Genomic DNA, 464,231 nt, shown 5'->3' with positions numbered 1-464,231 from the left:
CTGCCCAGTCGGAAGTGGAACGCATCCAGAGGGATGATGGATAGCATCCAAAGCACCGATACATGCGTGCCCGAACGATGAACTTCTCGCTTCCTTTTTACAGCAAAGCGGGACAAAATGGGTGCTATCCGATGAAGCGCTCCTGGAGCGCTCCCCTTTCACGTATCGGCCATGGGTTTCAACTTCGGGAAACGTTCGGGATTGGTTTCCATTTTTCCCTTCCAAAAGATGCGATCCAGAACGCATCTTTTGGAATGCTTCTGAATGCGTTCTGGATGCATTCCAAAAGATGCGTTCTGGATCGCATCTTTTGGAGTGCTTTAAAATGCGGCTTTTACGAGTGAAAAAAATTGGTGTACTTGATTTTTTTAAATTTCACATTTCATTCTTTAATTTTCTTTTGTAATTTAAATTAATTAATAAAAAAATTAATACAATTACATTAAGCCTACTGCTTTTCATCATCCTCAGTATCGTCTTCCATCTCGTTGTCCTTGTCCGGTCCTTTATCTGCACTGGTGGTCGCCTTTTTCCGTGTAGACTCCTTATACACCTGGTTTTTTTGCCGAGTAAAGGCTGTTCGCAGGTCTTTAACAAAGTCCTCCTGCCTATACCCTTCCCTCTTCTAAGATTCTGCAAAATATAGAGTTTTAAAATTTTGTTAGACGAAATTGCCAAATTAACATCAACAATCTTTAACACTTACCGTACAAGAGCTTCGGAGCAGTCACAAAATGCTCCAGTCGCAAAATGCTCCAGTAACAAAATGCTCCAGTCGCAGAATGCTCCAGTTACCAAAATGCTCCAGTCACAAAATGCTCCAGTCACAAAATGCTCCAGTCACAAAATGCTCCAGTCACAAAATGCTCCAGTCGCAAAATGCTCCAGTCGCAAAATGCTCCAGTCACAAAATGCTCCAGTCACAAAATGCTCCAGTCGCAAAATGCTCCAGTCGCAAAATGCTCCAGTCGCAGAATGCTCCAGTCGCAGAATGCTCCAGTCACAAAATGCTCCAGTCACAAAATGCTCCAGTCACAAAATGCTCCAGTCACAAAATGCTCCAGTCACAAAATGTTCCAGTCGCAAAATGTTCCAGTCGCAAAATGCTCCAGTCGCAAAATGCTCCAGTCGCAGAATGCTCCAGTTACCAAAATGCTCCAGTCACAAAATGCTCCAGTCGCAAAATGCTCCAGTCGCAAAATGCTCCAGTCGCAAAATGCTCCAGTCGCAAAATGCTCCAGTCGCAAAATGCTCCAGTCGCAGAATGCTCCAGTTACCAAAATGCTCCAGTCACAAAATGCTCCAGTCACAAAATGCTCCAGTCACAAAATGCTCCAGTCACAAAATGCTCCAGTCACAAAATGCTCCAGTCACAAAATGCTCCAGTCGCAAAATGCTCCAGTCGCAAAATGCTCCAGTCGCAAAATGCTCCAGTCGCAAAATGCTCCAGTCACAAAATGCTCCAGTCGCAAAATGCTCCAGTCGCAAAATGCTCCAGTCGCAAAATGCTCCAGTCGCAGAATGCTCCAGTCGCAGAATGCTCCAGTCACAAAATGCTCCAGTCACAAAATGCTCCAGTCACAAAATGCTCCAGTCACAAAATGCTCCAGTCACAAAATGCTCCAGTCGCAAAATGCTCCAGTCGCAAAATGCTCCAGTCGCAGAATGCTCCAGTCGCAGAATGCTCCAGTCACAAAATGCTCCAGTCACAAAATGCTCCAGTCACAAAATGCTCCAGTCACAAAATGCTCCAGTCACAAAATGTTCCAGTCGCAAAATGCTCCAGTCGCAAAATGCTCCAGTCGCAGAATGCTCCAGTTACCAAAATGCTCCAGTCACAAAATGCTCCAGTCGCAAAATGCTCCAGTCGCAGAATGCTCCAGTTACCAAAATGCTCCAGTTACCAAAATGCTCCAGTCACAAAATGCTCCAGTCGCAAAATGCTCCAGTCGCAAAATGCTCCAGTCGCAAAATGCTCCAGTCACAAAATGCTCCAGTCGCAAAATGCTCCAGTCGCAAAATGCTCCAGTCGCAAAATGCTCCAGTCGCAGAATGCTCCAGTCACAAAATGCTCCAGTCACAAAATGCTCCAGTCACAAAATGCTCCAGTCACAAAATGCTCCAGTCACAAAATGCTCCAGTCACAAAATGTTCCAGTCGCAAAATGCTCCAGTCGCAGAATGCTCCAGTTACCAAAATGCTCCAGTCACAAAATGCTCCAGTCGCAAAATGCTCCAGTCGCAAAATGCTCCAGTCACAAAATGCTCCAGTCACAAAATGCTCCAGTCACAAAATGCTCCAGTCGCAAAATGCTCCAGTCGCAAAATGCTCCAGTCACAAAATGCTCCAGTCGCAAAATGCTCCAGTCGCAAAATGCTCCAGTCGCAAAATGCTCCAGTCGCAGAATGCTCCAGTCGCAGAATGCTCCAGTCACAAAATGCTCCAGTCACAAAATGCTCCAGTCACAAAATGCTCCAGTCACAAAATGCTCCAGTCACAAAATGTTCCAGTCGCAAAATGCTCCAGTCGCAAAATGCTCCAGTCGCAGAATGCTCCAGTTACCAAAATGCTCCAGTCACAAAATGCTCCAGTCGCAAAATGCTCCAGTCGCAAAATGCTCCAGTCGCAAAATGCTCCAGTCGCAGAATGCTCCAGTCGCAGAATGCTCCAGTCACAAAATGCTCCAGTCACAAAATGCTCCAGTCACAAAATGCTCCAGTCACAAAATGCTCCAGTCACAAAATGTTCCAGTCGCAAAATGCTCCAGTCGCAAAATGCTCCAGTCGCAGAATGCTCCAGTTACCAAAATGCTCCAGTCACAAAATGCTCCAGTCGCAAAATGCTCCAGTCGCAGAATGCTCCAGTTACCAAAATGCTCCAGTTACCAAAATGCTCCAGTTACCAAAATGCTCCAGTCACAAAATGCTCCAGTCACAAAATGCTCCAGTTACCAAAATGCTCCAGTCACAAAATGCTCCAGTCGCAGAATGCTCCAGTCGCAGAATGCTCCAGTCGCAGAATGCTCCAGTCGCAGAATGCTCCAGTCGCAGAATGCTCCAGTCACAAAATGCTCCAGTCACAAAATGCTCCAGTCACAAAATGCTCCAGTCACAAAATGCTCCAGTCACAAAATGCTCCAGTCGCAAAATGCTCCAGTCGCAAAATGCTCCAGTCACAAAATGCTCCAGTCACAAAATGCTCCAGTCGCAAAATGCTCCAGTCGCAGAATGCTCCAGTTACCAAAATGCTCCAGTTACCAAAATGCTCCAGTCACAAAATGCTCCAGTCACAAAATGCTCCAGTCGCAGAATGCTCCAGTCACAAAATGCTCCAGTTACCAAAATGCTCCAGTTACCAAAATGCTCCAGTTACCAAAATGCTCCAGTCACAAAATGCTCCAGTCGCAAAATGCTCCAGTCGCAAAATGCTCCAGTCGCAAAATGCTCCAGTCGCAAAATGCTCCAGTCGCAAAATGCTCCAGTCGCAAAATGCTCCATTCACAAAATGCTCCAGTCACAAAATGCTCCAGTCACAAAATGCTCCAGTCGCAAAATGCTCCAGTCGCAGAATGCTCCAGTTACCAAAATGCTCCAGTTACCAAAATGCTCCAGTCACAAAATGCTCCAGTCGCAGAATGCTCCAGTCACAAAATGCTCCAGTAACAAAATGCTCCAGTCGCAAAATGCTCCAGTCGCAAAATGCTCCAGTCGCAAAATGCTCCAGTCGCAGAATGCTCCAGTCACAAAATGCTCCAGTTACCAAAATGCTCCAGTCAGAAAATGCTCCAGTCGCAAAATGCTCCAGTCGCAAAATGCTCCAGTCGCAAAATGCTCCAGTCGCAAAATGCTCCAGTCGCAAAATGCTCCAGTCGCAAAATGCTCCAGTCGCAAAATGCTCCAGTCGCAAAATGCTCCAGTCGCGAAATGCTCCAGTCGCGAAATGCTCCAGTCGCGAAATGCTCCAGTCGCAAAATGCTCCAGTTACCAAAATGCTCCAGTCACAAAATGCTCCAGTCACAAAATGCTCCAGTCGCAGAATGCTCCAGTTACCAAAATGCTCCAGTTACCAAAATGCTCCAGTCACAAAAAGCTCCAGTCACAAAATGCTCCAGTCACAAAATGCTCCAGTCACAGAATGCTCCAGTCACAGAATGCTCCAGTCACAGAATGCTCCAGTCACAAAATGCTCCAGTCGCAAAATGCTCCAGTCGCAAAATGCTCCAGTCGCGAAATGCTCCAGTCGCGAAATGCTCCAGTCGCAAAATGCTCCAGTTACCAAAATGCTCCAGTCACAAAATGCTCCAGTCACAAAATGCTCCAGTCACAAAATGCTCCAGTCGCAGAATGCTCCAGTTACCAAAATGCTCCAGTCACAAAATGCTCCAGTAACAAAATGCTCCAGTCGCAAAATGCTCCAGTCGCAAAATGCTCCAGTCGCAAAATGCTCCAGTCGCAGAATGCTCCAGTCACAAAATGCTCCAGTCACAGAATGCTCCAGTCACAAAATACTCCAGTCACAAAATGCTCCAGTCGCAAAATGCTCCAGTCGCAGAATGCTCCAGTCACAAAATGCTCCAGTTACCAAAATGCTCCAGTTACCAAAATGCTCCAGTCACAAAATGCTCCAGTCACAAAATGCTCCAGTCACAAAATGCTCCAGTCACAAAATGCTCCAGTCACAAAATGCTCCAGTCGCAGAATGCTCCAGTTACCAAAATGCTCCAGTCACAAAATGCTCCAGTAACAAAATGCTCCAGTCGCAAAATGCTCCAGTCGCAAAATGCTCCAGTCGCAAAATGCTCCAGTCGCAAAATGCTCCAGTCGCAAAATGCTCCAGTCGCAAAATGCTCCAGTCGCAAAATGCTCCAGTCGCAGAATGCTCCAGTCGCAGAATGCTCCAGTCACAAAATGCTCCAGTCACAAAATGCTCCAGTCACAAAATGCTCCAGTCACAAAATGCTCCAGTCGCAAAATGCTCCAGTCGCAAAATGCTCCAGTCGCAGAATGCTCCAGTCGCAGAATGCTCCAGTTACCAAAATGCTCTAGTCGCAGAATGCTCTAGTCGCAGAATGCTCCAGTCACAAAATGCTCCAGTAACAAAATGCTCCAGTCGCAAAATGCTCCAGTCGCAAAATGCTCCAGTCGCAGAATGCTCCAGTTACCAAAATGCTCCAGTCGCAAAATGCTCCAGTCGCAAAATGCTCCAGTCGCAAAATGCTCCAGTCGCAAAATGCTCCAGTCGCGAAATGCTCCAGTCGCAAAATGCTCCAGTTACCAAAATGCTCCAGTTACCAAAATGCTCCAGTCACAAAATGCTCCAGTCACAAAATGCTCCAGTCGCAAAATGCTCCAGTCGCAAAATGCTCCAGTTACCAAAATGCTCCAGTTACCAAAATGCTCCAGTCGCAGAATGCTCCAGTTACCAAAATGCTCCAGTTACCAAAATGCTCCAGTCACAAAATGCTCCAGTAACAAAATGCTCCAGTCGCAAAATGCTCCAGTCGCAAAATGCTCCAGTCGCAAAATGCTCCAGTCGCAGAATGCTCCAGTCACAAAATGCTCCAGTCACAGAATGCTCCAGTCACAAAATACTCCAGTCACAAAATGCTCCAGTCGCAAAATGCTCCAGTCGCAGAATGCTCCAGTCACAAAATGCTCCAGTTACCAAAATGCTCCAGTTACCAAAATGCTCCAGTCACAAAATGCTCCAGTCACAAAATGCTCCAGTCACAAAATGCTCCAGTCACAAAATGCTCCAGTCACAAAATGCTCCAGTCGCAGAATGCTCCAGTTACCAAAATGCTCCAGTCACAAAATGCTCCAGTAACAAAATGCTCCAGTCGCAAAATGCTCCAGTCGCAAAATGCTCCAGTCGCAAAATGCTCCAGTCGCAAAATGCTCCAGTCGCAAAATGCTCCAGTCGCAAAATGCTCCAGTCGCAAAATGCTCCAGTCGCAAAATGCTCCAGTCGCAGAATGCTCCAGTCGCAGAATGCTCCAGTCACAAAATGCTCCAGTCACAAAATGCTCCAGTCACAAAATGCTCCAGTCGCAAAATGCTCCAGTCGCAAAATGCTCCAGTCGCAGAATGCTCCAGTCGCAGAATGCTCCAGTTACCAAAATGCTCTAGTCGCAGAATGCTCTAGTCGCAGAATGCTCCAGTCACAAAATGCTCCAGTAACAAAATGCTCCAGTCGCAAAATGCTCCAGTCGCAAAATGCTCCAGTCGCAGAATGCTCCAGTTACCAAAATGCTCCAGTCGCAAAATGCTCCAGTCGCAAAATGCTCCAGTCGCAAAATGCTCCAGTCGCGAAATGCTCCAGTCGCAAAATGCTCCAGTTACCAAAATGCTCCAGTTACCAAAATGCTCCAGTCACAAAATGCTCCAGTCACAAAATGCTCCAGTCGCAAAATGCTCCAGTCGCAAAATGCTCCAGTTACCAAAATGCTCCAGTTACCAAAATGCTCCAGTCACAAAATGCTACAGTCACAAAATGCTCCAGTCACAAAATGCTCCAGTCACAAAATGCTCCAGTTACCAATATGCTCCAGTCGCAAAATGCTCCAGTCGCAGAATGCTCCAGTTACCAAAATGCTCCAGTCACAAAATCCTCCAGTCGCAAAATGCTCCAGTCGCAAAATGCTCCAGTCGCAAAATGCTCCAGTAACAAAATGCTCCAGTCACAAAATGCTCCAGTCACAAAATGTTCCAGTCGCAAAATGTTCCAGTCGCAAAATGCTCCAGTCGCAAAATGCTCCAGTCGCAGAATGCTCCAGTTACCAAAATGCTCCAGTCACAAAATGCTCCAGTCGCAAAATGCTCCAGTCGCAAAATGCTCCAGTCGCAAAATGCTCCAGTCGCAAAATGCTCCAGTCGCAAAATGCTCCAGTCGCAGAATGCTCCAGTTACCAAAATGCTCCAGTCACAAAATGCTCCAGTCACAAAATGCTCCAGTCACAAAATGCTCCAGTCACAAAATGCTCCAGTCACAAAATGCTCCAGTCACAAAATGCTCCAGTCACAAAATGCTCCAGTCACAAAATGCTCCAGTCACAAAATGCTCCAGTCACAAAATGCTCCAGTCGCAAAATGCTCCAGTCGCAAAATGCTCCAGTCACAAAATGCTCCAGTCGCAAAATGCTCCAGTCGCAAAATGCTCCAGTCGCAAAATGCTCCAGTCGCAGAATGCTCCAGTCGCAGAATGCTCCAGTCACAAAATGCTCCAGTCACAAAATGCTCCAGTCACAAAATGCTCCAGTCACAAAATGCTCCAGTCACAAAATGCTCCAGTCGCAAAATGCTCCAGTCGCAAAATGCTCCAGTCGCAGAATGCTCCAGTCGCAGAATGCTCCAGTCACAAAATGCTCCAGTCACAAAATGCTCCAGTCACAAAATGCTCCAGTCACAAAATGCTCCAGTCACAAAATGTTCCAGTCGCAAAATGCTCCAGTCGCAAAATGCTCCAGTCGCAGAATGCTCCAGTTACCAAAATGCTCCAGTCACAAAATGCTCCAGTCGCAAAATGCTCCAGTCGCAGAATGCTCCAGTTACCAAAATGCTCCAGTTACCAAAATGCTCCAGTCACAAAATGCTCCAGTCGCAAAATGCTCCAGTCGCAAAATGCTCCAGTCGCAAAATGCTCCAGTCACAAAATGCTCCAGTCGCAAAATGCTCCAGTCGCAAAATGCTCCAGTCGCAAAATGCTCCAGTCGCAGAATGCTCCAGCCGCAGAATGCTCCAGTCACAAAATGCTCCAGTCACAAAATGCTCCAGTCACAAAATGCTCCAGTCACAAAATGCTCCAGTCACAAAATGTTCCAGTCGCAAAATGCTCCAGTCGCAGAATGCTCCAGTTACCAAAATGCTCCAGTCACAAAATGCTCCAGTCGCAAAATGCTCCAGTCGCAAAATGCTCCAGTCACAAAATGCTCCAGTCACAAAATGCTCCAGTCACAAAATGCTCCAGTCGCAAAATGCTCCAGTCGCAAAATGCTCCAGTCACAAAATGCTCCAGTCGCAAAATGCTCCAGTCGCAAAATGCTCCAGTCGCAAAATGCTCCAGTCGCAAAATGCTCCAGTCGCAGAATGCTCCAGTCGCAGAATGCTCCAGTCACAAAATGCTCCAGTCACAAAATGCTCCAGTCACAAAATGCTCCAGTCACAAAATGCTCCAGTCACAAAATGTTCCAGTCGCAAAATGCTCCAGTCGCAAAATGCTCCAGTCGCAGAATGCTCCAGTCGCAGAATGCTCCAGTCGCAGAATGCTCCAGTCACAAAATGCTCCAGTCACAAAATGCTCCAGTCACAAAATGCTCCAGTCACAAAATGCTCCAGTCACAAAATGTTCCAGTCGCAAAATGCTCCAGTCGCAAAATGCTCCAGTCGCAGAATGCTCCAGTTACCAAAATGCTCCAGTCACAAAATGCTCCAGTCGCAAAATGCTCCAGTCGCAGAATGCTCCAGTTACCAAAATGCTCCAGTTACCAAAATGCTCCAGTCACAAAATGCTCCAGTCACAAAATGCTCCAGTTACCAAAATGCTCCAGTCACAAAATGCTCCAGTCGCAGAATGCTCCAGTCGCAGAATGCTCCAGTTACCAAAATGCTCCAGTCACAAAATGCTCCAGTCGCAGAATGCTCCAGTCGCAGAATGCTCCAGTCGCAGAATGCTCCAGTCGCAGAATGCTCCAGTCACAAAATGCTCCAGTCACAAAATGCTCCAGTCACAAAATGCTCCAGTCACAAAATGCTCCAGTCACAAAATGCTCCAGTCGCAAAATGCTCCAGTCGCAAAATGCTCCAGTCACAAAATGCTCCAGTCACAAAATGCTCCAGTCGCAAAATGCTCCAGTCGCAAAATGCTCCAGTCGCAGAATGCTCCAGTCGCAAAATGCTCCAGTCGCAAAATGCTCCAGTCGCAGAATGCTCCAGTCGCAGAATGCTCCAGTCACAAAATGCTCCAGTCACAAAATGCTCCAGTCACAAAATGCTCCAGTCACAAAATGCTCCAGTCGCAAAATGCTCCAGTTACCAAAATGCTCCAGTCACAAAATGCTCCAGTCGCAAAATGCTCCAGTCGCAAAATGCTCCAGTCACAAAATGCTCCAGTCACAAAATGCTCCAGTCACAAAATGCTCCAGTCGCAAAATGCTCCAGTCGCAAAATGCTCCAGTCACAAAATGCTCCAGTCGCAAAATGCTCCAGTCGCAAAATGCTCCAGTCGCAAAATGCTCCAGTCGCAAAATGCTCCAGTCGCAGAATGCTCCAGTCGCAGAATGCTCCAGTCACAAAATGCTCCAGTCACAAAATGCTCCAGTCACAAAATGCTCCAGTCACAAAATGCTCCAGTCACAAAATGCTCCAGTCGCAAAATGCTCCAGTCGCAAAATGCTCCAGTCGCAAAATGCTCCAGTCGCAGAATGCTCCAGTCGCAGAATGCTCCAGTCACAAAATGCTCCAGTCACAAAATGCTCCAGTCACAAAATGCTCCAGTCACAAAATGTTCCAGTCGCAAAATGCTCCAGTCGCAAAATGCTCCAGTCGCAGAATGCTCCAGTTACCAAAATGCTCCAGTCACAAAATGCTCCAGTCGCAAAATGCTCCAGTCGCAGAATGCTCCAGTTACCAAAATGCTCCAGTTACCAAAATGCTCCAGTCACAAAATGCTCCAGTCACAAAATGCTCCAGTTACCAAAATGCTCCAGTCACAAAATGCTCCAGTCGCAGAATGCTCCAGTCGCAGAATGCTCCAGTCGCAGAATGCTCCAGTCGCAGAATGCTCCAGTCACAAAATGCTCCAGTCACATGCTCCAAAATGCTCCAAAATGCTCCAGTTACCAAAATGCTCCAGTCACAAAATGCTCCAGTCACAAAATGCTCCAGTCGCAGAATGCTCCAGTTACCAAAATGCTCCAGTTACCAAAATGCTCCAGTCACAAAAAGCTCCAGTCACAAAATGCTCCAGTCACAAAATGCTCCAGTCACAGAATGCTCCAGTCACAGAATGCTCCAGTCACAGAATGCTCCAGTCACAAAATGCTCCAGTCGCAAAATGCTCCAGTCGCAAAATGCTCCAGTCGCGAAATGCTCCAGTCGCGAAATGCTCCAGTCGCAAAATGCTCCAGTTACCAAAATGCTCCAGTCACAAAATGCTCCAGTCACAAAATGCTCCAGTCACAAAATGCTCCAGTCGCAGAATGCTCCAGTTACCAAAATGCTCCAGTCACAAAATGCTCCAGTAACAAAATGCTCCAGTCGCAGAATGCTCCAGTCACAAAATGCTCCAGTCACAAAATGCTCCAGTCACAAAATGCTCCAGTCACAAAATGCTCCAGTCACAAAATGCTCCAGTCGCAAAATGCTCCAGTCGCAAAATGCTCCAGTCGCAAAATGCTCCAGTCGCAAAATGCTCCAGTCGCAAAATGCTCCAGTCGCAAAATGCTCCAGTCGCAAAATGCTCCATTCACAAAATGCTCCAGTCACAAAATGCTCCAGTCACAAAATGCTCCAGTCGCAAAATGCTCCAGTCGCAGAATGCTCCAGTTACCAAAATGCTCCAGTTACCAAAATGCTCCAGTCACAAAATGCTCCAGTCGCAGAATGCTCCAGTCACAAAATGCTCCAGTAACAAAATGCTCCAGTCGCAAAATGCTCCAGTCGCAAAATGCTCCAGTCGCAAAATGCTCCAGTCGCAGAATGCTCCAGTCACAAAATGCTCCAGTTACCAAAATGCTCCAGTCAGAAAATGCTCCAGTCGCAAAATGCTCCAGTCGCAAAATGCTCCAGTCGCAAAATGCTCCAGTCGCAAAATGCTCCAGTCGCAAAATGCTCCAGTCGCAAAATGCTCCAGTCGCAAAATGCTCCAGTCGCAAAATGCTCCAGTCGCAAAATGCTCCAGTCGCGAAATGCTCCAGTCGCGAAATGCTCCAGTCGCGAAATGCTCCAGTCGCGAAATGCTCCAGTCGCAAAATGCTCCAGTTACCAAAATGCTCCAGTCACAAAATGCTCCAGTCACAAAATGCTCCAGTCGCAGAATGCTCCAGTTACCAAAATGCTCCAGTTACCAAAATGCTCCAGTCACAAAAAGCTCCAGTCACAAAATGCTCCAGTCACAGAATGCTCCAGTCACAGAATGCTCCAGTCACAGAATGCTCCAGTAACAAAATGCTCCAGTCGCAAAATGCTCCAGTCGCAAAATGCTCCAGTCGCGAAATGCTCCAGTCGCGAAATGCTCCAGTCGCAAAATGCTCCAGTTACCAAAATGCTCCAGTCACAAAATGCTCCAGTCACAAAATGCTCCAGTCACAAAATGCTCCAGTCGCAGAATGCTCCAGTTACCAAAATGCTCCAGTCACAAAATGCTCCAGTAACAAAATGCTCCAGTCGCAAAATGCTCCAGTCGCAAAATGCTCCAGTCGCAAAATGCTCCAGTCGCAGAATGCTCCAGTCACAAAATGCTCCAGTCACAGAATGCTCCAGTCACAAAATACTCCAGTCACAAAATGCTCCAGTCGCAAAATGCTCCAGTCGCAGAATGCTCCAGTCACAAAATGCTCCAGTTACCAAAATGCTCCAGTTACCAAAATGCTCCAGTCACAAAATGCTCCAGTCACAAAATGCTCCAGTCACAAAATGCTCCAGTCACAAAATGCTCCAGTCGCAGAATGCTCCAGTTACCAAAATGCTCCAGTCACAAAATGCTCCAGTAACAAAATGCTCCAGTCGCAAAATGCTCCAGTCGCAAAATGCTCCAGTCGCAAAATGCTCCAGTCGCAAAATGCTCCAGTCGCAAAATGCTCCAGTCGCAAAATGCTCCAGTCGCAAAATGCTCCAGTCGCAAAATGCTCCAGTCGCAGAATGCTCCAGTCGCAGAATGCTCCAGTCACAAAATGCTCCAGTCACAAAATGCTCCAGTCACAAAATGCTCCAGTCACAAAATGCTCCAGTCGCAAAATGCTCCAGTCGCAGAATGCTCCAGTCGCAGAATGCTCCAGTTACCAAAATGCTCCAGTCACAAAATGCTCTAGTCGCAGAATGCTCCAGTCACAAAATGCTCCAGTAACAAAATGCTCCAGTCGCAAAATGCTCCAGTCGCAAAATGCTCCAGTCGCAGAATGCTCCAGTTACCAAAATGCTCCAGTCGCAAAATGCTCCAGTCGCAAAATGCTCCAGTCGCAAAATGCTCCAGTCGCAAAATGCTCCAGTCGCAAAATGCTCCAGTCACAAAATGCTCCAGTCACAAAATGCTCCAGTCGCAAAATGCTCCAGTCGCAGAATGCTCCAGTTACCAAAATGCTCCAGTTACCAAAATGCTCCAGTCACAAAATGCTCCAGTCACAAAATGCTCCAGTCGCAGAATGCTCCAGTCACAAAATGCTCCAGTTACCAAAATGCTCCAGTTACCAAAATGCTCCAGTTACCAAAATGCTCCAGTCACAAAATGCTCCAGTCACAAAATGCTCCAGTCACAAAATGCTCCAGTCACAAAATGCTCCAGTCGCAGAATGCTCCAGTTACCAAAATGCTCCAGTCACAAAATGCTCCAGTAACAAAATGCTCCAGTCGCAAAATGCTCCAGTCGCAAAATGCTCCAGTCGCAAAATGCTCCAGTCGCAAAATGCTCCAGTCGCAAAATGCTCCAGTCGCAAAATGCTCCAGTCGCAAAATGCTCCAGTCGCAAAATGCTCCAGTCGCAGAATGCTCCAGTCGCAGAATGCTCCAGTCACAAAATGCTCCAGTCACAAAATGCTCCAGTCACAAAATGCTCCAGTCACAAAATGCTCCAGTCGCAAAATGCTCCAGTCGCAGAATGCTCCAGTCGCAGAATGCTCCAGTTACCAAAATGCTCCAGTCACAAAATGCTCTAGTCGCAGAATGCTCCAGTCACAAAATGCTCCAGTAACAAAATGCTCCAGTCGCAAAATGCTCCAGTCGCAAAATGCTCCAGTCGCAGAATGCTCCAGTTACCAAAATGCTCCAGTCGCAAAATGCTCCAGTCGCAAAATGCTCCAGTCGCAAAATGCTCCAGTCGCAAAATGCTCCAGTCGCAAAATGCTCCAGTCGCAAAATGCTCCAGTCGCAAAATGCTCCAGTCGCAAAATGCTCCAGTCGCAAAATGCTCCAGTCGCAAAATGCTCCAGTCGCGAAATGCTCCAGTCGCGAAATGCTCCAGTCGCGAAATGCTCCAGTCGCAAAATGCTCCAGTTACCAAAATGCTCCAGTCACAAAATGCTCCAGTCACAAAATGCTCCAGTCGCAGAATGCTCCAGTTACCAAAATGCTCCAGTTACCAAAATGCTCCAGTCACAAAAAGCTCCAGTCACAAAATGCTCCAGTCACAAAATGCTCCAGTCACAGAATGCTCCAGTCACAGAATGCTCCAGTCACAGAATGCTCCAGTCACAAAATGCTCCAGTCGCAAAATGCTCCAGTCGCAAAATGCTCCAGTCGCGAAATGCTCCAGTCGCGAAATGCTCCAGTCGCAAAATGCTCCAGTTACCAAAATGCTCCAGTCACAAAATGCTCCAGTCACAAAATGCTCCAGTCACAAAATGCTCCAGTCGCAGAATGCTCCAGTTACCAAAATGCTCCAGTCACAAAATGCTCCAGTAACAAAATGCTCCAGTCGCAAAATGCTCCAGTCGCAAAATGCTCCAGTCGCAAAATGCTCCAGTCGCAGAATGCTCCAGTCACAAAATGCTCCAGTCACAGAATGCTCCAGTCACAAAATACTCCAGTCACAAAATGCTCCAGTCGCAAAATGCTCCAGTCGCAGAATGCTCCAGTCACAAAATGCTCCAGTTACCAAAATGCTCCAGTTACCAAAATGCTCCAGTCACAAAATGCTCCAGTCACAAAATGCTCCAGTCACAAAATGCTCCAGTCACAAAATGCTCCAGTCGCAGAATGCTCCAGTTACCAAAATGCTCCAGTCACAAAATGCTCCAGTAACAAAATGCTCCAGTCGCAAAATGCTCCAGTCGCAAAATGCTCCAGTCGCAAAATGCTCCAGTCGCAAAATGCTCCAGTCGCAAAATGCTCCAGTCGCAAAATGCTCCAGTCGCAGAATGCTCCAGTCGCAGAATGCTCCAGTCACAAAATGCTCCAGTCACAAAATGCTCCAGTCACAAAATGCTCCAGTCACAAAATGCTCCAGTCGCAAAATGCTCCAGTCGCAGAATGCTCCAGTCGCAGAATGCTCCAGTTACCAAAATGCTCCAGTCACAAAATGCTCCAGTCACAAAATGCTCCAGTCGCAGAATGCTCCAGTTACCAAAATGCTCCAGTTACCAAAATGCTCCAGTCACAAAAAGCTCCAGTCACAAAATGCTCCAGTCACAAAATGCTCCAGTCACAGAATGCTCCAGTCACAGAATGCTCCAGTCACAGAATGCTCCAGTCACAAAATGCTCCAGTCGCAAAATGCTCCAGTCGCAAAATGCTCCAGTCGCGAAATGCTCCAGTCGCGAAATGCTCCAGTCGCAAAATGCTCCAGTTACCAAAATGCTCCAGTCACAAAATGCTCCAGTCACAAAATGCTCCAGTCACAAAATGCTCCAGTCGCAGAATGCTCCAGTTACCAAAATGCTCCAGTCACAAAATGCTCCAGTAACAAAATGCTCCAGTCGCAAAATGCTCCAGTCGCAAAATGCTCCAGTCGCAAAATGCTCCAGTCGCAGAATGCTCCAGTCACAAAATGCTCCAGTCACAGAATGCTCCAGTCACAAAATACTCCAGTCACAAAATGCTCCAGTCGCAAAATGCTCCAGTCGCAGAATGCTCCAGTCACAAAATGCTCCAGTTACCAAAATGCTCCAGTTACCAAAATGCTCCAGTCACAAAATGCTCCAGTCACAAAATGCTCCAGTCACAAAATGCTCCAGTCACAAAATGCTCCAGTCGCAGAATGCTCCAGTTACCAAAATGCTCCAGTCACAAAATGCTCCAGTAACAAAATGCTCCAGTCGCAAAATGCTCCAGTCGCAAAATGCTCCAGTCGCAAAATGCTCCAGTCGCAAAATGCTCCAGTCGCAAAATGCTCCAGTCGCAAAATGCTCCAGTCGCAAAATGCTCCAGTCGCAGAATGCTCCAGTCGCAGAATGCTCCAGTCACAAAATGCTCCAGTCACAAAATGCTCCAGTCACAAAATGCTCCAGTCACAAAATGCTCCAGTCGCAAAATGCTCCAGTCGCAGAATGCTCCAGTCGCAGAATGCTCCAGTTACCAAAATGCTCCAGTCACAAAATGCTCTAGTCGCAGAATGCTCCAGTCACAAAATGCTCCAGTAACAAAATGCTCCAGTCGCAAAATGCTCCAGTCGCAAAATGCTCCAGTCGCAGAATGCTCCAGTTACCAAAATGCTCCAGTCGCAAAATGCTCCAGTCGCAAAATGCTCCAGTCGCAAAATGCTCCAGTCGCAAAATGCTCCAGTCGCAAAATGCTCCAGTTACCAAAATGCTCCAGTTACCAAAATGCTCCAGTCACAAAATGCTCCAGTCACAAAATGCTCCAGTCGCAAAATGCTCCAGTCGCAAAATGCTCCAGTTACCAAAATGCTCCAGTTACCAAAATGCTCCAGTCACAAAATGCTCCAGTCACAAAATGCTCCAGTCACAAAATGCTCCAGTCACAAAATGCTCCAGTTACCAATATGCTCCAGTCGCAAAATGCTCCAGTCGCAGAATGCTCCAGTTACCAAAATGCTCCAGTCACAAAATCCTCCAGTCGCAAAATGCTCCAGTCGCAAAATGCTCCAGTCGCAAAATGCTCCAGTAACAAAATGCTCCAGTCACAAAATGCTCCAGTCGCAAAATGCTCTAGTCGCAAAAGGCTCCAGTCGCAAAATGCTCCAGTCACAAAATGGTCCAGTCACAAAATGCTCCAGTCACAAAATGCTCCAGTCGCGAAATGCTCCAGTCGCAAAATGCTCCAGTTACCAAAATGCTCCAGTCACAAAATGCTCCAGTCACAAAATGCTCCAGTCGCAAAATGCTCCAGTCGCAAAATGCTCCAGTCACAAAATGCTCCAGTCACAAAATGCTCCAGTCACAAAATGCTCCAGTCGCAAAATGCTCCAGTCGCAAAATGCTCCAGTCGCAAAATGCTCCAGTCACAAAATGCTCCAGTCACAAAATGCTCCAGTTACCAAAATGCTCCAGTTACCAAAATGCTCCAGTCACAAAATGCTCCAGTCACAAAATGCTCGAGTCGCAAAATGCTCCAGTCGCAGAATGCTCCAGTCACAAAATGCTCCAGTCACAAAATGCTCCAGTCGCAAAATGCTCCAGTCGCAAAATGCTCCAGTCGCAAAATGCTCCAGTCGCAAAATGCTCCAGTCGCAAAATGCTCCAGTCACAAAATGCTCCAGTCACAAAATGCTCCAGTTACCAAAATGCTCCAGTTACAAAAATGCTCCAGTTACCAAAATGCTCCAGTCACAAAATGCTCCAGTCGCAAAATGCTCCAGTCGCAAAATGCTCCAGTCGCAAAATGCTCCAGTCGCAGAATGCTCCAGTCGCAGAATGCTCCAGTCACAAAATGCTCCAGTCACAAAATGCTCCAGTCACAAAATGCTCCAGTCACAAAAAGCTCCAGTCGCAAAATGCTCCAGTCGCAAAATGCTCCAGTCGCAAAATGCTCCAGTCGCAAAATGCTCCAGTCGCAAAATGCTCCAGTCGCAAAATGCTCCAGTCGCGAAATGCTCCAGTCGCAAAATGCTCCAGTTACCAAAATGCTCCAGTTACCAAAATGCTCCAGTTACCAAAATGCTCCAGTCACAAAAAGCTCCAGTCACAAAATGCTCCAGTCACAAAATGCTCCAGTCACAGAATGCTCCAGTCACAAAATGCTCCAGTCGCAAAATGCTCCAGTCGCAAAATGCTCCAGTCGCAAAATGCTCCAGTCGCGAAATGCTCCAGTCGCAAAATGCTCCAGTTACCAAAATGCTCCAGTCACAAAATGCTCCAGTCACAAAATGCTCCAGTCACAAAATGCTCCAGTCACAAAATGCTCCAGTCGCAGAATGCTCCAGTCGCAGAATGCTCCAGTCGCAGAATGCTCCAGTTACCAAAATGCTCCAGTAACAAAATGCTCCAGTCGCAAAATGCTCCAGTCGCAAAATGCTCCAGTCGCAAAATGCTCCAGTCGCAAAATGCTCCAGTCGCAAAATGCTCCAGTCGCAGAATGCTCCAGTCGCAGAATGCTCCAGTCACAAAATGCTCCAGTCACAGAATGCTCCAGTCACAAAATACTCCAGTCACAAAATGCTCCAGTCGCAAAATGCTCCAGTCGCAGAATGCTCCAGTCACAAAATGCTCCAGTTATCAAAATGCTCCAGTTACCAAAATGCTCCAGTCACAAAATGCTCCAGTCACAAAATGCTCCAGTCACAAAATGCTCCAGTCACAAAATACTCCAGTCACAAAATGCTCCAGTCGCAGAATGCTCCAGTCGCAGAATGCTCCAGTTACCAAAATGCTCCAGTCACAAAATGCTCCAGTAACAAAATGCTCCAGTCGCAAAATGCTCCAGTCGCAAAATGCTTCAGTCGCAAAATGCTCCAGTCACAAAATGCTCCAGTCACAAAATGCTCCAGTTACCAAAATGCTCCAGTCACAAAATGCTCCAGTCGCAAAATGCTCCAGTCGCAAAATGCTCCAGTCGCAAAATGCTCCAGTCGCAAAATGCTCCAGTCACAAAATGATCCAGTCACAAAATGCTCCAGTTACCAAAATGCTCCAGTCACAAAATGCTCCAGTCACAAAATGCTCCAGTCGCAAAATGCTCCAGTCGCAAAATGCTCCAGTCACAAAATGCTCCAGTCGCAAAATGCTCCAGTCACAAAATGCTCCAGTCACAAAATGCTCCAGTCACAAAATGCTCCAGTCGCAGAATGCTCCAGTCGCAGAATGCTCCAGTCGCAGAATGCTCCAGTCGCAAAATGCTCCAGTCGCAAAATGCTCCAGTCGCAAAATGCTCCAGTCGCAAAATGCTCCAGTCGCAAAATGCTCCAGTCGCAAAATGCTCCAGTCGCAAAATGCTCCAGTCGCAAAATGCTCCAGTCGCAAAATGCTCCAGTCGCAAAATGCTCCAGTCGCAAAATGCTCTAGTCGCAAAATGCTCCAGTCGCAAAATGCTCCAGTCGCAAAATGCTCCAGTCGCGAAATGCTCCAGTCGCAAAATGCTCCAGTTACCAAAATGCTCCAGTTACCAAAATGCTCCAGTCACAAAATGCTCCAGTCGCAAAATGCTCCAGTCACAAAATGCTCCAGTCGCAGAATGCTCCAGTCGCAGAATGCTCCAGTCGCAGAATGCTCCAGTCGCAGAATGCTCCAGTCGCAAAATGCTCCAGTCACAAAATGCTCCAGTCACAAAATGCTCCAGTCGCAAAATGCTCCAGTCGCAAAATGCTCCAGTCGCAAAATGCTCCAGTCGCAAAATGCTCCAGTCGCAAAATGCTCTAGTCGCAAAATGCTCTAGTCGCAAAATGCTCCAGTCGCAAAATGCTCCAGTCACAAAATGCTCCAGTCGCAAAATGCTCCAGTCACAAAATGCTCCAATCACAAAATGCTCCAGTCACAAAATGCTCCAGTCACAAAATGCTCCAGTCACAAAATGCTCCAGTCGCAGAATGCTCCAGTCGCAGAATGCTCCAGTCGCAGAATGCTCCAGTCGCAGAATGCTCCAGTCGCAGAATGCTCCAGTCATAAAATGCTCCAGTCACAAAATGCTCCAGTCACAAAATGCTCCAGTTACCAAAATGCTCCAGTCACAAAATGCTCCAGTCGCAAAATGCTCCAGTCACAAAATGCTCCAGTCGCAAAATGCTCCAGTCGCAAAATGCTCCAGTCGCAGAATGCTCCAGTCACAAAATGCTCCAGTTACCAAAATGCTCCAGTCGCAAAATGCTCCAGTCGCAAAATGCTCCAGTCGCGAAATGCTCCAGTCGCAAAATGCTCCAGTCACAAAATGCTCCAGTCGCAAAATGCTCCAGTCGCAAAATGCTCCAGTCGCAAAATGCTCCAGTCGCAAAATGCTCCAGTCACAAAATGCTCCAGTCACAAAATGCTCCAGTCACAAAATGCTCCAGTCACAAAATGCTCCAGTTACCAAAATGCTCCAGTCACAAAATGCTCCAGTCGCAGAATGCTCCAGTCGCAGAATGCTCCAGTCGCAAAATGCTCCAGTCGCAGAATGCTCCAGTCGCAGAATGCTCCAGTCATAAAATGCTCCAGTCACAAAATGCTCCAGTCACAAAATGCTCCAGTCGCAGAATGCTCCAGTTACCAAAATGCTCCAGTCACAAAATGCTCCAGTCGCAAAATGCTCCAGTCGCAAAATGCTCCAGTCGCAGAATGCTCCAGTCACAAAATGCTCCAGTCACAAAATGCTCCAGTCGCAAAATGCTCCAGTCGCAGAATGCTCCAGTTACCAAAATGCTCCAGTCACAAAATGCTCCAGTAACAAAATGCTCCAGTCGCAAAATGCTCCAGTCGCAAAATGCTCCAGTCGCAAAATGCTCCAGTCACAAAATGCTCCAGTCACAAAATGCTCCAGTCACAAAATGCTCCAGTTACCAAAATGCTCCAGTCACAAAATGCTCCAGTCGCAAAATGCTCCAGTCGCAAAATGCTCCAGTCGCAAAATGCTCCAGTCGCAAAATGCTCCAGTCGCAAAATGCTCCAGTCACAAAATGATCCAGTCACAAAATGCTCCAGTTACCAAAATGCTCCAGTCACAAAATGCTCCAGTCACAAAATGCTCCAGTCGCAAAATGCTCCAGTCGCAAAATGCTCCAGTCACAAAATGCTCCAGTCGCAAAATGCTCCAGTCACAAAATGCTCCAGTCACAAAATGCTCCAGTCACAAAATGCTCCAGTCACAAAATGCTCCAGTCGCAAAATGCTCCAGTCGCAAAATGCTCCAGTCGCAAAATGCTCCAGTCGCAAAATGCTCCAGTCGCAAAATGCTCCAGTCGCAAAATGCTCCAGTCACAAAATGATCCAGTCACAAAATGCTCCAGTTACCAAAATGCTCCAGTCACAAAATGCTCCAGTCACAAAATGCTCCAGTCGCAAAATGCTCCAGTCGCAAAATGCTCCAGTCACAAAATGCTCCAGTCGCAAAATGCTCCAGTCACAAAATGCTCCAGTCACAAAATGCTCCAGTCACAAAATGCTCCAGTCGCAGAATGCTCCAGTCGCAGAATGCTCCAGTCGCAAAATGCTCCAGTCGCAAAATGCTCCAGTCGCAAAATGCTCCAGTCGCAAAATGCTCCAGTCGCAAAATGCTCCAGTCGCAAAATGCTCCAGTCGCAAAATGCTCCAGTCGCAAAATGCTCCAGTCGCAAAATGCTCCAGTCGCAAAATGCTCTAGTCGCAAAATGCTCCAGTCGCAAAATGCTCCAGTCGCAAAATGCTCCAGTCGCGAAATGCTCCAGTCGCAAAATGCTCCAGTTACCAAAATGCTCCAGTTACCAAAATGCTCCAGTCACAAAATGCTCCAGTCGCAAAATGCTCCAGTCACAAAATGCTCCAGTCGCAGAATGCTCCAGTCGCAGAATGCTCCAGTCGCAGAATGCTCCAGTCGCAGAATGCTCCAGTCGCAAAATGCTCCAGTCGCAAAATGCTCCAGTCGCAAAATGCTCCAGTCGCAAAATGCTCCAGTCGCAAAATGCTCCAGTCGCAAAATGCTCCAGTCGCAAAATGCTCCAGTCGCAAAATGCTCCAGTCGCAAAATGCTCCAGTCGCAAAATGCTCCAGTCGCAAAATGCTCCAGTCGCAAAATGCTCTAGTCGCAAAATGCTCCAGTCGCAAAATGCTCCAGTCGCAAAATGCTCCAGTCGCGAAATGCTCCAGTCGCAAAATGCTCCAGTTACCAAAATGCTCCAGTTACCAAAATGCTCCAGTCACAAAATGCTCCAGTCGCAAAATGCTCCAGTCACAAAATGCTCCAGTCGCAGAATGCTCCAGTCGCAGAATGCTCCAGTCGCAGAATGCTCCAGTCGCAGAATGCTCCAGTCGCAAAATGCTCCAGTCACAAAATGCTCCAGTCACAAAATGCTCCAGTCGCAAAATGCTCCAGTCGCAAAATGCTCCAGTCGCAAAATGCTCCAGTCGCAAAATGCTCCAGTCGCAAAATGCTCTAGTCGCAAAATGCTCTAGTCGCAAAATGCTCCAGTCGCAAAATGCTCCAGTCACAAAATGCTCCAGTCGCAAAATGCTCCAGTCACAAAATGCTCCAATCACAAAATGCTCCAGTCACAAAATGCTCCAGTCACAAAATGCTCCAGTCACAAAATGCTCCAGTCGCAGAATGCTCCAGTCGCAGAATGCTCCAGTCGCAGAATGCTCCAGTCGCAGAATGCTCCAGTCGCAGAATGCTCCAGTCGCAGAATGCTCCAGTCATAAAATGCTCCAGTCACAAAATGCTCCAGTCACAAAATGCTCCAGTTACCAAAATGCTCCAGTCACAAAATGCTCCAGTCGCAAAATGCTCCAGTCACAAAATGCTCCAGTCGCAAAATGCTCCAGTCGCAAAATGCTCCAGTCGCAGAATGCTCCAGTCACAAAATGCTCCAGTTACCAAAATGCTCCAGTCGCAAAATGCTCCAGTCGCAAAATGCTCCAGTCGCGAAATGCTCCAGTCGCAAAATGCTCCAGTCACAAAATGCTCCAGTCGCAAAATGCTCCAGTCGCAAAATGCTCCAGTCGCAAAATGCTCCAGTCGCAAAATGCTCCAGTCACAAAATGCTCCAGTCACAAAATGCTCCAGTCACAAAATGCTCCAGTCACAAAATGCTCCAGTTACCAAAATGCTCCAGTTACCAAAATGCTCCAGTCGCAGAATGCTCCAGTCGCAGAATGCTCCAGTCGCAGAATGCTCCAGTCACAAAATGCTCCAGTAACAAAATGCTCCAGTCGCAAAATGCTCCAGTCACAAAATGCTCCAGTCACAAAATGCTCCAGTCACAAAATGCTCCAGTCGCAAAATGCTCCAGTCGCAAAATGCTCCAGTCGCAGAATGCTCCAGTTACCAAAATGCTCCAGTCGCAAAATGCTCCAGTCGCAAAATGCTCCAGTCGCAAAATGCTCCAGTCGCAAAATGCTCCAGTCGCAAAATGCTCCAGTCGCAAAATGCTCCAGTCGCAGAATGCTCCAGTCACAAAATGCTCCAGTTACCAAAATGCTCCAGTTACCAAAATGCTCCAGTCACAAAATGCTCCAGTCGCAAAATGCTCCAGTCGCAAAATGCTCCAGTCGCAAAATGCTCCAGTCACAAAATGGTCCAGTCACAAAATGCTCCAGTCGCAGAATGCTCCAGTCGCAGAATGCTCCAGTCGCAGAATGCTCCAGTCGCAGAATGCTCCAGTCGCAGAATGCTCCAGTCGCAGAATGCTCCAGTCGCAGAATGCTCCAGTCACAAAATGCTCCAGTAACAAAATGCTCCAGTCACAAAATGCTCCAGTCACAAAATGCTCCAGTCACAAAATGCTCCAGTCGCAAAATGCTCCAGTCGCAAAATGCTCCAGTCGCAGAATGCTCCAGTTACCAAAATGCTCCAGTCGCAAAATGCTCCAGTCGCAAAATGCTCCAGTCGCAAAATGCTCCAGTCGCAAAATGCTCCAGTCGCAAAATGCTCCAGTCGCAAAATGCTCCAGTCGCAGAATGCTCCAGTCACAAAATGCTCCAGTCACAAAATGCTCCAGTCACAAAATGCTCCAGTCACAAAATGCTTCAGTCACAAAATGCTCCAGTCACAAAATGCTCCAGTCGCAAAATGCTCCAGTCGCAAAATGCTCCAGTCGCAAAATGCTCCAGTCGCAAAATGCTCCAGTCGCAAAATGCTCCAGTCGCAAAATGCTCCAGTCGCAAAATGCTCCAGTCACAAAATGCTCCAGTAACAAAATGCTCCAGTCGCAAAATGCTCCAGTCACAAAATGCTCCAGTCACAAAATGCTCCAGTCACAAAATGCTCCAGTCGCAAAATGCTCCAGTCGCAAAATGCTCCAGTCGCAGAATGCTCCAGTCACAAAATGCTCCAGTCACAAAATGCTCCAGTCACAAAATGCTCCAGTCACAAAATGCTTCAGTCACAAAATGCTCCAGTCACAAAATGCTCCAGTCGCAAAATGCTCCAGTCGCAAAATGCTCCAGTCGCAAAATGCTCCAGTCGCAAAATGCTCCAGTCGCAAAATGCTCCAGTCGCAAAATGCTCCAGTCGCAAAATGCTCCAGTCACAAAATGCTCCAGTCACAAAATGCTCCAGTCACAAAATGCTCCAGTCACAAAATGCTCCAGTCACAAAATGCTCCAGTCGCAAAATGCTCCAGTCACAAAATGCTCCAGTAACAAAATGCTCCAGTCGCAAAATGCTCCAGTCACAAAATGCTCCAGTCGCAAAATGCTCCAGTCGCAAAATGCTCCAGTCGCAAAATGCTCCAGTCGCAGAATGCTCCAGTTACCAAAATGCTCCAGTCGCAAAATGCTCCAGTCGCAAAATGCCCAGTCGCAAAATGCTCCAGTCGCAGAATGCTCCAGTCGCAGAATGCTCCAGTCACAAAATGCTCCAGTAACAAAATGCTCCAGTCGCAAAATGCTCCAGTCGCAAAATGCTCCAGTCGCAAAATGCTCCAGTCGCAGAATGCTCCAGTCGCAGAATGCTCCAGTCGCAGAATGCTCCAGTCGCAGAATGCTCCAGTCGCAGAATGCTCCAGTCGCAGAATGCTCCAGTCGCAGAATGCTCCAGTCGCAGAATGCTCCAGTCGCAGAATGCTCCAGTCGCAGAATGCTCCAGTTACCAAAATGCTCCAGTCACAAAATGCTCCAGTCGAAAAATGCTCCAGTCGCAAAATGCTCCAGTCGCAAAATGCTCCAGTCGCAAAATGCTCCAGTCGCAAAATGCTCCAGTCGCAAAATGCTCCAGTCGCAGAAGGCTCCAGTTACCAAAATGCTCCAGTCACAAAATGCTCCAGTCGCAAAATGCTCCAGTCACAAAATGCTCCAGTAACAAAATGCTCCAGTCGCAAAATGCTCCAGTCACAAAATGCTCCAGTCGCAAAATGCTCCAGTCGCAGAATGCTCCAGTTACCAAAATGCTCCAGTCGCAAAATGCTCCAGTCGCAAAATGCCCAGTCGCAAAATGCTCCAGTCGCAAAATGCTCCAGTCGCAAAATGCTCCAGTCGCAAAATGCTCCAGTCGCAAAATGCTCCAGTCGCAAAATGCTCCAGTCGCAAAATGCTCCAGTCGCAAAATGCTCCAGTCGCAGAATGCTCCAGTCGCAGAATGCTCCAGTCACAAAATGCTCCAGTCACAAAATGCTCCAGTCACAAAATGCTCCAGTCACAAAATGCTCCAGTCACAAAATGCTCCAGTCACAAAATGCTCCAGTCGCAAAATGCTCCAGTCGCAAAATGCTCCAGTCGCAAAATGCTCCAGTCGCAAAATGCTCCAGTCGCAAAATGCTCCAGTCGCAAAATGCTCCAGTCACAAAATGCTCCAGTCACAAAATGCTCCAGTCGCAAAATGCTCCAGTCGCAGAATGCTCCAGTCGCAGAATGCTCCAGTCGCAGAATGCTCCAGTCGCAGAATGCTCCAGTCGCAGAATGCTCCAGTCGCAGAATGCTCCAGTCGCAGAATGCTCCAGTCGCAGAATGCTCCAGTCGCAGAATGCTCCAGTCGCAGAATGCTCCAGTTACCAAAATGCTCCAGTCACAAAATGCTCCAGTCGAAAAATGCTCCAGTCGCAAAATGCTCCAGTCGCAAAATGCTCCAGTCGCAAAATGCTCCAGTCGCAAAATGCTCCAGTCGCAAAATGCTCCAGTCGCAGAAGGCTCCAGTTACCAAAATGCTCCAGTCACAAAATGCTCCAGTCGCAAAATGCTCCAGTCACAAAATGCTCCAGTAACAAAATGCTCCAGTCGCAAAATGCTCCAGTCACAAAATGCTCCAGTCGCAAAATGCTCCAGTCGCAGAATGCTCCAGTTACCAAAATGCTCCAGTCGCAAAATGCTCCAGTCGCAAAATGCCCAGTCGCAAAATGCTCCAGTCGCAAAATGCTCCAGTCGCAAAATGCTCCAGTCGCAAAATGCTCCAGTCGCAAAATGCTCCAGTCGCAAAATGCTCCAGTCACAAAATGCTCCAGTCACAAAATGCTCCAGTCACAAAATGCTCCAGTCACAAAATGCTCCAGTCACAAAATGCTCCAGTCACAAAATGCTCCAGTCACAAAATGCTCCAGTCGCAAAATGCTCCAGTCGCAAAATGCTCCAGTCGCAAAATGCTCCAGTCGCAAAATGCTCCAGTCGCAAAATGCTCCAGTCGCAAAATGCTCCAGTCACAAAATGCTCCAGTCACAAAATGCTCCAGTCGCAAAATGCTCCAGTCGCAGAATGCTCCAGTTACCAAAATGCTCCAGTCGCAAAATGCTCCAGTCGCAAAATGCTCCAGTCGCAAAATGCTCCAGTCGCAGAATGCTCCAGTCGCAGAATGCTCCAGTCACAAAATGCTCCAGTCACAAAATGCTCCAGTCACAAAATGCTCCAGTCACAAAATGCTCCAGTCACAAAATGCTCCAGTCACAAAATGCTCCAATCGCAAAATGCTCCAGTCACAAAATGCTCCAGTCGCAGAATGCTCCAGTCACAAAATGCTCCAGTCGCAAAATGCTCCAGTCACAAAATGCTCCAGTCACAAAATGCTCCAGTCACAAAATGCTCCAGTAACAAAATGCTCCAGTAACAAAATGCTCCAGTCGCAAAATGCTCCAGTCGCTAAATGCTCCAGTCGCAAAATGCTCCAGTCGCAGAATGCTCCAGTCACAAAATGCTCCAGTTACCAAAATGCTCCAGTCGCAAAATGCTCCAGTCGCAAAATGCTCCAGTCACAAAATGCTCCAGTCACAAAATGCTCCAGTCGCAAAATGCTCCAGTCGCAGAATGCTCCAGTTACCAAAATGCTCCAGTCACAAAATGCTCCAGTCACAAAATGCTCCAGTCACAAAATGCTCCAGTCACAAAATGCTCCAGTCACAAAATGCTCCAATCGCAAAATGCTCCAGTCACAAAATGCTCCAGTCGCAGAATGCTCCAGTCACAAAATGCTCCAGTCGCAAAATGCTCCAGTCACAAAATGCTCCAGTCACAAAATGCTCCAGTCACAAAATGCTCCAGTCGCAGAATGCTCTAGTCGCACGTTGCAAGGAGATTTAAAATTCGTTAATTCGGTTGCACTTAACTTTTCTAAAACTTCAAAAAAAAAAACTTTGCAGCGCAGCAGCCAAAACGCCCTTCTTCGACTTTCAACTTTTTTGATCTGTCGCTCTCTTTCTCTTCGCCCAGCCATGGAGTCAGAAATCCGTTGTTTCGAATTCAAATATTCCGGGTCGTTGACCCGGGTGACCATCATACCATGCCACATGGCTAAGTTGGCTGGTCTACCGGCACTGCTTGCGGGTTTGTTAAAAACCAGTTGGCAGGACCTAACACAAAACCAAAAATGTTGATAAATATAAATAATTTTTACATTTAAAATGATTTATTTTCTTGTTCTACGGTACAATTATGATTAACCTCGTTTGCTGGCCAATCCAACCCAATCGTACTTGAAGTATTCCTTTGGCAAGGGCAGGCAGTTCTCGTGCAACTCGATGGCATCCTTGTCCATGTGCCACACCATAAAGTTTCGTCCACAGGCGATCTGCTTATGGAGCGCAAAATGAACCCGGTCAACAAAGTGGGACTGGCATTGGCGGCACTCGAAGACTCTGTCCTGGCTATCCACCCTCAGGAACTTCCGTATATTCCGGACTTCAAGTAGACCCTGGATTTCACCAGTCACGTCCGTTTGAATAATAAAGGTGGGCGTGTTGTCCACATCATCTCCCCGAAGTAGGTAAGGTACAGCATACAATTCTTTGGAGGTGCTACAAACCCGAAAACTGTAGAGGTTTAACTTCAGGTTGGGCGGAATAGGTCGACCAGGGACCTCTTGAGTAAGATAAGTTTCAGCAAGCTTGAGCAAATCGGAGGACGATTTATTACTTTCGCTGCCAAGGCATTCGGCTGCATTTTTCACTTGATATTGGAGAGGAAGCTTGGATACAGATAGGGATTTTCCCTTGGGGGAGTGACAAAATCTCTTCACAGTCACCTTCATTCTTCTGATAACGCACGCCTCCAAGGGAACTTTTTGATGGATCAGCACATAGTTACTAATCTTCTCCAGCAGCATTGAGAATATCATATCGACCGCCTCGCCAATATCCAGGTGGTGTTCAATATTTAAAGGACTGCTTTCGTAGTACATGCGTTCCTTTTTCACGTCCACATAGAATCCTACAGATGCCTCCAATTTGTCGGTACCAAAACTTAGGAATCTCAGTAATTGAGGAACAGCATCTATCCCAGAATCCAAAAGAAAGTCGTTGGTCCTGGCTGTGATGCTTCCATCGCATAGGATAAACTCTTCGATGGCCTGATCCTCGATTGTCTTCAGGATCTGTTTTTCCTCGGGCCCCAATTGAATGCAATAGTTTCTGTTGTTCTTGATATCATTTCGCCAGTGATAACTGTACGGTTCGCTGGCGGGAACACGACTTTCGCAGGTGGTACATTCCGCCCTCCTTGAACCGTTGACGAAAAACTGATGTCGAAAAATTCTTGAGTTTTCCACGATATCGAAGATAAAGCGCGACTGTGTTCGACGGGCCATGATTAGTAAGTTACTGATGATGGGTGTTTCGATGCAGTGGATTTTATATACGAGTTAGGATACCAAAGTGGCTTAGGTAACAAATGAAATAGTACTTTCATGGTCATAGGTATAAAGTTGAACCAGCTGCTTTTAATTGAACCTATAACACGGACAGGTAGATAAATCCCTGTCAGGTCAAACAGCTTTTAAGAAAAATCACATCTGGAAAACCCTATCCATAAGAAACCTGCAAATACGAACGAGTAAACCAAATTTTTATGACCTATAAGGATTAAGAAGAGTTCTTCGCGAATAGGAATTATTAAATCTCGAATATTGGAAATGGACATCTGGCTAGGCCTCACCATAAGAACCCTGCAAGTCTGAAAAAAAAGACCCTATGGCCGGATTAAGAGTTTTTCGCGAGGAATTCCTTAATTTCAAATAGCTTGGGTTTAAAAATTAAATCAATATCCTTCGCGTTTACTTTGGACCCCGCTTAATGCAAACACAAAGAAAAACATAATAAAATACGGGTTGTTATATTTGACTCAACCGAAATTATTTTTTCAAATATTTTCGACATTTCCAACATTTTAATACGATATACAAATAATAGTATGATGGCTCTATGTTTCAAGGTAATCTCTACCAAATACTATGGTCTTTTAACAAATAATCGCACGATGTTGGCTGGCCAGACGAATTAAAGAATCTCGTAGAATGGCGCCACTGTGTGTTGGTAAAGGGAATATTTATTGTTAACAGGACAAATATTGAGTGTCACGTTTACGGAATGGTAATAGGGTTACAAAATATTTACCAACATTTTAATAAAATTTGAGAAATACATTAACAAATTCTACATATTTCTGAAAAAATATCCTTCTAAAAATTAAAAGGGAAAATATGATGGCGCCACTTTTTAATGGTACCCCTGTCAACTTGTTATATCCTTTTAAGAAAAATCGTAAGATGTCGCCACTTACTACGGTACAGGACTTTTTTCCAGGAGTTGGCAGGCCAGTCGATTTAAGGAATATCGTAGGATGGCGCCACTTACTATTGGTAAAAAGGACATTTAAATATTTCCTGCTTTCCGAATATCCTTCCGAAACTTATGATGGCGCCACTTTTTAAGGGTATTCCGGCCAACTCATTGGATCCTTTAACGAAAAATCGTAAGATGTCGCCACTTACTACGGTACAGGACATTTTTCCAGGAGTTGGCAGGCCAGTCGATTTAAAGAATGTCGTAGGATGGCGGCACTTATTATTGGTAAAGAAGATACTTAATATTAACAGGAAATATTTCTGGCATTTCGAATATCCTTCCGAATCTTATAATGGGCCACTTTTTATGGATATTCCTGCCAACTTATTGGATCATTTAACGACAAATCGTATGATGTCGCCACTTACTAACGGTAGAGGATTTTTTTGCAGGAGCTTAAAGGATATCGTAGGATGGCGCCACTTACTATTTGTAAAAAGGATATTTAATATTAAAAGGAAATATTTGCGGCTTCTTTTGCCATGATTAAAATGTAAGGTAATAAATTATAAGAACTTAATATCGACCTTTTTTTGTATTTTAGTTTTTTTTTATTGTTGAGGGACAGTACTTCCGTAGTAACCACTAAGTTTGTGATTGACTTTGTGGGATAGTTTTCAGCACACACGAAACCATTTGCTTACCCAGTCAATCCATAAGTGTTGTGGTGACCAAAATCCTTATAGAATTATCTGTGTATCTATGGGCTCTATAGATTCCACAGTCTTCGCTTCTGACATATTCTTGGTGTTATTTCTATCAAGGCATATTTGAAAAATACAAACTCGAATTAATAAACTCGCGCGAAACTAGTGCAGGGCTCTAATTTTCATAACGAAACGTCAACAGGTAAGGCATATCTGCTAAAACTACCCTATAATGTAAAGATACCCCTAAGAGCTGCAAAAACTTCCCTGCATTTAAAGTTAAGGAACATAAAGCCGTTAAAAAGTCCTTAGTATGAAAATGGGTTTAAGAATGAAAAAAATAATAAGGTGCTTTGAATTGAAATCACGACTTGTGTACTGCAATGTTTAAATTAATTTCTCATTCAGCCATTAAATTATTTTCATTTCAGAGAAAATGATTTAAATATTTCCTGCTGTTTGATGTTTACATAAAGGAACACCAGAAAGGGCTGCTTCTCCGTTAAGAACTTTTAAGAACCCCTTGCAACCGACATTTTAACATCCCTGTTACTCCACCCGTATTTCCCCTGCAACTCATACGGGGTCTTGCAAAATGGTTGGGTATCAAGCCCAGTTCAAGCCATCCTGGATAGGACAAGGTGTTCCCATTGCGACGCCGATGAAAAGTTAGCGATGAAGTGGCGGCGGTGGAGCGTCGCGGGCTTATTCCTGCGGTAGCCTGTTTGACTGTTGGCTGTTGCTTTATGGCTTCTTTAGTAGTTGAAGCATATTTAAGGCGTTTCGTGCGTCCTTCACACGCACACAGACTGCATACTTACATATATTTATACTGTATGTTCCATCACACATATTTCGTACTTTCGTCGCTGAGAAACCTCACGTGTCCCTAGCAGCTTATGTGGGTGAACTACAACAACAACAAAAAAATGAAAATAGAGTAAAACAAAATATATGAAAATAGAAACAAACAAAAAAGCCGACAGTAAAAGTAACGGAAAACTGCTGGCTGGCATTTTTTACGTTTTTCGGTTGTTGATTTTCCTATTTCACTCCTTGCCGCTGTCGTTGAATTTTCCTTTTGGCCGTGGAATTATGAGAGCTCGTCTTTCCCCATTTTCTGTTACTTTTCGGCTTCCCATTCTCTATAGTTATTTTTTGTTCTTTGGTGTCTTGGCATCCTGACGCCTGTTTCCCTGCTATTTTGTTTGCTTTTATTTTCGCTCGTTTTATTTTGGTCTGATTAAAAGTAAAGTTTTCGCCGGTTTTTTTCTCGACGGCCGCGAATTCTATTTTAATTTGGGATACACGACATCAACCTGCATTTTTTGATACATTTTTAGGTTTTTATTTCGACATTAAGGCGGTTGTTTAAAGCGGATAAAGGGATATGTTTTGACAGTAAAATAAACAACGAGTTGATGGTAACTTACGTCCAGTTATAAAATATCTATCTCCAATTAGGTATTTCATTTTAAACTAAATGTAATTTTTGGATCTTAAAAAATTAATTGTTGTCGTTATTTCTATAACTTTTACGAATGATTTCCAGCTTTAAATACTTTAAAATCTTGTGAAATAATTGGCTTTCTAACCCCTGCACTATGGGAAAAAAGTCAATTTTTTTGGCATAAAATCAACTTATTTTACAAATTATTTTTAAAAATAAAATATATTTTGTGAATTTACATACCCTAATTAGCCAAGAACAGTTATCTAAGATTTTTTACTAACAACACTATAGAGTTGATAAGCGAACAAAGTCAGCTGTTCGATTGACTTTGTTGTGTGCGTTAATAAGTGAAAAAGCTTTGCAAACTTTTAGTGCTTATTTTGTGGAGCAACAAAAAGGATTATTATTTCTGATCATGTCAAATCGTAGCAAAGGTATTTATAAATGTATCTTAGATTACATGTTTTGATTATTATGGCTTGTTGTCCAACTGTGAACTGTTTTAAAGGTGTATCTTTTTAGCTTAAAACTAACAAGTTTGTTTGTGTTTCGAGGTGTACAACTTATAAATGGCACAAAGTTGCAAAAAGGTAAAAACGCAAAGTTATTACCAAATGTATCCTTTATATCGCAAAAATAATAATTTTTGCAACTTTTTGCACGTTTCTTAAAAAAAATGACTTAAATCCAGCAACTTATAAACATAAAAAAAAATATTTTTTAAATAAAAAACAATCTAAATGGCTTTCATTAATCTTAAAAATTGAATTCATGGAAAGGGGCAAGTCAAGTGAAAATCCTGGCTGCAAAGGACTCAAATATAAAGAAGCTGGACCCCCGTTAAAGCTAAAATTGGCATCTGCTCTTAGATAATATTTCACTTTTCTTGTACATGTCACCAATTTTTTTTTTGACAAATTTTAAAAATTAACGTAAACTGAAATTATTTTACCGTCTTACCAATACAAATACAAATTTTTTAAGATCCCTGCCAATTAATTTGAATATGCGGCGTGGGCGGTGGATGAAAACAATGGTCCGATTCAAAAAGCAACAAAAACAGAAATTACAGCTTTATCTTAATAGTATAAATACAAAATTTCTAAATTGTATCCCTAAAACTAGAGTTTATGCCAAAAAAATAGACTTTTTTCCCATAGTGCCCTGTCACACTTTTTTGTTCTACTCTCACAGCAATCAAAGTATTTAATTATGTATGTACTTTTTACTTGTTCAATTTGAACTCAAACAGTTTTTATTTAGACTGACCCATTTAAATTCACTATTCGTGTACCAACTATCAATTACTGAATTATTGATGAATATTAATAGCTTTTCGTTCCCAAAATATATTTGTACAACGACACAAATGTAACAATTTATTTTGCCGTCTCTCCGTAAACAGATAGGAGCAGAGATAAAAAAGGTTGAATCGAGTAAACAAGAGGTTAAAGTCCATAGGTCAAGTTGGTAGCTTTCCGGATTATTCGTTATTACGTTCGTGTGCCCAGCTTCTCCTCCGCCCTACACCTTAACCTTGCTCTTACCTGGTAATTAACACTTTGTCAAGCTCATAAATCTTTAAACATTGATTTTTAATGGTGGCATTTTAACGCTTCGTCGAACAAGGGAATCGGGATCTCCCAGTCGCCCAGGATACGTGCAAGCTGTATAGAGGGAAATCAGTGGAGGCCGAATACCCGTGGGAAAATTAATAAATTATTGGGGTCGGGCTCGGGGTACACGTGATTCTTTGTTTTTCCTTTAGTTCATTTTATGGCGGATGCATAAATTTGGATACAAAGTGGTCTTTAAGTATACATATGTCCTCACAGGATTAAGCTTGCTTAACGGGTAGGTAAGCAAATAAAAAATGTGTAATTAATGGTAGTTTACAAATATTTATTGACTATTCAAAAGATAAAATTCACATTAAAACTTTTTAAAATTTAAAATATAGTTCGATTTTAAAAATTTTAACAAGATGTCGAACTTAAAGCTCCCCATTAATTTGATTGCGCTTAAGTCAAAATAAGACAAAAATATATGTTGCATACTTAACAGGCGTTTGGTTGATTGATTCATGTGTTGATGAAATGTAGAATATGAAGAACTGGATAGTAAAAGCGTAATACTACGTGATATGATTGCATGAACATACTATGCTCTTGTTTTTTATGTGAACCGGGTATAAATCGACTAAAAAACTATAAATACTCTGGAACTTATGTTTGCATTTCGAGGTCTTAGCAGTTTCTCTTTGAAGCTTTTTGTATTAAACGCATTTACTGCAGTTTCGGCATAACCAAACCGGAAAAAAGTAAAAGCAACCAGCAAAGACCGCTCAGAATTTATATATAAAGACACAAGCGCACAAATAAATGTTGTTCTTGGCATTGTGTGTGTGTCAACGAATTATGTCCCCCAGATGTCAGTGCAATACAAGCGAGAAACATGACAATTCCGCCTGCGACCGCCCACCAGAAAGTCCAACAACAGTAGTTTGTGATGCGCTAGAAACTATCCATAAGTATCCATGCATTTATGCGGGCGGGGCGCCACAACACCGCCTCTCAAAACCCCAAAACCCCACCCTACAACCCACTTCTTAGTGAAAAGCTCATGTGTTTCTGTTGCTTTTCTTTTATAAATCTCTGCTGCTGCTAGGGATGGGAATGTGTACTTTTCGTCTTCAGATCTCTCATTTGTTAATAGCAGGGCTGTGAACCACTCCGGAGCTGAACCACTCCGAACCGGAGTGGTTCACTTTTTTTAGAAAACGAACCGAACCGTAAACCGGAGCGCCGAATTTTTTTATAATTAAACCGGAACCGAACCGGAACTTTTTTTTTTTGATATTCGGTTCGGTTTACGAAAAATTTATTTTGTGTGTTCGTGTTTTTTTATTCAACAGTGTGGGGGGTTTTCTGATCATATTAACATAGAGTTTATTTACTAAGGGAAATAAAAATGCGCCAATTTTTGTGGCTATGCAATGACTGCATCTAACTCAAACAATCTAATAATATATTACTATCATCTTCCAAAACTTTTCGCAGTATGCCCACATTAAAATTACATGATTAAGGCAAAGAGTATACTCTTTGCCTTAACTGGTAAACACTTTATAAATCATAAATCTAGTAACTTTACTTATAAGTCTTAATGTTATGGTACATATTTCAATGAAAATACATGGAAATAAATGTTGACTTTATTATTTCATTAAAAAAAATTATTTTTTTGAACCCTGGTTCGAACCTGAACCCTGCTCCGGCTCATCATTGAACCGGTTCGCCAACCGGAACATTATCTGTCGATTAGGTTTGAACCCCGAACCGAACCCATGCAAAAATAATATGGGTTCACAGCCCTGGTTAATAGCCTTGTTTAAAAAACATAGACATAAATAATATTATACGTACTCTCTTAACAAACGAAATCTAAAAAATAATTAAGACAAACATTTCGTTTGTTTATTTATTTTCCATTAAAATGATTTTTTTTTAATATTTGTTGTTTTTATTTGCGAGATCTTTTTACTTACTAAAAACAACAAGTTTATTTTCTCCGTGCCCCTAATATAATAATAATACTTTAAGGATAACGACAATCTAGTGCCCTAAATCCACTTAGACAGAAAATTATACAAAAATTATTTTTTTATGTTATAAACTTTTGTTAAGAGTTTTTTTATAAGTATTTGAACATGCTTCGTATATGACTTCATATTCCCATTCTTATGTTTAATAATATAATTATAATATTTAAGGGAACTACCATCACTGGATTCTTCTGGAGAATATGGCACTGTGGGTGTGTCCGATTGTGTTCCATTTGTCAACAGCAGCGTGGAGAGGGGATGCTGCGGTGGGTGGTGGATGGGGACTGGACGCTGGGGGTAGGGGTTTTTTAAACAAGGGTAGGGGCAGGAGGAGGATGAGGATTCGCTGGACGTGGCAGCCAAAAGGCCAGAGGAGAAAAGACGCTTCTGTGCGGATTCTGCTCCTGATTCTGGCACATCAGCAGCTTTATTATTATGCAAATACATACAAAATATGAATTATGTTAATGCCAAGTGTACACACCATACACACGCGGGACATACAGCTTTGTCCAGAATGCATCGTCTTCTGCTAACGGCCTGCAAAGCCGTCAAGTTATCTCCGCAAAAAGTCTCCTTTTCGCCCAGAATCCCGCTTAAAAATTGTTGGCTCGTGTGAAAGTTTTGTTTTTTCTTGTTTAACCATTTTATTGAACGTGCTGGCGGAGAGCTCAAGAAAGCTTACGACTTTGCTAGACGAGGCTTCAGCGGACTTGGCTGAAAACAATCTCAGATCAAGTGGCTTGCTGGCGGAGATAACTTTATTCCACAACTTTATGCCATAACTCCTAAATTAGCTCTTTAAAATATGGATTTCTTTTAAATTCTCCTGAAAACCTTATATTTTTCTCTCATTTATTATACAAATTATACTCTATCCATGTTTTGTTATTATTTAAAAATGTATTTAAAATGGTGTATCCACTCTTTTAAATATTATCAACATAAAACTTATCTACGGTTTATTTCATTTAAGGCAACAAAACATAATGAAATTGATTAATTTTCTGTCTTTGTTTTCTTATTGTACTTTTATAATTATTATTATAATATTGGTCAAAGGCCACGTTTTCGACCCTATAAAGTAAATATATAAATAAATATAAAACAATAATAAAAACTAAATGGCAAATTTTGATGCTTTTCAAGATATGTGCTTATATTATCACGTTTAGTATTTTACAATTTATGAAATCTACAAGGGAATTAAAATGTTCCTTGCCTAAGTTTGTTTTTGTTCTCATTTTAGATAATTATTTAATTTGTTTCGAATACAAAATGGCTAGTTTTTTCCCATAAATATATACATGTGTTATGAACACAAAGAAATGCAATCAATTAAATATGACTTACTCAGCGTTCTTGCTGTTGAATGTAATTCAATGCATTTAAATTCCCATTTAGCTTATTTGAAGAGAAAATAATTTGCTTTTATAATTGCTTATCTGTGCATTAAGATTTGCATTTCCATTACATTAATTACATAATTGAGATAGTCCACATAATATTTCCACCCCTCCACCTCCCTTTATTTTGGCCCAATTATTCATCGATTGAACCGAAGCTCTTCAATCAAAGAGATGGAGAAACATTGCGGCTGTTCGAGGCTGAATATTGCGCCTGTTGTCATGTGAGCCAAGTGAAATTGCTTCCCATAGGTCGTATCCTTTCGAACACTTGGCAAATGCAATCAATCTTCGACGATAAAGGCATACAGCAAAAGGCGAAATGTAATAATTTAAGGATATCCAAATGCAATCGCATCTCTTCTCTCTAACTGCACAGAGAGAAATTGCTTAAGATATCAGGCTAATCTCAATCAGGATGTTATTAGTTGCGTAGACTAGTAACTATCGTTTCAATAAAAATTCTCAGATCTTACCTTAATTTAGATATTTTAGAAAATACCTTTAAGAATATATTTGTATATTTTCGTATTACATTTATTTTAAATTTAAAGAGTATTGTAGAATATTAACCCTGAAATCACAGTTTTTAAAATTTTGTGAATAATGAATATTTAGAATTCACAGAAAAAAATGTAAAAACAAACTTATAATATTTTTTAGAATTTAAATTAACCTTAAACTGTGGAATATTGTTCTCTCTTTTTTCTCTGTGTAGATCCATTCTGTTCCGTTTCTTTGTGGGCTACAAAATGGCATCGTATAAGGCGATAAGTGCAGCTGCGGCAGGAACAGAAGCTGCAGCCATAGGAAACAATACTTTTATGCCCTGGCTTAGATCTGGGGTTCTGGTGCCCCGTAATAAATTGTTTTTGCATAAAATTTCCAAGAAAAATGCCTGACAGACGAGGCCAAGGGTAGAGAGAGAGGGCTGGGGAAATGCATATAAAAATTGTTCACCTTTGCCTCGATTGCATATTTATCATTTCAAGCTGCCAGGAGGCAAAGTAGGGGGTGGTGTGGGGCTGGATTTCAGCTGGATGGTTTACAGAGCTCGCACACACACACTTAGAATGCACGCATGGACTGTCAACACTTTGAACTGTTGCACCCGGGCTTCCATTTCCATCTCTCCTCAAAGCCTTCCATTCGGGCTATAGAAATTGCTAATGCATTCAACAGTCACATCAGCAAAGACCCCACATACATCTTCATATATGGGTAGGAAAATACCTCAACTGTACACTTATATATATGGACCGTAAATATCTATGGCAAAATCAATGCTTTCCATAATATGCTGCGCTTGCTGTAACAATTTTACACCATTTCCCATTTGCCACTCGTTATTGTTTAATGCGCTTATAAAGGTGGGCTATTATGATAATGCTGAAAGGTTTGCCAATTCCGTATAATCCGAAACCACTTGCTCGTTATTTTGAATAGATTTTAGATTGCCAAGTGTATTTGGAAATAAGCGATTTTATGTTGAAATTAAGGAAGCCACTTTGTATTATTATCAATAATCCAAGTTTAAATTTTCCTAGAACACCTAAACAAACAAATTTGTTAAACATTTCATTAATTTAAACAGATAAAACAAGAAAAAATTTTAAAAAAGCTAATTCGATTAAATTTGTACAAAAATTACGGGTGAAAAGACATCTTTTTTGACAAAAAACCTACGGAACTCTGACGTATTTCAATACTTTTATAAATCCCGAGAGTACAGTTTGTATTAGATCTCCAAAATAATAGATTCAGAGTAAGGGAATAGCATATATTTTTTATAAATTATTTTTAGTATTAATAATATTTTCGATAGAGCATTCGCCTGTCATCGAGTCATTCAAAAAAACTTCACTTTCCCCTTCTGTTGTCATGGAAAAGGACAAAAGTACGCTTGATAAAATAATTGCAATTTGTTTACACATGCATTCATCCCCGTACTTCCCCTCCTGTATTTGCCGAGTTAATAGTTTATTATGTGATATTATTATTATTTTGCCGAGCATATGCATGAGGGTGGGTTATCGATGAGAATGTGCTGCCAAAGGGTTTTTGTTGCCACTATTGTTTTGCCATTTTGTGTCCTTAATTATAATTGCGCCTGTGATGATTTAACAAGGACAATAGACAATGCCTATTACTTGTCGCCAGATCCTTTGAGTGGCTTTCGAACTGAAACATTCGAGTATTATGAGTAAAATGTGCATAATAGTCGTGTCTATTCGCAGCAATTGGTTTGCGGACTAAAATAATTGTCAATTTTGCAGAAATCTTAATCGTGTGGATGGTCAGTGGTAAGGTCTAACAATTAATTTACATAAGGAGTCATGTGCAAAGTTGCATCATTAAATGCCTTTTATGTTTAGTTTCAGGCTTAGTTTCATTAAATACATTTATTATTTCCTATTTTGTAATTACTTAAATAAAGATTCCGTCCGAATAGCTTTTAAAAACTCCTGGCTGAATTAAAAGACTATTAAATTATTTAAATTTTGTTAATGAAAAGTCTTGAAGATATTATGCTTATTGGATATATCTAAAACATGTTTATGCGAACACCTCATGATATTCTTTTAAGTTTGCTTTTACTATGTGTTTACTCGGTCCAAGGGTGCAAGTAAGTCAAAAAGTAGTTGTAAATTAGGTTGATTGTAGAGTAAAAAGTTAATATGCTAGAGATAACTTTGTTTATTCGTTTTGTGATCGAACTTCATAGGTAAGTCGCCTTAGGTCTTCAATCCGTCAATACCCCACAAAGGACGCAATAAAGGAATCTATAAATTGCTTTCAATTGAAATTACCACCTTAACCATCTTTGCACCAACTTAGATGAATGCACCCATAAAAGCTTGCTAGCTGGATTCTCCCATTTTGATTCGCAACCTGTTGATCCCTTTTGGTAGCTGCATCTGCTGCGCATTTCGTGCTCCTGCCGGAATCTCCCCATTTTGTGGCACGTACTCTGGCACCGCTCCTCGCTGCCCCACATCCATTTCAATGGCTTCTAATATGCGTTCAAACGCTGGCACAATTTGCAACACAACAACGCTCCACCTTTCGGAATACCCGTAGTCGTACTTTTTCCGCTCGCAATCCTCGTACGTAATGTTTGTGCTGCTTTTCCGCATGCAATTTTACGGGCATCTAAGCAGCGGCAACAAATTTCCGCAGTCCGTCCGCATCGATCCCCGAAAATCCCTTGTAACATTTTCATTTTGCATTGCGAAATTGATTTGGTCAGCAGTTTGCAGCAATTCCCATGGAAATGGAAATGAAAATGCATATACAATATATACGTATATTTCATGCCGAAAAGAGGATGAAGGGAAATTGGGCAAGTTCTGTTTCGGTTGCGGCTTATCCGACCAGGAGTTTAATTACAATATGAGCATTGCGGGCCAAGTTTAGCAAGACAGTTTGAGACTTTCGATTCACTTAGGCAATAGGAAAAATAGAACAGAATAATTTGATGTAAGCGGTATGATTTTTTAATCTGTAGCTATAAAAATTGAACTTTAGTTGATTTAAATTTCCACTTAAAATTAATTTAAGAGTTTTAAAGTGAATAGTAAAATTATTTTCTTATTTTTTCTTCTTTCTTCAAATTAGCTGCATAAATCTGAATTCTCAAAAAATCGCCCAGTGACAGGCTAAAATTCTTGAAATGTTTAAGTGTGGCATAAAGCACTCTCTCTTTTCACTTTTCGCTTTTGGTTGCTTTTAAGAAAAACTGACGAGAATACTTTAAAACATTCTCATAGTCCCCATCTCCAGTGAAAACCCATAGCTTAGCTTTCATTAGTTGCATTTATTGTAGAGCTTAAATATTCGAAAAGTGATTTCGTGTAGAAAAAGGAACTGTGGGAATTTGTCAACTTGACAATAACTTGCTTATGTTATTTTGCTGTTTTTCAAAAAGCATTCTTTAGATTAAGTCCACATAAACAGAGAGTTGTCGAGTCCCTAAGAAATGATTTCGCATTTTTATTTCTTTTGCCTACGCATTTCAATTGTGCAGCATGTGTTTGGCATTTAGTTGAGTTTTTATTTTTTTTTAGCTGGATTTTATAACAACCCAGTTTTGTGTTGCTGGGCAATCGTGCGCTATAAATGGAGATATGTACGAGTGTGTGCCCGGAGAGCATACATATCCATCATATAAACAATTTCCATGCCGCGTTTTAAGTGCCCCCGTCAGTGCAGTTTTGTTTTTGCGCCGTCGACGACAGTTTGGTTATCCTTACTCTGCGCTAGTTTACCTATCAACCACCCATCGACAACCGCCCAAAGGACCACCCTCCGAACGATACCTGCCCACAATCAATAAACCAGGGAACGAAAATAACTGTTATTGTAAATTTTTCATACAAAAAAATCACGCACTTAGAAGGGTCCTAAAATTTTTTTAAATACACCACAATTTTTATTAGCCATTGTAGTATACAAATCCGTAATGATTTTTATTTTTTGATTTTTATAATAAAACTCAAAAAATAACTGTTATTTTTTGATTTTTATGAATAACAGTTATTCCCTTGACATTTTTGAAAAAATGAAATAATTAAAAAAAACATAATACCCGTGCTTTTTATAACTTACTAAAAATTTGTTAAAAAAGGCAACCGCGCATATTTTATACCTATATTTTTTTAAAATTTTGTTTACCTACAAAATCGCCATAAATCAAGTTTGAGTTTTATTTTGATCACGACGAATAACTGTTATTTGTCAACTTTTATTATAAAACTCAAAAAATAACAGTTATTCTTTGAGTTTTACTTTACAAATCAGAAAATAACTGTTAAAGTGTGATTTTTAAAATAAAACTTATAACAGTTACGTTCCCTGCAATAAACAAATAAATCTGCGTCCTCGTTCCCGAACAAATAGCTGCAGTGGAATACTAAAAAGAATTCAATTGATGCGACAAGTGGTACATTTAAAACCCTTCTAGTCGCATGCCACATGTTCCATTTCGCAAAAATAGGGTTCTTGAATAAAAGTTATAGAAATTTAAAGTCAAATGCATTAGAACTGATATGCCATATAATATAATTTAATTAAAATTGACGAAATAAAACAATATTAGAATATTTTTAATTTACACATTTTAAACAAATAACGGCATTTAATTGTTTTTTAACTTTTCTCTTTTGCGTAGTCTTTTTAATTTATTATATCCCCAAAGACAATTTATTAAATTGTATTTTTTAATAAAATGTTTTAAACTCTTAGGAACTCTTCTTCTAAAGTACTACATTTAAAAGCACAATGCAAAACTATCATAAAATGTATCAAAAAATCCCTAATAGACTACTTCCCAAACAAGAAAATTAGTTCTCTGCTGAGAGCCTTAAAGGTATTTTTACGGACCAGGCCTTGTTTGCATTTTTACTCTGCCATTAGATAAACAAAAAAAATTGAATAAAATTTGTTTGCCAGGTTAGAGCAAGGGCTTTTTTACCGAAATATTTTTTCTCCCCCTTTTTGTTTACTTTCTATTGCATTGCATAAAATCCCAAGCGCTTGCATATTTGTTATCCTTTTTTGTGTTGTTCTTTTTTGCTCTCTGAGAATTTGTAGCTTTCGGCAGTTGGTCACTTTTTGCTCTGCTTTGGTTGTTGTGTGCGGGGATGTCCTCGTATTTGCTTGGGGTTTTAATTTAGCTGGTCATACGAAAAAAGTTTTTTGCCAATTTGTTGCATTTTGTTGACAATCCATGTGACATGTCCCCTCGTCCCCCTGCAGCTCTCCATCTTCTGATGTCTGGAGGGTCGACCCTACAGTTGTTGACTTTGAGTAGCTGGCAAAGTTCGGTTTTGAAGTTTGTTAAACAGTGGGGCGTAGGTGGATCTGTGGGCGTGGCCATGTCAGCAGCTCGCTTTTTGTTTTCAAAACTGGGCAAGAGTTGAAATTGGCTTCTTTTTGCCTCTTTTTGCTGACTAATTTTACGGTGCAGGTTGGCGAGCCAGTTGGTCGTTGAAAAAGGTACATGACTTTTGGCTTAAGCTAATGTTGGGGGAATGAATCACATATTCAGGCTTTTTCTGGGTTACACAACTTTTAAAATGTACTGAAGTTGTTACGCTTTTTTTGTATGTCAAAAATGTCCCTATTTTTAAATAAATGTAAAATAATATACAGATCATCATCTTTGCATATAAATTTTATTAACTTTCTATAAAAGCCTAGTTAGGGCTTAAGGAACTAATGAAATTTAACAAATTATAGTGATACCCATTTTGTTACCAATAGATATGTAACTGATTTAAATGGTGTGTAGTGAAATAAATGTTCACTGGAAGGTCTTACAAATTTTAAAGATTTTACACTTCAGATCTTCAAGGCAAGGACCAAGATGCTCCTGGAGTTCCTAGTTTTAGTTTCCAGTTCGTTCGCTAATTTACTACCGACATCCCTAATTAATCACCAATCTGGCAACCATAAAGGCTATGCAAATATCGCTCATTCGCCCGGGGCGCCGGGCAGCGCCATCTGTCGTCCATTTCTGGGCAGGCATTGAGGCGTGAAGCCAGCACTACCCACGTCACATTCGCATTCTCATTCACATCTACATTCGCATCCACATCTACATCTACGTCCACATCCACGAACTAATGCCACAGCAGCCGCCGGCGAAGAGATTTTCCGATTTGTGGGAATGACTTATGGACCACTTTTGGGTGCCACGGGGGATGGTGGGTGGGAGCAGGGTAGTTTGGAGGTATATCCTTTTTAAGGCACCTTAATCATGGCAAGGAACTTTTGCACCGGGACCAGGGTCGGGAGGGATGGAGCCTTTTAGCTTTTTGTTTGTAATGAAAATTGACATGTCCTTCGTCGAATTGTTGCACTGGCAGACGTGCCCTGGTCCTGGGTGTTCTTTTTGCTCCCTCATATTCTCTCCTTCCTCCTTCCTCCTCCACTTTTCTGCCTTCCTCTTCTTATCCAGCTGCTGTAGTTTGCCTTTGTTTGGCCCTGACGCTTTGTCTTCGCGCTGTTCATTTACCGTGGGCCATTCACAAAAGGCCGAGGGCACGATTCCTACCCTATGTAGGCATATCCCCCACTGCATACCCCCTGCAGCCCCCTCGGCTCACCTAAAGGCCCCTCGTAGTATCCCCGATATGGAGGCACCTTTGTGACGAAGATGTATCGGCTTGCTGTAATCCAGAGCCGTGGGCATGCGAGCGCCTCTTCCCCCAACTTGTTGATGAATTAAAAATCAGCAAACACCGGGGAAAATGCGCTTTTGAGGGATGTTCAAGTGGGACGGATAACAGGGCTTTAATGGATCATGCCAGTAATTGTGGGATTAATTTCAACGTTCCACTACTTCGGAGTGCCTGCGTGTAGCCCATGTTGGTTTAGTCAGCGGGGAATTTTGCAAAGTTAAATTGGTAAATGTAAAAGTAATTATTAGGTTTCTAAAGTAACCTTAAAAGGAAAAAAATTGGTAAAAATTACATATATTTTATTGTAGATCAATTAATAAATTTTTTTGGATTATCTATAAATAAAACAATGTCGCTTGTAACACCATTATTTTTACCTATCCGATTATTTTTCCCAAACTGCTTTCATGTCTGCTAATTCCTTGGACATTGCATTGCAATCTTTTCACCTAATGAATTTAGAGTGGAGAGCTCATTAACCCTGGCTAGGACCGGGGTCCTTTTATGTCCTTTCAGCTCCCAGCACTATTATCTTCGTGTTATAAAGTTATCTGGCCGTCGCATCTTTCTCTTTGCTTTCTCTCTCTTCGGACAGCGACTGTGCGGCGGACAGTTCTCTTAATTGCTTGCCCGCGTAATTAATTTAATTTTGGAAAACTTAAAACTGGCCCCAGCTCCTGGACCCCTTCTACCCGCCTAATGTCTCCTGTCTGGTGCATAATTAAAACAAAGCATCGGCTTTCCAGCTTCTAATGAACTTTATTAAAGCGAAGCGCCCAAGAAAGAAAAACTTTTAAATAAAGCTCAAGAAAAAAATCAGTATGCCAATTTCTGTTACTTTTTTCTACCCCGATCCAATATTTTTTGCTGCTGTTGTTGTTGGTAACACGGAAAAAATTTTATTACACGGTTCAGTTAACAAAGTCTGCTATTGATTTCCTCTTCGTCGGATAGGTGAAAAGACTCGCCAGCAACAACAGCGGGAAAAAGAAAAGGTTTTTAATAAAAATTAATTGAAAAGGAAATGGGTAAAAAAGTTGCTCAGAGGACGGGTTCGAGGGGAAACGTCTGAAAAGTTTGATTTTTGCGCCAATAATGATTGGGATCATGATGGAACGGATACCCACGCCGAATGTGGAATTGAGCGTGAGGCGAGCTATTAAATTGATTAATTGTTTGATTTGTTTTTGGGTATCCGATTTTTGGAGGTAAGGTTGGGAAAAAAATATAATGAATTAGTTATTACCTAAATCCGAATTTTGATTAGGCAAGAATATTATAAATATCTGAGTTGGTAAAATCAATTTGCAAATGATTTTTAATTGTTTAGATAAATAAATCAGAGTGTTTTATTCTCACACGACTTTTTCAATCATCTCAGAAAATGAAGCCAAACAAAATCTAGCCTTAACATTTCAGAGCTAAAAGGCTTTAGTTTGAAGACATCGTTTGATGTGATTCCCCAGAGCGACATCACCGAATGATTGCAGTTGAAAGCTCATGTTTTTGGACATCCGTTGCCTTTTCCTCAAATTCCCACTTTTCCGTCTGTCAATCCGTCAAATCCTTTGCCACCGTTTGTCGCTTACTTACACTTACATCGGATGGCAGACGTTTCCCGACCTCCTCCGGCAGCTTCTCGCTTTTATCAAAAATTAATATGACGAACTACTCAGACAAGGCTCCTTTTCGTCGTTTCCCCCCTGGGTTATCCATTCAGTCTGGCTGCGCTCTATGGAAAAGTTTCACAAAGAGCATAAGGATTTGCTGTCGCCTTTCGCATTCAATTTTGCAAGGAAATCAAAAATATGACGAGGGGGTATGTATTCATGTATGCAAAAGCTAGGGGAGTGGAATGTGTGCGATAGACAATGCATTCTGTGCAACGTTCTCATTAAGTCGGAGGACCCAGGCGCCTTGTCAAGTCAGCGTAATGAAGCGATAAGCTGCTGACATATTGCCAAGTGCAACCTCAATCCATATATGGACCCTCTAACCTCTAACCCCTGGCCCCCCCGACCCCCCGGCGTAGCAATTACCAGACAAACAACAATAACAGTTTGCCATGCAAAAATCAACGTCAAAAGTTCAACTGTTTGCAAATAATTTGCAAAAATCGTTTGAGCTTTGACTTGCTGTCTCCTCATCCCGATTCCACCCCCTTTCACCCTCTACCCCCGAATAGTTCATCTGCAGCTACATTGTTTGACACACATTCACACATCTGTAGTCGAACACTGCCCCAATTATATTGTGGAAAACGAAAACTCGAAAGTTTGATTTCGTCCTTATTTTGTTTCATTTTTGTAAAGTAAATTGTTTTTTTTTTGAGTCGTTAATACTTAACAGATTGCTAAAATATTGATATATTTTAAGTTTTTATTAATTTCACTATATATTTATTTGTTGTTAAATGTGACTGTTTTTTGCGGTGTATAGTACAAAGCATAGGAGGCAGAGTCTTATCGGCAGCTGAAAATACCGTTCGCGTTTTGCCTTCTTGTTCGACTTCGCCACGCAACGCTAAGCATTTTGACTATGCCATATTTCACAAACCCACCAACAAATATCTAGACATATGAATGCATTCACATCGGTACAGCTATCTCTAGATATAGGCAAAACCAGAAAATAAAGCAATATTAGGTATTGAGAGAAACGGGAAGAACACATAGCGCAGCATTTACGTGGATCTGCAAATGTACATTACTATTAAGTCTTGGAAAATGAAATAAATATTTTTTTTGATTTTATTTTTAACATCTAAATCAGAATTGTCGATTATTTCTTGCCCTTTTTAATCAACTAGACCACTGAAGTTTTAAAGCCAATTGTGATATTTTTCTATAAGCACATAAATGTAATAAAAAACCTTCCATCAATTAAAACAAGAAAGGAAGCTAGCTTCGGCCAGCCGAAGCTTATATACCCTTGCAGATCATTCCTATTAATTAACAAATCGCAAAAATGTTCAATTTTCTAATATTTCTCATTAATTTTCCGATTGTTCCTATGGCAGCTATATGATATAGTCGTCCGATTTTGATTAAATTAAAATTGAAATTCGGAAATATTTAAAAAGAGTCATATCCTAGAGTAGAAGATAATACAATAAAAACCAAAGAAGCTAGAATTTATTTCCTATTACTTTTCCATTAATTTTCCGATCGTTCCTATGGCAGCTATATGATATAGTAGTCCGATTTTTTAAATAATTAATTCGAAATTCAGAAATATTTAAAAAATAACATCCCCAAAAGTAGAAGGTAATATTTCAAAAAACACCGAAGCTAGAATTTTTTTAAGTTTTTTTTTCCGATTGTTCCTATGGGAGCTATAAGATATAGTTGTCCGATCCGGTCGGCTCCGACATATATACTACCTGCAATAGAAAGAAGACTTTTGCGAAAGTTTTGTCCCGATAGCTCAAAAACTGAGAGACTAGTTTGCGTAGAAACAGACAGACGGACAGACGTACAGACGGACAGACGGACGGACAGACGGACAGACGGACAGACGGACATGGCTAGATCGACTCGTCTTGTGATGCTGATCAAGAATATATATACTTTATGGGGTCGGAAACGTCTCCTTCACTGCGTTGCAAACTTCTGACTGAAATCATAATACCCTCTGCAAGGGTATAAAAAAAGAAACTTGCAATATAAACATTTTTTGCGCAATCACTCAATTGTTTAAATTCCGAAGTCCTTTTATTTAATAATAATACAGTTTTAAAATTATAAAAAAAGTAAAGTATATTTACTTAAAAGAAAACTAATACTGCTCATTTCGGCCTTACGTTATAAGATTGTAAAACCCGCTTACTTACCATTCAAAACAATTATGCCCTAGGCTCAGCCAAGAGTATGAAAAGGCAGAAGTTTTCCTGGGCTTAACCTCGACACGGCTTGGCATTTTTGCATAAAAAATTTTGCAATGCGTTGTCGAGGAGCAGGCGGAAGCCTCGGCAGCCCTCATCAGTTCGGCTCCACTTTCAGTTCCAGTTCGAGTTTGAGTTCCAGCTGCATCTGCAGCTTGTTTATGGCATTGGCATGTATGACAGTTGCATTCAATCAATATGCAGGCAAACAGAGGGCGCGGTGCATCCATATCCATCCATATCCAGGCAGGAGGGGGTGAGATTGGGCCTGAGACTGAGGCACTGAGGGTCTGTGGGATGTCGAATGTCGGATGTCGGGCCCAGCGCCTCGGTTCTATGCATTTCGAGCTGAATACTTCTGTGCTGGCGGCTGAGACTCAGCCTGCCGGATTGGCATTCGCATTCGCATTCGCATTCACGTTTCGCATTGAAAATTGCATATTCGGCTTGACAGGGATGTGAACTTGTCGTCTGGTTGGAAAGATATTTCAGACTCATCGCAACTGAAAAATATTACATATTCTTTGGATCACAGAGAGCTTAATGAAAGGTACATTCAAGAAATCTGTATGCTAACCTAACAATTAGTTGGTTAGGGTATTTTCTTTCCTTTAATGATTATTTTAATTTACGAAATAATTTAATGTGTGGACTGATAGCGAAAGGTCTTTCTTATTTTACTTTAAAGGCTACCAAAAATGACAGTTTTATTGAGTTTTAAATATATGAAATAATAAACAACGAAATACATGTAATTATTATAATTTCGCACGTTTTATTATATCGTTTCTTAGTAATCTACGAACACATGGCTATATTGACTCTCCTAGTAACCCTGTTGAAGACTATATATAGTATACTTTTTAAGGTCGGAAACGTCTCAAACATCTGACCAATATTATAATATCAAAGTTATACAAGGAATTCACAAAAATTTTAGTGCTTTGTAACTGGCTACCCTTTTGATCCGTAAGACATTTCCCTAAATGCAGTAGGTATTTGGCATCACTATTGCTTGAACCAGAGCAATTCTTCGCATTGTATCTGCGCCTTCCTTTGGGTTCTTTGCGCTGGAATTTATCAATATGCATTCCGTCGGCGTTCGCACAGCGATTTTGCATACTTGTGAGCCACCTTCCGCAGCGTTTCGAATATTATTAATTTCTTGGGTCCTTTTTTCAAGACTTTTCGATGCCATCCCTTTTCGTGTCGCATGGGGCGTGTCGGTGCTTAATGTTTGTCCAGTGCCACACGCTTGTAATGTCTCCTTTAGTCGCTATCGTTGTCTCTCCATTATTTTTTTGCTCTTTTTCGAGCTGTTTTTGTCCCCCAGGTCACTTGACATTGTGTCCCGCATTACCCCGCCCACCCGACACTTGTCACTTCGGGTGAGAGTGGAGCGATGTTTGAAATACAATAAAAGTAACACTTCAAGTGCCAAGACTCTCAAGGTCAAGGTGAAGTGCAGGGAGTGCCTTTTCAATCGGACACCGAGCGGGGAATGTGACCGGGGATCCTGGATTGTGGCAATATTTGAGGTTGTAAAATAATTTTCCAGGGAATTTGGGGATTTAATTGGAACTGGGAATTCCTTCGGGCAAGAGAATACAACAAGAAAACAGGACAATACCTAATACCAGAGTGCTAGAAATAATCTCAACGTGATTGTTTTCCCAGAAACGTTTATCGATCGGTACAAAATAACTCGCAATGAGTAAGAACAAAATAATATTATTATGGCTGTTAAATGATATTGTGGTTGTACTTTATTACTCTGAAGGGAGTTCTTGAAGGATTATTAAGTATGTACATCAATTTAAATTTAAACTGTTTAGGCTAGAAAATAGTTTTGAAGTAGCAAAGTCCTTTTTAATTCGTAGATTTCAAAAATAAAAATTCCGCAATTGTTTAACATACTATTAACGTCCCTTTTCAATTTCGACCAAAAACCAGTTAATATCAATGTATTCTTAGTTTAATTACCCTAACAGCTTAAAAGTATGTTTACCCTTATCCCGCTCTATCAAGCCCCCCGTTTCTCCTCCGTGCCATGACCCTATTGTGCCGTCCTGTTTCTCATCTCTGGCTTTCTTTTATTTGGCTGCGTTAAAAGCTTTTTTAAGCCGCTTTTATCAGGTCTTTTATGGAGACCCACCTCATTTCTCGGGTTACGTATGGTACAACTCTTTTGTTTACTTAGGCATCCCTTACATATGCCCCTACAACCCCAAGCTGGCCCCACTACGGTCCCCACCCCATCATACATGTCATTACAAACAAATGCCACATCCTCGGGCTGAGGCCATTTGAGGTCTATAAATAAACCCAACAATGGTCCCGTCTAACAGATTTCCTACGCACCACCTCCATTTACTACCCCCTATTTCCCAGCCCCTATTTCTCGGCAGAAAGCGTTAACGTAAAAGATTAAATTCGTTACATGAGCAAAGCCCACGACACAAACAAAAAAAACAAGTGAAAAAGAAAATGGGTAAACATGATGTGCCACGCCCCCCTGGGGCCGAGATTCTACGAATTTCTTTCTTCTCGGCTGGGGAAAAGTTTACCACGTCTCTCATATTTTTCTTCATATTGTTTCTTCATCTTATTGTTTTTCCGCGTCAATTTCCTATTTGTATTTGTGACAATTTCTTTTCGCTTTGCGCCGTTTCCTTGGCTTTATTGCTTTTCTTTTACTTTCTATTACACTTGATTCTTTTCTCGATTTTTTTCGGCTTTTTTGTTTTTCTTATTTTCAATGAGCTTTTGTTTGACTTTTCGACTTGCCTTGACTTGTAGTTTTTTGTTGCCTGTGTAGGAGTGTTTTTTGGAAACAAAAGGTGAAAGTTTCTGATGCTATTTGCTCGGAATCTTTTTGCCATATTTTCTCTTTTCTTTTTTTGGCTTCCGAGTTTGAGTTGAGACTTTGATTGGCATTAAAAGTGTTATATGGGCTACGCATAAGTTTTAATAGCCTTGTGGGAGCCGTCATCGCCACATGAAGACGGCGGCTGGGTGGTGTATAATTTGGGCTTTTCCCTCTGCCCATTTTCCATTTTCATTTGGCTGTCTCGTTCTTGTAATTGCTGACTATCCCCCGTTATCCCCTCCTCTGTGTGTGTGACAAAGTTTCGTTTTGATGCTTGGACTTTAGTGTCGGCCGTAAAATACTTAGTCTCTGTTGGTGTGTGAAAGTGTGCACTCAGAGAAATTAATTAGAATTACAACTTTAGTCACACAAATTTTCTTTTAGCGTTTAATTTAAAATTACTTTAAATAAAGCGAAGTCATAAAATACAAAAAATATAATGCGATGGTTTTGGTGTGAACAATGAATTACATTTAAATTTAAATAAATGCTTTCTAAATTTAAATGGGATTCAAAAAGAAAAATGTACATCTGAAACATTGTTTTATAACTTAGCATCAATTAATTGTCTTTGTATCAATATTTTCTCTCAATGTAGTAGTTGAGTTTGGAATGGAATCACTTGTTTTTACACTCCTTCCTTCATGTTTATTGTTATGCCATCGCCATCAACCATCAGTTGTAGCTCCATCATCATCAGCGGAATTGTCATTGTCCTTGGCGGTATTCAATCAAAGCTCAAATAGCCGGGATTAGTGGGAGATTCTGGTCGCGTACTTTAAGTAAGGTTTCATGTCCCTTTAATTGCTCCAGAATAGCTGATTTCACGAGGGTTTTCAGTTACTGCCAGGTGATAAAGTCTGATGGCAATAAAATTATATTAATTGATTAATCCGAGCTGTTCGAGCCACAGAAGAAATCAAATGAGGTTAGAAAGGATGATATTAAATACGGTTCAATGCATTTTTAAACGTATCTGATTTCAAGCCTTTTCAAACACATTTAATTTTTTTATATTTGAAATGAAATAGGGAACAAATTCCAAAGATTGTTGGCACAGGTTTTTATGCAAGCAAATCAATTCCCTTTAGGCATTTTCAAGAAGTATAAATTAAAACCCCCTGAATCCAGAACAAAACTTTTCATTTGACTTCGGTATTTCACACAATCAACAAATTTAACTTTCATTGCTTTCTGCCAGGTAGAATTTGTCAGAAGTTTTATTCATTTTCCCTGCTCTTCCGTCGTGCTCAACTATCCCTTACAGACTTTAACCCAGCTAAACAATAGAAAACTTAAGCGAGCAACAGCTTCGCATTAAGCAAACAATTTGCTACTCATCGTTCATTGTGGCTCAACATTTCATAGTATTTGAAATACCCTAATCGAAATCACTTTTTTAATTGACCTTCTACAAAAACGTATAGCCTGTTTATAAGGTAAATTATTAGAGCTAGCACTTATGCGATATTCCAGTGCTTGGATTTTAAGCTTCCATTAATCTCTTTAAACAGCATTATTTATTTAAATTTATTTTACCGATTATAAAGTCTTAAATTCAAAAAAGGGTATTTATCTGCCAGCTTTAAGTCCAGTCTTTGTAGCATCTTGTATTATTTTAAAATTTAGCCACAACAGAATGTTTCCATTTCATTGTTTCCACAAAATTCAATTTGCCATCTTAGTGCTGCGCCCTTTTACTCAATACGCATCTTCAAATTGTTTTCGCTGCTTGTTTTCAGACGGAAGAAAAAATATTACTGCAAATTTCAAATGCAATTTTCTGCACTTTAAAGTGTTCCCTCTCCTCCCCAACATATCTCTATTCCCGGGCAAGGATTTTAGAGCAGTTTTTATTGTTTGTTTTGCCAGTGCAGACACGTACGACGAGGAGGAGCACTCCAATGAAGTTGAGACACATGACTGGCAAAGTTTGCCATTTCTGCATTTTCATTTTTTTCTGCCAATTTCTTTCTAGATATTTTCCTTCTTTTATTATATGATTGCCATAAGTTTTTGTCGCGCTTGCTTTGCTTTGTGATGATGTGATTGCAAACATATAAACACGTTTAATGGCTGGAAATCTTGTGATCGTTGGCGTCGAGTTTTTATGTTGGGTTACGCAGTCGGGACTTTATTAATTAATCACATATGTTGGTATATTATTATGTTTTTTTTATTTAAAAAGAAGAAGGTTTGCTAATGATTAATACATTTTAATTTAATAATTTTAAGAATGGAAAACAATGTGCACCGTTCTTAACTTAACTTAATAAACTTATTGATTTCAGTTGACTTTAATGGGATCTATCTTTCATCAGTGTTTCCTAAAGAGAAATTTCGAAGTTTCTCACACCGGAAATCCATCAAGAACTTGCAATCAAAATGCCCACACAGTATCACTTAAACGTGAGGGGGCTAAAAATGCATTTCAAATGTACGTATATCTACGTAGATATGTGCGGATCCTTCCATTAAGGGGATCCTGTGAGAGGACGGGTCGCCTTCGTTAGCTTTGACCGCAACAGGCAACAAATCAACTTAATTGTGTGTAGGAACGTCAGAGGCCAAACCATGTGACACTTCCTCGGCTTTGAAAGTTTTGGCCTGAATTTGCATACGGGGCAAGGAGAAGAGGTGGCCGGAAGAACACGATGGCTCTGGCTCTGGCTCCAGATATTTTCCATCATTTAAAAGCAACTCAAATGGCAATATGCTTCTGCCGCTTCTTCTGAGAAAATAAACATCCGCTCCATGGGCATTTAATTAGTGTCACTTCTCCTTCGGGCTTCTTCCGATTGCTTCAGCTCGGTGGTTGTTGGAGGAAACAAATATTGCCAGCAACAAGTACATTTAATTACACACACGAAAGTTTATGTCTTTTTTCACTCGCCTCTCCTTGGAGAAACTTCTCTAACTCGAGTCAACTTTTAAATTTTCTTTGGCGCTGGCAAAATTTTATTTGCCAATTTGCTCTGCTCTTGATTCAGTGCTTCAGTTTCCCCAACCCATCCCTACTTCTTTTCTCATCCCCTTTCTCTTCCAGTCACTCTCCACATTCGGAATACGAAACAACACTCGCGTGACCCAGGGCAAATTTAATTTGAATGAAGCACCATCAGCAGTGAGCACATTACGCATACGCCGCGTTGTACGACGGAAGGCGGGAATGCGGCATCGCAGTTGTCTTACAGCAGCTGCTGGCAGCTGTTACCCCGCACAATCGGCTTGCTGGCATTTTAGCCAAACACAGGCAAATAATAATAACAATATTATGCTTTGTCTGAGTCGCGCCTCTTGAAATTTTAATGACTAAATGTCACATTAACAGCCGAAATGGATTTCCACGATACGAAAGTGCTGAGAAATGTTGGTCCCTCGAGCGGATCCGTTACCTGACTACACTGCGATATAAATTGGTAAATATTAACTACTTATCTATAGTATCATGCGTTAAAGCTTTAAACTTTAGTACATTTTTATGTCTATTTTATTAAGATATATTGTTTAAAAACATTGTAAATAAATTCCGAATAGAACAAAGTTACAAATCTGAATTGAATATGGTTTCCTAAATCCAGGAAAATTACATTTTGTAAACTTTACCCACAATTAATTTAAGTTAAATGTATATATATCAAAATTTAGCAAATAAACCGATTTTTTCGCCCTGTACCTTTCGTCATCAATCTGTTGCTGTTATTGCTGGTGTTGCTACCGCTGGCTGCTCCTCCGCATGTCATGTGGCATCATCTCCACCTGGCTCCGCTCCACTGTTCATTTACCTCAGTCCATCAGACAAAGCTTATTTCGCGCTCGACTGCTTGACTCGGCTTGGCCCAACAGAATGACTGACTGGCGGACTGACTGAATGACTAACTGAGTGAATGACTGACTGAGTGAGCTTGTGAGTGAGTGAGTGACTCTCGGCTACACCTGCTCACACCAGCTCTACCTGTGCCTTTATTATTCTTTCTCCTCCATCGCCTCCGCCTCGCACACATATGAGCAATCAAATTGGCGTTGCACGTAGCAAGTTAAATCTGGAACATAACTGCGGGTAATGGCGGGGGATTCGCTCCAGAAGGATGGGAGGATTGGAACATCGCAGGCTACCTGCAGCATTTGATTTCATTTTGATTGATATTGTTTGCTCGCTGATATTTTAAGCTGATTATATGCAGAGCATGCTTTGTGCGATTGAAGATGTTAACTGGCTGCCGACAGAACATCAGTGGGAATCTGTGAAACATTTAATTGTGATGCTGGAAATGTTACTCTTCTATCGGATTATTGGGAAATCTCATATGTCATGGGTACAAAAAAGGAATACATAAATTTATTGGTCTTATTACCGATCGTTTGTTTTGTTTGTTTAATTTCAGTCAAATAACTGTATTAAATTGTATTTGTGTCAGTACTGCCAGTACTTTTCAGGACAGATCTCTTCTTGTTTTTTTAGATCTCCATTAAAATAAACTTTATGGAGAATGTATAAATATGCACAAATATCTCAGGTTCTGAACCTTTTACCATTTTTTTCCCCTTCATTCCACATTGGTCCCTTTTTGTTGGCAACTCTGATTCGTATTGTATTTCCCATGAAAGACCGAATCTATTTTGTAGATAATTGTCTTATATTCGGCTAACAAATGTTCCTACCATTTTAGGCCACACCTAAAAAGCGCATTCCTCACTTCTCCATTGACTTTCCCACTTGGCCATGAGCTCATTACCTTAGGTGACTGTCAATTGGAAACCCAACCAACCGCAGTGCACAAAAACCCCTGCGAGCCCCATTAGCAATCGTTATCTTCAGAGATGGCCAAGCGAATTCCCATTAACTGCATTTCAGTGAAATGTCAACTGGATTTTTCTCGTACCCGTTTTCCGCTTGGCTCGCTGCTGATGTGACTGGCTGTGTGTTTTGTTTTTGCCCGTGTGTATCCTTTTTGGATGAAAGGATTATCCGAGCGGCTGCTGCTGCCGCTGACGTCCTTCTGCCACCGTCGCATAAGTTGTGCAAATATATACACATGCAATGACTTACAACTGATTTAATATGATAATTGGAAAGTGAGTCAAGAGATAAAGAAAGCCCTCCACGCACTCGACTTTCCCGTCCTAAGTGCCACCTTGGATGTCGCTTTAAATGCTTTGACTGGGTCCTGAATGAATCACTCGCTGGCATTTAGCATTCATGCAGGAGAACTTGAAAGGCTTCGCAGCCAACACCCATCTCTCGGTTTTTTTCATTTTCAACTGCCTCAATTAGGCGGCTTCCCACGCACACAAACACGCCACAGCCCAAAGTCAAACTCAAATTTAACCCAACCAACTTAACATAACCAACCAACGAACTCGAGTCTAGCCAAAAAGTGCAAAAGAAAGAAAAAGTTTGTGCAAAATGCTTGTTATAAAATTTAATGAAACCGCACACGAGCGAGGAGCGCTTATTTTTTGAATACCAAAAGTTTGAGGGTATAAATGGGGGTGCATTGGCTATAAGAAGATAATTTATTTTTATATTAGCAATATTAAATTTGCCTCCTAGAAATATTTTTAAAAACTTGTTTAAATGTGCTACTCCTTATTTTAAGATTTTGGATTAAGATTTTTGTAGTAGGTTTTTTCTTAAATACAAAAGATTACTTTTAATGCCAAATAATGTGTCTACAATAGAAAACAAGAAGTGAACATATTAAAATATTTTAAATACATATTTGAAGAACCGAGAATATATGTTACTAGGGCATTCCTTAAGTTCAGTTCCCAAATGAACGAGAATCCCTTCCTTGTTGCTCTTTTGCGCTGACGCTAGCTCACTTTCTGCCCCTCATTTTTCGGCAAGCCAGCGCAACCGTCTTAATGGTTTATGAATTTGCTTATCACGTATTTTTCTGGCAGGCCATATACGCGGTCGCTTTTCGCCAAATTAAATGGGTCGTACGTGTTTGCATAAAAGAGCAGAAATTTCGTTGAGTGAGTGGGTTTCTCCTTTCCCTTGGAGCCCTGCAGCCCTGGAGCCCCACAAAACGGCGGTGCTTCATTAGCCAATCGGTCCATTCGGCCAACAGGAACCAGATGGAGCCGGAAAAAAATAACCCTCACTTGAGTTCGTTTGTTTTAATATTCTTCGAGTGTTTTCTTGGTCGCCATGTAAAATTTATTCGCTGAAAGTTCCCCTCCTCTGTGCGAATAAAAAGTACACAGAAAAGTTGGAGTTTGGAGCTAAAGTTTTCCATTTAACGCTTGCTTGACCAACAAATTCACTTTCATCACTGAATGTCGCCGCCATTTCGCTTTGATGACTCGGATGCGGGTGTGAACACAACCGAAAGAGCTCTCAGTCCAGTGCCCCTATTATACTTCCCAGTCACTCCCAGATTAGGCGAAAATAGTAAGTTTATTTTACAGAAATCTCTTTTAATGGGAAAGTCAGATTCGAGGGAGGACTTTTTGATGTCATAAAATATGTGAAATATATTACACTTATTGCTATAGAGCGAAATCTTCCAAATAAAACCGAAAAAGATAATTATAACTGTGGATGGTAGTCCAGGTGGTGACGAATCGTACCAGGAGTTTGCGCGAGAAAATTACTAAGTGTAGCCGCAGAATAAAAAGTCTGGAACGATATTCCAATTGAAACAAGTAATACACCTATTGAAAGGTATTATTATTATCTTAAAATTTTAATATTTACTGTTTACATACAAAAGTTCTGACAATATATTTTGTAACGAACAATATAATATTAAAACTTTTGTATGTTGAAGTAACGTTCGTCACTATTTTTTACCTCGTTAAGAGATATTTTTGTTTGATAGCAAATATTATAAATATGTTTAATTTTGTCCGTTTCAATGCTACCAACTTTCGAATGAGTTCCTGGAACATCCTGCCGACCTAAGTCAATCAATTATAAAATCCGTTAGAGACGGATTTCTTCGTATTTGTCTTAACTTTTCCGCTGATTTTTTCTCATCTTTCTCCCCGAAGATTTGCCATCTTTTCTAATCAGTTTGATGCAACCCGAGGAGCAGGAACAGAACCTGGCTCATTAGTAAGTCAACCGGACCGCCAACAAATTGTCTACTTTAGTTGGTCCCACAGCTTCCTGCGGGGGCGGTGGGTGGCATTTTTGCAAAAGCACGTGCTCGGGAAAACGAGTGAAAAATTCTCAAATAGTTAGCAGTCCTTGCACTTGTCTTTATTGAGCATCTCCAACTGTTTGCGGGTGTGTCAAGCTGTCAGCCAGTCCATCTGTAAGCCGGTCAGTTAGCCCATCTGTCAGTGGGTCAGTCGGTCCATCTGTCAGTGGCTTGCTCGGTGGCCTGGGCTAATAATCAGATTGACTTGGGGGGCTCCCCGCTTTTACATCCTAAGTCAACACAAAAACACAGAGTAAACCATTTTGGCATTTTCATTTATGAAACGAGAGAGCCCGGGACCCCGTTCTTAAGTGATTTTCGGGTGGCACAAGCTGAAAGTATTATGATATATACATAAATATATCTGCTAACTCGTTTTGCAGCTTTTACTTTTCCATTAGTGCAGAAATTTTGTTGAATGCATCCCCAAGGTAACCTTTGACTCACATTTCCTGTACACCAGCCCCCCATTTCCATCCGCCCTGGCTGGGATTTTAAAATCCATTTGAAGATATTTGCTCAATAGCTGCAGTATGGGAGGACAGCAAAAAAGGAAGATATATATGGAGAACCCAGAGCGTCGCATTATGAGACGACAAAAATTGAAAACTAAAGTGCACTTGTGCGTCCTCCTCGGGGACCGAGGGAGAGGGCACATGGGCTAGATGGAGAGTGGTTCGGTTTCGGGAACGGTCGACCAAAATCCAACCAGAAAAGGCATGCTCGTTAGCATTCACTTGACTTGGCCGGGACTTGGCTCCATTTCTTTAGGTCCTAGCAGTGTTTTGGTTTGCCCATTCCTCGCATTTGTAGTTCATTATATGTGCGAGGGTTTTCGGGGGGCCGATTTTCAAGTTTCGGGATGAAAAATGGTTTAAGGAACTTGAATTCCATCCGCGCTTAAAAATAATATTTCAACAATTAAAATTTATGAAAGAATGTAAAAAATTTTAAAAACTTGTTGATGTATTTAGTTTATAAATAAATTATAAATAGTCAAAAAATTCTGAATGTAAATCTTAAAACTTTTGAAAAATTTTAGATTTAATTTTACTTATTTTATTTATCGTTATAATAATTGAACTTATTTTAATTGTTCATTAATTTTATGCTTACTTTAGAATTAATGTTTAATTTAATTTTTTAAACCTCTAGTTAAGAAATAAAAAAAATGAATAAGTTTAAGTTTAAGTGCTACATTTAAATGCACAAATATATTGTAAAGATAAACTTTTTTTTATCCGCTTTCAACATATCAATTAATAAAATTTATCAGTAACCATAGATTAACACTGTGTACTTATTAAACCATTAACATGTCCAATAAATCGTTTTTTTATTAAATGGTTAAAGCATTGGCATTATAGCCGTTTTTTATTCAAAGCATTCGGCTGGTGTGTTGTGAAGTAAACAAATTCCTAGTTGTTATATTTTTCCCGTTTTTTCGGTTTGTGTTTGGTGATACTCGAGTGGCTCTTGTAGCACGCGCGCCATTTTTCAGGCCAAATAACGAGGCAAATTTGGGTAAACGATAGGTTGGGTGGAGAAGGGGGGCGCCTTTGTGCCTTTGGGCACAAAGAATTGTGGCAGCCGCGGATCCGCTGGAAAATCAGAAATCCATCTCAATGGGCGGCTGATGGAAGGATTTTCCGACTACGGCAATGGCAACCGAAAATGTTCACGTTTTCGGATTTTTCCATATGCGGAATTGATGCACGCTGATTGATTGACAATAAGCGTAAACTGCCAGCTAAGACAAATGCGACGGGTGGCTGAGTGGTTGACTCCACCACTTCCCCCGCCACATGTGGGATGCAGCCGTCTGACAAATATGATTAAATCGTGCCGCGGAAATGCCAGAGGCATTTGCCTTTGATTTGAATTTTGTTCTATTTCGGATTGCTTTTCCAGCCAGCCAAATTGATTAATTGGAAGCGACACAATGACTCTTACACTTATTGCGTTGCGGGCTTTGCAGTGCTCCTGGAATCCGAATCGATGATAAATGAAGTGAAACGTGCCGTGACTGGCCGTCCGCAAAGCATTATGCAAAAGTTCTTGGCCACTGCCATTGGCCATTTCATTGGGGAAAATGATGCGTGAGCAATTTTCCAAAAAGTTGAATTAAATGGAAAATGCCATCTCGTCATTGGCCAGTCGGCATTTTCTTGAGGTTTTGCCTTTTGTCTTTTCAATTAAATCGAATAATGCCAATCGAAGCGTGTTGCATAAATTTTGATTACGTGAACTTTTCGGGAGCAAGGAACTTTGGTAAAGAATTTTTATGAAAAATGTTATGTAAGTGAGATGATATTGCTGTGAAGGCAAGTGGGGACTTAGGTAAGGAATAGAAAATATTTAAAACGTTTTAGATGTGTTATAATTAAACAATTTTTTGGGATGGAATATTTAGAAATTATAAATTGGTTTCAGCTTAGGCGTACAAATTATTATTGCTATTATTAAAGCTATAAACCAAACTAGAAAGAGATGAAAAAAGTTTATTCTCTGTTACAGCTTAAAATTATCAACAGATCCTCCTATTTTACGTTATTTGTCACCCGATTGTCACTTATTAAATCTTGCGCAAACATGAGGCAACAGTACAATTACATTACAGAGCTGGACCCAGTTTTTCCAGAAACCCTAATCTGTCTTTGAGCATTTCGTTGAGTGCTTAGCCACCCACGGGGCGTATGCGTAATGCACTGTTGGCAGCGGCTAAACTCCGTCGCTGCTTCCCGCACTAATTGCTTTAAGCACATAATTATACAGTCATCCAGCACATGACAAAACACACAAACACACACACAAAAATATCAACAAACACACACACACGCTGAGATGCACACACGGCGTATGCGTAATATGCTAATTTATCATACTTTTTATGCCACTGCCCCCTTTCCCCGACCCACAACTTTATGGCAGGGCGAAACATGAAAAATGCAAAAATGTAAAACAGTCGCCGACCCCGGCACCTATGCGTGGCTATAAATTTGCCTGTTTCACCCGAGTCTCGGGGCTCGAGTCCCTTTTTTTCGGCATCCCGCTCCTCGTTCTTCTCACTTTGCTACACTGGAACAAAAGACAGCTACATGGCCCCCACTCATAACGACACATACATACGTGCAGGAAAAAAATAAAAATTGCTGAAACGAAACCTCGTTTTGGACTCTTGAGTTGAAAATTTGAAAATTAAATGAAGTCAGTGACTGTGTCAGTGACGGAAATGAGTTTGTCTCCTCACCAAGGACCTCGCCTCCCCTACCCTCCCCTCCTCCTCCTCCCCCGAAAATACACACAAAACAGTTAACGTTGCATGAAGTCGGCACTCGGAGTATTTATGACTTTTGAAGTTGTATGTTGAATGAATTCATTAGCATTTGGCATTTGCATGGACAGACAGATAGAGACGGAGGCCAAGGCACACATTCAAAGGGGAAAGGGAAGGGGAGGAAGGGCACCCGCCTCCACCAGCATCTCCTCCAGAACTCCCATCAATCATCAACTAAAATGTTGAACGATAAATTCATCGAGTTCAATAGGCAGTCGGTCAGATGAGAGCCGGTTATATGTGTTCGGCAGCAAACTAACTGCTCAAGTGTTGCAGTTGATTGACCAAATTGAATTATGCTTTGTGGCTGCAACTCTGACTTGTGCTCTCGCATTCTGATGGCTTCGATTCCAATGGTTCCGATTTAGAGGCGAGCCGGAACAATCAGTTTTGAAATTCCTATACAAGAGTAATGTGAAATTTTGGATTGGTTATTAAAAGTAACGGGGATGCCGAAAAAATCTGTTCAACCTTTCGAAAAAGTATAAATGTAGAAGAAATTTTTCAAATCGAACCATTGATTAAAGAGTTATGAGCAAATAATAGAATTCAAGCAGCTTGCATATCTCCATCTCCCTCGCACAGCAGAGTAACGGGTATCTGATAGTCGACGTACTCAACTATAGCGTTCTCTCTTGTTTTACTACTATAAATATTTTGGCTTCTTGTAATGGAAAGATAAAATTCCCCTTGGTACATTTTTATAATCACTTTCCCTGTTTTGGTATAATAATTTCCGTTGTCACTGCAAATTTCAAATTTTCTCTTAATTGTTTAAGCAGGGATATCAATTTGTTTTGCATTAACCGTGACAAATTTATTTACAAGTGCTTCCTTTGTTGCCTTGCTGATGTAATCAAATTAAAAGTTCCGTTCAAAAATCCTTCGAACTGAAGGCAAAGCATGCTTAAAAATTCCTTGAACTTTTTGCGACATTTTGGAACACCAAGAAGGCCAAGAAGGAAATTAATACGCCTGAATGCTTGGCTAATAAACAAACGACATTTTCCGCAATTTTTGTCTGTTGAAAATTTGAACAAAATGTACAAATTGTTTGATGCTATTTGCCTTTTGAATCTGATTCTGCCCGGCACTTGCCCTCTCTTTCATCGGATGCTATCCGTCTCTATCTCCCACTCTTTTTCCAGGGGACAGCCGACAGGGGTCTATTTACTGGCGACTTTATGCTCGGTATTTACTTTCGCACAAACAAACGCAATTTGCTTTTATTGAGTGCAAATATTTGTTTAATATTTTGCAATTTAATTTACAGCCATTCACAGGCCGGAGTCAGTTTGACTCACTTTGGTTAAATATTATATCATTTCATTCCGTTTTATTCCGGTTCGTTTGGCCATTGCGCACGCATTTTAAATGTATTTTTTCTGAGCGAACAAAATAATTTCATGTATTTCTTTATTTGCTTAATAGATCGGATGGCTTTGATGCATTTTTAATCAGTCAGCACTCGAATTTGTTGCGCATTTTTGTTCTGACTTTTGGTTGAAGTGTTGACTGATTCAGAGAAGTAGCATTTATTTTCTTTTAAATACTTCTTAATAAACAAACAACTTATTTAGGTGAAATATTTTGTTGTGGAAATAAAAGTATTTAAAATTTGAATTCAAGAAGTTCGTAAACTCCTGCCCAGACTTGTCTAGTATCTTCAAGTCTAATTTGAATAAAGTCTAAAAGTCTGTCTTACATTTAAAGTGCAAAATTACCAAATATTATGGAAATGCTCCACCTTGCACAACTACTTGCATATCAAAGTTAAATTTGAATAACATGAGCGGAGAAATGTCTTGCCTACTTTTTGGGGAAATTAGTTAAGCACCTTTCGCGCATAATTAACCCCTCAAAATTGAAAGTTTCTTTGTGTTATGCTCCTGCTTGAGTTATCAACACTTTTCAGGATGCTTCTCAACACTGCTTAGCTATTCAAGAGCACCTTTCAGCTGCTGCCGCCCATAATTAAACATTTCCGCATCCTCAGCCGCCGAGCGAGTCGCTAAGCCGATTCAACCGCAGCTGCTTCAGCCGCTGTATAGTACTGTACTGCCGCTGCTCCAGCTCTTGATCCTGCTCCCACGGCTCCTTGTGCTCCTTGGGCTCCTGAAACTAAGCCCAAACTCAGCTCGGGTTGCTCAACAGCCGCGTCACATTTTGCTAATTGCCAAGCGGCAGCAGCGGCACAAACTTCGACAAGGACACGACAACTTTGCGCCCTCTCTTTCTTCTGCTTTCGCCACTTTATGTCCCAAGAGCACTGAGAAAAAACAACACTAAAGACTAGACAAGGAGTCAGCAATTGTGCTTCCCTTATCAGTTTTTTAATATTAATTCTTTTAAAAAAAAATTTAATCATTAACTACAAATATTATTTTATTTGCAGTATATAATTAAAGGTAGATATTTAAAAATATTAGAGGGATTTTAAAGATTATCTTTTATATGTTAATATGAATTGCACGGATATATTCTTTTTTCTTTCATTTTGTTTTTAGATATTTATTTGACAAAACTATTAAAATGATTTATAGGACAGTGGTTTTAAAGTTTTTTTTAAATCTCTGATCACATTGTTTTCTTTAGAAAACCCAATTTTCAAATATTTTTTCCTGTGTTCTACCTTTAAATTAATGAAATCATAACGCAGCCTTGCTGCTCTTGGCTGGGGGAAAACTGTTTTCAGGTTGCCCTTACAATTTAATTGCTAATTTTTTCTATTTTCGCTGCTGCTTCCCCTCACCTTGAGCCGTGCTTGATTGCTGTTTTTGTGTAAGGGCAGCGAATAGCAGAAGGGGGTGCATATTTTTAAATTCCATTAGCTTGGGGCGCTGCTCGTGTCGGGTAAATTCAATTTGCATTAGCTGGCAGCGCTCTGAGCGGAGCCTCTGCCCGATATCCAGATGAAGTTTGCTGGCCTTGAAGGACCCTGCTCCCCTTTCCCTGCAGACGTGCCACAAGTTGCATATGTGCAGGCTGATGCAGTTGCAGTTGCACTCGATTAGGCTCAACTGGGCACAAATCTAGCTAATTGCCGAGCTTTGCCTGAGCGCCACAATTGCTTATTACACGGAAAACTAACTCACAAATCCCAGCCAGCACTAACCCCTCGACCTCGTTCCTCTGTCCGCCTCTCCCTTATGCGACACCCCTTTACGTCATTGTCAATTTGCCGGGTGGCGACTTCATGGCTCGGAAAGGCATTGCCACACTGAAAAAAAAACATAGGAATATAATTTATATTTTAAATATAAATAATATGAGTTTTTCGATTAATTTAATTACTCTCAATGCTTCCACCAATATGATTTAAATTTTCCTTACGAATTATAGTTTCGTTACAGGCGGGTTTCTATAATTTGCAAAAAAAAAAATACAGTTTATTTGGATTTTTTTCTGTGCCCAAGGTAACAGCTGTTTTTGTTGCAGTACCAGTACCAGTAGAAATTGCCATTCCGGCACTCGACCAGAGGCATTTTGATTGCATTAAGCGGGTGCCTGGGATAAAGGCAAAAAATACTGCCATGTAAAAGGGAGTGGAAATCCAAGGGACCTGCTTGGTTATCACGGTGGGCCATTTATACTCTATGAAAAGCCATTTAAAGGAGCTGAGCCTTAGTCCTCCATCTCCTTTCAGACTAGCTGCCCTTAATCAGCTTCGTTTTATCTACTCAGTTGCAATAAGATATTATAAGGAGTTTGTTTGGTGACTAAGAGATTCAAGTGATTGGAAAATCGCAAACTTAAGGGCTTAAAGAAATTAAAGTATTTACAATTTAATTTATATTAATAGTTAATTTATATTTATTATACAACTTTTATAAAATGTTGACAAAGAAGCTCTTAAGTTATACGTGAAACCCTTATCCAATGCGAGTTATCCAGTTAATAAAAGTGGAATTAAGCCGTTTCAGTCCGAAACGTGCTGCCACATGGTAATGAAATTAACTTTATACCAAATGAAATTGTCAAGGATTGTTACAGATCCCAGGGAAAACCATCGTCACAGGGCAGAGTTATACACTGTAAGTGTAAATGGTTATTTTTTAAATATTCCCCGCAACCAACGGAAATCAGGCAGAGGCAAAAAATCAGTTAATTAATTAAGTATATTTACACACAACACACAAAAGAGAGACTGGCAAATATAAGGGGAGTGGGAAAGTGGGAGGCGGAGCCATTGGCATTGCCTTTTACACTTTTCCCTTTGCGCTTTGTTGTTGTGCCCTCATCCCTTTTTTCGCTTTTTTGTATTTTTTATTCAGAAGCAACAATTGAGGTTAAGTGATTGTTGAGCGTGTAAGTGGCGCTCGTTAGCCGCTGACAAGACGTGTTCATCAGCATGTGGCCCACACCGACTGCCACTCACACACACAGGCACAGCGCAGTCAAACAGACTCGCACACAGACGCATTCGTCAGCCGGAGAGCCAAAGGATATTCCTGAAGTCGACAAACGACTGGCAGTTAGAGTTGAAAAAAAAAGATGCAAAAGGGCGAAAGCGACCGCCATTTAAATCGGTAATTTTTCATTTGACATCCCGAAAAGCTGAAAACGTTTTACTTCTTTCCCCCCTTTTTATCTTGCACTTTCGGACCACAGGTAACATTCACCTGACCAATCGCCCGAAATGTTGGGCAATTAATTAGCACCTCGGTGGTCCTCTACCTTTCCTCACCCCTTTCAGGGAAATTAATTTAACAGCCTCCTTTGTGGAGAATTTTGAAGAGCTTCGGTACTGCGATCGTTCAAAGCTAAATTCGGAATTTTATGGGATATATTTTAGAGAATTCTGTTGAAAATAAGGTAGTAAATTCCATAGCAATAATAAATAGCAATAATAAATTTGGTTTAGAGATGTTTCTGTAGAGAACTCAATTGTAAATTCCGCCGATGTGATTTATTGCAAATTCTAGAGAATATCGAATTCGGTTGAGAACTGTTAAGAAATTGTAAAAGAAATTATGAATCCTTTAAAACTAAGCTTAGTTTAAGTATGGAACAACATTTATTTTACTCTCTTACCCAATTTATTAACAGAGTATGTTGACGATAGCGGTTCTACTTGTTCTTTTTTGTTCTTCCTTACATTAAGTTTATCTCGTTTAGGTGCTTCAGCTGTAGATAATTCATCACATGAACTCATTCTCAACCCATTTCGCAAACTGTCAATCTCGGCAGCACAAACACCTTCACCTCGCCTGCTCCTCCACCTGTCTTCCACTGCATGCATGGCAGTGTGTATGGAATATAATATAGAATATGTTGAATTCTAAAGTATTACATTTAAAAACTTAATCAAAAAGAAATAACTGTAAGTAAGTTATTTCTTTAAAAAAAAACGTATATATATTTTAGCTCTACGCTTAATTTTCTAACGCACTAAAGGAGAAGTTTACAACCATTCTGAATCGAGTTTATGGATCTAAAAGATATATTATTTTGAGGTATTACATTTAAGTGGGACCATGAACTTGGGTAATGTCTGATCTCGGACTGCTCTTTGTTTGATAAATATGAAAGAGCATCTATGGTTCACCCAAGACCACACAATTATTTTCCTAAGAGGACGTGGAATCCCACTTGGCATTCAGTTAGGCGCCTGAAGAGGGCTCGTACCGGCGTTCTAGGAATCCAGTGCCAAAGTTGCCAATTGACAATGCATAAACAGCATTTGGTTCAAGATTAATGCATTTTTTGCGCAGCAGCAAATTGGCGAATGGCCGGACTATCTCATCAATATTTCTATCGCAATCTCTGACTTTGGTGGCGTGCTGCCACAGCGCCCCCTCTTTCTGACCCCTCTACCCGTCCTGCTCTGGGTCAGGCAATAGCAACAGATATGACTTGAAAAGCTAAGTACCAAGTAAACAGTTTGTTGCTACTTGAGTTTTGACACAATTTGAGGACTGCAAGTCGTTCGGCAAAAGGCGACTTTGAAATTCCCTATACCTAAATTGTAGTGTTTAATGAAATACAACTAGATGCCAGTCCCATATTTACTGTATTTATAGCGAATCGTATACAAATTTAAATTCTTTTTGTCCTCTTCATAATATAGTAATTCATGAAACCTAATAAAAGTGGCTAATTGATCAAATTGCGTGCTTCATAGTGTCTACAATCGTAATGTTTATCTACAGAGGTATGTCGAGTTACTTCAGATTGGATTGGCTGGGGAACAATGTTTACCCAGATTGTTCCTATTGTGTCTGCTATATTATGATGGTCCGCGAGTAGTGGAAGTATGTGAAGGTTTTGTATTTGTCTGCTTAGGGCTATGAAAACAAACGGATTGCAATCGTAACGCCGTAGGTCATACTGTCTGCCACATTGTCTTGAATTTTCCAGAAGCTATTGTCGGCTAACATTCTTAACGGAAAAGTTTTGAACATATATCTATGTCTTCCAGTTCTCTTCTGCTGAATTTCTTTAAATATATGTTTGAAACACAAATCAAGTAGAGGTTATCTAAAGATCAGAATTAACTTTAAGACACAACATTTCGGTTTGAGCTTCGACCCCTTAATGTGCAATTCCCACAGAAATTTCCTACCGAATATGTATACGTCTATTCCGAATTCCAATTTGATAACCCCCCGTGAGCCCAATTATGAATCGTCGACATACGCCCCTCGGAAACAGCATCCTCAACGGCCACATTTTAATTTTAGATCGCCCACTTTTGTAGTTCATACGTTCCATACGTCATTTGCGATTACTTTGAGCGGTATACACATATATAAAATGTGAAGAGCCGTAAATTCTGGTGTCTAGAGCAATGTCCAAATAGTTCGATTCGCAGCAGACGCATGGGGAAATTAAATAGACGACAGCCAGACGCAATCTTGTGACTTGTGAATGAATAAATTATATTGTTGTCAAGTTCGATCCGGATTCAGGCGTATAGTTTTGATCCCTGACTCACCCTGGTCACTTATGCAAGTGGATTAGATTGGCTCATCTGGCGCATGATCAATATAGAACAATTAGTATGACTATATTACTCAAGCAATGTCTATGTGCATCGCATTATACGTGGTAAATCAAAACAGAGGCATTGCTCCCAACTGTTGTTTTTGAAGGTCTACCTTAGATCGCTACATCACATTGTAGGGGATTGGTTATAATTCCGCAATCTGTTATATTTTGTACAGATTTTCTGATAACTTCCCTTTGGAATGCGTTTTTTTATATAGTATATTTTATTGTTGAGGTGTCTAGACTTACTTCCAGGCATCTGATTATGGTAGCTTGCTAATATGATATACAACAAAAAACTATAGCTCTCTTTTGGTTGACCGGCGCTACAATGATAATCCCGCATCTGGTAATTAGTTGCAACTACAAACGATTAGCACACCCCGATTCGATTTATATTCAACCACGTGCTGAGCGCCGTAATCTCAAAGTTTTTAGTATTCCGTGAATGTTCTACGACAGGTGCCCCGATCAACTGTCTCAATTTCACACACCCACTACTCTCTCGAGGTCAAGATTCGATTTCTTTGGAATATATACTACGTTTTCGGACGACAGGCACTGCACTCAGATTTGGTAGCCAAAAACAGAAATATGTTTAATCGAAGCCGCATTGAATGTGTTTTATAGGTATATTTAGGTGCAAAGATGTAGGTGTACGTCCACCATATATTATATTTAGTATACAAATTTTCTCAGGGTATAACGACCACGTCGCTCGCTTAGGTGATACGGATGCTACACACATTCGAAAATTGAGAATCGAGAGAAGATCGGATTGGAATTGGATCTAGTCGGTTGGAAAGACCAGAGGCTGCTTTTCAAAAAGGGGTTTATTAGCCAGAGCTATTGTTAGAGAATTTTAAAATGCCATAATAAGATTTACTGGTTCCAATCGCGATTTTACTTATGTTAGGTTTTGTTATATATTATTAAGAGTAAGATAAGTGCTTTAGAAGATATCCCTTACTTCGGGAATATTATTATAACATAACAAAATGTCAAATAAAGTTATTTTTGTGCTTGTCCCACAACAAGATTTAACTTGTTGTTTAAACTTGGTTTTGGGTTTACTTTAAGTACGGCAGTAAACTAGTGACTAATCCCACCGCCACCCCCATTGGAATCGCATCTATGAAGCACCCGATCTATACTATAGATCGATAGAGATAAGGTGAGGCGACAAGTATCGACTGCGACGCGGGCAGCACCTGTTACTGATAAGGGCTCCATATATATAAGTGGGCCGGCGGTGCCACAGTTTCCCAGTCGAAGAATCCGCCGCAGCAGGTGCCTCTCCACCAGAGATCCCACCCAGAGTACGTAGTTCCAGTCGACCGGTGCAGCACCAGAAAGGACAGCATGAAGCTGGACGACAAGCAGAACGGACTGGGCCAGGAGCCGCCCAAGTACCTCAACGAGGACTTCTTCAAGGCGGCCTTGGAGGACGGACTGCGGGACATGCGGGTGGACATCAAGAAGATCATCTTCGCCGAGTCGAGTGGCGGAGGCGGTGAGAACTACTGCAGCAAGATCTATAGGGCCAAGGCGCTCTATCGCAGCAGCAAGAGGCAGCTGGACGAGGAGCTGGCCATGATTGTCAAGAGCATAGCGATTACACCAGCCACCCAGTTCCTCGAGGAACTTGCCGTCTATCTGCGCGAGAAGATCTTCTACTTCGACGTCCTCGGCAAACTGGAGATCTTGATCGGCGACGGGTCGAAGTTTGGTGCCAAGTGCCTGTACACAACCCGCGAGCCCATCCAGACGATCGTCTTCGACGATCTCACCCAGTACGGCTACAAGTTGGCCAGCAGGCAGAGAGGCCTAAACGAGGAGCACTGCGTCGTTATCCTCAAGAAACTGGGCAAGTTTCACGCCAGCTCAATGGTGCTGGCCGAGAAGGTGAGTGATCCCGGAGTGCTAGTATACTTTCAGTGAGTTTCTAGGATGATATGTCAAGAAAGTTTCAAAACAAGAAGGGTCGGACTAGTTTAGAATCAAACACCTAAATCTAAAAATATTTGATTTCTTATATCTAAACAATACCAATTTCAAGTAAACTCGATAATTTGGATAAAAATCTGGATTAAATATTTTATGGTTTAGTTTATTAGCTAATGGAAAAGATTAAGCTGAACTGGAATTATTAAAAGCAAAGGTCAGGTATTAAATGAAAAATCGTAAATATTAAGTGGATTTTTCTGGAATAACAGTGTGAACGATCTACTCACATGATTGCAAAATCGTTTTTTTCCAAAACATTAAAAAACCATAATATATAATGAAAGTTCCAAAGTTCAATATAATTAAAATACAAAATTAAGTCGACATTTTTAAATTATATTCCAGTCTATATTCCATCTATCGAAACCAAAAAGTGCAAAATTACAAAATCAAAACAAGTTTTAAAAAGCAGTTTACCAAAGGAGATTACATTCTTTTTTAAATAGTTAAGGTTATTAAATAAACATGTATCACAATGTATTTTAGAAATATATGGTGATTTCCATTTCACTATAAACCTATTCATGCTTATTACAACATAGGTATTAGATTGATTGACGTCTTATAATCACAGCAATGATTTTCCCTATCATGAATGGGATTTTTGCTGATCAAGTGCCTACGTCAAACGTGAATAAAGTGCTTGACGATTAAAATCTAATGAAGAAAGTATTTATAAAAAAAATAGATCCTTATATTGAAATTTACAATAAAGATTTTATATTACTTTTACTTTTATCTGCGATTAGAGGCTAACATATGTAGGTTAAATCTAAATAAATTAAGCTACATTTTATAACCATATACTTTTCACTCTCTCCTCGCCATCCAAAAGCAAATATCAAATCAAAATCAGAAATGGGTTAAGGTGGGACGAAATTTGCTTGATTTTTTGATTTCATATTTATTTTATTGACTTGGAATCTCTTGCAGGAGCCGAGCGTGCGGGAACACTTTACCACCGGAATGCTGGACGAGAACTACATCCGCACCAACGAGCGGTTCATCAACTTTATGACCCTCCAGTGCCGAACTTTGGCCGACATGGTTGCCAAGTGGCCCGGCTACGAGTTGCTGGCCGAGAAGCTGCACCATCACTGCGACAACATCAAGGAGAACCTGGTGACCACCGGACGGACGCTGCCCGGAGAGATCACTGTACTGAACCACGGCGACCTGTGGGTGAACAACTTCATGTACAAATACGACGACGAGCAGCCCACAAAACCCATCGATGCCATATTCGTAAGTGTTCTGGAATGCCATTTCTTAAGTTGGAGATTGGAAATAATTCTGCTCGATCGACTACTTTAGGTGGACTTCCAGAACAGCTTCTTCGGCAGCCCGGGCTGCGACATCAACTTCTTCCTGAACAGCAGCGTCCAGCTGGACGTGCTGATCCACCGGCGAGAGTTCCTCATCCAGACGTACTACGAATCCCTGCGGGACAGCTTGGAGCGGATGCACTCGGCGTTCGTGCCTAGCTACACGGACATCCAGAAGGAGATCCGGGCCAGGGAGCTGTACGGGTTCTTCTCGTCGTACGCCTTCCTGCCCATGGTGACCATGAAGAAGGAGGACTCGTACGACATCAGCATCGAGGCGCTGACGAACGAGGACTTTGCCAAGAAGAAAGTCGAGCTGATGTTCACCTCCAATCCCCGCACCACGGACACCCTGCGATACGCCCTGCGCCGCTTCGATGACCTGGGCATATTCGATTAATATGTTTCAGATCACAGATCACCAAATCTGTCGATCATTAGGCTAATCGCTTCTTTTGCTAGTTTTACCAATGACTTTTTTGTTTTTGTTTGTAAGCAGTACGTAGAGTTAAGCGAATTCTGTACATTAAGAATAATATCTACTCATAAGTTTTAAAAAAAACCTTGCCTATTTGGGGTTTTTATTTTCACGTTTCCCTGGATTGAATAGTCTTGAAGCTAAGATGTTAATACAATTTAAAAATAAATTACATTTTATTTAATATCTTCTGAATATAAAATAATAACTTAAAATCAAATGTTATTTTACATGCATTTTTAAAATAAATAAAATATTATATTAACTAAAACTCCCAGGTGGAAAGCCACTTCAGACTATGCATCGTGGAGTTTGGTTCGTTGGCTAGAGGACCACTCATTCCATAAGCCAGTGGCGAGAATGCAGCAAAGCTGAAGACCAGGATCGAGAGAACCACTCCCAGGATAACGTGCTGGATCCACTTGGGCAGAAACCTCATAAGGTAGTTGAACATTATGCCTATTGGAAGAAGGACAATGTTAGGAATTTTTTAACAGGAATATTGAAAAGCGGTTTGATTAAAAAGGTATGAATTTTATACATCGAACAGCATTGTTTTAGGCAAGAATTATAATACGAATTACCTATACTATCCCACTATCCTAAAACTAGGTCCGCACTTACCCGTTAGCAAAGAGTTGAAGATCAAGGCCGGGAAGTAGTGGTGGAAGTAGAGCACCCTGCCCATCGCCCAGAAGGGCAGATAGTGCAGAACCCAGCCCACAAAGAGCCAGGCAGCCGCCCGCAAGGACATTTCCGGCGTGGGTAGCTCACTCGACTCACTGGGAATCACCTTCAGGGCTTTCTCCTCGGGCGAAAGGCAGCAACTGCAGATCTCCGTGGTCGAGGGCTCACTCTCCTCGCCCCGAGCGACAGCTTCTGATTCGATTTCAGCCCGACTTTCGGCCTGTAAACGGGAAAAGCCAGCTCTTCGTTGCTGCACGACTGCATTGCACAGGAAAACAACCACAAAAAGGGCCAGGAAAACCAGGTTACTCCACCAAATCAGGGGGTTTCCCAGTAAATAGATGCGGTAAGCGCTGCCAGAGAAGAATTGACCCTGAAAAAAGATTACTTGGTAACTATATAAGTTTAGCTAATACTATTCGACCCACCCTGTAGTTGATGGGCCATTGCCAAGGTCTGCTAGTAATCTCGCCCTCCTTGGGCTTCAGTCCTGCGTTTCCCTGCAGCATTACGGCATGGGATTCCAGGAAGCGGGCAAAGAATCCAGGAGCATACACGCTGAAGCTCACACTGGGTACTGTTGGGATACAAAACCAATTGAAAGTAACACCTGGAAATAATACTACCAAAGTTTTTCCCTAATACTCACACAACTTGTGCTCGTTGTCCTCGACATTCCACTGGGAGTTCTTGTCGCGCAAGTTGAGATTGCAGGACACCTCCTGCTGCTCGAATCCCCACTTGGGCAACTGCTTTCCACTGGAGGTCAGGGCGCAGTTCTGCAGCAGGTGGATCAACTTGAGCCGGGAGGTCACCGTGTGCACCGTTTCGTTGACCTTGCCGCCCACAATCATCACCCGCCAGGCGTCGTTGGCATCGCCCACGCCCAACTGAAAGAGATTGGAGATTTATCATTAAAGAATTCCTCAATCTATGGACTATACCCACCTCACCATAACCCGTGACCTGCAGATGCTTCTTGGTCATGGGCGCCGGTTCGCTGTGAGAGTGCAGATTCCTTCTGGTCGCCACGTGCTCCAGGCGAACGATGTCGCCATGGCGAAGGATCTGCAGCTTGTCCTTGGGCAAGCGCTGCTTGTTGTGCGGCTTGATCAGCCACTTGTTGTTCTCGTCCTTGTGGGTGTACGTGGTGATCTGCTGCTGCCTGGCGCCCGCTTCCTTGGGATACAGGTGATGATGCGAGTGCAGGTAGCCTCCGCCGGTCTTGTGGTTCTTGATGGTCACCACCGATCCGTAGGCCACGTCCCTGGGCATGCTGGCATTGTATAGCGAGTTACCGATCAGCCTCGACTGAAAGGCCGAGCTGTAGAACCCATCGCCATTGCCACTGCGGTTAAGGACACTCAGGTGGATGTAGAAGAACAGGATGTAGAGGAGGATGGGCCAGACAATCAGGGTGATGGCCCGGCAGGCCACCTGCTTTACGGTCTCCACAATGGGCTGTCTCAGATCGCCAAGGATGAGCCACAGTTCGGTGGCGGTGTGCAGACCCACCAGAAGCACCACAAACAGACCCACAAACTTGACGCTAATCGTACAGGACAACATGGTGCCGGTGAGGAAGAGCCAGAACCACCAGCGCAGGCTATAGGATCCCCCGGAGGCTGTCGTCTTCGAGATCTTCACCATGCCCCAGACGGAGGCCATCATGAAGAACAGCAGAATAGGGTCCAGCAGGATGTACTGGTTCAGTGTCAGGAGACCCACATCTAGTATAAATAACAAAGGAAGTAAAATATTAACTAAGATTAAAAATTTTGTTTTAAATCATAATATTCCGGCTTGAGGCATACAAATTTTGATTTTTTTTATCACTTAGAACAGGGTGCTCAAAATTGCCTTACGGCAGTGCCCTTACCAACACAATTAAAAGAAAATCACACGAACGCAAGTAACGACTCACACACAATCATGAAAAAGACAACAACACTTTGCACTGTGAGTTGAGGAGAAAAAAAAAGTTCAATGAAATTTGTTGTTGGCTTGGCTCGCTCTTATCTATTGCGGACAGCGACACAAAGAGGACTCGGGGCGTGCATAGGCAAGCATTGCGAGTGCACTGCCGTATGCTTAGTGCTATTACAAAAACAATTGTGCTCGTGTGCCATAGGACTGAGCACCCCTGACTTAGAAAAATAAAATCATTCCCTGTTTTGTATTACTTTAAAATACCTATTTACATTAACTTGATAGAGATATTTTCTTTGGGAATTTCGACTGCATTCACTTACCAAAAACAAGATAAGCAGCCGAAAGCAACGCAGCTTCGTGGGATCGCGTCAGATCGTAGACAGTATCAAATCCCATGGGCATGATCAAAGCTCCCAAGGCGGTGCAGAACTGGGGATGCAGGAAACATTTTTATAAAAAGTTTAATCAATTCCTCGGATCTGCAAATACTCACGTATCTCATGCCCTGGTAACGGGTTTCGTTGTACTTGTCACCTGGTTTCTCAAATGGAAATGTTCCATTGTAGCCCGTCAAATAGCCGGAGAGTCCAATGAGCATCTATTAGGAGGGAAATGGAAATAGTTTTTCTGATATAGTAAAGTACTTTTCTTAAAACTATACCTTTCCCAGTGGTGGATGAACATCGAAAAAGAATGTTCTGTTGATGTACCAACTGCCCATCTTGCCGAAGTGCGTCTCATCCCAACTGAAAGAGAGATAGAAATTTGAAGTCCGGTCATCCACTTGCAAATGTGGGTCACTTACCATATGTGATCGGGCTCTGTGACCTTGTAGAAGCGGGTGGCAAAGGTCACCAGGAAGACGGTGGCCAGAAGGAGAAACCAGTTCCTGTTTGTTTTGTAGGTATTTTCAGAATTTTATTGTTGTTCTTTTGTTTTGCACTTGTTACACCTACCACTTGGCCTCATTACTGGATTTTAGCCCTGCACTCGCTGCGTTTTGAGCCAGTTCTTTGGCAGACCCTCTTCTCGTGCACTTGGGAGTTTTAACAACACTTGCTGCCATATTTATTATGGTTTTAAACAATTATAAATTGTGCATTTCAAAGCGTGCTGCACACGTCAACAAAAACAAGCCAACTGATCTCCGGAGAATGCTTTCTCTTTCGGCACCCGATACTTCTTCTTTCTTGGCCAAAACCGGTCTGAGACATGGCTTTAACTGTGCTTTGGCCAAACAAATCGGGCTCAGCGCTTCAGAGAGCCGCTTTACGCGGGTTATCGATAAATCTCGGTTAAGACTTGTCTCTACATGTAGAATCTTTAATTAAGCGCAACTGGCGGACACGGCTGGTACTAAAGCATTTCAAATCACCTTTAAAGTATGCAATTTTACATGTTCAAAAATTAATAAGTGAGTGCCATTATGGAGTATTTGATTACTTTTTTTTTGGCCAAAACCAATTTTGGAAACTAAAAATGATAGAGCGTCTTTATAAGGACTATTGAGTGCGATTGTACTTTAAATACATATTTGTGAAACTATCACTCAAGGAATAATAAAAACAGCTTACTTTATATGCGTGTACTATTTCATCATATGAATTACTCAACCCATTTCGCAAACTGTCAATCTCGGCAGCACGAACACCTTCACCTCGCCGGCTCCTCCGCGTGTCTTCCTCGTGACCACGCCCACAATCAGGGATACATCCATGGCAATGGTTATACCCTGTATTAGTGGGTACCTAAATTCTATACTTAAAATGCTTGAGGTTGTAGGAAGAAAGGAGTTTAAATGAACTCACTAACTACGTAACAACCTAACAAAATTATTAAAATTTGATTTAACCTAGTCATTTACTGATCGACTAGCTCTCCAAAACCTTTTATTTTATTTATAGACAGTGTGCTGAATTTAGTTCCGGTAAACTCTTTTTTGTGTTAATTAAAAGTAATAAATTAAAATGATAATATTAAATAAATATTTTAAATGAATATTTTTTACCCGCATAATAAACTGACTTCTTTAACTACATTTTATATTCCACAGTATCAAGGGAGGGATGGTCAATTCGTATGTACATTACGTAATATGAATACGAGGTATTCCATAGTCGATCCTAGCATTCTTGTACGTCTTCTTTTGCCAAGGAGCTGCTCATTTTTATGGCCTGACATGTTTTGTTGTTCTTGTTGCCACTGGCAGCCGCATTCCTCACCCCTTTAGCCATTTTTCTCTTCGGTTACCTACACAACGCCATGTGTCTTCGCCTTCCCCCTTCCTAACTCTACATCCGCTCTGGTTCTTTTATTATTTTTTGTACATTTTCAACTGTAATCACATCATTTTACATCATATTTCATACTTCATCTTGTTTCGGGGGAATGCAAAAGAAAAGTGAGATGAAAGGGGAGGAAGGACCCGTCAGCTGCTGCCCTTTCTTCTTGGCCCTGTATTCCCGTGTCCCTGTATTCCTGTGGCATTTTTCTAACTGGCTTTTGGAGGAGTAGGTGGATGTGCAGGACCCACATCCCCACATCCGCAGCTGAGGTTGGACGTAATCACAAATACTTGTTCGGGGCGCGCAGGAAATTACTTTAATCAGCGGCCCAAAGAAGCACAACGTGGCATTAGGGTTACGAGGAAACGCCAAAAGACACCCAGTATGACATCATCTTAGAGCTGAGATATTTTTTAATATTATTAGAATACAGCTAATTCCTATAACTTTGAATTTCCGCAACCGTTTAAAGATTCTCATTCAGCAGAGCAATGAATCAATGTAAATAACCCATCGGAAATCCTTCGACAAATTAAATTAAATACTAAAATTGGGAAGGCTATGAAAAGTCATAAAACCAATCAGAGGACAATGCGAAAAAACGTTTTGGTTCGCAATTTTATTAACAACAGCCATCGGAGAAACTTTCGGACTTGAAGTTTTGCATAATTTCCAGTTGAACGGTCACAAAAGAGCGGAACAAAGCCCTCAAGGGCTTGGGGATGGGATGGGGCAACTGTGGCCGAACATTTAACGACGCATAAAATTTATAAATATGGGAAGGAGAACGGGCTTCCTAGATGGGTCAACTGCGCATAATTTTGCATAATTAATGCAAATTGCAATTTTTATGTATTTGTATTGGCCGAATCCTCGGGCTTTTCTCGGATTTCTGCTTGTTTTGTGCCCCCTTAAATCCGTTTTTTTTGCCTTCTCGCTAAGGACATCAATTGGAAATTACAATGTAAATTAACTAGATGTAAAAGTTTTCCTGCAGCTCAAGCTGTTTGCTGCATACTTGATCAGATGAATTAGGACTCGGTTCGCTCGACTTGAGTTCACTTGAGTTTGGCGCAGTTGGTTGGGCTGAGGACTAAGGACTGGGGACTCCGGTCTCCGGACTCCGGACTCCAAATAGAAATTGATTTCTGGGCCCAACCCAGTTTGCCGCCCAGCGACGGAAACTGGCAAGAGGCGGAAACATTCGCGTCAACATACGCTCCTACACATTGGCAACAGTTTGGCACGCATATCGGATGCGAATCGGGTAAACCGGGAAAGTAAGTTTCGAAATTGGGCCGACAGCCTGACAGCCGGGAAAGCTGCGTGCCAGTCCCCTAAACACGACAGGCGGACAAAAACAAAGCAGCATTAAAAACTCATCATCCGGCCACGTTGCAGCGCCATGAGGAAAAATGCCATGCGATGGAAAATGGTTCTCGGATGGGATGGAATGGGCGAACAGCGAAGGAACGAAGGAAAAGCGGGCCAGTGCAGAGAAAATCGGGCGAAAAGGCAGCGAAAATCTGCCGCCATTGCTGCTGCCGGCAATCGCAGGTTGACTGACATTTGGAATGCAGCGGAGCTTCGTTTTCCTTGTCCTGCCGCCTCGGGGCCCACTTAAGTGGTAAGGATAACAGCCAACTGTTGTTGGCAGCTGGCGCTGGGACAATGAACTCTCCAGCCGCCACTTGAACCCAGGTAAACCGATCTAGCCGGCCCACTTTTTCCCACTGCCGGGATAATTGAAGTTTGGTGGCGCAGCCATTAATTCGCTTTTTAATAAGAATTAAATTGACAGAACTATTTATTAAATTTAATTGCTAACCGATAGCCCAGCCATGAGATTAGTTATAATAATTATATAAAATCTAATTTTAATTTTAATAAAGCCGATAAATTTATTTAAAACTATTAATTACCTTTTGAACTCTTTAGCCCGAATCGCTGTCATCTTTGGTTCCTCAAAATCCATTTTAATTAACTACCAGCACAAATTTGTCTATTTAAGGTTTCCGAATTTGTGTATAAAAGCCAATTCTAGTGAAAGCAAAACCTTGTATAAATGTTATTATCGTTAATAAATAAACCCTTCCGTATTAGTGCATTTCTTCCCAATAAACACATTCCAACTCAAAATCAGCCAATGAAATAAACATCATTTGCAAGGGATTATCATGATGTACTGCTGATGGCTTCGACAAGGGGCATCGTCCAACAAATCAAACAGTTCGGGCACGCCATAGCATCATAATGCGCGGGATTATATGCAGCTGGCATGCCAACCAGCGATTACATATAACCATACGCCAATCATTTAGTTGAAGTTGCCCCAAACCTTGGGGTAAATACCTACATGTGTGCGGTGGCTCTTCAGTTTCCGTTCGAGTGCATACGGAAAATTAATTGCTTTGCACTCGAGAGTACAACTTTCGGGTCTTTGCCCACCCCGCTCCTTCGTGTTGACATTAATCAATGACAATTTGGCATGGCCAGGCGCGTCTTCGAGTAGGCAGGAGCAGAAAACCGGACAAGAGCCACTCGAAAGTGTCAATATCAAATGAATTGCAATTAAGCACAATCCATCAGGACATGTGTGAGTGGGTGGAAGTGCGAAAAAGAGTTTGTCACCCTCTGGCGATGCCAATTAATGATCGCCCAGCTGCAATCGCATTCTCGGGCCACTTAAACACTTTGGGCGTTGACAATTAAAATGTTCCCACATTTCGCCACCTCCTGGTCTTCCTGCCCTCTCATTATACCAAAGTCCTTCAGCGCTGAAAATGGGACAAGAAAAAACTGTATTGCCGGCTGTCAGGACCTTAAAATACCTCGTTGCATGTATCTTTCCTTGGTCAAGATATCACCAAACTTCGATTAGATCCTAGGACAAGAAGAATCTCTTGTAAATATCTTTTAGTTAATGTAAGAAATTAAATTTAAACTCGATTGACAATGCGGACTTTAATTAAATTTTTCACGAGATGATAGTTCTTACCAAAAAAATAATAGTTTTTTTAAATCGGTCGTTAACTTATAGCTACTTTTTTATTTTTCCCATTTTGTATAAATACAGTGTACCCTTTTCATCTCTGAATACCGGGTATAAAAAGGACAGCGGACGTCATACGGTTGTCTCGCTCTGCCTGCCGGAAACGGAAATGATAAGCGAGTGTCAACTTGCCAACTGCCTTTTCAGCTTCCTCTGCCGGGCGAATGTGTGTTGTGGTTTTATTTTTGTAGAATTTAATTAGAAAAGTTAGGTGGGCCTGGTCAGGTGCATGGCCCTGCCGCCCACCCTTCACCTCACGAGCTGCTGAAGACGCCTCATTTACTCTTTTGGCACAAAAGTCGAAGCCACTTTTGATAAGTGCGTGTTGCGAAAAAGTTGCTCGAATTTCCAGCGCCACCGAAAACGTGACAAAAACTTGTCAATGCATATGAAGTGGAGAGGCGTCGGGGTAATGGGGGAAATGGAGAGGAGGTCCACCAGCAGAGGTCCAACAGAGCGTGTCGAGTATGCAAAATAGGATGGGTTGCAAGGACAGCGACAAATGTCCGACATTAGCTGGAGAGCCAACGCAAAAAAGGTGGAATAATAACATATTTTACTGGGCCGAAAAGCAAAATACCCTAAAGTTATTAATCCTTAAAATAAGGACTTATCAAGAAAAAATCTAAATACAATTAATTTAATAGAATATTGAAGATTTAAGATAGGACTGACACAACGAATTACCATTGATTTAAAGTTTAAGTAGCTTAGGAAAAATAAAAATTTTTTAGTTTTAAAGTTTCTACTTAAAGTTTTCCTTAAACATATAATTTTAAAATATTTATAATATGTATAATATTATTAATAATAGTATAGTAAAGTATAAAGCACATCATAAAGCCTTTTTTAAGGATACATTTTAATTTATAAGTAATAATCCATTGATAACATAAGATATTGAAACACAAACGGAGCTTGGACTGGTGTTCAGCTTCCAACTCCCTTCAAAAACCGAGGGACCCCCTGGAAGAGGATGACCTGGATGTGGAAGTGAGAACTTTGGGCAGGACAAAGTAGAGGAGCAAGTTCGCTGCTGGTAACCTCGTTTATTATGTCATCGGGACAGCGAGCGGCGAAACCATTTCGAGGGCGCAGTGGGTGGTGCGAATGGGTTGATGGGTGTTGCAGTCCCCACAGGTGATTGAGCAGGTGTGCAAAAGGGGGTGGATGGGCGGAGGTACGTGCCCGGGGCAGAGGCGTAAAAGTGTGCGCACGACCAAACCGCGTGGACGAAAAGTTTCGCAGGTAGAGTGTCGTGGGAGACCCACTGGAATGCAGCGGGTCGCATCGGGTTCTCCACCTTGCCGGGGATCGGGTGTGCCGGAATCGTAACTGCAAACTTATGCAACTGGGCAACTGAGCTTGTTTAGATTTATAAGCTGCCACTGTCCTCGGATGGGCGGTGTCCGGTAAAATGCATTGAAGGCAAAAGTTGAGTGCGGAGTTGATGTTTCCTATCAGCAGGCAGCAGAAATTGAAGTTTGCCTCCCCCTGAAGGCAGACACAATGAGGGCTCTAAATAAAGCTCGAGCAAACGGGAAATTAGGTTGGGATGTAAGGAAAGCTAACTCAAGATATAGATGTAGTTATTCAATGAGCCACTTTTAAAGTGTGTTACTAAAAACGAAAATACCTAAAGAATTTTCTGCAAAGAAAGTTACAGGTTTTAATAATACAAATTCTAAAATAGGCTTTTAGAAATCTGTCAAGACATGCAAAAATGTAAGTTTTTAGATTAAATTTAGATGCCAATCAGTCTTGAGCAGTCTTTGATGGACTGTAAATTAATAGTAAGCCACAATCAATTTTAATTAAATCTGGTACATTTCGAATTCTAAGCAGGAGGCCTTTTTATCTGAAGAACCAAATCTTTATTGATAGTTTGCGACGAAAGCTACAATAATATGTTTTTAAAATTGTCAGTAAAAACTAAAAGACACATAGCATTCCCCTCCCAGTCAAAAACATTGCTCACAAAGGTTAGGCAAATCAAAAAACAACCAAAATCCGAATGCACCGTGCATTAGGAAGTACGGCGATCATCTGGAGGAATGCCGGTTTGTGATGACCACTACATTGACGAGTGTCATGACCTGCCAGAAGGACGCTTGCCGCGTTGGTGGTTCGGCGGCTTCTCATCGGTCTGTGTTGCCTTTGCGGTGGCGCCAATTGATATCGTAAAGACACACATGCAGATCCAAAAGCACAAGAGAACCATTTTAGGCACGACCCAAAGGATATACATGCTGAGGGGTGAGTAATTGTAATACAAAAGAAAATAGACAATTTAATAACTATACTTGACCCCCTTGAGAATCTATTAAGTATGAGAAAAAACTATAGTCTTCGCAGTTTAGATTTTTACTCAAAAGAAACAGAAAACTTTGTAGTTACTTTTTGGGCTTCAGATTCACTGATAAAAAATGGAACAAATAAAATCTATTAAAAAATATATTAAATTGCATTATTTAATTTGAAAATATTTAAATCAAGGTCGAAAATATTAGATTCGAGGTTAGTCCTATTTACTTTAAACATTTTTGTTATTAAAAAAAAACTTTATGGTCAAATCAAAGTTTAAAATATTTAAAGTAACTATAATTGTTATACATAATATTTTCAAATCTACAATAATTAAAACCAATTAATCTCTATTACAGGATTTTTGGGTTTTTATGACGGCTTTTCCGCTGCCATCCTGAGACAGATGACCAGCACCAATATCCATTTCATAGTGTATGAAGCTGGCAAACAGATGGAGTACGTCAAGGAGCATTCTTATCTTGGGAAGATTATTTTGGGCTGCGCGGCGGGAATGTGTGGTGCCGCCTCTGGAATTCCAACCGATCTTCTCAACGTGCGGATGCAGACTGACATGAAGGAGCCGCCGGACAAGCGACGCAAGTATTTTTACCTAACTTACGAAATACCGCCATCAATCTTAGGTTTTCTCTCGCCTCGATTCCAGCTATAAGAGCGTCTTCGATGGCCTAGTTCGGATTCCCAAGGAGGAGGGCTGGAGGGCATTGTACAAGGGTGGATCGGTGGCTGCTTTGAAGACAACTATAGGCACTTGCAGCCAGATTGCCCTATACGACATTGTGAGTTCCTCATTCATGGTATTAAAATAAAATAAATTAAAATATTTAATCAAAAAAGATATATTAGACCGAAATAATAATACTTCAAATAATATTTCTATATTTCATATTTAGATTAAAACCGAAGTTCGAGAAAATACTTCTGTGAATGACGGCGTCCCCCTGCACTTTCTCACCTCGTTGGTAACATCGATCATTTCGTCTACGCTCACTCATCCCTTGGACGTGGTAAAGACCATTATGATGAACTCCAGACCAGGCGAATTTCCCACCCTCTTCCACGCGTCCATTTACATGATGCGCTTCGGCTTCATGGGACCCTTCCGAGGATTGGTACCCACGATAGTGCGAAAGGCACCAGCCACCACTTTACTATTTGTTTTGTACGAACAGCTGAGGCTCCATTTCGGAATTTGCTCTCTGGGAGGGGATAAATTCAACGGGTAAATGGGTATATAATTAGAACTTAAGGAAAACTTACAAAATTTATAAAAATAACATTTGAACTTTTAATAAAGTTTTTATACTACAAAATAAATGTATAAAAAATTAAATAAATCATGGCAAATTTAGATCAATCCTTGTCTATCAATAAATCATGTCAAATTTAGATAAGGAAAATGAAAAATCAAAACCATGTAGCCCTAGATCATTGACCCAAAGACCGCTTTCCTTCCGCCCAAGAAAACATCAACCACAACTGGTCGCATTATAAATTGATTACAACTCGCAACGTGACTAATGAACATTAATTTGTCCAACTCCTTGACAAGGAGGACGCAGTTGTGCCGGCAAAGTTGGGGCTAAATGCCAGCACGTGCTGTGTGTATAGTTCTAGTTTAGATGCCGCCACCGCCACGATGACAACTAGGCGTATGAGCAACAATGCCCAGGCCCCGATGGCGGAATCCACCATCGCAGCAGACATCCTTCCAGCTCTCCAGCGCCGCTTGTGTGGGTGTCGTGTCACGTAAACGTGGGTAAATGTTGCACGTATGGATGGCATTGTTGTGGGTGGCTGGTGAGCATATGGAGGACACTCCGGCCATTACTACACACGCACCCACTCTCGGCTACCCTTTAATCGTGATTGCAATCATTGTGGAAATTGAATTTGTAAGTAGGCAATTTTAGGACGACGGCAACGCGCAAAAATAAGAATAATGCGACGCAATGAAACTGAATTAGAGCTCTCGACTTGTTTTCAAACGCCTTTACCCTAAAAGTGGGTACAGTCAAACAAATTTTTGAATATAAGGTCTCGTGAAAGTAATGTGTCTTACGTTATTTTATTTTTCATATAACGATTCTTAAATCTTAGGAATAAATAAAATGTAAAATGTAAAGAAAACCATACATTTTTCCATCCATTTAAAGTGTTAAGCTTCAGGTATTGAATGAGAAGCCAATTAATTAGGTCATAATCCACGCAAATTTATCCTTTGTAGATATATTTTCTAAAAGTCATACAACTTTATGAACTAGCATTTAGTTTTTTCCAGTGTTAATCGTGACTCGTCTTATAGCCCAAACCAACACTTAAACGTGGCTCCCACGATTTGCATAAATGCTTAGAGCGAAGTTTATGACTGACTTGCGATTGCATCGACGATGAGTTGTGCCTTAGATGGCGGAAGACAAGGCGGGGGGTCAGAGGTTGTGGATTCGTTGTTTTCTGTGCCGCTTCGCAGGTTATTAGTCGCTCGGCTAGCACATTTTGTTTACCATTAAAACCATTTGCATAGTTTGTATTTGTGCAGACGCTTTGCTCGCAACGTTTTGCATTATTGAATATAACGCATACGCACCGTTGACCCGTTTTTGGTGCGGGCTTTGTGGGCGCTTCTGTGTGAAATCAATGTGGATTTGAATCCTTTATGAAGGTGCATGCACCGTTTATTTGAGCTGGCTCGGGCCGAGATTGTTTTGCAAATACACACGAGTCCGAGGCCAGAAGTCAGGAAGTTACCAATTATTTGACTAGTGGACAGGATGCCATTGAGGTCACAGGCTAAAATAAGTGGGCTACGGCGTTATTGTTTGAGTAGAAGGATGGTTTACTTAGGTTTAAACTTTGCTTAAGTAAATACTTAAACCAAACTGAAAATTTGTGTATTATTTTGTTAGTAAGTATCCTTTTACTAGGACTGTATCATTTTCTAATAATATGCTATATTTTAGGTTCTGCAATACATAAATAATATACGTATAAAATTTTACACTTTATGATTTCTACAACCTATGTGCTATCTCTTTTTATCACTAATTTCATAGTAACCAAAGTGAACGCGGAGCTGCTCGAAACTGAGAAATGTAATAGCCGTATTGGGCACCATTCGAACAACACATGGCACTATGCCGCGAAAGGGTCCCCGCAATCCAAAGCGCATCATATATCCAAAAGCATGTATCAATCCGCTAGGGTCCACCATCCTGAGAGCTCTTAAGTTTTCTATGGGCTTGATGATCGGGCCACAGATGCAGGCAGCCGTCACGGAACTAATCAGGTGTACGAATGTGCTATCGTGCTTCTGATTGAACCACACCATGTAGATCTCCTTGGCCTACAAAGTAAATAAAGAATATAGGGAAATCTCAATCAGATTGTTTATAGAAATGTCCTTCCTAGAGCTTAAAATATATCGATATTTTCGATATTTTGACAAAACACATATTGAATCTAGAAAAATAGCAAACTGTCGTGTACAGTATATTAAGAAATATTCACCTGATCGTAGGCAGCATTTTGACCGATGGTCATGAAGCTGGACCGAATGAACGAGAGAAGACATCCGCTGTAGAGCTTCGTCCAGCCCTCGTCCCTGGTCACACGATACAGCCCGTCGAAGACATGGCGGTAGTTCCACCGAATATCCTTGGGAAGGGCGCGGTTTACTTGCATCCGGGTGTTTACCAACTCGACGGGTATGCCCACCACACCCGCGGCACATCCCGCCAGGCCAGCAACAAACACCTTGTCCAGCAAGTCCACAGGATCGTCCATGTGCTCCTTGCCCTTTTCGTACAGATGAAATCGAAGCGATGTGTATGTTAGCTGCCTCGTCAACTGGGCACTCAGGCCGTCGTAAAGGGAAATAAAACCTAAGGGGTTTTACCAAATCATAAACATTAAATTAGGGTATAGAATCCATGGGTTACCGATGTAAGATAAGCAAACAAATTAAAAATTAAGTGAACAATTTTAAAGCCCTCAAATATCAGAATAATGTATTGTATATTATCTTAGATCACGAAATTACCATTCGTCCGAATAGCCCGCTTCAGACTGTCAGCCATGCCCCTATCCTTCTTGATAATAACCATTCGCGACTCAATCAGGTCAAAAGGTGCTGTAAAACACTGCGCTATAGCCCCCGCCACACCGCCGCTCCACCAACGGGGACGTATTCTAAAATAGTTGATTAGGAACACGTTTAACAGGATTAACAGAGGAGCTCACATCTTTTCGTCATTGGAAGTCTCGAGTAAAACAGCCAGCTTGATGATTTTTGATATATCTGCCTCTGTCGCGTCTTTATACTTCTCTCTGTTCCTATGTCCATCAATCTTTTTTTTCTGCCTCTAAGGGGACTTTTACAGATCTGATTAATTTGACAGGGAAGTGAGTGTGTACTTTTGTTTATTTTGCCGAAATAGGAAAATGTTTTCCCTGTATCCGCCAGATATACTTTTAATATTCTGTATTCGATTTATTTTTTTTTTTGCAAGTCAAAAAAATATTTCCTAAATTCATATAAATTTGTAATAAAATAATATGGCAGTCCATTTAATTTTTATAATTGCTAATGTAGATAATTTTTTTGAGATTGAATGACAAATTTTGGTATACTGACTCAAAAATCACAGGTCTAACGTTTTGTGCATTAATTATTTGGAAATAAGTTGCATTTGCACAACTTCCTCCATCTTCTGGTACTCCTTCCTTGGAATTCCACCCGTCGTGTGTCATTCACGACATCCTGCCCATCCTGCCACTAACATGAACGTTCCTCGTCCTCTAATTGCTGGCCAGGAGTCCGAACTAATTGAGCCGGCTCCTCCTTTTTCCTGCTCCGCAGTTTCCCAACTTTCTACCTCGTCGCTCAGGGATGGCAAGGAGTGACATCCACGCAGGTGTTGCAACGTTGCTGAGTAATTTGGCATAGTTTCGTGGCTTCGAATTCGACTCTCCCCCGGCAGACGGCGCAACTTTCGGGAGTCCTCCGATGCTCACACAGTTGTCATGGCATTATCACGGCCATTAGGCATCAGCCACCGATGCGAGTGTGTGCCACCTAGCTGCAGTTCGAAATTGGTTGCAACTTTGGGACATATTAGAGGCAAAGCTGCGGGGGCGCCGCAGAAAGTTACTTTCGATGCTGCGCTGTAAAGTTGGGGGAATCGTGGGTAGCATTTCGGACAAGTTGAGTGGTTTCAAATTGTGGATCCATCTTTAAATTAAAAAGTTATTCACAATAGTTAAGTAGTTCATATTGTGTGGCCATAGGAATTTTAGATCTGCGAGTAGTCACAAAAAATATGTAAAATATTGCAGATTAGCAGTGTTACAATTAAAATACTTTTTGAATTATAATTTTCAGTTTACGTCCTGTTTATCTGGGTTTACTATTTACTATTCATGAAAAATCTAATTATCCCTAAATAAAAATTTTAATTGACTGTATGAAGCGCAAGCCAATAATCACTCAACAAAAGTCCGCTAAATGATTAACCAACTGCAGTATTTATGGCATACTTTTCAGCGCAGCGAATGGTTTCCTCATTAGGCGTCGAAAGCGCAGCGCCATCAATCAAGTGCTCAATCAATCAATTCGCCATTTATTTTACTGCCTGCCATTTCAGTGCACATCGGCAAAATGCAATTGGAAAAACAACAGCTACAAAAATTGCTTCCGCACAAAATTATTTATTTGAATTTTTATGAGCCAGCACTAAAAAATTGATTCATAAATTCCAACTGCGCAAATAAACTAACACAATAAGCCATTCGATATTCTGTCCCTCCACAGATATATCTCAGTTTACAGTTAGTCGTAACTGCAGGGGATGGTGAGGGGGTTCGGCAGTTAAACTTACGTAGCCCCTGCTCCCTTACACACTTTCGCCCGCGTTAGCGGAATATTTTTCCTTCTTTATTTCTCTTTGGAATTGCTCCTTTCTTGTTTTTTATTTCATTGAGCTTTTCAATTTGCGCGTAATGTGAAATAATATATCACGTATGCACTTGCTCACTCCCCGGCTAACTCGCTCTGCAAATTTACTTTTGCAAATTTAATGCTCCTATCCTTGAAAGTTTCCGAAGTAACGCGTCAATTTGATACGCCTCAGCATTGACGGTATGTTCGACTCTCTGTTTTTGGCCTGCAATTTTTTCTGGTGGCACACATTCTTCGGTAAGCCCCCTTCCGAAACCCGAAAAACCCCTCTGCGTGTCTGTTTGCAAGTATCTTAGGTTATTAGAAAAGTTTGCGGCCTGACTAAGGGGCTGCAAAAAGTTGTCAGTCGAAGAAAATTGCATATTGAAGTTGTTTAGGCCATTTCGGACAACCAAAGAAGGGAATTCTGGAATCTGATCTTGGGCTGATCGTTTTGCACTTCAGCTTGGTCTTTAGGCAAATATGTCAAGTTACTGATACACAAATTTAGAATGTAAATTCATTCTGGGTGTTAGAAAATCTTAATATCTTCCGTAATTTAAATTAAATATATGAACTGAATCACCTGATTAATCAGGAAAAAAAGATTATTAAAAACGATGAAAGATAACCTATTACGATAAAATAAAATAATCAAAATTCATATATGGTTCGACAATTAATTTGTATAGAAGGTTCGACAATTAATTTGTATAGAAAATCAACCTTTATTTTGTAGTCTACGAATTATATTTAAAAATGTTTTTCTGTATTGTATAAGTAAGTGTCAGGTATTCAATTGCAAATATTATAATTAAGACTAACGTTTTTTAAGACGCCATCATCTGCAACTCTAACTTCAATTTAAATGCAGTTGCAGCGCATGCAACAGTCTATAAAAGAACAACCAAGATATCTTGGCCGCAAGTCCCTGCTAAGCCCCATCACACCCCCTGAAGGCAACACTTACCCCCTGCATCCGATGGCAAACTTTCGCCAAGTATAACAAACAAGAGCTTGCAACGGCTGTCGATGCCGCTCCGCTCAAACCACATGTAATGCAGCTGCAAGCCGACAAACTTGGCAAACTCAGTGGGGGGATGAGGGGGAAAATCGGGAAAAGTGTGACAAAGGCGGCCAGGGGAGTGTCGGAAGATTCTATCAAGTTTTTCCCTCTTTTTTTCTTCTCTGTCTGCTTTGCCTTTTGTGGCTTGTCTGGTCGCCCCACTCCTGCTGCCGCCTCTTTTTGGCCAATTTTCGTGTTGAACTCTTTTGAGAAATGTTTTTGGCCAAAATATCAACATTGGAACAACTGCAGACAGGGATCACAGGTGGCAAGTGCAAATGACCCAGGAAACGGGACGGGGCTTAAGGGGCTAGAGGTTAGAGGTCTCCGGCGGGGCGACAATCAACTGGTCAAAGCTGTCGCAGGAGTCACTCAAAGGACCAGGCCCCGAACCGGTCACGAATCGAAGCAACCGGAGCTCCCGCAAAGTGCTACGAAAATTCTAAATTCCATTTTACGATAATGCAACTTGGCAGAAAGCCAAAAAAGCAAAAAAAAACAAGCAAAAAAAGTAATGAAAAAACATGGCGAAAGATTGATAGTGCCGACGAGCCAAGTTGGCCCTTGGTCCGAATAAGGCCAGAATTTTGACCTGCTCGGGCATCTGGGCAACATGTGCCGTAATAATAATAACAATACAAACATCCAGTACAAACAGCTGCGAATTCACTGCAGTTGTTGGCCAAACAAACTGTTCGATACCGAAAAAGTTACCATGTATTCACAAGCTATAAAGAAGAAATTCTTTTTATGACTTTATAATGGTTAGGTTTCTGCACAACAAAAAATTAATAAAATGTAAATTGAGACAAATATTTGTAAATATTTTTTATATATCAGTCAATAGACATGTTTTAATTTTTTTAAATTTTAAATCAATTTATTCTGATCGTAGCACAATAAAATTCTTTATGCTTCCCTTTAGGTTTACTCAAAGAACTAAAACCGTTAGGGAATTTTAACAAGGATTTTAGTTCTTATTTTATTTTATTGTTAAAACATTTATTCAACCCAATTATATTACTTTTCTTAACTTTCCTTTTAGTACTTATACCTAAAATTGGAATACCGCCCATAAATATTAACAATTAACTCTAGTTCCTTCCATTTGCAGACGATCAGGATATCCGCAACCCCAAAGACGTACTACCCGCTGCTGGGGCCCGCAGAATGGCGGATATACCGAAAATACCCAGACAAGCGTTCGAGCCCCGTGGCTCCGGGCAACGTGGCGTATGCGCAATTATCAGGCAACCGCTGCGAGGCGAGACATGCTGAAAAGTCGAGCCATGAGTCGCCTTCAAGCCGGCTCTCTGGGCCAGTCCAACCTTAACTTCTGCTGGGTTATTTAAAGTTCGCGTTATTAATAAATGCCTCGGTGGGGCAGTCGCTCTGCCTCGCCTTTGGTCTGATATGCAGCGCTTGATTAGTGCAGGGCCTAACTTATGGCCAAGGGGTTCCCATCGGCTTCTGGGCGGGAGGCGTGCTGGGCCCTGACTTCCTGCAAATTACCGAGAGTTTTGCTGGGCGCAAAGTTTGGCGCGTTATCGTGGAAAGTTTAATGGAACTATGTCGTGCCGTGCAGCGCCCCCAAAACAGGCGTTCCGAGTCAGACATACCAACCACCCAAACCCCGCAAACCACCAAACCCCACTCTATCCTTGGGTGCACTGCATCTGCAGTGGCGGGGATCGCGGTGTAAGTCGTCCGTGTTAAGCCTAGATGGTTCTCAGCAGGGTTTCGGCTAATTGCTGAGGACACCCACACATTTGACAGATTAGTTAGCACAAAAATTAGAAGCAAAATTGGGTAGTGCAACTAATGAATTAATTATTGTGGGAGAGAATAGGAAACGGAAGCCAGGCTATGGGAGAAATTCGTTAATAAAGAAATATGGCACAACTTTGGAATTTAAATCGAAATAAAATAGACAAAAGGATCAGTGCTGCCATCGCTTAGCTTGAAAAACAGGACAGATAAGCCACAAAAAACAGGGAAAAAAAGGACAAAAAATTTAAAAAAAGGACAAAAAAAAGGACAAAAGTAAATGCGCCTCCATTTTTCTGTTTTTACCAATGGGTTATATATTTACTTAGTATAAATGGATTTTAAATAAAATTCAATTATGTAATGATCTACTGCGCCCGACTCACAACCTTCTTTGTTTGATCATTTTACCATGGTAAATTATTGTGCGTATACGTAATAATCTAAAATTATTAAAATAATAAAAGCATTTCAAGTAACTATATTGGTAATACAAAAAAATTTAATCTGCGTCAAACCCGAATAAGAGTCGTTGAAATTTTTTTCTGACAAAAAAGCAGAGAGTAAAAATTGAGAAATTTGTAAAGTGTTTTCCTCTTTTTTTTGCTACAGAAAAAATCGTACCATAAAGAAAATCCATCGACTGCTTTACGTCTCTTTAATAATTTGTAAAAAAAAATATTTTTTAAGAGCCGAACTATAAAAATGATGGTTAGAAAGGCATTTTAGCATATAAAAACAGGTTTATACACTTTCGACTAGCAAAAATAACACTCAAAACCTTATTTTTGAAAAAAGGACAGATTTCCGGATAGGGGATGTTTGAAATTTTTTCCGGATAAAGCCGTTAAAAAAAGGACAGATCTGTCCGGAAAAAGGACAAAATGGCAGCACTGAAAAGGATAAAACTTATTTGCTTTGTTTTAATTAGTTTAACCCTCTTTTTGAACTACTTTAATTTACCGAAACCTCTTTTCCGGGAATTGTATAATTAAAGAGCTAAGTGCCTTTAGCTTATTCGATGTAGATTCCTAAATATTTACATATTTAGGTATTTAACATTTATTTAACGAAATATTTAAAACTGATAAATAAATATATAAATTATATCGTATGATTAACTACAAGAGGGGTTAACGTTCCAGAGTTGATTTAGTGGTGGTTAGTGGTTACTATCTCGCAAATACGCTTGGCCCATGCCAATAATGAAGATGCCGCTCCGATTGTTGACTGTCATCCGGCGGGCAGAGGCCCAAGAATCCCAGAACCCCATGTCGCATCAACGCAATTTGACCCACAATCGATGGTTTATGGTAAGCCAGGGGGCGTGGCCGCCGGCGGGTCATGTCATCGGATGGAGAGCTCGATTGATGACTGACAGCGGGCGGTGGGAGTGGCAGTGGGCGGAGGGCGGAAGGCAGGACACTATTGACTCTCCACTGTCTGTTTGTAATTATCCGAGGAATATCTGAAATGGTTTCCTGTTGCCTGCAGTTAATGCGCCTTCAATTGTTGCCCCAGGCTAGGAGCAACTTCCTCAAAAGGCATTTAAAATGTTGAAAAATCTGATGCAGCGGCAAACGTTCCTTTTTTTTGCCCCATTTCCTGTTTACAGACATTTAGCAAAGTTTTCCCTTTCACTCCCTGATGTGCAACTTAATTACTCTGTGCTTCCCACATTTGTTTGCCTTTAGTTCTGCACAAACAGAGAAGCTCACTGTTCGTAAATAAAAGAATGAAATAATTAATGTTTACCCCGCGTTCTTCATGTTGATTTTGTTGTCTTCATTAGTAAATTATACCCATATGGTCTGGAGCTTAAGGTAGGTAATCCTCTTTGGTTTTTTCCATAAACAAGAACAAGAGTTTAACTTCGGGGGGACACTTGTTGTTACTGGCATAAATATCTGAGGCTTTAAATATTATCCTAAACTTTTTTTTAAATATCACAAGGGCTTAAGATGCGAAAAGACCTTAACAATAGGACTAGGAACAAAAAGTTTTCTTTGAAAAAAAAACATTAAACAAGAAAATTAAAATGAATTAAATTATAGCAAATTGTAGGAAGGAATCTAAAATCTTACTCTGGAATGCCTGCCATCGTTAACAATTTGTTAATGCAACTGAATAAAGTTAAGGACACTATTCAATTTATTTTATACAAAGTCGTAGCCATCAAAGTGAATCCCCTCATGGCTCCTAGTTTATTTCCAGGAAGTCGAGGTATTTTAAAAAGAAGGACTCCCCTTTGGTTTACCTGCTCCACTATCGCTGCATATCGCATTGCCAGTTAATTTGATTGACATTTATCCGTTTTATTTTGCGAGTGTGTATTTTTTGTCCAACAGCCATGGCCATATCGATGGCGTGTGTCTTTAGCCGGGTTCTTGGCGCTTGGTCTACACTTGACACAGTGTTTGCACTGTGCGCTGATTTAATCTCTCGGTTGCCTTTGGCTGTGGACTTGAGAATGGGTGGGGCTGGGACTGTCTGGGCCCCGATTGTGGGATCTGGATAGGGATAGCTATGGCTGAAGGGCCGCCCCTCCCCCGGCGATAAATTGGGCGCGTGATAAAGAGCAGGAAAAGATGGAGCGAAGTCTGGAAAAAATAAAATGGGAGAAAGAAATCCGGCTGTTTGCCTTTGGTCTCTAGGTGTCTTTATGGCAGATTCCATTTGAGGAGTGCAGGCGGCAAAAAAGCGAGGGGAAAAATTATTGAACATCTGATGCAGTTATGATAATGTCAAAGCATTTCCACTCAAGTGACAGTTTGGCTAGATTTCGATTATGACAGGCAAATGGAAGAGTTATTGCAAATTAATGCAAACCCTTCGAGTGGGCCGACATCGATTTGGGTCAGTAATTGTTGAATGAAAGCACTCAGTTCACTTCTTTAATGGGCTAAGTTTTGGGGATTTATGAAATTTAATAAATGCCTTTTTGGTGGATAAACTTCCTTAGTAAATTATTTTAATTCAATACTTTCTAGTAAATCATACAAATACAATAGAACTGCTTAGGTAATTCCCTTTTATTGTGGCTAGGCAACACGGCCATAATCCGCCGCTTTTATTCGTACTATATTGTGGAAACAATGTACTTTGTATCTGACAAACAAATGTGTATATTTTATTTTCGAGCTGACCAACTTGCGTGGTCCAAACAATATTTATAATAATATACAAAATTTATGTGTAAACTTTTTTATGTGCTTGTGCCACAGTCGCAGTTAATTTGGCAAAGTTTTGCGGCTTGTTCGGCGGTCAATTGTGTAATTTGTGTCCAATTTATATCTACAAACTTCGGGGTGGCTACGGTCTTTAAACAGGGGATGTAATTTGCATTTTCCACCTGAACACTTTATTATAAAGAACTGAAAAGAAGCTTGATTTGAGATGAGTAAAAAAGAAGAAGGCACCAAAGAATATTCTATTTAGTAGAATTATGAATTATACTGAATTATATAATTAAATACATTTTATAAAAACTGATCAGTATTCATATTTAAACTAATCTAGCGATGGCTTATGGAACTCCAATTATAATTATCCAAAATGTTTAGTACATAGTATTTAAAGATAAAATTGGCTTAGAATATAAAGAAATATAAAAGTTTATGTAATAAGGCTTATCAAATTGTATCACTTAGGGCCGGTTTCTCGAGTGCCGGCTAACATTTCTCGAACAGATAAAGTCCCTGCTAAGGCATTCTGGCTTTCTCGAGCATAAATGTGAGAGCTAACTTTGACAGGGACTCGGAGTCCCTGTTAAGCGTTTTCGACTCGATAGAATGACAGCTGATTTCCCAAAGCCAACTAAGAAGTAGAAACGAAATCACAGCTGACTTTTCCCTTGAAATATACCCAAACAGCTGACGAAATAATCGAAGCACGCTTTTCTTTGCACAATTCTGTGCGTTAACAGCACTCTGTAATTGTTTCTCGTTCAGATAAATTAAAGCAGTCGAGAAAGCGGATTTGCTTCTACGAACAGTTTATCTGGTATTTAAGTTTTTCGAACAGATACCTATCAGGGACTTTGACAGGGGCTCGAGAAACCGGCCCTGAAAGCCGTAAGTGGAGTCCTGATAAAGAACAGTGATACCTAGTGTTTATGCAACATTGTACATGTGGTTACTAGATGAGGCAAATATATGCTTATACTAAATATTTTGGGCGAGTGGGTTAGGGCGTGGCTGTGGCTATAAAGGGCCTGGGCTATAATTTAAGCCGGTAACGTGTTATCAGACTTAATATGTAATACATTCTGGTGGTCAGTTGGGATTGGTGTGGGCATTGGGAAGCGTCGAGTGCTCCACAAAGTTGGCCAAAACAATGGGCCCCCTCGCCCTATTGTTTCGGATTTAACCCTACGCTCGAGTGTTTGTGTGCTCGGCCGATTTGGCCCTTTTGTTTTGGTTTATTGTTTTTGAAATGCACATAAAATGCGTTTTGCTTTTGTCCTCTGTACTCCAATGCAAGCGTTTGAGCCTCATATTTTATTGATAGAAGGCGAAAACAGCGGTGTGGGATGAATAGCACCATTGCACTCACATTTTCTGGACCAGCGAAATTGCAAAATGAGCTTAATCCGCGGAACTTAATTTAAGCTTATATTTTATCTGTGAGAAACCTGCAATAGTGCTTACAAATTAAAACCTATTGCTACCTTTCAGTCGTAAATACCTTTTGCTTAAAAAATCGAAAAATGTTTCTCCATCTTAAGGCCTCTTTACACCTCAAGGCCTCTTTACAGTTCAGATGGAATGTCACATGGAATCCAATTTTTCATACAAATTTCAAAATCTGAGATGGAATAGATTCCATTTTCTATTTCATTTTTCATTTCGAGTTTACACTTCAAATGGAATTTGGTCAAGATTCTAAGAAAAGCCTCATATGTTTAACATAGATTAAAACAATTTTGAATAGAAGCCCTTGTAAAATTTAACATTTGCTCGACAGTAACAGAACTTTGATCTGTTAAGGTTATTTTATTTGACTCGATTGGAATATGTGTGTGAGTACATATTCCATGAGAGGTTATATGAAATGAATGGTGTTCATTTCGTTTGTTGTCAAAGTGATTGTGGTTCCAAAAAATATCTGGAGCTCGAAAAAATAAAAACAATGCAACAAAGAGGATTCAATCGTAAACAACATGCGCACTGACTTGTTTATAGGATTCCATGCAGCCCTCCCATTCAAAAAGCGGTCCTTTTAATAGCCCATGGGTGGAAACAAGGCTTATAAGAAGAAGATGAAGAAAACCACAGATCCTGTGGATAATACAAACAGGAGATTTTCTGAAGTCAGCCAATGAACTTATGTCTTATCACTGGTGCAGCAAAATAAATATATTGTAAAATTAGAACTTGTCTTCGATTTTTTCATTGGCAGGATGGTTTTATAGGCAAAGGTTCTGCCATAGCACAGACCATGGGAATATAACTTGTTTCTGATCATCTAACAATAAACCATTCGTAAACCAATATATGGATGCAGCTATGTAATATTATTTGTAAATATTAGGATTTTAAAACCGCTAGTGCGTACGATTAAAAAAAATATAGAATTAGTGAGATCCAATAATTTACTCAGAATAGATTCAAATAAAATCTATCATCCATTGTAAAATCAGACACAATAGTTTTAATTTGCAAATTACGTTTTTTTAAATGTTGTGAGACATTGCAACATTTTTTAGAGATATTTTAACCAAATAATAACAGGAAATGTACATTTGAATACAACAATTTTGTCAGACCAAGCCAGCTTTTTAAAATTGTTTCACCGAAATAACAACAGACTATGTTAACGGGCTTGAAACATATGAAATTCCATTTGAAAAATTCCTACTGAGGTGTAAAGAGGCCTTCAGTAGGAATTTTTGAAATGGAATTTTTCTTATTTCATGTCTGTTTACATTTCCTGTTATCATTCTGAAACGTACTTGCCCTGCCAAATTCGTTCTATCAAATTTAAACGGAAAAAACGATTTGTATTCTTTTAGAATGGATGATGAGTGGTACGTATTTAGATACATTCTGAGCGCAATAATCTCGATGGCAACTTATACACTACTGTCTTCATTTTAGTGTACTATTACTGCAACTTGCAATTAATAATCTGGCTATCGCGGCGTTGTTGAAAAAAAAACGTGAAAAAAACCAAAGAAGCAAACGCAAGTGCTGGGTCAATCCCTATCTTAAGGATCGAAACACAAAAGGCAGATTCGCTAGGACTTTGTCGATATGATCAATAACCCACCAGTGTTCTTGGAAAATTTCCGAATGTCTTATGAAAATTTTATGAATATTTTTTCGAAAATTGAGAAGCATTTGCAGCCACTACGGGAAACTCGAGCTGACGCGATACCACCTCTAACCAAATTCGCAATCGTGATGGAATATTTTGCATCTGGAGATATCCAAAGACATGTAACATCAACATATCGCATTAGCAAGGCCAGTATGAGTGGTATTGTCATTGCTGTTAGTGACGCTATTGCGATAGAGTTGATCGGCGAAATCCCGGCCTGGGAAAAAAATCGTATGCTTAATTACGCTACCAACTTCGAAAGCGAGTGGAATTTTCCAAACTGTATAGGGGCCGTCGATGGCAAACATATTGCTGTCCGGGCCCCTGCAAGCAGTGGTAGTGCCTTTCATAATTATAAAGGATTTCATTCCATAGTTCTCTTATTTGTCAACCAAAGACAGCACAAAAGGTTACTACGGCATGCTGCTTACTTCATAATTTTTTAATAAGAAATGCCACAGTTGATTACATAGGCGGTTTTGAGGAACAATCAATTGAACACAACAATTTAACATCGCTGCAGCCATATATTGGCAGGCCAAATGATTATGGCAAGATGATTAGAAACCAGTTATGTGCTCATATAAATTCAAACGCAGGCGCCGTACCATGGCAGAACAGGGCAGCCTTTGTCCAAGAAACCAATGAATGAGAAACGTTCCACATATAAAATAAAGAAGACACAATTTTAATTTTTATTATTTTTTTTATTTTTGGCAGCACGATCTTTTTTTCCAATTTCAGCTATTGCTGCCGTCACCTTCACCTGCACTTGTTGTAGGGCCTCCTCGGAAAAGTCCTCCATCATCTTGTCCCAAAAAGAAAACATTTCGACATTTTTCAGGGATCCAGTTGTCTTGTTGTCTTGCTTGGTCTGAACCACCGATATGAGGTCCTTCGCTGACTTGAGCAGTTCTCCAATTTCGGTTCCTATTGGGTCACTGTTTTTCTTCTTCTTTGGTCTCTGCGATTTGTCCGATCACAATCAATAAAGAATAAATAGGAATTTTATGAAGCTTACATAATCATACGAAGCCTCCTCAGTGTCCTCTTCCGGGCTATCACAACCACGTTTTTCTGAAGTGGATGGGGCGTGCACAGAAGCAAATGTCCTGAAAAAATAATATTAATAACAATGGTTTCAGTTTGTGTAACTTACTTTCTTTTGTGAGACAGCCCCTGCATAAATGACATATGCTCTGCCATCTCCCAGTCTATCTCGGGGCCCGTCTTTTCGGATTCGACTAGGTTTATATTCTTTGAGCCACCAGCGCTACAACTTTTTAGAATCTGTGTTGCTTTCTTCTTCGTGTGATAGCGAAGGCTATCACGAAGTGAAAGCCAGGTTGACTTGACCTCGTTGACTGCAAAGTAATGTTTAATGATCACATCCAATTTTTATTGATATAAAAATTCCTCACCTTCTTTGTTGGTGGCAGCACTAACGGCTGCCCAAGCACTTCTAACCAGGGCTGTGAACCCATATTATTTTTGCATGGGTTCGGTTCGGGGTTCAAACCTAATCGACAGATAATGTTCCGGTTTGCGAACCGGTTCAATGATGAGCCGGAGCAGGGTTCAGGTTCGAACCAGAGTTCAAAAAAATAATTTTTTTTTAATGAAATAATAAAGTCAACATTTATTTCCATGTATTTTCATTGAAATATGTACCATAACATTAAGACTTATAAGTAAAGTTACTAGATTTATGATTTATAAAGTGTTTACCAGTTAAGGCAAAAGTATACTCTTTGCTTTAATCATGTAATTTTAATGTGGGCATACTGCGAAAAGTTTTGGAAGATGATAGTTATATATTATTAGATTGTTTGAGTTAGATGCAGTCATTGCATAGCCACAAAAATTGGCGCATTTTTATTTCCCTTAGTAAATAAACTCTATGTTAATATGATCAGAAAACCCCCCACACTGTTGAATAAAAAAACACGAACACACAAAATAAATTTTTCGTGAACCGAACCGAATATAAAAAAAAAAGTTCCGGTTCGGTTCCGGTTCAATTATAAAAAAAATCGGCGCTCCGGTTTACGGTTCGGTTCGTTTTCTAAAAAAAGTGAACCACTCCGGTTCGGAGTGGTTCAGCTCCGGAGTGGTTCACAGCCCTGCTTCTAACAGCATTATTATTGCTATGGTTCTTGTTGGTTAAGTCCCATATCTCCGGGCGTGATTTTACTTCTTCTATTAGTTGAATGGTTTCCTCGCGGCTGATGCTTTGATTCCTCTTTTTGTTTTTTCTTGCTCCCGACATTTTTCAAACTCATAAACACTTTGACAGGAAAGGGAATGAACACCATAAATTTCATATGTACTCTCATGGAATATGTACCCACTCACATATTCCAATCGAGTCAAATGTAATGATATTAACAGATCGAATTTCTGTTACTGTCGAACAAATGTTAAATTTTACAAGGGCTTCTATTCAAAATTGTTTTAATCTATGTTAAACATATGAGGCTTTTCTAAGAATTCTGACAAAATTCCATTAGAAGTGTAAACTCGAAATGAAAAATAAAATGGAAAATGGAATCTATTCCATCTCAGATTTTGAAATTTGTATGAAAAATTCGATTCCATGTCACATTCCATCTGAACTGTAAAGAGGCCTTTAAAGTAAAATATATTTTTAATTTTTCTTTTATATTTTTAAAAAATTGTTGAATTTTAACTTCTTATTAATTTGCGTTCCAAAAAATAAATAAAAATGGTCAAGACTAGAACTTTCCTTTCACTTGACTTACATTTGTACCTTCATCACCGCAAGGCTCTTCTAAAAAACTTTGTTAATTGTTCATATATTTTTGAGAATTAGTGTTTGTTGTGTTCGCTAAAAGTGTTAATTTTTAAATAAATATCTGTTTTTTAATCGCAATTTTTTAGTGCAATTCATGTTTAATTGTACATTTTTATACATTTCTTATATAGCTTGACGCGATCTCAAGAGCAAAGCTTTCTGGAAAAACAAAGATAACGCTATTGAAAAAGCTCTCCCATTGCCCAGCCTGGTGTAATTACTTAAAAGCTGTATAAGCAGGTTGTCGTCTTTCGTTGTTTACCTTCAAGAAAGTCATTCATTCTACTGCGAGATCTTGACGATGTTGCGCCTTTCAGTGAAGCATGGATTGAGGGCCAGCTCCCAGCTGGCTGCCACCAGAAATCCGGAGTTATCCTCTTACGTGCAGCAGATCGAGTCTGAATGGGAGTCCGCTAAGCCTTTCACGGAAGTTCCGGGACCGACACGGTGGCAATTATTCCGCGGCTTCCAGAAGGGCGGGCAGTACCATCAACTGGAAATGGATGAAATGATGCGCCTGTTCAAAAAGCAGTTTGGCGACATATGCTTGATTCCCGGATTATTCGGCATGCCCTCCACAGTGTTCACATTCAATCAGGAAACCTTCGAAAGGGTTTATCGCACCGAAGGTCAGTGGCCAGTCAGAGGTGGCTCCGAACCCGTCCTACACTATCGCAAAAATAGAAAGGATGGATTCTTCAAGGACTGCGTGGGATTGTTTAGCAAGTGAGTTAAAATAATATTAGGAAAACTTTGTTACTCTACAATTTTTTAACAGTTTCCATATTTAAAAATTTTTTTTTCTCTATTTTAGTGGCCCCCAGTGGGGAAAAGAGCGAAGTGCAGTGAATCCAGTCCTGATGCAACATCGCAATGTAGCTGTTTACCTGAAACCGATGCAGAGGGTTAATCAGCAGTTCGTCCAACGCATCCGGGAAATTCGCGACCCGGAATCCGAAGAAGTGCCCGGTGATTTCATGGAAACCGTGAGGCAGCTGACCTTCGAATCGGTGGCAACGGTGGCCCTGGACAAGGAATTGGGACTCCTCCGCGAAACCAATCAGCCGCCCGAAGCCAGGAAATTGTTCCGGAATATTGAAATTCTTATGGAATCGTTCTTTGTCCTGGGCGTCAGACCTTCGCTGTACAAGTATATCTCTACACCCACCTATAGGAAGTTTAGTCGGGCCATGGATGAAATCTTCGACACCTGTTCGATGTACGTGAACGAGGCTATAGAAAGGATTAATAGGAATTCGGCAGAAGGCAACTCAAAGGATCATAAGAGTGTCCTGGAACAGTTATTGCAAATTGACAGGAAATTCGCAATTGTTATGGCCATGGATATGCTAATGGGAGGAGTGGATACCACCAGTACGGCCATAGTGGGACTATTACTGAACCTGTCCAAAAATCCGGAGAAGCAGAAAAAGCTCAGGGAGGAAGTGTTAAGCAAATTGCCTTCGACAGATAGAGATTTCACTTTGGAGGACATGAAATCTCTTCCATATTTAAGGGCATTTATCAAGGAATCGCTGCGTGTGTATCCAGTCACCTTTGGAAATACCCGATCCGCCGGAACCGATGTCGTACTTAATGGTTACCGGATCCCCAAGGGCACACATCTAATGATGAGCAACAGTTTTCTACTAAAGGATGAGGGACTATATCCCCGGGCAAAGGAATTCATTCCGGAACGCTGGTTACGACAGAAAGGTGCCGGCGAAAACAGTTCGGAAGTCCTGATGGACAAGAGCATCAGTCCCTTTATATACCTGCCCTTTGGTTTCGGACCTCGCATGTGTGTTGGCAAAAGGATCGTAGATCTGGAACTCGAACTAACGGTGGCCAACTTGGTACGAAATTTCCAGATAGAATTTAACTACCCCGCCGAGAATCCGTTTAAAAGCAGTTTTGTGTATATGCCTAATATTCCTCTGAAATTTAAATTCACTGATGTAAAATATTAAAAAGCTTGTTTATTTTAACAATGGGAACTTTTTTATTCAATTTTCGAAACACTGTTATGGTTTCACTTTTTTTGAACAATATAATATTTTAAAATTGCTCCAGGAAGCCTTATTTTTGAGGCATTTTTAGTTCAACCCATTGAAATTGCGAAGAAAAATAATATTTTTTGGGACTTTTACTTCACCAAGGTATAAAGTTGTAATCTTTAATTTAAATTGTAAGCTTTTGCAAATAAAATTGTAATTATAACCTTGGTTTACGTTAACAGAGGTCTCAAAAAGTAACAGTCACATTTGAATATTTAACAGCACAGAACTTTGCGCCCAACAGCACGAAAATCAGGGAAACAGCTGTTAAGGGGGTATTCCCCACGTCTGGTCACACCATTTCAGTGATTCATACAAAATCTCCACTAAAAACAACGTAAATTGATAAAATCCACCCGTTGAAGTTGCAAACCAACTGCCAGAAACTTTTTCGCTCTTCATTCGCTAGTGCAAATTCATCAAGCTGGGTAACGACATGTCTACGAGTTCCATGGAAAGTAAGTGGAGCGGGGCGATGACGCCAGACAAAGCAAAATTAACAATGACCCACACCTCTTTTCCTTGCCCGCAGAACACCTTTTCAATCTAAAGTTTGCCGTAAAGGAGCTGGAACGGAACTCCAAGAAATGCGAGAAGGAGGAGAAGCTGGAGAAGGCGAAGGCCAAGAAGGCGATCCAGAAGGGCAACATGGACGTGGCCCGCATTCACGCCGAGAACGCGATTCGGCAGAAGAACCAGGCGGTCAACTACCTCCGGATGAGTGCCCGCGTGGATGCGGTGGCCAGCAGAGTGCAGTCCGCCCTCACCACCCGCAAGGTCACCGGCTCCATGGCAGGCGTGGTCAAGGCCATGGATGCGGCGATGAAGGGCATGAACCTGGAGAAGATCTCCTCGCTGATGGAGAAGTTTGAGTCGCAGTTCGAGGACCTGGACGTCCAGAGCTCCGTGATGGAGGGCACCATGTCCGACACGGTAACCACCTCAGTGCCCCAGGGCGATGTCGACAACCTGCTCCAGCAAGTGGCCGACGAGGCTGGCCTCGAGCTCAACATGGAGCTGCCCAGCGGAGTCCAGAGCCAGTCGGTTGGAGCCTCCACGGCCGTGTCCCAGGAGCAGGACGAGCTGACCCAGCGACTGGCACGCCTCCGCCAGGCCGAATAGAACTGCGCAGCCCAGCCCGTTGAATTTCTGTTTTAGCAATTAAGTACATTCAAAATATAAATAAGTATAAATTCAGTGATTAATGCTTCGCTTTTACATGTTTTTAGCGCCATAAGGAGCTGATAAGTTTTCACAAAGTCGCGAAAGGTTTTTTCAAAGAATTTGCTAAGGAAACGGATACCATTGCAATGTAGTTTTACTTTTCAGATCCAGATAAACGATTACGCTATTGCTTATTTGTATAAACTGATGCGTCACGAATCTCCGGAGGTTCTACAATCAGCTGTCTTCTCTAATATGTTCTTTGTACTGGTATTGTTGATTTAAAATGGTTTTAATTCAAATGCCAATGAAACTCTATGAACTTGTAAGAAAGAATTTTAAAATATATCGAGTCTATTACCACAATTTTAAAGTATAAATTAGGTTCAGCTATTTGATTACAGGCGATTTTTGTTTTAATAAAAAAGTCTATTATAGTTTATCTATACGCAAGTTAAATAAACTTTGTGATTTATCAGGGAGCATGTTTAGATCTATTTGGTTTTTATTCATCTTAATAATATAGTAAATATATTAGCCTTGGCTCTTAAAAATAGAATGCAGAGCTATAGTTTAGGTTCCCAGTTGAGGTTGTGGATGTGGAGGCGGGACTATTGGATTGAAAGTGGTCGGTGGCTGTTTGGGTTTTTGCTTTCGGGGCTTCCGAGCTGCTGGAGGATTGGATCCAGGCACAGATCCGAGAGCTCCCGTTCCGTCGGCCGCCTGTTTATTTTTGGGTTTGGGTCCCCGGCGTTTCTGCTCGGTCTTTCCCTTGGGATGAGGTGCCACCATGGGAACGGAGCGCCAATCGTCGCCGTGCTTGTCTAGCCGCCTTTTCAGCAGCTCCACATCGTGATTTCTTCTTTTCACTATCTTCTTGATGCCGTTTACTCTGGAAAATGAGTAATGCACATGTTTGTTTACCTTTCGTATGGCACCGATTAGGATTATGCTGCTCACCTCATCACACAGCGCTCATTCTCAGCCTGTATCCTCTGGCATTTGTCGTACAGCTTTTCTACTAGCTGTTTGTACATCAGGTTCTTCTTATTTAGCAACATTTTATAGAGATATTGGTATAAATAATTTGCTAAAATTTTTGTTTTGCCATGGCTCGGTGTGACCAGATACTCGATTTGAAGAACCCTGGACGTTGCCAGATCGGGATGCTTTAAAAAAGAACTAGTTAATTTATAAAACTCAATTTAACAACGGTTTTTACGAAAACTCATAAAGAAATACATTTAAAAGTATAATCATAACTAGAAATTCCTAACACAATCTGATCAAAGAAATTTAGATAACAACTCTTCTGAACTAGTTCCTCCAGATGTTAATTAGCACCCATCTGGCAACTCTTCGATTTTGCAAACAGCCGAGTAGAACAAACAAATCTAGAATTAACAAATTTTTCCAACAACCGGCATGCCAAACAAATCTTCCCAAGCAGACAGGGAGTAACCAAGAAGCAAATAATACTTTATTTGCAAAAAATATTATGTCAGCAGCCAGCATGCCGACAACCGCAGGAGCTCAGGGATCGGGAAATCAAGTACCCACAACCAGCACTACCATTTTAAGCAACTTCCGGGAGCTGATCAAGGAGCCGAAGAATCTCGACGAGGCGGCCAATTATCTGTACCAGACGCTGCTCGATGACGCCGTGGCCGGGATCTTCATCGAGACACACCACCTGCGAAAGTCGGGGAACCTGGCCGCCTTGGACGGAGTGCCGGAGGACTCGACTTATCGCATCTGCGAGATGCCCAACCTGGACATATTCGGCATCTCGACGGCCAAGAAGCCAATGGACTGCACCTGTCCCAACTGTGATCGCCTGGTGGCCGCCGCCCGCTTCGCCCCGCACCTGGAAAAGTGCATGGGCATGGGCCGGATATCCTCGCGGATCGCCTCCCGTCGCCTGGCCACCAAAGAGGGAGCCACATCCGCCCACCTGCACTCGGCCGGAAATGCCGGGGGCACCGACGACGAGGACGACGTGGACTGGTCGTCCGATAAGCGCCGCAAGAAACCCAACCAGAACTCGCGGAACAACGGTTCCAAAAAGAACAATGGCAAAACCTTTTAGCTCGTAGTAAAGATACTGATCTGAGTGTAACTAGCCATAAAAGAAGACTATCACATCAGTCAATTAGCTTTTTGAATTAAATGTTTAGGCTAAGGTAATGGAAAGTGGTCTCCTCAACACACAAAAAAAAAATTGGTAAAATCAACTGTTATAATTGTCAATTAGTCCCCAACCACAAAAAATAGTCAATTCTACTAAGTAAATAGTTACTTTCACAACAACAAATACACACAATTAGCAAAGACACACACCTATATCCTTGACAAAATTGACAATTTTTTGTGGTTAGGGTATTTTTGACCATTTTTTTATAATTTAATTTAATTTAAAAACAAATTTAGAATAATTCTATAAAATCTAAACAATTTAATTATTTTCCAAATCGCACAGCTATGTATATCATACAGCTGCCCTAGAAACTGCCCTCGATTTTACCGAATTCCTCGCAGAGCTTTATTCGCGATAAGACTCTGCTCGGCACATGCATATAAATACACTAATATGTAATTATATTAACATCGATAGAGCTATGGATTATCAGTTGGCAAAGACACGTATGAAATCGATCTTCAAAGAGGGCTGCTTCCATGTAGGAAGCCACTGATCTTGGGCCTGGTGGAACTGCAGCTTCGCCTGGGGATGGTAATTCGTCCAAGGTTTCTCGTAGCTGGCGGTACGAAGATTGTCCACAAAGTCGCCAAAACCGCCAACAGAGAGGCCCAAAGATATGTAGAACTATTAAGGTAGATGTATTTAAACTGGAGGTAGATTTTTTAGTTTTTATAAGTAAGCTACTCACCATCCTGTCGAATGGAGCCATGGGACCGCCCTGTTTCCACCTCGGATTCTCGTTCAACTCCGTAAAGCCATTTAGCATCTCTCCATAAACTTGCCCATCGACTGAGAACAACAGACGATTGCTACTCCAATCCAAACTGTACGTGTGAAAATCATCGCCGAAGTGCGAGATCTTTCGCTTGCTCAGCCACAAGTCCTCCCTTTGATGGGCATCCGTGGAGAGCACGGGACCACCATATAGCGATCTGCCATCCACGAGCTTTCCTCGCGGCATCCTCAGCACGGAGTTACCTCTGGCCAATGCCACTCGCAGCTGCCCGGACTCATAGCCCGATTGGCCGTACCACTCGGTCAGGGGTTCAAGTAGCAGGAGGGGTACCTAATGAAGGGTTATGAAAATAAAATAATTAAGATAATTAATAACAATACGCACTATCCAATCGCCTTTTGGTAACTTGGCCCGAATCTCAATCCGTCCGTATTGGAAGGCAAAGGTTTCCTTGGTGTTAATACGAGGCGTTACAATGGGTGGCATAATTCCACTGGGTCCACTGCCCATCGAGTGCAGCGTACATTCCTTGAGTCGATTGTGGGTTCCCGTACAACGCTCTGAGAGGTCGAGTCTGGAATTGGCAATGGACAAGTCCGGACGATAGCTGGACCAAAGAAGCGGCTCTATCACCAGGTGCCCATCCTGAGCTCTAGCCTTCCCATCATACAAGACGAATTCCGCATCCTTGGAGTCCAATGGCAGGCGCACATCGTGTATCCACAGGGATTCATTCAGCTGGTCGAATGTCTCCTCAAACAAAAGTTGCCCCTTACAGATGGGAGCACTGATTTGTGGCGAAACCTGAGTTTCAGAGGGTTCACAGACGGAGGGAGCTGAAGAATCCGGAGTACTGCCTTCAGTACTCAATACATTGTCATCCGTGAAATCATCATCATTGGGGGAACAACCTCTGGGTCGATAATTTCCACCTAGATTACAGACCGTCAAGGGTTGCGCCAGATCCTGGTACACAGCCTTCAGATGCTGCACACTCGTCCAAAGATATAGGACATCCTGGGCCCTCAGGGGCACCGAACTGAAATTACTAGTCCATCTGCCGTTCTGGGGCTCTGTTAATCTCACATTGTACTGTCCCTCGTTAATAAAGGAAGTGAAATTTCGATTGCGATTCACATTGAAAGCCACCACTTTGACGCCTTCTTCATCTAGTTATATTCGAAGATAGAAAAGGACCAATAAATGTAGTTAATATACACATTTCTGCTTTGGTTCTATTTTTAGAAATCCCAAGAAAAAATAAAAATCTGAACATTTACCTGGAATAGATACGCTAAAACCATTCTCCAGAAGCTCCACCGTTGGTGAAGGGATCTTGTAGCAATTGGTTAGTCCAAAACCAAGTAGCAGGGCTATTCCCAAGCACAATCCTAGCATTCTGAATCCTCGATTTCCGCACTAATCCAAAGAATCCGAAGCCTCTGACTCAGCCTGTGTCTCTATCTCACTGGCAGACCGGTTTCTGCCGTTGGTGCTGGGCGATTATTATTTGTTTACTTTTAGTTGGTCCGGACAATCGCGATTCGGCACATGCAAATCCACATTCATATCAGCTCCGGCTGCGACCTGGCTTCTCTGGAAATTAAACATTTTATAACAGCCCAGAGACCCCAAAACTTAAGTTCTAACGACACTCCTCTCAGTGATCCACCTTCGACAGAAAACTTAAACAGCTGATGAGATAACAAAAGCTCGTTTTACACGTCTAGAAAAGAACGATCAAAAGAGATTAAAAATAATGTTTTAAGACCAATATTTCAACAAATATTCATCTTTTAAAATTCTAATTTGTAATATTTTTAAAAATAAAGTTTTTAATCTAGTAACTTTTTAGTTTTTTTTTAAATTATACAACATGCTTTTATACAAGTGCAGCTGCGATCAAGAGAAGCTTCAACCGGGGCAAGCTTTCAAGATCAAGATTTCCAATCTGATGCAGTAGTCCCGCCACAGAGCTTCTCAGAATAATACGTTAATCGGATTCTAGTTAGTACATGTATTAAGAGTAATTAAAACTGCGTCATGGGGTGGAAAACTCTTCCATGCGTGTTGCTGCTTATTGCAAGCCATCAAATATTGGGGTTTAAAGTCCCCAGCGTTGATTTTGAAATGCTAGATGAAAAAGGATTTGAGGTGTCCATACCAGGTGAAGTTGAACTTACTGTGGGAATGAAATTGGCATTATTACAACTTAATAAAACAAGTTATTCATATAAAAAAGCTCTAACTTGCCATTAATAGACGAACTATAAAATTGAATTATTTATAAAATATCAATAATTAAAATAAAAATATTTTTCATTTAAAAAGTATGTATTTGAGTTACATTTTTTCTTGAAATTTTTTAGAACAATCCAATTGTCTATCTTAAATACATATGTAAATCGTTATCTATTTACGCATAATTATTTATTCATTTATTTTTCGCTGTAAGCAATACCCTCTCAGGTTTTCCGCGAAATAATTAATGATAATATTTGTCATCATCTTTAGATGAACCTGGCATAGAGCGGGTATTCTACATGCTCCAAATAGACGACACCTGTCCGGCTCTAATGGACTATATTACGGAGGCCGTAAACGGAAGCTGGGTTTCCAAGCAGAAAACAAGTCTCCACAACAACGACAAACTTCAGATATCAATGCTGGTGCAATACAATGAGGAGATTTTTGAAAAGAGTGAAACTATTGTGATTATCAACAAGCGGGTTCTGACCACCAGGGACTCCAGCTCGCGGGGCATAACCTTTCCTTCGGGAGAGGGTGAGTGTCAGGCGTTGCTGCAATCAAAACAGGAAACCAAACGCTGCAAACCCGCCCAAACCATCGTCAGCAATGGTCGCCACACCTGCCAGGGTGAGCTCATCTTCGAGGATAACTTTTCGGAGGCACAGCTGAACAGAACCACCTGGAAGCATGATATCCGGTATAAAAAATTAGCAAAATAAATAAGAACAGTAAGTCTCAGAATTATTTGTACATTTTTAGGCAGCGCATGTACCATGTGGAAGAGGAGCTGGTGGCCTTCGACGATGCCGCCCGAAACTCCTTTGTTAAAGAAGGCGAGCTCCACATCGTTCCCATCGTGGCCAGTGAGGTTACTGATGGCAGTTTCAAGCTGGGAGATCGCTGTACAGCAATCGAGAGTCCGGATCAGGAGTGCAATATTGCCCACGGCAGTTTCTATACCATTAAACCTCCAGTTTTTTCCGCTCAAATTCACACCCGAAATTCGTTTAGTTTTAAATTCGGGAAGATCGTCGTTAGAGCTAAGTTGCCTAAGGGTGATTGGCTGTTTCCCTGTAAGTATACTAACTTGTCTTGATACAAATTTTTTTAATTTTCTACTTTTTTTTAAGACCTGATGCTTCAACCAGTTTCCACTTACGCAGAGACTCACTATGCCAAACAGTTGCGTAAGTCTTGTAAATCCTTTTGCTGCGCTCATCCTTTTTTAATCTTATGGTATTTCGTTTATCCAGGAATCGCATACGCCCGAGGCAACGCTAATTTGCGCACTAAGCAAGGAGATGATATCTCCGGGAATCATCTGTATGGTGGCAGTGTGGCTTGGCATCATGGAAATGCCGTTCAGTTTCTAAAAGATCGGCTGAGCCAGACGCACTACGGCGATGATTTCCACAACTATACCATGATTTGGCAACGGGATAAGATAACGCTGATGGTGGATGAGGAGGTCTACGGAGAACTTTACGATGGACTGCCATTCTTCAACGAGAAGTGCTTTATTATTTTTGGAGTAACAGTAGGAGGCTTTCTCAATTTCGATGACAATTTACTGGCCAAGGATGTCAAACCTTATAAGAACAGGGAACCACGGGCAGCCCTCTCTTTTTGGCAACATCGCGATGCTTGGGCCCCCACTTGGGGACGACAGAGCGCCATGATCATAGATTTTGTAAGGGTTTATGCGGAATAACTTTTACATTTTTACCAAGAAATATTCTCAAATGCTAAGTAATAAAAAAAAAATGCGAGAAGTTAATACAATAAATAAATAGGTAAGACTTATAAAAACAAAAAGAAATTCTTCAGTGCCCTTTAAAATGATGGTGGAATATGTATCTAAATAAACATTATTTTCATCACATCAATCGGGGCCAGTTTAATCTACGAACAAAGATGGGAAATTATAACCTTTTTCCTTTGATATGTTGAATGTTCTTCAAATGGTTTTTTAAGAAGGTTTTTGAAATCCGGCAATCGGATTTTAATAACTGTTTTCAAATTCAAAAAAAACAAAACAAATAGCAGTCTGTCTCAGTGTGACCGACTTATCTTGGAAAATATTAACAAAGTTTAAGCTGGCCGCGAAATTCGGAGTGTGTATTTACTTTGTCAGGGGGTTGTATCCCCTTAATAGCCTAGGAATCAGATCGAATATGACACATTTTAGAATCACCAATACGCATTATTTACTATAAAATCAAATTAGAAAGTTTATTTTTCTTCTTACCTTTTAAATAAATTTAAATAATAACTAAATAAATAATCATGATTATGTTTTCAAATAGTAAGGTTTCCAGATTTGAATACCGATCGATTGGAAATTTAATTCGAGCCCAATAACGGTATAACATTTCATATTTCGACCATTTTATGTATTGCTCTGAACAAATAACTGATTTTTTGTCGGAGGGAAGGTTGGGCAAAACGAGAACTTTATTTGGTTTGGTGCCTCAGTTTATTTTTCACTTTTTCAAATTTGTTCCATACGGATAATTTTTTTTAAATTTGAACACCGAGTTAACAGTGCGCAGAAACTAGAGTAGAACTTTAACATAGATTTTTAAGGATGACCGTTCGTAACATTTTTGGTATATTTGCAAAAAATATGTCGGTATATTTCCACGGCCAGACGGGAAAATTTCTAGATAAGTGCGCGGTCATATTAAGTTTTTTCCCCGAGACGAACTGGAAACAGCAGCAGCAGCGTTCGAATATAATATCATTCCCCATTTCGAGCTAAAACGTCGTTGAGCCAACCAGGAAGAACCAACGGCGCACCATGCCTTCGGCTGCAAATACCGCTACTGCTACCACCGCTACCGCTGCAACTGCCAACAACAACAACGCCAGCAAGGAGAAGCGCTCCTCAATCAGTTCGCTGGGCGGATCGGGAATCGCCGGAGGAGCTGCTGCGACCAATGGCCAAAACAACAACAAAGAGGGCAGCCAAACGGATTTGGCCAGCAGCAGCAGCACCAACAACAATGCGAGCAATGGAAACGCTGCCAAATCGAAGGCGCCCGCTGCTGCCGCCGCCATAGAGCCGTATAATCCGCTGAAGCAGCTGCTGGTGACCATCGAGCACAAGATCCGGAACCTGGAGAAGCGCAAGGTCAGTTTAAAAGGCCGGTAAAAGTGGCAAAAAGGATCTCTTTTTGGCAGCATGGCCCACCATTTTTATTTTCATTCTCTCCGTGTTGCTTTGTTTCGTTTTGTTCGCACCCCGCGGCCCCCTCCCCCCGCTCGCCATAAGTTTTCGGGGCTGGCAGATTTTTCGCGACGCCATGTTTTCTAGAGCACGGCGTTGCCAGACCGCACACAGCGGCCGGCATGTCATTTAGAACCATGGGAATAATATTAATCTGTGGCGGTTTTAAATTCTTCTCTGTTTTTTTCTGTAGGCTGCAAATCGTTTAAAATTTATTTTATTGAACACGATGGTGCTTGAAAGTTCTCGACTCGAATAACAGCTGAGTGGACAGGGCGTCTGGCAACGCCGGGTGCCGGCACGAAATGTTGTTGCTTTTTCAATTTTGTTTGCAGATTTTTTCTTTCAACTTCAATATCTCGACAACTATACAGTCTCATAAACTAATACAAGAAATAATAATAATTGATCATAATATCGAAGTTTGCTATAGGATTTCTAGAGCAATTATTAAAATTTAAAACTAAATAATTACTTTTCTGTGCATGTCCATGGGAATCCTGCGAAAAAAATTTCAAAGACAATAAGACAGCGTTTTTAAGTCAATCCAATTCGTAATCTTATTATTTACTTCATTATTTTTGTAATACTTCTTTCTTAACTCTTTCGTATTAATTAATTAGTTCCCGCTTTAAAAGGTGTTTCACACACTTTTTATTTTCAAAAGGTGCTGCGAATCTTATTAGCTCCAAAAGGTTTTACTATGCTCTTATTGCTCTTCATTATTTATTCATCGATGTTTATGCGATTTGCTGTATTTAAAATGTATATTAAATATGCAGTTTTACTACCAAAGCCACAAATCATATGAGTACAAAAGTATGTGCCTAAAAAACCAATTAAAACTTTTTTTCTTTATTAAAGTACACTTGGTATTGAAGAAAATATTAAATAATACATTTTTAGGTAGACGAAGACATTTAAAACCTCTGATATGACATATTAAATTATATTCTGTTAAGTAATTTGTGTATTTGATAAGTTACAAAGATACAAATATCAATGCGTCAGCATTAAAGACATGACTGAATCTGACTCACCAATTTTCCCTGTTATTTTAACAGACCAAACTGGAGTCCTATCGCGCCATACAGAGCACCGGCAAGGAACTGAGCGGCGACCAGGCTTCGGCAGTGGCCAAATACGATGCGGTCTTGGCCAATCTGGAATTTGCCCGCGAGCTGGCCAAGCATATTCAGCAGCAGTCCAAGGAGGCCGAAAAGGAGCAGAAGAAGCAGGCGCGCAAGGTAAAATTGTTGATTTTGTACCTTTCGCTGATGTGTTAATAATGAGCTAATTTCTATCCAAGGACAACCTGGCGAAGACAATTGCTGAGACGACCAAGATCCGTGAGGTTCTGATCATCCAGAACGTGCTCAGCTGCTTCAACGATGAACAAGTGCGCAGCGACTTCTTAACCGGCGAAAACGGAGCGAAAAAATTGGACAGCAGCGAACTGGATGTGCTGGAGAAATTGTAAGTAATCTACACGTAAATCAATGTTTCGTTTTTGAGTTGTTGTTTGTCAATATATCCTCGGAAAACCGTTTACCAAATTAAATTATAGTCAAGAAATGTAAATATCCGAAAGATTTTCAGATAATTCTGCAAGATCTAAATATTTTAAATATACCCAAACCATAAAAGTAAACGTATAGGTTCGAATTAGAGCCCTGCATGAATGGACTCAATGAATTATTTTGAATTTTTTGTTTTATATGAATGAATTAATTAGAATTTAGAGTTTAATAGAATTGAATAAATGAATGGAATAAATTCCGAAATAATTCAAACGACAATTTCTTTTGAAAATGAAAGGGCTATAATTTTGTGATTAAATCTAAATACATTTTATTTTCTAAGCAGCTAACATTGATTCGTTAAAAATGTTCCACTTTTTGTTCTCAAAAGAAAGCACAAAAAATATCTGACATTCGAAAAATTCATAAAAAATACACAGGAACACAAAATTAAACTTTGTGAAATTTCCACGAATAATTATTCATTCATTCATTCAATTCGAAATGAATTAGAAAAACATTCAATTTATTTCACATAGAATTGAATTAAACAAATCAGAAATTGGCATATTGCATACTATGATAAAACAAAAATGGAATGATTCACTCAGGCCTCTAGTTCGAAATAAATAATTTATTTTCATAGATATAAGTTTTTTGTTTTAAAGCTTTGTCCTTTGTAATTACAAACATATTTTTCTCCCTTCTCCAGCTGCTTGGAGACGCAAACTCGACGCCCGGAGACCGCTGACGATGTTAGCTTTATCACTACTGCCCAGAAATCCGCTGAACTGTTTTCTTCGACCATCAATGCTCGTCCCAAGTCCTTTGGCGATGTGACCTTCGAGAAGTTGCGAACGCTCTTCCAGCAGATCCAGGACTCTGGCTACTTGGACAAGTACTATCTAGTGCCGCTGGCCGATAACGCGGTGGCCAACAGCACGGATAGTGGCACCGGGAGCGGCGACGGCGAGGGCGGTGACTTGTTGATCGATGGCTCTGGCGAACTCGACACGGAACTGCCATCGGAGCCATCGGCTCGCAATTCGTTGGAGGAGGGATTGGATAAGTTGCACCTGGGAGTGCAGGCGGAACTGGAGCAGCATCCACAGCACCACCAGCAACAGCAGGAGCGTCCGGGTCATCTGCTACTGGAGCAGCAGCACCAGCGAGCTCCTTCTCTGGAGCTTCAGCAGCAGCAGAACTTGGTGGTGCAGCAGCAGCAGCCACCTCAAGTCTACCAGGCAGCTCCTCCGGCCGGAGGCACCACCACGCCAGTGCATGTTATGTACGCTCCTGCGCCGCCTCCCCAGCAGCAGCAGCAGCAGGGACAACAGCAGCCGCCACATCCTCACCAGCTGTTGAGCAGCCCTGTGAATCTCCAGGCCTTGCAGACGGGACCCGCAGCTCCGCCGCCACAACAACAGCAGCCGCATCCCACTCACTTTGCCCCCAATGTGCGTGCCGTGGAGCAGAACTACTTCAAGCAGCCACCTCCGCATCCGCAGGCTCCTGGATTGCAGGCGACACCGACGCCACAGCAGCAGCAGTTTATGCAGCAGCTGCGTCCTTTGGCGGAGGTCTTGGGCACAGGAAGCTTCCACTTTCTGCAGGACAGTGAACTGGACAATCCTGAGGCTTTAGCCCCACCACCGCCTACCAATCAGGGATTGGTATTCGAGCAGCAGCCGCAGCAGCAGCCCAACCATGTCGAAGAACCACCGCAGGCCATACAAACGCTGACCTTCACCAACCAGTCGTTCCCATCGCAGCAGCCCAAGCAGCAGGCTCCTCCTCCTCCGCAGCAGCAGCAGCTCTTCTCCCCCGTGCTGATTCACGAACAACGTCAGCAGCAGCAACCACAGCAGCCGCAGCCCATGTTGATTATGCCGCGTCTGCCCACACAGCAGCCTCAGCAGCCGGCTCCTCAGGGAATTGGCATGCAGCCGGGCGATGTGACCTCAGTATTTCCGTACGAAAATGCTGTGGTCTCCTATGAGCAGCAGATCCAGCAGCAGCTGAAACAGCAACAGCAGCAGCAACAACATCAGCAGCAGCAACTGGAAGAGCCTTCGTCTGTAAACACCTCCTCGAGTGTGGGCGCCGGTGGAGATGTGGAGAACAATGAGTGGCATGCTCGTAACAACGACACGAACGCAGCAGCCACAGCTGCACTAACGAATGTGCTCAAAGGCGAGGCCACGCCCCCGGCACCGCCCACCAAGTGGAGCTCGGAGATGAATGCCATGAGCAGCGCCGCCTCGAATGGCAGCAGCAACACCAGCCACAAGCAGGAGTGGGCCACGCCCAGGGACCACAGCGCTGGCGGCGGTGGCAACGGCGGTTATGCGGACAACGAGGGCAACAGCCACTGGAACAGCTCGCAAGGCGAGGGACGTCGCAACTCGGGCAACTACCAGCGACGCGGCGGAGAGCGCGATAACCGGGATAACCGCGATCAGGGAGGACGAGGCGACGAGCGGCGCAACGGCAACTACCGGTCGCGTCAGTACGGCAACTCATCGAACCCCAACGGACGCAACTCTGGCAACAGCGGCGTGTACTTCCGCAACAACGAGTCGGGCAATGGTGGAGGCAACAGCTACTACCAGAATGGAGGAGGCGGCGGCGGCGGTGGCACTTACAACAAGGAGTCGCGCTACGAGTCCTCTGGCGGCGGCGGCGGCGGTGGAAGCTACCGCGGCCAGCGCGGTGGCAACCAGCAGAGGAATGTTAATGGTTCGTACGGAGGCGGCAGGCCCATGGGCGATCGTGGGCGCGGCGGAGCGGGCAACCAGGGAGGCGGTGGCGGCGGCGGCGGCTACATAAACCGCCAGAACCAGTCGCAACGCATGCCTCTTGGACTGGAGAATAAAAACTGAGCAAACAATACGTATTAACCGCAAACAAAACAACATACAATTCATGCAAACCATACACACAAAACCCATACAGAAAACAAGGAAACAAATCATCTAAATGCAAATAATGGCCACGTAGACGTACAATTATCGTTACGTAAAAGAAACTCTCAACCAGAAGAAACGGAAATCTATTTAAAAGAATCCTTTATAAACGCAACTAGGGAAACGAAAATGAAGCAGCAGCAAAACAAAACCAATTCGTGCGCATTTTTGAATACAATTTATAATTATTTTCCTTGATTTTGGTTTATTTGATAATGTATTAATAATAAAACAAAATAGTTGTTAGAAACAAAAAGGAATTACAACTATATACAGGAAAGTAAACGCTCTAAGGGTTTCTAAAACTCCCAGACAGGACAGGATTTCGGAAAAAGAAAAAAAGAAACAGCGAAAGATGGGCAATACATTTAACTCTGATCAGCCTTTTCTCGTCCGACATTACTATATCCCTGTTTGGCTGCGTTGAAGTTGATGCGATAATTAACAAAGGTCGAGAAAAAGAAAAGTATTTATACGTCTTAGCAATTAAATAACGATTCTGAAATATACAAATTAATTACTATTACCTATATATATAAACGAAGGATAAATATATTTATAGTTTGTGCTCTTACTGTCATGCTCTATCCCATTTCAACACCTTTTTTTTTGTTTTGCCAAACTTTTACACACAAACGAAGAAAACAAAAATACAAAAGCCACGTAAGAAAGTAATAGTTGTAATTAATACTGCGTGAATGAAGAAGCGTGCACACTAACAGTGCATTATAAATGAAATGAAACTATGTATTTGCAAAATAGTACATACATTAAACAAAAGTATATAAACCAATCGTTTTCTTCAATATTTGTTTTAAGGGGAATTTAATTTTTATTAAATGGAATGGAATTTAAAAACAGTTTTTTTTCCTCTCAAGATTTTATATCTAAAAAGGTCTTTTATGACCTGAAACTAAGATCTAAACATTAGATATAAAAATGGATATTTTTAACTATTTCTCCTTTTCTATATCCTTTTTCAAGGACTCGACAGCCCCTCCGTCACAAAGGAACCAAAGACCGGCTAGAATTAGTGTTATGCCAATGCCAGATAATGCTGTCAGTGGTTCCCGATAAACCAGTGCTCCTAAAATAAACTTTAAAATAAATGTTACTCATAACTCGGCAAATATTTTAGGAAACCCACCGACAAGACATAATTAGAGGCGGCAGTTAAAACAACGCAGGTGATAGTTTGTTCAGTCATTTGCAGAGCTTTTAAGAAGCAACGTAAGTTGCTAACATTGCAGATTATCATTAGCACCAATGGAAGAACGCGCAGTAAAGCAATTTCTATAAAAAAAATATGGTTACAATTGTGTTGTTTTGCCTTCTAAAATAAAATACTTACCCAAATAAGAAGAATCTGAAGGATCTGAAGTGCCCAGTAATTTCTGTGCGCTGAGGTGGCTGGGAAGTTTACCAAAAAAGCTTCCCCCAGCGGCACAGGACCCAGCTACCAAGCTATATCGATATTTTGCCAGGGCCTCCATTTATTTTAAAGTTTAAAATTTACTCCAATGAAAATGTAAACAAAAGTCAAGTTAATAAAATAAAAAACAGCTGTTTCTTGAGAGATGCCAACTTTGCTTAAGATAAAACAGCTGCCAACTTGACTGAAATGAGTAATAGTGTTCCCAAATAATCCGTTAGATGTCGCTTTTCATTTGGCGCCAAACTCAAATAAATTAAACATTTTGTAAATGATTTTTTCGTATTTCATTTGTTTATTTTACAAAACGTTCAGCTAATGCCTTGACATTTAAATCGAAAAAAGTCTCATTTGCTAATTGCGCGTTGTTTTTTTGCATTTTATCTTCTTAATCATTTGGAATTGTGTATATACAAACATAGATGCTACATAAATAATACAAATTTTCTTGTATCTCTCAACAAAACTCAACTCACATAACGCAGAGCAAGCTGTTCAGCAGTAACATCTTTTCAATTCAAACATTTAGACACTTATATGGGGGAATTGCTTGAGTGCTTTGCATTTCGTTTCATTGCTTTGCGTTACTAATCCGTCACGTTTTAACTACAATTTCGCTATCATATATTTAGTTAAATATTTGCATAATACTTTGCCTGTTTCGGTTTCTAACACTCACACACTGAACCACAGTTATTCTCAATGCACTCCAAGCAAATCTATTAAGTTAGGTTCTTAGCAAGGCTAAATAAATATTTTTTGATGTTTTTCATGGTTTTGATTTTGCTTTCTCATATCAACTAGGGTAAACTGCTCACATTTATTTAATATTACCTTTATATATTCTTTAAAATGTATACATATGGTTGTATATTTGTATAAATTTGTATCGTATAATTGGTTGTGTGTGTGTGTAGTGTAGTGTCTGCTAGGAAAATGCAACGACTTTGAGCCGTTTCTCAAGGGGGGCTCACATAATTGAGCCCCGTTCTTAAACCAACATTTGCATTTGTGTTTTTAACATTCAACAATTCACTCACTGAATTCGGCTAATCTAAGAAAAGACACTTTTTTTCGTGCCATTCAAGCAATGGCCTATCCCTTCGACAAATCTGGTTGGTTTAATACCCTGTGATTCTAGTAGCTAGTTAGTAGGTTAGTTGGTTTAGCTTCTACATCAGGACGCAGCATCTGCGACTGGAACTGGTGCTATCGGTGACCACATCGCCGGTGATGCCGCTGAACTTGTTTAGAGAGCTTCCTGCCGGCGAGGAAACCTCGAAGTCGGACAGCAGGCTTCCGGGACCCATGTGACCACCCATCGTCGTTGGTTGCGTCGAGATCGGGGCTGATCCATTGTTGTTGTTGTTGCTGGTGCTAAGGTTGTTGTTGTTGTTGTTGCTGCTGCTGCCGCCGGCTCCTAAAACAGAACCATTAGTGGATGTTGCAATTGCAGTTGCGGCTGCAATTGGATGGGTATTGCTGGTTGTTTGGGATGACAGTTCGAAATTATTGAGTACATTGGCGGTGCGTGAAAGCGAGCGTTGCTTCTTCAGATTGGCCAATGTGGCACTATAGCCGTCCAAGGTAACATGTTGCTGCTGCTGCTGTTGCTGTTGCTGCTGCTGATGTTGCTGGTGTTGCTGCAACAGCAGCACATGTTGCTGCTGCTGCTGATGTTGCTGATGGTGGTGCGTGCTGTTGGTGTCTGGATGTTGGTGTTTTTTGGCAGGGCGGTGGGTGTGGGTTTTTTTTTGTTTGGGTGGTGCGGTGGCGGTGTAGTTGTTGTTTTTATTGTTGATGATGATGCGGGCAGGCAGACGACACAGAACGGGCGAAACGAGGCACAACAACAACAACAAAAAAAGAATGAAACAGAAACAAGCAAATGTTATTTTACTTTTCTTCTCTTTTTTCCCCGAGAGTTAAGTTTGTAAATACCCCTTGACTAGTTGGGTGTGATGGGTTATGTGGGATGGATGTTACATGCATATAGATATATTTAAAAAAAAAACAATTTTAAGAAAACCTAATAACTGGCCTTTGAGTTACATTTGAGTTACCCCTTGAATTTATATTTATCTTTTGACAATTTGTAATGAAATTAACAATAAATATAAATGTTTAATAGGGATTTGATCGAATTGTGTTAAATTATCATAAATCTAGAGTAGAGCTTGTAAATATATCGACAGTTTGCTATTTTCCCTTCAAAGCATCTACATTGTTCAAATATCGAAAATATCGATAAGTTTCAAACTCTAATTTAGAGTATACTAATAATCAGGGACCGTAACTGTTATGAGTTTTATGTTAAAAATCACATTTTAACAGTTATTTTCGGATTCGTAAAGTAAAACTCAAAGAATAACTGTTATTTTTTGAGTTTTATAATAAAAGTTGACAAATAACCGTTATTTGTCGTAATCAAAAATAAAACTTAAAATTGATTTTTGGCGATTTTGTGGGTTAAAAAAATTAAAAAAAAAATAGTTATACAATATGCACGGTTGGTTTTTTTTTTAAGATTTTTAGTAAGTTATATAAAACACGGTTTGCAGGGTTATTTTAATTATTATTATTAGTCAAGAGAATAACTGTTATACATAATCAACAAATAACAGATATTTTTGACTTTTATTATAAAAATCAAATAAATAAAAATCATTACGGATTTGTAAACTACAAAGGCTAACAAAAATAATGATGTATTTAAAAAATTTTTTGGACTCTTCTAAGTGCATGATTTTTTTGGTAAGAAAAATGTACAATAACAGTTATTTTCGGTCCCTGCTAATAATGCGGTTTTTCAAACTTAAAAATTTCAAATTGCAAATAACCTAATACCCCATTCTGTAAACTTATTCGACCTACAAATATATATTTGTACATTATTATTATTACTCGCACTTTAAGGTACCTAAGCCGCCTTCCTGCAGGGCATGCCCCATTCGATATGCTACTCATGCTGTTAGCTGTGTTTGCTTGTTGGAAGTATTTTCATTTCCATTTTAGTAGAGTCGTTAAATAAACATTAAACATTGACATTGACACGGGGACAGAATGGCGCTTAAGCAGGACTCGTCGTGATACGTTGACGCTCCTTGGGAGCCAAATTGGGTGGGCTGGGAGGTGGGCTTATGGGATGCATGAGTGGAAGCGGAAGCAAGCCTGACACGTGGCCAGTGGTTGAACTGTTGACTCACCCACAAGGACGGTGACCTGGACGTTGATCTTGCCGTTGGCAGCCTCCTTGGACGATTGGATCTGAACGGCCTCGGCACTGGCCGCCGTTCCCTTCTCGGTGAGAATCACGGCCGCCGCCGAGGTGGCCCGCTGCACTTCGCCCGCGGCACCGGCGGCCTTCAGGCGGAGCAGCTCGTCGTTCTCCCGCCCGTCCGGCGGACGACGCGATGGATAGGAATGTGTGGTGGTGGCCGATGCCATCGTGGCATTGTCCAGCGCATCGGCGGACTTGGAGTGCGGCAGCAGTTGGCCATTCGAACTGCCCGTCGAGGGTCGCTTCTCGCCGTTGTTGTTGCCGTAGCCGTAGCCATTGGTCAGGGGATCTGCGCCCGCGGAGGGAGCCTCCGAGTCCGTCGCCTCCTGGGCCTGCAGACGCAGACGCGTCTCCTCGACGGCATCCTTTTTGGTTGTCAGCGTTTTGTCCCGCAAACTAGTACGTCGCACTGATTGGGCTCTGTGGGTTGAGGTTTTTGCATAAAATTTAGTTTCTGTTCTTTCTGTATAGGGTTCTAGAGAAAATATACCTAGTATTGTTGCTTTGTGAGCGTCGAACGCGTCGTCGCTGCGCCTCGGCCAGTCGTTTGCTCTCCTGCTCCGTCTTCAGCTGCTCGATACGCTCCCTGATCTCGGGATCCTCACAGATATCTAAGAAGGTGAAGAATATAATAAAATAAAATAGGTTTTAATATAATAGATTTTAGTGTAATAGATTATAATATTAATAATTAATCGTTTTACTATTTAGTTGTTTTAAGTTTTACAATCTAAAACTTTATCATTATTAAAATTAAGAGCTACTCCTTTAACAAGTTTAAGTATTATTTCTTAATAGTGTATTAAGTCAAATTATTTGGGCTCTTGATACTTTAAATAGCACCTAATTATCAATTTAAAAAGAATAAATTACACATTGTACCTATTATAATAGGTAATTTGATTAAATAATCAAATCAAGAAATTTCAAAAATAGCAATTCCATTTAAACTTAAACGTACTCAATAGTAAACATAGGTCGATCAAAAAATCACTAATTAAACTGAAATATTTTAAAATAATTTTCCTAACAATTACTTTAAACATGTACTTTTTTTTACAACAATATGGAAAACAGCGACATCAATTTGTTTTGCACACCTGAACAAGTTAAACCTACTACAAATAGTCTAGATGCATGTCTGCAATATAAGGATTCAACTAAAAAGATTTACACTTTTTCCATGTTAACATTAACAACAATTTATGGCTCAATTTCATATTCATGGTTATTTTGCTCTACAAGGATAGTCGGTGATTCAGTGCCGCAGCCTTTTTCGCGCATTCCCATTCTCACCTGAGGGCGTCTCATCGTCCTTGTTGCGAACATTTAAATCAGCACCACACTGAGCCAGCATCTCCAGCACCTCAAGCTGAAAAGGAAAAATATTTAAAATTATTATTCCATTGTCCACGGTTTATTTGCTTCCACGGCTTCACTTACATGACCCCAACAGGCGGCGGCGTGAACCGGAGTCCACAGATCCTTGTCCATAGCATCCACGTTGACATGTTGTTCCAACAAAAACTCAACGACACGGACATATCCATTGGCAGCGGCTATGTGAAGCTGACAATTGAGATAAATTAAAAGTTATGCACAGTGAGAAAGTGGAGGAAATATTTTTTAAAATAAAAAAAGTATATTAAATATATCTCATATTAAAAAAACTTATTTTAGATTGTTTGATTTAACTTTTAATAAATATAAATATAGATTAAGGGCTGTTTTCTCGTCCGCCTATAAGATTTCAAGGTAACCCTATACCTTATACGATAAACCTACTTTAATCTTAACAAACGGGCGAGAAAAATGCCCTAAATTTGTTATAGAATATATATCATTAGGACTTAAATCTTCATTAAATAATGGATTCTGAATTCTCATATGTTTTCAAGGTTTTATATACTTTAAATATAACAATAAATAAAAATAATTTATTTTTCCTATATTCCAAGACTTACGGGTGTTGCACACTGGTAGTCCGGCTCCTCCAAATCGCCTCCGGTGCGGACCAGCTCCATCAGGTCCCGCAGCATAATCCGCTCCGTGGAGGAGCGCGTCTCATCGATCAGCTCCTGGGTGACGCCCCGCTGCGCCATCTCGCCCTCGATAAAGTCCAAGGTGTTCTCGTCGTCGCACAGGTCGTAGGGCATGTTGCCGTCGGTGTTGACCGCCAGCAGATTGGCGCCGTTCCGGATGAGGATGCGCACGAGCTCGAGGTGGCCGCAGGTGGCGGCCGCATGGAGGGGCGTCCACTTATCACTGTCCTGCGCATCCACATTCGCACCGTACTCCAGCAGGAGCTGCAGCATCTCGACGTTGTTATCGATGCAGGCCTGGTGCATCGCCGTCAGCCCGTCCTCGTTGGCGGCATCCGGCGTGATTCCGTGCTGCAGGAGGGCCGCCACCTCGGGCATGTCGTTGCGGGACGCGGCCTCCAGGAGCACCACACTGTTCTCGAAGGATATGTGCCGCCTGCCGCTCAAAGTGCCCGACCCATTGGCGTGCCGGAAGTGGTGCGTGGTATCTCCATTGCCGTTCATCAGCGCGTTGCCCACCGATCCGCTTCCGCTTCCGCTGCCTCCGCTCGCCGTGTTGCCCTTCGCCCGCTGCAACTTGGCCCACTCCTTGTCCTTCTGCCGGGACAACTTGAGCTGCTGGGCACGACGTCTAATTAAGGGGAAGAAATCGAGAAGCAGATTGTGGATTAGTTGCGGAAATTCGATAGCTCAGAACAGAAAGGGGCCTTTCACTTGCACACATATTTGCGTTTAGGTTATCCTCAATTTTGCTACACTAACGAACTAAAATATAATGTTCGAATTGAATAACTTTATTTATGGATAATTAACCCGCTTAATTCAGCACAAAAATAATTTAAATTCTTGATAAGTCTGCATTTTAATTTATAACAAAATCCTAATCGCTAACATCCAATAAATTTGGATTTTATTAGGCTGTCATGGAAATAAAACAGATGCTTCAGGTTCCGATAAAAAATAAAATTAAAATATTTTTTCAAAGGCATTATGATGAATCAGTGACAATTTTGATTGCTTTATTTCGGAATTTAGTTTCCGCTTATCAGAATCTTTCGAAGGCCTCTAAAAAATACATATATAATATGTGTTATGCTAAAAATAAATTAATGGGTTATAATTCCTCAATTACGAAGTTTAAAGCAGATATAACTTAATAAGTACAAATCAACCAGGGACCGTAAATAACAGTTATTTGTGATTTTTATTTTAAAAGGCCTACTGAGATTTGTACAAGTTCTAATCAACAATTTAACTGGTTTTTATGCATTTTATAGACATGAACAAATAACAGTTAATTTGCTTTCCAGATTTGTTGAAATGCATAGAGTAAAAAGAACGTTATTTTTGACGTTTAAAACCAAATATCACAGTAGTCTTTTTAAAATAAAAATCACAAATAACTGTTATTTACGGTCCCTGAAATAAACTTATAAAACAAGTGGAAAACTTTTCTGTTTTATATGTGACCCTGACAGCTGAGGAATAGTTAATCTAGTATAATTTTTGTGCTCTTATATCTCGCTACCACCATTATAATTTTAGATGATTAACTTACAGTCTGGCCAGCTGGAGCCTCTCGTGGGTGGGCAGGCTCTCCACCGTCTGCATCTCGGCCACCAGATCGGCGTGCTCCATCTTGAGCTGCTTGGCGTAGCTGGCATCCTCCTGGCTCTTGCGCTGTATCAGAATGCCCTTGATCATGTTGACTTGTGGATTTGATTTGAACCCGACACCCGCTCAATGATATGTTTGCAAGTGTGCTTTAGAATTATTCTGTACAATTTTACAGCATTTGACAACAATTTGCGAGGCTTTTGTTATTTGTGCTGCAGTTTGTGCTGATGTTGGCTGTCTGGTCCGCATGCATTTGTATGCAAATTGTAATTTGCATCTTTGAATTTGATTTGATTGCGGGTGTTGTCTCTGGCGGTTCTTATTGTTGCCCTCGTTGTTGCTCGTTGCTCGTGGATGTTGCAGCTGTTTGGGTTGCTGTTGCAGCTGTTGCAGCTCCTTCTGCTGCTCCTTTGGTCTCTTGGTCCTCTTCCCCCGGATCCTTTCACTCCTGGTCAACACCCGAGGCTGCTCTCATGGCAACTACCACGTTTATCCTTCGTCCTGTGCGGTTTTCCGGTCCTGTCCTTTGTGTTTACTTATGATTTGCTTTCCCCAGCTGTTGATATTTGCCGAAGCTCGCTTCTCAGCAACTTTTCGTTGAGAACTCTGCAAGGGGAAAAATCAGAGAAAAAACCAAATAAAATACATATAATATTCCATAAAATTGTAAAGTTTCATGCTTAGTTTCTCCCTTTTGCTCAAAATTTAAAAATAACTCATGTCCTGAATCTAGCTGCCCGATAAATTTCAGCATGATAAATGAATCCTGGCGGAGTGGGGCCATGGCAATTGTGTTAATGGATCCAAAGTTCAAGAAGCACCAACTATTATTTCTACTTTTTTTTATAAGTCAAGCACGTTTTCCTTACACTACTTGCAAGGGGTTACTTAAAATACTTGAGTTACGTTTTAAAATTTAATTGGTAAAATCAATCACGGTTTAAAATATAAAAAAATACTAGTTTGAATATATATTATTACAAAGTTATAAAGAATGATTTTTTTAAGGAACTTAAAAATTGCATAACAATTGCATCCAAATGCCTTTTAAAACATTTATAGTAATGGAAAATTCTTTAAATATTCTTGTTTAATGATTTACATTTTTAATTCTTTTTATCGTCTTATAATAAAATTTTATTTATAACGATTTTTTAATCATTATATTCGTTACGGTTCATAAATGTTTGAAAAATTTCTAATTTCTAAAATTAAAATCGTTGAATTCATTTAACTGGTTTTATAACTTCTTTTTTGAGCCAGGGAATCTGAAATGCCCTGAGGAAATATCAAGTTAATATAGCACTGACTATTTCATTGGTAATTTAAAATAAAGGGATTTTGATGAAAACTTTGTTGTTTCCCTAGAGTATTTGAACTTTGATGTGCCCGAGACAACTTTCCCTCGTAATGGTTTCTTTTTGGGTGCGCTGAAGCGTACGGATAATGCTGATGACGCATGTGTCCTTGGATCCCTTGCCTTAACCCTCTGATGGCCCACCCACCGCTCTCTCCACTCTCCGCTCTTCAATCGACCTGTCATCGATAGCCTGGCCAATGCCTTGAATAAGTATTAGCCACTGCTGGTTGGAAATTGCATGCCAAGGAGCCATCATCGAGTTAAGTTTACTTTACTCGCTTCAAGCCACAAGCCCAATCTTATGTGCAGCCGGCTTGATCCTGCGAATGTGTCTTATCCCAGGACGGTCAACAAAGGGAATTACGAAGTGGGCTTGCAACAAAAATTCAGGGGAAAAAAAACACCAAGCTTTTTAAAGACCTTGCTGAGTTGGCTGTGTAAAAAGCACGAAGACATTAAGTCGCTAATTTACTATGCTCTCTGAGCAAAAACATTTAAAAGAAGGTTGGGATAACAGCTAAAGGATTACGTTGAATGATATGTATAGAATATAGTTAAGCTAGTGGAACAGTTAAGTCTTTTGTCCTGTATAAAATGAAACCTAGTTTTTGCGGGTGAAGTTTTGGTAATTAAATTTTAAAATAAAATAAACCTTGCCCAGCGTAAACCACAAATTGAGTCCAATTATTGAAACCGCAGTTGGTTTACTCAAGAAAACAAACATCCGAATTCATTATAAATCAAGGCCATTAATTAATACCATTCATCAATAATTCACCTGCTTTCTTGCGCAGCATTAAGCCATTAAACAAGCCCAATAAAATTAATTTGGTGTCCTTCCGTATGAACATTCCCAAGCTCAATTTCACAGCAGAATAAACTGAAGCATTTGTTAAGCCAACAATCAATCATCCTCGTTTATCGTGTAACAGTTTCCCTCGCAAAACTGGAAAACACTTAATCTGACTCCTTTATTTGAGTATCTCAGCAATCTGTATCAATTCCTATTTGATGCGAAAATAAAGTTCATTATCATAAATTGAAAATTGTAATTATTGTTTGCCTTGAAATACTGCATGCGCGATTGGGAAGTGTGTGTGTGCACTTTCCTGTGCCATATTGCAGCAGTAATAGTCATTAAATGAACAATTTAAATCGAATATCGATTATGGCTGGTAACACACTTTTCGGCATCCTGTTACGGCACATGAATATCCTTGAAGTGGATAGATGGGAAATTGCAGCCATTAAGGAAATGTTCATTTATGAGTTTTGTCAGATGCAATACAAAAGGAATTTCCAACCGACGTGACTATGTAAATGTGTGAGTGTGTCCCAAAAATTTGTCGATAACAGGAGCTGCAAAAACAACAACTGCACGCACTACTGGAATAACAATGGGGATTCCCCCCTCTTTGCCGCACACCATGGCGTATGCGTGTTATCTCTGCGGTCAGTCAAGCCCAAACGCTCCCTGTCTCTCTCTCTATCTCACTGGCCCTCTCTTTCGCACTTTATTTGTGCGTGCTCGAAACTTCGTGTTATTAATTTCGCACGCCTCGTTTTAAGCTCAATATTTATGCAACTACATAATGGCAAAAGCGCAAATAATTTATGACTTAAAGGCAAACGTTAAAAGATAAAGATAAGGAAAGCTCAGCACAACTACACAGGGGAAATCTTCAGTTCATAGAAATTGCGGCTGCTGCGAAGATTTAAGTCCACAAATCTATTAGAAACTGAATTAAATACATCTTTCATTAATTAGGTTTTTGAAATTGGTCAAAGCTTCCATTTCAAAAATAAAAAAAACAATTGATTTATATTTTTTAGAATTGCATATTACCATATTTTTTTCAAGTACGAGTGCAAATAATTTACGACTTTAGGGCACACATTACCAGATAAGATAAAGAAAGCTCGGCACAAAATCCCAGTCACCAAACGAAACTCAAATACACTTAAAGCTATTTAATTTGTCTTTTTTTCGTAGCCAAGTGCCACCAAACATCAAGGCAAGTGACGAAAGCCACGATGACCTCAAGGGGCGGATGAAAGGGCGGTAAGTGGGGGGAAAGGGGTGGCAAAATGAATGGCACTCGACAGGCGCAATGTGCAACATGAGACAACAACAACAAAAGGCAGGGTAAAAATACCTTTCAGCCATTATCCTTCGGATAGGTCAGGGGATCTAGCTGGCGACGAAATCTGCCGACGGCCAGCGGCCAAGGAATCCCTTCTTCCTTTCTAATGAGTGCCACCAACACCAGCAGCATCAGCGTCGGCAGCACATGCCGTTGCTAGATTGCTACAGTAGTAACTGGCTAACTGAAATAGCACCTTTTTTTATGATATTATGTTTCTAAACCAAGTACCAGCTCCAATAAAATATTTTAAATTATTTATAACTCATTACAAAAAATGATATCCTTCAGTACCAGCGTCAGGATTTATTTTATTTTTATAATGTTAAAATAAAATATTCTAAATTATTTAAACTCATTACAAAATCAAAATAAACCAAAATAATATTATTTTCTTTTGACATAATAAGAATTCTGATTCATTAAATTACAAACAAAAAAACCTTGTGGACATTTTAGTAATTTTGTAACCAATTACAAGTAAAGTTAACAAAAGAAAATTTTTTGAAATACGACCAAATGGGTTTCCTTTTAAATAAATAAATAAAAATAATAATAATAATCATTTTATAGGTACATTTTTAAATAACATTTACAAATCAAAACTAACTGCTTCATAAATCCTATACTTTCTGATATGAGTCATCTTAAACATTTGTAGTTATCAGTAAACTGAAGTGTACTCTCAACCGCACTTGGTGAAGAATTCTTTCAGAATTCATGCCCTTTTACAGGAATTAATTAAACCCCTTGAGCGAGGGTTTATGTTACCTTCTTTCCACTTTCACATAATTATTTTCAGTTTTTCCCCATCAATACAAATTTTCCAATTAAAAATATTTCGCCCCACGCGTTGCTCATTATTTTCTCGTATAGTTTATGGTCATCGAAGCGTTAGAGTTCCGCTTAATTAGCAGCCACTGTAAGCGGGCGAAGGGGGGCCGAGGAGAAGTGGGTGCCGAGTGGGTGGTTTCTGGAGTGGGTGGTGGGTCGTACTGTACTTGTGCTGGCTCTCGAGTGTCGGCTGCTCTCGCATGTGTGCTCGAGGGCAGCGAATTATGTGCTTGCACTGAGTGCAAGTGCATTAGCACCCGCCAAGAGGGGGTCGTTGGGCTCTCCAAAAGGGGGGTGGTGCTGCGGAAGAGATGGGAGTGTGGATAGGGTGGAGGCGGAGGAGGGGGGCACAGGATGTTTGCCTTAACTGGTGCCCAAGTGCTTCCTTGCGAGGCCATTGCAATGTCTGCCACTGCCACTGACTGGGCCCAATTCGACTCGGCCTGGGCCGATGTTTCGGCCAAAAAGTGTGCCACAATAAACACACAGACTCACAAGCCAAACACGGCAAGGTAATGGAAATTATAGTTACTGCGTCTGTCGGCGTGCCCTTTGCAATGGGTATTATAAATACGGGCAATCTGTAGCAAGTGCGCCTGTATTGTGACTTGAAATATATTAGCAGCACTTGTGTAACTTTTCTATATTGGTGGCCCACAAAATTCATACAACCCAATTTCTATTTAATATTAAATATTCGAGAAAAAGGGACAATAACATTATCTATCTAAACTTATAAAATTGCAAAGTATACTTAAGTATTTAAGTATTGAAAATTTAAGAGCTCCTAAGAAGATGGTCATAAATATACTTAAGCTTAAGATACCGACACTAAATCTTCTAAGCTTTATAACAATAACCCAAGCATATATATTTCTTGGGATAAATCAACGGAGCATGTCTCGTTTTAGTTTTGGGTCACCTTACCTACATTTGATAAATGCGGTCTATCATAAAGAAATTGGAAAAATCTGTAAAGGATAAGGTAATCTTAACTATATGATAAGGTGCTTTGAAATATACAAGAATAAATATATATGATTTAAGAATATATGAATAAAATCCCTTATAAAATTATTAGAGTCTTTCCGACGGCCCTTTTTGTTTGTATTTCTAACCAACAAAAATTATTACCATAATATCTTAATATTTAAAATAATACCATCATAATGAAAAGGGTATTGGCATTGTTCGTGATATGATTCCCAAAGAGCTTCCACCATTTGTTGTTGGCAGTGGCAGTGCCATGTTGCTTCTGTTGCTATTGTGTTTGGCCCCAAAAATGAAAATCAAATAAAGCGATTGCACGTGAGCCAAGTCTCGAGTCAGGTCGAGTTGGGCTGAGATGGGATCGGAATACGACTACGTATACGTAATATAACGTATACGAGGCAAGGAGTTCTGGGCTGAGCCTCCGCCGAGACTGGGAAAATGCGAATTGGGTTGCCAACTTTGTTGTTTCCGCTTTGTTGACTCTGCCCGGCCGGTCCAACGCCCATTTTGGCAAAGAGTGGAAGAGGACGTGGCTCATGCAAATTAAATTTCAGTGCTGATTTGTCTGCAGTGCCTGCTGCGTCTGGCGAACGGGGTCACAGGTGTATTTTGTGCCAGTTAAAGTTCGTTTCGTTTGTCGGACTGGTTTTTTAGGACTTCGACTCTCTGGGACAGGTCCTCGAGGACCTGCGGATGACGGGGCCAAATGGACAGGGCCATGTCACTCTGAGGTCTAACCGACCCAAAGCTGAGCAGCTTACCATAAGCGACAGAGAAATAATGCTTACGAGCAAAAACAGAAAATAATGAGGGGGCTTCACATGACATTTCAACGAGTTGAAATGAATTGCTCTAAGGGAATGGGATTCCTTGGCAACGAGATGTTTGCCGAAGTTGCTGTGTTGCTGCTGGCACAATTTGGCTACCAAACATTGTCACAGAAAGAGCTCCCGGAGGTTTTGTGGAGTTATGCGAAATTCTGTGGAATTTCAACTTAGTTGTAACCCCATTCAGACAATGTGCCTACAGGCACACTACTATTTCTAAAAGGTATAGTAAAATATTCCCCAAAAGCTTCTGCTGGTTAGCACGCACACGGCTAAAACCCAAATGTTTTTATATCATTTAAACTTTTGGTTTATTAATTTAAACTTTGTCCATATACATATGGCTGTATGTTAATTAAAACCCCGTTTGTACTGTTTATTTTTTCTTTACGCTCATGCAAGCAACTGACCAAGCGAAATTGGTTTATTAAATTAAATAAGTAGCTTTGGGATTTAGTGTTTAAACATTTTAATGCTGATTTAACTAGACTGATTTTTCTTTCCTTGATAAATAATGTGGTAGCTTTAACTAAATAAAATAAATTATTTAAAAAAGTTTTCTCTTCATTTTTTTTTATCATAATTAAATTACTAAGATAATAGTTCCTAATCGTATTCAACTCTATACACCACAATGCCAAAAATGAGCGTTGAAAATGCTTTTCCAAATGTAACTTCCTGTCTGAGCTGCATAATTTCCAGCAGAATATGCATAAGCAGTGAGTAAATATTAACATCTGAAAACTGCCGGACCAACTTCCCTCAACGGCTGAACTTCCCCTTACACCACTCCGCCCTCCAATTTCCCAGTAACGCATACTCGTTCAGAGGAAAAGTGTCCACAACTGATTATCATGAAGTGCTGCATATCCCATTTGGTCCGGCAGTGATGTGTTCATTTCGTACTGACTGTCCAAGCCCCAATTTCTGGTTCGTATCCTCATCGCCAGAGAGTGAGAGAAAAACCGTTTTTCATACGAAATTGCCATGGGTTTCTATATTTCGTGGTACAACTCGATCAACAATAAACTTTAACAGCAACGTTCTTGGAGTAAAACTGTTGTATGGAAAAAAATTACAAATCCTCAAGCTCCCTAATTTCCTCTCATTTTATTATTTTTTAAATAATTAAAAAAAAACACCCTAACATGTTAAAAATCTGTGCACCATTCAAAAGTTATTTAAAAACTTAATTTTTGCGTTTGTGCCGAATGAGACAATTTTTCCCAGTGCAATTCGTTGTAAAGCAGTCAACTGGCGTGCACAATTTAACAGAAGCCTTGGTCATCTCTCAAAATTTAGCACGTCGTCGTGTTAAGACCCTCGCTGCCCAGCGCTCACACCACGCCCCCGGTCAGCCCGCCCCTCTTCCACTCTCTACTCAATCAAGTTTACTGATGACACATGTATATATAGCGGAGGAGCCCCGACGAATCCCGCCCACTGTCAGCATGACGTGGCATGTCCTTGCTGTGATCCAACTTCCTCTTTTTGGACCCCGAACTCCCTGCGTCTCCTGTCCTTTCATTCATTTCATTTTTATTTAAGCTTCGTCCGCCATTATTTCCGTAATTTTTCTTCACCAGCTTAACGATGTGTCGTTGCCATTTCTTTCGGTTCTTATGATCACGCGGTACTTGTGGGAGTTGAATGATATGTGGTATTGTTCAAAACTAATAAACAAACAATGTATTCAGTGCAAAATTTATAAAAGCAGTTTATGAAAGGTTGCGGATTAAACTTATTATTGTCACGCCAGATTTTAGTTTGGCAAATTGATTGATAACAAAATAATAGAGGTAAAATATAATAACAGCTTATTATAAATTGAATTACGCAGCTGGTGTATTAAGTTGAAAAGTCGTATTCAATTTCAACTTTATATTATTTATTTAATTTTTATATTTCCCATTTGGTTTTTATATAATCGTAATTCTAAAATATTTTGATCAAAATAGGAAGATACCTTTTTAAGCGAAGTATTTTAATTTAATTCTTTTTTAGTTTAAAAGAAAAATTACATTAAATCTGTATTTAAAATTGTAAATAAAATATTCAAGCAATATTGCTTATGCCTTGACTTTTTCACTGATTAATATTCGAGAATGCTCTTTTAAACCCATTTTGTCCACCTGACGCACACCTTCTTCTTCCCCCGCTGACCTTTTTTCATTGTTTATCGTAGCTGTCATTGCGGTCTTGATGACCTTAAAGCGCCACCTACAGTTCAATTGTTTGCGTATCGGTTTAATTATTACCTTTCGCCCCCTATCATTTAGCGCGCAGATGCTGTCTCCCTTTCTCCTGTAGCCATAGGCTGTTTTCTCCCTTCTACCGCTTGTCGCCTGGCCCGTTCATTTATTTATATTTACGCCCGCGGCTTATTTTCATTTCGCTGACCCACTGCCGCCGTCCCGCCCATTTTTCCGCCCCCACTTTTCCTTATTCTGCCGCCCCTTTGCCCATTTGGCACGTGTCTTTGTTGTTAAATTGCTCTTTGCGTTGCCGTGTTGTTCTTGCCAGTGTTTTAAAGTGTTGTTGGTGTAGTTGTACACAGAAAGAAATTTAGATTACAAATAGATCAACAGGGCTTTGCATTCCAAATTCCTTGATGGGCTTGTTTAAGCCCCAAAATACTATATAACTGCAAAAAAATTTTTAAATGTTTTTTTTTGTAATTAATACTAATTAATTAGTGGGCTATAACGGCATTGCGAAGAAAAATTGAAAAAAATATTATAAATAAACATTTGATATAATATTAACTATATTAACTAAATGTTTTACGAACCGAAGCCTTTTCATTTAACCATGTTAATTTAACCAAAAATAAGCAATTCGAATTTTCTGTTTCTGTATATTTGGTAGTGTTGTAGAAGGTGTTGCTGGTGGTGTTCTTTGTTGTTATTGTTGTTGGTGTCGTTGTTCTTGTGCGTGGTTGCATTTATTTATGCGAACGCAAAGAGGAAAATTGTGTCGACGCTTTTCGCGTTTTTTACCGTTTGCCTCTTTTTTTCCTACTTTGCAGGTGAAATATTTTTAATTAAAAAATCTTTTATTTAAGCGAGTGTCAAGCGCTCGCATCGTCATCCCAGCTCGTTCCCCTCGCCACGATTTTCCCCTGTTTTCACTTAATGTTTTTAGCATATGCGCAAACAAAATTCTCGTTAGCCAACTCTTTTGGCCTTTTTACAGTCCTGGTGTTGGCTATTAACCATATTAGTTGGTTATTTAATATTCGTGGCCAAATTGAAAAGGTGGAAACGAGGAGGGTGGGAAATTGTTGAAGGAATTTAAAATAAAGCGCGAGGATGTAAAAGTCCCTATTTTGATAATCGGGGCGTAACTAATAATGAGTTATACTCGTACATTTATCACTTTAGTATTAATTTCTTTGTGGTTTCCCTATTTCAGAAAATGTCTGTATAATTGTCCTAATTTATTTACCTTTATTTATTCCAGAATTCTCATAGGTTTTTATACTATTGTCTTACCTAAAACGAGAGGGAAAATACACGTTTTAATTAAAAAGTTATTTAAAATTTACATAACATTTAATATTATAAATACATATTTTAAATACGATTTATTTAAGATCATTCATCTTCAATAATTGTTTGATAAGTTTTGTATTTAAAGAATGCCAACTATACTTTTTGACTATAAAAACATTTCAAATATTCTGATGAGCAGATAGATTTTAAAATTACATTAATATACCTCCAAAACATTTTTAACCTAATGGTTAGTCTTCAAAGCCCTAATAAGCCATCACTCATTGCTTGCACTTGTATCACAACAGCGGGTTTCTGGTCAGATATAGTTAGCAAACATGAACCAACCGCCCTTCACCACTCCCTTTCTCTTTTTGTTTCCCATATCTGCCTGCATATTTTTTTTATATTTTTTGTTTTATGTTGAAGCCTTAATGCAGTTTGCTTGTTGTTCTTGAAAACCACAAGTAGAAAGTTACGAAATCCCTTTGAGTGCAGTGTACATATCCCTTGAGGCTAGTACACCGGCAAAAACATCATACATAGGTGCATATCAAAGAAATAAATATTTTCGTTCAGCTTTAAAATAATTGTGTTAATATCTACCATCGTTTTCCATCGAATATTTTTTAGCAATTTCAAAACTTGACAAAAGAGTCTTAAAATACACTTATTTAGTCATCATAAGTGTATACAAAGACGTAAAAAGGAACTCAATATTTATCAATTTTTGACTTATTTTCCCACTGTACGGCAACCAAAAAGTTGTTATCCTCCTTCGCCTTTAATGTTGCTGCCACTTTCGATGCCTTCGCTTGCCACCTCCTATATATCTATGCGTCCCAGATTTTAAACAAGGTTAGCATAGACGTGCCACACAGTCACAACACATGACCAAAAGTTTTCCCATTTTCCATTTCCCCCATTTGCTGTTACCGTTTCACTCACTCTCACCCAATTTTTCTTTTTTCGGTCATTTGCAATGTGTACGCCATTTTGTAGGGCCCCGTTAGTCAACCCCTCACCCCTGCCAATATACAACCCCCCACGCCCTGCTATACTATTCCCTTTAAAGGGGAAGGGTGAGTTGGCGGCTTTTGCGAAACGGTGTCAAACGGATATGCATGTTGATTTAATTTGCACCTTCGTTTAAACGCTCCCAATCCCTGGGCCCCCTCCCCCAAAAAAGTACTATTGTCACCCCCCTTGCGTACGGAAAGTAAATTATTTTTCCACCCTGCTCGTAAATTAGACCTACATAGAATCGCTTCGGCACTGTTCTAGTTCTATATATACTCCTCTAAAGGTATATGTGTTTCTCTGCAGGTCTACGTCCTGTGTGCGAAAATCAACGCCGGCTAATTGCGCGATTTTTATCACCCCAATATAAACGAGGTCGCAACACCTTGGGGGGAATAAATTATGGCAAAAAACTGCACACAAAGCCACCTGGGATTATAATACCATTGGATTTCTCTTACGCAAACTGTGGTCATAAAAAATGTAATAGCGGACTAGGTAAAGTGCACCTTTGGCTGAACAATCGGGATATTTAAGAACCCTAATTATAAAAGTAAAATATTTATTTTTGGTAAATGGTTATATTTTTTAAAATGAAAAATAAAAAACAGTAGTTCAATTTAAGAGTAGAGTCATGCAAATGCATTGTTTAAATATTCAAGAATGTACTGAACACATAACCACATTGAATCCTTTATGACCTCATAAGCTTAAATGAACTATAAAAGGCCCCCTTAATAATCTCTTTCTTTGACCATTACATCGCGTTATTAGCTATCCTTGTGATTAATTAAACTGCGGAAGCCACAAAACGTTGCCGTCATTGAGGGAACGGGCCAACGCTGCGTATGAGTAATGAGCCCATGAATGAAATTCCTTTTTTATACTTCGTACGCCTGTGTGTGGGAAAGTTTATTATACGGACGGAGGGCAGGCGGCATAACTGTCAGGGTACCGGGTATGCGACTGATTTCGGTAGATGCGGCACGTGTCGGAGGTCCGCTATTTATTTATTTAGTGGCTTAATAATTGAGCACGTGATCTTATAAATGTTATGGCCAGTTCAACTTCTATTTCCAGCCCGGTCGGTCTTCATTTGAGGCACGTAATTGGCTTTCGAGAGTACACACACCATGGCAAATTTGTATTAAAAGCGACTCCGTCCACTGAAAGGGTTTAAGAGCAGCTTATATGGGCTTATTACGGACAGACGGCCGGACGGACTTCAGAGGAGCCGCATCAGACGGAGGCACGTAGCAATGAGTGGGTGGTGACTTAATTGGGTGGGTCAGGTGGCTGGGTGAGGGCTTTCCACCTGGTCCACTTGCCTGTGGTCGGCCGTTCTTCCTGTTATGATTTCAAACTGTTGTTTGGCCCATGATGATGATGATGAGACCATGACAATGGCAACAATTGAAGGCTTAAACAGGAGTTTACAGGATCACAGAGAGTGAGCGAAAGTAAACTAACGCAGGCTAAGTCTCTTGAGGATTAAATTAAAAATCAACATCAAGTTTTATCATCGGGATTCTTTTTTCATATTAACGTGTAAACTGTTACTTTGGTCTGACCTCTTTATAAACGTTTTAGAGGTTTAATTAACTAAAATTCCGAAAAAAAAAAGTAAATAAATTCACACAAAATTGTCACTTAGTTTATTTAGAGCACTTGATCCATCCACATCGTCAAAGTCATTAAAACAAAATACATTTCACTATTTCATATTTGATGTACCATTCATGCATACTCTGTCAATGTCGTAATTTAATAAATTCGAGCCTCCTTTTCTACATAAATTATGCAAATTTTGTATGCTATTTTTCGCCTCCGTGGAACTGTCAATTGTGCCGGAAAATTCCTCTGCACACTTAGTCAGCCGCATAAAATTATGCCCGGAAAATATTTGGAAAATACTCTCAAGGTCGTACGCGCCACTTGGCTAACTGAAGGAAATTAATAAAAAATAATATCGCTTCGCCTGCATTTAATGACCAGTTTTGCGGTTATCGGCATTTTAATTTGAAAGTTCATTAAAATAATCGTCAATTTGCTATTTAATTTGTTTACAAATATAAATTATTCGGTTTACCCCATGCAACGAACTTTTTTGGGAGTGAAATATCATAAATGCCGAGCTATGGAAATTTCTCGCCGGGCAACAAATTGGTCGCGGATGAGGGGAGGTGAAAACTGCCAGCAATTGAATCGAATTATTGAGCTCAACGAGGGCTTCGCACATTTACAGACTTAACTGCCAATATTTGGGCAGATTGCAAATCGGGCAGTATGAAAAATGTTTGGATTATTTCCACCTTTGTGGTAGGAATGCATTTAGTAGATAAAACGGTTCACTTAAAGGTCAATAAATCACTTTATCTCAATTTACTGTTCATTTAAATTGCTATCTATCCCCAAGCCCTTATCTAACTACGGGACACTATCTAACTTCGATATCAGCAGTCTGCTCTTTTATCTGCACTTTCGATACGTAACGTATCTAATGTTATACGAGCGCTTAACGCATACAGTAAAAAATTCCATTCGATTATCGTCTTACTTTCTATTTAGCTTAACGAGCTTTTTGTTCTCCCTTGAAGAAGGTATATTAACTTTGTGGAAAAGTTGAACAGTTTTATCTTCTGAATAAAAAAATGGATTTGGAAAAAAAATTGAAAATAACTATTTCCATTTATTAAAGGAAATATAAATTCTATGTAATGATTTTAAAATTCGAATAACAATGTAATGAAGATTTATCCTTTATAGTTGTATTCTCCCTATTCTTAATTCTTGTTTACTTTTTTTAGAGTACTTTAAATTTCGGGTTTGGCACGTTTTTCCACCTTCGTGTCTTTTGGACTATGAAGAAAAAAAGTTGTGAAAAAGCCCGCCATCGAGCCAAATTGCTGTGAAGCACATGGCGCCCCGATATCAACGTAAGGATGAGCATATGGACTTCAATCTGTGGGAAAAGGCAGAAACTGCAAAAAAGAAGGAAAAAGCTGAAGAGGGAACCATGTGTGTGCTTCTTGCGAGACTTCTTTCTGCCATTTTTTGCTATCCAATAAGGTTGCTCCGTCGACTCCTATTTCCATTCCTACTACTTTTTTTTTCTTTTTCTCCTACTTATTTTGGTTTGACATTTCCTTCGGCTTCCTTCGCTGAGATTTCCTTGTTGCTATTGTTGTTGCCAAATATTTCTTTCCTTTCAACTGAGAAATTTACCTTGAAAGATATGTGGCCTGCACATAGCATTTGGTTGTATGCAAAAGACTGATGTGCCGTCAGTACACAGAAAAATAAAAATAATACCCTTTCTCACCTTTTCCAGCTTTATTTGTTCATATTCATTAACATGAATTTATAATTAAATTAAATTTATTGTGATATTTTTTCCAATTAATTTCCAATTATTTGGAAGAATAAAATGTACCGCAATAAATCCACACGTGGTTAAGAACCTATTTATTAATTTTTATTGGAGTCAAAAGGATAAAAATATAAATGCAATTTCAAGAGAATTTATGTCATTTCACATGGATATTTATTCTCGGTGCCTGTGAGTTTTTAAATACGCTCGGGATCCGATCCCTGGTACTTCCTTTATTTCCACTTCCGACGGCCGCACAATGCACTAAAATAACTGTAAATAACGAATTTGCAAAAGTATGTGTGAAAGACCGCAAACACACACGTAAAACCAACACATGGCACACCCAACGCCGATAAATATTAACTGACATACAAACATATGCATGCAGGTTCATTGTGTAGGCGTGCCAGACAGAGAGGGCCAGAGAACGAGGAGGGGGATACGAGAATTGTGGGGCGTAGGATGTGCGGATGGGTCTATAAAAACTGCAAGGATGCAGCAATAAAATGTCGGCACTATAACGGTTAAGCAGCAGCAAAAACGACAAGAATGAAATCAGGAAACATATGTGAAACTGGACCTTCACACCAGAAAACACCCAGTAGCCGGTTGTAGCAATTACAGGATTTTTAGTTGTTAGTAAATTGAATTAAAAGGATTTTAGAAAACAGAACAAACATTTTACACAAAATATTTGCAGATCAAATAATTTATTTTTATTCTGCATACATATGTGATTACTTTGTAAGAAAAATGTTTTAGTGATTTATTTATTTTTGTATTTATTTTTACTCTGGTTTACTGGCAATTTCAAATTGTATATAACCAATTTTTCAAGCTATAGAAACTAGGCCTTAAAGCGGCAACCTTAAAAACTACACAAATATTCATGATTTATTTGGGTCTAAATAATCGGGCATAATAACGGATTTCCCACTTGCCACATGTTCGAAAAAAAAAATTTTTTTGAAGGGTGTTACCACAAAAGTTGAGATATACAATTTTACCTTTATGCCTAGTTTTATTTTGACCGGGACAATAAAAATTCAACTACGTTAACCTCACTGCTCGTATTACCTGAAGGAACATTATACCCGCGTGTCCGTTTATTACTGGGCATAGAAATCAGGAGCCACAAAAACCCCGCAGAGACGATAACGTCGCTTTAAAAGCACTGAGGGCGACCGCAACCACCCAGCCCAGCCAGTGACAGGGTTGCCACCCTCAGCGGGGAAGTCCAGCATATGCAGGACCCGATTGTTTTTATTGTCGCTTCTGATGCCGGCGCCTTGGCCAAAAGCGGGTCGGCTTGGGGTTGTTACGTTGACAACCTTCCGACCTTCCTTTTGGGCCCCTTTTTTCCGCCTCCACTCCAAGGAACAACAATTGCGTGAGAATGTGCGAGTGTAGTTTGACCCACATTTGGGGGCGTGCCGCCGCCCACGATTGTCCTTAGCCGCCTTAGCATGCCGCCAGGCTTTATATTGAAATTGCGAAATATTTTTTCCTACGGCTTCCTCTTTCAATATGTCACGCCGTCAAACCCACTTATTTGTGGGCAATACCCTTTGGGGGAATAAGAGGTTTCTGATTTACAGTAGGGAATGTATTAGATAACATGTCATGCCAAATTCCATTAAATTCAAATAAAATAAATTTTTAATTTGAAATTTGTATTTCTTGGATATTGGGAGACTAAAATAAACTTAACTGAAGAAAATATCTAGAAAATATTTTCACAAATTAAATTACTCAAATTTCGAAAGTATATAGTATATTTTACAATAAATATAACGTTTTTAACAAAATATGTAAAATGAATACAACTTTATTATAGGTACCAACATAATATTAATTTTGATAAGAAGAGAATAAATAATGTAAAATTAAATTATTCTTTATTAGGATTTAAAACCTTAAAAAAGTTGGTTTACAAATAATAAATATAATAATAATTCAAAATAACATTTCTTTATCGACAAATCGTTCGATGTTGACTGGAATAATAAATAAATAAATAACGTGGGCCAAAATAAAATCCAGAAATAAATTTTAGAAAAATCCCAAGAACTCTATGTAAATTAGCACTTAAAAGCTCTATTAAGCTTGACAAAAGGATTGATCCATCTTAATTCGCACTTCACCAGCTGGCACTCACAAAATACATATAATATTCACCCATCGGTGCAGAGTCACCTTTAAAAAAGCCCAGCCCCACTTCGGTCAATATTCCATTGAATGCTTTCACATTTTCCCCATATTACAGATTTCTTTTGCATTTATTTCGTGCCATTCCCTGCCATTCCGAACAGAAGTCCACTCAGGGAGCGTTTGACATTTTACACTCATCCACAGATAATTCGAACATGAAGAGGGATATATGTATATGAATTTATTCGTGTGTGGGAGCGTGGGAATATATAGCATATATTTTTCGTCTCCTAGCATTGGGGGTTTAAGTGGCCTTAAGTGGATTAATTTAAATCATTTGTTTCTTGTTATTGTTGCTTGTTTGGCGTCAAATTGTGCGATGCGTTTGCGGTTTTCTTTGGACGTCGTTTTGATAAATGGATTTTCCATGCGGCGAACTTCACCCCCATTTTTCCCTGCAGCCGAGGCCTCTGGCCGCAATTTTTGTATAGCCCGCTTTTGTGGGTACGGCATCCATTAAGCCAATGTCTCTACTTGCTTGCCATTTTTACACACGAATGATTTTTGAAATCATTTTCATTTTTATCCCTTTGCTGGTTATATAAGCAAGCACGAGTCGTAAAAATATTCCTCCTTAAAGAGATGCAAGCATGGGAGGCAAAAAGAAAACCAAGTTCGGTGGTAGACCTGTCAATTGGCTGCTAGGGATTGACTTTATTGATCATCTCCTGAGAGATATCAAGGGAATGAGCTGTCAATTTAATGCCTCGCCCGTAAATCCCCATGAAAGTTAAAGAAGCCCACAACAATGGGCTGGCTTAACTTTAATAACCCAGACAGTAGAAACATTAGCACTTAAGTGGCTTGGCTGCCAGCCAATTGGCACTGAAAAAGCGAATTTTTATAAGGAATAAAAAATAGGGATTTTTTATAGAAACGTATCACAATTATTATCCTTAAACTGGCGTGAATTTATGAAAATTGATATTCATATAGTTATCCTTAACTGAATTTTAGTGAGGTTTTTTAGATCTGGGTAATAAAAACCAATTTTAAAATATTTTCTAGATACAACCCTTATGTATAGTCAGTATAAATGCTTTTTGAGTCACGATTAACCTTTAGTGTTTTAATACAGAATTCTCATGTGCTTTTCAGTCTTACATTTTTAATAAGCCACGTTTGCATTTCAGGTAGCTCAGAAGTGGATATCTCCAACTATACTTGCTCACATCTTCTCCACTTCATTTTATTATGAGCTCTTCATATCAAAATCTCAGCTTATAAGCAAGAATGTATGCATAAAGCAAATAAGCTTAGGTTGCAAGTTACCCCCTAGCATTCCATAAATTTAAGCAGATTGGCCAAAAGAAATGACAATAGCCCAAAAAATAATCCAGTTAACAGAAGGAAAAAAAGATAAAATAATTTGTTTGCTTAAATGCTAGAAGTGTACCATTAAACCCAACCAAACTTTAATCCAAAAACTCTTACCATTTCCTTTTCTATAAACAAAGGAAAGTCCCTTGAAGCATGCTTTAATTCTTTTTTTCATTCCCTTGAGATCTGACTTTATCTGCATAAATTTCGCCAAGGCAATTGAGGCACGCTTCTAATTAGCGAGAGCCAACAACAAATGAGTGATGAACGCAAATCTGTATGAAAACAAAAATATTCAAAAAATAAAATCTCCCTTTGAATAAATTCTAAAAGCAGGCTTTGGCGCTTACAATTAGCATAATACCACTCTATACGAAAGCAAAGTAAAATGCAGGCAAAGGAAAATATGCAAATCTCATTTCCAACCTTCGCCCTCTCAGCAGGGAAAACCTTTAAAAATGTTAGTGCAAAGCACTTAAAGCCTTTACATAACGACAAAACCAAAATTGACGGCCAAAAAAGGCAACAAATTGGCAACAGATTAGCCCCGAAAACAGTTGGCCATTTTGTGGTGGCAACGAAATTGCACACAATTGCAACAAAACATCCACTTGCCCCCGCTTTTCATCCACCTAAAACCGAAAAAATGTCGCTCAGAATTTTGGCCAGCAAGCGGAAAACGGAAACGGCTCGAAGCTACAGCTAAAGCGAGGCAGCAAAAGCTGAACGCAGATCTCGTTTCCGGATGGCCAGTGGTCCAAACCAAAATACAGTCCATCTTCAATAGATCCCAGTTTTTTTTTTTAATTAGGGAAATTTAGAAAACATATTTGGACATAGTTTAAATGTTTGAACGAATTGACAGAAAATAATTTAAAATTTGCCACTAGCATTTTTAATTATTTTAATCTTGAACCTGTATCCCCTTTCGAAGATATCACTATGGACGGCAGTCCATGTAGTGACGAAGCGCACCAGGAGAGTGTGCGAAGGCGACTACTATATATACACGAAGAAATGAAAATCTACTGTGATGGTCCGATCATAATGAATGATACACCTATCGAAAGGTATTGCAAAAACTTAAAGGATTGCATACCAAGACTTTAGGAAAATCAGTTGGCTTGGGAGAGAGAGCGGGGAAAGTGAAAAAGTTAAAATTTCGAAATTTGGAGCTGTTGGGGCCGGTGGGGATAAATGCCCCCTCGCAATGTTTTAGTTGTATTCCTTTTGAAAATACCCGTCGAATGAGGGGTCATTTGTCAAAATCCGACGCTCCGTTCAAAAGTTATAGCCAAAATAAGATTTTCTTCTTCTTCCCAAAATGAAAATTTAATTCTGTTTGTCAGTTTGTCCACTTGTCCACTTGTCCACTTGTCCACTTGTCCACTTGTCCACTTGTCCACTTGTCCACTTGTCCACTTGTCCACTTGTCCACTTGTCCACTTGTCCACTTGTCCAAAATATGTTTTTTAAGTTCTGAAAATTTGATATGACGTTCATCACATCGATATAAAAAACTTTTGTTCTACCACTTTTGGAAAAACTAGCTAGTTTAGCGGGAAAACAGCTATAAATAGCTAAAATTCGGAAAGCCGTAACTTCTATACTACTAAAGCTACAGACTTGTGCTGCATCTCGTTTGAAAGGTATTTTTAAATGCTCAGACTTTCTAATATTTTCTCATTCGGCACGCTGCAATAGAAAATGCCTGTGAAGGGAAAAATGCTGGAATAGTTTGCTAGGGCGGGCCGAATAAGAAAATATTAGAAAGTCTATTTAATGACGAGTGTAATAATTTTTCGTCACAAATGTTGATATCAGAACTTTTGTATGTTGAAGGTGCGGTCGTCACTAGTTTTTTACCTCGTTAAGAGGTGTTTTTATTTGATTTTAAATAACTTTAAGACTTAAACGAACATTAAAATGTTTAAACACCTATTTGAGTTGACTTTTTAATGTACTTAAAAAAATATATCATCAATTTTTTAACCATATTTATTTATGTTTTTGTAGTTTGAAATCCAAATTGAAATTTAAAATGATATACAACTAGCGATACAAAATTTGTTCAATTTTGGGAATTTCTACTGTAACATTTTCCGAGAGTATGGTGAGCCAGCAAATTATGATCAAAATTGCGGAAGAGCAGTTAAACGGCCAAAGAGTGGGAAAACAAAGTGGAAAAGAGCAGCAAATCTATTGCCCAGTTTGATAACAATCTTTTAAAGTCGAAAATGATTTTTACCTTTGAGCTTTCCTGGCGTAATCAATAAGTGGGCTGCCATAAATTATGGGACCTGTCAGCACAAATTGCGGGTGTAAATAAAAAACCAAAAGGAAAACCGAAGGAATGCCAGCAGAGACTCACTTACGCACACACACTCAATGATCCATGTGAATGAATGATTCCATCTAATCCCACACACCATACATATCTATATATGGATAAATCTTGTAAGAGCGGAAGCCAATTGAAAAAGTTATTCCTGCTGCTTGTTATTGTTTTTCTTATTTCCTTTTTTGGGGGATATAGGGATTATGAATCATATAGAGTTCTACGATTCTTGGAGAGATCAAAGTAATAGGTACACACATTAATCCACTTTTGACATTATACAAATTTTTGTTATGATTATATTTCTGCCTAATCTTTAAATCTTAAGATTAAAAAAAAATGTTTTTAAGTGGTTCTATGCAAGTGATATGATACAAAATTTTCAATTAAGTTAAAATTCCATGCTAAAAGTTTATTTTTTAATGTTTATCTAATTTCAGAGGGTATTTTTATTTTCTTTACTTAACGCTCGACCGTTTTCCATCTGTTTCCTCCTACATTTTTGGCAACTAAACTTTCATGGAGGCCAATTTGGTGTCTAAGGACAAGTTGTTATTGGCACTCGATTTCTGTATGGTTTGGCATTCATTCCGAAAGTTTTCCCCCATGAAATTAAAGTATTTAAAGTTTTGTTTTCGTTGTGGTAAAGCTTCGAAACTGAGAAGGAATTTCTGGTTTGGGCAATAAATAAATATTTTAATTAAAAGTTTTAAGTGAAAAGCGGTAGAAATTGACCTTGGCTACGCTTCGAATTTTCTGGCAGCAATAACAGAGATTTTCTAATTAATAAAGTTAACTAGGGTGCTTTAGATGGTCACTTAAATTTAATAAGTTTCCAGATTACATTTAAATTCATTAGAAGAAACTTATAAAAACAGAAACATAATAAGGACATATTTAAGCAGTTTGTCTTTATAAATTAGAAAGCTGAAACCACTAACAATTCAATTAATTATTTTGAACAGTTATAAGCTCATTTATTTTTCATTTTCTATGCATTTTCCTGGCACCTTTATTTGTTCAGCATAAAACCAAAATTCATGTTTTTCGACCAAAAGCTTAAAGCTGTCATCGACAGCCATCGTCAGTTGGTCAACATATAGACCAATAATTGGCTAGAAAATGGCAACCGAAAAGGGGAAAAGTAAATTATTCTCAGAATTATTTGTTGACAAATAAGAAAAATGTAAAGCATGTGAAAAATGTGAAATTTAAAATGCTAAATGGAACTCGGTCAGAATTTTAATTGGGTTTCATGTTATTTTAAAATTTATCGTTGCTGGACATCTTTTGTTATTTTGAGAGAAACGGTTGACTGAATAAATCCTACAATTTTTGAGTTTATGAAATTCTTTATTTTTGCCTAAACATGTTATGAATTTAAAAGTTTATATTTCTACAATTTTATACTTTTTCAAAACAAAACCTTTGGCAAACATAATTATTACATACGGCTTTGAAAATATTTACTCTTTTTTATGATAGTTCAAAGGTTATAATTTTTATTTAACGTGTTAATTAAAGTTTAAACTATAAGTATTAATAATCCTCTGTGTCAATTAATTTTACTGGCTTTAGTCGAACAAATTTTACGTAATCTTGGCTAACTCGTAGACTATTCTTGTGAATATTAGTTTCCTGTTGTTATCGAACTAAATAGTTTGCGTTTATCATTTACCTCTGGTTTGTTTGTTATTCTCGTTTTGCTTGGCTTTTCGTTTCCATATTTTCACTATCACAAGATTGCAATTAATACGTTTGGGTTTGTTTATGGCATTGCTAATATTTGTGTTGCATTTTCCGTAGAATCAAACGCGCCGGAATGAAGGAGTGTGAATCGGAACGGAATGTAGGGGAACTCTAAGTACTGTGCTTGATTTGTTGGTTTGTTTGTATTTGCTCGTCTGGCAGTCACACTTAATCGAAATCGAAATTGAGAAATATGTGCCCGCCTCTTGACAATCATGCATACAATTTATCTGTCTATCTAAGGTCTTTTACTATATTCATATCTCTTGAAAGGGCAAAGAAATATTGAAAAGGCAAAAAATTACATTTTCATTTTACTTTGGGTTTGATTTGTTGGTTTCCTTTTCTATTGTTGTTGCTGCTCTTTCCGGACTCGATTTTGCGTTTTCTTTTTTATTTCTATTTACTTTTGTTATTTTTTCATTTATTTTGTTTGGGTATGGATTTTATTTCCGTTGTTATATAAGATAATAGAATGGTTTAACTAATTATTTTTATTCTGTTATATTTTTAGTGGTATTTTTTTGGTATTACTTTTCTTTTCTTCACAGTTCTTTTTATATTTTTTGTTTACTTTACTTAACAATTTTGTTGGCCATATTCTTTTTTGCCCAACTGTTTTGCCGCCTTATCGTCATTGATTTCGCCCAACTATTGTTGTTGTTTGCCCCGTTGTTATCTTTGTTTTTGCCTTTCGCCTCGCCCGCTCATTTTCATTTACATTTCGGCCTCATATTTGCCTTGTGCCTTGTGACACTCGTGGAAAATAATAAAATTCGCCAATCGGCGGCACGCGGTGCGTATACGTAATAAACGGCTTGAGGCCCGTACTGCAGGCGACGTATTCTCGTATCCGTACGTACTCGTATTTACGGCTGCGGCCACGGCACTCAACTCAACTGGTTGCGGGTAAGCTGCGGAACTTTGTTGCTGGCTTCGCAGCGGCAGAACGACGACTGAGGAGCAGAAGCCGTTTGAAACGTTTCAAAAACATGGCCAACATGCCAAGCGCCAAAATGCCGCAGCGTCGTTTTTCAGTCGGCGTCGCTGCCTTCGTTCTCCCATTCGTTCGTTGGTGTTGTGTCTGTCCGTATGTTTGCCTGCACAGTCGGGGTCGAAATAATGAATAATAATAATGTAGTGCAGCATTAGGATAATATTTTCCTTTTTTTAATATACAAGTATTTTAAAATCTTTTTATTGGAATACCATATCCTTTCTTTAATAGTCATGCATTTTAAAATCCTTTGAGGATCAGTAAATTGTATACCATTTCTTTAGAGTATTTTTTTTGTTTTATAAATTTGTATCATAATAACCGAAATTAATTTTTTAAGCATTTTTAAAAATTAATCAATTTAAATTGCAAAATCAATGAATTTTGTATTTAAAAAAAATATTTTTCTTTATTATTAAGGCTAAGATTTATGGATCTCTACTGGCTTGCAAATCCTTTAACAGTGTGATACCCCATATTTTTCAATACTTAGTCTTCATAGCCCAAATTTAAATTTGTGTGTGAAAAATACTCATTTCTCAATTCAATTCATGACATTCTGTTTGACTATTATTTTGGCCTCGATTGTAAATATTGGTTTTGCCAATAGGCGCAGCTGACTTTTGGTGAGAGATGCGGGGGGAGGGATGGTCCTACAGTCTGGCCATGAATGAGTGAGTGCCGTATGATAAGTGGGCGGTGAGCGATTGCACGGGAAGAGCAAGAGAGAGAGTGAAAGAGTGGGAGAGAGCCAGGCAGAGCGGGAGAGAAAGAAGGCGGTCTAGAGTGGGTGGTGCTTACAATGGTGGTCGGAATATTGACATACCTGCAGGTGGCGTCTGCAATTATGTATTTTTGGTCATAATAAAGTAAATTTACTATATCATGTGTAATTTATATCCTATGAAAAATAATTTATAATTTTTCACTGATTGTTACAGTATTTGAAGAATTTTTCGAGTGAATACTGTAACCGGCAGAGAGCTGTAATAAAGCAAACAATTCTTGTTTTCGTACGCTCTCAATTTCTCTCCCTCTCTCTGACTTTCTTTCTCTCTTGGCACGCTCTCATTCGTTTTCTCTCTGACGGCGCCAAAAACAGCTGCTTGGTGTTTATTTGTTTGTTTTGTCGACGTTTGCCGCCTTGTCCTCCGCCGGAGTTTGCTGCCTTGCCTTTGCCGTATTCGTATCTGACTTTTCCGTATTTCGTATACTTTCCGCATCTGCCGCATCTTGAGTGCCGTCGCAGTTTTCACCTTACTTATGGAAAACCGTAGGTCGGAAAGGGGGAGGAAGGGCAGAATCTGTGCTCGGTGTCGCCTCCTTTATGACAGACGCCACATCAAGTTTTATGGCCTTCAAATTGTTTCCGAAACGTTGCGCTATTGGCAATGTCTGTCCCGGTGGGAAAATGGCAGGGAAATCGGTTCGGGGGAAAATGCGCTACTGTGTGCTTTCCACCCCTTTTCCCCCGCCTTCCCCGACCTCTTTTATTGCTGCTCTATCTGGCGCAGTTTATCAATTGCCGCCCACTCGACATTTGCTTAAAGATTTGCTCCATTTCACTTGTTTACCGTTTCCCCTGTTTTTTGTATCACTGAATTTGTTCCACTTTTTTGGTCTTTTCAAATTGGCTTACAAATTTCCACGCTAACGCACAAAAGAATTGATTAAAAAAATTACGGAATATTTTATATTTTATTTGAATTTTGAATTTTATTTTGTAAGAGTCTTTAATCGTTTTAAATGTTTCATATTTTTTTTAAGCTAAACAGGAAGAAGCTACACGGCGTATACGTAATTTAATATGTTTTTTTATATTTATACTTACTGTGCCTTAAAATTATTTAAAATCTTTAACTACTAGCAATAAGTAATAGTGAATAAGGAATGAGTAACCAATGTTGAAACAAAAATTAACAAAAAGAATATAATTCTTTATCTAATATTTTTTCACAATATCTTAGAAACAATCATGGATTTTCCTTCTGTTGCTAGTGTGAAAAATTTCAAGGATTTGCCACTTGACTAGACCCCATAAATTAAGCAATTCTCCTTCCATTTTGTTTATCCCATCTCCATTATGCTCGGTTGGCTCCTTCTCTTCTGGTTAGCTCGTTCATTAGGACTGAATGTAGTTATTTTTCCCCTCTTTTCCACTTTATTTTCCAACTGTCTGCCGCTTGGTCTGTCCTTCCTTAGTGCAAATTTTTGCATAGCACGAGCATAAAAAAAAAAAGAAAAACCTTGCGAGGAAAATTCAACTTGAACCGGCTTCAGTTGCTATTTGTGCTTTTGGCATTTTCCTCCTTTCATCTGCTGCTATTTCTTCTTGTTCATCTGCTGTGCATCTTTGGCCTGCATTGTTTACATTTCTCTCAACGGTTATTTATTTGCCTTTTACTTTTACGTGCGGAAACAACGGGAAATTTGCCTGGGTTTGTACTTTTTTGTGTTTATATTTTTGCTCTTTTGTTACTGTTGCCTTTGCTTCGCAGTTTCTTCCTCTCCTTCGTATTTTTCTGTTGCTTTTCGCAAATGTTTTTTATGGGGTGTTGAAAACCACTTTGTTAAACAAACTTGTAGCTGTTCTTTTTCTACACACGAAAAAAATTTATTTTAAATTAATTTTAAGAGAAGAAAACACATGTAGAATACCTTTTAAATACATAAAATACCTCTAACGAATTTAAAAAAAATCCGCGAATATTTCTGTTGCAAAAAATATTTTTTGGTGAGTATAATAATTTTTGTTAAGCTACGAAGATTAATCCGTAATTTATAATAATAAATTGTAGGAGAACAAAATATTTTTGATATTAATGTAAACATAAATTCAGATCTATTTCGTCTTTAAGGGTAATAAATGCCTCAATTTGTTTTCTGTGTACCCAACTCTTTTAATCTTGTTTCACCTTTTCTTTTTGTATACCTCTTCCTTTCTCTCTTTCATTGATATTGTTATTAGGAAGCCTTAAAGACCTCAAAAGGGCAAGTTCCATAATTTGTATTGGCATTGCGAGGTTTCGCCCTGTTTCACCTGCTTCACCTTTTTCTAATTATTTGATTGTCGATAAGCGGGGTAAATTGCGTAATATAAATAGCAATAAATGGATGACGTTGAATGTTAATGGGTCTGATGGGAGTAAAGCATTTTGTGCCTCCTGATTCACACAAATGGGATGTGCCTAAGTGGCCCAAATAAGAATTGGTTTGGCCTGCTAATCTTATCACAGTTCTATTTTGTTTGTACAGCTTTATATAAAAGTAAACAGCTGCTAAGGATTAGTCACCAAACTTTAAAACGTCACAACTTTTAAAATTAATACGTAACTAATTCGGAGACTGTAAAAAGAGCTTAATTCGGGTAAAATATGATTTCAAACCACACAATCTTTATCTGAGCGAACTTCCCACAATGCGTATTTGCTCATTCAATTAGAGGTAGTCACACATATAAAACAAGAGTTTACTTACTCCAGACAGCTATCTTATCAAACTATATCTTTTTAGCTATTTACATTTGAATTTCAAAGCTAATGAACTCTTCAAGGTTTGAATTTCTAAAAATAATAAATTCCATAAAAATTAAAAGGATTAAATAAAAAATAATTAATAAAAAAACAATAAAAAAATGCAGGAATGTTCTACCCTTTGTTTATTTATTTTCTAGAAATTAAACTACAACAAAAGTTGAAGTTCCTTTGATTTATTTAGTTGGTGTCAAACCATATCGTATCCAACTTCCAAGTAAATCCTATTTAAAGCAGCCTCCTAACTAACTTTAACCAAACACGAACTAACACCCAACGAATTCTGTTGGATTGGAAATTCCGAAACAAACAAGACCTGTATCTACATATATATTTCAGTTTACTCCGGATTCCAGTTCAGACAACCGCATCCAGCCATCACCTCCCCTCGAAAACCAGGACATCCCGGCATCACAGGATTGGTAACCATTCCGACACCACGTGCTCCCAGTGAAGGTCAAGCTTGTGCGTCTGTGTTTGTGAGGGGATGGGTGTAGGGGATTCCCCCATCTAAAGAACCTTTCAGGCGCAACATGTCGCTTTGTTTCCACTTTGCTCTCTATTCTTCCACAAATGTTGTTCTCCTTTTTTTTAGCTGTGGCAATATCCGTCTTCGCCTTCTTTCTCTTCCACACAGAGAATAAATATTGCGATATAAATATTTAATACATAAATTATATTCTAGATTATTTTTTTAGGCTTTTATAATGCTGGTAAGACTAGGTAAATCAAATCTTCATGAATACCTTAAAAAAATCTGTCATAGGAAATACTTAAAACTTTTACTATAAAAACTTGTATTAAAAAGCAAAACGATTTTTTTAGGTCATCTGTAAATTGACAAAAATTTAGATATTTAAAATTGTAGCAAAAGAATTCTCTGTGGTTCTTATTTTCCGCAGTAATATAACGGTGTTTGTGACTCCTAACGCAGCTTTTCCCCCTCAGCCCCAACCTTAACCCCTATTCGTTTTCCTGACGCCCGTGGTCTGCCTCAACTTTGTTGTTTTCGTTGTGCGTGGTCGCTGCTGCTGGCATTACATTGTTTGCTTTTGTTTAGCGGTGTAGACCGCCTCCAAGCCACCTCGTCCTCTGTCAGCCTTTGTCTCTGACTCTTTATCTTTTTCCAGGGAATGCAGCTGCAGAAAACTTTTTAACCAAATTACCCTTGGGGGAATAGGGCACTACAGTTAAACAATAAACCAAAACAGTCTCCCGAGTTACTTAGTAATAAATATTAAATTTGAATTATATAAAATATGTTTTCAATTAGCGCGTAGCATTATGATATTCTTTGGATTGATTTACCCGAAAATTTAATAATAATATTTATAACGAATTACATTTAACAATCTTATACGAAGTGTTTTAAAAATAGCTTCTAACTAAATTAAAACTCGATTTGTATGAAGTTTTTTATTCATTAAATAATTTCAAGCGATAGGAAATCTAATATGAATCTTAAATTTGTTTTAAATATAACAAATATTTTAAATACACGAAAATTTTACCTCCCATTTATTTATCCCACTTAAGATTTAATATTTAGTGTGTTAAGGTAAGGGTATCCAATATTCGTCAGTTTTCGGAGTCCTCAAATTCGACTTTTTGTTTGTTTTTGGCCAGAAAGTTAGCTGGCAACAGTGTTGCGCCCTGTTGTTGTTGACGTGGTTACTATTACTATTACTGTTACTGTTCCTGTTAGAGAGAAGTGGATTCCACCTAGGAAAAACTCCGGGGAAGCTGTTACATGGGAAATATTTGTACGACAGGAAATGCGCAAATATTGCAGCACTGGCCGGAAAGAGATGAATTCGCTGATGGGTATTTCCATTTTACAGAATTCGCCAAAGTTTTGTGTTTGTGTGTAGATGGGAGATGTAGATGGGGAGATAGTTGGAAAATTGTTTTGCCGGCACGCGTTTCTGTAAGGGAAATGGCTTTAGTTTTAGTTGTAGTCTAGCTGCTGTTTTTTATTTTTTTGTTTTTGTTTTTCAAGTTGCAGGTGCGTCAAGGTAGAGTAGTTAACTGGGTTAAATGTTGGCTTGGCTGGCTTAGCCGGTCCAATAGAAGCCCCTTAAATTCGGTTCAATGTTTTTAATTGCATATGCCCCCCCGAAGGGATACTGTCCCCCCTTGACCACTAATTAATCTAAAATTCTGTGACTATCTGGGAGTCGGGTTTATTTAGCGGCCAGCGGGTTCATTAAAATGGCAAACAAAGTAAATAAACCCCGATGGAAAATAGAACAAAAAGTTTTCCAGTAGCTTTACAATATTGGCATGGTTTTTTCACCCGCCGTTTTTATTTGTTTTGGTTTGCGTTTGGTTTTTCTGTGGCGGAACACAAATTTTGTTTTAAATGAATTTTTCTCGCCTCCTTTATTGAAATTACATTTTTAATGGCATTAATATTTCAGACCATTTTTTGTGGCTTTTTGTTTTTATTGTCCTGTCAAGTGTCGCTCAGCAAATTGTTAATGGCACATAAATATTTGATTGAGTTTCTCGGAGAGATTTTCTGGGAATGTTGAAAAAAAGCTATGAAAGTTCATGCTTTCCTTAGCCCTTTGGACTTATTCAATTTGCCATCCCAATTATTGACTTAAATTTTATTTCACATTGATGACATATTTGTATGCATTCCGTTACCGATTTCCCATTGCGATTTTAATAAAATTCAATTGATGTATTGTCTGTATAAATAAATACTTTTTACCTTTGTGTATTCCACACAAGCATTTATGATTTATTGCGAGCAATTACATTCGGGGGAAATTGAATTATCAGCATGGTCAGCGTTTTATATCAGCTTAAAGCTTATCAAAAGAACTCACAGACAAGAAAACAATAATCAGTATTTCGATTGGGGGGTAATGACTAAATAAATACCCTGTTCATATCATATTTGACAATAGTTTCTTAAGAAGAAGGAATAAACCCCCCAAGTGCTTTCGGAAATTTTAATAATATTACTATATATACTTGCCTTTAGTTTCGTTAGAATTTCAAATATATTAAAAATGTATAGGTGATATGCAAGTTTCAGTTTCACCACACTAGTTACAAAACATATCATATGCTTCGTAAATGGATTTTATAAGGTATCACAAAAAGTGACCGCACCACATTTTAGGTGACTAATTGGCCACGAAAGTGGGAAAAACCGGCACATGAAATTTATACAATTTTATGGCCAATTAGTGGTATCTCATAAACTGTTTCTCCTGTCCCAAAAGTAAGGCAAAAATGCGGCCTAGGACAGCAGTTTCTATCTCTATCACACCGACAAACCAAAAAAAAACCACAGAAATATTTGACGTGAATTCACACAGAGAGGGAAAATGAATTTCAACGAACATACCAAAGACGTTTCTTTGAAATGCGTTTCGATCTGAAATTGAGACCAATTACGGCTAGAAAAAATGTAGAAAAATAAGAAAATAATTCTCAAAGCAAGTTGAGTTGAGCGAAATTGCTTTTTGTTAAATGACCAACAATTTTTTCCCCAGCTTCGCAAAGAATTTGCTTCCTTTGCAGCCGAGATTTCTAGTTCTCTCGTTCTCTCTCGTTTAATGCCATTAACAGCTTGTCAAAGCCATGGCCAAAGTCGTGAGTTATTAAAAAACTCAGTGAATGGTCTTAAGCACCTGGTCGAGTAGCCAGGTAAGAAGGCGAAAGGGGGTAAAACTTTTGCCACAGTTATTACACAAAAAAAGCAGAATGGGTTCCTCTCTCATTTTACACAGAAAAAATAATTCCATTACTTATAATAAGTTGCTTTTTACGCGCAGTATTTAAATATTAGGTATAAAATCAGTTAATAGAAAAATCTGCAATATTTTTTTTAGGGGGAAAACATTATTTTCATTAGAAAATAGGAAGTAACGATTGCCTTTATTTTGTTCAGTATGGGCCAAAAAGTTTCAATGCCTGTCTCTTGGCCCGGCTTCCTTTTCCGACCTCTCTCTTCTTGACTCAATCTTTCTCTTTTTTCTGGCTTTTTTGCTTTTATGGGTTTCAGCGCGGTACTTCTTCTTGACATTTTTAACTAGCCCACTTTTGCAGTCTCGTCGTGAAATGTGATTGCAACTCAAGTGCTTAACGACACCCACACACTAACGGAAATAAAAATATATATCCACATATCTGCACAAATACAGTGCGTTGCAGTGTCTCGAAAATTCTTTGCCGGAGGACATTTCCTTAATATATTTTCTATTATTTTCGTAAAACTTTTTTTTTCTAAAAAGATAACAATTAAGTGGAAATCTAAAAAAATGTTTAAAATAATGAAAATAATTATAATAATGGTTAAGATCAGTTCTACAAGTATTAAATAATCTACACACAAAAAATGGATTGGTAAATCTAATCTATCAATTTACTCTCACAAGAACAGAATAGTAGTTTTATTCTAAAAAATTCTATTACTTACTATTTTTAATAGTAGAAGTTTTGTGTGTAGTAGTGAAAGGTACCCAAGCTAAGTCACTGTTCTACCAAGTGCTAAGAATATATTTTTTATGAGCAAGTCTATAACCTTTTGAACTTTTCAAAGGAATACAGCATGATTTAAAACTCATAAAATCATCTCTTATAGCTTCAAACCCCACTGTACGTAGATTTATGTATATCTATGTAGAATGTCTTGTGGCTGACTGACAGTCACGGGTCTATTTCAGTTAATTATCGCACGCCAGCAGCAGGTTAAACTGAAGGGTGGCGAGGAGGGGTGGGCTCCAAGTATAACCATCCCCGCACTTTCCCCTTCATTCCACCCATTATTGACTGACATTTCGCCTCGAATGATCTAATCAAAAACAAGTTGAATTTGAATTGTTGTTGCCGGTATTGTTATTGTTTTTGTTGGCTTGTCACTGGAACAGAACCGCTTTATAAGGTTGAAAGGCAAGGGGAGTGTCTTTCGGGGGATACTGTTATGACAGTCGCCTATATTTAGACTAATGTACACCCAAATCGGATCGTGTGCGCTTCTAGATATTGCATTTTCTGTCTATCTATCTGTCGCCCATGGATAATAAATTTTTATAATATTTTTATTTCGGCTGACATCGAATTGCTTGTCTATATTTAGGTGGGTACTCTAGAGATGTCGTCGATTTAGTAAATTATAGAGAATTAAACGAACTATAAATACATTCTGGACTTTGAGGTGTATCTATTTCTTACTTTATTATTACGTTAGGAAAAAAGGTTATTTATAAATTTAATTTGATTTGCCTTCAGTATATTGCCATTTTATATTAATATGATTTTGTAACGAAAGCAGCCAAACTTTAAATACATTACCTTGATAATATTACGAGCGATAGCACGTTTCTATTTCCTTATATGGAATGCTATTTCCCATAACTTTATTAATTGACCAATAAAAAATGGTATTGATAGCTTGACATTCAGATATCAATATCAAAGCGACAAGAAAAACCCCATGACCAAATAAATATATATATGCATATGATTGTGTTTCGAGTTCCAGCTAAAAGAATTTTCAATTTGCTTTTTGTGAGCTCTTTTTTTAGGTGGCTCTAATCATATCTAGAACATATGACCGAAGTTGAATGACAAGCCTTTGTTTTAGCATGCCACAACAGCAATGAAAAAACAGTTAAATAATCACAACAACAATGGCAAAAAATTCTATTCAATTTTTTTTATCTTGCGACTGCGTTGACAGTTTCTGTTTCTCTATCGCAAATCAGCTGAAAAAAAAGAGCCAAATAAAAATATAACAAAAGTCGGTTGGTTGGCAATTAGAAAAGGCGTGAAATATTCACGAGACAGAAAAGGAATTGCGGTTAGCGATAGAGAGGTAAAATCGCGTGCGGGGTCATCAACTGGCTGAGACCCCAAGGGCAGAATTCGTCTTTAAAGAAAAAACTTTATGCCCGCAACAATAATAAATAACAACAAAAATAAGCCCCCAGGAAAACAAGAAAAAGAGGCAACAAAAATGATAGAGAAACAGAAAAATAGAAGAGATGGAACAAAGACCAGAAGTTTGATTAATGGATATTACGGAGGAAGAGAGGGAGGCAATTTAGAGCGCTCGGCAAAACTTGGTCGAAGGAAAAATTATGAAAAGAAATGGAAAAGTTTCCTCAAAACAAGGAAATTGCTCTGGAGTACTAGGAGGCCAACTGCCAACAGGCTAATTGCCGGACTTGGCCGATAAAATGGCCAACGAGGAGAGAGCTCAGGCAGATAAGAGGTGAAATTAAATCCCCGGGGGGCGAAAGCAACAGGTAAGGGTCAGAGGTCGGATTGGTGAATCGAAGTGGCATAGATTATTTTACTTCAGGGGGAAATATTATGGTAATTCGCTTTATAAATTTGTCAATATAAATCATTTTAATTAATGGCGAAAATAATCATTTTAAAACTTATTTATCTATCTATCGCCAATGGATAAATCATTTTCTGGCTGCAATTAAGCACCTAAACTTGAACATTTTAAAGTTTTTTGTTATGTTGTATTTTAAATTCTAATTCCACCAATAATTATAACAAAAAATTTCAAAACTAATGATTTTTATGATCAAATAGCTTCTGCTTCTTAATTTTAAATAAATGTTTTTGTTTTAAATTATATCTAAAATACATTTCCTTATGTACACATATTTTTATACCCAATTATCTCTCCTTTAATCAAAACAATTAAATCCTCTGCTCAAAAAATAGAAAAAACTGTCAGGGAAAGTATTAAATAGACAGGAGACCAACAAATGTCAAAATAATTCAAATTTAGCTAACCCCAAAAGTCAGAAACTTCACTTTGATCTCACTCTCTCTTTCCGTATTTTTTTTATCTCCCTCTGCTGGCCCGCATAACTTTTGCCATTCACCCACAGAAATAAACAAAATGAGAGGCGAAAAACCCTAAGCAAAACAAAAAGGGTAATAAAATGAAAATACGAGTAACTTTCGAGCTATTAGCTGGCAATTAAAACGGCAAATGAACTTTCAACTCGGCAGACAGGCAGCAAATAGCCAAAAACTAAACCGAGCCAAAGAAAGTAAACAAAGCCGGCGATAAAGTCAAAGCCAAAAACTTCTGGTAGTCGCAACAAAACAACAAAAACCAGCACTGAGACAGCCGCAAATTAGTAAACAAAAGCACAATTGTTTGCTATGTTTAAGGGCGGCGCGGGGGCGGGGGGCGTGGCGGTGGGCGTGGGACTTTGGCACTAGCAAAACCAAAACAACGTTGACACCACACCCACTAGAAAAGTTGTGTCAGTGTTGTTCTTGTTGGTTGTGCAATTTTCGGTCTTCCAAAACTCTGGGATAATAAAAGAACCCAGAAGAGACCGGCAAACAATGCCAAATGAAACTGCTACAAAAGTTTTTTCTCTCATATTATAATAATAAGCCGGACCAGGCGGAAAAACCAGGCCAAAACAAGTCTATTTCGGCCGATGCCTGGCTAATTCGCATCGAAATTCTAGCTGGTTGAATTAGGGGCCACAGATGGGGCGGCCGGTGGAAACGAGGTCAGCGGAGATTCTCGAATTCGATAACAATAATTTGAGGGCCCAGGCCCCAGATACGCTTGGAATCAATTTCAAGTTAAACTTAAACAAAGTTTTACAAGTCAAACTTGGGACTGAGTTATTTCACTTTCTGCGGAACCGTAAATCTGAGACTTTTTATGTACTTTTTAAATCCCCTTGCTAGCCAAAAATGGGATAGAAACATACATTTAAATTTTAAGAATTAAATTTCTTTTTTCAAAGCATAACATAAGTCAGGAATTTATTTTTATTTAATTGTAAGATATACCATTTTGTAAATTGTAATTGAAGAATTTTATTACTAGTGTTTGATTACATTTCATATAAAATATTTATTGAAGTTTAAGAAATTTAGGTAAGATTGAACTTAAAAAGCAGATAACATTATTTTTCTTTTTTTTTTATATGATAACATAATATATACTATTTAGTTTAACAATAAATGTACAGTAAACGCCTAGAAAATTACTCAGTTTTAAACTTCATAACACCTCCCTAAGTATTTTCACATTTCTTATTTGGTGGAAGAATTTCTAAACCACGTTCCTCGTGGCATTATCAAATGTAGGTACTCATGTCGTTCCCAACAAAAGGCTATACTATATTCAGAACCTTATCTAATCAAATTGTTCGGCGGAGTGTTCCGAGAACTGTCCACCTCTGAGTTCCCTTTTCGCCCCTTTTTTCCCGGCTCTACTCGGGTTCTCTCTGCTTCCCTCAAGTAATCATCTCGACAGCAGACACAATGGGATAACAAAAGTTTTGTCTCGTCTCTGTCCAGTTTATTCCCTTTCCTTTTACCTCTCCCCTCTCTTGGCCCCTTTTCCCTGACTTTTCGGACGGGTAATTCACGTGGCACTAATTGAATTAGTTAACTGACTTTTGAGTCAGTTTCGTCTTTATCCCTGTACTTGGAAACGATACCGTTAAGCATGATGAACTTGCAATAGAATGCAAAGTGCGCAATTAACAAGTTGCAGGGGAAAAAAATAAAATATCGGTTTAATACATAAGTAAACCCAGACAAACTCAAGGGCCTGTTGAAAAGTCTGGCGTGTTTTCGGTTTTTGGGATTTTGGATTTCTGTCTCAGCTCAACAGCTGCTGCCTTGCTCACTAATTAAACAGATGTGAGCAAACAAAATAGGAAGGGAGCTGAGGTCGGGACTTCCTCAATGTCAAATTTCAATTTAAGGCATCAAATTTCAAACCAAATACACAGAAAGAAAAAATTAATAATTAGCTCAAAGATAAATACCTATTTTTATTGTGCGTCTAATATAATATATTATACACTTGTTTATTTTTGAAACTATCAAAACAATTACAAATACTGCTATTAAAATGGATAAATAATTACATAATTATGACAAAAGTGATATTACAGAGTAGATTAGTGGATCTTTCAGGCGGAAATTTATCTGATTTTTAGACTACGGCAGTGCGTACACTTTTCAAATAAAACAGTATTGCAGCAGAGCAATGTGGGCCAACTTAATTTCTCTCTTTGGAGCAGTTTTAATTTTTAATTTTGTTTTGAATGTGAGTGATCTTAAGAAATTCCGATTGACACGAGCCTTTAAATTGTATGCAATTTTTCAGGATGCAGTTATGTTCAGGTTTAAAAATTTCGAATGTAAAAGTTACAATCAGTCGTGGTTCGTTTTCCACAATTGTCGTCTTAAGGCAATTAATCGTGAAAGGGTTCTGCTCAATGTAAATGGAACTATTCTTCACCCGGCCCATGATATTCAAGTCCATGCCAAGATCTTTAAGAGGGCCAGCGGCTTCAAGCCTTGGTTAATGGAGTCCAAAATAGACGCCTGCAGGTATATGCGAAAGCACTACGATCCATTCATCAGCATCGTTTACAATATTTTCAAAGAGTTTTCCAACATTAACCACACTTGTCCGTATCTGGTAAGTTAAATGATATAGAAATAATTATAAATACAAATATTATTACCTGCCCTATAGGGTCCACAAATCGTGAAAGATTTTTATCTGAAACCGGAACTGTTAATTCTGCCCTTCCCATCTGGAGAGTACTTGTTGACACTTCAGTGGTATTTCGATAAGAAGCGACAATTTGATACAAACGTCAGTTTTATTTATGAGGAGGATCTGCTTAGAAGAAATTAAAAGAATCTAAAAATATCCTCGAAAATCCATTGGGGTTCTCTAAATGCCAATATCGAGTTTCACTTCCGTCTCATACAGTGAAAGAATAAAAAACTTGAAAATAGAATAAAATTTTTAACTATAATTGTGTTTTAATGATTCAAGAATCTTAAATTAAACATAGTAAGTTAACATTCCATTTTAAAAATAGGAAAACTAAATATTATCCGACCAAGGGGTATATTAATTAATCAAATTCTGATAAAACTGTAATTTTAGGATTCTTTAGAGTTATAAAGTCTTTCTGAGAAATGTATACGATCTCAGCCAGAAAAGTCTTATCCAAAAATTGAGAATGTTAGTGTGAGACGCAGTCCTTGACGATTTAAGCTTTCGAACGCTGCCCCTCGAGCAATAAATTAAAGTCAGCAAGAGCCAGCGCTGATTAGTTAGCTATCGATGTCAGCAGGTAAATAACAAAGTTTAACAAATTACGTCAGGCTCGAATCGAAGCGGCCAATAAAAAAAATTTGCAAATCAATGCAAATGACTGGGCCCACAATGGGTGACGAGGGGGAATTGGGAACCGAGGGACTTTGATAGGTGGCGGCACACAAAACCCAGAGCGGAATTAATTAAGCAAAGTGCGAGGGGGAGGAGAAAGGGGGGAGGGCCCGAGATTAGCAAAAGATGTCAGTGTGTCACAAGGATGCCGATAAACGAGTTTTTCCCTCTTTCGATTTTGAATATTAGACAAATTGAATTAGTTTTTTTTTTGCAACCGAAACAGGAAAAACGGGAAAGGTTAGCCAAATGCTGGTATAGAAGTCGAGATGCTCTGCAATCGAGTATACGACTTAAGTCAGTGATTCAATGATTCCAATGATTCATTTGCATTGATAAACCGGGGTTTAAAATAAGTTATTATATAAATAAATTAATTCGTCATTATGATTCATGGTTTTGATTTAGAGTTAATTTCACAAAAATATTGCAAATAATTTAAATATTATTTATTATTATTATTTTTTGACCAATAGATAAATCTAAAAATTTTTAAATATGTTTGCAATTTTTTTTAGGACAACTAAATATTTTACGACTTAAAATAATTACATTTACAAAAAATTATAACTAAAAACAAATATAAAAGATCTATCTATCTTAAAAGTTATGAAAGGAATTTAATTTAAAACATCAACGATTTTTTTTAAATTTTTTTTTAAATAATATGTAGTAAAAATATATTTATACATTTCATCTGAAAACCAAAACTCTGTACAGTCTTTATATAAAATTTGTTAATACACATATCGGTTTACGATAGACCTGTTCTAGTGAAACTTTTCAATTAGTGCATTTCTATTATGATTCACAACTAGTTTACTTATTGATCTAGCTCTTGGATTTTCGATAGACCAGTTCCACACACTTTCCTTCTATTCACAAATTGGCCGACGGCCTGTATCGTCCGTTTAATGAAAGTGCATTCGCAGCAGCAACATGACGGCAGCCACATGCAACACACGGCAGTTGCTGCAACAAGTTGCACTTGCATGTGCCGCCGTGCACTGAGCCATGAAGGTGGGAGCGAGATGGAGCAGGGTGCAAGGGAGATGGCGAGCCAGATGCCGAGGCACACATACAGTATGCTTTAGAATTTTAGTTTAATGATTTGTAACCGGTTTTCGAGGTGGCAACTCCCGTGAGACGGCTGCTGCATTTGCTGCAGGGTTATTTGTGCTGTGCCCCTCTCGCCGCCTCTGTTTAATTACACTTCTTCCTACGAACAGCTAAAAAATAATAACAATAGCGGAAGTTATACAAAAGCCGCAGAACCGGCCGCACAACAACAGAAAAAAAGAATACAAAAACAACAAGGGTTGAGATAAGACGACGAAGAACTCGTCGGCGGAAGGGCGAAAAAGAGTGGAGTTACGGGGACTACGAGTGTAAAACATGTGACGAAAGCAGTCGGCTGGATTCGAGTTTAACAACATTTAACTGTTGTTTACACTCTTGATTGCCCTATTCCGTTCTAACTAGTGCAGAAAAAATTCTTATGTACACAGGTATTATGCGGATTTTGCAATAATATTGCACTCAGTTTCGAGAACGGAATAATCTGAATTTCTTTATTTAAGATCTAAGATTTCTGTAAGTAAATAAATGCAGTTTTTTAACCAAATATAAAAATAAGGTGATTTAATTTAGGTTAATTTTTTCCTTGACTCTGTCTACAGAAGATAAACATTATTTATAGAATCCCTTATAGTTGCATTTAAAGTAATATCTATAGTTTCTACGACCACTGCAACTACATGGTCTTCATAAAATTTAATGGCAAACGTGTTTTTGCATACGATTCCGAAATAATTTGTCGCCTGCCTTAAATGCGAAATCCGCGTGAAAATTAAACAGGCTTACCTCGGATCCGGGCGCTAAAAAAAGGCCGTCAGCCATTCAAGTCCAATTGCAAGGCGTTTTCCGTTTTTGTTAGTTTTATACTTTTTTCGCCAAGTTGCTTTCAATCAAATCGAATCGGAACGCGCAAAAGGCACGACTGCAAATTGTAAAAAATTGTATTCATTATAGACATTGACTTGGCGCACACTTTCACGGCACAATTAATTGGCTAGATTTTTCCCCATTTCCCCATCTTGGCCACTTCATCATCCTCTTCTGGGCAAACAGCTGGCCAACTTGTTTGCACACATTTCGCACAGTGGAGTGGCCAGCAGGCGGGCGCAAAAAACTTTCGCTCAAAACGGATGCAGCCAGAAAAAAAAGATAAGTGGGTGGGGGGAGTTAGGAACTGGTTTCTTGTAACAGGAATTCTTTTTTGTTTTGCTATTTTTTTCCTTTTTTAATTTTCCATCAATTTGCACACTTCCGCTCGGTTGTGTTTGCGATTTTTATTTTATTTTATTTATATTTTTTGTATTTGTTTTTCCCATTGGCCTTCTGGCGCCCGACTTATTTACGAGTTGTTCTAATTTATTTTGTTGGCCCACAAACAAATATTTTTATTTATCTCGCTCCGCACTTTCTTTCGGCGTTTTTATGGCCCAAAAAGCGATCCGCTTTTTCCGCTTCTCTTTCGCTATTTATAACAGAACGCACGCACACACACACTCCGGCGCAACCAGGTGAAAATTAGTGCAGAAATCTCCGCCAATCGTACAAATAATTTCGCTTAAATTAATTACTTTGTTTAACTAGTTTCAGGTGTGCACGATTTCGAAAACGTACACAAATCGAAGAGCCCGTCCTCTCACGTGTTTACCGCAACAAAATTTACTTAAATATTTTCAATATCAAGAACTCGATTTTTTACCCAAAACAAACAATTACTTTTTTGTTGATATCTTCGATATTGTTGATATCCCGACCGTCTTCGGAATGACCGTTCTTCTCGCGTGCGCACTAGAAATGCACAATATTCGATGGTACAATCGATAATAACGCCGGTTTGGGCTGCGGTGGCGCCAACCCGAACACAACAGAATCTGTTTGGCAAGATCGGTTCGAGACAATGCTAAAACAGAACACCCACGGTTCGAGTCAAAATTATATTTGGGGTATTCCCTAAACTGTTAAATTTTCGTATTAATTAATTTTGGTCAACTGTTTATAAGCTTGTCCATAAAATTGCAATTTTCAGAAAATTCATTACTTACCTTAAATTTAAATTACCATTTTTGTATAAAAATATTATATTGTTCTTCTTGAAGGTTTCGTAAAGTTCTACAAATAATTATAGTTACAGGAAATGATTATTTAAATAATAAAACAAGTTCTCGAGATATGAAGTCATCAAAGCTACTGGAGCCATCTAGCGGCTGCACACTGGGCCAGAAAGTTAATTTTTTGGCCAAAAATCTGTAATTTCTTTCCTAGGACAGTTAGAAGGATGCAGTTTTTTGCGTTTTTTTCTTAAAAGATTGAACTTTCCAACGAACTAAAAGTAAAATTTCTTGAAATTTTATATGATATAGATAATCCAGACCAAAGTCGGAAAATTTTACGTACTTTTCGGTTTTTTATTTTTAAAAAAATAACTAGAAGACGCACTTCTTCCATTTTCGAAAACAATAAAGCATGAGATAAAACAAACTAAAAAAAATTAACATCACTAAAAAATATTATGTCGTTTAAGATTTGTGAACCGTTAAAAACTGCAACTTTCGGAGACTCCCACATCAACGTTTATCAAACAATCGATTTAAAAAAATTTTCTATTTTTTTTTCTTGTTATTTCTTAAGTTTTATATAATCAAATTATTAAAAAAAATGGTTTTAAAAAAAATTGTTTTTTAAATTGTTTAATGTTAATTTGACATATTCTGAAGTCATCACAAAAGTATGCTACATTTATATTTGCATAGTCCTATTTAAATAGATAGATATAGATTTCGAAAATACCATAATCGATTAGTGTACGTAAAAAGTAGATTTTAGATGTTAGTCACACTAAAATCAAATTTTTTCGCGCAAAATGTTCACTAAAACCTGAAGAAAAAAAGTACGGCATACTTTTGGGCTCTCTTAGCTAAGCTCTTCAAAATAGCTTGACTTTGAGTTAAGCCTTCAATTAAAACTTAAATTACCGAAAACTAAGGCAAAACCGCATCAAGTCGGTGGGCTACGCTTTTAGTAAATTGATCAACGAATTTTTTTTTGAAGAAATAAACTAATTTGTGGATGGCACTCAAAGGCACTTGAAAAGCAAAGTACTCATTTGCTAAAAAAAAGCCGTAAGAATCAACAAATACATTTGTTTTAGGAAACAAGTAAGACATACGACCTATATTATATTTTTTATTGGTTGAAAGTAATCACATCTACAAGTTTTGTGAAGAGTCGAACAGCTACATCCGCGTCTTTAACTTCAAGATTTTTTTTCATTTCCATCAATATTTGATGAATTTTCCACTTTGAAAATATGGTAAAAGAAACCTACTTGCCCGAATTCTTTGAAACTTTGGCATAAATTAGTTTAATGTATTATAAAACGGAATCCAAACTCAATTTGGTCATTTTCTTAAAAAAGAAAAACGTATTTTTGGCCAAAAATCTGATCGGCTGGCCAAGTGTGGGCTGTTGAAATTTTTGCTCATAACTTTTTAATGAATGGTAACAGGTATAAAAATTATAAGTTTTCTTAAATCAATTTTTATAAAAGACAAATTTTGAAGAAATCAAATGATTTGGACACCTACTATTTACCGGATACATGATTTCATTTAAAACATTTTGTAAAGTTTATAGGAATAAGTATCCATTTATTAAACTAAATATGGCATCGAAAGATTTTTATTATGTTCCCTAAACAAAACAATGAGAATGAATTAAGTTAATGAATGACAGAAACACGCAGCTTACTCAACTATTTGGCAAATTTTCACTAAGAACATACAAGATACGAATACAAAATATATAAACGGTGGGTTTACATTGCGGTTAAAAATCGAGTCTTCCTCTCTGTAGCCTGGGAAAAGGAGTTATTGCATTAAATAGCCTACGAAACTAGGGCCTACGAATGGCAGCTCGGGTCAAGATCGGGTGGATGGTGTGGAGCAGCAGGCCATGGACACATCCAAGGGCAGATCCTGGGAGCAGGCGAAGGTCGAAGTGCTGGAGGTCTCGTTGAAGCCGCTGTCCGTGCGATAGAGCGGAATCCTGTTTCCCTGCGGAGGCACTACAACTACTGGTGGCTCGGCCAGCTGGTTGGCAGCTGGAGCCCGTTCCTGGTCATCTTCCTCCTCCAAATTGGCACTGAAAGACTGCGAGAGATTCTTGCGTTGGGCGGAACGATGTCGCTTATGTCCGCGAGGAGTATCCGAATTGGAGGAGCTGCAGTTGAAGCTCAGCGTGGACAGTTGCATGGCCTCGGCCTCCTCCTCCTCCTCCTCGTCGTCCGCGGATTCCACCTCCTCTTCCTCCTCCTCTTCGGTTTCCTCGAACAGCGGCTGATCCCCGGCCTCTAAAATCACCTGTCGCGTGCTGTTCACACGCAAACGTCTAACCCTTTGATTGATGCTGCAATCCGAGTGCTCCAGTGCGCCCATGGGCGAGGAACTCCGGTCGGGGGTGAATTTCAAGGCTGTGCGCTCGGACAAAGTGTCCTGCTGCTCCGTGACGCTGACCTCCACCTTGGAGTACACCAATTTGCGACTCAGATGCTCCGAGGGAGCTATGGGCGATGGCAGTTCCTGCAGTTCCTGCATCAGTAGCTTCCGCTTGCCCGAGCAATTGCCATCGTCTGGGGTTCCGGGCGGCAAACCGCAGAGGTTTCTAATGGGCGACAGGCAGCCGAAGCTTCCCTCGCCGGACGCGGAATCTGAGAGTCTGCCGGCAAACATGGTTTGCTTGCCCTGCGGACTGGAGCCCACCATGGGCGACGACTGCTCGGCGGGATCCTGTTCGCCCAGGACAATGACATTGTGCAGGTCAAAGAGTTTCCTGCGCATGGAACTATTAAAGATGTCGTGGCCGCCGCTCGATTTGCTCCTGCCCGAGAGGCGGCCGGCTAGATGTGGCTGGAAGTACGGACGCAGGGCATCCTCCAGGGCTTTCGGCAATACTGGTGGCAGTGTTAGCTCCGTTTGCACCTCGCAGTCCCGCCTCCTGCGCGACTTATTCGATATCGGGGTGTTATCCTCGCTGCGGTTGAGTATGATGCGCTGTTTGCGCAGCGGACAGTCCACGGGACTCGGCACAATGTGCGACTCCTTGAAGAAGGCACTGATGGCCAGCTGGGCCTTGGATTCCTGCTCGGGATCCGGGGAGTCGTGGAACTGCGTCTCGTGGGGCTCCACATCGGCGGGCTTGAGTTGCGAGACCTCGTCAATGTTCCACTCGAACTGGGTGGACGAAAGCTGAGGAGTTCGCGAGCGGAAAAGCGAAGGACTGCAGGGGGAAAATCGTAAGGTAAGGGGATTATTTCACCAGGAAAAACTCAGCAAAACTCACCTCGCAATCAGCGGCAGGTGCAGGCGATCGGCCATCGCTCCCTCGAAGGGATTCCGCACCTTGTGCAGCCTCTTCGGGGGCGGGGTGCACACATTTCCCGACATCTGGGGACTGCATTTTCCGTTTTCCTTGCCGCCATTCGTTGGCGTCGCCAACGCCGTCGCATTGTTGCTGTTTGACTGGCTATTTCTGCGCGCCCGGCCCTTCAGCCCGCTGAGATTCGTAAAGTACCGATTCTTGAGGGCTTGCGGCGTTCGCACCTCGTCGTTGTGCATCGTTAGCCAGTCGCAAATTCGCCTAAAATTAAATTAAATTAATTGCGGCAAGCGCCTGCTGCGATTCGATATCAGTATTTTCAAATGCAGCAGTGTTGGCTAACGGTGCAGCGCGCCTCGAATGCCAGGTGTGTGTCGCCGCTAGGCAAGGTATAATCGACCGATTGCCGCGCGGTCACACTGCCAGCTGTCTGCCACCAACACATACACCTCGGCTGGACGCGCGTGTGTGTGTGTGTGCTGTGCGAAACAGAAACAAGAATCAAGAAAAGCAAGCGAAAAATCACAGAAATCCAAAAACTTCGCCAGCTGCAGTATTAGCCCGCCGGGCGAGGAACCGCAAAAGTGGCCAAAATTCGACGAAAACAGCGCAAGTGTGACAAAGCATTCGTGCCACTGCAGGCGTCGGCGAAACGGGCGAAAACAAAAGAGAATAGTGTTGATAGTAATACGAGCGTATTCAGCAGCAGCGGCAGCAGCAGCAGTAGCCAGAGCAGCGGCGGGCGAACGGAACGGTGGGCGGTGGGTGCGGAAACGGGCCGGGGAACGGCCGAGAACGAAACACCAGCAGCAGCAACAACAACAGCGCCCAAGTCGAATGCCGGTCGCTTCATCGCCGCTGATCTAATCAAAACAGTTAAGAGCAACAAAGAGCGAAGGGGCCAGGCCGAAAACCCCCTAGATGCCAATGCCTCGAAACATCTGCGCTTATCCGACTGCTTGCGTACCGTGCAAAAACTTGCTATTGAACTTGAGAGCGTCGACGTCGGCAGCGACGCCAGCGCCAAAGCCAACGCCAGCAGCGCTGTCATGTCCGAGACGGGCTGCCGGCATTATCAGAGCTACGTGAAGGAGCACAGCTACGATACATTCCGGGTCATCGACGCCTACTTCGCTGCCTGCGTCAACAGAGATGCGCGCGAGAGGAAGGTGAGTGCGAGTGTGCGAATGTGCGAATGCCGTGCGATGGGGAGAGGCGAGAAAGAGAGAAGTGCCGCGGAGGTGAGGCAGTGCGAAAGGGAGAGTGCAATCAGAGATGAGCCCTCATTTGCATAACCGTGAATCGGTCACGGGAAAGGTCGCAGTCACTGTAGCTGAATGATGGATAACGTGATGTTCCCACGGGGCAATGCAGGGATATGCGATGCAATATGTGATACATTTAAAAGCTGTTACGACAGATCCTACTGTTGTAGGGGTAGAGCTGGAAAAAGGCAACAATATATTTTAAAATATTACTATTTAAATAGTTTGCAACTCCAGGAATTAGTCAATGGTATTTTAATAAAATATTTAAAAAAAAGATAGATAATAAAATAAGTCATTAAAAAAAAACATTTTAAATTAAAAAAATACACGCGGGTTGCCAAATAAAAAATTATCCTAATGTTACTTAATTTTCAGAACATTTTTAAAATCCATTAAACTTAACTAAATTTCTTTTCATTACTCATAAATAAAAAATGTTATTTTCACACTGCGTAAAGAATTGATTAAAAAATGTTTTTAAAAGTTAAGCCCCGACTAAAAAATAAAGGGCATGAGAAAAAAAACGACAAATACGAATCAAATCCTTTAATTTTTTTTTTAAATGACCCCAAACTGAATTTTAAGTTGTTTGATTGAGCCATGTATGGGACACTCTTTGGAAAACGGTTAACCCAAAACTGATTTTTGATGACATACTTTTCGTTATATTTATTTTTTGGCCGCAAATCTTTCAACTTTTGATCAAGTGATTAGTTTTTTATGAAAAATTTTAAGGAAAACTTACAAAAAATCGAATTCTTTCTCAAAATATGGCCCTTTAATTAAAAAAACTTTAAATTATCTTTATTGTATTAACTAACCACTCTGGAAAGGAAATTCTTGGACAGCCATATTTGTAAAGGTTATTGGAAAAATCCATTAAAAGAAAACTTCGGTTAAATCATCAAATATCCCACATTTTAAAATAAAAATAATCATTTTCATTTAAACAAAAATATTCAAGATGTTATCTGCAAGGGTATATAAACTCTGGCATGCCTTCTGGTTTTTAAACAATATTTTAGTATTTTAAAGCAGATGATTTTCAGTTTTGAGAAAAAGAATAGAATGGAGTTTGAATCGTCCGAACTACGCATAGTTAACCCCCCATTATCTCCGATAGGCGATCCACTGCAACTGCTTCGAATGCGGCAGCTACGGCATTCAGTTGTACGCGTGCCTGCACTGCATATACTTTGGATGTCGAGGAGCCCACATCACGAGCCACCTGCGATCGAAGAAGCACAACGTGGCTCTGGAGCTGTCCCACGGAACGCTCTACTGCTACGCTTGCAGGGATTTCATCTACGACGCGAGGAGCAGGGAATATGCGCTGATCAATCGCAAGCTGGAGGCCAAGGATCTGCAGAAGAGCATCGGTTGGCTGCCGTGGGTTCCGACGGCCAAGGAAACCAATCTGCTGTTGGCCAACGCAAGGCGGAGATTGGTGAGGCCCAATCAAACGATCGGACTTAGAGGACTGCTTAATCTGGGTGCCACCTGCTTTATGAACTGCATTGTGCAGGTGGGTTAAGTCGAAGAATCTAGCGAATTTATCAAATTAACTTTTATACCCTTCAGGCTCTGGTTCATACTCCCCTGCTAAGCGACTACTTTATGTCAGATCGCCACGACTGTGGCAGCAAGTCCTCCCACAAATGTCTCGTCTGCGAAGTGTCGCGTCTCTTCCAGGTGAAATATTCCTACTTATTTATAAAATATTTTGTTCAATAAGGAGTTTCGTTTTAAGCTGACCAAAAATAAACATTTTGGGGGTTTCAGAGGGTATTGGAAATATAAATTCGTTGTATCAACGCAAGTTAGATAATTTCATAGGTCCCTTAAAGACGAAATATGGCTGAATGTCATTTTGGATTGTAAAAACTAATTAAATTATTATTATTATGAAATAAAATCATATTTAAACCGATATATCATTTTCGTTTAAGAGATACAAAGTTTTTTTTTTGTATTTATGCATTTATTTATTTATACATTTATTAGTGTTGACATAATAATAATAATATCATAAACAAATATTTAAGAGTACAGAAAATCAGCTAAAATAATGATGTAGAGTTAAGCTACTCTTAAAAAACCTTTATTTGTTTTTTTATTATCGAGGTTTCAAAAATGTTTTCCTCTTTTGTAGGAGTTCTATTCGGGCTCCCGTTCACCGCTGTCGTTGCACCGGTTACTGCATTTAATCTGGAACCATGCGAAGCACTTGGCAGGCTACGAGCAGCAGGATGCACATGAGTTCTTTATCGCCACTCTGGATGTGCTGCATCGGCATTGTGTAAAGGCAAAATCGGAGCACGAGAGTAAGAGCAATAGCTCTGGTTCCGGAAGTGGCACCAATTCCAGCAGTTCGAGCAGCTCGCATTGCTATGGCCAGTGTAATTGCATCATCGATCAGATCTTCACTGGAATGCTGCAGAGCGACGTTGTGTGCCAAGCCTGCAACGGAGTGTCAACCACCTATGATCCCTTTTGGGATATTTCTCTGGATTTAGGGGAAACGACAACGCACGGAGGAGTGACTCCCAAAACCCTAATCGACTGCCTGGAGCGGTATACTCGCGCTGAGCATCTCGGATCAGCTGCTAAAATTAAGTGCTCCACCTGCAAATCGTACCAGGAGTCCACTAAACAATTCAGCTTGCGGACTTTGCCCAGCGTAGTATCCTTCCACCTGAAACGCTTCGAGCACTCCGCTTTGATCGATCGCAAGATTTCCTCGTTCATTCAATTTCCGGTGGAATTCGATATGACGCCCTTTATGTCGGAGAAGAAGAACGCCTATGGCGACTTCCGGTTCTCTTTGTACGCCGTGGTCAATCATGTGGGCACGATCGACACCGGACACTATACGGCGTATGTCCGTCACCAGAAGGATACGTGGGTCAAGTGCGATGATCATGTGATAACGATGGCATCGCTCAAGCAGGTGCTGGACAGCGAGGGGTAAGGCTTACCAATATTTCTTTTATTTTACCTTTCATATCTTTTTTCAAACATATACTCAGTATTCATTAATTTCAAATTTAGTTCTCGTTTAAAAAAAATTTTTTATTTTTTTGTTTTCTAATCCAAGGTATTTTAAAAAATAAATAAATTTTACCTTTCATATCTTTTTTCAAACATATATTCAGTATTCATTATTTTCAAATTTAGTTCTCGTTTAAAAAAAATTTTTTATTTTTTTGTTTTCTAATCCAAGGTATTTTAAAAAATAGTTGTTCTACTTGTTTAATATTATATAATTTATATTCGAATCAAAAAATGCATAAGCTTAATAAAGTTCCTATCATTACTACTTATTACATTATTCAAATTTATCCATTTCTTTTAAAACATTTTATTTTCCTACTTCTTTCAGTTATTTATTGTTCTACCATAAAAACGTGCTGGAATACGAATAAAAAAATCAGTTGGGATTCATTAAAGCGACCGTTTTCCCCAGAAGGACACACAAGCGGAATCCCATGCAACACGAATAAACACACAAAAAACAGACAAGGCCGCGGCAGCGTTTACGAATTAAGTAATGTTACCACAAACAAATATAAATCCTATACTGGGTGTTCCCTCGACTGAGGTTATTTAAGCTAACATACTCAAAACATTGAAACAATAGAGAACGAAAAAGAAATTATTGAAAATTGTAATCTATAAACTCAACTTGTGGGGATACCCGTTTGGTTCTAAGTATTTCAAATCCATAATACTAAAAACAAAACAAAAATAATATCAACTAATCACTTGGCTTATACATTTCTAAACATCAAAAATTAAACCAGGGATATGAAAGAAGCTCAAAACAATCATAGTATTGCAGATGATCTATAGTTTTGTTCCTCTTCTTTTTGATTACTAAAGAGAAGTTTTTATTTCTTATTACATTTCGTTTTTGGGTTTGTCTATAATTTTATGACACATGACACTATAGCCAAACATGGCATCAAGGATTATTTATATATTTGGGGTCCTTGAGGAGACTGTAATTGTATGGTTACGAAATATTTATTAGAAACTCCTTAATCCCCAATGTATTTAGCTTATAGTGGGAAATAATCGTTAAAACTTGATCAAAATACGTTTCCTTTTTAAAGTAGTAAAGGTAAAAATAATCTTGGTTAAAAAAAAAGAAAAAAAATTTACTTCGACATCCACTTGGGCTCGTCCGGGAATTGAACCCGGGACCTCTCGCACCCGAAGCGAGAATCATACCTCTAGACCAACGAGCCTCCGGTACGCTGAACGTCCCGAATGTCAGTTTTCAACTTGCGGTGCCTCTCACTCCATGCAGAGTCTGCGCGAAAGAGACAACTGCAGTGTTCGCGCGGTGGAGAAATTCACTATTTTAGCCGAGGCACAAACCTGTTTATTTACTTCTTACATGTTTTTCATAGATTCTCCCGCAAGAATTTTATTTAGTGAGTGCAATTATAATTATTCAATGTACTTCAAAAATTAAAAAATAAAAATGCTGTTTTTATACCCTTGCAGAGGGTATTATGATTTCAGTCAGAAGTTTGCAACGCAGTGAAGGAGACGTTTCCGACCCCATAAAGTATATATATTCTTGATCAGCATCACAAGACGAGTCGATCTAGCCATGTCCGTCTGTCTGTTTCTACGCAAACTAGTCTCTCAGTTTTTGAGCTATCGGGACGAAACTTTCGCAAAAGTCTTCTTTCTATTGCAGGTAGTATATATGTCGGTGCCGACCGGATCGGACAACTATATCTCATAGCTCCCATAGGAAGGATCGGAAAAAAAAAACTTTAAAAAATTCTAGCTTCGGTGTTTTTTGAAATATTACCTTCTACTTTTTGAGATGTTATTTTTTAAATATTTCTGAATTTCGAATTAATTATTTAAAAAATCGGACTACTATATCATATAGCTGCCATAGGAACGATCTTCTACTCTATGACTCTTTTTAAATATTTCCGAATTTCAATATTAATTTGATCAAAATCAGACGACTATATCATATAGCTGCCATAGGAACGATCGGAAAATTAATGAGAAATATTAGAAAATTGAACATTTTTGCGATTTGTTAATTAATAGGAATGATCTGCAAGGGTATATAAGCTTCGGCTGGCCGAAGCTAGCTTCCTTTCTTGTTATATGTAGATTTTTGTAGTAACAGAGAAACGAGATCCGACAAAGAATAAGATTATATAAACACATTTATCAAAATTTGTAAAAGGTCTTAAAAATCCTTACAAAGAAAATCAGAACCATAAAATTAGGATTTATCCAAGAATTTACATATTTTGTTGTGGTCACCTTTAGGTATCGATAGGTTACCCAGCAATCGGTTAGGTCCTGTCAACTTATTTTTAGCAAGCGGCAAGCAGTGCCGGTAGGGTGCATGTCATAACGCTCGGTGTCATAAGGCCAACGCGCGCGATTTTTTAGAAAAAAAATTTTTTGTCTGAAATTTTTTATTGAAATACTTGTAAATGATTTTCAACTATCTGTCTGCAGTACGGGCAGAGCAATAGAGATTTTTTTGAACGCTGCACTATGGGAAAAAAGTCGATTTTTTTGGCATAAACTCTAGTTTTAAAGATAAAAATTTGAAATTTTTTATACATACTACTAAGATTAAGGTGTAATTTCGGTTTTTGTTGCTTTTTGAATCGGACCATTGCTTTCATCCACCCCCCACCCCGCATATTTAGATACTGGCCTTTGTGATTAGATTTATCACTTGACATGGCCTTTTCAATAAATTAAATTTGTAAAACTGCTGTAATCCACTTATATTTTTTTTACATTTTTATTATAAATAATGTACAGTTTAATCAGATTCCTCTTCCTCTAAATATATTTCCAAACAATCACTTTTATTATCGTAATCGGATTCATCTTCGGACGAGCTTTCGGAGGTATCTTTGTCTTTTTCATCCAATATTGGCTCCTCAAAAAGATTGATTACCTCTGCTGGAAGACGCTTTCTTTGGTTTTGACCTTCTGAGATGCAGAGATTAGAAAGTAAAGGATCGGACGAATCCATAGCCCTGTGAAACACATCAGACATATTGTCAATGCGGCTACATTTTCTTGCGTGATGCTTTCTGTCAGCTTTAAATAATTTGTGCCTTGCTTCCGATGCACCTTCTCCCAAAGAGCCAACTGGAACAACTGATCCTTGTATGATTTTATATCCGTGTACTAAAATTTTGTGTACAGTCGGAGACATTGGGTACCAAGGATAGCTCGACGTATATGTGGTGAAAGTTTCAAAACAAAATAATTTGAATTTTTCAGAATTTATAGGATTATTACAATTTATAGCAATCAAAATAATGTAAAGGCGATGAATCAAATTGTGGTCTACTCCTAAAATCGAAGACAATTGTTTTGAATTAGAGAATGCCCTTCTCGCCGTGTTCCCGTCATTACTGTTGCCCATACCATTTTGCCTCGGCTTGTCTACATGAAGTCCCGTATCTTTCCAAAACGAATTTTGAATTTGCTGTTTCCGTGCCGCCAGTTTGTCTTTGTCTACTCCTTTGACATGCCACTTTTTTAGCTCAATCCTGTATGATAATTTAAGTACAAATTCAAAGCAACGTATCCACGCATGAAGGGGGCTTATTCCATATTGGTCCGAATTTGGCTTCATATCAAATGTTTTGGAATAGAAATCAGTAATGTCAAGAATTTGAGTTGGTTTTGCTCCACACATTGGACACGACTGACAAGATTTCGTTCCTGTTAATATATTTAAAACTCACTCGTTTACGCGCGCAACAAAGTCAATCGAACAGCTGACTTTGTTCGTTTATCAACACTATAGTGTTGTTAGTAAAAAATCTTAGATAACGGTTCTTGGCTAATTAGGGTATGTAAATTCAAAAAATATATTTTATTTTTAAAAATAATTTGTAAAATAAGTTGATTTTATGCCAAAAAAATCGACTTTTTTCCCATAGTGCGCTGTTCCAGATTTTTGAAGCACTTAAAGTATATTTTGAAGTGCCTACATGGTAGAAAAACTACGTCCCGCGGCCTATCAATGCAATTAAGACATTTTTGCCATTTGGCTGAACTGCAAAGTATTTTCCACATCTTTATCTTCTGAATCAGAACCGGAACATAACTCCTGAAATTTTTAACTGACTAAAATATGAAAAAGCATGAGAGTTATTATAACAAACGGTACTCTCTTCTCGGTAATCTCATTGATTCGAATGCGCTTTACAACAAAAAGTAATTCTCTTATCGGTATTCCCATTAACTCAAAATGCATTTTAGAATTTTTTTTAGAAGTTGCGGGTGTTATGACACTTTTAAAAGTGTCATAACGTCCGGGGGCACTATGACATTTTTTTAAAGGGCGTTATGACACCCGCGGGTGCTATGACACCGGGCGTTATGACACGTACCCGTGCCGGTAGACCTGTCAATATGATCTTGGACGGATCCGGAACGAGTAAAAGCGGCACCAAGGTAGCTCCTTCGTTCAGCTTCCGAGACACTCAGGTAGCTCCTCTGGAAATCGACATGGCAGACACCGAGGTAGCTCCTCTGGAAATCGACATGGCAGACATCGAGGTAGCTCCTCTGGTGATTGACATGGCAGACGCCAAAGTGGCTCCTCTGATAATCCACAATATACAGGCTGACTCCAAGGTAGCTCCTCTAGAAACCAAGGAGATGAAGGACCCCAAGCCAATGGAGCCATTGAAGAAAAAAAAACTGACGGCTTCGGAAAGAAGAATCAAGAAGCACGAGGCCATATACAAAAGGATTCGGGACAACGAATTGGCTCTAACAAAAAAAGTATGCCGGGATATGTGTCCGATCTGCAGGAAGGTTTTTAACTGCTGTGCAACAGTGACGAAACACATTGAGAAGTGCGAGGCATCCCTTTACACCATGGCCTGCGAGTGCGGATTTTTGTTTAACAGTACATCGGCCCTCCGGTCCCATAGATGTTGGCCAAGCACAGGGGATAAATTGAAGGAGATCCAGAGGAGATTCGAATCAGCAGTAGAAGAACGGTTGGACGACATACCAAACTTACCTTCAAGCTCAACCCACTTCTCCGACTCAGATGTGCCGTAGGGATGTCAAAAATATATCAAAATATAAACATATCGATATTTTTGCAAAAAAAAAATTATATCGTGATATTTTTTCAGCTAAATATGAAAATATCGATAGTTTATTTTTACGATATTTGATATTTGCATATAGTTCCCGTGTGTAAAAAAGAACGCAAAATGTACATGAGCATGCTATGCTCCACACTGACTGGAACAGCGATACGGTGAAATTCTGGTACTTCCTAAAAGACAATTTACCAAATCTTTCGAGTGTGGCTCTAAGGTACCTAATTACTCCGGGTAGCTTAGTGTGGCCAAAGCGGTTAGCGTCGGCTATTAAGTGCGTTGCCTGCGACACACGCAGCCGCATGACCGACCGCCACATAACCGAAAGAGTATTTTTAAAATCCATATGCAAAGACTTATGGAACTAATACAAATAAGAAAGGTAACAAAATTATAATACATTTTGTTTACTTTTTTAGTGCTTTGACTCAAATTTTATGCCAAAAGTCTTGTTTCCTTGTTGTTAGCCGACAAAAGATAAAATTATATAATTACATTTATCATAAGTCACCTAAAGGGTTCTTTAAATTGTTCTTTCGTTAAAATAAGGCTTTCCAAATAATCAGTATACTTAACGATCTACGTATAAAACTAATGTATTTGTTGCACTTACGTAAAATCGTTAGGTTAGGTCTGACAAGAAATGAATGAGCCGAACAATGACGTGAAAAAAGCCCATTACCGGCCTCCTCCGATAAAAATACACTGCTAAAAACATAGAAAGTAAAATTGAATCTGTTGAATTTTTGATCACCTGGGGATGAGCTGTTCGATACAGATTAAATTTTTTAAACAATAAATTATGCCCGTTTACGTTATAGTTTTTCTTGTTAAAACGAAGAGATGACGGTGAAAACATTAAATTTGTGTGTATTTAACCATCTACGGTTTGCCGTCAATCTATTCTGAAATTGAATTGTTTTTCGTATTGAATTGCTTTTATAAGTGCTAGGTGAAACAGCTTGGGCTATAAACTGTACAGAAGCAATCCAACAAATCGTGAAAGTCAAAACTTGTAAACAAATTAATTTACTACCCACTTTCCACAGTTCATCCGCTCGAAACAGTTGGGAATTTCGACAAATGTGAAACTTCTATTTACACAGAGCACATCCACCTTCCGATAAAATCCGTGACAGCCGTTGCTCATCAAAACTTAAGCAAAAAGATAACTAGTAACAACGATTTTAAACTGTGGTAAAATGGATTTTTGGATTAAAAAATTGGCTTATTCCTAGCTGACCTTTTAGAGAATATCATATAGCAGACTCCCACTCTCCCGTCATAAAAAACCTCTGGCTAACTGAAAGGTTTTCTGTCTGAACGTTATAAGAGAATGTACTATTATTTCAGTTAATATTAAACATATTTAAGATTATTAACCTTTTGCAATGTCAAATTATTTGTAGTTTATTGTTAGCGAAAAAGCTTTTGCAAACAGGTTGCGTGTGGGAGCACGGGAGGTTAGGCTCTCAGAAATGTTTTAAACTATTATCTTATTCTATTTAATGTCTTTTTCTACAATTCGATTAGGAGAAAGAAATTTTACGACTGTTCTTCCGAACTGAAAGTGCTTTTCAAGTCAGCTGTTATCGGATGATGGATGTGGATGTGCTCTGTTTCGAGTTTCACAACTCTCAAAAATACCAACTGTTTGCAAAGGATGGACTCAATGGGAAGAGGCTATAAAATTTTCAAGCCAATCGATAGTAATATCGATGGTTTGGGCCAAAATGGCTTACACCTATTATCGATAGTAAATCGGCTACTTTGCAACACTGTTACAGAAAGTATAAACTTTTGAGATCGCGGAATAAAAATGGAGTTCCAGAAGTACAATTTGCCTAACTACAAGTTCGGTGCCGAACGCGTTTCAAAATGTTGCATATGTGAGAGGAAGCGCGAAAATGTGATTGTGTGCAATCGCTGCAACCAATCATTTGTGGGTCGCATCTCGCAACGTTGTCCAAAACATCCCGAAGTAAGTAATAACTGTAAAAACAAACGGTAAATAATACATCATTCATGTCTGCTGCGTAGGTGACCTTTCTTATGGACGCCCGTCATTGCGCTTTCTGCGGTGCTCATTCAAATTACTTGCAAGTGTGCGAGAACAAACAATAGGAAAGGGGATACTCCAAAAATAAAGCTGTTCGTTGACGAATATGGCCAGGTTTACATAAATACATAAGAATTGTGTAATTGTTACAATATGTAAACAAACAACAAGGTATCATTAAAATGTGTATAAAAATACAAATGTAAAATGTCATGGAAGTGTTTTTTTTTAAGTCAATGTTCTTTTATTTTTCATGCTCAAACTGGGACATAGAACTACAAAAAACCATCTCGGTTAAGAAACGAAAATAAACACCAAATGCTAGTTCCCGATTTAAATGATCTTTAACTACCAATAACCTACATACATAATTCGAAAAAAAAATATTAGTATATGAATTTAAATTTTAATTTCGTTGCCACCTGAGACTGAAAATACATACATATACATGAGTATAATAAATGTATCGATATCTATTTGTTTTGGCACTTCTCACGTTTCACAACACTACCCGGCGCCGTTATTCTGGCATTGTCAAGCATTTTTGTCAAGTTGCGGGAAAATTCTCGAATTCCAGAGTTTTCCAGGAAAGCAGGCTTGTATATAGTTGTTTTCCCAACTGTTTGTTTTCGTATTATTGCTTAAGCAAATACGATGTCATTCGGTAACTATTTATGAGTTTTATTTCGAGGTAACGTCTGCTAAAGTGGTACCTATTTCAGCCAATAAGGGAACCGATCCAGTTTCCATAGCCGCTCGCCTCAATGAGCGCTATGCGAACCTCACGGCCCCACGTTTGAAAGATGTCATCATCAAGAGGAAGTCGTTTTCGAAAACATTCGTGCCATCGCACACTGCATTGGAGGACGAACAACAGGAGTACCTCGAGTTCGAGAATGGTCTGCACACCGTTTCGAACTCCGACCAGGAGTTCGGTACCCAGATTCAGGCGGAGGAGCAGCCGAAGCTCAAGTACGATCTACCCAATGATTACAAGAGCACCAAGCTCTGCATTTGCATGCGTCCGCACACCTCGTACGAATGCGATCGATGCCATCATTACATCTACGGTCGCATCTCTGAGATTTGCGAGAAGCACCCCGAAGTAAGTTGAAATTGATCAGATAACTTATATTTTATAGGTGCTTAGGTAATACCCAATGGAATAGCAAACTCAGGATAGGATTTTACATGGGTAACCAGCCGAAAATTAAATACATCCATCACAATTTCTACAGTCTTATCTCGGAGATTAGCTAAAATCATACCCACTCATAAGGGCCTTTCATAATACCCATTATTGTTAATATCACTTAAGAGGAGACTTATAAGTAAACCATGCCTATTTTGTTTGTAAATTAAAATGTCTGGCTTTCCACTTGGATTACAAATTTGTTGTGTACAAAAATGTTTTAAAATGTCTGAGTTATGAAGGGGCATCGCCTAGAAGTCAAGATTGATTTGCAAGTCAACAATAAAACAAAATACTTGGCTTAATGGTTATGTCAAACTTTTTAGGGAGATTTTTGGATAGCTTATTTATCTATTTAGGCCCCCACTAAGAGCTTTGGTATTATCTTAAGGTTAAATAACTTAAAATGTAATCTTTTTGGTTTTCGTTAAGTCTTGATATGTACTTTATAAAAAAAGTGAAATCAAATGAATTAAAGCTAAGAACTTACAGATAATGAGTTAGAATAAGGCGGTAATAGCTTATACAAGGCCTAAAAGGGGATGACCAATTAGGCCACAATTCCTAACCCATTGAAACTCGAATATATGGCAATTCTGACTTTTTATGACCCTTGGCAAAAATTTTATAAAATCGGTATTTAAACATATTCCTAAAAACCTGCTTGTTTCCTTTTTCTTATAAATACTTTTTATTTCCCTTTAAAAATATTAGGAGTTTTTCCTTATGGACTTCCGCTCCTGTCCATATTGCAAGGCCCCAATCGAGATGATTATGAAGTCACCGATCAGCTGGGAGACAATACGCAAAATTGAGGAGGAAGACCTGCCCAATGATGGGGATCTATAATTAAGAGTTTGAGACTCAGCTTCATGTTAACTTTAATTACATTAATAAATGTAGAAGTAAATATTAAATGTATATTCGATGTATGAATAGTTCTTCGAGTGAAGGATTTATCTTGGAAGTTGACTTAATACTTAAGTGTATTATTAGATTTGGCTCTTGGCCCACATGCCAGGACTCTCTTTTTCAGCGCGACATTTATGGAGTGCACACATAAGCTGTCAGGAAGGAACTGCGGCACGGACATGACCACCATAAACCCTTATAGCCTAGTTTGTGCAGATTGGCAATGCGGCAGTGACTCGAAGCAAAGTGCATGGAATAGAAATGTAAGCTCTTACATCTGGTTCCAAAATTATAGTGGTTCTGTAATCTTCATAATCAGTAACTTATATGTCAGTATTGTCAATATGGTATTTGCTGAATTAACGTTTTATTGTAAAGTTATTATTTTTGCCATGAAATCTTGTTCAGTTAACATCCGAAAATGCTCCGTCACTTTTTTATGTGTGCTAGCTGTTTAATGCGCTCCCACAACATGCTGATTCACATCAGGTTAGTGCTTCGCCCCATTCAAATCAGCGGACAAATTCATGTCACCGATAACAATTCAATCACTTAAGAGTTCAGCACATTTCGAAATCGCTTTACAATGCCCCAAGCCAAGTCCCGCTGGACACATTGTGGTGTCATCCTTAGCTCTTCGTCCTGCGATGCTCCGGCTAACTCCTGCTGGTAAGTGGCGACGCTTTAGATTGCATTTGCCTCGACTTATTTTCTATTTTCTTTTTTTCCTTCTCACTTTTCCCGGCTTGGCTCCCTGCGCTGCAGTTTTCTCAACAACTTGGCAAGCCATTCAATGGATTCGCTTGTTCTTGGACCTTCCACTTGCAGTTTTTGTGCATCCACATTCTGGTGCTTCAACAGGCGGTCATGGTAAATCAATACGGCAGTGGATTGCCGGAACTTCTGGCTTAGTCATTGCTGCTATCGACTCGCTTCTCCGCTGTTTTCAATGGGACAATGCCCGCAGTTGGTGGTTTTTATGCCAGGTTAGGACCTTATTTTGATTGTACTTCTAAGACAAGTTGAAATGGTATGGATAGGTAAGACATTATGCGTATTTCCTAGATATGCATAAGATTTAATCAGCCAGTTTAAGCGACACTAAATTATGAATTAAATTATATGAATAGAGGAAAGAATTTGTTGCAATTATGAATTTAATAATTATAAAATAAGACTCAGTCAATTTTTGTATCCCAAACATTGTCGTCTTTAAGCAAACTTGTTAACTAATTTTAGTGTATCGTAATTTTTTTTAGTCGTCGTTTGTTCCAGCGGCTTTCTCACTTCTTTTGTCAACAACTGCAGCCGTTGGTTAACTTGTTAATGCTTGACAACGGATCGCCGTTCCAATGGCTACATAAACAACATCACCGGCACTTCCTTTCTGTCTCTGCAAGGCTATCATCCGGCAGTGTCTTCCCCTTTAACCCGCTTCAAAAACAGCTACGGCTCCGTTGACGGCAACAGCAAGAGGATTTGGTCCGGGTCTCAGTTTCCATTTTTGCCAGTTGTCCTGCCAGTTGCCTCGGTATGCGAGTGTCTTTTGCCTGTGGGCACTTTGGAATAACTTGGACAATTGCTTTCATGCTGATTTCGTTTCGCTTTGGTCCCTCACTAAACCTTGTTGCCTTTAAGCTCATTTAAAGTTCCAGATCAACTTGGCCGTGCATTAGTAGCCCTGTTTAAGGATGCCACTCCAAAAATATTCCAATTAGTGAAACAGTTTTGAAGCTTTTGCTTTTCCTCTCTAGTTTGCACAATTTGTTTTAAGCAGGGATGCGAATCAGAAATATAAATTTGGGGCGAGGGTAACAACAAATATTTTTGCAGTTCCTAAAAAATACTGAATTTACTTTAATTTCTAGGGAAAGACAAACTTTAAATGAACATTAAAAAGCTTGATATTTATAATTTTATTCCACAAAAAAACTGAAAAAAAGTTTTCAGATAATTTTGCATCCCTGTTTTAAAATATTCATGAAAGTCTGTCCGTAGCCCCTTTAAATAACATGGTTGCACCCTTTATCTGACTCCTGGATGCAGCGAAGACAAAGTTGGTTTAAGTACGTCGGCCTGGCTATTGTCCTTCGTGCCCTGCTTGACTGCTGCAGTTGCCCTCTTTCCATTATTGAAGTGTGCACTTCCGCAAAATGGTATTTGGAGCAAGAACATAAGCTCAACCCCTCCTTGGAGGCTCCCCTGCCAATACTAACTGTGAATTTAGTGGCACTTGCAATTTTTATGGCAAACAATGAAAGGGACACCAGACTGAGGGAGCAAAGTGCGCCATGAGCGATGGCTATTTATTTACTCACATGCCTTACTAATGGCGACTTTAATAGAATTTTACATTTGCATATTAGGCGAAACAAGGTTTCTTAAAAACTTGCTGACGCTCATGAATCCATTTTGATATTGCTGTGAAAGAATATTAGTTACTAGGTAATATTTTCATTTTAAAATCTATATACGTTAAACTTACTCCATCTGGAACCCATTACGACAGGACAAACGGAATGCTCTGTTAGTGGATCAGGATCTCCAGCATGATTCAAATTGAACCAGATCAATGCGTTACCCTTTTTGGGTTCCACGGCTATTTTCAGTTTTGTAAAAACAGTAGTTCCACCCAAAGGAACATCAGTTGCCTTAGTGAAAGGAAAGAAAAATATTTCAAAATATATAAAAATATTTAAATTCAGAATTAGTACATTAGTACTTACATAGAGTAAAGCTGTAGCTATTCTATCGCCTCCATAGTCAGCAAAGAAATCTGTCTGAAGAAAATATGAGATATTTAACTTATGAACTTTTAAAGAATTTTAAGAACCACTCACAGGTCTTTTGGCCAGCTCCACGTAGTCCACATGCTTACCAAAATGACCACCCAGACCGTAATTGGTCAGGTACAGATTCATATTCTCTCGCATTTCTAGACCACTCATATCTGCAATCCGTCGATTGATGCTGAGGGTAAATGGGGCCGTAGTGCCCTGAAAGGTAATCATTTTCACTACTCGATCCTGTGGTTTTGGCTTTCCCTTTTTGTCAAATTCAACATATGTCCAACCATCACTCATAGTGGCATTAAATATAGCTATGTCTCTCATTGATTTGAATTCCTTTTCATAGAGAACGTCATGGTAAAGAACTACCAAAGGTTTCAGGCTTAAGAATTCCAATTTAAGTGGTGCTATCCTAACAAACGCTGATGTGTCCATTTGATAGCGACATAGTAGTTCTGGCGAGGATTTCTTCGGCCACTCGCCTCGGCAACCGCGCATTAGTTTAGATGGCTTGGGCTTTAGTCTAGCAGCTTCCTCTTGAAAGATCTTCTCGTCACCTGACAGGTATTCATCAACTAACATTTTCACGTTTTCATAGTTGTCTTCTTTTACGACCTGTTTGGCCAAGTTGTCCCATTCATTTGTCTCTGTCGCAGTGAGTTTCGCTTTATCCGACGCTACGGCTGCAATTAGATTTGAAATCGTGTGGCTATTAATTAAAATCCCTGAACTTAACTTACATTCTTTCAGTAAGGCCTTGGCATATTTTTTGTAGATTCTTTTCCGTTTCAAACCCAAAACTTTTTCGTACAGCATGCCTTCGGAAAAGGTGTGCAATCTTAACGCCATGCGATACCAGTGAGTGGATCCGGAGTATTGAGTTTGGTTGTAGTAGAAATCTCCTAAGGCAACACAGTCCGGAGCAGTCAATTTGGAGCTATGTGAGAACAATAATATTACAGTTTTCCTAATTTAATATTAAATTTTTTATGTGTTGACCCACTTAAATTTTCTTCCCATTAGAAAACCCTTGGTTAAATCATCTGCGTGCTGATCGTAAAATTGTTCAATTCGGGTCATTCCCTTAAGGGCAACTTTTAGGTCATCATCATTTGGTGCTGACTTAAGGTGCACTTCCATTTCTTTGATTTTCCTAGTAGCTATCGCCAGTTTTATATATCTCAGCCATTTGGGCCAATCTTGATTGAGGCGTCTGAGCAACGGATATGCATTCAAAGGGTTGGCCACATACTCTTCCTTCTCTTCCAGAGTGGTTAACGTTTCCCTTTTTAGCGACTCTTGATATCTACAAATATTAAGTAAAATCGTAAACTTTGTGCAGAAAGTTTATTATGTTTTTAATTTAACCTAAGAATGGCCAAATACAATAAATTTAATGTGATCACACAATACTCGCTAATTAAGGAGAAAATAAACTTACCAAATTATAACGACTTACAATTTAATCATATCCAGCTTTGACTGCATTTCTTGAACGTAAACTTCCAAGTTGGCTTTCAAAGATTCTTCTATTTCTAAAAGTTTTACCATGCTCATCACCGAAGTACTGTATATCATTTTTTCTTCCGGGTTTTCCGTTTCTCCACGGCAAAATGTATGGGGAAAAACAACCAATAAAAGGCTGATCTGAAAAGCGAACCACTTCATTCTAGCTTATGTATACGAATGTGATATTTTTCTGTTATATCACTGTAGACGAAAATACACGTAGTGACGAAACGCACTGGGTGTATGTGCGCGGAGATTTCTATGCATGCCGTGGAATTGAAAATTTGCTACAATAGCACAGTGCAACATGAAAAATGTAACCGCAATTCTGATTTCATGGGCGGAAAGAACTCATCGAAATAAGCTAAAACCCATTTGGGTTTCTCTGGCTTAGCTCGCGTTAACCTTTTATAGCGAGTTAAAGTTTTACATACAAAATTTATTTGTAACGGCCATATCTTGTGAACCGATTAAAATTTCACTATCCAGTCTTCAGTGACTATGTAGCTATGAACCCAAGGAACTAAATTGACAAATGACTCTTGCGCACTTAGCACCTTGCGCTAGGTGCGCGTTAAAAAACAAATTTGCCTAATTTTTCGATTTTTAACGCGCTAGGTGTACGTCTTCGCAAGAGTCATTTGTCAATTTAGTTCCTTGGGTTCATAGCTACATAATCACTGAAGACTTGATAGTGAAATTTTAATCGGTTCACAAGATATGGCCGTTACAAATAAATTTTGTATGTAAAACTTTAACTCGCTATAATAGGTAAACGCGAGCTAAGGCAGAGAAACCCAAATGGGTTCTAGCTTATTTCGATGAGTTCTTTCCGCCCATGAAATCAAAATTGCGGTTACATTTTATAACCCTAAAAATGTTGCACAGTGTAGTCTGACCGAACCTTTAAATTCTGATAATAAGACTTTTCGAAAATCGATTTGTTCAGGAGAAATTAAGGTAAAAGTAAGAAAGGAAAATTTGGTTCTTTGCATTGATGTATATACTTCCGTGATACTTCCGTTTATAAATAAAAAAGAGTTTGTTTTTAGAGAATCGTATAATAAATTTTTGTCATAAATGTCGGAACTTTTATATGCTGAATGTGCTGTCGTCACAATTGACGAAATACTCGTTTTGTTTGATTTATTAAACAAAGCGGCAATTTCATGGTATATTGGAAATGGTTTTCTATGATGGCAATTGAAGTAAAAATGGACAATAACTGCATTTTATTGTTCGTGAAGATCTTGAATTAGGACTTGCATGGCATAGTGAACATTTGAGGAAATAAATGGACCCACATCGTGAGAGCTGAAAAATAAAAGTTCGTAGGGTAAATTACATAAATTTACTCTATAACGTACTCCATCTATCTCCATTGATTACAGGACACACCGCGTGTTGACTTCTAACATTAGGCCTTCCATCATCGAACAAATTAAACCAGTACAAACTGCTACCCTTTCGTGGGAAGATCGAAACATTTATTTCTGGAAAAACGGTGGCCCCACCCTGCGAAACATCGCTAGCCTTTAAAATGAGAACTTTTTAAACAATTGCAATCAATCATGTAATAGAGTAAACTCACATAGAAAATAATGCTAGCCAAACGATCGCCCAAAGCAGTAGCATCTGGAGTTTCAAATCCATCGGAGGTGTAATCGAAGTGCGGCTTGAAGTATGTGCCCACTCCATAGTTCGCGACCTGTAACTTTTCCGTTTTTGAGAAATTGAAACCCGTCATATCAATTATGCGCTGATTGATGCGCTCTCGCAGTGAAGATGTATCAGACCACCAGGAATGCCGGGCGACTGTTTCTCTGATTTCTGTTCCGTTTCTCTCTTCTGCATAACCATTCATCATGTTTATCGATTGCCCTTTAAGTTCCTCAATTTCTGAGTCGTACAGAACTTCGTGATACATTGCGATATAGGGATCCAAGTTGATTTCCTCAAATTTCAAAGGAGCCAATCGCAGGAATGGGGTCGTAGTGAATTTGTAGCGACACACAAGGTTTGCTTTTCGGCGATAGAGTCCTCGACATCCGATTTCAAAGTTGGACGGTCGCCTCTTTGTTAGATACAGTTGTTGCTCTTTCACAAGATCGTTCTCGGGGTCATTCAAATTAAAAATTAAATTATCCACATCTTCTTTACTGGTTTCGGCCATAGAGTTCTCAGCCGTAATAAAGGCTTCTTCGGTAGTCTTTGACGGGTCTGATATACTACTAGCTAAATTAAATTATTAGTTGAGTAATGTGAAATGTGTGATAAGCTAATGGAAATGCGTTACCATATACAAACAGAGCCTTGATGTATTGGCGATGAAGGTATTCGGATGGGTTGCCCAAAACCTCGTTCAATAACTCATCGGATTCTTCCAGTTCACGTTTGCAAGCCATTCGATACCATTTGGCAGCTGCTTGATAGTCACGTTGTTTGTACATCATATGACCCATGGCAATTAGGTCGCGATAAGAAAGTCGAATACTACAGAAAAGATTTCCTTTAAAATAATATAACTATAATGGCATTTAACATTACTTGTACTGCATGCCCTGCAGAACTCCTTGAGCCATATCATCGATCCTTAACTCATATATTCTTTCTATACGTTGAATTCCCTGCATTGCCGAATGTAAATCCACATTATCTGGTACCTTTTTAACAAGATCTTCCAAAACACTGAGTTCCTCTATTAATAATTATAATTAAAATGGGACTTGAAATTAATTAATAATTAATAACACTTTTTACCCTTTCCAATTGCTTCTTTAAAATACTCGTACCATTTTGGCAAGTCCTCGTGGGTGCGTCGTAGAAGCGAGAAGGCATATAAAGGATTGGAAACATATTCCACACCGTCTTTGAGGCTCAACTCATAGCCAATAGCAGACAAGTACCTAAAATATGAATTTTTTCACTAACGCTTCAAGCCATAATATTTATTTGATTTACCTTTGAAGCAATTGGATTTTGTCTTCTAGATGAGATGCGTAGTTAATGAGGTTATCCATAAACTCTTGTTCTACTTTCAGGAGCTTTAAAAGGCCCACAGTAGATGAGCTGTATCGTTCATTGCTTTCATTGTAGAGCTTATCCTCGATACCTTCAACAACCATTGGTATTAAGCACAGGAGAACTGTGAGTAAACTAGACCACTGTATCATTTTGACTAAAGAGAATTTCAGTTCAGAGAAACAATTGTAGGTCTCCTTAGAGCTAATTTGATTTTCAAAGGTAGGAATTGGCAGAATTGATTTGATATGTTTTAGTTTTTTTTCCCAGCCATCATTGGCTAAAGTTTACTTTATTGAAATTTCTTTTGTAAAATTTGTATTTAAAACTATTTTAAAATGTTGAAAATATTAGCTTATTTTATATAAAGATATCGTTGCGTTGGTTGCTTTATATATGCACACGATTTGTAACAAAGCATGCAAATAACTGTTAACCGTTTTTTTCCTTACGCTCTACTCCCGAGAACAACCGAAAAATAGCATGCCCCTCGTTCTCTCTCTGCGCAGCACACTTCGTTTCCTTTCGTTTTGGTTTTCGGTTGAGCCTTTTACGTTGAGCTGTTCGTGAGACGCTCTGTTACGAACCTCGTTCAATGAGAGATACGAATGTCGCTCGCACAGGGAGACTTATTAAAAGACCGATTGACTGAAAAAGTCATCGCAAAAAGTCTTTTCACTAATACAACTATACAATGTATTCCCTTTGAAAGTACGTGCGAGTGAAAGGGAGAGCAATATCGCCAAAGCACGTTAACGTTAACACATGCGCAAAAGACTTTTTGAAACGTCGTTCAGGAGCAATCGGTCTGTAAGCGAGCCGAGCAAAAGAAAGCCGAAAAAACTGCTCGTCAGCTGAGTGCGAGCAAAATTTCTGTACGAACAATTCAATCGGTTGCTCTCTGATTGTTTGCTCAAAGTCTCAGAGAAAAACAGTTATTTGGGGACCGCACGAATCGGTCAACAGTTATTTGCGAGCTATGATTTGTAATAACTGAAAATTTAAGAAAAGTACATTAAATAATTTGATTGTACAAATAACCATTTTTTCCAGGTACCCCATTTATTTCCTTGAAGAACTGGACATTCCAACGGCTCCATGCGAGGATCTGGACTTCCATTGTCGAATGTATCATACCAAAACAAACAGCTGCCCTTTTGCGGAAACACAGATACTTGCAATTTTGGAAATACCGTCGCACCTCCTTGCTCCACATTGTCAAGCTGTTTTTGAATATCAGAGGTAAATTGTTTATTAGGGTGCATTCAGGTCTAAATTGGTTCATTGTTAGGATAGATAAGGTACTTACAAAGCATAGTAATGTTCCCGTTCGGTTAGACTTTACAAATAAGCCCCCTTTATTGTAGGATTCTGGTCCGTGATTGGATACTTCTAGGTCATATTTTAGTTGATAACTGTTGCCGGTCATGTCGGCTATGTGTCGAAAAATGGGTTTTTCGGGGTGGTTGATTTTCGCGTTCTGCTTGAGCTTTGCGATCTCATCATTATCGATAACTTTGTGAAATAATACAATGTAGGGATCCAAGTTTATAACCTCCTGTTTTAAGGGTGCTATTCGTAGGAATTCCGAGTTGTTAAAATTGTAGCTGCAAACTAGATTATTCCGGCTGGGAAACCGTCCACGGCATCCCAATTCATATTCCGTTGGGGCTGTCTTATTTGCGTTCATTTCCCACACTATTTCCTCATCAGTTTGGCTAAGCAACTCATTTATAAGATATTTCACCTCTTCTAAAGTGGATTTGTTCAGGGCTTCGTAGGATATTTCCTTAGCTTCTGCCACGGTCAGCAAAGGATTTGACTTGATCATGCCTGAATATCGAATTAGGAGAGCTGAGTTTTAATAATATACCTAGGACTCACTACCTACCAAATATGATCATAGAATTGGCGTACTGCATAAACAATCTATCCTTGGGATCTCCGAGAATATGGCTTATTATCTCTGCATTTTCCTCGGGATCGTGTTTTATGGCCATCCGAAACCACATTGAAGCTCGATGAAAGTCATCCTCTTTCAATTTGTGCTCACCCAACGCAACGCAATCCCTTACGGTAAGCTTAATGCTGCAAGAGAATACTAATAATGTCTAGTTTTTTCAAAAGTCTTAGGTATTAGTTACTCGTGTTCTATATTCCGTACCCGACCTCTTGCTAAATCCGTTGCCTCCAGATCGTAAATCTTTTCCAGCCGATGCATTTCTCGCAAGGAATACTCCATGTCCTTTTTATCCGGGGCCTTAGATACGATTTCTTCTAAGACATACAGTTCCTCTTAATAAAATGATATATTAATTATTTGAGGGCTTTCAATAAAGTTAAAAATTAAAAAATTATTAATATTCTTACCCATTCCCACAATCTGTTGTGAGTAATTGTGCCATTTAGGTAAATCTTGATGTGTCCGTCTCAAAAGACTAAAAGCATTCAATGGATTACCGACATATTTCTCACGATCTTCTAAGCTTTGTTTGACTTCAAAGTCAATGGAGTCGATATATCTGTGGGAAATTTGCCGATCTTTAGAAATGGTATCTCCTTTACCAAAAATGTCTTACGCTTGCAGGTTTTTAACTTTCTCGGCCATTTTGTTTGTGTATGCCTTTATATTCTCCATGAAATTTTGCTCCATTTCCAATAGTTCCAAAAGTCCCGTGATTGAAGAGCTATATATAACGCTGTTGTCATTGTATTTATTATTCTTTTCAGTATCGGCAATACTTTGCCTCCACAAAAGTATAAACATAAGCGAGCACCAACAGCTTTTCATTTTGACTGACTGGAATAATAAACTAAGTTCTAACAAGAAGTAGCGTCTCTAATAAATTTGTTATGCCTGAAAATCGAGCACGTCAGCCAAGAAACACGTCACACTTTAAGAGCTTCTTTCCATCAGCCTTGGACTGCAGGGCTTTACAAATATTTGCGGATTGTAGTGTATCCACTTTGTAATCGCTGAAATTATACAGTTAACTCTGGGGTCCCACAATGTTTTTTCTATAATACTTACTCCATCGGGAACCGACTATGACAGGACAAACCGAATGGAGAGATCGCGGATCTGGTGATGAATCATCGAAGTCATTGAACCAAAATAGTGCGTTGCCTTTTTTGGGCTCTACCACTATATTGATATCTGGAAATACGGTTTGTCCACCCTGCGATACTTCTCCAGCCTGTCAAGAAGATAAAGGAAATTGATCAAAAATATTTTTAGAAATTAAATTTAGCACACTCAAAAAATGAATCGCCTGAATTTAAGTAATGCAAATCCATAGGCGATTTTCTTAAATTTTTTTTTTGAGTGCACTTACGTAAAATATAAAGCTTGCAATTCGATCGCCCAGAGTATTGTTGGCATCATAGTCTCTTAAACGCTCTGTAAAATAGTCGTGATGCGGCTTGAAGTATCCACCCACTCCAAAATTGGCCAGTTGTAAGGCGGGAAACTCCTCCAGTTTAAAGCCCGTCATGTCGGAGATGCGTTGATTGATTCGTGCCCTGAATGGAGATTCCTCCGTTGTCCAACTGATGCGAGCCACAATTTCCTTGGGATCTTCTATCGCTGTCCATCCATTGCTCATTTGCCTAATCGCTCCTTTCATGTCCTCGATATCCTTGTCCGATAGCACTTCGTGGTACAATACAATGTAAGGGTCCCGACTTATTTCTTCCATTTTTAGGGGGGCTAGTTTTAAGAAATGGTTTGTGGTTGAGTTGTAACGACATACAAGATTGGTCCTCTTTCGAAACAATCCTTGACATCCAATATTATGTGCGATTTGATCAGCTTCCAATTTATCAGAGTCAGTAACTTTTTCCTTATCCCATAGTTTCAGTTTTGAGATGATCAATTGTTCTAAATCTTTTGGTTTAGCATCTTTTAATTGGGTAATTACTAATTTATGGATGGTATCGTTACTTAATGATTGATTTGACAAATAAATGCCTGCAAAAGGAATAGTTAACATAACTACATTTTTACGAATAAATTTACTCACTGCGCGTAGCTATGGAAATGGCAAAGTCCTTTAATTTGATGCCCAATAATTCATTAATGACCTCTTCATTCGGATCTGTGTTTGCACTCAAAGCTTCTTGAAACCATAAAAGTGCTCGATGAAAATCTTTGATCTCAAACTTATGGTAAGCCAATGCCAAACAGTCCCCGAATGCAAGTTTATAGCTGATAAAAAAACAGAGTTCCATAAATTTATATATTCTTTAAAAATTGTGCTTTTTTCTTTTCAGACCTACTTGAATTGTGTGCTTTGCAGAAGTCCATTTGCTATATCTTTTGCCTGGAGATCATAGGTTGTCTCAATACGATGCATTGCCTTGAGTGTTTCGTTCATGTCAAAGGAATGAGGGGCTTTACTCAGGATATTTTGCATTGCGTTGTCTTCTACAAGGCCCAAAGGTTGTTGAACATAGTTTTGCCATTTCGGCCAATCCTGATTTAGTCTTCTGATCAATCCAAAGGCATTAAGCGGATTGGAAACGAACTTCTCCCTCTCATTGTGAGTATTATGACTGGGACGCTTTAAATTGTCTAGGTAACTAAGAAAAATGTAAGTATGCAGAATATAGAATTTTATTGCTGTGAAAATACAACTCACTTGTTCATGTTGTCCACTTTCTCCTGCAGGACATTAGCATAGATTGTGAAATTCTGCATAAACTCTTGCTCCATTTGTAAGAGCATTACTAGTCCCTGAACTGAGGAACTGTAATGAAATTCATTGTATAACGAAGTCCAATCTTTCTCATTTTTATCCGATTCCATTGAAAAATTGGGCTGGACTAAGACAAGCAGAAAAACAAGTTTTGAAACATTCAGCATTTTTTAACAGCTTTTAACAGATTGTAATGAGACACTGCACAGGGATACGGAAAACTTTGTTGAAATTTTTTATTTAACGCTTATAATTTCATGCTTTAGACATGGGATTTATATATTGAACTCTTTGTACTCTTTTTTACACGGTCTGAAAAACATTTGAGGTTTTTCGTGCAACCATTTTACGAGAGCTAGAAAATAATTTTGTTTTAATAAATTCACTAATTAAATTTAATTTTAACTTACTCCACTTAGAGCCCACTATAACCGGACATGATAAATGCAAAAGATCCTCGATGGGCTGCATGCTGTGATTCAGATTTCGCCAAACTAATGCGCTGCCCTTTTGTGGCCAAACTGTAATATTTAAACGCGGAAAAGTGATGGCACCTCCTTGGGACACATTGCTTATCTAAAATATTCAAAAACAAATAAAATTTATTTTTTTGAGTGGCTTGATAAGATTTAAAACTGAGAAGAATATTATTCGTATATTAGTTTACCATATTATATTTTATTTATACTTACGAAGAAAACAATACTTGTTAGTCGATCGCCAAGTTCTGTCTAAAAGACGAGTCATATTTTACTCTCAAATTCGATCTTATATTTCTTGCTTACTGTTTGATCCTGAACTTCTAGGTTGTCAATATGATAGTCTCTAAACCCACTGATACCATAATTGCTTATCAGAAAATCTTTATCCTCTTTCACTTCCTCTCCTGTCATGTCTTTAATCCGCCTATTTAGCGGGCTTTCCAGCTCCTCGTGGATCCTAGCAAATTTAATGTTATAGTCATCACCATTTAGGTATCGCGAAGGGCTCTTGAGTGAATGGAGTGAACTATTTTTGACTCTCGAGATTTCTCTGTCGTAAATTACATCATGGTAGATTACTATATAGGGATCTACGCTTAGGATTTCGACTTTGAGTGGGGCAATCCTAAGGAAATCTGAAGTTCCTTTTTCATAGTGACAACTTAAATACTTTCTGGTCTCCCAGAGTCCTTGACAACCATTATGATCAATCCATGGCTCTACAAGAAACTGGCATAGAAAATGCATTTACGGTATATATTTACTTAAAATTATGAGTCTTACCGTGGGATCTGGCACATCTATTTTACCTACTTCATAGACTTCTTTCTGAAGTAACCACAATCTAGCATCTAAATCAGATACGTTCCGAAGTATATTTAAGGCGGCTTTCCGGAAACCTTTTCAAGAATAAATTAAGATAATTGGTAAATTATTGAATTTAATTAAGCTCACATACCTTTAATAACCAAAGTAGAGGTGTAATTTATGTATAAATCAGGCAGCGTAAAGTCAAATACTTCCCTGTAGACTTGGCCATCTCGATTGTCATCGTATTGTCCTACAGCAGTTTCATACCAATTTATAGCATCCCTATCATAGTTATAATCTAAGTTCGCTTTGGCTAATGCCTGACAATTGAGCGTAGTTAAATGGGCGCTGTAAAATAATGATTTAAGGAAAATGAAATTGTAATCCAATTCATTACTTACTTGTATTGTTGTCCCATTAGTAACCCTTTGGCTATGTCAACTGGCTGTAGATTATAAAATCGGTTCAGAAATAAGATTCCATTAATGGCATCGTTTAGATCCTTATCGGTGGGTTGTGCTTCATCTAATCCTTCTTCAATAGCTTGAAGATGGTTTAAGCCTACTTTTTCCGACATAAATAACTCAATGTGGGTCCAATCCTCGTGCATTCGTCGAATAAGGGAAAACGCGTTGAGTGGATGGGCAACGAATTCTTCTGGATTTTTCCTGGAAATGTCTCGTTTTGATTGTACATCTTGTAGAAAGCTAAAAAGATAACCCACTGAAATAAAATACATTCATAGCTAACTCCAGCCACCTCTCTATCGTATCGATTTTGTCTTTTAGTGCTTTTTCGTAGTTCCCTAGTTCGCTTATAAATAAACCTTCCATATCCACAAGACCTTTCATTCCAGCTATAGACATGGCTGGATCGGTATCCATTTCAAAAAGTCCCCCTGGAAGAGCAACTACATTTAAGCAGACTAATAACATTATAAACATGTTTTCTTCTATTGTCAGTTAATAACTAACTAACTTCATTTTCATACATACCCCTTCAAAAAAGCGAATTAAGGGCATAACTTATGTATTTGTCAAGGAAATTATTTACGTGTTTGGACCTGACAAGCTTAATTAATTCACTTGGACAAGGTTATTAGCTTTCTACCTAGTTTATGTTTCCTCAAAGTCAGTTTAAGTGTGCTATTGCCATGTTTCGGGCTTGTGTTTTTATTTGTTTACTTTATGGAATTGTTCTAAGCATTGGAAAACTAGTAGAACCACCGAAAGTTTCGCATGGCTATTCAATATCCCAGGCGCACATGATGCCATTGTTGAATCTGAAGGAAGAGGCAACTGGGAACCTAAAGAACTATGCCAGTGCTTTAACGAAGCGTTTATCGAAAGTCAAAATGTAAGAAGCAACCCTTTAGAATTCTAATTTAAATAAATTCTAATTTAAATAAATTCTAATTTAAAATAAAACTTTTTAGGGCGATTAATCAACTAGAGGATTTTCTAGAGCCCAAACCGTTGTCAAATCCCTTCTTCACTTTTAAGCAATCACGCGTATTGCATTGTGACTATAGAAAATGGTTGAATTTCTTAAAGGAGAAACCCGGATTAGGGGAAATTTCCAAATTACAAAGCTTACGACCTATTATGCCCACGAAAATTGACTACGACGAGGCTCTTTATGGCATGCATCGCCTGCAGTCAACTTACAGACTCGATCCGGCTGAAATGTCAGTTGGTTTGATAAAAGGAAAGCAGTACAGGTGAGTGTGATTTTTATTGCATTTCACCTACCTAAACACTGATTTCATTTATTATTATAGATGCAAACATTTTAATGCTATGGATAGTCTTATGGTAGGCTCTGTTAATTATCTTGACGAGAAGTTCCAAAGCGCAGAACGTTGGTTTCAACTGGCCTTGGAAAAGTACTATAGTGATCCAACCTCGAAGCTGTTTGATGTCTTCGGAAGATCCGACGATTTTATTTTGAAACTGCTAATGAAGGCGGCTCAGAGTTCCGGACGCTATAAGGCGGCTTTGGAATATGCTGAAAAAGCGTTGGCCCTTAATCGTAGCCACACTTTTTGGCAGCAACAGATTCCCAGGCTCAAAAACTTGAGTTCGACACCCGAGTATGTAACACCGGAACAACCCAGTAAATATCTATTTAAACCTGCTTGTCGCATGGAGTATCCCGCTAAGAAATATTTGCGTTGCCATCTTCTATTCTCCTCGCCGTTTCTTCGCTTGGCACCGATCAAAATGGAAGAGTTGAACCTCGATCCACCTATAAATATTTATCACAATCTTATTCATAATGATGAAATTGTTTTGCTTAAGGCTCTATCGAGTCCACACTTAAAACGCAGCGAGTTTTACACCTCTACAAATGAGGTAATCGTAGATTATTCTAGCCTGCGCACTTGCAAAACAATGCGCATAAAGGATAGTGCTCATCATAGCCTAATGAAGAATATGAACCAACGTGTTATGGATGCCACAGGCTTAAGTGATTTCGAGTCTGAGGAGCTTCAAATTAGCAACTATGGCATTGCTGGGCATTTGTATGAACACGAGGACTCTTCGCAAACTGTGGAATGTGAATTCTGGAAAACTGGCAACCGCATTATTACAGCACTTTTTTATGTAAGATTTAATTGGATATCATAATACTTGCTTACCTTTTTTTTCAGCTAAGTGATGTGGAGCTGGGCGGTGAAACTGTTTTTCCCTTTTTGGATCTACGAGTCCAAACGCAAAAAGGATCCTTGTTGGTGTGGTACAATATTTTACTAAATGGTACCAGTGATTGGAGAACTACACATATATCTTGCCCCATTTTAATGGGAGATAAATGGAGTAAGTCATTGGAAATTTTAAGAAACTATTTAATATTACACTTTGTTGGTTTTCAGTTGCCACCAAATGGTTTCGAGAATATCCCCAAATGTTTGTTCGACCTTGTCCATTGAAGATGAAGCCAGTGCCCGAATACAGTTATAAGGCTGTTAAAAACAAGTTTTTCAATTTTGAAGAACATTCAATATGAAATATTAATACAACTTGCATTTAATTAGACAAATATGTAAATTTTCTTTTTTACTCTTTTATTTGTACATCTAAACGAAGTAGAGTACTAAAATTAATGCAAAATGTACCATGATGCGTTACGAATTAGGCTTTTCACCGTGAATTTAAAGGGACTGGTTTTTCTGAAGTTGTTTGAATAGTTTAAACAAGTTATTGTCATGGTTAAAATGTTGCTTCTCTTTATAGTCTTAACTTTTGGCGCTGGCTTGCAAGTTAAAGGGCAGTTTGTAGCCGCTCCAGGGTCTCATGACTTTGCAATATCATCAGAATCCCAATTGTCATTGTTGAAGTTAAAAGAAACCCAAGTAAACAATCTGCAGAGCTATAACGAAGTATTAAAGACGCACTTAAGAAAAATAAATCTGTAAGTGAAATAAGGAAATTTAGTTTACAAATCTAACGATTTAATTGTAGAGCCATTAAGCATTCGGAAGATCTGTTAAAAGCCCCGGCTCATAACTTATTGTTTGGATTTAAGCTGCTGAGACACGTTTACAAGGACTGGCCTCAGTACTTACAATTATTTAAAAAAGCACTGGGCACCAAAGAGATTTCGGTTTCTCAAGAATTATTGATACAGCAACCAACTTCTACGGACTTTGAGGAATCTTTGGGTGCTATCTATAGACTTCAAACAGTATATAATTTGGATCCCTATGACATGGCAGAAGGCATATTAGATGGAAAAGATTACAAGTAAGAATAAAAAATATCCGTCATAATTAAGAATACATTGTCTAGAACATCTTCAGTCTCAAGAATTGGAGTATTGATGAATGTTTAATACTCGGTCTAATGCACCAATACTTAAAACATTACAATGAATCGGAGAACTGGTTTCAATTGGCTTTGTATTATCACGAGAACCATCCAAATCCCGACGAGCTAAAAATTAAGCTTTGGAAATATCCCAACTTGTTGGAATATCTAATGGAGGCCAACAAGGGTCTTGGTAAGTGACTTGTTATTATATTTGCTTAAAATCCGTATCTTAAATAGTTTACAATGTTATATTTTTATTATTTCTATTTGTTTAATTATAGGGCGTTACTTGGAGGCTATTAAATTCGCGAAAGAGCTACTTTCGATTCTTCCCAATGACAGTTATATGCTGAAGCAACTGGAAAAACTGGAACATTTGCAAGCGAGTCCACCCGAACTTACAAAAACGCGGAGAGATTATCAGATTCAGAAAGAAATATGCTCAAAACGTTATCGGAAAAAATCCACAAATCTTCTTTGTCATCTTGTAGATTGGACGCCATTCCTACAATTGGCGCCCTTAAAAATGGAGGAGCTGTCAATGGAAACAGAAATCAGTATTTATCATGATTTCCTTGGTGAAAAGGATATAGAAATATTAAAGGACGCGTCCAGACCAAAACTTCAACGTAACGAACACTTATCATGGAACTGCAGTTGCAAAATCGCAAAGCTTTCCAGCTCTTCGCATGATATTGCTCGAAAAATTAATGGTCTGATATTAGATGTCACAGGATTCCGAGCGAAGGGAAATCAAATGCTGGAGGTCATTAATTATGGTATGGCTGGAAATTATAATCCAGATGACACAGCCAAATCCACGACCTACGACAACGTAAACGCTTTGATATTTGTAAGGATATTAATTTATTATTTACCAAATGTGTTATTATATATTTTATTCATTTTTAGTTGAGCAATGCTGAAAAGGGCGGAGAAATAGTATTTCCTTCAAGACAGATAAAAGTAAAACCTAGGAAGGGTTCTATGCTAGTTTGGGAAAATATCAAAGACAGTGTTATATATCATCAGTGCCCGATCCTAAAAGGAAATATGTGGGGTGAGTTAACCGGACTTATTTATTATTTCGTAACGACACTTTTATCTTCTTTCTAGTGTCTAACAAAGTGCTGAACTGACCTTTGTATTCCATCACTTACATACATTTGCGAACATACGTTTACTACAATTTAAACGCTTGTCATTTTCAGAGTTATTACTAAAGTCTGCACAAGTCTATAAATATGTCATAGCGAAGTAAAATACATCCGAGCCGAATACATACACTTTTCATTTATTGAATTAAATACATAAAAATACATTTAAATACAATACTTTATATATTTATTTATATAATCTAAATAAAGTCTATAGAATAATTTTCCTAAATTAAATAAAGTGTGTTCTAAAGTAGTATCCTGTAAAAAGAGTGTGTGCAATTTTCGAATTAAATTTTTTAGCATTATCCAGTTCTTTATTTGCTTTTTATGTTATTTCATCTTGATTGCCTTTCGGGTGATATATTTCTAAGGCAAACATGTGCTGCTGCCTCACTTGGAACAAACTTTTAATGTGTCTACCATAAACCATTCGAATGGCTCGAGTGCCATATATGTTCGACTGAATTATAATGACGCGACACTTAAACCATAAAAATGGCAAATTTACACTTGTGCTGTTGTGCGAGTGGGAGTTTTTGGTGGTGATTCTGATTCGAAATCGGATTCTCGGGCCACAGCTGGCAGCGTTTGTCTTTGTCTGCCTCGGATTTCGGTGCAATCAATTCCTCTTGAATAAACAAATCACTTAGGGGTCCTGTCTGAGCCGAGATGAGCTGAAGTATGACTGCCAGACCATGGAAAATCAAATGTACAAGCATGTGATAATCGTATGCGGATTAAAATGCTTTCGGCAAACAATCCTTGGAATTATAAAGCAATTTATGCTAATAACCTCCATCTGACAAGTCGTCAATTCGTCATTTGTTTGTTGCCTTGTTTTCGCGAATCCCTCCTTTCAGATATTTCCTTTGCATACGTTCGTTGTAATCCTTGGCTTAATCATAGCTAAGGCCTGGCAAAAATTAATTTTCATTTTTGCCTTTTGATTGTGATGTTATGTTGTTTCACCGCAGCCTCGGATTTTATTTCGACATTTTCATTCATATGGGTATTAAAATTTGCGCACTCGTCTGAAAGCCTTACTCTATCCCTTTCGTTGATTTGCGTCACTGCACCCAATCTGTATTCATGAAAATGAAGCTGAAAGAATCCAATGGTTGGATGGGTGTATTGTCCATTTGGCTTTTGTGAAATATAAAAAATTTTCTCTTTTTACAACCAGGAACTCGTATTGATACGAAAATGTAAAGAATGTAATCTGCGCAGTGTGTGCGTAGACTATAATATTACAATCCTATTGTCTTTTCTTAAATCTATTTCGAAATATTCTAATCCTGGTTTTAATCTTATATCAGCTAAGGAATGCTTGTACGAATTTGGCGTAGTCCTGTATTAAATCTCTTAATTTGAATCAATGAACTTTAAATCAAAAAATGCAAAGCGTGTTCATTGAAAATTATCCACTTATTGAAACACAAATCCTGCACAGTTGTCTTGACATACACCCCAAACAAACCAGACAAAGTAACCATTGTGAATTCGAACGTTTCAAGGTTAAGCACTGCCAAAGTCTGCCAAGCAGCGATTGATGGTAAACCTTATCTCGACAACTTGTCAGTCAGCCATTCGATTCACATACGATTCACTCCTCCAACAGTCCATTGTTCCACTGCCGCCAGCCGAAATAACCTGGAAGATTGGGTCCCTAGCATCTTGCTTAAATGATTATTTTTATATTAAAGAAAGAGATGTTTTGGGGGACTCTTTTGCTTTTTGGTACTTGCACTCAGAGAAAAATTCACTGTTAGCTGTCTCGAATTTAAAATAATTTACTATTTTTATAGTAATATAATACTAATATAATTTACTATTTTTATCATATACCCTATTATGATTTTAAATTTAGTTTAAGTACTTAAACATTATTTAAAACTCGTAGGAAGAGGAACAGATTTCTGTGTCATTTTTATATCTAAGTAGCAAATGTAAACTTTAAAATGTTCTTAGCAAATGAAATAAAAATAATAAGCAGCCAACAAAATAAATCTTATTTTTACCCCTTTACATGGTTGTTCAAAATGTGCCAAATATGTTTTCAAAAACTCGCTTAAAGGCAACAGTGCGTATGAGTGATAAACCTTTAAACTAATTCGCAAACGATAGTTTTTTCAAAACGTTTATTCTGAAATGCCGTAAATGTCTACTTTTAGTTTGATTGCTTTTAAATCGTAAGACTTTTTAATTGCTAAAATATAACCCAAGTAAACTGCATTTTTTTTTTAAATATACTCATTGTTGTGAAAATAATTTTATTAGAGTGCACAGTGTGCCAAATATCCCAATGTGTGCGGTAAGCATTTATTGTGTAGGAAAACTGTTTTCATTGTGTGTAACAATTGATTTCGATTTCGACGGGCTCTGTCTTCGCCTTTGAATGGCAACTGAGTTACGAGAATGTGCAAATGGAAATAGAATGGAAATACTCGTCACATCGTCTGGGAGTTGCCACTACTCATCTGAAGTCTGCATTTTGCGAGGCGCTTCATTTACTTTATGTCTTTTGTCTGCTCCTTATGTGTACATGGCTACAATTTGAATGAGCTGGTGTAGTCTTCTTTGCTTCTTTTGGGGTGAGCTGCATTTTTATGGTTCTCCATCAAATGTTTCTGACTGTTCTATTATTTATTGTATGGCTACTTGATGAACATTTTGCCGAAAACGTTTTATGGGCGCATGTCTTCCGATTCTGAGTAGGCCTCCATTCTACTTCCCTTCTCCATGGACAATCAATCATTTTCCCATGCACTCGGAATAAAATCAGACTTCAAAGCTATAAAATAATATTAAAATGATAATTAAAATAAAATTAAAAAATCTTTTAGATATTTTTGTAAATATAAACGTCGAATAAATTTTACATATTAATATAAATATTCTTAGATGTTAATGTTTATGGCTTCGTAGATTTTTTCCAAGTGCCACATTCGATTGAAAGACCCATTTAATAACTCTCGCCGACATTTATGAAGTGTCTACAAATTGTACATGCCTCCGGTCTGGACCAAATCCACTTGTCACAACCTGTTGGTCCATCGTTTATTGTACACTGGCTGCTCAAAATGGCGGAACTAATGTGCCGCCGTATTTGAATTATTATTACAACGCTTTGGGATTAGGGCGTGACGGCTATAATGAGTTCCACGCAGAGTGCAAAAAATAGCCACGCGTAAATTGCACACGATTTATTAAGCGTCGGCGATTTTGACGAGGGACGACATGTCATTTCGCTTTGTAATTTATAACCAAAACATAACCGAGAAGGAAAAAATCGATTTGGGATATGCGATCTGACAGTCTCGGCACTTTTCGAAATGACTTTAAAGTTAAAGCTCAAAGGCTATGGTTTTTCTCCTATATTTCGCACTTGCTGTCCTTGCGATTGCCGTCTGGGCAATCAAAACAATGACCAATGTCTAGCCATAGTTCTAAATGGTCTCACAACTTGGGGGCTACAGTTGTTAATAGGAAACCGAACCATACAAAATACACAGTTTAAAAAGGACATCATTTTTACTTTGGACAAATGTTATGATTAACATTTTTAGGAAAACATTATTATCATTGCTTAATAATTTATCTTAATTCTAACCACCTCCAAATGCCTGCTTTTAAAATAAGTTTTTCGAGAACCAATAAGCTATTAAAATCCAATATAGGTAAAAAAAATTATGAACCTCTTTGTTGGGTGAATAATTAAAATACAGAATTTAGAGATTTAAAATTATTACTTCAAACAAAAAGTCCGTTGGTTGGTAGATTAACAATTTAAACCTTTACATGTTGATATAAAACCCATTGCTAAGATCCAAAGACATGCTACAATAATTTAATTCTTGAGCTTTGCCGCCTGTTGACTGAATTATGGATGCCTCTTAAAGCGAATTCCAAGGCTGCTTTGACCTGGAATTCTTCGTGTTCTCCGTGTTGAATTTTAAAAGGGCCCGCATTCCTAGAATGCTTGTTTTGTGCCTCGTTGGTTACCCAATCGACATTTGTCGTCGTCCTGGAGTACTTCCAGTCCAATTTGCCGGATCCCTCGTCTGCTATTGTACCATGTGTACACACGCGCCGCTCTAATAATCCAATTTCCACGTGTTGACTTACGTGTTGTGACACTTGAGTTCGTCCCCGGGTGAAATTTATTCTGTCGTTGCCCTCACTAAAAAATACTTTTTGTCCTATGTTTATTAATTTTGTGCGTTGAAAAATTTATTTAGTATTTAGGGAATGTATGCTAAAGTCAATTTAATTCGATATTGCCTAACAACAATTTTTTAAGACTTTATGTAATAAAACTATGTTACATCTCAAATTTACCTTGATAAATTTGAATTCGTTACGAATTTCCCAATTAAACTCCGTTCTCCAAAAAGTTACCCGACGCAAGGATTCTGAAAAACTGGACCTAAAGTTAAAAAAATGCTAAAAAATGCCGACCTTTCCGGCGGTATTACAGGCAACCGGATTCTTGGTTTGTTGTGGTGTCAAAGCATTTTAAAAGCATAACTAAAATGACCAATAATATTATTCTCATTTCTATTAAACTTCACTTCAAAACCGCTAACTAATTTGCAAGGTAACAAAAGGCGAACAGCAGTTAGTTTTGACTTTTCGTTGTTCTATCAATTTTATCCTTTGTGCCGCGCAAATAAAACCGCAATAAATGGTTTGCGGTGCGAAGTGGGGCTAATTCGGGAAAAGCGAATTGTTTGTTCTTCAATCTTCAACACTGCATTTATGACACTACAAATCTTGAAAAAAAAATTTAAAGAAAATATCCAAATAGAACTCTTCAGCTTATATTATATTATATTAAAGATGGCAGATAGACTAGAGAAATTTTAGCCCTAGAGTCCCGATTTTACCTAATAAAGCTTACTTAATTTTATGATCACACAGCAGCTGTCCTGATGGTTAGCAGTCCCCAAATATATCAGGGATTATGTAAAGGGAAAGTCCCATATGCAGATGTTAACCCTATACAAAAGTACCTGCGCCGGGTAAATGCACAGACTACCTGTTACCCTCTAGTATTTTTTCTTGTATAAAAGCCACTCCGACAAAGTGCTTGGTATCAGTCAGCAACTGAATCTTGTCCTAGACACATCTCAGTAATTCTGAAACAGTTGTGAGGAACAATCTTTTAAAACTCCTTAATATTGAACAGCCTAATTGAAGAGCTATTTAAACCACTACAACAGCCTAATAACATACCGATCGTAATCATGTTCGACGACGAGCCAATCTCCAGCTTTGTGTTCAGCAACGATGAGACGACGCAGACCTTCCACCACCAGTGGTTCGCCCAGGGCCAGTTGCACGAGTGTGCCACCTGCTACAGCTCCATCGACGCCGATGAGCCGCCCTCCCAGCATTGGCTGCGCGGAGGAGAGGCCTCCCAGGGACTGCAGCTCACCAAACAGCAGCAGGCTGTCCTGGACATCATCGAGGCGCGCCAGATCGAGACCTTCTTCTTCTGCGACGAGAGCTCCAAGGACAAGCTGGACCACTTTATGGGGGAGACCTGTGCCCGGGGAATCCCCGAGCTGCTCCGCTGGATGTTCCAGAACAACACCGTGGCCGTGGAGTTCAACCTGGCCTGCTACGTGAACGCCATGGACCAGGTGCTGATCTTCCAGAGCGGATCCCTGAGGGTTGACCACCACTACGACGTGGACGAGTCCGTGGGAGTGGTCTACGAGATGCTGATGCAGAGGATCGAGAACTACCTGAACTGCAGCAGTGAGTACGGGATGGCCGAGTGCAGCATCACCAGGCTGAAGGTCCAGGTCAGGAGGATTCGGGTGGATGCGGAGAGTCAGCCGGCGGAGTCGCCCTTCTTCGCCCTGCCCCTGCAGCTGAAGCAGGAGGAGGGTCTGACCACCACATCCACTCCTTCCACCAGCGAATCCGAGTTGGCCAGCCTGCGCTCCGCCTACCTGAAGCACTTTCGCGAGTGCAACGGCTACTTCCCGCCCAACATGCGGGTCAATCTCTACGGACTGCAGCAGTGCAAGACCACCAAGGAGCTGTACGTGGTGCCCTACCACGTGAGCGAGACCCTCCAGCAGCTGCCCAACAAGAACTTCCTGATCCTGAACAACATCATGGGGCAGTTCCAGCGGCTCCACGAGCTCTCCACCCCCGTCAAGTCCATCGAAAGGGACCCCGCCAGCTCGCCCCTGAAGAACCTGCACTGCCGAAGGTGCCGCACACAGTTCTCGCGGAGCAGCAAACTGCACATCCACCAGAAGCTGCGATGCGGCCAGGACTTCTCCGTGGACAGCATGCACGCGGACATCGTCGAGATCTACGAGCAGTGCCTGCCCATCTCGAGGAGCGTCTTCCAGCACGCCTGCTACGGCATCACCAAGCCCAAGACCGTGATGCGGAAGGGTCAGTTCGTGCCTATCGAGTGCGACTGGCGCAGCGAGAGCTCCGTGAAGGTGCAGCACGGCCCGTGTGTCGTTATCAGCAACGCCCAGCACAGCAGCCCCTGTAAATTTTACTAAATAAACAATAACGTTAAGCACAAGTATCTTTCTTTTTTTTTTAACTATGGGGGAGAATATTTATCATACTCATGGATCTGTAATTGTGCCCATTGCTCAGGTGGAGTTTTGAAACAATTCAATGTCATTAAGAAGTACAAAGACTAAAGACATAAATGTACAATTTTTATACCCTTTCTTTGTAGAGTAATAGGGCATATTGTATTTGTTGAAAAGTACATATGTAACAAGTGCAAGGAAGCGTTTCGGACTCCATAAACTATATGTATCCTTGATCAGGATCACAAGCAGAATCGACCAAGCCATGACAGACTGTCCGTCTGTCCTTCCGGATAAACGCTGAGGTCTGGAAGACTATGAAAGCAACAAGGTTGGGACTCACCAAACAAATTGTAGAGGCTCCCCTGCGCAGCTCAAAATTTTAACGAGTTTGTAAGGTGAAAAATTTCAAAGTTTTTACTTGGGGTAAACCATATTTTTATTCGACTTCCCAATAGTATTCGGCACGCCAAAAAACCTGACTATTCGTAAATAAGTCATTATAAATTTGACAATATATTTATTTTGAAATTAATAAAGAAATAACTGGTATCCTGAAGTCGAGGCACTCGAATATAGCGTTTCTTTTTGCTCATTATTAAATGCAGTCAAACTTCCTCAGCTCGAATTTTTGCTAGCTTGGGGAAAATTCTCTGCCAGTAGTGTTTAGCGACTTATCTTTTTTCAAATCTGTTTCCGAAAGTCGAACTAAATTAGTTATACAACTAATTTCGGTTTTTAGGAGTGTATTTTAAACGATGCCATTTATGCCAGCATTTTTGCATTTTTTCTCACTTTTACAACTTTGACGAAATGTAGCTTCTAAACTAACGAAAGGAACTCAATGCACTGTATAAGAAAGTTGGAGGGCATTCTATTAACTGTTAAATGAGTCATTTATGGTTAAAATCGGTTAACCACAACTTAAGTTAGAAATTAAAAAAGTGTCAAAAACGTTTTTTACACTTAAAAAAAATTGTATCCATAAAAAAAATTTTAAGTGTAATTTTCTTAATCAGGATGACGTACCTTACCGGCAAACAAAGGTTTCATTGATGGTATATTTCATCGATTTTTTTTTGTAAGCTGGTGTTATCTAACGAAATTTTTAAAAATTGTATTGTTTTAGTTCGTAGAACACCCAATCTCAGAGCTATAACGTTGTACGGGCGACGTGGAGTTCTTTTGTTTACTCAACCCACCAAAAAGTCGTCCAAAACAAAAAACTTCATATGAAAAACAACGTAAAAAAATTTTGTTTAATATGAAGTTTTTGTTTTGGACGACTTTTTGTTGGGTTGAGTACTAGCCCTTACGTACAACGTGAAATTTGGAAAATGTGAAAGCACGTTATTATTTATCAGCATTTTAAGGACAGTCAACGCACTACTCAAAAGTCCACTAAAATCGACATTGCAGGGCGATAAAAAATTTAAGAGGACACCAAAAACTAAGACTTTGGCTTTTTTAAAAAGACTATAAAAAGTATTTATATAAAATAATAAAAACGTATGTTATATTTTAAGTTACATATAAATAAAAATAATTTGATACTAAGGGAAAACATTTTTATATTTATTTTAACTTACAAATTTTATTTATGTCTAGGCTTGTGCAATGTACGATCTAAATGGAAAAGTTTTGTCAACTTTTTACACTATGCAACATCTAAAATTTACCTTGAAGGATGCTATATTTTTGAATTCGTTACGAATTCCCAAGTTAAACTGTGTTTTCCAAAAGTTATCCGACGCATGGATTCTTGAGACAAGGACATCAATGTTCGGGGCAAACGTATTCATGGTTTGTTTTAATGTTAAAGTTTTTTAAAAGATACATAAGCAGAATAATTTTGGTATTTTTTAAGAGGAAAAAAATTCTAGAAAGCATAGACAAAAAACATAAAAGTATACAGCTGCGGTCAAAGCAATAGTGTTGCCGCCCTGTGTTTTTAAAAGTTTTCTTATCCGATTAGTCTAATAGTACAAAAAATCAATGCAATATTACCACAAGAAGATAAATTTAAAAATAATTAAAATTTCGTGACAAAAATTCAGTTTGACTTTCGGAAACAGATTTGAAAAAAGATAAGTCGCTAAATATATTGACAAATTTATAATGACTTATTTACGAATAGTCAGGTTTTTTGGCGTGCCGAATACTATTAAGAAGTCGAATAAAAATATGGTTTACCCCAAGTAAAAACTTTGAAATTTTTCACCTTACAAACTCGTTAAAATTTTGAGCTTTTAGTCTTTGTACTTCTTAATGACATTGAATTGTTTCAAAACTCCACCTGAGCAATGGGCACAATTACAGATCCATGAGTATGATAAATATTCTCCCCCATAGTTAAAAAAAAAAGAAAGATACTTGTGCTTAACGTTATTGTTTATTTAGTAAAATTTACAGGGGCTGCTGTGCTGGGCGTTGCTGATAACGACACACGGGCCGTGCTGCACCTTCACGGAGCTCTCGCTGCGCCAGTCGCACTCGATAGGCACGAACTGACCCTTCCGCATCACGGTCTTGGGCTTGGTGATGCCGTAGCAGGCGTGCTGGAAGACGCTCCTCGAGATGGGCAGGCACTGCTCGTAGATCTCGACGATGTCCGCGTGCATGCTGTCCACGGAGAAGTCCTGGCCGCATCGCAGCTTCTGGTGGATGTGCAGTTTGCTGCTCCGCGAGAACTGTGTGCGGCACCTTCGGCAGTGCAGGTTCTTCAGGGGCGAGCTGGCGGGGTCCCTTTCGATGGACTTGACGGGGGTGGAGAGCTCGTGGAGCCGCTGGAACTGCCCCATGATGTTGTTCAGGATCAGGAAGTTCTTGTTGGGCAGCTGCTGGAGGGTCTCGCTCACGTGGTAGGGCACCACGTACAGCTCCTTGGTGGTCTTGCACTGCTGCAGTCCGTAGAGATTGACCCGCATGTTGGGCGGGAAGTAGCCGTTGCACTCGCGAAAGTGCTTCAGGTAGGCGGAGCGCAGGCTGGCCAACTCGGATTCGCTGGTGGAAGGAGTGGATGTGGTGGTCAGACCCTCCTCCTGCTTCAGCTGCAGGGGCAGGGCGAAGAAGGGCGACTCCGCCGGCTGACTCTCCGCATCCACCCGAATCCTCCTGACCTGGACCTTCAGCCTGGTGATGCTGCACTCGGCCATCCCGTACTCACTGCTGCAGTTCAGGTAGTTCTCGATCCTCTGCATCAGCATCTCGTAGACCACTCCCACGGACTCGTCCACGTCGTAGTGGTGGTCAACCCTCAGGGATCCGCTCTGGAAGATCAGCACCTGGTCCATGGCGTTCACGTAGCAGGCCAGGTTGAACTCCACGGCCACGGTGTTGTTCTGGAACATCCAGCGGAGCAGCTCGGGGATTCCCCGGGCACAGGTCTCCCCCATAAAGTGGTCCAGCTTGTCCTTGGAGCTCTCGTCGCAGAAGAAGAAGGTCTCGATCTGGCGCGCCTCGATGATGTCCAGGACAGCCTGCTGCTGTTTGGTGAGCTGCAGTCCCTGGGAGGCCTCTCCTCCGCGCAGCCAATGCTGGGAGGGCGGCTCATCGGCGTCGATGGAGCTGTAGCAGGTGGCACACTCGTGCAACTGCCCCTGGGCGAACCACTGGTGGTGGAAGGTCTGCGTCGTCTCATCGTTGCTGAACACAAAGCTGGAGATTGGCTCGTCGTCGAACATGATTACGATAGGTAAGCTGTTGTAGTGGTTTAAATAGCTCTTCAATTAGGGTGTTCAATATATAAGGTGTTTTAAAAATTGGTCTTCGCAAATGTTTCAGAATTACTGAGATGTGTCTAGGACAAGATGCAGTTGCTGACTGATACCAAGCACTTTGTCGGAGTGGCTTTTATACAAGAAAAAATACTAGAGGGTAACAGGTAGTCTGTGCATTTACCTGGCGCAGGTACTTTTGTATAGGGTTAACATCTGCATATGGGACTTTCCCTTTACCTAATCCCTGATATATTTAAGGCCTTTAGGGTGTGCTAATTATGCGGACAGCTGCTGTGTGATCATAAAAGTTCCAAGGTACATAATCTTATATCGGCTCGCGCTATTGCAAAATTCCAGATCCTTTTAGGTACTTTACCAATTGCTGGAAAATTAGAGTGCTGTTATATAGCTTGTGAAATAAAAGTTAAGGCAATAGCCCAGTCCCAAAAGAAGTAAAATACATACAAATACATGTAACTCCAAATTATTTACTTATTAATAAATGATAAAAAACCTAATTATCCATAAGTGGTTGTTAAATCATTTATACTTATTCACACAATTTTAACTAGTTGAAGCTGCCTTAAAGCCTGCAAACACATCCTTACTTCTCTGAAGTGGCTGAGGGCAAAAAGATCAACGAATGGGAGAATAAACAAAGTGCGCCACCACCTCGTGCAATTTGCAGCAGTCAAACGCAGGGCGGACAGTACAGTGGAGCCCGGGGAAACCGCCTCCGTCCGCCTTTCCCATTGAGCCTTTTCCACGTCGCCGCTGCCTCCTCCGCGGAAAAACCAAGTGCACAATGGTCAGTGGAGCGGGAGGAGGAGGCCACTGGACAATGGCCATCGCGTGGCAAGTGACGCGACAATGGCGACGGCGATGTCCTGCCACAGGATCTGGAGCTCTGGAGCTGTGGAGCTCCAGTCCCACTGCAGTCGCTTAATTTCCGTTTCCGCTTTTCACGCTTCATTTTCCGCTTTGGTTTAGGTTTTGGTTTCGTGTTCGGTTTCCTCCTGCCCCAGAGTCTCAGTCACTCGGTGCATTTTAAAGCTGCTTCCCAGTGAAATATGCTCGCAAATTAACAAAGGCAATTATAAGGTGCTTAAAGCGAAAGTAGACAATGATTATTTAACCGAGTTTTGCTCGCTTCATGGCCATTCATCTAGCTTTCGTTGCACTGAATTCTTAAGGGGAGTGTCAGGGCATTTAATATGGGCACGCAATCATGTGTTTTTATTTATTATTAAATACATTAAAACTTAAGGTCAATTTGGATACGTTTTATTTTTATCTTTTTAAATAAACTTATTGGGCTTCATAAAGTAGGTAATTTTCAAAAAGCACAAGCAATATCCAATATGCTATATAAATCAATCCCAAGGTTACAAAAACTTGAAAAGATAAAGATTGCCAAAAAATCAAAGCGAATTCTATAAGGTAAAAATAAGGAATTTACGAAATAATATAACATTTTTTTAAAATATGTCTCAAACAAATAAATTTCGATTGTGATATAAGAAAACATTATTGTATGGCTTTTTGAAATAAAAATTGTTCTATCTGTATTCTACTTTAATGTCTGAAATCAGATATATTTGAATATTCAAAAACACCTTAAGAGCCTACACTATTCGGCGTCCTACGATTCCCCCATACTTTGTTGCACATTTTCAACTTTTCAGCTTTTATTTATTTTTCTATTTTTGTGTGTTTTTTTTTGTCAGCTTGGCCATTTGGCTGGCATGTAAACAATGCCACAGAGCAGCCAGGACAAAACTTAATTAAGTCTGATGCAGAACGGGGGGTGGCAGCTGTGATGGGGCCCGAAAAGCAGTGAAGCCCGAAGAAGTATGGCAAAAAGGATTGCCACTGGTAAATAAAAATGGCCGCAAAGTTGCAGGCAAAGTGGTGACTTCAACTGACTTTGCATCGGTTCCATTGCCGTGGGCGGTGGCGATGGCGGATACCCATCCGCATCCATCAGGTTTGCACTCAAAATCAAATCAAAGACCGACTGTAAAAATGTTATTTGCTCTGCACAGTGTGAAACCGAAAGCCAAACGCCAGTCGAAGCTGACGAGCAATCAACCGGACACCGGACACTGGACACTGGACACCCAGATGCCCAACGGATAGATGGATGGCGGGGACCCCGTGCTCCATGCTCGTATGTATATCGACCCGTACTCACACCAAGCGTATCCGGGTCATACAAATTTCGAACTGCAGCCCCACCAGTTCAGAGCTAGGAACTCCTTTCCAGTGAAAGCCTTCCGGGCATGCTGCTTAAAAGCTCAGCTAAGGGTCGTCTAATGGACGGGCCAGGACACCTGTCCGTGTCCGAGTTTAAGGTCCTGGCGATCCGGCAAATCCTGCAAAATTGAGCTGGATGAAATCTGTGCATTCGGTTTATCTTCCTCCTCTGCCATCGCATCTCAGTGTGTTGACATTTTGCGAGCTTTACTCATATTTTTTATCTTCCCCAGCTCCGATTTAGAGCTCCCTAAGGACAGGATCCGAAACAAGTGTCCTGTACACATATTGAGCTGTTGATAGTTTGCTTTCTTTTGGTACATTTTCACACATTGGCTAGGAAATCGATGGCAGCAGAGGAGAAACCAACTCGTGTGCTAAAGGAATGAATAATGCTAATTGAGTCATAAACTGTTGAGCACAATTTCAGTTGCATATTAAAATGTTTCATTTGCTGAATTCTCGGAACTAATAATTGAATATCCTTCGATCCGTTTTATTCTATACAAGGTATCACTATGGACGGCAGTCCATGTAGTGACGAAGCGCACCAGGAGAGTGTGCGAAGGCGACTACTATATATACACGAAGAAATGAAAATCTGCTGTGATGGTCCGATCATAATGAATGATACACCTATCGAATGGTATTGCAAAAACTTAAAGGATTGCATACCAAGACTTTAAGAAAATTAATTGGCTTGGGAGAGAGAGCGGTGAAAGTGAAAAAGTGAAAATTTCGAAATTTGGAGCTGTTGGGGCCGGTGGGGATAAATGCCCCCTCGCAATGTTTTAGTTGTATTCCTTTTGAAAATACTCGTCGAATGAGGGGTCATTTGTCAAAATCCGATGCTCCGTTCAAAAGTTATAGCCAAAATAAGATTTTCTTCGTCTCCCCAAAATGAAAATTTAATTCTGTTTGTCAGTTTGTCCAAAACATGTTTTTTAAGTTTTGAAAATTTTATATGACGTTCATCACATCGATATAAAAAACTTTTGTTCTACCACTTTTGGAAAAACTCGCTAGTTTAGCGGGAAAACAGCTATAAATAGCTAAAAATCGGAAAGCCGTAACTTCTATACTACTAAAGCTACAGACTTGTGCTGCATCTCGTTTGAAAGGTATTTTTAAATGCTATAAACGCCTTCTATATGCAATTTGTGTAAATGTAATAGTTAAAAAAATATGAACAAGAGACAATTTTTTAAAACTTTTTTTTTTAGCTTTTTTTTTTTTTCTCAAAAACGGCTCTAACGATTTTCTTTAAAACCTTAAACTGTATAGCCCTTGAGATTTCTTAAATTTTGGTATATAACACATTACTGTAAAAAGTCACGTTTAAAAGTTATTTTTATTCGAAAATAGCCACTTTTGCCAGCTCGAACAATTAACGCTCCCTGAGTATTGAATTTTGTGGGAGAGTATCCGAACTGTATTTTAGGGTCATGGAATCAGTAAATTTGCACTTAAGAGTTCCATATAGGAATCTTTTGTTATACGACTTTTGGAAAAAGCCGCTACTTTAGCGGGAAAAAGCTAAAAATAGCTAAATTTCGTTAGTTTGTAAGTTCTGCACTACTAAAGGTACCGACATGTGCTATACATCGTTTAAAAGGTATTTTGAAATACTTAAACGCCTTTTTAACTTAATTTGTTTAAATACAATGGCTTACAAATTATGATTGACCAATTTAAATTTAAATGTATGTATATATTAGCTCCTATGAGAGCAAATGTAAACAAACAAAAACTTCTGATATCAAATAAAAACACCTCTTAACGAGGTAAAAAACTAGTGACGATCGCACCTTCAACATACAAAAGTTCTGATATCAACATTTGTGACGAAAAATTATTACACTCGTCATTAAATAGACTTTCTAATATTTTCTCATTCGGCACGCTGCAATAGAAAATGCCTGTGAAGGGAAAAAGGTTGGAATAGTTTGCTAGGGCGGGCCGAATGAAAAAATATTAGAAAGTCTATTTAATGACGAGTGTAATAATTTTTCGTCACAAATGTTGATATCAGAACTTTTGTATGTTGAAGGTGCGATCGTCACTAGTTTTTTACCTCGTTAAGAGGTGTTTTTATTTGATCTATTATACGTTTCAATTTCAATCTTTCTCTCTTTATTCATCGTTATTTAAAAATAAAGCACATTAAATAACTAATATATATGGCTAATTGGTTGATTGATATTGATACAAAATGCTAACTATTTAAAGCGAATTCATTCAATTATTTACTGTAGCTCGATTATTATGAAATTTCGCAACTGATAAATAACCTTAATTGGTAAATTGTTCCTTGAACTCTACCTTTCATGTAAGTCTATTAATTGCTCTTTTAGGTGAAATCATATTTTGAAATCAGGGATTTGAATGCATAACTAAGTAAGTTCTAAGATTTAGTGCAGTAAAACATTTCCAAGATTTTCAAAGGTTAATTTCATGGAATTTCAAACTACATTTTCCACGTAAAACACCACAAACTTAGTGTGAATGTAATTATTCTTGCGTTTAACTGCATTTAAGAGTACCTACTTTAAGTTGCGCCATTTTAATTTCATAGCATGTTTTTTTTGTGAAAACTTTTCCACTTTATTCAAACCGGGCCTATGGGCAAAAGCAAGGGAAAGGGATGGAAAATGTGTAAGTTGGTTGCAATTTATGCTAAAATTCCCATATTCGTGCAACTACCAACAAAAAGCATGGAGCGCTCTTCAAGTGTCTGGCTCTGATGAAAATTGTCATAAAAACTTTGGCTGTCTCAATGGCAAAAGTCGTCAACAGCGTCGTCGTCGCCAACATTGTCGTCCTCCTTTTGGCCTCCTTCGTCCTTTTGGCCAGAAATCCGCACAGACGCCGCTCAGACGGAGGTAAAGTGCCAGGGGAATGCACGGAGAACCGAATAGGGCTAAAACTGTGGGCGGATCTGGGATTTGAGGTGTCGACTGGGCCACAATTTGTCAGCAAGTTTTGCTAACAACTAAATTCCATGGTTGGTTTGAGTGCAATTGCATCGCCTCCTCGCTGCATGCAAATTATGCAAATTCGCACGCCTTTCAGCCGGCAGCCCCTTTCGCTTTCACTTTCTAACTGACTGAGTGCAAGGTCAACATATTTATGCCCTTTCATCCCGCCTGCATCGGGAGAAAAGCTAAAGCTAAAGCCGAGGCTATTCACCAAAGCTGAGCCAGCATCGCCCGTTGAGACAGCAATTAAAATGCTTTAGAATTCAGTTGGCTGTCAGTCAAAGATTGAGTCACTCGTCGTCATCATGCTTGTTTGACAGCTGCTGGATGTCATTAGATGGCTCCCAATGAGACACCACTTGTGGGTTCGCATTCGCCTGGCAAAGGAGGCGAACTGCCGTTCAGAACTCTTTAGCTCGAGAGCTTTGTAAGCAAATCGCGTGGGTGGTTTTTGGTGGGTGATAATGGGTGTGCTGGAATGGAAGGAGTTTTAAAAAAAGTACAGAGACAGAAAACTTTATAAAATTCAGAGGGACCACTGGTCCAAAGATTTATAAACAGTATTTAACTGCTTTTGATTTTTATACTACTATATATTTTTTACATATTTATTTATTTTTATATTACTATTATTTCCAACTATCAAACATTCAACGTATTTTATAAGACTTTTTTATTTTCAAAAGTATTCAATAAAGTCTTATACTAGAAGCTGTTGGAACTCTGTTAGTCTTAACAGAACTGTTAAAAAGTACGCCTTAAGATTGTAATTTTAAATTGTTTAAAGAATAAGTAAGTTGCTTACAAAATTCTTACATTTAAATACCATTTATATTATTCTTTCAAAATTTTTGATTTTTTAGGGTATTGAATAACCGACCCTCGTATTGAAAAACTATTTACAACTTATGTTCGCATCTTATTTTCTGCATAATTTGCAGTCTTGTAAACGAAATGAATTCTAGTGTTGGCCTTGTTCTCTCGCCACATGCTTTGCTAATTAATTATGCAACATTTTTGGGGGTCATGTTACTTGGGCAGCGACTGCGGCATATGGTTAGATCTGGTTAGGTCTGTGCTGGATTTATATTTAATTTATTGCATTTAATTGAAATGCATTTCGTATGAGTTGCTGACCATCTGCCCGAGTGTTTTTATTGTTTAATGTTTGTTGCTCAGCTGATAAAGCTGTCTGCACTTGCGGCTGGGTGTTTAATTATTTTGTAGATTGTTATTTTCATGCAAATCCCCGATACATACATTTTAGCAAAGATTCCAAGATTAGCATTCCTTTTAAAAAAAAAATTATTAAATTATCAGGAAAAAAAGCTTGTTTCTTTGCCAGGCCCGACTTTAAATATCTCTTTGAAATTTCCATACATTTTTGTTGGAAACATTTTTGATGCATACTCAACATCTTCTTTCTTTATTCTAGTATTCCAGCTAAATTTAATCATTAATTTTCAGTCACCTTGAACATCTTGTCTCAGTTCTTCCCTCCGTCGTTCTTGTCTTCATCATCATTTTGTAGCTCATTGTAAATCAGTTTAGCTGCTCGTTTGAATTTTTCGCATAAAAAACTCATTGATTACTTTATCTTGAGTTGCTTTTCATTTGCTTAACTGTTTGAGCGTCGTAGCTCCTTCATCCGGTTTCCGACTTGCTTTTCTGGGAGCTTTCAGCCAAATGCATTTCTTAATAAATCTTTAATCCTTCTAAGACTCGGCTTCCAATTTTACCTGCGCTGCCTTTTTCATTAATACAACTCTCGTCCTTTTCGTTCTTTTTTTTGTATATTTTATTCTCCCATTAAATTGGAAAATTCGATCAGTCGTAAAATTCATTTACGATTCGCACGTTCAGCAGCTGGACAGTTGATGGTGAAATCAAATCGAAATTGTTTGAATTTAATTTTCATTAATGATGCTGTCTTTGGTATTCGCTGCCATTGGCACCTTTTAATACACCTCCACGGTAGTAAAGTTGCAAAATTTACATCATGTGCTATAACAAAGTGCAAAAATTAAATCCAAACATAAATTAAATTCAGCGATAATACATTGACATTTAATTTGATTTTTCTAAGTTAGTGTTTAAAGAATTAGCTGTTAAATATGGTAAACAAATTAATAGGGTTTTCAAATCCATAAAAAAAAATTTTTAAATCATCCGAATTGATTTAGGGTTTAATTAGGCCCGAACATAATACTTGATATTTTCTAATTATTTTAAAGGTAATTATTTTTATTTTCTTAACGATTTATATTCTAGATTATCCGTCGTTAATGATTCCACAGTTTAAGCTAACCCATTTTATGACTGCTTTAACCCTTGACTGCCACGCACACCCTTTCATTAGTCAACCGCACCGCAATGTAATTTCTGCAAACATTCCGTATCCGCAATCAATTATGTTTCCCCTGGACATGGCCCGTTTAATTCTGCCGAAAGCCACTTGATGACTTTCGACCAGTCGGCAGCCCTCGTAACTAGCGCACGGCTGACAGGTGCTTAAACCACCTGCCCAGATATGACGTCGCCCTCACCTAGAATCAAGATTTACTCCCCACGCAGCCATCACTCAAAATCACAGTTAAAATTGCAAAATGCAGCAAATTAAAACAAAGGCACGTAAATGGCTTAATAATTCTTTCCTTTGGCCCCGTCAAAGGAGATTCCTTTGGGTAGTGATGCCAAATTCACAATACTTAAAAAAAGGATAACCTTTTAGTTATCTTATTTAGAAATAATTTAATACTTACTGCCGTTTATTATTTTTTTTTAATTTTTGGCTTATAAATTTTAAAAGCTAAATAGTCATGAATTTTTTTTACAACCTAAATTAATTTTAACTTTAATTTTTCAAAAAATTTAAAGGCATATCTAGCAAAGTTGTCATCACTGCCTGTCGTTTGCTCATGGAACTTCGGCCTAGACAAAGAGCGAGTCTGCCAACACGGCATTAAACTGGATGGCTGTTCACTTTTATTTATTTTCTGCGTAATTTCATAATTTATGCATAATAAAATGGGAGTTGAGGGAGCCTCTTCAGTCCTACTGTTCCGGAAGTTGTCTGCCCCCGAATTCTCCCTCTGCCCGTCGTTGGGCGCCATCCAACTGACATTTTTCATAACTGCTGTGGGTGGGCTGGGGCTTACATTTTTCTGGCATTTTTTCCAGCTCCCCTCTTTTCTGTCCCGCTTTGCTTTTTACTAATTTAACATTTCAGCGTCCAATTAACATTTTAAGCCAAAAAGCTTTGGGGAGTTGCATGCAGGAGAGGAGAAAGCGGAACCGCGGGTGTATCCGTGCCGTTCTAGGGTAGAAAAATTTTGATTATGAAATTTTTGAACTTCCTGAATTTATTGAGGTGGAGCAACAAGAGGCAATTTAGGGAAGATTGATTGCAAAAGAATTTAATTTTGACGAATCTATCAAAATGTTCTAATAAATTTGGGTGGGTTTATAAAATTTTAGAAACTAATTTTGGTGCTCAAGATAAAGTGAAAATTAAATTGTTAGGTGTTGTGATTTATTTTTTAACGGTCATTGGTCATTTTATTTTTTCAAATCCTCGTAATTATTGAAGGACTACAAAACTGATGTTTAACTTTAATAATATAAAAAACTGAAAATAAGTTTCTTAAAGCTAAATAAGAAAAATAACAATTTGTATACTAATTTGGGTTTTTTCATTATTTAATGTGAGTTTAAGAGTACTACCAAGTCATAGCGGGTATTTAGTTTTTCAATACCTGAAATGTGCGGTTACGTAATACAGTTAGCTCGAAATGAAAATGGGGGAGATTGCATCGTCCATAAAAGGAAAGGCACAAATGCCAATAAGCCTCTCGGCATAACCGAGTGGTAAATAGAAAATTATGAATGCTGAAATATGGGTGTATTTATGGAGGCCTCTAACCAGACCCACCAGTCCAACTCCTCCTGGCTTTTCCCGTATATATTCTCGTTATTTCTTATTCCGCTGGCATCAGGATGCACTCAGGACTCCGGCTTTTAATGCAAATGCATTCCAGTGGCTCTGGCACATATGCAACGTGATGTGGAAATCCATTCACCGGGGAATGTCTGCTGCTTCTGCTGGATTCCAAGAAATAATAGAAATTCATTTTTATGTTACGCAATTTTTCCGAATAATTTCCCTGCTGTTGCTCATTAAAATTGAAATTATGTTTTTTGTTTTTATCCAAGCGCTCTTCAGTCGGTCTGTGTGTTTTGCAGCCCTTTGTCGTTTGTGTTTCGCAGTCGCCCTGGATGGCAAAAAGTTCCAGTTGCCAGCGTGTTAATTTGTGCGTAAACGTTGCACTAACGAAGCGGAAGCTTTTGGCCCCGCGAATAATAGAGGGTTAAGAGGTAAAGGGGTTTTTTGGGGAGCGTCGGTACTGTTGGGATAGAGCGCGTAATTGAAATGGCATTTAAATGTTTCGGGGGACCTGTGTGACGGCGTAGAGTGTGCATTTTCCATGCGAGGGAATGTCATACAAAATTATGGCGGTTGATTAAAGGTGGAGCGGGGGTGAAGGGATCCGCAGCAGGAGGAGATGCCAGGAGCATTCTCGTGTCAAAGGTCACAGGCGGTCTGTTGTCATTGAAAACGATGTCTAAGCAATTATGAGTTGGCAAACAAATGTTCATTGACGTCCTCGAAATAATAAAAACAAATTATTTAAAGTCGTAAAGAAAAATCTTTTAAGGAAAGAGAAAAACTTTTTTTAAAATTATTCAAACTTTTGTAGATTGTGTATTTAAAATTACTTTAAAATTCAACAAATTTATTTTTAACAGAATCTTTAAGACTTAACTATTCTATAAAAATTTTCAATATTGCAGATTACCTTTATATTATACCATTATTTTTGAGTGTGTAAAGAGAATTAAAATTTCTTGTCAGTCATAGGTAAACATTTTTTTAAAAATCTATCCTTGAAAATTTTTACTATTATATTTATTATTTAAATCGAGTTGTACAGAAATTCGAGTTAAGAAAGTTTGACTTTTTGGGGACAAAGTGGTATAATATAAGATCGTTAAAAGCTACGGTCAAAAATTATTAAAGTTTATTTTTTAATAGTTAAAAACCAGAGGTCATTATCACAAAAATGTTTTTTAAAAATGGAAAAAATAAAAGGCCAAATATTTATTATTACTACACGTTCCTATTACAAACACAAAACTAATAAAAAACCGAAAGTTTCTTGAAAAAATAAATTTGTAAAATAATAACAAGAAGTAAAACTAATTTCATAAAAATTTTCATGCTATCAGCATTTCTCGAATAACCGATTAGTTGCTTCAAATTGAATTTTCGTAATTGCCAGCTCGTGCTGCGTTTATCCTTCGGATTTCATCTGCAGGCATGGCATCCACCGCAAAACCAATTACAATCTAGTGGGCAAATTGTGTCGAACTTCACTCTTCAATCTTGAGCCACGTGTGTAGCATGGCGACCCCAATTTTCCGGAGACCGCAAACTTTTCGGCACTGTCCAACAGGACGGACCAAAGTCGAGAGTCAGGAGCTCTATTAGAAAGTTGCCACCACACATATCAATTACACAAGTTTTCGTTACTCGCCGTCTCCTTGGTTTTTGGTCCTGGCATCGTCCTGTAATTGCACGGAAAATGGGAACCGCACGACCCTAGACTCTCCGGAGCATCCGAAAGTTGTTGGCCAACGTCTTTGCAACCAAGTTAAATTGAAATTTGCATTTCGCTGGACAGCGGAGTCATAACTTGACTGACTGACACAATACATTTCCGTTTGAGGCCCGGAATCTCTTGATTCCGTTTTCATTTCCTTTCTTTTTATACCCTTACCGAGTTGGCAATGAACAAATATTAAACAAAATATCCATACATATCTACAGTGGCGGATATAGGATTTTGTTGAGGGGGTAATATCACAATAATTTTTTGTTGCATATTTATTGAGTACCAACATTTTTTTCATTTGTCACCCACATCACCCCCCATGGATCCGCGCATGTATACCTATCTCAAAACATTTTAGCCTATATCAAATATCCATTAAAATATATTTCTAGTCATTTCAACTAAGTGGATACACATTGAAAAACATGACATTCATTTAAAATATATTTCCGTAACAAATTAATTGCAGCTTCCATTCTTTTTTTTTAGTTTAAAAAAAAGTGTATTTCTAAATTCTATCAACTTTTAAACTTTTACAATTGATTTGCGTTTTTTTTTGTTACCTATTTTATGGTTCAAATAAAAATATTTTAAAATTTTTTGCCAATACAGGCAGCCAAAAGGCAACATGCCAAAAAATCGCATTAACAATTCATAGAAAAACCGCATTTTTTTAATATGGGGAGAAGAGTGGGCTAAAAATGTTAAAGGTTTAAAGTTTTCCTTTTTTTATCTGCCATAGTCGATATTAAATGAAACTGTGGAAACCTTTTGCATTTGTAGTAGTCATTAATGATGTGGTTTTGTTTGGGCCAAGTTTCGTAAGTCTTTTTTATCACTTTAGATCGGAAAAAGTTGCACAGGGCAGCAAAATTTTTCAATAACAATTGTTGCATGTTGAAAACATTGAGCAGCGACTAGTAACTACACAATTGGGATTTATCGTAGAAGTTTAGCCCAGGTGCAATCTGAATTTGTTTTATGGTAGTTGGCCAGAATCTGAATAAATTTGACATAAATCAAAGAAACAAGTAAAAACTTCTAGAAAAAGTTTAAAAATAAAAAAAGTCAAATAAAAAAAAACAACATGTGTATAAAAATGAAATAAATTTTAAGATATAATAAATACAAATGTTTAATTCGATAATAAATCTAAATCGGTTATGTTTATATTAAGCAAACTAAATATGGTCCAGATTTAATTGGCAGGAATTTATAATCTTTGTCTTCTCCTTTGGCAGTCCTCAACTAATTTCAAATCCTTCACTGTGTCCTTACATGGTAATTAGAGGAGAAAGCCGATTATTGTAGCTTACGAAATACGTATGCGTCCTCACTACTTAATAACAAGCTAAGCTAAGTACCTTGGGCGGGATGTGGGGTCTTCAATTTAGGCCATACCATCGATTGCACTATGGTTTTAAGGCGTTTACCATTTGCCCTCAAGAGAACCATTTGGCCAGGCGAGGACCTTAAGGATATGGCTGTATACGGCCAGCTTCGACGACAACAGCGAAATGCATTTACGGCGTAATCCAATCTCGGCAATAATGAAATGGTAAGTGCCAGACACACGAACCGGAGGTGAGGGGCCAAAGTGGATCCCAATGTGGGCGATTCCCAGTTCCCAGTTGGCGTTGCATTCGGCGACCGGAAGCCGCCAGCTGGCCAGACAAAGCTTCCTCCAGCCGAAAACGCAACAGATCCTGCGAGAAGGGCTCTTACTCCTCTTTTTCTGGGTCACGTTTTGTATTTTGCGAGAGCTTTTCGCTGGGTACTGCGGCATTACACTAAGAAAAAATGCGTTGTAATATTGAGAATATTTCTTAAAATACATTCCTCTTATTTTCAAGTCTTTTTTAACAAGAGTAAGTGTGCTAAAGACACCTGAAGATAAAAAAGGTTTTATTTAGAATATTTTAATAAAAGTATTTTTCTTATTTATAATTTTTCTTAACAAAATTTTTGTTATTAATTACTAATATTTTTGTTTTCTTCAGTGCTGTTAACTGAGACTTTTAACAGCTCACGTTTCAGATTGCAAGCCATAGCGGAGTTCCAATCGTTTTGACCAACAATCCCCGTTGTTAACGCTGATGACAATGATGGTTCCTTTGGTTCTTCAACCTCTGCTTTGAAACGCAGTTGTCTGGACTTTTCGGAGGGCCTTTTAGCTGCCCCTGACATTGACATCTGAGCAGATGTCCAGATGGTTTTACCTGGTAAAATCGATTTGTGGGAAACCGATAACAATGGCGAACACCGCTTCAATCAAAGAGTTACCTGCAAACCGCAATATCCACAGTTCTAATTCAATTGCACTGCAGGTGCAACCGCAGAATTGTGATGGGCTTGAAACACACAAACTAATCAACTAATTAAAACCGAATTCCATCACCGTGCAATTCGCCACATTTCACCTCACAAATCAAAGGAATTATACTTTAAGTTACACAACTTATTGTGGAAATCCTCAGTTGAGAATCGGGGATTCAAAGGCCAGAAGAAGCGAAGCTCTGAGACGTCAAGAGTAATAATGATACAGATGCCAGGAGGAAAGTAAAATAAACCAACCAAACCAAACACGGAAAATTCTCACAAATTTGCACTCGAAAAAGTTGCTAAGCTTCCGTTTCTTTTACCCCATCTCTTGGCTTACGCAAATCCCCCAGCAAACAGCTCAAAGCTCAAACGTTCTTGGCATTTATTTATTTTTTCCTTTCAATGAATTGCTTTCCCATATTTGAGTTAACATTTTCACTCCTCACTTTTCACCTTTCGTCTGCAGTTTGCAGGTGAGCGTTGGGATGTTTGAGAATCCATTCCGAACCCAACTCTTTATGCTGGCGCGCTGAAACGCATAAATCAATGGGGGAAAGGCAAGCCGGGAAAGTGGCAGAAAGCCAAGTTCCTAAACTTGATTTAATGCCGGTGCAGCAACCAGAATACAATATATTGGCAGGTTGTTCTCCAAAGTGCGCTGGCTTAAAAGCTCTTAACTCGACTTCAGTTCAATCGTATCCAAATAAATCAACAACAGCAGCAGCACGAAAAAATACACCCGAGGCTCTCACAAAAGTCTTAGATTTGTTCACAGACAAATGAATGGTGAGAAACGAAGTTGTCAAGTTTTGTAGCATTTCAACATTGAATTGCATTCAATTGAACTAAAGGATCAAACAGATAGCCCGATAAAAATATGTTTAATTTACTTATGTACTTGTTATCTGGATTCTATCGATGTCATTAATAATACCTATCGAAATGTAGAAGAAATTATTCAAATCGAAGCATTCATCAAAAAGTTATGAGCAAATAATGGAATTCAAGTAGTCTTTTGCACTTCCTTTAGCTGACTAACAGGTATCTAATAGTCGAGGTACTCGAGCATTGCGTTTCTCTTGTTAAATTTAAAGTTGAATGTCACAGCCTTGGTTAATAGAAACTGCGTCGATATATCCATTTAATCCGTAACCAATCCTATAAATAACCCTTAGACCAAAAAGTGCTCCAAGTAACAAAACAGACATTTCTTACAAACATTGCTTTATTGACACTTTTTCAAGCAGATTCACTTTAAGTAATTTAAATTCTTATTCTAATTTTTATAATATTCAGCTCATTCCATGAGATACTGTTTGTCAAACAAACATATTTTTATTATTTATAATTATTCTTACCCAAGCATATTATCATCAATATTTACCCAGTCATATATTAAAAATTTCGTTGCATATATACACAATTAAAACAAAGAAATGTTTATATTAAAATGTCGAAATTCTAGGTTGCTTTCTTACTTTTTCAATTAAAACTCAGCCTCCGACACCCGCAGACTTTTATAGTGGCATTGACTCATCTGGTTTCGTCGTCCGCAGGGTGGAATCGTAAAAAGTTTTTTATTTGACATTTTACGAGTTTCTTGGCTGACTGACTTACTTCTGGCTAAGCTGCTTATTTTACGCAATCCCGTCTTATTCCCTTTTAATTGCATAAATCAGTGTAATTACTTATTTGGATAATTATTAAATATACTGCAGAAGCAACCATTTATTTATTAAAGATAAGTTTCTAAAACGAGAATAGATTCAAAGTTCTTAAGTATTATCTGCTATACATTCAGTATAGGATCGATGGTGAAAGTTTACCTAATGATAGATGTTATGTTGGCAGTAAAATATACAAATACTTGTGCGGGTAATTACCTTCATATGAACTATTATTAAATCCCTTTCTTGGAATATTGCCTTGAAAATAAATATTTCTGCCACTTTAATTTTATTTGTTTTGTTGTCCTTTGTTTAATATCCCTTTTCAATCCCCTCAACTTTTATATATTGCTAATATATCGTTGTGCGGTTAAGGATTCTATTAGAATCTTCCCTCAATTCCAATTCTTATGCTAATAAATATATTCCAATTATTTAGACACACATTAATACTGCTTAGTCTCAATTTCATTATAATGTTTGCGGTAGAAAGGGATTACAAATTCATTTAAATGCTTTTTATACTTCGTATTACAACATATTTAAATGTTTTTCATCTTGTATTTATTTAAAGTAAATTCTTGCTAAAACTGGGTTACAAATCGGTTTGCTGCACTGCACCGGATCCCCTCCTGGCGGTGGTGCAAAAGGCCTCCTGCTGTTCGCTCAAACAAATAATCAAATTCTCCGGCGGAGCCGTCACTTTGCCATTGGAATTACAGGATTTCTGCGTCCCTGTGGTTCCGGTTTTTTCCGCCGTCGTGGTCGAGGATGTGGTGGTCGATGAATTGTTGTTGCCAGCATTTAATGGCAGCAGGGGAGGCATCTGTGGATTGGTGGACTGCCGGCGCTTGGAACCACCCCTCTTTCTGCTGCCCTGCTTGGTGAAAACACTGGGTTCCACCTGCAGCTGAGCGTTAATATCCTGCTTATTCATGCAGGTGAAGGCCTTGAAGAAGCTTTTCCGGAAGTTCTCACTCAGAAACGCGTAGAGTATGGGATTCACTGCCGAATTTGAGTAAACCAGGGCGCCCAAAAGCAGAAAGATGAGTATCTCCAGCCGGGACAGGTCCCTCTGGGCGGGATTCGAGTGAATCAAGGCCACCTATGAGATCAGAAATTAGAAATTCCTCTGCAATTAGTTACAATTAATTACCTGCGAAATCCAGTGTGGAAGCCAACAGAAAATGTACACGCTAATTACCTGTTGAACGATTTAAGAGAGAATGTACAACATATTTTGGTGAAACATAAGCACCATTATTACCGTAAGAACCAGTCGAGTAACTTTCCGATGAGCCCTCCTCTTCTCCTTGGACTTGGTGGCCTGCTTGGGGCCCACCGACTGCAGCTTCCTTATAACCAAGTAGTAGAAACTCAGGATGAAGCACAGGGGCGTGGCGAAGCCCAGGAAAAATGTGTAGAGAATAAAGGTGGTGCCCGAGTGCTTCTTGTAGGCATCTGGCCACATGATGTTGCAAGAGTAGTTGATGCCATCCTCCTGTTCCACAGTGCTGGCATACAGAATCACCGGCAGCATGAGGACCGCCGAAGTGGACCAGGCGATCGCCGACACTATCTTGGCGATGTGCAGGGTTCGATACCGAGGCGAGGAAATCGGGTGGCACACCGCTATATAGCGGTCCGCGGACATGATGAGCAGGAAGATCGACGAGGTGAAGGAGGTGATCGAAGTGCTGACCATATAGGCCTTGCACATGAACTCCCCAAAGCGCCAGCTGCAGATTCTCATCGTATATAGCAAAAAGGGTATGCCAATCAGGAAGCACTCATCCGCCACCGCCAAATTCAGGATGTATATATTCGTGACCGTTTGCATTTTGGAGAAGCGCAGCACCACATAGATCACCAGGGTGTTGCCGAATAATCCGATAATGCAAACGAATCCATAGAGCACCACCGTGAACAAATCGGCAAAGGAGTTCCGGGTGGCTATGCAATGCTGATAGGTGGGCAGTTCGGTGCTGTAAACAGGCTCCTCCGGCTGAACGGTGGAGCCACCACTAATCCATCTATGGTTCAGTTCCGTGGTGTACAGGCTCTCGTTGGTATTATACCAATTTGTGGTGTTCACAAATGAATCGGAGGTCAGGTCCCCGCCAACAGCCTGCAGGATGCCCATCACCAGCCACGTAAACATTTTTCCACTTTCCCACTTTTCCGCTACCTATTCAAATTTAATTATTTTAATCAGTTCTCCCACGCTGCTAACGTCCTCTCGTTATGGCTTTGCATGCTGGCGGTCCTGCAAAACAAATTTCATTATTACATAAAAATTTTCATGCGTGTTTGTTGGTTTGCTTAACTATTCTAAATATTTAAGTTGCAACTTGCATATTGCGCTGGCCAAAATTGATTCGCTACTAATTGAAATGTTTTTCAACTAGCATGATAAACCAGTGGCTAACTTAATCTAGTCAATTGAGCTTTTTCTCCTAATTGAGGCTATACATTTAATTGGAATTTAATTTAGTCAACAACTTTTCAATGGCCATCGAATATTAATAGCTATTTGCATTTTTTTTTGCTTTACCCAATTACAGCTTAAATAATTGTCTACGAGTGGCACTTATTAAAAAACTATTTAATTTTTGCGTGACTCAGTCAAATCAAATGTGTTCGTTTTGCCACTTCACGTTCAGATACTTTGGCAACTTTGGTATAGCTTTTACTGGCATTCTTGGAAAACCACCTTGGAATTAAAAACTTTTTCAAACAGCTTGTAGAACAACGAAACTCTGGAAAAATAATTATAAATTATAAAATAAATCATCTGGTTACAGCTTCAGCGCATTGGCACAGAAAAGTTGGAAAATTTCAAAAGAGAATGGCCTTGAATTTGATTTGTTAACATTTAAATTTAAATTAAATTGGGCACAATTTGTCAAGTCAAACAAACACGAACCAACAACTTTTTAATATTCCGACCTCCCCTCACTCGACACTTTCTGTAAATATATTAGGCAGAAGGAAAAGCTGGGCTTCATTTATGCAAATATCAGGTGAAAATATTTGCCTTCTCAAAATTCAGAAAATTCCAGCCATTACGGGTCAACACTTGATCCTTATAAGGATATAGGTATGTATGTATAAGGAGATGGAGACGTTTAAGCCGCTTAGTTTGGATATGCATTCCGTATCAAAATTTTGTTGACTTAACCAAAACACATGTGGGGATTATAGCTCAAATTAACTTTCATCAGGATGTCTTTGTCCTTGTTAAGCTAAATTAAAATAGCTGTGCATATAAGTCAGCTAATTCCAAAGCCATAAATCAAATTTTATACAAAAGATTTGCTGACAAGACTTTTGAAACTAATCCGGACTGAAAGCGTCGAATTTTAATAGCAAGTAGAAGAGAATTTGAACTATTTTCTGGAAAAATTGTGTTGAAAATTTCTTTAAAATAGTATAAATACAAATATGGCAAAATTTGCATTTTAAAATTGTTTAAACTGCGTGTTGTTTAACACTTCAAGCGCCTTCAGCAAATTTAGTCATGTGCGTTGCTTTACCTCATAAAATTATTATTAAATTAAATTAAACGAATTTCGAATTTTAATTGACATTAAATATGCAACGCAATCAACAGTATTTTCTGCACTTTCGTGTAACTTTAATAATCATTAAACTCAAACAAATATGTAATTTCAGTTAATTGCCATTGTGTTCGCGTTTTCCCAAAACTTGGCATCGCATATCGATTGCCTCAATATTTGTGGGCCACAAATCGTTGCTAAGAGCAATTAAACATGGTCCATTGGACAGAAATGGTTGCAGGTTGCAGCGTTCAGGTGAGAGGGATTTCAGTTGTGCAGTCAATTAGAGTTATATTTGACGTAAATTCCATGTAGCTAAGAATATATCTTGAAATTGGGTGTCGGAGGAGAGAAAGGAACAATGTGTTCATAAAATAGACAATTGGTTACAGAAGTATAAATTGGGAAATATTCAAATTAATTTACAAACTTTTTTTTTTGGTTTAATTTTTCTTGTGATTTTAGCTGACAATAAATAAATTTTATAATTTAACTAATTTGTCTGTTCTTTTGCATTTTAAATACTATTGATATGGTAAAATGTACCAATAAAGACCATTAGAATTGATTTGATATGTAGAAATTAAAGATAAATTAAAAACAAAAATTGAATCCACTTTTTTATTGAAAAAATACTTAGGAAGTTTTAACTTAGAAGACAATCTTTTATTTCGTATTTTGTATTCCTGTTTCCTGTTATCTGAGGGTATTTCTTTCACAATTTAACCCAGTGTCACGTGCCCTTGTTTGTTTGCACAAGGAATTAAATCCCAACCCAACGACAGGTGTAAATTCCCCCGACAATGCCGTCCCAACGCAATCATCATCGTTGTTGTTCGACATTTATTTTTGCTGTTGCTGTCTGGCGTTTATTGTTGGTATAAGTGCAACTGTTATCGGTAAACCGCAATGGAGGCACAAATCGCAAGATTGCCTGGGTTCCAAGGGTCCTCAGAAAGGGGGAAAGTGGGGCAGCCACATGTGCAGCAATTGTGTGTCTGCAATTCACTTGATGACAGCCAGCAGGCTGCTGAGACTATTTCAAAGAAAGCTGCTGACTTTTTTCATAGGGAATAGAAATACAGGAGAAAAGAGGATATGGTAAACTTAAAAAAAGTTATTTATTTAGCCAAATATTCAACATCAGGTAATTAACTTAGATTAAAAAAAATTAATTTATTTAAGCCAATATTTAACATCAGTTAATTTTAGCTTTAGTTAATGAAAGGGTTTTTTTTTATATCCTTGGAAGATATCCTTTTACCTAATTTTAGTAATACAAGAATGTTTATAAAAATATTTTTTTCTTAAAGGTAATTATTTGGTCTTTCAAGACTTCAAGGTATTGTTGTATAATTTAATTCAGTTTAAATGAACTTTTAGAAAAACAATTTATTTTTTAATTTTTATATTTTCTTAAAGGGGGAATGTGTTTTGTTCTCTGCTGAGCTCGTGGATAGAAAGCACCCAAAGGAAGGTGACGAAGCTATCATCTGCTCATCGGTCCCTTGACCACATTTTATCTGCTCTCCCCTTCTTTCCACACCATATACACTGTATGTATCTTTGTGACTTTATATTTCAGGATGTCTGTGTGTGCTTGTTTGTGTCCTGTGTGCGCTGCGGCATTTATTAAAAATTTATGCATTTTATGAGACCCTCAAGACAAGGGTCTCAAATGCATTTCCTTCACAGCTTTCCTTGATGGACTTGCGCTAAGACCCTTGACGATGTGACGACAGGTTATAAAAATCAGAGTTTTTGGCTTAGAGAGCTTATTTGGTTAAGACGTTCGACCATAAAAGACACAGCAGGCAGTCAATCTAAATTATAATGTAAATTTAAAGTAATTCAAGAATTTTTTGGATTTTTGAAAATTTGGAATCAGATAAGTTTGTATAGATAATTTCAAACCTTTTAAGTCTGTAATAAATCAAATTATTATCATTATTCTGAGTGTATTCTTATTGTCAAAGTCACTTTATTCAACATCAGATTTTCATATCTTCCGAATTAAAAGTAATTCATTTTCTATTCCACAAAGTTTTGGACTATTTCGCTGCCATAATGTCTTCCCCTTATTGATCGTTATCTTTACCATTAAACACTCAGCGTTTTTGTCTAATTTACAAGAACTGTGCTCTTAATTAATTAAAACTTTATCAAAAGTTTACACAAGCCGCAGTCGCTGCGAATTGGCAACGTGTGGCGGGTGTTCGTGTGTTTGGATTATGTTGCCACAGAGCAGGCCAAACAAGGCTCGGCACAATATGTATGACTAAGAGGAGAGCGGTAAAGGATCCTCCAGGAAACAGAAGGAGTCGCCTGGCAGCCAACAGCTTGGCAAATGTTTAGCCGCTCGCTTTGCTTTCAAGCAGCCGCAACAAACACATTCCAAGTAATTCATGGGCGGCGGCACGGCGAAGTGAGGTGGGGAAATCGGAAGGGGGCAGGAAAACGGACGACCCAGAGGCATGCGAAGAGCATAATTTTTGGGATAAACACCAAGTACAACATGCATACAAGCCAGCTCTAAACACATGTTTGCACTGGAAAAATACGACTTTTCCCAAAAAATAAAAGCTAAATAACTTCTAAAATTTTACTTGTAAAAATGTTAAAAACTTGGAAAAATGTAGGGATCAAAAATTATAGCCCATTGGGTGTATAAGTAATAATTTCTCTTATAAAGGAATTGTATTGTAAATATAATTTTAATCGATTAAAATACATTTGATTTGGAATATATTGTAGGTTTTGGTCCAATGGCGGTTTAAACTATTTTGAATATTTAAAATATTCCAATATTATCTAAATATTTTTCCAATATATTCCAAAATATTCCTCTTTACTAAAACAATATTTTATTTAACCTTTTTTATGTTATATATTTATTTGTTGTACACTCAGAAAAAAAATCACCCTAAATTTTAGAAAATCGCCATACTTTTTAAGCCAAAGGCAGCTCGCCTTGCCTTTTAGAAAAAATATTTCTAAAAATTAGAAAAAAAATTTCTTAAATTTAGGGTTAGTTTTTGCAAAATTGAATAAGAAGAAGAAAAAAAAATCGGGGAATCGGGAGTTATGCCGACTGGGTGGAGAGTCTGTCGGTGTGGGGTGTTGTTGTTGGGGTTCTCGTTTTTCAACTTATTTTTCTCTCCTCTATTTAAACACATGGATGACGTCACGATGCTTGTACACAAACACACTTTTAATCTTTAATTGTAACTGAAATAATAACTGAAATTATTATATTATTTATTAATGATAAACATAAAAATCAAATAACTTACTATCTTGAGGAAAACATTTTGGTCGCTCGCGGGATTCGAACCCCTTACCTCACAGTTTGCAGTCAAACACTCTACTAGCTGCGCCAGGGAAGCATCACGAGAGGCGCTGTACAAAGTACATTCTCATTCTGTTCTCTTGGGTTCTAGGTTTATACTCTTATTTATCCATTATGTGTGTGTTAGCTTACCTAAATCCTTATTTGTATTAAAGTATACATTTTAATGCGCAAAAAAAAAAAAAAAGACGCAAAAAATGTCCGCCTCGACGTGGGATCGAACACACGCTTCCGAATATAAGCGTAGAAAACAAATAATCCGCTCGCATTAGACCCCTAGGCTACCGATTGGGCAAATTTTCTAAAATGTAAGGCGATTTTTTCTTAGTTTGAAAGAAAAATTTCTGAATAACAGAAAATTTTTCTAAAAGTGGATAACAAGAGGAGTTGATCTAATCAGGGTAAGTTTTTCTTATTATTTAGAAAAATATTTCTGAAAAATAGAAATATTTTCTGAATTTCAAGGCGATTTTCAAAGTATGGCGATTTTCTAAAATTTAGGGCGATTTTTTTTCTGAGTGTATACACTTTAGATGATTCAGCTTATTTCAAAATCATTTTATTAAACAATTAATTTATTTAATTAAATTTGTTCCATTCTTTTGCAACCTTATTCGTTGTGCAGAAATGTTATTCATTTCCATGAAATAATAAAGCAACAAAGCGAAACCATGATGCTTTTAATGCCTTGTTTAATGACACTATCTTCCATCTTGGCCATACTTTTCCCGCAGTGTAAACGTACAAGCCTGCATGTGTATGTATGCAAATATGACTAGCAAATTTGCATGTGTACACAACACAAACCAAACACACCCACACGCTGGGCCCGCACACAAACACACTTGGCATTGCCTCGTGTCAAGTGCACTTGGTGTGGGCAGAGGTCCTGGCTCTCGGACTGGTCCTGGGCTCGGATTTTGGATGGGCGCCTTTGTTTATGGACCCGTTGCCCGAGTATAAAGTGCAACATAAACAAAACTCACTCGCCTCAGCAGCCACTAAAATCCACCCGGCTCACTTACACGATAACTCGCTTTTTCGGTGGCGTCGCACTTAATCTTTGGGACACATTTTTGGCTTTTGGCCACAGGTTGCCACTCACCTGACCCTTGGCCCCGAACGAAAACACTAAAACATGCGTTGCATAACAAACACGATGGCAACAATAACAAAAGCAACAACAGAAACAAAAACATCGCCCGGAAACCGACAACAACAAGTGCAATTATAATCCCAGTGGCTTTTGTGTTTGAAGCGTTTCCTTTCTGCTGCACCTGTTGGTTTTGGTTTGAGTAGCACCCACTAGAAAACCAAACAAAATGCGGGATAATCGCCCTTTGTTACATTTTTAAAACAATGAAAATGTGTGTGCACTCGGAACTCGCCTAATACAAACTTTTGTTTCATCATTTGTTTCGAATTAAGCACTGAAACTATTTAGGGAGAATTGCCTTGTATTAGTAAAAAGGACTAAAATTTCAGTCCCTTAATTTGTGTAGACACTAAAAGTTTTAAGAACCAAGTAAAAATAGAAAGTTCTCAACACAAAAATTAGAATTTTAAATGGGTAATAAAATATATATATTCACCCAAAGAAAGAAGAGATTTTGGTTAAAAAGCGTTAAGCGTAAGAAATACCAGAAAATTACCATGCGCATATCGAACTGACCGCCTCGTGTTTCTTTTTTTTAGTGTTCATTTGATTGGGCCAAACAATTATCTAGGAATTTATTAGAATATTTATTGTTTTATCTAAAATATTACAATATTTTAGAGTCTGTAGATTGAAATATTCACTATGTGAGTTCTTGTTTAAAGCTGCAAAACATTTTCCTACTTTTATTAAAAATATCTTAAAACTCTTATTCTTTTCCTAAATTTGCCTTCCTGTTCCTGCCCACCTGGCCATGAATTGCCATTTCCGCCTACTAAATGACTCTCTGCTGATTCTCCTTTTGCGGTTTGTTGTCCTTCGAGTGTCCACACATTCCGGATCTGGAATAAAAACCACCTGAAAGCGGTTGGATGTTGCTCCGATGTGTGAGCTCAATTATGCCGGGTGTCTATTGTTAACCCATCTGGGGAAATAATGGCACCAGGTCTCTCCATGTGGTTATCCCCCGGGATCCTCCATTGGGTTCCTTTTTTATTTACGGCAACCATGGCACTACAGGACGCTCTATTTGCTCTATTCCCTTCATTTGTCGAGAGAGGGGGATGAAAGGCAACACTGGATGCCCTTTAGTACACACATTTGCACCTGGGTGGAGCGAAAAAGCCAGGTTGCGGAGCCTCCCCGTTTGTGTTGCCTTTGATGTGGTCCCCCGTTGCTGTTTCATACCCCTGCTACTGCTCCTGTTGCCTTTGGTTTTTGTGGCCTCAACTGCAGGCGGCTTGCCAAAAACTGAAATCCGCCACCGCCTTTCCACTCCGTTTCCCATCCCATGTAGCTTTGTTCATTGTTCTGCCGCACCCTCGGCTCTATAGATTCCGATTTATTCTTTTTTCGTTCGAATCAATGGAGCTTTGAAAAAGGTTTGTCAATTGCATGCTAAACGTTTTTGCTGATTTGTCACGGGATATGGTGGAGATAGCTTCAAAGTCTGCGGAAATGTTGTGAAAATATTTTCAGGATATTATGCAATTTGTTAACAGCTTAAAGATCGACACTGGAATAGGTTTTCGTGGAAAATAATCGATATATGATTTATTTTAAAAATGCAACCCTAATAAAATTATATGTTACAATCGTTTACATTAAATTGGGTTAAGTCACAGCTCTCGTTTTTTTTTGTCTGCAGGACGAGCAGCACACATTGCCCTAAGCCCTCTTAGACAAATTGTAAAAAAGAATTAATTCCTTTCGGTTCCTTTTTCATTTCCATGGACACTCTTTCCGTAAGCGGTTTATTCTTAAGCCGCCTAAATTTGCCTCAAATGTGGGGCACCATTTGAAGCTCATAAGAAAGGGCGATTTGAGGCGAAAATCGGTTTATCAAATATAGGTTTTCATAGCTTTCGCGGGTAATCCTTTCGCTAATCCAATTTGCTGTAGTCCCCGGCAAACAATTTGGCTAAATTTGCGACCTCATTGAATGGCTTAGAGCGCTTAACACTTACGCAGCCTCCCGATGTGCAATTTATGGGGCTCTCCCTCCCCAAAACATACTCTCCAATTTGCATAAATTAGCGCCAAAATATAGTAACGCCCGCACGCTCCGATTCGATGTGTTTATTGTTCGCTGCTGGGATGCACTCATTACCAATGTGTTCGCATGGGGACGCCTCGATAGTTCCGCCGGCAAATTTAACATAATTTTGAAGAGACCATTGACAATAATTGGCCTGTATTTAGGGGCAGCGTTTCGCGTTCGGGGTGAAAGTACGGATTATGTTGCATATGTTGTGGGCTTACCAATCTATGCCATGCAACCAGGCACGCGGGATTTTCGCTAATTGGGTGGCAATAGAAAATCCTTTGTTGCCACCCTTGCCACGGGCTCTTTTTGGGCATTATTTGGTGTAAAATATGTACGCCTTTTTGGATTTTATAGCCGCAGGCTTGCGGCATTTATGCTCTTTGAAAAGTTTAGCTCTTTTAAAGTTAAAACTAACTAAAACTGAAGATACAAAAAAAGTCCTTAATTTAAAAGAAAATTTAAGTTGTTCCGGTTTAAAAATGGAATTCCTCTACCAATTATGATAACTAATCCACATCACTCATACGCCATGTTAGCCCTCCACTTTAATATTCCGCTTAGAACTCTCGTCCTGATTGTTTCCTTTTGTTTTTTAAGCTTATAGTTTATTTCGTTTTAATAAAAAGTGCCCGATTTTATGTGTAAAGATTCCCTGCCAACCCAACGACCCAATCAACGTCACTCATACGCCCTGTTCGCCCTTCAATGAAATTTTCCAACTAGATCTTCCTTCCTGGACTTTTTAATATTTAATTCAATAAACTTAAAGCTTAATTCCGTTCCAGAAACTTTCCCTGTTTTAAAGATTGAATACCAATGCCAACTAATCGAACCAGTCAACATCACTTATCCGCCCTGTTTGCCCTCCAATTGAATATTCGTACTGGAACTCTCTTTCCGGGCTATTTGCTTTTTACTCGAGGGCCATAGCAGCGACCTTTGACTCCAATCGAAGTTCTTCGTTCATTTAATCATACAAACGGCGTTGTCATCATCAGCAAATGCCATTACCTAGGTAAATAATATCAACGGAGATGGGGCTATTTCCCAGGGGCGAGGGAAAAGAGCCGTGCTGAAAGGGATTTCTCCGGGCACTTGCCACTTTTGATGTGCGCGACGTGTTGATTGCCGACAGCTCGCTGACCAACGATAAAAATAAATAAATAAATCGTCAAAAAGAAATCGAAGAAAGTGGATAAATCTGTTTTGAAAAGAAAAGCAAATCAAGCAAATGGCAAAAAGGCAAATGGTCAATTGACCCATTCGTGTTGTTAGACTTTTCTTTGGCTCGATTCGAAATGCAATTAGCAACTTGAATAGCCAATTAATTGTAGTTCTTGCTGATTGTTTTTGGTCTTTCCAGCTACCATAACATTTTGTCGTCAACAATTATCATCCACTTGGTCAACAATCTCTTTTATGTATTCAATTAGTTCAGTAGTTGGTAAACCGTCAATTTGGAAAACCAAAGCCTTGGGAGGAGAAAACGATTTATTTGTGACAGTTTTCTTAGAAATGCTTTGGCAGAATTGGTTTTTAAAATAATTAGTATCCTTTCACAATCAATTGTTCAAATTTAAGAGTTATAAGTACAACATTTTTTTCTTTAATTGAGAAAAAATAATTGTTATTTGGCTTGCATTCCGATCTCAACTCTATCAAAAAAGTATAAAACTAAAAGTTTAAGATCGGACTATTTATTATTGAATAAGTAATTCAAATTATAAAATAAAGAAAATATAATTTCTATACCGTTTAAAATACAGATGTATTTTACATTATATCAGGGTATCAGATAGTCGCGTTTCCTCTACCTCCCCGATTTTCATTTTGTTTACAAAATTTGCCAATTCTGCATTTTAGTACGTCTTGTTTCTCTGATTTCGCTGTTATTTTTCCCGGCGTTTTTCCTTTTTAGCTCGTTTTGCTCAAAATTCTGCTGGCCTTTTGCTCATTGAAGTGTTTGCAATGCTCTTTTTTCGCAGCCACGGCCAACAGAATTGCCGTTTCTGTTGTTGATTCTCAATTTTATGAGTTCAATTAACGAGAAGCCATGAAAATAATAAAAATGATGAACTTTGGCCAATTTCAATTGATTGCTTTATAACCGCTTGGCTTCGGAGGGGGAGTGGAATTTTACACCCAGCAGCTGTATCGTCCTCGGACGATATATATTTTTTCTATATCTGGTGCGCTGTGTCGACTCCCCAATTAACACTAAATCATGCTCTTTATTAATTATATACCCGATTATGCTGGCATAGACGTCATTAAATATTCTATCATATCAGCTTTGAGTGGAAATCCAATCAATAAGGCTAGATATTGATTTGGGGACGTTCGGAGAGTCCAGGGCCTGGGGGGATGGCCTGGTGTCAATTGGGCAATCATTCATTTCGTCATTGCCATCAGCCCCGCTAATTGAATTGCGAAATCGAATCGGATGCGTAACGAAATCGATCGCTGCTGACTCACATGCAAAATGATTACCAAAATGGAGTGAAAACTCCAACAAAATTGTTGACGGCCGCATTACTTTGTCTAATCATTCAGTTTACAGGGGATTGGGTTTTGATTGATATAGTGACTTGCATTTTCAGTTAATTATCATAATGGATTCAAATTGCAGCCGGCTATTTGTTTTTGCTAGAAATTTTGAAGGAGAAAGCATTTGTACATCATAATTTCAATTTTATGTGATTAATTCACGAATGCGTTTGGACGGATATATATCCATAAAAAAACCTAAACCTATCATTCAAGCACAATCCATTTGTATTTTTCGTTCATTTACATTTCTAGCTTTGAACGCTATTTGATCCCATAAAATCATAAACAATGTCGTAAAAAATTAACGAAATGATTTTCTCATTTTTTGACTACATCTGGGAGGCTTGGTTTTTTTTTTAACAATCTCTTTTCTGGGTGTATAAAAAATAGATTGACCATTAATTTCAGTGGCCCTGATTAAATATAATATTAAAATTTATAAATTGGCTTTCCCATTACATTAATAACCAACAACATTGTTATATGACCCAGCGTTTGATAACTTTATGCCCCAGCTGCGACGTTGAGTGAGCCCCCAGACTAATCACTTTCGTATATACTCGACCATCATTATCTACTGTAAGCCATTGTTGCTTTTGTTTCGGGTGTGACTAACACTTTTGTTTTAGTTGTGTTTTCCTGCCGCTGGTGGCATTGTTATCGTCCCTGCTCTTTTGTCGTCATTAACGTCAGTGCGGCCTTGTTTAATTTGAACATTAATCATGGCCTGACTCTTGACGGGGGGCCAAAACTGTAGGGCCCGCAGGGAAAACGGTTGCAATATTGCAGCCCGGAAAAGTTGCACCTTTAATGAAGACAGGCAGGTTCTTCTATTATTAGTTTTCCGCACAGACTTGAGTTGCACATGCGCATAAAAATTTCCGGTAGCCAGAAGGAGAAAATTGCTGGGAATTTCTGCGGTGGCAGCTGCTGTCGGTCTGCAAGTGCCAGCATTCTGATGTGTTGGAAAACTTTGACTTTCTCTTTGTGCTTTTTCATTATGGTCAAGAATTCATATTTTCTTTATTATTTCCTTTTGGTCCTGGTACACACAGTACACAGGTGTATAAATAGCGCATTGCTATGTTTTTGTTTATTTCAATAACAAAAAGAAATGTTTACATTTTTAAAAACTATTGTTAAGAAACTAAAAAAGTAAAAACTAATTTGGTCTGTTAAAAAAAAATATATATTTTTAAATTTCTTTAGTAGGAAATGGCAGTTTTAATAGTAATTTATTTTATTCTATTATAATTAATTTGTAATATTTTAAGGTTTGAAAATATTTTTGCAGGAGAGCATTTAGAAATCTTGAAAAAGAATTTTTTCAACGTTTTTAAAGAAGTTTGTCAATTTAGCTTATTAATTTTATTTTTTATTTTACATTTTAATCCTTCATACTCTTTTGCTTTTACTACTACCTTTATTAACGATTCGATGACGCAAACTAACTTCAACAGTTAGCATCACTTTTCTCATTTTCCCCCCCTTCAGCTTCAATTTGTTCCCATATCCCTACGTTTCTAATCATCAACAACTGCTGGCTCACATTAATTGACAGTTTTGCCATCAGTTGGCCCAGATGGAACCCTGACTAAGTCCTCATTAACTCATCTATCATGATGATGTGGGTGTTTAGACGTGCCCCCCTTGCCTGGCTCCCATACTCATTAATTCCCTTTAAGTAGGCCATTGCAATCGGGGAAGGGAGAAACATCACAGTTGGATATGATATTCAATACCCGTCCCTTACCAACCATTGGCTGCATTTCAATTTCCCTTTTACCTCCAAAAAAAGAGTACTAATTGCAGCAGATCTCCCTAACACACGTCCTCCTTATCAGGTTCATTTTTTATAATTCTTGTTTTTTACTTTTTACAGGATAAGTTAAACGTGATCGTCCGCCCGATTTAACCCCTTCTCTGTTTAGGGGTCTTGTCCGTAATTAATTGCAAAAGTTTTCTTCGTGCTCTGTCGTCTGATGCAAAACAAAAAGTTCAAAGTTGATGGAGCTGGGAGGTCCTTACATCCGCAAGTGATGAGTAGTAAAAAACTGAATTGTCAATTATGATGAATAATTATTGGAAACTCTCTAATTAGCTGCAGAAAACTTTAACCGAGGGGTTGATCCCAGCGGAAACAGTTGTTGGTGTGCCACTTAATTAATTATTTGTAAAATGATATAAAAACTTTGCAGAAAGTGTGAATTACTAAAGTTTTAGAAGTGGAAAAAAAATTGAACTTACTTTAACGGAAATAAAATGCACTAACATTAATTATATAGATATCTTATTTGCTTGGTAGAGGACCTCTAAAATGTACATATTTTATAAGATTTGTATTATTTATTAATAATTATTAATATTGATATTAGTAGTAGTATTACGTAACACTTTCTGTTGATCACAGGTTTAATTCGGTATATTCAATAAACATTCGTCGCATGGAACATTTTAACCAACAGAGCAGGTTGATGTTACCACTACAGTTCTTTCAGTGGAAATAAATATATTTTTGAAGAGGCTTTTTTTCTTTAAATAAATTTAAATTAAAAAGCCTACCAAAATGTATTTTAGTTTTTATGAATATTCGCTTTCAAGATGTTACAAAACTCACATGTTCGTTCAGAATGCCTTTCTTTTTAAAGAGGAGTTCTTGGAAATCCCCTTGTGCATTGACTAATTCCCGAGGAATTCTTGTGCATCCTTGGCCATCAATTTGCAGGCACCAGCTGCGGAGGAGCCACATCAGCATCTCTGGCACTTGTTCCGCCATTTGAATCCGGTGCTCATCCCTTCTCAGCTTGGCCAGCCCTTCCACTTGCTGGTGTCCTTGTTCTTGGTTAACTCGGATCCTTTGAGTCGAGAGGAAATGCTATCATTTGGTGGCTGTCATCGTTGTTTTCGTTGTTGCTGCTGTCTGTTTGCCTGACGCCGACGAAAGGTTAAGGCATGCATCGCTTCCATCAAATTAGACGCATTTTCGACGCGCTTTGTCTGTCTGACCCTCTCTCTCTAGCTCGGTTGCTCCGTCTCTTTCTCTCCGACTGCTTCCTTCTCCCTTCCTCGTTTTCCCACCTCGTCGCCACACTTCCCTTCTCGCTTTGGCAATTTTCGAGCTGACGCCGCTTTGCCTTTACGTTTTATCACTTCATTTGCACTGAAATGTCAATGTCTGGCTGCTCCTTCCCAGTCTTTTTTCTATACCTTTTACTTAGACAGTTCCCATTTTCACTTTTTCTATGGTTCTCAATAAAAAGTGTGTCCCTTTTTTAATGTCTTTTTTTCTCCTTTTATTTTTTGCAGAATCGGATATTAAATTGTAAAAAAATATGTTCTTAAAGTATATTTATCAAGTAATTCATTATAATAATAAATTTTAAAATTAAAAAGTATTTCAAGATGCGAAATTGAAAGCCATTCCCTTGAAAATAAATAAAACATGAATTTTTTTAAATGCTTTCTATTTTTTAAATTCGGTGAATCTTGAGTATGATCTTTGCATTAGGTAACTAAAGTCAAAGGACAAGAACTGCTATTATTATCGGCAGTATTTTAAACACCTTTCCGTGACAATAAATTCATTTTTGCGAACATTCCAAAAGATAGAGTAATGCGAACCTCGACCGATAGCCATGTTCTATTTCAAAGAGCATGGCCAAAAGGCAGGAAGGAAGCAGTTTTGTTGCAATGACGTGGGCGGTGTTTTTTCGGTTGGCTGGGTGGGTGGCTGGCAAAGTCAATGGGGGGAGGCGGGATTGGATCGGAGGGGCTGTGTCCTGGTGCTAAAAAAAATCTGTCTGACAAATTACATGCCCTCAGTTGCGGAGTCGCAGCAGCAGCTGCTGAAATGCTTCGTTTGCTTCTCCTCCTCCTGCGTGACTTGCTCCTTTATTTTTGCCTGCTGTTTGCGTTGTCTTCCCATGCTGCTTCTTGCTCCACATTCGGACTCGGGCCATCAAACCGATTGACTGAAGGATTGGGCCAGCGCACGTCATTCACTCAGTCAGTCCGTTAGTCGGCGAGTGCAACGGCCTTTTGATTGGGCTATGTGGCCATGGAAGGTCTCCCGCCTTTTAGTTGGAGGGGTTCGGTTAGGTGGTTTCGGTTTTAGTGGACTTTACTTAGCTGGATGAGCTCATCCGTCGGGTTATCTTCTTTTTCGGCGTGGGGGAACACGATAAAGGAACTTGAGTTTCCCAATTGATCTACTTATGGGTATATTAAAGAGATTCTTTAAGAAATAATTTACAGCTTTTATTTAGCTAAAAAATCTAAATCTTGGTTTTCTTGTAAGTAGTATTATTTGTATGACTTTATTGTTTTTATATCTCTTTGTTATCCACTCTTAGCCTTATTTTGTACATCTCACAAAATCAATTAATCAACTTGTCTCGGTTTAAATTTTTGCATTTATTCTCAGCATACCATTTCTCTGAATAACAATCCCTACCATTCCAATCCTGTTTTCCCTAATTTGTCAAATTTATTTTCATTTCCAGAAAATCCTTTCTGGTTTTCTGTGACTGCCACTGATGGTCAGCCCTTCTCAGTTTCCACATCATCGGGTAAACCAATTCCTCATGGAGGAAGCCGTACCCCGTCGTACCATCGCATCTCAAAAAGACCAACCCCTTTCCCACAACGCAAAACATTCAACAGTTACAAATTGCTATTCGCACAAAATTTCAGTTATCTGATAAATTTCATCGCACACAAATACAAACATTTGGACGTGGAAAATGGAAAACACACTCAAAAAAAAATCTATATATTTTTAAAATATTTTTACAAAATTGTTAATAAAATGTAGATAACTACAAGATTTTTTTTGGAATCGAAGTCGTCAACACTTTATTTTAAATATTTCAAAATTAATTCAGAGCTCATAAAAGATTTATTATTTATTAAATGTTACTCTGTTTTGTGGACAGTAACCGCCCTGATATTTATCTGTGTAGAAACACAAACCCGATCCCGAACCCTTGCCACATTTTGCTTACCGCTTGAATATATGGTGTCATCTAGTCACTCATCCACTCGATTCCGATAAAATGGCACACCACGCACTTTTTGGGGTTCTTAAAATATTTGGCAAACGTTTCTGCAATTTCTCGGATTTCCCGCTAATGTTATTTTGCACTCTCTGTCTGATTTATTTGTAATGTGGCTGCAACGGCTGGGAGTAGAATTATTTGTTTATTTTCCTTGCTTTTTGGCTGCTAATTTGCATTAGATGCAGGCACCCAGAAAACCCCCGGGGCTATCTACTTCCCGCCCCACTTATCCGTCACTTTTCTCCCTTTCCGTTTGTTTTTCGCGCACTTTTATCAAAATTTAGTTTTTGGCGCTGACGAAGTTTTTGTTTACTTTGCTTTCGGTTGGCTCGTAGTTTTGGGTTTAGTTTTTATTCTTATTTATATTACAGATTCAGTGGCTGAACTGCACGTTCCGGCATTGTTTTGCATACTGCGCGCCGCATTAGCCGGCGAATTTTGTTGTGGTGCATGCGAGTTTTCCGATGCGAGTTTTCCGACTGCAGAGCCGCTCGTTCCTATACTTGCGCTCGGTGCTCGGCTTTCAGGTTCGTCGCCCGATTGGCCTGATGCGTGTTGCGGTCTGCTGCCGTTTTCCCTGCTGCAATTTCCCTCGACTAACAGTTGGTCGAGAGAGAGAGAGAGAGAGCGCGAGGGTGGGGAAGCTCTCCCGGCGAAACTTTCTCTCTTATACGAACTCTCACTTTCATTGGCCAACAGTCGTCTGTTAGCCGTTTCAGCTCTGTTACCATAGTTGGCAGAAGCTTGTTGATTTTTCAATGATTAAATATAGGGTTACGAATGCTTATTATTATATGGAATATGTATATATACATATATTAATAATATTGTCACCATTGCTTTTATTTCTTTATTTTTACTTTTTTAAGTTATCAGTGATTTGATTTGTTTAATTGCTCAATGCTCAATGTATACAAATAAATTAAAATATTTGTTTCTTTTTTTTTTTAAATACAAAAAAGACATAGAAAAAATTTGGTGATAGTCTTATAACTTGTAGTGACAACTTGACGTATACGTAATTTATTGCAACATTTGACAATTATGCTCTTATGCAGTTTAAATTCACTTAATTTGTTATTGATAAAGAAAAAATAATTTTATTTAAAGTTGCTTATGGGAGGCTCTTTAATAAACCGATTATCATTTAGTAAAAAAAACATTCACTGTATCTATTTTAAGTCAACCGTCTTGATGTAACTTCGTAAAGCATTTCTGAAAAAAGGGGAAAAAGAAATTTTAATTCTTTTAACGTAATTCATACATTTTATTGTTAAAACGGTATTGCAAATTTATTCATATTAACTTCGATTCGATAGGGCTTGGATGGCATGCATTTCGCAGGTAAATTAGTGCTAACAATTGGAATCTGTAAATACATGAAGAAAGTGTATTAAAATTTAAAAAGTCTTTTCAAATAAATGAATGCATTCTGTTTAATTACAAACATAAATATTATTTATAAATATCAATAGCCAACTTTTTTATTTTCTTAAAACTATATTAAATATTTTAGAAGTCCTGAATTCATTCAAGATATACTTCGTTGGATAAATAAAATTGTTCTGAAATTGAATTCAAATTTAGGAAAAAAATTGCATTTCAGATACTCATGTTCAAAATTCTCTGAAATTTAGTTCAAATTTAGAACAGTAATTGCATTTCAGGTACTAATCTTTTAAAAACTAAATTTTCTCTTCAGTTTATGGGTAAATAAATCATTGCTCACCATTTCCACCATTTGTCTTCGTTCCCATCTCTGAACTTAAACTTAAGATGCCTGTGGCGTTAAAATCTAATTGCTCTGCACGTGGATAACTATCCACCTGGCCCAAACCAGGAATAAGCTCTCTACCTCTGCTAGTCATTAGGAGAATATCAAATTTTCAGTTTTTGTTCGCACTCAACTTGCAAAGAAATTGCTGAAATAATTTCCATGTGGAGCCAGTTAAAGTTTTCTTTTAGTAAAAACTTCGACTTGGCTAGAGGAAAGTGAGAAAAAACCAGTGGCAAACATATTGAGGAAAGACCAAAGCGATGGGGTTGGCTGAAAGAAAATCTGGGGAAAGAGTGACACAGAAAATATGGCAACTGTCGACGTTCTTTGGAGTCGAGCTTTAGTTTGGCCTTTTGAGGAAAACTTTTAATCCTTCTGGTGGAACTTCCGACAGTTTGCTTTAAGCCTTTTCCGTTGACACTGAAAAGTGCCTTAAATTCGACCGAAATTGCGAGATGTTTATTGTTTACCATTCCTCAAATCCGAAAAGTTTGAGCCAAAGCGTAGTCCCGTCTGTGTAGTGCGGAAAACTTTAAATTAAATGATCAACCATAGAAAAGTTTATATGTTGTAAATACCGCTTAAGAGGGCTATACACCCAGAATTAAAAAAAAACAGTTGTTTGACTTATTTCACTAACATAAGCACTTATTTAGTATAAATATTTTTTAATAAAAATTAATAAATAATATTAGTTTTAAAACTATCTACTCAAAGATATGAACTAAAAATATTTTTTTAAGTCAAGGTTGAACACCCTAAACATTGTGTTATTTTCGCAGCTGGCCTAAAAAATGTGTAACTTAATGCACATAATTAAATTTCAACAAAGCATTTTTACTTGTCCGTAGTAATTACTGCTGCTAAAAATCAGCTCATTAAAGTTTGCTTTGAAATCTCGTCCACAAGAATATTAAATCATTTTCGACTTTAAAGCAATTTTCGGTTGATTGAATTAAGTTAACCAAAACACAGACGACGTGGCTGGGAAAGTTTTGGGTGGTTTCTGCCGGGCGTCTGGGAATGCAGACGCATAGGGACGACATTCTCGGTGAGGGTCAGTTTATCATTTTAAAACCCATTCCCTGGACCTTGTCGTGGTTGGTGGTGTTGTGCGAAACTTTTCGGTGGCAGGCAAAACTTTTCTTATAAATTCTGTTAATTTTTTCCCTTTATACTTTCCCGCACGGTTGAATTTCCATATAAATACCAGCAATTTTCCGAAATTGATTTTCAACAAGCTTGGCTAAATATTCAAGTGAGTTGGCAAAGTCGCGAGCCCCAATGAATTTTTAATGAACTCAGTTTGCCTATGTATGCAAATATTTAGAGCTCCCTATTCAGCTATTAGTTTGCTGTAATTTCAGAGTTTCATTACCCAGTTCGGTTCCAATTTACCATGAATAGTAAATTTGGTGTAATATACACGCTCAGCATTATCGCAAAAAATTATGCAAATTTAATGGTTTTCCAATCATTAAAACGATGTGGTAGAGATATGGAGCTGGGATAAAACTTAATTAATTAGCGTACCATCGATTAGGGATGGTCATTAAATGAAAATATCCATGATTTTAAGTAATTTAGCTTTAGTTTAATTTAGTATTTATTCAAGTGCATGAGAAGTGGAATAAATAAGATGAATATACCTATTTTATTAAAAGAATATTCGTGTTAAACATGATAATAATTCTTTTTCAACGCTGTCACACTTATCCTCCTCTGCGAAAAATATAATTTGCAGTTATAGTCTAAGTGTTATGATTCTGAAAAAAAAGTACCCCCTATCTCTCTCCCCATTTGACACTTGAAATTATTTTCACATTAAATTTGTCCCATTCTTGCCAGTGCGAATTATGTCGTATGCAAATGATCAGAGCGTAAAATAAATGCCGCATATTAAAAATAATAATTACGCACGGAACATTAATTAATAGTTTGGACAGAAATCGCGCGTTTTTATGGGCGGTGCCATGAAATATGTATTTCGCGTATTTAGTGCGTGTTTAGCGGGTATTTCTAGACTTTTATAACACCAATTAATATTTGAGTCATTAATTTGGCGAGCTTCTCTTTTTTCTCGCTCGCTGGGTAATTTTATTTCCACCTGAATAAAATTTAATTAGCCATTAATAATTGAGAACTTTGCTGAATTTAATTACCAGAAATATAGGCAAATCGCACAGGTCTATTGCACTATAGTGTTTCGATTTCATAGCCTGCGACCGTTTTAGCCTGTCAATCAAATGTGGGAATGTTGTCTCATCGTCGCATCGTTGGCAGCCAGATGAGGATGGATTGTGGCTGGGCCAGGCGGATAGATGGATGGATGGCTGTGGTCGGGGAGGTGTGTGCGAATGTGTTCTATATGGCCGATGCTATATGCCTCCGTCGCTGCTGTCAGAATGTGATTGACATGCACAAGTGAATCCCCCTCCACGCACTCTGTGACCGAAATACGAGTCCGCACTCGCATTTGAGTGCGAGTATCTGGCGAAAAGTAAAACCGAGGCGAGCCAAATCTGAGGCTAAAGCACCGTGCCACCCATGACACCCACTCATTTGCATTTCGGCAGCCTCCTGCAGTCGCAGAAAAACATCCATTGATTGAAAAATGGCGGAATATTAATCTGGCGACGCTGAAAATATTGATAACGCTTAAAAAAATATAGGTTCTGTACGAGTCTGCAGTTTTTTATTGCAGTTAAAGTTGAAGAATAAAGATCAACCCAAAAAGAGTAATTTAAAGTTTTACCTTATATTTACAATGACTTTATTTTCACTTCAAACTAAAGGTGGAGAATATCGCTGTTTGGGAATTATGTAAATATACTAATATTCTTTTTTGACTGAAATTTATTTATTTATATTTAAAATCATATCTATTAGATTTTATATTTTATAGACAACGTGAATTATTTTAAATTAATTTTTCTTTTATTTATTTAATTCATTAAATTAATTTAGTTTTATTTTAAATTAATTTATTATTATTTATTTAACTCGTTAAGTAAATTTAATATAATTTTCTTTGTTTAGTTTTTTTAATAAATACCCACTTTTAATGCTTTATTATTTTTTGCAATGTATGGCATGCATTTCACTTTTTTTGCAAGGGTTCAACGTCCTTCAGCGCACTTTCCTTACATTATATGTGCCAAGTGCCTGCAGAATATTGGCATGTTTGCTGGCCCACTCCACTTGACTTTTCTGCACGACCCACCCACTCCGTAGGAATGTCATTTCATACAAAAGTTTTCAATTTTTCCCCGGCTTGTTTGCCCTTGTGTCTGGGAATTGTCGGGCTGTGCTGGACGGACAGATTGGTCAGCCGAATAGCACCGCATAAATCTAGACCGGCTTCAGTTTCAGTTACACTTTTTCGCCCATGAGTCATGCCACATAAATCACCCAATCCGAACTCTGCTGCAGAAACTCAACTCGCCCGTCAATATTTATTTTATTTCACATTTTTCGCCAGAGATGTCACAAAAGTGAAATGCGAAAGTGGACGGGGGAGATTTTTGGAATGCACAGGGGAAAGTGCGAATTTGTCTTTGTTTTAAATGGTGTCCCAGTTGAAAGAGTGATGGGCTATATTTGCTATCAGCTTGTTGATCTTGTTTATGGTGTCCATTCTTTAACTTTGAATATTCGGTTTTTGCAATATATAAACTGCTTTAAAATATTCGTACATGAAAACGTAACTAAGCCTTACTTATTTTGGTGAGCTTTCCTAAATACTTTGATAACATATATTGGCTACTTATAAAATTTCGAAACTATGAAATCTTTTTAAGATCTTAAGCATTAAAACATAATAAATACAGGCGAAAGCCAACTCTACAAAAATAAAATAAATAATAAATTCAAATCCAAATCATTCACAAAAAAACCTGTTTTCCTGGGTTCTTGTAAACCAAAGATGCAGCCTTCTTCTATCTAATTCTACTTGTCCACAAAACAAACACTTTTGATGTCTCCCCTCGGATCCGGAAAGTTGGCTAATGTTATACCGTGTCAAGATGTTGCTACTTTCCGACTCCTGGCCCCCAAGTCGGGAGAATCCCCCTTATCAGGGGGCCTTACCCCCGACTGCATGTGACATAAACTGCAGGGAAACAAAAGTGCCAAGCCAAGCAGATATGAGTAGCTAGCGAGCTGAGCTTGGCTCCTGCAGTGCCATAAAAAATTCATTTTCAAAAGTTGTCGTCGAGATAGAATGCATGGTAAGAAAGTTTTCGTTTCATAATTTTGAGTCGCAGTACTTTGGCGGTGGATTTGCCTTTTGCAGCTGATTACTGCAGATTGCGCTTTCACTGGATAGGAATGCCATTTTCATGCCTCATATATCATTGATAAAAGCTTTTCCCGTGCTGATTTTCCCTAGCATACTTTTCGGATTGCGCGAGGAAATCACGGACGATCTTTGAACCCTGAACTTTATGGTATGTCTGTATTTTTCCACACCTCGTGGTTAAAAAAGGAAAAAACATAAAGACAAAATAAAAATAAAAATGGTTAATTGCTGCTAATGGTCGGGTGGTGGCTGCCCACCTCCCACAATTGTCTGGACGCATGTCAAATATTTTAGATAATGACTTTCTGCGGCCTCGTCCAAGTCGCAATAATTGAGCGGTTTATGGCCAGTGCTCAGTTCATTTGCCAGCTTTTGGCCCGACTTTTGTGCGTTTGCGGCTGTTTCAGTCGTTTCCACCAAATTATGGCCATTAAAAATATTTCGCTTTGCTTGGCTGTTTTGCCTGAATTTGTTTTTGACATTTCAGTTGCGGTTTGCTGGGCAGACAGGAGACGGCTGAGCGACGCTTTATTTATTCCTTTTTATGGTGCAATTTATAGAGTGCATAACTGTCAACAGCCTGGAGCTGCTTAAATTATTCAGTTTGTTTTACAATCTGTTTATTAAACTTGGAAAAATATTTTTGTCTTATTTTTCACTGATTTAAATGAGCGAGTTTCATACCTCATTTAACTGAATAAATCTTTACACACTCGCAAAAATTTAACAATTAAAAAAGCAGGTAGTTTAAAAGCGTATTTTAAAATAATTATATTTTCTGTATTGTAAAAACAGACTACAAACTAATGCTTTATTTCACTTACCCTTTAAAAAATATAATTAACAAATTGCAATCATGCTTTCATCCTACAATGCATTAATTAAAAGTTTTCTAGTTTCGTAAAACCTATCATATGCAATTAGTTGAATTCAAATTATTCCTTACATCATGACTAGAGGAAACCGAGGAGCAATTCCAGAAATTGAAAAGCACTAAGTCCAGGCAATTAAATGGCAAAGAGCAGCGTCAATCAAATGACTGCAATGAATGCAGAGTCGTTCCTCAATGAGCAAGCGCAAAGTTCAAAGGCATTTAATTAGAGGCATGGCAGAGGTTGATAGCGGTTAGTTATGCCCCCGGGATGGGGAGTTACGCGGAAAGTGGCTCCCACTGTGCTGCATAATAAAAACGATGCTCAGCATACTGCGTTTTCCCCCTGCCAGCAGTTTGCCATTTCCCCTCGACAGGCCGTCAGGTAACAGATGTGTATAAATTTCAGGTAATACGGGGGAAATCCAAGAACTCCCCGGAATACGGCGGACCAAACATGCGAAAATGGTTACACTTAGAAATATTTTTAATAGAGTCCGAAAATGTATTAAAATGAAATGAGATTAATAAATGTCATCTATTTTCCTTATTTATTAAAGCAATGTTTTCTCATAATTTTAAAGGAAATTCAGCTCAATTAAAAGCATTTAGTAAACATTCTATAATTAACTAAAATTTATTAAACTACATTTTTTAAAACACTATCAAATTGGTTTGTTAAAATAATATATTAGGCCAACAAAGATTCATTTTTTGTGTGCATGGAGATGTGTTATGGAGATGGCGCATATGAGGTTGCGTGAGCTCAGAACGCCCTGGGCGCGGACGACATTGACAAATGATGTCCTGGCTGTGGAACACACATCCTAGTTCGCACTAGCACAAAATGGGCTCCGAACAATGTGCTGACTGGGTCGAGTTCGCTGGGGTGCGGGCAGGTTGAATATTGTTGGACCCACTGGGTTCCTGGGAGACCGCCACTGTAAACTGCCAAAAGGGCAATGTCCTAAACTGACCAATGGCAGGACCTCCCTTGTAACAATGCCACCGAAAGTCCTTTGTTGCAGCCCAGCCAGAAAAGGAAACTGCAAAAAGTTGCAGCTGCATTTTATGGCCACGAAAATAGTCATAGTTGTGTAAACTTCCTCCTTGATACAAGTTTTCCAAAATAGGGTGTTTCAAAGTTAGTTCCATTGCGTGCTTTATAGTGTGTTAATGATGTGACAAATATGCAATTAATTTTCTGCCAATGCCTCTTTAACACAGAATTACATTTAGGACAATCGTTGTTTAAAGTCCATATTTGCTTTACACTTAACAAATAAAGTTGTACATTTAAACGCAAATGATTTAAAAATGAATATTACTAATCTGATAAATTTAAAGTAATATATTTATATGTATTTATTTGTTGTTCACAAATTCTTTGAAAACAACCCTGTACCGAAGGCGCGTTCCACAGCCCACATATATGTACTTTCTAGGGCTCTTTTTGAGCGGCGGCAGTTTAAAAGGCAAAAAAATATTGACAAAGTGGCCAACGACGTGACATAGCAAATTCAATTTGCAATAAAAGTGTGCAAGAATCGCTTGAGAGGAAATAATAGCAGTGCAAAAGGAGCAAGGGAACAAGTGAAAACTGCAAACAAGGATCAAGTGAAATCGTGCAATATGGAGGTGGCAGTCTGTCGATAAGTGGCTGCCTGTGGATAAGTTAACCTAATCCGGAGACCGACTCAGCGGACAAGACCATTACACATGTGGAACACCAGTTTATCTCTCGACTTTTCCAGCTGAAGTTAAGGTTCAACTTGCAGCCCGTGCCCGCGATAATTTGTCAGGGAAAAGTTTATTTTATTTCGAGCAACTTTTCCTTGGCGGTTGGCAAGCGCAATCCTTGCTGTCTGCAGCTGACAAACTTGGCACTCTGCTCCAAAATCTCGACAGCTAGCGGGACATTATGCAAATAAAAATTTGTCCAAACAGCATTTAAGTGTCATAGAAGCTAAGTCTTTTAGCCCGGGAAATACCATTAAAAAAATAACGCTCAATCAAACCAGGGAGAATAAATCATATTTATTTTTGCATGATGTCATTAGTTCATCAAAAACCCTTTAAGTTTAAAACATTCAAAATTTTTTCAACGAAAATCACACTTTGCACTTTACACAATTTAACAGACGTCCAGAATCAATATCATCATTTTACCAACAATAAAATATTGAATTTTATTTCCTAAGTACTAAGATTCACGTTTTTAATCGTGACCAATTTATGTTCGGACTTTAAAACCGCGATTAAAATTTGAATACATTAAAAATTATACTTCCAGACAAACAACAAATTTACGAACAATATTTTTTTAATGCCCTTGTACACACCTAAAAACATATAAATTTATACGTGGTTTGAATAAGTCTTTTTGTGGGGAGTTACTCAACTCCTCGCAGACTTTCTCAACTTAAATAGTTCATTACGCCGTTAATTTAAATAAATTTAAAAATATCTTAAGAATAAAAAATAATATCTAAATAAGTAAACTTCGAATTCTATAAGTAAAAGTCGTATTTATTTATTACATCATGTGAAATAAAGAAAAGCTTAAAATTGGCATTAAAGGTCACTGCCAGGAATAAGCGGAAAACTGGCACGACCTTGACCATGGAACGGCTTCACCCGAAAATTTGTGCAAAAGTTTCCCTAAATATTCATGAAGCGCGAGTGCAGAGCAGTCCATCATCTCAATTGCAGAGCAGCCGTCATCATCAGGAGGGAACTGCCTTTGGAGAGGGGTAAAGGTAGCTGCCGCCTTCCCCTTCCACCCCTTTATGTCCTGCAGGCAGCTCAAATCACTTCCGCTGTGCGCACAGGAAATGAGCAGCCATATTGCCTGCCTAGACTGACAAATGCAAGGACTCAGGACTCGCTCATCCTTGTTACGCGTTTCGTTACTTAGATATGGCGACTTGGTCTTTTCGGTTTTAAAATAAATCAAATCAATAAAAATTATGATATATTTCACATACATATATTAATTGTGATAATAATAATATAATATAATTTTATTCAATATTTTTTAAAGATTATAATTGAGTCAGCCCGATTAAGATATCACCATATTTCCAAGAACGTAGGAAAAGTCTAGCCCAATTCATCTAGAAATGTATTTAATTTATTTTGTATTATTTATTTATCTCAGTCGTGACTGTATTATCCTATTTTCGGAATAAGCCCATGGGCATCTCTGATACGCACTGCTGGCCCACATTGCTGGTGGTGTTTTTATTGGCTTTCTTTGTTGTTGTCGGATGTTGGCAATTTTACTGCAACTTCCGTGAAAGGTCGGCAAGTACACAGCGGAAGAGTTAAGTTTCTTTTAATTTTCAGCATAAGCGAAAAGCGTCCGCGAGTAACAATATAAAAAATAGAGGAAACCGCGAAATAAAATGGGTGATGGTGGGATTAAAGTGGGTGGATGGGCGTTAAGGAGGACGAAAGGTCGTAGGAGACAGCAAACACTTGCATGCATCTTGGGCTCATTTCCGTTCAATAATAAAAGGCGGATGCCTGGAGATTCCGAGTCGATGCCAGCTGAGGATATAAAAGAGCACATATGCTAAATACGAAAAATTTATATCGATGAAAATGTGCGTGTCCCGACTCTAATATTCCCTTAATACTAATTTTGTTATCAAAAATAACATACACTAATTTAAGCACTGCATAATGAAGTTAGAATAAATATTAAGCTTTTCCATTTCCAAAAACCACATATTAAACTCTTTAAGCCCTTTAAAAAAATATAATATTTCTTTGAAGGCATGAAATAATCTATGAGTCATAATTTTTTAGTGGTAATACAGTGCATTTGATACTTAAATATTGTGCGATCCTTTCCCCTTAAAAAATAAAAAAAATCAGTTTCAAATTGAATTTTTTTTTTCTAAAATATAATATATATCATATCTTAAAATTAAACCTCATGAAAATGCTAAAGAAACCTTATGTTACCAAAGAGTGCACACAGTTCACCCCTTCGCTGCCGAAAGATTCCATTATCTTGTTGTATATTTGAACTGTTGAATTCATTGGCTGCTGTTGGAATCCGTGTGCCAGGACACAACCCCCTGGCGCCTCTGAACATGTGTTGCCGCAAACTGGTTGCAGATTCTTCCATCTTCGGCCTTCTCTTTTCGCCTTTCGCCCAACGCAGCTTGTGCGCGGAAATGAAAACGAAATTAAACTGAAAATTTAACATATATACATATCAATATTTGGCGCGAGTGTGAGTGCACATCCGGCAGGGTTGCCGGGTCGCCGGTTGCTGGGTTGCCGTCATGTTGCAAGCGCAATTAAACGAGAAGGAAGCGCGCATTGCCTGCCCGCGTAAGCCTCGAGGATAAGTGCAATCGTGTTTGTTCTCCGCATATTGTATCTGCTCTTGTACACAGAGAAAAAATTATACAAAAAAGGAAATTTTCCAAAGTTTATGAAATTACTTGTATAGGTCACAAAAGTATGCTACAGTTCTTCCGAAAAATAAACTTGTAATAATAAAACTGATTGTTAAACTTTGGATATTTTTTTGAAATTTTATTTTATTTTATCCATTTATCCTAGAAATCCTTTATGTCAAAACTTAAATGAATAATTTAGTCCTTTTGGCACCAATCGTCAACATAAATTTGCTCTAAAATTATTTAATCACTCGTCTGATTCCTATTTATAACGTATTATGTGAATTAATTATTTTCCATTTCTCTAATTTTGTTTCAGTGTAATCACTTATTTGCGTCGGGGTCTCCACGGCAATGCCTTTTGTATCCGCATCTGTATCTGCACTTGTATCTGTATCTGTTTCTGGTGTCCTCACACGTGCATGTGCAGTTTATATTTACAGATAAACAGTTCGCTTCAACGTGCTGAGTGGCTGCGTGTGGGTGGCTTTGTGCGTTGGTGTGTGTGGGTGGGGGTCAGGTCACCAACGACTTGATTGTTTTTCCGCGTGCGGTTTTCCTCGCCTCAGGCTTTCTTCCTCTCTTCCCCCTTTCCACTTTTCCCATTCCCTGACCCCGACCCCTTCAGCGTTTTGCTGTGCACCTGAGAAGGGGGCGTAATAAGGGGCGTGGCTGGTTGGGTTGGCCTTGGGGGCGAAGGCGAAATGAAGTTAAAAGCAAACACGTGCCATTGTCTCTGATGATTTTAATTATAGAAAAATGTTTATTGTAAAAATTATATAAATACAGTTTTGCTCCGAGTGCGGACCGTTTGTTATTTGCATCTTTTGAACAAGTGAATAAAACATTATTTAAATTAATTGTTCGGGCGAGATATTTTTTATACGAATTTTTAAAGAGATAATGCATTAAAGTAGGGTTAAAATTCTGATTTCCCATAGGATTTCAAGGTTTTAACCCTACTTTAAATTTAACAAACGGACGAGAAAACGGCCCTAAAAGTTTTAAAAGAAGTACAAATTTTCTAATGTTTTATTAATTTGGTTTAAATAGTTGTTTATATTAGAGTAATTAAATCATTTCATAACCAAAACTTTCTCGTTAGCGTTGTTAAGGTGAAATACAATAGTATTGGATGTTATTCTAGTTCACTTTAATTAGCAATAACGAACTATAATTAGTCCTTATTTATAGAAATGTTGTATTATTGAATATTTCGGTGCTCTTTCTAAGGAAAACCAAATGACAGCCTCAACAATAAACATTATTGATTTGCCAAGGCAAGCGTATGGCTTATCTTTGCCACCGATAAACATTATTGTTATTGCCAAACAATGCCTGTGTCCCTGACCGGATATTCAATGAGGTCTTTGGAGGGCCTGAAAAAACACACCCGTTTTGTGGTTAACCGAAGTCCAACAAGCGCCAAAAAAAAGTGTCAACTGAATGGTCCCTAAATTACTGTCAATTGTTGACTGTGATATTTTTTTGTTTCTATTTCACATTTGAGTGCATTTAATTGGTTTTTACTTTTGTACGACCAGCAGCCGCATCAGCAGCAATTTCAAATCGATTTAATAAATAGGTTTTTTTCCGAGTTGGCGGTAACCGCAAAAATGCTGCCAACAAACAGTCGAAGAATTACATAAAGCCAATTAAGGGAATTGTGCAATGTGCACAGAATTGCTACATATTTTTCAGCAATTTGCATCACACACAGAACGCTTGCGATTTTTAGGCGGTTCTATGTAAATCAATGGAAATTTACGACTTTATTGCGATTCGCAGACAATGGGCCCCATGCAACTGCGAAGTCAAAGGAGTGGAATTTCTTTGATAAACACCTTTCCCGCTCTGCCTGAGAGCGCCCCGTTTTAAGGATGTTGAGCGAGTGTATTGTGAACATTTTTCACATTGGGGCACACACGAAAAAAAGCAATATCTCGCTACCAAGGCTAGGACGTTCTACATAAGCCGCTTTTCCTTTGTTATGTGAACGCTCGCACGTCTTTTGCAAGGGACATGGCTTAGGTCTTCGTGGAGGAACGGATAGATGGGCCCCATACGAAAGGATATGAGCGGAAGCTGTCATGGCAGCCACCACAAGTGGGCGCAGGAGGGGCAGGGGGCGGGGCGCCGCAGGAAGGATAACTCAACTGACTGACTTCGCAGGTGAAACTTTTTCAAAGGACTGCCGTTGGTTTATTTTTAAAAGCAATGCAAATTTCTCCATGCCCAACATAAGATTAAATTAAATTCTGCGGGCTGGTATTTTGGTTTATTAATTTCCAAGCACTCTGATTTATGTGCTATGAATTTAGACAGATAATACATCTTTGCAATTACTGAAATCTGTTTTTTTTATGTTTTTAACACTTTATTTATTATCAAAAAATAAAGATACAAAATTGTTTAAAGAATATTTATACTAGATTATATTTACCATATACAATGCAGCATGCTACCTTTTTTCACATTCTCATATCTTCAAGGCCATCAAACAGAATCCAATCAAACGTAATTCCCATCTGAGTGACACTCGATTCGGACTCCATTCGCTTGTAATTATTTGGCCATGAGTGTGTTTCTTTTTTGTTGCCCTTCCTTTGATGGGGCTTACATTGATGGACATTAGGCAATTACAGAGGGAAATGATGAAAAGCCCAGCAAAGCAATTAAAGTGAACGAAATCAAAATGATGGGGGCCAAAAAAGAGCAAAAAGATGAAGGTGGTTTTGCTCACTTCAGGCGATGGGAATCAATGGACTTGAAGGATGCTCCTCAGGGCAGATGGCCAGAGTTTACTGATTGACATGCCCCTGATTTGCACGGGACTTTTTCGTCTCCTTACAATTCGATTGCCTTTTTTGAGATATGTATCCGTGTTTATAAACTCTCTTGCAGAAAGCAATTTAAATTTAAACTAATATATTTGTTAGTAATAATATTTAGGGGGTCTATTTAATGTTCTTTTGGTTATGCTTAAATAAATATGTTATTTATAGATAAGATAAAAAAATGTATTTTATATCTCATTTAATTATCTCATTGATCTCATTAATTAATGTTTTTATTGATACTAATTTCGCGAATTATTTAGATAATTTATGTTAATCAGGAGCAATATTAAAATATACTTACTTACTTATTATTATACTTATTCGAGTTCTTAGAACACTCCTCGCTTTACTTAAGCAATTGAATTTCTAATTACATTTCCTTGTCAACACATGGAAATCTTAGTGTGACTTCAAAGCCAGCAAATATGGTATATCCCTAATGGATTACCATGTGCTGGCGACAAACCTTGCCTTTAATCAAGTGTCATTTAATTTTCAATTCAATTCGCTGCCTTTGCCGACGAAACACGCGCTTTGAGTTCCCTGCTCCCCACATGAGCTCATAAACCCGGTCCCAAATCCTTGGCCTTTCACATGTCAGAATTTGAATGCGACCACGCCCTCGCCGAGAATCGAAACCCGAATTTCTCGGCAGGCTCCTAATGAATGTCTCTAGGATTGTTTCGCTCGATGTTCGCCTGACCGCCGCCGGCTCATTGAACCGTACCGCAGATAGAGACGGGGACTTGGGCGGATGAAGGATGGGCAGACATCTACGGCGCCGCCTGGAGAAACCCCCAAAGCTGAGGGAAGCCGCCGGAGCAAACAACTCAAGTGGTTGGGAATCAGACGAGGTCGCATTTTCCGCCACTCCTCCCAAGACCCGTGGACCCATTTCCATTATGTCTGCCCTGCTCCACTCACTTAAGGTTAGTTTTTGGCTTTCACTGGAAAAAAATCATGCAGTTAAGTTTAGAAGTGATTGGTTTTCGAATTAAGAATTTTTAATTTTAAGAATTGATACTAAAACAAATATAATTGTATGACAAATTAACCTATCCCTATTACTTGCGTTAAAAAATGTTTTTTTATTTAATAAAATTAATAATTGCTCATTATCCTTATTATCCTTAAGTGTATCCCAATTCCTTTGTACACTACACAGTGAACAAACACATGGCACGAATATGCGTTTGTTTTGATTAATTAGCAAACAATAGGGAGCTTTGTGAAAGTCGAGAAGGGGGCCATGGGTTGCTTCGATTTGAGTGCGATTAGCACAGACCTTTCAATTTGTTCTTGCCATCTATTTCCCCCTCCTATAAAATTGATGAACGACTCATGATTCTTGAAATCTTTTGTTATTTTTGGGGTTTACTCTCAATCAATATATTGAAACCAAAAACAGGCTTTAATGACTATGGTTAAATTTAATTGGACTCCTTAACCGGTTAGGTGTAACGATTTTTATGTTGCATATTTAATTTTCTAAAGGGATTTAAAACTTTTACATATTTAATTTATTTATGTTCAAAGAACGCCTTTAAACTTTCCGGAATTTGGGCGCTAGAAAGTCCGAATAGAAAACTGAAACAAAATACCAGCTGTTACCGACACCCTAATTAGGTAAGCATTTTAAATCATTTCACACACGTGCTTGTTTCTGGCCTAGCCCAAATTCACTGGCCTCAACTCAACAGAAGTTTATCTTTTTTCCTCTGAATATTCAAGCAATTTTGCTGCTTCCGTTGGGTCAAAAAGCAAGACCAAAACGTAGGACCACAGAATTAAGTTGTGAGCGAGGGTGTAAAATGGCATGAATGAGGAGCTTCGAAAGGAATGCTCAGGCATTCAAGTGGGTACATCCGCTGCACGTGCGACGAACTCGAAGACCTGGTGCCCAACTCTCGAGTTTGGGCCTTGAGATTCCAACAAAAAGGACCCGAGTCCGAGTACCGAATTCCGAGTTCCCATCCTGCCCTGTTATCATAATCGAGTTAATGTTGCCGTTATTGTTGCTTTCCCTGTTTGCCAGAACCCGTTCAAGTGTAAACATTTTAATATTTGCAATAAAAGCAAAAATTTGTCTTCGTCTTCTCCGTTGATTTTTCAACACGCGCCGTGTCATGGATAAAGGCAAATGCCAGGGGTAAGGGGCTTATCTTCTGTTTGAATACAGCTCGATTTCCTTTCCGCTTAAATAAGTTTTGGAACAATTTTCGTTCTACAAAAGCAATAGGATGAGATGCTACAATTAACATGAATGCGCCATTTCACTCAAGGGTAATTGAAAATTATTACATTGAAAACTGCCTTGGTGATGGTTAAAAAATGGAATCTTTAATTAGGCAAGGATGAGAAATCTTAGGAAAATTGGAAGAATGTTCAGAAAGTGTTCCTAGATATGAAGTCTTTTACTTCTTCTTGGACAAACAAAAAAACATTAAAAAAATTTGTTTTCAAAAAAATTGAGTAAGTTAAAACATACACAGCACAATTTGTTAAATCCATTTTTGTGGAACTACCATTTATTTCCAAGGTCCATTTTCAAACAAAAATTTGTCTAAGCTGGGTAATAACTAAAACATTTTATTTATATAAAATTCACACGTAATTCAAAAGGTGAAAATACAACATTCAATATTATAACTTTATAGTTTTGTTTTAAATGGGTCTTGCTTAGTGAGACCGTTTTCTTTCAAAATATTAGTAAGCAACAACGTTCTAGCTTTCACAAAATCCATTTGTATCCACAGTAGTACTCCATTCTGCTGGTACATTGTAACAGCTGTGATATTGGAAGTTCCTCAAACTGAAAAATAAATGATTAATATTTAAGTCATTTTGAAAGTTAATTACGATATTTGTTTCAAAATACAACTTCTTATTTATAAAAGCGTAACTTCTGAATACCTATTAGAAATTAAGAAGTGCTTATTATTCCTTGTTTCGTTTATAATCGACAAATACATTTTTCCTTTTAAAAAATAGTTGGCTAGGCTAGGTTATATTTTTCTTTCCCTGGGTTTGCATTTTATTTATTTAAACAGCTGTACAGGGTAATCTTTTCAAGGTCAATTAAAATAAGCATCTAAAATAGTAGGTTTATTCCAAAAACAAAGTAAGATTTATTTTTATTATTATTGCTTTTTATACGTCATTCCTAAGGTTATACTTTAATTAGTCGTAAACATTATTTTAAATGTGGCGCCTATCAGAAATTCTTACCACTTTTCCAGGGCCCATATATCTTGTGTTTCCCAGCACTGTCAGTTGAAATGGATTTTGGGGGGTGACGCCGTTCGCCTTCAAAATGTTGATAAATGATAACATGCTAGCTTTCGAAATTGGTCCAGATGCCTTAGGGTGCACATAAAGATATCGCAATTTTCTGCAGTTTTTGATCAAATTAAGCATAGAGTTTTCACTGAAGTATTCAACTATCAATACAACTTTTTCCAATGTGCTTCCATGTTTAATCAACGATCTTTTCAGATCCTCATAGTCAGGGCCACTAGTGTAATTTATTTCAATAGATTTTAACATCGGAAAGAACGGAAGTTCAGTATCTACTTCGCAGTATGCGACTCCAAAATGTTCTAAAACTTGATATGACAGACCATCATTCTGAAATAATTTGTTTATATCCCATCCAAAAACTTTAAGGGAACGCAGTTTCCTTAGCGGAGCCAAAACTTCAAGTATATTATGATTGTTTGAGTTATATTCACATCTTACAGAAATATCCAACTCTTCCAAATCGACAAATTGCTGAATAAGAAGAACTGAAAATAAAAATACATTTTTTAGGATACTTCATCATAATTAATGTTCAAACTCACTGACCCTTTAAATCGGGCATAAATCCTATTTTTAATTTTCTCAAAGTTGGCAATTGTTTTAAAACGTGAATGGTATACTCTGGATCACATTTATCAAACTCTTCGAAAAATTTTAAGGCAACGGATTTTAGACTTTCCTTTTGGAGCAGTATAGAACACACTGCATTGACGTTTTCCTTATAAACATGTGTTTCAAAATATTCCAGTTTGGAGCAATGCCTTTCGATTAACTTTAAATCACGGTTATCCACCTCACAGTCTCCAATTTTAATATCTAGCACATTTGATCCGCACAAACGTAAAATAAGAGACCAATCCTCAGCTAATAGCTGATAGTTGACTTTCCTGAATAGATCTCCGACTTGGTAGTGGAATGCCTTTGCCAGAATTGGATGGGAATCGGCCAATCTTAATTTATGTGATAGACAAAGTTCCTTGAAAATTAACTCCAGAAGTTCAAGCGGTAAATCCAAGATAGTTCTGCAATTCTGCATTTTGTTCGGCTAAACAAGGATTGCTTTTAAATAAATCACAAAAGAAAGCGTGGTTACCAGGGATGCAACTAAGAAATATCGGACCATATTAGGGTTGGGATGCAGAAATGTCGATGCACGAGGTAATCGATGTTTTTCGTGTTTTTTCTTATCGATAATAGTGTGAAAAGGGCATTTTTCCGGTCTGCATTTCAAAAATATTCAAATTTAACACGTATAGCCTCTTCCCATAGAGTCCATCCGTCTGAAACGGTTGGGATTTTTGACAAATGTAAAATTCGTGTTCCCATAGAGTTTCCATCCACATCCACATCCAATAACAGCTGACTTGAAGAGCAGTTGCTCAACTCAACATAAACGAAGGGGGATTTCAACTCGGGAAAACTGTCATAAAATTGCGTTCTCCTAACTTTATTGTAGAATAATACAATAAATAGATTAAGAAAATAGTTTAAAAACATATCTGAACGTTTATAACATATCCTACAACGAGTATGCATACATATTGCTGACTGGGGGGAGCCTAGCCTCCCGTACCCCACACTCCGCTCTTACTACGCCTCTGCCTAGCCAATATTAATATGAAAAATTTGTAAACAAAACCAAATTTGTGCTGTTTTTGGTAATTTATAGCAACTTTGGAACTTTATAGGAGTATAAAGTACACGTCTAATTAATATTAGTTATATTTACGAAGTGCAGAACATATTTTGACACATAGCAACCTGCTTGCGAACGCTTTTCCGCTCATAACAAACTACAAATAATTAAAAAAAAACCCAAAAAACAATGATCTGAAGCATTATTTAATTTTTTACCGCCATCGATTTGATTTGTTCTCGCAGTCATCGTTCCAGTTTTTACAGTCAAGAGGAAGAATTTAGAGTTGCACTGAGAAAACATCGCCTAACTATCGCATAGATGAGTCCGTCAAAGTCCGTCAAAATTGGATGGCGGACTAACTGGGAAATTTTCGGAACGGCAAAACATTACGGACCATCCGTTCAACGGATGGTAGATGGTGGTTGGAGCTCTGTGGGAAGACCCTATTACTGTACTGTAATTACTGTAGTATTAAATACCCGTTACTCAGCTTAACAACTTTCATATAAATATGCCTTCTTGTGTGTTTTTCGCGCGCTCCATTTCAAATAATTTACATTTTGCATTCACATATTCCAAATTAGAGCGACCAGCTTTTTTCCAGCACCAGCAGGAGTGTTGAACATATGGCGAAGTATGTTTGCCATTTAAGTTTATTTAGATTTAGAAGTACAAAGATAATGAATATTATTAACACACGTGTGTCGCTCGCTGATTCTCGCCGCTCAAGTAAGCAAGAGTTGCCACATTGTTCTTTTTAGTCCGCTGGCAAGCTTCTGTTGGCGCTGCTGCCATATTAGATTGCCACAAACACGCGGCGACGGCGCCATCTATGGCACGGAATTGGTACTGTTTGTACACAAAACTGTAAGCGCCACGGCTTTATGCGGTTTGTGGGCGTTAGATGGGGCGTGGCACCATGATAAAATAAACTTGCGCTGCGTAGGAAGCCCAAGAGTATGTGTTGGAAATCCCAACCTTCTAGCTTTTGTAGTTTCCGAGATCTCAGCGTTCATACAGACAGACAGACGGACATGGCTAGATCGACTCGGCTAGTGATCCTGACCAAGAATATATATACTTTATGGGGTCGGAAACGCCTCCTTCTAGCTGTTACATACTTTTGCACGAATACAATATACCCTTTTACTCTACGAGTAACGGGTATAAAAATTATTTTTTGTATGAAGATTTGATTACATGACGGTGGGTTAGAAATCGCCGAAATGGTGATGACGTAATATATGGACAGCCCCATATATTTAAAAAAAGGATTAAAAACAAATTAATTAATGTTTAGATTTTATTTTGTGAATTTCAAATAAATGCATATATTTATTTATAACCTCTTCCCGAGAGTCCAACAGTTGGAAACAGTTGGGATTTCTCACAAATGTGAAACTCCGATTACCACAGACCACATCAACATCCGATAACAGCTGACTTGAAAAGCAGTAGCCCAACTTATTCATTAAAAATTCGACCGAAATTCAGTGTTATGCGATTTCTTGAAATTTTTTAGAGTCAAGTAAGTGAAAAAATTATTGACGAAAATAAAAAATTTGAGAGGAAATAATTTCTTTTTATTTCCTCGAAAAACCTACAAATTTGTTAAATAATGAAAAGGGTACATGCCATCAAACATTAACCTTAAATCAATACATTTTTTTCCAAAACAAGAAACAAATCTTATAAACTTTCCAATTTATTTCCATTTTAGTATCAATGATTTCCGAATCACTGAACTCGCCTGAAAAATGGACAAATCCGGGAGCAATGGCAACGTCTCCCCGCATCTAATTGCCAATTCATTCATCAAAATTCCGAACTTTTCTTGCGCGCACTCAAACTGAAGAAACTCAACCGGAGACATTTCACACCTGTTACACATGACAAGGATACCAGAACCCGAACCGAAGGAACAACCTTTCTCTGGTTAATTAGCAGAGCGTCGTCTGCTTGACGAGGACTTTGTTGCCAGCTCAGTGAACCCGAATTTTGAAATCCGTCAGGGTTCAACGACGTGACAGGGAAAGATGGAATCACAGACCAGACCCGCTAACGAAGTGCCCGTTTGGACAGTTTATTGATCTTGAAGTGCAAATCTGACCACTGGCCATCAATCAGGGGCAGGTAAACACCTGCCGGGTCCGACCAACACGTGGAAACCCGAAGCGTGAAGGTCGCTCCTCGACTAAGCCATCAATCAAAGGCTTTGACAATGTCGTCTCCTCGAGTGGGCCGCGTGATGGAATTCAATCAATGCGATACAGGCAATTTTGAAAATTCATATGTGCGAAATCCATGACGGAATTGGAATTTCAAACAGTTGTTTGTGCTGCCGCTAGGCGGTGGAAATTTCCCGGATAAATTGGAAATTCATCTCAAATGATATGCAAAATAAACAGTGAAGTGGGCGAGAATTCAACTCATCCGTGGATTTGCCATTTGAGGCGACAGCGAAATGAATCCAAACAATCCAAGTGAATTGGGAGAAGTTTGCGAGAAGCCTCCATTGTGTCAAACTTGATTAAGTTTTATTATGCCCCGGCTTCCGAAGGACCAAGTGAAATGGGCCACTGGTTGACAGCCGCTTTTGTGGCGCCTTTTTTGGGCGACCAGGATTGATTTTAAGTGTATGATTTCACTAATTTATCAGGATAAATTTAAAGCTTTTGTTTAGGTTGTGAGATTTTTTACGAAATTATTGATAGCATCGAATACCGAAATAAATTAATTGAACCCCAGAAATGTAACTCCGTTAGTTTCCCCTCCTCTAATCCCTTAATCCTTGCAACTTTCGTGTTCTTTGGGGACCTTCTGCTTTTACCCAGAAACACTGACTGACTGCCACTCAAAATGAGTGTCACGCAAATGCAGTTAGCTTATTTTATTGGCCAATTTTCATTTACACACTTGGCCCGGCGCTCTGGGCGATAAGCAGTTGACCAGAAAAACTTAACTAAATTTTGATTTAAGCAAATTGAAACGACAACACGCAACTCCTAATTGCAGGGACACTCTGAAAGGATATGGGGTCTTGGCAATAAGGACTTATGAACTTTTGTGAATATAAGATTTCATATTCCCATCACGTCTCTTGTTCGTCCTTGGGGGGATGAGAACGGGTGTGGCTGGGATGAACCGATGCAGATTAGGTTTACAATTTGCAGCCGAAAGGCGCTGATTTATGACCATTTGCGGCCAAGGCCAATTGCCAGTCTGCGGTCATTGGCGCTCGTCTCGCGGTGAAAACGTGGCCCACACAATGCCACAATACCGGCCAATACAATGGCCATGGCCAAGTGTCTGCTGGGCGTCTCCATCTAAACGCCGTTTATCTAGGGCTAACTACTCCTTTGGGTGTCTGCCAGGAATTAGCGCCTGCCACGCCCCCTTTTTCGTCCGTACGCCTAATTCTAAAGCAGATATTAAAGAAAGATCCTTAATGTGGAAAGTCGATGTTTAAATTCCCTATTAATCGAAAAAAAAAGAAAATGAAATTTTCCGAAAGCTAAAAATATTTACAAACAATTTTTTTTGCAGCACATTTTTTGAAAAAACATTACAATCATGGACTTTATTTATGAAAAAAATTATTAATTACATATTTACTTACAAAAATTCTGTACTTAAGAAATATTAATTAATTAAATAAAAATGAAAATCAGTTTGATAAGGAATATACTCATGAGAAAGTATGTTGAGTTCAACTTTTCTCTTAGAATTTTAACACTAGAACCTTTGGCAAGGGTATGAAATATGAAGCTATTTGAAGAGAGGGAACGGTCCGCAGTACAAAAGGACAAGACGTCGCATAAAAAATTCATTCATAAAGTGGGTTTATCTTTTTCATTTATATCCATTGCCAGTCCGCCCTCTCGTAGGGTGGGAAAAGGGATTTTCCACCATCTATCGCTCATGAAATTTAAGTTGATGTTTCTCGGCTCTCGCTGCTCTGATTTTTTTTCGGATTTGAAGACAACTTTCAGCGCCATCAAGGCTGTCGTTTAATATTTGCCGAGATTTTTGTTGCCGCTGTGCGTGCTTTTGGTTTCTGATTTTTATTCTCCTATATTTTTTTTGGCTCCTGCTAAATATTTTTTTGTGGACTTCTACTTGTGGCCTCTTTTTTCTTTAAATTTGGAATGCATTTTGACATCTCCCTTCCATTGGTCGTTCTTTTTTTATATGTAATTGTAGTATGACAAATTTGGAACATACCAATTAACTACTTTAATTTATTCAAAGCGTGTGAAGTATTGCTAATTGATATTGATTAACTTACTTTTAATAATATTTAATCTGACATTGATATAGATATTTATTAAAATAAAAATTGTCGAAGTACTTAAGTTAAAAACTTGAAGCACCTATAACACTGAAGTTTCTAAGAATACAAATGTATTTCAATCATTTCCGTCTAAAAAATATTTTGTCATCCCAAAGGAAAGCCACAATTTAGATAGCCATAAATTGTCTGCCCAATCCCGGCGCAAATTGTTCGCTAATTTTTCGCACACAACATGGGGCGTTATTAGAAATTGCGATTGGAGGCTGACCAAAAGAATTCACCCAATCTGCTGACAATTTAGCCGGCTTTTGGCAATGTTTTGGCGCAAAGCGGCCGAATCTGGGCCAAATAGCTGGCCACAGTGAACTCGGTCCTCTTTCACTTTGCAATTAAAACGCGACACACAAATGGAAAAACAATGTTCTCGGGACTGCGGGGCATTAAGCGGCGACGCTACATATATATAGATATATGTATATATATTTGGCTGGGATATATGAGTGTGGATATATAGTAGTGTCGGAAACCGGCCGCAAGCATTTTCATTTGCATTCGAAATGGATTGTCGGACATGGAATGAAACCGTTTCGGGGAAAAAGGAATGCAAAGCCCCAAAAACAGAAGAGCGGAACAGAAACAATAAAAATTAATAACAGAAGTTGCCGAGCCTCAGTGGGAACAATTAGATGGGGCCAACTGGGAAATGCCTCGAAAAGTGGCTCGGGGGGAACCGGGATTTTTTCAGTTATAAAAGGACCTTTTTTATCTTGTTAGTTAACTTTGGCAGTGCTACCCCTTAACCATTTATATATATTTAATCTCACGTGGGATGTGATGTAAAATTATTCAAGATTTGTTACCTTAATATGTATGCTGAATTCGAAAGATTTTTTAACTGGTACTCTTGCATCTTTAAAATGTGTTCCTGAATATGCAAAATTCTTTATGTGTTAGTTATAAATAAGTAAAATAAATAAGTAACAAAATGAAAGTAGAAGCAATACAAAAATGTATAAATACATTTATTGATGAAAATATGAATTGGATAATTCTCGTTAATTTTCCGAAATTTCTTTAATCTACTATCAATTAAAAGTTGAACTCAGAAACCATAGGCAAATAACCGCAGAAAACCCACTCTTCGTAAATCAACTTCTTGTGGTAAACAAGCGGCGAAAAACTTAATATGAAGAAACATTCTTGCTGGCAACTTTTTGCACACATTGCCAAGACGTCAGAATTTATGCATGCAAAGGACAAATTATGATAATGTGCCTCCCCGGCCCCCGGTTTCCGGCTAAATATCCTTCCTTTCTGTTGGCAAAAAGGAACATATTGAAATTCTCAGACAAACCAATTGTCAAATTAGTTGTTCTTGTACTTTGCCGTCTGCCAAAGTAAAATTTATGTCACATTCGCATTGCCCAGGAGTAGACTGATAGGAATAGATAAGTAACAAAAAATTGAAGGCGAGGAATTCGTGCAAATAAATTGTCTAGGTTTTTGCCGAGGGAAAAGTGTTTTAATTGCGCATACGCCATGTGGGCTAGCCCTGAACCTAAATCATGTTGAGTGTGTGTGAGGGTGCTATAAAGGGGGTTGATTTTTAGGGCGCGGGGAGGTGGATATGGCCGCCATTAAGCAAAAGTGTCAAAGGCTGTGGCAGCGATAAAACCGTTTTCCCAGCAATTTATTTATGTCGATTTCCATTTCCATTTTGTTTTATTTCATTTTGCGTTTTATTTACTCAGCTAGCCGGGCCTCGCCCTCGAAATGCGATTTGGACACGCACCATTTGCAGGACCCTATGACCCCCCGAACCCCCTTTTTGAGGACTTATCGCCATATGGATTCGGAGACGTTCCAGTCGGACTTCAGTTTGGCCCATAAATTAAACACAATTAAATTGGTTAAAGCGACATCGGACGCGATAAACGTCAAGGAGCTGGTATGGAAATATTTGTTATGGCTGCTCCTGCCTCCGGCCCCAAAGATATTTCAGCAATTTGAGGCAAACGCTCGAGTAAGCCGCAAAAACAGCTGATTTTTTGGCGGCTTTTCCAGCGAGAGAGACTGGAAAGAGCGACGGGAAAGCCAAGTGAGAGAAGCGCCAAATATTCGGAGTAAGAGCGCAACAGAAAAATGCTAGCCAACCGTTAGCTGTTATTAACAGTGATGTTTTACGGTTTCGAAAGTTCTGTTGAAGGCGTAACAGAAGGATAATAGCATACCATTAGGAGTATTTCAGGAATTGATGTGAAATTATTCTTATACATCGAGGTGCCCCCAAACCTTTTAATTTACGTAATTTTCTCAATTAAGATTGATGTGTTTAGAAGCTATAATCCCATCATAATATCTTAATAGTTTACTATACTGTTCGATAGAACTATTAAAATTAAATTTTTATTAAAGTCATATTATTGACTGCAAATAAATATTTGCAATTTCATTTGAGAAGAACTTAACTTTTGCGATAACTCTTAAATTTATTTTGAATTTTATAAAATGAATTAAAAATTCCTCCACGTTTTCCAAGAAAGATTCATCGCAATAGCTTTAAAACAAAGACTCTAGTTCACGTATAAGCGGATCAAGAATATATATACTTTATGTGGTGGAAATCGTGTCCCTCACTCCGTTACAAACTTATCACTGAAATTTTAAAAACCTCTGCAAGGGCATAAATATCCTTGTTTGTCTGGCTAGAGTGAAATGTTTGACAGACTGTCTTGGTGTTGAAAAGGGTTCGAATAGGGACTAGCCAGTTGGTCCCTTCGAGTAGTATGAGTTAATGGGATTCAGCAGAGACAAAACAAATCTGACAGCTTGAATCAGCAGCTGTTTATGTGAAAGGGTTTTGGATTTTAATTTTTAATTAGTTAGTTCTACAACCTGTGTAATTTGTAAAAGACGCGTTGGCAATTAATTAAAAGATAATGGGCTGTTATGTGGGTTATTGGTGTTTGCCTTTGGGAGTCACTACCTAATTGGAGGTATTTAGTTTTAATTTTAAAAGAACCCAAGCTAGTTTTTAGTATCCAAAAATAGTTTGTCATAAGATTCGCTTACATTCTTGTTGTCATAATTATTTTCTTATTGATGTTATCATCTGGTTTAAAAACATTTCCTTGGAACAAGAGCTTTATTTAAAGCGTATTAGCTCACTGAATGTTGTAATAATCTCGACACACAAAAGGCCAGCAGCAATTTCCCCGTTCCTTTGAGAATATCTCACAATTAGACGCCGAGGATAACCAGGACACTTGTGCAGCTCGTCCACACCTCTCCGCATAATCCTGCCCACTCATTATGGTCTCGACTGGGACCTCGGCAGTGGTAGTGAAACACGTGTCTGGCCCCGTCTGTTCTATAATTACGCATAGAGCCCCTGCTTGACTCCGGCTTTCCATCTGTGCGCATAACCAAAAAGTTTATATAAAACTCACGATGACGCCGACAATTCTGCGTCTGTGTCAGGTGCCCTCGCCCACTGTCATGCTCGCAAAACTGCTCTGCAAAGCCAAAATTCGTCGGAAATATTATTTTTATTACGTTCGATAAATATTGTTAGTGTTCTTTCGCTATCTAAAATAAATATTCAATTATAGCTTATTTCGCAATTTGAATAGAAAGCAAAAGTTGTCCCACCTTTTAACTAGTTAAATTTTCTTTAATTGTGTTAAATGTTTTTAATTTTTATTTCCTATCTATCTAAAAAAAGTACTGGTAAGCTGAAATTTTTTTAATGAAATTAATAATAATGAACCATAATATAGATTAACTCCAGGCAAAATGGCTATATATTGAAACACGGAAATGAGGCCATAATGACATAATTACATCAAGATATCAAAGAAAATAAAAAAAATGTTTTGCAGATTTCAATGATACTGATAAATGATTACCTTGTAAATTTCCATATTTATTGCCTTTACATAATTTGAATTTCTTGATAATTTTGCAGCCTCTGTAATAATATTCCCGATGTTGTTCAGTGTAATCTTATTGCGGAGGCATAGCAGAATGACGATATTAGCTTGGCCTGGATTGCCTTACATAAGCAGGAGATGCCACAAGTAGAAATAGACGACAATAGAATGTGCAATACTCGGAAGGACGTCTGTCAGTCTGTCACCAAGTCAGGTGGTATAGGTGTGTAATTAATTTCATTGGATCCCTATGTACAAATACGCCGGGGCGACAAAAAGCCTACGCGGAAAATATGTATAAATATTTGAGGCCAACAAATTGTATTCGAGGTGCAATTGTCACTATCGGCAATTGAGTCAGAGTCAGATTAAGTGAATGAAATGAAATGCGCTGTCAAATGAAACAGAAATTCAGGTTGGCCTCGTCCCGTGGAAACCGGTTTAATTGTTCAGCCCCACGACCTCAGCTTTCCCAATTTTTTCCAGCCACAAATGGACAGTCAAAGGCAGGGAAAAGTTGAATTTTTTATGACAGGACCAATTGTTTGGGTGGATTTTTTTTAAATATTGTGGGGCCGTCATTTATTTGATTACGCCTGGTCAAGTCAAGTTGCCATCTCCGTTTATTTATGTAGGCATATATTTTTTTGCCGAACGGGCTTGTTGAATGCTGAAATGGAATACATAATTTAAAAAGGCCTCGCATAACGATATAAATATTCAACTTCAACCGAATCGAAGGGGGGTTAAAATTGCGAAGCACTGAAGAGGAATCACGCATCAATTGCCCACTGCCAATGCAATTTAAGAGATCGCAATACCCACTCGTTTTTAGCACCATTTTCGTGCGAAATTAAATTTGCACTCTGCTGCAAAAACTTGTAATGTCCTTGGCCAATTTTCGACGCTGCATAGCTAATGGGGCAACAGCTGCAGTGTGCTGGCTGCCTTTCTAACGAACAAAAGGGCATTATGTTGGCCGGGAAGGGAAGTTGGCTGGGGTGGTGATTTCACACAGGAACTGAAAGGACCCCTCCGTCTGCCAACTTGTGCATTGTGCCAAGATCCAGGCCATCAAGTTGAGCCTAACCAGGCCGAAACTAATCGCGTTTTGCGGCACGGCAGACTTGACTGACTGCTAAATTAATTTATAATAAGCGCACCTTGATGCCTGATTAAATTGCACCCCACAAGTCAAGTGTACGGGTACCATTGTGTACAGGATTAACTTTCGGGAAATGTTGGTCTTAAGCGAACGAAACAATATTTTAAACTAATGGATTTAAACTTCCGTTTCAAAAGGTTCGCAAGTCTCTAGTGAAAAAACGGCAATTTATGATTTATCTTAAAACAAGAAAATGTAAATGTTAAACTTTTGAATAGATGGAATAAATACTTTTTCTATGTACTATGTATAATAGAGTAAAAAGTGTTTGCCAATCGCTATCCAAGCCAAACCGTTTACCGAGTATATTAAAATCAAATAAAAACACCTCTTAACGAGGTAAAAAACTAGTGACGACCGCACCTTCAACATACAAAAGTTCTGATATCAACATTTGTGACGAAAAATTATTACACTCGTCATTAAATAGACTTTCTAATCTTTTCTCATTCGGCCCGTCCTAGCAAACTATTCCAGCCTTTTTCCCTTTACAGGCATTTACTATTGCAGCGTGCCGAATGAAAAAATATTAGAAAGTCTATTTAATGACGAGTGTAATAATTTTTCGTCACAAATGTTGATATCAGAACTTTTGTATGTTGAAGGTGCGGTCGTCACTAGTTTTTTACCTCGTTAAGAGGTGTTTTTATTTGATATCAGAAGTTTTTGTTTGTTTACATTTGCTCTCATAGGAGCTAATATATACATTTAAATTTAAATTGGTCAATCATAATTTTTAAACTATTGTATTTTAACAAATTAAGTTAAAAAGGCGTTGAAGTATTTCAAAATACCTTTTAATCGAGGTATAGCACATGTCTGTACCTTTAGTAGTGTAGAACTTACAAACTAACGAAATTTAGCTATTTTTAGCTTTTTCCCGCTAAAGTAGCGGCTTTTTCCAAAAGTCGTAGAACAAAAGATTCCTATATGGAACTCTTAAGTGCAAATTTACTGATTCCATGACCCTAAAATGCAGTTCGGATACCCTCACACAAAATTCAATACTCAGGGAGCGTTAATTGTTCGAGCTGGCAAAAGTGGCTATTTTCGTATAAAAATAACTTTTAAACGTGACTTTTTACAGTAATGTGTTATATACCAAAATTTAAGGAATCTCAAGGGCTATACAGTTTAAGGTTTTAAAGAAAATCGTTAGAGCCGTTTTTGAGAAAAATAAAAAAAAGCTAAAAAAAAAGTTTTAAAAAATTGTCTTTTGTTCATATTTTTTTAACTGTTACATTTACACAAATTGCATATAAAAGGCGTTTATAGCATTTAAAAATACCTTTCAAACGAGATGCAGCACAAGTCTGTAGCTTTAGTAGTATAGAAGTTACGGCTTTCCGAATTTTAGCTATTTATAGCTGTTTTCCCGCTAAACTAGCGGGTTTTTCCAAAAGTGGTAGAACAAAAGTTTTTAATATCGATGTGATGAACGTCATATCAAATTTTCAGAACTTAAAAAACATATTTTGGACAAGTGGACAAGTGGACAAGTGGACAAGTGGACAAGTGGACAAACTGACAAACAGAATTAAATTTTCATTTTGGGAAGAAGAAGAAAATCTTATTTTGGCTATAACTTTGGAACGGAGAGTCGGATTTTGACAAATGACCCCTCATTCGACGGGTATTTTCAAAAGGAATACAACTAAAATATTGCGAGGGGGCATTTATCCCCACCGGCCCCAACAGCTCCAAATTTCGAAATTTTCACTTTTTCACTTTCACCGCTCTCTCTCCCAAGCCAATTGATTTTTTTAAAGTCTTGGTATGCAATCCTGTTAGTTTTAGCTATACCTTTCGATAGGTGTATCATTCATTATGATCGGACCATCACAGTAGATTTTCATTTCTTCGTGTATATATAGTAGTCGCCTTCGCACACTCTCCTGGTGCGCTTCGTCACTACATGGACTGCCGTCCATAGTGATATGTTACTATTTAATCCCTTATATATTTCTATAATTAATTTTGTTAATTGACCTATTTTAATGTTCGTCAAAAGTTAGATTTTAAAGATTCAAGCTATTATATTATTTTTATAATATTGCAATCAGAAAAATTGTATAATTTCTTACATCTGTATGGCGATGACAAACAAAAAAACATGCAGTCTTTATAACTTTTGTAATATAAATTTCCTATATTTCGATGCCACGATGACAACGCAATATCGTACAGTATTACTCGAGGATGTCGATTGACCTAATCATTTTACGGTATTATTCCACCCATGGATATTCATTTGATGTCCTTCTAAGCAAAGCCAGAAAATTAAAAATTAACTTGATATTTCGATATTATTTTATTAATAAAACGATGGATAGGGCTTAGATGATGCTTTCAAATCTGCGCTCACGGAATTCGCCATCCCGAAATCTGCGTCCCTCGAAATTGCCTTCACGGAATCTGCGTCCTTCGAAATTGCGTTCACGGAATCTGCGTCCTCCAAAATTTCTTTCACGGAATCGGCGTCTACCGAATCTGCGGCCACCATTGCCCCTCCTGAACCTGCGGATGCGGAACCTTCGGCGCCTGCGCAACTTGCGAGTCTTTGCTGTGGTAGTCGTGGTCGAAGTCGAGGCTGCAGTGGTGGCAGTAGTAGCAGCATCTGGTGTGCTTGGAGAAGTGGGAGAAGTTGGAGTACTCGGAGAAGTTGGTGTTGTTGGAGAAGTAGGAGAAGTCGGTGAAGCTGAATCAGTTGGCGAAGTTGGAGACGTCGGAGAAGTTGGAGAAGTCGGAGATGTTGGTGATGTTGGATCATCGACGGCAGAAGCAGCTGCTACTAAGGCTACTAAGCCCAGAAGCAGGGTGAGTTTGGAACACATCTTGAGCTGTGTTACCGGATAACTATAAATCTTTAGACTAAGACTGCCTTTTTATAGGTCGAAATCTAAAAGTTCTTGTCTTCAAACCGCCAATCTGTGTTTGCATGAACTCTTCTTTGGTAAAGACAGTTGTCTGAAGAACAAAAAGAAGAGGCAATCGTTAGTGGCAGAGAGCTTTTATGATGTGGAAAGTTTTTGGGTATTTAATTTAAAACAATCGAGAGTTAGTATTATTTTCTTTGAAATTCATCTGCAAACACAAGGCTTTTTGGAACAAATAGCACGAGCTTTTGGTTGAACAACGTGCTTACCATTGTTAGGTGGTCTGTTTAATTCTTATTCTATATTATTTGTCATACCAAAGATATTATTTAAAGTAAGCAGAATAAATAATAATCCATCTATACAAGTAATAAGAAGTACAGCGAAATAAAGTAAGCAGAATAAATAATAAAACATCTATGTAAGTAATAAATTAAATTATACTTTGTTTTTGGTGGCACATTTTAAAAGCAACCACATGTCACTTCTATTTTAAAAGATAATTTCTCATTCTAAGTACAACTTGATTATTAAACAGATTTATCAAGAATTAGGGCTTCCTTTTCAAATTAGCTCGTTAAATTAGAAAATCACTTCAACAACATAACCCCCTGCTGTAGCACCATATAATTGTCGCCTCATTCCTTAATAAATATATCCGCATACATATAAATATATTATGTACATTAGGGCGGTCCAAAAAATGAAATTCTTTTCTCACCCCTTAACATGGTATATTAAAGTATGCAAAAAATGTATGTGAAAACAAAACAATTTTTTTTCGAGATTTAGACCTTGCGAAACGTCTTCAAAGTTTTCTTTAAAATTACTCATACGACATGTATACCAGTTCGAATTTGGTCGAAAAAAATCGCTCTCCCATTTCTTGTCTTGTCAAATCAAATAAAAACACCTCTTAACGAGGTAAAAAACTAGTGACGACCGCACCTTCAACATACAAAAGTTCTGATATCAACATTTGTGACGAAAAATTATTACACTCGTCATTAAATAGACTTTCTAATCTTTTCTCATTCGGCCCGTCCTAGCAAACTATTCCAGCCTTTTTCCCTTTACAGGCATTTACTATTGCAGCGTGCCGAATGAAAAAATATTAGAAAGTCTATTTAATGACGAGTGTAATAATTTTTCGTCACAAATGTTGATATCAGAACTTTTGTATGTTGAAGGTGCGGTCGTCACTAGTTTTTTACCTCGTTAAGAGGTGTTTTTATTTGATATCAGAAGTTTTTGTTTGTTTACATTTGCTCTCATAGGAGCTAATATATACATTTAAATTTAAATTGGTCAATCATAATTTTTAAACTATTGTATTTTAACAAATTAAGTTAAAAAGGCGTTGAAGTATTTCAAAATACCTTTTAATCGAGGTATAGCACATGTCTGTACCTTTAGTAGTGTAGAACTTACAAACTAACGAAATTTAGCTATTTTTAGCTTTTTCCCGCTAAAGTAGCGGCTTTTTCCAAAAGTCGTAGAACAAAAGATTCCTATATGGAACTCTTAAGTGCAAATTTACTGATTCCATGACCCTAAAATGCAGTTCGGATACCCTCACACAAAATTCAATACTCAGGGAGCGTTAATTGTTCGAGCTGGCAAAAGTGGCTATTTTCGTATAAAAATAACTTTTAAACGTGACTTTTTACAGTAATGTGTTATATACCAAAATTTAAGGAATCTCAAGGGCTATACAGTTTAAGGTTTTAAAGAAAATCGTTAGAGCCGTTTTTGAGAAAAATAAAAAAAAGCTAAAAAAAAAGTTTTAAAAAATTGTCTTTTGTTCATATTTTTTTAACTGTTACATTTACACAAATTGCATATAAAAGGCGTTTATAGCATTTAAAAATACCTTTCAAACGAGATGCAGCACAAGTCTGTAGCTTTAGTAGTATAGAAGTTACGGCTTTCCGAATTTTAGCTATTTATAGCTGTTTTCCCGCTAAACTAGCGGGTTTTTCCAAAAGTGGTAGAACAAAAGTTTTTAATATCGATGTGATGAACGTCATATCAAATTTTCAGAACTTAAAAAACATATTTTGGACAAGTGGACAAGTGGACAAGTGGACAAGTGGACAAGTGGACAAGTGGACAAACTGACAAACAGAATTAAATTTTCATTTTGGGAAGAAGAAGAAAATCTTATTTTGGCTATAACTTTGGAACGGAGAGTCGGATTTTGACAAATGACCCCTCATTCGACGGGTATTTTCAAAAGGAATACAACTAAAATATTGCGAGGGGGCATTTATCCCCACCGGCCCCAACAGCTCCAAATTTCGAAATTTTCACTTTTTCACTTTCACCGCTCTCTCTCCCAAGCCAATTGATTTTTTTAAAGTCTTGGTATGCAATCCTGTTAGTTTTAGCTATACCTTTCGATAGGTGTATCATTCATTATGATCGGACCATCACAGTAGATTTTCATTTCTTCGTGTATATATAGTAGTCGCCTTCGCACACTCTCCTGGTGCGCTTCGTCACTACATGGACTGCCGTCCATAGTGATTATGAATTTCGTTGAAATAATTCGTAAAAAAAAGGAGAGTAAAACATCAACTGAATTGTTGATATCTATGCCACCTTGATCAGAAAAACTTTTTGATCGAAGGCAACAGTGCGTATGGGTGATAAACTTTGAAACCAAATCGCAGACCCTAAAACACGATTTTTTTAAAAATTGTCTTTTGGTATACCTTGAATACCACAATGCGCACCGTATAAGCGGGTGAGAGTAGGACCTTAAAATTTTCCATACAAATGTGGACCGCCCTAATGTACATATCCCCCAGCATATTCACAATTTGCCATGAGTTGGCAAAAATTTATCGCTTATGGCATCAACAACTGTTGCCCATATATAAATTTGTGTGCGCTATATTTATCAGACGACGCAGCATGACGCTCATTATTTTTCAGCCCACGCTCCGGAGGTTTCCCTACTCCCCCTATAATCCCATCCAGCTTCCTCCCGACCCAACAAACACAACCCTTGGAAGCCCTTGGGCCAGGCAGCAATTCGTGCTCAAATATAATGAAAATGGGAGACTATACAAAAACATTTCGTGTTAAATATTTTACATGCAGATTGCTGAAAAACTTGCCCAACATCCTTTGTCTTGTAGCACGTGGAAACTGTGATTTTTTTTTTTCTTTGGGGGAAAACGTTTTCATGTATTCCGCTTACTTTACACTTTGAAAAATATGGGTTTTATCATTTTAAAAAATTATTTATCCTTTTTTAATTTTTTATTAAATATTGTGTGTTGTAAAATGTATAAGTTTTCCTTACAAAGTCAGCCTGTTTCGTTTTGTGTATGCTTATATAGATTTTAAAACCTGTGTATTTATTTTCAGTGCAGTTTTCATTCCTTGGGCCATCTGGCTGTGATTGCTAAAATTCAAATTGTCAACAGTTTCCAAGCGGTGGTCCCCAATTTTGGCCTTTTTTGGGTCGTAGGCTTCGAAGACAAGGCTCATGACTTGGCGAAGATGTAAAAATTAAAGGATATCGAGGGGGAAAGAAATTTGAGGCAGAAGTGGCTAGGTCATGTATGGATCAGCGGCTCCTTTTTTGGGCTGCCTGAAGCAGTTTTTTGTGTCTTGATTTCATGTTAAGGACATTTACAAATTACTCCCTGCCCCAAGGTTCACACTTGTTGGTCTGCCGTGGTAGCCTTAAGTCCCCAGTCTTACTTTTGGCCGAATCAATGGCTGCAGTTTTTTCTTGGGTTAGAACGTCTGGCCCACTCGGAAGGTTCAAACAGTTCAAATGTCAGACTGGCAAATTGAGTGACAATGATGCGGTCGAATTGGAGTTTGTTTTTCTTTATTTATTCCCATTATTTATCTGGGGTCAAAAGTGCTTTTGGCTTGTATTTCAGTTTACCTTTCAATTGAAGACTTATTTCGGATTTGTTATAGAAAAAATTTAATTTGTAATGCAGGCCTTAAAGCTTCAACTTGTTGAGAACAGATCATGAAGATAGTGTAACTAAATGGTCTAAAATCAGTCTAAAAATGTCTCGATATGATGATAACAAAAATAAAGGCTTTTATGCCACCTAATCAGGGAATTTATCGCTTGGGTCAGTTATTACTTGAATCCGCATTCAGTAGAAGGGTTAACAGAAACTTGTAAATTATTTAAAATATTTATTTCGGTGACTTCCGCTGGCAATTGTCCTGGACTTAAAATACTTTTCATGCCAAGTCCCTGTTAAGACTTCGTTCCTGTGCAATAACCAAATGCAAAGTGCCCTCGGGAGCTCGTAATCTGCCAATTGCATGGTTAACATGTTCAGAAACTACATCAGCACCATAATGCCAGCCCATCGACCCTACTTAAAGTCAGTCAACAATCGGGGCCAAGTGGCTGCGGCTCCTCCATTCAAATTGCAATTGAGGCGAGGTTCCTCCGCCCACGAACACATGATGGCAATTTGCTCGGCATAACAAGGAGGGATTTCCCCAACTTCTGTGGCTTTTCCAGGGGAAGAGGCGGGCAGCCAGTCGCTTATTACCCCGTTCATTAATTTCCATTGCAAATGTTTTGCTCGACTGGGCCGAAACGCCATCAAGCCATCATCATAGGCAGCATTAACACCGCCAGCCAAATTGGGTTAATTACCATTGTGTATGACATTTAGCCATTTTGTGCAGTGGAGTCACTTAACCCCTTAACACCCACAAGGGTGATGTAGGACATATAAAAATCGCACACCATCAAACGCGGCAATTTGCATAAACTTTATCCACGCATCGTCGTCGTCTGGAGCTGTAAAAACAAATGCCATGGCAAATTGGTAAATTTATATCAGAAGAAATGCACAAGAAAAAGTGTTAAGGGGTAAACCAGTCGAGTTATGGCATTTTTATGAAGTCGGCTTCATCTCTTCCCCAGACGGAAAGCAATTACTCCAAGTTTGAGTTTTATTGGGGCTCAATGCTGAGACGAGTTGGCTCATCTTTCATACAAACCTGATTCATAGCCATAGTTAGCATGTCTGCCCGTCTAACCCCCAACCCTCAAACCTTAACCCTCTAAGCCCGTCTAGGCCGGTCGGTCTATGATGTCTGCTCGCGTCTGCCAATATGTTTGTCTCAACAAAGAGATAAGAAAACCAACAAGTTTATGTCCTTGGATCAATGAGGCATTGGACAGGCGGAGAAATATATATAGATTTAGTCGTAGGAATGCCACTTAGGTGGAGTTTTCTTAGCACAGTCTGGGAAAATTAGGGCAAAGCCAGAGAAAATTTTTATTATGATACAGGTACGTTTAAAAAGTCTTCAGTTGTTAAAGTCAAACGGTGCAGTTAGCTTAAACCAAAAGAATTATTCCTGGCACTTACAATAAAAGTAACAGAATACATTTTGAAATCATGAACAGAAAATACAATAGAGTTATACAAATAATCTGCATTTTGAATTAAAGTTTTATATTTCATATGTACATACCTGTGCTCAAATATATTTGAATTATGTACAACAACTTATTTTACAAAAAATATTGAACTGCTTTATTTAATTCTAAAATATTTAAATTAGTGAAGAAAATATTACATAAGTGTGATTTTTTATTTGCTATTAATATTTAATTTCAATAAATCATAATTTAAAATATTTTAACCAACTATAATGGATAACTTTAATATTTCCATATTGAAAGTTAATAAAAGAATAAATAATAATAAACAACTGATATCTCTGTGCTCTTGCTTTTAATCAAAGAGTGAAGAATTATAAAAAAAACATTTCGGTATTTCCATCCATCTGTCAATCGTAAGATTAGCTCTATCAAATAGTAGGTTCTTCAGTGTAATTAAATAAAAAGAACAAAGCTGGAATCCAGCTTTTGTTGTCTAACAAACAAGTATCTATTGGCACTTGTTGTGCAAAGAAGCCGACGAAAAAGACATCTTCATAACACTTGCCGATAATTCACATTTGACAAACACGAGTTTCTTATAAATACTCGTACGTTTGTGTTGACTGGTTGACTGGCAGCAGAATGTCGTGGCAGCAGAAGAACGCACACATTTTTTCGCTCCGGGCACTCGACTTCAAATCTGTTTATGCTGAACATTTTCCATTAAATTTAAATCTTTTTCTGTTTGCCTTTCGAGTAAAACATGCCGTGGGCCATCTCGAAAGCAGTGTTGACCTATATAGCTTTTTGTTTTACTTTATTCCCGACCCGGCTCAGTTGTTGTTGCTAAGCTCCGTCAAGTTGCCCGATGTGTGTGCACTTTTTGCCCAACATCCTTTGACTGATTTGCTTACATTTTTGATGCCAGGCGCAAAAAGCATCAGAATCAAATCCCGTTATGCATGTCACAGAACAACTGCAGGAATGGCAGGGCAATATTGTCCTCCGACAGCAGCACAGAATACTATGCACACTAGACAATGCCGAATAATACATATGGACTCTCCCTGCTCGGAGCTCATACACCCAAAAAAAACCTTAATATAAAACGATGTTATCAATTTTAACTTGACAGGCAGCATGTCCATTTGATATGCTCGAAATGTAAACAGCAGGCTAGAATTTCGAATGTGTCTTTGGGAATTAGGTGGAATTCGGCTATATGATATTATTTAATATCTATTTTACCAGTATTGCATGGTAAAAATTATTTGCATATAAATACTAGAAATTTACCATTTGATCGAAGTTGTTTTTTTGCGTGTATGTGACAGGATCCGACTCTATTTCATGCCTGACGCCCCGAGGCCCCAACTTTCTGCTGTTGAGATTTAAACCAGTGCCAGTCGGGCGTTCGAATAGTTAAATCCCTTCAGATTCCTGCCCCGAACTCCTTGGCTTGTTGGGTTTTATTCAGACGCGGGCACAAAGCTGATTTTATTTCAATATTTTCATGGATTAATGTCAGCCCTTCGGGTATAACAACCCACAGGGAACTGTTGTCATGGCAGCTGTGTGCCTCTATGCAATTTACCTCAGAAATTATTTGTGTAATTTGCCTTGCACTCGTAATAAATCATCTTCGTTTGACTCATTTACTAAGAATTTCGCTTCTATTGTTCACTAGTTTCTAGCCAAGGGCTTTCTTCGACAAGCACCTTTAGAAAATTAATTGCAAGTGCAATTCGGTTTTGAATGGTATTTCAATAAGAAGTTTATTAGTTTAATTGGATGAAAACCATTTTTGAGCTTTATTTGCCTTAAATCATATATTTTTGCTGTAAACATACAACCATCAATAAACCGATGCCAAAATTTTGGCACAACTTTAAGAATGAATGATTCTCTATAAATAAACACAAGTTAATGTGATGCCTGTTGCTAAGACAATGGATATATTGTCGAACCTTTTAGCCTTAGCCCTACTCAACCTCCAGCTTCATTTTCCAAGCCAGCGTCCCGAAAACACTGGTCTCATTAAGTATGCCTGCCTGACTGCCAACAAGAAGCCAGGAAAACTGGCTGAAAACCTTAAAAGGAACCCACATCCTTGGGCGGGATCCATCTTCCCACCCCTCATGCCTTATGCAGGCTCCTTTTTATCGTTTTAATTTTTTTGTTGGCCCATCATGAATTTATATAAAATGCTCGGGACACCCTCAAAATCCCTCTGCCCTTATCTTTATTTGCCTAGCATCCTCTTCTGATAATGTAATTTGTTGGCTCCTCTGAAAGGAGGCTCTGCACAAATTGATTTGTGAGTAAGTTGATTTTTATTGATTTTAATCAATGAATACGAACTCGAATTGCAAATCCGTTCAAGAAACCTGCGAGAGGTCCTGGTCCCAGCACTTATTATTTGATTATTGTACAATTCAATCTCGGACACTTGGTCACCAATTCACCAATTCAAATTAAAGTTGTGCCGCCCAATATCCAGAGAAAGTAGAAAACCAAATGGAGCGTATCATGCCAGCTCTCCTATTTTTTGGGTGTCTCCAATTTAAGCTGAACTTCTCACCGCAGCGAAAATAACACGCAGTATGGTATGGTATAGTTCCTATTTTGTGGCTACTCTAACTTGATTTGATTTAAGAACTATTTTACTCTGTTTAATTAATTTAATTCTTTCTTATTTTAATTTACTCTTACAATTACAATTTACTTTACTCACTAAGGCCATAAAGTAAATAAATATTTCTTAAAAAATTGGTAAACAATAAAAGCAAGGAAAAGCATTTTAGACAGTTTATAAATTAAAACCACTAAATATGACACTTGTTAGTTAAATTTAGTTAAATTTAAATTCAAAAGTCTTATACATTCCTTTCGTTGTATTTTCAACAGAGCGATGCCTTTATTCCAACACCTGCATAGCTATTTACCAGCCCTTTTCTATGTGTAAGGGCATCAAGTCACCGCCTTGATTCAAGGTAATTTCCGGTGTCCGGAAAAGCAAAATCAACAAAATCACCATAAAAAAGGGCATAACGGCAGAAATGGGAAGTAAATGGGTGGGGAAAGTCTGCTACGCAGCTACAAAAAGGGAAGCCAACTGAAGAAGGCTAAAAATGGGGCCAAAAAACAGCCGAAATTGAAATGCAAAAAGCAACGAAAACAAAACGTTTAGATAACCGCAAAGAGCAACAATGATAGCAACAACAAAAACGTCGGTTGGGCGACAAAAATGGCGCACAAACCGGAAATAGACAAGTGAAATCCCCACTCCATCTCCATCTCCCATTTTCTTTTTTTGAGGGCCATAATGGCGGCTTAAATGCGGCATGTGTGTAGTTTTCCACAAGGAAAGTTCATTGCATATAAAAATAAATATATTTTTATTTTACTTTATTTTATTTGATTTTATGTTGCTGCTCCTTTGCCTTCGCCTCACAATTTATGCAAAAGCCAATGACCAAAAATGTACATTCATGTTTGTATACACAGTCTGTCTGCGAGCAGTAACTTTGATTATTGTGCTGAGCTCGGATTTTTCTGGATGCCCTGTTTCCATTCAGGGTTCATGCATCTGTGGCAAATTTAATGCAAAGTGATATGTGAAGACGTTCTCCATCCAGCTCTCTCCTCGTCCACATTTGCGTAATTTGAATGGCATTTTAATGCAGGAAAAGCAGAGTAGACGGAAAAGGAAAAACAACTCCGTGTGAGCTGAAGCATCGACAGGGATTTGATTTGGAATCAAGCGAAATAAGGTTTTCATACTTTTTTAGCTTAACTTTAAGTTAGATAAAAGGCTATTTATGTATTTTTTAAACTTTTCTGTATTATATTGCAAACATTATAAAATATTTAAGTACATATACCAATCTGAAATTTTGTATTTCCCAACTAGTCGATTCCTTATTCAATTCACTCAAAACTACGCTGTTGGCAGTATCAAAAATGTGTTCAACTGCAGGCAAGTCAATCACTTGTGCAATTGTTGAACAAACAAAGAATTCATCGCCACCCAATTTATTGATTATTGAAAGCAGAATATCGGAGAATGAAAATCGGCAGCAATAAAATATCATAAAAATCCACAATGGTAAAACGTGCCTATCTAAGTTTTGATCCCAACGTGAGGAACATTTGGCCAAAGATTTCTCTGCTCCAGGATCGGAATCTGGTAAATTAAGCATTTCATTAGCGCCACTTGGTCGGTGAATATGTGTATTATATATATCCATGCCGATAAGCACCGCTCTCCCCTCTGCTCACCCAGTGTTGGCCAGCATGTGTGAAATATCAGCAGCCAATTTATGACGCTTGTGTGGCGCTGACTTTGTTTACTAAATACCCTGGTGTACCCCTTTTTCCCCACCCTCTGCTGTGCATCAAATGAAATTAAATTTAATGAGTAAAGCGACGCCACAGCAGCTTTCTCTTGGCCAAAGAGAAAAGGTTCGTTCAGCAATGTGTCTAAATCAAATTAACGCAGAGAGACGGATGGGAGGTAACACGGGGCGGAATGTATAAATTCGCATAAATTCTTGTAATTCTTAAAAGCTCTGACAGCGTGTGCTAGGAAAAAATGTTCACAATTTCCCTAATAAAAGAAAACTAAAAAAAAAGTAAAGAAAAATTGAAATTGTCAACATTCCTGATTGTAATTAACTGAATATATATTTAGATTTTTTGTGAAAAGGTAGGCGACATGGTGAGCTAAAACGCTTAAAAAACTTTTTAAATATTAGCCAATAGATAAAAATACAAATCTTAGACAAAAGTAATCGAGCATAGCTACAATTATTTCCTATATTTCTAGCTCAATTTATTTTATTTTTTTCCCGAACAACCGCACCCATTCAGAAACAAATAAACAAAACGCTTTGACCGTCTATTAACCCCGAAGAAACATTTGTTACCCACGAAACCTATCACTTTGTAAGACAGCGGGGTGGCAAAGCGGTAGCAAAACTATAAATAATATGTACAAAATATGGCGAACAGGGAGTAAATACCAGCCACGCCCAGTTTCTTTTCCCATTCCCCGCTTTAATATCACAGATGAGAGAAACTCAAGCGAGACTCATAAATCAAAGTTAATGGGGAGCGATTAATTTGTGCCTTGCTCTGACAAAGAATAAAAAGTAAACAGTGGCGTACGAAGAAATTCATTTAGGAGGAGTTTGTGATATTAAGGAGAACTTTAGGATATTTTGTATGAGTACAATGAGTATTAGTAATATCAAACGCACATTATATTTATGTGTATTTGTTATATTTACTCAAATAAATGCTTTAAACCTACACCACTGTGTTCACTTTTATACATTTCACTAAGTTCGCGCCCAGAAAAACTATTCTATTTTGGGCTGCAAATAAGTGAAATGATTCTGATGGGCTCAATACAGACATACAAATTCTTGGACAAACATTTTGAATTTAAATTAATTTAGTTCTTAAAACAATACCAACCAAGACAAATTATATTTGAAAATCCAATTAACTTTTGCAGTGCATAAACTTCGCGGATATTAAAGTTTGCGCAAGGTGAAAAACAAACTCGTACATCACGCACGCCTGGTCAGAGATCAGGGGAATACCCTGAGTGACAGGTGGCTCAGGTGTAAAGAGAAGCCACCAGGTGAGGAGAGAGCGTTTGAGAAGAGGTGTCAGTCAGTCATTGCCGAATCCCAAAAGTAGGCAACACTTTTACAACCTGCCATCCCGATGATGATGATGGATGAGGTCTCGCTTACGTGAATATTTTTGGTGGGTGATCTATTTCGGCTCAGCTCACTGTAATTCGTAATGCGAACATGTGTTACCAGGACAATTTCCCAAAGCATTTAGTTAAAGACTCAAATTACTTGACTTCATGGGTTGTCCAAAGCCACGAATTAATTTTGCTAAGCTTTTTGAGGGGAAGGGAACCCAAAAAAAAAAAGAAAGCCTTTATGGTTAGGATAAGTTGTCAGAGCTTGATTGATTTAATTTTTTCTTTAAATAATACTTTCCATTAATCCTCCTAATTAGTTTCCTTTAAATTTATGTAAATTGGAAATACCAGTTGGAAAATATTTTTTGAGAACGTTTAGATTTTATTTGTTTAAGACATCTGTTAGCAAATAATACATTTTAATAAGTTGTTCCTCATTACCTTACCAACAAATCATCAATAACTTCAAACGAATCAGATAATTTACTATATACCCCTGGATTATGGTGTTTATTTAAGGCTACATCAAAAATGGATAAAATTAGTTGTGCGTGCCGAATGTGTTGAGTAAATAGAATGGGAATTCCACGTTCCGCACGTTAGGCAAACAAACTAAAAATACGATAAAACCAAACAACTTATTTTATTTTCGATACATATTGATATGGACATTTGTACATTTATTTTTACAGCATATGGGCACTTCCAAAAAAAAGTCCACCAAGCCAAAAACCTTGAAACTTGAATAAAACATATTTCCACATGATTTTGCCCCGATATTAGTTTCAAATTAGTTGGATACTGAGCTTAACTACAAATTTGGAGTATCAGTTTTTGGCTATATTTTTGTTATTTTTTGGACCTGTCTTCTGTTGTTAATTTATCCTATAGGAATGCTAATATGTGACATTTTTCTGTACTGAATGCTTCATTCACATGCTAAACTATTAAGTTAAAAGCAAAACATCCAGCAATTGAGAGATAGAGGTAAAGAAATCCCGAGCGACATGTCCCGAGCGAATGTGGTTGAAACTGCATAAAAAAAAACGGCAAAGAATTTTTGAGTAAAACCAAAAGCATTTCACAGCGACATGTTTGAACGACATTCTAAAAAAAATCGCATTCAAATATTCCATCAGAATTAGCTAATTTCTGGTGTTGTATGAACATCCCCGAAATCCACTTCTATTTTTGTCCCGAGCGAATACGGTAGTTTTTTACCGATATCTTAGAAACTAAAAGTGGTACAAAATCAAGATTTTTACCAAAAATAGAGCTTGGGAAGAGTGAAAGGAAAAGCCCATAATTAAAATTTAAATCCATTGTTTTACAATTTTTTTTAAACTTTAAAGGTGTGCAAATGTCCCGAGCGACATTTTGGAAGTGCCCATATCTATATTAATATACAAAAATCAATATAATTATTTTTTAAATTATAAATAAGTATTTACCAGGAACCTGTGCAAATCGATTCTTTTACTGCCCACTTGTGCTTTTAACAGGAAAATATTTTTCGAACTTGCATAAATTTTGTAATGAGAATTTTGTCTGGCAACAGGAATTTAATAAGAGCAATGAATATGCAGAAGGGCAATTGTGAAAAATGATCTGAATTGCGTCTATAAAGTTCCTGTTGGACAAGTGGCCAATAAATGCAATCAAATGATGCCAATCGCTTTGGCACTTCTCCTCTCTCTTTCTAAGTATTTGCCACTCTGCACTTCCCCCATATTCCCCTCTCTATCTCCCTTTGTGTTCGCCTCTCTGTCTGTCATTTCTTTTGTTTTACCTTGGCATTATTTGCACTTAAGTGCGACCATAAAAATTCGATGCGATTCGGGGCAGCTCTGGAGAAAGAGACAGCAAGAGGGGCGAGAAAGAGACGAATGGAGAGGAGCGAATGAGATGGGGAGGGCGATCCACTTCTTTGGGGGGTAATTGCAATTTTGTTGTTCGCTCACGTTCGCCTTTTGCTATGGCTTTATTTACACTTGAACTTAAAATTGTGGCACGCGCACAACGGACACACCCACACAGACAGAGACACTCACTTAGGGGCACACCCACACACGCACTCACGCACATACGGCAAACCAGACTGATTTCCATGGGAGTAAGAGAGAGGGAGGCAGAGTTCCTGATAATACGTAGGTAGAGTTCATGATAATATGAGTTCATTAAAACTAGAGTTCTAGATAATTTGTTTTAAATAATTTCAGGCCTCTTCTCAAAAATATTCATTACCGTTGTAAAGCAAAAATCGGTAGAATTTCGTTATTTAAGTAATTGGTAAAAATATGTCAAAAGTGATTATCAATTACTTTTGACCTTCCATAACTCAAATTACCAAATACACTTTTACTTTTTATGGTCAAAGTTATTGATTGCTTAATAAATATATTTCATATTCAGAGGGGTTAAAAATTTTTAAAATGAAATGAATAAAATCGCGGTATAATTACCCCGCGTAAACGCAAAGCTTAATGTTTTTACACGTGGCTAGCTATGTCCAGGTTGTTGCCATTCATTTTCGCGCCAGTCAACCGATTTGTAATCATAGAATCGAATGTTCAAGAGCACAGACATTCATTGCAACGAAAACTGAAGTTCAACTAAGGAATTGTCAAAGACTGAGCGCCCACATCTATTGTAAAAAGGCGGAAACTGAAAATAAAGCATTTTGCAGACCTTTAAGAGGAATCGACCGAACTAGACCACCAGACTCTTTTACACTTTTTTATTGTGCTTTTTTGACGATATATCAACACCGACACGAATGGGGACTAGGCAGCAAATACTTCACAACAACCAATGCGGGAAATGTTTTGGGGTAACCCTTCAGCTGCGTTTACATCAATTATTTTGAGAGTTTTTTAGCCGAGGGGTGGTGGAAAAATCGGGAGGGAAATGGAGCAGGGGGATGTGCTATTGGAGAGCAGTTGGATAGCTGCTGTTTTGCCTTTTCAGCGGTCGCCAGCGCAACGCTTTTCAATTTAACAAATACGAACTCGAGTGCCCGCCAAAAAGTTAAATAGAAAGCCCTTTAGGAACGCGGATATATATAGTTCAATACGCTGATGATAATATACTCTTTAAATATGTATATATTTATTTTTCTTTAATTTATTTTCTATGAAGCTTTTTAAAAAAATCTTGTAAATAAAAATAAAATAATTTGGAATATCCTAATGCTTTATAATAAGAATATATATATTTCTAAAAATTAATGTAATACATTTTTAAAATTCAATTTTCATTTTTCATGAATTAAATAGTTTTAGTGTATTTTTATTACCCATATCTAAAATAACCGTTTCCATCCAAAAATATAGGGCATCTACATAGCTTAACAAAAAGTTAGCTGAGCGAACGAGGCAGGGTAAACAAATGCCTGCCGTGGGGGAGGATGATGGCAATATGGGTGGCGAAAACCTGCGGTTGCGTGGCTTTTCCCCCACGGAGTCAGAGGGAATTCGGTGTATTTTTGCGTTTTTTTTGTTCACGCCACGTTGCCACGTCAAAAGGAGTCGGCCAAGCATATAAATTAAATGATGGTCGACGTTGGGCGATTGAAATTAGGCGGTCGACAGAGCGATGGATGTAAAAGTTGCGCGAATCAAATTTAAACAAGTTTTTTGTCGGAGGGTGGAAACAGGTCATTGCATTCAGTGGCGAATAATATTAGGTACCGCTTCTGAACTGAATTTTCGACCACATAAATAACACTGCAAAAAGGCAAGTTCTGAGAGCAGCTAGAGAACGAAGGACCAAGATATCGCCTGGACCATTTATCATCTGGGGAAATGCAGTTGAAGCCATTAGGAGAAAGTGCACTCGGTACCGGACTTATGGCATCCATGGGCCATGTGTCAATGCTCAATGGAGTCCCACACAAGGGAGCCGTAAGGATCAGGAAACCGGCGGAGAAGAGAAACGGGCAGTATTGACACGAATGAAATATGCCCGAAGAATGCGGTGGAGGAGGGACCACAACGATGATTATGTGGCAAAGGAACAATCCATTTAAGTAATCATAGACTGAATAATGGATGCAGCCTGTCACGGTGGGAGTTTCATTGATGGGAATGTTCAAATGTAGCTATTGGAGGACTATTAGAATTTCTTCGATTGCTAAGTAAAAGGCAATTCTTATTGGCTTTTTTAAGGCTGATATATATTTTTAATATCTTTGCAACTTACTTTAAAAATATATTTTTAACTCAGCATGTATTTATACGTTTAAAGGTAGCAGTACTTATTATAACATTTATCTAGTTATCTCACTTTATTTGTGCTACTTCAAATTGAAGTTTATTAAACCATTTCATAACTACTTCGTGCACTGCTCAAGAGGAGTCTACTTGACCCAAAGAATCAAAGCAAATTAAAGTACTAACAAAATTGAGTTTCTAATGGTTTGTCATTAACAAGTTGTTTTCAAATGAATTGTGTAGAGGTCCCCCGAGAGCCATTGTGATCTTTACCCCCATTAGAAACATTAAGATCTAATTTTGCGTAACTTTATAATATGTTATGAGTGGGAGTAATAATCTGGAAACTATCAAAAATGGAGTGGACTGCCCTATTTTCCTGACCCTCTGGTCAAGTCGATTTTCAAGATTATGAGAGACATAAACTGGTGACCCAAGCACGTGCAGTTGCTGTGTGGAAAGAAAAATTTGAAAATTTCGCATACGCAATGTTGACCTGGGTCACATGCCGTGTGCTGTGGCAATATTGGGCATTCCAGCCGGCCATCCATCAAACAAACGGCGGGAAAATGTCAACAGTATCTAGAGTGCCCCATTTTTAAATTGGAACTGCTACTTCAGCACTTCTAACTTTTCCAAATGTTAAGAAAATTTGAGAATTATGATACTTACCATTTAATAATTTTTAATGAAACATTTTCTTTTTTCCGATTAACAAAGTATTTTCCATTTGTGTTGGCAAGGCGAATTACTTCTTTATAGCTTCTCGGTAAAGTAGGACTATATCGCTAGCTTCTTCTCCCTTTAGTCCTGTTAAAAACAAAAAGAAAACCAAACAATACCCCTGCTAACGGAAATTGCTGAACAATACCAGGAAATGTAACACGCACACACTCAATTACATGCCACACACGAGCAAACACACCCACACACACAGGCACCAACACGGTCGCAGGCCAGACAGGCGGCAACTGTGTTGGTAGCACAATCCACAATCCACATTACGTATACGCAGCGAATGCTCGAGTTGAGTTGAGTTGACTTGCGGCATGTTGACAACACTTTGCAATTGGGTTAATTGTCCATCGACGCGCTTTTCGACGAGCCCTCCTCCTGCCAAGTGGAAAATGTGTGAGCCCAGTGCTTTTTAAATACGGGTCAATGCATTGGGCCAAACTGGGATTGGGGTGGTTTAATGTTTAAGATTTTATAATTTTCTTTCAAAAATGTTTAAGAATTCAAACGATATTTTAAGAACTTGCATTAAATATTAAGTTTTTGATGAATATAAAACTCTTTATTACGCATGAATAAAAGTTATTAAAAGTAAGTAATAAAATTGCAGTTTACTCGCTAAATTATAAATTAAAATCAAAAACTCCTACAAAAAATTGATTTTTTGCGACAAATTTCTTGATGTATTTATTAGGTTGAATAATTTCAATTTCAGTTTGGACTAAAGTGAACCTTATACTCACCTAATTTATGTACTTTAGCAGAAAGGCGTTTAAAAACAATTTAAACTATAACCATTCTATACATCAAAGTCAATGGTAATGTTTGGTTATAAATTTTACTGATTTTTAATTATTTACATGTGTTTGACTTCTTTAAAATGTGCGTATTAAATTGTTGGACAATAATTTGCAATTTTACACCCACACAAACGGTTTTATTTTTCCTATAGTTTTTCGCTTAAAATCAATTTAATTTCAACGCGCCCAATATGGGACCTAAAACCATCAAGTGTTAAGCAAATATCGATGGAAATGTTTATTTGGGAAATAGAATTTTCCCAATAGGAAATATAGCTGTTGTGTGAAAAGTTAAAGCAGCGCCCGCGGACACTTGATTTATTAATCAATTATGTGGCATTAAACATTTACTTAACCTATTTAATGCTGATTACGCTCGGCAATTAAATGTTAATTAACATGTTATACTTGCTGTAGACTTTTTGTTTGCCTTGCCAGCGAAATAATAATAAATTAAAATTCATTTAATAAGGTTGCCAATTTGCATAGTTAATGCATTCGCAATATACCATACCCACTGGCCTAAAATCTGGGTGCAATAATAACGTCATACGCCTCATTTTGTCGCCCAAATACGCCTTATAACGCGACGGAAGTAATTTAAAACGCATTTAAACGGCTGATTTTGCAAAAACATACAATGGGTGGAAGGGAAAGGGTAAATTCAAGAGAGGCATTGCAAGAGCAATGGCATACGCCGCTTGTAATTTGCATCCAGCTCGTGCATGTAATTTAAAATGAATTAATGAACCGAGGAAAATATACAAAGAAACAAGCCGAAGGAAAGCGTTAAGGGAGGAAATCCGAGGTGCTGAGGGAACGTTTATATTTGACACATAAATTACAGGAAGGAAGTTGCACTCGACTTCAGGCAGCGCTGAAAATGTTTATATTATGCGAGTCCTTTTATTAATTTTGATAATATTTATAGAGCTTTTGAACTGGTTTTAATTTTTAATACATTTTATGAACAAGAATTCTAATATTATCATGCACACGCCATTCCACACCCTCACTTTTCGCTACGCCTGCTGTCAAATATAGTCCTTAAATGGTCTTTCAGATACCATTAGCCGGTCCCATAATTGTCGGTTCACTCCTCAGCAGCTGACCAACATTAAAAGTTTTTACTGTCCAACTCTAATGGCTGTAAAAAAAACGACGAGCGTCCTGAAAAAGGGAACATGGGATGAAGGCAAGCCAACATTTATGACGGCATTTTCATGCTCATATGAACAATCCTTGGCAGATCTGGGCAAATTTTTTAGCCTTTCAAATTTTATGGCTTGGCATTAAATTGACGCCAAATGGCGGAGACAGCCAGCGGAAGGGAGGGGAAAATATTAATTTTCCCCGGTTTGAGGGGCGGATCCTTCGGCCCCAACTCCTTCTGCCACATCAATTTAATGTGCTCCAGCTAATTTGCTTTTTATTAAGAGATGCCCAAGCATTCGCCACCAAGCAGACTCAATAGCTGCAGGGAGGCGTTGGGTGAGCAGATGGGCGTGGCCGAGGAGCAGGCGTGCGGGAGATGGCAGATTGCATGTCCTGCGAAGATCCTTGCTCGCCTACCGTAGACAAACAGCGTGCACAGCATTTACAGCTCACGGTTTATTATGCTGTAAATAATGTAAATAAAAAGAAAGGCAAACAGGTAACGGGAAACTACAAGGGGCTACCCTGGAAAATAATCTACCTTCTGGCAAGAAAAATAACTTGGTTTAATGAAAAATCAAAAACGTTAAAAAAATACTGACATCGAAAAAATTTAGTAAACATTTTTGTTAATTGTTTGGGACTATACAAAGGACATCTGTAAAAATCAAAGGAAAATACATTATAGAAAACTTATGGAATTGTTTTTAGTTTTTAACCATACGTTTACAATCAAGAAATGATTAAAATACAATTTTAATATGAAAAAAAGGAGTTTATTAATGTACAGGGTATTAATTTCTACATGAACATTAAAGAAAAAACGACAGAGACAGCAATTCAATCCGAGTCAGTCAACAGCATTCCTCGGCATCCCCCATTTTATCGCCTCTATCCTCCATTTTTTAATGCAGTTTCCGGTGCTGCAGCAGTCGCCGTGTTCTGCAGTTAAAACATTTAAAACGTATATAAATCGGGAATTTATGGAGGAAAAGCCAAAGTGGCTTTAAAAATTAACAGCATTAATAAACTGCGTAAGCTGTTTTAAAAGGAATAATAAATAAAGACAAACAAAATGACCGCAGTGGTTAATTAATAACATTAGCGGGATTAAACAGTAAACTCCGTTGAAAGGATTGCCAATGATTGATTATCCATGCAAATTGAATGAAAGGATAGAGCGAAGAAAAGCGACAGAGCTGTTGATTGCATTCCAGCTCATTTTAAAGTAATTAAAGAACCCATGACTTGTCATATGAAATTCAATTCAGAAACCCTGACTTGGCATATGAAATTAAATTCAGTAAATGAAAAGATGGTTACCCAGCGGGAACATTCCTCTGGAAAATAACATATTTTCAAGAGGTTTCTCCATACAAGCGGAAGGGACAAAACCTCATTCACTCCTTACATTTCTTCCGTCTCTGGTTTCAAAATACACGGGGGTGACACAAAAAGTAAGGGGGAAATGAGGTTTCTATGTGGTTTTCCTAGGGAATTTACATTTTCCCTACACCGTCGCCTGCTGAAAGAAACAGGATTTCCAACACTTTCTGCTAAAAGGAACAGGATTTTCAGCACACAAAGAACCACCTTCTCACTTTCCCGGTGGGTAGTGACCAATAAAATACAAAATAAATTTTTTTCCATAAATTGTCAAACGTTTTCATTTTAAAATATTATAATAAAAAAAATAATACCTATATAAAAAAATAGTATTTTAGTTGTATGAACTGTGTTAAATAAAAATTCGCATACATCGGTCAATTAAAAATATTTCAACAATAATTCTGACTTTATTTGAGCGAACCTAAGATGTAATTATCTTCAGGTATCAAGGCAACACCCTTCCATCCCCTTGGAAACTGGCGCAAACAAAGACGCCGCCGAATAGATTATGGCCAATTATTTATTTGGAAACCAAATGCATGGGAGAGCATTTCAAAGCGTTGACGTCACGGAACCAGAATACAGCGAAAAAAATTGCATTGACACTTTCATAAATCGACGGCTGACTTATTACCGATAATTGGTTTGGATTGTTATTGCCTGGCCATCGTATTTATTTATTTTCGTGCTTCGCTCCAGCCGACGCACCCAATTTGTTTATAAACAAATGCGCAGCAGACATAAAAGCGGGCACCACAAAATGAAAAGCCAAAGAACGATCAACATGAAACGCTCGGAATTGCGGGCATTAAAAAACCATTAGCATAAAAACTAATATTAAATATTATAAACACCATGGGCTGGAAATAAACGCAGTGGGGCGCCGACTTTTAGTATTTAGTATGGAAGGGATACATACAATTCAACGGCACTGTTCGCTAACAGGGCCAAGCAAACAGGTAAGCTGTTGGCCAGAAGACCACCCACATGGCCATGTTAAGTGCTAACAGACCACTGGAATTTATTTTCGGAATCAGCTAACATTTCGGTAGCCGAGGAAAAGGTAGATATACATATGGCCTAGAGATACACGAATCCAACTTCGGAGAAACAGCTGTTCGGCTGCTGCCTTTTAGCCACTCAATGGGCCATCATCATCATCGTATTTGATGTTAGGCACTGAATTTCTTCGGCGGCTTCAGTCGTTGCCTGTCAACAAAGCGCTCCGAACGTGCCCAAAAGCCTTGCTCCTCAAAATTAAATGAAGAACTTGAAGTCATACGCGTGATGGACTAAAGAACTTGTCTATTTCTTCTTCAAATTTGGTGCTAAGTGAAAAAAATTACAAGACAAGGGAAACATTTCAAAAAACTCTCTTAAACATATTTAATATTTAAATCAAAGCTTCATCAACAAAACAAAATCTTAATCAAGAAGGAATAACTTATTAATATTAAATAAACCAACAAATACGCCGAAATCGCACATCAAAGAAAGTGTTCTCTTACCCCGAAATAATCTTTACAAATATACCAAAAAAGAAAACTGCCAAAAAACGCAATTTTGTCAAGGTAAATATTATTTCTGCCATATCGTACTATAAATCTCCCTTAAAATGAACTCAATGGAACTGCTCTTTCTGGTTCGGTACATAAACACAAGTAACGGTACCCCTAAGCCAGAATAAGAAATACAAAAAAAAAAACACAGAAAAACAACCAGAATAAAACAAAAAGTGTCAAATTTATGCGAAGCGGTAAAAGACGACAGCCGAAAATTTATATGGCTTATGAGTTGAGTCGAGTCGAGTTGAGCTGAGCTGAAGGATGGAAACCTTTCCATCTGCTCTCTGTGTGTGTGCGTGTGTTTTAACCTCAAGGATTTTTTATTTGCCTGTGGAAATGCTTTGAAATGCGGCAGAATTGTTGAATTGTTTTGTTTGCGTGGGTGTCAACTTGTTTGTTCTCGTAATTGTGTTGTAAACATATTTTGTATTCGCATTTTGGACCACTTCCTATGGGCGCAATAAATTCAGGAATCGTCAGGGCTTGATGACCAAATAACATTTGGAAGTTATGGTAATCACAAGATAGATAAAATGTTCCCACTGCTAGTTTGAAAAGCCAGGCCTAAAGATACAATTATAAAATGCTCAGCAGAATAATGATGATAGATTTGACTAACAGATGTTTAGTTTGTAAAATAAATTTTATTTAAAAATGTGTGCTTATATTTCAGTAGGGCTGGAGATACATTTTTATGAATTTGTGATTTTACAAAATTAAAAAATTAGAATAAATCTCTATATACTTTAAATTGATTAAAATCCACGAAAATATACATAACTTAACCAGCAGAAGAAAATTTAGTAAGGCATATAAAGCGTCTAAGAACTTTTGTTTAACTTCATAGAATATTTTTATTAATTCGTTATTTATAAATTTCATGAAAAGCTTTCCAAATTATCCCTCTTTATCAAATAAAAAGATTTTATTTTTGTCCTCTGACAATGAGCTTAAGTCCAGAGCTTAAGGCTAAAATCTTGTTAAATCAAAATATGCCAAAGGACATATAATATTAAAGAGCAAAGTGTGCACAGTCGAGGCGGCCAAGATGAAAAAGCAAAGCCTTAAAGACCGGGCCAAGTAGATTTTTGCCTTTGTTCCGCATGTCTTGATATTCGTGACGAAGAATGGATGAGGCGGAAGAAAAGGGAAGAGGAGCGCTCAAGTCGTATATAAAATGTCATAAAAGTCCCTCACTTACAGTATGCGACATAAAAATAGTCGAGCTGAGCGATCAAGACTTAATCGAGATTTTAAATGAGTCTAGACCACAATACGCTTTGGAATCAGAAACTATACATATTTTAATACATTTTATTTTATAATTCAATTAAAATAGTTTTTAGTTTGTAAAATTAACTATATGCTTTATGCTTTATCCACGCACTGTACGCAACTGCATTATGTAGGTGGTTGGCATATATTGGCAGGCAAGGACTTTATGTGCCAGTAAAATGGTTCGCCAAATTTGTCAAGGAACCCGTAGGACGACGCGGCCTTCCTCCACATATGCTGCACCCATAAGGGCAGATGGAATTCCAGATTCTTGCTGGTGATAGTACAACTGCAAGTGAAAGTTTGACTGCAGGGGCTGTCAGAGCGAAATGCAGCATACTTCCAGGGGCAGACTGCCAAATATTTAACTGTGTGCCATTTTCGGAAGGGGAAACGCTTCGAGTGTGGCCCATTTTTCTCCCGTTTTAACAATGCAACATCAAGACAAAAAAGCTAAATTAATAAACTACCACAGAGGGTGCTGCTGGGTGCGAAAATGGAAGGGAGACCTCCTTTGGAGACCGCAAACTGAATGCAGATAATTAAATGTAATTACGTAATGTGCTTGTATTGTGGTCCTTTTGCGTCCATCTACATGTCCGTGCACTTGGCTTTGCTTGTGTGAGTAATTACGTGCTTATTGCCAACAATAGGAGCCAGAACAACAACAAACACGAGCAAACCACCCCGGACACACAATATCGCAGCTATCTAAACCTATGAGATACTAATAAGTCGAAATTGTAATACTCTTGAAAGTTTTAAAACTTTCTAAAAAAAATGTTCTTACGTTACAATCGATGTTTTAAATTAAATGCTATTATAATGCATTTCAAAATGTTTAAGAATTAATGGGAATCAAATTTAAAAAAAAATTTCACGGGAAATAGTCAACTAGTTATTGTTAATAATAGTAGGAAAACAGCCACGAACTAAGTTTACTTAAAATACTGCGATATTCTGTTCCATTTTACTTAAAATCAATCATATTTAACACTTATTCTCATTAATTTTTGTTTTGCTCTTCCAAATTATATTGAAACGATTCATCATCATCATCTGATCATCATTGCAACAGATTGAATTATTTTGGTTTAAAAATAAAATGACATGCCTTCACTCCTGATGCTCAACTTTAGTCGCGAAAACAAAAATTCATGTGAAAAAACAAATTAAGTTCATCAGAATCGCACGGACTCGCTCAGAATAAAAGTGTAATTAAGCTGCAACAACAATCAGGCAGAAGTATCTGTGTATGGGTGAATATATCTTTATTATGGCATAATGTGCTTCTGTTATTTGATAAGAGCTTATGACGATGACGCGCACGTTAGCCGGGGGCGAACCCCGCTTTTCTGGCCGCGCGGCGAAGTCAATAAAATGTAATTAAATCGACATTGTTATCAACGGCAGACCAACAAACACAGACAGACCCCCACTAACACAACGGCGATATCTGTGCATTAATTTCAACAAAAACAGAGGGAAATGGCTCCAGACCTTACGACTAAAAGATACCTGATAATTTGCTTAAATATCAAAATATCAGTATTTTATTAATATGTTTCAAATAAAATGGAAATTATATTTTTTATACCACATAAAATTCTTATTAGTATGCAAAGTATTACTAAATAAACATTTCAAGCAATTTTAAATTACTAAGATTGAAACTTAAATATTTATCATTATTTTATTAATTGGTAAAAACAGTAAGCAGTTTTTGTACGTCAGAACTAAGGGGTAATACACAAGTTTCTATCTAACCACAATATTCCCTGTATTGATAGTCAAATTTCGGCTATTGTTTCAATTATTGTTTTTGTTGGTTTATTGGTTGTTATTGCTAGTGTATAACAATTGAACGTAAATAACATTAGCACCCGCACTGTTGTTCTTTGTTAGAATAAATAAAATTTGCAATTTTCTTTGTTGGTCGCCGACTTTTTTGGCCAACTTAAACACAAACACTCACAATCGCCGGCTAAAACTCGGTTAGAAATTCTAATAGAATTTAAATTGGATTTAATAGTTGATCAACCAAATGGCCAAACATTGGCCCAGTTGATATATCCTGTTTTACCTTGAAAATGTACTTAGGCCCAAGACCGGCCTAGACAAACAAATGAAGAAATCCGAAAGAAAGACGGAAAAAACGGGTGGAATCAACTTTTCTTAAACTCTTATAAATCTATTAAAACTTTTACCATAGAAAAATACCCCTAAGAAACTTCCCACTTCAAAAGGTTACCAGAAGCAGATAATGAGCTCAAAAATTGAGCCAAATTGGAAAAAGGAAAAGTTTTCCAGCAAAGCAGCCGCAAACCAAATTAATTTCTCAGTGAATTCGTCAATGGGGGAAATCGAATAAAATTTCCGAACTAATTGTGCCATGGGAGAACTGTTAAAAAAACTGCAACAAAATGTGAAAACTTTTACGGGAAAGAGGCCGCCCGAAAGCTAAATAAAGTTGGCCGGAACATAAAATAGGGCCGAACTCTGAATTCTATTCAAATTTCGTTCACGACCTTTTAAGTTGTTTATCGCCACTTGAACTGCCCTCTATCTATATCTCGCTTTGCCCTTCTGAAGCGCTTCCACTTTGATTTATAATTTTGTCGGGTTGCCTTGGCCATTGAAATTTATCAAGTGCTATCATTTGGCCTTTTCCTCAAACGCTTTTAATTGAAATTTCTGCCAAAGGTGGTCCTCAAAGCAGTTGAAAAAGTCCAACCCGAACGGAAGGAAAACACGGAAAAGGGATCAAGAAAAGCGAAATGGCCTCAATGAGCTGAGATGAAATTAAAAGTTTTTCTTGGCTGGCAATTTAATAATTTAAATGAGCCGCCAATTGCGCACTGCGGGGTGGGTAATAAATTAAACGAGACTAATTGATACTCTCTCAAGGTCGAGGAATTGTGTAAAATGGCAGGCGAATTGAGGACTTAAAGTATTCTTTTAGTAATTGACCACACAAAAAAACTAGAGAGAACGTTAGAGTCGGGTTCGTGCCCCGACTATCTAATACCCGTCACTCAGCTAAAGGGAGTGCGAGGGAGAAGGATATATAACCTTTTTTTTTGATCACGCATAACTTTTTAACGAATGGTCCGATTTGAAAAATTTCTTCTACATTTCGATAGGTATTGATAAACACAATAAAACTGCATTTTTACTTTTCCAAAATATTAAAATTTTTAAAATCGTATATAAGCGATTGTGGGCGTTAGAGGGGGCGTGGCACCATTTTGAAACAAACTTGCGCTGCGTAGGAACTCCTAAAATCTGCATGCAAATTGCCAATCCTCTAGCTTTTATAGTTTCCGAGATCTCAGCGTTCATACAGACAGACAGACGGACAGACGGACAGACAGACGGACATGGCTAGACCGACTCGGCTAGGGACCCTGATCAAGAATATATATACTTTATAGGGTCGGAAACGCTTCCTTCTCTCTGTTACATACTTTTGCACGAATACAAAATACCCTTTTACTCTACGAGTACGGGTATTAAAACACGTCGCGGTCAAATCGATCATCGTTTCATATCAAGTCTTTTTTTGGTTCAAAAGTAAAGAAATATATCCTGTGACTCCCGATCCTTGCCCTATCGAGTAGTAAGCTCTTTAATTTTGTGGCTGCTATCAATCAGGTGAAGTGAGCAGGACCAACGGCCACGGATGAGCACCTCAATTGCATTTCGCAATTACCCAAGCAGGGGCATTGCCAGAAAGCCTTGTGTGTGGGCGGAACTCTATATGCAGCACCCTCTCAAAAAACCTCTTTTCTCTCGCAGCAAATGAAAATATCCTCTTGACAGGACCCCTCTGCCCCCGAGCCCCTCATCCTTTTGCCAGGCTGCTGTTCCCACTGTTTTTCTGGGTTTGTGCCACTGCTTCTTCGGCTGTCCATTGCATAATTCAGTCGAGTCCATCTTGTCCTTCTGCCTCCACTTTGGGACGAGGAGCGACGGGTGAGTGGTCAAAATACTGATTCGGACTCATACGTCAGTTCATCAAGCCCAGTTCAGTTGTAGTTTGGCAGTCCATATGTGTCCTCCAGTTTTCCTGTCCCAACTCCTCACCCACCTGCAGTGGGCGTGGTTCTGCATTTTTGTGGTAGTTTCATTACCAAATTGAGTCGTAGAATTCATCCATCTCTGCTGGCCAGAAGATTTAAATTCCCTACCAATCGGAAGCTCCCTTTAAAGCCCGAAAGGTTGGCATTAGCTGATTCATTTCAATTAGACCAGAGCTACAACATTTAGAGGGAACACACTCAGAAAAAATAATCATTACAAAGTGGCAAGAAATACATTTTTATTTAAATATATATTTAAAAACATTTAAAATTAAAACACATTAGTTTCTATACATATTTCTAAAAACTAAAAACGAATTAAAAAGCAAATTTGGGATTATTTTTTCACTGCATTTTTCGGCAACAGCTGCCACGTCATCTTGTCAGTCCAGGCGGTCCTGGCTTCATGGAAATGTTGGCCCAAATTGCGGGCACACACAACAGACCAATTCGGTTGCCAGTCCTGAGTTATGCGTGGATCTGTCGGCTGGGCTTAAAATAGATGGGCAATGTTTGCATAATATGTACGCCATTTTATATGGCGAATCAGTTGTGGCAACTTTATGTTAATGGCTAATCATAGAAAGTGTCAACGAAATATTTTGTGAAATTCATGTTGAAACGAAGTGATTTATTTATAATCCGTTTTGCCAAAAAATCTAATTTGGTTGGCAATCCTTAAAGCTTATTTTTTTAATTTAAATATCATATGTTTTTTGTTAGTTCTGTATTTCTTTGCTATTTGGAAGCTATTAAAACTTTTCAATGACCATATTCTTATCTCTTGGCCAATAAATTTATAGAATTCAATAAGAAATAGCCGAAAATTGTAATCGATGTTCAGCGGCAAAAGTGATTTACTTTGACACTCGGCCTGTGGGCAGTTTTCCCACCCTTCCGTTTTGGAAACCGACAAAACAAGCCATTCAACCGATGGAAAACTTCAAAGTGCAACAAGTGTTTGGACTCTGTAAAATTTATCGATGGCAAAACTTGCGCTCCCAGTGAATTACGACAAGTTGGTCTCGAGGGAAAAATACTTCTGACTCCGCTTTTCCCCCAACGTTTTCCTCTCCTGCGGAGGAACTGGAAGATAAATGTTTGCAAGTTGTCGGCGCTACTTCCTTCCAATTCCGTAGGTGGCCCTTGAGCAGAGTCCTTTGAGGGAGCAAGACATCGAAGCCAACACACGGGGACAATCTGTGTGGGCTGGCAGTGGCGGAAAAATTTAATTGTGCAGTCGTGTGACTAATTGAAAACTTTCAGCTTGAATGACGAAAATAGGAAAAACTTCCAAGGCAGAAAAACACTGAGAAATTGCTGATGAAAGTTGGATTGTCTTGTTTTCCTCGCTTCTGCTGCCTGACAACCAGAAGAGCCTTTGTTACATAAAATCAGTAGAATGCTTCGGAAAACTATCGATTGCGTAATGTGATTTAGTGGGATTAATTGTTCTGAAAATGGCATTAAAAAGGGGATGTTTAAGTGGGCTGAACTGCTTTTCATGTTGTTGGGATACGCAATTTACTCTTAAGCTACTTATTGCTCTGTGGATAATTTCTTTTAATTCATAATAACGTACGAATATAATTTAGTTGTTAAGAATCCTTAAACACTGATTGCTGTAAAACCTCAAACTATTATTATTTTTAAGCACTCAACTACCAGATGTTATTCCGAATGACACTTTCGAGTTGCTAACTTTATTAATCCCATCAAGAGAAAAACCATTTAGCTTGTTTTATAGCCTCGTTCTTGGCCAGAACAAATTTATGGACTCTGGCGGAATTTCCTATATTCATTTGGAATATTTAGAGGCGCAGTCATCATTTTTATGGGCTCATGTTTCACTTAGCCAACAGTCGGTCGGTTATTTTGTGGTCATAAATTTTATGTCAACTTACTTAGGCTCTGTCATGTTCGAAAAGTCATAATTTTCGTGGGTCTGTGCTACTGTTGGGCCAAACAATTTCAATGATCTGCATATAGGGTTATAGTTTGCACCCCTCCCACACTCGTTTCCATATTTTTATTCCGAATCATGTTTTGCTTCTGTGTCGCTGCTTTTTACGATGTTGACCTCCATTTTGGCTTGTTTCTATGTTCAGCACCGATACGATTTATTTGGACACTGTCCGTTTATCGCACCATCACGTCCTGTTCCCGGGTTTCCTTCAAGAAGAAGAGGAAAGGTCCATAAATTTGTGTCAAACAATCCTTTGCTGTACATATTTTTATTACAAGTCGAAGGCCGATGATGAGGTCGAAGATAGTGGATGGGGATGGCTATGGCGAGGATGTGAACGACTCGCAACTTTGTCACATTCCATCGGCATTTTACGTACATTCCTTGCGTACATATTTACCATTTTATTCCTCAGTCATTCTACACATTTGCATCTCTGTCTCTACGTTTTACAGCCTTTCTGTGTGTAATAAATGCCTTTTTATCGCACTCTTTCTTAGGGTAATTTTTCAGCTTAAAAAAATGTTCCTTAATATATTGAATATCAAAAAAAAACTTTTTCTATAAGTAAGTTAAAATCTTTAGTTAAAAATATATATCTTTTTAGTCGGAAAACAATGAATTATTTCTTATAAAAAATTATCTCTTTACTTCAGTTATACAAACTTTGAGGAATGCTTAAATATTGCATCGTCGAATTAAATTTAAAAAAATATTTTAATTTAAATAACGTTCTTAAAACTATTTCTGAATATTTGTTAACTGAAGAGTATTTATTTCTGCAAGTCATCCTCTTGTTTTTTGCTTTCCTTTGAGCACAACTTAACATTTTTCTCCACTTTAATGCTGAATGTAAAATGATACGTTTGTGGCGCGATTTAAGCAGTCATTTCTATGGAAATTTCGTATCTTTGAATCTTGAGGAATAAAAAAGCTCTTTAAAAGGAGAATCGCTTGTTATTTATTATTGTTTAATTTCCCAAACTTGCACCCAATTTCGTTTATGTTTTCGTTACATTTGCTTTCATAAATTCAAAATCACTTATCTTGCTGTTATTTTTCTTTGGTATTTGTTCGGAGCCCAATGATATCGTGACATAATTCCTCTCACGCACGAGCTGTAAGCCATTACAAGGATGAATATGAAAATCAAAACAGAAAAATCCACAAGCAAATAAGCCCCGGGACTGGATGAGGGCACGCACTAAGCTGTCCCGCTCCCTGAGATGTCTTTAAATTCAGCACGCGCCCCTCTGGAGGTTTTCCCAGCTCCGTTTCTCCTTTTCCATTTTCCTCCGACCATAGTTTTCCACCTCGTCTAGACACTGATTTGAGTTGATTTTGCTGTTGTTGGATACTACTCTCCCCGCTTCCATCGCCCGAAATTAATTTATTGTCTAAATGGTACGCGTTGCGAAGGATCGAGCGGAATCCTATAGTGGATATACCGAAATGGGGCGCTTTGGGCGTGACACATCGTTGACGCTGACATTAAATGTTGCTGAAAGCGCGCGTGGCTCATTTTCTTTCATTTTTATATTCTGCGTGGAGATTCATAGACTTAAAGGTCGGGGCTGCACCTCCAGCCCCACCTTCGTAATCGATGAACTCTGGTGCTTTTTCGGCGGCGGACCGAGGAGCATAAATCAAGTTATTGAGATAACAAAAATTGTTCGCTCACCTCTGATGCGCAACAGAAAAAAGTGTACAACAACATTTTTTAAACAGGAAAAAACGCCCGAAATCGACTTTTAAGCGTTGAGCACGAAATTCTCTTTTTCTGGCCTATTGTACGATTTTTTGTGGCACTTTGTACATTTAAGGGGTAGCATAAAGTAGCATGTAAAAGATACAAAGAAGGAAAGAATATTTTAATCAATAAATGACTGATATTAAAATCAATATTTTGCAAATGTTGTTATCTACATCACACAGGTAAATAAAAATAAATAATTATGTGTTTATTTAATAAAGGATATTATTGGGATTGGCACACAAATCTCTCTTCATAAATTGCTAACTAATGCGAGTTGAATCTTATGATCAGAAAATGTGTTTTAAAAATGAAATATTAACGTTTTTATTAACATATTAATTTAATATCCTTGAGTACACAGAGAAAATTATTATTTATTTATTATAATATATATTTATTATAATTATTTAGGTGCCGTTTTCATATAAAAACGTTTTAAAAATAAAAATGAAAACGTTTTAAAAATGCAAAGTAAAATAAATTTGTATGAAACGTTTTACTTTTTAAAATGTTTCATCCCTTATTTTGCACCTAAAACTTTTGATAATTTTCTCTGTGTAAGAAGATACAAAGTACACACAATACTTGTATAATTATCGCAATTCCTAGGATATGAAAGTCGTCTATATTATAAATTGTCCTTTCCTTAGAGGCTCCTTTTTGTTGGAAACCCAACTCACACATATTAAAACCCACACGGACACGGACACACACGCACACCTGAGATGGCTGCAAAAGTTGCGTGTCCAGGGGGCGTGGCCCCGCCCCATCACAAAGCTAACAAAGTATCTGTTCATGTAGGCGTTTTGTTTTACCTTAGCATTTTCCTTTGTTTTCGCTCACTTTATTTTGCTTTCGGTGAAAAATTCATGAAACTGGTAAACGCTCGCTTTTGTCTTTGGTTTTCTCTTTTGTTTACATATAACAACAAAATAATATATTTCAATATCCCACCGTGGGACAGCTTGCAATTTCTTGTAAATTTCACTTTAACACACTTAAAGCAGAATAAGAAAAATTTCCGGGAAATTGTCTTTCTCCCCTGAGGGATGCGGAAAAAATCCTGCCTAAATGAGAAGGGTATTGATTTTAAGGCCATGTTTTAAAATGGAATATTTTCAAGCGAAAAGATTGTAAAAATAAATCTGATTCTTCAAGAAAAGCATTTTCTTGCTAAATGGCTAAGAAGTAAAAAAAATTAAAATATAAATTTAAATATTACTAATCTGGTTGTCAGACAGGACATAATATCGATTAGGGATTTTTCCACAGTTATATATTATATATAAATTAATTTACATTAACGTCCATGAAGTTTTGTTTTCATAAAATCAAGATTGGCCTAAAACAATTTGTTGGCTTCCCTAAGTAGAAAATGGATTTTAATCCTGGTTTTTTGTATCTTTCCCTGAGATTTGCATAACAATGCTCTGTGCTCAGTGGTCCAGGATCATCCCGCCGAGGGTCCCGGATCTCTATTTCTGCCGTTTTTGGTCTATCCACTGGGGCTTATTTATGCGCGCATGCCGGCGTTAAATTGGATAATGGAAATTGGATTCGAGCCGAGGTTTTCTGGCCTAAACGAAAACGCCCCTCCCGGAGGCCGCGTTTATAACTGAAACTTTCTGCGGCCGAGTCGATGGCACTTGACTTGATTACGAACCCACAAGGGCAAGGCCGTGAGGCCCTGGCGACACGTGTGGCACGACACCTGTTGAGGTGGGTGGGAAATGGGGGGAAATATTAGGAAAACTCAAGGGTGGCGGTGCGGGACATCTGCCGTTCGCTAACATCGCCTTATTAATATTAATGAGCATATGACTGGGGCCAAATGCCAACCGCCAGGCAAACTTCCCATCCCGACCCTCATCGATGGCTGCCAACGTCATTTACGATGTGCGAAAATAAATATTTAATTATTTATAAATCATGACCTGGCCAAACGACAATGACGTAGCACCCGACACCCGGAACCCAGAATCCGGAATCCAGGTGAGAACGTGAGCGCCTCGCCGCCGCACGGATGAGCACATACGGACACTTTATACCGAATCGGGTAGAACCCGGGGCCAAAGTGTGGATACATAAATTATGGCAACATATTTTACCAGCCGTCAGCTAGGTTCAAATCCCTTATGGCTTCCCTAGGAGGGGAAAATGGGGCAATAATGTGTAAATTTTCGGGATAGATAAGAATAAGGGTGAAATAATGATCGCATTAATGAAATTTCACATTTGTAACTAAAAAAAATATATATATTAGATATGATGTAGCCTTGTTCTTCTGTCCGTATAAACGTCAAAATATCGGGAAGTAATTTCATCGGCATTTTCTCAATACTTACCTAACTTTAGTTATATAAATTGAGCAGATAATTAAGTTAGTTTGAGATTAAGGATCTTAATGATGATGTGATAGATGAGATGAAGAGATTAATTCTAGAGTTTTAGGGACTGCTGAGTGAATTTTTGTAGTACATTAGCAAAATGTTTAATTTCCACAACTATTTCAATATGCCTATGCATATTATTAATCAGAATGAACTCTTAGTGAAAGCTATACTAAAAACACATTCCACTAATGAAAGCATTAAAGGCTTGGTTGGTTAATCCGGACCAAATCAGGGCTCAGATAGCAAAAGCTAATTTTGCAGATAACAAATTAGTCCCATGCCTCATTTATAAAATCATTTTGATTTTAATTCCGCTTCTTGATTGCACGCAGCTAATCACATTCAGCCGTGAAATTCAATCCCAGTAGAAGCTCACCAAACATTAGTCGGCCAATCGGCCTAGTTTACCCATTTGTAAATGGATATATGATTTGAAAGCCCCCCAATCCACTCGGGAAGGTGAACGTGGGGGAAAGGTGAGCTATTTTTGTGCATTTACCAATTAACTTGGTTGACATAAGCCGATTTGACGCTTATTTGCGGTTCAAGAGTTGCACAACAGATCGAAAGTAGTTTTTAATTAAGCAAATGGCTTCCTAACTGTGAAATCAAAGGGGCATATGTCGGGTCTTGCGACACAAAGTCATGAAATTAGGCGTTGAAGCTGGGAAAAACAAATCAACATGGTGAAAAGTTGAAAAGCTTGAAGCGAGGAGAGCTTCTAAGTGGAACTTATCCATGCACTTCACGAAGGAAGTGAAAATTTATGCCAGAGACGACCAGAACAAAGCTGGGCAGAAAGATACGGAGGATGGGCTAGGGAACGGGGATCGGGAGGGAAACTCTATGCATGACAATGACTTTGGCCAATGAGTGAGAAAGATAACAGCTAAAAGTTTGCCCGCCGTGCTCAGGTGGAACAAAGGCGCTGAAAACAAAAGGTATTTTTCACACGAAAAAAGAAATTCCATTAAATTTCGCTAGGTTCTTCAATTCAGTTTTCCTTAAATTTAACAAAGTTCTGCCAGGCAGCATCAAATTTAAATAAGAATGTAAATAGACTAGATCCGACCGAGAGATTAACTTCTAAGGTTTAAGGGCTTCGATTGGACTTCAAAGCATGGCTAAAAATGTAGCTATTAAATTCCATTTTAAAATGTGTGCTATAACTCTCCGTCCTATAAACGTCCTCTTAAAACAAGAAAGGAGGCTAGCTTCGGCTAGTCGAAGCTTATATGCCCTTGCAGATCAAAATATAAATTACAAAATGTTAAACTACGTATTATTTTGACATTATATTTTCTATCCTTCCTATAATATTATATTTAATAAAGTCGTTCGATCAATGTTAAATATAATCAAATAAAAACACCTCTTAACGAGGTAAAAAACTAGTGACGATCGCACCTTCAACATACAAAAGTTCTGATATCAACATTTGTGACGAAAAATTATTACACTCGTCATTAAATAGACTTTCTAATATTTTCTCTTTCGGCCCGCCCTAGCAAACTATTCCGGTCTTTTTCCCTTCACAGGCATTTTCTATTGCAGCGTGCCGAATGAGAAAATATTAGAAAGTCTATTTAATGACGAGTGTAATAATTTTTCGTCACAAATGTTGATATCAGAACTTTTGTATGTTGAAGGTGCGATCGTCACTAGTTTTTTACCTCGTTAAGAGGTGTTTTTATTTGATATCAGAAGTTTTTGTTTGTTTACATTTGCTCTCATAGGAGCTAATATATACATACATTTAAATTTAAAATGGTCAATCATAATTTATAAGCCATTGTATTTAAACAAATTAAGTTAAAAAGGCGTTTAAGTATTTCAAAATACCTTTTAAACGATGTATAGCACATGTCGGTACCTTTAGTAGTGTAGAACTTACAAACTAACGAAATTTAGCTATTTTTAGCTTTTTCCCGCTAAAGTAGCGGCTTTTTCCAAAAGTCGTAGAACAAAAGATTCCTATATTCTTAAGATTCTTAAGTGCAAATTTACTGATTCCATGACCCTAAAATACAGTTCGGATACCCTCCCACAAAATTCAATACTCAGGGAGCGTTAATTGGTCGAGCTGGCAAAAGTGGCCATTGTCGAATAAAAATAACTTTTAAACGTGACTTTTTACAGTAATGTGTTATATACCAAAATTTAAGGAATCTCAAGGGCTATACAGTTTAAGGTTTTAAAGAAAATCGTTAGAGCCGTTTTTGAGAAAAATAAAAAAAAGCTAAAAAAAAAGTTTTAAAAAATTGTCTTTTGTTCATATTTTTTTAAGTATTACATTTACACAAATTGCATATAGAAGGCGTTTATAGCATTTAAAAATACCTTTCAAACGAGATGCAGCACAAGCCTGTAGCTTTAGTAGTATAGAAGTTACGGCTTTCCGAATTTTAGCTATTTATAGCTGTTTTCCCGCTAAACTAGCGAGTTTTTCCAAAAGTGGTAGAACAAAAGTTTTTTATATCGATGTGATCAACGTCATATCAAATTTTCAAAACTTAAAAAACATGTTTTGGACAAACTGACAAACTGACAAACTGACAAACTGACAAACTGAATTAAATTTTCATTTTGGGAAGACGAAGGAAATCTTATTTTGGCTATAACTTTTGAACGGAGCGTCGGATTTTGACAAATGACCCCTCATTCGACGGGTATTTTCAAAAGGAATACAATTAAAATATTGCGAGGGGGCATTTATCCCCAGCGGCCCCAACAGCTCCAAATTTCGATATTTTCACTTTTTCACTTTCACCGCTCTCTCTTCCAAGCCAATTGATTTTCTTAAAGTCTTGGTATGCAATCCTGTTAGTTTTTGCAATACCTTTCGATAGGTGTATCATTCATTATGATCGGACCATCACAGTAGATTTTCATTTCTTCGTGTATATATAGTAGTCGCCTTCGCACACTCTCCTGGTGCGCTTCGTCACTACATGGACTGCCGTCCATAGTGATTAAAAATTCTGAAATAATAAAAAAAGTCATTTACCAGAGTAGAAAAGAATACAATTTATAAATTAATTTTCTGATCGTTCCTATCGTCCGATTTTGATAAAATTAAATTCAAAATTCAGAATTATTAAAAAAAATGCTTTTTCCAAGCTTAGGAGGTTATTTATAAAAAAAATACCGAAGCTATAATTTTTTTTATTAGTTTTTTTTATATTTCCTATGGTAGCTATACGATATAGTATATTAGAAATATTTATACTTTATAGGGTCGCAAACTTCTGACTGAAATCTGAATACCCTCTGCAAGGCAATAAAAATATATAAATAAATCAGTTCTCTCACATACATAAATATAAAACAATAATGTATAAGTATATAGCTTATGACTTTAATTTAAATGTAAATTTATCTACCTCCAAGTCTCGTTTGTTGAATTTGTAATGCTAGCTTGTATGACGGACAACTGGCAGTTCCCCACCAAGAATGACCATGTGATATGGCCTCATTAGGACCGCACAAGAGAGCAGTTTCCCCTGCTGCCAATTATAGTTTCATCAGTCACTTGGCCGTAACGCAACCTTCGCTTCCTTTTTGTCTGGCCTGGTCGAATACCGAACCCACCCAGAGGGGGATGGCCAAAAACACATATCTTCTGGTCCACTGGCCAGATCAATCGGTAGTCAAGCGTTTTATGGCCTTTATGTGAGCGTGTGGGGAAAGCGGGGGCGGACTTTGTTAGGCATGGTGCCATCATCGTCAATGGCAACATGCTTAGCAATTGATTGCTAACCTTGTTTGTCCCGACCAGAAGCGGACTGACGAGCGAACAGGAGCGGGCAGCAGGACACGGACGCTGTCAGGACATCGCAGAGAAGCCCCACCTCTCCTCGTGACCATGGCATAATTATCGGGATATCTGTCCGGCTAATCAAGGTGTGGAGCGAACAAAAGCGTACACCAGAAACAATCCCCGAAACTAGTCGTCTAGTCGTATTTGGTTTGTCTGCTCAAGGAGGGTTTATTAGTAAGCACAGTGGCGGATCCAGAATTTGGTTGTGCTGACCTTTTCAGAAAAGAATTATTTTTTACCCAATAGGCAGGAATTTATTCACCATAAATGATAAATAATTTGTTCAAAAAATAGTGATAAATAATAATAACAATTATAATATTTTAATATTAGTATTATAAGTATGGTTTTTAAAATTGATTTTAATATTATCTTCATATTAATAATTTATTTTGTAATTTAACGAATACAATTAAATTGAACTTTGTTTTTATTTGCCAGTTTGCATTCTATGACTAATTAGCACTTTTGTTTTGCCTACGCTATTTCTCCCAGTGTAGCAATTATGATGTGGCCAGCATCAAAGCAGCTGCATTCAAGCTAATTGAGGGGCTTAATGCAGGGGTTAAAGTTTAACCCGATCGGGTCGCAAAGTCGTTAGGCCCAGCTGCTGTTGACCCGCTTAATTCCGAAGATAGAGATGCGCTCATAAATTCCCTGGCAATTGACGCAGTTTATCTAACTAGGATTACGCCAATTAATTAATCAGCGGAAATTCTATCTGCCTTGGTCTCGCCTTCAATGGTGGGGGGACCTCCGTCCCCTGCGGCTATTTCCTTTTACTTGGCCTTGGCTTGTTGTTCTGTCGGTTTTCGGCCAACGAAAAACTTGACTTCACTTCGCAATGGTCTGTTTTTGGCCGATGTCTGCGAAAGTTTTCGCCTGGCTACTGACTACTGACCGAGAAGTTTGCGACCTTCATGGGGCTACTTAGTATATATGTTCTGTGGCTTTCTTCTGGCGCAAAGTTTTCATGTTCCACGCCATATGGACCACGTTTTACTCCAAGGCTTATGTTTATTCATTTTCAACGTAGCCCGGGGATCTTAAGAAACCCCAAAACAAATTGCTTATTAATTGTGAACCAAAGTTTGCGGACCAAACTCAAATATAAAACGTTTTACAATGGTATTATGTTTGGGACTTTGTGGTAAAAGTTACTAAATGAGCAAATTAAGTAATAAAAAATGAACAAATTAAATAAAATACAATTTTAGGATGCAATTGTAAGAAATTTAAGATTTAAATACAGCTGAATTTTTGACATCATTTTTATTTAATTATTTTCACCTAAGTAATTCTGGAATTTCTGGAGGAAGAAGCCAACTTGACCACTGTACACAGCACTTAATAATAAATTATTGAAAAGACAATGCAGTCCAATGCTATGTGCATTTGAGTGATAGTTTTTTGAACTTTTCGGACGCTTCTCAATATTGCGGTCTCAGCTGTCCCATCAAAATGCCCGCTCATTGAAAATTCAATTTAATTATATTTCTGGTGCTGGCACAAACGATAAATTGAGTTTATATGAATTACGCTTCTCTCTTTTGGTCTCACGTTATGGGAAAGTTAATTGCTCGTAGTTGTTGCTGTCATGTTTTGTTGTTGTGCTGCTTTCCTTCTCCGCTGGCTTTTCCTTTATTTTTTACTCGCCTTTCATTTTTCACCCGCCGGATGGCGAATCATTTTTTTCGCACGCCGAGCAGTGCGAAGAAGGCAAACAAGCAAACGAGCAGAATTTCATATAGTTGATTGCATTGTCTGCAGGAAGATGTTCACACGATGAGGCGGGGGCGGAGGATGCGGGGCGTGGCAGGAGCTAGACTCATGAAATGCTGATAGCATGCGCTCAATATTGTCAGTAAATAATATGCGCTTGTTAGAGCCAGCTGCAGACGGACTAAAAAGGACACTGAAAAATCGGTTATTTAATGGGGGGAAAAATAAATCAAAAATAAACAAACATCTAAGTTAAGATAGAAACTCATCTTCAACTAACTTTCACTAAATAATAAAAGTTCATTTTAAAGAAATTGCAGTTCCAATGACAAGATTTTTTAAAATACAGAAAATGTATTAATTTCTTCCTGTGCACCATAACAGTTAATAATGCAGATGCTGAAACCCTTTGCTCGTAACTAATCAATCTTTCTTCTCTTTCTTTCCTTTCACCCTTTTTGCAGAAACCGCACCGTGCAACATGTGACGTCACAGGCATAAAGTATGGAAAGCATATCAAAATATTTGCCATTTAGCTGGTTTAGCAGGCAATGTCCCATAGGCAGCCGCCGACCGCCGACTGGAAATTAGCAGGCAGTTACAGTAACCGAATCGAAATGAAGGGAGGGTGGTTCTGCCACGGAGGAGGAGGAGGAGGATCGGGCAGGATGGCCAGCATGAAGGGACGACACTCGACACCAGCTGCAGACCGCAGCAGCAACAACAGCAAGAGCAGAGGCAAAGGCAGTGTCCACTCTGGCATTCTGTTATTTGTGCTGACAGCGCTGACACTAACGAGCTTAATAACGCCCACAGAGCAGCTGGCAGTGGCGCCGAATGGAACCATTCCGCAGCAACTGGAGCCGGAGCCCGTGGAATCCGCGTCGTTGCCATCCACGGCTGTCGACTACTACAACAGGCTGGTAAATGGCAGCCTCAATGGAACAATGGTGGCGCCCAATGCGCGACCCCACCTGAACCACAAACATCGACCGACGCACCAGAATGGCAGCCACTATCTGGACTACGAGGAGGACATGGACGCCGACTGCTCGTACAGCTACAACTTCATCCTGAAGCTCATCACGATGATCCTGTACGCCCTGGTCTGCATCATCGGGCTGTTCGGCAACACGCTGGTCATCTACGTGGTGATGCGCTTCTCCAAGATGCAGACGGTCACGAATATCTATATCCTGAACCTGGCCATCGCCGATGAGTGCTTCCTGATCGGCATCCCCTTCCTGCTGTACACCATGCAGGTGGGCAACTGGTCCTTCGGCAACTACATGTGCAAGGCCTACATGGTCAGTACCTCGATCACCTCCTTCACCTCGTCGATCTTCCTGCTGATTATGTCGGCGGACCGCTACATAGCCGTGTGCCACCCCATATCCTCGCCCCGCTACCGAACGCCCTTCGTCTCCAAGTTGGTCTCGGCCTTCGCCTGGATGACCTCTGTGCTGCTGATGCTCCCTGTGATCCTCTTTGCCAGCACTGTCCAGTCGAGCAATGGCAATGTGTCCTGCAACATCGAGTGGCCCGACACCCAGAACTCGCACACCGACTCCACCTTCATCCTGTACTCCCTGGTCCTGGGCTTCGCCACTCCGCTGACCTTCATCCTGGTTTTCTACTGCCTGGTGATCCGCAAACTTCACACTGTAGGACCCAAGCACAAGTCCAAGGAGAAGAAGCGGTCGCACAGGAAGGTCACCAAACTGGTGCTAACGGTAAGTCATTTTTGGAGCTGCTAGTCAAAAGCTTGGCCAAAATTTGATTTCAAAAAGTAATACTTAACTATACCCATACCAGTAACTAAATTTCATTTAATCAAAATTTTAAAAATATTTAAAACTAAATTTTTGGAGATTAAATAGTTTGTTGGTGTATTTTTTGTTAATTTAACAAACATACTATCCACTGGAAATTAGTATTGATGTTTCAACGCACCACCGAAATCCAATGGTGCCAACCCCTTAAATATTTTAAATTTAAAATTTTATTCAACCCTAAAGCCTAGTACTCACTTCAATCAAAAAGGCAACGAAATGAAAATTTCTATACAAAAATGAGAGGCGAAAAATTTCGTTATCAAAATTTTGTATGGAGATTTTCATTTCGGAGGCTTTTTGATTAAAGTGAGTACTAGGCTTAAAACATAAAAATATTTACTTGTATTATTCCACAGGTGATTAGTGCGTACATATTCTGCTGGCTTCCACACTGGATTTCTCAGGTAATTTTTTTAAATAAGTTAAGGTGTAAAGTAAACAAGAAAGGAAACTAACTTCGGCAAGCCGAAATTTATATACCCTTGCAGATCGTTCCCATAAAAAAAAAATATTAATTTTAAAATATTAGAAAAATTATACATTTAGATTTATTAGCTTATAGTTTCCAAAATAAATAAAAGGCTATACAAAAGCAGCGGTTTATATGGCAGCTATATAATAAAGTCGTCCGATTTTTTAAAAATTACATAAATAGTTCTAAAGTATTATAAAATTCGAAATCTCGAAATCTGTTGCGTACCCTCCCCTTTAGAACCTGTGTTTTTTTTATCATTTATCAGGTGGCTCTGATCAGCTCGGCCCCGCAACGCTGTGCCTCTCGCCTGGAGCTGGCCGTCTTCCTGGCCTGCGGATGCCTCAGCTACTCGAACTCGGCCATGAACCCCATCCTGTACGCCTTCCTCAGCGACAACTTCAAGAAGAGCTTCATGAAGGCCTGCACCTGTGCGGCGCGCAAGGATGTGAATGCCCAGCTGCAGCTGGAGAACAGCTTCTTCCCCAAGTTCGGCAAGGGCAGGCAGTCGGAGCGGCTCCTCGGGGGCGGCGGAAAGGGGAACGGACAACGTGGGGCACTGGCCAAAAAGAAGGCTTTGGCGGCGGCGCGGAACAACAATGCTCCGATGGCCACCACAACGACCACGACAACGACCACCACGGCGGGCACGGATGCTGTGACCTGCCTCCAGCTCCAGCCGGCGGTTCACCAGGTGCCCGTCGAGATCCAGGCGGGCAATCCGGCCACCGTGCTGGTGGTGAACGCCGAGACCAACAACTGTAAGCCCCCCGTGCTGCACACAGACTTATAAGACCGGGCTCCCTCGATGCCCCTGGAAACGGTGGTGTTCATCGCCCGGAGGTGAGATCGGCAGATGGAACTGGAACTCGACGTGGGCGCAGATCGTCGACTGATGAGCCAGTCGGAGTGCTTGCTGTAGGCTAAGCTCTCAATGAGATGATATTGATATTTTATACCACTAAGGTAGGGCTATGCGGAAACGGAAAAAATAATACGATTTTTACAAGGTGGAATCTCAAGGAACGTATGCTGATTTACAAATGGTTTTTATTTACATTATTGCCAACGAATACAAGTAGTTAAGTACCAACTTTTAAAAATAATTAATTGATTCCAAAATATAAAACATATTGATTTCACAAATATTTATTTTGTTATCAACAAACTTGTAGAAACTTTTCAACAGTTATTAGCTGATGAGTAAATAAAAATAAATTCTGAATTTATATTTAATAAATCCATAGGCCAAAATAAGTTTTTTAATTAGATTCTTATCCATATAAAATTAAAAGTAACCAAGCCTTAAGGGCAGAATAATATCATATGTTCACCGTTTTCGCATTGGCAAGCTTATCAGATAGATATTTCTATAAGTTTTTCGAGTTATAAAGTGTGCATAATTTTATGGTCGTTTTCAAATTTACATACTCCGCTAGAATAAGCTTGAAACCTTTTTAAAGTTGGAAAGTTAGCATAAGTTTGTGTAGCTGGTTGTGGAGCAGTTGGGAAATAGAAAAAGTTACATAAGTAAGCCAAAGATTTAATCTTAATGTTCAAGGAAAGACTTTGAAATGCAGCAAATATATTATTGTTCGATTAAAGTCGAAAAATTTGCAAGGGCTAAGAGAAATAAAAATTTAAAAATCAGCCAAAAAAATTCCATATTTGCAAATAATTCCATTGGAAATAAAACTTACGAAGTATTCAATGAAAACTCTATAAATCGAATTATCTGCAATGTGATTGTACAAAATAAAACATGAGCGAAAAAACTGGAAAATTTGCATAACGATTCATAGCAGTAAACTTAAATGAAGCTTAATTAACCGTGTATATTATAATTTACATTAAGCTAAACGTTTTTTAAGCACATGCGTGCATTAACTCAATTGTGCAGCCAATAATGATAATTGAATTCAATGAATGCTAATGAAGTAATAAAAACATACTTGAACTGTGGCCATAAATAATAAATAGTGTCGAAAATATAGCGAACAAATACAGTTACAATAGATTCCTCCTCCATTGTTTGCGTAACCCAAAATAGTTGTACAACAAAACTGTTCAAACAAACTCACAGTAAACTAATGTTAGTATTTATCATTGACTTGAATATTGTAAACAATAGCCAGAATTATCGTTGGCAAATGTGGGAATTCACTTTTCCCCATAGCGTATTTGTACTTTTGAAGGTAAACTTAGGCTAATCCGTACATAAAATAAATTATTGAAATGTGTATTTGTTAATTGTCCAAAAAATACAGGAAAACAAAAGAAAACCAAAAAATATACTTGTAACATTTTTCAATTTTAAGTGTAACTTGATTGAAGCTAAACGTATTTGCTATAGATAAATGTAAGTGGAATTTAAGGGCTTAAAAATTGAAATACAAATAAACAATATTTTAAATGAATTCACAAGCTACCAAAGCATTTTTTTCTTTCGCTTAAGCAGGTATCAAAAATAATTGTTTGTTTATTTTCACATGCAACTCCTTTGTTTGTCTTGATTTTATATTGCTCTGATTGCTCGGTCGTGTGTGATATATTAAATATATACGTATAGTTATGGCAGAGGGTTTCCATTTGAAATGGAGACAAACAACAGGAAAATTGTCAACATAAAAACAAAAACTATTTTCATGCTTCGTCTAATGTTCCGACCATTTTTGACCATTCCCAACCTCCACAGGATACAAAAGCAATATAAAACGGGCGGCAAGTAAGGTGGTGCTGGAATATTGCAAAGAAAATGCAATGAAAAAGTCCGGAGCATATAATGAAAGCTGCACAAAAACTGAACTAAAGGAAATGTGAAGGAAGCAACATAAAATCTTTAACTGACAGGCAAAGAAATTGTAGTAGCAGGCATGAGAAGAGAAAGTGGGAAAAAGTATCCACAGGACAATGACTTTTTGGGCAGATGATGGTAAAATAAAATAACAAGAAAAATAAGTAAAATCAGCTTGGCAATAAATTATAATATATTGTAAGATAAGATATACAAATTATATACTTCATAGTCTCTTTTATTTAACACCATTTGAAAAATAATACATAGTTTTTTTTGTTTCGGTGCAACAGAATGATAGTTTTCCAATCGTTTTTCACGTCAGTCTTGATTTTACTTGCACTTGGAGAAGGTCATGTACATAGGTGGCATATTGATGGCCCCGCCTTCATTAGCAGGCAGAGCAGGATCCAAAGCAGGGGATTATGTGGAGCCCGCCTGCATTCTGATGCACCCAGCCATATGCCCGGCAACTTGGAGTTGAGTTTTAATGGGAAATGGCAGACCGATGCAAATCCCCCTGCCTTTCGACCTGCGAACCCAGTCAGCTGAAGTTTAAGGTCAGGGCAGAGCTGGAAAAGCACTTACTATGGGAACCGGGGGGCTGTTTGGCAGACAGACAACTTATTGCCATATTGATGGAAAAAACTCAGCTGTCAGTTGAATTATGAAAACAGCTCCTCCGTCTTCGATCGCTTTCTGTGCATTTTCAAAGTCAAAGGCGTTGTGGAGATACATATATGTAGGTATAGGTATATATTTGTGTATCCATGGTCCAGACTTCAAAGAATCGGATAGTAAATCGTCCATATTTTGACCTAATTTATTCCCGGCTATATACGAAATCAAATTAATGCTTCACACTTCATAAATCGGGCAATGAAAATGAACAGATAAAAAGGCATCCAGCTGAGGTAGAAACGATTTTCATTCGAAGCTAAAAATACAACCAAGTCGCTTTATAAATACATTAGCACCTCAATCAGTCGGATAATGACGTTGGCCAAACAAATACCGCACTTGAGTACACACATTGCATTGCATACGAACCTAAATGGAAATCGTTTGGGAAAAAACCGAATTCGCAGCCAGGTGGATCGTGCCAGACGCAAAAAAAATACACCTATGAGGCTAATAAAATAAACATTAAATGCGTATTTTAAAGAACGATGAAACACACTTTCTTCTTTTGTTGCTAGATGATGTTGGCTTAATTATAGTTTCAAGATTTCAATGCACCCAAAAAAAAAACATGCCGTGGTCAAATCGATATAAATTTCTCTTTCTCGGTGATTTTCTGACTTCGAAAAGGAGAGGAAGAAGCAATATGGAAACTTAAATTAAGTGAGTTGGAGCGAAAAGCGCTAAATCTCTCTTAATCCGAAATAGAGCGAGTTAGCGCTTAAAGTTACGTGAGTGAGAGCATTACATTTCGAGCATATCGAATTGAAGTGCCCACATATCAAGTCAAAATTGATACCACATAACATTAAATTGATTATCGTTTCAGATAGTTTTTTTAGGTGTATCTCTCAAGTTTCCAAACTCAAATATTCAGTCATCAATAAAGTGCACATTTAATTTAAATTGGTGCACAAAGGAAATAATATCGTTAGGACCCAACGCAAAAGCGGTTAAGCAACTTTAAGCAATTCATAATTTCCCCACTGACACTTGCAGCTTTTGAGGTGGGCGGATGTGGGCGGTGGGTCGTTTAACCCTTTCTTGCCCGGCACAGCCACCGAGGAAATTGCGCAAATTTTGCCACCAAATTGAAAAGTTCTCGAGCGTTTCCAGCCACTTCCCCGGTCCTCTTGTGTGCGCTCCATTTGATTGTGGTTCTCGCTTCTGGTTTATGTTTTATGATTTTTCCTTTTGTTGCTGCCTGATGATTGCCACGATTCCGATACTTGGCTGAGCAAATTGAAAGTTTTTCCGCAATTTTTGTTTTGCGGCCACTCGAGCGTTCGGCATTTTCGCACACTAAAACTATTTCCATATAGTCCTTATTTCTTCTTATCCCACTTCTTGGCATTTGCAAATTGCTGAAAAGTCCAAAGTCGTTGAGTTGGACCGTAAATTTCCAAGCAGTCGTTTCCTTAGTTATAGTAATTGGGGCCCAAAATGCATTTTCCATCCGAATCCCTGGCTTCGATTTAAGACCATAATAACGGGGCAACTTTCAATGGCTCACTAGCAAATTTGATAAAATTTGTATGGAATACTTTGGCATAAGGGAATCGGGAGAGATGCGAAGGGGCAGCCACCGAATGATTGATGATTAAGTCAGCTTCCGAAAAAGTATTAACAGCGAAGGATACAAAATGTATTGAGTATGCTGAGAAGACCCTTTTTGTATACTCTTCAGATCATTTAAAATATTTTGGGAGAATTATAATTATAATTTCCATTATAAGTATAATGGAAAACAATAATTTGATTTGCTGAATCCTAATCTAAATAAGTATTTTTTCGTTTGACCCAACAAACTATGATCAATATTACAAAAAATTATTTAAAATATTTATTTATTATTTATTTATTTTATTTATACCTTCAAAATTTTAATTTTTTTCGTTTCTTTTTCTTCAAAAATTCTCAAAATAAATCCATCATCCATTTCAAACGGGTCACTAAAGTCGCTTCATCCTTCAAAAGAAATTTCCTGTGCAAACGACAAACACGCAGCGGGCATAAAAGTCAAACTCGAATCGATCAACATTTTTGTAGCATTTTTTCCACAAAGATGATGATGAATATAGGAAAAAGGAGAGATTAGGGCACCAGGCGCCAAATAGATGGGGCACCCCCATGGTCAGGCAGTTTCTTCCGTAAACAACGCCACATGCCGAGGATTCCGTTTCCTTTTCTCTTCTTTATTTCCCGTACCAATTCCAATATTTATGTTTTTGCTCTTGAGCCATAAAGATGCCTGAAATATGCTGCTCATATACATATACGATATATGGAGTGTTCTCTACCAGGTCGTGGTCTGCTTTTAGGCGTCACCTAGGAAGAGGCGGGAAAGCAAAATCGTCCCAGCAAGGACAAGTAAATTACTAGCCAGCGGGTAAGCGTGACTCCCCCTACTCTCCTCTGACTGCTTCCACTGCCTTAGGACTGTACTGAAAAAAACACTGGTGGAATAAGAAAATGTTAAAGTCCTAGAAAAGAGAAGTAAAATAAATTATGAGGAGAAGCTATCACACTTCGAATTATAATTTACCCATTTTTATAAGACAAACAATGAAACAAATAGGTAAAATCCCCAAAAAAAAAAATAGTTTAAAGGGTAACAACATTAAATAAGGGTTTATGTTTATGCCGATTTTGAAAATACTATTAAAATATTAGTTAAAAAATGAAATATATATATTATTACATTTTTTTTTGGTTCTTAAAAAATGCCTGTTAAAAACACCTATAATATTTATAAAAGACAAACAGATTAGTTTAATAGGTAAAAAGATGCTAAGCCGAATCTGATACACATAGTTGGTAAATTTGTTTAATTACTTAAAAATCATGTATAAGGAATCCTTAAAGTAGCTTTAAGATTTTTTCTCAGTGAGCGACTGTCCCGGACTGGCCATCAATTATAACAAGTGCTCGGCCAGTACAAATTGAAGGCGTAAATTAGCCCCGTCCCGGGAAACTGTCAGAGGGCCTCGTCCCCTTCCCTATCCCATTTCCAGCCTCAGCGACGTTTCAAGTGGCGGGACGGCCACTCCTTGGTCGAGTGGGTGTCAATTGTGCTTATTGAAAAATATGGCACGCTGCCGGGAATAGGCAATCGCCGTAAAGAGATCCCGGAAAATGTCCCTTTAAGCCGACCGAGTTCCGGGAAATTTCATGAAAACATTACGGTTTAGGGTTCGCCTAAGCCTCAAGAGCCGAATGGCAAACAAGAAATCGTTTTTCGTCTCGAATTTCAACGCCCTGAGATAGCATCTTAATTACCCATCCACACACGCTAAAGGGCGGACGAAAGTGGGAGAACTTGGAGACAAGTCAATGACCCGGCTGGGATAAACCGATGGCGGTCAACTCCACTTTAATATGGCTCACACAAACGTACTTTCGGTTTTTATATTGAGCCACCCATTAATAAGTTTTTATTTTGCTGTGTGTTGAAAAGCAACTTCGAATATTTCAGGACAATGTTTTTTTAATATTATTTTTTATTTATTTACTATACTAAGCTACTATATGCTTTTCAAAAATCAAAACATAAATATTTGTAAAATTATTTGCTTTAGTAGAACAACTTTTTAGGAAATCATTAAATAATAAGAAAGATGGTTTTTGAACATCTCCGAGATTCCTTAAGTTATAAATCTCATTTATTACTTTTTTTTGACTGCAGGGTATCCCAAATTTGAGTAATTTCTGACTTTTCCTGGTCCTAACTTTGGTTCTTTGCTTTTCTAAGGCGACAAAACAATAACAATTTCCCGTCGGGAGCAAACTTTTTGGGCTCACACTTCCATTTCCGGCTGCTTCCTGCTGGACTCGGACCAGTAGGAAAACATTAATTACATAAGCACACACCGGAAGGGAGGGGAAGGGCAGAGGAAAGGCCTCACCTGCATAGTTGGCATGGCAGGGAATGGAATGGAACGCAAACCTGAGCAAACCCAGACAAACATTTGCGAACATTAGTTGCCTACTTTTCGGCGTTCCCCACGAACTTCCGCCCTTTCCCCAGGAAAAACCACCCACTACCCACTTTCCCCCATCCGCCAGCATTTCGGTGTGTAATTTGAGTTTGTTGTGTTTGCCCCGCTTTTATTTCTGTTTACTTTGTGCGGACATAGTTATTTATGCCTCCTCATCTCGCCCATTTCCGCACTCCCTCTTTAGTTTTTTTTCTGGAATTTTTCCTTTGGGTCCTTGGGCCATTTTTCCTTTTTGCGACGACAGATGAGCGTTTCATTTTCTCTCCATAATTGTGGGCTGCAGACCACAAAAGATTTACCAATTGGCCGGCGAGCAAGATTTTATTTTTATCCCGAACAACTGAAGAAAAACAGGCACGTGTTTTCCTTTTTGCCTTGAAAAAGCTCCGAAACGGAGTGCTACCCATAATGAGCTTCGATTCGTGGCTCACTTTTCCCTAATGATGTGTTTGTGTTTGCACCGATGATGGCCGCATTGGCAATCAAAGAACGGTTTCCTGGAATAATGGCACTTGCCTTTATTTAAATTACAGAGCTGTAAGAGGAATTCCGCTGTGAGAGTGGGTCTTTTTATTGTGAGCACTCGTTGATTCATTTCCAATCCAAATGAAGCATCGTTTTGCTTATTGGGTTTTAGTGGTTTCATTTTTGCACAGTGAAATGTACATTTTTTATTTACCATTAAATTTTTTGCAATTTATAAAACGGTGAATAAAAATAGATCTTTTATTTTAAATATTATTTAAAGCTTTTAAATATTTTAAATGAATTTTTGATTCTTACTTAATAGGTTTCCATTTCCTCTGTGTATTTAAAGTAAATGTAAAAATGTATTCACTTTGTGGAAAGTTTGTTTGGTGGATATAGTCTGCCTTTTAACGCCAGATTCCATTACCAGGCTGGCACTTGTCGAAATCTCCTCGTTAGCTGGAGATCCGAGTTGAGTAAGCCTAAATTAATTAAATGTTTGTCCTCGGTCTCCAGCTAGCCGAATGCAAATGGAGTAACAAAAATGAAATCTATCTTAATGTGTCCCACTCTTAAAGCCAAATGAATCCCCTTCAAAATTGGGTCACACGGCGTGCCCAAAAGTTTTCGTCTTCTGTGAATTTGAAATTAAAAGCGAATCCCAACAGGGACCAACGGCCCTCGAAAACTGAAAAAAGGTAAGGCTCCCACATCATTTTGACATCATGAGCAGCACAAAAATATGCAAAAATAAATGGGAATCCCCAGGCAGCAGGGAGATCCCAGCCAGAATGGGCGGCTCTGCAAGCTCCTTTTCCGACTTGGCCATTAGTCATTATTGACACATTCTTTCCGCCTTTTTCTAGCTCAGAAGCCATTGCCCCGGGCCCAAAGTCTTTTTTGCTTCCCTAGGATTTCTCCTTTTTTATTTTTTGTTGGTCGAAACGAAAGTCAGACTTTTGCTGTCCATGTCCGATTTCGTGTTGCTCCTAAGTGATATTTCCGCTTGAGTTAACATATTGTTAACATTTTGTTTTTCATTCGCATAGTTTGGGCATTTCCGGATGAGGGATGTCTTGGGTATATCTTATTGGCAGTGGAGATGGAATTCTAAAATATAATTAGTAATTCCTCAAGTCTAATTAGTTAAGAAATAATGTTATAACAAATATTTCAACATAAACATGTGTAGTAATAGTTACATAGTGCTAAAAGATTTTTTTTTTAAAGGTACCAAAATGCAAGAAGCGGGACTCGAGGTAATTTTTAGTTGGTTATAATATTATAATATTTTTAGAATTAGCTAATAAATAAACAATTTACTCAATAATATTTTAGAAGATTTTTTTTTGATTTGTCATGTCATTGAAGACTTTTATAACGAATAGCTCGTCGAAAACATCCAATTTCCCATCACTATTCCCATTGTTTTCCACACTTTTTCCCCATCGGATACGCCGAGCGCCAGACAAAACTAAATGCAGGCTAAATCCAAAGCCGGACGTTAGCCGACAGCTTGGCATCGACTCCGGGTTTAAATGGGAATATAGAAGCGACTACGGGTCTGCTGCTCCGGCTGCCTGTTTTCCGGATTACAGGTCAATGATGTATGTTGTTAATTTGCCAAAGAGCGACGGCAGCAGCATCAGACACAAATGGCCGTCGAGATGAATGGGCGGAACAGAAGGTGGAGCCTTGGATTCCCCCTTTTCTTTTTCCTTATGCGGTCAAGCCTTTTGATGTTTAATTTACAAGCTGCTAGGTCAAAGTGCTGTTAATAAAGAAACTGAGGAACCAAGGACTGAAAGATACTCAGATTGTAAGGAACAACTGAAGTGTAAAGAATTAGTTAACAAGTCTACAAGCACGGCATGCTATTCGGAGGAATGCTAGGAAATTAGAGAGTTGTAAGGTAATTTAGCAAGATGTCTAATTTCGTTAATATAAAATAGTTTTAACGATATGAAGTTGAGTTGGGTTTGATATTCAACTAAGTTCAGCTTAGGTAGGTTTATGTCTTGTTTAAACTTTAAGGTACACCAAAAAAAATTTAATACTTGAATATAATAAAACATGATTGAATATTTAAATAAATATTAAATAAATATTTAAATAAATCCATAAAAATGATGGTTAGAATTCTTTACATTTACTATATTTGTTAAATTAACATTTTCTTTAAAATGAATAAAAACCACAATAGATAAACAACATAGGAACAATTAAAATGATATCTCTGGATTTAGTGTATTTTTTTCTAAGTGTAAATTATCGAATGCCTTGATTTTGCGTTTTTGATATTCTAATTTCACTTTTACTTATTTCTAAAGCATTCATTTTCAATGCCCATTCACAGTTGTTGTTTTGCAAAGCCAGAACTTTTCGTTATTTTAAAATTCGTAAAAGTTGTATTTTGGTTTTTCTTTGTCTGTGTTGTTTTATTATCTCGAATTTTTGCAGTGGCTCGCATTCCAGAAAGGAATTTCCGCCTACACTGTTTTTGCATGTTCAGGGGCCCCAAACTAAAATAAACACGTGCAGCGAAGGCTTATCCAGGAAACGCAAGGGGGAATACAGTTCTCGCTGAAATTTCGTTCTAGGAAAATCAAAGGGAAACAAAAGCAACCGCCAAGTAAACAACAAAGCTAAAAGTGCTGAAAAGTAAAAAGCCCGGGCAATTGCTCAGCTTGTTTTATTCGAAAGTTGAATCTCAGTGGGACACAAACCAAGATTTACTCTCTAGCCAGGTTAACGTCTTAAGCCGTTGCGTTGGAAATATTTCAAGTAATTAAATGTACAGCCGGCGATGTCAAAATAATAATTAAGCTGACAGCATAATGAGGGCACCTCCCACACTTTCCCATTGTTGCTCGGATAAATGGAAATTGATTGAGGCGAAGGGCACGGAATTCGAGCGACTGAGGCAGGCGGAACTAATTGAATTTGCCAGCAGTAAAATTAGAAAATAGGTGAGAGAGCCGACGAAGGCGTCAAGGTGCCAAAGGCCGCAAGCCGAGATTCCTTTGATTGCTCTGGTCAGCGGAGCTACCGAGAGGGGAAATCCGAGAGGAGAAACCGACACTTCGGAGTCAAAGACTCGGGGTGTAGAAAGGAGTCAGAGGTCCAGGAGGAAAAAAGATATACAAACCTGGTCTTAAAACAACACTGAAAATTAGAGTAAATTTTCACACATTTATTCGTTTTACGTTAAATTTAGAACTGTTTCAAGGCATTAATAAGGTAAAAATACCATAAGAAATTATTAAAAATTCTTAGCATATTGTAAAGGGGATTTTACATAGTCGCAAGATTCCAATACGAATTTTAAATAGTTTAGAACTAAAAGCAACAAAAGTTCTAATTACAATGATCAAATTATTTTAATTTAAAATAACGACAATCATTTAAAATGTCACCTGTATTAAATTAATAGATATTGGCATATAACTCAATTGTCAAATGTAAAATGCCGTAAGTTATGCTATGTTATGTTATGTCCTAGACGGGTTCTACAGATAAAGATCAGATTGATATGTGCAGGTTAATTTGATATTACTTAAAGATGGAGTTATTTATATAATTTTGATTTAAATAAAGATTAAGTTGATCTTATTTTACATAATTTGTTACAAAAAAAATTCTACCTTTGGTATTTCTATAATTATATGTAATAATGTAAATAATGTAGAATTTACCCAATTTCAAAAGAATTTGTTGTTATATGTAAGGAAGTCTTTTTAGCTCCACGAAATGAGTACTAAATACTCGTTGAGTTACATTCAATTTCGATTAATTTTATCTATTTTGAAAAAATGATAAATTTAAAACTAAACAATTAATTTGTATAATTTTTTTGATTATAAAAATTAGTTAAAAATCGATTGATTTTACTTTAAATTATTTATTACAGTGTTTGAGCCACATTCTTCCCACTTTTATTTCGTTGACAGCGTCCCCTAGTCGAGAGGTATTCAAATATCCTGGCATGTGTGGCATGCATTTCGCCCAGAAAATCAGTAAATTTGAAACAGAACCCTGGATCCATTTCAATCACATTGTGATTGTTATGCCAATATTAAGTTTGAACTACTGCAATTTACCAGATTGTTCGGTATGCCTTGTGTGCCATCTGAATAAATGCATTCTGCACTCTCATTGGGCTTGACAAACGCTGCCTGCCACAAGATGCTTTCCACAGATATCAGATTTCGATGAGTTGCCCACAAATCCACAAATACGAATCGAAATAAATTTCTGCCCTGGATGGGGGACACAACTGAAGGGCTCCTGACAAAATCAGAGACCGGTGAATGGGGTTAGGACTCAACAATAATTGAGGGAGTCCAATGCAAATATGTCTTAAATATCTTACGGCTGCGTGTGAGTGCCCAGGCTAAATATTTGATATTTCGGTTGAGATACTTTGCTGGTCAGCTGGTTGGGCATAAAGAATTATTATTACTCGGGCAGGTCCTTCTGCCTTTGGCAGCTGTAGAGTCAGAAACAGAATCCCCACTCGAACAAAGGTAAACATTTCGGAATTAAAACTGAAACATACAAATAATAGAGAAAGTTGCTGTTCTGCTCCCGCTTGTTGTTTGAGTGCTAATGAGCTTTGGCTTTATTAAATCAACAAAATGCACGAGAGGCAAAAAGCCTGCAGTGGCGAACGGTTTTCAGCAAACTATATGAATCCACTCAGTGCAGCTTTATTAGTTTTTCGCCTCCAGCTAAATCTGCTAAATGGGGTGGAGTGGTCTTTTTTGAGGGGCCGGGCAGAGTGGATACTATCCGGGCAATATTTTTGCAAACATTCGCAGCTGGCGTGGGCAACTTTTTAATAATAATTGAGAATAAATAGTCGAGTGGCCGATGCAGACAAGTTGAGTGCATGCAAATTGAAATGATTAGCAGCCAGTTCTTCGTGCAAAAGTGGGTTAAGATCGGGTCAAGTGAGTTGGGGGTTCAACCGCGGGTTAAAAAGTGAAGAAGACCAAAACCCGGGGCTCACCTGAATTGCGATTCTTAATGAGTGCAAACAATCAAGTAGAAAAAGGACCCACGCTTTAATTATCTTTTGAAACATTAAAGTCTGTGTTGAAAAAAGAGAATCCTCATTTACCATGGTTTTTATGATCTTTCAGTTTGGCTTTAATTAGGTGGTGTGGAATAAGAAACATTGGATGACGAAAGAAAAACTACCTAACGAGTATCTTCCAATTTCAATTGCACTGATTTTAAAGTGGCTTACATTTTAAGTTTTTATAAATTTAAAAAAAACCAATAGTTTAAATAAATCTTAAGATTACAAGAAAACTTTATTAGTAAAGTATTGACAATTTTATAAATGTGTTTACCTTAGGGTGGACCACATTTATATGTAATTTTTAAGGTCCTACTCTAATACGCCGTATCGCGGGATTAAAAGCATGCCAAAAGATATTATTTGAGAAAATCTTCAAAGTCTTCAAAGTCAGTCAAACCCACTGTTTCCCGTTGATCAAATAGTCCTTTCGATCTAGGTGGCGTAATTTTCAACCAACCATTCCTCACTCTCCCTGTTTTAAACCAATTTTTCAACATAAATTCATCATTTTAAAAGGTTATAAATGGGATATTATTTGGTTTGACTAAATACTAACTGTTATACGTGTCGTATAAGTAATTAAAAAAAACGTGAAGACCATTTCAAAAGTGCAAATCTAAAAGAATTTTAAATAACAATTAAAACAATGGTAAAATAGTACATTTTCGTATTTTCTTTAAGTACCTACTGAAACACACCTTGGCGTAGGGCGCAAGGAGAATCATCAAACCATCAAAATAATCGCTATAACATCACACAGCCATAAAAAGAACATCAGCATAAAATGGACGCATCCAAGATTCAATTTGACAGAACACGGCGATAGGAGACGTTAACAAAGCCGACCACACGAGCCAATTTGCGGCTGCCCCCTTTGCCACACGTAAACTTTGCACCTCCCAGCACCCACCACCCAACACCAACCTGCCCCACCCCCAGCCACTCAGCAGCCATTCAACATCCCAACCACTTCACGTGGACCCGTAAAATTGCGGCAACTTCAACTCATTAAAAGTGGAGAGCTGGCAAAAAGTTCATGCAGCCCGCAGCACGTTCTATGTGGATATTTTTCGGACAATTCCCCAATGCGAAATGCAATTAGATGTCACCTGAATATCTACCTGCGTCCTTTTGTGACGCATAAATTAGCAGCGGGTCCACAGTTAAACAACAACAATTATGCAGAAAGTTGTCCACTAAAATTAAGCATTAAATTTGATGGCAGCAACTTTTTAATTGTCTGTGATATTTCAAACAACAGGCGAAATAGCTGAATTCCAGGTGCCGCAAATTGGTAGCAGAAAATTCTTCCGCTTGTGTTTTGCATTTAACTCGAAGGGGGCACAAATGTGGGCCCTTCCACTTGTCAATGGCAACCTTTTTGAGCATTGTGTGGACAATTATGATAACAAAAATTACTTGCTAAAAAGTGGGGGGAGCTTAATTGACGCAGAAATTTAAATAAAAGGTTAAAGCTTAGGAAAGCAGAAAACAATATTTAGTATTTATTTTATTTACATTTTCAAGATCTCCAAAATTAAGCCAAAAATTTAAAATATACTTTTTATTCATTCGAACAGTATTCTGCACCTTCTTTATAATAACAACCCTTTAAGTTGTATTTAAACAAAAATGAAGTCATGTGGCTTACCAGCTGACTTTGATAGACAGGTTGCAGGGGGGCAAGGACTTAAAGGCGGGCTCTACTTATTCGGATGGGTTGAGTCCTGTTGGCTGGCACTGCAGTTGTCAAGCTACATGGGTGCAGTCTGCTATCCTGTCAGGCCAACATTCGAGTTCAGAGCCCTGAACTTGACAGAGTGAACTTAAAGTGGCACGAAGTCGAGTTGGGCGGACACCTCGTGAATGGGCTAACCACCACCTCAAGGCCCCGTCGGCTAATTAAGTACTTGTCAAATGGCTCTGGCCTTTGAACCGATGACACATTGGATGGATAAACCTGATGTGACTTGATTTCACTTCGTGCGTAGCCGACACGTGAGTTGTCTGGGGTCTAGACGTTCGTCGGGGAAAGTTATGCACGCCTGACCGAATAACCATTATCCAATGAAACTATTCTGGGTACACTCATAAAAATTAATTTCTAAATTTTGGAAATCTCGCCATTGAATCGGCCTACCTTTGAAAATAGAAAAAAAATTTCTTGTTATTAGAAAATTGTCCTTTGGATACAGAAAACCTTTCTTGATGGAAAAAATTCAAGAAAGAATTTTTCTTAAAAATAGAAAAATGAAAATCTCATATGTTTGTTTTGCCGTCGCAGCCAAAACATTTTTGTACGTATTTAAGGACAAAATCACTTTTGAATATATGAATGAAATGACCCTAGAATATAGGAAAGTAGCCATTGACTTCCTTCGGCTGCCGAATGTTAACGACAAGAAAAACGAAGTGGGACGAAGGGCCTACTCGGCCCGACCATGGTGGAACTATACAAGGTGGTCTCGTCAGCTCTGCTGAGGACGTTAAATATGTTTACCTCTCTGTCTCTCTTAGGCGATAGAATGAGATAGCTAGATAGAGACTGACACAAATAACGTCCTCAAAAGAGGGCAGCTCTCGCGACGAGATCACCTTGTATAGTTCCACCATGGGCCCGACTACTATCCGGCTACCGACTTCTCTGATCCCCCGAGCGTCAGTTGTGAAAAAAATTCGTGAGTGATGGACGTGATTTTCAAGCGGATAAGAGGTGAAGCCTTTTTCCGAATATTCAAAGGTATGTAAATATGTATATAATTTTTTGTATAGCGGGCGTACAATTGTATGTATGTAATTAAAGGATACATTTCAAATCTCTTTACCAAGCGTATACCAATTTAGGTGAATTGTTTTTTAGCTAAGAGCTACGTACATACATACATTTGTACATAAATTTGTGGGTGTACAGTTCTATAATAACTTTATCTTATTACTCGCATTTTATTTATTTTTCAGAGTGAAAATACCTGCAGTTGCAACAGCCAAATAATTTGTTTGTCGAAGCTGTAATTTTGTTTTAAAACCTTCTAAGGTAAGAAAAATATGTTGTATTTGTTTGACATACTTATGTATGCATGTAAATATCTATGCATGTACGCGGCTCACCCGATCTGAAACCCGATTTTCAACCCTTTCATATTCTGCTCCTCTCTCTCGCTCGCTTGACCTACGCGTCGCGACGTTTCTCTCTTCACCTTCTTAAAACTGACACGATCTGCCCTGCTTACATTCGGTCTCCCTTCGCGCAAAGGACTGTATGTAAATATATATGTAGGTATGTATGTACGTGTCTCTCCCGTGCCTCTCTCTCTCTGAAATTCGATTTTCAACCCTTCATTTTCTACCTGTCTTGCTCCTCTCTCTCGGTCGTCTGTCCAACGTGTTTGTATTTTGGCTATTATTAACATTACATTATTTCAAAAAAGTTGTTTATCTAAAAACAATTCATTGATATCCCAATAACTCTTTTTTTATAGATGAGGAAAGGCGAAGAAAATGGATCACCTTAGGTCATATGAAGTTCAACAGACCTTGGGTAATAATAATGTTTTCTTGAGTCAAAAATGTGTTATTTAAAAATGTTTAAATGTTAAGTGTTAAATGTTTTAAATGTAAATAAATATAATATGCAAAAGAAAAAACCAAGTTACATTTTATTTTTAGGGTTTCAGTGTTAATATAAAACTTCCTTTCAAGAAATATTATTTCTTAAATCAAGAAATAAAATTTCTTGAAAGGAAATTTAAACAAGAAAGAGTTTTTCTTGTTTAAAAGGTGCCTTTCTAAAAAACCCTTTCTTGTTTTAAGAAATTTAATTTCTTGAAACAAGAAACAAACCACCTTTGAAACAAGAATCGCCTTTCTTGTTTTAAGAAATATTTTTTCTTGTTTTTATGGTGGCTTTCTAAAAAACCCTTTCTTGTTTTAAGAAATTTAATTTCTTAAAACAAGAAATATTTTTTCTTGTTTTAATGGTGCCTTTCAAAAAAACCATTTCTTGAAACAAAGGTGAGGTCGCCTTTGGCAAAAATTCAAGAAAGAATTTTCTAGATTTTAAGGAAATTCTTCGATTTTTTTTTATGAGTGTAGTTATTAAAAATGTTTACTATTTTTATATGTTCTATCTTTCAAAGCTTTAAATTATTTACAAATTATAAAAACTTTTCATAAAATACTGGCTCATTATAATGATTAATTAGGCAGCGTACTTTAAATAACCCATTTCCGTTCTCAACTATGTATTTAGTTTTAATGCTCATTAGGCTTTCTTAACAAGGAGTTGTGCGCCTTTTGTCTTGCGCTCGTCTAGACCAATTAATAATATTTCGTGTCAAGTGGTAAATTAGACAAAAGCAGCCAGCGAAAAGCTGCAAAACATCAGCAACAATAAACCAAATAAATTCGCAGGCATTTGTTCCATGTTAAAACGGGGAAAAAATGGAAAACTGAGCCGAAACCGACAAAACCCTCCTTGTGTCCTGGCCCCACGAAAACTGAGATTAATACGCAGATTACAGCCAAGTTATAATTACTGGCGTCCCGAAGCGAAAATCGGCGAGTAGAGCCGAGTAAATTGAGCTGTCAAGAGTGCAAGTGAAGGGAGACCGTGAGCCGGGTTCGCTTCGGTTCAAGTCCAAAGTCGGGGTCTGGGTCAGGTCAAAGTATCCCTTCTCTTGGCCAAATTGATTTAGCCAAATGTTTGCTTGGCATTCAAATACTTAGGCAATTAAGGAACTGTTTTTGGGAATGCTCACGAAGCACGCCCTCAAATGTGATACACAGTGGTTTCGCAGGAAACCAAAAAATAATGAACCCTTTTATTTTTAAATTATATTTTAATTTTATTTTTAAAAAGCAAAAACCTATTAGGATAAATCTAAAAATATTTATTTTGTTTTTTTTTTAATTAAGTCCTTATAATTAGCTTAATATATACACATTTTTCGGAAATCCAAGTGTTTTTTTCAATTTATAAAATGCCTTTATTTTAATTCCATTTTCACACCACTGAATCCACAGTGACGAGGTCCTGAAAAGTGCGTGTAATTGCTAACCGAAAAGCGAAACTGTGTCTCAATGCCAAAACAAATGGCGTTTTATTTTTCGCTGGGCTACGAACTCAATTAGCTGCCGTGCGTAGCGTAATTAAGTTGTTGCCACGCCCATTTCGATAACCTAAACTGCCTCCCACACCCGCCGCCCCCTAACACCCACCACCCACTGAATGATCCAGTTTTATGCCACCTGACGACGCCTTGTGATGTGTACGGTATGCAAAAACATTACACGGAACGCTTCGAGTCTGGCTTAAATTAATTTATCACGTGCCGAAATAAAGCAACTTCCGCCGGCTTCGCTCTCTCTCTCCCTCTTCATTTTTCGCGTAATTAATTGAAATCGAAGCGGAGGAGCCCCTAAAAGTTCGGCGCGAACTTAAGCGCGAGCAAATATTATTCACTCAGCCGCCGAGTTTAAAGTAAAAACTTTAAGTTTGAGTTTCTTCTTGCAAGAGAAGAGCATAAAGCTATCAGCTTACACATAATGGCCCACTTTCGTTCACCCCACATGCCCAACTTCAGTCCGACTTTTCGGGTAATTATGTCCCCATGTAAGCTCCGGGCAGCAACAGTCACTCAGCTGAGTACCACCGATTTTCCGATTTTTCTTCTGACTCATTCTATCCGAAAAGAGGGATATTAAATATTCACTGGAAAATGCAAGAGAGAAACGGTACAAGTGGATGTGGGAAGAACTGGAGATTTATAAGCAGAAAACGTTGAACATGTCATATTACGAATTTACATTTAAAAAATATTCTCGAGTCATTTAATTGAGCAGGGTTATACACAAATCCCTCAAAGATTTTCATTTGATTTGGCGCAGAAGAAGGTATCCGGGGAATGTATGATATTATTAAATTAAAACATTTAGAGAGAGTTCCAAATTATTTATAATAATTTTGAATAATTTTGTATCTCTACCTAAAATTCTATAAAGTCTAAATTAAATATTGTGTTTTTACTTGAAGGCCAACCAAATCCTTAACCATGCAAAAATAAACATATCATTGGAAACAAATTGTTTGCTAAGAGCTACGCATTTTCGCGACTTTTCTCGTTCTGAATGAGTCGAACAACTTTGAAGACAAGTGAGGCGGTGAAAAGTGCGTATCATGTTCCCTTCAATGTGCAGTCAATCAAAGGGTGGGAAACGAAAGTGACTAAGTAAGTTAGCAGGGAGCATTACAGCTGATGATGTGGCCCTTGCCGAGAACTCGATTCGCTTGGCATACAAATTCAAACTGAAATGTAATTGAAATGGGCCAGAAAGAGTGGAGAGATTTGGAGGGGATCGGGTAGAAAAGAGGGGGGCGTGTGTCTGTGGACTGCTCGTTTCGCTTGTTTGCTCTGCACATTTGCCATCAAGCATACGCCAAGTGAGCCAGACAAACAGAGAAGGTCAGCGGTGAAAAGTGAAACTAGAGCGAGAGCGAAGTGCTTACGTAAGTGATTAGCTTTCAGAATGCCGTAAAAACCTTGAATGGTAACCGTTAAATCGCAATATCACTTGGATAATTCGAATCGTATGCTTTCCCACGGGGTATAAATATCTGCCTGGGTCCCAGAGACGATCATTCAACTATCTTTGACAAGATGAACGCAGTCCAAGTGTGTGCTCTATTCCTCCTGGGCCTGGTCCTCGGCACCGTGAATGCCCAAGTTCCCACCCGTGAAGAATCTAGCAGGGACAAGGCATGTGGTCCTGGTCGTTACTACAATGAAGCTCGGCACACTTGCCTGCCCTGGTAGGGCATTTCTGAAAGTTGGCTAGACTCAAAGAAATCAAAAATAAATATATAAACTATTTTTAACCAATAACTTTAAAAGGCCAAAGCAAAGCGAGTTGGGTAATTTGATACAATTGATTTTAATTTTTTAGCAATCCAATTTTAGAAATGTTCTTACCATTAACTATTTAAAAATTTGTATGCACCGGAAAAACAATATCAGGGAAGTGTAGAGTAATTTGACGAGTAGGGTGATGAGACGAGCTCATCGAATCTTACATATGACGTCACGACAAAAACTCCATATATTTACAGTAAAATCCCGTAACTTGTTTCTGAGGTACTTTTAGCTAAAACGTGGTGAGCAAACTAGCATTTTTTTTTGTTTCAGCAGTGCCCGAGTGAAGATGAGAGGAAAATAAAATCACGTATACATATGTACATATAAATGATATAATTTTCAACAGTTTTTGGTACTAGACGTTTTTATACCCTTGAGAGGGTATAATGATCCAAGTCAAAAGTCTGCAACGCAGTCAAGGAAACGTTTCCAACCCCATAAAGTATATATATTCTGGATCAGCATCACTAGACGGTCGACCGTGGCCGTCGGTCCGTCCGTCTGCCCGTTTCTACGCAAACTAGTCTCTCAGTTTTTAAGCTATGAAACTTTCTTAACACTCTTCTTTCTATTGCAGGTAGAATATAAGTCGGAACCGACCGGATCGGACAACTCTATCATATAGCTCCTTCTACAGGGAGGATCGAAAAAATAATGGAAAAAAACTATAGCTTCGAAGATTTTTGACATTCAATTTCATTTTCAATTTCTTTAATAATGTTTTCCTAACGCTATAAGTTGATAACTTATAATTAGTGCGATAGTCAAGTAGGACAAATAAAACATAAATACAGGTTTGATATAGTAGTTTGGAAGATTAAATAAAATTCTTAGAGTTACGCTTGAACATTAAAGGTTAAAGAAAAGGGTCGCTTTGTCCCACGTCACACCCTTGAAAATACATTTTTTTTAATTTTCGAGTTTTGAATTGCCAAATACCATCCCAAACCTTAAATGACAGCCGTTAAATCGCAATATCACTTCGATAATTCGAATCGTATGCTCTCCCACGGGGTATAAATATCTGCCTGGGTCCCAGAGACGATCATTCAACTATCTTGGACAAGATGAACGCAATCCAAGTTTGTGCTCTATTCTTCCTGAGCCTGGTCCTGAGCACCGTGAATGCCCAAATTCCCACCCGTGAAGAATCTAGCAGGGACAAGGCATGTGGACCTGGTCGTTACTACAATGAAGCTCGGCACACTTGCCTGCCCTGGTAGGGCATTTCTGAAAGTTGGCTAGACTCAAAGAAATCAAAAATAAATATATGAAATATTTATAACCAAAAAGTTAAAAGGGACAAAACAAAGCTGAGTATGTTTTATAAATTTGTATACCCATGCAGTGGGTCTTATGATGGAGACGTTTTCGACCCTCTGCTGTCGCACGCGACATTCATATGCTTTGCAGGTGAAAAAACATCTTCCAGGACGTCTTGCCCTTTGACATTAGGGTCAAATTAAGACTCTTTATTAGCACTATAATATGTGCTAGGGTTGACTTTGGACCACTATTCGTTTTTAAAATATAGGGGAGAGGTCTGTAGGTTGAGACGGTCTGTAAGTTGAGACACTCAATTTTTCATAAAACTTATCCACTAAAAAAAATTGTTTTGTTTTTTTTTGCAGTCATTTTTAGTGACAAAACTTTAGGGGAAAACATTATAAGCCAGGCTCTCGTCAGATTAAAGCTGTGAGAGTCGTGTACCATTTTTCACCAAAAAAGTTTTTGTCTACTTTTTTCAAAATTCCATTTAAAATTAATAACGTCCTTAAATTAACTTGGTAAGAGAATTAAAACATTAGGGCTAGTACTCAACCCAACAAAAAGTCGTCCAAAACAAAAACTTCATATGAAACAAAATTTTTTGACGTTGTTTTTCATATGAAGTTTTTTGTTTTGGACGACTTTTTGTTGGGTTGAGTACTAAGCCTTAGTATATTAACTGTTAACTAATTAAAAAAAGAATCAGATTAATGTGACAGTCAGAACAAAAGTTATTAATTTTTTCCCGAACTATCCCATTTTGTGTAAGTAGAGACACTTTGACATTTCTTTGATATTAGGGGAAAAGTGAATGTTCAAAGAGCCTTTTGATTTTAATTGTTATTTGGTCTAAGTTCTTAAAAAATGGATGGGAAATAATTTAGAACGAACTAAAATTGATTAAATTAACATAAACAAATAGTTCCTTATAGTTTGGAGTACTTTTTGTGTGAGTATTATTGACTTTTAAAAGTGTCTCAACTTACAGACCTCTTTTTCAAAATGTCGTTTTTTCAGACTTTTCAAAAAAAATAATTTTTCAGTTTTCCTTAAGGAAATAAAATTTTTTTTTTGTATTTTATTAAGCTAATAGACTAACCTTTCGATCAGTACCAAATGCGTAAAGTTTCATAAGTGAATGTCGAAATGGCAGATTAAAAACAAAAGGTGTACCAACCTACAGACCTCTCCCCTATAATATACAAGTGACTTTTTTGATTAATCGTTCGATTGTATTGAAAAGAAAAAAAAACAGTTTTAAAGCCAACTTAAAAAAAATATTAGGAAAACTGACATTTTTGTCCATATTAGGTACTGTCCTGAAAAATTACACAGGCCTACAAAATGTGACATGGGTCGGTGTCCAGGCCTGCCAACATTTTATTTTGATAAATGAGGCTTTTCTAAGCATAAGTTGCCACTACGAATATAGTCCATCAGCTCTGGTATTTGCGATATCTTTAATTTAAGAAAATCACAAATTTTCTTCGGCGTTTGGGATATATCTTCAAGAGTGGTCAACCAATTTTGGTAATCTTTTCGGAATTAAATAGTTACATGTCTCTTTTATACGGTCGTTTTGGAAAATTCAATCTAACTCAACCACAAGAGGAGGTGGGCGCATTCAAAATTTTAAAGTCACAGCAAAGTTTAAAAATCTTCATTTGTGAACAGCGTTTAAAAATTAAATAAAAATATTTTCTTCTACAATGCATTTTTGATCCAAAGACACCTTATGTTCTCAATTTTTAGGACACTCATTGTGTTTTTGAATTTTTAAAATTGTTTTTCTAATAGTCTATTTACACTGGGGTGGAGTTATGGAGTTATGGGGTTATTGACATAACCCTGTTTTTTTTTTACATAGGATGTGTATAGGCAACTAGACGTGGGCAAAAGTGGGGTACTTTTAGGGTCTTTGGTATTTCGGAGTATTTTTTCGTATATTTCGGTATATTTTGTATTTATTTCCTATCGTTGAAGGTCCATCCCTAGTCAAATGAACAACACAAACAACAAACACTAGATGTCATTACTCGATATTTGGAGTTAACCAAGTGGAAACACTTTTTTGGAGTAATCGGGTTATTGGCTCACTCGATAGGTTACCCCACACAGTGTGACTAGACTATTACTTCCTTCACAGTGACAATTCACAAACAGTGCCCAAACCTGTCACAATTTTAAATAACATATTTCTAAACGATCTAAGTAGTTTGGCTTTGAATATAAGCACATGAGCGTAGCCTACTAATCTTTGGGGGCTGAAATGCCTGAAGTGTAATCCCCCTCCAGCTTTTAACTTACGCCCATGTATAAATATTTTTAAAGCAAGGGTCACTTGTGCTCAAAAATAGTTATGCGTTACGTAAAATAGTGACAGGTTTGGGCACTGTTTGTGAATTGTCACTGTGAAGAAAGTAAGAAAAACAATTTTAAAAATTCCAAAACAATTCACAAAAACCTGATGAGTGTCCTAAAAATTAAGGACATAAGGTGTCTTTGGATCAAAAATGCATTGTAGATGAAAATATTTTTATTTAATTTTTAAACGCTGTTCACAAATAAAGATTTTTAAACTTTGCTGTGACTTTAAAATTTTGAATGCGCCCACCTCCTCTTGTGGTTGAGTTAGATTGAATTTTCCAAAACGCCCGTATAAAAGAGACATGTAACTATTTAATTCCGAAAAGATGACCAAAATTGGTTGACCACTCTTGAAGATATATCCCAAACGCCGAAGAAAATTTGTGATTTTCTTAAATTAAAGATATCGCAAATACCAGAGCTGATGGACTATAGGCGTAGTGGCAACTTATGCTTAGAAAAGCCTAATTTATCGAAATAAAATGGTGGCAGGCCTGGACACCGACCCATGTCACATTTTGTCGGCCTGTGTTATTCAAAGATACTCAAATCACATATAGTCACCTAGCGTTTAGAGTCGTAAAATGTTTGCTGAAAACTTCAATTAAAGTAAAAAACAAATTTACTTCTTAAAAATGGCATTTTTAGCCAGCTTGATTATACCCCCTCCTTTGGGCAGCGATATTCCTTGTGATAATTCATTAAAGGGGCCAAGATATTACCGAAAGGTTCTTGCACAGGTGACTGTAAGAGCATATTGCATTTACTAAAACTACAAATTTTGATCGATTTTTGCAGATAAGCATGGTTGTGCCATTAACTATTGCAGCCGTTGTTGTTCTATTTCATGAAAGTACCTCAAATACCCTATCAAAAAATTGGAAGCTAGCTTTTGCAGTCTTTATTTATTTCTCAATTATTAATGTACTTTTTTTTTGGAAGTCTGCTAGCCTTACTTTTTTATTGGTTATGTACGCACTGGCCCAAGTGCTGACCCTCCCATATTGGTAAGAATATCCTGTTGGAAATTTCTTAACATTTTTACCAAAACTCTCCCCTGTAGTGCATTGCTTATCCCTAACATTCAGCGGATGATCGATGGCCAGTTCGAGAAGAAGGAGTATATTATGGCGGCCATGGGTCTTATTCCAGACATTATATGCCTAAGTCTCTTTTTAGTCTCCATGTGTCTGGGGGGTAGTGACAGAATTGGAGGCAGCAGTAATGGAACTAGTAGCATTGGAAGTAGCAGTGGAAGTAGCAGTGGAAGTAGCAGTGGAAGTAGCAGTGGAGGTAGCAGTGGAGGTAGCAGTGGCGGTGGAAGCGGTGGTGGTGGCAGCAGCTAAATTCAATTTTAACCTCATAACTTGTATTGATATGTGTAAAAAATATACCTACTTTATTATTATAAGAATATTAATTATAAAAAATATATTGAACATTAAATGGTTAAAAAAAAAGACAAACAGACAACGATTACAACCATTACTACAGGTTATTTATTAGAAAATAATTTGTTAGAAAATATTAACTATTAACTATTAATGAAATTAACAATGCTATTTTAATTATGCTTATTTCTTTCGGATGCTTATTCAGGATTAGGTACACGTTGTAAATTAAAAATGAAAATCTAAATAATTAATATTGTTTGTTACGATTTTAATTGTGATTTTACTATTAATTGAAACAAGGAATAATTCTTTAAAACTATTCAATGACCCGATAAATAAACCAAAAACCCTAAAAAATGATAATAAATAGAAAAATACAATTTATCTATGTTGATTTTACATTTTTTTTTTGGTGTATACATTTTTTAAACTGTCCCTTTTTCTTTTAAGAAATGGGTAGTACTACTGTCACAGCCTAATCCCCTGCATTTGCACTTGCGTGCTTTTTTTTCTGGTAGGCCAAGATACTTGATTATGAGTAAATTGGTAAGCTCAATGGGCCATTACTTCAACAAGCTTTACCAGCTTCTTTATGCACATTATGGCTCCGAGGATATTTTGCCAAGGACATGCAAGAGATTCCTTGGATGCACAACTTTGCCCTTCCCACTGCTCGTTAATTAATTCACCCCGAACGAGCTCGGTTTCCCCGACCCAGGAAGCCGCGGCATAAACCAACTTGTTATGGCTTATTAATTTTGCATGCAGCCGCGACTGCAGTCAGGCCAGCGTCATGTAAACATGTGCAGGATCCCACAGGCTTCTTGCTGCGAACTGGAGGTCCTGTAGTCGAAACCGAATACCCGGAGCCGGGAAAAGACAGCCTGATGGGGCTGCTCATCAGGAAAGTTAAAGCCTGCTCGACGCAGATTTATTGCATTTCAATGCGGGCTCCGCACTGCACTCAATCGGTTAACTGGCTGACAAACACAGATTTTACTTCAAATATTTACTATTATCTGTGGGCAATCTTTGGACAGCCAATAAAACGTTTTTCTGATTGCCGCTGGCATAAAAATTATATTTACTGACTGAATGAAAGTTTTCCGCCAGATTATTTGTAACGCTTTTGTATCCGTTTTTACGGCCCATATTTGCTTTCCATTTAATTTCAATTATAGTTTGCGGATTGACATTGTTATTCTAATTTTTTGTTTTAAATTAAAATTATAATTCCGATTTGATTTTGAGTTACGGCCTTTTTTTATAGTAATGTTCTTAATTGGCAGACACAATTGTAAGCATGCCTTACATAAATATATTTGCACCAAGTTCAATTAATACTACCAAAGTTGATGAGCCAAATTGTTGAGATAATTAAATCAGCTTTGGCCATGAAAAAGAGCTCCCTAATAGAACTTAATTAAAACAAAAAGGTAATTCAAAAATAATGTAATTTGTCGAATGATTTTATACAGGTTAATATAAGTTATGAGCGCAAAAATATTAAAATTGGTTTGCTTAAAATTTAACAACTGAAAAATTATTATTACATAATTGCATAAATTGGCTAAAAACTTCTCTATTACTAATTAATTAATGTTTATTTTGTGATTGGGGTATATAAGTTTATTTATTAAATTAATCTTAGTTAAAAAAAAATAAATTTCAAAATAAAGGCAAGGCTAACCTGATTTTATTGAGGCCACCTAAAAGTTTTTAAATTGTAAAAAAAATTAATTTGACCAAATTCAAATAAAATCATTATCTACTTTCAGCTTAAATATTGTACCAGAGCTCAAAACTAATGTTAATGTAATCGCGTTTATTTGTATGTCAATACATTTTCACTTCCCCATTTATCGACCTCAAGTGCTGCTCTATAATGGCCCCTTTCCCAAAAGCGATCCAATATTTAAGCTTCTGTTTTATGGTCATCGACAAGTGTCCAAGCATTGACAGCTATTGTGACAGTTGCTGCCTGTCACAACCAACTGGGGCAGGACACTGTTGGGTTCTAACCCCTTCGAATCCTGTCGAGTCCTGCGGACGGCGCTGCAAATGAGTGCGTCATACGAGGGCATCCTGGATCCCCGCATTCCTGGAATACAAACAAAACATAAATTTTAACGAGCTTGTCAGGCGAGGCAACAGCAACTGCTTACCTCGACATCGACGCATCATTATATAATTGACTCCCTGATGCCTGCATGTCGAGCAGTTTATCACTTTGTTGTCGGCGACGGCGATGGGCGGCTAATAATGCTGATGCCCTCGATACGAGTTGCCTGATTATGAAGATGAGAGGATGCTTATCTGGCACACACAGCGTATGCGTAATAGGCTAACTAGACTTGATTGAAGAAGGATTTTATTTTGCAGTATTTCGAATAAACGCCTTCTTTTACTACACTTGAAGGAATTGATAGCCCGTAAAGTAAGAAAAACAGACAGATTTTTTTTTCATAAACAGAGCAAAAATTGACAAAATGATGAGATTGATATGTACATGGTAATTTAATATTTTTTTAAAAATCAAGTTATTGTTATCATATTTGACACTATTTTTATAACTTTTATTAATCATAATCTTTACATTAATAATATCGGCTTTTTGTCGATATGAAATAAGTTAGAAGTTAAAGCTAAAATATTATTTTGTCGTTTACATTTAGAGTTTACAATTAATATTTTTTTTGAGTGTTCTAATCTATGTAGAAAATGTGAAATGAAATCTCTAATGAACTTGTTTCGGTCTAGCTGTGGTTTTGTTGTACATACATAACTTCAGAAAATTTGATAAATTAAACACAGCCTTCGTTAGCTGCCCGTCAATGGAAGTTTCCTGAATTTAATCAAATTTAATAATGTGCTAACCATAAATTTACCTGCTACTACTCACTTGTTAAAATGCAATTTAAGTATGCTAAATTTATTGAAGAAATATGCAAAGAAATCTCTACCTAACACACTCGTTTTTCATCTGAAGTGACGTTGATTGGAGAAGTGAGTTCAGTTGAGGTCAAGTCCCTACTCCTCACACATCCACTCTTACATCAGCGCCGCCTTTGTGGACTTTCTTAACCAAAAATACATATATTTTTTGAGTTAAGCCACAAAAATATGTTCTTTTTACCACACGTTAGCTTCCCTTTCCCTAGAGCTTGCGAATTTCCCAGGCAAATATTTGGGCTGCGAACCTGCCGAAAAGTTTTCCTTGTGACAAGAGCACACATCAAGAAGCTTCGCCGTGTGACGGCAGATATCAAACAACGTGACTTGCCAACGGTTCTCGAGTCCTTGTTGGTTTTTCGAGCGCTTAAATTGATTACGAAATCTTTCAGTCCTCTCCCCTCATAATTATACCCTTACCAAAAGGTGGCCAACATTCTCCTGTTAAATTAAAAGTGGGTTTTTAACTTTAAATTTGTTTTTTATCGTGACAAATTCTACCAACTAGTAATGTTATTCTAAATACAAAGTAAATCTTATTTCAACATAAAATTATTTTCCTTATAACATTATGTTAAAACTCTCTTAAAAGCTTATCGATAATCCATTTAAAATTGTTTACAGGAAATTTTTGGATTTTTTGCGATTTCTACAATCAGCAAATCGGAATTATCAGAGTATTTGAAAGCTTTTGACAATCTAAAATCACTTTTCCGCTTTGCATATCGGAAATCGGAAATTTAATCCGTTTACTTGGCAATTTGGGCGGATGTTTATTGTGGATTCTTTGGTTTGCGGCTCAATCATTTTAATGGCAGACTCGTGTTAGGCCTTGTTGGAAATTCATTTCGTAGATACACCCACTCAAACACTCATTCGTACCCGGACACGTGGTGAATCCTTTGCGGATTTCGGTTCGTACAACAATTGCCATAAATCGACCATTTCTGTTTGATTGTTTCGTTGTTGCCTTTGCTGAACATTAAAAATTAATTAAAAGTGTGCAAAAAACAAATAAATGAAATGCAAATAATTTGTATGGTATTTGATTCACTGCGGCATTTCCGTTAATTGATCCATTCACGCTTTGTTAAATATTTAATTTGCTTAAGCTGCACTTTACTAGTACATTTAATTGATATTAATCCAAGAGCAGAGCATAGTTTAATATGGATTCTAATTAAAAAGCAAACGGCTTCATTTGATACGAAATCAAAATGATATTAGTTATAATCTTTTCGTTTTAATTGGACCATGAATATTACTAAGTTTGATAATAGATTTGATAATAATAAATATGGCAAATGACTAATAACTTATGACCAACAGAATATAATATAAAATGTATTCTTTATTCTTGCTTTAATATTTTAGTATTTATTATTTAATTATAGTGTTAAACGATAAAATACTTATTTTTACCATTGAATAAAACTAAGGTTATCGCAGGCTTAACACAAAACAAATTAAAACAATATGAAATGAACATATTTACTCGAAATTCATTAAATATATACGCAGTAAACTTGCTGTTAATTTTAGCAATATTTCCCGCTCGATAACAATATATAATCCTTTTCAAAATTGCTGAATCAAAACCCATTTCCAAAATGAGTGCTATTTATCATCTATCGGCGATGCCATCAAACTTATGACCGATCCGCCACACAAAGGAACGAAGCTCATAAAATATGCTTATGCACAGATATTCGAAATTTGAATACGTATACGCACCGTGTACGTGCATAAAAGCGTTAAACTTCAGCGCGCCAAACTTTAAATGAGGAAGGAAAACGAGTAGAAGCAAAAGGCACCCGAGTGCTGCATGCGACAACCAAAGTTCGTGGAGGCGGAAAATCCATTTATCATATGGTTGCTGCCTGAATGTGAGTTTATCTTTTTTTTTTCGTGTGTACGACTGAAAAAGTAACGAAAGACACTTGATGTGCGATATTTACATGACAAAAACTAGCGGCAGGTGAAAGAAATAAATGATGACTCCACAGTTGGCATTTCGATGGCATCGAGTGCCGGGGATGGCGGAATATTCGAATTACACGCGACTCGAGTATCTATGAATATGCCGGAGGTATAGATATATGTTTTGCCAGTCAACATGTATGTTTTCGCTCTGTTTGCCCTGAATACGGCTGGAGATAATGATGATGCTGGAGTTGAGAATAGGGCGATGATGATGACGATGCTGGGATCATTTGTGCTCTTTACGTGCTCATGTGTGCGTGAAAATCAGCCAAGATACGAGGACAATGACAAGGATTTAGCGGGTGGAAGGAACCCTGGGGACAACACGCATGTATGAATATTTATGCCGGCGCCTGTTTTTGTTTCTGGCCATCAGGTCTAAGATGAGGCAGCCAATTGAATGATTTGCGGCAAGTTGGACCGTAAATTAACGAAGTTAAGTGACATCCTCGAGTGGCTGCAGAGGATAACTAGGACCTTATCTGCAATAAGCGATGCTCATATTTTGGGCAACATTTCATTTTTCAAAGGGGCAACAACAGACATTTAGTACCATTTTCTTGCAAATAAATTACAGGTTTGTAAATTAAAATTCAAGTATTTTATATACAAAAATGTATTATTATATATAATATAAATATTATGTTGAAAAAGTTCCTTTGAAACACACTTAAAAATATTAATTTTAAAAGGCATTTAACAAATAGTTCTTAAGGAAATTATTTTCAACACTTTCTACGATATTTTACTTTATTTATTCATGTGAACGGTGATTTTTAACAAATATTGCTACCAATTACCAGCTTTTTAGTATTCATAGTCATGGTTTTGAAACATGTAGCTGTCATTATCAAAAATACATTTTTCCACCTGGCATTCCCAGCCAAACACATAAATCACCACAAAGTGCAGCTGTCATGGCGACCATGTCAGACCTCTTAACGCATTCAACTCCTGTCGCCTGTCCTGTTCTGATCTGGTTTTGGTTTCGGCTTTGGCCAGCAACCATGTCAAACTGGCCAAAGTTCCGCCGCAAGCCATACCAACATCCATCGAGAACATGCAACAAATTCCGCAATAAAATCGCAAAAATCATTTTAAATATATTCGCATACATTCGCGACCCAAATGTCTGTCACTGCGGCCCCCCGAACAAACAGACGCAAATTGTCCTCCTTTTCCCATGATATGTATGTTGCCATCATGACACCAAATATTGAAATCGAAATCCAAACGATTCGGTTTCTGGTGACGGTCGCTGCCCCATGGTGTTTGCTTCGATTTCGACAATTTACTTTTTAAATAAAATTGTTGCGTAAACATAGATTAAAGGGGCAACAAAGCAGCATCGATGAAAAATGAAGAGAAAATCTGAATGCAGTCAGTTCACTTAAATTTCAATTATTATCCAAACTGTTTTAAATGTATTTAATCAATTAAAAACAATACACAAAAAATACATTTGTGCATATGAACTCCTTGATTTTGTTGTCAAACAAAACATAAATATCGCAGAGAAGTTTTAAAAGTGCGGTACTCGGCTTAACTTCAATATTCAAGATGCCACGCATAAGAAGGCTTTGTAAAACGATAAAGAGATATGACGGTACTCTAAACATTATATCCTTGTTTATTAGCAACTGGGCGATTTTTCCCTGTATTTTTTCTTCACAAGGTAAGTAACACAAACCCTTGGTTGCTTCTTAATCACTGATTCTCTCTTTTGTTTTAGGCGGAGGTGGTCAAATATATTACTATTTGATATCCTACGGAGTACTTTTTTTGTGGCCCATTTTCCACATGCTTATGGTGGCCTCGGTTCTCCTGAACGTAAGGATCTAAATTATAAATTTTACTAAGCCCAAAATAATTCTTAAATTCACAGCGAAGGATAGCAACTGTGGCTATAAGTTGGTTATTCGCGTACCTCGTGATTATCCTGTACCTGGTGCTTAACTGCGAAAAAGTCAATGTCCTCGATTGGTACTCTTTTCCGTCCTACACCTGGCTGATCCTTATGGTGGCCCTTGCTGCAGGTGGTGGTGGTGCTGCTGGTGGTGGTGGAAAGGGTCGAAAAGGTGGGAAGGGTGGCCGGAAAGGTGGTGGTGGTGGGGGTCGTGGAGGTGGTGGAGGAGGTGGTGGTGGTCGTGGAGATGGAGGTGGACGAGGACGAGGAAAAAGAGATGTATTTTCTAAACGTCGAAACTCTGAAGGATTATTTTCGATACTGGCTTTAATTTGTAAGTCTATATTACTGATAACAGGTCATTCTACTCTCTAATCAGTTTTTGGATTGCTTATTTTCGTGATTCAAATGCTTTTGCGCCGGAGAAGGGCTCGTCCGAGCAGCTAAACTTGATTTATGATGAAATATCCAAGAAATGGAGAAGCAACTTTCAATCTTGCACACGATTAAAAAAGAGGAAGTGTTTTCGAGTTAAACAAAACCCAATTTGCGTTATTTTTACCATAAAATAGTTATCTTGTAAATATTTTTTTGTAAAACAAATTAAAATTCTTCGCATTTAATCATAGGCGATGTTTTTGTGAGTTTTTTTCGAGGCAGCAAATATAAAACCTAACCGATATACTGTGTATATACCCTTGAAGATCTCTGCAAGTCAAAGCGACGAACCTAAGGAAGACGTAATAACTGGAGTTAGAAGTAGCAAGGACATATGAAATATGTCCAAGAGCCTTCTTTCTTTCGCGCTTCCTCCCAAAATAAAAACTGGTAGAGTACCTAAGCGACAGACTTCTTCATGCGTTGATCTTCAGACAAAATACCATTAATAAAATAATTTAAGTTTGTAATGTCGTGCCATATTGAACATTTAATTTAAACTGTGTTTAATTATTATGAAAACAAAATCTTCTCTACTGAATAAAAATTCCAAATAAAGATTTTTTGATATTTGAAAAAATACAACTAATAGTGTATTTAGACTACTAGAATCATTTTCGAATATTCAAAACTGATGCAAGGCGTTTACATTATAGATGCGGCCTTAAATCATACGAATTTGAAGAAAAAGGACATAAAAGTCGGGCGTTACTTTTGTATTCCTTACATTTTCTAGTAAATTTTCGAACCTTCGTCAAACATTTGAGAACATTTTCTCTTCTTCTATCCACAGGGTTCCTATGGAAAAAAATCAGAACATTCTACTTTCGCATGTCGATGATTTGCCCAGTCTAAACACACTATAAGTTCCCTGCTACAAATATTGTATGCAGACTTTGTTCAAGACCTCCTCTAACTGATTAGAGCACAAAAGAAAGCATGAGAAATTCAGTCGAGCGGTTGTTTTCAAACAAATGTTATAATCTATATAAATATGAGAATTAGTATAAAATATACATACAAGACACAGCAAAAAGTAATTTGTTTAGCTCATGTGTAAATAAATTAAAAGAACTTGTATACGACATAGATTTACACAAAGAAGAGAAATCTCCGGGGCAGACAAAGCAGGAAAATAAATTAAGCGCTCAGTAGCCGTTCGGCTTCCAGACAGATCGAATCACTCGGAAGCGTCGAATCAAAAGAAACACTTGCACATTCATAATGAATCGAGATTGTCTTATCGCTGTCGTCACCTGTCTGTTGGTGGCTCTCCCCAAGGCTCAGGGCCACAGCATCGGAGGTACAAATGGCACCTTGAATCTGCCGGAGGTGCGCGGCAATAGGTTCCTCTACTTTGGGTTCGGGAGCAACATGCTGGCCAAGAGGATCCACATCCAGAACCCAACGGCTGTCAGAGTTGGTCCCGGCCTGCTTCCCGATTACCGACTGGACTTTGCCTTCGAATCGGCTCGTTGGGGAGGAGCCGTGGCCACCATTGTGCCAACGCAGGGGGATCATGCGTGGGGAACTCTCTGGAAGATCGACCTTACCAATCTGCCGGATATAGACAAGTAAGTATTAACCAGATTTTGAGGTTGAGTGATCCATAAAAGTTATTCAGTTTAAGTCACAATGATTGGTACACAAATAAAAAATCCTAGGAAGTCCATAGATTTCATACTCAAGTTAAATATTTGTCGCTTTGTTTTTTTTCCATTGCGGTTATTATTAATTTGTAATATAGAAAAAATAAATTTTACAACTTTAGTTAATTAAAATGTTTCAACTATGATGTATGAAATTCTTTTTCTTGCTGAAATAAAATGTTTTAAGTTAGTATGACTAACACCGAATAATATTTTCTGCCTTGATTCAAATATTTTTAAACTAAATTAAATATTACGTTTTTGTATACAAATAAATCAACATTTTTTTAATAGTTTTTTTAGTCCTTGAAAATAAATAATGGTGAAAAAAAAAATTTAAAAAAGATCGAAAGTAAATTTTGTTTATATTTTTATAACCTCTTCCTTAGCCAAGAAGGCGTGCATGAGGGCATCTACGAGTCTCGCACCGTTTACGTGAAACCCCGTGGCGAATCCGATCCAGTTCCTGCCCGTGCTTATCTACTGACCAAGCAGCCGGACACCAATCTCTACAAACTGTCGAAGGATTCTGTTCCTGCATCCCGTCAGCCCTCAAAAACATATCTACAATGCCTCGTACAGGGCGCTATCGAGAGCTCCGTGCCCGAGGATTATGTTCGGCGACTGCGGGGCATCAAGCATAATGGTCACGTGGCAAGCGATCTTGAGCAGAAGCTGGAACTGCAGAATGTTGCACTCTAAATTATACTCTCGTATCAAAAAGTCTAACAATTAAAAACAAAGAAAATAAATGTATGACATCCATATGAACTTCAAAAAGAAAGATAAAAATATAAAATATTGGAAAATCATACTTTATGTGCTTGCACTACCGCACACAAAAAAAAAAAACAAAAGCATTGTATTAAAAATATACTACGTTAAGAATAAAAAAGTGCTATTATTTTTTTGCGCACTTACAAAATTTGGAAAAATGTGGCACTACAATTCCGGTTTTTCGGAGAATCCCCCATGTTTTTATGGCGCCTGAAACTTTAAATACAAAATGTAATTTACGTTATTTTAGCGGTTGAAAGTCGACATGCCAGTTACAGCTTTGGTTCGAGTATTTGATTAAGGGTATTGTTATAGTTATTCCAGCAATTAGCTAAGTTTCGAACCTTTTAAACGCGAGATAGCAAAACTTTTGATAAGCATTATCGCATTTGCTTTGCTACTGGCAAATATTATAAAGTTGTATCGTTCTGATCAGTTCACTTCCATCCGTCTGTCCGTCCGAATCGTGTAAACAAAATTTGTGTTCAGTGTAAGTTGACGCGTCATCAAATTTTTAAAATTTTAAAGTAAAGCAGTAACAAATAGATTTAATTTATTCGAATAGTTTGTTAAAAAAAAATCGCAATGACAGTGCTTATATATTTATGTTTTACAAACATATGTTCTTAAAACAGCTGATTTGATTTACGATTCAAAAGCTCCACAAGATAAGCTTATTTAACAGCTGGGCGCATAACCGTGTGCTTCAAAATCGAAAACGTAGAGAAAATTAATAATAATAATTTATAAAAATAAATAATTATAAAAATAAATTATTATTTAATTGTATTGTGAAGTTTCTTTTAATTGTGATTAAATTTTTTAATTGAATCGAAGCGGTATAGCCAAGACACGAACCCTCTCATAGTTTTGAATGCATTGTACAATAAGTGTCTTCCAGTGCTTACAAAACTTACTTCAATCTCAATAATCTTTTAGGATTATTGCCATATATCACTATGGACGGCAGCCCATGTAGTGACGAAGCGCACCAGGAGAGTGTGCGAAGGCGACTACTTATATACACGAAGAAATGAAAATCTGCTGTGATAGTCCGATGAGTAATACATCACCGTAATGAGTAATACATCAATCGAAAGGTATTGCAAAAACTTAAAGGATTGCATACCAAGACTTTAAGAAAATTAATTGGATTGGGAGAGAGAGCGGTGAAAGTGAAAAAGTGCAAATTTCGAAATTTGGAGCTGTTGGGGCCGGTGGGGATAAATGCCCCCTCGCAATGCTTTAGTTGAGTTCCTATTGAAAATATGATAAAATCCGACGCTGTAGCATATCACGAATGATTCTAACAGCAACGAAAGATGGTGGGTGTAGCTTCAAGTGGGGCACGCGCTGGTTCCGGCTCTTGTTTCGTCGGTAAAGGGAGTGAGTTTCCAATTTGATCCACAGTGCTACTTGCTCGCATATGTATATAAAACATCCTATTTAAATTCGCGTGCGAACTGACTTAGAGGTTAATTGTAGGAGGACAGAACTAAGATTGGGGTAAAGAGGAAGGTAATACCTGAAAAGAAGGGTGCTGCCTAGATGGAATGGCAGCAGCTGATGTGTGTGTGTCGGTGTCAGCAGCGAAGATGTTGTTTGCCGCTGACATTGCCCACCCTACCATGATCACCACAGCCGCATAACCTGACACAAGTTGGTGATCCCTTCGACACACGCCTAACTCCTAATCATCTTCATCGCTGCAAGCTTCTATTAGAAAAAAATTTAGCAATTCATGTTTATAATAGGTTTAATACATGAAAAGTAATACTAACAAAGGTGATCATTAAAGTTACAAAGTTGGGGTTCATATAAAGTTTATGCTAAGCTCATATTAAATGAGTATATTTAAACCAAAGCAAGAAAATTTAATTTGAATTAAAAATTGATTTCAAAAATATTAAATGTAATTGAATTCACTGAGCACTGAACAAGTATTTTAGTCATGGGGGAATTTGTTTTATAATAACAAAATCATTGAAATATTATATTAGACAGTCAATCAAAATGTGTAGCATTACGACCGGAGCCGATCACTTACCCAAAATATCCAACGTTGAAAGCGCTTTCAATATGTTGCATTATTGGCTATACATTTGTTTATAAATTTGAAAACTGCATTTCAATTGACTGAATGTAAAGATAAATTAGGGAAAAACACTTCCAGGGGCTTAAACACTTGCTCTCATGACGAGATTTGCTTACTGCATATCGAATTATTTGATTACACTAGGATTTAAGGAAATTAACGTTAACTGCTTATTTGATATCTATGTTTTAATTAATTTAGCGATAAAGAAATGTAATTTAAATTACGAATAGGAATTTAGTTGATAAGAATTTAACTGATTTAAATTTAAATTGTGTTGGTAAAACTAGACTGGATCACAAATTGCGCACTTTCAGCAGAGGGCTGCACTATGTAGGTATGTGAGACACACGGTGCACTATGTTGTTGGCACTGACGTGCATGAATTTGTACGGAATTGTTTGGACCAGAATTCACAAGAATTTTCAGCGTGGACGCTAGGTGGCAACGCTGGTTGAAATTTTCACAGTTTTCTTGATTGGATTTGTTCACTTTCTTGATTAGACTTCTGTTTGATGCTCTATGATGGATGTGGAGAGCTGATGAAAATCTTGACAATCCTGTGGCGTTGGTGGTAGAAGGAGTAAACTCGACTTCAATTTTCCACGATGCAGATGAAAATCTTGGAGGAAAATTTTCCTGGGCCGTAAGCCACGTGAAGGAGTAAACTCGACTTCCAAGAATTTTCCTATAAAACGCATTACTTTATAAGTGGGGTTTTTCCACGAAATAATAGTAAAACTTACTTCCTTTAATCAACAGGAACCCACTGGTAAAAGAAAACCTTATAAAAGGCTGAAGATGTCTGATATTTTCCACGATTTGGTTTGGGTAGATCTCTGGGTTTAAATAAAATACGCTCAGGAGAGAACGATCTTCACACGGCCAAGGTTCAAAACGGAAAGACCGAATAATCGAAATGCATCAGGCAGCCAGGCCTGTTTATCGAAAAAGTGTGGGACCAGAGTTGCTCAAAAAGTCTTTATCGAACACGTCTTTTCAGTGTTGTAAAAACCGTAATTTTTTGAAATTGGCTCTGCCATTTTAATTCCTGGCGGCAACTTCAAAAACTGGCGGGAATTTTAAATTGAAGTGGGAAATTTAAAAATTGAAAATATTAACGACAAGCGCCCTACAACGCTCCGTTCAAAAGTTATAGCTAAAATAAGATTTTCTTCTTCTTCCCAAAATGAAAATTTAATTCTGTTTGTCAGTTTGTCCAAAAAATGTTTTTGAAGTTCTGAAAAATTGATATGACGTTCATCACATCGATATAAAAAACTTTTGTTCTACCACTTTTGGAAAAACCCGCTAGTTTAGCGGGAAAACAGCTATAAATAGCTAAAATTCGGAAAGCCGTAACTTCTATACTACTAAAGCTACTTGTGCTGCATCTCGTTTAAAAAGGTATTTTTAAATGCTATAACGCCTTATATATGCAATTTGTGAAAATGTAATAGTTAAAAAGATATAAACAAAATACCATTTTTTTTTAACTTTTTTTTTAGCTGTTTGAGATTCCTTAAATTTTGGTATATATCATGTTTATGTAAAAAATCGCGTTTAAAAGTTATTCAGAAACGAAAATAGCCGCTTTTGCCAGCTCAGAACAACTAACGCTTCCTGAGTGTTTAATAAATGCATCGAGCATCGATGTTTTTTGGCCGATGTTTTCCGATGTTTTTCGATGTTTTATGTTATGCCGATGTTTATCGATGCATCGATGTTTAACGTCGATGCTTAAGCACATATGGTTTCAGTGCCGCACGGAAAAAATTCGGGGTTTTTTGCTTTAATTGTGATGGATGCTGTAATATTCTTATGTTTGCTCACGAATTGATATAGTTTTAAGTGGTTAACAAAATAAAAAAATTAAAAACTAAGAAAGCATTTGTTTTTGTAGTCTTAATTCCTATTTTTTTATGTAAAATTGAATTAGGAAAAATAAGATAATGGGTCGAAAACATCGATGCATCGATGTTTCGAGCCGATGTTCCACACAACATCGATGTTTCATTTTGCAAACAACGATGAACATCGACATCGAAGTTTCGGCCCAAATTTACATCACTACTTAACGAGGTAAAAAACTAGTGACGATCGCACCTTCAACATACAAAAGTTTTGATATCAACATTTGTGACGAAAAATTATTACACTCGTCATTAAATAGACTTTCTAATCTTTTCTCATTCGTCACGCTGCAATAGAAAATGCCTGTAAAGGGAAAAAGGGTGGAATAGTTTGCTAGGGCGGGCCGAATGAGAAAATATTAGAAAGTGTATTTAATGACGAGTGTAATAATTTTTCGTCACAAATGTTGATATCAGAACTTTTGTATGTTGAAGGTGCGATCGTCACTAGTTTTTTACCTCGTTAAGAGGTGTTTTTATTTGATTCATAATATTTTCAGGATTCAAGATCATTCTACTTTCACCGATCATTCACGTTTTTATTTTAAAAATGTATAACATTTTCTACTTTCAGATTCAGCTTTCGCATAAATATGGGCAGTAAATTCTTTTATTTCGGCTTCGGTAGTAATATGCTGGCCAGTCGGATCCACATACAAAACCCCACTGCCAGAAGAATCGGTGCCGGCAAACTAGAGGTATTCCAGAAATTAAAAAAAATAAAGAAAAAGAAGGAACTCGACCTAATTTAATCCCTATTATTATCTTACTTATAACTTAAAATATCTATATTACTTATCCACAGAACTTCCGCCTGGACTTTCACACAGGATCGAGAAACTGGTTGGGGGCTCCCGCCACAATTGTACCCACTCAAGGATCTCATGTCTACGGATCCATTTGGGAGATTGATATGTGCAACCTCAAGGACTTGGATGAGTAAGTTTTAAATCGTATTTTGTGGAAACTTTAAAATAATTATATTTTTTTCAGTCAGGAAGGAGTTTCCGAAGGCATATACATTCCGATTAGCGTGCCCGTTCACTCGCTGACCACAGATACCAGCATCACCTGTCGTGCCTATCACCTAACGAACCAGCCCCAATCAGAGCTTCATGCCGGTGGAGTCCAGGAAAATATACCTTACGATCGTCAGCCCTCACAAACATACCTCAAGGTCTTGGTAAAGGGAGCCAACGAAACGGGAATTCCCGAGGAGTACATAAAATGGCTGAGGGGCATAAGGCATAATGGCAAACAAGTGCCGCCAATGGAGGCAAAACTGGAACTGGACCAAGTGAAACTGAGTTGATTCCATAGATCTTTTATTTAAATATTCCACGGAAATTATTAAAGTACAAACTTCACATTTTGTATAACTATTTTTGAAATTATCCTAAAAATATAATGAAAATAATTAAATTATTTTTTAAATCATTTTTCTATATGGTTTGTTGTTAGGCTTATTTTTCCTTCAAACAAACTGCTAAACTCTTTACAAACACTTTGATTATCTGGCTCTCCTGGAAAGTGCTTCTGTCGCAAAACGGAATTTAATTAATTTCAATCACTTATTTATGATGATTACCAATTTCCCGTCTGCACCCCATTCAGACAATGGCCGAAAACTTTTGGGTTTTTCTCATCGACTGGCTCTCGCCTAAAGTGCAATTAAAGTGCAATTTAGTGTGCACTCCAAGGAAGAGGTCGCTGCTGATGATGATGCTCCACGGGGCTAACGAAGCTCATCCAGCCGGGCGATCCTGGCTCCCGTCTTATTAATTTAAATTTGAAGTTTTCGACAATGGCTGAAATTGGGAGTGGGCCACTCCTTTTCACAGTCTTTTGGGGCTCCTCTGGCTGCTGAACATTTGCATATTGTTTGGGGAGAAGCTTTTGGCCACTTGGAGTCCAAATTGTGTGTGCCAAAGTAATAATAAACATAATTTCCTGTTTCAGGAAACTTTGCATCTGTATCTCACACCATGAAAAAATATTGCAACTTATTATTTAAAAAGGTATCCAATGTATAAGAGAATTTAATTAATTAATTAATTAATTAAAATTAAAAATTAATTTTAAAAAGAAAACAAAACAAACTTGTTTTAATTTTTTTTGTAGAGTTTTTAATTGGAACTTGAAACACACCAAAAAAGGAAACATAAACTGTATTTTTAAACCTGTTTTCGGATATAAAATAAATACAAAATGTGTTTCTCGCTTATTTCGCTCAAAAAATAATTAAAATTTTAAATATTTTCTCCTCCCACTGAGTTGTTTTTCAGTGCATACATGTACATATATATTTTCCAGTTAGCAGCTAATTCCAGGAGCTCCAGCTGCAAACTGACCCTCTAGCCAAAGTTGTTGTGTAGGTGGCAAATAAAAGTCTGCCCTCCGACTTTAACAAAGTAAAAACTTGGCTCCGAGCTCTCTTGTTGCGGTTTGTTCACTTTGTGCAGTTGTAAATTAAATTTGCAAACGGTCGGTAGTTTATAATCGTTTGGGAATTGAAATGCAGTCGAGTCGATTTTTGGCCAAAGTCGGAAAACTTCTGCCTCGTCGTCGGCTTCTTGGTCAAAGTTTTGGCCCAACATTTTTATTACATTTGTGGCGCCCCCGTCGAGATGGCTGCTCCTGCTGTGCCGCCTGAGTTTGAGTTTGAGTTTGTGTGCAATGTGCACTTGTACTCCACTCGTCCTCAACTCGGCCATTAATTATTTAAAATGCACGGCGCCATAACCATTTAGATGGGTCTCGTTCGTTGTAACATGTGCCAATGGCAACACCGACTCCTGGCCACAAAGTAAGCGACAGCACCAGGACACCACGATACCAGGAGCAGCGCCACAAATAACAACAAACGCACCAGCGCTCTTGTAATCATAAAAGTTTACGATTTTAAAAAGCAAGGACAGCGAATGGATACTGATGAGCACCGAATAGGCTGTATCCTATTTAAATATTTACCAATGTTTTGTTAAAAACTTGTAATAGGTACTTTAAAAATATATTTTTAAACAATAAACGTAATTAATATTAATAATAAATAATTACTAAAGCAAGCAATTCTTTATATTCATACAATTCTTGATTATTCAAATAATGAAATAAATAAATAATACCTTACTTATACAAATTTTAAAATCGTAGTATTTGACAGAAAAATTTTCTGTTCATACCCTAAATTTCTAATTGAACTAACCTATCAATAACTAAATAGGGATTTAAAGTAAATTATTTTTATATAACAGTAGTTTAAATAGTTTTAATAGCTTAAATGTGAATTTACATAAATAAAATGTGGAAAATGGTGATAAAATATACTAGTACCAAAAACGGTTTTAATTTGGGGGTCAGTTTTATAAAATATGGAAAAAACTGCACTCTTTAAAATTAACAACGAGTAAAAAATGTATTAAAAATAATAGTTGCAGATATCACTTTTTATACTGAGAAATGATATGTAATTCAAATAAGTTTTCAACTATGTTTTTCAGGATCAACACGATTTAATAACCCCTATACTTTCCCGACGTAGTGCAAACCGAAATCAGAATGACAAGTGACGAACAGAAGCAGAGTAGAGAAGCCACAGGACGAAAGGACGATGAGGTTAGATGAGGAAGGCCTCAGCTGCTTTTGCCGCCTTTTGTGGGAATGAGAATTTAATTAAAATCAAGCACTCGATCCGAAACCCCTCCCTGTACTTTCCCCCAACCGCCACACCTTCAGCCGCAGCTCAGCTCGTCGTTTAGTTTCAATCAAAGTAGCGACAAACAAACACTCAAAAAAAGGACAAAAATTTTACGCAAATTGACAACAGAAGCGACGACACCGAAAACAACCAGGGGAAATGGGAGTGTGGGGCACAAATGCCATGTCAATAAAAATAAAAACTGTTTCACAGCGTCCCATCTTGTCAGTTGGTCGTAATTGAAACTCATTAGCGTGCATTTTAGAGGCAATTCTGGAGCTGCGAAAGCCTTTCCAGTTGCCAACCCTTTTTTGGGTTTTTCCCGGCTCTATGGCGCTTTCACCCCACCCCTCGGTGGGCGTTTCGCACCACTCTCAGTGGATCCGGTGGTGGTTATATGTGGTGCGTGCGGTTTATGTGGTAAGTGTGTCATCATTATGACTGCCATGGGTTTTGCTCCTTTTTTTGTTGGACACTTTAATATGCGAATGTGTTCGATATGGCTAACAGGAATTTCCCTTTTTTCTGTGTGAAAAGTACGTAAGTTTGTTTGAAAAAATACATAAAATAAATTTGAAAGGATTATATGCTTTGCTTTTAAAAGCCTAGTAAATATATTAAAAGCAATATTTTATTTTAAAACCCAGAAAAAATAATTTTGCAAATTAATGCCTAGTACTCACTGTAATCAAAAAATCAACGAAACGAAAATTTCTATACAAAAATGACAGGCGGAAAATTTTGTGTTCAAAATTTTATATGAAGATTTTAATTTTGTAGGCTTTTCGATTGAAGTGAGGTACTAGGCCTAAACAAAAATTTTACATCTTAACCCCTTTGACATTCTGATTTCTTATGAAACCGTGAATACAAATGAAATAATCACTTTTTTACTTTCTCTTTCCGAAATTTGATAAGCAAGTTCGCTTTTTATCTTTGAATTTTGAATTACCCCGAGGTCAATTGGAAAGCATTATTGCTTTAAACTGTATTTTCGTATTTGATTGCAAACATAATTTTCCGAAATATTTAGTGAGATTGGTTTATTACTAATTTTGTTAAATAAAAATTATTAAAGATTTTGTTTCCTCCCCCTAGTAATTTCTGAACGCAACAGTGCTTATTGCTTGTAAAGCAATTTATTTATTTTTGATGAGCTATCATTTAGAAATCTTAGAATTTCTTTATCAAATTCACCTCTCGCTGTGCTATAAATTCAGATGTTAAGGAGTAGAATGATCAGTTCGACTTAAAGCAACGTTCCTTCCAGTCAAAACAAAATGAATTTTTTAATTACTCTTGCGTAAGTAGCGCTACATTTTTGTTAACTGTTAATAGAAATTGTTATATGAAAATTTTCTTCAGGTGCTTTGTGCTGCTTTTCGCAAGTTCTTTGGGGTACTCTAATGAGGAATTTGAGGATGATAAGCTTAGAGTAAACGAACTTATAAGAAGACAATTCCAAAATACAAAACACCCAGGAGTTACTCGATATTTATAAAAGACTGTATTCTCGATTGACGCTTGAGGACAGGGAGATAATCGATAAGATCATCAATGAGATGCCATTTTTGTTAATAAAATGACTTTTACAACTCGAAAGTTATTATTAAACCGATTATTTCAGAATAGTACAACGTATTTACACAAAGCGACCACAAATCATCATTAATTGGCTTGTCAGTGACACAAAGGCTTAAAAATAGTACAAAACCGCATCGAACCGCGTCCAAAACTTCTCTACTTTGACATGAAAACTAAAAGAAACCCACACACTTCCCACAAAAGCCATCCCCTCACGAATACCTAATAAATTTTAATTGAAGAACTTGGCTAGTTCCCTGTAATTATGCTTCACACACGAGGCGTCAAAGGCCACACGGGACTTGCAGGGGTTAAGAGAAACTATGGAAATGGAAAACCTTTCAACGGACCCCAGGTAAATTCAATTTACCCGCCTAAGAAAATTGGCCAAGAAAAGGAACTGAACTTGATGGCCCATTTGCATATAGTTTGAAACAGTTCAAAGTGTTTGAAAGTTCCTGATGTTGGAGAACTATTAATTACCAAGTCGAAACACTTTCGATTAGCGGCCACCTCCTGAGAAAATGAAAAGGAAGAAAGGGAACGAAAGCCAGAATCCCAAGGGATCCCTGTTAGGCACTGAAATGTTTGATACTTGAATAAAACGCATGAATTTCAAGAGATTACAAAAATACGTTTTTGTCTTTAACACCGTTTTTAAGGAAGCTTTTAAGAAATTTCCATGACTACCCAAGAAATATCATAAATTAAATATAGTGAGAAATAAAATATTTTAGAAAGCTGTCTTCAAATATAGTTCATATATTTTCCGCATTTCTAAATCATTTCTTAACCATAATCTTTGCAGTTTGAGAGATAATATAAAAAAAACTTTTTCTTGGTTTAACTATGTAAAATAACATTTTTGAAAACATATTAAAATTGTCGTTGAGTGATTTTAGGATAAATTTCCAAAAGTCGCCGGCTGTCAATTTTAAAATAAGGGTTCGACACAAATAATAAAGAAAAAGATCCCACCGGAAGAGGCAAATTGCGGAAGCAATAATTGCCGCGGGCTGCGATGCACAAATAAAACCGAAAAATGCAATCGGAATCTGGGCGCAGACACGCTAATCAAATTAAGCGCAATATTTGGCTTTCATATTCGCATCCGCGGGATGGAGAACAGATCGGATGAACTGCAACCGGCGACTGGCCGCGGGCATTAATTACACTTAAATGTTGACCACATGCCAGGATTTGACAGAGACACAAAGTCAATAACTTGGCCAAGTGCAACCCTGCAACCAAGCCCGTTCCACGGCGACCAAGTCCACTTGGCTTTGTCCAATTTCCCTTGAGGCTGCCAACGGCGGTTGCATTTTTTGACAAATTCTCTTGACACGCATGCAGTGTCAACAAGGCGTGGCATAAAAAGAGGCGAGGGGCTGCGATTAAATCATTAAATTCATACGCTCCACGGGTTGCACTTTTCTCATTTCGCCCTGGCGCTTTGTTCACGTCTGCAGTGGAAAAAATTTATTTTATTATCATCAAAAATAGGAAAAGTAAATTAAAGTATAATATATAATATTTAGGGCTCTTAATCCTTTAAAAGAATTTAATATTTTATTACATTTACCAAGAGAATATTAATTATATAAGTAAAAGCACACACGTTTCGAGTGGAAGGGAATTAAATAAAAAATTTAATTTAATTCAATAATTTGATAATAGGCCTTTTAAAATCATTAAAAGGCCAACCGAAAATTAGAAAACAAGATGTATTTTCTAAAAGTATAATGCCAAAAAAAAAATTATTTGTATTTATTAATAATTTTTTATTTCAGATTTCATACAAATTTCTCCTCGTGTGGTGTTATAGCATCTAAGCTTGACCACCACCCTAGGAGATTGTCACTTGCTGATTATTTGGTTTCCGTTTTCATTAAAATGCACACATCCCTTTTCATACTGCATCAATGGTTGCATTGGTTTTTTGGCCTTTTAAATACAACCTTTGGGTTGGGTAAATGCTTTTGGGGCATTTTTTAATTAAACGACATGCAGCGGAGTTTTGGGATTTTAATGTCACCACCTCGCGCTGTGGGCGGCGATGCAGCCTTTGGTGGCACGTGCAATATGACAAATATTTTAGGCACACAATTGCAGTCTTGGAGCGGCAGTCGGGGTGAACAAAGTGCTGAGTGAAATCACCGCAGTGCTGGCTAACGGATGACTAATTTCATCTAAGCTCCGTTCAATTCCCGTCGAACTCTTAGCTGTTTAACACTTCTAAGTTCTAAATTCAAAAATACAGGAAGCTTTAATATTTTGGTGAAGCGTGCTGAATGAGAATATTATGAATGGTGTATTTATGCAGTCAAATGAGTCTTGTTTTAATCTGGGAAATAATAAAAAATTGTATATTTTATGAATTTGTATGGCATTTTATTGTTATTCGGATGTTCATTATAGTTCGGTCGAACTTTTACATTCTCTCCTTATTTTCCCACACAAACGAACCAGCTGCACTGCACATCGCGCATTAATTTCAAGTTAAACAAGTGAATGAAAAATAAATTTTACATTTTCATTTTGGCATTTTCGCTTAAAAGCTTTTCCGGCAACGGCAGAAAGGGTGGAAATAAACGAACGGAGAGTGCTGGCGTGGTAACCGAAGCTACACTTGTTGGCCACGGCTGACTTCCTGCCAGATTTCCTGGCCAATCCCCCATTCCCCTCTCTCCTCCCATCTACAACGTACTAAATAACCTTGTTAGCGTTTTTAATTAAAGGTGTAAATATTGATATTTACCCATGCAGACCTGCACACAGCTCTTACCCCGAATCCCCACTTTAACCCCCTGACGCCGGCGGCTGCTCACCGACTGCCGCGGAAATGCATTTTCGCAAAAAGTCAAATAAACTATGTGGAAATATGAGCCGGTTATTAAATATGGTTATACGCGCGTTTCGCCTTTGGTGGATAAATGTCGTTTTTTGCTGGATTATGGGGAAAACCCAGTTCAGCATGACATGCAAATTGTAAAGTTATACAAACTTTTTAATTTAGTCCTGGTAAGCGCTTACCTAAAATCAAACTGCAAGTTTCAACAAATTTTTATTGAGTCTTAAATAGGTTTTATTTATAATAATTATATAAAAATATTACGAAAAAATTCAAACATAGTTTAAAACTAAAATAAATTTAACAAAAAAATGTAAGTCATCTTTGTCGACTATTTATTTACAAGTCAACAGTTTTTTGATTTCGATTGTTCAATTATAATAAATAATTTTAAAGTGAGTCAAGCATTTTTTTGCATTTACTTGTCCAATATTTACTAAAAGAACATCAAATCTCACCATCACTCTTCGTTTCAAAATCCTGAACACGTTAGGAATATTCCCCTGCTGCCGTAAAATCATTATATAAAACCCTCCTAACCACCGCGGGCTATTAAAACGGCAAATGCACTCAAAGGCCTCTCCGGTGCGCATCAATAACGCACACTTGACGCTCCAAATTAAATAACCATCATCAGAATCAATAGAAATATAGCATAGAATATAGAGGGGCTCCCCCTATGAACACACACACGCTGCCACATCCCCAGAGATTCTCCAGTGTCCAGGGCGCCCAAATTGAGTTAACTCTGGCCTAAAAGCGTAGCCCCACAATGTAAAAAGGACCTGTTAAGTTTTGTGCAAAAAATGTTAATTTTAATTAAGGCCTGCTATCGACACCCGAACAGACTCGATGCATTTTGAGGCACTCCACTCCACTCAACGCAACTGAACTCCAAAGTGCAATGCAGCGCAACTGATGCACTTTATGGACAGACCCGACTGGATTGGATTGAATTGGCTTGGCCAGGTGCACTGCGAAAAAAAGAAACACTCTATAATTTTTTTATGGACTGAAATAAGATGAAAATTCGTTTCATTTTATGGGCCTCACAAAAATGGGTCATTCATCCTACTTCAAGTAACTTTTATTAAAAATAAATATTAAATATCTTAGGAAAAATTATTTAATTTATTACAATTTTTAATTGTTAAAAAATTTTTGGGTAAGATCATATCATATTTATAGTTATATATAAATCATACCATATACATTTATTCAAATGTCCACTAGTAAATTTGATAAAACTTATATTATTAAAAAAAAGTTAAAATTTTTAGATGGGACTTTATATTTTGTATTATTATTTTTCTGCCTGTGTAAGGTCTGGTCTGCCCTGAAAGTGGGACCGGAATGGAGCTTGCTCTGGTATCGTGTTCATTGTGGTCGTGTCATGGACATGTGTAAACATTAACACAACATTGTTGCCCACCCACCAAGTGGGATGGAAAGAGAGAGTGATACAGGATAGACCGAGAGGAGACAGCAACGGACATTAGTTTGAAAGGCCATGCAACAATTTGTTGCATACCACACATAGTCAGCGGCAGCCAAGCGTTGCCCTTTTATGGGACGTCGTGAAGGGTATTTCTAAAAGGGAATCATAATTTTGCTATCCCGTTTGTTCAGAATTTTAACTGCAAAATAGTGGGAAAAAGAATTTTCGGAAAGCTTTGACTATAAAAGCGAACTTTCAAGGCCAATAAAAAGTGTAAAATAAATTGACTTATATCTTTTAAATATTTATTTTAAAGGGTGCATACAAGTTCGGTTTTTCAAATAAAAATTGCACTGCTCATTTTTCAAATTTTTATTTTCGCATATTGCAGGGCCACTTAAAAATTTAAATTAGCGCTGGCCGAGTGAATTGCATTAGCGCGCTTTTTAATTCGCTTCGTAAATATTTCAGCTCCATACGTATGAATTTTTCAGCATTTTAACGCGTTGGCCATGCTGATGATTATCCTGCGGCTTATCAGCGCCCGAACAGGCTCCACGGCAGGACATTCTGCCAACCCCGGCTCCTCTCCCCTGTTATTGAAAAGCAATTAAAAAATCCTGGCGCCAAGCGAGTGCGGAAATTATTGAATTATAATGCACTCGCGGAGCTCGACTCGGGTCAGCTCATAAATATAAATAGGTGTGTGCATTTTGAACGAGGATTGACTACCTGATTTTACTTTGTTTTAGAAACCTTTGGCTTGTATCGAAATTTTCAATTTAGGTTGGGGTCGGGCACAGACTGAATTTCGAAACGAAAATGACATTACGACTTTTGAAAATTAATTCTAATTAAGATAAATATCTGGGTTCACGTAGTTAATTAAATGTCTTTTAAATACTTGCATACGATAATTAAGAAAATTAAAAATTATTCTTATCATTCGGCAAACCGTTAGGGTTATATAGATTTAGACTAATTAATTGTAGCCAGAGTGGATATATGCAGTGTTAATAAATAAATAAATTATTCTTTCAAAAAATTTTATTAAATAAAACCGTATCAAAATAAGCAGGGTTCAGTGCGGTCCCATTCCTTGAAGTTGCACTTATGCGGTAATAATCCGGCAATCTGCTTATTGTTATTAAATTCTCATCTCGTCTGACCTCCCCTGACTCGCCTGCTAATTGCGCCTATCGGATTACCAACGCCAAAAGCTATTTTCAATAACAAACTGAAAAGCGAAGAGTGCAAAAATGAAATTTTATAATTGGCTTTTTGGGTAAAAAAACTCAGCAAAAGCGGGGAAGATAAAAACAGGGACTGCTTCGCGTTGCATGCGAATATAATTAGCATAAAATAAAACAAACATCGAGACTCGTCGAAAAATATTAAATTTCAAGCAATTAAAAAATGCGCAACGCTGAAAAGCGCGCTAAGGATTCTGGCCTCCAGCCAAAGGAATAAAAAGGGTTGAAAATAATATCAAATTACCAGAAAGAGAGCAGTCAAAAGTGGATATTCGCTTTTTTATGCGGCTAAGACAAACAAATAAATTGAGGAATTTTATTTCTGGCCCAAGGAGTTTAGAGCCATAAACGCAATCAAAGCCAATCCGAAGCAACGACTCGGCAAATAGTCGTAAAGGTCATAAAAATTGTCTTAAACGAAATGAGCCAACCTACCTTTCCCTTTTGCCCACCCACCCTCTATTTTCCCTCAGTAAGTACACAATTTTTTGTAAACTGTGAACAGAACGATAAAAATTTCGCCCTCAACACCTGTGACCACAATTAAGCCGCGTTAAGCGTTTCCAGGAAAAATGAGAAGAAGGAAAACTTTTCCGCAGTCAAATTGAGTTAAAACTCGCCCGAAAAAGTTTTTCAGCGGCCAATTTTTTCTGACCTCGCCCATCGGTCGAGACTTCTACGTGCTGAAAGTTGATAATTTAATTGATGTTGTTAACAATTTTTTCTTCTGTTTTGCCAGCATTTATAAAAAAGGAATTATATTTTGTATAAAGAAGAAGGACGACGGTGCCTTATTAAAATTTGTTGAAATATAATTAAAGTCATGCTGAATTTAATTGCCCAACTGACAAGGGTGTCCCAACGCTAAAAAAAAAGGTTCCGCAAATTTAATTTAAATGATTGGAGATGGAGGTAGCCGCGATTAGCAGGTGCACATTAAATAAATATAGGAAAACAATTTAAAAAATAATCGTAGAATCAAAAAATAATTTAATGTAAGGAAATCAATAAATCAAATATGAAACATAAAACTTATTATTTAAAACCGAACTCAAAGTTTTAAAACATTTACATATGTATATATTAAATTGCTTAAATTTTACAATCACATCTAAATAAAATTCGACCCCGTTATTTTATTTTCATAACTTTTGTTTATCCCTTAAATAATAATCATAAATTAGGATATAATGGGTATTTATTGGTTATTATCGTATTCGCAACAATCTTTGATAGATTTTTCATTATATATTTTTTGGCAACAACTGTTTGTAATCTAAGACTCAATCGAGAGTGAAATACTAATAATGACAGCAGCCAGGATCCCACTCCCATGGGCAAGAATCAAATGTTTGGCTAACGGCACAAAAAAAATCCCGAATTACCATATCGAAATCAGAAAAAATAAAATGATACCAGGAGCAGGACACACATTTCCGAATTATTTGTTTGGGGAAGCGAATCATTGCAATTATTTGCGGAATGCACTCGCAGAGGACTTTATTGAGGCGCAAAGGAAATTGAGGAGAGCGCAAATTGAAACAAAATGAACAAATCAGGCAGCAAATTTGCATGCGACAACATTTTCCGAGAACTCGACCTCCTCCTTTGTATTTTTTTTCGGCAGGGGGATCAACTTATTGGCAATTTTTATAGTTCAGTGAGGGTTGCACACACTTTTTGGGAGGGGTGTGTTATTGGGGTCGGTGTGCGAATGCCAGTGCAAATTTATGTTTATTGAGGCAAGAATTTCACGATGTCATAAGAGTTGCTTGATGGCAAAACGAAAATTCAGCATCAGGAAATCGAATTGGCATTCCTCTATGAGGAAACGAGAATTTATTTTTTTTATTAAATTTAAGAAAACTTTACAAAATAAAATAAAATAAAAAAAAAGAGCAACAAAATAAATGAAATTAAATAAGAAAAAATATGTAAAACAGAATAAATAACATTAAAATAAAAGTACAAAGAATTGTACACCAAATCTTTTTTTAAATAAAACTATTACAATTTATAATATTCTGTTAAAAACCTAATTTATTTTTTCCAAAGTGTTATTTCACTTCAAAATACCCGTCTTTACTGAGGGCATCGCGCAATTGTATGCAAATATCTGTGGCGCGGCTACCTTCTCCATATCATATCAATATCCCGGGGATGTCATGGCAACTTTATTTATGCAAATTTCCCAGCCAAATAAGAAAAATATTTCACTTGTCCTCTCCGTTCTTCCTTGCCAATTTCTTATTTAATTTTTCCGTGTTGTGTTCGCTCTGGTTTTGATTTCCTTTTTTTCTTATTTATGGCAACTAATTTGGTGGAGTGGGCGTGGCCACTCGTACACAAATCAATTCCACTACATTGAAGCAAAAATCAATTGGAATTAAAGGGAGGGGTTTCATTTCAAGTAGCAGTCAGACAGTCGGAGGACCGAACTTGAATATCTCTGCCCGGGCCGGGCAATTATATCTGAAGGATTCGAGTGCTCCACTTCCACTCCAATCCGCCTCGCTTCACCCGGGGAGAGAACAAGTTTATCTGCTCCTGCCGATCCTTTTTCAAGTGCAGACTCACCGCCTGCAACTCAATTAAAATGAGCTCAGGTGTAAATTTTATTGAAAATGTTTAATTGCCGGGGACTTGGCATCGTCTGGTCTCACCCAACCTCACCTCATTATCTGCTCCATTATACTCGCAGCGATTTTTACTTGTAATTATTTGTTTTTGTATGTCTGACTCACACACTCTGTTGCTCAATGTCCTTTGTCCCAGGATTTATTTATATATATATTTATTTATTTGCCTAAGCTGTGCCTGACATTGTCCTGGCGATGACGATAATGCCCTCGATGATGGCGATGGTGCTGCTGATGCCTTTCCTGGAGTTGTCTGCATTTATATAACAGGAACGGAACGGAGGACCATGCAGAGTTCCTTGTTTTGGGTGTACAATATTCGACGAGAGGAGGTCAAAAGGTAAGTCGCAGGTATACTAATTGTGTGCCTTAAACGTTTGTTTTCCATGCGCTTTATTTTTAAAATTGATTATAGAAATTACTAACTATAATGAAAAACCATATACTTTTTTTAAATTTCGAAATTAATTATTTGACAAATAACCAGATTGATATATATTTTTAATGAATAAGTTATTCACATTATTTTCATATGAATAAGGATTATGTTTATCTTATTTTACATTATTTGTTCAATAATAGTATTTTTACTATTTTTATGGATTAACTGATATTAATTTAATATGTTTAAATCATAAATTTCACAAAAACTTGTATGACTTATATGAAATAAGGTAGATCTTATTTCAAATTGACTTTTATTCTGTGTACATCAGTAAACAAAATAGATAATAACTACCAGTTTCACTACTTAACTAGTTTAAAAATTTTTCCGAAATACCATCTCCGAAAAATCTAGAAACCAAATAAAAAAATAAACCAAGAACTCCTTAATCAGCCCTTGTTACTAACTTTCCTGCAGACTTGGCTAGCAACGATGTCCTGCGGCGCTCACTGCACATTGAAATTTACACAATTAACTTAATTGCCATTAGTTGTGGGCCCACTTCTGTTACCAGTTTCCCATCTCTTATCCACTAACCCTCGGTTCAAGTTGTTGTGGCAACAACACTTTGTTCACACTCCGAAGAGGCTGCAGCCGCAGATCTATTTAATTTGAACAATTAATATGCCCGAATGTCAAACATTATCTAATGCCGAGGATGAAGTCACGTGACCGCACGAATGCAAAACAGATTTGCGTGATGAATTTATGACTGACATTGATGGGCTGGCCCCGAATCCAGCAGATACTTCAAAACATGCAAGAGAATGTGGCAGGGGATTTTTCTATTCCCACATTGTTGCTCTTTTTTCACGCCCGCTCCTTTTGGGCCATCCTTGTTTTTTAACCCTTTTCCTTCAGCTCGATCTGGTGCTCATCGTAAGGGGATTACGACGTGGGTCGTGTGTCTGATGTTGATTAAACTGCTCCCATCCAAAAGGCTCTTCCGCTTTATAATTTATGCAAGTTGAGGGAAATTCGATGCGCCCGCATGGTCTAAAATTGCTTTAAAGTTGAGAATAAAGTAGTTGTAAGCAGAAATAGATCAACAATTTTAAAATAGTAAAATAGCTAAGTTGACCTTATTACAACCATTTACTCTAGGTTGTCACAGATTTTTTTCATATTAAATCCGGTGGAAATGTGCATTGATTTACACACGTAATTATTCCAAATGATTTTTGTTGGAACAGTTTCTAAGACATTCGCGATATATCATTTAAAAAAATAATGATCCACAAAAATATTTATTCGTTCATGTTGTATAAGTACAAACCATTTATATCTTTAGGGGAGTGTAGGGTAATTTGACGAGTAGGGTAATGTGACGAACTCGTCGAATCTCATATATGACGTCACGACAAAAATTCCAAATAAATGTAGTCGTCTCCCCTTATCGTGTCGACAATGTATTTACAGTAATATTAATAAGAAGTCCCGTAATTTGTTCGTGAGGTAATTTTCGCTAAAAATGTGGTGCGCAAACTAGCAAACCCATTCAATTTACTTGTGTTTCAGCAGTGCCAGAGCAAAGATGAGTGGAAAATAAAATCAGGCAAATATATGCACGTATACATGAGATCTTTATCAACAGTTTTTGGTACCTCGTATTTTTTTCTTTTGCGCCGTTTGAGAGTGACACCGTTTTTGCTCCAAGTCTACCTTGTAGGGTATCGTGACGAACTTTTTGTAGGGTATTGTGACGAACTTTTTTTATTCAAGAATTTTAACTGTTATCGTTGATTATTTGTAAAAAAAAATATAATAATACCAGATAACATTTACTGCTGCAGTTTTATTGTTGTTTTTAATAGTGACGTCAGTTTAATTTAATTTAAAAAAAAATTTGCACTTTGACCATTTTTTTTTTTGTAAGTTTGGGTATTATCTTATTACTTTTTTCTTTTCCGTATCGAAAAAACCCTTTCCGTAAATAATAAATTAATTTAAATAATTAAAAATAAATTTCGAATCCAAATTTTTTAGAAATATGCTCAGTAAATGTAAGCAACTTTCTGCTTTTACACTTTTAAAAAATATTGATTTTTGGAGAAGTTACATTAAAGAACAACGTTCGTCACATTACCCTACAACTTTTGAAAGTGCAAAAAAAGTAGGGTTCACGCCAAACGCTGTGGGATTTAGCTGCATTGGAATTTCGAATTTCGAATTTTACAGGGATATGCTCAGTAGATGTAAGCAACTTTCTGCGTTTACACTTTTAAAAAATATTGATTTTTACAAAAGTTACATTCAAAAAACGAATCGTTCGTCACCTTACCCTACACTCCCCTATATTTTAAAAATATTCCAAGCCAGAAATGTGTATTAAATACCAAAAAATCCAAAAACTCGCAAGGAATGAAACAGTTTACGAAAATTTTCCCAGAGTATCCTTATGCTTCTCACATATTCCTCCTCTTTCCCAACCCCACAAGAGAAATCAAAACAAAAATCAACATGGCACAATTAATAACAAATTAACATGATGGGGTCCCATTTGGGCGCATGACCGGAAGTGAAACCAAAACCGCGCTGGCCAAACATCGATATAATGAAATGTATTTGTTCAAAAATTAAGCGACAAATGCCTCTCATTTCGAGTCCCAATTTGAGCTCGGGCAGTGGGCATTGTGTTGCTGTGTGTGAGCAGTTTGGCCCTCAAATATTTACACTAATCATTGTAAAACATATTCCTCAAGTGCCCCGTAAACCGAAACGGAAGGAAGGAAGGCCGAAACAATGGGAGAGGTCTCAGGATCCCCGGGATCTCAGGTCCAGTTTCGGAGTTTCGCTTTCAGGAGAACAAGGGAAACCCGGCACGGGTCACGTGCCTCACTGCACGTGTCCCTTTTAATGACCAGCGAATTGTGAAAGGAATATACACACACAGACTCGTCGATGTCTACGGCGGGGAAAGCCGAAAAAAGGAAAATCAAAAGGTAATATTTTATAATCACACTCAGAAAAAAAAAATTCCTAGATTTAAGGAAACATGGACTACATTGCCTAAAATGGTGATTTAAGGCCATTGTGGACTTAAAAATAGTAAAAATGGCCATAAATGTTCAATTTTAGGCCATAGATTTTAAGGAATTAAAATCGTGAAATATAGTCCACTACCTAAAAAATAGCACATGCCCATAAACAACACAAAAAAACTTTTTTTTTAACAAAAAATAAAAACAAATCATTTTTTATTATTCGGGAGGAAATTACGATCTTGGTACTTATCAAAATTTTACCCATATATGAGTATATTTAAAAAAAATAGTCTATAAACAATAATATATTTGTTTTTATATTTTCAAGAAAATGTTTAATTAATTTTATTGTGTTGATTTTTTATATAGCGAAAACGTATAAAACTATACATTTAGTTTTTTTTTGCCATACAGTAATCATTTGCTAATTACTTAATGTATGGACAGCCACAAGTTTGATGATTTGGCTTCAATGTATTTTTAGGAAAAGTATCCCTAAAAGGAAAATAATATGCAATTAAAGACGCTCTAAATCCTTCGTTCAAGGACTAGCTATTGTTATAATAAATAAGTGGTCAATTTTGTGTCGATCGGATTAATAGTTTTATAGTAATCGTGTCCACCGCAAAGGTAATTTCGAAAAAACAAGATTCTGAGATAATCGCGTTTAAAGTTTCAAGTTTGTAACGGCCGATGTGCAGGTAGTGGTAGTGCGCTATAAATAGCTACAACTTCGGTTCTAATGCTCCGATCGTTCTGAATTTTTGTAAGAGTATTCCCAACAGTATATATCAGTATATTTTCATCTATCACAACTGTATATAAAAAATAGTCATAAATATGTTAGCTATGCTGTTAAATTAACAATGTTTATCTTATCCATATGAGATGTTAGCTTAGTAAGAGAGTGCGGCGTACACATAATATTTTAATAATTTTTATCTAATAAAAAATTTTAAAAATGACTTTATGTGTCGCTTAGACACATGTACTTAACAGTGTCTGATGGTGTAACTGGTAAGGTGTCTGCCCCTGAAGCGAGAGGACCCCGGTTCGAATCCCACTGGTGCAAATGAGTTGAAAGTTTTTTTCAGTTGTAAAATTCATTTACTAATAACAATAAAAAATAAATACAACAATAAAATTAAAAAATAAATGTAAAAAAAAAAATAAAACATGTCTTGTACTGGACTCGAACCCGGTTCAAAATAACCGGGAACTGGCATAGTTTCCTCTGGGCTACGCCCTTATTAAATTTTCGAGTGGCTAACTGCTATTGTAAGTTTAGATGAATATCTAAATGCTTAAATTTTTGGGTAATATGGACTTTTTTTAAGACCATCATGGCCTTAAAACAAGTCAGTGTGTTAGGACTTAAAACAAGTCTAAGATTCCTTAGGTCCAAAATTAGTCCATATTACCTTAGTTTAAGTCCATTTTTTGGGTTTTAAGTCCATATTTTTTTCTGGGTGCAAGTATTTCGACCATAATATACCGTTTACGTCCCTTTAAAATTTTTAAATTTAAGGGAAAATAAAATTTTAGTTTTTTTTTTACTGTTACCAGTAATTTACTAAAATGCTAATGAAAAGTTCCTGTTAATTTGACATACAATAAATTTTATTTTGGCTAAATGTTAGGATGGTGTTTTAATTCATTTTAAGGATAGGTATAAAAAAGCTATTTGTTATTGGTCAAAGTCATTAGGAACATATTTATTTTGATAATATCATTTTATAGATATATCATACCAGATAAATCTAGAAAAATTCGAAGTACCCTTCCCGTTTCCAGGGTATCGAAGGCAACGCGATTCCCTTTATTCAGACACACAGACACGCATTTTTGTGCTATATTGAAATCCAATTCAATGAAATTGTTGCCACGCTCGAGTTCCATTAGACAAAAACCAATCACAACAGCACGAAAAGGTGGGAAACCGTTGCCTCCGAACCACCCACTCAATTGTTGGTCAGTTGAAAATATTTCGACAATTTGCATGACCCCTCCCCCTTCCGCTTCACCCCTCGCGCCGCACAAAGGAATATGTCAGGCTTCAATTGAACTCTTTTCTCTGCCGTCAATGGACGTATTTGCCCGGACATGACCGAGTCCACCCAGCGAAGGACCCTTTTTAATTGAGGAACTTGGCTGCGGCGTGTGGCCAGCAACCAGAAACAAACAACAACAAACGGATGGCAGGCGACACGACGCCTAACAATTGTCCTTTGGGCAGCAATGGAAGGACAGTAAATATTGGAGATTGTGGGGTAACCTGAAAACTGAAAGGGAAACAAGAATGTGGGGATGCGGTGGGAATTACGAAGGAACGGACAACGAAATGGATGTAACAAGGGAACGGTGTGAATAAGCCTTGAATGAAAGCTTACAGATCATCACACCAAGTTTTCAAGATATTAAGTACAAATAAATTTAAAGAATTCCCTATACTTCGAGGACAACCTCGTAAATATAGAAACAAGTTTAAAAGTGTTTTTTTTTTTTGTTACCCATTTCTTTAAACAAATTTATTATTTTCTTTTTTTTTATAAATAGATTTAAAGATCATTTTAGGGATATTAAACAAGATTCATTACCCAAGTTAATTAATTAATTTACTCCATAAGAACCAAATGGACAATTAAAGTCAAAGCCTCTAAACAGTCTCTGTCAATCTATATTGACAAAGTCAAAGACCTATCATGCAAACTAAATCCACTCCATGATGTTCATGTAGGTAGCTTAGCCACCTCAGAATAAGACGCAATATATCAAAAAAGCAGAGATGGAGAAAAATCAAGAGAAGGGGCATTACTTTGCCCACTTTGTCGGTCCATAAACAATTCATTTATTATCCTTGCAGGCTGCTGATCTGATCTAATGCTCCCGGCTTGATTTACTGGCAGCGGCTGCAAATCATCGCCCAAGTCTGAGCCCGAAAAGGGATAAAGACAATGGTCATATAGGGAAAATATGAATATATTCACTCGAACCCCCGCCCCATCGAATTGCGAGGGGTGACATGTTCATGTAGGCATGTGCGATAAATTATCATGTGCGTTGAGTCACAATTTTTTCCCACCTCCAAAAAGGCGACGAGAAGGTGTCTGTAATTGGTAGTCAAATATGTTTGATATATTGGATGGATTTGCCGGCAGACAATTTTATGATCGCTGAATTTATTTGATGCCTGCAGTGCACGCCCCCGAATTGAAGGCCTCATAAATTCCAATTGTTCTGCAGCGAGCAAATCCTTCAAAAGAAAATTTATACGTGCTGTTAAAAAACGTTTTGTTCGAAAACTCGCCGTTTTACCAAATTAAACGAGTCGAGCCACATTTTTTAAGAACTAATAAATATAATCCAATAAAAATGAGGGAGGCCAAAGGTAATGCTACGAAGTTTGCAAACATCCCCGAGTAGAAAAGTATATAAAAATAATTTTAAAAGAAAATTGCAGATAAAGTTGACTATAAAAATTATTTTTAATGTTCGGTTTTTACATCGAATGGCTGTCAAGGAAATTTGAAGGGAAATCAAAGAACTTTAAATACTCTACCAAAAAATAAAACACAATTTAAATGACAAAAAATTGAATTGAATTAAATAAAATCAGGAAAACCATAAGCATTTTATAAATTTACTTTTTAAACAATCTCTTTTTATTTTTGGAAATCTATGTCAAGAATTGAAGAGTATCTTCATACGACTTAAAAGCTCAAAGGCTGCCCTTCTTGTTAAAACATTTCACATATTACATTCTGGGGTTCCGTATAAAGTCAAACATTTTGTGTTATATCATTTAAATTAAAAGCTGAGCTGACGATAAAAAGTACACAATAAACATTAACTCTCCTTGGGGCTCAACAATTCAAAAATCTCCATTGTGTATATCTGGTCTGTTCGAGCCGTAAAACATTTAATAACAACCGAATCGGCCTTTTGATATGCCCAGCAGACATTTCTTGGCCCAACAACCCTCATAATTGGGAGTTTAAAATAAAAAATACAAAAATACTTGGCAATTGAATGCATTTAAAAGTAACAAGCGGGGAAGCAATTTTAAAGCACCAAAGTGGCACTTTGTCGCCTTTTATGTTTACTTGAACTGACCGCACAAAGATCCTTGCAGAATCATTCCGAATGTTTCTCCCCACGAAGAAAGTTGAGTTAAGTTTGTTGTCCCTTTTTTATGGCCAAACTGGACACACATAAATTTTCCTACTCGTCTCACATGTGTAGTGGCCACTTTCCCACAGTTTTCCCAGGCGGGGGAGGGAAATCAAAAAGGAATTATTCTTGACCCATCGGAGGGGTGGAATTTGGAGTTCCCTTTTCGTATAATTTCCATTTAGTGTTTAAGCCAACACCTCAAAGGACCCGCAAAAGGGTCCCAGAACTGACGAAGATGAATACTCCATTTGATTTGCATACGGTTGTTTTGGATCGAGGTTCAGGCCCAGACAAAAGCCTTTTCACTGGCTGACAGCAAATGGCTGACCTAACGAACCATAAATTAAACACGCTTTTGATGTCTTGGACGGTCTAGAATGTTTATTTACTCTAGTTTGCACCACAATGTTTATCCTTAAAATTCGATTATATGAGACCAACCCAAAAATAAATACCATTTACGGGAGGTTTTCGGTTTATATGATTGAACTTGGAAATTAATTGTAGTTTCTAGGGGTTGTAGAATGCTTGGAGAGTGCTAAACAATTTGCATAAATTACGGTGGACCAAGGCACAAACATATCAACCCGGCAATAAATTCAAGTCAGACGCCTGGCTTAAGTCATCAAAATGGTAACACCAAAAAGAAAAATTGCCGGACAAATGAAATGAGAAGAAAAAGTTTGCGGGTAAAACAAAAAATTAAAAAATGGGAAAAAAAAGAAATGACCAAATGTGGTTCGAGAAACTGGATACTTTGATTTAATTTAAGGAACCTTACAATGTTTTTAGCCTTAGTATTTTATATCATAAGTAATTTCTATACAGAAAATATTCATATACAAATAATATACAAAGCTTAGAAATAATTACTCATCCCCAAAAAAAAGTTTGGCTGCCAAATGAATTATGCTGCAAATGCCTCGTTATTAATTAGACTCATTTGCCACTCGAGTTCAGTCGGAGATTGTTACCATGAAGACACCTTAATTAAATGTCTGTCTGCGGTGGATGAGTTCCAGATTTAACCGCAGAGTCAAAGTTTTTCGACCATCCCCAAGGGTTGTTCTTCCTCATTGTCGTTGCTGCTTTGTTTTTTGCCAAAAATATTTTGCATATGAGAGTTTTTCGGCGCTACCCTGATGATTGGGTTCTTGTCCCTGGAGATTTGTCATTTTCGTTTCCATAAATCAATTTGTTAATTAGTGCGGCACTTTTGGTTGCCTGCTGCAGACAATGGAGGCGATTAGCCATCAGTGTGTTTCACAATTTCGGGGTTTAAGGTAATTATTTTGCCAAAACAGGACAGTATTAAATTTTAAAATGACTACACCGAGGATATAATACTCAGTTTACTAGTCCTGTAGCATCTAACTCATGAAGTGTCAATTAATTTTATCTGCCATTCGCAGCACCTACTGTTCCTAAACGTATTTAGATCACTTGAAGCATGAATAAGCCCCAATATTCATTTTACCAATCGACTTGTTTATTGCATTTTCTACCTCTCATAAAGACAAAGCAAATAAACAAATAAAGCTGCCCAGGCAATCAACAATCGAATCTTTAATCCCATTTAGTTTGCGCATCGAACTAAAATTACTTCAATTTATTTTGATGGTCAGTATAAGGGAAAAATGCGTAAATAGCTGGAAATATAAATATTTTATACGTCATCTCAACGGAAAAGCTTTAAAGTGCAGTGGAACTTTAAGCTGCCACTTTAGCCACTTTATGGCAGGGAAAGAGATGGAAGTATGTAAAGAGAGCGGGACGAAAGCCGAAGGATGTGGCTGCCATTTAATGTCACTTGGGCGCAACCATCAAGCATAAAGCTCTTGTATCCTTCCACCTCCTTGAAAAATAACAGTTTACACAAGAAAACAAAACAAAACCCACCCATGAGCGCGGTATGGGAAGCCACATGTGAAGTGTCCTGGCTTTGACTTTGACTTGAGGTGCATCCTCCAAAGTGCGCCAAAGTGAAATGCATTTCAGCAACAATTGTTGCCAGCTGTAAATAAACACGACTTGCCACGCCCCCTCTGACATGGATGGCAAACAAAAAAAAGCAAACACTGCAATGATAATAAGGTATATAATTTAATATCAATCTGACAGCCAGAAGGCAACAAAGTGCCCCGACGACGAAAACGAAACAGCGTTTTATGCTGCGTATTGTGCTGCATCCTCACTGGAAAGGTAAATACCCTATAATAGCCATTAACGAAGAGCTGATATCGACTGGCAAAAACAGGGATGCAATCTAGGGAAGTAGGGAAATTAATCGGAAAATGGAAGAGATAAAACTTTATACTATTGCGTCTCTTTTCGGAAAAATGTAGCCAGTACGTGTTTAAATTTGATTTATAAATCAGAAAAACCTGACATTTAATTAGTCGGAACTCATTAAATATATATTTTATAATTACTTATAACTAGATAATTTGTTATATTTTTTTTGTATTATTTTAAAGTCTATTTGTAAAGAAATTGCGACCGAATTTATTCATGTTCTTATAAAAAATATCTGGGAAAAGAGATACAGTGGTGGTCACGAGTTTAGCACACATTGCTCGCCCATCGTATTTTCGCCATATCTCCTTTCTCGTTAGAGATTTCGACTTTCTGTTTTCACCCACCTTCGTGCTGGAAATAGAGCAATTTCCACTGTTAATATTGTCCCATTCGCTTGTACCGTTCTTCTTTGGCGATATTTTAAGTTGTGCAACCTCCAAAATGAGCTGGACACGAGTTTAGCACACTTTAGCACATTTATACCTTTTCACCCTTCTGATCATTTTTTTTCGACTTTTTACTCCTTATTGTTATTAGTGAACCTTAGTAAGGTACAAAAATAAAGAAACGAAAAATCTAGATAAATCACAGGGACTCTGGTACATAAATAACTAAAATTATCTAAATATCCCATTTTTAGGCAGGATAAGTGTCCTAGTTGATCCTTGTTGGTCCTAATCAATTATATTTACTTGTTTTACTTAAAATTAAACAATTATAAGATAATGCGGTTGAAAACATAGAGCTGGGACCTGATACAGTGACTCCACATTGCATGGCATTTCAGCAGATCCTGATTTTCGAGTCCTTTCAAATTTTCTAAAAATCTCCGGACCACATATTTTTGTAGCCAATTAAAAGACAAACAAAATGAGGTATATATCATTAAGATCGGTTAACAACTTCCTGCGACACGCATAAAGTTCTAAATAAAAACATTACAGCTTTAACTTAAAGCACGATTTGCATACAAAATTTCATAGAATCGAAACTTGAATCTTAATATCAAAGTGTTGCTATGCCTTTGCCTACGAAGTTGTTAGCCGATTCTAATGAAATATACCTCATTTTTTTTGCCTTTTAATTGGCTACAAAAATATGTGGTCCGGAGATTTTTAGAAAATTTGAAAGGACTCGAAAATCAGGATCTGCTGAAATGCCATGCAATGTGGAGTCACTGTATCAGGTCCCAGCTCTATGTTTTCAACCGCATTATCTTATAATTGTTTAATTTTAAGTAAAACAAGTAAATATAATTGATTAGGACCAACAAGGATCAACTAGGACACTTATCCTGCCTAAAAATGGGATATTTAGATAATTTTAGTTATTTATGTACCAGAGTCCCTGTGATTTATCTAGATTTTTCGTTTCTTTATTTTTGTACCTTACTAAGGTTCACTAATAACAATAAGGAGTAAAAAGTCGAAAAAAAATGATCAGAAGGGTGAAAAGGTATAAATGTGCTAAAGTGTGCTAAACTCGTGTCCAGCTCATTTTGGAGGTTGCACAACTTAAAATATCGCCAAAGAAGAACGGTACAAGCGAATGGGACAATATTAACAGTGGAAGTTGCTCTATTTCCAGCACGAAGGTGGGTGAAAACAGAAAGTCGAAATCTCTAACGAGAAAGGAGATATGGCGAAAATACGATGGGCGAGCAAAGTGTGCTAAACTCGTGACCACCACTGTATACAGGTATAGTAAACAATATCGGATCAATAAACAACATTATTTTTATGCCTATCCTATGTTGATCGGTCTGTAAGATTATTCTAAAGTGTTGAATATTTTCTTTTGACATGTACACGTTATTAAACTGTACTAATCGGTATTGTCCTTTACAATTCACCCTGAATAATTGGGATCTTGGTTTATCTTTAAACGATCTGTGCAGAATCAAACCTTCTTGACTGAGGATAAAAAGACAGCCCTCGTTGCAAGAAGAAGGGTATCCTTTTATCAGTCTGTCCTTGAAACTCACTTTTCTGGGTGCTGCTCCCTTGCACTTTTTTCCTGCCGTCTTGTTTTTTGTTCGTGTGCTGCACATGCCCCGGCGCACTTCACTTTTATACGAATACGGCGTACCTATAGGAATATGCATTGTCTGTCTGTCTGGAGGTACTCAAATGCTACTCCCTCGATGCGATGCGTTTCTTCCTTTGGATCCCATTTTTGCTCCTTTTTCCCTTTTTTGTTTGCCAACTAAATAAACGCAGTTTGTGTGTGCGCCTGCACTTGTTGTTTGTGTTGAGCCATGCAGAACATTTCCATTTGAATGTTCTTTTAAGCGAAAACAATTCTTTTCTTTGTTTTGCTTTCGTGAATTCCTTTCTGCGAGTTTTACAGGTATATGTAAGTGATATGCCCAGCCCCACGGATTTCGCTCGAGTGTTTAGCAAATTAGATCATGGATTTTTCCTCTGATTTCTTGGGGTTATCATCTCTTGGATGTCATTATCGGACCCCGCCCATTCACCTGAACACCCCAAAGGTAATTTCCTTTTGTTGTGCACTCTTTCGCATATTTATACCCGTTACTCGTAGAGTAAAAGGGTATACTAGATTCGTGCAAAAGTATGTAACAGCTAGAAGGAAGCGTTTCCGACCCCATAAAGTATATATATTCTTGATCAGGGTCACTAGCCGAGTCGATCTAGCCATGTCCGTCTGTCCGTCTGTGTATTGTTGTGTATATTTATACCTATCGAAATGTAAAAGACATTTTTCAAATCGGACCATTCATTAAAAAGTTATACGCAATCAAAAATTATATATCTATCTCCCTCGCACTCCCTTTAGCTGAGTTACGATTATTAGTCGGGACACCAACCCGACACAGCGTTCGCACTTCCTTTAGCTGAGTGACGGGTATTAGATAGTCGGGACAACAACCCGACTATAGCGTTCTCTCTTGTTTCCCTTAAAGTTCTTCGGTTGGATTTTATTTTACATTTTTTATGCGGCAACTATAAAAAAGTTTTTACATTTTTTTACGGCACTTATTTCTGCTTTCTTTCTTACTCTCGGCTGCTTCAAACCCATTTTATTCGGCGGGTAACAAAAGAAGTTTCTTGACGGCGAGTGCATTATATTTTGGACTTACGGCGAGAAGTTGATTATGTTGATTTGTGGAATTGATTTGGCAGAGTGTAAAACGGGGGATAGAGCAACGGACCCCACCAGACACTCCTTTTTACCATAAAATATTCCTGGCATGTGGTTCGCAAAATGTTAACCGATTGTTCTTAGGGTCGTACGCAGATGTAAGACGGGAAATTGGTTGTTTTAAATAATAGAAAATTGGGGAGCGGATTTAGGAATTTTTATCAGATGAAAAGACTGATAAGAATACATTTTGAGTTATTTTTTAGAATCTCAAAATAATTTACGGATAATAAAATAAATTTTGTCCCATTGCAATTTCATATTTTCTTTTCTTTTTAGGTTTAATTTCGTTTTGAGGACCCAGTTGTACAAATGTTGTAAAAAAAAAAATACAATAAATTCAAATAACTAAACAGAATTACGTTTTATGTTACGTTAAATTAGTAACAGAAACATTTATTAACAGTAAAATCAGCACTCTCGAAAAGAGACAGTCTCAAACGCATGTTAAAAATTATATATAACAAGAGAGAACGTTATAGTCGAGTGCCCCGACTATCAGATACCCGTTACTCAGGTAAAGGGAGTGCGAGGGAGATGGAGATAGAGATAGAAAACGTTGATCACGCATAACTTTTTAACGAATGGTCCGATTTGAAAAATTTCTTCTAATTTCGATAGGTATTGATAAACACAATAAAACTGCATTTTTACTTTTCCAAAATATTAAAATTTTTTAAATCGTATATAAGCGATTGTGGGCGTTAGAGGGGGCGTGGCACCATTTTGAAACAAACTTGCGCTGCGTAGGAACTCCTAAAATCTGCATGCAAAATGCCAATCTTCTAGCTTTTATAGTTTCCGAGATCTCAGCGTTCATACAGACAGACAGACGGACAGACGGACAGACGGACAGACGGACAGACGGACAGACGGACAGACGGACAGACAGACGGACAGACGGACAGACGGACATGGCTAGATCGACTCGGCTAGTGATCCTGATCAAGAATATATATACTTTATGGGGTCGGAAACGCTTCCTTCTCCCTGTTACATACTTTTGCACGAATACAATATACCCTTTTACTCTACGAGTAACGGGTATAAAAAGCCCAGACAAAATTGGTCAAGGCCAAAACAAAGCCAAAAACTAAGGAAAAGCTAAGACGGAAAGCAAACTAAGCCACAGCAAAGGCAAATTTTCGGGTAAGCTATGGAAAAAGTTCGAAATCTTCCCCTTCATTGTTCGAAAAATTTAGAAAACTATACAGATGACACTTGAAGGCTTAGAATTAAAAAAAAAATATATTATTCTTAAAATAAAACCGTAGTTACACATCAGTTACATTTAGTTAGGCTTATTAAACCTAAAAGATTGTTTAATAAACCGTAAAAATAAACCATTTCCCCTTAAAATTCGAAACCGAAAATGGATATTACGGAAAATTTATTTCCAAACTGTAAGGGGTTTTTTTCGAAAACTTCTCTTTCCTAATTCGAAAAACGTAAGGAAGGCTATATTATTTCGAAGCACCCCTCAAAACTCGAACGCGAAACGTATATTGGGTGTAAGTAACGTAATGGATACAACGTATACGTAACATGCCACAAGTGTGACTCTCTCGATTTCCTTTGAGGAAACGTTTACTGCACGTGATGAAGTAGCTCGACATAACGGCACAGATATGGGCAGAGAGAGAGAAAGGGAGAGAAGATGGGCAATAGAGAGAGAGAGCGCGCGGTTGAGAGAGACAGAAGGGATGAGGGCGGCTAATTCTCCCGCCGTTTCCCGGGTATAAATACGGGTGTCCTGCGAGCTGAGCTCCTCAGTCGTACGACAACTCGCCAAGAGTTCACATCTGGGAAAGCAGGAAAACCCCTGGAAAAAATCAGGACATTTTTACAGTCCCATTTTTACGTAAAATTTTGAGAGACCCAAAATGGCCATTCCATTTTTCGAGGAAGAGCACGTCTCAAAGTCCGAACCGAGTGGCGATCAAGTGGATAGTCCTATGGCTTTCTCCATAGATCCTGGACATGATCAAGTGGACTTCGAAGGACCTCCGTCCGCAGCGGAGGACGTTCCCCAACCAGGAGCAACAAGTGAGCCAGCTTCGCCTCCGAGCGCCGAGGAGCAACTGTTGGCCTGGAAAATCCTGGCCATCACAATGTGCAAGGTCCTGAAGCAATTTTACCTACAACACAAGGCAACAGGAAAATCCAGCAAACTAAAGGCCACCGTTCAAATTCAACCGCAGGCGCAGTAAAGATTTTGGAAAAAACAAATTAAACACCAACACCAAGCTCCTAAAAGCGCAACTTGTGATTACTTTACGTTGGTGAGAACTAGCGCAGCCCGAAAACTTTTCGAGAGAGAAAGAGCGAGACAGTGACAGAGAAATGTGAATCAATTTCCCAAGGAAAACCCCAGAAAAAAAGAATAATTTTTTATACAAGTATTTTCTTTGCTGGAAATTATTCCTGCCCATAGTTTCTTAATTGCCGTCGGGTTACAAACAAAATCTAAAACTTTGGATAAGCGCAAATGTGATAAATAATTTTGCTAAAAATATTTCCAGTCCAGATATTTGTTTAGTAAACTTATTTAAATTAGTTTTACTGATTTAACTCAATAAGTTAGGTTCTCTATGGAGGTCGGCCCAGTGCAAAGTAAGATGGAATGAAGAATCCGAAAAAATATTGGAGACAAAATTTTATAAGCAGCAGCTAGTTTTCAAATCGAAACCAACTTAGTTGATAAGCCAAACTATTCTATATTCTATATCTATAAATAGTTACAACTTTTTTACAAACAACTCTCTTGGTGTCTATTTATGGGGAAATTTTAAAGTTTCAACTTCCTAGGTAGAATGCTTCTTAAACTTAGCAAATAGTTATGAAAATATATTTTTTAAACAAAAATCATATATATTTTTATATTTACTTTGCCGTCGATGTTTAAGCTGTGTGTGTGTCAATTTAGTTTTTAGATCTATACTTATAAGCAATATGTGGCTAGGACTCTATGCGGAATAAACCGGAGAAGAGGCGCATTTTCGCGTCACGAGCATAAACATAGTACAAGTTCAAAAGTAGAAATATTTACATAAATAACCCAAACTACACATTCCTTTAAGTAATTTAAATGTAAGTTAAGTAAAATAAAGCGTATGGATATAAAATGAAATAAAAATATTACCAACTTAAAATAAACACTTTTTATTTTAATGGGAGTAGAAAACAAGTCTTCAGAACTTAAAATTTTCTGATTTTATTAATGCCAGAAAAGATTGGCAGTGCTCAAAAAAAAAGTTTGATTCTGTTACCTGAAGTCGCAAACAGCTTAATTATACTGTGTTACGACATTTTTCTGACGCAAGGATTCTGAGAAAAAGAACCTCAAAGTTGAAAATATCCTGTAATTTTTCAGTTTTTTATGTTTATACTTAAAATAATTTCAAATAATATTTAATATTTTGTAGACTATAATTGTAATATTGGACGAATTGCATCAAATAAATTTTAGAGGCCCAATGCTTACAGCCTATTTCTATTATGTAGATGTTTTGATATAACTAATTTTCATTTAACCATAATTTTATTAGTTATGTGGACTGGACACCACAAATTTTTTTAACATATTTCACCGCCAAAATAAGAATCAAATAAGAATAAAAGATCACATGTTAATTAGCTTATATCGCTCAATTCACTTATAACTACTGTGGATATCATTTTGCCACCTCAAAAAAGTACTTCATTTTACCCCTCATCGAAACATTATAAAATGGTTAGCGGCGGCAGAGATCAAAGCTGTTTTTTACACAAAGGACACTGAAAAATTCCTCATATTCCCTCATCCCGATTTTCCGGATTCATACAATCGATGCGGAAAAATGTCGCGTGGCGCCACCCAACCAAGTTAAAAATCTGCCTTTGGGCTGGGCTTGGAAAATAAAAACAGACGACAGAAATCTTTCAACTTTCGATTTTTTAATACGCTTTGTATAAGGCAAATAATACTGGGGAAAGAATGCTGATGCTAAGCTGCTTTTTTAATTTTCTAAAATCCAAATAGAAGATTCGTTTTAGACATCGTCCACCGAAGCCATCAATCAATAGACCGACGGATCCATAATAATATCAATCAGGACAAGAACTGGCAAAGAACAAATACCATTTGCCAAATAAACTGTTCCCCGGCCCCTGAAGACGATTTTAAAATTTTTTGATATTTTCCTTCCAGGCAGATAAGCAGAAGCCAAAGGATTTCCAATTTTTTTTTTCGGTTTCAGAAATGCGCATTATGAGGACGGTTAACTGTCTGAATTCAATCAAATGTCCCCCCGGGAATTTGCACTTTTGTTTGCTTTAGCGTCCACACATGCTATCGTATCCTTCATCCTTCTGCAACCCTTTCTCCGGGGAAAAGCAGTGAAAGCGGTGAAAGCCTCAAGTGCATGTGTGTTTTTGCGTGCGTCCAGCTGGGTCTTAAAAAGTGCTGGAGATGGAATGGTAAAGTGACCCGTAAACAAACAGTTCAGATTTTTTTCTAAATAAGCAGCAGATTAATGCAGATATTTTAGAGGGTATGTGAAAGTGATATGAAATTTAGATAAAGTAAAAGTTATTTTTATAGGCATTGCAGTCAAGTGAGCAACTCAAAAAAATATACAAATTTAAAGTTTTTAATACGTTCCTTCATACTTTTAATATTATGTCTCCTTGAATTATTTTCGTGAAAAAAATCGTTGCTTCCAAATAGCCTATCACATTTTTAGGAAAACCCTCTCTCCGCAAATCCTCCTTCTGCAAACACTCATAACAACAAGCATATACTTGGGTATCAGGATATTTGAGTGCCTTTCGAGCCATTTTTAACCTAATTGAAAGTACACAAACTTACTAAGCAAATCAATTGCTTTTCCTTACTTCTACTTCTGTCCCGAGGGTAAGGAATGTTTGCAAAACTCAAAGGGAACTTGAAAAAATTTATGAAACAAGATTATTAAAAATAAATTAGAGTTGGCTTTGCCCTAATATAAGGGGGCTACCGCTGGTTTAGATTTATTTTCCAGCGAGCTCTGTTGGTTTTTATTTAGGAACGTGCTCAAGTGCAGATTCATTTCGGTTGTTCTTTGGTTTGGTTTTGTGGTCATCATTAGTGTGCTTTATTAAGTGGAAATGGGAGTAGCAACTCTAGCTGGGTAGCGTTAAGCGCAAAGTCTTTAATCCCCCACTCTCAAGGTCGCCCTTTGAGCAAAAACTGCATATGTTGCATCTTAGAGCACGTTTCGCTTGGAATTGCATATGGTGAACGAGAAAAACACGAATGTTAATTGCAGGGGGACCTAGAATCGGAGAAAATTTGTTTACATCTTTTGTTTATGTTATTGCAAAAGGGTCGGATGAGCAAATCTGGGTCAAGGTGAAGAGGCATTCCGAAGTGCACTCAGCAAAACCAAATTGAAAGTGAGACTCTCCAACTGGTTGTTGCAGCTTGCACTCTTTATGTGGGGAACTCAGCATGTGTGTCAATTGTTTGTTAGTGAGATTAAGATGCAAAGGGTAAGGGTACATTTATTATTATTTTAGTTAAAACCAGTTAATACAAAAATATTTGAAGATTAAAGACAATAAAAACGATTTCAATTCAATTTGTTTGCCTTTTTATTTACTTTTGGTAAATAGGTACATTCCAATATATTTGTAAATATGATCGATGATAACTCATTTCACAGTTTTTAATAAATTTTTTTAAAATACCTAAAAGTTTCAGATTTTTTTTTAAATATTTTTTTGTCACTAGAACCATTGAAATTATTATTCAAAGTCAAACAACACCTACTTCATTAACAAATATCTACAGATTTAAAACAAATGTTCAAATTTAATAAAGAGCAAGTTAACACCACCGAAGTCTGGATTTTACCACCCAGTCTCTTCCGATTTCAAGGACCGACATTGGTTGCACTTCATCATTACAATTAATACAGAAAGTGCAGCAGATCAAAGTGCGAATGCAAAGTGGGAGGAAGTGGGCGGAAAATGGGGAGAGCGCGGACAAAAGGCGCGAAAGACAAAAGGCGGCGACAGTCAAAAGGCAAAAACAACAACCACAAGTTGCCATTGCCATGTCAAAGGTAATGACAGAAGCCAAACAATTGAAAAGTTGTAACAAACAGCAGACAGAGAGGGCAAATGGCGACAGGAGCGAGAGGGGGAGACCAGCGGAAAGCAAAAACAATGAGACTTCGTTAGCAACAGTAGCACACACATATAAAGCTAAAAATAAATCACAAAAAAATATGGCAAGAAATTGTCAAAGCAAAAACGAACAAAAAAAAAGTTGGCAAGCAATTTTCTAGCAATATATTTTCCGCTGTTGACCAAACTTTTCACGCGCTTTTTGATGTTTTCTCCATTGCAAAAGTGCAAAAATAACAAGGAAAAATGGCGTAGAAATATTTAATGAGGCCAAAGTGCGCAAAAAAAGAAGCTTGAAAAAAAAACAGCCAGCCAACAAAAAATCTAATTTAATAATCAAATAAAAACTGGTCAAGGGAGCGGTCTCCTGGGAAAAGTAAGGAAAATGGAAAAGCAGGATACAGAGCTATGCAAATGCGGCAGATAAAAAGAAAAAAATGCGATTCGCATAACTTGAGCGATTTGACAAATTTACGAGTGAGTTTAGCGGACTAATCATTAGAGATATAATTTCCCCTCTTTAAAAAGTAACCCCCGCAGGCCAGAATCAACAGTATGGGGATAACTGGGGAGGAAAGCTGGCGATGGTGCTGGGAAAAAGCTTTTCATGATAGGAGCACAGAACTCGATACTCTAGCTCAGAAAAAGGACAGGTTACAATAAGCGAATTATATAAAATGAGATATTATTATTTAAAATAAAAAATTGGCTTTAAGTACAACCCTTTTAAATAAAGGTAACTAAGCTTTCTTAATGATGACAATTTCATTTTTACTTTTACTATACCTTACAGTTTGTTAATAAAATATTTTTTAATCTAGATGTCGAAATAAAAGTATTTAAATATTTTGACCATTTTTTCATGTGCATTAAATTGTAATAAATCATTATTATTATTTTTTCAAATTGTGTAAGCGTTCTAAGCAGGCTTGAATTACTTTGAATTATTTTTAAGAGTATTTCACAGTCACTATTACGCATTTGTCGTTTTCTCTTTATTGTCATAATTTTTTTATCTTTTATTTAGCATGGACGAAAAAAAGGGCCGAGAAAAAGAAAATCTCTTGCACATAATTTTAATGTTTATCGTCTTTTATTGTCAAACAAATTATTTTTGATATTTCTGCTGCAGGCGATGCTGTCGCCTCCCCCCGATTCCATCCAGGTGATTCCGTCTGGGAAATGATTCAGCTGCCGAGGGTAACCAAGGAAATTCGGAACACACATATCTTGTAATTTGATTAGCATGTGGCAGCACCAAGGAAAAAAAGAAAAAAATGACAGAAAAGTGTGGGAGGGGTGGAAAGAATAATAAACATAAAGAAAATCCCGAAACGACATGCTGATCTCTATCGGGCGAGAGTCAAAACAATTTAATGCATGAATAAAAAATAATTTCCTTGCGAGGACATCCTGCTGCGGAGTTTTATTAGATTTCTGGCCAAAATTAAGTTCATATGTGCACTTGACTGTCGCAACCCCAAGCCAAACGTAAGCCCAATCCAAAGGAAATCCCCCCCAGTTTTCTCATCTTCCTTGGATCTATCTCCTGCCTTTCATGTCTCCATGTCTTAATACACGTTTGATTATTTATCCAACATTAAAAGAAAGTTCGGGAAAAAAATAAGCAAACACACACACGCTGTCATTTTGCATATGAATTAAAACGCCATAAATTAGCAAAGAGCGCTTTTGCCAATTGAACTGTTTGTCCTTTTTAAAGGGACGAGGAGGGATGTCGCACAGGAAGCTTTTGTTTGCCTTGCTAATGCTTCCAAGTCTCGCCGGTTGCCGTGGATTAATTCAAAGCCGAGCGGAAAATGGAAAACGAGAGCCAGAATCAAAAGCAGCAGCAGGAGCTCTTAATAAGCTGATTTGTTATTTATGATGTTTTCCTAATGATTTTCAAATTTTCGTTTGCCATTCGTGGATGGAGTGAAGTAGGGGTTCTGTTGAAAAGTAATTTCTAGGGAATTGAGTTCAAGTTAAGTTCTGTTTAAATAGTTAAGTCGATTTAATTTAGTTAATTTTATTGTAAGAACATTTTTTAGGCAAAAGTATTTCTAACAGATCCTACTTTTAAATTTTAAATTTAAATTTTAACTTGATACGCGGCATATCAATTTGATGTGCTTGACACTCATTTTACTTTAAGCTTTATCTTATACCCTATAAACTTGCAAAAAAAAACACTGACATTGGTTCGAATTTTCGCCTTTAATCATTAACAACAAATATGAGTGTTTAAAGATTTTAATGCAATTTTAATAATGCATTTAAACCAATTGAATCGAATGTATTTAATTCTCCACCTCACACACAACCCAACATAAATTAGTTAGTGCAGTGCGATGGCTCCGACCCAAATCCGACTTAATACGCTTCGCTTAATTGTTTACAGCATTAACGCAAAAACCTCAGCAAATCCAATAAACAGTCCCCAGTCCCTCCGAATCGGAATCAGGATCTAGCGACCGGGCGGACAGGCCATCAATATTACATCACAACATGGCATCACATAACACGCAGTCAGACCAAAATCGCGGCGACAGGAAATACGGGAGTATCCTTGCCGGGAGAGGGTAGGGTTGTGGAAGTGGACTTTAGGATGGGGCGATGCTGCTGATGATTCGGTGGCAAACATTAATCAGCGAATTATCAATGCAAATAATTTTCAACACGCCTGAATGCGATATCAATCAACGGACATCGCTTCCGCTGCAATAACCAGCGACGACACCAACAACATCACCATCGTGCCAAATACATGCCACACATATACGTGCATCCCAGTCTGGGGCACTTAACACACAATTAAGTGCAAATAATTGCAAGCGCTGCATATAAATGATTTGTTTAAGCCAACATGACGTGGGATAAATCACCCAGCATCTTCATTTTGGGTACAGTGGGGTAAAATCAACGGAGTTTGAAGATATTTGAAGGTAAAATTCTTGTCCTTTTTTTCTTACAAGAATATTTAAAGTTTTAGAAAGACCGCATAGAGGGCATAGCTAAACAAGCCTGATAAAACTAAAAACTAAAAAAATATAACTTCCATTCGGTGGTTCTTAAGAAAAGTTTTTTGATGCCAAACAATTTTAAGTTAACCTACAAAAATGTCAGACAATCTTTGGATTTTTACCAAAATAAACAATAAAGCAAATAATGCTTTGTATTACTAAATTAGTCATGCGCGGATCCACGGGGGGTGATATGGGTGATATATCACCCCCCACTCGGATGAAAAATGAAAGAAATCTTGGTATTCAAAAGGTATGCAACAAAAAAATTGTTCTGATATCACCCCCCACAAAAAAATCCTGGATCCGCCACTGAAGTTAGTAATAAAACAAACAAAAATTTCGTAATGATATATTGGAAAGCTTATTTTGCATTTTGATTTGAAAAACCCTGATACAAAGCATAAAAACATATATATTAATCCTAATAAGTAAAATATAATTTATTACATTTATTATACCCGTTACTCGTAGAGTAAAAGGGTTTGTTAGATTCGTGCAAAAGTATGTAACAGCTAGAAGGAAGCGTTTCCGACCCCATAAAGTATATATATTCTTGATCAGGGGCACTAGCCGAGTCGATCTAGCCATGTCCGTCTGTCCGTCTCTCCGTCTGTCCGTCTGTATGAACGCTGAGATCTCAGAAACTACAAAAGCTAGAAGGTTGAGATTTCCCACACATATTCTTTGGCTTCCTACGCAGCGCCACGCCCCCTCTAACGCCCACAATCGCCCACTAACGATTTTAAAATGGGTCCTGCGCCCACATCTTTCAAGATTTCCGAGAAGTATAAATGCAATTTTGTTGTGTATATTTATACCTATCGAAATGTAGAAGACATTTTTCAAATCGGACCATTCATTAAAAAGTTATACGCAATCAAAATGTATATATCTATCTCCCTCGCACTCCCTTTAGCTGAGTGACGGGTATTAGATAGTCGGGACACCAACCCGACTATAGCGTTTTCTCTTGTTTTTGAGCTGGAATTAATTAATTTTTTTGAATATGAACATTATGATATGTTTTAAAATTACACTTTGTATACCATTGTAACACCAAAAAGGCCTTCTGCGACATTTGATCAGCGGATAATGAATTTGAATTTTGCAGCGGATGCATCAAAATGACCAGAGAAGTAAGACCGTGGAAGAGGGACTTAAGACCCCTGATTTCGCCACTCCCTCCTCAAATCGGCTGCTGAGGCGCTTAATTAGTATAATCCGCGTTGAAATTATTCAAGTGTGCACTGTGAAATGCAATAAGAGGGTGTGGCCGATCGGGGGGCGGGTGGGTGTGTTTAGTCCTCATGGCAACGCATGTGTGTGTGTGTGTCGGCTTCATCCTGATTATGATAAGATTGGCAAAGCTGCATAAATTTAATGACAGCAATTAAGCGAAGCGCCAAAGTTTTCGCAAGAAGTCTTATCAGAGGGACAGCAGCATGAGCAGGGAATTCCCGCACAGTGCCTGTGAAAAGTGCACGGCATAATTGAATACTATTAAGCCAACTTAATGCGCATTTCATTGGGCCACGCGACACACGATTAACCCCTTCATGGCCAATGTTTTCGTATCTCATAACCTTAAGGATATGTTTTTTTATACATTTCAAATTTTATTTTATTTGCTCCTGAATGATGAATATATTAGAGAGATTAAACTCTAGGAAAATTGGGTAAATCAAGAAGTCAAATTTTTAATTCAAATTCTTTAAAACATAAATGGCATTGAATATTTTTCATTTGGCCACCTAAGGGTTAAGAGGGTAAGAACGGGTGCATTTGCATATGGACGAAGAACATGCATGTAAGTGTCATTAAATATGCAAATTGCAAAATAAATACACGAGCGAGACGATATGAAAAACAATTTGGTCCAAATGAGATTTATGGGGTCCAGTTGGCAGGGAATAAAAGAAAAATGTGTAAAGTGCACTTAAGCAGTCGAAAGGATTGCTTCCTGCTTTTCTCCACTCTGGTCTCTGGATCTTTGGATTTCTTCCCTCTGCGGTCACTTTGTGTGAATCACTGGCGACGCAGAGTCTCCAACTCGCCGCCACCCTCTCGTTTTTCCCAGGAAGCCGTAATGGAGTTTTCATTCAAATTATTTTCGGTCCAGCTCTGGGAAAATGCTGCGAAAGCCAAGGAGGCAGTAAATTGCCTGAATTGATGTTCTCTTTCCTGTTTTGGTCTTCTCTCTGCCAACTCTCTTTAGTTCCGAGTGCTGCCTTTCTTTTAAGCCAAATCCTCACATATTGTCCTGGTATAAATCAGCAGCAGAGGTGGAGCTGCTGCCAAATGAAATCTTTTAAATTTTAAAGGGCTGAATAAGCGGTTTAAATTAGTCAAACTGAACGGAAATAATAACAGAAAACAGAAAACAAGAAAAACAATGATATATTTTTTTCTTTTATTCTTTATTTGTTCTATAATTTTACAAAATATGCCAGATGTAAGTTACTCACAAATAATATTTTTAGAGGCATTATAAAATACATAACTCTTTTGCTCCCATATTATTTTAAACAAAAAAAGGAAAAAAACAAATTTTAAAAAATTGTTGTTTAAATTTATACGAAGTCAACTGTTTTTCTTCACTTCATGAGTATGCAAAGAGACCTCTTAAATTCAACCTAATGCACACTATCCGCATTTGCCTTTCAGAATTTGGCAACCACATGGCTCGCATTTCATGTTCAGGGAAAACCCACATAATATATGCATGCACTCACCCAATCACACTCTTTTACAGCCACAAGTCCCGAACAATGCAAAATTTTACACATAAAAATTCTTTTCGCACTTTTTGCATCATTAATTGCGATATTTATGACTCGAACCCCAAAAGCAGGGAGGTGAAAGAGGAGGGAGATCTGGGCGACATTTTCTATGTAAATTTGCTAGCCTTTTATTGAGCTGTATGTACGTGCTGAAGGTGTCAGCTCAACTAAAGGGACATATGAACGAATGCACTGAAACAAAAAAAATATAAGCCCATGAAATTACTTTCATTTAAGTTTAAGTAATTTTATTTTGATGCATTAAAATATTTTAAAACAAGAAAGGAAGCTACCTTCGGCCAGCCGAAGCTTATATACCCTTGTAGATAAAAGAATACTCACTCGGTGCAGTTCCAGGGATTCCAGATTCAGCGTTTCGATTTATTTCAATTTTGTTTTTAAGTAGTCAAGAATCAAAACGCCTACTTCCTACAAAGTTACAATGAATTTTCTTATATTTGTTTGGGAGCCTTAAGATATAGTGGTCCGATCCGGCTGGCTCCGACATATGTACTACCTGCAATAGAAAGAAGACCTTCGGGAAAGTTTCATCGCGATAGCTTTAAAACTGAGAGACTAGTTCGCATAGAAACGGACAGACGGACAGACGGACAGACGGACAGACGGACATGGCTAGATAGACTCGGCTATTGGTGCTGATCAAGAATATATATACTTTATGTGGTCGGAAACGTCTCCTTCACTGCGTTGCAAACATCTGACTGAAATTATAATACCCTCTACAAGGGTATAAAAATGTATATTCTAAACTTGTTTTCAAATAACTAACTTGGAAAACCATTAGCATAATTCATTTTAAAAGTGTAAACTTTAACTTAAAATGGAATTTTAATTAAACTTTCTAAGTTAATATAGTTATTGGTTTCTTATAACCCTTTTAAATTTAAACATTTTATGAAACTATTTTTCCAGTGCACATATATCGCTGTCAACGTGCGGAGGCGAAAGGAAAAACGCGGCTCGTGAGCGTTTGTTGTTTCAATTTCGTATAAACATGTAAATAATTTCCAGCTGATTGCGCAAATTCGTTGCGGGCTTGATTTTTATTATTGCATCCTTTGTGCCATCTCTTTCACTCCTTATATCGCTGTCTCAATTCCACTTGAAAGGCGGCAGCAGGATGCATAACGAATTTTGAATTGCAGACTCTTTTTTTTGTTCCGATGCCGTTTTGCATTTTCCTTTGGGTGCGTTGTTCGCGCTTTTGTTTTCAATTTTCAATAAGTCTGTCAATTGGCGAATTAATAAACTGGAAAATTCAACACAAACGGGACAGATTGGAAAAGTCATTTAGGGAAACTGAGGGTAAGCAAATTTCCCTTCCCTCAGCAAGCATATAAGTCGAGAATTTAATATCGACGCTTTGGAGAATGCAAGGAATTTCAAGCAAGAATAACTCTTGAACTTTAAATTTAAATACTAATATTTCATTAAATAAGTGCTAAGGCATTACATTAAAAACGAAATATCAGATCACTTTAAAGTCACCTTCAGACACATAAAAATCTAAAATAAATTATCTATTTCATTTGGCTTATAAGCTTAGCTTCATTGCTAATTTAAGAACAGTAAAACATTTTCTTGACTTTCAACTTCTCAGCTCATTATGTAAATTTGCAGAAAATTAGTCAGCCCATTGCAATTTTATGATATCAAGTTGTAAAATTATAAAAACTGTCAGCGGGCATGGAAAATTAGCCTGATCCTGTCCTTTGCTAAAATTATGTAAATTTGCAAATTTTACGACTGGCGCAAGGAGGAAAAAACATTCGCTAAACAAATTTTACGACTTTCCAATAGGCAAATTTGCGACCTTACCCTAATTAGCCTTATAGACTGGGAACACGCGAGAAAAATCGTAAAATTGTAGGCACGTGCAGGGCTCGGGAATTTTTCCACCATCTGTCTGCCTGGATTGAGGCCCACGTCATAAATGTCGAACGTCGGAAAAGTTCATAAATATAACTTTAAAGTTAAATGAAATGATTAGTGACGGTTGAGTGCGAAATTTTTGCATCTCTCATTTGGCTGCAGGCGCGATAAAAATGCAATAAAATACGCGACGGACAATAAAAAAGGAAATTCACTTTGATTTTCACAGGGTTGACGAGCTGTTGACGGAGTGGAAAAATCGATGTAAACGGGTTGTAAAAATATGAAAAAGTAAAATGCTAGGGGGTTCTAGAAAGCGAGCCACTATTTTGCATAAAGGGGTGCCATTTTGAGGGTAGCATTTTTTATACCATGAATAAGGCAATAGTTTTCGTTTTAAATTTTTTCAAAAGTAACTGATGTGGAAATGCAAACAAGCTGTTGCAATGGGAATAGAATTTACATTTTTAGTAGAACAAAATTGCCCATTTGGGGGATTTAATAGAATAAATCGTTAGTAAGAACGTATTAAACAATTTTTATATAAAAAAATAATTAAAAAATAATGTTTTTAAATCAAATTGAATATTTTAACAATTAAATTACTGAATTAAATCATTTGGCTACAATTTCATTATTATTTCTATAAAACAAAAATTAAGGAGGGTATGTTCCATTTACAAGTTCTGAATTTTCGCAGCAATTTAATATTACTGCCAATCATTTGTTTTGACCCACGCAACAAAGCCACTACTAGCTAGTATCAAACACAATTCTCCCCCAGTATAATTTGACATAATTTATGCAACGCTCGGCCAGTTAATCAAATTGCAGAGTGCTGGAAAAATTCCTTTGGACGCCTGCATCCACGCAGCGGTCGAGGGGAAATTGCAATCAAATCAGCTGCCGGTCCACAGGCCAATCTAATTCAATTTTCAAAGCAAATTCGTGTCATGCCCCGCACACGACAGCCGAATAAACACAAATAGAACGTCACGCGCTCCAAAGCCGAAATTAAATTCCCCCAGAGTGAAAGAAAGAAAGAAAATGCCAGGCATACACACCGTGGCACATGTGGCCAAAAAAATGAGTACACTTTTGCTGGTCAATTTTTGGCTTAGACAACGGAAGTAGAGGAACAGGCGACCAGCAGCAGGTGCCAAAACTGACGCCTGGAAAAAATTCGGTAGATTTGGACTTAGGATTACCTAGTACTTTAATTTAATGAAGTCTAACTTTCACATTCTAATAATATATAATCGAAGTGAATTCATTTTTTAATCATCTTTTATAAAATTAGGTATTTGAAAATAAATAATTTAAAAAATAAATATAAGTACGTGTAATAAAATAGAACGGAGTTCATTTCGAAACATCTTTTTATAATAAAAGTTCAGAAATTTAGGTTGGATTTGCAATAATACCTTAAATTTATAACACCTTTCGACCCTCGAAACACTGGGTAAAAAAGAAATGCAATAACTAAAAGTAAAGCACAACTGGAATGAAATGAACTAGACCCTGGCAGTCGAACATTTGACGAATGTGCGGAAAACCGGCTGCTTGGCCACAGGTTGGTCAGATCTGGTCAGGTTGCTTTTGCAGGATGGATGGTTTGTGGGTGGAAAGTTGGGCGGTTGGGGTGGTAAATCGCTGGGTGCTTGAAATGGGCGCCGCAACATGTTGTGGTTGCTTGGGAAGGGAAAAAGTGAAGTGGAGCTTATAAATCTCACACACCCACAGCGAACAAAAAAAGAGAAAAAAACAAATGCAATAGCTGGGCAGAGTGCAACAATGAAATACGCAAAATATTGACAGGCCAGATAATGTGCGATGAGGGGTGGAGGGTATATACGTGTCTGAAGGAAAAAGTGGCAGTCGCAGAGGAAACAGAGGCACAAAATGCACTCGCAACATGCGACTCGACTGCCTGTTACAATTAAAACCCTGAAGTTGGAGATTCTGTGCCTTGTTTCCATGAGACTAAGGTGTGTTCCAGTAAAGTGCGAATTATAATTTAGTTTTCTAAATATTTATACACACTTGTGTAAAAAAAAGTCGCGAATTATGAAGAAATTTTCATAATCAACCAGTTAAAACTCGAAGATATCTTCAATAAAATTCTACCATCAAACATTTATTTATATTTTATAGTCAATAATAAAGTTAAACATATCTCGAAGAATCTATAAGATCTTATTTTTAAATATTTAAATATTATAAAAGAACTCAAACTGGTCAAAAAATGTGGTTCAATATGAACCTCCATATTGGCTTAACTTTTTACTTTACCCATATTTTTTTAGATCCAATAAATAAATTCGTTATAATATTAAATAATACATTTTACTTGTAGGCAGATAAAGTTATAAATATATAATGTCTGAGCAACACACCCTATAAATTTCCGGTTTGGTCCGTTACAATTAAAGCCCACTGCAAGGATACGATGCGAGTGTTGGGGATACCCGGGGAGGGAGCTTTTGGGGCAACGGACACTACCCTCTTATGTAATGCAGTGGACAGCAGGCTGGCAGCAACACTCGACAACCTGCGACGCGTCATTTGGCCGCCCATGATTTTGTGGACAAAGGACAAAGAGGCAGAGGAGCAGCTGCAATTTTGCTTGAATGCTTCGGCTGGCATGAATAAAGCATCCTTGTGCGCTTGTTATTAATCCGACATGATTGGCAGCAGCGAAATGGACAGTACACACTCGTCCACAAACAGGCACACACATATATATCCAGCCGAAGAGGACACAGGTGGATGGATCCAGTGTCCTGTCATCGGCCCACGAATTTCGAAAAGAGACGCCGACAAATTTGTTAATTTATTATGCCAAAGCGACGCGACGGCGACGAAAAGGCAATGATTTTGACCCTACTCCCTCGGCCTCATTTGGCACACCCACACACAGATACACACCCACACCAAGATGGCCAAAGTTTCCTTTTTGGGTTTGGGTTGCGGATTTTCTATCCAGCTCATTTGGCTAGCTGCATGTCAAGTGAGTCCGAATAACGCAAATCTCATTTCGAAACAAGAAAGTAATGGGGGTTTTGAACCATGAAAAATAAAAAATACCCTACCCTAAATAATAACGTAAAATAAAAACGTACTATTTTCAACACGATTGGCATATATTGATATATTTAGGCAAGGCAATCCAAGTGAATCATAAATTTCAGTTATATAGCATACTTTTTAGGGTATTTTTGTTTTATACGGAATTGATCTATTTATATTGGACAAATATGTTTATTTGAAAAATAATTTAACTAATTCAGAAGATAATACAAGTTTAAGAATATATTACAATTTTATATAATTTAGATTAAAAAAATGTAAATTTTAAAGTATATTAAACTTGGTATTAAAAATGATCTGTATTTTAAGTAAAAATACGGCATAAAATATATAAATTATAGAAATAATTTAAATTAAAGCGAATTGAAAAAAAGCATATGTATCCTTCAAAGAAGTGTAGCCATGGGCAGCTGCAACTTTGTTGCACAGATTACAGTTCTGTGCCCGTGTGGTCAGAGTGTCCTTTTTAATAAAGGCAGTCGTGCAGGAGTCGCCAGGAAATCGCAGCTTCACAGCCACATCCTGCTTCGCCTGATCATACAAATTAAGCCCCCGTGTTCAGTTCAGTTCGGTTTGTTTGTTTGTTTGTTGGCCGGGGTCCAACACCATGGAAAACGGACTGCGGCATCGTGTGACTTAAAAGTGAAATATTGCAATCAGTCAATGGATTTCACCGATGTTGTCCTCCCGTGAGTAGGCTTCGATTTTAATTAAGGAATTAGGCAGAGTTCCAGCGAACGTGAAATGAGCAGGCGACACTCACGAAAAGCTCATTAGGGTGCAACTCCCTTCAGGGGGAGATTGGAATTGACCAGAAGGTGGGAAGTGGATTACGTCGGGGATGAAGTGCATCAAACTTAGTTAAAAGTGAATGGAATTTTGGAAGGATGGGCATGCATGGTTATGGAATCACCGAATATGCCTAGAATATGCTCTAGAAGGTTAAGGAAAAGGAAAACTGCAGATAACTTTACATTAAAAACCACTTATTTAAAATAAACTATTAAGTACAATCCAATTGAAATTTAGTACAAATTATTTTATACACCAGTGAATAGTAACAATTCAATCGAAACTTAAATTGGAGTATTTTAATAACTATATGCTCTCTCAGTGAATAAGGATTAGTCTCCTGCATCTTTTGCACAATATCTTAAGTCTAATAAAAGTTAATTCATCATTAAACATACATGTTACGTTTGCTCCTAAAGCCCTCTTTCTTCAATAATCAGTAGCCCGATCAAAGCCAGAAACCACACAATCGACCAACAATACCTCGAATTAACTTTGATTAAACATTGACCAAATGGATCATCAATAGCTCCAGGTTTGGCTAAAGCACCTGGGAGCACACAGGCTCATACAAAAACACACTACCAAGTGCCCCAAACATTTGTACAAAATTTCCAACGTTTAATAATCGAACTGGGATATAGTAGGGGAGTGAAGGGGAAAGGGGAAGACAGGACGACAGCAACAGAAATTACACAAATGCTGAAAATGTCCACAAGGAGAGAAGGGGTTAAAAGGACGCCAAGTGAGAGAGCCACTCAGGGAGGAGTGATGTGAGTTCTGATGCAGTCAGAAAAAATATATATGAAAATAGGTAGTTAATGTAGGAACCTTATACATTTTAAACAATTAAAATATAACATCTTACAATATGCTTTTATGTATGGTTACAAATTCCAAGCCTTGGTAATTTAAAGAATCTTTAACAATTAATAAATAAATTGTACTAATACAAATTTGTAATTTTTTTTTAATTATACATTTTATAAAAAGAAATCTGAAATACAGACAAATAAATTTACAAAATATGCAGTTTTCTTTTTGAGTGTTCTAGAATTTTGTTGGGGTGAAACAAGATGGGTAGAGGTGAACTGAGGTAGCGTGGCCGGAGAGTCGGGTTTGTGTGGTTGGCACACCCAAAGTGGCATTAGAGATTTATCAAGTGTAGCGTGACGTGGCATGGACTAAGTCACAGGATGCAGTCCCATCCCCACCGCACTACCCCATCCGAACTCCCAGCACATCGAAAGGACAATCTCCACACATACGGACACATCGCATTACGTGTAGCGTAACAAATGTACAAAAACACGTAAACTCGATGGAAGGACGGAGTTGGTAAGGAAGGATTCCGCTGCTGCCAACTGCAGGCCAAAGTGGAAATGGAGCCGGGACACTTTGACTATTAAGCAGCAGCAACAGGACACAGGAACAGCAGTAGCAGCTTGAGAGCTGCTCATATTCAATACCCTTTAGTTGGAGAGAAGAAAGGTTTGATGTTCGGACGAGCTGAATAATCAGTAATACCCAGCATATTTAAAGGATTAATTTATAACATGCTTATAAGATAGTGAACCCCTCTAATACATAGTTAATCCATCGTTTGTATTTAAAAAAAAAAAATAAAAATATATCAAGAATAATATATTATTGTTGATAAATAAATAAAATAGTTTTAATACAAAACGTTTTAAACTTTATTTTTAAAGCCTCAACAGGACATTTTATTATTTTCGATCAAAATAATGTAATTTTTACAACCTATAAATGTATTAAGTGATGCTTACTGTATTAACAGGTATCAACCGATTGCCATGGCTGACCATTTTCTTCCTTGGACACTCTAACTCTTCTTCTACCTAATCTCCCTCGTCCTGGCGCTTTTTCTTCCACATCTGCGGGGGCTATTCGATGACAATCAATGGTTTTTGGTCTGCTGCACACACTGAACCCAAAGTTGACTCAAACTCGCATTCAGAGGAGCTGAGGCTACTTCTGCAGTCCGGCGAAGATGTGTATGCATGGGCATGTGTGCCGTGTCCTGTTTTTGGGTCCTGTGGTTGGGGGCCACGCTTCATAAAGGATTCAAATTCGAGTGCATCAAGCGGAGCTGAGTGGAGTGCCTGGTCTAATTCCAAATAAATGAAGTGTATGGCAAACAATGTGGTCGAGATTGGGCAGGAGAGCTCCTCAAATCTGCTGGACAAACTTTATCGTCCTTCACAGGCCAACACCAACTGTGCTCGGTATGTCCAGTTCCTCTCAATACTTTTTTCCTTTGTGGTTTCTGGTGTCTCTCCTGGCATAAATGCATTTCGTTTTGGCTTTTTCTAGCTCTGAGTTTTCCCCAAAAATTAATTAACTCTGGCCACTGTGGAATATTGGAACCCTGCGGGCCATGTTACTTTGGGGCTCCTTTGTGGCTTCTGTTGATGTGTCTATCTGAGCCTAGCTAATTAAAAAGTCAACAAAAACCAATCATAACCTTGTGTTGACAATTTTTTCGAGATTACCCTAAACGTTTGTCAGATTTTTAAAAAGTCTATCAGCTTGGAAGGGACCCCAGGGAAATGTTTTATCAGAACTTAAAAATATATAAGTTTAATATATTAATATATCTAATATTTTATTTTGCTAATAATAAAAAAATACTATTATATTTAATTCGATATACAAAACAGTAAAATTCCATTAAATATCAAAAATGCAATGGAACAAAAAAAACAAACAGTTGATATTTTTAATCTTTTCTCAAAACCCTATAATATTTTATATTTTATATAAAGAACATCTGCAATTCGCTGGCAGCCTTCCACCTCATTTATTGAGCTCTTTCAAAAAAAGGGGACTTAATCAAGTGCAGCATTTTGTTGTTTCCCTTCAATTTCATGTGCAACTCGAATTGCAACCGCCCAGAGCTGTCAATCAGCATGTTGCAGGTGGTGCACTGAGTTACCCATTAGAATGGGAGTTCGGGGGAGGAAGATCCACCCAAACTCAAGGCATTTGGCTAAATGCCGCTGATTGCTTTGCGGGACAAAAGGAGCAAAAAGCGGCGAAGTCCTTGCCATTCAAACATTGCATAAAATCCCATTTAATGCCAAACAGCCACATGTGTCTGCCGCTGCACCACCATAGACACAGAGAAAAAAATGTTTGATCAATACAAAGTCAGTTTCAAAATCAGGCTAACGTAAGAAAATCAATAAAAGAAATAGCGTAATTTTAAATCCTCAAAATACGAAATAAAAAATTATTTTACATGAGGTTTTTTTTTCCTGTGTACTTAACCACCAATCCACCCACCGAAGCCACCTCGAGTGCAGTTTTCTCTGCCATTCTAATGGAATTTTCCTCATGACTTAATTCAAACAATAAATGCGCTCAATTGAATGCAATTTTCATTCGCCGTTTTCGCTTCTCCTTTTTTCCCTAAAAATATTGTAAGGGATATTCGAGTCACATCCTGCCAGGGATCCTGCGGTTACACACCACTGATAAAGCCACTTGAGTGCAGCATGGGGGATTGCCTTCTCGAAAACACTTTTTCGATGACGTTTGCAGTTTTTTTCCGCAGCTCCTTTGTGCGTCCATTGTGTGTTGTTTCCGTTTGCTTTGCTCGCTTAATAAACGTATACAATTTGTTAATTTGTACAGGATCAAACATGAAAGTCGTCCTCTGCTGCTGTTCGTCGCTTCCTGCCGCTGCATCCTGGTAATTTTTTCCTCTTGCTAAACTCCAAAAAGCTAATTAGATTTTGGCCGAGGCGAAAAAGATTTCATTAAATGCAAGCGGCAAATGAATTCTGCGGCGGCAGGATAAAGCCTGCAAAAAAGGCTTAAATGAAGGGGAGATTTATGTAATAGGGGAGAAGCTCGAAAGAAATTGGAAAAGAGTGGAGCGAAAGAATAGGAATAGGATAAGGTGCAAAGCTTTAATGTGGATATATTTATAAGGAAATATATATCAGTATAAAAAGGATTTTTCAAAAAATATATTCTTCAGATTTCAAATTCATTATAAAATAGAGTTTTCTTATATCAACAATTTTAAGATTTCTAAAACTTTAAAAATAAAAAGGATTCCGATCCATTTTTACGTACTTATATCTATTTGACTTGCTCAATTTTAAACCATTTAAATATGCACCACAAATTTAAAGCATAATATTCAAATGAGCAACAGTACAAACAAATTAATTCAGCATATCTAACTAGCGAAACCAAATAGCAAAAAAATCAGTGTTTCATTAATTAAATTAAAATCCACTTAGAAGCTCATTAAATGCAAATCTCAACGGGTCAAATGAAACATAAAAAAGGAAACCAAACAAAAAAAATGGAAAACAATTCTAACCACAAAAACGCATTAAATGATTTGCGTAATTTACCCAAAACAAAAACAAATTGGGCAAACCGACAAAAAATAAGGGTAAACCAAAACCAAATGGCAAAAAATAAATAGCGGACCGAAACCGCATGTTAATTAAAAATCAAACTAATTTCCTAATTGCAAAGCTTACCAATCATTAAACACCAAACGGGGAAACCCGAATCGAACAGCAGAAAAAATCCCCTGAAATTCCTTTGATTTATTTCCGCTGAGGGAGAAGGGACGAACCATTTGACCAATTGTCACACGATTAAACAGACAAATTTGAAAATAATTTTTCATTAAATGTAATGCAAATCAAATGGAAAGCCAATCTGTGGCATATGTCAGGGGTGTGGCAAGAAAGGGCATGAGGTGGTTAGGTGGCTAGAAGGGGGTAACACTGCATTAATCCTGTTACACGGCCATGTTCAATGGCAGCTATGTAAATGCGTGTGAGAAAGATAGGTGTGACTGTTTGTGGTATGATCTGATCCCCTTTTTATCAGAAAAGGACGATAGGAGGTAGTATTTGGGTATACAAGTTTATTAAGAAATTAATTTATTCTATTTAATTATTTTTATTTTATTTGTCAAAGTTGCATAGTTTTTTTTAAAGTTTTGGCTCATTTAAAAATTAACATAAAACTTTTTATTTTAATGTGCCTCAGTCATTTAAGTAATTCAATGAAACTTTACAAATGTTTGTGTTATTTATTCTCAATTTAGGTCTGTAATTTAATTTAATATACTTTCCATTTTGGGTACAAAACCTTATCTAATTTTAAGCCCGAAATATTTACATATAATATGTACAAAAAAACTGTGTTTTACTAGATATCACCAAGTCCGATCACCGAATTTCCTTAAATTGTTGTAACCTTTTTAAGCTTAATTAAAATCCGCAGAGCAATGTGTTTTTCATTGCAACCACTCCCTGAAAAGTATGCAACAAAAAAACGAATTTGCATATCACAAGCTGATGCCAAACACAAAAACCTATACCTCCGATACGGATGCATATATAATATACGCATATAGAGGAGTGTGTATGCACCATATTGGCTGGAAATAAGTAAACAACAAAACAAACACACATTCGGACTCAATAAATTTCAATTTATTTGCGTAAATCATTTATTTTGCGTAATTTTCAGCTTAATTTCCAGCGAAAAAGAGTTCGGGCTGGGGGGTTGGGACTTTTAGAGGGTTTTTGAGGGAAACCCTCATAAATCAATTAGGACGCTGTGTGCCAGATTTTGGCAGCCAATTTTTGGTTTTGCGGCTTATTTGCTTTGCATAATTTTTTTCCACTCCTCTGCGGAATTTGTTTTGACATTTGCGGTGCAGAAATTGGGTTTCGGTTTCGGTTTTTGCTCAGGTGTTATGTACACATATGATACGGATCCGGATGTCTCGGTTTTGTTATGATTAATGGCGCGTATGAGGCTGATTTATGAAGTGCCCTCGCACTAAGCCAGTTGCAACTCGTTGCTTTGACGAGGGGTTAGAAAGATGGACCAATGCATTGGCCAGGCAATTAGTATAATGGATGACGAGTGGTATGGGTTTGGGTATCTGTTAAGGGTTTAATGGGGTCCAGGATGTCTAGTTACTAACAGCACCCTTTACACTTGTGGTCTGTCGACCTAAGTGGTTTGGGAGGATATAAGAATCTTTTTAAATTCAGTAGTTTATGAAGATATATATTGGTTTACAAAAATAAATTTACCAAATAATTGTATTTTAAAGGATTAACCCTCGGAAAATCTAGAACCCTTTCGCCACCCCTAGCAAACCATCGACTGTGGTTCCTGCAAGTGAAATGTTTACACAATCGCCACTGAGCTCGGTCGCCCAAAAACCAAAGAAGCAAACTTCAACAATAGCAAAAACAAAACTCTGGGCCAGGCAACTCGTCCGAAAAAAGCAACTAACCAAACAAATGCCGGCAGCTAGCAGGATATGTCCGGGATAAATCCGCGAACGGAACCGCGACTTCTTCACGGCGCAATCAAGCGAATGAGCAATTTCACGTGGCAATTAAAACAAAGACGGGCGGCACACGTAAAGGATTTGCAGCTGGGAATCCTTTGCAGCCTTTCAGCGGGAATTGTTCTCACAAGCGGAATCAGCAACAGCTTCTCAACTTTTTCGCTCACCCACTCGATGGGAGTTTTTCTTAAATTAACTCGGCAGCCGACGGCGTTCTTTCGCGAGTGCCAGCGACAAGAACAATAAACACCAAAAGTTTGAGGGGTAAGAACTACTTGTTACCCTATAAAGAGTCAGATAAAAGGAAAAGCAATAAATTCGGAATTTTTCAGAGCCCTCAGAAATTTATTTGCTAATTGTTATTTAAAATAACTGAGGCAAGAGTTGAAAAATATTCTTTTTAAATTTTAATATAAGATTGAATATGATTTAACAAAGCTGATAGTTTAATATTTAAGTACCACACTATTAACTTGTTATAGGCAATAAATAAAAGTGATTTTGAAATAAAATTAACTGACTTAAATCTGAAACATTTTTTTCATAAAAGAACCAGTATGAAAATTAGAAAAAATTCATTCTATATCCGCTTGTCTGATATGCCCAATCCACTAAAGAATAATTGCCCACACTCTCACTCCAATTTCTTCTTGTGCAAAGCAAAGTTAAACAAATGTAATAATTGTTCGAGCAAACTTCTGTGCAAACACTGGCGGCAGTCACAGGCTTTTGGTCCTTTTGGTCCTTCGGCACGTTTATTCGTCGGCATGGATTCGGGCAATTTGCTGTTGTTCCTGCTAATGTTTGTCGCCACTATTTTTTAGGCCGGGCTGCGATTGTTTCTACTTGGGATTCCACTTTCAATCTGGACTTGTTTGGACTGAGGCGCGTGTCCTGCTAATGCGCCTGAGGGTGTTAAAGTCAGCCCACTGCCCAAAACTGCTGAGATACCGCTTGGTCGCTCAATGGGTTCTATTATTTTTGTGTGATTCGATTTTGATTTTTGACGAATTTGTGTTATTTTTTGTATGACTGCGTGACGTGTGTCTGTGTAAATGTTTTGCAATTGTTTGTTGGCATTTGTGCGTGTGCCTCACGCACTCTCTGCATTTCGATTTGGGATTTTCAAGGACCTTTTATCAACCCTGGACAGAAAATCGTAGAAGGATGGGGTAGACACGTTTTCCATTTAAGTTGATGCAATTTCTCAATTGGAAATTAGAAAATGAAGTCATTTGAAAATGTTTTCAAGGGTTTGATAGCGCTCGTTTTGAAAGGGTTTCGGTTGCTCTATATCATTGTAAAATGGGATCGGTAGATCTCGAGTGGTTCAACAACGGGCGTGGCTTCAATGGGTTTATAATGGTAGTTTAGATGCGTCATAACATTGGGTTTAATTTGACAGAAACGGAGAGCTATAATTAGAAGAAACACAAAAGTTGTTTACAAACTTATAAAGCATTAAAAATAAATGTCAGAACTGGTATTAGCTTTATTTTTTAATTTTAACAACATTTTTGTTCAAAGTCCAATTTTCATTAGTTAGTTGCAGTTAAGTATAGTTGGCATAAGCGCAATCAATTTTTCTTAAAAATTCACATATTTTTTAAAACTTTTTGAAACAGCAAAATGTAAAATACTAAAACTTAAGAAAATTCTAACATTAAACAAATAATTACATATTGTAATATTTATATGAGTCAGCTCCGTTGAGGCTGCCACTTGATTAGCCGCACCCCAAAATATATTTTTCCACCCATTCGAAATCCATTCATACATTAATTCCAACACTTACCAAAGCGTTGATGAGTGAAAACAGGCGTTAATGTACTTAGGCCTAAGAAAAGCGAAAATGAAATCATACTTTTAGGCTTAGCTTTGGCAGGAATAAAAAATCAAAAAAAAAATATAAATTCTGTCAAACCAAACAACGAGATTCCTCGCATTCCACCCCCTTCGACCCAGAAGAATATTTCAAAAAGTGGAAGAGTGAGCGGAAAAAAATCAAATGTTCAAGACAACGACGCCGGCATGGAACACGTGTCTCTTTCGGGGAGCTTACAACCCGGACACGTGACCACCATCATGTTTGCTTACATTCTCGACTGACTTGACTGACGCATGGGTAAATGACGATGATGAGGTCCCATCTTGGGAAGGAGTATGATGATGATGATGTTGCTGACTGCGGCGATCAATCAAGTCCAATCGACAATGCAAAGCACAGCCGGGAAATCGGAGTTCCTTTTATCCAGGTACAGTTGCCTTCGCTGACCAATGAGTAGATTTTATTCATTTTTATAAGCATTTTTATAACCTTGCAGATGGTATAATAATTTCAGTCAGAAGTTTGCGACGAATCGATCTGCCATGTCCGTCTTTTCGTGCGTCTGTCTGTCTGTCCGTTTCTACGCAAACTAGTCTCTCAGTTTTTAAGCTATCGGTATGAATTTTTCCCCAACGTCTTCTAGAAATCTTTCATATTCCGTCACAAAATTTGATATCAGATCTTTGGTATGTTGAAGGTGCAATCGACACTTGTTTTATTTCTCGATAAAATGTGTTTATACCCTTGTAGAGGGTATTATAATTTCAGTCAGATGTTTGCAACGCAGTGAAGGAGACGTTTCCGACCACATAAAGTATATATATTCTTGATCAGCACCAATAGCCGAGTCTATCTAGCCATGTCCGTCTGTCCGTCTGTCCGTCTGTCCGTCTGTCCGTCTGTCCGTCTGTCCGTTTCTATGCGAACTAGTCTCTCAGTTTTAAAGCTATCGCGATGAAACTTTCCCGAAGGTCTTCTTTCTATTGCAGGTAGTACATATGTCGGAGCCAGCCGGATCGGACCACTATATCTTAAGGCTCCCAATCAAATATAAGAAAATTCATTGTAACTTTGTAGGAAGTAGGCGTTTTGATTCTTGACTACTTAAAAACAAAATTGAAATAAATCGAAACGCTGAATCTGGAATCCCTGGAACTGCACCGAGTGAGTATTCTTTTATCTACAAGGGTATATAAGCTTCGGCTGGCCGAAGGTAGCTTCCTTTCTTGTTTTATTTAATATTAAATATTTTTTATTTTAAAACTACAATATCTGCAATTTTCAGATCTGATAAATTCTAATTTGCTTGAAAATGAATTGTTCCGGTCTCAGCTGCTCATCTTACTTTGCTCCCTCATTTTCCCGATAGCATCCAGCCATCCCATCCCATTTTGGATTAGACATTGTTGGCCATAAATTTGCGCACTTCAATTTGGCAAATGCATTGGCATCGGCGTTGACTGTAATTAAAATTGCATTCGCATCTAATTAATTGGTATGCAAAAACCAGAGCCTAAAGGAGCGACAGAGACGAGGACTAGTTGGAGAAATTGCAAAATGCAAATTGCAAATCATCATCAGGGCGGCCGCATCGGATGCAATTTATACACCCCCTAAAAGGGGGTTTTTGGGCTGAGGGTGTGACAGGGTTGACCACCGTGCAATTAAAGGAGAAGAGGCATTTAAAAGGCCCAAGGGGATCGGCCAAAATCCTGCCGGCTTACAGCGATTCCAAGTCACGGATTGCAAGGATTTCCAACTCCATCTACGTTTAGTGCACTCTGCCAAATCCGAGTGCAATGTGTTGACGTCACGACACCTTCAACAGCAACCCTTCCACTCGTCCTCGATCCTTATTCCACCCAAGCCCATCCGTACACCTCCCCCCTTTCAGATGGCTTTTGTCTGGTGCATTGTGCTTTTGAATGGCCTGGGCCATGACATGATTGGCTTTTAACGCTCAAATAAGCTTAATTGAATTTCTTTTCATTTGCCAACAAAGTTTCTACTCCTAACCGAACTGACTGACTGGGATTTGTTAATTAAAAGTGAATTAGGCAGCAGAAAGAGCTTTTGTGCGGCGGCAACAAAAATCAGTCACTGCAGGGATTTTATTCGGTTCGTTATGGTTCCTAAAAGAATGGACATTGTTGGCATTTGGGGCTTAGAATAAGAGGTTTAGGCGGTTGACATTTAGCGATTTGAAAATAGGCGACAAACTTCTTAAAACTTTACCTTTTTCAAAATACCAAAAATGTTTAGAAAAATTTTCCTAAAATACGGTTTAAAAAAAATCAAAAAAATAAATTTTTCGTACAAAATTTTTGGAAATTGAGAACGTATAAAATTTTATAAGTAATAATTTAACAAAGTAATAACAGCAATAAAACGAAAATTTTACGAATGCAAATTTAATAAAAAACCCAACAGTTTCATATCTCTGTACTATCTGCACGTTCAAAGTTCCGAGCCGAGCGCTCAACCTAATTTCCGTGGATTTAATTATAAAAGTATTTGCATTTAATTAGAAACGAGGTCACTCGACTATAAATATTAAATTGTGCGCAAGCGGCAAATTAATGAAATTGGACTAATAAAATTATGTTTAATCAAAGGCGAGCAAAAAATTGGGATCCAACGATTGCCATGGCAGCGCCATGAAATGTCAAAGTAAATATCCATCCCATTTCCCCCTTGACCGCAGCGTTTCCATCAAGGATATCTGCCCGGCATATGGAAACTATCAAAATTAATGGGGCTCGTCTCGTAGAGAAACCGCAAAAAAAGTATAAATATATGGGGGAAATAACATTTAAATACCTGAAAAAATTAAAAACAAAAAAGTGCGAACAAAATTGGCGGCAACTGCAGTGACATTTTAGCTATCAAAAATGTATTTGCATATAAATTAATGATGCCAAAAATGTGCCTTTTTTTAATAATGCAATTTAAACATATTTTATTTGCATTTATTAATGGGTTAAAGTCGCCCAGAGACGGGCAAAAAATGCCCAAAAAGGCCACATCAAAGTGAATTTTTTTCAATAACAATTTCGGTTGGGTACGGAAAACCGGGACTTAACCTGTTTGGGCCCGATACTGGTGGCCGTTTTTGCATTATTATCCTTTATTTCTCTCCCTGCGGACTGTTACAAAATATGTTTTTTACAGCATTACCATAAAATTGTAAAAAAGAGAACAGCGAATATTGTTTTTTATCCCCTGACCACGTCAAAACATGTGACGGGTATTAAAAATAAAGAAATAACAACCAACACGAACCGACACATGGCAGGGACATTGACTTTAAGCGGCTTCGATTCTCATTTCGATCCGATTTCCCGCAAATCATGTACGAAAATTGATGATGGAAATTTTCGTGACTCGGACAGATTCTTCTGGGGGTGTTGATTGGGTCCTGCCTGGGTTTCAAAGGATTTTCATAGCCAGCGGCTACTTATCATAAAAAACAGAAAAGGAAAAAATAACACGAACATAATGTGAGCCTTGTGTGGCTGCCTGTCAAGTCCTGTGAGTGGGTGGTGCAGTGGCTTGGTGGTTGAGTGGGTGTGTGTGGCTGGATCCCGACCATAATTGAGTTGTTGCTGGCGAGAAAAAACCTTAAAAATCTCTGCGACTTTTCCACCTAACCATTCATGTGTGGTTATCCTCTGCTGGCGAAAGTTAAAGAAATACGAGTCTATTCGCTGTAAGAGCAAACATAAAATTATGAAAAAATAATATAAAAGTTGTAAACCTGTTAAGCTCTTTGTGTCCTGTCCATATATAGACTTTTTATAATATTTTTTTAGTTTGGTATCCAATAAATTTTACAAAATAGAAACATTAAAGCATTACCTAAACGATCATATTTTTATTAGAAATTTTTTTTATAAAAATAAAACCATTCAAAAACCGCTTTAAGAAAAGAGCATTTCATATTCGCCTTAAAACCCACAGCCTTCCCACATCTTTATCTTTCTTTTTTTCATATTTTATATCGGTAACTTTTATGTTGATTCGGTTTCTGCAGCCAACCGTCGTGATTGTGTGAGTTCTGTTCGGTTATTATTGAAAATTGGCCAAATTGTATAAACGCACATATGCGTGAAATTCGATTCGGGAAAGTGTGAGAAACTGGGGAGTGGTGCGAATGATGAGATGGGTTGGTGGTGGGCGAAAGGGTTGCAAGTTGCAGGCAAACTAATTCAATTTACAAGTGATTTGTCCTGCCACACAAAACCGATTTAGTTTTAGGCCTGGATCCTTAGGTCCTGCGTCCTGTCCTGTGTGTGTCCTCCGTTCGCCGGCTTGACCAATTGTCCTAAATTTATGCAAATCCCATTTAAATTGTTTGCATTGCAATTTCAATTTAGAAACAAAATAAAACGCAGCCCAATGATTGCTTCGAGGGAGGCAACTACCTACAAATGACGGCAATTTATTTAAATTTTCGCAACAAAACATTTCCATCCCTCTCGCAGCGCTTTGAAGTAATTTTGGCATTTTTGCCAGGTCCATTAACAGGAATCCATCAACGAAATTGCCAGTGAAATCAACGCCGACTCGTCATTTCAGCGACTTCAAAAAATGTTTGACGCCGTTTTCAATTTGCCCTGTGCTTATCAGCAACTGATAGAGAGCTCAGAGCTGCGAAAACTGGAGGATCGGATGGGAGGCATCCAACTTTATGTCCGTTCCCGTCTGGCTTACCTTCGGTTTCAGTGGATGCCACTGTTCCTCTGCTATCACTGGCCATAAAAACAGCTTTCCGGTCGTTACTCATTCATGGCAATCAAAATGGTGCCAAAATAGAAAAAAGTCCAGCCAAAAAGGGAACACAAAACACAGGGCTGCAAAAAATGCGAAAGCCAGGGAAAATGCGAGTGAGAGGCGGCAATGCAGAAGCGTATTTGAAAATTTGCATATCAATGCGTTCAACAAAGCCTTGCACTAAGCAAAAATTTAAGGACATTTTTGACAGGAAAGTTATTAATTTTTTTGTAGTTTTTTATTAAAGCCAAGAATACTTAAACTATATTTGTAGACTTGTGTATTTCCTATATTAATTTCATTATAGTTTGCAAATATCTTTTATTCGTAAAAAATATTAAAATGTTGTTAGTTAAAATGGAAATTCAATAAACTAAATTTAAAAAACTTTTTGGTAATTATTGCCTATTTTAATTGCAATAATTTAACTATCTTTATCAATGGTGTTACTTATCAATAATAAATTAAATATTATTATTGTCAAGTCTTGATCATTTTGCTATAATCCGATTCTTTTACATATTTTCTATTAGTGTATTTAAACTCAACCCTCTACCGTCTAGGCCCTATTACTTATCAGGTTTTGTTTTGCTGCCATTCAGCAGCGCCACAGCAAATTATCAGATAGCATTGCCCACAACCACCAGCTCCACCACCACAACCACCACCTGCCGCAGCCAAAAAGACAACCAGCAAAAAACATTCGAGTAAAATATTCAAATGAAATGTGAAACGCAGCAATTTCGCAAAACTCGGAAAGACAGAGTGCGAGGGGAACCCCAAAATAGTCGGTAATCCGTCAACGGAAGTCAAACGTATTAGCATCCTGGCGATTTTTCATACAAATGGCGCCGTCGCACCCAAAGCGAAGGACCCGGCAACAAGGACTCCGGTCGACCTGAGCACCAAAAGGACTCCAGAACCCCTCTTCTTCCTCCCTGGGCAACTGCTGGGCATGATTGGTCTATCATGGCTGCCATCTAGTAACGGGCGCAAGGCGAACCTGATGACATATTGCAACCATTTAACACTGTCGCTTGTAAGGCAGCCCGGGAACAATGCAGCCGTAGTATATATCCTGGGTGGGAGCCGGAAAATCTGGGGGATTGGCAGACAGGAAGCCTAAGCGAGTGGAGCTGAGCGGAGTCTGGCAAACAAACAAAAAACAATTTTGAAGGAAATTGACTGAAATTTTGCAGTGTTGCTTCATCATTCGCACACTGGAAACAAAATGTTGTTCAGAAGTTTCTTTAAAACAAATATTTCATAGTATTTAAGAATTAAACGCACTGATTTAAATCTTTGACTAAACGTACTTAAATAGGAAACGAAATATTTTACTCCAATTAATTTAAATTGAAAAAATTTCACAAAAAATGTTAAATAAATATATTATTTAATGACTAAAATAATATTTCAATCACTTCAAATTGATTTTCAAAATATTTTAAAACTACCTATATATAACAAAAAAAGTTTGTTGTACATTCTTTAATTAATTTACCATAAGCTGTAATTAAAACTATATTTTTTCCAGTGCATTGGCCACATGGCTCCTGCCTGGTTGGCCTACAGTTTTCTCTATTGCTCACCCATCCTGATCCCCACCGCCCAGCCCGCTCGTTTCCTTTCAGGAAGTTTTGCCTTGCTAACCACATGCTGTGCTTTGATAATGAGAGCAGTTCGCCTTGGTTCGCCTGATTTGAAATATTATGCTGCGGCAGAGCGACAGGCACGGAGATGGAGCATCCGCCGTATCCTGGAGTCCCGGCCATCCCGGCCATCCTGACCAACCGGCAATCCCAGGAACAGCCGCATCGTCAGCGTAGAGCGAGTATCATTCATGCAAATCTGATAATTGAGGGCTTGTCGCTTGGTCGAAACTCGGTTAAAGTGGTCGACCAGCTTGTTCTGGAACTGAGGAGCTCGTCCTGGGACACTTTGATATACCCAGATTAGGACGGGGCGATGGTAGCAGTACCATCCAAATTGATGACCAAGCCAGGAAGGATGCTGCCGAAATATTCCATATTTCTTGATATGAGTTATTGGCCGCTTGTTGAGAGGTTAATGGTGGGGCATAGTCTGCCTTTTCGGGTGTGAATCGACAGTTTTAAGGGATGACTCGATAGGGTTCTGGATTTATGAAACAATTACACAAATGGAAGTCTAGAAGGAAATTTAAGATTGAGGAAAAGCGACTAAAGAAAGAGATAAAACAACTTCTGCTATATTTAATAAAATATTTTTGAACTAATGATAAATAACTTATATACAAATAGATGACTTAAGCAGTCCAATATTTGCTTTCATAAATATTTCGAAACCAGCAATTCAACCCCCTTTCCACCCATTTCTTCTTCAAAAAAAGTGTGACAATATCACAATTTGTCAACTTGCATTACAAAAATTAAAAAAGAAGGACGCCTGGCGAAAAGCGCATTATATCCCGTGAGCTGACAGGCAACGAAAAGATCAAAAGGATGACAAACAAATGATTGCGGGCGCAACAAAAAATCCTCATAAAAGAGCTGAAAAATTGTGGTAAAAAAGAGGGGAAAATCAACGAGGCAACTTCAGTTTCAATTACAAAATTACAAAAACAGGCGTCAATCAGCCTTAATAATGGGGCGTGGCCCAACCCCCGAAGCGAGAATCTCCGCCTGCTACTTAACCCTTTAGCCAGCCGAGGGGTGGATAAATATGCTCTCGCTTGAGGTGAGGCCACAGTTCTTACTCTACTTTACTTTTTACTTTTCAAAAATATTTCCATCACAATGCTTTGGTTATTTATAATGCTCGGCACACACAGGAAGTTGATACTTGAGGATGAAAATGTTTATGCGGGCGCTGGACGTCGGCAGCCACGTGGCAGTCAGCCAGCCTCATCAGAGGAAAGGATCGGCAAAAGCAGGACATGCTGAAGGACAACCCAGTCAAGGGAAATAATCAAGCATATTAATGACCATAAAGGCGGACTGAAAGAGTTAAATGCATTCAATGCAGGCGATTGTCGCTCTGTTGCTCTTGTTCCGTTGAAAAACTCAAACTGCAACTTGGAAAAAATCAGGGTTAGGGTGGTCGAGAGTGGACCCTGGCCATGTGCTTAATTACGTGTAGCGGCCAAAGTTTGTTGACTTTTTTCTGCTCTGTTTTATTTTCCCATAATTAAATCCCAACCCTCGTCGAAGGAAGGAGAGTTGAAGTGTTTGATTGCCAAGTGCTTGGGGTACAGTTGTGCAGGGGCCAACTAAGTTGTAGTTTCATTAGCACTATTGTTGAAGAACAATCAGATAATTTCAATGTAGTCCTGTTAGTAATTAAACTTGTATCACTTTAAATTCGTCTACGTAAATTATATTTCAATATTGGTATTTTAACCGTTATTGAAATAAAATAATTAGTCAAAAAACTTTCTATAAGAAGACGCATTTGAGTAAAATGCTCTTAGGTGAGAACCAAAAACGGCCTATATATCTAAAATATTTGTTTGTAAATAAAAGTTTAGGACTTAAATATCGGACTATAATATAGAAATGAACTGTTAGCCAACATCGGGAAAATAAAACGGACCTTAAATCGGAAAAAAAACCTTTTTTTATTCCAAAAAAAATGTACAGTTGTGCTTTCGAGCAACTAAGTAACTCAAAACCGCAGAGGTAGCACACATAGAAATGAAAACCCCACACACATCAATCAACCGTAATGATCTGGCACGAATAAAAGTCCGGTATGTGTGCTGAAAACTTTTGTGCGTGTTCGACTATTATCAACTGTAAAATATCAAATAACCATCAAGGATAACTGACAAAACCATGGCAAATAGCACCGAAATGAAAGCATATTTTTGCGGGCATAATGATTTGGCAAAAAGCTATGGCCAAAGCCAACGGCAATCGTTCACATATGGACACAGGCATCAGATTACATTGTTGTGGTGGAGAGCTTCCCTTCCACACACGTGTTTCCCGGACGCTATCAATAAAAAGAAGTCCTCGTCGCCGTTGCCAGGCAAAAAATATAGAAAAAAGAAATAGCCGCAAAGTATATGCGAAATTGACAAATTGACATACGTTTTGGCTTACTGAGAAAAGTACAGAGGGTGAATGGAGTGAGTAAGGTCCTTCCTCGCCATCATCTGTCCTGTCATTAGAAATAATTGTGTGGATGAGGTTTCTGTCAGCGATAGAAATAGAAAGCGAGGTGAGCAGCTTATAGCCTTTTTTCAATAATTCTATGGTCAGCTTTTGGTGCGTGATTTTAGAGCTGATTGGTTGACAAAACAGTGCGTTGCGAAAATATATGTTGTGTTCTGCATTTGACTTCTTTAATGTTTTTTTTCTTAGAAAACAAAGACCGTTATGTAAAACTTTTTAGTTTTTATAAAATTTTTAATTATTTAATAAAAATGGTATTAATTTTGTTTTATTTTAATTGCTTTTATTGTATTAAAAACAATTACTATAACTTTAGGCTTCAAAAGATATTTATTTATTTAAAATATTGTCAGCCTTAAATTTATGAAACGCACTTTATGAACCAGAAAAAACCCCTTTGACCTATGAATTTAGTTCAATCCTAATTGCGTTCGAATTTCTTATGTAGGTTAAGGACTGGACAAGTCCTTTTGTATGCTGCCTTGAATTATGTGCGAAAAAGTCCTGATTTCGATTTAAGATAAAACCGTGCGTCATATGAGGGATGATGGGAGTGAGAACGGGCAGATTTAAAAGCCAAGATTATAAGTGGAAGCTTCAGTGGTCTCTCGCTCAGTTTACGATGCCTAAACATCCTTCAGAGCAAATATTTTCCTCGGCAAGTCCCCAGACATTTACATTTACGATCGGCGCCATAAAAACCGAAGCGCTCCTTATAGTTTCGTGCTATCAGAGAGTAATTAAAGGAGGAACAAACACAGCTGCCGAGCAGTCCACTTCCTGTGGATGTTTTTAATCCTTTTCTGCGCTTTTTGCATAATTTTATTGGAGAATTTTTTTACGACAACTTTTCCAAAGGGAATATGCCGCATAAATGAAATAAACGTTTTACGACAAGGGCCAAAACAAAAGAAAATAAAAAGAAAAATCAGCCAAAACAATGTGCAGCAAAAGCGCGGAAAAGAAAACAAAACCAGAGGACAGAACAGAGTAGAAAAAGAACATTTTTTATGACATTTTTTGCTGACGATTCTCCTGCGCCCTGTCTGCAATTGTTTATCTAAGAGGATAATTGTTGAAGGGGTTGGCGCAAATGAATTACATCTTCATAAGCAATAAAATCATTAAGTTTTCGGTTTTTTATTGTTATTATCAGAGGGCTCTGTGGGGATTCTGAAAAATATATAGCAGAACGTCTCAAAAGCAGCTTAACTCTAGCCGGAGGCCAGAAGGCAAACAGACAACCCTTGAAGTCTATGGCCAGGACCTGTTGTCCTTCGAGTTCCAAATGCTCTTCTACAGTCAAATGGTTAAATTGAAATTTATTGGATTCATAACAATTAAAATTTAAACTTTTGTACAAATCAGAAAAAACAAGAGAGAACGTTATAGTCGGGTGCCCCGACTATCAGATACCCGTTACTCAGGTAAAGGGAGTGCGAGGGAGATGGAGATAGAGATAGAAAACGTTGATCACGCATAACTTTTTAACGAATGGACCGATTTGAAAAATTTCTTCTACATTTCGATAGGTATTGATAAACACCATAAAACTGCATTTTTACTTTTCCGAAATATTGAAATTTTTAAAATCGTATATAAGGGATTGTGGGCGTTAGAGGGGGCGTGGCACTCTTTTGAAACAAATTAATTGTGCGCTGCAGCTAAAAACAACAAACTCGACTGAACGAATTGAAAAGGCTTTTCTAAATAACGAAAACAAAAAATGGAAAGAAAAACAAACAGAGTGGAAGGCCTGGGACAGAAAAGCTTAGCAAGCAAGGCCCAAATAAGCGTTAAATGTTGCAAAAATAACAACCTAAAAAGGATATTCCGGGGGAGGATATGAAGTCCCTGGCAAACACTTGTGGCCGGCAGTACACACACATGTTCCCCACTCAAATTAAATATGGGGAGGAGTTGACGAGACTCTGGCAAAGCAAACAAATTAGTCATCATTAGCGTTTGGCCAGGATCAAGGCTCGAGGATTCCAGGCCGGCGACTCTTCGCTCGACTCGGGCAGATTTGCGTTAAATAAGCGCACTTAATGCGATTACAAAAAAAATACACACACCGCACAACAAGAGCAGCCACAAATGTTGTATATTGTATGTTTGTGCAAAGTGAAATATCAAAAAAAAAAACTCTGCATCTAGGCAAATTGAAGTCAAAAGCGTAAAAGCACATTTGGAACTGTTTTCCACAACGTACGAATTAAAAATTGTGACTATTAAATACTCTTTAAAGCTTAAGATATAAAATTTTTAAATTATGAAAATATTTCTCAATATGAAATACAATTGAATGCTATTCAATAAATTTTTTAGTACCGAAACAATACAAAATATATTGCTTACAAAAATCTAAATTATTATTTTTTTCACGGGTTTCATACTTTGCAATATGGAAATCCCCGCTTCAAGGGTATCGAAAAAAAACATCCATACTGATTTGGGCAAGGGACAAACTGACAAATGCAGCCGGGAACCAGTTTCACTTTGAACAATTTGTGCATGAATGAACCTGTCCAGCGACATGACCAGGGCAATTACATCCAAAGAGAGGCAGGTGGATGTTGATTCCTTTCACATAATGATGGTTATTGAAATATACTACGGAAGTAGCATCTGATTACATGTCCCTTGAAAGCAAACCCTGAAATAATGTAGGTACCTAAATGAATCAACAAAATGATAAAATAAAAGTATAAAAAATATATAGATATAAAAAACCTGTTTACAAATATTTTTGGTAAGTGGTAAAACGATTATGAAAGTATTTTTTCCAGAAAAATTTTGATTATCTTAGCATTAAATAAAAGGACTTATGACACTAGACCCACTCTCTGAAATGTTTTAAATTCATTTTTAATTCCACAAACCTCAAAAGAGAACCAGCGGTGAGGTCTAATCACCAAGGCGAAGCATCCTCCCACTGCTGGAAATCATGGTAAACAGGAAAGCATCAGCTGCGCTTTGGGTTCAGGCGGTACTTACACATGTCAAATGTCACAAAGCGCATTCATAACGCGAAAAAATTAGCCTCAGCCGAGTAAGGAAAAATTTACGCAATCAGCGAGCAAAACTCAAACCCATTCCAAGCAAACCAACAATTTCAGCAGGAGCAATGATGACGAAGTCGACCCTTTTGGTCGTCAAGCAGCTGTCATAATGATGGACCAAAGTGCATCATCAGCGGCAAAAGCAGCGACATTTGTTAGTGGGTGGGAATAAGTTGGGAAAAGAAAGAGTTATTTTGATCTTTTCGACCACTAAATACCCAGTAGATACAACCTATAAAAAAATTGTTTGAGGATTTTTGATTTTAGTACAAACTTCTTAATACCATTTATTAAAAATCCTAACTTTATATTGGTCTGTACAAATTTAAAAATGTTTAACAATAATAACAGAGAACGGAAGAATAGGATCGAGAATAAAAAAAATATATATTATTTTATGGGATGAAATTAAATTGATATTTTGAATTATCTTAATATTGACATCTTATAAACAATAAGTAATAAAAAAAATTGTTTAGATATAATTTTTTATTACAAGATTTAAAACTTTTTTTTATTTTATTTTTACTATTATTAGAAACTATATAATACCGATCCGCAATCAGTCGGCTAAATATACTCTCCAAGTACTGGGTACCCAAAAATCTCACTCGCTCGCGCACATGGTGACCAAAAGCTGACAACTCTCGTGAGTCCATTGGCAGGAGGCCCGGAAAGAACACAGGACTACCGGCGATGGCATCGACATCGGAGTAGCGGGCATAAATTACAAAAAGCAATTACAACGCCAAAAGCACACACACACCGTACTAATCATGCGAGTGGGCGGTGGGAGGGGGGCGTGGCAGTTGGCACAGATGCGCGCCACCTAGCGTTCAAAAATTGCACACTAATTGCGCGCAATTTGTGCGGATAGCAGAATATCTGGTCATTAGCCTGGGCGGGCACTTAAATGCCCGTATGAGTTATTATGGTCGGGGCATCTCAAGGGACCTCCGGAGGCAAAAGCAAAAGGCTCTTGGCGCTTTATTAGTCAACACGCTGGACTTTTATCGCCTAGGCGGGACTTAATTACCACGCACAATTTATAGGCCAGAATGGGCGTTAGGCATTTTTAATGTCGTCCGCACCAAAAAGTCTTAAAACAATCATCAAATTGTGGATGATAATTAAAATTAATTCGATTGGAGCTGGGACAAAAATTATGGTCAATATTTACATACATAAGGGCATTGGAATATTTATGGGCTAGAAAAAAAGGCAAGGTAGGGCAGACAATTTATAGTGATGAGAGTGGTTAAGTTATTGAGTGTTAGATTTTATATCCTGTGTTGACAAATGAGATATAGTTGGTTTAATGAAAATGGTTAGCAATTTAATATTATGAACAGACAACTATCATAACCGAATTCGTGGTAGGGTTTTTAAAATTAAATATACACATTTTAATATAAATAAAACTTTATTAAAATACATAAATAAACTTAAGCCAGCTATAAACTCGCATAGATTATTTTATTTGTTATATTAATATAGATTATTTCTGTAATTTATTTATTTTCATCATGCTCAATTTTTAAAATGTTATAGCAAAGTGAGAGTAAGTCCAAAGGAATATTTCATTAGTCTTAAGTTATAGAATAGAGTTATTGCATCCTATTAAAAATGAAAATAAAAACAATGCTGTTGTCTATAGCTTTAGCCTTTTATTGCTTAAAAAATTATATTGATACTTTTGTCACATGCATATCGCTCACTTGGTCATGCAAAAAATAACTTTTATGAGCACTTAAGCATTTAAAACGTATTCCATCTTGATTCACTCAGCTGGTTACGGCTATGTTTAAGTTTCCTTCGTTTTTTTTTGCTTTTGCGAATTTAATGCATTGGTTCAAAACGCCATGAAATATGCAACACATGGCGCCTCAAATTGTCTTTTATATGGTTCGCCCCACCCCCAAACGCCCCTTTCCCAGCCAGTTTTCTTTATCTCCTGCATTTACCAGTCGAGTTTTATGATTTGAGCTTCTGTGCCAATGCAAATGGCGCATTAAAAAATTTGCAAATGTCACGTATGCGAAACTCTCTCTTATCAATGTTCTCAGTCTGCCTTTTCTCCTCCTTATACACAGGAAAGAATAATAGTTGCGGTTTTTACTTCCTTTAATTTTATATTAAGTTAAAAAATTTAAGTTCTGAAAAAATATAAATCTATCTATTTAAAATCAGAACTTTTTTAAGAAACTTAGTTTATTTGAAATGTTGTAATTCTTTCACATTCCTTTTATTCCACTGTATTTATCTCTTTCAGTGGCAAGTCGTAAAAGATAGCCATAAAACTAAAGGAGAAAAGCGTCGAAATCAAAGTATATAAAGACTGGATACCCTCCTGCTACCAGAATTTTTGACTATTTCTTCACACACTTGGCCATAAAATAGATAAAAGACGAAATTTGAATAGGATCACGAGGATGAGTATACGAATTTTTGGGGTTTGGGGGACGCCGGACTGTCTGCCGCATCCTCGAATAATCTATGCAGGAAATGGTTAACGATACTATCCGAAAATGTTTTATTACCCCGTGCATGTGAGAAGGAAGACCGCTTCAACTCATAAATATAAATTAAATTATATAATTTATTGTAATTCAACAATTTCACCAAGCCCACGGAAGCAATTATCGTAATTTTCTTCGCTTTTGTGTGCGTCCCTACTTTTATTTAAATCAATATCATAATTTGTTGCTCGGTAAAATGAAATTAAATTTAATTGCTGGGGTTATTGATGATGGTTGAACTTATTAAGAATGCTTAAACCAGCGTTTGGTCAATAAATTCGGTCGATTTAATTGGGTAGATGAATATGGGAAAAATGTGGTTAACAAGTTTTTGTTTAATTTATCTTTATTTTTACGTAATATTAAAATTTTTAAGAAATAACCCAAGAAATGAAACAAAATTAAATCAAGAGTTAAGAGTTCTTCCTTACTTGCATATATTCGTTTAAAATATATATCCAAATGTTTTATTAAATTTTTTTATAACAGATTCGTAGTTATATACAATTAATAAAACTAAAACTAATTGTGAACTTAATACTTTGAATAAAAATATCACATGTTGCTGAATATTATAATAATAGTAATATTATTTTTGCTGAATGCACTTTAAGTTTTAGGAATTTTTTCCATTATTATATTTACGTGACTAATATGCATTGCCACTGCACATCCATCAGTTGTCCCATAAAAAATAAATATCTGCATGATGATTGCACCTCCACAAGACAATCAAGTAGGTGCCTAACCACCGTTTTTATTACCCAACTCTAATTTCCACACATTTACACACACGAACCGAATGAAAACTCGCAGCATGACTCATAGGCGATGTAAAAAATCCTCACTCCACTTCTGCACACTTGACTACTGCCCATGGGGAAAATATTAGTGCAACTAAGACCAAAGGCAAATAATGACATAAGGCAAATAGGACACACATAAAGAAACCCCAAAATAGAGCTCCGGACATGTCGATGCACGCTGAGAAGAAAGAAATCAGAAAACCCATTCTGAAAATGCCTTATCTAACTTTGAAAATCTATGGAAAAAGGGGCGAAAATTACTCAAATAAAAAGAGAAGAATCAACTGACATGTTTGTACAAGTCGGGCAGACAGACAAATCTTCGGTAGGCAAACAAAAAGAACAATCAAATAAATTAAACAAAGGCAGAAGATGGTGCAAAAGAAGGGTCTCCAAGTGGATCGCAGGTCCAAAGGCAATCTTATCGGCATATCAGTTTTCCGTTCCCCACCACTCCAAGTATCGTTTTTTTGCCCCGGGTGTACGAATGGAGAAAGGAGATAAGAGAGGGGCAGGGGTCGAGGACCAGTGTCCGAATCCCGAACACAGTTATGCACATGTTCTACCCAAGCGGCCAGACGGCGAGACGATCATCAAAGACCCCACCAAACCTGCCCTCCGAAAACCCCAACCACTCGGATATCACCAGCGAAAAACAAGTGAGATTGTTAAGGACTAATGACTAAGCGACACCTCTTAATTCCTTATATCTCAAATAATATTTGAATCATTTTTAAATCACGGTATTTGAATTCGGAATATAATATTTCTGATCAATAATTTTGGCCTTAATATATTGGAGAGTAAGGGTAGAATAGAGTTTTAGAGATATTCATCGACTTAATAAAAACGTTAATATAAATTATACATAATGTAAACGCTAACGAATTTGCATTACAAATTAGGTTGTTTAATTATTATCATAATACCTATTATACCCCTGATATCTTCCTTTATTGGGTATCAAAAGCGGAGAGCACACCGGCTACAAACAGTCGTTAAACAACATTAAATGGGTCTCGTTTTGGGCAGTGGAATGAGAGCATGCGCGGCGTTCCCCATCCAACGATGTGTTCGAGCGTATGACTCATCCCGAGAATCGGGTCTTGGGTCTTGGGTCTGGGGTCTGGGAATCGTAGCTCCCTGGCGGTGCGCGCTTTAAGCTTCCGACCCAGACGATCGGATCGCTGGAGATCGCTTCGGATCGTCTGCCTAAGCAGCCCTCAATGACAGGCGTTACAAAATGAGTGAATAAAGGGGATAGGGGCTACGAAAAAAGGTAGGAGAGTGAGTTAATGACCCGAGTGCTACGGATCACTTGGCAATTGTCTTTGTTTCTTTTTCCCAGTTCGGGTTTTCTAAATGGGAAATCAAATAAAACAAAATATACATTTCTGACAAGATCGAAAAGCGGACCCAACCAGACCACCAGTTGGGATCATAAAAAATTAACACAAATTAACGAAACGAAGCCGCAGCAGAAAAAGATACACAAGCACCAATGTGTGAGAAATTGAGAGTTTTCGAGATTGAAAACAGTGCGGGAGCAACAAAGAGATTACAATATTTTGGGCTCTTATGAAGAACGTTGCGCAATTCTTGGAATAAAATTAAACAAGGAAAGGAGGGTGGAGGAACCAACCTGACTAAGGAAATGAAATTGAGAGGGAACTTTAAGAATGAATGACGATGATGACCTAATTATTTTTTAATATGTTACTGTATAAACAAAGATAAAGTCGATGGCAATAAATAGAAATTGTTTTTTTTAGGATTATTAATTATTATAAATTTATCAACAATCGTTTCACAGGTTATAATAATTGTTTTACGAAATACCTGTAAAAACAGTGATCTTATTGAAAAACATAATACGTATAAATTATAATAAAACTATAAAAAAATAAAATAAAATAAAAACAGAGAAAGCCGCATTATTCCAAAATGATAAACTTGTTCCATAACATGAATAGCTGTTCGTATTTGAAGTACATAGAGGGAAAAACAGCATTGAAACTAAACTATTAATTTTCAAAAATATCTTAATTATTATAGTATTAAATTATTACTTTCGCAAGTATTTAAAAGTAATATTTCTATATACAATAAAAACTACAAAACATTGACTTAGCAATACTTAGTATCCAATTAATAATACAAAGTACCTACTTGATGTTATTAAGTATTAAATCAATACCAGACTTTTATACTATATCTAATTTATCTTTAACTCAACGAGTTCTAACAGTTTAACTATGGTTTTTAACAAAATATAGCCTCAATATAATTTTGTGGTGTTAAATTATTTTCATGAAAAATCTCGATACCCTGCAAACCGGTACAGTAAAATAAGAGCAAAAAATCCCGCCGAGTTGCGCAAGTTATCGCATTGTTGATATTACTCATTAGCATTCGTGTATGTTACGAATGTTTCTTATACATATATGGGGTGTGTAAGATATAACGTTTTGAGGCAGTCCCAGACAAAGACTGAGACACGTCAGAAGATGGACCGAAAAAAAAATGATGAAATTATCGCTAAAAATTTTGCTTTCATTTGGGAATATCTCGTTAGCTGCCTCATGAAATGTAAAGTGAATTTCTGGAATCCCAATCAGAAACGGGATCGGGAAACTTCCGGGTAGATCGAAAATTCGATTGACACACTTCCCAGGAATGAATGCGATATCATGTGGGTCATTTAACATGCAGATTGAAAACTCAATCTGAGAAATTGTAATCCAATTTGACAAACTCAATATGCCACAAGACACAAGTTGCATTTAAAGTCAGGCAATTAGCTATGCAAATGATATATGGGTTCTTAAACATGTCAATAATCCTGTTTACTTGTTGCAACCCAATAAAACCCAGAATAATTTGAATAAAAGTTGCAGTAATTACCCGCATGAGAACCAAGGAACCGAAATCATGTAATCCTTTAAGAAAATCTAAAGTAAACAAAAACCTAGATGTATCTTTGAGATTGAAAATTTCGCCTCATTGGGCAATTAGAAATTTCGATGACTATCTCGGCGAAAGAAAAACAGAAGTATGTTTGTGTTAAGGTATTCAAGAGGTTAATCATCGAACTAATTGACATTCGAGAGCCTCAATTATGCTTAATGCGCAAATTACCGCAGGTTAAGGTTAAGGGCACACATTTAAGGGATAATGTTGGCCATATTCCGGTTAACCTAAGACCCTTTCAGGCTCCACCCTCTTTGGCAATGATTCAGCTACATCCAAAAAAAAAAGGTCCCAAAATAAACTCCGCCCCAGAAAGCGAAGCAGACCCAAAACATAAATTTCCAACTTGAACCACATTGGTCCCCCAAAACGTGTGAAAGAGAGGGAAATGCTCATTTTTTGGCTTCCTCTTTTGGCCCGCTGGAGCATAAAACGCTGTTAGGAAGTAAGCCACGCCCAACCTTCCCGGATTTATATATGTTGACGCGAACCCGGAAAGAAAAGACCCATGAAAAAAGAACTATAGAGGCGAATGTTGCTGCTGTGCGAGTGGGATGGCGCGATGAGAGAAAGAGAGCGAGCACGGCAGAGGAAAGTAGAGTAGTTCCTTCAACAATAGACCTAGACATCGGAGCTGGAGAGGTAAGTAGTCGCTATAGATGATGACGCAGAACATCCCCCAAAGTGGTGGCTAGTCTCTATCACAGTGGAAACACTTGAGACGCACGCCGTAAGATTCGGTTGTTTGCCTGTGTGGGTACAGTGCGACGTCATTGTGGGTGGAGTTTAAATGGAACTAGCAACTCCGAGGTGGGGTAAAAAATTGCCGTGAAATGGGAATAATAGTTCAGGGATTTCAATTAAAGTCAAAATAATAATTTATAATAATAGACTTTTTAGATTGCATTTCTTATAACTTCAAAGAAAAAATTACATTTAAAGTTCTGCCATACAACTACAATTCACACATTTTTCATGAAACTAACTAGTGACTAAGAAAGAATAAGTTTTTACGTCATCAAAGAGAAAGTTGCAATTGAAGTTTCATTTACGGATGAAATCCAAACAGCACAGGCCTAAGAAAAATGGTTGCAATCGCTTTTAAATAAAACCGCAAGCAGAAGATGATAATATGATCTAAAAGAAGGGAATATGAACCTATAATATGCAAAATTATAAATGATTTAAGATACTCAAAAATAAAAACTTCCTGTATCATTGTTCGGATATAATAACCAACAGAACGCTAATTAATAATACTTTAATCCGCAGTGAAATTTTCGTGTATAATACGAAAATGATTTCCAGTGAAAGCATTCATATCGCATCATATCGTATCCGACTTGTTCCGCTCTAATGAAAATAAAAATTGCACACGAAAAATAAAATATGATGGGACGAGCCCATTGTTGTCAATATACTGTATATGGCATGTATACCGTTAATTTATGAAAGATTGTCATATTTCTTAGTCGGAAGCTTCAGATGATTGTGTAAACATTTGTAGAGCGCGAGATGCTGATAAAGAGAGATATATCTAGCTATGGCAGGTGGGCTCGTCGAAGAGAAAGAGAGAAAAATAAAAGAAATGGGGACTCATCTTTGCCCACTTGCCCATATTTCAAAGTGATTCTGCCTCCCACACGAACCGCTCTCTTCGTTATACCCTTAAAAGAGGGTTGATTAATTACAGTTAACAGTTTGCAAACTTAATATAAGTTGCAATCTCATTGAAAGTCGAGATGTTATAAGTAGGTAATCAAGAATAAGGTTATTATAAAAAAACTAAAATTCATAAAATGTAATATTTTTTAAGCTCTCCTTATACGATGTGTAGAAGGTTAACTTTATAAATATTTTACATTTATCCAAGCAAATAAGTACTTGATTACGCTTTTGTAATTGTATTATACTTCGAAAAATAGATTGCTGAAGTGTTTTAAAAGCATAACTTTAAAGATATGATGTTAAATAAATTTTGGTTATTTTTGCAGATATCGACATGAAACCGAGTATGCTTTTGTATTTGGTACTTATAGGCTGTCCTGTGAAGTTTTGGCTGAAAATCAGGGAGATCTAACAGATTTATGAACGACTAATCCTAGAGGGTATTTCAAACTTCTGTCCTTAAGCCCCTTTTATATCTCTTTCTCCGTCGAACTCCTTGATGGAAATCGTTTGTCATGCCCCGACGATTTAATACAATTAATATGCTAACTGTACTTCTCGCCGCACACAGTTACAACAAAGGCGCTGCCAACAACCTGACAACAACAACGCACTCTCATAAAAAACACGCTTGGCAACAGGCGCAAGGTGGCCCCGCCTACCGCCCACATCAAAAATTAGTACTTTTTTTGGGAGCTGCGAATGAGGCGATGTCAACAAAAATACCAAAACAAAAAAACCCCAGCCAGAGAGCAGAAGAGCGAATGAGGGCCAAAAAGAGAGCAGTCACCACCAGAAAAACAGAGCACAAGGCGGCGCGAGAGAACCTGGTATAAATAGCCTCGGAGCAGTACTCAATATATCCAGTTGGAAACCAGCCAGCGCAGCGAACGCATCTCGAAAATATCTTTGAAGTACAGAGAAAAACCAGAACAAAGTGAACGAACTCGAAAATACGAAAGCAACGTGTGTGTGCCAACAACAAAGAACTAACTTGATAAATATTCATTGTGCCGAAGAGAAAGTCATTGAGTCATTGGCAATTGTGTAATTCCGAATCGAGAGATAAACCCACAATGGCGGTGGCATTTTATATACCCGACCAGGCGACTCTGCTGCGGGAGGCGGAGCAAAAGGAGCAACAGATTCTCCGCCTGCGAGAGTCCCAGTGGCGATTCCTGGCCACCGTTGTCCTGGAAACTCTACGCCAGTACAGCCCATGTCTGCCGAAGACCGGAAGAAAGTCCGGCAAATACCGCAAGCCATCGCAGTGAAAGATTCGAGTAACTAACTACTACGGGGGAGAACCAATAGTCCAGTCCAGAATCCAGAGTACAAAGAAATAAGCATGAGCCAACACAAAAAGCAGTCATCACTCAACAGCCGACGGCATTCGATTTCTACAGCAGTCAAGGATACAGGCCCAGAACCCACCCAATTTTAGTTTACTCATCAAAGCGATTGTGATAATGGTTTTGTTTCTACAAAGAAAAAGTCAAAAGAAAAATTTTAACAAAAAATCATTTTATAAAATCCCCAATTTTGTATGGTCTTTTTTTGAAAAGATAAAATTTGTAATTTCTTTAGAAATAATTTACACTTAAAGCCTATTTAAATGAATTACCACTGTAATAGTTTGTAAGCTCTTTTGTAAGCAATGTTTTTCTAAGTTTTTCCTAAGAACGAAACCCAGGAAAGAATGAAATTGAATTGGCTAAAAATTGCATCAATTTTTTGTCAAACAAAAAAGTCAATAAAACAAAAAATGCGAAATTAAAAAAAACACTATGATTTTTCATTTATTGAAGGCAAGTAATTTTTCAGCTTATTCACAGGAAACAGTCTCAAGCGCAAAACAATGAGGGAAGAGAACTAAGGTGACATACTCAATTTTGTGTTTTAAGAATTATTTTTCACCGACGGCAAAAAGGAACTTTCTAGAAAATAGCCTTTCAATTTACAGATTAATCAACGTCGCTTCTTCCGATTTTCGACGGCTTTGTTAATTTGTCTTTTTGATTTATAAAAATACAATGATGAATACGACAGAAAAAATAAAGATTTTTTAAAATATAAATTATAAATATATGGGTTTTCATTAATTTGCGGTGTTTTCCGAATGCGCCTACTTTATTATTTATGTTTAACAATGCCGAAGAAAAATGTGTAATGTGTACCCAAAAATAGATATATATTTTGTCCAATTTTAAGACATTTCTTGTCCAAAGTAAATATGAAAATTATTGAACGAGGTTTAAAGTGATTTTTAAACAAATGATGTTAAAAGTAATAGGGATCTCCTACAGTTATTTTCTCAAACATTAAATACTTGGTTAGATTGCAAATGTAAAGAAAATATGTGTATGTTTTTATAACTCACAAAATTGTCTTGAAATTTATTATCTTTCCATGATAGTGCTACGTAGTAACAACTCGGAGATGGTCTCTTCTTCAAGCTGAAAAGAAAAAATTATTTTAAGAATAATAATTAAATAATATTTCATATTGTTTTCCCTATTTTGATTCACTTTAAAATTAAATTATGTAAAAAATTAAAAAATGTTAGAAAATATATTTTAAATTTAATTCTTACCACTTTTAACTCTCTTTTTTCTTTTCCCATAAATATAGTATCTACGGCCACTAGTATTTTAAATGTTGATACTTAGGTATAACTAATGCATTGTAACAACTCTGAGATGGAATCCTCTTCAAACTAAAAAGAATAGAATATGTAGAATAAGAAGAATATATGAGTAGCAAGGTATTTTAAATGTTATTACTTGTGTACAAATGTACCTATATTATTTTATTTAGAGTAAATTTTTCTTTGAATAAATTCTTACAACTTTTTTGGCCGGTTCCCGTATATCTGTATTTCCGACCACTGTCAGTTCATATAGATTGTCTGAAGTGACGCCGTTCTCGTTTAAATTGTCAATAAATAGGGACATGCCTATTCTTGAGATAGTTTCAAATAAATTAGATTCCAGGGAAAGATATTTCAAGTTCCTGCAGCTTTTTAACAAAGAAAGCAATTTGGGTTCGCAAAAGTAGTTAACTGTCAATACTACTTTTTGCAAAGTCTTTGTTCATGTTTCGTTAACCAAACTTCATGATTCGGATTATATCTTTCGATGCAGTTTACTATCTCAATACTTTTAAGCATTGGAAATAGAGGAAATTCATGATAAATTCTGCATTGACGGACTGTCAGCTTTTCCAATAACTGAAATGACAAAACTTCACTGCGAAATGGTTTAGTTGCACTCAATCCGGATACTCACAGAGAACTTATTTTTTTTATAGAACAAATTTCAAAAAAATTCATATTTAAAATATTGCAACTCTTTTCAGTAAAATTAATTAAATTGCTGAATGAGATGAACTGAAAGTACATAAACTGATTATGACAAGTGCATACCATTAACCTTTGTACTAACTCACGTTTTATGTCCAGTATTCCTCTTATCCTTAATTTTTTCAGAAACGGCAAATGATGCAAAACATGCAGGGTATACTGAATTTTTTCAAGCCATCCACTTTTACCAACAACGAACAAATTGCATTGCCATTGTTACTAGTAACTCGTGCTTTAAAAAACTAGAGATTCTTGCAATGCAGTTGTATTTTTTAAACATATCAAGACGATTACCCGTATTAATTTCTAGCACATTGGATCAACAACCGCAAAATTAGTGACCAATCCCCTGGTTTACATAGTTTTACTGTCTTGAAGCGATCACCGACATGGTAAGCTAATGCCTTTGCCAAAATTGGATGGGAATCGGCCAGTCTGAGTTTGTCGTTCAGAGAGAATTGCTTGAATATGATGTCCAGAATCTCTAGAGGCAGATGCCTCTCACTCACTATTTTGTTCGGTTCGGCACTAAAAAAAGAATGCTAATAAATGAAAATAAAGCGTGGTCATTACCAGTGGTGCAACAAGAAGAATCGAATTAGGGATGGGATGGAGAAATGTCGATGCTAGCGGAGAACGATGTTTTCAAGTTTGTTTTTCAATCGATAACAGTGTGCTTATACCCTCTTCCCAAAAGGTCCTTCCTTTGGGAACAGTTGGGATATTTGACAAATGTGAAACTCGTGTTTCCACAGAGCACATCCACATCGACCATCCGATAACAGCTGACTTGAAAAGCAGTTGCTTATCTCATATAAGGGAAGCAGAATTTCAACTCGGAAAAACTATTATACAATTTCGGTGTCATAATCTTGTTGTAGAATAATACAATAAATACAAAGACAAAGACTGGGAGAGAGCCTATAACCCCAAACCACCACACTTCGGTATTTCTACACCTCTGTCTGACCAATATAAAAAAATAAAAATTTTAAACGAAACCACATGTTTGCTTATTTGGTCATTAATAATAAAATTAATTACATACTACAATTTTAACTATTTTTAGTTATTATTAATGAATTTCACAACATATTCTGAGTTTTCGCTGAATAAATTTATGTTTGCTTTCGCAAAACAGCTTTAAATACTGGCCTACCCATAACCATGAAGTTGCTTTTCCGCTAACAAAACACAACAAATTATTTATCAATTACCAAAAACCTATAACTTTAACCTTTTTTAAACGGTTTCCCTACTTTTCTAGGTGCTTTTGTTGTTAATAGAGTTGCACCGAAAAAACAGCCTTATTATCAAGAGCCTGATAAACTCCCTCAAATTGATACAATTTATGGTTGAAGGCGCTCTGTGGGAATTTATAAAATTAATAATTGCAACATCGAACAGTACTGTTGTCACAAATTGTTCACATAGGCCGTCGCTGTTGCAAAAAATATTTATACAGTAATGTTTGCACCACTCAACTTTTAGAATCGGCTTCATTTTTCTCCGTCTTTCCATTATTTGGTGTTTGTTCTTACGCTTGGACTTTAAAATCGCATTTTCGACTAAGTTGATGCGAACGTTAACAATGCAGGTTTTGATGTGAAAGCAGCGTTATGGCTAAGGCTTTTTAGTAGTTCGTGTTTTTTATCGATTTGGAAAATATGGTGAGAATCTCGATCCTTTACTGTATATCGATATTTTTACAATTTAGTGTCAGCCCTGGTAGCTTCGCTTTATTATTTCGTTTCTCACAGATAATTAAAAGTTTTGGCTGCAAGAAATGGAGAATCTTAAAACTCTTTTGGATCTGCCTCTTGAAGTTCTGGACTTAATCTTCCAGGAACTATCTCCATCCCACAAACTCAGATTGGCCGATTCCCATCAGATTTTGGCAGAGGCATTCGGATACCACGCCGGAGATCTATTCAAGAAAGTAAACCTTAGTAAACAACCTGTGGACGATTGGTCGCTGATTTTCCGTTTATGCGGATCCAATGTGCTAGAAATTTATTTTAGTTGTGGATATAAAGCCGAAAACAATAGTCCTATCTTAAAATTAATCCAAAAGCATTGCATCAAACTGCAACATATTCAGATAGAAGTCAATAAACTAAATGTCAACGCTCTTTGTTCTTTGCTGTTGAAATCTGAGGATCTGAAATCCGTCGAATTGTCATTTGGTGAAAATTTGGATGAGTGTGACCCGGAGTACACCATACATGTTTTGCATCAATTACCTAATTTAAGAAAGTTAAAGATATGTATACCCAAACAAAGAGGTCAGTGAGTTTGAACGTTATGAAGAACGTCTTTGCCATAATTAAATTTATTTTCAGTTCATCTTATTTGGCAACTGGCCCATTTGGAAGAGTTGGATCTCACTGATAATTATTGGGACGATTGCGAAATGTCAAATATTTTTGAAATTTGCTCGCCTCTAAAAAAACTTCGATCTCTCCGACTAAGTGGATACCATATAAATAAACCATATCAGAATTGTGGGCTGTCATTCCAATTTGTAGAAAAGCTAATCCTCGATTGTTGCCACATTAGGTATGAACCTCCTGTATTTCCAATGCTAAGATATGTTGAGATAGACGACACAGGTGCTCCGGATTATGCAATTTGGTTGTCAAAACATGGAAGGACATTGGAAAAAGCTAAATTGGTTGTTGATTACTTCTTCGATCGCTGTATGGTTACTGTAATAAGGGACTGCAAGATGTTAAAATACCTTTTCGTGCAAACTAAATGCTCTTACATTATTTCAAAAGCGAGCATGTCCTTGTTTATTGACCTTTTGAAGGAGAATGGCTTTACTTCGGACAACCCATTTGAACTGATAGTGATCGGAAATACGAGCTATTTGGAAGACAATAAAGTGGTAAGATAAATTTGAATTTAAGCAACTTTATTTTGGAGTACAAAAAAAATTATTTTCTTTTTAGTTCGAGGAGGATCCAATTTCAGAGCTTTTACGATGTACAAGTGAAGTGTATTAGAACTAATCACCTGTTTTTCATATAATTATTTACATAAAGTGGATATTCATATCAATTATAATTTCTGTAATCAATATGATATTGATTGAAAATGTATGTTACATATACTTATGTTCGTCAAATTACAGATTTGAAGGATTACAAGTTTTTATAAATTTTTAATGGAAAATAAATGAATAAATTTCCCTATTTTGTAATACAAGTTAAAAAATTAAACACAGGTTTATCTTACTTTAATTCTTATAAGTTATAAGCCTGAAGGGCTACAACTAAAAACAAACCTATTGTAAACCTATCGTAATGATCATTGATTACATATCCATAGGTAATCAGGTATCATTGCTGAACGCGGACAAAGAACTTTAGGATTCCTTGTTTAAGCAAACATTTTATATTTAATAATTTTTTTTTCTTACTTTCTCGATGTCTTACAAATGAAATTCTCAATTTCTAGGAATGCAAAAACTTAAAGGAGAATGAGCTCTTCTAGTCCAACTTTTCCACTCTGAGAAAAACTTTTCAGCCACTCCGACAACATTGTTCAACAAGCTGCAGCAGGGAAACACACAAACAAAATTCAATTATGCAAAAAGGAAATACAAAAATATTTTGCAAGATTTTTCGATGCAGAAACTTTTTGGCGAGCTCGTGAGTTTCCCCACCGACAGTCTTGACATCCTCCTTCAATAATGTCTAAAAATTAGGTGCTAACAAAACAATTTGCATTTTTAAGTTAATTTTTGAAAGCGGCAAATGGGACGAAAAAAATCAATGTACAATCCTTGAGGGTCTCGTCATCAGCTCCAAGGATATGACTCGGTTCCGCGAACGCGGCCAAGAGTTTTAATTAAACTTTTGCACTTATGCAGCTGCCATATCCTTGCACATCCTGCAGTTCAATTCACTTTGATTGCCCGAAAAAAAGTTCATAAAAGTTTGCAAAGCTCGCGCAAAAAGAAATCAGAAATTTCACTTTGCCAAACAAAACTAATTACGTTAAACAGATAAAAGTTTCGCCCACGGGAACGGATTTGGCATATGAAAAATAATTAACACAAGTTTATGATTATGCCGAAGCTGCGCCAAATGTCGAGCGATTTGTAAGCGAAGAGCTGTAAAAATCACAGACAGAAAGCATTTAATCCCTGGCAGGAAATTTCTTCCAAACTTCTCGCCCAGTTCAGTTCACTGCTGTTAATTAGTTCGGAAAGTGTTTCTAATATTGCGAAAAAACGCGCAGAGTGCGAGAAAGACCGCTTAGAGTTAAGTGAACTCGAATCAAAACAAAACTTTATCCATAAATTTCCAAGAACTATTTTCGGTCAAGAGGAGTATCCCTTTTTTTGTGTTTCGGGCCTTAACCTTGACTGATCTTTATCGGTTGCTTCGATGCCTACCTTCCACATAATTGTTGGCCATTTTTTTGTTCTATTCTTTTTACCAAAAACGAATTAGTTTGAATAGAATATCCAGACAACAGACCGAAAGGTAGAGAGATAGAAAGACAATAAAACCGATCTGCGGATGCTCGTGCAGAAATAAATGAAGACCCAAAAAAGGTCCAAAGGCAAGTCCCTAAAATAAAATACGAAAATTAAACTGTCTGAACTCGGGTTGCCTTTTTGGAAAAGGAAACGTGTTGAAGTGGATAGAGGGGAAATTGATTGTTTAGGGTTGCCAAATGTTTCAATTTTAAATTAAAATGTGCAAAATAAAAAATCCTGTTAAAAGAAAGAACCTATTATATTATTATTATTTTTGGCATTTTAACAATATTTTGAATAACCTGTACATAAATGATTTCTTTGCCATTTTTGTGGTTATTTCTTTTTTCACTCTCTTCTTTTTGGGCAGTAATATAATTAAATCAGTTGAAATCGAATCAGTCAAGAACTAATGGCAGGCAGCTTAATGCCATTATCTCGGACTTTATGTGCAGCAAAGTAGAAAGACTCCTGTTATGGAATTATGAGAGCCGGGGTCCTTGCCCAAGGATTAGCCAAAGGCGTGTGCGTGTGGGTGTCGTGTAATCAATTGGAAAACTCCACCGAAATTCCACCTCGGCTATTATGACAGTTGTGCAAACGGAGGAAAATTGTACGAAAGAGGAAATTGGATTAGTTGTTCGAAATTATCAAAATGTAACCTCTGGAAAAATATCAACAATAAAGAAGCGCCCCCAAAAATGTAATCAAAAAAGGAAAAAGTGCTCAAGAAAAACATCATTTATAAGCCGCGACAGCAGGAGCTCCCCGAAAGAGCCGAAACATTTAAAAATATACTTTGATTGATGATACGTATCTAGTCAGATAGTCAGAGTCGAAAAGTCCAGGCGAAAGGACACGCACACGAGCCAGGAAACGAGACGAGCGGAGAAAAAAGGAAAGCAGGGAAAGTACATTAATTATTGAAATGTCATTAGGAGGAAGGCCCGAGCTGACATCCTCCAGATTCGCTTGAATATTTAATAGGAAATTTGACCGAAAAGCGAAATAAGAAAAATTATGACAAGAAGACGATGCGTGACCGCCTTTTGCCGTCAGGATGCGCCATCAGTATGGGCCGAAGGAAACTTTTCCGCAACGGTGGTGAAGCAAATCACGCAAGATGATGTTGATGATGATGATGGAACACATTCACTCAAATCGTATTAATTACAGGGTGGAATTCCCTATCACGATATCTGACTGCTTGTAGGAAGTCCCAAGCCATCTATCAAGCCGGGCGAACATTTTAATTAGTTTCTTTTTGTTTGCAGCTTGAACCCGAGATTACAAGCTAATAGTTCTCGAAAGGCAAATTATCCCGATTCCTAGCTGAGTTATGGTAATTCCCGGTTACACCCTCTATCAAAAAACTCCCCGTCTCTCCGAAAAGAATGCATTCAAATTTGCCCAAAGGCATCGGAGACACATAACTGTCAAAAAAGGACAACCCGTCGTGCCACAAATTGTTTGCAAAAATTCTATACGATTTTAAAGATCGAAAATGAAATACCCTATGAAAATATAAGGATAAATTGAGCAGCTATAGATTTTGAAAAACACAAGATTAAATATCTAATTGTCAATAAAATGAAATAATATAATATTTTTCTACCCCTCTAAATACATTTATAAAATTATAAAATAACGTTCTGAATATTTTTCTAAAATTAAAAAATAACAATATTATAATTCTTAGATCTGTAGAATCCCATGGTAACTTTTTCCCAAAATGAAAATGCCCATATTGCAAGTTATGGAAAAGGACAAATTTTCGCGCCTTCAGGAGGCAAACGACGGGCGTCAGAAACTATAAAATAAACAAACTTCCGCTTTGCGGCAGACGCAGATCAGCTCGGAAAATGACGGCGATGATGACTCCGATGCAAACTGACGAGTTTGATGGGTTCGACATACGCTCGGCAGCTCCATTGATTGCACCATAAATAATGAATTTATGCTGACAGGCAGTCGTCAGAGGTTTGGTGGTGGCTCCGAATTCAGCCTCTGGCTCTTCGTCAACTAATAAAATATGTTTTTATTGCAATGCAACACACACGCACCGCGTATAAAAATTAATGAGCCACGGAGGCGCGCACCCTTGGAAATTCGCGTTCAGGATCGGGATCCGGAATCCAGAGTTCAGAATCCAGAATCCGGATCCTGGCCAATGCAAAAACATTTTCATTTTTGCGCATTTTCCTGTTCGCATTCACTCGCTCTTAATGTTTGCCAAACGAAATGTTAATAATATTCATAAATATGTCAGCTAATAAAAATTTGCGGTTTGATTGTCACCTTTATGGGTCTGTCTGGGTTTAACCAACAACCCTCAAAAACCATTCCCGCATTTTGCATGCATTTTCTTAAGAGATTCGTTTAACTTCTTGGGATCTGAGAATAAAAGTACAAGTTAAGTAAGCGCAGTTAATTGGGTTTTATGTAAGTGCTAATTGAGAGTCCTTGTTTCGATGAAATTCTCTTGAAATATTCGTACATATAAAGAAATAAAGATTTACACAAACAAAATAAATAGAATGGGAATTCAAGGAGTTGTCTATTGTCAAACGAATAAATTTTTCCTTAATATATTTAAATATTTACCATTGAAATGCTTCAACATTTCCGCTTTGTTTGCCTAAACTTTAGACCTGCGACAATGTTGCAACATCGCCATCTGTTGTTTTCGGGATAGAGCAACTAAAACCAAAGCCAGAAAAATGAAGAAACTTTATTTCCTTCACATCCTTCTCTACTCTTCAAGAACCTCGGGGATGATATTTTTTACGATATTAAATGCTGAGATTTTTATAGATTTATATCCACAATTCGACGTCGTTTCTTGCTTTTTATTGAAATAGGAAACTTTCTGCATATTGCATGCATCAAATGCTTCGGCAACATTTCTGCGTAATGTTGACCATTTTTATGACAAAGAACGAAATGAGATGAAATTATTGGCGAGTGAGGAGAGGAGCGAAAAAACGGAAATCGCTGGCAATAGTCGAAGGAAATAAAAGAGCGAAATCACTCTTGATAACAGTAATAGCGAGGACTACAAGAAAGCCAAGGATGCTCGAGGAGTGGCACAAAAACTACACATAACCAGCAGGAAGTCAGCTACAAGAGGGCGTTGATTTGTCACAAGTAGAATTATGAGCCAAGGACAAAGGACATCAAGGATAGCAGCTGGAGAACAGCAGGAGGATAAACAGGAACTGGAATAACAACAAACACTTCAATTACAGGAAAACGTGTCTCCAATAATACCTTCCAAGATTTCAGCCCAGCGCGGAAAGTAAATAAAAAGTAATTTTATTATTTTGGTTGTTTATGGTCCAAAAATTCAGAGGGATCGGAAAAATACCCTCAAATTTCCGGGGTAGAAAATGATTACAATATAATATATTTTTAAATAAAAAATGATATTGCTGTATATTTATAAGTTCAGATAGGTAGCACAATTTATAGGGCAAACCCTATTCGCATGCCAACATCTTGGAGTTTGTTTAATAGTTTTCCGACATTTTCCCTTTTATTTATTTTGTAGCCCTTTTCCGTTAGCTACATACATTAATATTAATAACGCCAGTCAAACTTTGTTGCCGTGCTGACGTGTGGAGCGAAGGATAAAGGATCTGCATATGTCTCAGCAGGAACTTACCTTACCGCTCACCCTAACTTAACAATTTTTAAGGCGAGAGAAAGGTGTGTTTACGAATAGTTTTAATGGGTTATCATTGTTACGGTTTTTTCATTTCGCTGTTTCATTTATCCTTCACTGTATCTTTCATTTTTTTGCTCAAAGGGAAACTGTCATAAATGTCATTGCTCGTAAAAGGCAAAATGCAATTTCCACGCCCCTTCAGCACTGCCCTAAAAACCCCCCGTCAGTCCTGCGATTATTTTTTATGTGTGCAACCGAAACCGAAACAGAAACCAAACCCCTCCCATCATATCATCCCATTGCGATCCATTTTCCTCCTCGGGATCCTTGGCTGCGTGTGAAATTATGATAAATGTGCATAAAATCGCGCCAAGGAGAATTCCGCTTCTCGTCATCGTCTCCGTTGCACTTTTGCTTGCAGTTCAACTCGGTTCAGTTGGGTTGTGTCATAAAAAATCGGCCAAATTGCCAGGCAGCACGCACAGGACAATGCAGCCGTGGCGGTCCTTTGCCCACACTCCCTCCTCAGTTGCCCTGTCTGAATGGCATTTTTCATTGCATTTTCTTTTAATTAAATTAGCTTTTTTAATGCTTCCTCCTCTGTTGTTTTGACTCTGGTTTGTGGTCATAAAAAAGTGCAAGCGAAGAGAGGGAAAGGCTACTTAGGATCGCCTTCCTGAATGGGCGCATCAAAATTTTTGCAATAAAATCTCACAAAAATTAGGTATTACTCAATGAAAATTGCATGTCAGTCGTAAAATTTTGTCAAACTGTCCAGAAGCTGGGAAAACTAGAGAAAATTAAAGGAATTTTCCTAGGGGAAGTTTTTCAAAGTTGAGGCGCCCAATATTAATTTATGTGGCATAAAATGACACATCAAAAATGTCTACAAAAAATAGGGACAAATTTCTTTTACAAATTTGGAATCTACTAAAAATGTTATGTTTTTTTATTTGCGAACTATTAAGACAAAAAAATCATCTTGTTTTGGGATTATCGTACGATTGTTCTTGATTTTTTCCTCTTAAAAAAGAACGATGGTGTATAAGCGATGGTATTTTGTAATAAATAATAACCACACATTTAAAAATGTATATAATTTAAAATTTTTTGTAAAACAACCTTTTAAAGTACCGAATAACTTCATTTTGTGGTTCAACAAACGTAATTGCAAGGCTGGACATCCCGATAAACTAATAAACCAAAGTCATTGCCACACACATTTTCCATTTCCGTTGCAAGACATTGATGGCAGCAGGGCAAAAGGGCCGAGACGCAATTGACCGGGCTTACGAGTGGACCTTGCGGAAATTGCAAAATTTCTGCATCGTAATAAGATGAAATTAAGTTTTGGCCAACCTCACACATTCCCGCACTATCTCACATCGCAAATAGGGGGGCGAAGGAGCTTTGAGCAAACAGAGTCGAAGGATCTTCCAAGGAGGCTCAGTCAGGCAGCAAATGAACCACTAATTGCGTGACGAAATGCAATTTAGTGAACTTTGCCCCAGCCCCAAACCTTATTACGTACACTTAGAAAAAAAAGGTCTTTAAAATAGTTCATTAAAGAAAAGGTTTTATATAGAAAAGTCAATGTTGAATTGAAAGAGTGGGTTTAATACAATGACTTTAAAAAAGAAATAAAATGGCTGAATTTTTTAAAGTCCGGTTTAAACTGTATAAAATTAATATATTTATAAAATAATTTTTTTTTGTTTAACTAAGTAATTCTTTCACATCTAAAATATTATTTTCCAACTCTTTATTTTCTTTTAATTGAAAAAATTGTAGGTTATAATTTTTTTCACTTCTGCACCAAACCCCTTACCATTTCCTCAACTATGTAAACACAAAAGCTTTGTGCTTTGCCTGTGTCCAGTTTGGATTTCGGCAATTAAATGGAAAATGTGGGGAAGTCTTCGGCAGCAAGGCAAACATTGCCAGAGAACATTGGGCATTAAGCAGCCTGGACATTATCCTTTTGTTTAACTAGGCAATTTAAAGTGTTAATCCTTTCGATCTCTGTCCTGCAGCCGATTCTGTCACCCTTTGAGTCCTGAAACGTCCCGATGACAGTGATAAATTACTCGAGCACTTTCTGCTCTGTTTTAGCGTGATTTATCGCGCCTGCCGACCAGGACACGTGACTCTGCGCTTTACTTTTGGGTTGATTTTTAATTAAATGCAAACAGAAATGACCATTTGATAAGGTCCTACTGCTTTTCTCCTCCTCCTTTTTTTATAGTTCGGGTAGGAGGCATTTTCCAGGCTTTTTAACTCATATTTAAAATGCAGTCGGCGCCTGAAGAGCGCACAAACAGGGACTGCAGCCAACTGCAATGCATTAATTTTTATAGACTTGACTGCATTCATGAAAATTCATTGGCATCGTCCATTCATCGAGGGCAATGCGTTGGGGATAAGGGCCAACTCTTCATAGGCCGTTGCACTCCGCACAGCAATTTTCGGCTTAATGATGTTTCCAAAATGCATCGGCAAATATGTGTTTCGCAATTCCAGCGAAATAAAATCAACAGGATGGATATTAAATCTGGGCTTGATGATGAGAAGTGTGAATACTCTTAATTGTTAAATTATAGAAAATAAAAATAACCAGCAAATTTTGAAAACTTTAAAAAATGTTTATAGCTCATAGCATAATTAACTTACATGTAATATTTAATTATTTTTCTATTTAAGAATCAAGTATTTCTTCGATATGCAGAAATTACAATACAAACTTATTTTCTATACACAGAGAAAATTATCAAAAGTTTTAGGTGCAAAATAAGGGGTGAAACATTTTAAAAAGTAAAACGTTTCATACAAATTTATTTTACTTTGCATTTTTAAAACATTTTCATTTTTATTTTTAAAACGTTTTTATATGAAAACGGCACCTAAAACGTTATATAATTTTCTCTGTGTAAGTACCAATTTTTTTTATTATTACATACTATTTGGAATTAATGATAAAATATTTTTTAAACTCTACTTTAATTAGGATTAAAAAGAAGAAATTCGTTGTAAATCCGTAGGTATTTTGAATTCACCTTTTTTTAAGTTGTGTTAGAATTTTGTTATTCCCCTCTTAAGAATTAAAGTTAGGTCTGTTCTCGCTGTTGGACCCGCAATCCCACAGTCCTATTCCCCGAAAAACACATCCTGTACGCCATCAGTCAGCCGTTCCAATATGTTTATGTGTAATTTTTGGAATAAAGGCTTAAATGTTTTTGGCAAACAATTGTTGCCATGAGCGGGACATTTGAACCAACCACTCAAAGGAAAAATGCGCGGGGAAAATGTGTTACATTGCGGTTGTTTTCTGGTCATTGATATTGATATTGGGGTTTTGGATTGGATTTTTGTGTTCAATGCGCGTTGAAGGTTTGTAATCAACATGGTTGCGGCTTTTCATTGCTTTTTGCTTGATTATTTTTGAAATATTTTATAGATTTATTCGCCGGGAGCATGTTTGGGTGGCAATTATCAACAAGGGTTTTTCTGTCCATCAGCAATGTTATTCTAATTTAATTAAAAACGTGTTAATGGAATGGTTATAAGTAAATATTAATTAAAATCACAACAGAAAAAGATAAGAATTCCGTAAAACAAAATTTATTCAAATCAAAATTATGCAGATATATTTTATTATACTAAATAATATTATTATTATTAGTTATAATAAAAGTATAAATACATTTTTGCATTTTCCCAATTCAACCGGGATAAGTTTTATTATTTCCTTCATATTAGTCGTGCGATGCAACAGCTTCGCCTTCAAACTAAAAGAAACAAAAAACATACACCTTAATATATATATACACATATTTAAATTGTTTCAAACTTTGGAACTTTAAAACATATGTTCTATAAATAACATAAGTTTTAAATTTGCAATAGCTTTTTGGTATTAGCTAAATTTGAAAAAAAAATACATATATATTTTTAAAAAATTAATAAGAGTAAAAATTCTAGTTTTGACTAAAAAATAAAAATCACAATGGCAAATGTGAAATAATTCTTATTTACGGTCTCTGGTGAAGAAATGAAATGTATTTAAAGATTTTAGCTCGCTTTATAAGGACTTTTTGCTAACTACATTAAGCCTATGCTAAAATGTTTTCCTGCTTCACGATTATTCCGTTCGGTATTTCCCAATTATAGACCTGGGCTAATCCCATTCTCCAAATGGCAGGCAAGCTCGATTGCCCAAAGGAAAACAAACAAGCCGCAGCGAGATCTCGGCTAAATTACGTGCCAATCAACCACTTGGAAAACGACAATGGGCCCGAGACGATAAGACGGCGACGGGACAAACTTATTTGTTTAGCAACACGCAGACGGCAGGACAAGGATAAGGAATCCTGTTTGCTAATTAGCACATGTATTCCAGGAACAAAACTCCGGCGGCAGTGTCAACATTTCACTTCACGTGGGGACAACTCTCGACTTCGTCTCGGTGGATTAAATTGTTTAATTTTAAATATGCTCTGTCACTTCATTTGTAAGGAGACAGAAAGGAACACGAAAAACTTTCCCTCCAAGGATGCGACTTTTGCGTAGAGGGGGAGGGGGAGAAAAATCATTAACACGCCCGCAAGCGCAAGCCAAACGAAAGGATAACAGATTTTTCTGCTAATTTGCAGGCAGACTCCTTTGTGCGTGACAACTCGGAGCTGGGGCTGTCTTGTCTTTATAAGCCAGACACTATCTTCCTCTTTAGATCAACTTCTTGGCAGCTCGTTTCACTTGAGTGACGAAGCTGCGAGAGATAAGCTCCTTGGAGAAGTGGGGAATCCTTTTTTTTTGTGGCGAGAGGCGAGGGCGGTAACTTGCGAAACTTTCCCAATAAATTGCGTTTCTCGGGTGGCACGTTGACAGTTTTGCTTAACGCTTCATAATCAGCAAGAAACAAATACGTTGCCATCTAATTGTGTGCCCTAACAATTAAAAGCCGAAAGGACTTAAGTCAACTAAAAAGTTTGAAACCAACTCGGGGGTTTAATTCCCCCTTATCCTTTCTTTTAAAGTCGTGAGCCAAACACAGCGTGTGATATCGGTAAGAAAAGAAAGCACTGAGGAAAGGATTTTTGTACCTGAAAAGAAGAAATTAAATATTTTATTTTGGACTCATACACATTTATCCTAAAAAAATTTGAAGTTTTTAATACCGATTTCGAGTTAAAAAGTTTCGATATTAAATAAAGATAAATATATTTTACATAAAAATAAATCTATCAAGCCATGTTTAGATAACCTTTCTTACTCATTAAAAATACATTAGAAATTTTCTAGCCTTTCTTTCTTAATTTTAAACCACTCTAAGAATCATTTTGAGCAGTGTATCAGAAACTTTTTCAAATATTTTCCAAATGCTGCAACTAACGCCTGAGTAGTTCCCAAGGAAGTCCGACGGGATGTCCTTTCTCAAATCCCTGCCCTTGCCCTTCGTCCTGTTGTCTGCGTGGCCTTTTAACGCTTCGCCGATTGCACACAAGACAAAATTAATTGTTGAGTAATTGAAATTTTATTTATATTAGTTTCCTTTGCTGGAGGTCCTTCCATTTGCGGGTTGGGTGACCACTGCAGGCGGTATTTGCTGCCTTTTGTGGACTGAAGTGTGTAATTCTTGTTTTTCGTTGTAATTTAGTACTCAGCTTTGGCTTCACTGCATTTATCCCGAGTCCGCCACGGGGCTCATTTTTTATTCAAATCCACTTTCGGTGTTTTGTCTTTTTTGTTCCCATTTTTTTGGTTTTGTTTAAGAGTGGAAAATCAATTTTTCGCTCAGATGATGATGTCACTTCCAAGTTGTAAATCATTTGTAAATAAAAATCTGGGGCTGGTTTTAGAATTTTAGATAGGGAGCTGACCCAAAGTGGGATTAGACTTAAAGGTCTGCGAATTTCATCTTGCGCTTTTATCGTAAATTTTTTATTTTCTTGCTTTATTTGTTGTAGTATTGTTAGATAGATATAAAAATAGATATAAGTTTTACCTAATTAGATAAAATCTGTTTTAAATTTTTAAAATACTTTTAGAAATTTTCAATTTGTTTATTTTTTTTGACATATTTATTCTTTTCTTTTCTTTCTTTCAAATGCTAAAAGTCAAACGCCATCGAACAGTTCTAAGTAAGTAGGGCTCTTACCATTTCTAAATATTTTCATTCGAATGGGTACATTTCCCTAAGCTTACAAAACACCCATCGACTACTCTTCCTGTTAATGCGTTTTAATTTAATTTTGCATGCCCAACCGCACCGAGCACAACACAAATGGCGAAATGTTCGAAATAAAAAGCCAGCACCGAACATTGTTGCTCTCCACCCCCTCAAACTTCCCATTTGAAAGTCCCCAGATATAGGAGCTGTTCCGGGAGGATAGGAGGGCATTACTGGATGCCAAATGCAGCCAAAGTGGCACTGGGAGTCAATAAGAATGCGATGTGGATGACGATGGCTGTCAGGGACATAACAAGCTGGACAGGACACATTGCACAAGGACATGAGACTGGACCTGGATTGAAGTGAAGGTGGAATGGGTTCGCACTGAAAATGGTTTGGGAATTCAACGGCTATCAGCAAGGAAACACACATTGGAAGTGCAATGTTTGAATACCAAGAATTGAAAACACCCTTACAAAAAATATTTTAATGTACGGTAATAAATATTTTTTAACAAATAAAATTCGGACAAAATTTTAGATGTCATAAAAAATGAGTTTTAATATTAATATATCCCTTATCAAATTTTACACACCATCGAACTAATATTATAAAATAATGTAGACCTATTGCTAATTTAATTTCTATGCATTTTTTTTAGTTTTTGAATTTTTAAATGAAAATGAAAAATCGAAAGACTTGTTTTAAGAGTAAAGCAACAACATCGAGAACAATATAATTGCCGGTCATTTGCAGCAGCATCAAAATGAGCAGTACTTCCACTCCCACTCGAAATTTCCCTTTTTCCACCAAAAACCCCTAACCATTTCTTTTTATCGTATGCAAATCAAACAAAAAGCTTTGTGAGGTTTTTCAGGCATGCAACATTGTTGCTGCAACATGTGGCAGGAAAAATATTCGCAGGCGAGGAAAAACACAACCCATTTTTGAACCCGAGAAGCCAAGATAAACGAACTGCTTTTTTGAGCACATAAAGAGGATGGAGCTACTTGTAAGGGAGCCGGGAATCATTTGCTTTTATTGACTGCCCACCGCCGGACAGACAATTACGTTTACTGCGGTCAAAAATGCAACACACTCAAGTTATACGCTAAATGACCTGAAACTAGAGGGTAACTGGGGGTATTTGGGGTCTTAGGATGACGTCTTGGAAGGTGAAGCATTAAAAAAAAAACTATTAACTGAAAAACGATGAACTATTTAAAATAAATCTGAGAGATGTATCTATGAATTTAAAAATAATATCTATAAGAATTAATCAGTATAACCTCTTCGAACCCACATTTCAAACAGAAAAACGTTTCCTTGTTAGCCATGTCGTATGCGTAATAACCCCGTTAAGGACAATCGTTCTCCGTATTTTATCTGTCTCATGTCTCGCCATTTAATACGAAAAGTTGTTATCAAAATAATTGCAGCTATTGCAACAACGTTGAGGTTTTCCAGGGTCCGGTTTCCGTGCCCCCCGTGGACCATAAAAAACTGCCGCCAGCAGAATCTCATTAGAATAATGCATTGCAAAGTGGTTGCGCTGAAGTCAGGTGGCTGCGGCGGCTGCAGACAGACAAACAATTGTTGATTAAATTCATTTTAGTCATTTGCATATGAAATTGTCTGGGAGGATTTGGGTTCGGTTCGGTTTCATTACGCCAGCGCCATTGAAAAGTCATTTTTGCACATCGGATGAGGGGATTTTGGCCACAAGAATAATGAAGTTGCCGAGTCTTAAGTCTTAGCCGAAAAACAATGCCATCCAATGACAATGGCATGACTTAGGTGTTTTGGTTCGGCTCCTCGAACAGGATGCAGAACGCACTTAGGTGTTTGGGCTTTGGCTTTCGCCATTGTTCTTTTATGGATGCCTTTCTTGTTTTGATAATTTAATTGAAATGGCAGCCGGGCAGAGGAACTCGGCAACTTGCAAATAGCAAATGGAATTGCAGTGTTTATTTCGGTTTTGATTTTCAAACAGATAAAGGTGGGAGAGGTAACAAAGTTTCTGTAAAATGAAGGCTCATTTTCATATTAAAATAAAAGATATTTTATTTGATAAACTGAAATTGCAATTATTATTAAACTTTACATATATATTTTATATTTAATTTAAAAAATTAAATTTACATTTTATGAATAATTTTTGTATTTAAATATTTTTTATTCCGTACTTATTTGCTTTACACATTCAATAATACGATTTATTATTCTTCTCAAATATCTTAAATGCTTTCGTTATCATTCAATCAACCCTCGAACTTTCCATTAACTCCTTACGAAAACCGACACTTCGAAAACCCTTTTGACAAGTTTCCAGTTACACTGCACCCGAAATATTCGAAAGTGTGGGTGGATGAAAAGGCAAACTTCGGGCTTTCGCCCACATGTCCATTGATTACATTAGTTCCGTCCGAAGGAGGAAAGTGGCGTTTCCACATGAGCCGCATTCAAGTCCAAAGTTTCGACAGATGAAGACACGACTTTCCTCAGAGTCTCTTCAATTTTAATTGACTTTAAGTAAAACAGACCACAAATGGGGGCGGAGTGTGGGAAAACTTTCAGGAAACGCATCGTTTGACTGTTATTGAATTAAAATTTCCGCGTTCACTTAGTCCCAGCCTTAATTGCAACTGTAAGTGACGACGTGATTACCTGAAAAAAAGGAAAATAAAGCAACTTGAGCTTCAAGTTGCAAGCCACTTCCTGCCGCAGGACATGGTTTTAAAAGTTTTCACGTAGTTTTCTTTCTCTGCCACTCTTTCTTTTCCTCTTTTTTGTCGTGCGAGTGTGCATTTTTGATGAACTCCTGGCAGGATCCTGAGCCTGTGGAGAAGGCGTTCGCCTGCTTCCTTGTCAGTTCATTCCATTTGCATATCGTTTACGTTTTAATGTGATTATGGCGTGTGCATATTGAATGCCTTTGGCCCGTTATCCTTGCCTCGGCTTCCTGCGTTGCCTTCTTAAAATTTTTCCTTTGGGTTAAAAACTTTTTAAAACCACATTTTTTGAACATTTTCTTCCGGACATTTTCTTTGGCCTTGGCTTTCAACAGTTTTCCTGGCTGCGGTTAGTTGGTTTTTAATGGCTAATTTCACTTCATGACTCCTTAGAAAAACATCACTAAATAAATGGGATAGTTAAGGAAGTTAAAGATAAGATAGATCCATGAGATGAGATGAACAACAAGGTTTTTTTACATAACATTTTTTTAAAGTATTTTAGTATTACGTATTAAATAAATTATAAATCGATAATTTATTTTATTTGACTAGTTTTAACCAGGGCTGTGAACCACTCCGGAGCTGAACCACTCCGAACCGGAGTGGTTCACTTTTTTTAGAAAATGAACCGAACCGTAAACCGGAGCGCCGAATTTTTTTATAATTGAACCGGAACCGAACCGGAACTTTTTTTTTTGATATTCGGTTCGGTTTACGAAAAATTTATTTTGTGTGTTCGTGTTTTTTTATTCAACAGTGTGGGGGGTTTTCTGATCATATTAACATAGAGTTTATTTACTAAGGGAAATAAAAATGCGCCAATTTTTGTGGCTATGCAATGACTGCATCTAACTCAAACAATCTAATAATATATAACTATCATCTTCTAAAACTTTTCGCAGTATGCCCACATTAAAATTACATGATTAAAGCAAAGAGTATACTCTTTGCCTTAACTGGTAAACACTTTATAAATCATAAATCTAGTAACTTTACTTATAAGTCTTAATGTTATGGTACATATTTCAATGAAAATACATGGAAATAAATGTTGACTTTATTATTTCATTAAAAAAAAATAATTTTTTTGAACCCTGGTTCGAACTTGAACCCTGCTCCGGCTCATCATTGAACCGGTTCGCAAACCGGAACATTATCTGTCGATTAGGTTTGAACCCCGAACCGAACCCATGCAAAAATAATATGGGTTCACAGCCCTGGTTTTAACAATACAGTAAGGGATGTTTAAAATTTTTAAAATTTCATAAAACAAATTTCATTTATAAACTCTAACAATTTTTCTATTCTGATATACATATATTTTACACCATTTAAAAACAAGGGTATAAAAATGGAAGGACAACATTTGTGTTATTTTCTTGTTATTTATTTACTTAAGAAGAAGTATAAGTTCTCCTATTGCAGTAATCAGCAGTAAAACATTTGCCTTAAGCTCTGACCTTAATTTCTCCCCCATCAGGTCACACCTTTTGGGCAGGACATTTTATGGCACAATTTACAATAAAATTTATTTACGACAATGTTTTCGAACTACTTATGCGATCCTTCAAGTGCCCTACTCTACGCCCCACTCCGCCGCCCAACTCGTTTCCCAGTCCATATTTCAGTGTTTTAATGCCTCTTTTATTGGTCGGAACACGAGTTCAATAGACGATGACAGGCGACCCCATGGGGCGATTTTTAGATTCGGCTTGAGAGGAGCTTAGCTGACCATCGGCACACGTTTCGCTCCTCCGTCGTTTTTTATTGCCAACTATCGACTGTCGTCGCTGTATTTCGGTCTAGATGTCAGCAAACATAATTCACAATTCGCTAGTTTTACGAGTCGCTTCCGTTCATTTGCCGTAAAAAGGCAGCAAATAAAACGGGCGGACAGTGGGCAGTCAGCGCGCCCGCATCATCAAGTGACCATTGTCCGGCAGTCAGTTCGGTTCGCTCTTTTTTACGGCATCAAGGGTCATCCTTTTGTCCTTAATGGCCGGGGCAGTTCAGGAGGGCTGAACTGCGACTGGGACCAAGTTGGGTTGCGTGGGGTCGGGGTCTGATTCGGGCTTATGTGTTACGTCACTTTTAGCAACGAATTTTCCCCACCTCTTGAAGCGGATTTTCTTTTACACTTAGGAAAATATCTAGAGGTTCCTAAATTCCTTACTTAAAAAAATTTATAATTATTACTTGGGTTCCGTCCCTACAAATCGAAATTTTTCTAAAATAAATAATATGTTTGCAACACCATAACCATTTAAATAATATTGTTTAATTTATTATAGATATTTTTTTTCATATTAGAATGAAGAAGACCTAAAGGAAAATATTTTTTTCCGTGTATGGATAAATTTTTTGTGTATCCTGGCAACCATAAGTTATTTATGATCCATCATTGTGCAATATTTGGTATATCTTGCCGAGTTTTTACTGTTGCTCTCGGTCCACCAAATTCCCCCACTACACACATCCTAAATTGAGGTACAGTTTGTTATTCTTTGACTATTCCTTTCTGAACATTTCCAACTGGCTGACAAGCTGTCACCGCTGTACACATGTACGTGTGACTCGGTGCCAGTTTCGGAGATTTATTTCGCTTATCGTTTGGGTAAATAAAGTTATAAAAGCGAAGGAACCTTTTTCCAATGTCCTGTTGAGGGAGTTTGATTTGATTTGTTGGATCAGGATTTAAGTGAATTTTTGCTAAATTTAATTGCCAGAACTAAGAGTCGATTTATGGGTTACTTATTTGGCAGGGGCTTAGTAATCGATGGAGAGTCTTTCCTGTGAAGGATTTTCTGTATTTATAATACTCAGTAATTCTCTTTAATTATACGAACTTTCCTTTTCCCATTTTATCATCAGAACTCTGCTGCAATATATTTCTTACAATTTTCGGATATCCTCCTTTATTACCCATATATTATCTGATTTCATGCTACGTTAATTCCACGCACATCGCACCGGTAACAAGTAATTTTACTAATGCTTAACCCTCTCCTGGTTGATGGGATGCTGGGTCCCATAAATATGTCAAACGTCTGTCAATGGTGGAAGGAAAATTAATGTTGCCAAAAGAGTAACATAAAAATGCAACGCAAAAATAACGTAAAAAAGCCACCAAAAAGAGGAAAAATAAAGAAGGCAATAAATTAGATGCCCGAAACAACTGCACCAAAAAATCGCCATCGATATGTGTGTGGCAATAATTTTCAGATCCCAATATCCCAACCCCTTTCGATTAACAACATAATTTCGAGTGTCATTAATGCGCACATTATGCCAAAATAATGCAAAAATCATATAATTTATATGCCCAGGAAGGGTTCGTTGCGAAAGGGGTCAGTGAAAAGAAAAGAGAAATGACCACTAACGGGACGACATAAAAGTGGCCACAGCTAAAAAAAAGGGTAAAGAGGCGTGCTGCTGGGCAAAGGAAGTGGGTGGCTAGATGGCTTGAAGGTCGGGTGGGAGGCGATGGTTCGGCCTTTTGTGCCACCGAATTTGAGCATGTGGTCAGCAACAGTGTAGAACCACTTGAACAGCGGGCAAAAGAAAGTCGGATAAATGGGGAAAAGGGCTGTGGAGTGGAAGTGTCGAGTGGGCAGTCAAAAGAAAATCGTTTTTTCGGTTTTCCCAGTTGCGATGAGGCCTTAAAAGGCTTAGCCAGATAAAAGCGGGTTAAACAGCGAAATTAGTGTTATTTACAAAGGCGCGAAAAATGTTTCAGCTTAATTTGTGGGGGAAACAATTTCATGGATATTTTTGGTACATGAGAAAATATGATTTGACTATAAAAAAACGTTCAAAAAAAAATAGCTAAAATAAAAATACACAAAAAATAAAAATCAAATAAAACTTTTCTAAAATAGAAAATCTTTAGATGTTTATTTCCCCAATCTTTAACCAATCGCTATTTTATTTTTGACTCTTCTCGCGCAAATATTCATAATAAAAAAAGGCTAACGAACCGCGAAACTGTCAAAATATTTCCACACGTGAACACCGGATATCTCTGCCTCGAACTCCTTCCCTTTTTCCTAACACATATGGCAAACCTGAAACGCACGTTTCCTCTGTGAAATTCATTCTAGCGCAACGGCAAAGCGAATGCAAAAAAGCACAAACTAAAACGGAAGGATACGCAAAATAGCAGAGGGACTACAAAAAAAACTACGGAAGTGGTATGAAAAAGGCCACACACGGTACACAGAGAAATATTTTTTTATCATATAGACTATAATAAGATCTATAAAATTAATATCTCATTATCTGAAAAATCCAGAAACTGTAAATAAAATTTTATCGTACCGAAATATTTGTAAAACCTGTTTTAACAATTTACTGAAATTTTCATTGTATACGGTAGGATTACAAAATTAAAGTTTCATAAGTTACTTAATTATACTTTACTGTCATTAACTTGACTTTAATTATTTTAAAATATTAACCAAACGATTCTTTAAAAAAAATGTAATTTTAATTTCAGTGTAGAATTTAACCCCTTACTGGCGCCTGCATTTTCTCCACACATGATTTTGATTTAGTGGCACTTTTAAGGCAGAAAAGCACTCACCAGCCTATAAATTCAATTTGCGTATTTATTGAGGCAGAAATGCGTCAACGGCAGCAGCAGAAAGAAGCAAAGGAGTAGAAGGAGCAGCCAGGATGACTTAATGCACTACCAATTATAACTCAATTTTCATAAATAAGAGAAAGAAATGGCAAGAAAAAAGCGCCACAAAGCACGCAACGCACACAAGTGCCGGGGCAGTGGAGGGTTAAGAGTTCGCTACGCCTTGACAACTTTATGCTTTGATTTTTGTGCCTTTCCGTTTTTTTCGTGAAGTTTTCCAATATGAAATATGAAACAACCGCATGTGTGCAAACATTTTTTCGGGTTAACCAGGAAAAGCAAGGAAAAAAAATAAGAGGGGTTGAAAAACACACCTTCACCCTCTTTTTTTGGGCTGCTGCCGACACATGAACCCTTTATTTTTATTTATTTATCCCTTTTTTCTGCGAAAACATTCGATTTTTATCACCAAAATCAATTGCATTATTGTGTTTGACTTTTTCGACAGGCGAACATGTTAAGCGAAACGTATATATAATATATTTAGCAACCATGGATAATTCAATTTGGTGGGCAAGGGTTGGAAGTCCTTATAATAAATGGTCTTGAGGAAATATATTCAATATTGAATGATGTACATTGTCCAATGATCAGTTATTGAATATAGCTAAATTATAAGCTTAAAACAAAAGTAACCTAAATATTTATATTGAAGTATTAATTATAAAAAAATATTTCAATATTTTTCGTTACAAAATATATTTTTTTGTACATGCTTATTATTTTTAATAAATTCTACCCCCACTTTCTTCTGAAAAATAAATTCCTAAAAAATGTACAACGACATTTTCCTGATTAAGGTTGATTGTGGCAAGTTTTTTACCCTCCTCACTCCTTCTCTGATCCCACCACCTTCTGAACTTTTCCCAGTTGTCAGTGGTCTAAAACGCAACATAAATCATAGACCGAGGCTTGACAGGATGCGCTTGGGTCCTGATGAGAGGAGAGCATTCTCCACACATGAATCACATGATGGCGCAGCGAGTGCAACAAACTGTGATTAATAGCAAACGAAACCCCAATCCGAAACCCCAAAAAACGGGAATCCACACAAAAGCTTGAGCTGACAAATTTTCATGAATTTTTTATTAAACATTGAAATCAATTCCACTTTGTACTCTTCGTTTCCGTTGCTCCTGCATATGTTTGCGAGTGGGGGGAATTTTTAAAAACATTTTTTGCCCGGCTTTGAGAGTCTGCAGCACACGTTTGACTTAACTTGTTGATTTATGGCCTGCAAGCTGTCAGCGAGGGAAAGCCAAGAGGCAACTGCCGTGTTTGGTAACATTTTTGGGGGGACGCGACCGAGAAGTGGGTGGTACAAACACACATTGTGTAAAACGCCTTGTTAACATTGCTTATTCGAGGTCTCATTTGTTGAGAGTTCCATTTCGTAGAAGAAAGAGCAGAGTTGACAGTTTTTTGGGGAATCCCCGCATTGAGGAATTTAAATTAGTTGAGCCACAGAAATGCGCAGCAGGAAACGCTTTTTGACATAGTTTTCAGCACACGGCCATAAATCTAAGCATTTTCAAGTTGGATTGGGTTTTTGGTGGAGTTAAGTGGTATTTACATATATTATAGGATTTTTAAAAACTTTTAGTTATCAAAAATAAAATATTTTTGAATATTTGCAAAAAACTTAACGACAGAGATATATCTAACATAATATAACAAAGTATGACGCTGCAAATTTTCTGTTCGCCTTATCTCCCCACAATCGCATCTGTTCAACCTCATCCGAAAATATAATCATCCGACCCCCGACTTTAAAGGGTTTAATGCATGGGCTCAGGACAACCCCGTTGAATTTCGTAAAATTTTCAATATTTACAATTACTTAGCATTTTAAGTCGCCGCGTCACATCAAAATGACAATTATTTGTCAAGTCATAATCAAATTGAATCCAACAACACGCACAGGAGCGCAGGATCACAGTTGTGCCTAATCCTGCGGCTTTGCATGTGCGCCATATTACCAAAAATCTACAGAAAAAAAAGGCAGAGAAAATATCGGTAGGGGTAGGTGGAAATGGGAAAGGATTGCACTCGTCAAAGTGACGAGACAAGAGGAAAGGGAGCAATGCCAAGGATATGTCCTGAGGGGGGTTTGTCAATTGTGCCTCAACGAACGCGCGTCGGCCATAAATGTTTATGATTATGGTTTAGGCAGCGGAAGATTTACTTAACACATGTGCTGCATTTTGCATATGATACCAGCCACTGCTAGAGATGGCACTGTGTAAAGGACAAAAAGGAGATGGAAAGGATATGTCCGAAGAAGTATGAATACAAAAATATCAGCTAAAGGATTAAATCCCATTAATTTATGCCTACATAACAAAAACTTAAAAGATTTTCTTAAAACCTGAATTAAGATTTCGATTTTCAAGAGAATAATAAAAGATTAAAGTTAAATTTCTAATTACTTAATAAATTACGCATAAGGTTACAGGTTAAGGTTCTAAGACTTCTTAGTTTTAAAATGTTTAACTTTTAAACCTAATTTCACGCTATCATCACTATATGTGAACTCAAAACCAAAACCACCACCCCCGTTTCAAAAATTACCAAACTCATAAAAACTTATGTTTATTTGACTTGGCATTCAGTTGGTTGTCGGGCGCCACGCCTCCCGTGAAATTCTACCAGCCACCGCCCAGCGTTAATTGCGAGTCCTGCAAGCCCGCGAATATCACACATGTGGAGCCTTCTGCGTCCTTAAGTTATGGCCAAAGATATTTTGCGCAATTTTCAGCTTTATTTTAATCTTTTCCTTAATAAAATTTTACGATATTTGCCCGTAACTCCTCCGCAGGCTTTCGAACTGAAGAAATGCGGACATATGCCGTATTAGGAATTATTTTTAATTGGTGCCTCCCACTCAATTTTTTTCAGTCTTTTCGCTGCAAGGTACAGTCAGCCCCGGAGGCTTTTCGCATAAAAAGCTTTCAAATCAAAGCAATTTACGCTTTGATTTGTGCGAAATCCGGCAAAAAAATAAAATACGAGCCCAAACAGAAGCGGCTCAAAACCGGCGCGTGAGATTTATGTAGTTGAAAGATTTACTCGCGCAAAATTTATTGCAAGTCCTGGCCGTGTCCACGAGGAAGTCGGACCTGGGGTTAGGACTTCATAGACCTGCTAGCCGTTAAGTGCTTTAAAAGCGCATAAATCACGCGGTTGTTTGGCACTTTGGCGAAAACCACGTTGACAAACTTGCCCAAACACAGGCTCGCGTAATTTACCCAAAACTCGCTCTTTTTACACGGAGAAAAAATACATCAGTAATGAAGTGAAACCAGTTTGAGTTCTGATTTTAGAAGTTTAATTTGTAAAATGAAATAAATTAATATTAAATATGTTGTCTTTAATCTGAATTAAAAAATTAAATCAAAGTACTGAACAAAAAATATATTTTTTAATTAAGAATATAATATTTGTCAAGTGTCGCATTCTATTTTGCCGTCATGTTTACAAAACAAACTAACTAACTAAACTAATATGACTATCGTACGTTTTAAAGGTGTTGCCTTTAATTAAAAAATTATACCATAGTACAGAACAAAAAGATAATTTTCAATTAAGAGTATGATATTTTTTAAGTCTCCCTTTTTTTGTCCGCTTTTCATGGCCGTCAAATTACGCGAAAATGGCAGTTCCAACTGGTACGGCCTCCCACTTCATATAGACACTCCCCTGAAAATCTCTGTGGTTTTCAGGCCCGCGGCGCCTTAGTTCAAATCCCCCTTGGTACCCGCCTCACTCCCCCATTTAACCCACTGCCACATACGAGCCGCGTTGATGGCATTTTAATTAGTTTTAGGAACTTGTAGCAACCATTTGATTGAATTGTTTTTTCGAGCGGCGGCAGAATCTGTGGGTCCTGTTTGGACATCAGTTCGATGTTGACACTGAGTGCAAATTTCGGTTCTGTTGAAAATCCCATTTATACTAACATTTTTACAATTTGTAGACTGATTCGATTTTTTTAATGATTTTAACAGGTTTTATGGACTGTGTATATTTTTTGTTTTATTACACCTTTTATGGGACAACATATTTCTCCCAAATTAGTCGAAGTTGCTGCAATTATACACAAAATAACACTACCTTAAGGGCCGATTTCTTGTCCGTATGTTATATTTAAAGTAAACTTTAAAGTCAAGTTCAAAACGTGACAGGTAAGTCGGAAGCATCCCTCAGAACAAATCGGAATATTCGGTGGAGGATTGAAATATATAACATTTTTAAAAACTTCCTAATTAAGAATTTTATAGCTTGAGACTTGTTTGAATTCGTTGGATGAAACTTTCAGAATTCAGGTGTTAAGTCTAATATCTTTTAAGAAAAATACATTTACATTTTAAATTAAGTTGGTTTTAAGATATTTTTTGCCCTGGTGGACAAGTTTTATTTTTTAGTCAAAGCTGAAGTTAATTTCTTCTAATTAAATAGCCATTTTGGATCTGCCACTTAAAGTTCGAAGTTTCATATTCAGAAAAGTTTTTACGCCACAAATCTTAAATTGGCCTTGACACATAGTCTTGAAGAAGTCCCTATATTGCAATAATTAAAGATTGCATATGTACACTAGGGCGGCCCACGTTTGTTTGAAAATTTTGAAGGTCCTACTCTTAAACTGTTATACGTGTCGTATTAGTAATTTTTGAGCAAACTTTGAAAACGTTTCGCAAGATCTAAAATGTATGTGGAGTTTGCACATACATTTTTTGCTTACCTCAATATACCATGTGAAGGAACGAGAATAGAATTTAATTTTTTGGTCCGCCCTAATGTACACGGTATAAAAAGTTAGTCACTAACTATAATTAAGAAATATTTTTAGTCGATATTATTTTGCAACTGTTCGTTGTAAGAATGTTTATTGATATGTGCGCCTCTAAAAAAACGAAGTTCCCTTAGAGTTTACCAATGCAATGCAACCATTTCACAGTTTAAGAGCTAGAAAGGTATCGGTTTGATAGAAATTATTTTTCAAAACTCAAAATAATAGCTATTCTTAAATTCATTCATACACAATCAAATTGCAAAATTTTCATGATGTAGTTTAAAATGTTCATTACATTCCTTTTGTTAAAAAAATGTTAGTCAGATCCAATTGACCTCTTCCCCTACACATTTTTTCTTAACATTTTTACTTAAAAATCCCTAAATTAAATATTCAGACAGCTCTCCAGTGGTAAACATTTTTTCCTTTGCTAAAAATGTTATCCAAATCTCTGGCATCAGTCAAGCATCAAATTATGTTCTAACATTTTACGACATTTGTTTCAAATTAACCTGCGGGATGAAACTCTCCACACTCTACAATTTTTTATTGCATTGTTTCCACTTGTGAATATTTAAAAAGGCCGTCTTAAGGGAAACTCGTCCTTGTAATTATCTACTCGACCGCCGTTGGACGTCTCAGCGCCATTTCCAATTAAAATTAATGAAATATTTTACAGGAGCTGCGGAATTTGGCCGGGTCAAGTCGTAAAATCATTTTAGAAAATCTTGTCAAAGCCGTATCATAATCATAAGCTTGGCAGCAAGTCGGGTATTCCTCCGTTTTTTTGGGGTGTAATTATTAGCACCCTAGGAAAATTGCTTTGGATAATTCCCATTGAAGCAGACGACTTTGAAGTGTTGAGGGGTTTCGGTCCCCAAGGGACGAGGGGCCAGCATTTTCTTTTCCAGTGCTCACGGTTTGACATTTTACCATGGCTTATAATTGAAATTTGTGTTCGCATCTCGAGGAACTTTCCAGGTTGGTTTTATTTTCCCCGTTCCCTTTGTTCCGGTGGCTACTTTTTAATTTGCAAGTCTCGGCGTTATAAATGACCAAAACACATACGTAAAATTAATGACAATTCCCAGGACTTTCTGTCAGTCTGATGGACAGACGTGGGGGGCAAAGAAATGTTTGCAAAAATCATTTCTGCTTAATGTTGATTAAAATGCCAGCGCGCTTTCATTTTGTGGCGTGAAAAAATGCCCGCCAATCTCTAGCCATTTCCCGGCTCCACTTACTGGCTTTCCCTCCGCTTTCCGTGTTGGCCATATTGACAGCCGTAGAAGTTTTTGGCCAGCTTCACAGCAGGCAGCTGTCTGCATTCGGCCATCGAAAAATGGTGAATGGATAAATGGCGGAACGCTCCGATGGACGAGTTTGAAATGTTTTTCAGTTCGGTATTTTCTTTTTTCCTCACTTTTTTTCAGGAGGCATTGCGTAGACAAATGAATGAAAATGTCAAACTGAACAGGAGGTTTGGTTAGGACTTGGATTTGGAGGTTTCTCAGTCGGGGGATTCGGGTTTGGGATGGGTTGAAATGAGTGAAGAACTTAAATATTAGATCTTTATAAATAACTTCTATTAACCATTATATAAATAATATATTGAAATAATATTAAAACATTGAAACCTTTTTAAAGATCCTCTAAAAATGCTTTAGAATACCATTCAGTTTACAATACCATCTTTCCCTGAATAAAAGTAATGACTTCCCCATTACCTTCTGATTTCACTTTCCCGTTCAATGGCAACTGTACCCTCGTCTCAAGTGCATTTTCAGTGCACTCAATATCCATGTACAAGTAGCCATAACTTGCAAATATAATGACAAAGCAATTAAACATTATGGCAATCCTAGATGGGCAGAAGAACTCCTCCCCAAGCCGACAGAACAGAAAACAATCAAAAACGGTGTCGAGTCTTCGTTTTACATTTCTTGGGCAGGGGTAATAGCTTTCAAACAATAAATGTCCGCAAAACCATTGACATGGCTAGCTGAAAAGTGGGGTTGGCTACCAAAAAAGGCAGGGGGATCCGGGGAATCGGTCAGAGTGGCCAAGTCATTATAGAAGTGGAAGTCGGCGAACCTGGACTGCAAAGCAATTCATCTAATTTGCATGAGCCTTGATGGGGTTCCCATATGTGCACTTTAAAAAATCGTTGTATGTTTTTTCAAAGATTAATTATTATAAATAATATAAATGTTATAAACCAATGCATTTTTTGTATATTTTAAAAGCGGAATTATTAATAAAATAATTTTAAAAAACTAATCATAAATAAATAACTAATTACAAATATTTGTTTTTAGTGTTTTGTATTGGGGTTGCTTGGCAGGAACACAATAAATAAAATTAAAATGATGGCAAACAATGGACTGGACTGGACCACGGAAAACTGGAACCGGAGACCGGCGGTCCGGACTTATTTGACTATTCCGTAATGCGACACACACACGGGCGTAATGACCTACGAAGCACAAAACACCAAATAGCTGAAAAAAAGACGATGACCACCAACGGGAGCGAGCAAAATTGAAAAAGGAAATTGTTTGTAACTGCGAAACGAGTTTATTATTTTGGCACCCTTTTCGCAGTGTCCACGCCCCCTCCTCCGCCCCGAAAGTCTGACCCCCCCAAAGAAATCGCGAATTTTACATATGGCTTTTTGGCCAGGACCGTTTGTCTGAACGGAACGGAACTGCCAGTCGTCATGGGTCCGTAACCTTTTTTAATTAAAATGTTGACAGGCGCATGGAAAAATGCAAGGCTCTCGTGGGTGGGAGAAATTCAGGAGTAGGAACAGAAGTAAAATGGGCAAAGCAGCCGAGCATCTCAATGGGCCACGAAAAGCTCAGAGCAGAGCAGTTGTTCCACCCCATTGGGCAGACATCACCTCAGGCTCAAAAAGGAGACAAAAGGTGCTCCAAAGCGAGGTGACATGGAAGAGCTGTTGGTAAAGCGAAAAGTGATATTAAAAATAATGAATTGAAAAAATAGGGACCATTTAAATTATTTTTCAAGGGGCAACCATAGTAATAGATCGTGACTTATGTTTAAACTTTATAGCTTACATTTACTCATAGCATATTTTTAATATATTCGAACTGTCAAAGATGTTTTGTATTATTGACAGAGTTTTGCACATGTTAACAATCTGATAAAATTGTTCACAAATATTGTAGTATAGATTTAGTTATTTAGGAATTTCAAAGTCAGAAAATTGTAAATTTCACGTTTTAAAACTAAATTTTAGGCACTTCCTTTCAAGAAATACTAAATTTCTTTTCTCTGCTTTTCTAAGAGTTTCCTATCTTAGTTATAATAAGTATTTTTAATATTATAATGCATAAATAAGCAATGACTTGAAAAATTAGGAAAAGTTTAAATCGTGAATATTTTTCAAATTGATCAATGGATTATATATTACTCCCAAGTTACCTTTCCTTTATGCGGGCCCGTTCTCTTTAATTTCTGCATAATTTTAAAGTACAATGTTGGCGAATAAACCTCGGGCTGTTTCCCATTTTACACTTTCCATATGGGGGTTGCTTAGGGAAATTTTTGAAATCGCAAAAGATTTTTTTATTTATAGCGGCACTTATGACATTTAAGTGGTTTTGCACTTTTCGGCAGGCACGCGGCCACAAAGAAATGTTGCCAAAATGATTTAACGTTTTTTAATTGAATTTTAAAATAGCTAGCAGTTTTCGGAGAAATTTATTTTTCTTGCTGAGGGGATTATCTCATGTGTGTAAAGGGGAAGGGGCTATTCCTTTCAAACAAAATGTTCGCATATGTTGCTGGTTTTTGGTGAAAGCTATAGAAATAGATATAACGACTTTCCCACTCCAATTTTTTGGTTTGCCTTCGAGGCGTATCAGTTTACAATTACAAATGTCAGGTTTGACATGATAAATGGGCATATGTGGGCGAGGCTTTTCGTTTTTCAGTTTTAAGGATTTTTCCTCCTCCATTTTCCGAATGTTTCTGGCATTTCCCCAGTAGTCCCCAGGCTGTTAGAAAGGTTAAATGAAATGGAATAAAACGCACAAGCATTAGCATTAACAGGTTCTTTAATAAAAGGTGGAGTGAAATCTTGGGAAAAAGCTTAAAGTTTTTGTGAAATTAAAAGTGGGATTCAATAAATTTATTTATTAGGCATAAAGTAGGTAATAAGCACTTAAGCCAATACTATAATAATAATAATAATAGCTATTATAGTTTATTTAAAATTGGGGTACCAAGAATGGTTTTTAAAATTAATTTTAAAAATTAACAAATGTTTTTAAAACCAATGTACCCTTTAAATATTTCTTAATATTTTTTTAAGATTTCAGAAAAATTTGGTTTTACCACAATTACAAACAATCCCAACCCAGATCGAGTACAACCAATCCTACCTTATTTGTCGCCCCAAAAACAGCCCCGTAACCCCTGGTGATATTTGATCCGAATGCTAATTAAGTCAATTCGCATTACACAAAACACGGAAAAGAACAGGGACAAAAAAGGCCAGCAATTGGGGTGTTTATATCACAATTTAATGTGAAGGTAATAGGAGATCTGAAAAGGAGGGAGGAACAGAGAGAAATTTGAAAGTTGAGACTATTTATTGTGCCAATTGTCATTGTAAATTTTCCAGGGGACTGAGGGGACTCACCTCAATTGGTTATACAACACCTAAATGTGGGCAAAGATCATAAGCAATTAGCATTGAGCATAAATGTTTTTGGTAACCCGAGGAACTCTGACAGTTGGTTGAATGGCTGAATTGAGGAGACGACCCGACCCGCACACACCTCCAATCAATCAAAGTTAAAAGAGGGAACTTCCCGGTGACATTTGCCTAATTGAAACCCATCAGAATCACACTCTATTAACTCGGCCACCTTATGGCCGATTACACTTGTCAGCGGAACTGGAACTGCAGCAAACTGGTTGACAGTTAAATTGTCATTTCGGGTTCGTCCCCGGAAATCGGTCTCATCCGAAGAGTAACCCACCAACCCATCCATCGACTGCCTCTCACATATGTTCAACTTTTTGTGCATTTCGCTGGGTTGAATCGGAGTTAAGTGCTTTAGTTTTGATTTTCAATTATGTCACATTAACCACTCGCTATCCTTCCTCTAACCTCCGGCTATTAACAAGCTTAGCCACTGTCCTTTGTCTCCAGATATTTGTGAATCATTACCACCCCTTGGCGCAGTAATAGTTCCAGATTTAAAGCGGCGCTCATGTGGAAAATGTGGAAAAATTCTCGTCTAAAAGCCTGTCGGGAAAATTGCATTTATAAGCGGATTATCAATATCTTTCTGTGTAAAAACCAACCCGATAAATTAGCTTTAAAAATTGTAACAAGTGTCGAGCTGAATTTTCAAATTATTAATGCATATTGACTTTTCGATTTAAAGGGATTTTTTTACTGGAAAGTGAGGTAGCAGAAGGGTTATAATAAAGCCTTTTTAATTTATTAACTGAAGTTGTTAATACATTTGATTAAGAGGATTGCTATTTGTTCACTAAAGTGGTTTTGACCTCACCATATGTACAATGTAATCGTCTGAGGTATTAAAATATATAACAAATTATAGTTATTAAGAGTTTTTTATATTAATATCACAAGTACTTACTAGCGTTTCAAATATTTAAAATATAAGTATGTTTTAATGAATATTTTGTCTTTTTCAGTTTAATGTAAATTATGCATCACAAATGTTAAACAATCCCCAAAGGGTCGGCGGCAGACTCCAATTCCAAAGTTTTCAGCTAATTAATATACAATTTCGAAAGCGAACGAAATGGGCAACGAAATTTGCATAACCAAAACACAAACGCTTAACTAATTAATATTAAATTCAAGCAAAATTCCAAATTTAATTTCGCGCATCAAACTTTGTGGGGATCCTAACCCCCGTCCGCGGTAACTATTGACTTTTGGCTTTGACTACGGCCGCCTGTTCTGCGGCTTTTGTTAACCCCTCGTGGATATTGCGGCCGTGGAGCAATTCATAATCATGTCATAATGCCGCGACCCCCAGAATCTCCGCCTCTTGGCCGTTAAGGCTGCTTAATTACAACGGCTTTAAAAGCGATTTCGAACGGCTCGTTGCCAAAACGCAAAATTTTCAATTGACTACACATCGGGCCAAGGGTTGGGATTTTATTATTAATTAAGAATTTTACACGAACTCCCTTCGAAAGCGGCTTAAATTGCTGAAATATTTCGTGGCTCATCGGGAGATGATTGAAAAAATTACTTTTTCCGCGTGAATTAAATTTTCGCGGTCTGCTGTCAGTCACCAAAAAAGGGTTGATTTACCGCCCACACCCCTTAACCCTTGACAGCCGGCTCTTCCCATCCCCGTTGACCAGTGACGAGCTTATTAGAATTTTCCGCTTAAATTTGCTTTGGCACTTCTGCTTTTCGGATTACAAAAAAGTTGTCTTAGCCGCAGCTCACTTTTGGCCATGCTTGTTTAGGTTGAGGTGTTCTTCATAACCCCTTCTTTCCATTTTTCCTTCTTATTTTTTCTACCTTTGATCCTTTGACGCGCTTTTGTTATTCTTTCCTTTCGCTTTTTTTCGCTCTAGTATTCCCTTTAATTTTGGCTTAATAATTTCGCTGGCTCTCGCTCCTCATTTTCCCTTTGTTTGTTTTCCTTTTTGCCAAATGCCGCGCTAAGCTGCCAAAGTGCCGCATTTGTCTGAATGTTTTTTTTCCATTTTTTCTGTTCTTGTTTTGATTAAAAATTTGTTGTTTTTTTCGCGCAGACAATATTTGAGTTTATCTTTGGTAGCGGATTAGTAATGAACTTCTTAGGGGGAGTGTGGGAGTTGCGCGGCTTGTTTACTTGGGCCATAATGCGTATTTCAATTATAAAATATTTTTCCCCTTCTTTTGCAAGCAATGATGTGGAAAATGTTTTATTATCATGAAGAATACTTAAGTGGACTTTCATAATGGCACCATAAATTAAATGTAATATTAACTTCAATATGGACATTTAGTTTGACTGACTACTTTTAAAATTTATTGTATTGCCAAATTTATGTAGACTTTGGTTATAGAACCAAATTTAAACATTTTTAGTCGAATACATATATTTTAAAATTTGATGATATTTTAATATTAAATGTTAAATATTAAATGCAGTTTAATATGAATTTAAATTATCAAATGGGTGTAATTCATTTTGTATAAACAATATTTATCAATATCAATTTCTGTTTTTTTTTTCATTATATGTATGGGCCAATACCCCTTATAGATCTTTTTCAAAAGGTTTAAATTGGTTTATATAAATATTGGTTCTCATCGTTGTCCCAATTCATTGGAAATAGATTTACATGAAAAAGAATAAGTAAAATGCAGTTGAATTTAAATTTCCGATTTAAGAAACTTGAATTGAACAGCCAGAGCCATCCCATCCTTCGTAGTTTTTCAGCCGTCCCACGGCTCTGATTCAGATCGCTAAGCATCAAGTTTCGAACCCCCGGGGAAGAAGGTGGGAAAAGCGAGGGCTGACTGTACGGGCGAACCACTTGAGTACGCATTCGTTTGCGTCTAATGAGTTGTATCAACAGCAAGTACCGGGCGAAAGGCGGCTCCCCTGCCAAGACTGTTCATTAAGCCTCGACTGAATGAATTCGCGCAAAAGAAGTTACTTGTTGTCCTCAGAATTTTCCCCTCCACCTCGTTTTTTCGCACAGCTTTCACTTGCAGCAGCGGGAAAATAAGAGAGAAGAGAAAAAAATGCCAAACACTTGATCAAATATTTTGCAACTTCATCGTGCCCATCAAGCGCAGGACCTCAAGTACTCCGCTCATTTGCCAGCCAGCAAATTTGGTTTGTAATTAAAATGAATCCGGGACTAGAGAACCAGTAAAATGGAAAAATACTTCTTTCCCGATTAATCGCTGAACCCGTTCACTGGGGTGTGACAAATGAAAGGCTGTGGGTGGAAAAACCCCGTCCTGCGTAGATTTGGGTTCACAATTCTGATTAAAAGTTGCCAACTTAAAGTTCTTTTGTGGGTTTTTGGGTTACCTCCTACACTCGCATCCCATCAATTGTCTCTTGAATCTGCTTTCCATGCCATCAGGCTAATTAAACGATTCAATTTCGAGGACTTTATCAAAACGCCAAGTGTTTGTTGTCATTTGCCACCTTCCAGTCGAAAGTGTTTCCATGTAGCAAAAGTTCTCCGTTTCCGAGACCAAGGGTGGAACGCATTAATAAACATTAAGGAAGAAAACAAAACAGGACACACATGTGCTGCTACACAGAGGAAAAATAAGAAATTCCACTAAAAATCCTACAAAGTAATACAAGATGCTTCAAATTTATACCACGCGTTCAGTTTGAATTTGTTTTATTTTAATAACAATTTGGCAGCTCTTAAGTTTTAAATGGTTCATAGTTATTCAATAATTATAATTTTTAGTCTTAAACTTAATTTAAAATTAGAAAACAATTCTCTTACTATAGTTTAAATATTTTCTAAATTTATCAGGGGTCAACACATGAAAATTTCTAATTTTCCCGTAAATCTTATGGAGATTCTTTCTTCAGTGCTGATAAAATATAGGTCACCAAGCCGGATAAGAAGGAGGGTTGCACCAAAAAGTCTCACTTAACTCGGCACCAGGCTCACATGCGACAGATTGGCGGAGAGATCACACAACCCCGGCAGGAACAACTCATTTGACTGATGAACTCGTGTTGACATTTCCCCCTGCCTCTGAAACCACCTCCCCCAACTCCCTCGATTTCTCGGGCAATTCTTTTGACACTGACACATGACATTTGCCCAGGCTGACTTACTTTTGCTCGTATTTTCACTGTCTATCTTCCGTTCAGCCATTTGGCGAAATTGTTTTTCAGCACAGTTGAGTAAACATTTGGCAGGCCCCTGGGGGGGTAGCCCAGCACCCCTAACCAGTCTCCCTGAAAATATAAAAAATTGACTAAAAAAATCACTGGGCACTTTTCCACAAATATGTGATATGTGAAAAATAATATTTTTTCTATCCCATCTTTTATGAGATATTTGTGGATATATTTGTGTGATTTTACGGAAAATATTGTTTTATTTGTTCGGGCTATTTTTTGTATTCATTTTCATTTCGCTAAGAAATTAAATCCCTTTTGAAAAATCCAAATTACTTTTTTTTAACATGATATACGAAACCTTTGATTCACTAATATGGGAAAGGGCAGACTTTAAGTTCTGCATTTGTTGGATGGTTAACAATTTTTTGATAGTATTTAAATTTAAATAAAATAATGCAAAAGGCATTGCCTCTAGAATTATTTTGATTTTTTTTAAAGTAATCGATCCAAATAATTATGGTAATAGTTATCACAAAAAATACGCCAGCCATTTAATCCATTCCGTGTAAAATTTTAAACCGAGTGCTTAAAACGTATATTTAGACTTCATAAAGCCTGCAGTTCAAACTTTTAAACAAAAATATAATAAATGTTGGTTAATGTTTGCTCATTTGAAGGTATTTTCTGAAATAATTTCTCTTCTTACTGGAGTTCGATCAACTGTTGAATGGCGCACATTAAAAACGATACTTCCCAGGCCATTGTACGAAGTTCCAAGCCACCGATACCCAACTTCTGCCAACTACTATTCAAACCGAAAATAAAGAGAAAAATAAAAAGAAGCCAGGAAACTCTGCACGCCATGCACGAAAGCGCACATTAAATATTTACACTTCATTTTATGGCGGCGGGGAGCCCAAAAGGAGCCGGGGACAGGACCTCGGCCACATTTCCATCAGCTCGAAAGCCGAAACGAGTGCAATCACATCGTCTCATATTATGGCTTTAATGGCAATGACAACTGTTAGCCAAGTTCGGTAAAGGAAAAAGCGGCGCGGAGACAAAGGATGGAGGACACTCGCAAGTGAACCGCAGGATATGGCTCAGGTCAACGGAAGCCATAAAATTCTCGTTTGTCACGCGAAATTTTTCTCCGCTTCCCGCAGCAAAATGCCAACACATGCAAAAGACAAAGTTCCACCGAACCAGCCACAGAAAAATAAGGGAAAACAAAAAAGAGACAAAAATAATAATATTAATGTGGAAAAAATGCGCAAAGACAACGAAGAAAAGTCCGGAGAGAAAAGTGCAGGAAAATCCAGTTTGCCTTGCAACCTCGAGATAGAATTATTT

General features: G+C 38.1%; 39 protein-coding genes, 4 long non-coding RNA genes and 1 other non-coding gene across 70 annotated transcripts; 24 read left to right on the top strand and 20 right to left on the bottom strand.

Moving 5' to 3' along the window:
- Window positions 1–26,532: 26,532 nt before the first annotated feature.
- On the bottom strand, window positions 26,533–30,794 carry LOC108067032 (protein terminus). Of its 6 annotated transcripts, none has more exons than XM_070215618.1 (4): window positions 30,363–30,794; window positions 30,212–30,300; window positions 28,679–30,143; window positions 26,533–27,849 (listed from the first exon to the last, which is right to left on the bottom strand). In XM_070215618.1, the coding sequence occupies exon 4, from the start codon at window positions 27,705–27,707 to the stop codon at window positions 26,562–26,564; it is 1,146 nt and encodes a 381-aa protein (XP_070071719.1). In that variant the 5' UTR covers window positions 27,708–27,849; window positions 28,679–30,143; window positions 30,212–30,300; window positions 30,363–30,794; the 3' UTR covers window positions 26,533–26,561. The 6 variants fall into 6 exon arrangements, with proteins under 6 accessions (XP_070071719.1, XP_070071718.1, XP_070071716.1 ...); XM_070215617.1 differs by having other exon boundaries at window positions 28,679–30,132; XM_070215615.1 differs by having other exon boundaries at window positions 30,414–30,794.
- Window positions 30,795–68,531: 37,737 nt separating this feature from the next.
- On the top strand, window positions 68,532–71,193 carry LOC108067036 (uncharacterized). The gene is made up of 3 exons (XM_017155858.3): window positions 68,532–69,175; window positions 70,211–70,522; window positions 70,592–71,193. Exons 1-3 carry the CDS (start codon window positions 68,633–68,635, stop codon window positions 71,000–71,002), a joined length of 1,266 nt encoding a protein of 421 aa, XP_017011347.2. The 5' UTR covers window positions 68,532–68,632; the 3' UTR covers window positions 71,003–71,193.
- Window positions 71,194–71,322: 129 nt separating this feature from the next.
- Window positions 71,323–74,908, bottom strand: tw (Protein O-mannosyl-transferase 2). Its single transcript, XM_017155857.3, has 10 exons — window positions 74,656–74,908; window positions 74,505–74,588; window positions 74,361–74,445; window positions 74,193–74,297; window positions 74,020–74,128; window positions 72,716–73,497; window positions 72,417–72,657; window positions 72,196–72,344; window positions 71,705–72,140; window positions 71,323–71,539 (listed from the first exon to the last, which is right to left on the bottom strand). Exons 1-10 carry the CDS (start codon window positions 74,763–74,765, stop codon window positions 71,346–71,348), a joined length of 2,295 nt encoding a protein of 764 aa, XP_017011346.2. The 5' UTR covers window positions 74,766–74,908; the 3' UTR covers window positions 71,323–71,345.
- Window positions 74,909–80,714: 5,806 nt separating this feature from the next.
- Window positions 80,715–82,642, top strand: Dic4 (Dicarboxylate carrier 4). Of its 2 annotated transcripts, none has more exons than XR_011418733.1 (5): window positions 80,715–80,829; window positions 80,882–81,292; window positions 81,700–81,939; window positions 82,008–82,140; window positions 82,255–82,396. XR_011418733.1 is itself a non-coding variant. In XM_070215582.1 (5 exons), the coding sequence occupies exons 2-5, from the start codon at window positions 81,091–81,093 to the stop codon at window positions 82,585–82,587; spliced, it is 912 nt and encodes a 303-aa protein (XP_070071683.1). In that variant the 5' UTR covers window positions 80,715–80,829; window positions 80,882–81,090; the 3' UTR covers window positions 82,588–82,642. The 2 variants fall into 2 exon arrangements, 1 of the variants encoding a protein (XP_070071683.1); XM_070215582.1 differs by having other exon boundaries at window positions 81,700–81,943; window positions 82,255–82,642.
- Window positions 82,643–84,292: 1,650 nt separating this feature from the next.
- LOC108067030 (mitochondrial dicarboxylate carrier) lies at window positions 84,293–85,961 on the bottom strand. The gene is made up of 4 exons (XM_017155851.3): window positions 85,601–85,961; window positions 85,401–85,549; window positions 84,869–85,242; window positions 84,293–84,704 (listed from the first exon to the last, which is right to left on the bottom strand). Exons 2-4 carry the CDS (start codon window positions 85,462–85,464, stop codon window positions 84,387–84,389), a joined length of 756 nt encoding a protein of 251 aa, XP_017011340.2. The 5' UTR covers window positions 85,465–85,549; window positions 85,601–85,961; the 3' UTR covers window positions 84,293–84,386.
- A 10,918-nt stretch (window positions 85,962–96,879) lies between these two features.
- On the bottom strand, window positions 96,880–97,995 carry LOC123002990 (uncharacterized). Of its 2 annotated transcripts, XM_070215252.1 has the most exons (5): window positions 97,872–97,995; window positions 97,610–97,814; window positions 97,472–97,562; window positions 97,217–97,414; window positions 96,880–97,077 (listed from the first exon to the last, which is right to left on the bottom strand). In XM_070215252.1, exons 2-5 carry the CDS (start codon window positions 97,654–97,656, stop codon window positions 97,030–97,032), a joined length of 384 nt encoding a protein of 127 aa, XP_070071353.1. In that variant the 5' UTR covers window positions 97,657–97,814; window positions 97,872–97,995; the 3' UTR covers window positions 96,880–97,029. The 2 variants fall into 2 exon arrangements, with proteins under 2 accessions (XP_070071353.1, XP_070071352.1); XM_070215251.1 differs by having other exon boundaries at window positions 96,880–97,414; window positions 97,872–97,992.
- A 1,523-nt stretch (window positions 97,996–99,518) lies between these two features.
- Window positions 99,519–101,235, top strand: Cyp12c1 (Cytochrome P450 12c1). The gene is made up of 2 exons (XM_017155859.3): window positions 99,519–99,991; window positions 100,080–101,235. Exons 1-2 carry the CDS (start codon window positions 99,567–99,569, stop codon window positions 101,233–101,235), a joined length of 1,581 nt encoding a protein of 526 aa, XP_017011348.2. The 5' UTR covers window positions 99,519–99,566.
- A 372-nt stretch (window positions 101,236–101,607) lies between these two features.
- Chmp1 (charged multivesicular body protein 1) lies at window positions 101,608–102,523 on the top strand. Its single transcript, XM_017155853.3, has 2 exons — window positions 101,608–101,780; window positions 101,855–102,523. Exons 1-2 carry the CDS (start codon window positions 101,759–101,761, stop codon window positions 102,442–102,444), a joined length of 612 nt encoding a protein of 203 aa, XP_017011342.1. The 5' UTR covers window positions 101,608–101,758; the 3' UTR covers window positions 102,445–102,523.
- Window positions 102,524–102,924: 401 nt separating this feature from the next.
- Window positions 102,925–103,616, bottom strand: LOC108064979 (uncharacterized). Its single transcript, XM_017152797.3, has 2 exons — window positions 103,447–103,616; window positions 102,925–103,378 (listed from the first exon to the last, which is right to left on the bottom strand). The coding sequence occupies exons 1-2, from the start codon at window positions 103,545–103,547 to the stop codon at window positions 103,060–103,062; spliced, it is 420 nt and encodes a 139-aa protein (XP_017008286.2). The 5' UTR covers window positions 103,548–103,616; the 3' UTR covers window positions 102,925–103,059.
- Window positions 103,617–103,832: 216 nt separating this feature from the next.
- Window positions 103,833–104,633, top strand: Sgf11 (SAGA associated factor 11kDa). Its single transcript, XM_017152876.3, has one exon. It carries the CDS (start codon window positions 103,985–103,987, stop codon window positions 104,573–104,575), a length of 591 nt encoding a protein of 196 aa, XP_017008365.2. The 5' UTR covers window positions 103,833–103,984; the 3' UTR covers window positions 104,576–104,633.
- A 244-nt stretch (window positions 104,634–104,877) lies between these two features.
- On the bottom strand, window positions 104,878–107,069 carry GNBP1 (Gram-negative bacteria binding protein 1). Its single transcript, XM_017152865.3, has 4 exons — window positions 106,703–107,069; window positions 105,807–106,591; window positions 105,375–105,752; window positions 104,878–105,310 (listed from the first exon to the last, which is right to left on the bottom strand). The coding sequence occupies exons 1-4, from the start codon at window positions 106,818–106,820 to the stop codon at window positions 105,113–105,115; spliced, it is 1,479 nt and encodes a 492-aa protein (XP_017008354.2). The 5' UTR covers window positions 106,821–107,069; the 3' UTR covers window positions 104,878–105,112.
- A 328-nt stretch (window positions 107,070–107,397) lies between these two features.
- Window positions 107,398–109,422, top strand: GNBP2 (Gram-negative bacteria binding protein 2). Its single transcript, XM_017152890.3, has 5 exons — window positions 107,398–107,589; window positions 107,937–108,369; window positions 108,432–108,745; window positions 108,803–108,859; window positions 108,926–109,422. The coding sequence occupies exons 1-5, from the start codon at window positions 107,466–107,468 to the stop codon at window positions 109,381–109,383; spliced, it is 1,386 nt and encodes a 461-aa protein (XP_017008379.2). The 5' UTR covers window positions 107,398–107,465; the 3' UTR covers window positions 109,384–109,422.
- A 928-nt stretch (window positions 109,423–110,350) lies between these two features.
- Window positions 110,351–116,180, top strand: Capr (caprin family member). Its single transcript, XM_017152839.3, has 4 exons — window positions 110,351–110,805; window positions 111,966–112,148; window positions 112,211–112,377; window positions 113,134–116,180. Exons 1-4 carry the CDS (start codon window positions 110,473–110,475, stop codon window positions 115,301–115,303), a joined length of 2,853 nt encoding a protein of 950 aa, XP_017008328.2. The 5' UTR covers window positions 110,351–110,472; the 3' UTR covers window positions 115,304–116,180.
- Window positions 116,114–116,957, bottom strand: LOC108065010 (uncharacterized). The gene is made up of 3 exons (XM_017152852.3): window positions 116,739–116,957; window positions 116,535–116,680; window positions 116,114–116,484 (listed from the first exon to the last, which is right to left on the bottom strand). Exons 1-3 carry the CDS (start codon window positions 116,878–116,880, stop codon window positions 116,341–116,343), a joined length of 432 nt encoding a protein of 143 aa, XP_017008341.2. The 5' UTR covers window positions 116,881–116,957; the 3' UTR covers window positions 116,114–116,340.
- A 996-nt stretch (window positions 116,958–117,953) lies between these two features.
- MYPT-75D (Myosin phosphatase targeting subunit 75D) lies at window positions 117,954–163,049 on the bottom strand. Of its 5 annotated transcripts, none has more exons than XM_070215414.1 (9): window positions 162,947–163,049; window positions 162,037–162,172; window positions 123,700–124,364; window positions 122,064–122,772; window positions 121,543–121,668; window positions 121,396–121,471; window positions 120,590–120,710; window positions 120,026–120,519; window positions 117,954–118,527 (listed from the first exon to the last, which is right to left on the bottom strand). In XM_070215414.1, the coding sequence occupies exons 3-9, from the start codon at window positions 123,843–123,845 to the stop codon at window positions 117,992–117,994; spliced, it is 2,208 nt and encodes a 735-aa protein (XP_070071515.1). In that variant the 5' UTR covers window positions 123,846–124,364; window positions 162,037–162,172; window positions 162,947–163,049; the 3' UTR covers window positions 117,954–117,991. The 5 variants fall into 5 exon arrangements, with proteins under 5 accessions (XP_070071515.1, XP_070071514.1, XP_044249790.1 ...); XM_070215413.1 differs by having other exon boundaries at window positions 162,862–163,033; XM_044393855.2 differs by having other exon boundaries at window positions 117,954–118,239; window positions 162,862–163,031.
- On the top strand, window positions 159,099–159,630 carry LOC108054333 (uncharacterized). Its single transcript, XM_017137228.3, has 2 exons — window positions 159,099–159,408; window positions 159,466–159,630. The coding sequence occupies exons 1-2, from the start codon at window positions 159,100–159,102 to the stop codon at window positions 159,628–159,630; spliced, it is 474 nt and encodes a 157-aa protein (XP_016992717.3). The 5' UTR covers window position 159,099.
- A 1,844-nt stretch (window positions 163,050–164,893) lies between the features above and the next one.
- On the bottom strand, window positions 164,894–166,961 carry bora (aurora kinase A activator-like protein bora). The gene is made up of 2 exons (XM_017137229.3): window positions 166,585–166,961; window positions 164,894–166,521 (listed from the first exon to the last, which is right to left on the bottom strand). The coding sequence occupies exons 1-2, from the start codon at window positions 166,857–166,859 to the stop codon at window positions 165,165–165,167; spliced, it is 1,632 nt and encodes a 543-aa protein (XP_016992718.2). The 5' UTR covers window positions 166,860–166,961; the 3' UTR covers window positions 164,894–165,164.
- A 114-nt stretch (window positions 166,962–167,075) lies between these two features.
- Window positions 167,076–171,715, top strand: not (ubiquitin carboxyl-terminal hydrolase nonstop). The gene is made up of 5 exons (XM_017137227.3): window positions 167,076–167,789; window positions 169,012–169,413; window positions 169,470–169,580; window positions 170,041–170,855; window positions 171,271–171,715. The coding sequence occupies exons 1-5, from the start codon at window positions 167,670–167,672 to the stop codon at window positions 171,311–171,313; spliced, it is 1,491 nt and encodes a 496-aa protein (XP_016992716.2). The 5' UTR covers window positions 167,076–167,669; the 3' UTR covers window positions 171,314–171,715.
- Window positions 171,716–172,066: 351 nt separating this feature from the next.
- On the bottom strand, window positions 172,067–172,138 carry TRNAP-CGG (transfer RNA proline (anticodon CGG)). Its single transcript has one exon. It is a non-coding gene; the product is annotated as a tRNA-Pro (tRNA).
- Window positions 172,139–177,799: 5,661 nt separating this feature from the next.
- LOC108058853 (uncharacterized protein CG13380-like) lies at window positions 177,800–178,299 on the top strand. The gene is made up of 2 exons (XM_017143813.3): window positions 177,800–178,010; window positions 178,070–178,299. The coding sequence occupies exons 1-2, from the start codon at window positions 177,849–177,851 to the stop codon at window positions 178,151–178,153; spliced, it is 246 nt and encodes an 81-aa protein (XP_016999302.1). The 5' UTR covers window positions 177,800–177,848; the 3' UTR covers window positions 178,154–178,299.
- A 294-nt stretch (window positions 178,300–178,593) lies between these two features.
- Window positions 178,594–180,190, top strand: LOC108058852 (uncharacterized protein CG13380). Its single transcript, XM_070215672.1, has 3 exons — window positions 178,594–178,752; window positions 178,811–179,193; window positions 179,995–180,190. Exons 1-3 carry the CDS (start codon window positions 178,743–178,745, stop codon window positions 180,127–180,129), a joined length of 528 nt encoding a protein of 175 aa, XP_070071773.1. The 5' UTR covers window positions 178,594–178,742; the 3' UTR covers window positions 180,130–180,190.
- A 2,264-nt stretch (window positions 180,191–182,454) lies between these two features.
- Window positions 182,455–184,668, bottom strand: LOC108054842 (prolyl 4-hydroxylase subunit alpha-1). Its single transcript, XM_017137972.3, has 7 exons — window positions 184,441–184,668; window positions 183,985–184,287; window positions 183,722–183,918; window positions 183,033–183,664; window positions 182,919–182,972; window positions 182,678–182,843; window positions 182,455–182,613 (listed from the first exon to the last, which is right to left on the bottom strand). Exons 1-7 carry the CDS (start codon window positions 184,647–184,649, stop codon window positions 182,555–182,557), a joined length of 1,620 nt encoding a protein of 539 aa, XP_016993461.3. The 5' UTR covers window positions 184,650–184,668; the 3' UTR covers window positions 182,455–182,554.
- An 895-nt stretch (window positions 184,669–185,563) lies between these two features.
- On the bottom strand, window positions 185,564–187,678 carry LOC108054431 (prolyl 4-hydroxylase subunit alpha-1). Its single transcript, XM_017137514.3, has 7 exons — window positions 187,452–187,678; window positions 187,251–187,396; window positions 187,038–187,188; window positions 186,787–186,983; window positions 186,082–186,725; window positions 185,858–186,023; window positions 185,564–185,804 (listed from the first exon to the last, which is right to left on the bottom strand). Exons 1-7 carry the CDS (start codon window positions 187,661–187,663, stop codon window positions 185,746–185,748), a joined length of 1,575 nt encoding a protein of 524 aa, XP_016993003.3. The 5' UTR covers window positions 187,664–187,678; the 3' UTR covers window positions 185,564–185,745.
- A 262-nt stretch (window positions 187,679–187,940) lies between these two features.
- Window positions 187,941–190,302, bottom strand: LOC108054217 (prolyl 4-hydroxylase subunit alpha-1). The gene is made up of 7 exons (XM_017137188.3): window positions 190,091–190,302; window positions 189,882–190,033; window positions 189,656–189,806; window positions 189,403–189,599; window positions 188,821–189,344; window positions 188,569–188,734; window positions 187,941–188,504 (listed from the first exon to the last, which is right to left on the bottom strand). Exons 1-7 carry the CDS (start codon window positions 190,300–190,302, stop codon window positions 188,425–188,427), a joined length of 1,482 nt encoding a protein of 493 aa, XP_016992677.2. The 3' UTR covers window positions 187,941–188,424.
- Window positions 190,210–192,422, bottom strand: LOC108054140 (prolyl 4-hydroxylase subunit alpha-2). The gene is made up of 6 exons (XM_017136995.3): window positions 192,152–192,422; window positions 191,790–192,092; window positions 191,534–191,718; window positions 190,847–191,481; window positions 190,543–190,708; window positions 190,210–190,487 (listed from the first exon to the last, which is right to left on the bottom strand). The coding sequence occupies exons 1-6, from the start codon at window positions 192,373–192,375 to the stop codon at window positions 190,408–190,410; spliced, it is 1,593 nt and encodes a 530-aa protein (XP_016992484.2). The 5' UTR covers window positions 192,376–192,422; the 3' UTR covers window positions 190,210–190,407.
- LOC108054362 (prolyl 4-hydroxylase subunit alpha-1) lies at window positions 192,423–194,456 on the bottom strand. Its single transcript, XM_017137311.3, has 8 exons — window positions 194,260–194,456; window positions 193,902–194,207; window positions 193,649–193,848; window positions 193,474–193,589; window positions 192,994–193,419; window positions 192,901–192,939; window positions 192,619–192,784; window positions 192,423–192,563 (listed from the first exon to the last, which is right to left on the bottom strand). The coding sequence occupies exons 1-8, from the start codon at window positions 194,442–194,444 to the stop codon at window positions 192,484–192,486; spliced, it is 1,518 nt and encodes a 505-aa protein (XP_016992800.2). The 5' UTR covers window positions 194,445–194,456; the 3' UTR covers window positions 192,423–192,483.
- Window positions 194,457–194,638: 182 nt separating this feature from the next.
- On the top strand, window positions 194,639–196,576 carry LOC108054564 (prolyl 4-hydroxylase subunit alpha-2-like). The gene is made up of 5 exons (XM_017137633.3): window positions 194,639–194,856; window positions 194,936–195,220; window positions 195,281–196,106; window positions 196,154–196,319; window positions 196,376–196,576. The coding sequence occupies exons 1-5, from the start codon at window positions 194,654–194,656 to the stop codon at window positions 196,507–196,509; spliced, it is 1,614 nt and encodes a 537-aa protein (XP_016993122.3). The 5' UTR covers window positions 194,639–194,653; the 3' UTR covers window positions 196,510–196,576.
- Window positions 196,577–196,697: 121 nt separating this feature from the next.
- On the top strand, window positions 196,698–198,739 carry LOC108054661 (prolyl 4-hydroxylase subunit alpha-1-like). The gene is made up of 6 exons (XM_017137745.3): window positions 196,698–196,914; window positions 196,965–197,246; window positions 197,303–197,502; window positions 197,594–198,165; window positions 198,225–198,372; window positions 198,429–198,739. The coding sequence occupies exons 1-6, from the start codon at window positions 196,709–196,711 to the stop codon at window positions 198,449–198,451; spliced, it is 1,431 nt and encodes a 476-aa protein (XP_016993234.3). The 5' UTR covers window positions 196,698–196,708; the 3' UTR covers window positions 198,452–198,739.
- A 2,155-nt stretch (window positions 198,740–200,894) lies between these two features.
- Window positions 200,895–201,618, bottom strand: LOC138913161 (uncharacterized). Its single transcript, XR_011418802.1, has 2 exons — window positions 201,483–201,618; window positions 200,895–201,263 (listed from the first exon to the last, which is right to left on the bottom strand). It is a non-coding gene; the product is annotated as an uncharacterized lncRNA (long non-coding RNA).
- Window positions 201,619–203,711: 2,093 nt separating this feature from the next.
- Window positions 203,712–205,028, top strand: term (terminus). The gene has a single exon (XM_017138086.3). The coding sequence runs from the start codon at window positions 203,719–203,721 to the stop codon at window positions 205,003–205,005; it is 1,287 nt and encodes a 428-aa protein (XP_016993575.2). The 5' UTR covers window positions 203,712–203,718; the 3' UTR covers window positions 205,006–205,028.
- Window positions 205,029–207,417: 2,389 nt separating this feature from the next.
- On the bottom strand, window positions 207,418–208,859 carry LOC123003002 (protein terminus). The gene has a single exon (XM_044393989.2). It carries the CDS (start codon window positions 208,725–208,727, stop codon window positions 207,441–207,443), a length of 1,287 nt encoding a protein of 428 aa, XP_044249924.1. The 5' UTR covers window positions 208,728–208,859; the 3' UTR covers window positions 207,418–207,440.
- Window positions 208,860–223,273: 14,414 nt separating this feature from the next.
- AstC-R1 (Allatostatin C receptor 1) lies at window positions 223,274–428,122 on the bottom strand. 10 transcript variants are annotated; one of them, XM_070214540.1, is made up of 10 exons: window positions 427,830–428,122; window positions 427,622–427,777; window positions 427,462–427,577; window positions 427,021–427,403; window positions 426,768–426,890; window positions 426,555–426,630; window positions 242,642–242,746; window positions 224,926–225,924; window positions 224,815–224,862; window positions 223,274–224,763 (listed from the first exon to the last, which is right to left on the bottom strand). In XM_070214540.1, the coding sequence occupies exons 8-10, from the start codon at window positions 225,817–225,819 to the stop codon at window positions 224,254–224,256; spliced, it is 1,452 nt and encodes a 483-aa protein (XP_070070641.1). In that variant the 5' UTR covers window positions 225,820–225,924; window positions 242,642–242,746; window positions 426,555–426,630; window positions 426,768–426,890; window positions 427,021–427,403; window positions 427,462–427,577; window positions 427,622–427,777; window positions 427,830–428,122; the 3' UTR covers window positions 223,274–224,253. The 10 variants fall into 10 exon arrangements, 7 of the variants coding, with proteins under 7 accessions (XP_070070641.1, XP_070070643.1, XP_070070642.1 ...); XM_070214542.1 differs by having other exon boundaries at window positions 427,021–427,422; window positions 427,462–427,562; XM_070214541.1 differs by having other exon boundaries at window positions 427,021–427,417; window positions 427,462–427,562.
- LOC108054755 (uncharacterized) lies at window positions 272,201–272,762 on the bottom strand. The gene has a single exon (XM_017137853.3). It carries the CDS (start codon window positions 272,745–272,747, stop codon window positions 272,250–272,252), a length of 498 nt encoding a protein of 165 aa, XP_016993342.2. The 5' UTR covers window positions 272,748–272,762; the 3' UTR covers window positions 272,201–272,249.
- On the top strand, window positions 293,404–315,478 carry AstC-R2 (Allatostatin C receptor 2). Its single transcript, XM_017153127.3, has 4 exons — window positions 293,404–293,767; window positions 311,240–312,508; window positions 312,967–313,014; window positions 313,351–315,478. Exons 2-4 carry the CDS (start codon window positions 311,327–311,329, stop codon window positions 313,873–313,875), a joined length of 1,755 nt encoding a protein of 584 aa, XP_017008616.2. The 5' UTR covers window positions 293,404–293,767; window positions 311,240–311,326; the 3' UTR covers window positions 313,876–315,478.
- On the top strand, window positions 328,759–329,747 carry LOC138913121 (uncharacterized). The gene is made up of 3 exons (XR_011418731.1): window positions 328,759–328,849; window positions 329,068–329,143; window positions 329,589–329,747. It is a non-coding gene; the product is annotated as an uncharacterized lncRNA (long non-coding RNA).
- Met75Ca lies at window positions 334,062–334,319 on the top strand. Its single transcript, XM_017153119.3, has one exon. The coding sequence runs from the start codon at window positions 334,088–334,090 to the stop codon at window positions 334,241–334,243; it is 156 nt and encodes a 51-aa protein (XP_017008608.2). The 5' UTR covers window positions 334,062–334,087; the 3' UTR covers window positions 334,244–334,319.
- On the top strand, window positions 337,181–338,122 carry LOC108065178 (uncharacterized). 3 transcript variants are annotated; one of them, XM_017153101.3, is made up of 3 exons: window positions 337,181–337,402; window positions 337,455–337,663; window positions 337,720–338,079. In XM_017153101.3, the coding sequence occupies exons 1-3, from the start codon at window positions 337,292–337,294 to the stop codon at window positions 338,000–338,002; spliced, it is 603 nt and encodes a 200-aa protein (XP_017008590.2). In that variant the 5' UTR covers window positions 337,181–337,291; the 3' UTR covers window positions 338,003–338,079. The 3 variants fall into 3 exon arrangements, with proteins under 3 accessions (XP_017008590.2, XP_070071136.1, XP_070071137.1); XM_070215035.1 differs by having other exon boundaries at window positions 337,184–337,396; window positions 337,720–338,074; XM_070215036.1 differs by lacking the exon at window positions 337,181–337,402 and having other exon boundaries at window positions 337,579–337,663; window positions 337,720–337,776; window positions 337,836–338,122.
- Window positions 344,451–345,478, top strand: LOC138912891 (uncharacterized). The gene is made up of 4 exons (XM_070214543.1): window positions 344,451–344,660; window positions 344,718–344,815; window positions 344,871–345,225; window positions 345,271–345,478. The coding sequence occupies exons 1-4, from the start codon at window positions 344,546–344,548 to the stop codon at window positions 345,336–345,338; spliced, it is 636 nt and encodes a 211-aa protein (XP_070070644.1). The 5' UTR covers window positions 344,451–344,545; the 3' UTR covers window positions 345,339–345,478.
- On the top strand, window positions 346,469–347,791 carry LOC123002966 (gamma-glutamylcyclotransferase). Its single transcript, XM_044393816.2, has 2 exons — window positions 346,469–346,903; window positions 347,368–347,791. Exons 1-2 carry the CDS (start codon window positions 346,554–346,556, stop codon window positions 347,678–347,680), a joined length of 663 nt encoding a protein of 220 aa, XP_044249751.1. The 5' UTR covers window positions 346,469–346,553; the 3' UTR covers window positions 347,681–347,791.
- On the top strand, window positions 348,142–353,130 carry LOC108065176 (gamma-glutamylcyclotransferase). Its single transcript, XM_044393817.2, has 4 exons — window positions 348,142–348,245; window positions 352,338–352,461; window positions 352,569–352,702; window positions 352,757–353,130. The coding sequence occupies exons 2-4, from the start codon at window positions 352,357–352,359 to the stop codon at window positions 353,073–353,075; spliced, it is 558 nt and encodes a 185-aa protein (XP_044249752.1). The 5' UTR covers window positions 348,142–348,245; window positions 352,338–352,356; the 3' UTR covers window positions 353,076–353,130.
- Window positions 380,078–381,449, top strand: skl (sickle). The gene has a single exon (XM_017153110.3). It carries the CDS (start codon window positions 380,177–380,179, stop codon window positions 380,501–380,503), a length of 327 nt encoding a protein of 108 aa, XP_017008599.2. The 5' UTR covers window positions 380,078–380,176; the 3' UTR covers window positions 380,504–381,449.
- On the top strand, window positions 425,050–425,521 carry rpr (reaper). The gene has a single exon (XM_017153114.3). The coding sequence runs from the start codon at window positions 425,251–425,253 to the stop codon at window positions 425,446–425,448; it is 198 nt and encodes a 65-aa protein (XP_017008603.1). The 5' UTR covers window positions 425,050–425,250; the 3' UTR covers window positions 425,449–425,521.
- Window positions 428,123–429,269: 1,147 nt separating the features above from the next.
- On the top strand, window positions 429,270–430,667 carry LOC138912933 (uncharacterized). Its single transcript, XR_011418511.1, has 3 exons — window positions 429,270–429,820; window positions 429,878–430,425; window positions 430,490–430,667. It is a non-coding gene; the product is annotated as an uncharacterized lncRNA (long non-coding RNA).
- On the bottom strand, window positions 430,105–432,031 carry LOC138912934 (uncharacterized). 5 transcript variants are annotated; one of them, XR_011418512.1, is made up of 4 exons: window positions 431,673–431,892; window positions 430,960–431,092; window positions 430,303–430,403; window positions 430,105–430,243 (listed from the first exon to the last, which is right to left on the bottom strand). It is a non-coding gene; the product is annotated as an uncharacterized lncRNA (long non-coding RNA). The 5 variants fall into 5 exon arrangements; XR_011418513.1 differs by having other exon boundaries at window positions 430,976–431,092; XR_011418514.1 differs by lacking the exon at window positions 431,673–431,892 and adding an exon at window positions 431,539–431,668.
- Between the last annotated feature and the right edge of the window lie 32,200 nt (window positions 432,032–464,231).

This window comes from Drosophila takahashii, chromosome 3L (genome assembly GCF_030179915.1).
Source record: "Drosophila takahashii strain IR98-3 E-12201 chromosome 3L, DtakHiC1v2, whole genome shotgun sequence".
NCBI classification, from domain to species: Eukaryota; Metazoa; Arthropoda; class Insecta; order Diptera; family Drosophilidae; genus Drosophila; species Drosophila takahashii.
Note: the sequence above shows the minus strand (reverse complement) of the source record. Positions and strands in the feature narration are given on the sequence as shown.

Bases quoted from the DNA above. Each gene is read 5' to 3' on its own strand.
- LOC108054842 (XM_017137972.3), bottom strand. From the start codon at position 184,649: ATGAAGTGGTTCGCTTTTCAGATCAGCCTTTTATTGGTTGTTTTTCCC. The intron at 184,288-184,440 runs GTAAGTCGTTAT...TAATATTTGTAG, and splicing joins AAGCTGGATATGATTAAATT to ATATCAAGAGTCGCTAAAAA. The intron at 182,844-182,918 runs GTAAGTACTAAT...CCTTTCACTAAG, and splicing joins TAGCTACAGCTTTACTCTAT to GCAACTGATGTTCCTTTGGG.
- LOC108067030 (XM_017155851.3), bottom strand. From the start codon at position 85,464: ATGGTTATTATCAAGAAGGATAGGGGCATGGCTGACAGTCTGAAGCGG. The intron at 85,243-85,400 runs GTAATTTCGTGA...AAAACCCCTTAG, and splicing joins GCGGGCTATTCGGACGAATG to GTTTTATTTCCCTTTACGAC. The intron at 84,705-84,868 runs GTGAATATTTCT...TTTACTTTGTAG, and splicing joins AAAATGCTGCCTACGATCAG to GCCAAGGAGATCTACATGGT.
- tw (XM_017155857.3), bottom strand. From the start codon at position 74,765: ATGGCAGCAAGTGTTGTTAAAACTCCCAAGTGCACGAGAAGAGGGTCT. The intron at 74,446-74,504 runs GTAAGTGACCCA...TCTCTCTTTCAG, and splicing joins ACAGAGCCCGATCACATATG to TTGGGATGAGACGCACTTCG. The intron at 74,298-74,360 runs GTATAGTTTTAA...CCCTCCTAATAG, and splicing joins TTCATCCACCACTGGGAAAG to ATGCTCATTGGACTCTCCGG.
- LOC108065178 (XM_017153101.3), top strand. From the start codon at position 337,292: ATGGCATTTTTAGCCAGCTTGATTATACCCCCTCCTTTGGGCAGCGAT. The intron at 337,403-337,454 runs GTAAGAGCATAT...CGATTTTTGCAG, and splicing joins AGGTTCTTGCACAGGTGACT to ATAAGCATGGTTGTGCCATT. The intron at 337,664-337,719 runs GTAAGAATATCC...TCTCCCCTGTAG, and splicing joins GTGCTGACCCTCCCATATTG to TGCATTGCTTATCCCTAACA.
- not (XM_017137227.3), top strand. From the start codon at position 167,670: ATGTCCGAGACGGGCTGCCGGCATTATCAGAGCTACGTGAAGGAGCAC. The intron at 169,414-169,469 runs GTGGGTTAAGTC...TATACCCTTCAG, and splicing joins TTATGAACTGCATTGTGCAG to GCTCTGGTTCATACTCCCCT. The intron at 169,581-170,040 runs GTGAAATATTCC...CCTCTTTTGTAG, and splicing joins AAGTGTCGCGTCTCTTCCAG to GAGTTCTATTCGGGCTCCCG.
- LOC108065010 (XM_017152852.3), bottom strand. From the start codon at position 116,880: ATGGAGGCCCTGGCAAAATATCGATATAGCTTGGTAGCTGGGTCCTGT. The intron at 116,681-116,738 runs GTAAGTATTTTA...TTTTTTTTATAG, and splicing joins TTCAGATTCTTCTTATTTGG to AAATTGCTTTACTGCGCGTT. The intron at 116,485-116,534 runs GTGGGTTTCCTA...TTTATTTTAAAG, and splicing joins CCTCTAATTATGTCTTGTCG to TTTATTTTAGGAGCACTGGT.
- Met75Ca (XM_017153119.3), top strand. From the start codon at position 334,088: ATGAACGCAATCCAAGTTTGTGCTCTATTCTTCCTGAGCCTGGTCCTG.
- LOC108067036 (XM_017155858.3), top strand. From the start codon at position 68,633: ATGAAGCTGGACGACAAGCAGAACGGACTGGGCCAGGAGCCGCCCAAG. The intron at 69,176-70,210 runs GTGAGTGATCCC...AATCTCTTGCAG, and splicing joins CAATGGTGCTGGCCGAGAAG to GAGCCGAGCGTGCGGGAACA. The intron at 70,523-70,591 runs GTAAGTGTTCTG...CGACTACTTTAG, and splicing joins AACCCATCGATGCCATATTC to GTGGACTTCCAGAACAGCTT.
- LOC138912891 (XM_070214543.1), top strand. From the start codon at position 344,546: ATGCCACGCATAAGAAGGCTTTGTAAAACGATAAAGAGATATGACGGT. The intron at 344,816-344,870 runs GTAAGGATCTAA...TTAAATTCACAG, and splicing joins TGGCCTCGGTTCTCCTGAAC to CGAAGGATAGCAACTGTGGC. The intron at 345,226-345,270 runs GTAAGTCTATAT...CTCTCTAATCAG, and splicing joins TTCGATACTGGCTTTAATTT to TTTTTGGATTGCTTATTTTC.
- LOC108054564 (XM_017137633.3), top strand. From the start codon at position 194,654: ATGTTTCGGGCTTGTGTTTTTATTTGTTTACTTTATGGAATTGTTCTA. The intron at 196,107-196,153 runs GTAAGATTTAAT...CTTTTTTTTCAG, and splicing joins TTATTACAGCACTTTTTTAT to CTAAGTGATGTGGAGCTGGG. The intron at 196,320-196,375 runs GTAAGTCATTGG...GTTGGTTTTCAG, and splicing joins TTTAATGGGAGATAAATGGA to TTGCCACCAAATGGTTTCGA.
- LOC123002990 (XM_070215251.1), bottom strand. From the start codon at position 97,656: ATGGCAGAGCATATGTCATTTATGCAGGGGCTGTCTCACAAAAGAAA. The intron at 97,563-97,609 runs GTAAGTTACACA...TTATTTTTTCAG, and splicing joins GGGCTGTCTCACAAAAGAAA to GACATTTGCTTCTGTGCACG. The intron at 97,415-97,471 runs GTAAGCTTCATA...GACAAATCGCAG, and splicing joins AGGAGGCTTCGTATGATTAT to AGACCAAAGAAGAAGAAAAA.
- MYPT-75D (XM_070215414.1), bottom strand. From the start codon at position 123,845: ATGATCAAGGGCATTCTGATACAGCGCAAGAGCCAGGAGGATGCCAGC. The intron at 121,472-121,542 runs GTAAGTGAAGCC...TTTCCTTTTCAG, and splicing joins CCGCCGCCTGTTGGGGTCAT to CTTGAGGTGCTGGAGATGCT. The intron at 118,528-120,025 runs GTGAGTCAACAG...ACCAACATCCAG, and splicing joins CCAGGTCACCGTCCTTGTGG to ACACCAACAGCACGCACCAC.
- LOC108064979 (XM_017152797.3), bottom strand. From the start codon at position 103,547: ATGTTGCTAAATAAGAAGAACCTGATGTACAAACAGCTAGTAGAAAAG. The intron at 103,379-103,446 runs GTGAGCAGCATA...CTCATTTTCCAG, and splicing joins AATGAGCGCTGTGTGATGAG to AGTAAACGGCATCAAGAAGA.
- GNBP2 (XM_017152890.3), top strand. From the start codon at position 107,466: ATGGGGTGGAAAACTCTTCCATGCGTGTTGCTGCTTATTGCAAGCCAT. The intron at 107,590-107,936 runs GTGAAGTTGAAC...CATCATCTTTAG, and splicing joins ATTTGAGGTGTCCATACCAG to ATGAACCTGGCATAGAGCGG. The intron at 108,746-108,802 runs GTAAGTATACTA...CTTTTTTTTAAG, and splicing joins GGGTGATTGGCTGTTTCCCT to ACCTGATGCTTCAACCAGTT.
- GNBP1 (XM_017152865.3), bottom strand. From the start codon at position 106,820: ATGCTAGGATTGTGCTTGGGAATAGCCCTGCTACTTGGTTTTGGACTA. The intron at 105,753-105,806 runs GTGCGTATTGTT...ACCCTTCATTAG, and splicing joins TACCAAAAGGCGATTGGATA to GTACCCCTCCTGCTACTTGA. The intron at 105,311-105,374 runs GTGAGTAGCTTA...CTACCTTAATAG, and splicing joins TGGCTCCATTCGACAGGATG to TTCTACATATCTTTGGGCCT.
- LOC108054333 (XM_017137228.3), top strand. From the start codon at position 159,100: ATGTTCAGGTTTAAAAATTTCGAATGTAAAAGTTACAATCAGTCGTGG. The intron at 159,409-159,465 runs GTAAGTTAAATG...CCTGCCCTATAG, and splicing joins ACCACACTTGTCCGTATCTG to GGTCCACAAATCGTGAAAGA.
- LOC123003002 (XM_044393989.2), bottom strand. From the start codon at position 208,727: ATGTTCGACGACGAGCCAATCTCCAGCTTTGTGTTCAGCAACGATGAG.
- LOC108065176 (XM_044393817.2), top strand. From the start codon at position 352,357: ATGGGCAGTAAATTCTTTTATTTCGGCTTCGGTAGTAATATGCTGGCC. The intron at 352,462-352,568 runs GTATTCCAGAAA...ACTTATCCACAG, and splicing joins TCGGTGCCGGCAAACTAGAG to AACTTCCGCCTGGACTTTCA. The intron at 352,703-352,756 runs GTAAGTTTTAAA...TATTTTTTTCAG, and splicing joins AACCTCAAGGACTTGGATGA to TCAGGAAGGAGTTTCCGAAG.
- AstC-R1 (XM_070214540.1), bottom strand. From the start codon at position 225,819: ATGTTTACGTGGCTGGTGATGGGCATCCTGCAGGCTGTTGGCGGGGAC. The intron at 224,863-224,925 runs GTAATAATGGTG...ATCGTTCAACAG, and splicing joins TTACTCGACTGGTTCTTACG to GTAATTAGCGTGTACATTTT. The intron at 224,764-224,814 runs GTAATTAATTGT...CTGATCTCATAG, and splicing joins TTCCACACTGGATTTCGCAG to GTGGCCTTGATTCACTCGAA.
- Capr (XM_017152839.3), top strand. From the start codon at position 110,473: ATGCCTTCGGCTGCAAATACCGCTACTGCTACCACCGCTACCGCTGCA. The intron at 110,806-111,965 runs GTCAGTTTAAAA...TTATTTTAACAG, and splicing joins GGAACCTGGAGAAGCGCAAG to ACCAAACTGGAGTCCTATCG. The intron at 112,378-113,133 runs GTAAGTAATCTA...TCCCTTCTCCAG, and splicing joins CTGGATGTGCTGGAGAAATT to CTGCTTGGAGACGCAAACTC.
- LOC108054217 (XM_017137188.3), bottom strand. From the start codon at position 190,302: ATGAAAAGCTGTTGGTGCTCGCTTATGTTTATACTTTTGTGGAGGCAA. The intron at 189,807-189,881 runs GTAAGAATATTA...CATTTTATTAAG, and splicing joins ACAACAGATTGTGGGAATGG to AGGAACTGTATGTCTTAGAA. The intron at 189,600-189,655 runs GTAACTAATACC...ATTCTCTTGCAG, and splicing joins GTACGGAATATAGAACACGA to CATTAAGCTTACCGTAAGGG.
- rpr (XM_017153114.3), top strand. From the start codon at position 425,251: ATGGCGGTGGCATTTTATATACCCGACCAGGCGACTCTGCTGCGGGAG.
- LOC123002966 (XM_044393816.2), top strand. From the start codon at position 346,554: ATGAATCGAGATTGTCTTATCGCTGTCGTCACCTGTCTGTTGGTGGCT. The intron at 346,904-347,367 runs GTAAGTATTAAC...CCTCTTCCTTAG, and splicing joins AATCTGCCGGATATAGACAA to CCAAGAAGGCGTGCATGAGG.
- Sgf11 (XM_017152876.3), top strand. From the start codon at position 103,985: ATGTCAGCAGCCAGCATGCCGACAACCGCAGGAGCTCAGGGATCGGGA.
- LOC108058852 (XM_070215672.1), top strand. The intron at 179,194-179,994 runs GTAAGTTGAAAT...TAAAAATATTAG, and splicing joins TTTGCGAGAAGCACCCCGAA to GAGTTTTTCCTTATGGACTT.
- LOC108054431 (XM_017137514.3), bottom strand. From the start codon at position 187,663: ATGATACAGTGGTCTAGTTTACTCACAGTTCTCCTGTGCTTAATACCA. The intron at 186,726-186,786 runs GTAACGCATTTC...AATTTAATTTAG, and splicing joins CAAGGCTCTGTTTGTATATG to CTAGTAGTATATCAGACCCG. The intron at 185,805-185,857 runs GTACGTTATAGA...TTTATTTTTCAG, and splicing joins AATCAATGGAGATAGATGGA to CTCTCACGATGTGGGTCCAT.
- Chmp1 (XM_017155853.3), top strand. From the start codon at position 101,759: ATGTCTACGAGTTCCATGGAAA. The intron at 101,781-101,854 runs GTAAGTGGAGCG...CCTTGCCCGCAG, and splicing joins GTCTACGAGTTCCATGGAAA to AACACCTTTTCAATCTAAAG.
- AstC-R2 (XM_017153127.3), top strand. From the start codon at position 311,327: ATGTCCCATAGGCAGCCGCCGACCGCCGACTGGAAATTAGCAGGCAGT. The intron at 312,509-312,966 runs GTAAGTCATTTT...ATTATTCCACAG, and splicing joins TCACCAAACTGGTGCTAACG to GTGATTAGTGCGTACATATT. The intron at 313,015-313,350 runs GTAATTTTTTTA...ATCATTTATCAG, and splicing joins TTCCACACTGGATTTCTCAG to GTGGCTCTGATCAGCTCGGC.
- bora (XM_017137229.3), bottom strand. From the start codon at position 166,859: ATGCACAACGACGAGGTGCGAACGCCGCAAGCCCTCAAGAATCGGTAC. The intron at 166,522-166,584 runs GTGAGTTTTGCT...TTCCCCCTGCAG, and splicing joins CACCTGCCGCTGATTGCGAG to TCCTTCGCTTTTCCGCTCGC.
- LOC108067032 (XM_070215618.1), bottom strand. From the start codon at position 27,707: ATGGCCCGTCGAACACAGTCGCGCTTTATCTTCGATATCGTGGAAAAC.
- LOC108054140 (XM_017136995.3), bottom strand. From the start codon at position 192,375: ATGCTGAATGTTTCAAAACTTGTTTTTCTGCTTGTCTTAGTCCAGCCC. The intron at 190,709-190,846 runs GTAAGTGCACTC...TCTTCTTGACAG, and splicing joins TTGCAAGCTTTATATTTTAC to GCTGGAGAAGTATCGCAGGG. The intron at 190,488-190,542 runs GTAAGTATTATA...GTATAATTTCAG, and splicing joins CATAGTCGGTTCCCGATGGA to CGATTACAAAGTGGATACAC.
- Cyp12c1 (XM_017155859.3), top strand. From the start codon at position 99,567: ATGTTGCGCCTTTCAGTGAAGCATGGATTGAGGGCCAGCTCCCAGCTG. The intron at 99,992-100,079 runs GTGAGTTAAAAT...TCTCTATTTTAG, and splicing joins TGCGTGGGATTGTTTAGCAA to TGGCCCCCAGTGGGGAAAAG.
- Dic4 (XM_070215582.1), top strand. From the start codon at position 81,091: ATGCCGGTTTGTGATGACCACTACATTGACGAGTGTCATGACCTGCCA. The intron at 81,293-81,699 runs GTGAGTAATTGT...TCTCTATTACAG, and splicing joins AAGGATATACATGCTGAGGG to GATTTTTGGGTTTTTATGAC. The intron at 81,944-82,007 runs GTATTTTTACCT...CCTCGATTCCAG, and splicing joins CCGCCGGACAAGCGACGCAA to CTATAAGAGCGTCTTCGATG.
- LOC108054362 (XM_017137311.3), bottom strand. From the start codon at position 194,444: ATGTTTATAATGTTATTAGTCTGCTTAAATGTAGTTGCTCTTCCAGGG. The intron at 194,208-194,259 runs GTGGCTGGAGTT...TTATCTTTTTAG, and splicing joins AAAATCGATACGATAGAGAG to CTTTCTACAAGATGTACAAT. The intron at 193,420-193,473 runs GTAAGACTCATA...TTTCTATGCCAG, and splicing joins TAGATGTGCCAGATCCCACG to TTTCTTGTAGAGCCATGGAT.
- skl (XM_017153110.3), top strand. From the start codon at position 380,177: ATGGCCATTCCATTTTTCGAGGAAGAGCACGTCTCAAAGTCCGAACCG.
- LOC108058853 (XM_017143813.3), top strand. From the start codon at position 177,849: ATGGAGTTCCAGAAGTACAATTTGCCTAACTACAAGTTCGGTGCCGAA. The intron at 178,011-178,069 runs GTAAGTAATAAC...TCTGCTGCGTAG, and splicing joins GTTGTCCAAAACATCCCGAA to GTGACCTTTCTTATGGACGC.
- LOC108054661 (XM_017137745.3), top strand. From the start codon at position 196,709: ATGGTTAAAATGTTGCTTCTCTTTATAGTCTTAACTTTTGGCGCTGGC. The intron at 197,247-197,302 runs GTAAGAATAAAA...GAACATCTTCAG, and splicing joins TTAGATGGAAAAGATTACAA to TCTCAAGAATTGGAGTATTG. The intron at 198,166-198,224 runs GTAAGGATATTA...ATTCATTTTTAG, and splicing joins ACGTAAACGCTTTGATATTT to TTGAGCAATGCTGAAAAGGG.
- term (XM_017138086.3), top strand. From the start codon at position 203,719: ATGTTCGACGACGAGCCAATCTCCAGCTTTGTGTTCAGCAACGATGAG.
- LOC108054755 (XM_017137853.3), bottom strand. From the start codon at position 272,747: ATGTGTTCCAAACTCACCCTGCTTCTGGGCTTAGTAGCCTTAGTAGCA.